This window comes from Sphaeramia orbicularis, chromosome 8, assembly GCF_902148855.1.
Source record: "Sphaeramia orbicularis chromosome 8, fSphaOr1.1, whole genome shotgun sequence".
Taxonomy (NCBI): Eukaryota; Metazoa; Chordata; class Actinopteri; order Kurtiformes; family Apogonidae; genus Sphaeramia; species Sphaeramia orbicularis.
Window position 1 is genome coordinate 12,707,577 of NC_043964.1, and position 576,716 is coordinate 13,284,292.

General features: G+C 37.8%; 21 protein-coding genes and 1 long non-coding RNA gene across 35 annotated transcripts in view; 13 read left to right on the forward strand and 9 right to left on the reverse strand.

Moving 5' to 3' along the window:
• The window catches only part of ppap2d (phosphatidic acid phosphatase type 2D), a 51,778-nt gene extending 8,722 nt beyond the window's left edge, over window positions 1-43,056 (forward strand). Inside the window, exons 1-6 of one of the 2 annotated variants that reach the window (XM_030142006.1) lie at window positions 19,402-19,650; window positions 19,825-19,982; window positions 25,245-25,531; window positions 27,527-27,584; window positions 41,907-42,083; window positions 42,280-43,056. In XM_030142006.1, coding sequence (XP_029997866.1) covers window positions 19,626-19,650; window positions 19,825-19,982; window positions 25,245-25,531; window positions 27,527-27,584; window positions 41,907-42,083; window positions 42,280-42,384 — 810 coding nt within the window. In that variant the 5' untranslated portion in view covers window positions 19,402-19,625 and the 3' untranslated portion in view covers window positions 42,385-43,056. Of the gene's footprint in view, window positions 1-19,401; window positions 19,651-19,824; window positions 19,983-25,244; window positions 25,532-27,526; window positions 27,585-41,906; window positions 42,084-42,279 lie in introns of those variants that run through there. The other variant, XM_030142005.1, reaches the window with a different exon arrangement.
• A 32,676-nt stretch (window positions 43,057-75,732) lies between these two features.
• Window positions 75,733-112,895, forward strand: LOC115423993 (uncharacterized). The gene is made up of 21 exons (XM_030141052.1): window positions 75,733-75,839; window positions 94,134-94,256; window positions 94,434-94,540; window positions 97,201-97,329; window positions 97,461-97,503; window positions 97,617-97,673; window positions 100,623-100,729; window positions 101,702-101,830; window positions 101,947-101,989; window positions 102,129-102,179; window positions 102,295-102,367; window positions 102,448-102,537; window positions 103,629-103,679; window positions 103,766-103,834; window positions 103,966-104,052; window positions 104,191-104,247; window positions 106,018-106,068; window positions 110,057-110,140; window positions 110,266-110,322; window positions 110,435-110,537; window positions 112,125-112,895. The coding sequence occupies exons 2-21, from the start codon at window positions 94,196-94,198 to the stop codon at window positions 112,191-112,193; spliced, it is 1,518 nt and encodes a 505-aa protein (XP_029996912.1). The 5' UTR covers window positions 75,733-75,839; window positions 94,134-94,195; the 3' UTR covers window positions 112,194-112,895.
• A 12,336-nt stretch (window positions 112,896-125,231) lies between these two features.
• On the reverse strand, window positions 125,232-128,655 carry LOC115423994 (uncharacterized). The gene is made up of 2 exons (XR_003936037.1): window positions 127,246-128,655; window positions 125,232-125,752 (listed from the first exon to the last, which is right to left on the reverse strand). It is a non-coding gene; the product is annotated as an uncharacterized LOC115423994 (long non-coding RNA).
• A 2,368-nt stretch (window positions 128,656-131,023) lies between these two features.
• On the reverse strand, window positions 131,024-297,546 carry adgrl1a (adhesion G protein-coupled receptor L1a). Of its 2 annotated transcripts, XM_030141050.1 has the most exons (26): window positions 296,905-297,546; window positions 249,045-249,231; window positions 230,314-230,527; window positions 229,032-229,141; window positions 222,633-222,647; window positions 214,629-214,836; window positions 214,145-214,409; window positions 211,901-212,228; window positions 210,151-210,444; window positions 200,898-201,001; window positions 194,262-194,447; window positions 189,340-189,378; window positions 186,367-186,547; window positions 184,082-184,204; window positions 182,948-183,159; window positions 173,045-173,218; window positions 172,280-172,489; window positions 166,629-166,849; window positions 166,293-166,359; window positions 166,011-166,102; window positions 165,743-165,911; window positions 164,323-164,478; window positions 163,138-163,234; window positions 147,255-147,377; window positions 133,425-133,442; window positions 131,024-133,280 (listed from the first exon to the last, which is right to left on the reverse strand). In XM_030141050.1, exons 2-26 carry the CDS (start codon window positions 249,112-249,114, stop codon window positions 132,358-132,360), a joined length of 4,599 nt encoding a protein of 1,532 aa, XP_029996910.1. In that variant the 5' UTR covers window positions 249,115-249,231; window positions 296,905-297,546; the 3' UTR covers window positions 131,024-132,357. The 2 variants fall into 2 exon arrangements, with proteins under 2 accessions (XP_029996910.1, XP_029996911.1); XM_030141051.1 differs by lacking the exon at window positions 222,633-222,647.
• An 89,685-nt stretch (window positions 297,547-387,231) lies between these two features.
• On the forward strand, window positions 387,232-400,276 carry adgre5a (adhesion G protein-coupled receptor E5a). The gene is made up of 19 exons (XM_030142152.1): window positions 387,232-387,705; window positions 389,851-389,931; window positions 390,084-390,245; window positions 390,333-390,491; window positions 391,370-391,516; window positions 394,963-395,085; window positions 395,229-395,272; window positions 395,355-395,459; window positions 395,702-395,855; window positions 396,017-396,139; window positions 396,230-396,420; window positions 396,516-396,683; window positions 396,780-396,974; window positions 397,259-397,476; window positions 397,590-397,650; window positions 397,739-397,830; window positions 398,000-398,168; window positions 398,265-398,360; window positions 399,362-400,276. Exons 1-19 carry the CDS (start codon window positions 387,675-387,677, stop codon window positions 399,401-399,403), a joined length of 2,361 nt encoding a protein of 786 aa, XP_029998012.1. The 5' UTR covers window positions 387,232-387,674; the 3' UTR covers window positions 399,404-400,276.
• A 961-nt stretch (window positions 400,277-401,237) lies between these two features.
• On the forward strand, window positions 401,238-406,181 carry ptger1c (prostaglandin E receptor 1c (subtype EP1)). 3 transcript variants are annotated; one of them, XM_030141922.1, is made up of 3 exons: window positions 401,238-401,351; window positions 403,556-404,461; window positions 405,957-406,181. In XM_030141922.1, exons 2-3 carry the CDS (start codon window positions 403,556-403,558, stop codon window positions 406,170-406,172), a joined length of 1,122 nt encoding a protein of 373 aa, XP_029997782.1. In that variant the 5' UTR covers window positions 401,238-401,351; the 3' UTR covers window positions 406,173-406,181. The 3 variants fall into 3 exon arrangements, with proteins under 3 accessions (XP_029997782.1, XP_029997781.1, XP_029997780.1); XM_030141921.1 differs by having other exon boundaries at window positions 401,238-401,347; XM_030141920.1 differs by lacking the exon at window positions 401,238-401,351 and adding an exon at window positions 401,437-401,487.
• A 346-nt stretch (window positions 406,182-406,527) lies between these two features.
• Window positions 406,528-418,377, forward strand: slc27a1a (solute carrier family 27 member 1a). Its single transcript, XM_030141931.1, has 13 exons — window positions 406,528-406,950; window positions 407,161-407,328; window positions 408,836-409,230; window positions 410,520-410,687; window positions 411,283-411,352; window positions 412,564-412,655; window positions 412,743-412,852; window positions 412,968-413,177; window positions 414,006-414,132; window positions 414,210-414,347; window positions 414,481-414,645; window positions 417,117-417,263; window positions 417,354-418,377. The coding sequence occupies exons 2-13, from the start codon at window positions 407,162-407,164 to the stop codon at window positions 417,509-417,511; spliced, it is 1,947 nt and encodes a 648-aa protein (XP_029997791.1). The 5' UTR covers window positions 406,528-406,950; window position 407,161; the 3' UTR covers window positions 417,512-418,377.
• Window positions 418,139-421,362, reverse strand: trim35-13 (tripartite motif containing 35-13). Its single transcript, XM_030141932.1, has 6 exons — window positions 420,961-421,362; window positions 419,851-419,946; window positions 419,525-419,755; window positions 419,400-419,422; window positions 419,198-419,316; window positions 418,139-419,111 (listed from the first exon to the last, which is right to left on the reverse strand). Exons 1-6 carry the CDS (start codon window positions 421,360-421,362, stop codon window positions 418,573-418,575), a joined length of 1,410 nt encoding a protein of 469 aa, XP_029997792.1. The 3' UTR covers window positions 418,139-418,572.
• Window positions 421,363-428,093: 6,731 nt separating this feature from the next.
• vac14 (vac14 homolog (S. cerevisiae)) lies at window positions 428,094-431,384 on the reverse strand. The gene has a single exon (XM_030140730.1). The coding sequence runs from the start codon at window positions 431,310-431,312 to the stop codon at window positions 428,943-428,945; it is 2,370 nt and encodes a 789-aa protein (XP_029996590.1). The 5' UTR covers window positions 431,313-431,384; the 3' UTR covers window positions 428,094-428,942.
• Window positions 431,385-431,390: 6 nt separating this feature from the next.
• On the forward strand, window positions 431,391-434,479 carry LOC115423727 (myoneurin-like). Its single transcript, XM_030140731.1, has 4 exons — window positions 431,391-431,844; window positions 431,968-432,080; window positions 433,076-433,184; window positions 433,276-434,479. The coding sequence occupies exons 1-4, from the start codon at window positions 431,568-431,570 to the stop codon at window positions 434,208-434,210; spliced, it is 1,434 nt and encodes a 477-aa protein (XP_029996591.1). The 5' UTR covers window positions 431,391-431,567; the 3' UTR covers window positions 434,211-434,479.
• On the reverse strand, window positions 433,649-438,982 carry LOC115423730 (zinc finger protein 157-like). Of its 2 annotated transcripts, none has more exons than XM_030140734.1 (4): window positions 438,613-438,982; window positions 436,378-436,511; window positions 436,177-436,285; window positions 433,649-436,087 (listed from the first exon to the last, which is right to left on the reverse strand). In XM_030140734.1, the coding sequence occupies exons 1-4, from the start codon at window positions 438,872-438,874 to the stop codon at window positions 435,471-435,473; spliced, it is 1,122 nt and encodes a 373-aa protein (XP_029996594.1). In that variant the 5' UTR covers window positions 438,875-438,982; the 3' UTR covers window positions 433,649-435,470. The 2 variants fall into 2 exon arrangements, with proteins under 2 accessions (XP_029996594.1, XP_029996593.1); XM_030140733.1 differs by having other exon boundaries at window positions 436,378-436,514.
• Window positions 438,983-442,536: 3,554 nt separating this feature from the next.
• Window positions 442,537-445,295, reverse strand: LOC115423728 (zinc finger protein 41). Its single transcript, XM_030140732.1, has 4 exons — window positions 444,755-445,295; window positions 444,566-444,644; window positions 444,377-444,479; window positions 442,537-443,348 (listed from the first exon to the last, which is right to left on the reverse strand). Exons 1-4 carry the CDS (start codon window positions 445,045-445,047, stop codon window positions 442,660-442,662), a joined length of 1,164 nt encoding a protein of 387 aa, XP_029996592.1. The 5' UTR covers window positions 445,048-445,295; the 3' UTR covers window positions 442,537-442,659.
• A 189-nt stretch (window positions 445,296-445,484) lies between these two features.
• pgls (6-phosphogluconolactonase) lies at window positions 445,485-448,752 on the forward strand. Of its 4 annotated transcripts, none has more exons than XM_030142373.1 (6): window positions 445,485-445,578; window positions 446,098-446,389; window positions 446,491-446,598; window positions 446,697-446,798; window positions 447,789-447,929; window positions 448,274-448,752. In XM_030142373.1, exons 2-6 carry the CDS (start codon window positions 446,126-446,128, stop codon window positions 448,418-448,420), a joined length of 762 nt encoding a protein of 253 aa, XP_029998233.1. In that variant the 5' UTR covers window positions 445,485-445,578; window positions 446,098-446,125; the 3' UTR covers window positions 448,421-448,752. The 4 variants fall into 4 exon arrangements, with proteins under 4 accessions (XP_029998233.1, XP_029998231.1, XP_029998234.1 ...); XM_030142371.1 differs by having other exon boundaries at window positions 446,112-446,389; XM_030142374.1 differs by having other exon boundaries at window positions 445,491-445,578; window positions 446,116-446,389.
• Window positions 448,753-450,430: 1,678 nt separating this feature from the next.
• On the forward strand, window positions 450,431-460,638 carry colgalt1a (collagen beta(1-O)galactosyltransferase 1a). Its single transcript, XM_030141504.1, has 12 exons — window positions 450,431-450,815; window positions 454,804-454,914; window positions 455,001-455,118; window positions 455,676-455,810; window positions 455,928-456,132; window positions 456,990-457,109; window positions 457,285-457,361; window positions 457,494-457,600; window positions 457,704-457,836; window positions 457,921-458,048; window positions 458,137-458,343; window positions 459,373-460,638. Exons 1-12 carry the CDS (start codon window positions 450,604-450,606, stop codon window positions 459,638-459,640), a joined length of 1,821 nt encoding a protein of 606 aa, XP_029997364.1. The 5' UTR covers window positions 450,431-450,603; the 3' UTR covers window positions 459,641-460,638.
• Window positions 460,639-463,116: 2,478 nt separating this feature from the next.
• Window positions 463,117-486,444, forward strand: gmip (GEM interacting protein). Its single transcript, XM_030141503.1, has 22 exons — window positions 463,117-463,385; window positions 464,636-464,726; window positions 466,025-466,103; window positions 466,342-466,405; window positions 469,049-469,174; window positions 471,122-471,186; window positions 471,919-472,026; window positions 472,118-472,198; window positions 472,357-472,518; window positions 474,261-474,398; window positions 475,395-475,585; window positions 477,000-477,091; window positions 477,182-477,247; window positions 477,369-477,464; window positions 478,393-478,535; window positions 479,427-479,603; window positions 479,697-479,834; window positions 481,150-481,349; window positions 481,496-481,820; window positions 482,962-483,064; window positions 484,553-485,132; window positions 485,829-486,444. The coding sequence occupies exons 1-21, from the start codon at window positions 463,340-463,342 to the stop codon at window positions 485,128-485,130; spliced, it is 3,069 nt and encodes a 1,022-aa protein (XP_029997363.1). The 5' UTR covers window positions 463,117-463,339; the 3' UTR covers window positions 485,131-485,132; window positions 485,829-486,444.
• Window positions 486,445-487,056: 612 nt separating this feature from the next.
• On the forward strand, window positions 487,057-505,381 carry lmx1al (LIM homeobox transcription factor 1, alpha-like). Its single transcript, XM_030141302.1, has 9 exons — window positions 487,057-487,322; window positions 489,286-489,374; window positions 489,991-490,180; window positions 500,187-500,419; window positions 502,118-502,281; window positions 502,414-502,491; window positions 502,584-502,704; window positions 502,783-502,932; window positions 503,739-505,381. Exons 1-9 carry the CDS (start codon window positions 487,279-487,281, stop codon window positions 503,894-503,896), a joined length of 1,227 nt encoding a protein of 408 aa, XP_029997162.1. The 5' UTR covers window positions 487,057-487,278; the 3' UTR covers window positions 503,897-505,381.
• Window positions 505,382-505,698: 317 nt separating this feature from the next.
• On the reverse strand, window positions 505,699-507,929 carry chchd5 (coiled-coil-helix-coiled-coil-helix domain containing 5). The gene is made up of 4 exons (XM_030141304.1): window positions 507,802-507,929; window positions 507,427-507,567; window positions 507,194-507,345; window positions 505,699-506,079 (listed from the first exon to the last, which is right to left on the reverse strand). Coding segments are annotated over exons 1-4 (324 nt in total). The 5' UTR covers window positions 507,804-507,929; the 3' UTR covers window positions 505,699-506,050.
• Window positions 507,930-508,213: 284 nt separating this feature from the next.
• On the forward strand, window positions 508,214-518,572 carry atp13a1 (ATPase 13A1). Its single transcript, XM_030141301.1, has 25 exons — window positions 508,214-508,726; window positions 509,776-509,865; window positions 510,179-510,442; window positions 510,534-510,689; window positions 510,772-510,841; window positions 510,928-511,034; window positions 511,643-511,772; window positions 511,902-511,957; window positions 512,114-512,240; window positions 512,381-512,518; window positions 512,628-512,748; window positions 512,889-513,046; window positions 513,761-513,936; window positions 514,038-514,148; window positions 514,237-514,362; window positions 514,447-514,555; window positions 514,692-514,885; window positions 516,190-516,286; window positions 516,371-516,555; window positions 516,771-516,885; window positions 516,984-517,180; window positions 517,284-517,426; window positions 517,536-517,647; window positions 517,726-517,869; window positions 517,978-518,572. Exons 1-25 carry the CDS (start codon window positions 508,373-508,375, stop codon window positions 518,086-518,088), a joined length of 3,591 nt encoding a protein of 1,196 aa, XP_029997161.1. The 5' UTR covers window positions 508,214-508,372; the 3' UTR covers window positions 518,089-518,572.
• Window positions 518,573-518,955: 383 nt separating this feature from the next.
• dsn1 (DSN1 component of MIS12 kinetochore complex) lies at window positions 518,956-523,696 on the forward strand. Its single transcript, XM_030141303.1, has 11 exons — window positions 518,956-519,750; window positions 519,991-520,027; window positions 520,575-520,842; window positions 521,553-521,626; window positions 521,968-522,040; window positions 522,142-522,229; window positions 522,312-522,368; window positions 522,468-522,539; window positions 522,642-522,789; window positions 523,204-523,291; window positions 523,394-523,696. The coding sequence occupies exons 1-11, from the start codon at window positions 519,716-519,718 to the stop codon at window positions 523,474-523,476; spliced, it is 1,023 nt and encodes a 340-aa protein (XP_029997163.1). The 5' UTR covers window positions 518,956-519,715; the 3' UTR covers window positions 523,477-523,696.
• A 3,034-nt stretch (window positions 523,697-526,730) lies between these two features.
• On the forward strand, window positions 526,731-550,256 carry pbx4 (pre-B-cell leukemia transcription factor 4). 5 transcript variants are annotated; one of them, XM_030140893.1, is made up of 10 exons: window positions 526,731-527,472; window positions 529,543-529,656; window positions 531,003-531,076; window positions 542,769-543,013; window positions 544,673-544,863; window positions 545,034-545,169; window positions 545,494-545,650; window positions 547,003-547,106; window positions 547,912-547,998; window positions 548,769-550,256. In XM_030140893.1, the coding sequence occupies exons 1-10, from the start codon at window positions 527,288-527,290 to the stop codon at window positions 548,856-548,858; spliced, it is 1,383 nt and encodes a 460-aa protein (XP_029996753.1). In that variant the 5' UTR covers window positions 526,731-527,287; the 3' UTR covers window positions 548,859-550,256. The 5 variants fall into 5 exon arrangements, with proteins under 5 accessions (XP_029996753.1, XP_029996754.1, XP_029996756.1 ...); XM_030140894.1 differs by having other exon boundaries at window positions 547,036-547,106; XM_030140896.1 differs by lacking the exon at window positions 547,003-547,106 and having other exon boundaries at window positions 526,732-527,472.
• A 307-nt stretch (window positions 550,257-550,563) lies between these two features.
• lpar2a (lysophosphatidic acid receptor 2a) lies at window positions 550,564-563,265 on the reverse strand. Its single transcript, XM_030140898.1, has 4 exons — window positions 563,121-563,265; window positions 560,882-561,634; window positions 556,719-556,981; window positions 550,564-552,810 (listed from the first exon to the last, which is right to left on the reverse strand). Exons 2-4 carry the CDS (start codon window positions 561,630-561,632, stop codon window positions 552,748-552,750), a joined length of 1,077 nt encoding a protein of 358 aa, XP_029996758.1. The 5' UTR covers window positions 561,633-561,634; window positions 563,121-563,265; the 3' UTR covers window positions 550,564-552,747.
• Window positions 563,266-569,165: 5,900 nt separating this feature from the next.
• brd4 (bromodomain containing 4) overlaps window positions 569,166-576,716 on the reverse strand; it is a 24,247-nt gene continuing 16,696 nt past the window's right edge. Inside the window, exons 13-19 of one of the 2 annotated variants that reach the window (XM_030140750.1) lie at window positions 575,285-576,091; window positions 573,847-573,953; window positions 573,604-573,754; window positions 573,376-573,509; window positions 573,062-573,267; window positions 571,635-571,890; window positions 569,166-571,403 (exon numbers count right to left, since the gene is read on the reverse strand). In XM_030140750.1, the coding sequence (XP_029996610.1) occupies window positions 571,335-571,403; window positions 571,635-571,890; window positions 573,062-573,267; window positions 573,376-573,509; window positions 573,604-573,754; window positions 573,847-573,953; window positions 575,285-576,091 (1,730 nt within the window). In that variant the 3' untranslated portion in view covers window positions 569,166-571,334. The remainder of the gene's footprint in view (window positions 571,404-571,634; window positions 571,891-573,061; window positions 573,268-573,375; window positions 573,510-573,603; window positions 573,755-573,846; window positions 573,954-575,284; window positions 576,092-576,716) is intronic. The other variant, XM_030140751.1, reaches the window with a different exon arrangement.

Genomic DNA, 576,716 nt, shown 5'->3' on the forward strand with positions numbered 1-576,716 from the left:
ACAGGGAAGTAACATTGAGTATTTAGTGAATCTCTTTCTGCATCCATCGTCTCACATGAAATACGTCACAAAAACTGAAAAAACTATCACCTCGACATATTTCACATTCATTCTTCGAGACTGAATCAAAAAAGTATTAAAAGATGCAAAAATCACTATAATCATGTTGAAGCTGCAGTGACTCTGAACAGATTGTGGAGAGAGACGGTTATGATGACATAATTTACCCGACTGCCTTCCTATTTGTACACTTTTACAGTTTGTCTGTCTTGTAAAATTATCTTAGAGGTTAGAAGAGTTAACTCATTTTATTATCCCTATAGGGGAATATAGTCTCTACATTTTACTCATCCTAATGCATACACACAATACCTAGCATTAGCATGTAATACACATTATACATACGTCAAACATGTAAATGATGCGTAATCCAAAAAAAAAAAAAAAGTTTCTCACCATTGACTGCAATACGATTTTTTTCTAAAATGAGGTCACATGGGGCACAGCCAGAGGGGGAGGCACTGCAGCTCTCTATAAACATGTTGTATCGAAGATGACGACCAATGTTGGATGTTAATCAACCAGTATCACCCCTCCCCCCCAGAAGTTTAAGCACTGAAAATCAATCATGCATGTCAAAAATGTCACTTTATTAAAAACCAGAAGTGGTGAATTCAGCATCTAGTTCCTAAATACAAGTCAGTTATTCCACTTTAGTCTTCTAATATTAACTTTTCCAACTTCTGCTGATGCTAGTAGCTTATAAAACTGTTGGTCCTATTGGTGACTGTTAATCGTCCAAACCAGGTAATGATTCAGAATAATGAACTGGTCCGTCACTAGAAAAAAGTGAATGTGACGGAATGGGGTCATTCTGAATAGGGATTATTTGCATGAAGAAAATAATCAAATGCAATAAACTAGGGATGCACCGATACCAGTATTGGGCATCGGCTCCGATACTCAGTGTGTGTACTCATATTCGTACTTGTAAAAGTAATTCGATACAAATGCACCGATACCACTTACGGCCGTGTGATATTCACAGTTCAGTGCAGCAGGTACAGCAGGTGGAATAATGTGTGGGGAGTGTGAAGAGTGTGGAGATTTAACCAAATAAATGACGGTGATAAAAGTAACGCTGACTGCAAGTAACGCTACAGACACAGACAGATACGGACGCAGCCTTCTGTCCGTCCTCTGCGTACATTCCATCCATTTTCCAGGTGCTGGCAGATGCATACCCAGACGGAGAATATCAGCGGGAATACGGAGCAGTGCAGATCGCCACCAGCAGAAGTGAAAACGAAACTTATCGCTCATTTATCTTTTCTCTAACTGCTGAAGCTAAGCTTTTAAACCTTACTAGCGAAAATGCTGCAATTAGTGATGGGACTTTTGGCTCTTTGAAGGGAGCCGTTCAGTCAGGAGCTGTTCACTGAAAAGAGCCGTTCAAAAGACCGGCTCTTTTATGTTTTTTGCATTATTTTGAAACATCAATGTTTTATAGTCAGATATTACCGGCTGTGATGAAACAGATGGCCACCACTTTGGACTGGGTATAGCTTCAGGCTGTGTGTAATATATGAGGATGCACACACTGTTTGGCTCACGACGGAGTTCATTGTGGCCGGCGATATCGAACGGGCCATTTGCTCCGATGCTCGCCTTTAACCCGTTCATGCATAGTGGTCACTACAGTGGACAGATATCCCACAGCTGTTCTCTTGTATAGTCATGGGTTTTGTCGTTTTACTTGCATATCAGCCAACATAGTGGACGCTAGTGATGGGACTTCTGGCTCTTTGAAGGGAGCTGTTCAGTCAGGAGCCGTTCACTGAAAAGAGCCGTTCGTAAGATTGGCTCTTTTATGTTTTTTGCATTATTTTGAAACACCAATGTTTTAATGACTAAAAAGGCTACATGTGATGATTGACATTACATTTTGAAGGTGTTTAATTGGCGCGGCAGTAAATATTATCTTACCATAAAAAGAATAGTTAGTTCAAATGTGTGGGCTAAATACATGACATGAGAGGTGACATTAGGCAAATGCTGGAATTTGACAAAAAACATCACGGTACATTATGTGGACTAGTCTGTAGCCTAAAAATGAAGAAGAAAATAAAACATTTTCTTATGAAATAAAATTTTATTCTCCTCAAAACAAGAACAACAAATGTGTGTAAACATACGGAAAAAATTGCACAAAACACAACAGTGATTAATCGCTGCAATTCCTTGAATACCTGAACTATAATGCAATTCTCAGAACAAGAACAGTATGTTGGTAAACATACAGAAAAAATGCACAAAACATGCTCGAACATTCTCCTCCTGCCCAATGCCTCCCCAGTGACGCTAAATTGACAGGCAATCGGACATTCCCTCCTTATAAAAAAAAAAAAAAAAAAATGAACAGGTCTTTACAAAGACTCAGTTCCCATTGTTCATTTCAAAGAGCCATTCAAAAGATTCGAATCGTTGGTGAACGTCACATCACTGGCTGCAATATTAGTATCACATTAGTGTTGCCTCTGTTGTCTCCATGTTTGTTATTACTGACTTTCTTCTTCTTCTTCTTCTCAAAAAACTTTACTCTTCTTCATGGTATTTGTCCAGTATGGTTAATTAAGAGCGGCGCCCCCTGGTGGATTAATTGAGAAACGCTCATTCCGACACATTAAATGTCAGTAGCAGTACCTTGTTCCAGTTAGACTAATGACTATGACAATAAAGCACATTTACAAAAGGAACTAAGAACTGGAATGGGATTATTAAGTACTCGTATCGGTACTCGGTATCGGCAAGTACTCAAATGTAAGTACTCGTACTCGGTCTGGAAAAACGTGGTATCGGTGCATCCCTACAATTAACATTTTTAATTGAATTTACAGAAACATGTGTTGTAAATGTGTACTGTAACAGATACTGGTAAAAAAAAATAAAATAAATCCATATACTGTGATAGAAGATTTCGACCTCCCGCCTCTGCTTTGAGATGAGGGGCAAGTGAGAGCCTGACTGAGGGAACAGCCTGAGGCAAGGAGAGTAGCAGGAGGGCTGGCAAGAGCGCTTTCTGGAGAACGGATGGAGAATCTACAGTAGGGTTCAGAGGTCAGACCCAGGGGCGCCTGAGGGAACATGTACACAGCTGTCTGTTTACGTCTTAGAGAGGAAGAAGTACTTCGAGAAGCGTAGGAAAAGGTTCAGACAGTAAACAGCTTCAAATGTACTTTTAATGAGGCAGCTGCAATCTTCTCCTCGATGAAGGTTTCATAAGTGCCCCGGGTGGTCCATAGGTATTAGTAGTAATGAGTGAATTAAGATGTGAGCAGCACTCTGATCCCCAGTGCTCATTAGCTAGAATGGGTCTGGAGAGGCGTGCTATCAGCCTGAATCCGAACACAGCTTGTAGCCCTGCCTCCTTCCACAGTCTGTCAAAACTAATGACTCGTCCTCTTCTGTGTCTCCCCCTGCGAGGGGAACAGCCCCCCCTTGGCGCCACGGTATTGTTACCCATCATCGGGAACATTTTATCATTTGTCACATCTCACCTGATGGATCTCTCTTTTCTTTTATCCTCCCAAGAGCTGCTCTGATGTTGTTCCAGGGCACGTTCCCCCTGCAAACCAAAACATAGCGACAGAACATCCCCTGCAGCCCCACGACTCCTTCCATACATACTGCTACAATCAGGCTACTCCACGCCAAATACCTCCCCGCAGTCTCGACCGCAGGCCTTTTGTCGTTCTCACATTGCAGACTGCCAGCCCTCACCTCGCTGCCTACACCCGTACCCTCACCTTCACACCACAAAACCCACCAGAGAGCAGCCTTTAAAGTTTTCGAAGGTGCATACCAGAGTGGCGGGTGCTTTATGTTCCTGCTGAATCAGACATCTAGACAGACAGTCCACTTTAGACCTCACCACTCATGCCCTGAACTCCAGAGCCGGGCTCCAGGAAGCAGGTCAGTGAAGTGTGGAGAGAACAGAAGCAGCTGTGGGAAGTATGTCTCCTCTGGCCGGTGGCAACAGTAACAGTGGTGGGGGCAAGTGAGAGCTCTCCTGGTGCGTCGGTGGAAAGTAAAGCAGCGTAAAGTTAAGACTACCAAAAAATAAAAAACTTAGAAAGTACAGTTTTGTTTTACTTCGTCAAAGTGTGTGCAATTTGAAGACACACAGATTCTAACAATTAAATAGGTCAAGGTCAAGGTAGCATCTATAGAACATTTAAAACAACCCAAAGTGCCCGAAGTACGGAACAAAGTTGTAGTGTAGTAATAAAATAAGAATAAATACAAGATATACTAAAACCGATAAAAACAGGTACACAACTAGAAAAGCACTCGGGGACCGCAGACCTCCGCCAAGGCAGATCAGTGGAAATTTTCATCCAAATCCGTCCATAACTTTTTGAGTTACCTTGCACACAGACAGACAGACAGACAGACAGACAGACAAACAGACAAACCAACGCCGGCAAAAACGTAACCTCCTTGGCAGAGGTAACTAGAAGCACTCGTAGAGCACAGACCTCCGCCAAGGCAGATCAGTGCCCACCCACCCCCGATCACCCCCCAAATTTAATCATTTGTTCCTTCTGGCAGTATCAACATTTCCTGAAATTGTCATTCAAATTTGTCCATAACTTTTTGAGTTATCTTGCACACAAACAGACCTCCTCGGCAGAGGTAATAATAGGAAAAATAGCATTTAAAACACAACCAGAAGATAAAACAGATAAAAGTCACACACTTGTAAAGCCAGTGCAAATAGGTGTGGTTTAAAAGAGATTTAAAGTGCTTAATGGACTGTGCACATGTGATTTGTAGGGGCAACGTGTTCCAAAGACTTGGATCTGCCACAGAAAAGGCTCTGTCACCTTTAATCTTCAGACAGGTTTTTGGTACATCTAAAACAGCGGTCGGCAAGCTTTACAACCTAGAGCCATTTTTGTCTCAAAAGAAGAAGGGGTAAGAAAGAGCCACATTTGGCCCAGGACACTGATCTACAATCAGGCAATTTGAAGATTGTGTTTCTCTTTGCCAGAATGCGCACAGTTAAAAGCTCTGAAAGGTAAGGGGGGGGGTCAAACCATTCAGACATACAGTTAAATTGGCAAATTGGTAACATTTACAAATTAATGTGAAAATGACATACAGTTTTTAACTCTTTAGGCACCAGATTTTCTTTTTTTTTAAGACTTTGGCACTAAAGGGGTTAATATTGTTCATTCATTCAATCATTCGTTTGCTTATTTCGAGCATTTACAGAATACATGGAAATTCAAAATTCCCAAAAAAATCATTCATCTATACTCGAAAAGGAGTGGGAAGCAGAAAAACTTATTTAATCCCACCCCCATTCTCATCATTAAATAACTTAACATAATAACATTTTAAATACTCACTCCTGTCCTTTGACTTCAAGCTAGAGCAATAAACAAAATAGGCCTATACCAAATTAGAATGAACTCATTTGACAGTATTTACATTATAGAACTGAAATGTGTGTAAAAAAAATAGAAACAAAGTAGATTCCTGGTGATGTTACCACGGGCAACAGTTAACAGTAAGTAAGTTTATACTTCTTCCTACTCCTTTTCGACCATGCAAAATTCAGACTTCTGTGTGCTTGGAGATAGATTCTGTCCATTTGAATGTTTTATTTTGTTTTTATTTTTATTATTATTATTTTTTTTTTTTTTTTGCATGTTTGAAATAAAAATAAATAAAGACATAAAGACATAACAGTCAATTTACATGATAATTACATACCAACAATGGTAAAAACAAAAAAAAACACAATACCACAAGTGGTAAAGAACAGCAATAATTACATACCAACAATGGTAAGAAAACAAAAAACAACTACAATACCACAAATGGTAAAGGGCAGCACATACCAGCAATGGGAATAACAATACCAGAGGGTAATGGACAACACATACCAACTAGATGAGGAACAACAAGCACACATTAACATATAACACAGAATACTGATGTAACAGTACTAAGACCCTCCATCTTTATACTGAGACCAGACCATATTTTTCTATAACAGTTTAAATCGGTGGATATTTTGGCATTACTCGTGTTGGATGTCCAGACTGTTCCAAAGTTTCACTCCTCATACCGACAAACAAAAACGTTTACGAGTGGTTCGAAATTTGGGTAATGCAAAATCTCCCTCTCTCCCTCTCTCCCTCTCTCCCTCTCTCTCTCTCTCTCTTTGTTGGTGTCTGAACACTTCATGCTATTTTCAGGTGTGAGTAAATGTAACATGATCGCACATGTAATGCGTTACCTCTGAGGATGCACGTACTCATGTCTTTTCTTCATATCGTGTCGCTCTGTCACTAAGCACTAGCAGTAGCATTGACAGGGTCGATCTGTGCTCGATGACCACAGTTAATTTTCATTAGAGACACACAGACCACTCAACAGTATATTGAACTCGACTTAGCACTATTGAAAAAGAACTGATTGTAGTGTAGCTGCACTCAGATAAAGTCCCTGAGCTGTCATGTCATCAGACAGGTCTTTTGTACAACAGATAACTATCAGCCACTGCCATCGGTGACTGTTATCTTATCTGCAGACAGGCCTGATGCCAGCAAAACAAGTGAATATCAGCCAAGAAGGATGTTCGGTACTCACCAATAGATCAGTGCATCCCTAATTATTCATGTTTATCTATAATAGTGGTGAAAACAACAACTCCCATGATCCTACGCTTCGTCACGGTGTCATGTACTACTATGTGTTTTGATAGACTTCAGCAGAAAATACATGTTGTGTGATTAGTGCTTTTTTATTTTATTTTGTATTTGGGCATTTTCATAAGTCACTAGTGGCTTTTCCATTGGACATATGCGCAAAACTTTACCGATACTTACTGTACACCAGGAAACTGAATCATTTAAAACTTTTCTTCTTCGCTTGTTATAACATCCATCAACATCAGGGGTTTCTTTATTCACGTGACTCTAGTTGCGGAAGAAGGTCTTTCCATTGCAGTTTTGTGTGATATACAAAGTAAACCACCTCTTGCCAGCACAAAAACTTTTCATCAAAAGAATGAAAGTTTTGGTGAAATTTTCATTTTTCCATTAGGCAAATTTTTGTAGTTATATTCACGCAATTTGAGGGTCAATGGAAAAGCGACTACTGTGTATGGATTCATGCGGCATTTGTCTGTAGAAGTAAGAAAAACTTGAATCACATCAGTCGTCACTTTTCCATTGACCCTCAAATTGCGCGACTATAACTTGCGCATAAAAATTTACCTAATGGAAAAATGACAATTTCACTAAAACTCTTGTTTTTCGAATAAAGGTTTTTGCGCTGGCAAGAGGTGGGTTTTTGGTTGTAGCGCAATTGGTATATCTCACGAAACTGCAATGGAAAGACCTTTTTCTGTAACTAGAGTCATGCGATTAAAAAAAAAAAAGTATGTTGACATATGTTACAACAAGCGAAGAAGAAGAGTTTTTAAGGAAACATGACAATTTCACCAAAAGTCTCATTTTTCGATTAAATGTTTTTGTGCTGGCAAGAGGTAGTTTTTGGGTGTAGCGCAAATGGTATATCCTCCTGAGACCCAGCGATGCATTTTTGTCCTCTGCAGTGGACAAGAGTTTCACAGCTTTACTTAAAAAAAAAGAAAAAAAAAGTCCACTGAAAAGGACATTGTATAAAAATTTTTTAAAAAATGTATCTGACAGAATTGTTGCATCATGCTGTTTCCAATTAAGGCAATTTTAATGTAAAATGGTGAAAATGTTTACTTACTGGGTCTCAGGAGGATATCACGCAAAACTGCAATGGAAAGACCTTTTTGCGCTACTAGAGTCAGGTGAATTAAAAAAATGGATGTTGACGGACGTTACAAGAAGCGAAGAAGAAGAAGAAACATGTCGCGGTATATGTGGACACACTAGGAAACTGAATAATTTATACATTTAGTACGAGATAGAGGGGTAATATATAATAATAATGAATATATCTGTAAATCAACACCGTATTTACGTTCGTCACCATGTTTATGGAACGACTTCTCGTGTCATCGCGCGATAATAAACAAATCATTGCATTTGTGATTTAATGGAAAAACCAACATTACTCAGTTCTGGTTTTTTTTACATTTAGCAAATATTGGTAAAGTTTTGCCCAGATGTCCAATGAAAAAGCAACTAGTTTTATAAAACCGCTTGCTTTACCTGAATATTGTGGGAAGTAAGTTGCATGTTTGTTAAAAGTTAGTAGCAGTCGCATGCTGTTGGTGTATGGAGGCACGGTGTATGGAGGTACACGGTCCAGCTGCAGTCAACGTTGACGATAACAGATGCATTAACAGAGAAGACAAGATCCAGCAGTGTTCAGACTCCTCAGTACCTTTGTTCTTCACTGATTCATCTCTTTATGCTGCCATCGGGGCAGACACAACAGATCAGTCTCACATGACAATGCGTCCAATTATGGGTGTATATCAGTAGAGAGGATGGGGGGGGGGGGGCTTACTCACCCTTATCCCACCTTTTTTACTACCTGTGTCAGCCCACCAAGGAAGCACAGTAAAAAGCAACACCCTGGAACACTTGCACGCTCCTTTAATTGGGTTGTGATAGTTTATGCTTTGCCAATCATAATCACAGCCTCGGCGTGAATGACTTCACCTCTTGTTAAAGTGTTACTTTCCTTGCCTTCCTGGCTTCTTTGTGTGTTTGAACCTGCGTGATGGTGCGTACAGCCTCCTCACGGATTGCCTCTCCAAACAAAGACGTTTTTTTTTTTATATATCAGATGAAACATAAAAGACTTCCCCTAAGGTACCTGACTCAGACTGAATGCTGTCTACATAAAAGACCAGATAAAGGCTAGCTTACGGAGCGCGCTTTGTACAGCTACAGCCGTTACTGTACACATAATAGTACAAGCCCACCCAGTCCAACTGCACACGGCTGTTTACGAGCACGTTCGGAACAGTGTCACACAGCCTTCTTTCAATGTTGTTACCGAGGATTATCACGCTCGCGAAGATTTAAATTACAACACTTCGCGACTCAGTTCACCGGCTTATTATTTTTTTCTCCAAGGTTGACTTGAAGGTAAACAACAAGCTTAACATGTAGTTGGGAAACACTGGCACATACAGGCTGGTGAGAGGCCCAGAGAGGGTGGACCACCCCTGAAGGAAGCTGTAGACAGAACTAGGCTGCAGACCAGGCTCAGCCCAGTCCTAAGCCTGCAGGCCAGATGGACCCATGTTGACAGGTCAGTAATTGTTTGCCCCCTAGTTCTATTAAAGGCCCAAACTAGAACACAAGGTCCGTACAGTCAGATATTATCGGCTGTGATGAAACAGATGGCCACCACTTTGGACTGGGTATAGCTCCGGGCTGTGTGTAATATATGAGGATGCACACACTGTTTGGCTCACGACGGAGTTCATTTTGGCCCGCGATATCGAACGGGCCGTTTGCTCCGATGCTCGCCTTTAACCCGTTGACGCATAGTGGTCACTACAGTGGACAGATATTCCACAGCTGTTCTCTTGTATATTCATGGGTTTTGTCGTTTTACTTGCATATCAGCCAACATAGTGGACGCTAGTGATGGGACTTCTGGCTCTTTGAAGGGAGCTGTTCAATCAGGAGCCGTTCACTGAAAAGAGCCGTTCATAAGACTGGCTCTTTTATGTTTTTTTGCATTATTTTGAAACACCAATGTTTTAATGACTAAATAGGCTACATGTGATGATTGACATTACATTTTAAAGGTGTTTACTTGGCACGGCAGTAAATTTTATCTTACCGTAAAAAAGAATAGTTAGTTCAAATGTGTGGGCTAAGTCCATGACATGAGAGGTGACATTAGGCAAATGCTGGAATTTGACAAAAAGCATCACGGTATATTATGTGGACTAGTCTGTAGCCTAAAAATGAAGAAGAAAATAAAACATTTTCGAATGAAATAACATTTTATTCTCCTCAAAACAAGAACAATAAATGTGTGTAAACATACAGAAAAAATTGCACAAAACACAGCAGTGATTAATCACTGCAATTCCTTAAATACCTGAACTCTAGTACAATTCTCAGAACAAGAACAGTATGTTGGTAAACACACAGAAAAAATGCACAAAACACAAAAGCGATTTATCATTGCAATTACTTACATACCTTAACAACTGTAGAGCATTTTCCCTCAGAACAAGAACAATAAATGCACAAAATTGCACAAAACACAACAGTGATTAATCACTGTTATTAATCAAAAAAAAAAAAAAAGAATGGCTCTTTACAAAGACTCGGTTCCCTTCGTTCATTTCAAAGAGCTGTTCAAAAGATTTGATTCGTTCGTGAACGTCACATCACTTGTGGACGCTTATGCATCCTCCCGAACACTGCAGTTTATACAGTTATTGTAACTTTGCTGCTCATGATAAACCTGATCTGCAGTAACATGTTTTAGTGTAAATCAGTTGCTAATTGTTATTAATTAACAGTTTTCTGAAACAGAAAGGTTTTTTTGCATATCCTCCTGAGACCCAGCAATGCATTTTGTTCTCTGTAGGGGACAAAAGTTTGACAGTTTTACTTAAAAAAAAAAAAAATGCTGTGCGTTACAAAGGACATTCCATTAAAAAAAATCAATCAATAAATAAAAAGTTATTTTAAAAATGTATCTGAAAAAACAGTTGCATTATGCAGTTTCCAATCAAGACAATTTTTTTAATGTAAGAAAGCAAAAACTGTCAAATTCCTGGGTCTCAGGAGGATATTATCTCCATGAAATGAGTAATAACTAATATTAGAGTATGATAAAATGTGAGAAAGCATTAGCAATTTGCAATTAGCTGCATTAAAAATGTTTTTATTTCATAGTTTTCACACAGTTTATCACTTTCTGATAATGAGTTTTAAATACATGTTTCTTTGCTTCAAAAATTCAAAAAATTCAAAAATGTCCAGCTAAGTGGACATTTTTGTGACTCCATGAAAAATAGGTTCATAAAAAAAAAAAAAGTATTTGCATTGTTTTTTTCATGCCTGAAGAGGAATAAAAACACTCGAGAAAAAAATATTGACTAAGGTTCTCATAATTCATGCATGAAAGGGTTAAGGTTGTTTGATTATATGTGGTTTGCCATCATGGTTTACGGCCGGTTGTTTTTTTGTTTTTTTTTTCAGGTGCTTGTGGGTTTTTTGCGGTTTGTTTGGTTGTCTGTTAGTCTGTGTGATTGTGGGTTTGGTTTGTTTGCATCCAACTGCGGTTGTTATATGTATGCGAATGTGTTGTATGTGTGTTGGGGTGGGTTGTGGGGGTGGGTTGTGGGGGGTAATTCTGCTTAGTTGAGGCAGGGTCATGTTTACAGAGTGGGTCCCAACAGAGCCCAGATCTCTGACCTTCGCATTCCAGAACCACCACTAATCACCTCCGTCTGCTGTTCTCCGTGGAGAAACCCTTTCCGCATCTCTCTTGGCTCGGTTTCTCCAGTTTTCTCTCACCCCAGTTTTTATTCCCTCTACCCCATTTGTCAATTTTCTAGCCTCCTGGCCATGCACTTTAGCCTAGTTTTTGGGTCCGATTCTGTATTGATCGGCAGATGTTTAGCAGTACAACCCGATGAATAACTACCATCTGCCCTGTTTTCACTGCGCTCACTGAATTTAATCACTTTCTTTATGTTTTTTTTTTTTTTTCTCTCTCTTTCGGTTGTTGTTGTTCTCTCACAGTGAGCTCATTCTGGGCTGTGGTCATAGATGTGTAAATTAGAACCAGAAGAGTTTCTCAGAGTGAAACACATATCCCCTCTGCTCTCATTCCTCCTCTTTCCCCTCCTCTTCTTCCTCCCTCCCTCGTTTTCTGCCCCCCCCCCCCCCCCTTCTTCTTCTTCTTCTTTCTTTCTGTCCCTTTTGAGTATTTGAAAGCATTCCGGCTTTGAGTGTCAGGCCCAGTGAACAGCACATTTTGGTGTTCCTGTGTGAGCCCACCCACTCCTTCTTCTTCTTCTTCTCCTCCTCCTTTTTCGGGTCCCCTCTCAGACCTTCCTGGCATCGCTCTCCCTTTGAGCATATCTCGGCCAGGTGCAGAGGTTTGCTCACAGCTGCCTGACAGATGATGTGAGGGTCTCCGGAGTGTTTTTTGTGTCTTGTTGTGAAAACTGTTTTAAAGCACTTGTAAACTATGGAGGTTTACTCATGAGCTTGTAATTTGTATAGAGGGTATGCGCGTGACATCACCACTAGCGGAAGTCACCGCGGTTATGTCAAGTGAGTGACAGAAAGAGGGAGATGAGTAGCAGCTTTGGCTTGAATACTGCGAAAACTCTGGAACAATCTAAAAACTGGGGAAGAGCTGTTGTGCCATTGATCGCACAAATAGGTTTAAAAAGCACTCGGTGCTATCGTTTTAGTGGCGACCTGAAGCCAAAGACAGAAGGAGCAGATGGATCGCAGCAATTCGTAGAAATCACTGGAATCCAGGCAACGAAACCTGGATTTGTGGTTGCCATTTCGTGTCAGGTAGCGTTAATTCATGCTGTGTTCTTGCGTAAAATCATACCTTAAATTACATATCGTTTTGGCTAACGTTACTTTTTAGTAAAGCTCTTAATGTTAGCATCTGTCGTTTAGTTCTGTATTTCATAACTGATACGTTTTTGTCTTCAGTTGTGTGATTATGAACCTTGTGCTCTACGTGATTTGTAAACTAGCTTAAACTGAGGCTAACCTACTTTTCCAAATAAGGGGGTACTCTAGCACAAAGCTGTTGTAGCTGTGTTGTATCAAGTATTTGATGTTAACTCTACTTAAAGGTGGGGTCTGAGATCTTGGAAAAACGGTTCGAGCAAGCTACATTTTGAAAATACTCAGTTCAAAAGTCCAAACCCCTTTCTTCAGACGTCCCTGTGAAGCCACGCCTCCAGAGTGGTGGCACGTGCAATGCTTGTTCCCGAGGGTTCACGAGTGCTGCACGGCATCAATTCGTCGGCTCTGCTCTGCTCCGTACCCGGGTTGGGCTCTGACGCTGTCTACAGTCCGGTCCGGTCCGGCCGAACCGTCTCCGACACCGGCTGAGGCTCCGTTTCCTGCTTTGGTCCCGTACGCCTCGGGCTCCTACCCTGACTATGGCCCCGGCTGATCCTCCGGCTGGCGTATCTATGCATAGCTCATTCAGTTTCCTCTAACACCCCCACTCTTTATGTTCGTGACAAAACAGTTTGCAGGTGAACTTTCCATCCTAATAGAACTAATATAGCCAAACTCTGGCTATGCTTCCTGTACAAGGCTCCAGCCTCTGGGAACGCGAAGAGGGGGGAGGGGTGAATGGCAGTTGAGTTTGATAGACATATCACCGTTCAATCACTTCGAGTGGGCGCTCAGAATGATTGGATGGTGTTTTTTCGGTCCTGTCCATTCCACAGGTGACTGATTTTTTTAAATTTTTGTGTTAGAGCATTTAATTAATTAGTTGTAATCGGGGTGTGAAGGGGATTTTAAGGAATATAATAAAAAATGCTCCAGAAAAACACCTCAGACCCCACCTTTAAATATCAAAAGTACCAGTAGATCATCCACTCACTTGGGTCAATACTAAGGGTTCAACTCCAGTAAATCAGTAGTGAACTGTGAGCACTACTGCTGGGCCTTTACCTGGGCAATCACCGCCAAGAAAATTCGTCTTCACTGACATAAAACCTCAAAAACAATAGTATGTTGAACTGAAAGCACTCACCACCTGTAATCCTCTAAGTAGCGATGACGAGAATGTCAACAACTCATTGTCTTTTGTATGCTTTCAGCCTTTGCATTGTGGATTTTCCCAGTGTTGAAATCAGGTTCATATAAATGTCAGGATACGTGATTTCCGGCCTCATATCGATGTTCGTAGACCACTTGTTGTTTGGTAGCTTGTATGGATCCATGTCCAGTCCAATTGTCTTTAATTTCATGTTATATTCCATATTTTTCCAGGTCTCGCTGTAGTTACTGCTATGCTCCGCCATGTTGAGCCGGTTTGTTTTTGCCACTCAGTCTGACTTAGAGGGGCGTGGCCCAGGGGGGAAGTGACGGATGTGCATTCCCTCTATAGGATTGTAAAGATAGCGGGTAATTATGTGTATGCGGTTTCCAGCTCTATCACATTGTTCCTTAATCGCCTTTCAGTCTCTGGTTTCCCCACAGAACTTAAGTTGAGGTACATTTAGTGAATTGTTTGTTATTAAGAAGCGCCGCAGACACTTTACAGTGGCCTGTCTTTCACGGCCATTAGCGCTTTTTAGTCTGTTCATGCAAAGACTGGAAAACGACACAAGCCATCAGTATTGGCAGCCCCGAGGTCATAAAATATGCTGCTATTTATCCAGCTCAGCACTTCATGATTCCCATTAGACTTCTATATGCACTGAAAATGATCAATCCTCTTACTGTAACCGCAGACCGTTAGGCCCTTAATGGAGAATCTGTTCATTATCCTCTTGTCAATGCTGTAAAATATTGATTATTGAGAGAGGATGGCCATGAAAAAGCTGATGCAGACACAGAATAGGCTGTAAATGGAGGTTAAAAGGTCTCCGTTGGTCACAAGATAATCTAATATATATTCAAAACAGCTTATTTTTATGGAAGAATAAATGTCAAACGTTGTACTTTATGCGGTCGCATTTGTCATAAAACAGGGGTGTCAAACTCATTTTAGTTTAGGGGCCACATCCTCCTAATATGATCTGAAGTGGGCCAGACCAGCGAATTAATAACATAATAATATATCAATAATGCCAACTCCAAACATTTCAATGCGTTTCATAGTGAAAAAAGTAAAATTACATTATGGAAACGTTTACATCTATAAACTTTCCTTTTAAAAATGTGAATAAGATTAACAACCATGAAAAAAACTGATATTTATTCAGAAAAATAAGTGGAATTTTAACTCTATTATGCCTCTGCTTATCATTTGTAAATGTGCATTACAACTTAGAGATCACAATGGATCTGAAAATGTACAAAATATTTGAGTAACTGGCAGAAAATTAGTAAAATTGCACTTCTCTTAACACATTTCTACTTTTTCTTTTTTTTTGTGAAAGGCTAGTTTGTAAATTTACACATTTTCATGTAATTTCACTTTTTTTTTTTTACACTAAAACAGGAAAATTTTGGAATTTTCATTATTTGTAGGTTTTTATGGTAGTATTTTACTGATCTGACCTACTTGAGACTAAAGTAGGGCTTTTTATGGCCCCTAAAGTAAAACAATTGACTGTTAATGTCTTGAGTGTAATTTTTGCATTTCACAAATTCATCCCACAGGCCAGATTGGACCCTTTGGCGGGCCGGATTTGGCCCCCGGGCCACATGTTTGCCACCTGTGCCATAAAATAACAACTCGAGCGTGAAAAAGAAACCAAAATCTGCTTTTTTTCTGATAACACAGTTGTTAGTTATGATGTTACAACACACTGCCTGATATATTTACTCTGGATTTTACAACCAGTAAATGTAAACCACTTTCATTTTCAGGATTAATATTGCACAGGCTTAATACCATCAGCTTTCATCTGTTGTCTCCCAAATAAAGCCCTCCAAAAGTCCATGTAAATCCACTATAGCACAGGAAAAAAACAGCGCACTGCAAATGAACCAGAGGTGAACCTGGCAGGTTTCCGCCCAGGTATGATACACACAGATAAAAGGATTATGATTTAGAGATTAAGAGTGCGGGTGATTCTTAGGCAGGTGGCAGGAAGGAATGTGAAAACCTTCATACGGGATGTCTGTTTTTACATAAACAGTAAAAGGGGTAACAGAGTTATTGACGTACCTGTTTTTGTGGTAATACGAGCAAAATAAAGGTGCCCTAAGGTAGTATGTTTCTGTTACTGTCATACACAGTAAAAGCCTTGATTTCAGAGTTCATACAGTGCTTTTTCATTTAACTACAGGAAACAGTTCAGGTGGGCTATCGGTTCATTAGTCATAGTAAGTGTTGGAGGAGATTTGACCGAGAGCGGCCTCTGAGACAAGCTGAAGTCGTAGGTTTGTGTTAGGAGACACCTGGAGACGTGTTGATTGAGAGATAAGGGTCAGATGCGAGCGCTTCCTATCTGGCTTTGTCTCTTTATTGGCGTCATAGCCTCTGCTATCTGCCTGCTATGTGTTTCCCTCTCTCTTACTCTCCCTCATTTCCCGTCAGTCAGATCTCTCCTGTAGTATGTGGAAGTAGCCCTGACTTTTATCTGTGTTTTGTCTTTCTTTTAGGGCACCATGACTTTGACTATAGAGGTCACAAACACACACTTCTGACGACAGTATAACCCACATGTGTCAAACATGCAGCCCGGGGGCCAAATCCGGCCCTCCAAAGGGTCCAGTCCGGCCTTTGAGATGAATTTGTGAAATGCAAAAATTACACTAAGATTAGGGATGGGAATCAAGAACCGGTTCTTTTTGAGAACCGGTTCCCCGTAGCTCGATTCCTTGGACTCATTTGCCTTCCTGCTTAACGATTCTACTTATCGATTCCACCTTAGTTGTGCATGCGCGATAATGTCACGCGTATGCTTCATTGTTTTGGTCAGAACGTAGCCAACATGGTGTTGAGGCAGAAACGGTCTAAAAGACGACACTAGGTCCACTTACTTGGAACACTGTCAAAGCTTCCATGTCTTCAAAAGGGTGGGATCCCTCCAGTATCCTCAAACATTTGTCCACAGCATGTGATTCATTTACAGGAATGTCACATATTTGGTACGCTACTTAGCGACGCTTGTGAATGTAGCGGCAGAGTGAACGCCGGGCCCAGTTCCGGTTCCGGTGCGGGCAACAAATGTCGTACCCAAATACAAGTTTCTGAAGGTAGGGGAAAGGAAATGAGGTGCACAACAACGGGAGACAAGCCGAGCCTAGTCGAACCGGTTCCACGTAGTAGAAATGTGGCAATAGAGGAATTAGTAAAGCGTCTTAAGTTTCACTTTCACTGTACGCCCCCTCCCCCCGAACCGGGCCATGCGTCATCTGTTATTATTATTTGTACATACTGTATATGTTATATTTTCTGTGCAGAGATGGAAATATAAAAGACAGTTAATGCAAACACACCCGTTTGTACTCTTTTATTCCCTCACCCAATGAGAATCAATAAGGAATCAGATCGATAAGCAAAATCAATAATGGAATCGGAATCGTTAAATTCTTAACGATTCCCATCCCTAACTAAGATATTAACAATCCTTTTAGTTCAGGTTCCACATTCAGACCAATTCAATCTCAAGAGGGCAGGACCAGTAAAATACTATCATAATGACATATAAATAGACCGCTCCAAATGTTTTGCTTTGTAAATGTAAATATTTTCATGTATTTACACTAAAACAAAGTATAATTTTGCAAAAAATGCGAATAACCTGAAATGTCTTAAGAGAACTAAGTACAAATTTAACAATATACCACCTGTTGCTAAATGTTTTGTGTATTTGTAGATCCACTGTGATCTGTAAATTATAATGTACATGTGTAAATGATAAACTGAGACAGAATATTGTTAAAATTACATTTATTTTTTCAGTTTGTTCATGTTATTCACACCTTTTGAAAAGATACTTTGTAGATGTAAACCTGTTCATAATGTAAATTGACTTTTTTGCTCTAAAACATAGAGAAAAGTTTGGAGTTGACATTATTTACATATTATTATGTTACTATTTTACCGGTTCGGCCCACTTCAGATCAGATTTAGCTGAATGTGGCCCCTGAACTAAAATGAGTTTGACACCCCTGGTATAACCGTATAATCCAGTACGCTTCGCCGACTTTCTCTCAGCTGTGCTCACATGGTCTTCATGTGCTTTCCTCACTGAGTCAACCTATAGATTATTACCCTTGTTTATCAGCTCAGCAATGCTGAAGGAGCACTATGGGTGCATTATCCCCTGAATGAATACTTGCAGGAAACAGAACGATGACTAAAACTGAAGCAAAGCCAGTTTAAACATTGTCAGAGTGGCTGCGAGCCAGAATGGTTGCTTGATCACATGTGAAGAAATCCTTACAAGTCACTGTTTTTTTGTGTTTGAACATGCATTCGTGCGCTTTTGGCCTCGTTTTCGGTGCGTATCCTGTGCGCTGCTCAGTCACGTAGTGGGAGCGATTCCCTGGCAGGGATCGTGTTTTGGCCTGGGTGCGTTCCAACCAACCAGCGGGGGCACAGAGGTTAATGATTAGTCCCATGTTCATGTTGCATTCCACGGGGTGACAAGGGGACATGGGATAAGGGACTCAGTTCTGAAGAAGGCCAGACATGCTTTCACAGAGCGGAGAGCTATTTGTTTTAGCACCGAATAAAACTCCTGTTTAGCCTCATGGCTCGAGATAAAAGCCCACATCTTCTCTTTTAAACGTTCTGCAACATTTAGCCAGTGATCTCTTCAACACCAGGCTGTGATGTGTGTTTGCTTAAGTAGTCCAGACCTTGACCCTCTTTCGCTTGATAATGATTTAGTGACCAACTAGGAAACGCGGTGACCATTTCTGTTCATCTAACATTAACCCTTTCATGCGTAGTGGTCACTACAGTGGACAGTTATTCTACAGCTGTTCTCTTCTATATTCATGGGTTTTGTTGTTTTATTTGCATATCAACCAACACAGTGGACACTTTCTTGTTCTTGATAAACCTGATCTGCAGTAGGGTCAAAACACACCATTCGAAATCTCTCTGACGGGACATTTTAGAGACAATTTGACAGATTAGTGTTGCTAAATGACCCACATTTTTACTTTTAAATTAATTTTTGCTTTAGTTGGACCATAAAGGATTATCCAAAACAAGGAGCTACTTTATATTGAAATTAATGTTGGAGTGGTAATCAATTAAAGTTCGCTCTCTGACAGGACATTACTGTTTTTTGACCCAGTAACATGTCTGAGTGTAAATCAATTATTACTAATTGTTATTAGACTGTAATTAACAGTTTTCTCACACAAAAAGTTTTTTTTTTTTTGCATATTATCTCCATGAAGTGAGTAATAACTAGTATCAGAGTATGTTAAAATGTGAGAAAACATCAGATTAGCTGCAAGAAAAATGTTTTTATTTCATAGTTTTCACACAGTTTATCACTTTCTGATGATGAGTTTTAAATACATGTTTCTTTGCTTCAAAACTTAAACACACGGTGTCCAAATGAGTAGACGTTTTTGTAACTCCATGAAAAATGGATTAATTAAAAAAATTTCGATCGCATGTTTTTTTTTCATGCCTAAAGAGCAATAAAAATAAAAAAAATCTTGACTAAGGTTCTCATAATTCATGCATGAAAGGGTTAAACCGACTCCATGGAACAGAGTGTTATTGTCAAACAGTACTTTGGCTCTTCCTTCTGTGAGATTATTCTCTTCTTTTGGCAAACAGCGCTTTTCTATGTCTAATATCTTCTTCCTTGTTCCTCATCTTAATTCTCCACATCACCCATCTCCCTGTCCGTCCGTCCGTCTTCTCTGTCCTTCCTCCTTCTCCTCTTGGGGGAAGCAGCTATGTGAGGAATGCTTGATCCCTGGGGAATCTGCAAATCAAGTCACCAGATGACTGACACTCATTAAAGCTGCCCCCCGTTCATGTTTCATCTCATGCCATTCTCCGGTGAGACAGGAGAAGGCTTCTTTTATGTTAGCCAACTATCTCTCTCATCTTACTGTCTCGCTGTTATCCTCATTGCATGGACCACATGCTCACAGGCATTCATCAAGCCATCTTTTGTTTTTGTCTACCCCCCTCCCCCCCTCCCCTCCCCTTCTCTGCCCCCCTTTTCATCAGCCTCCATCCCATTTTTTGCGTGTGAACTGAAGGCAGTGACTCCGTACAGGCGAGGCTTCTTCTGCGGAGACTCCAGTATCACCTACCCTTATGTGGAGAGAGAGGCCATTCCCGACAGCCTGCTTATCGCTGGTGGCATAGCCATCACCGGCATAGCGGTAAGACACCATTTAAGCTGCCAACCTCATGAAGTTTCAGTTGATGATTAATTAATGTAGAAATAAGTTAATGATTTGTCTTGGTTTGTTCATTGTACAACACTATCAAAGTACATCAACACATTTCACCGGTTTTAGCGTCACTCCACTGGTTGCCAGTGCGTTTTAGAGTTGATTTTAAAATTCTTCTATTTGTTTTTAAATGTTTGAATGGCCTTGCCCCCTCCTACCTGTCTGACCTGATCCACCCCTACGCCCCCCCTCGTGCTCTCAGGTCAGCAGGTCAGCTGCAGCTTGTGGTTCCAGAAACTAAAAAGAAGCTTCGTGGGGATCGTGCCTTTTCTGCTGTCGCCCCAAAGTTGTGGAACCAGTTGCCCTTAGTTGTTAGACAGGCTCAGTCTCTACCTGTTTTTAAATCACATCCAAAAACGCACTTTATCTCATTAGCTTTTAATCAGTGAGTGACATATCTGTTTTTGTTTTTTTTTTTAATGCTGTTTTTAACAGATTTTAATTTGTCTTTGTTTTTATGATGGTCGTATTTTGTTGTTCTTAGCCCGCTTAACACCCTGTGTTATCACTAGTTTTATTTACTTATTTAATCCCTTGTTTTATGTTTGGTGTACAGCACTTTGGCCAGCTGTGAAGTTCTTAACCCTTTCATGCGTAGTGGTCACCACAGTGGACAGTTATTCTACAGCTGTTCTCTTCTATATTCATGGGTTTTGTTGTTTTATTTGCATATCAACCAACACAGTGGACACTTTCCTGTTCTTGATAAACCTGATCTGCAGTAGGGTCAAAACACACTATTTGAAATCTCTGTGACGGGACATTTTAGAGACAATTTGACAGATTAGTGTTGCTAAATGACCCACATTTTTACTTTTAAATTAATTTTTGCTTTAGTTGGACCATAAGGGATTATCCAAAACAAGGAGCTACTGTATATTGAAATTAATGTTGGAGTGGCAGTCAATTAAAGTTCGCTCTCTGATGGGACATTACTGTGTTTTGACCCAGTAACATGTTTGAGTGTAAATCAATTATTACTAATTGTTAGTAGACTGTAATTAACAGTTTTCTCACACAAAAAGTTTTTTTTTGTTTTTTTTTGCATATTATCTCCATGAAGTGAGTAATAACTAGTATCAGAGTATGTTAAAATGTGAGAAAACATCAGATTAGCTGCAAGAAAAATGTTTTTATTTCATAGTTTTCACACAGTTTATCACTTACTGATGATGAGTTTTAAATACATGTTTCTTTGCTTCAAAACTTAAACACACGGTGTCCAAATGAGAGGATATTTTTGTAACCCCATGAAAAATGGATTAATTGAAAAAATTTCGATCGCATGTTTTTTTTCATGCCTAAAGAGGAATAAAAATAAAAAATCTTGACTAAGGTTCTCATAATTCATGCATGAAAGGGTTAAAGTGCTTTATAAATAAAGTTGGTATGGTATGGTACAAGAACACTAGGGCTGTGTATTGGCAAGAATCTGGCAATACAATACAAATCACAATACTAGGATCACGATACGATATATCACGAAATATCATGATACTGTTAAAACGGCGATTTTTTTTAATGATTATTTCCTGGAAGAATTGAATTACACCAGAAATATGCACAAACACCAAACACATTTTTATTTGATCACAACAGGATCTAATACTATATCACAAATTCTTCCTGTGTTCAGACTTAAATTAGATTTTACAGACATTACAGTTTAAGAGCCTGTTCAAATGTTCATATTCTGTTGGTTCAGAACTAACATCAGAACAGTATTTTTGTACAATCTCAAAAAAAGGACCTAACATCTGCCTCTCAGACAGTAAAAAGTGCTTTTAGGATGATTCAAATAACCATTATTTAATAAAATAGTGTTAAATAATACTAAATAAGATGTAAACAATAAAGAAAAAAAAAAGAACCTCCTCCATATCTGTATTTGAATAAATCCGTCAAAATATCGACACAATACTTTTAAATATCGATACAGTATTGCGAAATGAAATATCGCGATATATTGCAGAACCGATATTTTCTAATACCCCTAAAGAACACAGTAGTTATTCTACACATACACATCATGAAAAAGAGTCATTTACATCAGCTTTTCTAAGTCAGCTTTCTTGTCAGTTTTGCCATATATACAAGCACTTATCTTTAGCCTCATAGTATAATTAGCGAAGTCATATTTTTTTTTCAGGTCACAGCCGATGATGCAAAATGAAGCTGCAGTGTTAGGAGAGTAAAGTCACACAGAAATGACAATTTGGCCAAAAATATGAGTTAGACAATTATGCTACGAGGATAATGATATAGAAGACTGAAATCGCAAAACTCTAAGGGCCAAGGTGTAGCCACGAACATAGAAGAAAAAGTATAAAGAATAGAAAAAATGGAATATAACTATAAACAGAATATACCTATAAACATAGGATATAACTATAAACAGAATATACCTATAAACATAAGATATAACTATAAACAGAATATAACTATAAACATAGGATATAACTATAAACAATATAACTATAAACATAGGATATAACTATAAACAATATAACTATAAACATAGGCTATAACTGTAAACAGAATATAACTGTAAACATTTAATATAAATATAAACAGAACATAGCTATAAACACAGAATATAACTATGAACAGAATATAATTATAAACATAAAATATAGTTATAAAGAGCAAGGGGTTGAAGAGACATTAAATAAACAATAAAGTGGCAATAGAAAAGTGACAGATGAGTTATTGCGTTAAAGTGATATATGCAATTAAAGTGTCAGTTCCAATGTAGCGACTGCAATGAACACTGGGAAAATTACTCTGTTGTCCTTCTACAGGGAATCCATGATGTTCATGATCAATAGGTGCTCATTTAAATACAGTCAGACTGAAAGATAATGTGGATTTAATGATGTAAATATAATATTTGTCTTAAATTAATGCAGCTGTTTTCATACAGCAACACACTGTTAACCTTGTGGTGACTTCCAACTGATTTTTTTCTCTATATGTAACCTTTCCTAAGTGATTGATCACTGCTTATTATAAAATTTCCTTCTGTATTTTGCATTTTTCAGTGAGAATCAGGTATTTATTTACTGATCATATAGATGTTCGTGAAAGTTCAGAGTAAACTCAAAGGTTTTTTTTTAATCAAAACAGAGAAAAATGAGGAAAAAGTGACTTTTTCAATGAAGTATATCATTAACTGAACATGAAAACAAGTGTCTAAAACCAGTGTCATTTGTCAAACTGCCTGGATTTTACTGGTTTATCAATGTTGCAGAAGACGACAGATTTCACTTTCACTTTGGAGCCTCTGAATGTCCAAAAAGAAACTCAGAAACTGCACTTTACCTAAATTATTGAACTGTACTGATAGGATTAGTGGTTAAAACTTTTCAGATCAGTGGATGCTTTTAGTCGTCAGCAGCTGTTTAGGTATTTTCGAGTTAACCCAGTTAGAACAGATGCTTGATCATTGCTTATTGTAATATTTCCTTCTGTATTTTGCATTTTTCAGTTAGAATCAGGTATTTATTTACTGCTTATATAGGTGCTCATGATAGTTCAGAGTAAACTCAAAGGTTTTTTTTTTTTATCAAAACAGAGAAAAATGAGGAAAAAGTGACTTTTTCAATGAAGTATATCATTAACTGAACATGAAAAAAAGTGTCTAAAACCAGTTATTTATCAGACTACATGGGTTTTACTGGTTTATCAATGTTGCAGAGGACGACAGATTTCACTTTCACTTTGAATGTCCACAAAAGAAACTCAGAAACTGCATTTTACCTAAATTATTGAACTGTACTGATAGGATTAGTGGTTAAAACTTTTCAGATCAGTGGATGCTTTTAGTCGTCAGCAGCTGTTTAGGTATTTTCGAGTTAACCTAGTTAGAACAGATGTAATATATACTCGTTTTTGTTTTTACCTTTAAAACTGCAGGTTCTAAAATCCCAGAATTTAAAAGTATGTTCGTACTTCTGTTTTCCTCCTCAGTCTAAATCAAATGACTACATATAAATAGGAACCTGATGCAGTTTTCTGACTGTTGTATCACATTGTAGTTGCATCTGACAGAATCTGACGAGTGTAGCTGTCAGTCATGTATTCAACCTCCTTACCTCTCTGAAAGCCCTGTTATTATCCAGAAGCTAGTGTCACAGGGTAGAGTTTCTACATCCTGAAAACACAGAAAAAGAAGAGATGCAGAAGTCTAATGTCCTCTCAGACTGCTTATGCTGAAGCTGGAATTTTTGCCCACTGACTCTAAAAAGAACAAGTGGTGCCAGGCACAACAAGCCCCGCCCCTCGTACGTATTGTAGCTTATTTTGTCATCGATCCAGCTGATGTCATCATGTCTATGCATGTGGCCATGTCAGCATATCAGCTGCCTCTATATATGTGCCAAGTTTGAAGGAAATTGAAACAAAATTGGTGTTTTTATAGACCTGTGAGATTTCGCCCATTATAAGTTAATGGGAGAAAAAAAAGATTTAAAAAATTCATAAAAAATTGAAACTTTGACCTACTTTTCCCAATGTGTAATCACATCTATTCTGGGTCACTGGCAATCTATAAACCAAATTTGGTATGAAATCAACCAATAGTTTTGCTGCTAGAGTGTTAACAAACAAACAAACCAAACCAAAAACTAGTTCCTGAAACAGTTCCTGAAAATTTTTCTCAAAATCTTTCCATAACTTTTTGAGTTATTTTGCTAACAGACAGACAAACAAACAAACCTGATGAAAACAGAACCTCCTTGGCGTGGGTAACAATTCTCCTTGCCTCCCTTTTGGGGGGCAGGGTGATAAAAAAAATCAAGGATTATTAGCAGTATTAACACTAAGTACAATATCTGTGCATTTTTACCTTAAACATCCGGTACAGTATTGACATTTACATGTTTTTACTTGTCAGACTGTCAATTATAATGAACATTAACAACTTTTTTTTTTTAGAAGATCCTCACATTTTCAAAGTTTTTATTATGTTTTTCCCTGGTGCCTTAGGGCTTACCGGATTAATTAATTACAGAAAATCCTGATCGTGGTCAGCTCAAATATTGAGTCATGCCTAATTATTTAGAGACAGAACAGTGAGTCAACTTCATCATGTTATGGTGTCAAGCGGTGCGTTTGATGACACAAATAAACCGGTCTACCGTATGAGTTTTTTATTGCTAACCAGTTTCCCTTGTCTGATTTCCTTCTCAGATTGCACTGGGTGAATGTTACAGGGTGCGTTTCCGAGGCGTGCATTCCCGGGCTTTTGTTCGAAACCGCTATGTGTCATGCCTGTACAAGGAGCTGGGAAGCTTCCTGTTCGGCTGCTGCGTAGGGCAGTCTCTCACCAATATGGCCAAGCTCAGCGTGGGACGCCTCCGACCCAACTTCCTGTCTGTGTGTAACATCACCTACGCTTCCATCAATTGCACTCCGGGCAGCTACATAGCCCACCCCACCTGCAAGCAGCCTAATGAGAAACTGGTGGAGGAAGCAAGGTGAGCGTGTACACGTGTTTGTATTATTAACCCTCCGGTATCCAGATGCGCCTTTTAGGCACACTTTGCACTTCCTGTTAAAAAACTTCATATTATTTTTCACAATTTCAATAAGGTTAGAATTCAAAAGTTGTTCGTTTTTTCATGATCTTTAAAATTCTGGCCCCCAACTAAAATGTGCACATTGTAAACAAAAGAAAATTACAAGACTAGCATCTGTCTCCCAAGTGTGCGTAAAATGCACTGTTTCTTCCATGTGATATGTATGATTAGGGCTGACCTTGATTTACAAAAATAAAATCAAATTAGAGCAGAAAAATAAATCAATATATAATATTTAATAGTTTGATTTGTAGGTGTGCATTTTATGCACACTTGGTGACAGATGCTAATATTTTTGAACATTTGACCTAGCACCAAAAATAATAATGCAAATTAACCAATGTTGGAGTTAATCATCGACATATGCCAGGCTGCAAAAATCAAATAATATGTGATCCACTTTTTATGTAGTATATTGAAAAAAATAATTTTTTTTGTGTTTTTTGCATCTAAAAAAATGGTTTGTTTACATTACAAACACAGCATTTAAAGGGTTAAAAAATGTGACAATTCTTGAGTATTTGGTATTTTTATTTATGGCTCAAGTTGATGAAATAGAAAAAAGTGTAAAAGAATTAAAAACAAATTGTATGAAATTTTTTTTGACATTATTCCACAACTGTGCGAAAAAGGCACACTTGGTGCTTAGTAAGGGCCTTGCTGGACGGGATACCGGAGGGTTAATATATACATAAACATATATTTTTACAGACCGCATTCCTGTACATATCCACTCACTGTATAAAACTTCAATTTGCACTTTCTGTACATATTACAATATAAAACCCACTGTAAATAATATATACATAAGCATATTTTAATAGACCGGATCCACACATCCACTCACTGTATAAAAACTCCAATTTGTACTCTGTACATATTACATTATAAATCCACTGTAAATCTCAACCCATTGTTGTCCTAGTCTCTAGTCGAATGTTTGTCTATATTGTGTCCAGGTCCACATGTTGTCTGGGTTCACGTTGGAACTGTATGTCGTGAGCAATGTAAAAACTAGGGCTGTGTATCGGCAAGAATCTGGTAATACAATAAAAATCACAATTCTAGGATCACGATACGATATATTGCGATATATGACGATATGTCACGATACTGTTAACATGGCGGTATTTTTTGTTTTGTTTCTTTTTTAAAAGATTATTTCCTGGAAACATTTATAGTTCAGCATTTGGATAAATAAAGTTTAACATGCAGCTTTACCAGTACAAAAAACACACAAATAAACAAATAAATAAATAATGTTTTACAGACATTACAGTTTCAGATCCTGCTTAAATGTTCTTATTCTATTGTGAAAAGAATACATAGCGTTCAGTCCCAGAATAATCCAACATCAGAACATTATTTTTTCCCAATAAATAAAACATTTACCTCTTTCAGACAGTAAAAAGTGCTTTTAAGGATGCTTGAATTAACCATTATTTAACAAAACAGGGCTATCAATTTTTTTTTTTTTAAATTACAGTTATCACAATATATCAATATATCACAATAATACTTTTGTAGTATACAAACAACAGAACAAAATACCCATGGGAATATAAGAATAGCTTGAAAAACAAAAAACAAAAATGAACCTCCACCATGTCTGCATTTGAATAAATACCTAAAAATATTGATACAGTACTTTTTAATATCGATACAGTATCTTGAGGTGAAATATTGCGATATATTGCAATACCAATATTTTCTTACACCCCTGGTAAAAACTGAAGCCAGATTCCTTGTATGTGTTCACATACTTGGCCAATAAAGCTGATTCTGGTTCTGATTAATAAATGATCTTTATTTACAGAAGGTGAGGCATACAGTAGCTTAACTTGTGCGGTTAATGTGTAACGTTGGGTATTTTTTACTGATTTTCTCTTTCAGGAAGTCCTTTTTCTCCGGTCATGCTTCCTTTGCCATGTACACCATGCTCTATCTGGCGGTAAGTAACATCCCACTGCATACATTTAGAATATAATCTGTCATTTCACTTGAGATGTTTTTGTTTAATTACAGTATTTTGTACATTGTTACCAGAATATTGCGGCTCTCACTTTTGTTTCACTTATTATTATTATAGACAGCACCGGTCCCGAGAGGCCAGGAACAGTGCGTGCAATGATTAACTAGATAAGCTAATTAAACATGCACAAAAACACACCAGGACATGTGCTGTTAAATATATTCACACATCCTGATCGTGAGGGAGGAGATCTTTGAGAGCAGCAATTCTCCAAAGGCATGGTGCTTCACACTGAAAGAGCTGGTGAAACAGAGAGACGGGGAGCGGGAAGGGGGGGGGGGGGGGGGGGGGGGGGGTTAAAGAATGAGCGAGAATGTTTTCCACGGGGAACATGAATAGATGAAGAGACTGCACAGACAGAGGAGGCCTTGTTGTGGATCTCATTTAGCAGAGGGGGTTGAGGGCTGAATATGCCTGCTGAGAGATCGACAGACTTCTTTCAACGAGAGACACCCTCTCGGCAGCCCCCCCCCCCCCTTCATCTTTCTCTTTCTTTTTTTTTTTTTCACCCATTCTGCACTGCCCAGTACTCACTGGGGCATTGTGAGACAGAATTGACAGTTAGAGGGAGACAAAAGCGTGTTATTATCCAGAAATGTCCACATTCCTCATGAATTCCCCTCTTAAAGTCTCCTCTACCCAAAAACAAGTATTTTTGCAGTGTTCGCCGTTATCTGCAGGATGAACTCTGTGCAGGATTCGATGAGGATTTTTTGCGGAAATCTGAATTCAATGGGCGGACCTTTGAGCGGTGTTTGATGTAATGCAACATTAGTCGCTTTTCCATTGGACATCTGCGCAAAACTTTATCAATATTTACTAAATGTCGAAAAAACAGAAGTGAGTAATGTCGGTTTTTCCATTAAAACACAAACTCGATGATTTGTTTATTTATTATCGCGAGATGACACGACAAGTCATTCCATAAACATGGCGACGAACGTAAATATGGTGTTGATTTACAGATATATTCATTATTATTAGAATGTATTACCCCTCTATCTCGTACTAAATTAAGAAATGAGTGGGTTTCCTGGTGTGTCCTCACATACTGTGACATGATTCTTCTTCTTTGCTTGTTGTAACTTCTGTCAACATCTGTTTTTTTAATTCACCTGACTCTAGTTGCGAAAAAAAGGTCTTTCCATTGCAGTTTTGCATGATATCCTCCTGAGACCCAGTAAGTAAACATTTTGGCCATTTTAAATTAAATAATTGCCTTAATTGGAAACAGCATGATGTAACAGTTCTGTCAGATACATTTTTTTTTTTTACATAATGTCCTTTTCAGTGAACTTTGTTTTTCTTTTTTTTTTAAGTAAAGCTGTGAAACTCTTGTCCACTACAGAGGACAAAAATGCATTGCTAGGTCTCAGGAGGATATACCATTTGCGCTACACCCAAAAACCACATTCCTCATGAATTCCCCTCTTAAAGTCTCCTCTACCCAAAAACAAGTATTTTTGCAGTGTTCGCCGTTATCTGCAGGATGAACTCTGTGCAGGATTCGATGAGCATTTTTTGTGGAAATCCGAATTCAAGGGGCGGACCTACGAGCGGTATTTGCATGTAATACAACATTAGTCGCTTTTCCATTGGACGTCTGCACAAAACTTTACCAATATTTACTAAATGTTGAAAAAACAGAAGTGCGTAATGTCGGTTTTTCCATTAAATCACAAACGCGATGATTTGTTTATTTATTATCGAGAGATGACACGACAAGTCATTCCATAAACATGGCGACGAACGTAAATATGGTGTTGATTTACAGATATATTCATTATTATTAGAATGTATTACCCCTCTATCTTGTACTAAATTAAAAAATTATTGGGTTTCCTGGTGTGTCCACACATACCGCGACATTTTTCTTCTTCTTCTACGCTTGTTGTAACGTACGTCAACATCTGTTTTTTTAATTCATCTGACTCTAGTTGTGAAAAAGGTCTTTCCATTGCAGTTTTGTGTGATGTACCATTTGCTCTACGCCCGGAAAACCACCTCTTGCCAGCGCAAAAACTTTGAATCGAAAAATGAGACTTTTGGCGAAATTGCGGTTTTTCCATTAGGTACATTTTTATGCGCAAGTTATATTTGCGCAATTTGAGGGTCAATGGAAAAGCGACTAGTGGCAGGGTTTTCTCTCCTTTTTTGCCTCTTTCCAAATTTTTCACAGCAGCATCCATACTTCATTTCATTCAATTTATAAAAATGTAACTAATGGAAAGAACAACAATTTCACCAAAAGTCTAATTTTTCGATTAGAAGTTTTTGCGCTGGCAAGAGGTGGTTTTTGGGTGTAGCACAAATGGTATATCATGCAAAACTGCAATGGAAAGACCTTTTTTCGCAACTAGAGTCAGGTGAATTAAAAAAACGGATGTTGACGGATGATACAACAAGCAAAGAAGGAAAAACATGTTGGCGGTATGTGTGGACACACCAGGAAACCCAATCCTTTTTTTAATTTAAGATAGAAGGGTAATATATAATAATAATAGTGAATATATCTGTAAACCAACACGATATTTACGTTCGTCGCCATGTTTATGGAATGACTTCTCATGTCATCTCGCGATAATAAATAAACAAATCATCTCATTTGTGATTTAATGGAAAAACCGACATTACGCACTTCAATTTTTTTCGACATTTAGTAAATATCGGTAAAGTTTTGCGCAGATGTCCAATGGAAAAGAGACTACTGTCATATGGTCCAAGTAAAAGGCCTTTCTTCTCTAAAAGAAAAAGACAAGGAGGAGCAGAGGGAGATTTTAACAAACACAAAAGAGTGAAGTAATGAGGAGAATAAGAAAAACAAGGATTTCAGTTCGTCTTGTCTCTACATCTGACTCCATTCCCCCCCACAAAACCCCCCCGTAAACACAAACACCCATTTCATTGGACTTCATTCAGCCTTTAGAGCAGGGGTGTCAAACTCATTTTAGTTCAGGGGCAACATACAGCCTAATATAATCTAAAGTGGGCCGGACCAGTAAAATACTATCATAATAACATATAAATAATGACAACTCCAAATTTTTCTGTTTGTAAATGCAAATATTTTCATGTATTTACACTAAAACTAAGTATAATTTTGCAAAAAAATGTGAATAATAGGACAAGAACTTAGAAATAATATCAACTCCAAAGTTTTCTCTATGTTTTTGAGTGAAAAAAGTCCAATTCTGTAATGGAAATGTTTACATCTACGAACTGTACTTGAACATAACATGAACAAATGTGAACAACCTGAAAATTCTGAAGAAAAATAAGTGCAATTTTAACAATATTACGCCTTAGTTTATCACTTATACATGTGCGTCACAACTTACAGATCACAGTAGATCTACAAATACACAAAACATTTAGTAACAGGCAAAATATTGTTGAAATTCCACATAGTTCTATTTAGGCATTTCAGGTTGTTCGTATTTGTTCAGATTTTTCACATTTTTTGGAAAAGGCTAGTCTGTAAAGGTCAATATTTTTGTGTAATTTAACTTTTTTTTTTTTTTTTTTTTTTTACACTAAAACCAAGAAAAAAGTTTGTGGTTTTCATTATTTATAGTTTATTCTGATAGTATTTTACTGGTCTGACCCATTTTAGATTGAATCGACCTAAAATGATTTGAACATCCTTGATTGTTAATATCTTCAGTATAATTTTTGTGTTTTACAAATTCATCCCACGGGCCGGATTTGGCCCCCGGGCCGCATGTTTGACACCTGTGCTTTAGAGAATGTGTCCAACCTGTAGCTACATGCCACCCGGACCGTGGCCAGCTGTGAGCGTTTAACACAGGAAGAGTGACACCTGCTAAACGCTGGGAGAGGGAGAGGGAGCGAAGGGCCCACCAGAGGTAGACCCCGTCCCAAGAATGTAGGCCATGTGCTCCCCAGTGGTCGGCGAGTCCTGGCAGAACCACCTCATAAACCCAGACCTGCATGTGCATCACGTTCGCCCTCTGACCTGCTTTTTACAGACGTCCATCCATTCTGCAGCGCAGCGCCGATGCAGGGGATGATGATGAACAAAAGGAGGAAATGGGGTTTAGATAGTGTTAATGGACTCATGCCAAGCGTCTCTTCCTTCAGGGTAGTGAACTGTGCAGATGACCATACTTCACTTAAAGGGTCTCCATGTTCATAGAACCTAGAGGAAAGATGACTTATTATGAAGGGATTCATTAACACAAAACGCCTACATGCGTATATCCATTACTCTCAATCACGTAAGGTCTTTAATTAACTAAACGTACTAAAAAAACACACTAAAAACTCCATTATCTTTATATTAATAATGAAAAGTCTTAGCAACAAAAGTCTTCATTGTCAATAAAACGGTCTACAGTCGCGGAAAAAATTCTTAGACCGTCAAAAGTCATCAAAAACAATGGTTATGCAATCAAGTACTAACGCCTGTGTGTATCATGAGATTGTCTTTCTCAGCTCACCGTAAGGCTTTTTTTTTTTTTTTTTTTTCAATCAATTACTAGAAATTTCAGGCAACCCTATTTGAATTCTCGACCCTGAACAAAACGAGCTGCAAACTGAACCAACTGAAGAAAAAAAAAAAAAAAAACCTACAATGTAGAAGAATAAACAAAATAATAATAATAATAATAATAAATTTTATTTGTATAGCACCTTTCATACAGAAATTGTAGCCCAAAGTGCTTCACATTGATTGAAAAAATACAATATTAAAATACATTAAGATTTGATTATACATCAAGAAATAAAATAAAATCTGAGAGAAATACAATAAAATAAAAATAAATATAAAAACAGCGCACATTAAAATATTTGATTATGCATAGAATTTTTGAAGTGCAAGAAATAAGATGAAATTTGAAATACAATAAAATAAAAAATAAAAACAGAAATACAATAAAATAAAATAAAAATAAAAACCGCACATTCCTGGTTCCTGAATTGTGACCCCATTTTTATCTCCTTTCAAAGGCTAATGAGAATAAAAATGTTTTTAATTTGTTTTTAAATATATTCAGTGAACTGGCTTCTCTAATGTCTTTTGGAATTGTATTCCATAACTTTGGTGCATAGTTAGTAAAGGCTGCGTCCCCCATTTTCTTTGTAATATTTCTGGGAGTCGCTAGTAACCCTGCGTTTGATGACCTCTGTTCTAGTTTGTACATAATTGATCAGTGAGTTTGCAATGTAACTTGGTCCGGTTCCATTTAGAGCTTTATACGTGAGGAGTAGTATCTTAAAATCAATTCTGTAGGTTACCGGTAGCCAGTGCAGGGAAACCAACACTGGAGTAATGTGCTCTCTCTTCTTGGTTTTGGTTAATAACCTAGCTGCAGAGTTCTGAATCAGCTGAAGTCTGTCTGTGCTGCTTTTTGGGAGACCTGTAAGGAGTGCATTACAGTAGTCCAGTCTGCTGGAGATAAAAGCATGGACCAGTTTTTCAGCATCCTTTCGATTTATAACCGGCATTACTTTGGCTATGTTTCTGAGGTGGAAGAATGACGTTTTAGTGACTTTCTTTATGTGGGACTTAAAGTTTAAGTCTGAGTCTATAATGACTCCCAGACTTGTCACTTCTGGTTTGATCCAGGAAGTGAGTTTGCCCATCCTACTCATCAGCATTTCCCTAAATAAGCAACTAAAGGAGCAAAACTGAATAAAATATTTACAAAATAGTAAGTAATATGAAGAAATATGCAAAAAATGTACTAAAACTAAGTTAAAAACAAAAAAAAGAGAGAGAGAGAATAAAATATGACTCACATATTTAAATTTGGGCCCAGTAGTTTTTGTTTTGGGCTCTTTTTTTTCCTAAATCATCTTTTTGACAGCTGGTTGAACTCCAAAAAGCAGTCACATGGTCAAAAAAAGACTAAAATAAGCCACAAAATCAACAAAAACAGCCAAAGTTATCAATAAAATCAACAAAAATTAATAATAAACCAACAAAATAATAAGTAACGTGAACAAAACAAGCTGCAAACTGAACCAACTGAAAAAAAAAAAGAAAAAAAAAAACCCTACAATGTAGAAGAATAAACAAAATAAGCAACTAAAGGAGCAAAACTGAATAAAATATTTACAAAATAATAAATAATATGAAGAAATACGCAAAAAATTTACTAAAACTAAGTATAAAAAAAAAGAGAGAGAGAATAAAATATGACTCATATTTAAATTTGGACCCAGTAGTTTTTGTTTTGGGCTCTTTTTTTTTTTCTAAATCATCTTTTTGACAGCTGGTTGAACTCCAAAAAGCAGTCACATGGTCAAAAAAAGACTAAAATAAGCCACAAAATCAACAAAAACAGCCAAATTATCAATAAAATCAACAAAAATTAATAATAAACCAACAAAATAATAAGTAACGTGAACAAAACAAGCTGCAAACTGAACCAACTGAAGAAAAAAACAAAAAACAAAAAACCCTACAATGTAGAAGAATAAACAAAATAAGCAACTAAAGGAGCAAAACTGAATAAAATATTTACAAAATAGTAAGTAATATGAAGAAATATGCAAAAAATGTACTAAAACTAAGTTAAAAACAAAAAAAGAGAGAGAATAAAATATGACTCACATATTTAAATTTGGGCCCAGTAGTTTTTGTTTTGGGCTCTCTTTTTTTTTTTTCTTTCTAAATCATCTTTTTGACAGCTGGTTGAACTCCAAAAAGCAGTCACATGGTCAAAAAAAGACTAAAATAAGCCACAAAATCAACAAAAACAGCCAAAGTTATCAATAAAATCAACAAAAATTAATAATAAACCAACAAAATAATAAGTAACGTGAACAAAACAAGCTGCAAACTGAACCAACTGAAGAAAAAAACAAAACAAAAAAACCCTACAATGTAGAAGAATAAACAAAATAAGCAACTAAAGGAGCAAAACTGAATAAAATATTTACAAAATAATAAATAATATGAAGAAATACGCAAAAAATTTACTAAAACTAAGTATAAAAAAAAAGAGAGAGAGAGAGAGAATAAAATATGACTCATATTTAAATTTGGGCCCAGTAGTTTTTGTTTTGGGCTCTTTTTTTTTCTAAATCATCTTTTTGACAGCTGGTTGAACTCCAAAAAGCAGTCACATGGTCAAAAAAAGACTAAAATAAGCCACAAAATCAACAAAAACAGCCAAATTATCAATAAAATCAACAAAAATTAATAATAAACCAACAAAATAATAAGTAACGTGAACAAAACAAGCTGCAAACTGAACCAACTGAAGAAAAAAAAAAAAAAAAAACCCTACAATGTAGAAGAATAAACAAAATAAGCAACTAAAGGAGCAAAACTGAATAAAATATTTACAAAATAGTAAGTAATATTAAGAAATATGCAAAAAAATGTACTAAAACTAAGTTAAAAACAAAAAGAGAGAGAGAGAGAGAGAATAAAATATGACTCACATATTTAAATTTGGGCCCAGTAGTTTTTGTTTTGGGCTCTTTTTTTTTCTAAATCATCTTTTTGACAGCTGGTTGAACTCCAAAAAGCAGTGACATGGTCAAAAAAAGACTAAAATAAGCCACAAAATCAACAAAAACAGCCAAAGTTATCAATAAAATCAACAAAAATTAATAATAAACCAACAAAATAATAAGTAACGTGAACAAAACAAGCTGCAAACTGAACCAACTGAAAAAAAAAAGAAAACAAAAAAACCCTACAATGTAGAAGAATAAACAAAATAAGCAACTAAAGGAGCAAAACTGAATAAAATATTTACAAAATAATAAATAATATGAAGAAATACGCAAAAAATTTACTAAAACTAAGTATAAAAAAAAAAGAGAGAGAGAATAAATATGACTCATATTTAAATTTGGGCCCAGTAGTTTTTGTTTTGGGCTCTTTTTTTTTTCTAAATCATCTTTTTGACAGCTGGTTGAACTCCAAAAAGCAGTCACATGGTCAAAAAAAGACTAAAATAAGCCACAAAATCAACAAAAACAGCCAAATTATCAATAAAATCAACAAAAATTAATAATAAACCAACAAAATAATAAGTAACGTGAACAAAACAAGGTGCAAACTGAACCAACTGAAAAAAAAAAAAAAAAAAAAAAAAACCCTACAATGTAGAAGAATAAACAAAATAAGCAACTAAAGGAGCAAAACTGAATAAAATATTTACAAAATAGTAAGTAATATGAAGAAATATGCAAAAAATGTACTAAAACTAAGTTAAAAACAAAAAAAAGAGAGAGAGAGAATAAAATATGACTCACATATTTAAATTTGGGCCCAGTAGTTTTTGTTTTGGGCTCTTTTTTTTTTCTTTCTAAATCATCTTTTTGACAGCTGGTTGAACTCCAAAAAGCAGTCACATGGTCAAAAAAAGACTAAAATAAGCCACAAAATCAACAAAAACAGCCAAAGTTATCAATAAAATCAACAAAAATTAATAATAAACCAACAAAATAATAAGTAACGTGAACAAAACAAGCTGCAAACTGAACCAACTGAAGAAAAACAAAAAAACCCAAAAAACCTAAAATGTAGAAGAATAAACAAAATAAGCAACTAAAGGAGCAAAACTGAATAAAATATTTACAAAATAATAAATAATATGAAGAAATACGCAAAAAATTTACTAAAACTAAGTAAAAAAAAAAAAAAGAGAGAGAGAGAATAAAATATGACTCATATTTAAATTTGGGCCCAGTAGTTTTTGTTTTGGGCTCTTTTTTCTTTCTAAATCATCTTTTTGACAGCTGGTTGAACTCCAAAAAGCAGTCACATGGTCAAAAAAAGACTAAAATAAGCCACAAAATCAACAAGAACAGCCAAAGTTATCAATAAAATCAACAAAAATTAATAATAAACCAACAAAATAATAAGTAACGTGAACAAAACAAGCTGCAAACTGAACCAACTGAAGAAAAAAAAAAAAAAACAAAAAACCCTACAATGTAGAAGAATAAACAAAATAAGCAACTAAAGGAGCAAAACTGAATAAAATATTTACAAAATAATAAATAATATGAAGAAATACGCAAAAAATTTACTAAAACTAAGTAAAAAAAAAAAGAGAGAGAGAGAGAATAAAATATGACTCACATATTTAAATTTGGGCCCAGTAGTTTTTGTTTTGGGCTCTTTTTTTTTTTCTAAATCATCTTTTTGACAGCTGGTTAAACTCCAAAAAGCAGTCACATGGTCAAAAAAAGACTAAAATAAGCCACAAAATCAACAAAAACAGCCAAATTATCAATAAAATCAACAAAAATTAATAATAAACCAACAAAATAATAAGTAACGTGAACAAAAAAGCCGAAACTGAACCAACTGAAGAAAAAATATTAAAATAAAAACAACATAGTGTGGAAAAATAAACAAAATAAGCAACTAAAGGAACAAAAATGAATTTGAGTACCGGGCGAAACACTGGTATAACTATTAAAAACCTAAACAGCCATACCTACTAAAGCACCTACTGGTTTAGCATGTTTCATAACTTTTGAACCATTAATCCTATCAATATCTACAGTCGCAGAAAAAATTATTAGACCATCAAAAGTCATCAAAAACAATGGTTCTACAGTCCGGTCCTAACTCCTGTGTGTATCATGTGACTAAAACAGACAGAAAAGAAAACATGGAATGCCTAAAAGCACTGTTTTTGTCAGTACAATGCCATAGATACTGATGTAAGAACTGAAGTGATTTTGGTTATTATCAAGAAAACATGGAAAATGGATAGATATCAGCTCTGAAATTAAACTACTATGAGCTATTTTTGTTGTTATCATTATATTTGTCTAAACAAATGTACCTTTAGTTGTACCAGGCATGAAAATGAACAAGAAACTGAAGAAAACAAGGGGTGGTCTAATAATTTTTTCCGCTACTGTATTTTTGTTGTGACTTCCAAATGAACTTTTTTCCCAGATTTAACCTTTATTTATACACTTTATTATAAACTGCAGCTGTTTGGTGCTTTACTATTATTACACACGATGTTTTTGAATTATTTTATTACTTACAAATTACGTGTACGTTGCATTTCAGTCATTGCTGTATATGCTAAAGGTTGAAGTCATTTCACCTACTTTATTAGCTGTTCGGCTGTTTAATCTACTGCAGGGTTATTCGACTAAAATGAATAGTTAATTGTCCCGGGACTGCAGCTTCAGAACTGCTCTGTCCGCACATGTACGTACAGGTATATGAGCAAAGAGTATCATTTAGAACCCAGAGTTTGACTTAGTTGGTCTCACTGTGCCTCATAAAAAGTCTCATAGTCTGGTTGTAAACCTCTCCCAGTCCATATTTGGACTCGAGTCTGCCATTTGAGCACCCCCGATCTATCAGATCATCACGTTTGTGGCATTTCTGTCCTGTGAGAACCCTGTATCTGAGCTCAGAACAACAGTCTGGTGTCAGTTTTCTTGTTTATGCATTTTTAAGGAGAGTTTTAAGTGTAAGAAATAGGCTTTTCTCAGCCAATAACAGAACACGCCTGAATAAAAACAACAATATTTGCCTCTGATATGGAATTTTTTTTAAATTTTATTTTTTATTTCACCTTTATTTAACCCTTTCATGCATGAATTATGAGAACCTTAGTCCAGATTTTTGTTTTTTTCTGGAGTGTTTTTATACCTCCTTAGGCATAAAAAAAAAATTGTGATCGAGTTTTTTTTTTTCCACGGAGTTACAAAAATGTCCATGCATTTAATTTTTTAAGTAAAGAAATATGTATTTAAAACCCAACATCAGAAAGTAAAATGAAAACAATGAAATAAAAACATTTTTAAGGCTGCTAATTTGATGTTTTCTCACATTTTACCATACTCTAATGCTAGTTATTACCTCATATACAGGGTGGGGAAGCAAAATTTACCATGAACATTTAGTTGTTTTTTCTCAGCAGGCACTACGTCAATTGTTTTGAAACCAAACATATATTGATGTCATAATCATACCTAACACTATTATCCATACCTTTTCAGAAACTTTTGCCCACATGAGTAATCAGGAAAGCAAACGTCAAAGAGTGTGTGATTTGCTGAATGCACTCGTCACACCAAAGGAGATTTCAAAAATAGTTGGAGTGTCCATAAAGACTGTTTAGAATGGAAAGAAGAGAATGACTATGAGCAAAACTATTACGAGAAAGTCTGGAAGATACTATTAAAGAGGAATGGGAGAAGTTGTCACCCGAATATTTGAGGAACACTTGCGCAAGTTTCAGGAAGCGTGTGAAGGCAGTTATTGAGAAAGAAGGAGGACACATAGAATAAAAACATTTTCTATTATGTAAATGTTCTTGTGGCAAATAAATTCTCATGACTTTCAATAAACTAATTGGTCATACACTGTCTTTCAATCCCTGCCTCAAAATATTGTAAATTTTGCTTCCCTACCCTTTATATTAATTTGGATTGTTATTACATCATGAACCACGTTATTATAAATATTGTAAATTTAGCTTCCCCACCCTGTAATATGCAAAAAAACAACTCTTTTTGTCTAACAAATAACAACTGATTTACACTCAAACATGTTACTGCAGATCAGGTTTATCAAGAACAGCAAAGTTACAGTAATGGTATGAATTGCAGTGTATTATGGGATGTTGCATAAGTGTCCACTGTGTTGGCTCATATGGAACTAAAACAACAAAACCTATGAATATACAAGAGAACAGCTGGAGAAGAACTGTCCACTGGAGTGACCACAATGCATGAAAGGGTTAACCAGGAAGTCCCATTGAGATTAGGAATCTCTTTTGCAAGGGAGATCTGGTCAAGGTAGCAGCCATACAAAGTCCCTAAAACATACAACACATACATGATACACAATTAACAATAAAACACAATAACAACTATTCAACCATAACGGCATCAAGAAAAACAGTGGCATTCCTCCTTCACTGTATTCTCCGTGATACTTTTAAAATCATGAACAGAAATGAAAGTATGTAGTTTTTACAGTTGTTTGAAGATTATTCCACAACCACGGTGCATGGAAGGAAAATGATGTTTTTCCAAAGTCTGTCAGAACTCAGGGAACAGGAATAGGAAGTATAAAGTACTCAAGTACAAAGGATACCCTGATGTATCAGCCAGTTTTCTCTATCGACTAGTGCTGGTATCGGCAAAAACCACGTTATCATGTTCCTTCAAAGATAACCTGATAAAGACCTGAAAGATTTAAAAATACTGTCGCAGAAAAAAATATGAGACCACCCCTCATTTTCTTCAGTTTCTAGTTCATTTTCATGCCTGGTACAACTAAAGGTACGTTTGTTTAGACAAATATTATGATAACAACAAAAATAGCTCATAGTAGTTTAATGTCAGAGCTGATATCTATCCGTTTTCCATGGTTTTCTTGATAATAACCAAAATCACTTCAGTTCTTACATCAATATCTATGGCATTGTACTGACAAAAACAGTGCTTTTAGGCATTCCATGTTTTCTTTTCTGTCTGTTGTAGTCACATGATACACACAGGAGTTAGTACTGGATTGCATAACCGTTGTTTTTGAGGACTTTTGATGGTCTAATAATTTTTTCTGCAACTGTAGTCACTTTCTGTATTCATAATAAAAATGTCTTTGTTTAGCTGGATAAATACTAAAAAACTAAATATAGAAACATAAAATAACATCAGGGTTCTTGCACAGGTCTCGAAAGTCTTAAAGAAGTATGGAATTTTGAAACACTGTTTTCCAGACCTTGAAAAGTGTGGGATTTTGTGTGAAAGTCTTAATAAAGTATGGAAAAAGTTTCTCTCATAGTTTAATTTTAGAGTATGTTCAAAGGCACAAAATCTTGTAAGATAAGAAATATACCAGGAAAACATGCGAAAAACTTGATGTGATTTTTCTAACTGGTCACTACTGGAATGATTCTAGTGAAACCTGTTTATGTGATATCCACGCACTTTTGGGATTTTCATACGTTTACCTCTGCCAAGGAGGTTATGTTATTGCTGGCTTTGGTTTCTCTGTCTGTCTGTCTGTCTGTCCATGTGCAAGATAACTCAAAAAGTTATGGACGGATTTGGCTGAAAATTTCATGAAATGTTGATACTGGCACAAGGAACAAATCATTAAATTTTGGTGGTGATCGGGGTGGTGGTGGTGGTGGTGGGGGCTGATCTGCCTTGGCGGAGGTCTGCGCTCTCCGAGTGCTTCTAGTTTGAGAATGTTTGTGTCAGTAAAACATAATTTACTGCAAATTATGCATTCATTCATTCATACATGTATTAAAATGAACTTTTCTACCACACAGAACAGGTACAATCTCAACTAGAAGCACTCGGAGAGCGCAGACTTCCGCCAAGGCAGATCAGTGGGCCCCCGTGTCCCCCCACCCCCGATCACCACCAAACTTTAATCTTTTGTTCCTCGTGCCAGTATCAACATTTCCTGAAATTTTCATCCAAATCCGTCAATAACTTTTTGAGTTATCTTGCTCACAGACAGACAGACAAACAAACAAACCAACGCTGACAAAAACATTACTTCCTCGGCGGAGTTAACAAAAAAAAGTAGGCACACAAATATAAAAGTACACATAGTCAAGGTCTGGGGGAAAAAAATGGCAGTTTTGAAAAAGTGATATATCGTATCGTGATCCTAGTATTGTCATTTTGTACTGTTTCGCCAGATTCTTGCCAATACACACCCCTATTTACACGGGTGTGTTTTTTGTACAACAATGTTCATAAATATGCATGGTCCCTATTAAATAAACCAACTAGAAAAGCACTCGGAGAGCGCAGACCTCCGCCAAGGCTGATCAGTGGCCCCCCCCCGTGGGCCCCCCCACGCCAAGGAGGTTATGTTTTTGCCAGGGTTTGTTTGTCTGTCTGTCTGTCTGTTTGTCTGTGCGTTAGCGTGCAACATAACTCAAAAAGTTATGGACAGATTTTGATGAAATTTTCTGGTCTGCGCCCCCCCCGTGGGCCCCCCCCACCCCCGATCACCACCAAAATTTAATCATTTCTTCCTTATCCCATTTCCAACAAACCCTGAAAATTTCATCCAAATCTGTCCATAACTTTTTGAGTTATGTTACACACTAACAGACAGACAAACAAACAAACAGACAAACAAACAAACAAACCCTGGCAAAAACATAACCTCCTTGGCGGAGGTAATAAAATTAAAAAAAGATAAACTTCATACTTAATATTTCAGTGCTTGAGAAAAACTCCTTATTGACCATTTATTTATTTTTTCCCTAATAATGTGATTTTTCTTGTGTCTTCCAGTTCTATTTACAAGCACGGTTTTCGTGGCGAGGAGCTCGACTTTTACGGCCGCTACTACAGTTCCTGTTAGTGATGATCGCCATCTACACGGGCCTGAGCCGCATCTCCGACTACCGCCACCACCCCACCGACGTCCTCACCGGCTTCATCCAAGGAGGGCTCACCGCGTACTGGGTGGTACGTTGAAAAATCCCCGTTGTCCAAATACTTAGTGAATAACAGTTATCTCCATGTTTAACGGATTAGTTTGTCGGCGCCTTCTGTTGTCTGCGTTAGGCTTTCCTTCCCCATTTCCTCGACCGTGTGTTTATAAACAGCGGGTGATTGACAGCGTGTGTGTGGTCTGACGTGGTTTTTGCGTCTGTCCCTGCAGGCCTTCTACATCTCCTCCATGTTTAAGCCTTGCGCCCGTCCAGACCTGTCTCCCACTTGCATTTCTTTGGAGAGTCCGCTGTCCAGCCAGCAAACGGTCTGTTAGCAGCCGACGTACAATCTGTCCAGGAATCAGCAGAAAAACAGGAGACGGACTACAGAAAGGAGACGGACTACAGAAAGACTATGAGAATGTCAGACGGCGCAGGTAAAGAGGCCCAGCAGACAGGGAGACTTTAGTTTTTAAGAAAGGGAATCACTCTTAAGAGAAGGATACAGAGTACAATCTAAACACGAGCTTGCTTTTCAGACACATTCACACACAGGAAACCTAACGACCACACACTCAACACACGTGAAACGCAAGAAGCACATTTGACTGTAAGTCAAACCCGTCCAGTGAAAAGAACTGCATAGCTATATTACAGATATTTTTTATATATGAAAACATAAATGTCTATTTTAAGAGGATTTTTTTTTTTTTTTTAGAAGCTGCTAATGTAGATAAGTTAGAACCTGTTTTCTTCTGCCGTGGAGGTCAGTGCGTTCGGTTAGCTTTCAAAGCACAGCTCATCTTTTTCCTCGGGTTTTTTTTTTTTTTTTTTTTCTTTGTTAAAGAGAAGAGAGAGGACACCAGCCTCATCTTGGAAACCTCAACCAGCAGCTCCCATCATGCCTCACGTTTAAGGACACTGACAGAACAGGCAATAATAAGGAAAAAAAAAAAAAGCACTGTCCTCATGTTGTATCCACCTTCTCCTCCATAGGCCTGGTGTGCCATATCTGCAACAATCCTAAATCACTATGACTAAACTGTAACCTTATTGTAAGCAAAGAAAAAATGTTATTTGCTGTAATACAATGTTATCTTTTTTTTTTTTTTTTTTTGAATAACCACAGCGGTGAAGGGGTGGACACTAATGCCACGTTTCCACTGCATGGTACCGGCTCGACTCAACTCAGCTTAGTTTGGCCTTTTTGCGCTTCCATTACGAAAAAGGACCTGGAATCTGGTACCCGGTACCAAGGTTATTATTGTTAACGAAAACTAACGAAATGACGAAAAATAGAATTGTAAAAACATTGTCGTTAACTGAAATAAATAAAAACTATAATTAAAAGAAAAAAACGAAAACTAACTGAAACTGTGTTGTGTGCTTACAAAACTAACTAGAACGTATAAAAATTCTGGATAAAATTCCCTTCGTTTTCGTCTTTGTCAATGTCGGATTGATATGAAATCAATTTATTTCCCTCAAGCAATTTTAGCTAGCGGCACCATATGATATTTAACGGTCCGTCACTTGTAGTCACTTGTCGTTTACAGTCGTCTTTTCATCTCCACTCTACTTGGAAACATGGAGACTAAAGTTGGGAGAAAGCAGCAGAGTCCTGTCTGGGATTTATTTGAATACGACAGTGAAGAAGAGAAAAGATATAAAGAAACGAAAACTAAACTAAAACTAAGCATTTAAAAAAATGACGAAAACTAATAAAACTAGCAAACCTTCTCAAAAAAACGAATTAAAACGAACTGAATTAGAGAAAAAAAAGTCAAAACTGAATAAAACTAAACTATAATGAAAAATCCAAAACTATTAGAACCTTGCCCGGTACTATTTTTTTGGTATCACCTCCGCTGAGGTTCCAAGCGATACTAAACTGTGACGTATAAACACTGCAGACCACTGATTGGTCAGACAGTTTTCTCTGTGACCCACCGTTTTTACAAAAACAGATGCGGAAGTGGACGGTAAATATAGCAGTACATTAATCCACATGATAACAGCCCAAAACTACGCCATGGTCGGTCGAGGAGATTCAGTCTTTGGTGGCCGACATAAAAATTCAGACGAGACAACACACAACGAGCAAGTTTTCAGCAACGACACGGAAATAACACGCTGCATCGCTATGACGTCCAGGTACTGTAAAGTCAGTAGTATCCTGTAATGGAAACGCTCTCCAGGAACACCGAGTCGAGCTGAGTCGAGCCGAGCTGGTCCCACGTAGTGAAAACGCAGCATAACTTCCATTTCCCTTGGCTGCTGCTTTTCTGTACTAACCACTTTGACTGCGTCTCAGAGGTGGAGGTTTGACTGAATTTGTAACCTTCGACTTTTGCCCCGGACTCCGATCTCTGAACTGCACCTTGATTTATGCCACTCTGACGGGAGGCTGGACCGGGCTGCAGCCCCAGCCAGCCGGCCTCCTGCGCATCTTCATTAATAGCACTTGAAACTACATAATGGAACCTTCTAATTATAATCAATATAATGTATTTTATCACAAGTTTAAATAATCAGTGTTTGTTCATGTCAGACAATGTAATGATAATTATTCAAATTGAATGTAAATAGCTATGTCATTTTATAAACCACAGAATTTCAAAAAGTATTAGTTCCAGTTATTGGACAGTTTTTACATGTTTATGTAAGTGTTTATATTTACATTTTGTGTCGATCAGGTACGGAGAGTTACTATTGTATCTGTTGTAACTACTAGACTGAGCCACAGTTAGTATCAGAAAGCTATATTTTTGTGTTCATAGTTATTGTTTTGTTTTGTCTGTGAAATGCCAGAAAGGCAAAAATAACCACTGTACTCAAAAAAACCAAACCAATAAAATGAATGTTTTTAAATTGGTCTTATTTTAGTGTCTCATAGATTTACTAAGAACATAAATATATTTTTAACCCATAAAGACCCAGTGCTACTTTTATGTCAGTTCCCAAATGAAATTTTCTCTATCCTCCTCAGACCCAGCTATGGCTTTTCTGTCCACATTTGTGGACAAGAGTTTCACAACTTTATACAAAAAAAAAAAAGAAAACTGTCCACCACAAAGGACATTCCATAAAAAATTTAAAAATTACATCTGAAAAAACGGTTGCATCATGATGTTTCCAATATAGGCACTTAATTAATAAAAAACAAAAAAAAAAGCTTGTACTTTAGCTGACATTTCCTGGGTCTTAGGAGGCTATATCTAACCTGTCTTAACCCTATAATGCCAAGTGTATCATATTTGATACATGAATTTTGAAGCCCTCTACATGATCAGTGTGATTTTTTTTTTCTTGGAAAACCTGATGTATACAATTAGATACATGCAATTCACAGATAATCCACCAGGGGGAGGAATTCATTCACCAGAGGCCTTTCCAGTGACACTACAAGACTGACATTAATGAGGAAGGAGGAAGAACTTTGACAATTTTGAAAAGGAATTACCAATTTGTTAGACATGTTTGTGTTATATTATGTTTTTGTTTGTTCAAAAATATTTCAGCATTGAGACCCGATGTATGAAATATGATACAAAATTGAAACTCATACATGGAAATTGATATTTGAAAAACTTTTTGGGGTTGTTCAGAAGGACCAAGAAAAGCTCCAGTTTCAAAGAACTGCAATTTTCTGTCAAAGATTTAATGGTTCAGGCTTGACAAGGTTAAGTGATTTATCACCATTTATTTATAATATTATCCTTTGTATTTTGTGCTTTATCAGCATAAATCATGTATTTTCCTATATTTAATTCATTGATCATGTAGATTTTCATAAAAGCTCAAATTATTAAAGTTTATTGTTATTATAACAAAAACAGAAAAGTGAAGAAAAAGTGACTTTTTCAGTAAAATATATCACTACCTGAACATAAAATGAGTGTTTCCATCCACTGTCATTGATCCAACTCCATGGGTTTTACGAGTGAATCAATGATGTAGAACACAGGTGTCAAACATGCGGCCCGGGGGCCAAATCTGGCCCACCAAAGGTTCCATTCCAACCCGCAGGATGAAAGTGCACAAATTAACCTGAACAGTCCAGGTTTTCCAAATCGTTTTGGTTCAGGTTCCACATACAGACCAATGTGATCTACAGTAAAAACAACAACACAATAACCCATAAATAATGACGACAAATTTTCTTTGTGAAAAATTATGTGGAAAAAATTTAAGTGAAAAAAATAAGATTACATTGTGAAAATAAACTATTCTTTCACAATAAAATGCAAATAAATACATAAATATAAACAAAGATGAACAACCCAAAATGTGCAATTTGAACAATATTCTGCCTGTTACTAAATGTTTTGTGCATTTATGGATCCACTGTGATCTGTAGTTGTGTTAATAATAACAGATGTAATATCGTAGAAATTGTTCAAATTTTAGTTCCAAACTCCAAAATTTGAACAATATTCTGCCTGTTACCAAATGTTTATGTAACACTGTGTGTAATGTACATGTATAAATAATAAGTCGAAGCTTAATATTGTTAAAATTGCACTAATTTTTCAAATGAAATTTCTGTTTTTTCTGGTTATTCACATCTTTTTTTTTTTTTAAATGTAAATATTTTCATAATTTAATTGGGGGTTTTTTGTACTAAAACAAAATGGAAAAACTTGGATTTGTCATTATTTATAGGTTATTAAGTCATTATTTTACTGGTTTGGCCTGCTTGAGATCAAATTGGGCTAAATATGGAACTGAACCAAAATGAGTTTGACACCCCTGTTGTAGAAGATGACGGTGTTTCCATGGTAACTACGGAGCCTCTGAACGTCCGAATGGGTCATATCTGATGACCATGAAAAGACGACAAACTGTATTTTACACCAATTATTTGCATGTATTGATAGAATTAATGGATCAACATGTATTAAACAGTTTAAATCAGTAGATGCTTTTCGTCAGTGATGGATGTTTGGGTCTTTATGGGTTAAAACAACACTCATCATACAGCAGATTCTCTAAAGCAGGGGTCTCGAACTCATTTTCTTTCAGGGGCCACATTCAACTCGATTTGATCTGCAGTGGGCCGGACCAGTAAAATAATAACGTAATAATCTATAAATAATGACAACTCCAAATTTTTGTCTTTGTTTTAGTGCAAAAAAACATACCATTAAATTCTGAAAATACTTACTTTTATAAACTATGTGAATAACCTGAAAAAACTGAAATTTCTTAAGAAAAATAAGTACAGTTTTAACAATATTAGCCTCAACTTCTCATTTCTACATGTGCATTATGGATCAGATCTACAAAGACACTAAACACTGAGGAACAGGCAGAAAAATTGTTAAAATTGTGCTGAATTTTCTTTAGACATTTCAGGTTCATATTTGTTCAGGTTATTCACATTTTATTGTAACAGGATAGTTTGGAAATGTAAATATTTTCATAATGTTATGTTATTTTTTGCACTAAAACAAAAAAAATTGAAGTTGTTAATTCAAGATTTTTTGCTTAATTCAAGATTTTTTTGCTAAATTTGAGATTTTTTTTGGCTTAATGCAAGATTTGTTTTCCTTAATTGAAGATTTTTTTTTTTTTTTTTGCTTATTTCAAGATGTTTTCCCTTAATTCAAACTAATTTTTTTTTTTGCTTAATTCAATTCAAGACTGTGGAATTTTTGCACTTGACAAATTCATCCCAGGATCCAGATTGGAACCTTCGGTGGGCCACATTTAGCCCCCGGGCCGCATGTTTGATACCTCTGCTTTATAGACTTTACAGCTATATGATGCTGAGTTGTGGTTATATTCCAGTTTTTGCATCGAACGGACTCATATTTCCTCTCATTGTCACAATATTTATACCATGGTGGTTGTTTCTGCTGGCCACTCCAAAGGCAGAGATGGGAAAGTCAGCTTGCAATCATTAATTTTTACAAACTGAGCCAAACACTGTGTGGAGGTATGGAAATGTGAGCCCAAACAAAATATAAACAGTGACACGATAAGTGATTTAACCTCTTGTTGTGTTTGGAAGCTTCCACTCCAGCGCTCGGCTTGTTTCTTTCATTACTACATCTCTCTCTCTCTCTCTCTCTCTCTCTCTCTCTCTCTCGCCCCTTCACGCCTTTCCTCCCTTTGCCTCCTCTCTGCTCCAAGTCCTTTTGGAGTGCACTGGAGCATGATGGGCTGTTTTAGGGGGTCATGCTACCATGGAGATGCTTAGCTACATACAGATTGGGGCGTCTGAGGCATTTTCTTTCATTTCTTTTTTCTTTTTTCCCTCTCTCTCTCTCGCTCTCTCTCTCTCTCTCCACTTTGAGGCTATGGGGCGAGAATAAAAAGCAGCTCAGATCAGAAAGAGAAAAAAAGGGTGAAAGCATCAGTAATGTACGTCCGCATCGAGGTTGTTATCGAAAACTAACGAAACGACGAAAGCTAGAATCGAAGAAACGTTATCGTTAACTGATATAAATAAAAACTGTAATTAAAAGAAAAAAAAACATAACTGCAACTGTATTGTGTGCTTATAAAACTAACTAAAAAAAAATTATGGATAAAATTCCCTTCGGTTTTGTCTTCGTCAATGTCAGATTGATACGAAATCGGTTTATTGCGCTCTAGCAATAGAGGGTATGCACGTACGTCACTTCCCCCCAAGGCCACGCCCCTCTAAGTCAGACCGAGTGGCAAAAACCAACCTGGTAAACATGACGGAGTATAGCAGTAAACACAGCGAGACCGAGAAAATGTGAAATATGAAATTAACCCTTTCATGCATTAATTATGAGAAGCTTAATCAAGATTTTTTTTCCTTGGTGTTTTTAATTCCTCTTTAGGCATGAAAAAACAAACAAACAACGTGATTGAATTTTTTTTATGACCCTATTTTTCATGGCATTACAAAAATATCCACTCAGCTGGACACCATGTGTTTAATTTTAGAAGCAAAGAAATATGTATTTACTGATATACTGCATAAAAACTATGAAATAAAAACATTCATTCTGCTAATCTGATGTTTTCTCACATTTTAACATACCTGCATGAAGATAATTTGCCAAAAAAAAAACCAAACAAACTTTTTGTTAAAAAAAAAAAAAAGCAAAACAGTTAATTACAGTCTAAAAACAATTAGAAATTTTTTGCACTCAAACATGTTTCTATAGATCTAGAACAGCAAATTTACAGTAATGGTGTGAATTACAGTGTATGGGATGATGCATAAGTGTCCACTGTGTTGGCTGATATGGAAATAAACCAACAAAATCCATAAATATACCAGTGAACAACACCTTTGAACAGCTGTCCACTGTAGTGACCACTATGCATGAAAGAGTTAAATGAAGGACAGCTGGACTGGACATGGATCTGTACGAACTACCAAAGAACAAGTGGTCCACGAACACTGACATGTGGACAGAAATGGAGGATCCTGACCTGATCCAGGGTGGAGGGGATCAGCGCTATTTGGACCTGAAACAAATATACATGGTTTCATCAGGACTGACAACCAGGGTCCAAAACTAGGGCCCAGAACCAGCTGATCCGAAGTGGATTTACAGTAGACCGTGGACTGACCCCAGTGAATATATGCATGATCTACTGGGACTGAGGAGATTTACTGAGTCTAGTTCAGATCCAGTACTTTATCCAACACAGATACTACTGCTGTGGACCAGCAGGGCACCACTGGATTCTGGGAAATTATGATATTTTTCCATCTGTTTTTAAATTATGACATTATTCTTGTAATACAGGGTGACACAAAAAAACAGGAACTTTTTAACAATCCAATAAAACCAAGAGTGATGGAAGAAAAATATTTTATTCATAGTAATTGAAACCTTAAAACATGCCATTTAAGAAACAATGATGGAATTTTCATTTTTTAAAAATGACTTCCTGTCGATGGCGTCCTCCTGTACGAATGCATTCTTGAAATCTGCTGTTGAGATTCCTCATTGACCGCTGCAACATCTCAGCTGGGATACTGTGAATTTCATCCTGAATTCTCTGTTTTAACTCATCCAAAGTTCTTGGTCGAGTCGTGTACACTTTATTCTTGAGATAGCCCCACAAGAAAAAATCACAAACGGACAAATCTGGCGATCTAGGGGGCCAGGGAACGTTACAGAATCTTGAGATCACACGGTTACCGAACAATTCTCGCACAGCCGCCAATGGTTACTAAAATGGGGGTGTGTTTACTTGCTCAAGGTCACTGTCTCGCAGTGCTGCCACTTGCTCATGTCTGCCAATACGCACTTCAAAAATTCCCGTTTTTTGGGTCACCCTGCAATTTTAAAAAAATGAAAATTCCATCATTGTTTCTTAAATGGCATGTTTTAAGGTTTCAATTACTATGAATAAAATATTTTTCTTCCATCACTCTTGGTTTTATTGGACTGTTAAAAAGTTCCTGTTTTTTTGTGTCACCCTGTATTATGGCTTTATTGTCAGAATATGACTTTAATCTCATAAACGAATGACATTTTTGTTAAAAGATGAATTTTTTTTATAACTACGACTTTATTCTCATAACATTGTGATTCTTTTTGTATCAACTTTATTCTCATACAATTACGGGTTTTATATCGATAGTTTATGACTTTATACTCGTAGTGACAAGTGTTTGTATTTTCTTATGTAGCCCTAATACTCCCGTCGTATCTTTATTCTCCAGTTCCCCCGTATTTGAAAAACTAGGTTAGCCTCAGTTTCAGTTACAGGGTGGGGAAGCAAAATTTACAATGAACATTTAGTTGTTTTTTCTCAGCAGACACTACGTCAATTGTTTTGAAACCAAACATATATTGATGTCATAATCATACCTAACACTATTATCCATACCTTTTCAGAAACTTTTGCCCATATGAGTAATCAGGAAAGCAAACGTCAAAGAGTGTGTGATTTGCTGAATGCACTCGTCACACCAAAGGAGATTTCAAAAATAGTTGGAGTGTCCATAAAGACTGTTTAGAATGGAAAGAAGAGAATGACTATGAGCAAAACTATTACGAGAAAGTCTGGAAGTGGAGGAAGCAACAAAAAACATACCAAAGCTTTTATTAAAGCTCTCAAATCCAAAATCCTAAAGGATCCAACCAAATCCATGAGAAAAATGGTAACTGAACTTGAGGTAGACAACAAGACCGTTAGAAATGCAGTAAAATATGATTTGAAGTTCAAATCTTACACAAGAACACCAAAACACTTGTTGACAACAGCAACAAATCCAACTTTAGCAATTTTTGGGAATCATGTTTACGGCCGCCTTCTAGCCCAGATCTAAACCCTCTGGATTCTGCTATTTGGGGCGTTTTAGAACATGCTACCAATAGAACATCACACAGCAATGTCAACTTTCTTAAAGATACTATTAAAGAAGAATGGGAGAAGTTGTCACCCGAATATTTGAGGAACACTTGCGCAAGTTTCAGGAAGCGTGTGAAGGCAGTTATTGAGAAAGAAGGAGGACACATAGAATAAAAACATTTTCTATTATGTCAATTTTCTTGTGGCAAATAAATTCTCATGACTTTCAATAAACTAATTGGTCATACACTGTCTTTCAACCCATGCCTCAAAATATTGTAAATTTTGCTTCCCCACCCTGTAGTTTACTAATCATGTAGGAGCACAAGGTTCAGAATCACAAAATGAAGACAAAAACCATGAAAGATCTGATCATGAAACCAAGAGCTGCACTAAGAAGGAACGTTAGCCAAAACAATACGTCATTTAAGGTCTGATTTGACCCAAAAATACAGCATAAATTAATGTTAGCTGACCCCAAACAGGATCCACAGACCTAGGTTTGGTTTCCTGGATTTGTGGATCCATCTACATCTCTTTTCTTTGTCTTTCGGCGTCTGTAAAACGATAGCTCCGACTGCTTTTCAAACCTGTTCGTACAATCAATCTCACAACAGCTCTTCCCCATTTTTTATTAAATATTGTTCTTCAGTTTAGACGGTATTGAAGCCAATGCTGTCACTCATCTCCCTCTTCCTGACACTCAGTGGGCGGAACTGCGATGACATCACATGCATATCCTCTATTTTACAACACTTGACGGTCCGTCACTTGTTTTCAATCATCTTCTCGTCCCCGCTCTACCTGGCAACATGGAGACTATAGTGAGGAGAAAGCAGCAGAGTCCTGTCTGGGATTTATCTGAATACGACAGCGAGCGAGGAATATAAAAGATATGAAAAAACTAAAACTAAACTAAATCTAAGCCTTTATAAAAAAAAAAAACTAAAACTAATAAAAACTAGCAAACCTGCTCTAAAAACTAAATCAAAACTAACTGAATTAGAGAAAAAAAAGTCAAAACTGAATAAAACTAAACTAGAATGAAAAATCCAAAACTATTATAACCTTGGTCTGCATAATGCTGAAGGAAGGGGGACAGACGAGCAGGAAAAGTGGTCTAGTAATGAAGCGAGGGAGTAATGGAGCAGTTGGCAGAACAGATGGGGCGGTAGATCGGGGAGAATGAGGGTGATGGGCGTGGGGCGTCAGGGTGGGAAGGAATGCGATTGTGGTTTTCAGGCCTGTTTTGTTTCATAATACTGTAACTAAGGAGACACGTTTCATTCCAGGGCAACGTATATGTGCCTGTGCTTGTGTGACAGGTTCTTGTCTATCCGTGTGGGCCTGGATCTTGTTATTTGTCTTCTGTTTAGGTGTGTGTGACTGATCCGAGCCCAGCAAGCGAACGGCGGGCCGCTCCGCCAAGCTAAGCTTACACACCCTGTCAAACATGACGTCTCATTTCCACCGGGTGACTGGCGTCCTCCTCGCTCACCCTTCGACCTGTTAGCGGAGGAGAGAACGGGGGGGTCGACAAGCAGAGGCAGATTTTTGTATGTTCAGATTACAGAGGGGCCAAACAGAAGGGCCTGGTGTTTACACTGGTATGACTCTGCACACACTGGAAACAATACTGGGGACATTAATAACACTTTAACCCTGTGTTTTTCAGCCTTGGGGTCGGGACCCCACGTGGGATCGCCTGGATTTCAAATGGGGTAGCCTGAAATTTCTAGTAATTGATTAAAAAAAAAATAAAAAAATTTACTAATACTTAGGGAGTCAAATGAGTGGTCATTTTTGTCAAAAAAAAAAAAGTTGTAAGAAATGCATAGAACTGTGTTGAAATAATGCTAATACATTTGTGCACAGACTACTGATATTATTTGACAGTGGAAGCTATATTTTCAGAAATATTGGATTTTGAATAGCATGTGTATGTGAAAACTTTTGCTGGTGGACGGACGTGACATTACCCATGATGCTCTGGTCAGTACCAGTACTTTATTAGTACAGGGTGACACAAAAAAATGGGAACTTTTTAACAATCCAATAAAACCAAGAGTGATGGAAGAAAAATATTTTATTCATAGTAATTGAAACCTTAAAACATGCCATTTAAGAAACAATGATGGAATTTTCATTTTTTAAAAATGACTTCCTGTCGATGGCGTCCTCCTGTACGAATGCATTCTTGAAATCTGCTGTTGAGATTCCTCATTGAACGCTGTGACATCTCAGCTGGGATACTGTGAATTTCATCCTGAATTCTCTGTTTTAACTCATCCAGAGTTCTTGGTCAAGTCGTGTTCACTTTATTCTTGAGATAGCCCCACAAGAAAAAATCACAAACGGACAAATCTGGCGATCTCGGGGGCCAGGGAACGTTACCGAATCTTGAGATCACACGGTTACCGAACAATTCTTGCACAGCCACCAATGATTGCCGTGCAGTGTGTGATGTCGCTCCATCCTGTTGAAACCAGGTTTCTTGAACGTGTGGAAAATTGTTCAGTTCAGGTGTAACGAAGGATTGTAACATCTCCACGTAATGATTCACAGTGACAGTGACTGAGATCCCCTGTTCATTTTCAAAAAATCTATGGTTACTAAAATGGGGGTGTGTTTACTTGCTCAAGGTCACTGTCTCGCAGTGCTGCCACTTGCTCATGTCTGCCAATACGCACTTCAAAAATTCCCGTTTTTTTGGGTCACCCTGTACTAAACTTACATACTTACTATTGCTAATTCTCCTCTTATTCATAAATGTTAGTATTGTGGATCTAAAACAATAACAGCTGACACAAAAACACAAAATGTGTCAGTGGACGGATGTGACATGGTTGTTCCAGATCCCATCATACTGATGCTCTGCAGCCATGTCAGCGTTTCCACAAATGATCCCTGTGCAAAAACTAGGATCAGAATTATTTATTGTATAGTTTATCATCATACTAAAGAGTAAATAACAATATAGAATTGTTATTTCTTTATAAAAATGCTTATTATTAGAAAACTGTGGATTTAAAAAGTGACATATGACATTCTTAATGTATGTATTGGTGTAACATAAGCAGGATGGATCAGCACCATACTCCATATTGAACCTGTAAAAATAAAACATGTGATATGTAGGATAGAATCTTGTAAGAAAAATTGGGGAATCTAAAAGAATAGAATATTTGTTTTTCAGGTAAATTCAGTTCAAATGTAACTTGGCCATTTGTGACCTAAAAATATAGCATTAATTGTGATGAAATTGGACATTTTTGACCTGAAAACATAGTTCATATGACCATCAACATGTTGCAACAGAACTGAAATCCTGTAAATTTGCATAACTTGCCTTTACCAACACAAAGTTCCTTTGAGGATTCACTTATATTGATTTCTTATGCACAAAGACATAAATAAGACCTCTAAGCAAATTTTAGCCGTAATAAAAATATATGACAAGTCGAGAGACAATCCCAAACCATAAAAGACATGATAAACTGAAGCTGAAACTGAAGGTGAGGAGGTGCATAATGGAACCAAACAGCAGCAGATAGTGCAATGTTTATAATAAAGTGCATAAATAAAGGTTAAATCTGGAAAAAAAAAATAAAAATTTGGAAGTCACTACAAAAATACAGTCGCGGAAAAAATTATTAGACCGCCCCTTGTTCTTGTTTTCTTCAGTTTCTTGTTCATTTTAATGCCTGGTACAACTAAAGGTACATTTGTTTGGACAAATATAATGATAACAACAAAAACAGCTCATAGTAGTTTAATTTCAGAGTTGATATCTATCCATTTTCCATGGTTTTCTTGATAATAACCAATATCACTTCAGTTCTTACATCAGTATCTATGGCATTGTACTGACAAAAACAGTGCTTTTAGACATTCCATGTTTTCTTTTCTGTCTGTTTCAGTCACATGATACACACAGGAGTTAGTACTGGACTGTATAACCATTGTTTTTGATGACTTTTGATGGTCTAATAATTTTTTCCATGACTGTAGATATTGATAGGATTAATGGTTCAAAAGTTCTGAAACATTTTAAACCAGTCGATCCTTTTATCCTATGGCTGTTTAGGTTTTTAATAGTTATACCAGTGTTTTTCAACCTTGGGGTTGCCTGGTACTCAAATTCATATTTGTTCCTTTAGTTGCTTATTTTGTTTATTTTTCTACATTATGTTTTTTTATTTTATTATTTTTTCTTCAGTTGGTTCAGTTTGTCGCTTATTTTGTTCACGTTACTTATTTTGTTGGTTTATTATTAATTTTTGTTGATTTTATTGATAACTTTGGCTGTTTTTGTTCGTTTTGTGGCTTATTTTAGTCTTTTTGACCATGTAACTCCTTTATGGAGTTCAACCAGCTGTCAAGAGCCCAAAACAAAAACTACTGCGCCCAAAGCAAAATACTTGTTGCACATTTTATTCTCTCTTTTTTTACTTACTTCTTTATTTATTTATTTAATTTTAGTCCATTTTTGGCAAATTTTTTCATGTTATTTATTATTTTGTAAACATTATATTCAGTTTTGTTCCTTTAGTTGCTTATTTTGTTTATTTCTCTACATTTTGTTTTTTTTTATTTTAGTACATTTTTCTTCAATTGGTTCAATTTGTGGGTTATTTTGTTCATGTTACTTATTATTTTATTGATTTATTATACATTTTTGTTCATTTTGTGGCTTATTTTAGTCTTTTTTTGGCTGTGTAACTGCTTTTTGGAGTTCAACCAGCTGTCAAACAGAAGCTTGACTGGTTTAGACAAAAATAGAGCCCAAAACAAAAACTACTGGGCCCAAATCAAAATACTTGTTGTACATTTAATTCTTTCTTTTTTTTTTCTTACTTCTTTCTTTTTCTTTTTTTAGTTAATTTTAGTCAATTTTTGGCATATTTTTTCATGTTATTTATTATTTTGTAAACATTATATTCAGTTTTGTTCCTTTAGTTGCTTATTTTGTTTATTTCTCTACATTTTTTTTTTTTATTTTAGTACGTTTTTCTTCAATTGGTTCAATTTATGGGTTATTTTGTTCATGTTACTTATTATTTTATTGATTTATTATACGTTTTTGTTCAGTTTGTGGCTTATTTTAGTCTTTTTTTGGCCGTGTAACTGCTCTTTGGAGTTCAACCAGCTGTCAAAAAGAAGCTGGACTGGTTTAGACAAAAATAGAGCCCAAAACAAAAACTCCTGGGACCAAATTTAAATCCTTGTTTTTTTTTCAGTGTGTTCCAGTTCATCCTAAATTTCTTATTGACGCACATTCTGAGTGCCTTATTTTGTAAAAACCTCGCTTGAATAATGTCTCAGGTGTTAAAGTGTTAATAAAAGAGGGTAGTTGAACTTTTATCTGTGCAGGTGAAACCCATTTACTGTCATGCTTTCAAACCCCCCCCCCCCCTTCTCTTTGGGGAATTCCTTGATAAGATAATGACTTTGTTGAAATCGGACAGGTGCAACAGTAGCACGGCGGACGTTCAGGATCCACTCTCAGATAAGTGCGCTGCAGACGGCACGTAGCACACCTGCTCGTCTGTTTGTCTTTATCTGTGAGGAGAGGACACCTGTATCATGTGAGTGTTGTGTCCAGTGTCGATGCAATCATTCCAGCTGCAGATTCTACCGACTTCAACTCCATTTGAAGTCATGAAATACCAGAGGTCTTTTTATAGCACTGTTTTTATGGCACTTTTAACAGTTGAAACCTGTATAACACAGCTTTCATGAGAGGCAGTATAAAGGAAAACATTTAGAATCATATCTTAGTAACAACCAATAGAATGAATGAATGAATGAATGTTTATTTCAGTTTAAATACAAAATACAAAACACATACATATTAAAAAAACAAAACAAAACAAAACACCTACATATTAAAAAAACAAACATAAAATTAACACATTTTGTAACTGAAAAAGGAAGAAGCTGAAGCCGGAGGCTTATTTCTGCTTCTCCTATTCACATCCTTAGTCCAAGTCCACACCTTAAGTTGCAGCAGATAAATACTTAAACTTAAATTATACTACATTCAGTGTAAAATAAGTTATTTTATAATCATATTACTTTCATAGCCCTTCATAATTTGACAAATTAAATTCTTTTTGAAACTCAACAGTGAGCTACACAATTTCACTTCATCCTTCAGTTCGTTCCGTAGCTTGACACCAATAACTGAAACACTGTGATATTTAACGTTTGTTCTTACTTTACATTTTTCAAACACAAACATCCCTCTTAAATTATAATGTCCTTCTCTTAACTTAAAAATTTTCTGAATACAAAAAGGAAGGTTTTTACTTTTAACGCAAAACATAAATTCCATTGTTTTTAAATATACAATGTCAAAAAATTTTAGTAAACCAGATTCTACAAAAAGTGGATTACTTGATTGGAGATAACCAGCTTTGTTTATGACTCTAATAGCTTTTTTTTTGGAGTTTAATTATTGGGTCTAAATTAGTTTTATACACATTGCCCCATATTTCCACACAGTATGACATATATGACATTGCATATGTTGTATTGTTCACTTGTAAACATTTTTTGCTTAACAAGTCTCGAGTTTTATAAAGAATCGCAACAGCTTTGGACATTTTGTGTTTGATATATTCTATTTGTGGTTTCCAACAGAGTTTATGGTCAATAATCACTCCCAAAAATTTTGTTTCATACACCCTTTCAATTTCAATTTCAATAGGACTTAGAATAGAAGATTACAGTACATGAGAGAGTACAAGGAGAAAAAAAGGTGTTGTATCTGTATGGGGACTGTCTAAATCAGGGGCCACATTAAGCCAAATTAGATCTGAAGTGGGCAGGACCAGTGAAATAATAACATAATAATATATAAATAATGTCAACTCCAAACGTTCCTCCATGTTTTAGAGCAGTGGTTTCCAAACTTTTTTGGTTCGTGACCCCATTTTAACATCACAAATTTCTGGTGACCCCAGACATTCAAAACGGAGACTTTTTTTTTTTTGCCAAAATTAATTTGTTTTTGATCATGTAATAGTTTGCTATACTATGTTACAAATAAAGGTTACTTTTAGACGACATTTATGTAACCGGTGGTGTCAGACTCTGTGTTGTGTTCTGTTTAATGACGAGACCCGCGCATATTTTTGTGCGCATTTTTTGTGTGACCATTTTTTTTGTGATCTGGCGCTATATAAATAAAATTTGATTGATTGAGTGATTTAATTGGTTTTCCCCTGTAAGTCGCTTTGGAAAAAAGCGTCTGCCAAATGCGTAAACATAAACATAAACATAAACATACGTCTTTGGAGGCAGTGTCAGTGTTATTTTTCTTTGGCTGACAAAAGTGACAAAACCCAAAAACCTCCGGTCAGTGACCCCCGTAAAACATACTCCTGCACAAACCAAATGATAAAGAAATGTGTTTAAGTACAGGGTGGGGAAGCAAAATTTACAATGAACATTTAGTTGTTTTTTCTCAGCAGGCACTACATCAATTGTTTTGAAACCAAACATATATTGATGTCATAATCATACCTAACACTATTATCCATACCTTTTCCGAAACTTTTGCCCATATGAGTAATCAGGAAAGCAAACGTCAAAGAGTGTGTGATTTGCTGAATGCACTCGTCACACCAAAGGAGATTTCAAAAATAGTTGGAGTGTCCATAAAGACTGTTTAGAATGGAAAGAAGAGAATGACTATGAGCAAAACTATTACGAGAAAGTCTGGAAGTGGAGGAAGCAACAAAAAACGTACCAAAGCTTTTATTAAAGCTCTCAAATCCAAAATCCTAAAGGATCCAACCAAATCCATGAGAAAAATGGCAACTGAATTTGAGGTAGACAACAAGAGCGTTAGAAATGCAGTAAAATATGATTTGAAGTTCAAATCTTACACAAGAACACCAAAACACTTGTTGACAACAGCAACAAATCCAACTTTAGCAATTTTTGGGAATCATGTTTATGGCCGCCTTCTAGCCCAGATCTAAACCCTCTGGATTCTGCGATTTGGGGCATTTTAGAACATGCTACCAATAGAACATCACACAGCAATGTCGACTTTCTTAAAGATACTATTAAAGAAGAATGGGAGTTGTCACCCGAATATTTGAGGAACACTTGCGCAAGTTTCAGGAAGCGTGTGAAGGCAGTTACTGAGAAAGAAGGAGGACACAATAAAAATATTTTCCATTATGTAAATTTTCTTGTGGCAAATAAATTCTCATGACTTTCAATAAACTAATTGGTCATACACTGTCTTTCAATCCCTGCCTCAAAATATTGTAAATTTTGCTTCCCCACCCTGTACATTATAAATACCTCATACAGCCTGAACTAGCCAGTTCATGTAAAAAAATGTAATTAACAGAGGCTAAACCAAAAAAAAACTTCTCAGACTGCATGGCTGCTTACGTCTCTCATGGAAATCCGGAACAAAAGAGAAGAGGCAAAGGCGTGAAAACTCCGGTTATAGCACGCAGTGTCACACTGTAAATCGCTCACTGGGGAACAGACCCAAACCAAAAGTTCCACACACTGACCCGGAGGCTCACAATGTCAGGTACCAACCAAAAGAAATGAAAATAAAATGAACAGATTTTGTGTAATTATAACAATACACAATATCATATATATACCCACATTGCTGCAAAATAAATGACTCTGTTACATTTAGTCTATATGATATATATTATGGACGGAGGCAGAAAAGCCAGGTGTAGATTACTGCACAAAGTGAGAATTTGATTTTCCTTGGTCAGGATATGTACAGTCAGTCCAGCTCGTATTTACGAGGCTGACAATTAATACTGAACAAACAAGAACTCAAACTATGAATTATGAAAGAGCTGCAGCATCTGAAACCGACCACAGTGAACATTTGACAGATAAACAGAACCACAGTGCTGCAGTTTCAGCTTCACAGTTTGTCATGTCTGTTATGGATTGGGATTGTCTCTGTCAACTCACCATATATTTTTTCTTAGTATGTTTTTATTTTTATTTTTATCAGTTACTAGAAATTCCAGGCGACCCCATGTGGGGTCCCAACCCCAAGGTTGAAAAACACTGGTTTAAGTGCTTTGTTTATTTATTTTCTTCTGTTTTGACATTCATATTCAAAATAAATACATCAATCAATCAATGTCTGGAGTCACCAGAAGTTAGTGATGTTAAAATGGGGTCACGACCCCAAAAAGGTTGGGACCCACTGAGTTATACAGTTGTAGTTTTAACTCAACTCCGCAGTGATTCTTCCTCTGATCAGATAACGTAATGAGACAGTGTTTGTGCGATCTGTGTCTATGTACTGAACTGATAAATGGGGAATGCAGGTGGACACTGTTGTGATGATCAGACTTCACCCCTCCACATGAACACGCAGCAGGTTTTCTATCTTTGGCAGATACCCCCCCCCCCGACCACCTGGAGTTCCCATCAGGTTTTTTGCTTTTATTTGGCTCTTCTGTTTTTCTCACTCTAAGAGCCAACATGAAGTGGGGGCATCCAAATCCTCCAAGAGTGCAGGGAGGACAGTGTGGGGGTGTGCACAGATTGAACTGAGAACATGCAAACTAATGTCTTTCCCAGACTGGTATCAGGACACATACGGCAGCCCTGCAGCCTGCTGGAGCTGCTGCATTCATTGACTGTCATTACTGTGGGAGATTTTAAAATATGCAAAGCACACAGTCTAGGGGAGCAGGCCTGAACCGGAGCATACTAAAGAGGCTATTAATCCTTTTTAATTCTATTAAGAATGGGACTACAGCAGGATCAGAGGCCAATAGAGTTCCAGAGAGTGTGACTGTGACGCCTTGAAAAAGTCTTACTTAACAAAAAATTCACATGCGAGGAAATCTATTTTCCTCTTTGCTTCTTGAAATGACCCATTTAACCCTTAAAGGCCTGGAAGGACAGTCACAGAAAACACTAGAAAAGCACTGAGAGAGCACAGACCTCCGCCAAGGCAGATCTGCCCCCCCCATCACCGCCAAAATTTAATCATTTGTTCCTTTTGCCAGTATCAACATTTCCTGAAAATTTCCTGAAAATCCATCCATAACTTTTTGAGTTACCTTGCTAACTAACCAACCAACAAACAAAATATTGAATTAAGCAAAAAAAATTTAATTAAGCAAAAAAATATTGAATTAAGAAAAAAAAATTGAATTAAGCAAAAAATTATTGAATTAAGCCAAAAAAAAAGTTGAAATAAGCAACAAAAAAAAAAATCTTCAGTTAAGCAAAAAATATTGAATTAGGCAGAAAAAATATTGAATTAAGCAAAAAATGATTGAATTAAGCCAAAAAAAAACTTAAATTAAGCAAAACACAATCTTCAGTTATGCAAAAAATATTGAATTAGGCAGAAAAAATATTGAATTAAGCCAAAAATTGTTGAATTAAGCAAAAAAAAAAGTTGAACTAAGCAAAAAAAACAAAACTTCAGTTAATCAAAAAATATTGAATTAGGCAGAAAAAATATTGAATTAAGCCAAAAAAAAAGTTGAAGCAAAAAAAAAAAAAAAAAAAAAATTAAGTAAAAAAAAAAAATTGAATTCAGCAAAAAAATATTGAATTCAGCAAAAAAAAGTTGAAGAAAAGCTCTCGGAGAGCGCAGACCACCGCCAAAACAGATCGCCCCCCCCCCCCCGATCATCACCAAAATGTAATCATTTGTTCCTTTTGCCAGTATAAATACGTCCATAACTTTTTGAGTTATCTTGCTAACTAATCAACAAATAAACAAACAAACAAACAAACCCTAATTAGAGGTAATTATTAGGCCATCATAAGTCACCCAAAACAATGGTTTGGATTTCATCGAACCTATCCAATCCAACTTTATTTATAAAGCACTTTAAAACAACCACAGTGGACCAAAGTGCTGTACAGAAGACTAAAAGCACAATACAAATTTTTAAAAAAGTATTAAAAAAAAACATTAAAATCGAAAATAAATAAATAAATAAAAAAAAATTAAAATATAAAAACAGAAACAAAATGTCTGTCAGCCTAGAAGAAAGATGACTTAATATGAAGGGCATTCATTAGATTTATTGATAGGATTACTGAATCAACGGGTATTAAACAGTTCAGATCAGTAGATGGTTTTGTTTGATGTTTGGGTCTTTATGGGTTAATGATATATTTAGCTAAAAAAAAAGTCATTTATACATTAATTTCTCAGATTTTATTTGATAATCTTTGCATTTACTCTGAGCTTTTTTGAGCTTCTACACGATCAATGAATTAAATATAAGAAAATACCTGAAATTCAGAGGATAAGATCATAATAAATGGTGGTAATTCATTTAGTAAAGGTTAAATGTAGATTAAAAATTCATTTGGAAGTCAACCTAAAAATAGTTGTAGCTCTTTAAGGGTTCACATCCTCTCTTTTCATGAACCTTTCACCTAATTTAAAGGTGAATCTTAGATTAGAACGCTGACATACATGTATTTGAAAACATCTATGTGACTGTAAGACAAGACTCAAATGTGTAACCCTAACCCTGAAGATGTTCAAGCTTGTGTGAGTTACATTAGAGCTGAAGAAAACAACACAATAAAAGTATCAGGTTTCAGTCACTTGCCGTGTGTACATTTGTGTTATTCTCAGAAGCAAAGCAAACATTTATATAAGAACATGTTCATGTTTTCCATCTGTGCTGAAGTAAAGACATGACACACACTGTAAAAAAAACATCTGTAATTTAACAGAATTTTAACTGTTATTTTACAGATTTTTTCTGTATTTTTAAGATACAGGAAAATATCAATGAAATGACAAAAATAGACTGTGATTTTACACGTCAAATGTAAAATAAAATGAAAAAACTGTAACTGTGAATAACTATAAAATTTCCAGTTTTGAAAAGAATTTTTTTCTTTTTTCACAGAAAAATACAGTTAAAATACATTTGCAAATGTATCGTAATTTCACAAATATTTCTTTTCTATTTATGAGATAAAACTGTTAAAGTTTAATACTGTAAAAAAAAAAATATATATATAATCACTATTAACTGTAAAAGAAGTATTTGTTCTGTAAGTTTAACAAGACTTGTTTGTTAATTACGGTGGCCCAGAGGTGCAACAGCCCAAAATATTATCCACAATAAGAAAAAAAAGAGAACAGCCCAGGGTGTTTTCTTTTTTTTCTTATAGTGGATAATTTTTTTGGGCTGTTCTCTTTTTTCTTATAGTGGATAATTTTTTTGAGCTGTTCTCTTTTTTTTCTTATAGTGGATAATTTTGTTGAGCTGTTCTCTTTTTTTTTTATAGCGGATAATTTTTTGGCCTTTTCTCTTTTTTTTCTTATATGTAAAATTTTTTTCGCCTGTTCTCGTTTTTTCTTATAGTGAATAATTTTTTTTTTGGCTGTTCTCTTTTTTTTCTTATAGTGGATAACTTTTTGGGCTGTTCTCTTTTTTTTCTTACAGTGGATAATTTTTGGGCTGTTCTCTTTTTTTTCTTATAGTGGATAATTTTTTTTGGGCTGTTCCCTTTTTTTCTTATAGTGGAAATTTTTTTTGGGCTGTTCTCTTGTTTTGTTCTTACAGTGGATAATTTTTTGGGCTGTTCTCTTTTTTTTCTAATGTGGAAATTTTTTGGGTCTGTTGCGCCTCTGGGCCACCGTAGTTAATTGACAAATATCTTGTGTAATTATGGGAGGTTTCACAACAAAAATGTTGAATAAATGTGTTTTTGTGAATAACATGTATAAGCACTGATAAACTGTCCAAATACAGTTTTTATCAGTGGATTGGACAACTTAGTCTCATTGAAAATTTTATATATATATATATATATATATATATATATATATATATTTCTAGGTAATTTGGTTGTTTTAATACATGAAAATATTCTTTATTAAACATTAAAAAGTCAAAAAATATACAAAATCTCATGTAACGTTAGGGCAAAAAACTGATAATAATGGAAAATTACCATATTTTTATGAGATGGTTATTTTCTGTTATTTTAGAGTATCCTTTTGGCACCCCAGCTGGCGGAATATTACCGTTTTTCCCTTTTTTTTTTTTTTTTTTTACAGTGCACCACATATAGATCAGAACTCTGAGCCCATATTTATCTTTTCGGTGGTCATATTGGTGTTTCTGTGAGGGTTTTACTAAAGCTCAACACAATGGAAAAGGTTGACTGATAAGAGGTGGCGCCATAATGTGTGGTGTGTTTGTTTTAGTGTCAGGCTGAATGTTTTAGCTGAGCTGAACTACCTGCAGCGTCTCTTTCTTCAGGACAACCTTAAAGCACACCATTCCTCTGCAGCCATCACCCGTAAAAACCACCAGAATAAAAATACAAAGAACCAGGAGGATAAAAGTGACGGGTGAAGATCGCACTCAGAACCATAACAAATGAGTTACACTTTGACAGAACATTCCTCCATAAAAACAAAGTTATCTGTTAGAGGCTAGACAAGACAGTGGACAGAGATAGCAGAGTGCTTTGTTTATATTCTGCGGTCTGAAGGATGAGCGATGTCTAGTGTGTGTCATGTTTGTTCCATAACTCGCAGGCAGCTGAGGGCAGACTGGAATGAAAAACAAAAACCTGGAGTAAAAACAGAAGTAAAGGAGCCGTGAAGTGGTAGTGACGACTGGGGGACTGGGGCTGGGGGACTGAGGCTGGGGGACAGGGGCTGGGGGACTGAGGCTGGAGGACTGGGGCTGGGGGACTGGGGCTGGGGGACTGGGGCTGGAGGACTGAGGCTGGGGGACTGGGGCTGGGGGACTGGGGCTGGAGGACTGAGGCTGGAGGACTGGGGCTGGGGGACTGGGGCTGGGGGACTGAGGCTGGAGGACTGAGGCTGGGGCACAGTCCTGACGTCCAAGGTCAAGACACACAGGAGCAGACACATGTACACCCTAACCCTAACCCCAGCCCTAACCCTAACCCCAACCCTAACCAAAGCCCTAACCCTAACTCTAACCCTAGCCCTAACTCTAGCCCTACCCCTAACCCTAACCATAGCCCAAACCCTAACCCTAGCCCTAATCCTAATCCTAATCCTAACCCTAACCCCAACCCTAACCCTAACCGTAGCCCTAACCCTAACTCTAACCCTAGCCCTAACCGTAGCCCTAACCCTAATCCTAACCCCAACCCTAACCAAAGCCCTAACCCAAGCCCTAGCCCTAACCCTTACCCTAGCCCAAACCCTAACCCTAGCCCTAAACCTGGGCCCTAACCCTAGCCCTAGCCCTGGGCCCTAACCCTAGCCCTAACCCAAACCTTAGCCCCGAACCCTAACCCTAGCCCTAAAACTAACCCTAGACCCAAGCCCTAACCCTAATGCTAACTCATACCACTGACACTTACTTACCTTGGAAAAACATATAATAAACATAATAATGAATATGTAATAAATGTGTTATTAACGTGGTGTTAACATGTTAACCCATGGTTACCCATGGTAACCCATACCCGACCGGTAAATTGAGAGCTTCGCCTCTCGGCTCAGCTCCTTCTTTACCACAACCGACCAGTACAGCGACTGCATCACTACAGACGCTGCACCGATCCGTCTGTCAATCTCACGCTCCATCCTTCCCTCACTCGTGAACAAGACCCCGAGATACTTAAACTCCTCCACTTGGGGCAAAGACTCCCCACCGACCCGAAATGTTACTGACACTTACTTACCTTGGAAAAACACGTAATAAACATGATAATAAATAGGTAATAAACGTAATATTAACATGCTGTTAACATGTTATTAAAATTTGATTAACACTTACGTGTAGTACCACAAAAGATATGTGTAATAAAAATGTAATAAATGTGTTATTAATGTGTTATAAACATGTAATAAAGATGTTATTAACACAGACATGTTAATAACCCTAACCCTTGTAATAACATATAATAACTTACAACAAAATGTAATAACCATGTTATTAACATAATATTAAAATGTGAAAACCCTAACCCGAGCACTAACCCTAGACCTCACCCTAATGCTAACTCATGCCACTGAAACTTACTTGGCTTGTAAAAACCTATAATAAACATAATAATGAATATGTGATAAATGTGTTATTAACGTGGTGTTAACATGTTATTAAAATGTGATTAACACTTATGTGTAGTAACACATAATAAACATGTAATAAACATGTTATTAACACAGACATGTTAATAACCCTAACCCTTGTAATAACATAATAAATTCACAACAAAATGTAATAAACATGTTATTAACATAATATTAAAATGTGAAAACCCTAACACTAACACTAACCCAAACCCTAACCCTAGCCCTAACCCTCATCCTAAGTCCTAACCCTAACCCTGGGCCTTAACCCTAACTCTAACTCTAACTCTAGCCCTAACCCTAACACTAACCATGGGCCCCAACCCAAACCTTAGCCCTAACACTAGCCCTAACCCTAACCCTAGACCTAACCCTCACCCTAGCCCAAGCCCTAACCCTAATGCTAACTCATATCACGAACACTTACCTTGTAAAAACATAGAATAAACATAATAATGAATATGTAATAAATATGTTATTAACGTGGTGTTAACATGTTATTAAAATGTGATTACCACTTATGTGTACTAACACATAAACATGTAACACACATGTAATAAATGTGTTATTAACATGTTATAAATATGTAATAAATATGTTATTAACAAAGACATGTTAATAACCCTAACCCTTGTAATAACATAATGACTTACAACAAAATGTAATAAACATGTCATTAACATAATATTAAAATGTGAAAACCCTAGCCCTAACCCCTTACCCTATCCCTAACACTAACCCTAAGGCTAACTCATACCACTGACACTTACTTACCTTGGAAAAACACGTAATAAACATGATAATAAATAGGTAATAAACATAATATTAACATGTTGTTAACATGTTATTAAAATTTGATTAACACTTACGTGTAGTAACACAAAAGATATGTGTAATAAAAATGTAATAAATGTGTTATTAATGTTATAACCATGTAATAAAGATGTTAACACAGACATGTTAATAACTCTAACCCTTGTAATAACATATAATAACTTACAACAAAATGTAATATACATGTTATTGACATAACATTAAAATGTGAAAACCCTAACCCGAGCACTAACCCCAACCCTAGACCTCACCCTAGTGCTAACTCATACCACTGACACTTACTTACCTTGTAAAAATATATACTACAAATAATAATGAATAAGTATTAATGTGTTAACGTGGTGTTAACATGTTATTAAAATGTGATTAACACTTACGTGTAGTAACACATAATAAACATGTTATTAACACAGACATGTTAATAACCCTAACCCTTGTAATAAACTCACAACAAAATGTAATAAACATGTTATTAACATAATATTAAAATGTGAAAACCCTAACCCAAACCATAACCCTAACCCCAACCCTAACCATAGCCCTAACCCTAACTCTAACCATAGCCCTAACCCTAGCCCAAGCCCTAGCCCTAACTCTAACCCTAGCCCTAACCCTAGCCCAAGCCCTAACCCTAGCCCAAACCCTAACCCTTAACCCTAACCCTGGGCTCTAACCCTAACCCTAACTCTAGCCCTAACCCTAACCCTAACCCTGGCCCTAAACCGAACCCTAGCCCAAACCCTAACCCTGGGCCCAAACCCCAGCCCTAACCCTAACCCTAACCCAAACCTTAGCCCTAACCCTAGCCCTAACACTAGCCCTAGACCTAACCCTCACCCTCGCCCAAGCCCTAACCTTAATGCTAACTCATATCACTAACACTTACTTACCTTGTAAAAACATATAATTAACATAATAATGAATATGTAATAAATTTGTTATTAACGTGGTGTTAACATGTTATTGAAATGTGATTACCACTTATGTGTACTAACACATAATAAACATGTAATAAACATGTAATAAAGGTGTTATTAACATAATATTAAAATGTGAAAACCCTAACCCTAACCCAAACCATAACCCTAACCCCAACCCTAACCATAGCCCTAACCCTAACTAACCATAGCCCTAACCCTAGCCCAAGCCCTAGCCCTAACTCTAACCCTAGCCCTAGCCCAAGCCCTAACCCGAACCCGAACCCTAGCCCAAACCCTAACCCTTAACCCTAACCCTGGGCTCTAACCCTAACCCTAACTCTAACTCTAGCCCTAACCCTAACCCTGGCCCTAAACCGAACCCTAGCCCAAACCCTAACCCTGGGCCCAAACCCCAGCCCTAACCCTAACCCTGGGCCCTAACCCTAACCCAAACCTTAGCCCTAACCCTAGCCCTAGACCTAACCCTCACCCAAGCCCTAACCCTAATGCTAACTCATATCACTAACACTTACTTACCTTGTAAAAACATATAATAAACATAATAATGAATATGTAATAAATTTGTTATTAACGTGGTGTTAACATGTTATTGAAATGTGATTACCACTTATGTGTACTAACACATAATAAACATGTAATAAATGTGTTATTAACATGTTATAGATATGTAATAAACATGTTATTAACAAAGACATGTTAATAACCCTAACCCTTGTAATAACATAATGACTTACAACAAAATGCAATAAACATGTTATTAACATAATATTAAAATGTGAAAACCCTAGCTCTAACCCCTTACCCTATCCCTAACACTAACCCTAACCCTAATGCTAACTCATACCACTGACACTTACTTACCTTGGAAAAACACGTAATAAACATGATAATAAATAGGTAATAAACGTAATATTAACATGTTGTTAACATGTTATTAAAATGTGATTAACACTTACGTGTAGTAACACAAAAGATATGTGTAATAAACATGTAATACATGTGTTATTAATGTTATAAACATGTAATAAAGATGTTATTAACACAGACATGTTAATAACCCTAGCCCTTGTAATAACATATAATAACTTACAACAAAATGTAATATACATGTTATTAACATAATATTAAAATGTGAAAACCCTAACCCAGACCCGAGCCTTAACCCCAACCCTAGACCTCACCCTAATGCTAACTCATACCACTGACACTTACTTACCTTGTAAAAATATATAATAAAAATAATAATGAATATGTAATAAATATGTTATTAACATGGTGTTAACATGTCATTAAAATGTGATTAACACTTACGTGTAGTAACACATAATAAACATGTTATTAACACATACATGTTAATAACCCTTACCCTTGTAATAACATAATAAACTCACAACAAAATATAATAAACATGTTATTAACATAATATTAAAATGTGAAAACCCTAACCCTAACCCTAGCCCTAACCCTAGCCCAAACCCTAACCCAAACCCTAACCCTAGCCATAACCCTAACCTGAACCCTAGCCCTAACCTGAACCCTAGCCCTAACCTTAACCCTAAACCTAGCCCTAACCCTAGCCCTAACCCTAGCCTTGACCCTAACTCTAACCCTAGCCCATAACACTGACACTTACTTACCTTGTAAAAATACATAACATAACAATAAATATGTAATAAACGTGTTTTTAACGCGTCATTAAAATGCTATTAACATTTATGTGTAGTCATACATAATGAATGTGTAATAAACAAGTAATAAATGTGTCCTCCTCAAACTGTGGACAGTCGACGGCCCCTGTCTTTTCAAAAACTGCTCTTACAGACCTTCCATGAGGATATCCCATAAAACATGTTAGTTGTGTTCGTGTTCCTGTGCATCCTTTGATAGGATTCTCCAAACCTGACCCTAAACAGGTACTGGGGCACACAGGGCTGACCCCTGCACTAATGTAAACCTGACCTCTGTAATATGTCATATTTATAACACAGTGGTTTCTACACTTTTTCAGCTCAAGGCCCAAAAAATAAACCTGGTGTCTCCTTAGGATCTGGTCCTGCACAGTCTGACAGAAGTCCACATTGCATTAGCACCATGCCAGGCCTACAGACAGGTTTGGCACCTCCACTGTGGATCTGGAATAGGAGAAAGGAGGAGGCAGAGGCAGTGAGTGAGCACAAAACTGACCGAAAAGAAGTGGTTTCTGTAGAACATGAGGAATCCTGTCCTGGTGTTAACCCTTTCATGCACATCAGCCAACACAGTGGACAGCTGTTCAAAAGTGTTCTCTAATGTGGATTTTGTTATTTTAGTTTCATATCTGCCATCACAGCGGACGCTTATGTATCATCCCATACACTGTAATTCATACCATTAGTGTAAATGTGCTGTTTTAGATAAACCTGATCTGCAGTAATATGCTTGATTGTCCAAAAAAAAAAAAAAAGCTAATTCTTATCAAACCAGTGTTTTTCAACCTTGGGGTCGGGACCCCACATGGGGTCACCTGAAATTTCAAGCAATCGATAAAAGAAAAAAACAAAACAAAAAAAAAACCTCCCTAATAAAATTTTATATAAAAAAAGTCAGAATTCTGACTTTTAACTCCGGATTTGGACTTTTTTTTTTTTCCAGAATTTTGACTTCAATCTCAGAATTCTGAACTTTTTCTCAGAATTCTGACTTTTTTTCCTCAGAATTCTGACTTTAATCTCAGAATTCTAACCTTTTTCTCCAAATTTTTACTTTTTTCTCAGAATTCTGACTTTAATTTCAGAATTCTGACTTTTTTTTCTCATATTAATCATAATACATACTGGACCTCAGTTTATTGTGTTTTTTTCCAGTGGCCCTAATTCTCTTCTGTATTTTCTGATATTGGGTTTTAAACTCACATTTCTTTACTTAAATTAAAAAATTAAATGTACAGACATTTTTGTAACTCCATGAAAAAAACCAAAAAAACAATTGCATTGTTTTTTTTCATGTCTAAGGGGGAATAAAAACACTCAAGAAAAAAAAAAATCGTGCCTAGGGCTCTCATAAGTCATGCATGAAAGGGATAATTGTATTTTCCAGGTTAACTGAACTGTTATTTAAGATTCCTAGATTTATATTTATGGATCCTGGCTGTAACTTTGGGAAAACAGATGACATCTGGTGTGTGTATTTATGTTGTATGTGCATCCATGTTGTCATGGTTTTTTTTTGGTTTTTTTTTAAACTTAGTTTTTATTAGATGTTCTTTTTCCAGTAAAATACAATGTATACATTTCAATACATTTCTTTTTTTTTTTTTTTTCCTTTTTCACAGCTGTATGTGTTTTCCCACAAAACTCCACAGGCAACATAGGATGGAAATGAAAGAGAACAATAAAAATCACAGCAAACAAATAATGTCCACTTGCAAAAATAAGGCTGTAAATATAAATGTTAGTCGGGGGCGAATGGTGTTGTCATGTTTATGAGCATATGTTGTTTATTTGTCAGTTTCTGTGTATGTACTGGTTGTATTAGGCTGTGAAAATCATCCCATCATAATCTTACGTACACAATATACCACCACATTCACTCACATACACACCCATATATCACAGTATCTATTTATTTATGGTGTGTGGGTGAGAGATAGGGGAATGACTGAATAAATAAGCAAATAGTTTTATGTAAATCGATACAATGGTGTGTACAAATGAACGCAAGTGTGAGCATGTACATGAAATCCAATAACGGAATGAGATTGAATTTTTCGTGTGAGTTTATATAATGCGTTATATGTGTGCGTCAAAAAAAGGGAAGTGACTGCAGTGAATGCTTGATTAATTTTAATTCAGGTGCATATTTAATGAAGTTGCGGCGTGTTTAACGTCAAACCTAAAATCTTATTTTAATTTATAATAAGTAATTATTTATCCATTCGCCTTGTTATGCAAGGCTGTCGCGCAAGGAAGATTAAACAGCTATATTATTTGCATTTCAATTAACCTCTCTCACATACATAACTGTGTTTTACCGGAGGTGTGTTATAGTGTATGCATAAAAACAGGGGTAATATTCAGCAGCTGCAATATTGTGATTGCAGCAATTAATGCAAATACAACTACTGTCTATGTATTCTGCAGGACCTCACCGTTCTTTTTTTTTTTTTTCCCAATTATGGCTGAACGGTTGAAATAAACCAGATGTCACCGAAGGCCCCTTCTTTTTTCTAGATGGGTGCTACTATGAACCTGGGTTAATTTTTTTTAAGAATAGAAACTACCACCGCAATGGCAATAACTGATGCAATAGAAGAAATCCCTAACGCACCGGATAAAACAAAAACAAAAACAGGCAATTGGAATTTTTATCGATCTCAAAAAAGCATTTGACACAATCAATCATTCAATCCTACTCAATAAACTTCAACTTTATGGTATCAGGGGGGTTGCTGGGGAGTGGCTAAGAAGCTACCTAACAGAAAGGGTGCAGGATGTAAAAATAGGAAAACATTCACCAGGATATCTTAGCATTTCTTGTGGTGTCCCCCAAGGATCTGTTTTGGGACCCAAACTATTCAACAATAATAATGTCATATTTAATGTATCTGAATTGCTTAAACCAGGGGTGTTAAACTCATGTTAATTCAGGGGCCACATACAACCCGATATGACCTGCAGTGGGCCAGATCATTAAAATAATAACATAATAATACATAAATAATATAAGTTCCAAAATTTGTATGTCTAATTTATATGTTTTAGAGTGAAAAAGTAAGATTATATTAGCAAAATTTCTACATTTACAAACTACCCTTTTAAAAAAAAAAATGGAAAAACATGAACCATGACCAAAATGAAATTTATTAAGAAAAAAAAGTGCAATTTTAACAATTTATGCCATTATTTGGCCTCAGCTTCTTATTTTTACATCTTCATTACAACGTACAGATCACAGTGGATCTACAAATCTAGTTACTGAAAAAACACATGATACAGAAGATAATATTACAATAAATGGTGATAAACCACTTAAGGATGGTAAAATATAAAGGAAAAATTCCTTTGGGAACTGCCATAAATGTCACACTGGATCCTAATGGGTTAAATTGCTGTGACCTCAACTAAATTTTTTATCAACTGCACTTAAAAAAAAACAAACAAAAAAAAAACTGTCTAATTTTTCTGTTATTACAATATTATTACTGTTTGTTTTTCATGTGTTTGGTACTATCTGTCTGTAAAACCTGTTTTCTTTCATGGCGTGTGCTGCTGACCTCTTGGCCAGGTTGTGAAAGAGATCTATCTGGTTAAATATAGGTCTAATAATAAAAAAAATAAAATAAATGTATTTTCTGCAGTAACAGTCTTTTTGGTAAGAATCTCTCTCTTTCTGGTCTTCAATGTAGAAAAAAAAAAAATCACAACTATTTCTGCAATTCTCACTTAATCTCATATTTTCACAGCAAAAAAAAAAAAAAATCCTAAAAGCTCTGCAACATTTCCAACAAAACCCTGGAGGGACTGACTGAGGCAGTGTGTGTGTGTGTCTGTGATAGGAAGGATGTGATATAAGTGCAGCAGTGCTCCTAATTGTAGTCTTCTCCAGGAACCAGCTGCTTTAACATGTTTTAGATGTGAAAAAATCGGAGGTGCTGAGGTCACACTTAAAATGCGGCGGTGCACCGAAGAGCCAATGAAACATCCTTGTCAGAGTCAAGGAGACTATTAAATACAAAAGAGGCTACTCTCTCTCCCCTCGTGGGCATGCACCCTTTCATTTAACTGGTTGTGTATGTAAGCATGATGACAGCTTAGTGCCAATAGTTTAATGGGTATGCACACAACACACAACTGAGAATATTCTTGTAATTCTAGCTGTGAAGGAGGTGAATAAGTGAGTAATTTGTGTCTTTAATACCGAGTGTCTGGCATCTTGTGTAAATGTGGTTTCTCAGTAGAGGGTACAGAATAGCACATTATCTTAACAGTAACAGTTTTTTTTATATTCATCTGTTGGTATTTCCTTAAAGAGATGATATTTTCCCGTCACTAGGGGTGTGTATTGGCCAGAATCTGGTGATATGATACAAATCGCAATACTAGGATCACAATACGATATATCACGATATATTGTGATACTGTTAAAAAGGCAATTTTTTTTTTGTTTCTTTTTTTTTCTTTTTTTTTTTTTTTTAAGATTTTTTCCTGGAAGAATTGAACTACACCAGAAATGTGCACAAATACTAAACACATTTTTATTTGATCACAACAGGATCTAATGCTATATCACAAAATGTTCCTGTGTTAAAACTTAAATCATGTATAACAGCACATTATCTTAACCCTCTGGTATCTGGGTGAGCCTTTTAGGCACACTTTGCACTTCATTTTAAAAAAAACTTCATTTTTTTTTCACAATTTAAATAAGGTTAGAGTTCAAAAGTTGTTCATTTTTGCATGATCTTTAAAATTCTGACCACCAACTAAAATTTGCACATTGTAAACAAAAGAAAATGACAAGACTAGCATCTGTCTCCCAAGTGTGCCTAAAACGCACTATTTCTTCCATTTGATATGTATGATTAGGACTGACCTTGATTTGCAAAACACAAAATCATATTAGAGCAGAAAAATAAATCAATATATAATATTTAATAGTTTGATTTGTAGGTGTGCATTTTTGGCACACTTGGTGACAGATGCTAGTATTTTTGAACATTTGACCTAGCGCCAAAAATAATAATGCAAATTAACCAATGTTGCTGTTAATCATTGACATATGCCAGGCTGCAAAAATCTAATATGTGATCCACTTTTTATGTAGTATATTGGAAAAAAAAATTTTTGTGTGTTTTTTGCATCCCAAAAAAAAAAAAAAAGGTTTGTTTACATTACAAACACGACATTTAAAGGGTTAAAAAATGTGACAATTCTTGAGTATTTGGTATTTTTATTTACGGCTCAAGTTGATGAAATAGAAAAAAATGTAAAAGAATTAAAAACAAACTGTATGACCTTTTTTTTGACATTATTCCACAAGTGTGCCAAAAAGGCACACTTGGTGCTTAGTAAGGGCCTTGCTAGACGCGATACCGGAGGGTTAATGGGTATGCACACAACACACAACTGAGAATATTCTTGTAATTCTAGCTGTGAAGGAGGTTAATAAGTGAGTAATTTGTGTCTTTAACCGAGTGTTTGGCATCTTGTGTAAATGTGGTTTCTCAGTAGAGGGTACAGAATAGCACATTATCTTAACAGTAACATTTTTTTTTATATTCATCTGTTAGTATTTCCTTAAAGAGATGATATTTTCCTGTCACTATTGGGCAACAGGTGGCTTGCAACAGCTTTTACCATGAATTGTTTACAGTCATTGGGTGTAATTGTTGAACAATGTCAGTCTGACAGGCACGGCTGCTGGCTTTGTTATTAGCTCTAACCTTGGGAGGTAAGTTACGGTTGCCTCTGTCCTGTAATTATGTTTCTCCTTCCCCCTGGTCATGGTGACAGATGATGACGGCAGCTGAAAACCTGGTGAAGGAAACCTCCTGTTGGAAGATGAAGAATGATGGCAGTGACAAGGAGAAAATCCCAGACCTGAAACCGCAGAGGAACCTACCTGTCTAGACAATGAACAGCTGTCTGTGGCTCCAACACGCTGCAAAAAGGTGCTTCACACTTAACGTCTACACCCCCACAACTCACAGGCTTTTGGAAACAGTGAGTTAGCTTAACTTTTATTAACTCTGGAGAGTCAATAAAACAATGACAGGAGTTTTATCTCCTCCTTTACTCCTCTGAACAAAACAAGCTCTGTTTAGGAAAAAAAAGACACGGAAACAGACAACACAATGAAAGCACTGTTAAATTAGCAGGTACTGATATAATCTTAATACTAAAACATGTTGGCACATTCACGTTGTGACATCAAACTAAAAATATAACTGTGTATACTCTGAATTTACTATCTTAAAATTCAGGCTGTGGTTTCGACTTCAAAGTGAAGCCAAAGTGAAGGTATCCTAAAGTGTAATACTGGTGACGGACTTCTGTGTAAAACCAAGACAATATGACAGTTACTCATCTGCTGAGTCTAACTTTCAGAGATTGTATGTATTTTATAAAATGCATTTTATGACAGACAGTGCAACTGTAGTTGTGATATATATACATATATATATATATACACACACATACATACATACATACACATATATATGTATATGTATGTATGTATGTATACATACATCAGTGGTGGCTGCTCATCTTTCAGACAGGGGAAGCTCATTGTTGGCTTACATAAAAAAAAAAAAAAAAAAGTCAAGTTATTTAAACATTAATTCGTCCCTCCGTTCCTTTTTAAGAAAATGGTCAGTGACCTTATTGTACCAAGTAAACAAGAAAACATTAAAATTGTGTTAAATTGAAACAAGGAAGTACAATGAGTGTGTTTTATTTACAGTGCAAGAAATGAACAAGTCATTTCGTACTGGTTTCTCTCTCGATTTCACAGCAGAATGTGCGACGGTATTAAACTGAACTCTGTCAGCGAAGGAGTAGATCTCAAAATAGCTGTCAATCAAATAGGATTCAGCCTTTTAACTGATCCTCCAATCAGCACGTGGAAGCTCAGCATCCAGCCCAGCCGAGCTCCGCCCTCAGCTCCATTCACCTCCAGAGACGCCAAGCGTCCAGGGGCGGGACAACATGGTGGCATTTATCCAATTACCGTCCAGTTTTGACGCTGAGCGTCTACGGACAAATGCACTGAGCAGAGATCGAATGAGAAAACAGCGCAACAGGAATGTATGAGAAGTGAACAACATCAAGTCTGATGATTTGTGATAAAGCTGATTCTGAACGAACTCGTCTGTGAGATGAACGTGTTCTAACACATTTGTAGTCAATGAAATGTCAACACAACTGTACATATTTGACTATTTAATTGTCGTAATTTTAGGGGAAGCTGGGCTTCCCTTGCAGTCTGTGAGAAATTGCCTCTGACATACATACATATGTATGTATGCATACAAATACACATATACATATTTACTATTTTCAGCCAGAACTAGTATGGCAGTATTACACAGTAGAGAATATCCTTTCTAACACAGATTCAACTATGCTTGTAAATGGACGAAATGCTGAAAAAGCATCAGAAAATACACAGATACATGTTTCTGAGAAAACTGTTTTGCTACAGCAGGATTAAACACAGATGGAACTACTAAAACTAATGATGGGCCCCAGAAAACACACAAACACATTAATGGAGCAAAACCATCATTAATGTGATGAGTTTCACCTGTGATGTGAAAACGTGTTTTCAGTTAGTAGAATTTGTGATGTTTTTATTTAATTTGTAAAAAGTGGTGAGTAACTCTAATTTTCCAGTAATGTAAATATAGATCTGTATAATCATGATTCTAAACACTCTGGATTGTTGATAGAACTTTACTATAATAGTTGTAACACATTATTAAGCCAACACACTTATATTTTGTTGTATTTGTAGGTGTACTTATAGGCTCTACAACAGGAATCATATCACATTATAAAGTACTGAGGTATAAGTGTTTTACAGTACAGACATGAGTAAGTGTCATCGTGTGTTTTCTTTTTACAGTGTGCTGTTCTTTTCTCCTACTTTCTTTTCATTTTTCAGGTGAGTGCCTGAAAGCCTCACTGATCATAGCCCAACACCAGGCTTTGTTTATTTAACAATAGGGCTCAGCCGAGTGTGAACAGCTACAGAAGGGCTGCCTTAACCAAACATGACAGTGATAGATACACTGACTTAACTGGCATTTTACAGTGTTCCACCTCAAATCTCTGTCCCTTAAACTGCCGTCATGTCGCTCGTAGCTTTAGGTAAAAACAGTCTGTTGTAAACGGCGGGAAGCAGTGCACGGAGAGCAGCTTGTGCACAAAATTAACCCATTGTATTTTAGTAATTTGATGTGAATATTTTGCATACTTTCTCATGGGTCCACTTAGTTCGGAGTGCATGTCCGTGCTTGCACATGCACTTGTTTGGGTGTCGGAGCAAATGGTGACGTTTTTAAGTTAAGTTGCATATTGTGTGTGTGTGCTGTGTGTGCGTGATGTGTGTATTTTCGTGCGAGGCTATACAGAAATAACAGCGAGCACAGAATAAAAATCCTGATTGTTTCTGAGGGATTATCCTTCACAATGCAGGGCTTTATCAGACGGCTTGGACTGCTGTAACAAGACACGCTCACCCTGCGTTCGCTCAGCCAAATACTAAGACTTATGCCAGCAATGAAATCACATGGGGGGGTGAGGGGGTGAGAAGAGATGATGACAGTAAAGAAAAGACACACTGGGAGGAAAACAATGGCAAATGAGAGCAGAAGGGCAAAGAGAAAGTAAAGTAGTAAAGTACACTCTAAAAAATGATAAGTTGACTCAACGTAAAATATTGAGGCAACAATTTCCATTAATCTTTTTAAGTTATTTCAACTTGGCAAATTGCTTAAATGCCACTAGACTTTTCTAGTTCTGTAAACTCTATTACTTTAGTACAAACAACATGATTTAGTTTTTACTCTACAAGCTTAACCCTCCGGTATCCAGGTGCACCTTTTAGGCACACTTTGCATATCGTTTTAAAAAACTTCATATTATTTTTCACAATTTAAATTAGGTCAGAATTCAACAGTTATTCATTTTTGCATGATCTTTAAAATTCTGGCCACCAACCAAAATTTGCACATTGTAGACAAAAGAAAATTACAAGACTAGCATCTGTCTCCCAAGTGTGCCTAAAACGCACTATTTCTTCCATTTGATATGTATGATTAGGGCTGACCTTGATTTGCAAAAATAAAATCAAATTAGAGCAGTAAAATAAATCAATATATAATATTTAATACTTTGATTTGTAGGTGTGCATTTTATGCACACTTGGTGACAGATGCTAATATTTTTGAACATTTGACCTAGCGCCAAAAATAATAATGCAAATTAACCAGTGTTGGAGTTAATCATTGACATATGCCAGGATGAAAAAGTCAAATAATATGTGATCCACTTTTTATGTAGTATATTGAAAAAAATAATAATTTTTTTGTGGTTTTCGCATCCAAAAAAATGGTTTGTTTACATTACAAACATGGCATTTAAAGAGTTAAAAAATGTGACAGTTACTGAGTATTTGGTATTTTTATTTACGGCTCAAGTTGATGAAATAGAAAAAGTGTAAAAGAATTAAAAACAAACTTTATGAAATTAAAAAAAAAAAAAAAAAAATTTTATTCCACAAGTGTGCCAAAAAGGCACACTTGGTGCTTGGTCAGGGCCTTGCTGGACGGGATATCAGAGGGTTAAGTTAAGACTGTTTTCCTTGTTTTTCATTTAGACCAACTTAATAAAATAACTTATCAAGTGATTTAAATGTGTACATGTAACAAACTGAATTTTTTAAGCAGAGTAAGCTCTTGATTTTAAGCTTGACTTACTAACCCCATGAATCATTTTTAGAGTGTAGAAAACAGAACGTGAAATATACTCGAACGAGTTTAACTGGAGGCCACGCTTCAAACAGAGAGGTTTGTTTTCTGACAGAAATCCCTCTCAGGAGTTTTGAGCTGGAAAACAGATTAATAGCGCCTGTCCAAGTTGCTCTGTGATATTGCACAACATGCGCCTGAACGTAACGTGAATAAGACATGCTGTGTTACTATGAGGCAGTATTTCAAGCTTTTATGCTCATTGGGGCGATCTATTCGTAGTTATCGTGGTCTTTGTGCAGAGGAGGTGTTCCTGATTGGGTCGCTTTATTTGCTTCCTTTTATAAGACTTTCTCAGCAGGATCAGGTTGCTGTGCCCAGGCTCACCAAGCTCTGCAAAGGGGAGCTGTGGTTTTGGAAATGAGATGGAGTGTTGGCTGGTGAAGGAGGGTCTTTAATATGTATGTGTGTGTGGGAGCTGATGGGATGGGGGTATTGTGTCAGACCCAGTGACGGTTAAGTGGTGGAAAAAATTATTAGACCAAAAGTCATCAAAAACAATGGTTATGCAAAAAAATACACTAAAAACTCCATCACACTGCAAAAATCAAAATCGTACCAAGTGTATTTTTATAATTTCTGGTCAAAATATCTCATCACACTTAAAATAAGACATAATCACCCAAAGAGTAGCTTTACATTGAACTTATTTTTAGACAATAGATCTTGACAATCTTATTTCATTGGCAGATTTTTTGCGCTTAATTCAAGCAAAAAAAATGGAACAACTGAAAATGATCTTGGTAAGATTTCTTGAAATAAGATTTTCAAGATCTGGTGTCTAAATGTAAGATCTTATATCTCACTGAAAAGTTCCTCTTTAGGTGATTATGTCTTATTTTAAGTGTGATGGGACTTTTTGACTAGAAATGAGAAAAATACACTTTTTAAGATTTGGATTTTTGCAGTGTACTTTTATATTAATGAAAAGTGTTATCAACAAAAGTCTTCATTGTCAATAAAACAGTCTACAGTCGCGGAAAAAATTATTAGACCACCAAAAGTCATCAAAATCAATGGTTATGCAATCACGTACTAACTCCTGTGTGTTCATAGAACCTAGAGGAAAGATTACTTATTATGGAGGGCATTCATTAATACCAAACGCCTACATGCATATATCCATTACTCTTAATCATTGTAAGGTCTTTAATTAACTAAACGTACTAAAAAAACACACACTTACAGCTCCATGTAACTTCAAAAATCTAAATCTTAAGTTCGTATATCTCACTGAAAAGTTACTCTTTAGGTGATTATGTCTTATTTTAAGTGTGATGAGATATTTTGACTAGAAATGAGAAAAATACACTTGGTAAGATTTAGATTTTAGCAGTGTACCTTTATATTAATGAATAGCGTTACCAAAAAAAGTCTCTCAATCATGTAAGGTCTTTAATTAACTAAACATGGTTAAAAAAAAAAAAAAAAACACACAAAAACTCCATTATCATTATATTAATAATGAAAAGTGTTCTCAACAAAAGTCTTCATTGTCAATGAAACAGTCTACAGTCACAGAAAAAATTATGAGACCATCAAAAGTTATCAAAAACAATGGTTATGCAATCAAGTACTAATTCCTGTGTGTTCAATGAACCTAGAGGAAAGATTACTTATTATGAAGGGCATTCATTAATATCAAACGCCTACATGCATATATCCATTACTCTCAATCATTGTAAGGTCTTTAATTAACTAAACGTACTAAAAAACACACTAAAAACTCCACTACACTGCAAAAATCTAAATCTTACCTAGTGTATTTTTCTCATTTCTAGTCCAAATATCTCATCACACTTAAAATAAGACATAATCACCTAAAGAGTAACTTTTCAGTGAGATAGAAGAACTTATTTTTAGACAATAGATCTGGAAAATCTTATTTCAAGAAATCTTACAAAGATCATTTGCACTTGTTCAATTGGCAGAATTTTTTTTACTTGAATCAAACATAACAATCTTGAATTAAGCAAAAAAATATATATATATTGAATTAAGCAAAATAATCTACCAATGGAACAAGTGAAAATTATCTTGATAATATTTCTTGAAGTAAGATTTTCCAGATCTTTTGTCTAAAAATAAGCTCTTATATCTCACTGTAAAGTTACTCTGTGGGTCAGGGGTCAGCAATCCTGGTCATCGAGGGCCGGTATCCTGCATGTTTTAGATGTTTCCCTCTTCCAACACACCTGGTTCACATGATAAGCCTATCATCAAGCTCTGCAGAAGCCTGATAATGACCTTCAAGTGTGCTGAGGGAAACATCTAAAACATGCAAGATACCGGCCCTCGAGGACCAGGATTGCCCACCCCTGCTTTAGGTGATTATCTCTTATTTTAAGTGTAAGGAGATAATTTGACTAGAAATGAGAAAAATACACTTGGAAAGATTTGGATTTTGCATTGTACCTTTATATTAATGAAAAGTGTTATTTATCAACAAAAGTCTTCATTGTCAATAAAACAGTCTACAGTCACAGAAAAAATGATTAGACCATCATAAGTCATCAAAAACAATGGTTATGCAATCAAATGCTAACTCCTGTGTGTGTCATGTGACTAAAACAGACAGAAAAGAAGCTAAGAACTGAAGTGATTTTGGTTATTATCAAGAAAATATGGAAAATGGATAGATATCAGCTCTGAAATTAAACTATTATGGGCTATTTTTGTTATCATTATATTTGTCCAAACAAATGTACCTTTACAACATGTGCAATATATGAAGGACATATGGGTGAGAGAGAGTCTATAGTTTTCCAGTATGCTATATTTTATTATTTTTACACTATGTGCTTTTATATGTATGGTTTTTATATTTATCGCTATTTTATTTGTTGCACTTTGGTAAGGGCATCCCGAACCAATTTTGTTGTAACTTGGAGTACAATGACAATAAAGTCTATTCTATTCTATTCTATTCTATTCTGTTGTACAGTATTGTATTGTATTGTACTGTATTCTATTCTATTATACTGTGTTGTACGGTGGCCCAGAGGTGCAACAGCCCAAAAAATTATCCACTACAAGAAAAAAACAGAGAAAAGCCCAAAAAATAAAAGAGAACATCCCAAAAAATTATCCACTATAAGAAAAAAAGAGAGCAGCCCAAAAAATTATCCACTATAACAAAAAAAAAAAAGAGAATAGCCCAAAAAATAAGAGAACAGCCCAAAAAATTATCCACTATAAGAAAAAAAGAGAGCAACCTAAAAAATTATCCACTATAAGAAAAAAAAAAAAAAAAAAAACAGCCCAAAAAATTATCCCCACTATAGGAAAAAAAAGAGAACAGCCCAAAAAATTATCCACTATTAGAAAAAAAAGAGAACAGCTCAAAAAATAAAAGAGAACAGCCCAAAAAATTATCCAGTATTAAAAAAAAAGAAGAGAACAGCCCAAAAAATTATCCTCGATAAGAAAAAAAAGAGAACAGCCCAAAAAATTATCCACTATAAGACAAAAAAAAAAAAAAAACATCATCCACCTTTTCAGTTAAGGGGGCACTGTTTACCTGAGAGGTCTCTTCCTTTAAAATTAAGGCTACCAGAAAAAATTAAAGCATAGGCTGAAAATTTTTAAGGCTTTCAGCTAATGTGGCTAATGCTAAGGGTAAACAGCACCCCCTTAACTGAAAGGTGGATGATGTTTTTTTTTCTTATAGTGGTTAATTTTTGGGGGCTTTTCTCTTTTTTTCTTATAGTGGCTAATTTTTTTGGGCTGTTGGTCTTTTTTTTCTTATAGTGGCTAATTTTTTTGGGCTGTTGGTCTTTTTTTTCTTATAGTGGATAATTTTTTGGACCAGTGGATAATTTTTGGGCTGTTGGTCTTTTTTTTCTTATAGTGGATAATTTTTTGGACCAGTGGATAATTTTTTGGGCTGTTGCACCTCTGGGCCACCGTAGTATTGTATTGCACTGTATTGTGTTGTATTGTACTGTTTTATATTGTATTGTATTATTTAGTTGTACAAAGAAATTGACAAAAACAAGGGGTGGTCTAATATTTTTTTCCATGACTGTACATGTACACACACACACACTGATTCCCGTGACAGCTTCACTCCTGACACTCCTGATGAATATTCTTTTTGACTTCCTAATTTGCTTTTATTAGCTGTTCATTTTGGTTATGTATGTGCCATAATGTAATTAAACTGCACCATTGAATATTCATGCAGAGGGAAAAGCTTAGTGAGACCCAGATGAATGAGGTTATTGTGTACATATTTCCTTGCACATGACTAAGTGTGTCAGTGTGTGTGTAGGTGTTGGTATGCTTCCTGCGCTCCACGGTGTGTCTAGATGTCTCTGGGTGATATAGAATTCGTGTCGAGGGGTCGCAGGCGGCTTCGTGCTGAGGCGACTGGACGCACCGACGTGTCTGTAACAGCTCTTTAAACTCACCTCTGCTTTGGTCTTACCATCGGAATGAGAAATTGTGCTTATTACCATTTTACTTGAAAGAACCCCCAGTGACTTGAAGCTGTTCCTACCCACAATTCAATCACTTTAAAGTCTGCGGTTTAGAAAGAATGCCTTTACTCTCTGCTTGAAATATATAACTGGAAAATGTGTCTACTTCTACTGGGGAAGAGAGTCACTTTCTCTCTTGTAGGACCACATCATAGTGTGAACATGATACTGTTTTCTTAAAAGGAGTCACTTCTGGCCTGTACATGTTGTTTTGGTTTGGTTGTGGTCGACTTTTCTACCCAGTGTATTTTGAAACCGATGTGGATGTACTGTAAGTGTGGTAATGCAAGCCAAAAAAAGGGTACTTAGCAGCAGCCAGCTTCATTGTTTCAGAGCTGCTCAGGATTCTCCAGGCGTTGCTTTGCTGCAGGTTTGGCTCCAAATCTCACACGCCCCTAATGGAGAGACAGATTTTGTTTTGAAATTTGCCTCAGTGCTACTCTTGTGTTCATGGATACCTTTTGTACTTGAATATCCAAATACCAAATGTACATGTGCATGTACATGTCTTCTTTCATTACCATTGTCCATTGCAAAGAACATTTCATTAAATAAATAAATAAATACAAATAATTTTTTAAAAAGTCTGAAAAAAACTGTTGCATTTTGCAGTTTCCAATCAAGACAATTGTTTAATGTAAAAAAGCTAAAACTTTCACTTTCTTGGGTCCCTAGAGGATAATCGCCTAAAGACTAACTTTCCAGTGAGATATAAGAACTTATTTTTAGACAATCAATCTTGAAAATCTTATGTCAAGACATCTTACCAAGGTAATTTTCACTTGTTCCATTGGCAGATTTTTTTTTTTTGCTTAATTCAATAAGTTTTTTTTAGCTTAATTCAAGATTGTTTTGTTTTAATTCAACACTTCATAACACTGATAGGTGGGGAGGCAAGGGGGGGGGGGGGGGGGGGTGTTCCCACACCCCTGTTTCCTGGATGCTGTCTGGGGCGGAGGGCCCAGGGGGCCCAGGGGGAGGGGGGTTGGACCATTGGCTTGGGACTCACCTGGCTGCATTGCTGGGGGGGTGCCACCCTCTGATGAATGATATGTGCGCATGGGGATTGTGGTCGGGGGGTGGGGGGGCCTGGGCTGGCTGCCCTCTTGCCCGCTGCAGGATGTGTCAGGACCAGGAAAGATGGGTTGGGGGTGTGGCGGTTGCTGGTGGTTGGTGGACCGCTGTGGGGTTCCTGGCAGCTGTGTTGCCGCTCTGGGCTGCGGTTGGCGCCGGGGCTGCGCTCGGGTGCCGCACCTTGGGGGGACTCGCAGTGGTGCTGATTGCTGCCGGGGTGGTGGGGGGGTGGCGGCGCTCCGGATACAAGTGTCTGGTGCATGCAGGTGCGTGTGCAGGCGGGTGGGAGGGGCTGTTGATGGGTGTGGGTACAAGTGTGGGTATGTGTGTACATGTAGGTGTGTGCGTGTGGACGTGCATGTGGGTAGGTGGGTGTATGGGCATGGGTGGAGGTGTTTGTGCATGTGGGTGTGTGTGTGTGTGAGTGGTCGAACCTGTGGGATGGGTGGTGTGTGTGTGTCTGGGTGCCAGTGGGTGTGTGTGCATATGCTTGTATGGGTGAGTGGGGGACTGGAGGGCATGTGGGTTTTGGGGGTTGGGCTTGGTTGGACGGGGGGCAGGGATGGGGGGTGGGCCTGCGGGCCCCCCGGGGTGCTTGGCCGTGGCATTGGGGTGCGCACTGGCCCACAGCAGGTGGCTATCTGGGCTGGCCTGGCCGCCCGGTGTGCTGGGTGGGACCCCTGCCCGGGGGAATGGGCGGCTCCTGGGCTTGTAGGACTTGGGAACCGGCGCCTTGCTTGCCCCTGGGTGGCCTCCCCCCGGCGTGGGGGGTGGCGTCCCTGGTCCCATGGGGCCTTTGCTCGGCTGCTGTGGGGGCTCTGCCCCACCTTGACCATCTTTGGGGTGGGCGCACTGTTGCCTCTCCGGGGGGGGGGCTGGATCCCCCCTCTCTTTTTTGTCTTATTTCCTAGAAGTGCAGTTGGCTATGTGTACAGCCTTGTTAATATCATTATTACTATCCATTTTTTTTAACATACTTTTAAATTACTCATACTACTTTTTTTCTCTCTTTCTTCTTTTCAATGAACATTACTGATACCCTTTTCTCTTCTTTAAAAAAAAAAAAAAAGAGAACAGTGTACTTTGTATGATTGATGTCCTGTATAATATCTTATGAGACTGTTCTGAATAAACATTTGAATAATAAAAAAAAACACATTTGCCTCACAACAGTGAACCTGTGAACCCTGCTACGGATTTTTATTTAGCAATGGGCATTCCTTTGCTCAGAAAAAAATCATTAACTGTCCAGTTTTAAGGACCTCTTGACAGATGGACAAAGAATGAGGGATTGAGGAAGTGGCAGTGAGACGGAAAAAAAGCTTTTTATCTCTCATCACAGCACTTATGAGCTGGAAAAAAAAAACAGCCGAGGACAAAAAAAAAAAAAAAAAAAGCGAGAGAATTGTAATTATTGACCCTCAAAGTCCTGTTTGGTGTTTTTGGGCTGCAGTGTTTGTGGGAGTGTGGGCTGTGCTTTTGCTCTGTGTGTCTTTTCAGCTGGTTCTGCGTCATTGCTGCTCTGCTCTGTTTATGCTGGGGCTCTGTCTGTGGATATGGAACGGGATGCTTGGATATCCGAACCTCCCACTGTCACTTGATATCCATGGAAAATGGATAAGATGATTGGACAAGTCCACTTCCACACAGCTCCCCCTCAGGAGAGCCCAGCCAAGTCCATTTAGCCTCTCATTCAATATTTGATGCCGATTAAGAATGATGCAACTTGAAAGTGGTTAGTGGTAGAAAATGAGATAATATTCAAATGCTGTGGGCCTTTTTACCCTCTCACCTAAGCCGATGTGATAAATTAGGATGAAAACATGTTTTGGCAGCACATTTCTGCTCACTTCTACCAGTGGATGAGTTAGGCAAGTAGACAGAGCAGAGCAGATAGTGGAGCTGGTATTGAGTGACACAGACGGTGGTTTGTGTTTTCTCGGTGGACCAGAGAAGATGCACTGTCAATGAAGCATACCGCACTGCGTGTGTGTGTGAGACGGGGAAATGACAGAGGCCCCTTTGAGTACCCAGAAGCCTCTGTTCTCTCATGGTTACAATATGGTGTAAGAACCGCCATCCCCAACCCATGACCCGATCTGCAAAGATAACTGGAGGATAGAATAGAATAGATCAGAGTAGAGTAGAATAGAACAGAATAGAGCACAGAGTAGAATAGAATTGAGTAGAATAGAATAGAACAGAATAGAATAGCACAGAGTAGAATATAATAGAATAGAGCAGAGTAGAACAGAATAGAATAGAGCAGAGTAGAATAGAACAGAGCACAGAGTAGAATAGAGTAGAACAGTCTGTTCTGTTCCTTTCTATTCTGCTCTGTTCTATTCAACTCTACCTATTCTATCTATTCTGTTCTATTCTACTCTGTTCTGTTCTATTCTATCTGTTCTATTCTATTCTACTCTGTTCATTTCTATTCTGTTCTGCCAGAATAGAATAGAATACAATTGAATACAATACAATAGCCTTTATTATCACTGTGTGTACAATGAAAATAAAAAATTAAATGCACATGCTTCCACCTGACTAATATAAACATCCTGCCGTAACGGGTAAAGGGTTACAGAGTCCATACTGGTCTACAGACTGTGCTTACCTTATGACACATATCTGTTTGTGCAGGTTTTTCAGCGGGCATGTAGAGATGGGGGTGTTTGCTTCATATGCTACCTTCACATATTTTCTTTTATCCACAAAAATTTAATAAATAACTCCATGGTGATCTGTTAAGTCTCTGTTCTGTGTCGCTTTGACCTGTGGCACAATGGCCTCCCCTAGTGTTCAACCAGTAACACAGAGAAGTTACCATATGAGATACACAGACCACTTCAAACTTCCAAACATAAACTATACTCAAAACCTCCTGTTAGTTACATATTAAATCAAATCAAATCAAGTCAAATTCATATAGTGCCAAATCATAACAAAAGCTATCTCATTCCAAGTTTATAATTCTTCCTATTAAGTTTATACTTCTTCCTACTCCTTTTCAACCATGCAAAATTCAGACTTGTATGTACTTGAAAATAGATTCTGTTCATTTAAATGTTATTTTGTTTTTGTCTTAATTTGCTTCGTTTTCTTTTATTTTGTTTCTTTGCATGTTATAAATAAATAAATAAATAAATAAATACTTTATATTTAAAGCCGGTAAAGACCAGACATTTGACAGAAGAAAGATAAAGATGGTGACAAATCAACAAACAAAGCCTTGTTGTTTATATTTTTACACCAGGATGCAACGATGTAAAAAAGAGGAGGATAGAAAGCCATGATTCATGAAAGATGTGACTGAAAATCAGGCTTTATCCACTCAAATACTAATATCTGAGTTACACCAGTATTGTGTTTTTAAAAATGATTATTAGCTTATGCTATTTTCATTATTTGAAATCTAAAAACATGACTTTTTTTTGCTTTTTTGCTTTTATTTTGTTCTAGATTGTCTGCAAATTAATGCTCTAAATGCCAGTATTTCTATTTAAAATCTGGGAGAAAGACAGTTATTCAAATAAACAAAATTGCTCATATGTATGCTTTGTGTGTGTTCCAAAGTCATAGAGATAACATTTTGAAACACTTTTTTAACTTTTTAACTATTTAATAAGTTCATGTAGGTGAGGTGTTGGGCTGAAAGGCAAGTTTTTACACTGTGACGTAATGTTGGACACTGGGAAAGGATGGAAACAATGGTATTATATTCATTTACATTAGACAGGAGGAAGATCAAATGCATAAGAGTGAGATTATTAGAATGGATAAAGAAAGTAAGAAGAGAGTGAGTAACAGTGATTTAACAAACAGGAGTTAATGCAGTGTTGCAGTGTGCCCTTGGGGTTCGGACCCTACGTGGGGCCGCCTGGAATTCAAATGGGGTCAACTGAAATTTCTAGTAAGTGATAAAAAAAACCCCAAAATATAAAAACTTCATTCATTTTCTGAACCCGCTTTATCCTCACTAGGGTCACGGAGGTCGCTTGGAGCCTATCCCAGCTACATAGGGGCGAAGGTGGGGTACACCCTGGACAAATCGCCAGTTCATCGCAGGGCTGTAATATAGAGACAAACAATCACATTCACACCTATGGGCAATTTAGATTAACCAATTAACCTATTAGTGCATGTCTTTGGATGGTGGGAGGAAGCCGGAGTACCCGTAGAGAACCCACGCAGACACAGGGAGAGCATACAAACTCCACACAGAAAGGTCCCACCCCCCATCGACTGGTGTTGGAATCAAACCCACAACCTTCTTGCTGTGAGGCACAAGTGCTAACCACTGCACCACTGTGTCGCCATATAAAAAAACTATACTATATAAAAACTTACTAATAAATAATATACAGTACAGACCAAAAGTTTGGACACACCTTCTCATTCTTTGCATTTTCTTTATTTTCATGACTATTTACATTGTAGATTCTCACTGAAGGCATCAAAACTATAAATGAACACATGTGGAATTATGTACTTAACAAAAAAGTGTGAAATAACTGAAAACATATCTTATATTCCAGTTTCTTCAAAGTAGCCACCCTTAGCTCTGATGACTGTTTTGCACACTCTTGGCATTCTCTTGATGAGCTTCAAGAGGTGGTCATCTGAAATGGTTTCCTAACAGTCTTGAAGAAGTTCCCAGAGATGCTTAGCACTTGTTGGCCCTTTTGCCTTCACTCTGCGGTCCAGCTCACCCCAAACCATCTCGACTGGGTTCAGGTCCAGTGACTGTGGAGGCCAGGTCATCTGGCGCAGCACTCCATCACTCTCCTTCTTGGTCAAATATCCCTCACACAGCCTGGAGGTGTGTTTGGGGTCATTGTCCTGTTGAAACATAAATGAAGGTCCAACTAAACGCAGACCGGATGGAATGGCATGTCACTGCAGGATGCTGTGGTAGCCATGCTGATTCAGGTTGCCTTCAATCTTGAATAAATCCCCAACAGCGTCACCAGCAAAGCACCCCCACACCATCACACCTCCCCCTCCATGCTTCACGGTGGGAACCAGGCATGTAGCATCCATCCGTTCACCTCTTCTGCGTCGCACAAAGACACGGTGGTTGGATCCAAAGATCTCAAATTTGGACTCATCAGACCAAAGCACAGATTTCCACTGGTCTAATGTCCATTCCTTGGGTTTCTTGGCCCAAATAAATCTCTTCTGTTTGTTGCCTCTCCTGAGCAGTGGTTTCCTAGCAGCTATTTGACCATGAAGGCCTGATTCACACAGTCTCCTCTTAACAGTTGTTGTAGAGATGTGTCTGCTGCTCTGTGTGGCATTCATCTGGTCTTTAATCTGAGCTGCTGTTAATTTGCGATTTCTGAGGCTGGTGACTCAGATGAACTTATCTTCAGCATCAGAGGTGACTCTTGGTCTTCCTTTCCTGGGGCGGTCCTCATGTGAGCCAGTTTCGTTGGAGCGCTTGATGGTTTTTGCGACTGCACTTGGGGACAAATTCAAAGTTTTTGAAATTTTCTAGACTGACTGACCTTCATTTCTTAAAGTAATGATGGCCACTCGTTTGTCTTTACTTAGCTGATTGGTTCTCGCCATAATATGCATTCTAACAGTTGTCCAATAGGGCTGTCAGCTGTGCATCAACCTGACTTCTGCACAACACAACTGATGGTCCCAACCCCATCAATAAGGCAAGAAATTCCACTAAGTAACCCTGACAAGGCACAGCTATGAAGTGAAAACCATTTCAGGTGACTACCTCTTGATGCTCATCAAGAGAATGCCAAGGGTGTGCAAGGCAGTCATCAGAGCAAAGGGTGGCTACTTTGAAGAAACTAGAATATGAGAGATGTTTTCAGTTATTTCACACTTTTTTGTTAAGTACATAATTCCACATGTGTTCATTTATAGTTTTGATGCCTTCAGTGAGAATCTACAATGTAAATAGTCATGAAAATAAAGAAAATGTGAAGAATGAGAAGGTGTGTCCAAACTTTTGGCCTGTACTGTATGTTGAGTTGACAGAGACAATCCCAAACCATAAAAGACATGACAAACTGTGAAGCTGAAACTGAAGCACTGTGGTACTGTTTATCTGTCAAATGTTCATTGTGGTCAGTTTCAGATGCTGCAGCTCTTTCATAATTCATAGTTTGAGTTATTATTTCTTTTTGTATTAATTGTCAGCCTTGTAAATCCAAGCTGGACTGACTGTACATATCCTGACCAAGGAAAATAAAATTCTACCTTCGTGCAGTAATCTACACCTGGCTTTTCTGCCTCTGTCCATAATAATATATATTATATAGACTAAATGTCCTCTAAAATTAATGTTTTATTGATGTAAAAATCATACATTCCTTCCATATAAACAGTTGATTTTATTGCATTTTTTTTTTGTTTATTTTATCTTCAATGACAGTAGATGGACACACTTGGTTTACATTCAGTTAATAATAGAGCTCGACCGATTAATCGGCCAGCCGATTAATCAGGCCGATTATAGCGTATCACCAATTAATCAGCATCGGCCAATATGTAGCCGATATATTAACTTTTTTATGCTGCGCGGAGATTCTGTTACTCGCTGATCCTGTGTGTGTGCGTGTGTGCTGCCCGGAGAATAAGAGGAACTTTAAAGCAAGTTAGTTTCACTTTGACTCCTGCTCAGACAATGACGCTATCACCCCCCCACACACAATCACATAATCCCCCCCACGCGCTCTGACGAGGATGGACCACTAATCCGCACCCCCCCCCCAAATCTTATGAAGTATTCACTCCCCCACACACACCCATGTCCGTGCACTTCCTATCTACCTCACAGTTTAATAGTGTAGGGGAGACTGGGGTCAGTTGTAACATGGGTCAGTTGTAACTCTTGCAGTTGCTCCAGTCAGGAACAACTTAGGACTCACCTAATTCACTCTGCACATGCTCAGTTTAGTCCTTAGTCCACATAAGAAGTTGTAGTGCTGTGAGGCAGACACATCAAAATTTGTGAATGAAAACATAATTGTGTGGTTAGTCATATTTTTTGCTCTAATTTATTTTTGTGATAGCATAGTTTGCATTTGAAAGTCGTGTAAATTATATTTGTGAGATAAACAAAGATTTATGCAACTGTTTATCCACCTGTCCACTATTATCTAATATAAGATTATTATATCCTGTGTAGATCAGTGTTCTTATTTCATATATTGGCCAATATATTGGTTATCGGCCGATATATTGGATATCGGCTTTTTTTTAGCCCCCAATATCGGCATCGGCCCCAAAAATCCCATATCGGTCGGGCTCTAGTTAATAACATATTTTACTGAAAAGGTCAGTTTTTCTCCCGTTACAAAAGTAGTGCATTACAGTAACAGATTACTTTTTGCTGTAACGCAGTAGTGTAAGGCATTACTAATCAATTTTCAGTAATAATTTACTCGGTACATGTTCATTAATAGTGCTTGCTTTACAACACACTTTTCAACCATACTTTAATTGCTCAAATGAAAAAAAAAAACAAACACAAAAAACAGCAAGACCATGAGACTTAAACCTCCTAAGACCCAGGAAATGTCAGCAAAGTACAAGCTTTTTTTGTTTTTTATTAAATAAGTGCCTATATTGGAAACATCATGATGCAACAGTTTTTTCAGATACAGTTTTTAAAATTTTTATGGAATGTCTTTTGTGGTGGACAGTTTTCTTTTCTTTTTTTTTTTGTATAAAGTTGTGAAACTCTTGTCCACAAATGTGGACAGAAAACCCAGAGCTGGGTCTTAGAGGGTGAAAGCAGTGTTTTTCAACCATGAGGGGTCGCCTGGAATTCAAAGGAATGAAATTTCTAGTAATTGATAAGAAAAACAAAAAAATAAAAACTTACTAATAAAAAATATATGGTGAGTTAACAGAGGCAATCCCAACACATAAAAGACATGACAAACTGTGAAGCTGAAACTGAAGCACTGTGGTTCTGTTTATCTGTCAAATGTTCATTGTGGTCAGTTTCAGATGCTGCAGCTCTTTCATAATTCATAGTTTGAGTTATTTATTTATTTGTATTAACTTACAGTCTTGTAAATCTAAGCTGGACTGACCGCACATATCCTGACCAAGGAAAATAAAATTCTCACTTTGTGCAATAATCTACACCTGGCTTTTCTGCCTCCATCCATAATAATATACATTATATAGACTAAATATCATCTAAAATGAATGTTTATTTGCAACATAGCATAGCAAACTATTATATGATCAAAAACAAATCAATTTTAGCAAAAAAAAAATAAAAAATGTCTGGGGTCGCCTGAAATTTCTAGCAATTGATAAAATAAATAAATAAAAACTTATTAATAAAAAAATATATGTTGAGTTGACAGTGACAATCACAATCCATAAGAGACATGATAAACTGAAGCTGAAACTGAAACACTGTGGTTCTGTTTATCTTTCAAATGTTCATTGAGGTCGGTTTCAGATGCTGCAGCTCTTTCATAATTCATAGTTTGAGTTATTGTTTGTTCAGTAAAATTCTCACTTAGTGCAGTAATCTACACCTGGCTTTTCTGCCTCCATCCATAATAATATACATTACATAGACTACATATCGCCTAAAATTAATGTTTATTTGCTACATAGTATAGCAAAACTATTACATGATCAAAAACAAATCAATTTTAGCAAAACAAATGTCTGGGGTTGCCTGAAATTTGTGATGTTAAAATGGGGTCATGAGCCAAAAAAGGTTGGAAACCACTGAGTTAATGTGTCTTCATGTACAGAGGCTATACTGTATCTGTACCAAGTTATTGTGTTACTACTGTGTGTTTGTGATACAAAGGGGAAGTGACAACATGACTTAGGTGTGGTTTTTTTTTTTCTCCATTCATATTTCCTGTTTCAGCTGCCATTTCTTACTCTGACACTGACACAGTCACCTCGTTCCTCCTTCACCTTGGAAATAAAATGGCACTTTTAATGTATTTTGCTATCGGGATTACGCTTATCTCCCCCAGCAATCAACAAGGTAAGAGATAAAGCACAGTGAACATGTATTTCTCTCTTGTTTGTCATATTTAAAGTAGAGAAGAAAGAGAAACTGTCGGTGGTGTGATCTGTGGTTTTCACGAGGCGAACAGTTTCCCTCCCTGTTTGTCCACAGAGGTTAATTTGTGATACTTAAAAAAGCTTTATTACTTTGCAGACTGTTCCATTAAAGACACTTCCTGTAGTGAAATTAAAACGGCTGACGGATTCAGATTTACACACGGGATTTCTGGGGGAAGTACAATCACTGCAGTTCGTCATCAGGTAAAGTATTTAGGTTAGATTTTTTCGACATGTTAGATAAAAGTTTGTTACACACTAACACTGATAAAGGTTTTTTCTCTCATGTATCATAAAAAGAAGAAAAAAGGAAGAGAAAGGGAAAGTGAAAGTGCATGTTTCCAGTTTTGTGTCGCACTTTTTAATAACTATAACTGTTGTAACTACAGCCCATTAAAATCATATATATTTTTTGCTCTGACTTGAACTTTATTAACTTTTTTTTAAGAAAAGAAAATAGGCCATACAAAATATACAATTCCACACTTTAAGCCAAGTACACTGACGACATGTGGACAACCTCAAACAAGACAAAACATAAAACAATAAAGACAATGCCAACAATACACATATACACTGCAAAAATCTAAATGTTACCAAGTGTGTTTTTCTCATTTCTAGTCAAAATATCTCATCACACTGGATAAGGATAAGACACATCCTCCTGAGACCTAATGCATTTTTGTCCACTGTAGGGGACAAAAGTTTCATAGTCTTACTTAAAAAATACTGTCCATTTCAAAGAACATTTCATTAAATAAATAAATAAAAATAATTTTAAAAATGTCTGGAAAAAAAACCTGTTGCATTATGCAGTCTCCAATCAAGACAATCGTTTAATGTGAAAAAGCTAAAACTTCCTCTTTCCTGGGTCTCAGAGGATAATCACCTAAAGAGGAACTTTTCAGAGAGATATATGAACTTATTTTTAGACAACAGATCTTGAAAATCTTATTTCAAGAAATCTTACCAAGATAATTTTCACTTGTTCCATTGGCAGATTTATTTTTTTTTTGCTTAATTCAAGATATTTTTTATTTATTGATTTATTTATTTATTGCTTAATTTATTTATTTATTTATTTTTTTGCTTAATTCAAGATTGTTTTGCTTAATTCAAGTTAAAAAAAATCTGCCAATGGAAGAGGTGAAAATTGTCTTGGTAAGATTTCTTGAAATAAGATTTTCAAGATCTATTGTCTAAAAATAAGTTCTTATATCTCACTGAAAAGTTACTGTTTAGGTGATTATGTCTTATTTTAAGTGTGATGAGATTTTTTGACAAGAAATTAGAAAAATACACTTAGTAAGGTTTTGATTTTTGCAGTGTAAAGCCTCCAATGTAGTAACAAAATGACTGTGGCCACCAGACACCGACTGGATATTGCGTTTTAATCAAAAATTATAACTGTCACATGCTTATAGTTCATTCATTTATTCATTTCATTTATTTTGAGCAAGTGCAAAAATCTAAATCTTACCAAGTGTATTTTTCTTATTTCTAGTCAAAATATCTCATCACACTTAAAATAAGACCTAATCACCTAAAGAGTAACTTCAGTGAGACATAAGAACTTATTTTTAGACAATAGATCTGGAAAATCTTATTTCAAGAAATCTTACCAAGATAATTTTCACTTGTTCCATTGGCAGATTTTTTTTTTACTTGAATTAAACAAAAAAAAAAAAAATTGAATTAAGCAATTAATTAATGGAACAAGTGAAAATTATCTTGGTAAGATTTCTTCAAATAAGATTTTCCAGATCTATTGCCTAAAAATAAGTTCTTATATCTCACTGAAAAGTTACTCTTTAGGTGATTATATCTTATTTTAAGTGTGATGAGATATTTTGACTAGAGATTATTCATTTCATTTTATTTGTTTATTTTGAGCATTTACAGAAAACGTGCACATTCAAAATTCCAAAATCATTCATCTACACTCAAAAAGGAGTGGGAAGAAGAAAAACTTATTTAATCCCACCCCATTCTCATCATTAAATAACTTAACATCATAACGTTTTAAATACTCACTCTTGTCCTTAGACTTCAAGCCAAAACAATGAACAAAAATAGTCCTATACCAAATTAGAATGAACTCAATCGACAGTATTTACATTATAGAACCAAAATGTGTATGAAAAATAGAAACAAAGTATATTCCTGGTGGTGTTACCATGGGAAACAGATAACCATCGATTTACATTATAATAATTACAATACCAACAACGGTAAGAAAAACTACAATACCACATGTGGTAAAGAACAGCAATAATTACATACCGACAATGGTAAGAAAAAAAACAAACTACAATACCACAAATGTTAAAAGGCAGCACATGCCATACAACAAGCACACATTAACATTATAAGAGGGTCAAAACACAGTAATGTCCTGTCAGAGAGCAAACTTTAATTAATTACCATTCCAACATTTACTTCAATATAAAGTAGCTCCTTGTTTTGGATAATCCCTTATGGTCCCACGAAAGCAAAAATTAATTTAAAAGTAAAAATGTGGGTCATTTAGCAACACTAATCTGTCAAATTGTCTCTAAAATGTCCCATCAGAGAGATTTCAAATACTGTGTTTTGACCCAAGACATAATATTGATGAGAATGAGAAATGAGAAAAATACACTTGGTAAGATTTACATTTTTGCAGTGTACACGGTTACAGCAGTCATTACTGATCTCTGAGTCATATTCAAATTCTTGAGCTGGACACATCATTGACCTGCACAGGAAAAGTAGCGGGCTCTTTTGTCAGTGTAATCATTTACTCTTTTTAACAGTCTGTACGATCATCTTTCAAATGTTGCCAGTTGATTAAGTAAAATGATATTCTTATTATTTGTCAACAGACTGTGATTGCCCATGGTACACTTAGTCCACCATCTATTGAGAAAACCCCAGAGGTGAGGAGCATGGACAACTCTTCTATAGTTACGGCGACCTGTGATGATCTAAGAGTACAAGTCACACATCGTAATGTAAGTTCTGGTCTGTTCTAATGTGTACTTGTCTTACATCCTCCTAGAATGTCAAGTCAAGTCAAACCACACGCTGCATACTTTACTTTACATGTGTAAAATATAAACTGATGCACCTTCTGCTTTTCAAGGGTCAGTACATAAGTGAGAGCTGTGTGGATTTCAGAGTTGTTGGTAAGAAAGTAGGAAACTGTCAATGATATTGATAATCTCATTTAATCTTATCTCTTACATTTGCATCACATCAATCAGCTGTACCAATAATGCCACATGTGTTATTTAAACAGACAAGGTGACGCCTTCTGATCTTGAGGGGGAAGTGACACCACAGCTGGGCAACATCGGTAAGACATGATTTAATCTAAGACACTGGTTTTCAACATAGGGCCCATGGGCTAAAACTGGCCCTCCAAAGGGTTCAATCTGGCCCCCAGGATGATTTTACCAAGATTATACAAAGGCAAAACTAATTTTTTTTTGTATTTGTAGATCCAGGGTGTGATTTGTCAAAAGAAAAAAACACAGAGGGGGGGCTGTTTTTTTTAATTTTTTTATGTGTGTGTGTGTCGGCGCCAGGGTGGGGTTGGGGGGCAGTTATGCTGCGTTCCAGGCCATTTTTTGAGCCCATAAGCCACGACTTCAAACCATGACTCACGACTTTGTAATGTTCCAGGCAAGTCACACCAAACTGCCTGAGCGCAAGGAATTGTAGTAGCCAGACGGAAACAAACCAGCATGGTGGACCGTACATTTTGGTCATTTACAATCATTTCTATTGCTAAAGGTGTTTTCTCTTTGCTTATTTGAGGGAAACAGAGGAGGAAAAACAGCGCATAAGGCAAGAGAAGCTGTTATACTTTTTATGTTAGGTTTTTTGTATATTTGGATAAGTATTTGGTATTAATTTATTCTTGCACTCAATGGACTGAAAACTAGGTAACTCTAGGGTCACTGCTGATTATACAGAACATTTGCAGACAAATGTCAGCGCAATACCTTCTTTTAATAAACAATCTGTATAAACACACATCCATGGGGGCTGCCACTGCTACTCAGAAATGGGAGTATATCGATCTGGTACGAGTTCACGGGTGGGAAGTCACAGGTGTGGTTTCCATTCCAGTGCCTTTTCTACTGGTGAAACAGGACAGGTTGCCTGGAATGCAGCATTATATACGTGGGGGTGCGGTCCATAACTAACATAACTAACGCTGGCGTGAAATGAAAGTGAAACTTTACATACTTTCAATGTCCAACTCCTGGGTTCTATTCCTCTATGGACTCTATGCACAGCCCCACTACTTCCTGAACTTCAAGTGGGTCCTTTATTTCCTGTCTTTCATTATTGGACACACTGATTAATCCAGGTGTGTCTGCTATTTCTTGTTGTGACTACTGATTACTTAGACACACCTGGATTAATCAGTGTATCCAATAATCAAAGACGGGAAATAAAGGACCCACCTCAAGTTCAGGAAGTAGTGGGGTTGTGCATGGAATCCATTCTACAGTGGATCTTATACGAAAGTTTTCACAACTTCTGACCTGTTTCCACTGGACCCTGTCCACTGCTCTATGGCTCCCCCACAAATGCTGGGCCCCATGAATTTGTCCCATTTACCCCCCCATATGTTCATATGTGTGCATTATAGATGTTCCAAAGATGTGGAGATGAAATCCTGAAATACATTTTTACCCAAAGGGAAGGCAAGGGGTATTGTTTGTGTCTTTGTTTGTTAACACTAGCAACAAAACTACTGGTTGAATTCATAAAAAAATGGGTTTATAGATTGACAATGACCCAGAATAGATCTGATTACATTTTGGGAACAGTAGGTCAAAGTAAAAAAAAAATTTAAAATCTTTTTTTTTTCCCTGTTTATTTATAATGGGTAGAATTTCACATGTCTGTAGCAGCAAAACTATTGGTTGAATTCATACCAAATTGGGTTTATAGATTGCCAGTGACCCAGAATAGATGTGATAACATTTTGGGAAAAGTAGGTCAAAGTTCAAATTTCTTATGATTTTTTTAAAATCTATTTTTCCTCCTGTTTACTTATAATGGATGAAATTTCAAATGTCTATAAAACCACCAATTCTGTTTCAATTCACTTCAAACTTGACACATATATTGAAGCAACTGAGCTGCTGACATCAGCACACACATAGACATGATAACATCAGCTGGATCGATGCCAAAATAAGACAAAATATGTGCGCGGGACGGGGCTTATTATGCCTGGCACCACTTGTTTACTGTTTAACTATTTAATAAGTTACTGTAGGTGAGGTGTTGGATTGAGAGGCAGGTTGTTAAACTGTAACATAGTGTTGGACACTGGGAATGAATGAAAATAACGGGATTAAATTAATTTACATTAGACAGGAGAAAGATGGAATGGTGAAATGATTAGACTGAATAAATAAACCAGGGGTGTAAACTCATTTTAGTTCAGGGGTCACATTCACCCCAATTTGATCTCAAGTGGGCCGAACCAGTAAAATAATAACAGTGAAAAAAGTAAAATTATATTATGATCAGGTTTACATCTACAAAGTTTCCTTAAAAATCTGAATAACATGAACAACTTGAATTGTCTTAAGAAAAACAAGTGCAATTTTAACAATATTCTGCCTCTGTCTATCAGTTTATGATTTACACATGTTCGTTACAATCGCACAAAACATTTAGTAAAAGGCAGAATATTGGTAAAATTGCATTTACTTTTCTTAAGATATTTCTGTTTGTTCATATTTGTTCAGGTTATTCAGATTTTTTGTAAAAGTATAATTTGGTAATGTAAACATTTTCATGTAATTTTCCTTTTTATACCAAAAAAACAAAGAAAACTTAGGGTTGTCATTATTTATAGATTATTTTGATAATATTTTACTGGTCTGACAAACTTGAAATCTAATTAGACTGTATGTGTCTGTATGTGGAACCTGAATTAAAATTATTTTGATATCATTGATCGTTAATATCTTCAGTGTAATTTTTGCATTTCACAGATTCATCCGGATTGGATCCTTTGGCGGGCTGGATTTGGCCCCCGGGCCACATGTTTGACACTTGTGAAATAAAGTAATAAAACAGAGTGAAAACAGGAGTTAATGTGTGTTAATGTAAAGACGCTGTACTGTATCTGTACACAGTTATTGTGTTACTATTGTGTGAATGTGATAAATGCAGTTACAAAGTGGAGTTGACACAATGTAGTAGAACTTACTTGTTTTCAGCATTTTTATTGTTATAGTCATGATAGTTTACATACTTTATTACTTTACAGAGTGCTCCATTAGAAACACTTCCTGTTCTCAAATTGAAACTGCTGGAGGATTCAACTTCTCATATGGGATTTCTGGGGGAAGTACAGTCACTGCGATTCATAATGAGGTAAGACATTCGGATTTTTGAAATGTATTTTTGCTATGTTAAATCAAACTTTTACTCTTTCCTGTTGTGCTAATTTAACCCCTTTATGCATATTGGTCACTACAGTGGACAGTAATTCTACAGCTGTTCTCTTGTATGTTCATGGATTTTATTGTTTTAGTTTCATATCAGCCACAGTGGACGCTTATGCGCCATCTCATACACTGACATTGAAAACATTACTGTAACTTTGCTGTTGTTGATAAACCTGATCTAACATGTTTGAGTGTAAATCAATTCCTTGTTATTGTTATTAGACTGTAATTAACAACAAAAGTTTTTCTTTTTTTTTGGCATATTATGTCCATGAAGTGAGTGATGACTACTATTAGAGTACACTACAAACTAAAAGTTAAGGATATTTCTTCTTTTTTTTTTGTCTTTTTTTTTGTCATTTTTTGCCATTTGTAAGTAAAACTATGTCTGGTCATTAAAAAAAAATGTGTTTCAGTTTAAGTCACACAAAAAAAGTAAAAAGCGTTGTGCAAGAATCCCAACTGAAAAAAAAAAAAAAAAATAGCCCAAAAATTAAAAATATCCTTAACTTTTTGTTTGTAGTGTATGTTAAAATGTGAAAAAAACATCAAATTAGCCTATCTAAAGGTTTTATTTCACAGTTTTCACACAGTATATGAATAAATACATGTTTCTTTGCTTCAAAAATTAAACACATGCTGTCCAGCTGAGTGGACATTTTTGCAACTCCATGAAAAATAGCTTCATAAAAAAAAAAAAAAAAAAAAAAAAAAAAAAAAAAATAATAATAATAATAATAATAATAATAATAATCGCATTGTTGTTTTTAATGCCCAAAGAGGAATAAAGAAAAAAATCTTGATTAATGTTCTCATAATTCATGCATGAAAGGGTTAATAACTACTACTTGTTGTGACTACAGCCCATCACACTGATATTTTTATTATTTGCCAACAGACTGTGATTGGCCACGGTCGGTTTAGTCCAGCATCTTTTGACTATACCTCAGATGTGAGGAGTATGGACAACGCTTCTATATTTACGACGGCCTGTGAAGATCTGACAGTAAAAGTCACACATCATGATGTAAGTTCTGATCTGGTCTAATATGTACTTGTTTTATATACTCCTAGGATACCAAGTCAAACCACAAGTGTGCTTTTATTCAAACGTGTAATCTGATGCAACTTCTGCTTTTCAAGGGACAGCACATAAGAGAGAGCTGCGTGAAATTCAGAGTTACTGGTGAGGAAGTGGGAAACTGTTAATAACAGTTTCACTGATGACTGAAAATACTGGTTGTATATTGATAATTTCATTTAATCTCTTACATTTGTATCACATTGATCAGCTGTACAAATAATGACACGTTTTACTTAAACAGACAAGGTGACGCCTTCAGATCCTGAGGATACACCACATTTGGGCTACATCAGTAAGTGATGATTGATTCTAAGAGACTCTATGTCTAACTACTGCAGCACTATATAACATGTAGATTATTATGTAATACTAACATCCAGACACGGTAGCATCTGTCTGTTTTGCAGTTGGTGGACCTGCAGTTGGTGCATTTGTTCTCAGTGTGGGTTTCTATTACATCTTTTGGAAACGAAAACAGAAGTGAGTTCTATTTTCTGTGTTTTTCATTCTTCTACTGGATCTATAAAGAGGAAGCGCTATTCATTTGTTTGTTATGACAGGAAGAAGAATCGTGTTACCACATTTGCTGCGTACATGAGATGGTTGATGAGCTGTTCCTTAATCAAAAAGAGTGAACAGACACCTGAAGGGTTAGTAAGCCATTTTTATCATTATTATTATTATTATTATTATTATTATTATTATTATTATTATTATAAGTAGCAGTAGTAGAAATATTTTTATAATTATTTACAGTTCATCCTGTTTATTAAGACACTCATAATTGCTAGATTTTTGGTAGATCAATATATTGGCTAGCCGATATATAGCGCCTATATATATTGAATTTTCAATATTGGCCATATGCCTTAATTTTTTTTTTAATGCTGATATTTGATCAGTAGTAAAAATGTTATAAGATATTTGATCAGGCACCTTTGTGGGCAGCATTTGAAGTTTAATAAATGTTGAAAGAGTACTATGTGTACGTGTATTAATAACTTCATTTATATTGCTGCATAAAAATCTTAATTATCTTACTGTTTCAATTGTATTTTACAGTAAATGTGCTTTAAAAACGAAATAACTCAGCCTTAAATATCGGCCAATTATTATCATTCTTATTATTATTATTATTATTATTATTATTTACGGTTCATCCTGATTATTTAGACACTCATAATTGCTAGATTTTCTGGTATGTCTGCTAGAGCTATACCAAAAAAGAATTCAGGCTGATGGCTGATATTGAAAAACGATCAATATATTGGCCTGATATACCCCAGTATATCAGGCCAATATCGACCATTAGCCTTAATTTTTTTTTGAAAGCCAATATTTGATCAGTAGTAAAAATGTTATAAGATATTTGATCATGCACCAGTGTGGGCAGCACTTGGAGTGTGTATTAATATGTGTATTTATATTTTCATGTACATTGTTGCATAAAAATCTTAATTATTTTACTGCCAACGCACTTAAAAAAAAAAAAAAAAAAGTCTTAAATGTTGACCTAAAACTCGGCTATAGATATCGACCATTGGCTGACCAAATTTTTAAAAATCGGCATCTGCATTGGCCTTAGAAAAACCCATATCTGTCAACTTCTAATATCTGCTCAAAACAACAAATAAATAACATATGTGAGTGTAAATTAGCATTATAGATGTTTCTAGAAGATGGCTGTAATGTTTTTTCTGTGTTTGATATTTGAATATATCTGTCTAACTTACATTTTCAGTGTGGAGGAAGGCGAAGATGGTGACTTTGCATCTCAACCAGATGCCAGCAGGTAGACTTAGTTACATTTTCAGCACAGATCAATAAAATAAACAGATTTTGTAAAATTCTGTCAAATACTTTCTTTGTCGTTGCCAGTGATGAACTTGAAAATGGTGGAAATGATAATCCGCCTGGCATTCCACATGAAAGCATACCAATTCCCATGTTCGACTGACACTTTAATGATAGCTTTAACCACTTAACTACCCTGACCCTCTGTCTGCCTGTCAGTGTGTTTAATAAAAACAAGTGGAAGTCTAGACTGTAATCTGCTAAAAATACGTTTGTCTCCACAGTATCGATCCAGAGGCTGGTGGCGGGACAGCTCTTATGCCTAGTCTGAACCACAACTCCAGCGACGGGGGAATCCAGCCGTCTACAAAGTGAGCATGTTTACTTCTTGTTTAAACCTCTAGGCCGTTTTCCTTTGCAGATATAGTCAAAGTTTCCCTTTATAAGCGAAGGTATTGACTAAAATGTCTCAGTAGAGATACTATGCTGATCTAGTATTTGCTTTGCAGTGGATGTATTAGTCACTCTGTCGTCGCCTCCAGCTCTGATGATCAAACTGTGAACCAGTAAGTAAACGTGTGTGTATCATCAATATGACTTATTTTCTGTGTTGGTGTGAAGCTGTTTACATTGAAAAGAGTTAATGACGTAAAGTATAAATCTGCAAATAATTACCTACAATTAATACGTAACTAAAATACAGTTACTGATAAAAATGTTGGAGATTAACCCTATAACGCCTAATGTATCATATTTGATACATGAGTTTTGAAACCCTCTACATCAGGGGTGTCCAACTCATTTTAGTTCAGGGGCCATATTCAGCTAAATTTGATCTGAAGTGGGCCGGACCAGTAAAATAATAACATAATAACCTAAACCTAAAATAATGACAACTCCAAATTTTTGTCTTTGTTTTAGTGTAAACAAAACACCATTAAATTATGAAAATACTTACTTTTATAAACTATCAAAAAAAAAAAAAAAAAAAAAAAACTGAAAAAACTGAAATTTAAATTAAAAAACATAAGAAAATTTTGTGCAATTTTAATAATATTATTCCTCAACTCAGCATTTCTACATGTGCATTATGGATCAGATCTACAAAGACACTAAACAGTGAGGAATAGGCAGAAAAATTGTTAAAATTGTGCTTAATTTTCTTTAGACATTTCAGGTTTTTCATATTTGTTCAGGTTATTCACATTTTATTGTTACAGGATAGTTTGTAAATGTAAATATTTTCATAATTTAATGTTATTTTTTGTATAAAAACAAAGAAAAAAAATTAAGTTGTTAATTCTAGATTTTTTTTGGCTTAATTCAAGATTTTTTTACTTAATTGAAGATTTTTTGCTAAATTTGAGATTTTTTTAGCTTAATTGCAGATTTTTTTACTTAACTGAGGATCTTTTTTGTCTTAATTCAAGATTTTTTCCTTAATTCAAGTTACTTTTTTTTTTGCTTAATTCAATTCAAGACTGTGGAATTTTTGCACTTGGCAAAAACATCCCAGGGGCCGAACTGGACCCTTTGGCGGGCTACATTTGGCCCCCGGGCCACATGTTTGACACCCCTGCTCCACATGATCAGCGTGAGATTTTTTTACTTGAAAAACCTTATGTATACATTTAGATACATGCAATACATGGATAATCCACCAGGGGGGAGGAATTAGTTCACCAGAGGCCTTTCCAGTGACACTACAAGATTGTCATTAATGAGGAAGGAGGCAGAACTTTGGCAATTTTGAAAAGGAATTACCAATTTGTTAGACATGTTTGTATTATATTCTGTTTTTGTTTGTTCAAAAATAATATTTGAGCACTGAGACCCGATGTATCAAATATGATACAAAATTGAAACTCATACATGGAAAATGATATTTAAAAAAAAAAAAAAAAATTGGGGTTGTTCAGAAGGACCAATAAAGCCTCCAATTTCAAAGAATTGGAATTTTCTGTTTATGATTTAATGGTTCAGGCTTTGCAGGCTTAAAGAAGGTTCTGACCATATTTATAGTAGTAAATTGGTCAAACTATAGAATTTAATATTGGCCATGTTGTTGCGCAAGAACACCGGTCATTTTTCAGAATTATCAGAAAACATTGGGAAACATAGCATTTTTGGTGTTTTGTTTTTTGTGTTTTTTTTTTCAGTTCTATTGCCCAGTTAAAAACAGTTACAATGCTTTAATGGAGTAATTAAATACAGTAGTTATCTTAATGATTCAATTTTAAAAATACTAGTACTCTGTTTTCTATTACATTCTTGCTTATTTCCTTTTAAATCTGCTCTATGTTGCATTTTATAACTATTGACTATGCCTACTTCAGACATGTGAAGGATGATCCAGGTGGCCTGGATGACAGTGAGGGGAAATGCAAGTAAGTCTCAAACCCATAAAAGTTAGAAATCTATAGAAGACAATCAAGTTAATTTGCTGCAGGTCAGGATGTTAGCGAAAAAAGCAAAGAAAAACAAAATAAGTTAACAAGTGGTGTCAGGCACAACAAACCCCACCCCTCACATGTACTGTAGCTTATTTTGACATTGATCCAGCTGATGTCATCATGTCTATGCGTGTGCTGATGTCAGCATATCAACTGCCTCTATATATGTGCCAAGTTTGAAGTAAATTGAAACTAAATAGATGTTATTATAGACATTTGTAACGTATTCTGGGTCACTGGCAATCTATAAACCCAATTTGGTATGAATTCAAGCAACACTTTTGCTGCTACAGACAAGTGAAATTTCACCCATTTTCAGTAAATGGGAAAAAAAAATATTTTTAAAATTCATAATTAATTTGAACTTTGACCTACTGTTTCCAAAATGTAGTCGGATCTCTTCTGGGTCACTGGCAATCTATAAACCCAATGTGGTATGAATTTAACCCTTTCATGGATGAATTATGAGAACCATAGTCGAGATTGTTTTCCTGAGTGTTTTTATTCCTCCTTAAGGCTGCTTTATGCTTGTCGCACGAACGCGACGTGCGGAATAGTGATGGGAATTCTGGCTCTTTTAAGAGAACTGACTCTTTTGGCTCGGCTCACTAAAAAGAGCTGGCTCTTTCGGCTCCCAAGTGGCTCTTCCGATTTTTTGGTGCTTAAATTAATTTATTGCCAACAATAATGGAAAGTTATGTGCAATATGAGTTACTAATGTAAAAAAAAAACATGTAATATATCAAATGTTTATTATATAAATATACCTTTATTTATACACTCTCCAGAGTGATAAAAAATAAATAAATTATAAATTACAAAAAAAAAAAAAAATGCTTTACTATTTACAAATGACCTTTACTAACTTTTAACAATTTTAAACTTTTAGCTTTTTACTACAAAACAAATTTAAGGAGAAACAACATACAGAAGCTTACAGAATCACACAGCAAAATATAAATTAACTGAAAATGGTTGTAAATCACCTGCAAACATTTTAACCAGTTGTTCATCATTTGTGTTCTGTCTAGCTGGGGTCATAGACTTTTGCAAAAATGAGCTCATAGAGCTGAGGGTTGTACATTTAGGTGGTTGTGGTGGTGTACTGGATGATACTGCAGATGCTGCAGTAGCTGCAGAAGAAGACACACTGGGGGGGAGCCGGCTTTCAGAGCTGTTTGGATCAGGACCGACACATCACTAATGCGGAAAACAGACGCGGGGAGTTGGCACGAGAGTAGGCGTGGTGCTTTTCCGGGCGGCTCCGCGCAGCGTCTATTCCCAAACTGCAGGGGGCAGTGTGCCACAAACACACGTTTATCACAGTAAAAAAAAAAAAAAAAAAATAGAGACGAAGAAAATTATCAATAAACTTACCTCCTCCGGAGGGAAATTTGTGTCTGTTTCCCAATTCGAGTACCAGCTCAACTCTGTCAGAATCCATGGGATGTTTGGGCTCCCCCTGGGTCTGCACTTCAGCCTTTGGTGGTCTTTTTTGCCTTCACATAACTGTCCCGAATGTTTTTCCAGGTTTTTTGCCCATTCCTCCTCCTTGCCGACTGTAGCTGTAATTTCCTTCCGTGAATTGTTCACCACTCGGCTGTGGCGGTGGTCCCGGTGTGAGGAATCATCCCAGTGCCTGTACTTGTGTACTTCTACCACCAGGAGCTCCTGAATGTCGGCCATGTTGTTCGCGCGTCTCTTACAAATTTTTTGAGGTGCGCGAGGCCGGAAGTTTCCGCTTGAGATCAGCCGCGCGAAGGGGCGTGGCTGTGAAAATGACGTCAATTGACCGTGTGAAGCCGCGCGGAGCTCGCTGACGCGGCAAGCATCAACCAGCCTTTAGGCATTAAAAACACAATGCGATTTAATTTATTTTTTTTTTTTTTTTAAATTAACCTGTTTCTTATGGAGTTACAAAAATGTCCACTCAGCTGGACACCATGTGTTTGATTTTTTGAAGCAAAGAAACATGTATTTAAAACGCAAAATCAGAAAGTAATAAACTGTGAAAACTATGAAATAAAAACATTTTTAATGCAGCTAATCTGATGTTTTCTCACATTTTAATATACTCTAATACTAGTTATTACATGTTATTGTGTAGGAAAACTGTTAATTACAGTCTAATATCAATTAGCAATTGATTTAACCCTTTCATGCATAGTGGTCACTACAGTGGACAGCTGTTCAAAGGTGTTCTCTTATATATTCATGGGTTTTGTTGTTTTAATTCCATATTAGCCAACACAGTGGACACTTATGCATCATCCCATACACTGACATTCATACCATTTCTGTAACTTTTCTGTTCTAGATAAACCTGATCTGCAGTAACATGTTTGAACATAAAAAAAAAAATCTAATTGTTATTATTATTTTTTGGTTTTTAAACAAAAAATTTGGAAATTTTTTTTTTGCATATCATCTCCATGAAGTGAGTAATAACCAGTATTAGACTACATTAAAATGTGAGAAAACATCAGATTAGGAGCTTTAAAAATGTTTTTATTTCATGGTTTTCACACAGTATATCAGTAAATGAATGTTTCTTTGCTTCTAAAATGCATGATGTCCAGCTGAGTGGACATTTTTGTAACTCCATGAAATATGGGTTCATAAAAAAATTCAATCGCATTGTTGTTTTTTTTGTTTTGTTTTGTTTTGTTTTTTCCATGCCTAAAGAGGAATAGACACTCAGAAAAAAAAAAACATCTTGATTATGGTTCTCATAATTCATGCATGAGGGTTAAACATGTTAGTGCAGATCAGGTTTATGTAGAACAGTAAAGTTATAGTAACAGTATGAATGTCAGTGTATGGGGTGGTGCAGAAGTGTTCACTATGTTGGCTGATGTGGAACTAAAACAGCAAAACCCATGAATATACAAGAGAACAGCTGGAGAATAACTGTCCACTGCAGTGACCACTATACATGAAAGGGTTAAGCAACACTTTTGCTGCAACAGACATTTGAAATTTCACCCATTATAAATAAATGAGGAAAAAAAAAAAAAAGATTTGAAAAATTGATAAAAAAATTTGAACTCTGACCCACTGTTCCCAAAATGTAAACGAATCTATTCTGGGTCAGTGTCAATCTATAAACCCAATTTAGTATGAATTCAACCAATAGTTTTACTGCTACAGACATTTGCAATTTCACCCATTATAAGTAAATGGGGGAAAAAAATTAAATTCATAAAGAATTTGAACTTTGACCTACTGTTCCCAAAATGTAATTGGATCTATTCTGGGTCACTGGTCATCTATAAACCCAATTTGGTTTGAATTTAAGCAATACTTTTGCTGCTACAGACATTTGAAATTTCACCCATTATTAGTAAATGAGGAAAAAAAAAAGTTTTAAAAATTGATAAAAATTTTGATCTTTAACCCACTGTTCCCAAAATGTAATCGGATCTATTCTGGGTCAGTGGCAATCTATAAACCCAATTTGGTATGAATTCAACCAATAGTTTTTCTGCTACAGACATTTGAAATTTCACCCATTGTAAGTAAATGAAAAAAATAAATTTAAAAATTGATTAAAAAAAACCCCAAAAAAACCAATTTGGTGTGAATTCATCCAATAGTTTTGCTGCTAGTGTGTTAACAAGCAAACAATCCGAACCATAAACAGTACCTCTTGCCTCCCGTTCAGGGGACGGGGTAAATACCAGCACGGAATTTTGAAGATACGTTGAAAAGGCACAAATAATGGAAATTAACAATGTAAAGCATGTCTCATTATCAGTAAATATATACAGTTCTAAAGGGTTTTAATAACATGTCACAGTCTGTAAAAGAATGTAAAAAGAAGTTCCCATTCCAGTAACTGAACAAGTTATATATACTTTATGCCAGTTTGGTGGAGTGAAATGATACCTAGTCGTCTGAATAAATACTTTTCCACTAACAGGAAAATGCACAGTGGAAGGACTGTTGGTGGTCAAAGGCCTGAAGGTCACGAGAATGAAGATGAACCACTGCTATTAAAGCCAAGGTGAAACTGTCTTGCTCACTCCGTCTCTATTCATAACTGTGTACAAAGAGAAATGTGTGTCACTCTTCAATTTCCAGCCTCCTTCATACTTGGTTTCATTTGGCCTGTTGCTATTCTTTGGACAGCTGTCAGGAAGAACTTTATGAACCCCTTCCCCCGCTCCCCCACTGCAGGTTTGAAGGGCTGGTTGAACATCAGAAAATGTCTGACTCTTGCCTGAAAAGTGAGCACAAACCAATCTTTGCTGTTGCTGCCCAGACTCATGTCTCCATTCCTTGTTGTTTCTGTCTCTAGACCTAATATCCAAGTTTCTGACATGACAGGCGGTGAAGCCGTGGTGTGGTGGACACGCAACGGCTTTGACCCGGCCTCGGCCAGCCGGTGCTCTACTGCACCCGTAAGTATACAGCTTCCCACTGACACCACATTATATTGTCATTTAAATCAGGGGTGTCAAACTCATGTTAGTTCAGGGACCACATACAGCCTAATATGATATATAGTGGGCCAGACCCGTAAAATAATAGGATAAGAACTTATAATTAATATCAACTCCAAAGTTTTCTCTTTGTTTTTGAGTGAAAAAAGGCAAATTCCATAACGAAAATGTTTACATCTATGAACTGTACTTAACCCTCCGGTATCCCGTCCAGAAAGGCCCCTACTAAGCACCAAGTGTGCCTTTTTGGCACACAAGTGTTTTCCACAAGTGTGCCTTTTTGGCACACTTGTGGAATAATGTAAAAAAAAACTTCACACAGTTTGTTTTTAATTCTTTTACACTTTTTGTCTAATTCATCAACTTGAGCCGTAAATAAAAATACCAAATACTCAATAATTGTTACGTTTTTTAACCCTTTAAATGTCATGTTTGTAATGTAAACAAACCATTTTTTTGGATGCAAAAAACACAAAACATTTATTTTTTTCAATATACTACATAAAAAGTGGATCACATATTATTTGATTTTTTCATCCTGGCATATGTCAGTGATTAACTCCAACATCGGTTAATTTGCATTATTATTTTTGGCACTAGGTCAAATGTACAAAAATACTAGCATCTGTCATCAAGTGTGCCAAAAAAGCACACCTATAAATCAAATTATTAAATATTATATATTGATTTATTTTTCTGCTCTAATTTGATTTTACTTTTGTAACTCAAGGTCAGCCCTAATCATACATATCAAATGGAAGAAATAGTGCATTTTAGGCACACTTGGGAGACAGATGCTAGTCTTGTAATTTTCTTTTGTTTACAATGTGCACATTTTAGTTAGTGGCCAGAATTTTAAAGATCATGCAAAAATGAACACATTTTGAATTCAAACCTTATTTAAATTGTGGAAAATAATATGAAGTTTTTTAACACAAAGTGCAAAGTGTGCCTAAAAGGCGCACCTGGATACTGGAGGGTTAAAGATAACATGAACAAATATGAACAACCCGAAAATTCTCAAGAAAAATAAGTGCAATTTTAACAATATTGCACCGTAGTTTATCATTTATACATATGCATTACAACTTACAGATCACAGTGGATCTACAAAAACACAAAACATTTAGGAACAGGCAGAATATTGGTAAAATTCCACATACTTCTGTGAAGATATTTCAGGCTGTTCTTATTTGTTCAGGTTATTCACATGTTTTGTAAAAGGCTAGTTTGTAAATGTAAACATTTCTGTGCAATTTTACTTTGTTTACACTGAAACAAAGAGAAAAAAAAGCTTTTTTCATTATTTATAGGTTATTATGATAGTATTTTACTGACCTTACCCACTTTAGATTGAATTGACCTAAAATGACTGTTAATATCTTCAGTGTAATTTTTGCATTTCACAAATTCATCCCACGGGCCAAGTTGGATCCTTTGGCGGGCCAGATTTGGCCCCGGGCCGCATGTTTGACACCTGTGATTTAAATGATCTCTTTTTTTAATGCTGTTTTTGCTTGAATTTGCATTATTCTTTATTCACAGCAGGACATGGACATGGACTCATCCAACATCCAACATGAAACGGAATTAGTTAATTTACAAGATACTTGATTTATTACTATGTATAAATATTATATGTTATACTATATATTATAAATATTAAGATTTATTATTATAACATAAGACACACTTCTTACAGGTACATTTTCTGGCAGTGTAGTGGTATTAACATCAGCCCTTTTATACTGAATATGCTCATACTGTGCTTCCTGTTGAGCATCACAGTATCTTTAAATCTAATAAAAGCATCCTTATTTTAAAATGGAAAAAGTAGACAACACAGGTTTAAATGGACTGTGTTGTTTTCAGCCTATACTGTACATTCATCTGTAATCATTTCAGTAGAATCAGCTATTGTACTAGTATGGGTCATAAATTTAACACTATGTAATTTTCTTAATGGGATGTTCTTTCCATCAAGAATAATAAGTGCTTGACATTTACCACCTCTGGGTGAACCAGCCTGTCAGAAAATGTACCATGTGTAACTGTGAGAAGGTATAATGCAAAATAAAATATTATTATGAGCTATATTCGGGGAAACTGGCATGGGGAGCTGTAACACTTCCATCAGTGTGTGTGTGATATGAAAAGGAATCATATGTTAACGTCAGTGTTTATCCACTTCCTCCCTCATCCCACATGATGAACATCAAGGCTATAAACTGAAAAAAAAAAAAAAAAAAATCCATTTGGAGTAATAATTCTACCAACACTACATTTTGTTTAGTGCATAAACAATTGTCAATAAAATCATACGACTTAATATATTAAATCGCAGCTCCACATCCATGTTTCTGGTGTTGATTTCAAGCCACTATGCTAATACAACTACCTGTAGGATGACAAATGTATGGTGTTAAAACCATCCCCTTTCATATCAATAAGAACACTTCAGACTGTAATAATTTACTGCCTGTACTCAGACACACACTGCAGGTTTGGGATCAGATAAAATCAATCCAAACAAAAAAGAACACACGGAAAATAACTATAATGAAAATCAATTCCCAGTAAAATTGTGATTTATATTGCCGTCAATCAATAAATAAATAAATAAAAAATCACAATATATATTATTTGTTCTTTTGCCTCAATAAACCTCTTTTTTTTCTCCAAAGGAGGTTTTTGCTCAAGTTAACAAACAGTGTTACAACCTTCCCTGGTAATGGGGTTGGTTGTAACATCAGGCATTAACCCATAGGTAGGGATGTAATGATTACCAGTACAATGATAAACTGCGGTAAAATTGCCAACGGTTAGTATTACCGTTAAAATTGTAATTATCATGATAACCGTGTTTGATTACCTCACTTTTCCGGAGAAAATATTCAAATATTTGAGTATAGTTTTAATTTATTACAATTTTAATTGTCTATACCTAACATTCGGAACCAATATTCACTTTTAAAGTCATTGAACAGGTTCGTTAAGCATCTGTGTGTTATTTATGCAATAAATTACATAGATTTTTCAAATCAGATTTTATGTATTTTTTTGTGTTTTCTGTCCTTTTATGTTGATATAGTAGATTGAAGTGAAAAAATAATAGGCAGTTGATATAAATGAAGTTGTGCTGAAAAAACAGATCCCAAACATGGGTGTAGTAAACATTTGTTTATATACTATATAAAGGCAAAATCAAAAGGACTGAAAAATGGACAAAATAGGCTCAGACCACTAAGGGTTAATATTTGAATGTTTCTGCAACAGAAAGTACACTGAGCCAATTATTGTTGTTGTTGTTTTTTTCCAAAATACAATTTGGTTAAATTATTTCAGTGTGTGTATAAGTACTTTTTGAACATTTTGAGCACAATTTCAACAAAACCGCGATAATAATGATAACTGTGATCATTTTGGTCACAATAACTGTAATATGAAATTTTCATATTGTTACATCCCTACCCATAGGCTATATGTGATATACAGCTGCCACAGGAAAATGTGTTACAGCCATGTCCAGTCTCCCCTATACATACATACATACATACATACATACATACATATATATGATTATTATGTAATATCTTATAAAGACCTTAACATCATGGAAAAATATAATTTTCATGAGAACATATAAAATGCATGCTTTTACTCTTTATTCTTATGTATCTTTTATTTTAAGACTATAAAAAGCCTGTACTCCATAATATCCATGTAATCTAATACCATATTAACTCATATACCCAGAAAAATGCATGTTTTTTTTGGCGCATTTCAAGTTAATCTGCATTTAATCTGTATAAAAATAGTAAATTAGTTTAATTTTTCTTGCTATCAGCTAATTAACATGTATTACATATGCCGTCTGTTAAATTGATTTCTGTAATTAATCACTCCATTTACAGTCATAATTTGTGATCTTACATGTTCTTGACTGTTTTAATAAATGCTTAAGGCTAACCTGGTTTTCACAGTGTATTCATTATTATTATTAACCCTTTCATGCATGAATTATGAGAACTTTAGTCAATATTTTTTACTTGAGTGTTTTTATTCCTCTTTAGGCATGAAAAAACCAATGCAATTGAAATTTTTTTATGAACCTATTTTTCGTGAAGTTACAAAAATATCCACTCAGCTGGACACCACGTGTTTAATTTTTGAAGCAAAGAAACATGTATTAAAAACTCACCATCAGAAAGTGATATACTGTGTGAAAACTAAGAAATAAAAACATTTTTAATGCCGCTAATCTGATGTTTTCTCACATTTTATCATACTCTTATATTAGTTATTACTTACCTCATGGAGATAATATCCTCCTGAGACCCAGGAATTTGACAATTTTAGCTTTTCTACACTAAAAAAGGTAACACTTTATAATAAGTACACACTGTGAAGCATTAGTTAAGCATTAACAAATACTGAATTCATCATTTATAAAACATATTTCTGACATGAATACTCATTATTATATGGTTTATCAGCACAGTTATAATGGTTTTACTCATCATTCGTAATCATTCATCATTCAATCATGCAGTTTTGTCTTGCTTTGTCTTTCCTTTGTTAGAATAACTGAAACTTTTGTGAGTCTTTAGGCATTGCCAACCTTTAAATCTCATTTGTTAATGCTTTATATGGCATAGATAGTACACACTTAAGATGAGCTCACACCATAGAATTAATTAATGAGTAGTCAGTGCTTTAGAACTACCTGAAATAATGAATTCTTGTATTAATAACTGTTTATAGTACATCTATTGAAAAATAAATGTGTGAGTTAGTATAAAATACACACTGACATATTCACTTACCATTAGTACATGTCTGAATTCTACACGTTTAAATGCTGAATCCATAATTTATAAAGTACGAAAATACAATCATGAAGCACACTGTATATGAGCTTATTAATGATTAGTAAAACCATTATAATTGTGCTGATAAACCATATATTAATGAGTATTCATGTCAGAAATATGCTTTATAAATGATGAATTCAGTATTTGTTAATGTTTAACTGATGCTTCATAGTGTGCACTTTTTATAAAGTGTGACCCTAAAAAATTGTCTTGAATGGAAACTGCATAATGCAACATTTTTTTCAGATACATTTTTAAAATTATTGTTATTTATTGCTTGATTTTTTTTAATGGAATGTCTTTTGGAATGGATAGCATTTAAGTTAAACTGTCAAACTTTTGTCCCTGCTGGGTCCCAGGAGGATATGCAAAAAAAAAAAAAAAAAAAAAAAAAAAAATTGTGTCAGAAAACTGTTAATTACAGTCTAATAACAATTAGCAATTGATTTACTCTAAAACATGTTACTGCAGATCAGGTTTATCATGAGCAGCAAAGTTACAATAATTGTATGAATTGCAGTGTTTGGAATGATGCGTAAGAGTCCACTATGTTGGCTGATATGGAACTAAAACAACAAAACACATGAATAAACAACAGAACAGCTGTAGAGTAACTGTCCAATGTAGTGACTAGTATGTATGAAAGGGTTAATTTATTTGTCAGTACCACAAGGGGGCAGTAAATAGTCATGAGTAGCATAGGCCACAATGGTAACACTATTGTTGAATGATGGAATAGGGTTAGAGTATATTAATTTCAGATTTAAATACTCCTAACTGTAGGAAGACAGTATAGATCACATAATGAAGCTAAAAGTGCCATTAATTGCAGAATATTTTTAATCAAGGTCCCATAACTGAAATTAAATGGTGGGGATTTTACAGGCAGTGAGTATCTGTTTATTCTAGAGTCGTATTTTATAGAATAGTGTTCAGTTAATAATACCATTTTACACATACTTGTTATAATACCTTTATATGTGGTAGTTATTACAGGTACACAGGCTCCTTTCTTTCCATCCATCTCCAGAGACCTGCAGTGAGCTCCTTTGAGTGTTGGTTTGTCAATGTCTGCTTCTATTTTAAGCTCCCCTAAATGTGCAATGACCTTGAAAAGCCCCCCTTTTTTTTTTACCTCTTAGATGGACTGAGTGCTGGGAAGTGAGCGTGTCAGGGGTTAGAGGCTTTGTTGCTCATGTTTGGTTACTCAGTGTGTGAAAGTGTTACTGTAGGGTTGGTAAAAAGCAAGGTGACTGAATGGTCAAGGCCTCTGAGCGTACCCTCTCGGGGAGTTTTACTTATGGGACATCATCGGTGAGGCGGGGGCTGTGTAGATAGATAGATGTGTATAGTGTGGGTCAGCTCACATGTATGATACACAGAATGACGTGGTAAAAAAAAAAAAAAACAGGTACATGGGAAAATTGCAGGAAGGGTGTAATTATGTATGAATACTCTATGCTCTGATGCACATAATAATTAGATATTAGCTAATTAGTTACCAATCAGGCTCCACTGTGACTGGGATTATGAAAAATGGTGGAAACAAAACTCAGTGGGAGCTGAACACTGATCACACCACGCTGGGGATAATAAGGCTTTAAGGGAGCTAGATGGGTTCCAATAACCCAGCCACTTAAATACGTTATCCCTGATCTCCAGCTGATCACAATGTTTATGCTCATGCTGAAGTGTACTAAAGGTTGCCCGTGACTGTTGTGGCTTAGCAAACACCTGCAAGCAAACAGTGTGACATTCAGAAGTCAGTAAGCTGTACTCATACTGCAGTTATTAAAAGATTACATCAGGGATCACACCACACTGTATGATTAATTAACCTTGACTGATGCTTTGTAAAGCTGAATCCAGCTGAACAAGTATGCCCACAGGTCTGCATGTACATTCACATACATACAGGATGAGATAGAGCTGGTTACATCATACTGACTCATGGTTACCGTCAGAAAACAAAGCCTTTATTTTCCTTCTAGATTAGTACTAGACCAGTCCTCTCATCCTTCTTAAGTGTACGGCTGAATCCCAATTCACCCCTTGGCCCCCTCCCCCATTGGTTTTTCGTGTACACATGAAAGGGTAGTGTTGTCCTGATTCTCGATTAGACTGAGGGGAAGGGCTGAGGCGGAGAGATGTATAGTCCTTGAAACGGAGATTTTTCAGGACCACACTATGAATGGAGGGATATGAGAAATTTCCCATAATTCTGTTTAAATCATTGGCAAGATGGAGGTAAACACAGCCAAAAAGTGCAGCAGTGTGACGAAAGAAACACACAAATGTACGTATTTTCTTTGTAAACAACTTAATCATTTGATCGACCGTTTCATGCCGTTTCAATGCCGCAAAAAAGATGACCAAAGCCCATGGAACAGAGACGGTTACAGCTACTGACGGCATGGTGAATACTTTTGGAAACAAAATTTTCGAATCTGTCAATAGCAGCATCGATGACTGCTGATGACGTAACAGGGCGCAAAGGGTTGTCTCATTTCGTAGGAGAATGTTTCAACCCCTACCCCTTGCAGCTACGTTTCAAGGGGTGGTGCCAAGTGCAAGGGCCAAGGGGTAGAGGTAAAGGGAAGGGCCAAGGGGTAAGTTGGGATTGGGCCCTAATCATTTGATCGACCGTTTAATGCTGTTTCAATGTGTTATAGATCGCATTTCTGCAGTTTATAGTTGATAGCCGCAAAAAGATGACTAAAGCCAATGGAATAGAGACAGTTACAGCTACTGACGGCATGGTGAATACTTTCGGAAACAAAGTTGTCGTATCTGTCAATAGCAGCATTGATGAGTGCTGATGACATAACAGGTCACAAAGGGTTGTTCCATTTCATAGGAGAATGTTTCAACCCCTAACACTTGCAACTCTGTTTCAAGAGGCAGTGTCAATTGCAAGGGAAAAGGGGGAGGGGTAAAGGGTGAATTGGGATTGGGCCCAAGATTAGTGCTGGACCAATCCTCGCATCCTTCTTATGTGTAACGCTGAATCCCATTTCACCCCTTGGCCCTCCCCCTTACCCCTACTCCTCCGTTTTGCGTGTGCATGTGAAGGGGTAGTGTTGTCCCGATTCTCGAATAGACGTAGGGGAAGGGCTAAGGCAGAGGGCTGTATAGACCTCGAAACGGAGATTTTCCAGGACCACACTACGAACAAAGAAATAGGAGAAATTTCCCATAATTCTGTTCAAATCATTGGGAAGATGGAGGTAAACACAGTCAAAAAGTGCAGCAGTGTGACGAAAGAAACACACAAATGTACATATTTTCTTCGTAAACAACTTAATCATTTGATTGACTGTTTAATGCTGTTTCAATGTGTTAAAGATCGCATTTCTGTGGTTTATAGTTGATAGCCACAAAAAGATGACCAAAGCCCATTCAACAGCAATGTTTACAGCCTGGGGTGCCGATAAGGGGGGGTAAACATGACAAATTCACGGGGCCCAGCATTTGTGGGGGGCCCTTAAAGCAGAGGAGGGGGTCCAGTGGATACAGGCTAGAAGTTGTGAAAATGTCCTGTAAGATCGGCTGTATAAGTGAGACATAGAAGTCAGGAATCGGACATTGAAAGCATGCTAAGTTTCAGGTTCATCTTCACGATTGCGGAAGTGACGTTATGTATGGACCGAAACTGTTTAGCTTTCATGGGGCCCCACAATTGGTAGCGGTACCCCTGGTTACAGCTACTGACAGCATGGTGAATACTTTCGGAAACATAGTTTTCGCATCTGTTTATAGCGGATTCGATGACTGCTGATGACATAACGGGTCGCGAAGGGTTGTCCTATTTCACTTCAACCCTTAACCCTTGCAGCTACGTTTCAAGGGGTAGTGTCAAATGCAAGGGCCAAAGGGTAGGGGTAAGGAGGGGGGGCCAAGCGGTGAGTTGGGATTGGGCCTTAATCATTTGATCGCCCATTTAATGCCATTTCAATGTGTATAGATCGCATTTCTGCAGTTTATAGTTGATAGCCGCAAAAAATTTGACCAAAGCCCATGCAACAGAGATGGTTACAGCTACTGATGGCATGGGGAATACTTTCAGAAACAAAGCTTTCGCATCTGTTTATAGCGGTATTGATGAGTACTGGTGATGTAACAAGTCTCGGAGGGTTGTCTCATTTCATAGGAGAATGTCTCAACCACTACTCCTTGCAGCTCCATTCCCAGATAGCAAAATCATTATGGCTTAAATCTGGCCCAAAACTGGCATGCCATTTTGGCAAAGTCCTAAATGGCCCAAAATAGGCAAGCCAAAATCAAACCAGAAGGAAGCCAAAATTCACCCAAAACTAATTGCGGACTTCCAAAATATAGCCATAACTGTCCAAGAAAAGCCCCAAATCCCCATAATCTAGCCAAAAAGGAGCCAAAACTGACCCAAAGAGAGGCCAAAAGGAGGACAAAATTCACCCAAAATTTGTGTTGATCATGCTTTTAAAATGAAGTGGGGTTTTCTTCTGGGTAGAAATTCCCGCTCTTTGCGCAGTATTTTGGCTTTACAGAAATATGCCAAAACACAACCAAAACACATCCATATATGGAATAAGATGTTACCGCTCTTTAGTCAACCTTCTGGCTTGCCATAAACATGCCATACCATCCCAATACTTGATCCCGCTCTTTGCCCAGTCTTTTGGTTAACCACACATATGCCATAACTCAGTCATACATTGCTGGTGCGTCCATATCTATTACACTGGGTTACAAAAAAATGTTTTTTGCAAGTTGTCTAGGTTTTTCAACTGAATTAGGACCATTTTGCACCGCTAAATCCAAAAATGACATCTGTTTTTCTCAATCAGGTCAGGTTTTTTTGCTAATTTGATTTTGAAAAATTTAATCTTCTCACAAAATTGATTACATTTTTGTGACTTTATCAGTTGATTTTTTTATATAGTTCTCACCCAAAATAGGTTTTAAGAGAAAAAAAATCATTTTCTAAAAGGATGTATTTATTAAGTGTTACAAACTTTAATTCCTGTAAATTGGCTTATTTTTGCAAGATCTTCTAGTCGAAGCCATTTCATTCACCTGTAATATTAAAAAAAACATTAATCATAAATTGGCAAAAGTAAAATCTTCACAACTCGTTTATTGCAAGAAATATGAAAGAATTTTGTATCATATGATGTGAAAATGCCCATAAATGTAAGCAAAAATGTTAAAAAGCCAATATGTAGCATAGTTCAGAAAGTTGACCTGACTGAGCAAAATTAATGTGATTTTTGGATTCAGCACACCAAAATCATTCTCAATCAGCTCAAAAAACTTAAACAATAAATTTGTTGTTGACCAGTGTTATGGATAACCTTAATCATACCACAGTTAAGCCTAAAGGTTTTCATAATGCCAAAAGAAAGCCAAAAATATCAAATGTATGCCATAATACTGCCAAAATATTTGCTATCTAGGTTTCAAGGGGTAGTGCTAAGTGCAAGGGCCAAAGGATAGGGGTAAGGGGTGAATTGGGATTGGGCCTAAATCTCTTACTAATCCCTGTTCAAACAGTGTTGGAGGACTGGTTTCTGTCTCCAAACCTGACAGCTTGCTTTTTTTTCTGCATGTCTTTGATCACTTTGTATGGTATGCATTAGTCATGGGGCAGTATTTGACAGAATCATCATTGCAACCACCAGTTCAAATCTGCATATGCATACAGTGTGTGGTTCAAAGGGGAGCTGAGTCAGGAAGGGGCTGGGTTGCTTGGCTTCAGTCCCCTGTCTCCCGTGGTACACAGATGAGCAGCACAATGCTGTCGTAACCTGCAGGCCAGCCCATGAATAAAACATAACCACTGTATTAGCGCTTAAAGACATCTTTTCATTTCCAGTTTGAATCATGAGGTAGGTATACTGAAGCCTATGTGCATACGGCATGGTAAAAGATTACTAAGAGTCGCTGTGTGCTGCTTTATCACATTTGCAGATGCACAAGCACACAAGCAATTATGCTGTACATCAGCACTCACCACATCCACACACACCACAAGTGAGCCCTTTCAAGCCGTTCCCAGAGAAACCCTGAAGCATGAGGTGTAAAATATTTTCAATAGTTTTTTATTAATATGTGCTGATACAAGGTCGCTGTGACCTGCGATGACGCAAACACTCACAGAAAATCATCCCCTTTGGCCCAGACAGCTGTCAAAGCAATGACTGTGAAAAAACAAAATGTAAAAAAAAAAAAGGCAAATGAAATTAAATAAAACAAATCAACATCATTCCTCAAAGAAAACAAGAGAATCAAACTTTGAGATTGAGTTTACAAATATCTCAGCGGTACATGATAAATTATCCATTTCATTCATAGAAGAATCACAGAAAGCTCTGGAAATGATTCTGTATGTAAAGCCCATATGACACAAAGTCATTGTTTCTAGTAAAAGCTACAGCCTGCTATGTAAAACGACTAGCACCCAATAATAACGGATTTCATTCAATGTAATAATTTTTCAGCAACATCCAATACTGACTAGGTTCTACTACTTATTGAGCTTTTTGATTAAAGCTCTTCGCTGATAGTCAGAACACCTCCTTCTCGTCTGCTATAACCAACTACACTAAACTTCAGGTGATGGACAAAGACGGCGATGGGGCTGGGGTTTTCTGCCTCATGGAACAACACGGAGATCAATACAGCCATGGACTTTCAGAGACAGCGTTCCCAGCAGCAGACAGAGAAGAAGAGTAGAGAAAAAAACATGCTTACAGCTTCAGTCTACTTCTGTTGTATATGACAAGGCTGAAACTTTGAGTATCATTATTGTGACATTATTGTGAAAAAAATATTGTGGAATAAATGTATACACTGTAAAAAAAAAAAAAATCCTGTTGTTTTTACAGAAAAAAAAATGGCAGTTGTGGTTTCCAGAACAACACCGTAAAAAACACATCCAACCGTAAGCATATTTATGGAGTAACATGTAGATTTAACATTGGATTTAAATGGTAAATGGACTGCACTAATTTAGCACATTTTCTACACATTCATAGTGTCCCAAGCTCTTTCCAAAGTCACCAGGTCCAACTGGGAGCAATTTAGGGTTCAGTGTCTTCCATGGACATATGGACAGTCGGAGCCAGGATTCGAACCACCAACCCTTTGGTTACTGGACGAGCCGCTCTACCAACTTGTTAATTTACATGTTTAAAATGTTACATTGTTAAATGTTTGCTTTTTTATAACTTTTTTATGTATATAAAAAAAGCAAATATGCCATTATTTCAACATTATGGTCTTGCAATTTAAACGGCACCATATTGTTTTTCAATTTACAGTTTTATTTTCTAAAAACAATAGAAATCCATCATTTCTACATACAAATCTGGTTTTGTTCACATACTCTTCCTGTAAAAACTACAGCTGTATTTGATTTAATTGTTAACACAAAAATCTTTTCAAATAAACAACTTTGCATTGTATTGTCACTTACAGTGTTTTTATGTTGCAATTTTACAACTTTTTGGTGTTCATTCTACAGTCATTTTTTACAGTGTACCTTTCACGCAGTGTCTTGTGTTGAATTTATTGGAAAAATTGTGTAGTTTCACAATATAACATCAAAAAATGTGTATCACTTGTCCTTGTGTGACTTTTTGCATGATGTTTGCTGAAAAGTGGGCAAAAATTACCTTTTTTCAGTGACAAATAATTTGAAAACCTGTATTAATCCTGTTGCTGCTTGCAAATTTTCACTGAACTTGCTTCCTTTTAACCTTAGAAGAAGAGCTTATGGTCTGGCCTTTTGAATGAGTATCAGTTTCAGTGATTTCAGTTCAAAGTCAATGACGTCATATCAGCTAGTTCCTCAGAAGACGTCCTGTGACAATTTTGTTTGGATTCTAGGTAAGAATTTGACTCATAATTCTTTATGTACAAGGTTAGAATGGTTTTGGATATTTCATTATAGTTTAGTTTTATTTAGTTTTGACTTTTTTTTTTCTCTAATTCAGTTACTTTTAAACTTTTTAGAGCAGGTTTGCTAGTTTTTATTAGTTTTTGTTATTTTCTAAATGCTTAGTTTTAGTTTAATTTTAGGTTGTTTTTTTTTTTTAAATATCTTTTATCTTCTTTGCCGTCGAATTCAAATTTATCCCATACAGGACTCTGAATTCTCCAAACATTAGTCTCCATGTTTCCAGGTAGAGTGGGGATGAGAAGACGACTCTAAACGACAAGTGACGAGAAGTTAAGTATCATATGGTGCCACTGGCTAAAATTGCTTGAGGGAAATAAATTGATTTCATATCAATCCGACACTGACAAAGATGAAAACGAAGGGAATTTTATCCATAATTTTCATACGTTTTAGTTTGTTTTATAAGCACACAATAGTTTCAGTTAGTTATTGGTTTTTTCATTTAATTATAGTTTTGATCTATTTCAGTTAACGAAAATGTTTTTACAATTCTAGTTGTCATTTCATTAGTTTTCGTTAATGATAATAACCTCGTTTATGTAGAGTTGATATTATCATAAATCTGTTTGTAATATACACCATTCTCTTTCTTTTTCTGTTGTGAATAAAGCATTACCCAAATATTAAGTATATTCTAATATTAGATAAGTCAAATCATTACTTTTACTAACCCTACCCCCATCAGTTTTTAGTTGGTGAAAAAAATACATAACATTGTAAAAAAAAAAAAAAAACTTGCATTCACTCAATTTTCATTATCTAGCCTCCAAAATTTACTCAATTATGCCCACCTACATGGGCTACAATTAGTTTATATTATTTAGGCCCATTTTCTTTCCTAAAGTGAGATCAAGTTTTTTTTTTTTACAACCAAATTTTCATATTCATTTTTGAAACTGCCCACCAATTTGTTAGATTCTGACTTGCTCTGTCAATGATGAATAGAGCTGTGTACTGGCAAGAATCTGGCGATACGATACAAATCACAATACTAGGATCATGATACGATATATCATGATACTGAAAAAAAAGGTGATTTTTTTGTTTGTTTCTTTAAAAAAAAAAAAGATTATTTCTTGGAAGAATCAAATTAAACCAGAAATCTGCACAAATACTAAACACATTTTTATTTGATCAGAACAGGATCTAATGCTATATCACAAAATGTTCCTGTGTTCAAACTGAAATTCTGTTTTAACAGACATTACAGTTTAAGATCCTGTTCAAACGTTCATATTCTATTAGTTCAGAACTAACATCAGAACATTATTTTTCTCCCAACAAAGGAACTACCATCTGCCTCTCAGACAGTAAAAAAGTGCTTTTAGGATGCTTCAAATAACCATTATTTAATAAAACAGTGTTAAATAATAATAAATAAGATATAAACAATAAAGAAAAACAAAAAACAAAAATTAACCTCCTCCATATCTGCATTTGAATAAACACCTAAAAATATTGATACAGTACTTTTTAATACTGATACAGTATTGTGAAATGAAATATCGCGATATATTGCAGAACTGATGTTTTCTTACACCCCTAATGATGAAGCCAATTTAACCAGAGATTTTGCATAAATGATTTCAGATTCAGATTCCTGAGAAAATTTGACCATAAACTCATATATTTTCAGTCCACAACCAAGAATTTGAATTTTTGCCCTTAATGTCACTAAAATGCAACTCAGACCTTGAACCTTGTCATACGTGAAAGACCAAGTAAACAGCAAATCTATGCTGTTTATCCCCACCTCATGTATACTGTAAGACTGAAGATGTGTGTTGTATGTGTCTGTGTCGAAAGATATGTTTGTTTCAGTTTTGGACCTGGGGGTTTTTATGTAGAACGGGCCTTGAGGGTTGAGCATTTGGAGGGCCCATCCTACTTTAAAGCCCCTCTACCAGTGGTCCCACCCTGTGCATCAAAGAACTGCTGACACAGCTTCTTGGGTACATATTTAACACAAAAAAGAGAAACAGCACAATCCTCATGACTAGGTTTATGCCATAACCCTACATATTCTTAAAACTACTCTATAGGAACTGTATAGTAGTAATGTGGACACGTAACAAGAGACCAATAACAAAATAGTACTACTTTATTATTGTTTATATTTTAAAAATCTCTATAGGAAAATCCCGTCACATTTTGTTAGCGCTCTAAAAATCCACTTTTAATCAGCTGACGCGGCAGTGAACTCATTTTCACATTTTTTATTTATTTATTTATTTTTCTTAAAAGACACCCAACACACATTATCTTTGTTCCACTACAAGCAGATTTCTTTTTTATTCTCTGAGTGAACTTGAGATGTGAGAAGCCAGCCTGATCTATTTGAACCATAATGTGATCACCTCTAAACTGCAAACCACCAACGAGACCTATTTTTGGTTATGTAGGGAAAAAAAAAATAATAATTTTTTTAGATTAGTGACAAAATAATCTTAAATTCCAACGAAGCCATGCTTAAGCAGAGGGTTAAAAGCTTACTTTCAGAAATTTCCATTGGTTTAGCTCATTTGATTAATTAGTGCTTAAAAATAAACATGTTTTTCTGAGAAAACTGAAATTCCCTACATAACCGGCACAATCTGATATTAAAATGCTTAAAAAAGCAATTCACACCAATTTTTCAGACAAAACGATTTTTATAATGATAAAAGGATGTATAAAGAGTCATAAAACTATATTGAAAATAGAAATACATGATTGAGATTTCAAATTGTAGCAGTGATAACTTATGTTATTATTCATTCTTAGAGAACTTTCCGAGAGCCTGAATTTAGTTCATATAAAAAGTTCTGTAATTTTCTTGAAAATCCTTTTTTGACAAAAATTTTGATGGATTTAGAACAGGGGTGTCAAACTCATTTTAGTTCAGGGGCCACATTCAGCTAAATCTGATCTGCAGTGGGCCGAACCAGTAAAATAATAAGATAATAATTTACAAATAATGTAAACTCCAAACTTTTCTCTATGTTTACAGTGAAAAAAGCAAAATTACATTATGAAAATGTTTACATCTACAAACTGTCCTTTCAAACAATGTGAATAACATGAACAAACTGAAAAAGAAATTGTAATTTTAACACTATTCTGCTTTAGTTTGTCATTTCCACATGTACATAATAACTTACAGATCACAGTGGATCTACAAATACACAAAACATTTAGCAACAGGTGGAATGTTATTAAAACTGCACTTACTTCTCTTAATACATTTCAGGTTGCTCATATTTGTTCAGGTTATTCAGATTTTTTGCAAAATTATACTGTGTTTTAGTGTAAATACATGAAAACATTTACAAATTTGGAGTTGTGAGTATTTTTAGGTTATGATGAGATTAAATTGGTCTGAATGTGGAACCTGAACTAAAACGATTAACATCTTAGTGTAATTTTTGCATTTCACAAATTCATCCCAGGGGCCGAACTGGACCCTTTTGGCAGGCCGGATTTGGCCCCTGGGCCGCATGTTTGACACCTGTGATTTAGAAACTTAAGATGTTATACTATTGAACTCCAAAAAGTTTGAAATCATTATCTCAATTCTAATTTTTTGATTCAAAGTCAATAGCCGCGTGACTTGACCCTACTACTTTATTATTGTTTATATTTTAAAAATCTCTACAGGAAAATCCCATCAGATTTTATTAGCGCTCTAAAAATCCACTTTTAATCGGCTGATGCGGCAGTGAACTCATTTTCACATTTATTTATTTATTTTTTAAAAGAGACCCAACACACATTATCTTTGTTCCACTACAAGCAGATTTCTGTTTTATTCTCTGAGTGAACTTGAGATGTGAGCAGCCAGTCTGATCTATTTGTACCATAATGTGATAACCTCTAAACTGCAAACCACCAACGGAAAGCCATCTGAAACAAAGCAAAAAGCGCCACATCCATCTCCTTATCGCCTGATCCAGTCTCACTGCAGTCTCTGCCTTACTAGCAGCCCCCCCCTCCCCACTCCCACCCCCCACCATCCACCACCCACCCGGCTCTGAACTGCCTATGGCTATGAATTGGTGACATTTCTGACATCGCAGCTGATGTTGTCCCTGCTCTGTTCCTTCTGGGGCCCATCCTCGGAGACATAATGACCCTATTGCTCGTCCGCTATAGCCGTTTCACTCACACATCCCACCTCCTACTGATATGATAGGGGCCACTCAAATAACCGGTTAAAAAAGGTTCCTGTGTGTGAAAGGGTCAAGTGTGAGTGAACAGACTCTAGGCCTGCTGGGACCTCTGCTGTGTAATGATAGAGCGAACAGTAGCTGCAGTTCCCTTTAAGCTGCAGAGGTGAGGCGGCACTGTGTCAAAGGTTGGGCATCCCTCCTTTTCAAACAATTTCCCACCCAACTGCTCCATGTGCACGTGCATGTCAAGCTTGCAATCAGTGTGAAATGGGAAATGTGTTTACAGACAGAGACAGAAAAAAAAATCAAGAGCCATAAAAGTGAGTGGGGGTGAGATCACTGCGGTAAATTAGTACCCACGGTGTTATTGTAATCAAAGGTTTGGAGGGCTTTGAATGGTGGAGAAACTCCCATTGTGAGAGTCTGCGTCCGACAGCGTGGGCCGCAGACTTTCTACTGTATAATCATGATCATTTACCACCGTACAGTACTCCTCTGTTTATTGAGATATTAATCTGGGATAAACAAAGCTTTTGACAAAACAAATTAACACTCTCAAAGAAGTGCTGCACTAATGGAGTCCACTGAGATTGATATTAAAATGTGGATGAGATGAGACAGAGAATAAAAGGAGAGGCTTTGAGGTGCTGGAAAATAAAAAAAAAACAAATAAAAAAAAAACAAAACATGTAGGCCCAAGGTGACGCACATCTCTGCTCTCGCGGGGAGTGTCTGTCGAAACAGTTTTTCTCCCTGGGGCAGGTCCCAGATGAGCACTACAGATCAGCATCAGCACATTATGTCAAATACAATGAAGGAAAGGAATGGACTTAATGATGATGGTGATGAGGATAAAGATGATGATGGCTCTCTTGTGTTTCCCATTAACACTTCCACCCTGGAGTGAACTGTTTTATTTAGTCCTGCTTGTTAAAATACATTCATTTGTCCTCAGTTGACCGGCGAGCGCTGCTTCGGCACAACGCTCCACCGCTGAGCCACAGCGTCCACGCTTCACGTACACTTCAGCAGAGCAGCAGAGCAGAATACATGTGCATTTTGATCATTCGTAAACACAAACAGCTCTTGGAATCAGCTGCAAACCATCAAACCAGTATAGAGGGTATGCAGGTACGTCACTTCCCCTCTAAGTCAGATCGAATGGCAAAAACCAACCTGCTCAACATGATGGAGTATAGCAGTAAACACAGCCAGACTGGGAAAATGTGAAATGTAAAATTAAATTAAGGACAATTTTTTTTCGGCTAAATTCAATATTTTTTTATTTGAAGATTTTTTTTGTTTTTGGCTTAATTCAGATTTTTTTTTAACTGAATTGAAGATTTTTTTTGGCTTACTTCAAGATTTTTTTTTTTATTTTTGGCTTAATTCAATATTTTTTTTTGCTTAATTCAATATATTTTTTTAACTTAATTGAAGATTTTTTGGGCTTAATTCAATATTTTTTTTTTTAACTTAACTGATACTTTTTGGCTTAATTCAATTTTTTTTTTTTTAACTTAATTGAAGATTTTTTTTTTTGGCTTAATTCAAAATTTTTTTTGGCTTAATTCAATTTTTTTTTTTTTTTACTTAATTGAAGATTTTTTTGGTGTAATTCAAGATTTTTTTTACTTAATTGACGATTTTTTTTTTTTTTTTTTTACTAAATTGAAGATTTTTTTTTGGGCTTAATTCAAGATCTTTTCCTTAATTCAAGCTAAACTTTTTTTGCTTAATTCAATTCAAGACTGTGGAATTTTTGCACTTGGCAAAAAAATCCCAGGGGCCGAACTGAACCCTTTGGTGGGCCGCATTTGGCCCCCGGGCCACATGTTTGACACCCCTGTTTTAGACAGTATTGAAGCAAACGCTGTCACTCATCTCCTTCTTTCTGCCACTCAGTGGACGTAACCGCGGTGACTTCCGCTAGCGGTGACGTCACGTGCATACCCTCTATACATGTGCATTTTGCTCATTTGTAAACACAAACAGCTCTCGGAATCAGCTGCCAACCATCAAACCAGTATTGCACACGATCCCCCTATGGCTCAAGTGATGATACCGGGGCCGTCGTTCTGAGCCTCATTGTGCGCCGTGGCCCATACAATGTTACTTACACAAGTGATTTGAATAACAAGAATAAATGGTGGCAAATCCTTGTAATCCCTCTCCCTTATCTGTCTTTAACCCTCACTCTCTTTCAGCCCCGGGAGCCACAGCTAAAAGCTGTCCTTTAGGTTCTCTTAGAAGTGGGACAGTCAGGCTCTAGCCAAATGTCACACAGCAGTGGATGCATCTATTTTCTGCTCACGTTCTGTCCACACATCACACTCTTTCGCTTGGCGCAGGTTTACGAGGGAGACAGTCAAAGATACAATGCCATGAATAAATCAATGTGAATAAATATTCCAAAAACATACATAAAAACTGATAAATAAACCATAACAAATACCTATAAATAAAGCGCAGAAGAAGGCAAACTCTGTTTTTTTTAAAGGTCAGACAGATTTCAGCTGGATGAAAGGAGCCTCATGAGTGGCTTTCTCTTGACAGCTAATTTCTCAAATGTATCGCTTGCATAAGGTGGCATATTGGAAACATGTTCCTCCCAATCAGTCAACCCTGCTTGTCATTTTCATGGTATATGGTTGTCGTGTCTCCCAAGGCGGTCTGATTCCTGCTATCCTCTCTCTACCTGAACACCACGGTCAGAGCCACTTCCATTTGAGGCTGAGAAGTAATGGCAGCTTTCTGGGATGAGTATACCCCTCTTCTCAGATGTGCATTCATGTCACGCCACAGAAAATAGCCTTTCAAATGTGCGTGCACGTAAAAAAGTCTGGCACACGCACACACGCACACATTCATACATACACACTAGACACTCGAGCAGAAACAGGCCTGACACACATCCATACCAACTCACACATGCACACAAGAATTTCATGAATTGTCACATTAGGCTCTGGAGTAATGCTGAAACTATGTTTAAGAAACAGCAAAATGCAATATTCTCTGATAGCAAAACATACATGCTAAAACCCATGTTGTTAAAAGTATGTAATCTGGTTATATTTTTCAAATAATACAAGAACAAACCAAATCACTTAATGGATGCTGTTGTTCACCCACAATGCTTTATCATGCCTGTGAGGCACAGTATGACATTTGACGACATCTATCTCGCTTGGCTCACACCTCCCGCCCCCCCCTGCTGCCTTAGGCAATCCCACCCTGGGAGTGTCAAAGGTCAAACATTAACAACATGTAATGGATTATATTACATAAAAATTGTGCCAGAATTTTTTGTTACATTTTTCATTTGTATAAATAAAATCTACAACACATCGTAATCTCGTCTCTTTCTCTCTGCCTTTCTCTCTCCATTGGATCATTTAGGAATTTCACTGAATGGCACAGTGCTGGGCAAAGAAGCGCAAGAGAGCGAGAGACCAAGCAACAGGGAGAGAGATAGAGTATCATTCAGGTCACAAACTCCAAAACATTTTATTTTTTCTGTCTTCGGTTTGTTGCAGTACAAGAAGTCATTTGTCATGTTATGTCGCTTTTTGTTGCTTTTGATCATCTGATGTGTCTATTTACATAGTATGAATAAAGTAGATTCATGTGTGGCTCCTATGTACATGGTTATACCAATTAGTAGACCAGTGCATCTGTGGCATTTACAGTTTTGTTTGTCACAACCACACACAGGAAACAAGTCCACTTCAACTGGCTAGGCTGTAACAGCAAAGTTCAGGGGTGGGGGGGTGACACATGTCCGCACTCACGACCCCCAAAGAATGCAGAACCATTGTCAACAAATTGAATACTCTCTTAAAAAACAATAGCAAGGCAGTCATTTAACTTTTCAAATGCCTAAAGCAAACAACCAGAGAGAAAAGTGGAGAGGACAGGCCAGTCTTATGGGTGCAGGGCCGGTGGTTCAGCGCCTCCTCAGTGTCCATATTTGCCTCTACTCCACTTCTGTACATAGTCTTCCATTCACAGCAAGAGAAAATGAAGGCAACTACACTGAATCAGCTCCCACTGCCTGCTTGGAACAAAAGCTCTTGCTCCCTTTTACTTAGATGGAGTACTGTTTTTACTTTTGATGTTCAGTAATGAGCACTTCTGGATAAGTGAGTGTATGTATATGTATGTGTGTGTGTGTGTGCGTGTGTGTGTGTGGTGCAATTGCCTTGTGTTTTAGTTTCTGTTCTGGCTCAATAAACTATATTTTTGGCAACAACGAAGAGCTTTCTGTGAGACATTTTTTAAGATTATAATTGTGTACTATATTCCCAGTCTCCACAGCTAACTACTCCTATCAAATGATGACTCAAAAAGACCTATGGATGGTAAGAAAAGGAAATGAGATAAAATATAAAATGATATTCCCATCTCCGGAGGCAGGTCGGAAGATAAATTACATAAAAAAACTTTAACAAAGTTTAAAAGTTTTGAAATATCTGAAGGTAAAGGGGGTGGATAGGTACATTCAGAGTGCTGGACTTGGCCTTAGGGTACCAAAGGAACTGGGGAGTACTGGAGCTGGAGAGAGTGATTGAATGCTCTACAGAAAAAACACCCATCACAGATCTCCATAAGACAAGATGAGGGTTAAATATAAAGGCTGCTTCTGCAGAGTCAGCCACGACTCCCCCTGAAGGTCACCTGTTAGTTAAATAAAAGTCAAGAGAAAGAAAGGCAACCGAACTAGCAGAAAGTGGAGAGACGTTACAACGAGGCAGGCTAGGAGGCGGCTCTGGCCATCACAGTAGTCCCCAACTTCCTCTTTCAGGCTCCAGTCACAGGCTGGTGACCAGCTGCATCTGTCCGTCTCCCTCATTATGGGCAGGCTCTGGGGCCGGATGTCCCTCCCCACTCGGTCTCCGGGGTGGGGCCTGGTAGAAGGTCTGCATTGGTGCCCCGCGAGAGCCCAGGGCCGGCCTCCCGGAGCTGTAGTACAGCTCTTCGGGGGGCTGGGCTGAGCGGGGCACCACTTCCAGGGGCTCGGGGCTGCTGTCGGGGTAAGGTGAGTCTCGCAGGTTGGTGATGCTGGTGTACAGGGAGTCACGGGCCGGGGAATCGGGCGCTCTGCCGCCTCCCTGTCCGCCAGCACTCTGGCCGCTGTGGCCGCTATGGCCCAGACTCTCCGTGAGGTCGGCTGTGTAGCTCTCTGACTCCTCCGGATCGCTCTGGTAGAGGACGGACTGGGCACGCTGCAATAGCAGAGGCTCCTCCAAGGCTTTATAAAGCAGCTCCACATCCTGCGGGGTGCGCTGATGCCCCTCTCTCATAAAGTCATCATCTTCATCCATACTAATAGAGGAATCTGGCCCCGTTGTGCCCCGTCCCACCCCACCGTGAGGACGTCCCCTCGCCAGGCTTCCACACGCTCTGTCCCCTGCATCGCCCCCACCTCCTCCACCTCCACCTCCTCCTCCGACGCCGCCTCTTAGGTTGTTGTGCACGAGCTCAGAAATAATCATCTTCTCAAAGGCTGCGGCATCAGAAAGGTTTCGTCTGATGCCTCCGCCTCCCAAAGTCTCCGAGCTACGGGGATTGAAGACGGGAGGGGGACTGTCTCCACCTCCGCCACTTAGGAAGTCACAGCTGCCCCCGCCTCCAGCCCCCGGGCCGCTGCGCAGGGAGTAGCTGTTGTTGAAGTTACCATTCAAGGGCAGGGTTTCCATCCCACAGGGGTCGCGGGCCTTAGATAGCGTGCTCTCTGGACCCAAACACAAACATAACACAGAGGAATTTGACTTTATTATTACATTCAAATGACAGTAACAGAGTGTGCAAATATCAGATTGAAAAATATAAGATGGGGTGGCTTACAGCAATGTGAACTGTGATGAAGAACACTTACTTGGGTCTCGGAATGTTCCTGTGCATCAGAGGGAAAGTCATGTAGAGTGAATAGAAAGTAAAACACAAGTCAGTGTTTTAAAGCATTTAATGATAACACATTAACATAATGTATTCATTTTTATGACATTTCAAAAGAGAACCATTAACAATAAAAACGTCCTTGTCCATTTACCCTTTTTCACTTCATTCCGTCTCTCACATTCAAACATTCAGCCTCCCACCTCCTGCTGCACATTAGAGGTGTGGAAGTTTCCTGATTCAAAGATGCATCATGATGCAGCCATTGTAATCAAATTGTGAAGCCGGTGAATATTCACACCTCTACTTCTAAAGCCCCGCAGAGGGATTTATGATTTGCTTTTGTAATGGTTATGTACTGAGTTGACTCACACAGATACTGGTAATGAAAAGATGCAGATTATAGACTATGGTAGTGTGGGTTTTGAAAGCGTTTTCTAAATAAAAAGAGAGTTAAGATGTGCCCAAATCCTAGTATTAAGTAACTGATGAAAAAGTAGTCTTGTACTGGAGAAAACTCTGGATGCATTGAGAATTACTGTGCATTTAAATGGTTGTCAGGTGAATTGTAGTCAACTCAAACACACACACACACAAACATAAACATAAACATAGAGCCACATCAACTCTTGAGGCATGCAGACTTAGCTGTGTTTGTGTATCTGTGACAGCAAATTTTAAGCTACAGAAAATAACCTGGATATTTATTTACTATTGTCAGTGATACCCCTGAACACATACATAATTCATACAAACTCCGCACAGTCAGAGTTATGTTTATTTTACCATTTGCCTTCAAAACACCCGACATGTTTTTGTTTTTTCTGCCAAATTCACCATCACACAGGAAAAAAAATAAAAAGCCACCGTCACCCAAAAAGTGAGGAGAGTGTTCATTGTTGAAATTTTAATGCGTAGTTTGACTTTAATCAACATTCCTCTTCTATGGTGGTGTGCGTAATTAGACATTCTAATGAAGTGCTCTCCCTACTTCCTCTCCCACTCTCTTCTAAAAATGTCTTGGCTGCCATGCCTGTGGCCATCAGGCTTGACGTATTGTGCAGAGAGGCTTTAAAATATTTAACAGAAACGCCGCCTTAAATTTCAGTCCTCAGATATTAGGCCTGATATTCTCCGGGTGCAGCGACCAGCCACACACATTCTTTCTAACCAAGTTAATATTTGCACTGTAGAAGGGCTATCACCAGGACATGTCTAATTCAGCAGTTAGAGGCAGTGTGGGAATGCAGCAATGTGATAAAACAGTGATCGAGCAATTTAAAGAGGCTAACTGCAGTTCCATGGACTGTATCCCTTCAATATTTCTTAATCGTACTGATTAGAGAGTTGCCTTTAGCTCTTAGCTCTTTATCAACTTAAAGCTGCAGAGAGCAAAAATGAGGGGAACGAAAGCCTGAATTTGAGAATACACACATTCCATATGCATCTCTGTCCAAATCAAAACACTAAATATAGTCCTTGAATTACATAATACACCATTTCATTTTTCCAGACAAATCCAGCCCAATAGTATGACGGCATATTAGGACCACATAAGAAAATAAAAACGCTTGTCACTACAAGAATAAAGTCCTTATATTTCGAGAATAAAGTCATGATATCAGTCAGTCTTTATTTATATAGCACTTTTCATACATTATGGACACACAAAGTGCTTTACATATAAGTTTAAAAATCGTACCATCCCCCACCCACCCACACATACCCACCCACCCACCCACTCACACACACACACACACACACACACACACATGCACACACACAAGCACACACACATTTAAAAAGACTGACTGAGCACGAGAAGACCAGAAAGTAAAAGTAAAAGAGGAGGTGCTGTCTCAGTGATACAATGAGAATAAAGTTGTAGTTTTAAAACACCCATTATTTAACGAGAATGAAGTCGTTATATTTCAAGAATAAAGTCATAATATGAGAATAAAGTTGTAGTTTTAAAAAACTCATTATTTAACGAGAATAAAATCATTATATTTTGAGAATAAAGTCATTATATAATGAGAATAAAGTCATAGTTTAAAAAAAAAAGGCATTATTTAACAAGAACAAAGTCATACTTTTATGAGATTAAAGTCATAATATTTTGAAAATTCGACAGAGTTTCTGGTATTACACCGAACACAACAAGCGAAGCAGCAACTTTCACTTCTGTTGGACTCCAAAACTCAGAGTAGAATCCTCACAGTTTATTGAGAATCAACAGTCCCTCTCTGTATAGTTCTGTGGTGTAACCACCGCTAGCCCTGCAGACAACCACTTTGTCAGTTTCTCCTCCACAAAAGAGGCAATTTGGTACAAATCAGTTCGGTTCTTGAAACAAACCCAAACGTGTGCTAACTCGCTTCAAAGTCCTTCGACTAATGCTAATGTGCTGATGGGGGATAGGCTCAGTATTTGGCCTTTGTGTGTAAACCCCAAATGAAAGCAGAACTTCACAAAATGTTCCACGTTCTCCATGATTCGATGAGTGGGTGCGACTTTATTCTCATTATATTACGACTTTATTCTTGAAATATTGTGACTTTATTCTCGTAGTGACAAGTGTTTTTATTTTCTTATGTGGCCCTAATACGCTGTACAATAGAGCAGTGTTTATAAGAGCAGTGTCAGAAAAGAAAGCACTCATTAACACATCTTATTACCCTAACAAAAGAAAAAAAAACAAATAAGCATTGATTGAGTGTAGGTTTTCTCTAAGGATGAGCCGATGGCAAAATTTCTTGAGTAAAATCTATACTTTAAAATTACATTTTGGCCGATAACTGTTACCAATGATACTTTCTGTTTCTTCCTTTTGTTTTGGTTGTTATTTATCCCCCCTTACAAAAGAAGTCTTCATAGTACATACAACCTCCTGAGACCCAAGCAAAGGCTTTGTTTTTTTCTATCAAATAATTGCCCTGAATTCAGCAGCCAGATGCAACAGTTATTCTTTATGGAATATCCTGCAGTGCACAGCATTTTTGTTTTGTTTTGTTTTGTTAAGTAAAGCTGTGAAACCCTTGTCCCCTACAAAAGACAACAATGCATTGCAGAAGACTTTGAATGGACACTGATTCAACTATAAACTAGTGCTGTCAAACGATTAAAATTTTTAATCAGATTAATCCCAGGGTTGCTGTGGATTTATTTCTATTAATCATGATTAAATATCATTCATTTTAAATCTATATTAATCACATTTCATTTTGCATGACCAAACAGACTCAAGAAAAAAGGGAATATACAGTTGCGGAAAAAATTATTAGACCATCAAAATCATCAAAAACAATGGTTATGCAATCAAGTACTAACTCCTGTGTGTATCATGTGACTAAAACAGAGAGAAAAGAAAACATGGAATGCCTAAAAGCACTGTCAGTACAATGCCATAGATATTGATGTAAGAATAGATATTGATGTAAGAACTGAAGTGATTTGAGTTATTATCTGAAAACATGGAAAATGGATAGATATCAGCTCGGAAATTAAACTATGAGCTGTTTTTGTTGTTATCATTAAATTTGTCCAAACAAATGTACCTTTAGTTGTACCAGGCATTAAAATGAACAAGAAATTGAAGAAAACAAGGGGTGGTCTAATAATTTTTTCTGTGACTGTACATGGACTTAACGTGTTTATTAAACGCCTTCAACAGGTTCAACAAAACAACTGTAAACAACTGTTTTGTCTTGTTTTTTTTTTGTCCTCATATTTCCATCCAACACGCTATTTAGCATCTTCCATCTTTATGGGTTGGTTCTGCTGTCTGTCACTATTGGATCAACTGCTCATTTGCACATGTGCGACGCTAACTCTACTTCAACAAACTACCGCAAGTGTGTTAGCAGAGATGTTCAGGGGCATTCTACGCTGCAGATGGGTTAATTGTGTTAAAATTAAACATGATAGTGGATTAATCTGTATCAGTGCATTAATTTTGACAGCCCTACTATAAAATAAACAAACATGACAAAATTTTAATATAACATACAGTATCAGATAAATAACTGCCACTACCATCTTTAAGAAAACATCTCATATACCCATACTGATGTTGACTGAAATCAGCAAATATCAGCTGATACTGCTGTCTGGCTGATATATCAGTACATGATAATAATAATAATAATAATGATGGATTAAAGTTATATAGCGCTTTTCTATGACCACATACTCAAAGCACGTACCGTGGATCCATCATTCATTTACTCACACATTCCCACTCTGGTGGTACACTGTAAAAAAAACAAACAAAAAAAGCAGTAAAAAAAAAAAAACAACCCGTATTATTCCGGCAGCAGGGGTGCCGAAAAAATACTGTAAAATAACGGAAAATAACCATCTCATAAAAATACTTTAATTTTCCATAATTAAAATACAGTTTTTTGCCCTAACTTTACATGATATTTTGCATTTTTTAAAAAACTTTTTAATGTTTGATAAAGAATATTTTCATGTATTAAAACAATCAAAATATCTATAAATATATATATAAACAATTTTCAATGAGACTAAGTTGAACAATCCACTAATAAAAACTGTATTTGGACAGTTTATCAGTGCTTATACATGTTATACATTCACAAAAATACATTGATTCAACATTTTTTGTGTGAAACCTCCCGTAATTATACAAGATATTTGTCAATTAACAAACAAGTCTTGTTAAACTTACAGAACAAATACTTCTTTATCAGTTAATTGTCAGTAATTTTATCTCGTTTTATTTATTTTATTTTATTTTTTACAGTATTAAACTTTAAATTAACAGTTTAATCTCATAAATAGAAAAGAAATATTTGTGAAATTGCGATACATTTGCAAATGTATTTTAACTGTATTTTTCTGTGAAAAAAGAAAAAATTTCTTTTAAAAAATTTAAATTTTTTTGGTTATTCACAGTTACAGTTTTTTCGTGTTATTTTACATTTGACGTGTAAAATCACAGTCTGTTTTTGTCATTTCATTGATATTTTCCTATATCTTAAAAATACAGGAAAAATCTGTAAAATAAACAGGGAAAATTCTGTTAAAGTACAGATTTTTTTAACAGCGTGGTCAACTACATATGTACCCACAGCTGCCCTGGGGTAGGCTGATGGAAGTGTGGCTGCCGATTCGCGCCTACGGCCCCTCCGACCACGACCGAACATTCATACGCATTAACACACCAGTATGAGTAGCAGCACTGGAGGCTAGGAGGGTGAAGTGTTTTGCCCAAGGACACAACAGCACATGACTAGGACGTCTGAATCGCCAACCCTTCGGTCATTGGACGACCCGCTCTACCTCCTGAGCCCCGCTAGTCGTACATCCCTAGTATTCTCAAATTCTACCCACGTCCACGGCAAACTCACTAATGAACTACTATCACTGGCGGTCAGAATCCTACAGTCTCACACTTGCATCAAACATAATCATGCGATGACTGATGATAAACCTTCTGGATCTAGCTCTTACACTCTGACCATGTTCCTCTCTACTTGCATCAGCCGTGACAGTGATGCAGATATGATTTTATGATCTTTAAAGAATAAAAACACCAGACTGTACTCAGTGATGGTCAGAAACGGCCGTCAGCTCAGATGATGAATTTGGAACTTCGGGTCAGATGTCAAACTGTATTTTGTACTGAGCAAAAAAAAACTAGCGAAGGGAAATGAACTCAAACGTTAGCCACTTAAAACATTTATCGAGGCTAAAAGGACTGATCCTGGTGTGAATATATTTGGACTAGGACTGTTTTTACCTGAAGAATAAATGTGATACGTTTTCATCTACAAAAATAGGACCAACGGCCCTGTAGTTTACCGGCCAAATTAAAAGCTTTGGGAGATGTATCCAGATGCCATTTATTATCACCCAGTTCTGTGTATTTATTATATAACAGAAATAGCCCATGTTTTGGTCAATTTACAATCAGATCTGTAAAAAATTCAAATTCCAACTTCATATCATTGATACTTACTGATTTATTGGGTCAATCCACTTCCTATCTGTTGTAATTGGGAAATTTTTCAAAGTCGCACCAAATCCAGAATCAAATCCGGATCAAAATAATTGCAATACCTTGTGTTGACATCATCATAAAGAAGCTGTATACCAAGTTTGAAGTCAATCAGAACTGTAGTTTTGGAGAAGAAGATGATTGAAATTGTTTTCCCCATAAGAGCCAATGTTAAATTTTCCGTAAGTTCCCGGATCCAGAAGAAGATCCTGATCAACATATGGCCATTACGTTTTGGTCATCTCCCCATCAGGACTGGACTGTAGAATTTTACACTGGATAACATTTATATTTACTGAGTTACTGCATGGATCCACTTCCTATCTCTTATAATGGGGAAATTTTTCAAAGTCGCACTAAATCCAGAATCAGATCCGGATCCAAATAATTTCACCAACTTTTGTTAACATCATCATAAAGAAGCTGTATACCAAGTTTGCAAGACTGTACTCAGTGATGGTCAGAAACGACCGTCAGCTCAGATGATGAATTTGGAACTGCGGGTCAGATGTCAAACTGTATTTTGTATTGAGTAAAAAAATAAACTAGCGAAGGGAAATGATCTCAAACGTTAGCCACTTAAAACATTTATCGAAGCTAAAAGGACTGATCCTGGTGTGAATATATTTGGACCAGAACTGTTTTTACCTGAAGAATAAATGTGGTACGTTTGCATCTACAAAAATACAAGATTTGACAGTATTATGAGTATTTCTTGGCGAAGTAAAGCCAAAATATCCCGTTTAAAGGGGCTACCGTGTTGCTTCTGCAACAGCTACAGGAAACCAACAGAAATTGGTCATTAAAGCATTAACACAACAACTCTCTAAAAATACATGTAACACTTCTCACAATCCTCCAACTCCTTAGATTTCCTACAGTATGTAACAGAGCCAACAAAAGATGCAGCAGTCTTGTGTTCAGACCGTTTGAGCTGTAATTATGGAAGTTTTCTCCGATACGGTTAAAAAAAAAAAGTATTGCGCTGAAACTTTGACTATTTCCATGGATGCTAAAGTGATCAGATAAAATGGGTGTTTAAAAAGACCAGACTGTACTCAGTGATAGTCAGAAACAACCGTCAGCTCAGATGATGAATTTGGAACTTTGGGTCAGATGTCAAACTGTATTTTGTATTGAGCAAAAAAAAACTAGTGAAGGGAAATGATCTCAAACGTTAGCCACTTAAAACATTTATTGAGGCTAAAAGGACTGATCCTGGTGTGAATATATTTGGACTAGGACTGTTTTTACCTGAAGAATAAATGTGGTACGTTTGCATCTACAAAAATAAAAGATTTGACAGTATTATTAGTATTTCTTGGTGAAGTAAAGCCAAAATATCCTGTTTAAAGGAGCTACCGTGGTGCTTCTGTAACAGCTACAGGAAACCAACAGAATCTGATCATTAAAGCATTAACACACCTCTCTAAAAATACATGTAACACTTCTCACAATCCTCCAACTCCTTAGATTTCCGACAGTATGTAACAGAGCCAACAAAAGCTGCAGCAATCTCGTGTTCAGACCGTTTGAGTTGTAATTATGGAAGTTTTCTCCGATACGGTTAAAAAAAAAAGTACTACGCTGAAACTTTGACTATTTCCATGGATGCTAAAGTGATCAGATAAAATGGGTGTTTACATGTCTGAACACTTTCAATCAGAAAATGAAGAGAAGGAGAAGGACTTTTTTTTTTTTTTTTGCAATGATTTTGTTTCATGGATTCTTTGGAGCTTTCTGATCATCAAGGCTTTCAAATGATTGTTGTCAAATCTTTTAATGCCTCCAACATAAAACAGCTTCATCAACCACAGGATAGTTCTGTTTTGCTACAAATTTCTCTCCCTCCTGGAACATCTACAAATCTCCTATTTTGGCAAACATTTGCAGAAAAAATACATTTACCTTCAATCAGAGGGATGCATTGAAAGTATTGAATGAGGGGTGTCAAACATATGACCTGCGGGCCAAAACCGGCTCGCTAAAGGGTCCAATCTGGCCTATGGGATGAATTTGACATATGAAAAAATTACAACGAAGATATTAACAATCAAAGGTGTCATAGTCATTTTAGTTTAGGGGCCACATATTGTTGAGCCGCATAATGTAATAAATTCCCATTATGTCATAAAAGTTCAAAATGTAATAAGAATGTCACGTCATCTTGTAATAAAGCCGCATTATGTAATAAACTGATGCATTTTGTAATAAACTACCTCAATGCATTATGTAGTAAATTTTCTCGCATTATGTAGTAAGTTATTACAATTTGAGAAATTTATTACAAAATGCACTTGACACATTTTTATTTTCAGGAAAATGTAATGTGCTAAATTAATCTTTAAACTGTGTGGTTAAAATTCTGATTCTATTACCTGTAGCTCCTGTGACTAATTTCTTCTAAATTGCTCTGAAATTATATTAATTTGGATTGTTATTACATCATGAACCATGTTATTACATTTTTTTAAAATAAAAATGTGTCAAGTGCATTTTGTAATAAATTTCACAAATTGTAATAACTTACTACATAATGTGAAAACGTTTACTATATAATGCGTTGACGTAGTTTATTACAAAATGCGTCAGCTTATTACATAATGCGGCTTTATTACAAGATGACGTGACATTCTTATTACATTTTGAACTTTTATTACATAATGGGAATTTATTACATAATGCGGCTCAACACATATATAGACCAAAATGATCTCAAGTGGGTGGGACTGGTAGAATACTATTATAATAACTTATAAATAATGATCTTTTTTAGTGTAAAAAAAGTAAAACTACATGAAATTGCTTACATTTACAACCTATCCTTTCATTAAAAATGTCAATAACCTGAACAAATATAAACAACTTGAAAAGAAGTCAGTGCAATTTTAACAATATTCTGGCTTTTACTAAATGTTTTGTGCATTTATAGATTCACTATGATCTACAAATTGAAATACATGTGTAAATGGTAACCTGAGGCATAACATTGATAAAATTGCGCTTATTGTTCTTAACCCCTTATTGGGCAAGTGACTATTTTTGGTCATTTCAGCACACATTATAAGACAGTGACAGCAATAGTTCCAGTGAGGACAGTGAGTCAACAATCTCAGGTACAATGTGGTCTACAGGGTCTGTAAGGTCCACCTCTGCATGAACAGTGAGTGGACCTGCTTTGTTAGGTACCATGAAGTAATGGTACTAATGTAAGGAATGATGTTCAAGAAGATAATGTGGATGTGGACAGGGGTCTGAATCAGCACTTATGTTGGTCTAATGTTCTAAATGTGATGTTCTAATGTTCTAAAATACATGTTCCTTTCACCTTAGATGTGTTTTTCCTGTATTATTTATATATATGTATAGTTATTTATTTATTTATTTGCCACAGAGGGGCAAGGAACCAATGTGGTAACTTCACTGACCTGACAAAAATTTTTTTGGAAAAATTTCATAAAATAAAGTCTTGTTATGTCCCTCAATAACACAGTAAGTTTTATATTTTGAATATGAAGGAATGAATGGTTTATTTTTGGTTTGTACATTAATCACCACACACAGAGCAACAACCACAATAAACAACAAAACCAAAAACAGGAATAGGCCAGAAGCAGAAGCTTATTTTTTACCTATCCTTGTCACCTGACACACCGCTTACATTAAATTATACGTGTACAGGGTGGGGAAGCAAAATTTACAATATTTTGAGGCAGGGATTGAAAGACAGTGTATGACCAATTAGTTTATTGAAAGTCATGAGAATTTATTTGCCACAAGAAAATTGACATAATAGAAAATGTTTTTATTCTATGTGTCCTCCTTTCTCAATAACTGCCTTCACACGCTTCCTGAAACTGACGCAAGTGCTCCTCAAATATTCGGGTGACAACTTCTCCCATTCTTCTTTAATAGTATCTTCCAGACTTTCTCCTAATAGTTTTGCTCATAGTCATTCTCTTCTTTCCATTATAAACAGTCTTTATGGACACTCCAACTATTTTTGAAATCTCCTTTGGTGTGACGAGTGCATTCAGCAAATCACACACTCTTTGACGTTTGCTTTCCTGATTACTCATATGGGCAAAAGTTTCTGAAAAGGTATGGATAATAGTGTTAGGTATGATTATGACATCAATATATGTTTGGTTTCAAAACGACTGACGTAGTGCCTGCTGAGAAAAAACAACTAAATGTTCATTGTAAATTTTGCTTCCCCACCTTGTACATCATCGAGTATTGTCATGTCAAAAGAATCATTAACAAAACAAAAATATGTCTACCATCTCCACTTAATATTCCTGTATGATCTTATACTTGAGGCCTTTTTTAAACTTCATTAGAGAAAGGAACAACTTCAATTCATCATCAAGTCCATTCCATAATTTCACACCCACAACCCAAATACATCTAGACTTCACATTTGTCCTCAATTTCATACATTCAAAAATATAAAGATTTTCAGATTTTCAATTTTAGAATGTTATTCTGAGTGCCCTATAAAGGGTTAAGAAATTTCAGGTTGTTCATGTTATTCAAATTTTTTAACAAATACTTCGTAGATGCAAGCATTTTCATAATTTAATTGGACTTTTTTCACTGTTATTCAAGATTTAATTGAGCTGTATGTGGCCCCGAGCTAAAATGAGTTTGACACTCCTGGCATCAATGATTATTAGGCACATTTTTTTTCCCCGAGTAATCGAGTGGATTACTAAGGCTTTACACCACCGCTCTGAGCCCAATTGAAAATCTCCTCTGACTTGGCTCTTTTCTTATTCTACATTTTTATTCTGACTAGTATAATTTTGTCATTATTAGTGAGTCCAAGTAAACGCAGCTACAGAAATAAAAGCATACACACACACACACACACACACACACACACAGAGAAAGAGAGAGAGAGAGTAGGGTTTTTCAAATTAAAAGCCTTATTCTAAATGTGGAAAAAAAAACCCATAAAACGGCCAAAAAAAAACAAGAGTGGGTGGAGGGAGGTGTGACCGGTAATGGGTGGCAGCATGGGAGGGGGAACCCAGCCAGAACACTAGGTCCCGCCCAATTGCTGCTTGCAGCTTTAATTATTATTATTATTATTATTATTATTATTATTATTATTATTATTATTATTATTATTATTATTATTATTATTCACATTTTTTAACAAATACTTCGTAGATGCAAACATTTTCATAATTTAATTGGACTTTTTTCACTGTTATTTGAGATTTTATTGAGCTGTATGTGGCCCCGAGCTAAAATGAGTTTGACACTCCTGGCATCAATGATTATTAGGCACATTTTTTTTCCCTATCGAGTGGATTACTAAGGCTTTACACCACCGCTCTGAGCCCAATTGAAAATCTCTACTGACTTGGCTCTTTTCTTATTCTACATTTTTATTCTGACTAGTATATTTTTGTCATTATTAGTGAGTCCAAGTAAACGCAGCTACAGAAATAAAAGCATACACACACACACACACACACACACACAGAGAAAGAGAGAGAGAGAGTAGGGTTTTTCAAATTAAAAGCCTTATTCTAAATGTGGAAAAAAAAACCATAAAACGGCCAAAAAAAACCAAGAGTGGGTGGAGGGAGGTGTGACCGGTAATGGGTGGCAGCATGGGAGGGGGAACCCAGCCAGAACACTAGGTCCCGCCCAATTGCTGCTTGCAGCTTTAATTATTATTATTATTATTATTATTATTATTATTATTATTATTATTATTATTATTATTCACATTTTTTAACAAATACTTCGTAGATGCAAACATTTTCATAATTTAATTGGACTTTTTTCACTGTTATTTGAGATTTTATTGAGCTGTATGTGGCCCCGAGCTAAAATGAGTTTGACACTCCTGGCATCAATGATTATTAGGCACATTTTTTTTCCCTATCGAGTGGATTACTAAGGCTTTACACCACCGCTCTGAGCCCAATTGAAAATCTCTACTGACTTGGCTCTTTTCTTATTCTACATTTTTATTCTGACTAGTATATTTTTGTCATTATTAGTGAGTCCAAGTAAACGCAGCTACAGAAATAAAAGCATACACACACACACACACACACACACACACAGAGAAAGAGAGAGAGAGAGTAGGGTTTTTCAAATTAAAAGCCTTATTCTAAATGTGGAAAAAAAAACCATAAAACGGCCAAAAAAAACCAAGAGTGGGTGGAGGGAGGTGTGACCGGTAATGGGTGGCAGCTTGGGAGGGGGAACCCAGCCAGAACACTAGGTCCCGCCCAATTGCTGCTTGCAGCTTTAATTATTATTATTATTATTATTATTATTATTATTATTATTATTATTATTATTATTATTATTATTATTATTATTATTCACATTTTTTAACAAATACTTCGTAGACGCAAACATTTTCATAATTTAATTGGACTTTTTTCACTGTTATTTGAGGTTTTATTGAGCTGTATGTGGCCCTGAGCTAAAATGAGTTTGACACCCCTGGTATAAATGATTATTAGGCACATTTTTTTCCCTATCGAGTGGATTACTAAGGCTTTACACCACCGCTCTGAGCCCAATTGAAAATCTCTACTGACTTGGCTCTTTTCTTATTCTACATTTTTATTCTGACTAGTATATTTTTGTCATTATTAGTGAGTCCAAATAAACGTAGCTACAGAAATAAAAGCACACACACACACACACACAGAGAAAGAGAGAGAGAGAGTACGGTTTTTCAAAATAAAAGCCTTATTCTAAATGTGAAAAAAACCCCATAAAACTGCCAAAAAAAACCCAAGAATGGGTGGAGGGGGGCATCACAGGTAATGGGTGGTGGCATGGGAGAGGGAACCCCGCCAGAGCGCGAGGTCCCGCCCAATGCTGCTTGCAGCTTTAATTATTATTATTATTATTATTATTATTATTATTATTATCATTATTATTATTAGTAGTAGTATTATTATTATTATTCACATTTTTTAACAAATACTTCGTAGATGCAAACATTTTCATAATTTAATTGGACTTTTTTCACTGTTATTTGAGGTTTTATTGAGCTGTATGTGGCCCTGAGCTAAAATGAGTTTGACACCCCTGGTATAAATGATTATTAGGCACATTTTTTTTCCCTATCGAGTGGATTACTAAGGCTTTACACCACCGCTCTGAGCCCAATTGAAAATCTCTACTGACTTGGCTCTTTTCTTATTCTACATTTTTATTCTGACTAGTATATTTTTGTCATTATTAGTGAGTCCAAGTAAACGCAGCTACAGAAATAGAAGCACACACACACACACAAAAACTGCGAACACTCACACCTGACCAACCTGCATCCAGATGGACTGTCCCTGGCCACTGAGCTGTCTGATCCCTTTCTACAGCCGTCATGATTTAAGCCGACTACTTTTTCTTTTTTTTTTTCTGCTAGGGAAGAGGAAAACTGTCCTCAAGATTTCTGGCAGCCACAGCTGTAGCTAAACTTCTAATCAATTTGTGGCTGTTCTCACAACGATTCAAGATCTGACCAGATGGCTGGTTAGGCTGTAGGCACTCTTTGGCTCTGTTCTGCTCAGCCTAGTGAATCCGTCTGACAGCTACATAGTCTTAAAAAAAATACAACACACAAACAGACTCACAAGCACCCATGCCAGCATTCACACAGCTGTGTGTGTGTGTGTGTGTGTGTGTATTGTATATCACGTCAAACTACTGACAGAATAAAAGACGAAAAGACAGCAGCCGGGCGCACATACATGTACACGTAAACACACAGTCAGACTGAGGCGCTTATGAGGAGCTAACCGGTGGAGTTGAAGACACCGGGTGACGGCGGGGTGAAGCTCTCCGCCAGCAGAGTGTTGTAAGGTGAGGTGCCGGTGCGAGTCTGTAACACAGGGTTCGTCAGAAGGTGGTTGCCCATGGTTGCTGTAAAAAAACAAATACATGAAATGTAAACACACAGTAAGCAGTAAATCTCAAAAACCACAATTTATTTCGGTTAATGAACCACTGCCCCGGTTTCTTTACCTTTAAACCACCTTGGTACCAAATAATCTCCGGTTATCTTGGACAAAAAGGCTGCGTGTTCTAGAGACCTTTAGACCAACGGTGGCTCTGGACTACTCCATTTAGGCTGCTTACCAGTAGGGGTGTTAGAAAATATCGGTTCTGCAATATATCACGATATTTCATTTCACAACACTGTATTGATATTAAAAAGTACTGTATCGATATTTTTAAGTATTTATTCAAATGCAGATATGGTGGAGGTTAATTTTTGTTTTTCTTTATTGTTCACATCTTATTTATTATTATTTAACACTGTTTTATTAAATAACGGTTAATTTACGCATCCTAAAAGTACTTTTTACCATCTGAGAGGCAGATGGTAGTTCCTTTGGAAACTAGGAGAATTAGAAAAAAATTTGTGATATGGCATTAGATCCTGTTCTGAAATAAAAATGTGTTTAGTATTTATACATATTTCTGGTGTAATTCAATCCTTCCAGGAAATAATCATTAACAAAAAAAAAAGAAGAAACAAACAAAAAATTGCCTTTGTAACAGTATCATGATATATCGTGATATATCGTATCGTGATCTTAGTATTGTGATTTGTATTGTATCGCCAGATTCTTGCCGATACACAGCCCTACTTGCCAGAGGGGGGTCACGCAATTTAAATTAACTCACCAGTTATGTTTCGGATGGAAGGACCAAACCAGGAGAAAGGAAGAACTTACCAAAAAAGAAGGTTTGAGGTTTTAAAAAGTTAAAACAATAGCTTGATTTATTGCTTAAAAAATTACAAAAAGAATCTAACATCAAATACACATTTCGTCACAGAGAAAAAGAAAAAGCCCGCCCCCCAAAAAATTCCTTTATTACTTTTTATAGTCTTTAGTGACTCTTGGAGATTTCCTTTATCCAATGACATCATTCGTCGTATGCTTTTTATTGGTTAATGATAGTTACTGGGCAGAACATGTCAGTCACTCCATAAGCTAATTCTAAGAAAAGCACATGCTTTTGCATGTGCACAGCTCTTGCTTAACACCTGCACTATTAGGCTAGCATTTGTTGACCACCAAAATCCCCTTAGTTCATAATCTGGTTTTTCTGCTCGACTCTCTTTACCACAACTACTTTCTAAAGCTATAAAATTAGATCTTTTAGGTACAATCTGACCTCTTCTCTAAGTTCCGCACAGACAGGTTTGAGTACATCAAAACCACACACACACACACACACACAAATCAAACCTGACTCTTCAGTACCTCTAAAACACAGGTGTCAAACATGCGGCCCAGGGGCCAAATCCAGCCCGCCAAAGGATCCAATCTGGCCCATAGGATGAATTTGTGGAATGCAAAAATTATACTGAAGATATTAACAGTCAATCGTTTTACTTAAGGGGCCATAAAAAGCCCTACTTTAGTCTGAAGTGGGTCAGATCACTAAAATACTATCATAAAAACCTACAAATAATGACAATTCCAAATTTTTCCTCTGTTTTAGTGTAAAAAAAGTGAAATTACATGAAAATGTGTAAATTTACAAACTAGCCTTTCACAAAAAATATGAAAAACTAGAAATGTGTTCAGAGAAGTAAGTGTAATTTTACAAATTTTCTCCCAGTTACACAAATATTTTGTAAATTTGCAGATCCATTGTGATCTGTAAGTTGTAATGCACATTTACAAATGATAAGCAGAGGCATAATAGAGTTAAAATTGCACTAATTTTTCTGAATAAATTTCATTTTTTTCATGGTTGTTCATGTTATTGACATTTTTAAAAGGACAGTTTATTGATGTAAACATTTCCATAATGTAATTTTACTTTTTTCACTATAAAACACATTAAAATGTTTGGAGTTGGCATTATTTATATATTATTATGTTATTAATTTACTGGTCTGGCCCACTTCAGATCATATTGGGAGGATGTGGCCCCTGAACTAAAATGAGTTTGACACCCCTGCTCTAAAATAAAAAGAATATTACTATTATATATGAATATTACTCAGAATATTACTTAGACTTGCAAAAATAAAAAGACTCTTCAAGCAAAACAACTTGGTAATGTAAAGATTAAGCAGACAACTAATAACGTTACATTTCCTCTTCTTCTTTTCCATTTCGGTTCATGACGTACGATTTATGACGTTCATCCGACATTTTTTGGAGCAAGATTTAAAGTCACACATTCAAATTCCATTCAACACGATCTGTACAACAGAAAATTAAAAAAAAAAAAATCATAAACGGGCATTTATCTGAGCATCAAATGTATGCAAATCAAGCACGAGCAAGAACAACGCACGCAATAGGTGTAACGTTTCAAAATGCACGTTTCCCAGACTCAGTAATAACATGTGGTATCATAAAAATATTTACTGTTTATTCAGATGGGGGTTATTTTTGTTATGCCGACGCTTTATAGAGTAATGCATTTCACAGTGTTCTCCTGAATGTTTATGCCTGCTGATTGTAACCTTTGAGTAAAAATACAATTGCAGGGGACAGGTACTGTTTAAAAGCATTGCCATTCATTTCTTTCCTTTTACTCATGACAATGTAGTCAGATGGGGGAAAACAGTAATGCGTGCCATTATGTAGTCTAGGGGTGCAGCCATTGAAACACAGTTAATTTCACAGTGAAATGTGAATGCCACTACAAGACAAATATAATTCAAAGAAATGGCACACTGAGAGTGTTGTATAATGCCCATGTATGGCTTCAGCCTGAGGCAACTCGAACAGAAATGCCATGAAATTAAAAATAGGACAGCATGACGGAGAGTATTCCAAGGCAAAGTGCAACCTTCAGGTCTCACGCCTACCGTTCATCACACAGCAAGGGAGAGGGGAATTCTACAAAAAAAATAAAATATGCACTCACGCAGAGCTATTTATTTGTCATCGCACCCCCTCTCGTACATTCCCCGTCCATCTTTCTGGCATGCCACACAAACCTCTTTCCCTCCATTCTCTGGCTTGTTCTGCTGTGTCTTGAATTAACCACATTTTCTCAGTTCCCCGTGCCAGATTTTGTTGTTTTTTGTTTTTTTTTATCGACAGGCAAACACCACCAAATTAGTTCGGATTAGCTGTCTGCCTGTACCTCATAGGAATATCCTGTAGAAAATTAAAGGAACCGGCTTTAAGTGGGAAGAGAAAGTAGGACAAGGGGAATCATGGGAGAATGCGTGAGTGTGTGTATGTACTGCGCATCTCGTCTTCCGGATATATTATTATTGTCAGGAAGAAATTTAAGTCACTGTAAAAATCTTAATCTTATCAAGTGTGTTTTTTTCATTTCTAGTTAAAATATCTCATCACACCTAAAATAAGACATAATCGCTTAAAGAGGAACTTGTAAGTGAGATGTAAGAACTTATTTTTAGACAATAGATCTGAAAAATCTTATATCAAGAAATCTTACCACGGTAATTTTCACTTGTTCCGTTGTCAGATTTTTTTTTTCTTAATTCAAGATTTTTTTTTGCTTAATTCAAGATTTCTTTGCTTCATTCAAGATTTTTTTTTTTTTTACTTAAAGATTTTTTTTTGCTTAATTCAAGATTTTTATTTTTGCTTAATTCAATATTTTTTTTTTTTGCTTCATTCAAGATTTTTTTGTTTAATTCAAGATTTCTTTGTTTAATTCAAGATTGTTTTTCATGATTCAACATTTTTATTTTTACTTAATTCAATATTTTTTGCTTCATTCAAGATTTTTTTTTTTTTTTGCTTAATTCAAGATTTTTTTTTTTTGCTTTATTCAAGTTTTTTTTTTGCTTAATTCAAGATTTTTTTTGCTTAATTCAATATTTTTTTTGCTTAATTCAAGATTTTTTTTTTACTTAAAGATTTTTTTTTTTACTTAAAGATTTTTTTTTTGCTTAATTCAAGATTTTTATTTTTGCTTAATTCAAGATTTTTTTTTTTTTTGCTTCATTCAAGATTTTTTTGTTTAATTCAAGATTTTTTTTCTTAATTCAACATTTTTATTTTTACTTAATTCAGTATTTTTTGCTTCAATCAAGATTTTTTTTTTTTTTTGCTTAATTCAAGATTTTTTTTATTTTTTATTTTTTGCTTTATTCAAGTTTATTTTTTTTGCTTAATTCAAGATTTTTTTTTGTGCTGAATTCAAGATTTTTGGCTTAATTCCTGATTATTATTATGATTATTTTTTGTTTAATTCCTCATTTTATTGAATTTTTTTTGCTTCATTCAATATTTTTTTTTTTACTTAATTCAAGATTTTTTTTCTTAATTCAAGATTTTTTTTTTGCTTAATTCTAGATTTTTTCTGCTTAATTCCTGATTTTTTTTTTTTTTTTTTTGCTTAATTCAACATTCTTTTTTTTTTTTTTTTGCTCACTTCAACATTTTTTTTTTTTTTTTTTGCTTAATTCATGCCAAAAAATCTGCTAATGGAACAAAAGAAAATTATCTTGGTAAGATTTCTTGAAATAAGATTTTCAAGATCTGTTGTCTAAAAATAAGTCCTTATATTTATTGTATTATGTGAGATTGATTGTTTTGGTGAAATGTGAGATATGTACACTTCTGTTGTCAATCAAAATGCCCTTCAGGGATATTAAAGATTTTTTTTTTTCATTCAATTCAATTATATCTCACTGAAAAGTTACTCTTTAGGGTGATTATGTCTTATTTTGAGAGTGATGAGATATTTTGACTAGAAATGAGGAAAAACACACTTGGTAAGATTTGGATTTTGAAGAAGTGAAGTGGAAAAATCAAAGAGAACTGAGATGCTGGTGATAATGACGCAGCATCTTTCCTCCAGATTCATCCTCTTTAATTACTCCTCCATGATAGCGCCTCTCTCCGCATCTCTCTTTTTTTTCTCTCTTTCTCTCCGCTTCGTCTTTCACTTTCTGCCAACTGACAAACTTTCTTCAGAAGCACAGAAAATAAAGGCTTCACAGCACAGTTGTTTGTGTTTGACAGCACAACATGGAATGATCCGCATTGTGCGTCTCCTTGAGGCCTGGTGATTGCTGTATCGTGACGACCCGCCCGACCACACACACACACACACACACTGACATACATATATACATCCATACACTCATCCTTCCAGTTCACTCATAGCACCCCTCTTCCTCACCCCCTGCCTTGCTCCTGTCACTCTCCTCAATTAGAATAATTACCCCCTGTTCGCTCACACGCTAATCAGTTCATTAAAAACAAAATGGATGAAATTAGCATAGAGAGTGACGGCTGATTTAGCGACTGCTTCTGTGTCATCATCAACATCACCCCTCCTCACACCAACCTGTTCCAGAACCTGAGCCAACCTTGATCGTCTCTCTGGCTCTAATGTGACGCCACCAGTTGCTGAGGCTGAGACGATCACATTTTTTTCTTCTTCTTCTCTTAAAAACAAAACAAAACAAAAAAACGGCAAGTTCTCTGTCGGTGAGCTGTTTGAGGTTCAGAGGTTACGGACAAATCACTGCATTAAAGCAAAAAAAAACAAAAAACAAACAAAAAAAAAAAACGTGGTGATTGTGTGTCTGGATGTGATTGGACTCGATGTGCTGAGTTTCACAGGCTTTTATTAAGATAAACCCAGAACGGTGATACTTCAATATACATGAAGAAACTAGAAAAGCACTTGGAGAGCGCAGACCTCCACCAAATCAGATCAGCCCCCCCCCCCCCCCATAACCACCAGAATTTAACCCTTTCATGCATTGAGGACAGTTCTTCTCTAGCTGTTCTCTTGTATATTCATAGGTTTTGTTGTTTTAGTTCCATATCAGCCAACACAGTGGACACTTATGCAACATCCCATAATACACTGCAATTCACACCATTACTATAATTTTGCTGTTCTTGATAAACCTGATCTGCAGTAATATGTTTAAGTGTAAATCAGTTATTTGTTAGACAAAAAGAGTTGTTTTTTGCATATTATATGAGGTAATAACTAGCATTAGAGTATGTTAAAATGTGAGAAAACATCAAATTAGCAGCCTTAAAAATGTTTTTATTTCATTGTTTTCATTTTACTTTCTGATACTGGGTTTTAAATACATATTTCTTTACTTAAAAAATTAAATGCATGGACATTTTTGTAACTCCATGAAAAAAACAAACAAAACAAAACTCAATCGCAATTTTTTTTTATGCCTAAGGAGGTATAAAAACACTCCAGAAAAAAAATTTTGACTAAGGTTCTCATAATTCATGCATGAAAGGGTTAATCATTTGTTCCTTGTGTCTAGGGATGTAACGATTACCAGTATAAGGATAAACCGCAGTACAATTGCAGACGGTTAGTATTACCATTTTACCACTTTTAGGGGAAAAAAACGTCAATGTAAAGATCTGCTTTTATGTCAAATATTTGAGTATAGTTTTAATTTATTACAATTTTAATTTTATATACCTAATATTTGGAACCAATATTCACTTTTAAAGTCTTTGAAAAGGTTCGTTAAGAATCTTTGTTATTTATGCAATAAATTATATACATTTTTTAAATCAGATTTTATTTTATTTTTTTGTGTTTTCTGTCCTTTTGTGTTTTTATAGTAGGATAAAGTGAACAAAATAATAGATGGTATAAATGAAGTTGTGCTGAAAAACAGATCCCAAACATGGGTATAGTAAACATTTGTTTATATAGTATATAAAGGCAAAATAAAAAGGACTGACAAACAGACAAAATAGGCTCAGACCACTAAGGGTTAATATTTGAATGTTTCTGCGACAGAAAGTACATTGAGCCAATTATTTTATTTGTTTTTTGTTGTTGTTTTTATTAAATACAACTTGGTTAAATTATTTCAGTGTGTGTATCAGTACTTTTTGAACATTTTGAGCACAATTTCAATAATACAGTGATAATAATGATAACCGTGATAATTTTGGTCACAATAACCATATGACATTTTTATATCGTTACATCCCTACTTGTGTCAGAACCAACATTTTCTGAAAATTTCATGAAAATCCGTCCATACCTTTTTGAGGTATCTTGCTAACAGACAAACAAACAAACTAGAAAAGCACTTGGAGAATGCAGACCTCCGCCAAGGCAGATCACCCCCCCCCCCCCCCCCCCCCGATAACCACCAGAATTTAATCATTTGTTCCTTGTGTCTAGGGACGTAATGATTACCAGTATAACGATAAACCGCGGTAAAATTGCAGACGGTTAGTATTACCATTTTACCACTTTTAGGGGAAAAAACATCAACGTAAAGATCTGCTTTTATGTCAAATATTTGAGTATAGTTTTAATTTATTACAATTTTAATTTTATATACCTAATATTTGGAACCAATATTCACTTTTAAAGTCTTTGAAAAGGTTCGTTAAGCATCTTTGTGTTATTTATGCAATAAATTATATACATTTTTCAAATCAGATTTTATATTTTTTTTGTGTTTTCTGTCCTTTTGTGTTTTTATAGTAGGTTAAAGTGAACAAAATAACAGACTAATGATATAAATGAAGCTGTGCTGAAAAACAGATCCCAAACATGGGTATAGTAAACATTTGTTTATATAGTATATAAAGGCAAAATAAAAAGGACTGACAAACAGACAAAATAGGCTCAGACCACTAAGGGTCAATATTTGAATGTTTCTGCATCAGAAAGTACATTGTATCAATTATTTTGGTTGTTTTTTTTTTGTCGTTTTTATTAAATACAAATTGGTTAAATTATTTCAGTGTGTGTATTAGTACTTTTTGAACATTTTGAGCACAATTTCAATAATACAGTGATAATAATGATAACCGTAATAATTTTGGTCAAAGTAACCGTGATATGAAATTTTTATATCGTTACATCCCTAATTGTGTCAGAATCAACATTTTCTGAAAATTTCATGAAAATCCATCTATAACTTTTTGAGGTATCTTGCTAACAGACAAACAAACTAGAAAAGCACTTGGAGAGCACAGACCTCCGCCAAGGCAGATCAGCCCCCCCCCCATCACCACCAAAATGTAATAATTAGTTCCTTGTGCCAGTATCAATATTTCGTGAAAGTTTCATCAAAATCCGGCCATAACTTTTTGACTTATCTTGCTAACAGACAAACAAACAAACAAACAAACCCCGATGAAAACATAACCTCCTTGGTGGCAGTAACAATCACACAGAAAATGTTTTACCAGTCATGTGTCCAAAAAGTGATTGAACTACTCTGACAATTCCTGTATATAGTTAGTAGAGCTGCACAATATATCGTTTGGGCACCGTCATCGCAATGTATGTGTGCGCAGTAGTCACATCGCAGATTCTGCAATGTAGGAGGCAAATGAACACAGCGTGTTCTCTTCTAAGTTCAACCTGGGTACCTGACTCACACTCCAAACATAATTGTTCTTAATCAGTTTGCCGAAGTGGACGACGCCCCTGCACATGGAGTGAGTCGCTGGTAACAACATTGAAAAATGACCCCTGCCAAGACAGATCTGTCCCCCCCACCCCACCCCAATCACCACCAAAATTTGATCATTTCTTCCTTGTGCCAGTATCAAATTTTCCTGAAAATTTCATGAAAATCCGTCCATAACTTTTTGAGTTATCTTGCTAACAAACAAACAAACAAACAAACAAACAAAAACACAAAGCAAAGTGATCACAATACCTCCTGGTGGAGGTAATGAGCAACGAACAAGAGAAAATCACTGAAAACGAAGACTTGGTGCCAAAAAGAAAAGCAATGTCAGTATCTGGAATTATTTCAGCTACAAGAAGGATGATATTAAAACATGTGTTCTGTGTCGATAGTGTCTTGCACCTGTTGACACAACAAGAAGAAACACAACTAATTTGTTTGACCATTTATGTCGGCACCACACAGCTATTATAGCCTCCTGAGTATTTTGTCATATCGCAATATATATTGCACGGCTAAAAAAAACAAAACACAATAGTCTATCAATCTGTACATCTGGGCCCGGAACTGTGAAAAATTGTTTCTTCTACATTGTCATTGTTGTCTTTGTTTTATGATCTAGCAGAATTTAAAAACAAAAACAAATGTAACAACTGGAACATGTATTTTTCTGTGGCGGTGTTCAATAAAAAAATAAAGTTGAAAAAAGAAAAAAAAACAAACGGAATGTCATTTTTTTCCAATATCGTGCAGCCCTAATAGTTTGTCATTTAACTCTTTAAAACCTGACGTGTCATGGCTGACACACCCTGCACATATGCAGTTCGGATGGCTGTAACTCTGTCACTGTTTGAGCAAATGGAAAAATTCCAGCGGTTTCTGAAACCTGACACATTGCACGTTATAGGCTTTATTGGGTCATTATGGTAATTTCACTCACACCTGTACTAGAAGCTAGAGAAGAAGTCCTTTTAGCAGAATTATAACATGCAGTAAATTGTAAATGACTGCTAAATTTTGAAAGTTCTAAGTGCTCTGGAAAAATGGGCAAAAAGACTCACTCACAGCATATTTTCCAATCTTTTTATAGTAAAAACAACTAGTTCCAGGCACAACCCCCCCCCCCCCCACACACACACACACACACAATGTAGCTTATTTTGCCATCGACCCTGCTGATGTCATCATGTCTATGCGTGTGTTGATCTCAGCATATCAATTGCCTCTATATATGTGACAAGTCTGAAGTAAATTGAAACAAAATTGATGTTTTTTATAGACATTTGAAATTTCACCCATTATAAGTAAATGGGAGAAGAAAAAAGATTTTAAAAATTCCTAAAAAATTTAAAGTTTGACCTACTTTTCCCAAAATGTAATGAGATCTATTCTGGATCACTGGCAATCTATAAATTCAATTTAGTATGAATTCAACCAATAGTTTTGCTGCTACAGACATGTGAAATTTTCCCCATTATAAGTAAATGGGAAAAAGTAAGAATTTAAAAAAAAAAAAAAATCATAAAAAATTGAAACTTTGACCTATTTTTCCAAAAATGTAATTACATCTATTTTGGGTCACTGGCAATCTATGAACCAAATTTTGTATGAATTCAACCAATAGTTTTGCTGCTACAGACATTTGAAATTTTGCCCATTGAAAGTACATGGGGGAAAAAAAATGTAAAAAAAAAAAACAACAAAACTTTGACCTACTTTTTCCAAAATACAATGACATCTATTCTGGGTCACTGTCAATCTATAAACCAAATTTGGTATGAATTCAACCAATAGTTTTGCTGCTACAGACATTTGGAATTTACAAGTAAATGGGGGGAAAAAAAGATTTTAAAAATTCATAAAAAAACTTGAACTTTGACCTACTTTTCCCAAAATGTAATGAGATCTATTCTGGATCACTGGCAATCTATAAACCTAATTTGGTATGAATTCAACCAATAGTTTTGCCGCTACAGTGTTAACAAACAAACAAACAAACAAACAAACCGAATTAAAAACAATACCCCTTGCCTCCCCTTCGGGGGGCTTGGTAATAAGAAAAAAAGTCCAGACGGACTATTTTAGGCTTTGGCTTTAAAGGGTTAAAGTTAAAGTAATTAGAGAAAGTAGCCTTTGTGTTAAATGCTTCATTTTCTCTTACTGATGCGCACAGAACTATTTTATTTTAGTGTTGCTGTGGCACAGTGTGGCACAACAACTATCAAATTTTATCTGTTATTGTTCCCATTACTGCTATGATGAAAAGTAATTAGTGGTACAATAAAACATAATAGATATATTTTCATAGTCCTAGTTATTGCAGTCTCGACAGGCTACAGCACATAGACACATAACTCTGAAGTAGTTTTTCTTTTGACCTTGATGAACGGAGGAAAAAAAAGGCCATATTTCCAGCTCCAACACTCACATTGCTTTGACTTTAATGCTGGTTGGTTCTTTAGTTCTTCACTAGTTCACAGTGTCACTGTCAGGTCAGGTCATATTAGATCATAAGCATGGAATTATGAGAACAGGCAGTATTTCTCTGCTTTCTTCTGGAGTTATCTGACTACTGTGTTATCATAAGAGATGTTACCGTCAGACAGTAGAATTAAAGAAATACTTCACTTTGTAATGCAATGGTAGAAACAAAGACATTTAAGAAGAAGATGGTTCACTAGAAAAACTTTTCCTTCTTCAGTATCAGTGAATGTCTCTATTTTCTTGAAATCTTTAGGAGACGAGCAGCAGAACCTGTCCCATTCATTCTACACTACTGATCCTTTCATTGACTAGGGTAAATATCTTAAATCAATTTTTTTTTTTTTTTTTTTTGTATTTTTATTTTATTGTCATTTAAAATGTGTTAAACAAGTTCAGTGAAAAACAAAACAAAACACACACACACACACCCCCCACACACACACACACACACTCATACTTAATCAAATGTGCACAGTATTGTGAACATTATTATTACTATGATCAAAACCACCATTAACAACACTAATAACAGTAACAGCCATAAGAAGAAAGGGAGATAGAAAAAAAAAATACAAATAAAATAATAATATAATAATATTCATATGTATACATGTATATACACACATACATATAGACTTAAATAAAAATTTGACATTTAAATTAGATTTTGACTTTGTTTGAGGTCTGTCTGTATCTACAGAATGTGCAAACTAGCCACACAAATCTTATTTAAAGGAAAACTATTTGCAAAATAAAGCAAATTAAATAATAATAATAATAACAATAACAACAACAACAATAATAATAATAATAATAATAATAATAATAATAATAATAATAATAATAATAATAATAATAATAATAATAATGCTAGTTACCAGTATGTAACATCAGTGGATTAATGATTTGACATCTAGTTTCATCCATCTGCCTGGAATTCTCAACACTTCTGACCACACCCACTAAGGTTACAGGAAAAGCTCTTCCCAGTACTGTAATTTTCACCTCCTCAATGCTTGAGTGTGACCCAGAAATTGATCTCAATTCCCTAAAATAGACATTGACCTGGGGTCCAGGACCAAGGAGCTACGACAGAGGATACACATGTGTATCCACGGCCATTGGAAGTCTTCCATCACACCCACATGACGCACATCTGCATTACACTCTAAAAATGTCTCCCTCCTGAAAATGATCAAATATCTGCTCAAATGTGTAAATTCATGGTAAAAATATGACATTTATGACATTTAACCTCAGAGCTGATATCTATCCATTTTTAATGATTTTCTTGATAATAACCAAAATCACTTCAGTTCTACAGTGCTTTTAGGCATTCCATGTTTCCTTTTGTCTGTTTTAGTCACATGATAGACACAGGAGTTAGTACTTGATTGCATAACCATTGTTTTTGATGACTTTTGATGGTCTAAGAATTTTTTCTGCAACTATATATACTTCTTGGATTTTTTTTTTTTTTTTGCCAAAATACATGTTCCTTTCACCTTACGTCTACATTCTCAAAATAAACACCAATGTGTCCCTAATACTAATACAATATCCACACGGTTCATATATTTCTGAAGCAATACATAAATACATTTGCGGAAAAAATTATCAGGCCACCTTGTTTTCTTCAGTTTCTTGTTCATTTTAATGCCTGGTACAACTAAAGGTACATTTGTTTGGACAAATATAATGATAACAACAAAAATAGCTCATAGTAGTTTAATTTCAGAGCTGATATCTATCCATTTTCCATGGTTTTCTTGATAATAACCAAAATCACTTCAGTTCTTTCGTCAATATCTATGGCATTGTACTGACAAAAACAGTGTTTTTAGGCATTTCATGTTTTCTTTTCTGTCTGTTTTAGTCACGATGCACACAGGAGTTAGGACTTGATTGCATAACCATTGGTTTTGATGACTTTTGATGGTCTAATAATTTTTTTCGTGACTGTAAAATACAGTGGTGCAGTTATTACAAGCCCTGTGATGAACTGGTGACACATCCAGGATGTAGCCCGCTCCCACCCCTACCCAACACCCGTAGGTAGATGCACCCCCACAACACTCGTGAAGATTAAGCAGTTCAGAAAATGGCTGAATGACTAAATTAATGAAAGTTGCTACAAACTGACACCTATTTAAAATAACTCCAAGGTGAGGATTTCTCACATTTCTTTGTTACATCTCTGTTGCCTTGGCTCCTTCCTCCTTCAGTTCTGACCTTGACTCCTCTGCTCACATCTCCAGTGGGAGGGGCGAGGAGTCGAGGCAGGGAGTTGAGGAGTAACAACTTGCGAATTGCGAGGAGGGAGGTGTTTCATATCAGTGTCGAAGCGTATGTTGCATCATCTTACAAGATGCTACAAGAGTTACAAGACCTCTCTGGCAGACTGGGGGAAGTGCTTATACGGCGTGTTTATTTGTGCGTTAGAACATCACCACCGTGAAACAACCAGAAAATAGTATTTTATATCCCTCTTTCACAGCCTTTCATGCTAACGCTGCCTCATCCCTTCATCCTTTCTTTAGCTCAGCCATCATCAGCTCATTTGTGGAGCAGTGATGACAGTTGCATATTTTACCTTTAAATACTGATAGCTATAATAAACATATCCAGAAAATCATTTTTTTTACTTAATTCAGTTCTAATGCTCCAAAAGCTAAATATGCTTAAACTGCGGCGCCGCTAGCAATTGTGGGCCCCATGAAAGCTAAATGATGTAGGCCCTTTATAAAATTCAGTATCTTACTGATTTGTTGGAGCAGGGGTGGGGGGTGGGGGCAGCAGTTATATACGTGGGGGTGCAGTCCATATCTAACGTAATGAACACTGGCAGGAAGCGAAAGTGAACCTTAACTTGCTTTCAACATCTAACTCCTGTCTTCTATGCTTCTATCATACAGCGGATCTTACACAAAAATTTTCATAACTTCTAACTAGGGAATGGGAATCGAGAATGATTCTTTTTGAGAACTGGTTCCCAGTAGTTCGGTTCCTTGGAATCGTTTGCCTGCTTAACAATTCTGCTTATTGATTCCGCCTTTGTTGCACATGCGTGATGATGTCACACAGCTGCACTGTTTAGGTTTAGAACGTAGCCAACATGGCGTCGAGGCAGAAACACTCCAAAATATGGCTAAATTTCATGTGAAAAGACGACACCAGGGCCACTGGGAACACTTGCAAAGCTTCCATTTCTTCAGAAGGGGGGGACAGACCTCCAATATGCTCAAACATTTGTCCACACAGCATATAAATCATTTGCAGGAATATCACATGTTTGATACGCTACTTAGCAACACTTGTGAATCTAGCAGCAGAGCAAACACCAGGGCATCATCTGGGCCTGGTTCTAGGGGGGCAACAAATGTCCTGCCCCCTCAAATAAATATTTCTGAAGGTAGGGAAAAGGTAAATGAGGTGCACAACAGCGAGAGAGATAGAGGAATTACGCTGTGTTTCCACTAACTATGTGGTACCAGTCTGACTCGGCTCGACTCAGCCTTTTTGCGTTTCCATTACGAAAAAGGACCTGGAATCTGGTACCCAGTACTAGTTTTTTGGTGTCACCTCTGCAGAGGTTCCAGGACTGGGGACCAGATACCAAAATGTGATGCGTAAACACTGCAGACCACTGATTGGTCAGAGAGTTGTCTCTGTGACTCGCTGTTTTACAAAAAACAAACGCGGAAGTTGAGAGTATATATATAGCCATAGGTTAATCCACATGATGACAACCCGCAAAACTACACCATGGTTGGTGCAGGAGTTTCAGATGTAAAAATTCAGCATGAGCTTGACGAGACAACACGCAATGAGCGAGTGTATCAGCAACTCTCTGAGTAGATGACACGGAAGTAACACGCCGCATCACTATGATGTCCAGGTACTCTAAAGTCGGTAGTATCCTGTAATGGAAACGGTCTCCAGGAATCGGACCTGGTACCCGAGTCGAGCCAAGCCAGTTCCACGTAGTGAAAATGCGGCTTTAGCAGACCGTCTTAAGCTTCAGTTTCACTGTATGGTCGTACGCTATGACCTCCCCCGAACCGGGCCCAGCATCATCCGTTATTATTATCTGTGCATACTGTATATGTTATATTTTCTGTGCAGAGATGGAAATATAAAAGACAGTTAATGCAAACAAACCCATTTGTACTCCTTTATTCCCTCATCCAATGAGAACTGATAAGCGAAATCGATAATGGAATTAGAATCGTTAAATTCTTACCGATTCCCATCTCCACCTCTAACCTGTATCCACTGGGCCTCCTCCACTGCTCTATGGGCCCCCCAAAAATGTTGGGCCCCATGAATTTGCCACATATCCGCACCCCCCCCCCCTTTATGGCACCCACGTGCTTAAATATAACAGTCTAATAGCAACTACACATCTACACACAGAGCCGTTAAGTGCTTCCAGCGACTATCATCAAACTGCAGTCCATCAACACATTACATTGCATGTTATATAATGTTAACTATTGATGCTACCAGCTGCTGTTCACTTGTTGCAAGGAAGGCAAGCTGAATCATCACTTGACCTTAATACACCATGAATGTAAACATACACTTCATCATCTGGTTTCTGTCGTATGTGCACATCTAACACTGAGTAACAGTGATAGGCTGAGGGTCTATTCTTACATTTTTGCACGTGCTTTTATTACGTTGTGCAGGTCTGCGCTCATGTCTATATGAGTGTGTTCCAATCTAAGTATTTGTGGGCATTTAAGCGTGCATAACTCAACAGACGAGAAGCAGAGCAGTGATAGGAGGAGGGCTCACCACGGTTGAGTGTTGGGGTGCTGTTGATATCTCCCGCCATGAAAGAAGATTCTGTCTGCTTCCGAACCGTGTCGTTCCACATCCTGCGGATACGACTCTGGAAGAAGGAGCAGAGCGCAGTGAGTGGCAGCAAACAGACAACAAGTTAAATATAGGAACTTGGCGGGTAGACTTTGTAACTCAGTGGGGCTGCTGTAATCAGAACTGCGGGGCTCGCTCTAATCCGCACAAGAACAATGGCAAACATGGCAGACAAAGAGACTGAGACATAGAGTAAAGAGGCGTACAGCTATGTCATGTTATCAGGAGGGGGGCTAATAAACTGGAGATGTGTAAAACATGATTGCAATAGCTGATACTTTTGTTGTTTGGTAGTGTCTTATTAAACTGTGGGAAAGCTTGTTTATTTGCAAGGGACAGAATGTGTGTGTGCATGTATGTGTGTGTGTGTGTGTGTGTGTGCATGTACAGTATTTGAAGATGTATCCAAATATAGTGTATGGACTTCAAATGATATCTGTATTAATGAATCATCTGTGCCAGTAATAGAGAAAAAAGCAATTATTTTTTACAATACATCTGAGTCCAGTCCAGTGGCCTATCAAACCACATATAAATGATTTCATATACTCTTGTGTAACACTCCCCTATCTCTGAAAACATATCATTATGTACTGCTCTTTATCATCTGCAAATGAAACCAACATGGCCGTGGGTTGCAGTAAGTGAAGTACTCATATCTGAGTGATCTGCAAAGTAATCAGTGAGTCATTGGTATTGACCAGCAATCAATCCCCTGCAGATGCAGTCACCGTGTACTTATATAACCTTTTATAGAAAGAAAAAAAAATATCTGCAGGGTTTGACATTTCCCTTGTATTTTCAAAGATATTTGACATTATTTTTGACAGTGCTCTTAGTTAGATAATATCAGCTAGAGAGTCATTTGATTCAAGAAAATGGATTTTTCATTCCATTCCACTGAAACAAGCTGATTTCCACTGAAAACAAATGAAATCATATTGTCACACAGACAGATTTACTTTCATTTTTTTCTGAGAAAAACAATTTTAAAACTCAACAGTAGTCTTGTTGATGTGTAAAGACCAACAAATAGGTGTGTGTATGTTTGCATTGCTGTGTGCGCGTCGTCACTTTCTGTGTGTGGGTCTATTCATTCTGCACCTGTCTGTGGGCTGCTGCGTGGCGAGCTTGGCTGCCGCTATAGTAGCGGTTGTTGGCACGCAGGCCCGAGTTCTTCAGGGAGCCGTGGGAGCTGGTGGTGGAGGTACGGCTGCAGCAGTAGGAGTGACGCAGACACTTACTGTACTCCTTATGGACCTGTAAAAAACACATACCAGCAGCACAGCAGGCAGGTTTTAAAGCCACTCGTAAATACAAACACTTAGATTCAATAGCCTGGACTGAATGTGTAGCAACAGAAGCTTTTAACACATGGCTACCGCAAAATGTACTTAATGCAATCACTCAGAACACATATGCTGAATATCAATAAGACATGCACATCAGTGGCGGCTGCTCGTCTTTCAGACAAGGGAAGCTCATTGTCGGTTTACATAAAAAAAAAAAAAAGTCAAGTTATTTAAACATAAATTCGTCCCTCCGTTCCTTTTTAAGAAAATGGTCAGTGACCTTATTGTACCAAGTAAACAAGAAAATGTTGAAATTATGTTCAATTGAAACAAGGAAGTACCATGACTGTGTTTTATTTACAGTGTAAGAAATGAACGAGTAATTTCGTAGTGGTTTCTCTCTCGATTTCACAGCAGAATGTGCGACGGTATTAAACTGAACTCTGTCAAGTGAAGGAGTAGATCTCAAAATAGCTGTCAATCAAACGGGATTCAGCCTTTTGACCGATCCTCCAATCAGCATGTAGAGTCCTGTCCAGCTGGACAAGACAAGTAGGAAAAAAAAAAAAAAAAACAGTAGTGTGAGATACTCCCTGGTAAAATGTCCAAATAAAAGAGGATACACAAGCAAAGGTGTTAGAAAAATGGGCAATGATGACTGGGAGTACAGTTGGTGTCGGCTGCTGCCTTATCGGTACAGACAGTTGCCTGTCAGCCAGCTGAGCCCATTAAGAAAAAAAAGAAAGAAAAAAAAAAAAAAAAAAGGAGCATGTAGAGTCCTGGCGTCCAGCCCGGCCAAGCTCCGCCCACAGCTCCATTCACCCCCAGAAATGCCCGGTGTCCGGGGGCGGGACAACATCATGGCATTTATCCAATTACCATCCAGTTTTGAGGCAATGAAAAAAACTGTTCCACTCAGTCCCATTGGAGTGCATGGACACTGAGCGTCTACGGACAAATGCACTGAGCAGAGATCGAATGAGAAAACAGAGACACGGGAATGTATGAGAAGTGAACAACATCGAGTCCGTTGATTTGTGATAAAGCTGATTCTGAACGAACTCTTTCTTGAGATGAACGTGTTCTAACACAATGAAATGAAATGAAACTGTACATATTTGACCATTTAATTTTCGTAATTTTAGGGGAAGCCGGGCTTCCCTTGCAGTCTATGAGAAATCGCCACTGATGCACATCCATCCACAGCAAATGCTTAAACAACAGTGTGTTACCTTCTTCTGCAAGGCGCAGTGGAAGATAAAGATGAACATGCCCTGAAAGGCATTGAAGGTGGTGAAGAGGTAGGCCATGATTACAGTATTTTCATTGATAAAGAGAAGCCCGAAGGCCCAAGTCAGCCCGAGCAAAAACAGCAGCGCGATAGCCCCCAGAGCCCATGATCTGATAGGAGCAGAAAAGAAAATGCCAGCAATTATTTTTTATAGACAGAATATTAATCAAATTCTAACAGTGTAGCACCGGTGGAAAAATGAAACTCACTTAATATTATCCAGACGGCTGGAGTCAGGTTTGAGTGCCGAAGAATTGCGAATCATCTTATGTAAAGTGATCATGAGGAATATGAGGTTCAGCTAAAGAGGGAAGATAAAAAAAAAAAAAAAAAAAAATCATATAAATGCACGGCGAACTATTCAGTTTGGTCCAAAATACCGACTTTGCACTGTAATAACCTCATAAAGCAAGCATAGTGAAATACTTTTAGTTTGACTGTGATATCAAAATAGAGAGGGGAATAATACTGTCTGACAGTAAAGCTAATACCATAATAACAAATGAAACGGGTCCAATGAAGCTCCAGATGAAGTAGTTATCCACTCGCAGCCAGCATCTGGAGTGGCACAGAGGAGAAGAGAGAGTTACACGAACAAACACACACACTGGCGCTCACACATGGCATGCTCACACTATTTCCCTGTCTCAGCGGATTATCTTATGAAGGCTAATCATCAGGCTTTGGCTAAGTGTGTTCAGAAAAGCCATTCCGCGGGGAGGTGCAAGAGCCGTTCACACAGCACTGCATATTACATTTCCAGCTGGGGGAATAGCATAATCCTACTTCTCAATCTGCAGGTGCAAAAGGCCTGTCTTCACACGTACGCTTTCTTGGTCCCATAGCTCCTGTAGTCTATGGCTGCGGAGATGCCCACCACCAGTGCAGGGAAGCAGTAGCCGCACAGATAGTAGTACTTTTTGCGGGAGTACTCGCTCTCAAAGACCTCCACCAGCATGAGATAGAGCTGAACACCCTCCAGACACATCCAGGAGAAGGCAGCCAAGAAGAAGAAATGCAGAAGACCAGCAAAGATGGGACAGGCAATCTGAGGACAGCAGCCGGGGAGAGAGCACAGAGGGAGAGAGAGAGAGAAAAAAGAAGAGTGAAGGAGGAATGGAAATATTGGGGTAAAGGAGGATAAACTGTAAAGATCAAGGCTTTTTTTAACCGAGCGGAAAACCAGGAAAAGGACAGAACAGCGTCCCTATCAGCTGGTAGTTTTTGACATTTACAGAGGAAGAATGAAAAGCTTCCGACTGGGCGACAATCTGTGCATACTTCACAGTGATCACTTAGTATTGTGCGCAGTATTTTTAGAGAAGGATGAAATGAGACACTGCCTCAGCTTCTGCGATAATTTCACATTTTACTTGACTTTCATAAGGGTCATTTCCATGACTACGAGTATTAGGGCTACAAAAAAAAAAATCAGATATTTTGAGAGGAGAGTCATCCTATTCAGGTCAACTCAAGTTTAATTTGTGTGGCCAAATATCAAGTGGGTTTACTGTACGATCTAAAAAACCGCCTGTTGTTTGACCCTCAGTTTGAGTAATAAGAAACTCACTGCAGAAAAAAAAAAGTAAATTGGAAAAATGGAAATGGAATGTTTTGGAGAAAGTCATATAATAAAAAATAACCATGGCAGTTTAACCCATAAAGACCCAGTGCTACTTTTGTGAAAGCTCCCAAATACATTCTCCTCTATATTCTTATGTGATTTATCATCATATATCACAAGATTATCCTCTATATTTTGTGTTATTTTAGTGAAATTCAGGTATTTTCCTATATTTAATTTACTGATCATGCACTTTAATCATCATGATGAGATTACATTTGAGGGTTATTATATGAAAAACAGAGAAAACTTAAGAAAAAATTGGCTTTTTCAGCAAATATCATTAATTGGTTTAGATATTGTTGAAAACTCAGAGTTAATTCAAAGGTTATTATACTGAAATAGAAAAAAATTGAAGAAAATGTGACCTTTTCAGCAAATCTATCATTAACTGAACATAAAAACAAGTGTCTGCCTCCACTGTCATTGATGCAACTCCATGGGTTTTACTGGTGAATCAATGTTGTAGAAGATGACGGTGTTTACTCGACTTTCATAAGGGTCATTTCCATGACTACAAGTATTAGGGCTACATCGAGGGGAAATAAAAAATCGGATATTTTGAGAGGAGAGTCATCCTATTCAGGTCAACTCAAGTTTAATTTGTGTGGCCAAATATCAAGTGGGTTTACTGTACGATCTAAAAAACCACCTGTTGTTTGACCCTCAGTTTGAGTAATAAGAAACTCACTGCAGAAAAAAAAAAAAAACTAAATTGGAAAAATGGAAATGGAATGATTTGGAGAAAAAGTCCTATTATAAAAAATAACCATGGCAGTTTAACCAATAAAGACCCAGTGCTACTTTTGTGAAAGCTCCCAAATACATTCTCCTCTATATTCTTATGTGATTTATCATCATATATCACAAGATTATCCACGATATTTTGTGTTTTTTCAGTGGAAATCATGTATTTTCCTATATTTAATAAACTGATCATGTCCTTTAATCATCATGATGAGATTACATTTGAGGGTTATTATATGAAAAACAGAGAAAACTTAAGAAAAAATTGGCTTTTTCAGCAAATGTATCATTAATTGGTTTAGATCTTGTTGAAAACTCAGAGTTAATTCAAAGGTTATTATATTAAAATAGAAAAAAACTGAACAAAAGGTGACCTTTTCAGCAAATATATCATTAACTCAGTATAAAAATAAGTGTCTGCATCCACTGTCATCGATCCAACTCCATAGGTTTTACTGGTGAGTCAATGTTGTAGAATATGACAGTGTTTCCATGGTAACTACGGAGCCTCTGAACGTCCAAATGGGTCACAAAAATGGAACATCCTGCCTCATACAATTAGACATGCCACATCAGCAGCCATTTTTAAAAACAGGTTAAAAATGTTCCTTTTTTCGACAGCGTTCTGTTGAGTTGTGTGTGTGTGTGTGTGTACATGTGTGGTTGTGTGCGCATCTGCGAGTATACGTGTGTGTACATATGATTGCTTACTTGCACTTCCTTTATTATGTTATATACCTGTTGTGAAGAGTCTTATAAATAAAGTTAAATTGAATTGAATATCTGATAACCATGAAGCGATGACAAACTGCATTTTACACCAATTATTTACATGTACTGATAGGATTAGTGGATCAACAGGTATTAAACATTTTACAACACTAGATGCTTTCGGTGGCTGTTTGGGTTTTTATGGGTTAAGAAAAAAGCCTTAGTCTTATGAGTTAAAAGTCATATTTTTAAGCGAAAACGTTGCCAGCTGAGGCAAAAGCAGTCTAAGCTCAGCAGCTGCTGTCTCTATTTGATAAATATGGTGTTCTTACTGAGCCAACAACATTTACAGTCTTGTTATGTCACTGAAGCAACATTTTTAATTGAGTTCTACTGAAAAACACTAACATAGATAAAATTATAACAAAGCATTTTTCAATATATAAATAATATATGTTATATATAATATTACCACTATCTTCTTGCAATATCATAACTTTTTTCTCTAAGTATTAAAATTAAATCACTTTTAATATCATTTTTCTGTATATGTCATGTCTACATTCTCAAAATAAACACCAATGTGTCCCTAATATTCATACAATATCCACACAGTTCATATATTTCTGAAGTAGTACATAAATACAGTTGCTGAAAAAAATATTAGACTACTTTTGTTTTCTTCAATTTCTTGTTCATTTTAATGCCTGGTACAACTAAAGGTACATTTGTTTGGACAAATATAATGATAACATCGAGACTTTAATTTCAGAGCTGATATCTATCCATTTTCCATGGTTTTATTGATAATAACCAAAATCACCAACCATCAAAAACAGTGCTTTTAGGCATTCCATGTTTTCTTTTCTGCATTGCGTTTTGAATGCCCTATAAAGGATTAAAAGGTTTATTCTATGTTCTTTTCTGTCTGTTTTAGTCACATGATACAAACAGGAGTTAGAACTTGATTGCATAACCATTGACTTTTGATGGTCTAAGTATTTTTTCCACGACTGTATATACTTCTTGGAATTTTATTTTATTTATTTATTTATTTATTTATTTTTGCCATGGGTAAGGAACCAAATAATAATGTTCTACAATACATGTTCCTTTCACCTTACATGTGTTTTTTTTTTTTTTTTTTTTTGCATTTTTTCTATTTACTTCGTGGATTATTTATTTATTTATTTATTACCACTTATGGGTAAGGAACCAAATATGGTAAATTCATTAACCTTGATTTTCTACATAACAATACAAAATTTTGAAAAATTTCGCAAAAGTAATACAATCTTCTTATGTCCTTGACATTTTGAATGCCCTATAAAGGGTTAAAAGACTTATTCTGTTTTTTTTCCTGTCTGTTTTAGTCACATGATACACACAGGAGTTAGTACTTGATTGCATAACCATTAACTTTTGATGGTCTAAGTATTTTTTCTGCGACTATATATACTTCTTGGATTTTTTTTTTTTTTTTGCCACTTGCCATGGATAAGGAACCAAATAATAATGTTCTAAAATACATGTTCCTTTCACCTTACATGTGTTTTTTTTTTTTTTTTGCATTTTTTCTATTTACTTTGTGGATTATTTATTTATTTATTTATTTGCCACTTATGGGTAAGGAACCAAATATGGTAACTTCATTAACCTTGATTTTCTACATAACAATACAAAATTTTGAAAAATTTCGCAAAAGTAATACAATCTTCTTATGTCCTTGACGTTTTGAATGCCCTACAAAGGGTTAAAAGGCTCATTCTATGTTTTTTTCTGTCTGTTTTAGTCTCATGATACAAACAGGAGTTAGTACTTGATTGCATAACCATTAACTTTTGATGGTCTAAGTATTTTTTCTGCGACTATATATACTTCTTGGATTTTTTTTTTTTTTTTTGCCACTTGCCATGGGTAAGGAACCAAATAATAATGTTCTAAAATACATGTTCCTTTCACCTTACATGTGTTTTTTTTTTTTTTTTTTTTTTGCATTTTTTCTATTTACTTCGTGGATTATTTATTTATTTATTTATTTATTTATTTATTTATTTATTTTTTACCACTTATGAGTAAGGAACCAAATATGGTAACTTCATTAACCTTGATTTTCTACATAACAATACAAAATTTTGAAAAATTTCGCAAAAGTAATACAATCTTCTTATGTCCTTGACGTTTTGAATGCCCTACAAAGGGTTAAAAGGCTCATTCTATGTTTTTTTCTGTCTGTTTTAGTCTCATGATACAAACAGGAGTTAGTACTTGATTGCATAACCATTAACTTTTGATGGTCTAAGTATTTTTTCTGCGACTATATATACTTGTTGGATTTTTTTTTTTTTTTTTTTTTTTTTGCCACTTGCCATGGGTAAGGAACCAAATAATAATGTTCTAAAATACATGTTCCTTTCACCTTACATGTGTTTTTTTTTTTTTTTGCATTTTTTCTATTTACTTCTTGGATTATTTATTTATTTATTTATTTTTTACCACTTATGAGTAAGGAACCAAATATGGTAACTTCATTAACCTTGATTTTCTACATAACAATACAAAATTTTGAAAAATTTCGCAAAAGTAATACAATCTTCTTATGTCCTTGACGTTTTGAATGCCCTATAAAGGGTTAAAAGGCTTATTCTATGTTTTTTTCTGTCTGTTTTAGTCTCATGATACAAACAGGAGTTAGTACTTGATTGCATAACCATTGTTTCTGATGACTTGTGATGGTCTAAGAATTTTTTCCGCAACTATATATACTTCTTGGATTTTTTTTTTTTTTTTTTTTTTTGCCACTTGCCATGTCTAAGGAACCAAATAATTATGTTCTAAAATACATGTTCCAAACTTCAAAAAAACACTGAAATATGTACAAACCAAACAAGCCTTGATTGTTTGTGAAAAATTGAATGTATTGATACCTGATTAGATCTGTGACTTAATTTTTTGTTATTTATTTTATTTTCATTTTTTAAAAATATATTTATAATGTTCTTTACAAATACTGTTCATAATAAGTTTGATGTTGATGCTCAGTCTGGAGAAAAAAAAAACTGTTTCTCAATGGAATTCTTTAGAATGTATGGCTAGAATTTGATTAATAAAGTTGGAAAAAAAAAAAACATGCTCCTTTCGCTTTACATGTGTTTTTCTTGCATTTTTTACATTTACTTCTTGCATTTTTTATTTATTTAATTTTTTTTTTTGCCACTTATGGGTAAGAAACCAAATATGCAATATAGAATATATAATACAGGAGTTGGTACTTGATTGCATAACCATTGTTTCTGATGACTTTTGATGGTCTAATAATTTTTTTCCGTAACTGTATGCGTGTAAAATGCGACCCCTCTAGGCTAGGTCCGGATTAAATTGTGACCGCAAACTTACATGATAATCTGTCTTGTCGATGCCGATGAGGAAGAGCAGCTCAGCGATGAAGAGGTTGATACACAGGTTCTTATGGATCGTGTTGCGGTCGGTCTGAAGTCCACGGAGGAAGCAGAAAGTGGAGATGCAGATGGCTAGACACACTAAGGAGATGACGATCCCAACCCAGGTGATCACGAACAGGATCAGCTCATGCATTCGGCCCTGGTACTGAGGTTCAGGCCGGGGTTGACGGGTTGAGAGTGAGGAGAGGAATAGAGAAGTGGGACAGACGGAACAAAGACAAATAGAGAGAGAGGGAAAATGTAGGACAAAGTGTTAGACAGCAAGATGAGAGATGAGTAGAACAAAGATGGATGGAGAAACAAAAGGCGAGTAGACAGACAGAACAAGGGGGAGGGGAGAGAAAGAGCAAAATTGCTTTACTTAATATTTGTAAATATATGCAAGGAGCTAAAGTGTAGAGACAAGAGACCAGACATCCTGAAAAAAATACATGACATTCAAATTCATGTGAATGTCAGCTAGAAGTAGCAGGACATGAATTTGTAAGCGTGTGCCTCCCTGAATGTCGGAGTGAAAGGAGGAAAAGAGAAAAATTCAAAACAAAGAGCTTGTCAGCCTTGAGAGGGTACATTAATGTGTATGTGTGTGAGGGTGTGTGACTGAGAGTGAGCGTACGCTAATGCTCGCACGACTGAACGTCTGCATAAATTACACGGCTTCCATTTTAACCATGTGTCTGCCACGCCCTTGTTTACTTACATCGGGTTCGTGGTGAGCCATGAGCACGGCGAAGTTGGTGAGGTGGCTACAGGAGCAGGTGGTGTGTGTGCTGTTGGTGCTCAGCAGTCTGCAGCCCTGCGACGACCAGTGGCCCGTCATGGAGCGCTCCGAGTAGTTCCAGAAAGAGCAGTTTGGGGTGTAGTAATTCTCCAACTGTGGGAAAAATACACAAAAGAGAGAGGGGATGAATGCAGGTTCATCTGTAAGAAAGAAAATTAAAGGTAAGGAGCGAGATGTTTTTCTGGAGCATTTTTTACCATATTGCACAGGTGTCAAACAGGCGGCCCAGGGGCCAAATCTGGCCCTCCAATGGGTCCAGTCCGGCCCCTGAGATGAATTTGTGAAATGCAAAAATTACACGAAGATATTAACAATCTTTTTAGTTCAGGTTCCACATTCAGACCAATTCAATCTCATAATAATCTATAAATACTCACAACGCCAAATTTTTATTTTTGTAAATGTAAATGTTTTCATGTATTTACACTAAAACAAAGTACAATTTCACAAAAAATCTGAATAACCAGAACAAATATGAACAACCTGAAATGTCTTAAGAGAAGTGCAATTTTAATAATACTCCATCTGGTACTAAATATTTTGTGTATTTGTAGATCCACTGTGATCTGTAAGTTATAATGTACTTGTGGAAATGCTAAACTAAAGCATTATAGTGTTAAAATTACAATTTTTTTTTCAGTTTGTTCATGTTATTCACGTTGTTTGAAAGGATAGTTTACAGATGTAAACATTTTCATAATGTAATTTTACTTTTTCACTGTAAAACACAGAGAAAAGTTTGGAGTTGATATTATTTATTTATAATTATGTTATTATGTATTATTTTGGTTCTAGTTCGGCCCACTTCAGATCAAATTTAGCTGTCCACTGTCATTAATCCAACTCAGAGGTGATTTCTCATAGACTGCAAGGGAAGCTCGACTTCCCCTAAAATTACTTAAATTAAATGGTTAAATCTGTACGGTTGTGTTGACATTTCATTGACTACAAATGTGTTAGAACACGTTCATCTCACAGACGAGTTTGTTCAGAATCAGCTTTATCACAAATCAATGGACTCGATGTTGTTCACTTCTCATACATTCCCGTTGCGCTGTTTTCTCATTCGATCTCTGCTCAGTGCATTTGTCCGTAGACGCTCAGCGTCCATGTACTTCAATGGGACTGAGTGGAACAGTTTTTTTCATTGCCTCAAAACTGGACGGTAATTGGATAAATGCCACCATGTTGTCCCGCCCCCAGACGCTCGGCGTCTCTGGGGGTGAATGGAGCTGTGGGTGGAGCTCAGCTGGGCTGGACACCGGGATTCCACGTGCTGATTGGAGGATCAGTCGAAAGGCTCTTCTTGACTGACAGCTATTTTGAGATCTACTCCTTCACTGACACAGTTCAGTTTAATACCGTCGCACATTCTGCTGTGAAATCAAGAGAGAAACCACTACGAAATTACTTGTTCATTTCTTGCACTGTAAATAAAACACACTCGTTGTACTTCTTTGTCTCAATTTAACGTAATTTGAAAGTTTTCTTGTTTACTTGGTATGATAAGGTCACTGACCATTTTCTTAAAAAGGAACGGAGGGCCGAATTTATGTTTAAATAACGAGAATTTTTTTTTGATGTAAGCCGACAATGAGCTTCCCCTGTCTGAAAGACGAGCAGCCGCCTCTGATCCAACCCCATGGGTTTTACTGGTGAATCAATGTTATAGAAGATGACGGTGTTTCCACACTAACTACGGAGCCTCTAAACGTCCAAATGGGTCATATCTGATGACCATGAAAAGATGGCAAACTGGATTTTACACCAATTATTGACATGTATTGATAGGATTAGTGGATCAACAGGTATTAAACAGTTTAGATCAGTAGATGGTTTTGGTCGTGGGTGAATGTTTTGGTCTTTATGGGTTAAAACAGAAAATCACCACTCTGAAGAAAGGTGAAGAGGAAATGCTTTGTTTATTTCAATGCCTATTTTGCGCACAGATAAAAGCTCAGACAGCAGCCAAGGACAGTTGGGGTGTGAGGAGACATCTCTGCCATTCAAAAGGACCACTGGGAACTGTAGTGGCCTTCACTGAACTCCCATTGGTTGAATCTAATCTACAAGGCTCTTCTTGGGTTTGCTCCGTCATATTTATCGTCTCTTCTTCAATGAAACAATACATTATGCCCTACGGAGACGTGATATTTATCTTCTAAATCAGGAGAAATGAGCCTTCAGTTCTGAATGTTCTTCAGTCATAGCTGAAAATACCTGAACTAATTTATAAGCTTTTCGTTCCGTCTTACTGACTCTAGGCAGCGAGACTCTTTTGGACACTGCTCCTGTTTTTAATTGTTTACTGACCTTGACCAAATCTTCTAATTTAAAAGTTGCTGGTGACCTAAACTACACTGCACTTCAAAAACTTTGTCATTACTTTGTGTTATTACTAAATTACTCCCTTTTTTTTTTTTTAAATTTACTGTCATCACAGATCTTTGAACCTGTTTTTCATCATGGTGTGTGCTGCTGACCTCTTTGGCCAGGTCGTTGTGAAAGAAATCTCAATCTCAAAGGGAATTTATCTGGTTAAATAAAGGTTAAATAAGATAAGGCACTTTTATACCTAACTAGAAAAGCACTTGGAGAGCGCAGACCTCCACCAAGGCAGATCAGTGCATTTCCATTCAACATTTCCTGAAATTTTCATCCAAATCCGTCCACAACTTTTTGAGTTATCTTGCACAGGGACAGACAGACAGACAGACAAACCAATGCCAGCAAAAACATAACCTCCTTGGTGGAAGTAAAAATGTCAGATACTTAGTGCATGCATTAGAAAGATGATGGCGTTTAGCATACAGGATAGAACAGAACAGAATAGAATAGAATAGAATAGAATAGAATAGAACTAGTGCATTGACCCATTCTAGATCCTCTGATACAGTTCATTCCTTTACTTTCTTGGTAAATTCCACTGGATTTTCAGTTGAATAACCTCTCAGCTGGCATGTCTGTTTCTGCACATGGAATTTGACGCCATGGCAATGTGGCCCTATTGTTTATCTGTTGCTAGGTAACCCACTTCAATGATGATTCTATGCTTCTGGGCATAGCAATGTATTTGTAAGGCTATTGTATTCAAAAAAATTACTAATATCTCCCAAAATATTGGTCCTATCAACTTGCTGTTTTTGCTAGTCTCTTCCTTGACCAAAAATATATATTTATGCTGAACTGCAGCAGTCAGCTCTTTCTGGATTTTGTGTGATGCCCAAGACACACACACAGAGTCCACTTCCCTTCAACAGAATCGAATTGAATCGAATCAAATCGAATCGAATCGAATAGACACAACAGGGACACAGTCATTTTTATCCCACCCTCAAAGGGGAGGCAAGGGGTATTGTTTTTGGTTCAGTTTGTTTCTTTGTTTTATTGTTAGTAGTCTAGAATAGATGTCATTATATTTTGGGAACAGTAGGTCAAAGTTTAAATTTTCTATGATCTTTTTAAAATCTTTTTTTTTCTCATTTACTTATAATGGGCGAAATTTCACATGTCTGTAGCAGCAGACTATCGGTTGAATTCATACCAAATTGGGTTTATAGATTGCCAGTGATCCAAAATAGATGTCATTACATTTTGGGAAAAGTTGGTCAAACTTTACATTTTTTAGGAATTTTTAATTTTTTTTCTTCTCCCATTTACCTATAATGAGCAAAATTTCACGTCTAGAAAAACATCAATTTTGTTTCGACTTACTTCAAACTTGGCTCATATATAGAGGCAGTTGATATGCCGACATCAGCACATGCATAGACATGATGACATCAGCTGAATCGATGCCAAAATAAGATACAATATGTGCGAGGGGTGGGGTTTGTTGTGCCTGGAACCACTTGTTCTATCAGTTTTGTTTGTGTATTTTAGGCTTTTTAGTTAATAGTATACTACAGTGGTTCCCAACCTTTTTTAGCTTGTGACCCTATTTTAATATCACAAATTTCTGGCGACCCCAGACATTCAAAACGGAGAAATTTTTTTTTGCTAAAATTAATTTGTTTTTGATCATGTAATAAATGTAATAAAACCATGTTGCAAATAAACGTTAATTTTAGACGACATTTAGTCTATATAATGTATATTATTATGGACAGAGGCAGAAAAGCCAGGTGCAGATTACTGCAGAAAGTGAGAATTTGATTTTCCTTGGTCAGGATATGTACAGTCAGTCCAGCTTGGATTTACAAGGCTGACAATTAATACTGAACAAACAAGAACTCAAACTATGAATTATGAAAGAGCTGCAGCATCTGAAACCGACCACAATGAACATTTGACAGATAAACAGAACCAAAGTGCTTCAGTTTCAGCTTCACAGTTTGTCATGTCTTTTATATATTGGGATTGTCTCTGTCAACTCGACATATATTTTTTATTAGTAATTCCTTTAAAAATTTTCTATCAATTACAAGAAATTTCAGGTGACCCCATTTGAATTCCAGGCGACCCCACGTGAGGTCCTGACCCCAAGGTTGACAAACACTGGTATACTATCTTAAGGCCAAAATATGTATTTCATAGTGAGTAGTTATAAAACGTTTACCTACAGTGCAGCCGACTACTGCCTAATTTCACTGGTCAAAGACAGGTAATAAGCCAAAAACACTACGAAAACAGAATCAAGGACAGAATTTGCATGTCTTTCCACACAGCTTCCAGTCTCAGTCTTGCTGTGAAGTCCTGGTCCAGAAGTTTGTATGAGGGGTTAAGGGGTTACCTGTCAAACTGTAACACAGGTGTCCTCCGCTGAGCTCTGGGAGAACAGACACGTCTTCTGTTGCCAAATGTTTAATGACAGCCAAGCGCCAGGTCCATGGGTCTAAATTAATTGATCATTAATTGTCTACAGTCAGAGAGTGGAGCCCTTTCATGACAGCACTGCATATATTATATATAAAGAACTGTATTCATTTTTAAATCCGCAAAAATATGTCTCTACCACAGCCCATCTGATTCAACTGACAAAATAAGGAATCAGTGGTAGACTTTGTAGAATAAATATATAAAAACGCTGCTATGTTCACTTACATCCCACATGGTTTTGCATTTACACAGCCTCTATCAAAATGTACCAACAGAAGATGATGATTGAACACCACCATGAACTACTGCCAGTATATAATTCTGTAGGAAACACTAGTTTATACTCAGGAATATGAATGCTTTTAGTGAACTAACCAAACTATTTCAGTGCAGATCACACAAAAAAGCATCTGATGAAAGTAATGGTGCCCATATAGCTAATAACAAACGTATTTTTGTATCACAGTGCCTTAGACTTGATTTCTGGCACTTGTGTTTTTTGAGTAGTTCATGATGGTGTTAAATCACCATCATCATCATCTTCTGTTGGTCCAGTTTGAAAGAAGCTGTGTAAATGTAAAACCATATGTGACGTAAGTGATGATAGTGTTCCTTATAGGTAATAACAAACTTATTTTTTGCATCAGAATGCCTCAGACTTGATTTCTGGCACTTAATACTTAACTTTTGAACATTATTTAGTGATTTTTTGCAACAGTCTTTTTTGCATTTTGTTCTTACTTTACCCTTAAAGGGGTCATATTTTGCTAAACCCACTTTTATTAGTCTTTGGTTCATTTACTTGCGTATTCGGGGACGCTAATAGGTCAAACAGTTTGAATTTGAACCCTCCAGGTGCTGCAAAGCTATATTTATATTCCTTTTGGCAAAAATCGAGTGGAGTTCTATAACCTGTTTTAATTCCTGCTTAATTTGTTGCGTATTTAACTAGTTATGTCGTGACATTTGCACATATAATGTCAAGACTTCTGACTGGACTCACAAACTGATCAGAATATGAAAAGGTTTTATCTGGTGTGCAAAACAACACAGTATAAACATTAAAAGTGTTATATGTAGTCAGGGGCGCCACTACCAATGGTGGGACCCATGAAAGCTAAATGTTGTGGGCCCTTTCATAAAATTCAGTATATTCTTGATCTGTTGGAGTGGATGGGGGGGTGGGGGGTGGTCCATTCATAACATCACTTGCGCTAGCCGGAAAACTAAACTAAAACTTAACATGCTTTCAACGTCCGATTCCCGACTATGCCTCTTATACAGCGGAGTTTATACCTGTCGCCACAATGAGAGGAAACACAACTAATTTGTTTGACCATACGTCAATGCCATACAGCTATTATATTCTCTTCGCAATGTCAGTTTTTCCCAATATCGTGCAGCCCTAGTGACGAGTTTATCCACTAGAGGGAGTAGTGAGTCACTCTGCTGTAAAATGTAAATGTAAAACCATTCATTTATTTGTATATTTGGGGGACACTAATAGGTCAAAAAGTTTGAATTTGAACCCTCAAGGTGCTGCAAAGCTATATTTATATTCCTTTTGGCAAAAATCGAGTGGATTTCTATAACCTGCTTTAATTCCTGCTTAATTTGTTGCGTATTTAACTATTTATGTCACGACATTTGCACATATAAGGTCAAGACTTCTGACGAACATTTCTCAGAGTACAACATAACTTTTTGTCAGCAGCAGCGGTTGTAGTAAAAACTGAAAATGTGTCCAAACTTCGAGCCAATTACCGAAAATGTTCAGTTGTTGGTTGAATAGGGCAGAGCAGCACAGTCAACAACCTGGAGGGGGCGGGGCCTGAAGTGGCTCATGTGCATTTAAAGGGCCAGCGCTCAAAACAACCTTTCTGGTGTCATTACTCAAAAATAGGGTTGAAGATGGACCTGTGGAGTTGAATTAATGAAGAATTCAGACCCAAGTAGAGCATTTACAGTTTATGTAGACCACAGGGAAGTGTTTTAAAATGCATAATTCCATTTTTAAAAAAAAAGCTAAATATCACTCCTTTAAAGACCTGGAGCAATTTTTCTGTCATCTCCAAAATGATATTTTTTTTTCTGCATTTAACCTTTTGTATGTGATTTATCATCGTTTATTATAATATTCTCCCCTGCATTTTGCTTTATTTAGTGAAAATCAGGTGTTTTGTTATATTTAATTTGAAAGTGACTTTTCCTGCAAAACATACCATTAACTGAACATAAAAACAAATATCTACGACAAAACCATTTGTCAGACTACATGGGTTTTACTGGTGAGTCAATGGTGCGGAAAATTACAGCCTTTCCACGTTGACTATGGAGCCTCTGAACATCCAAATGGGTCATATCTGATGCCACTGAAAGCTGAGAAACTGCATTTTTACCTGAATTATTTACATGTATTGACAGGATTAGTGGTTCAGAAGGTATTAAACATTTCAGTAGATCAGTAGATGCTTTTTGCTGGTGACTGTTTAGGGCTTTGAGGGGTGATGGAAATGACACAAATACAGAAAATACACAGAAAATTGCATCATGTTCCTCTGTGACCACAGGCTTATTCAGGGTGCGATTTGTGAAAAAAACAGAGAGGGGGGGGTTGTTTTGGTTTTTTATGTCATACCAGGTGGGGGGCGGGGCAGCAGTTATATACGTGGGGGTGCAGTCCAAAAAGTAACACAAATAAAGCTGCCATTATGTTAGTTATGCTGCTTTGGTTTTTTTTGTCAAAAAGCCAGAGGGGGGGGTGTGTTTTTTTTTTTTTTTTTTTGTTGGACTGGGGGGGGGGGGGGGGGGGGGGGTGCGGTCCATAACTAATATATCTAACACTGGCTAACTTTATGAGGGGCGACTGAAAAGTTTTGAACCTAACATGGAAAGGTCCAAATTTGGTCCATGAAATCTTTCACATATCTTAATCCTATCCACTAAATTTCTTGGTCATAGCAATCTTTTCCCCTGTTTTACACGTCCCTGAACTTTCTGTATCAAGTGTTTCCTCAAAAATGGACAAACTTGAGTATCGGCACTGACACTCTTTGAGGCAAACCCATTCAATTTCTTGGACTGATTTGTGACTATGGATGAGACTTAGATCCATCAGTATCAGCCTGAGACCAAGGAGCAGTCAAAACAAAGGAAACATCCCATGTCACCAACCCCAAAGACGGCAAAGGTCGTACCTTCTGCTGGCAAGGTCATGGCCTCTGTTTCCTGGGATGCTCAAGGAGCGCTACTGGTGGACTATCTTCAGAAGGGTTGTACTATCAACGGACAATACTACTCTGACCTACTGAAGCACCTACGCGAGAACATCAAGAAAAAGAGGCCGGGAATGATCACATAAGGGGTCTTGTTTCACCAGGACAATGCTCCAGCACATTCATCAGTGGTTGCGATGGCAACCATTCGGGACTGTGGCTTCCAAGTTGTTCCACACCCACCATATTCACCAGACCTAGCCCCGTCAGACTTCCACCTCTTCCCAAATCTCAAAAAGCATTTGGCTGGACAACGCTACACCACTGATGAGGAGGTCATTGATGCCGTCAACTCCTACCTGAAGGACCAACCAAAGGACTTCTACTGCAGCGGCATCGAGGCACTCTGTCACCGCTGGTGGAAGTGTGTGGACTTACAAGGGGACTACATTGAAAAATAGGGCAATAAAGTACTTCTACCTCCTACCATCTCTTGGAAGCTCAAAACTTTTTAGATGCCCCTCGTACATACTTTCAACGTCCAACTCTTGGGGTCTATTCTTCTATTATACAGCAGATCTTACTCAAAATTTTTGCAACTTTTAACCTGTATCCCATGAATTTGTCATGTTAACCCCCCCTTTATGGCGCCCCAGTGCATGAGGACGTCTGCAAATTCTGAGACTACCGACAGTTCAGTTCAGGTCAACGTTAGTGCCAGTAATATAGGATATAGGTGTAAGAAAATTGTCACAACCCGCCTGTTATTTCAAATTGTTGGTGCCCCCCCCCCCAACAAATTGGACCCTGGGCTTATTTCTCATGTGTCAATCTGAATCTGAAGCTCCAAACCATGCTGACTCCACTCTTGATATTTACCATTCCGGAATGACAACACATCAATCCTTATTTTTAGGTTATTACACACTGATGCAAATATAATTATGGATACTGTATCTCCCATAATCATTCTGCTCACCTTTAAATGCCTTAGTGTGAAGACCACTGGCTTGCTGAGAAACACTCTATTGGACTCATTGTTAATGGAGGCAGCGATTACGTGGGAATTAACCGCTAGCCCCCTGCGATACATCGGGGTGCGGTCCATAACTAACATAACTTAAGCTGCCGTTACGTTAGTTATGCTGCTTTTGTTTTTTTGTCAAAAAAACAGCGGGGGGGGGGGTTTGGCGGACCGGGGGGGCCAGCAGTTATATACGTGGGGGTGTGGTCTATAACTAACGTAACTAACGGTGGCTAACTTTACATACTTTCAACATCCAACTCTCGGGTTCTATACCTCTATTATGCAGCGGATCTTAACGAAATTTTCACAACTTTTAACCTGTATCCCATGAATTTGTCATGTTAACCCCCCTCCCCACTTTATGGTGCCCCAGTGCAGGGGGACGTTTGTGAATTCTGACACTGCCGACAGTTCGGTTCAGGTGAACATTAGTGCCAGTAATGTAGGATATAGGTGTAAAAAAATTGTCACAACCTGCCTGTTATTTCAATTCGTTGGTTGCAAACCCCCCCTGCCCTCCAAGGATGAAATTCATTGAGTAGAAGTAGAGATGTAAAAACCAGAAACCCCACCCCCACAACAAATCGCACCCTGGGCTTATTTCTCATGTGTCAATCTGAATCTGAAGCTCCAAACCACCCTGACTCCACTCTTAATATTTACATCCCGGAATGACAACACATTAGTCCTTATTTTTAGGTTATTACACACTGATGTAAATATAATTATGGATACTGTATCTCCCATAATCATTCTGCTCACCTTTAAGTGCCTTAGTGTGAAGACCACTGGCTCGCTCAGAAACACTCTGTTGGACTCTTTGTTAATGGAGGCAGCGATTACATGGGAATTAACCGCAAGCCGCCTGCGATCGTGGCTCGCCCCTGCCTCCATGTCCATCTTCACCGTGGCATTTTCGGTGGACAAGAAGGACCCCAAGTTTTTATAGAGTAGAAAGACCACCTTTACTTGGCCTGCAGAGGGTAAAAAGAAAAGGAAGTTAAACAAAAAAAGAAAAAGCCAGATGTAAAATGAAAACGGAGACACAGACCGATCAATGAAATGAGGAGGAGGGCAAAAAAAAGGAGAGGGAGGGGGAGGGGAGGGGGGAAAGAAAAGACCAAATAGAGAAAATATATGAGCACAGGGGCATAATATGGTAATGGTAGTGAGAGTGACAGAGATAGAAAGTGGGGAGTGACAGGGTGAGCAAAAGGGAGACAGAGAGAGAGAGTTAGTGAAGGTTAGAATGATGGTAAAGACCGTTTCATTTTGACTGGTGGAAGAGAGCGAGATTTAATGTGGAGGGCAATGGAACATTCATCCCTCAAGCATTCACAGATCTCTTATTATTCCATATGAATATTTCATGTGCGTTTGTTTCAATCATTCTAATCTCGTTCCCACTGCAGAGCCGAGTGGAGACAGAAAACAGAAAAAGGGTAGGGAGCGAAGGAAGGAGGGAGGGAGGGGGGGAGTAGTGGTGGAGGTAGAGGAGGGGGGGGGTTAGAAACATGAGAGATGAGAGAGGGGGATAAGATGGCGGAGAGACGGAGCGAGAGAATGGAATAGGGAAGAGAGGAGAGAGGGAGTGCTGAGATTGCTCTGTCAGACTGGGGCCGATTGTAATCTACACGCCTCCCCAGCTATTCTATTAAGACTGCTGTTAAGAAACCATCAAGAAAAGAAATTGTCTCAGCGCTTTTGTTAATCTGATTAGCCTATTATTATGAACCAATAACTTAGTCAACTGCATGCAGATTGTTTAAAGCTGGCATGAAAATGCAAATGGAAACATAAGAGAGTGGAAGGACCAGGACAGTCCAATCCTTCAGGCCTGGGGGTTAGGGCGGGGTGAGGGCTGATGCTGATGCTACTGCTGCTGCTGCTGCTGACCGTTGCGGCTGTACTGTTTAATAGTCGACTTGGAAAGCTGGATGGTGCTGTCGCTGGAGTGGCTCTTTGGGAAGGACAAGCCCTGCGGGTCCATCTCTGTGTTTAGAACATGCACCTCAAGGTCTGTGTGGAGGAAAGAGGATTTAAAGATTGGTTGACTGATTATTTATTTCACATGCCAACATTTAAAACCAATACAATAAGAAAAATCTATGTAAAAAAATCCATCAATTAATCCAAGTTTATTTATATAGCAGTTTACAGCAACAAAAAGAAGACCAAAGTGCTTTACATCTAAAAGCATGGTTGAATTAGAAGAAAAAACAAAGCATATTCGAACTAGAAAAGCAGTCAGAGAGCTGAGACCTCCGCCAAGGCAGATCAGTGGACCCCCGTGGACCCCCCACCCCCGATCCCCACCAAAATGTAATCATTTGTTCCTTGTGCCAGTATCAACATTTCCTGAAATTTTCATCCAAGTCCGTCCATAACTTTTTGAGTTATCTTGCACACAGACAGACAGACAGACAGACAGACAAACCAATGCCAACAAAAACATAACCTCCTTGGCGGAGGTAAAAAGTGGGATTAAGTTCAATTTATACTCCCGCCCCCTTACCCTATCTTTTCACTGACCATAAAATCCCATGTCAGCTCCCATTACTAAGATAAACCAATCATATACATATTAAAACAAGTGGTGTCAGGCACAACAAACCCCGCCCCTCGCACATATTAGCTTATTTTGGCATCGATCCAGCTGATGTCATCATGTCTATGCGGGTGCTGATGTTAGCATATCAATCGCCTCTATATATGTGCCAAGTTTGAAATAAATTGAGACAAAATTAATGTTTTCATTGACATTTGAAATTTCACTCATTATAAGTAAATGGGGGTAAAAAAAAAGAATTTAAAAATTCATAAAAAAGTTAACTTTGGCCTACTTTTCCCAAAATGTAATGATATCTATTCTGGGTCAGTGGTAATCTATAAACCCAATTTGGTATGAATTCAGCCAATAGTTTTGCTGCTCCAGACATTTGAAACGTTGTCCATTATAAGTAAATGGGAAAAAGAAAGAATTTTTAAAAAATCATAAAAAATTTTAACTTTGACCAACTTTTTCCAAAACGTAATGACATCTATTTTGGGTCACTAGCAATCTATAAACCAAATTTGGTATGAATTCAACCAATAAATTTGCTGCTACAGACATTTGAAATTTCGCCCATTGAAAGTAAATGGGGAAAAAAAAAAAAATTGTAAAATTTTTTTTTACTTTGACCTACTTTTTCCAAAATACAATGACATCTATTCTGGGTCACAGGCAATAATATAAACCAAATTTGGTATGAATTCAACCAATAATTTTACTGCTACAGACATGTGAAATTTTGCCCATTGTAAATAAACGGAAAAAAAAAAAATTAAAAATCATAAAAAATTGAAACTTTGACCTACTTTTCCCAAAATATAATGACATCTATTCTGGGTCAATGGCAGTCTATAAACTCAATTTGGTATGAATTCAACCAATAGTTTTGCTACTACAGACATTTGAAATTTCGTCCATTGAAAGTAAATGGGGAAAAAAAAATTATATATAAAATTGTAAAAATAAATAAATAAATAAACTTTGACCTACTTTTTCCAAAATACAATGACATCTATTCTGAGTCACTGGCAATCTATAAATCAAATTTGGTATGAATTCAACCAATAGTTTTGCTACTACAGACATTTGAAATTTCGTCCATTGAAAGTAAATGGGGAAAAAAATTATATATAAAATTGTAAAAAAACAAAACAAAACTTTGACCTACTTTTTCCAAAATACAATGACATCTATTCTGGGTCACTGGCAATCTATAAACCAAATTTGGTATGAATTCAACCAATAATTTTGCTACTACAGACATGTGAAATTTTGCCCATTATAACTGAATGGGAAAAAAAAAAAAAAAAAAACATAAAAAATTTAAACTTTGATCTACTTTTCCCAAAATATAATGACATCTATTCTGGGTCAATGGCAGTCTATAAACTCAATTTGGTATGAGTTCAACCAATAGTTTTACTGCTAGAGTATTAACAAACAAATAATCAAACAGAACCAAAAACAAAATTCTGACTAAGCCTGCACAAAACATAAAAAATGCTATACATATCAAAAATAAACTGTCCATTTCATGACATTAGTATACATCAAAAGTAAACTCTGAGATGCATGAAGAACCGGTTCAGTCCAGTCAGAGTTAACACTAGTGACGCAGCACACTTACCGATGCTGGGGGCTCGGTCGGAGAAATAATTGGCAAACATGTTATTGGCCAGAAGGAAAGCTCCTTTCTCCAGGACGTCCAGGAGCATTGTGGCCGTATGCGCCTGCTCTGTGCTGTTCATGTCCTGCCACGACTCCAATGCCTCAGGTCGAAGCAGGTTGTCCACTGTTTTGACCACCGCCTGGGACATGGAGAAGACACAACCACTGTACTGAGCTGTCAAACTTTAACACGATGACCACAAAATCCACACGTTGGCAAATAATTACAAACAAGAACTTTTGAAGCTCACTGTTATTTATGCACTGTAAAAAAATCCTGTTGTTTTTACGGAAAAAACTGGCATCTGTGGTTTCCAGAACAATACTGTAAAAAACACATCCAACTGTAAACATATTTACGGAATAACATGTAGATTTAACATTTTAAACATGCTGATTTAACATTTTAAACATGTGTATTTAACATTGGATTTAAATGGTAAATGGACTGCACTTATTTAGCACATTTTCTCCACCTTCATGGTGTCCAAAGCACTTTCCAAAACCACTAGGTCCAACTGGGAAATATTTAGGGTTCAGTGTCTTCCACGGACACTTTGACATATGGACAGTCAGAGCCAGGATTTGAACCACCAACCCTTTGGCTATTGGACAAGCTGCTCTACCAACTCTACCAACCCATTAATTTACAAGCTTAAAATGTTAAATTGTTACATGTTTACTTTTTTATAACTTTTTTAATAAAAAAAAAAAAAAAAAAAAAGAAGTAAATAGGTCGTTATTTCAACATTATGGTTTTGCAATTTAAACGGCACCACATTGTTTTTCAATTTACAGTTTTATTTTCTAAAAACAATAGAAATACATCATTTCTACATACAAATCTGGTTTTGTTTACATACTCTTCCTGTAAAAACTACAGGTATGCTTGATTTAATATTTCACACAAAAACCTTTTCAAATAAACAACTTTGCATTGTTTTGTCACTTCCAGTTTTTTTTATGTTGCAATTTTACAACTTTTTGGTCTTAATTCTACAGTCATTTTTTACAGTGTGCACTCTATGATTCGTTTTTTGTTTTCTTTCATATCATACGACAGTTTGGGTTCAACTATCGCCATTGACTTCACATTGTCATACATTGCGCAATGTCACATCCTGCAAATTCCTGCAAAGTTTTTTTTATTTTTTATTATTATTTAACCTTTATTTAACCAGGAAAAAATATCCCATTGAGATTAAGAACCTCTTTTTCATGTATTTATGTATTGATAGAATTAGTGACTCAAATATTATTAATCATTCTAGAGCAGTAGATACTTTTGGTCGGATATTTAAGGGTTAACTGTGAGACTGAAACCCCAACAAGAGACAGAAGTTGAGAACTTTCAACAGCTGCAAACTCCATATTCAGCACATTAGTTTTCGTGGGAGTAAGTCAACTGCATTGTCCCAGTTAAACACATATAATAAATACAAAAATGAAGCATTAAAAGTTATGAATATGTAAAATATTTTAAATGATCGTCTTCCGCTGTGCCATTTTCTTCACTTGATGAGACACAAATATGTTGTGTATTAAACGTTAACCTCTGAATATGATGCTTCGCTGTACATAGACGCAAAATAACTTATTGTGTTTTGTGCCATTAAGCAACTTCTTCGGAGTTAATTGGGAACAATTCATTAAGAAAGTGGTTAGTATGCAAATTCACAGATATGTGATAACTAATCATTAGACATCGGTTCATTAACGCTGTTTCAGGAAGCGTTATTAGCAGTGCAGTAATCATCAGTTACCTCCTCATTTGTATCATACTCTTTGGAAATCCTTCATTTTGGGTACCGCAAAATAAAGTGGCACATTTTATTTAACAACTTTAAAGCACAAAGTCACTACTATTCCACTGTAATTTCCCAGAAACTCACCACCTACATTTATAACTTTGCTATGTCAGACATTTACCATTCTATTTCACACTTACAATTCATTTAATGACCATTTTGATGGTTGTATCAGCTATCCAATTTATTGGAGTAGCCTGCTTGATGAATCATGTAATTCTCTTGCTCAGGCCTCTGAAAATGAAGGATTGACTGTTGTGTAGAATAAAAAGCATATCTGTAAAATGAATTTAGCATCACAACGTAGTCTGCCCACTACAAAAGATGAAAGCGAAGGGTGTTTTTGGGATTATCCTCTGATCTGTGCGGTAATGCCGAGCTACCCCGCAGCGAGTGACAAAACTAATGGTTCAGTTGCTTACTACGCAGCCGCCTTTACGTTCATTTTGCACAGAGATCAGAAGATGTAGTGTCATATTACAGTATGCTGCAGACAGGTCAAGACACACAAAAGACTGTGCTGCAGAGTGCCGCATTTCATCATTACAGAGAAGCATACACAAGGCCTTTTCATGATATTAGATTACAGCTTTCTCAGAACCAGAGATATTGCAATAATATTGAAAAAGCACAGATGGGTGTAGTAACACAAACTGTTGCCTTCCATCCTATTGTCAAATTACATTTTCTCACAGCCAAAGATATTGTACCTTATTGTGCAACACAACAAGGCCCATATTATGCAGTGGAACAAAGCTAAGATTATGTCACAGACAGGAAGACTTCCACATTAGCCATATTTCAAAGATACTGTACGTACACTACAAGCGGTAAAGAAACTACAAATCTGCTCTGGGAAATACAACACCAACAATTTAATACAGTATGTGGTGTCTGCAAAGAGTTACACCAAAGCATACTTACTATGCTCTTCAGCACAACCAGAAATTCTAAAAGTGATGATTCCAAAGGCAATATAAATCAAAATACAGAGCATCGAGCCAAAAGAAACTCATCCAAAACCCTAGTCTACTCAAGGATTTATCTTCCCTCAGTTATCCTAAGTCACAGAGCTGTCTTACTCCATAGGCATGTAAAGCAGGCAGATAAAAGAGAAATGTTACCTCGATGTAGGCCCGACAGGTCCTCTCGCGCTTCTGGAGCTGGAAAGAGAGAAAACAAAGCCTTGAATTGAAAAACAGAAATCAAAAACTCACACATCTTTACATGTGTTATAGAAGGGGAACACACATTAAATTCTACATTAAATTCAGAGTAGGACTGGATGAAAAAACATCATTTTATATTGGAATTAGGGCTGGGCAATATGGAAAAAAAATCATATCACAATATTTTTTTTTTATATCAGATGATATCGGTACATATCACGATATAAATCAAATCACTGTTTTTGTCAAGCTTAAATTTTCCGTTACTCATGAATGAATGAATTTATTTTTGGTTTTACATCAATCATTGTACTCAGTACATTAATCGTAACAAACATAAAAACCAAAAAAGGAATAGGATAGAAGCAAAAGCTTATTGTTTTGCCAATCCTTTTCAACTAATACACTGCTTACATAAACTTAAATGTGTACAGCATCGAGCATTCACATCATAGTAATGAAAAAAAACAACAAAACATATCTACCATCTCAATTCAATATTTCTGAATAATTTTAAACTTAGGGTACTTTTTTTCATAAGTTAGTTGCGAAAACATCAGAAGGTTATTTTGATTTAACCCTTTATCGGGCAAGTGACTATTTTTGGTAATTTCCTCAGACATTAAATATGAGGCCAATCCTGTGCTATGTTGGTTTTTATAAAACTATACAGTCATTCAGAGAGTTTATAGACATTTTGAAGCTGTAAATAGTGAATATGACTGATTTCTGTCAGTTTATAACAATATAACAGTTGTTTTATTGCATGTGTTTACTTTTTAGCAAGTGCTGCTCAGGTGTTTTATGGCAAGAGGAGGAAAATGATGATATCCATTAAACACTAAGGTTGAAATTTTGAATTTCAGAGTATTTCAATGAGTGCCCTATAAAGGGTTAAACATGATTTATTTTCTGTCAGAGGTTGAACATGACATGTGCTGAAGAACATCATACAACTGTTTCAGACAAATAAAGCAGGTACACATATTTAAAACTAAACTAAAAGTCTGACCAGCAGGAAAAAGCTTTCAAGTTTTAAAAGAGAACGCAAACAAAACAGACCATCTTCACCAAACAACATCAGGGGTATATGTATATATGTGTGTGTGGGGGGCTGTTCCTTAACTGGTGTAACTACCGTAACCTGCGCAAAGTGAAAATGAAACTTAACAGCTTTTGAATGTCTGACTCCCGGCTTCTATGCCGTACCCTACTTTTCAGTAACCTGGTCGCCCGAGTTCTCGGTCACATTGGCCGTTTCTCAATACGTGTTCTTGTCTGTTCTTCTGTTTTTGCATTCTCGTGAAACATCACCAGTTGCAGCCCAAGTACTGTTCCAGTTACAAGTAAGGTTATAATAGTTTTGGATTTTTCATTACAGTTTAGTTTTATTTAGTTTTGACTTTTTTTCTCTAATTCAGTTAGTTTTAATTCATTTTCAGAGCAAGTTTGCTAGTTTTTATTAGTTTTCATTTTTTTCTAAATGCTTAGTTTTAGTTTAGTTTAAGTACTAATTTTAGTTTTGTCGTATCTTTTATCTTCTTCTACGTCATATTCAAATAAATCCTATACAGGACTCAGCTGCTTTCTCCCAACTTTAGTCTCCATGTTTCCAGGTAGAGTGGGGACCAGAAGACGACTAAACGACAAGTGATGAGAAGTGACGGACTATGAAGTACCATATGGTGCCCTAGCTAAAATTGCTAGAGCGAAATAAATCGCTTTCATATCAATCCGACATTGACAAAGAAGAAAACGAAGGGAATTTATCCATAATTTTTATGCTTTAGTTAGTTTTGTAAGCACGCAATATAGTCTTAGTCAGTTATCGCTTTTTTTCTTTCAATTATATTTTTTTATTTATTTCAGTTTACGAAAATGTTTTTTCAATTCTAGTTTTAAACATTTCGTTAGTTTTCATTAATGATAATAACCTTGGTTACAAGTTCACATAAACCAAGAACACATGGAATACCCAGATATTCTTCTTGTCAGCTAGCTTAAACCAAGGATGCACTGGTTGGTGACTCGTGTAGACTTGGCTGGGAAATAATTCCCAAGATGCAGTTTGTGGCGGTACAGGTGTGAGTCAAAAACATATGGAAGTGAATAACACTGAAGCAATTTTTTTTTTTTTTTTACAGATATCGCTATTATTTAACCATAAAGTCATGCTTATGTTATACGGTTGGAAAAATGTAAGCTACACTCCAAAAAAAAAAAAAAAAAAAATAGAAGCAGTAGTAGTAAAAGTAGACTACTTTTTATTTTATGACACTGACAGTATTCATCTGTATTTTTTATTGTAAATAGAGCCTTCACACACTAGTACACTTTGACTGCACAACACAATTATGGCAAATGTCACTGTTTCCTTTAGTGTCGTTCTGTAAATGCACCAAAACTTTGATTTATTCTCAACATATTCCATACAAACTAATCCTGAAGAACTTCATAAACAGTCACCATTTAAAGATAAAACATATAGGGATATGTTTTGGCTCGAGACAATTTTATTTTTCTATTTCTGTCTTAAAATGGCTCTTTAGGTCGTAAAGTTTGCCGATCCATGGACTAGCACAATGACCCAGGTTTCAGGTTTATTCACTCATCATCCATAAAACAGTAAATACAAACAATGAGGCTAATTTTAAGTCAACCCAATATGAATTATGTCGAGGCTGAGTAGGTTTATAGGCTTATATACGCCTCGCCTACGTTCAAATCTAAATCAGTTTCAGGCTACCAATCAAAACAGCAAAAACCATTCCTGCTTGTATCCCTCGAAAATATTTTTCCAAACCAGTGTTTTGAAAACCATAAATGAATCGCACATCTTTAAATTTCTATTTCATTCCATAATTTAACCCCAATAACACCTATACATCTTCTTTTTATACACTTAACAGCTTTTTGTACAGTAAACATACAAACCTTATTGTATTTCTTATTTCTTATGATTACTTTTTCTCCCCAAACAATCACATTTTTGAAAAGTAAAGAAAGTAATCACAAAAAAAGTAATCATCTATACATCAGATATGGCAAAATTATTTTTTTTTAGTTTCTAATTTTAAGAAATTTGACCAAAAAATGCCTCGACAGTCCCATGCCAACACTGATGGGTACATGGTTTATGACAAAACACAGAAAAAACAGGAAGTCGGCCATTTTGACTTAGATAGCTCTAATTTTCATTCTCACTTTGCAAAATGCTTCAATAATTAATAATAATACTCCTGATAATTTTGATATTTGATTTTGTTCTGTCCATAAGTTGTTTTTTCTTGTATCCTGCTGTTGTGCCCCTCTGCTTTGTCTGTAAAAGCAGTTTTTAAAGGTGCTATATAAATAAAAAAAATTATTATTATTATTATTATTATTATTATTATTAGCCTCTTCCTCCAAATTTCTGAATAAGTCTACTGTTTGGTAATTGTCATATTCTGACCGCAAATAGGCTGTGTTTTACCTTGTTTTTATCTTGTTGAATAAGAAGAAAGATTTATTTTCTCCCGTTCTTTGAAATAAAGAAAATGATCACAATAGGAACTCAGTCACAAAATTAGAGCATACAGGTTTGTTGTGCTGTTACAGTTGCAGACAAAATTATTAAACAACCCTTGTTTTCTTCAGTTTCTTGTTCATTTTAATGCCTGGTACCATTAAAGGTACATTTGTTTGGACAAATATAATGACAACAAGTAAAATAGCTCATAGTAGTTTAATTTCAGAGCTGATATCTATCCATTTTCCATGGTTTTCTTGATAAAAACCAAAATCACTTCAGTTCTTACATCAATATCTATGGCATTGTACTGACAAAAACAGTGCTTTTAGACATTAAATGTTTTCTTTTCTGTCTGTTTTAGTCACATGATACACACAGGAGTTAGTCCTGGATTACATAACCATTGTTTTTGATGACTTTTGATAGTCTAATAATTTTTTCCGCGACTGTATATACTTCTTGGATTTTTTTTTTTTTTTTTGCCACTTGCCATGGGTAAGGAATCAGATAATAAGGTTCTAAAATATATGTTCCTTTCACTTTACATGCACTTTTTATATTTACTTCTTGGATTTTTAATTTATTTTATTTTTTTGCCACTTATGGGTAAGGAACCAAACATGGCAACTTCATTAACCTTGATTTTAATAATGGATTAGATTTATATAGCACTTTTCTGTATCCACAGCTGCCCTGGGGCAGGCTGACAGAAGCATGGCTGCCAGTTTGCACCTACGGCCCTTCCGACCATTCATACACATTAATACACCAGTGTGAGTGGCAGCACAGGAGGCAAGGAGGGTGAAGTGTCTTGCCCAAGGACACAACAGCACATGACTGGGATAGAGCGGGATTCGAACCACCAACCCTTTGGTTATTGGATGACCTACTCTACCATCTGAGCCATGGCCGCCACTGATTTTCTATGTAATAATACAAGATTTGGAAAAAATTTTCACAAAAGTAACACAGTCTTCTTATGTCCTCCAATAACACACTAAGGTGGATGTTTTGAAGGGTTAAAAGGCTTATTCTGTTTTCTTTTCTGTCTATTTTAGTCACATGACACACACACAAGAGTTAGTACTTGATTGCGTAACGATTGTTTTTGATGGCTTTTGATAGTCTAATAATTTTTTTCCGCGACAGTATGTGTTTTACATCGTTTCCAATTTGTTTCATCTTTAAAGAATGAAAACAACAACCCACCATGTTTTTTTCTACTTTCACTCAAAACCAGAATCAGCCTTTTAAACTGAAAACAAATCCATATCACCCAGGCCTTCCTCAGTGCTTCCCTTTAATGCTTAAAATAAATATAGCGCGGCTGCTGTTTACTTCTGTGTGTGTTTGTACTTCGGTCTACCTTATTGTAGTTCCGTGGAGCCGACTCTTTGTTTCCCGGCCTCAGGGCCTGAAGCTGGGCATCGAGGATGTCCAGCAGCTGCTCGATGAGTCGCACGGATGAGGTGACATCTCCAGCCTGGATCCGGCTGCGAGTGTGGGTTTCCAGCTCACCAGCTATGCTGGCAGCGTTCTCTCCACTCTTTATCTGCGCATGAGTAAACACAGACATGCACACAGTTAAATACAGTCATGGTAATAAGATCATTAAAACAGCTTTTATTTATGCACAAAAGATACATATGAACAATGTTATCATGTGCAGTCACTCCTATTATTAACCTATAAAGACCCAAACCTCCACCCCTGACCAAAAGCATCTACTGATCTAAAATGTTTAATACCTGTTGAGCCACTAATCCAGTATTTTTCAACCTTGGGGTCGGGACCCCATGTGGGGTCACCAAGAATTCAAATGGGGTCGCCTGAAATTTCTAGTAATTGACAAAAATAAAAAATCACAATCCATAAAAGTGAAGCTGAAACTGAAGCACTGTGGTACTGTTTATCTTTTAAATCAGGGGTGCCAAACTCATTTTAGTTCAGGGGCCACATTCAGCTAAATTTGATCTGCAGTGGGCTAAACCAGTAAAATAATAACATAATAATATATAAATAATGTCAACTCCAAACTTTTCTCTATATTTTACAGTGAAAAAACTAAAATTAAACAATGAAAAGGTTTACATCTACAAACTGTCCTTTCAATGTGAATAACATGAACAAACTGAAAGAATAAGTGTAAATTTAACAATATTCAGCCTCAGTTTAACATTTACACATGTTCATTATAACGTACAGATCACAGTGGATCTACAAATACACAAAAGATTTAGTAACAGGCAGAATGTTGTTAAAATTGCACTTATTTTTCTTAAGACATTTCAGGTTGTTCACATTTTTTGTGAAATTATACTTTGTTTTAGTGTAAATACATGAAAATATTTACATTTACAAAGAGAAAAATTAGGAGTTGTGAGTATTTATAGATTATTATGATAGTATTTTAGTGGTCTGACCCACCGGAGATTGAATTGGTCTGCCTGTGCAACCTGAACTAAAATGATTGTTAATTTCTTAATATCTATTTTTGCATTTCACAAATTCATCCTAAGGGCCAGACTGGACCCTTTGGCGGGCCAGATTTGGCCCCCGGGCTGCATGTTTGACACCTGTGTTTTAAATGTTCACTGTGGTCAGTTTCTGATGCTGCAGCTCTTTTATAATTCATAGTTTGAGTTCTTGTTTGTTCAGTATTAACTGTCAGCCTTGTAAATCCAAGCTGGGCTGACTGTACATATCTTGACCAAGGAAAATAAAATTCTCACTTTGTGCAGTAATCTACACCTGGCTTTTCTGCCTGCGTCCATAATAATATACATTATATAGACTAAATGTTGTCTAAAATTAACGTTTATTTGCAACATAATATAGCAAACTATTACATGATCAAAAACAAATTAGTTTTAGCCACAAAAAAAAAGTCTCCTTTTTGAATGTCTGCAGTCACTAGAAATTTGTGATGTTAAAATGGGGTTATGAACCAAAAAAGTTTGGGAACCACTGCACTAATCCTATCAATACAAAAAATAACTGGTGTAAAATGCAGTTTGTCATCTTTCATGGTCATCAGATATACTATATATACACTACAAACAAAGAGTTAAGGATATTTCCTTTTTTTTTTTTGTCTTTTTTTTGGTCATTTTTGCCATTTGTAAATAAAACTATTTCGGGTCATTAAAAAAAATGTGTTTCAATTCACACAAAAAAGTAAAAAGCGCTGTGCCAGAATCCCAACTGAAAAAAATAGCCCAAAAATTTAAAATATCCTTAACTTTTTGTTTGTAGTGTATATAAGGGCCTAGAGTATGTCTACCAGTTGTGGTTTGAGATCCAATAAATATGAAGTTAAATCAAGTACCCGTCTATGCTGTTCTACTCTCTGTAACAGGCTCATGAAACCCGCTCAAAAATCCACATTCTTTTACATATTTGAAGGTTTTCCAAAAAAAGTAACACAATAATTACTTTCCCAGGTAACTATTTACAATTATGAAGGAGTAATTCAGTTACTAATTCAATTACTTTTTTGGGAAATTAACTAGTAACTATAACTAATTACTTTTTTTTTAACCCAAAAAGGCCCGATGCGACTTTTGTTTCAGTTCACAACTTCATTTTTCCCTCTATTTAACCTTTCTTCAGTGATTTATCATCATTTATTATAATATTATCTTCTGTATTTTGCATTTTTTCAGTGAAAATCTGATATTTTCCTCCATTTAATTTACCGATCACATAGATGTTCATTAAAGCTCAGATTAAAGTTGAGGGTTATTATATCAGAAACAGAGAAAACTGAAGAAAAATATAATTAACTGAACATAAACCATGTCTCCATCCACTGTCATTAATCCAACTCCATGGGTTTTACTGGTGAATCAATGTTGTAGAACATGACAGTGTTTCCATGGTAACTACAGAGCCTCTGAACGTCCAAATGGGTCATATCTGATGACCATGAAAAGATGACAAACTGTATTTTACACTAATTATTTACATGTATCGATAGGATTAGTTGATCAACAGGTACTAAACAGTTTAGATCAGTAGATGCTTTTGTTCACCAGTGGCTGTTTTATGGGTTAAAGTAATTTGCCCAACACTGGATATGACCCATTTGGACGTTCAGAGGCTCTGTAGTTACCATGGAAACATCGTCATCTTCTACAACATTGATTCACCATTAAAACCAATGGAGTTGGATCAATAACAGTGGATGGAGACACTTGGTTTACGTTCAGTTTATTATATCTTTGCTGCAAAACTCACATTTTCTTCAATTTTTTTTCTATTTTAATATAATAACCTTTGAATTAACTGAGTTTTCAACAATATCTAAACCAATTATAGGAAATTCAATATAGAAAAATATATGATTCATAGTGAAAAACGCAAAATACAGAGGATATTATTATAATAAATGGTGATAAATCACTAAAGAAAGGTAAAATAGGGAGAAAAATTCATCTGGGAACTGCTACAAAAGCAGCACTGGGTCTTTATGAGTTAAAACATGCGTAATACTCCTTTTATGCAATATTAATATTCTTTTTTGCTCATATTACTCTAAGTTATCACTGTCACCGGTATGTGCTTTTTCATGATACTTCTACTTACTTCTGACCTCCATCATTTTATATCCATTACTTATTCTTAGTATTTGAACTGTTTTACTCTTATATTGTTTACCCGAGCAACATATGCTACGGCATTTTCCTTCACGGTGAATAAAAATCTATCTTATCCATCTTACGTTATTCATAGTACTAAAAAAAAAAAAAAAAAAAAAACTGTCTTCCTCAGGGTTTCCCTTGCCTCCTTCCAAAAAGGATCTCTTTATTACCAGCCCTTTCACTTCATTGTAAATAAGATGGACCTTGTAGAACACATTGTGAGGTTTTTGTTCCCTCTAGCGCTGTTTCATTTGCAAATCACACCTTTAGCAACCCCACTGCAATTACAATTGATTTTTGCCAAAAGGAGAACGTATAATGGATTCTTCCAAGGATGCAACCCTTCCAGTCACATACACGTACTTAAAAAACCTCTTAGAAAACTGGTGAGAGGAATGCATGACTAAATAATCAGTGTGTGTTCGCCGGCATAAATCTAACTGCGGTAACCGTTTTACTTTTGTTTCACATTTGGACTTATCTGAAAACTAATTATAGCCAAAATTACACTATGATCAGTTCAATAAGGAGTATGTTGGAAAACACTGTGATGATTTAGATCACAGGTGTCAAACATGAGGCCCGGGGGCCAAATCTGGCCCGCCAAAGGTTCCATTCCGGCCCGTGGGATGAAAGTGCAAAAATTAACCCGAACAGTCCAGGTTGTCACGATCATTTTGGTTCAGGTTCCACATACAGACCAATGTACAATCTACAGTAAAAATAACAACACAATAACCCATAAATAATGACGACAAGTGTTCTTTGTGAAAAATGATGTGGAAAAAATTTAAGTGAAAAAAAATAACATTACACTGTGAAAATATTTACATGTACAAAACTATTCTTTCAAAATAAAATGCAAATAAATACATAAATAAAAACAAATACGAACAACCTGAAATGTGCAATGTGAACATTATTTAGCCTGTTACTAAATGTTTTGTGCACCCATGGATCCACTGTGATCTGCAGTTATAATAACAGATGGAATATTTGAGAAATTGTTCAAATTTTAGTTCCAAACTCCACAATTTTAACAATATTCTGCCTGTTACCAAATATTTATGTAACACTGTGTGTAATGTACATATATAAGTATTAAGTCGAGGCATAATATTGTTAAAATTGCACTAATTTTTCAAATGAAATTTCTGTTTTTTCAGGTTATTCACATCTTTTTTTGTAAAATGTAAATATTTTCATTATTTAATTGGGTTTTTGTTTGTACTAAAATAAAAAGAAAAACTTGGATTTGTCATTATTTATAGGTTATTAAGTCATTATTTTACTGGTCTGGCTCGCTTGAGATCAAATTGGGCTAAATATGGCCCCTGAACCAAAATGAGTTTGACACCCCTATCTCAAGATGTTTCCAGTTGTTCATGTTATTCAGATTTTTGTAGATGTTAACATTATCATAATTTTATTTTGGGTTTTTTTCGCTGTTATTATTTTACTGGTCCAGCCCACTGGAGATCATTTTGGGCTGAATGTGGAACTGAACTAAAATGAGTTTCACACCCCTGCTCTAAAACATAGAGAAAAGTTTAGAGTTGAAATAATTTATATATTATTATATTATTATTTTACTGATTTGGCCCACTGCAGATCAAATTTAGCTGAATGTGGCCCCTGAACTAAAATGAGTTTGACACCCCTGATTTAAATTGTGGTGCGCTTCGTTAAAATCAATATGCTTTATTTAAATCTGTGTTCTGCTCTGCTCTGTGTTCCAATAGTCAGCACTAAACATGGAGAATCAGCGTTCAGTTTCTATGCTCTGTATATCTGGAACAAACTACCAGAAAATATCAGGTCTGCTGAGAGTCTGAGTTCTTTTAAGTCAAGGTTCAAGACTCACCTGTTCACTGCTGCCTTTGACTAAAAGGCTTTTGACTTTTTAAATTGTATATTCTTTTTCGAAACTCTGCACTGCAACTCTTACTTTAATATGTGTTCTTATATTTTTGGATTTTATGTGTTGTTTTCTTACTTGCTGTTTTTAATCACCTTTTACATGTTTCTTTTATAACAGGGGTGTCAAACATGCAGCCCGGGGGCCAATGGACCAAAGGGTCCAGTTTGGCCCCTGGGATGTTTTTGCCAAGTGCAAAAATTCCACAGTCTTGAATTGAATTAAGCAAAAAAAAAAAATTTAGCTTGAATTAAGTAAAAAATCTAGAATTAAACAAAAAAAAAATCTTCAATTAAGTAAAAAAAAACCTCTTCAATTACGCCCAAAAAAATCTCAAATTTAGCAAAAAAATCTTCAATTAAATAAAAAAAATATCTTGAATCAATCCAAAAAAAATCTTCAAGTAAGTAAAAAAAATGTTGAATTCAGCCAAAAAAATCTTCAATTAAGTAAAAAAAATCTTCAATTAAGCCACAAAAAAAATCTTCCATTAAGTAAAAAAAAAATCTTGAATCAAGACTAAAAAATCAAGAATTAACAACTTCAAATTTTTGTTCTTTGTTTTAGTGCAAAAAACAAAACAAAACATTAAATTATGAAATTATTTACATTTACAAACTATCCTGTAACACTAAAATGTGAATAACCTGAACAAATATGAACAACCTGAAATGTCGAAAGAAAATTCAGCACATTTTGAACTATTTTTCTGCCTGTTTCTCAGTGTTTAGCGTCTTTGTAGATCTGACCCACAATGCACATGTAGAAATGAGAAGCTGAGGAATAATATTGTTAAAATTGCACTAAATTTTCTTACGTTTTTCAATTTAAATTGCAGTTTTTTCAAAAAAATTTTTGGATAGTTTATAAAAGTAAGTATTTTCATAATTTAATGTTCTTTTTTTTTACACTTAATGACAACTACAGTTGTCATTATTTATAGGTTATTATGTTATTATTTTTCTGGTTCGGCCCACTTCAGATCAAATTTGGCTTAATGTGGCCCCTGAGCTAAAATGACCCTGTTTTATAATGTTTTAAATGTGTTTCTTTTTCCCTGTCATTGTATTTCAGTGTTCTGTGTGAAGCACCTTGAATTGCCTTGTTGCTGAAATGTGCTATATAAATAAACTTGCCTTGCCTAAATTCCAAATGATGGTGTTAATGCATCGATATTACATATAATACTTGAAGCCGCACAGTGCTTCAAAGTGATTTTTAAAGAAATTTAGCCTAACTGTAATTAAAGTCTACTAAAAAAGAAGACAGTTAATTAAGTATTAAGAGCAGATGCTTTGTAATGAAGGGCCAGTTGAAATGATCCAGTATTTTAATCAGGCCAGCCTTGGAGATATGATAATGTGTATGTGGAGGTGGACAAGGAGGACGGTCAGGGCAGTGGGGCAGAGGAAGGGGACGGACCCCCGGCTCTGGGTCTCACCTTCTGGGCCACCTGGTTGACCCACGGGGAGGTGCAGTTACTCAGGTCAGGACCCCGCGGGTTCCACATGACCTGTTCTGCCAAGCACTGGAACGAAGCGATGCCTGGAGACGAGCAGAGGGAGAAGAAACAGGAGGAAGGAGGAGTAATGGGGAGATAATAAGCATTAGGTGTGTGCAATTAAAGGGGAAAGTGTGGGGGAGAAGGAGCCAGTCAGACATAAGTGCTAGAGACATTTTTTATAGGCCAGAAAAACGGAACGAAATGAATTTTAAAAATGCAATACTCAAAGTGTTTGAAGAGGAAATAAGGAAAGACGAGGTGGAGTAAAAAGTCAGTGAGAAAATGGGTCAGAAGTTGAAGAGGTTAAATAATAGAGCGTAAGTGGCAGTGAGAAAGAGAGGGGACGGGAAATAGGGGGAAAAGACGGCGGGGGCGGAAACAGGCTTTCATGCTGTAATAGGAATAGTTTGGAAGGAACGTATAGGCAAGAATTGCACATTTACTCTGCACACACACACACATACACACACACACCGAAGACAGCACCATCAGGTATGATTCCTCACCGTTAAATAAAAACACCTGAAGGGAAGCACCTTTCACCAGCCCTCATTTCCAGCTGTGTTTTTCTGTTTAGTTAAGAGGGTTCAGAGAAAGGACACAACGCGGGGATAAAGCCTCGAGAAGGGTCTTTCCGCTCCCCGTTAACACAAACAACTAACATCAAGTGGCGCAGACAAGACAGAGAAAAGAAGAGAGAGAGAAACCACAGAAAGACAGAGGCGCAACTTAACAGCGAAGACGAACGACAAAAGACAATGCAGCCGCACTTCACAGTTGCGGGAGGATCAGAGCAGATGTGGCGTTGCATTTCATACCCTCTTTTTTGTCTCTTTCCCACTGATTCTTTTTTCTCCTTGCCCACTTTTCTCTATATTCTCCTCCATCGACCACAGATTGGGTTTGAGAGCTCTGCCAAGATGCAGCAATTAAGCCAGCTGTTAATTTAATGTAAACTGCTGCGAGAACACAGAGAAGAAGCAACATCGGAGAAGAAGATGGAGGGAGATGCCTGTTATTTGTTGATTTTTTTTTTTTTTTTCTTTTTCCCTGTGACTAAAGACAGCTTTTTGATGGCTGCATGTTTGGAGGTATAGAAGCTGGCATGAAGGGAGGTGAAGCCTGTGTTGTCGATCCTTTCATTTCATTATTCGCTGTTTTCAATCAGCTCTGTTTCTGTTGGGAGATGAGCCTTTTATTTGTGGAGGACAGGCTTTCATCTGTCTGTCCTGGGGGACTGCGCCTGCTGGTGGGACCGACGCAGGGACAGAAGAAGACAACAGCGGAAAAAAACAAGTGTACGAGCACAAACACGCTGATCACATGGGCACATGCAAAGATGAACTCGTATGTATAAACAACACACGCATACAGGACGAACAGTATGAAGCTGCAGTATCATAAGGAAAACATGTACCGACAAAAATTTGCTTAGAGGTCTTATTTCTGTCTTTGTGATAGATAGATAGATAGATAGATAGATAGATAGATAGATAGATAGATAGATAGATAGATAGATAGATAGATAGATAGATAGATAGATAGATAGATAGATAGATACCACAAACAAGTGAGAAATGAAATATAAAAGAAAATGAGACATTTTGTATTTATATGAATATTTAGATTGGCTAAAATTTGCTTAGAGGTCTTATTTCTGTCTTTGTGCATAAGAAATCAATATAAGTGAATCCCCAAATGAACTTTGTGTTGGTAAATGCAAGTTATTCAAATTTACAGGATTTCAGTTCTGTTCCAACATGTTGATGGTCATATGAACTATGTTTTCAGCTCAAAAATGTCCAATTTCATCACAATTAATGCTATATTTTCTTGTCACAAACGGCCAAGTTAGATTTGAACTGAATTTACCTGAAAAACAAATATTCTATTCTTTTAGATTCCCCAATTTTTCTTACAAGATTATATACTACATATCACATTTTATTTTTACAGGTTGCAATATAGAGTATGGTGCTGATCCATCCTGCTTATGTTACGCCAGTACATACATAAAGAATGTCATGTCACTTTTTAAATCAACAGTTTTCTAATAATAAGCATTTTTATAAAGAAATAACAATTCTATATTGTTATTTACTCTTTAGTATGACGATAAACTATACAATAAATAATTCTGATCCCAGTTTTTGCACAGGGATCATTTGTAGAAACAGTGACATGGCTGCCGAGAGTCAGTATGATGGGATCCGGAACAACCATGTCACATCCGTCCACTGCCACATTTTGTGTTTTTGTGTCAGCTGTTATTGTTTTAGATCCACAATACTAACATTTATGAATAAGAGGAGAATTAGCAATAGTAAGTATATAAGTTTTTTACTAATAAAGTACTGGTACTGACCAGAGCATCATGGGTAATGTCACATCCGTCCACCAGCAAAATTTTCACATACACGTGCTATTCAAAATCCAATATTTCTGAAAATAGAGCTTCCACTGTCAAATAATATCAGTAGTCTGTGCACAAATGTATTAGCATTATTTCAACACAGTTCTATGCATTTCTTACAACTTTTTTTTTTGGACAAAAATGGCCACTCATTTGACCCCCTAAGTAAATTTTAGCCGGTACATTACATGTCTTACGGAGGGTCAAAATCTGCATGAATGACATAATAAACTGTTTTTTTATTTAATTAATTGAAATGCCACTAATGCAAACTAAATCAAACTGAACTGAAACATAATGAATTTAAATAATTAAGATGAACCTAAGTGAACTGAATTAAATCTAATTGATTGAGTTGAAATGCGATTAATTGATGGAACAAAGTGAAACTGAACTGAAAAAAAAAACAAAACATTGCAGTGGGTGCTCTGCTGGGTCAAAAGTAAAAATAAGTGCTCAAAGTTCTGATGTAGATATAAAAAGAAATCAGGCGCTTGTCAAGGACAGGACTGGATTGAATGAGAAGCAAAAGGTAAAAAGACTGTCGGAAAGAATCAATGATAGACGTCCCGAACAACATAAACAATCCTGAAAATGACAGTCAGCAAAAAAGTCCAAGGCACTCTGATTGCAAAAATAAAAATACGATATTTACTTAAAGGGACAATGCCACTGTGTTTTCAACTCATTGAGGTTTTCATCAGATGGAACAACACAAGAGACATGAGCTTAACTGAAACCGCAGCACGTCATGTGACACTGGTCATGTGACATTAAAAAAATACATCACAGGAAAAAAAAAAGAAAAACAGATTATTATTTATATTATTTTTTTGATTCATTTCATTTTTTTTTTCATGACACATGATTCATAAAGACCCAATGCTAATTTTGTGTCAGCTCCCAGAGGAATTTCTCTCTCTATTTAACCTTTCTTAAATGATTTATCACCATTCATTATCATAATATGCTCTTTATTTTGTGTTTTTAAGTCAAAAATCAGGTATTTTCCTATATTTAATTCACTGATTATGTAGATGTTCATAAAAGCTCAGGTTAAAGTTGAGGGTTATTATGTCAAAAACAGAGAAAACTGAAGAAAAAGTGAGTTTTTCAGTGAAATATAGCATTAATTGAACATAAAACAGCTGCCTCCATCCACTGGCATTCGTAAAACTACATGTGTTTTAGTAGTGAATCAATATTGTAGAAGATGACAGTGTTTCCACGGTAACTACAGAGCCTCTGAATGTCCAAATGGATCATATATGATGACCATGAAAAGATGACAAACTGCATTTTTCACCAATTATTTACATGGTTTGATAGAATTAGTGGATCAACAGGTATTAAATGTTTACATCGGTACATGGTTTTGGTCCATAGTGGATGTTTGGGTCTTTATGGGTTAAAGGGATTCTAAACACTAACATGAACAATGCTGAAAATAACAGTCAGCAAAAAAGTCCAAGGCAGTCTACTTGCAAAAATAAAAATACTATATTTACTTAAAGGGACAACGCCACTGTGTTTTCGACTCACTGAGGTTTTAATCATACGGAAAAACACAAGAGACATGAGCTTAGTTGAAACCACAGCACGTCCTGTGACACTGGTCATGTGACATGAAAAATACATCACAGGAAAAAAAAAAGAAAAACAGATTATTATTTAGATTTTTTTTTTTTTTTTGGTTTATTTCTTTTTTTTTTTTTCATGACACATGATTCATGAATTCATTAACCCATAAAGACCCAATGCTAATTTTGTGTCAGCTCCCAGATGAATTTTTCTCTCTATTTAACCTTTCTTAAGTCATTTATCACCATGTATTATAATAGTATGCTCTTTATTTTGTGTTTCTAAGTCAAAACTCAGGTATTTCCCTATGTTTAATTCACTGATTATGTAAATGTTCGTAAAAGTTCAGGTTAAAGTTGAGGGTTATTATGTCAGAAACAGAGAAAACTGAAGAAAAAGTGAGTTTTTCAGTAAAATGTAACATTACCTGAACATAAAACAGCTGCCTCTATCCACTGGCATTTGTAAAACTACATGTGTTTTAGTAGTGAATCAATATTGTAGAAGATGACAGTGTTTCCACAGTAACTACAGAGCCTCGGAACGTCCAAATGGGTCATATATGATGACCATGAAAAGATGACACTGCATTTTTTACCAATTATTTACATGGTTTGATAGAATTAGTGGATCAACGGGTATTAAATGTTTAAATCAGTACATGGTTTTGATCGATAGTGGATGTTTGGGTCTTTATGGGTTAAAGTGATTCTAAACACTAACATGATTCACATGACTCAATTATGATAAAGTCATGTGTAAAAACCAAGGTTATGATAGTTTTGGATTTTTCATTATAGTTTAGTTTTATTTAGTTTTGCCTTTTTTTTCTCTAGTTAGTTAGTTTTAATTAGTTTTCAGAGCAGGTTTGCTAGTTTTTATTAGTTTTCGTTATTTTCTAAATGCTTAGTTTTAGTTTAGTTTTAGTTTTTTCATATCTTTTCTTTTCTCTTCTTCACTGTCATATTCAAATACATCCCAGACAGGACTCTGCTACTTTAGCCCAACTTTAGTTTCCATGTTTCCAGGTAGAGTGGGGACTAGAAGCTGACTCTAAACGACAAGTGATGAGAAGTGACAGACCGTTAAATATCAAATGGTACCGCCAGCTAAAATTGCTTGATGGAAATAAATCGATTTCATATCAATCTGACATTGACAAAATACGAAAATTAAGGGAATTTTATCCATAATTTTTATACGTTTTAGTTACTTTTGTAAGCACACAATACAGTTTCAGTTAGTTATCGTTTTTTTCTTTTAATTATAGTTTTTATTTATTTCAGTGAATGAAAATATTTTTACAATTCCAGTTTTCGTCATTTCGTTAGTTTTCGTTAACGATAATAACCTTGGTAAAAACTGCATTTTATTGATGAAAACAGCTCTCCTGTTTGCAAATCTTGAGCCTTCCCACATTGATGATTTGGTGAACATTAGTTTAAATTCCAGTTCATGAAATTTGTGTTAAAAATTTTTTTTTTAAAAATCAATGTTCCTGCCTCTCATTGGGCACTGAGTCCACCGGTTCTCCACTAAACCTCCTTTATTTTCTAACATGTCGAAGTGCTGCTGTCTTATCGCTCTATTCTGAACCACTCGACTCACACACGTGTAGTCTCAAAAAACCATCGCCATCATCGGTTAATCTGTTTATCAGTTTGACGCTGAGATAAAGTCCCGAAACACCACGGTGACATAACAACACATGCTGCAGAAATGCTATTTTTGTCAGAGAACTTTGGTAGGTTTAAGCTTCAGTCGCCCGTGAGAAAGAACTGTCTGACGGCAAGGAAAAGCCCTGAAAATATTCCAAATACATCACACACTTAAATGAATATTGATTTTTAAGCGAGTCTTTCTCAGGTGCTAAAACCAGCACAAAAACTCCAAATAATCCGCTCAGAGCCTCATACAGTTCTGCATAAGTGTCTTGTGATTCCCTGTTGTACCGATGTCCCTGAACTACTCCTATCTCAAATTCACACCTGCACCGTCAGACAATGATCGCTACACTCTAAGCCTGTTTCCCGATAATTTTCTGAATCATGCGGAGTGTGGCATTAGACTGATGTTGAAAGTACGGCTTAAGTATTGAATTGATTTTTATTAATTGAAAGTGAATCAAACTGAAATGGATTTAAAAATGAGGTGAATGAGATTCTCAAGATGGCGTCGCGTGAATGGCCTTGAGTAGCTCCTTCTGCACCACACTTTTACATCCCCAGTGCAAGAAGGAGCAATTCTATAGGTCATTCCTCCACACAACCATCAGACATCCCCCTCATATCACACTATGTACAACCACAATGTAGATATGTAAATATTATTTCAATTTTACTTTATTTTTTCATACTAATTCTCTTTTTATATTGGCTAAAATTTACTTAGGGGGTCAAATGAGTGGCCATTTTTGTGAAAAAAAAAAAAGTTGTAAGAAATGCATAGAACTGTGTTGAAATAATGCTAACACATTTATGCACAGACTACTGATATTATTTGACAGTGGAAGCTCTATTTTCAGAAATATTGGATTGTGAATAGCATGTGTGTGTGAAAACTTTTGCTGGTGGACGGACGTGACATTACCCATGATGATCTGGTCAGTACCAGTACTTTATTAGGAATACACTTATATACTTACTGTTGCTAATTCTCCTCTTATTCATAAATGTTAGTATTGTGGATCTAAAACAATAACAGCTGACACAAAAACACAAAATGTGGCAGTGGACGGATGTGACATGGTTGTTACAGATCCTGTCATACCGATGCTCGGCAGCCATGTCACCGTTTCCACAAATGATCCTTGTGCAAAAACTAGGATCAGAATTATGTACTGTATAGTTTATCATCATACTAAAGAGTAAATAACAATATAGAATTGTTATTTCTTTATAAAAATGCTTATTATTAGAAAACTGTTGATTTAAAAAGTGACATGTGACATTCTTCATGTATCTATTGGCGTAACATAAGCAGGATGGATCAGCACCATACTCCATATTGAACCTGTAAAAATAAAACATGTCATATGTAGTGTATAATCTTGTAAGAAAAATTGGGGAATGTAAAATAACAGAATATTTGTTTTTCAGGTAAATTCAGTTAAAATATAACTTGGCCATTTGTGACATGAAAATATAGCATTAATTGTGATGAAATTGGACATTTTTGAGCTGAAAACATACTGTAGTTCACATGACCATCAGCATGTTGCAACAGAACTGAAATCCTGTAAATTTGAATAACTTGTATTTACCAACACAAAGTTCCTTTGGGGATTCACTTATATTGATTTCTTATGCACAAAGACAGAAATAAGACCTCTAAGCAAATTTTAGCCGATATAAATATTTATATAAATACAAAATGTCTCATTTTCTTTTATATTTCATTTCTCACTTGTTTGTGGTTTCTATCTATCTATCTATCTATCTATCTACAAACAAAACATTAAGGATATTCTGAATTTTTGGGTTATTTTTTTCAGTTGGGATTCTTGCGCAACACTTTTTAACTTTTTTTAGTGTATGAATTGAATTGAAACACCTTTTTTAATGACCACACATAGTTTTATTTACAAATGGCAAAAATGACCAAAAAAAAGCCAAAAAAAGAAGAAATATCCTTAACTTTTGCTTGTAGTCTATCTATCTATCTATCTATCTATCTATCTATCTATCTATCTATCTATCTATCTATCTATCTATCTATCTATCTATCTATCTATCTGTCTATCTATCTATCTATCTATCTATCTATCTATCTATCTATAAGGTTCCTACCAGTTCACTTTTAGTCTTTTTAAGTCCTTTTTAAGACGACTAACGACAGAATTTAATGCCCATTTCGCAACCTATTTCACGGCCATACTAGCAAAAATTCGAAACTCCTAAATTCAGGAAAACTCAACCAGTTCGAGAATGATCTTTTCTCCAAACAGGCCTTATTAAACTTGTACTTCCCTTGATCCTGAGAGTGTGGAAGAAGGATTTAGAGCCCATGTTTGACCTTTGGATGGGGGGACTGGCAAACACACTACATCTGGAAAGACTAAGGTACTATAATGATGATAGAGGCAAAGTGTTTGAGCAGATATGGGACGCTGTGTTAAAATTTCTTCAATGAGGCGACTGATGTGAGAGACTAACCTTACTGTTTTCTGCATTACACATATTTTTCTTTTGTTTATTTGATATACGATTAGTAATTTGTAGCATATTAATTTATTGTTGTCAGGACTGTGTTGCTGTAAAGTTTTATGTTTATGTTGCTCTTTGTAAAAATGAATAAATATATATTTTTTTTTAAATTGTACTTTCCCTTGCTTACTTTTTGCTGGCATCACTTAAAGTTCCCAAAATCAGCTTTCTAGGGCGACTAAAGGCTGTGTTGGGCTGAATGTTTTGTGATAATTTCTCACCAGGGGCTGCAAAGTTAGCGATAAGTGGTTCGTAATTTCAATATAAATTGCTGGGTTGGAACAGGTGGAACTGAGTAGAGTACTGTTACTTTCTTTGCAGCTTGGATATTTAACAGACACATTTAAACACAATACAGTGAACAAGTTTATGACAACATAACTGAAGACCTACCACATCATATTAAATACCTTTGAAAGACTTTTTAAGGTATTAAATATAGATTTGTAAATTCAAGACTTATAAGACTTTTTAACACCCCGCAGGGAACCAACCAACCAACCATTCAACCAAACACCCAAACAACCATCCAACCAAACATCCAACCAACCAACCAACCAACCAACCAAACATCCAACCATCCAACCAACCAACCAAACATCCAACCATCCATCCAACCAACCAACCAACCAACCAACCAACCAACCAACCAACCAACCAACCAACCAACCAACCAACCAAACATCCAACCATCCAACCAACCATCCAACCAACCAACCAACCAACCAAACATCCAACCAACCAACCATCCAACCAACCAATCAACCATCCAACCAACCATCCAACCAACCAACCAACCAACCAACCATTCAACCAAACATTCGACCATCCAACCAACCATCCAACCATCCAATCAACCATCCAACCAAATATCCAACCATCCAATCAACCATCCAACCATCCAAACAACCATCCAACCAAATATCCAACCATCCAACCATCCAACCATCCAACCAACCAACCATGTACTGAACTGAATTGGAGTTCTAACCTAGTGATCCTTTAGGACAAGGCCGGTCTACAGTTTCCCCTCTCTGTGTGGTGGGCCACTGGACTCCACGGACCAACTTGGCCTCGCAGAAGTACGGCTCCGGGCCTTGAGGAGGGCGGGATGGCCGTCGCGTTACAGGTACGGTGGCTGTGATTGGTCGCAGGTCAGGGTGCTTGTTGATGGAGCCGATTGGGCGTGAGGTCGGGGCAAGAGGACGGACGGTGGAGGGGCTGGCACTGGAGGTGAACGGCCTCGCTGGAAGAGTCGTAGTCACTTGTGTGGTGGTCAGAGGACCTGGAATAACCCGGGAGAAGAAAAGATAGACTTACAAGCTGTGAATGAGACAGAGATACAAGTGAAAGACATTTAGAGAGTTATAAGAGGATGTAAGGGATTTGTTTGAGAGCAGCTAAACCCGACAGCAAAAGTCTGAAAAAGAGATCAAGAGAGTGAAGGACACAGGCGTTGGCATATAAGATGTCTCTGAAGTTGAGTTCAAAAGTTAGCCTCACAATAATTGGGGTGACAAATACTTTTCGGAGCCCCTCCAGTCTGCTCTCAAGAGAAAGGGGTAGAAGCGAGGGAGGAGTCGGGAAGAAAGCATAATCATAAGACGGAGGGAAGTAAATAATTGATCAAATGTATCAGAGAAGTCACCATCACTAACAACCAAACCTAATGCGAAGATAAAAGCAACACATCACAACTACAAAATCCTAAATGATCAAACGCAGAGTCAGCGAGCAACTGAGAGCACTGGCGCTGCCGCCGCCCGTCTGTCTCCGCCTCCTCTCTCTCTCTCTCTCTCTGGGCCTAATCTGAGCTTTATACAGGCCTTTATGTGGCTCAGATATACAGTGTATCCAAACCTCACTCTCTCTCTCTTTGGCTTATTGATGGACTGCCAAAATACAGTGTGGTGTTCTCATTTCATCCTCTTCCTTATCATTTCAGAATGACTTTTTCATTATCCGTGACACAGACAAGTTGATATGAAGTGCCGTGGCAGTCAAACCTGAGAGCCTGCTCTTTACTAACTATGCCTGGGGATGGAAATACACTGATTTGGTATCTGAGGCACTAAAATGTCAGATAAAAGCATTAACAAACACCCACTGCGCAGATCTTTAGAAGTCTTTCGTGAGCGGAGATTATTTTTATTGAAGTACATCAATTCGCTGTAATGCAGAGTAAGTTTTTGCATGAATAAAACCAAATGAAAACTAATTAGCTGAACATGAGCTTTTTTTTTTTTTTTTTTTTTTTTTTTTTTTTTATAAAATCACGTTTTTGCTTTGCTGTAGTGAAAGAAAATCTGTACATTTCCAACTCAAGTCATTTCTTCAGGAAGAAATATTGTACTGGTTGAAAAACACTTAATATTTCAACGGATGACATTTGTTGTAGCATATCTGTCAAGAAAAAATGCTTTTATTTCATTTCAAGTGATAATATTGTCTGTAAGATTTTTCAGCTCTGTCAGGTGTTAAGTTTTTACTCAAAATCAACATTTCTAAAGGTGCCGCTTCATCTAAGTTGTCTACTTATTTGTCTGATGTTCACACATTTGAGTTTTAGGTAAAAAAAAAGTATTGAACAGCTTATGTCTGAAGTATAATTGCCACGAAAACATACAAACTTTTATGACAACCTACTCATCCACCGAACTAAAAACGCAATAATCCTGACAACAAATATGAAAAAAAAAAAAAGCTTTCTTCTTTATGCTTTCTCTGGGATTGCTTCTTACCCGTGGTGGGATCTGGCGGTCCAAACTCTAGGGGATAACGCAGCACATTATAGTTGTTCCAGACGTAGAGCTGGTTGTCTCTGGGGTTGTAGTCCACAGACGAAATATACTGGTAAGGGTTCGGGAAAGGGATGTTGACAGGTTCCTCGCGGGCACGGTTGGTATTGTAGGCATACATCACCAGGTCACCGCCTGCTTCGCTGTCATCATCCTGGTACACCGAACGTACTGCATAAAGTACGCCACATGCCATAAAGGCGTTGGATGCCATCCTTTTGTCAAAACTGGTCTCCCAGGTGCCCTCGAAGCGCAGGGTGTATGGATTTACCTGTGAGCAACAAGGAAATGCTGTACTCAATAGGGATGTAACGATTACCGGTATAACGATAAACCGTGGTAAAATTGCAGACGGTTAGTATTACCGTTTAAATTTAATTATCATGATAACCGTGTTTGATTACTGCACTTGTAGGGGAAAAAACCCTGTGCAAAGGTCTTCTTTTATGTCAATTATTTGAGTATAGTTTTAATTTATTACAATTTTAATTTCATATACCTAATATTTGGAACCAATATTCACGTTTAAAGTTTTTGAAAAGGTTCATTGAGCATCTTTGTGCTATTTATGCAATAAATTATTTACGTTTTTTTAATCGGACTTTATATTTTTTTTGTGAGTGTTTTTTGTCCTTTTATGTTTTTATAGTAGGTTAAAGCGAAAAAAATAATAGGCAGATGAGATAGATGAAGTTGTGCTGAAAAAAAAAGATACCAAATATGGGTATAGTAAACATTTCTGTATATAGTATATAAAGGCAAAATCGAAAGTACTGAAAAACGGACAAAATAGGCTCAGACCACTAAGGGTTAATAGTTGAATGTTTCTGCAACAGAAAGTGCATTGTGCCAATTATTTTATTTACTTTTTTTTTTTTTTAAATACAACATGGTTAAATTATTTCAGTGTGTGTATCAGTACTTTTTGAACATTTTGAGCACAATTTCAATAATACCGTGATAATAATGATAATCGTGATAATTTTGGTCACAATAACCGTGATATGAAATTTTCATATCGTTACATCCCTAGCCCTCAATCAACTTTATATTATCCAGGACACTGTGCGATGCTGGGATATTTAATGACATCATTTTTGAGGGAGGAAGTTAGCTTTTTTTTCCTATTTAGCCAGTTTTTTCTACTTTTACAAAACAATATCTTGACTTAGGCTGCAGTATGTAGAAGTGCATGTTCACATGAGCCCACTGAAGCATAAATAACACTGATAATACTCATAAAAATGTAAAGATTAACATATAAGCACTGTTATTAATATTTAAAAAGCAATTAAACCCTCATCTTTGGAGAAAATATGTTTTTTTGCCTTTACACTAAGCTGCTACTGTTCAGTAAATATCACGCCAAGGCATAATAGAGCCGCCCCAGAGTTTGTTGCACAAGTAGGAAAAGTAATAATATTCCCCTGAAACCAAGCAAGTACTTGATGATGAAAGTGATCACTTTTTTGTTTATTACATTGTTGCCCCATTACTCTACATCCTCAGCGTTCATACTGGGCTTGGTATGTTAGATGGATAGTTTAACTTATACAGTTTGAAAAACAATTTCCTGCTAAGGTCAAAGATAATAAATGGGAACCATCTATCTGAACAACACATTAATTTAAACTCTGTTTATGTGAGAACTTGCTGCTTGATTGCAGTATTGTTCGTTAAGAAACAAAGAACCATATGTTGGTAAAATATGAATGTTCCAAAGTTCACAGTGATGGATCGCGCTTCAAGTTTCAGGGTGAACAACACAAAGTAAAGTGACTTTGGATAACGGATAACAAACTGTATATGCTTAAAACGCTCCTAAATCCTTCACATAGACGACTTGAAATGCCGTTTTAAAATGATTATTAGTCATAGAGGAAACAACCTGGCATCAATGTAAATCAAAACAAAGCAAAGGTTTACTTTGTGAATATTACTTTTTGGATATGATTGGATTTAAAATTCAGCCCAGCCTTTTGGAGATTACTTTGTACGACTCTCATGCCCCTGGCCTACAGTATCTCTGTACCTCATTTGTCAGTGCATTTGTGCAATCTCAGTGACAAGCCATTCATGTGTGGCATATGACCTTTTGCCTGACTGGTCAAATGAGATTTTACTATAATCCACTTCTGCATTTATAATCCACATCCCATCCCCTTCTGTGCAGCGCTGCTCTCCCACCTGGCTGACCACCAGCCGCCCGTTGTTGGACTCAGTGGCGTAGATCACCCAGAGGCCGTTCTCATCCACGGCCAGGTCAATGTCCGATTTTCCTCCCCAGCGATAGGGTGAGGTGTCGTGGTAGTTGGCGTTTGTGATAATAGCTTCCCCACTCTTAATGCGTGTCCGAAGGTCATACTTGACTATGTTTCTTGTGCGTTCCTTGTTGTAAAACACTGCCCCGTCGTACACCACAAACCCGGTGCCGTCAACCCTGTTGGGCAACCTGTTGACAGAGAATCGAACAAGTTGCAGAAAACCAGAAATACAAAGTCATTTCATCTACTCTGCATGACACAGTGCTACAAGATGGTCTCATAGTGAGCAGGCTGACACCACAGTGGGACCCTTTCGCTATCATCATCCATATACACATCAAAAGCCAATAAATCAATACAGCAGCAGATGCTATTTGATCATCCCGGACAGTGGGAGGCGCACTCACTTGTAGGTGGTAGTGGCTCGTGTCTGTTTGAAGTCTTCCCAGGAGGCATACTCATACAGCATGTCAGTGCGATAAGGGGTCCAGGGCATGACGTACAGCCGGTCCCCGGACTGCAGCGGGTCCTTACACCACGCCCCGGCCTGGTGCTCTGCTTCCTGCTGAGAGCTAGCAGCCTGCACCCGTAGCAAAGTCCCCGGACACACAAAGACTGAAGCAGAGCAGGGTTGGTGGAAGCAGAGGAGAGGGGAGGAAGGAAAAAGAAAGAGATAGAGAATGAAAACAAAGCAATGTAAAAATGAAAGTTATAATGGAGACGGTGAGGGAGGAGAAAGAGGAAATGGGAAAAGGCCAAAGACCATGGAATATAGAGCCAAAGAAAGAGACGTGAAGGGGACGGAAGAAAGATGTGAGTAGATAAAAGTAAGTTGAGAATTGAGAAAGGGACAAAAAAGTAGGAGTAGAACGGGAGAAAGGGGGAGAGGAGGGTGAGTTGAGGTACATTATCAGATTTGAAATGAAGGAACATATAAAAGCTCATTTGTAGAACATCAGCATTGTGGTCGGAAAGCGCCTGAATATGATAAATGGGAGATTTCTGGCTGCCACCGCAGCTTAGATGTAGTCTCTAATCTAATTTATCTTGGCCTACTTTTTATTTGATTGTGCATTTTCTATTTCAAAGGCCTCTGCTTCTCTGCTCTGCTACTAGGTGGTAAAACAGTAATTGTGGAGCTTGTTTTATTAGGACTCAAATTTGGCTCTCAGTCAAGAATAATGCCTTAAAGACAAAAGCATCCTGGGGTAAAGAATGAGAGGTTGGCCAGGCCTCCACTTCCTCTGCAACTGCAACTCAGATTCAACACACACACACACACACACACACACACACACGCACAGCAGTGGTGTGCATGTACGTACACAAATACAGACACAAACAGCCACCCCTGTTCAGACCAGACACAAATGCACAAACACAAAAACATGGAGAAACCCTCACACAAACCACACACCAAACAAGCACACACACACACACACACACAAACACACACACGGAGAAGATGTCTACTTTAGGCAGGTGGAGGTCATCCACTGGGGATTGGTGTAAATTGGCTGGCTGATGCAGTGTCCCTGCGTAACAGAGATGGTGCTCTGGGACCACCAGGTGTGTCAGGTGATCTATGAGGAAAGCTGCTGGCATCCTTGCAACTCTGACATCACAGGGGTAGCGACGACAACAACAGAGTTGGAGGCACTACAGAATAAAACAGCTGAGGAGTCCCCGCACCTCCTTTGCCAGCTTATTTATGTGGCTGTCTGGCATGGAGTTGTGACAGAACCAGACACCTGCTGGTCACCTCATGATTGAATGCATCTCTGAACTAATTGGACGCGGCAGGGGCATTTGGACACAGATGAGGTGCAGTGCACACAGATACAAGACAGAACACAAATACATACCATCCTAATAGACGCAAGGATAGTGCACAGTGTACACATACACAACATCAACACATACATAGAGTGTCACACGGTGACTGTTAAGAGTGATGCATCAGTCTGGGCTCAAACTGCACTGAATATTGCATGGAGCCTAGTGCAGGTGGAGAATCATAATAGAAAGATGGAGCAGTTACTTCAGGCTTTCAGAAATCCAGCGCTCTCTTTTTGTGGTCTGTCATGCTGGTTTTTATAGTGGCTGCTGATCTGTAGTGCTGGGCCACAACAGGAATTAGCCTGTTCTGTCTGAGGGTGTCCAACAGGGATTGAGACTGGCAGCCAAACCGGAATCTAATCAAGCTTACGCATAAACAAACACTCTGAATACAGACTCTTCACAGGGAGGAGGCTTGTCATGCTCCATTGTCGAACCAAAATGCTTGTTTGAAAGCAGGGACGCCTGAGGTGTTTGCTTTGCAAATATGAACGTGGGTGACTGAAATATGCAAAATAATTTTCAGAGCATTGGTTTAATCCAACACTTTTAGACAGCTGAACAATGCATTTCTCAATTTACATCTGTGCCAACAATCAAATGACATCTTTATCAATCAAGACACAGCATGACTGCTCTGCAAATAAACTGAGAATCCACTCCAAAATACTTCAACTAAAGGGCATGGGGGTGAAATGGCATGTAGTGGTGAAAACAACCAATAAAAGTAGGACACTGCCTGAAAAGTACAATGCTACTGTAAATAGAGAAATAAACAGCATGCAGTAAGCAATGCAGCGGCTCGGCATGTAGGTGACCCATAAACGAAGCCAGGAACACTCTGCCTCAAGGTAGAATAAAGGACAAAGAAACACAAACATGCAAAGCTATTCTTGATAGCCACAAAAAGGATGACCTACAACAAAAGTATTTATGTGCATGTTAAAATGCAGCTAGCAGCTGTAACACAGTGAAACTCATATATATTACGATACGGTAGAGTGCAGATTAAAGGTGTAATGGAGCAATATTTTACAAAAAATAATTTTATTTAGTATTACAAACAAAACTTAGAAAAATAACTGAGAAAAAGCCCTAATGAGGACAGAGTGAAAATGATCTGTTTTGTTAACTACGTCTTGGCCGGGGTTATGAACTTGAACCAGCATCAGTCTAGTTAATGCTGCTCAATAGTACTAATATACCCAACCAATGTTAAGTTAAATTATTAGTCTATTAATATACACAGCCATTTACTAGAGCATTAATTGAGCTAAAACAGTAATGTAAAAGACAGAACAGTAGCTTTAGAAAAAGAGGGCTGTAGACACTGGTCATGATATATAAGTATAAGACAAAGAAAAACACCCAGCAGTATGTCACACCTCCAAAATAAAATTGTTGCTGTCTGAAATACAATTCACTCTCAATACATAGTGCCCACCACAGTGTCCTCCCAAAAACACTGTGTGATTGTGTTCATTATTGCACCTAACCCTCCAGTTCTGTCCTAAATTGGTAGCGGTGTGTACTCTTTTCTGCTCATCATCACAATCACTCTGCAGTGTAGCACAGACTAACAGTCTGTCATCATCTCCTTTCCATTCCCATGTTCCTCTCTCCTCTCCAATTCGAGGCCTGCCGGCTGCCGATGAGCCCAGCTTGGTTCATTCTAATGAACTCGTCGTTGGGTGGGCCCGGTGTCAAAGGGGCTCATCATCGGCCTCCAGGCTGTACACACAGGCCATGAGACACACATACACACACATTCACACTTCCAGGCCAAACAGAAACAGCCACGCTTCACACCCTGCAAACCCTGCCTAGGGGGCTTCATTAACTCTGACCTGCGTTCTCTAGCTTTCCCGGTTGCCTTCCTGTTTACCAGCTCATGCTGCCTCCCCTTCTTTTTGCCTCCCTCTCTTTCTGCCTAACTGTGAAGGGTGATTGTAACAGTGGGAAGCCAGAGCAGCTAAACCCTTACAGTAGAGTCTATAGTACTTGAGGCTATTATGACTACAGTATGAATGAGGTATTAAGCATTATGCATCAGGCGTAAATCTTGAGATTAGGCATTATCCTAGTCTGGCTACAGCAGGTTAGCTGGAGTAGGAGCCATCTGGGATTATATGAGATAGTTGGATTAATAGATTAATTCCTGTTTGGGTGCAGATGGAAATCTTGCCGTCATGATTAGCCCTGTGAAGTCACCAGGCACTGCAGACACAACACTCTTTATGCTACAGACTAGCCAGATGGCTAATGAAACTTACCTTATCAGGGATTAAAACCCAGGCTGTAGCTATCACAATCTAGTATGCCAATTACTGCCACACACACAGGGAAATACTGCTGTATAATTGACTATTTATCTCCATAATCCTTTTGCAAGGTACAGGTCAGCTGTTACTTGTCAATAAGAGAGTGCAGTCTGAAATGATAAAAGTGCCAGAATTTTCCAGAAAATGACAGTAAATATTTCCCATTAGTGTCTAACAGCAATTTGTGATCGACTGGTAACGCAATTAAAAGTGAGAGCTGACAGCTTTGGGCTAAATTTAGACATTTCATATTGGTTGTCTACTGCCGTCCATGGTGTTTTTCTGTTTGATGTGACAGCGTCATGGTGATGGTTAATATACGACTTTGATGATCTAAATACCCCCTGCCAATGGTTGGCAGCTGTTCCTAAACTGACATCCTGGTTTGTGTTTTTTTATGCTACATGGATCTAAGGGCTGTGCTGGACCAAGCCTTTGCCCAGTCCACAGTCATGGCCTGCTCACAGGACTGACTGCTGAGAGCATGCTGCTCTAATTGAATCCCACACCTGTTACTGGCAGGTGCATGATACAAGCAGCAGGGGGCAGAATGGAGTATGGCATAGGACCCTGCATCCACGCTGGACAGTTAATGGGTTTAAAGGGTTAGAGTGTGTGCATAAGTGTGCAGTGGGTCTCCTGGTAGCGTGTTGATGTGAATACATCAGCCCAATAGTGTGTGTAGGTATTTCTGCCTGTGTGTAATCTGCATGTGTCTATGTGGGAATGCATGTGTGCAATTCAGAGAGACAGAGGCAGAAAGAGAGAAGAAAGTATGAAGAAGACTATGAGCGTGTTCTGTGTGTGCAAACAAGAGTAGAGAAAGAGAGAGAGGAGCGGAGAAAGAGAGAGTAAATAAGTTATTTCCTGTGAAATGAGAATTAGGAGTGAGTTAATCTGTTGAGGAGTGACATAGTGACAGAGAAGAGAGAAGGAGGGAGAGGGAAGGGGTTCCCATTGTGTTTCCGTTTCCTATTAGACTACAAGGGTTCAAGTCATTGGAGTAAAAAAACACAATACAGTACACAAAACAGCCAAAGACAGACATATACTCACAGACATACAACCTGAGGACACACACAAACTCTCCAACAATGCACACACAAACACACACACTGTCCAGACAGCGGAAGAGGCAGGTGTCAAGCTGGCACCTTTATCAACCCAAACATTCACCCCAGAGAATACCCTTCACTGAGACCAAAAGCTGGCGATGGCTAAAGATAGTGTCTGTTGAAAGCAAAGTCTTATCTTCCTTGGAGTGAAGCTGACACTGAGTGACAGGGATGTTGGTTGGGACAAGGCTGCAGATACAGTAGAAGACAGTGGAGTGTACCGTACTTTGACTGACTGACTGACGGACTAAGGCATGATTGGCACTACTGCATGGCTGCACCATTAGCTTAGCCTTCTGCCACCGTACACTTCCTTGCTTCCTCCCTCCTGGTTTGAATGTGGCCTCTTAGAGGTGCAGTATCTCAGTGAAACCAGGCGCTGTGATTTATATTCATGGCCATCTGCCTCACTCACTCACCTCTCTGTTCTTTGGCTCTAACGATGCAATGACTTCTGCATGTACAGTCAATCCCCACACTCTCACCTATCTCCCTCTGCCACTGAATAGAGTGTCTGCACTGCCTCGGTCACATGACTTTGCTTGTGTGTGGTGGGTCATTCCTAATGAGGTGATGCTGCCTGACTCATCGTCTCTATAGCGACCACGCTCCCTCCCTCCCTTTCTTTCTTTCTCTCTCTGTTCCCAGCCTTTCTTGCTGTTGTCCTGTCAAACGGTGCAGCGGTTTCTCACTCATTCCCTCTAACTTCCCCAAATCACCAACAGGAAGCTGCTTAGATGATGGATATCTCTGTCCTCACATGTACCCCGACACTGCCCTTCGTGGAAATACCAAGGATTGTGCACAGGAGTCTAACGCTGCTCCCTTTTCTTGTCTCTTTTCCTTTTGAAGCAAACACGCTGAAGGTGGGAAAAAATATGGTGGACACTTGTGTAGTCCTGTCAACGGTGATAAAAGAAATACTGTAATGATGTGGGTACTGTACTCTGCCAAACTGTCAGCAAAAAGGGTGAGAAAAGGGACAGAGGGAGCGATGAAAAGAAGGAGAGGCAGCTGACACCTGACATGGTCTTAAAATAGCCTGACAGGTTTTGAGTATTGGACATTCATTGAACAGGATCTCCTGCACGTGACATCATCACAGCGCGACGCATTCTGCAATCTGTCAATCAGCTGATCAATTTGAGAATTAATTTGACAGACATGGGGCAAGTCACAAGTCTGAAATGTTAAGCCATAAACAGAGAGAGGAAATGTGTTAAGCAGCGATGAGGGATGAGTTAAGGTGGGTTGGGGCAGGAGTGCAGACAGAGGAAAGGGGTATTCATCATAAAGTGTTAGTGGGAGGAAGAATAGTAATAAAAATTTAAAAAAAAAAAAAACATAACCAATTGGGTGAGGCGGAAGCTTGTAGTTTGTTATTCCACCGCAAGCAGAGAGAGAGAGAGCTAAAATAGCTGCTTGCGGTGGGTAAAGGGAAAAAAACAACAACAAAAAAACGTAAGACAATGATCTAATGAAAAGCCATGGACACAACAGCACACAGAGGGGCCCATAAACTAGTTAATGGCATCCACTATAGGAGTTAATTCCTCCTACATATGGGTCCAGCCATGGGGCCAGACAGGAAAATGGCTGAGGCTGAGACAGATGTGAAGGAGTGGGGTGGCGGGGGTTCAGAGAAAGGTGAGGAGGATGGGGACCTGAGAGGGGGGAGTTAAGGCTCCAGGGTAAGCTGGCACTGATGACCAGTACACTCTCTGTGACCTTGGATCTGGGTCAGGTCTATCTCTGCACTTTGAGAGGCTGGTGATTGAGATGCCTGGCCGGGCTGATTGGGGCTCTTTAGGAGTGCTTGTGTCGAGGCCCTGCTGCATCAGAGAGCCCATTACAAGAGGCTGGAGCGTTCCCAAAAGGGGCTACACCTCCCCCACCTCCCACCCCTCCACCCCCATCCCCACCCCATCACCTCTCTTCCCCCTCAGGAGCCTCACTGAACACATAAGGAACCGGGTGGGGTTGACTGATGTGGACGGGAACAAGGGGAGGAGCACGAGTACACAGTGCATGTGCAGTTCAGAAAACAGAGAGGTGGCTGTGAGAGAAAGAAGCCGAAGAAAAGTGGAAGGAAAAGTGTAAGAGATGCTCAAAAGAGCCTGCAGCTGCTTGTGATGGCCAGATGTGATCTGAGAGATAAACCAACCAGGGAAAGGCAAAGAGAAGAAGAGAAAAGGAGGATGAGGAGGAATGTAACAGAGAAAAGTAAGCAGAGATAAAAAAAGAGAGGGACAGTGAAAGAAAAGGCCTTAAATGAGTGTGTGATTAACTGAAAAGAGGAAGAGAGAGACAAAATGAGAGAAAAGACACTGAACCACCTGGAAATGGGATGCTGTAAATATAATCTGGGAGCAACTTTGGCCAGTTACTGTGTTATCTTAACACAATGTTTCTGCTACAAGATAGGAACAACAAACTTTGAATTGGTCCTGAAAAACTAAAAAAAGTAAGGGGAAAAGATACAGGGTGGAGAAAAGGGGCCGAGTAATGGAAAACAGAGAGATCCAGGAGTACAGGTTAAAGATTTGGACGAATAAATTGCTATGTGAAATGAGTGAAATAATACTAGATGGGATACAGTATGCGAACCATCAGATGTGTGTGAGGCAACAGTGTGAAGAGGAAGATGTTTATTTAGGTGATGGAAAAAAAAGGAGATTTACAAGAAAATTTGCTATTCATGAAGTGATATGAATGCATTCTATCTTCAAGTTTAGGTTGAGACTGGCTTCTTTGTACAGGAAAGGAATGAAGTTAATTTCTCGTTTATCTCTCATAGATACTGGACTGACCTTGTGTGATGTTTTGTGCAGTGTGTGTGATTATGTATGTGTGCATGCGTGCAGGTCAGGCTGGTGTCGTCAGAACCAAGGAAGAAATCTAGAAAGAGTTTTGGTTATAAGTCAAAGAGAGATAGAGAAAGAGAGAGAGAGGAAGGGCAGAGAGACGACTAAAGATCGAGAAAGAAAAGGGAGGGATATCAACATCAAACATGACCACTACACAAGGTGCTGGGTTAGGAGGGGATATGGGAGGAGGAAGGGGGAGACAAGGGAGGAGGAGTAGGAGGAGGGAGGAAGGGGCGAGCTGTGGTTGTTATGTTCATTGTGGTCTTTACCTTTTTGATCCACTTCTATTCAAGCATCGGAAAAAGGAGAAAGAAGGAGATAGAAAGATAAAAGAGAAAGACAGGAAGGAAGAGAGAGAGGGAAAGAGAGAGAGAGGGAAAGTAAAGAGAACGAAAGAAAAAACAGGTGCAGGAAAAAAGAGAAAATTGAGATTAAATAAAATGCTGTCCTTTCTCTCTGTGTCTTTTTTTTCTTTTTTCTTTTTTTTTTTTTTTTTTTTTAAAAAGCAAGTTATCTGTCTGTGTTATGGTTGGCTACTCAGAGAAAGGATGGCTCAAATGGAAAATGAGGAGGGGAAAATGGCCTGACCTGGGTTTAAATCCATTTCCATTTCATTTCAGCTTTATCAATAATCCCCCAACAACACAATTCACCCCCAACCACACACTCTCGACCCCACCTCCAGCCCTCTTATTGCCACATCCCTCCCTCACTGCCTCCCACTTTCCCTAATACCCGAACTTCAGCTTCCAGAACCTGTAGGAAAGAGATACTGAGGGAAAGCAACTTAGCGGTAAAGTCCTCTTCAGCTGTGGAAATAAACAAAGAAAGGAAGAAGTAGAGGAAGATATAGGGGGGAGCAGAGGGTGGAAGGGTGGATGTCTCCATCTGTGGCACAATGCCTTCGGAGGGATCACCAAATCCCTCTCTACTCTCTCTCCGAGTACAGTCGGTGTTGACATTAGAGCAGTCCCTTGATCTAAAGAAAGCGGTGCTTTTGGCTTTGCTCAATTTACAGAGTCAGGATGCTCGCTATAGAAGCCAGCAAAAACACTCAACCCATCGACCGTCCAATCAATGGGGAGCTGCCGGCTTGCCTGGCCGAGGCTAGCTCATCAAAGAAAAAGAGAACAAACAACAGGAGCAAGGGAGGGTTTGACAGAGTGGAACGCCTCAGAAACACAGTGAGAAACCAAGAGACACAGTTATAAAGAGGGGGAGGGGAGGGTGGGGCTAGGGCTGGGGCTGGGGCTGGGTGGGTTGGAAGAGACAAAAGAGAGATGAGAGGAATGTCTGCAGCTGGTTCGTCACACATGAATCAATAGGTTGGTGTGTTGAGTCACAGCGCAGCCTCAGCTGACATGAACAGGTGAGGCGTGGCTCCGTGAACGTCTACGATGCTATAAGTGAAAGAGGTCCGTGAGCAGCTGGATATCAGCTCCGCCTCATAGATTACACTCCTGGCACATGCTTTTCCTCTGTTTTAAGACGCAAGTGGTGTGAGACTGGATCCTCGTGTCTCCCGGGAAGAGATGTGTCAAAAGGCACATGGCTGGTGGATCCTTGCTGCGGGTGAGATTGTATTGTGTGGGCTGCGGTAAGTCTAGTGTCTCCAGGGAGGCCTGTGAAATTGTCATGACACCTTACATGGTCGCCCATAAAGACAACAAAAAGGGTGAGAGCATTAGGGAGAGAGATGTAAAAAAGACAAATATGGAGCAAATATAAAAAGGGAAAAAGAGCGTTAGCAGCAGTCGCTTGATCTGTGTGGGGGATGGCCTTGCATCTTGGCAGCAGTACAGCAGCGGCAGCATCAGTATCAGCAGCAACACTGATCATTTATCATCTTATGCCAAGATCAAACTGGACAAACAACCTCCGCGAAAACCTGGGGAATGGAAGCCATTTTCTGCCTAGAGGGGTAAACATGGCAAAGCTATGAATGTGAGCCCTGTGATGACGGGGCAGGGGGCAAGAAAGCATCACATCCCAGCCACCAACTGTGAGAGCAATCATTAGCTCCAAGGTTAGGGGAGGGAAAGATCAGCCAGAGAACATCCACAGCTTTCATCCCGAGTGAAACAACTGCAGGGGAGTATAGAGGGACATCAGAGCCAGAAGAGCTGGCTAACACTAGAGCCTCTCCATTTCATCCAAATGTGAGGTTACAGTCCTAAAAAGATGGTACACTTAACACAATCAGGGACCACTGGGTAGGCTTTCCTTAAAAGGATCAAAATCATGTGTGGTGCACAGCAGTGGTGTGTACGGGCAGAGGGGAAGAGATAAATGTGAATCTGAAAGCTGCAGAGAGAGAGAGAGAGAGAGAGAGAGAGAGAGAGAGAAAGGGGGGAAGAACACAGCAAATGGACCAGTGTTAACTCCGTTTCTTCTGCTCTTGGTTGTCCTGAAAAATAGACAATAAAGCACAGATACACACAAAATCATCACATATCCTCGAGGACACAATCACACAAAAATACAGAGAAGAGAGACGGAAACTCATCAAACTGTCCACACAGCGAGCGGGAGGTTAGTTTAAGGCCACCTTGGTTGTTTGTCTGATTCATTCAGCATTTCTCTTTCAGGGCCCTTTTGAGAAATAAGCCACTGCCCTCTTTCCCCTTAATCACTCTGCTCAGCGCTCTCTACAACCCTATCAATTACTCCCACACTAATGAGTACAGCTCCGAAACACACACTCTCAAACACACACTCGCAAACAGATTGTTGAGTACTGCAGGACAACTTAGCCTCCTCTGTCTCTTTCAAAGCGCTGTGAGAAAGTGCGTCCTCTCCAGCATCTTCTGTCCTCTCTCCTCTCTGTTTTCTCCTTCTCTCACTTTACATTTTTCATGGTAAGAAGTCATCCCTTTCGCCGGCCTGAGCAAAGCCTCCTGTTTCTCATTCACCAAACATTTATGAGCCCCACGTCTAATGGTGCCCCTATACATATTAATAGAATTTCATTTTCAGCTACATCAAAGTGTTTCCTCTCCTCCCCTGAAAACTTGTCATATTACAATGCCATTATTCCTTCTACTGACAAACTCTTCCCGACAAGTCAACTATCATTTCCAGCGGCTTTGTGTCCAAAAAGCGATGTCTCGTAATGAATAGGCAGCGCTGAATACATTTGTGGCGAAGAATCAATTTTATAAAGTGAAACAGTGGCAGAAGGAGAAAATATGTATGTAAAAATAAAGAATATGGAGTTACCTAAGAAGCTCTGAAGAGGTTTTACTGGAGCCAGATTATGTGCTTTTAAAGCTGGATCTTCACTGACCAGCTCCATGCATATTAACAAGATAAATCACAGCTGTTGGAATAGCAGAGGAACAAAACTAGGTGTAATGGCTCTGGCATGGCTAGCGCCAATAGAGAGCATTAGCAATCAATAATGATGTAGCACTGTGTTCTGGTGGAGGAGGGGGGACAGGTAGAGTTCTCTCACAGGCTAGATTTACTTTGACTCCATGTACATCTGTATTAAGACTGCAGTGTTGGGTTTCCACTGCAGTAAATACACACTGCAGCTGTGTGCATGGATCTGTGATGTCTTAATGCAAGCCAGCGGTCTACAGCAGGCTGTGACAGTGTGAAATGAGAGTTCACTTGAGCCGTTTTGTCTTGCTCTGTTCCGGCTGGCAAAAACAACGCCATGTAGCAGGGAGGCCTCGCAGGGCTTTTTTGGCTCAATGAGATATGATTTGACTTGTTGGCGGATGTTGTATTTTGCAGAGGCGATCTCACGCGCCGTAACACACACATACGTTCCGGACACTTGTCTTCGCTCAGCCGACAGAGCCGTGTGTGTGCGTGTCAGCTTGGATCTAGCTGTCGCCTCTCCGTTTCAGGTGACTGGTAACATGGCGTCTCTGTGACATGCACATAGAGGACCCTGTCAAACGAAGACATCACACATAGCCATCAACATGATTGCGCCCAGCATCTCCTCTTGCTATCACAAACCTTTACCTATCATCTCTCCATTGTTCACCTTTTTTTTTTTGTTAAGACAAGCGACAAAAAACATGCGTCAGCCTCGGATGACGCCACAGTGCCCAGCGCTCCCAGCCAGACGTGAACGATGGGGCATTACCAGAGCGATTAGCAGCAGCAAATTCAATTAATCTTGACAAATCTCTGCTGAGGCAGAACTGAAGAGAGCGACGCGCCCACTCTCCTGGTAATTAAAAGTGGCCGAGTTGAGTGGCGTTCGGTGCGACGGTGACTAGGTTTTGGGATGAACAGTTCCAGCTTTGAGTCTGAATGTGTCACGTTGTATTTAGTTTGTTAAATTGGCACACGTGTGAGGTTCATACGGACAAGCCCGTATACTAGTTTCTATTTCTGTGAGTTAAGTGTGTGACTGAGTGTGACTGGGTTGTGTTACTCCAGCTGAGGAGAGTGGCAGAGGACAGGGGTAATTGGCCCTTCTTTGTCACCTCAGACAGGCGGGACTTTTCATCATAAAGGGATCAGCTTCCAATTTTCTAAGCCATGCCATACTTTAGACATAATCAACAAAGTTTTTTTTTTTTTTTTTCTTTTTCCAAACACTGGGAGGAAAAATGCAAGTCAGCAGCTATTTAATCATGCCTTTGATTGCCTTGTGCAGAGAGAACAAGCTCCCTTGTGCACTTAGGCTGAAAAACGCAAGGTTAGAATGCAGGAGGCATGCTCAACTAAGCAATGTGGACAATATAATACAGGACACCAAACTACTGCACAGGACTACGAGAGGACTAACAAACAAAGTCACACCACTCTCCACCACCGGAGAGGGTCAGTCTAACCGGAGCAAACATTGACTGAACAGCTATTGAACAGAGGGCAGAGGAGACGCAAGAGGAACACTTGTTGCCACTTGGAACACTGTGAAAAAAAGGATGCGCACCAGAGAATAATCCCCAGTGGCAAAAAACCCAGCTAACTTCTTCTTATCTGTGACTTTGGCTGCAACCTGACTCAACAAAGTCTCAAAAAGGTAAACTCAGGGCACAGCACTGAGCAGAGGAAGGGAAAGAGGTTCTAGGAAGTCCCTGAGTTTCTCTGAGCCTCCACATCAAGGCAGAATGGCACGGAATTTGAATATTTGCCGCACCTGTAAAAGAAAAAAAAAAGACGGAGACAGAAGAAGAGCAGGAGGCAGAATAAAATGACAAGATACTGTCAGACTGATGGACAAAGGCAAAAACAGAGGATGAATGAAAAATAGTGCAATGGGAAAAAGATTAAAGACTTGAATTGTAGATAGAAAATGAAATAAAAAACTCAACAAAAAACAGAGCAAGAGAAGAGTTAAGGGAGATGCGAAGCGTGATATTGATTGTGAGAGATAATAAGAAAAGACGCATGAGAGGGAAGAAGGATAAGAAGAAGCAGAGAGGACATTAGTAACTTGGCGTCAATTCGACCCGGAGACTCACTGCAACATCTGCGCCTGAGGAAAAAAACAGACAAATTCACCCCATGTCTCCACCCCGATCAATCACACCAAGAAGAGCCCCCTGTTTTCCCAGCAATCCGACACTTTAAAATGCCCAGTCCCCACCCTTTCCTGCACCCCAATTCTGCTTCATCCTGGTGGAGGGGAGCGACACTGCCCCTCCCCTCCAGCCAGGTGCTCCTGCACAGTGAAAGGGATCAATGCTGAGAGTAATAATACATGAGAGGGAGGAGGGGAGACTGAGTGGAGATTTTCACATGAGCGAGGATCAACACAACACCATATAATCCTTGCTGTGTCTGCTCCCTTGGTGGTGTGAGTGCGCTCTTGTTTGTGTGTGACAGTGTGCATGCTCGCTCAAGGGAGAGAGTCAGAAGGAGAGAGAAAGAGAGCAACGGTGTGTCCCCCCTTTTGGGAATGCGAGGTAGACTTGTGTGTGTGTGTTTATAGGCGTGCGTGTATGTGTCACACCTGCCACTGAGCTCTGCTGTGAGGAAGTCAGCCGTTACCATGGGGACAATAAAATGTGTGGCGCTCCGGGTCATGTGGTCTAAAAAAAGCCCTTTGCTGTTTGTGTTAACATTCCTATTGTGAGGTGCAGTACACACAATGCAAACCACCTCCAAATCTCACTGCGCCCAATTTTAATTTTTATTGGAAATCAGAGGGACTGCAAAGGTGTTTGGCAGCAGATAAAGGCAACGGCATGCCCCTGGGTCAATCAGTGTGTGAGTGTGGGGCGGTATATGTTACACTGCTGCGATCACCAATAAGGGATGACCCGTTGTTTGTAGTGGATGTGCATGAAGCGCTTATCAGACCCAGTGTTTGTGGAGCGCCTTCCCCCATGTGAAAATCCCTCTCAGCTACTGGTGCGTCGCTCTGTCGATGAAGAAAAAAGGTTTAGCGCTCTGTGCGAGCGTGTGCATGTGTGTGTCTGTGCAGTGCAAGTTTCTGAGAGAGAAAGTGGAGAAAAAAATGAGAGAGAAAGCAGAAGAAGATGTCTGTCTGGTTTTGTTTTGTTTTGTTTTTCTTGTGTAGAAATTACCCATAGAGAGCGAATGTGCACGTGTGAGTGTATTTTCAAGGGTTTGTTTTATCAAGTTAAAGAAGGGGTAGGAGGTTCAGGCGGGGGTTAAAGGAAGGGATGGGAGGGGCAGTGAATGGAGTGAGGGGGTGGGGAGGTGGGACAGGGTGATGGGGTCTCAGTACTCACTGTAGGGAACACATTCGTACTGGATCTCCAGGTACTTGTAGGTTCCTGGGCAGGGGTCCGGGAACACATCTGACCCTGCTACCACCACACACTGGGTGCGGTTATTACACCTGCAAGAGAAAACAAACAGGTGAGAAATAAGAGAGAAAAAAACATAGAAAGTGAGTGATAAAAAAAAAAATGATGAGTGCCATTGTAAGAAAGACAAAGTGAGCATGGGAAAAAAAACATCTTCAGGCTCTGAAAGACAAAAAGAACGGTAGGGAAGGGAGTAATTTCACACTAGACTAGATCATGTGACAGCTGCACCCGAGGGGAGGTGGGAAACAGAGATGGAAGGAGGTAGGGGAGGGGAAAAAGGAGTGGGATGAAGGATAGAGAGAGAAAGAGGGAGGGAGGAGGCAGGGAGAGGGTGAGTGACGTAAGAGGCTCCTCTCCTGGGGGATTGTGAGTGGGAGCAATTAGAGGTGAGAGAACAGGGAAGGACGAGGGGGGCTAAGGCAAATACTCCACATCACACGCACCGGAAAAACATTCATATGCACGTAAGACCTATATCGAAATCACATGGCTGCATGCCTTCTCACGTTTGCACACCCCAAGACGCACACATACTCATAGATTCTCATCACATAATGCCTCAGTATCCAGATTTGAGTGATTCTCTCCCTTCCTCTCCCTCCCTTCATGTCTCAAATCTCTGCTGCACTCACTCTATCATCGAATCATTTCTAGCAATCGTTCTCCTTCCTTTACCCCCTCAATTCCCCACCCAACACCCTGCCACTTCTCTCGTTCTCTCGCTTTCTCCCTAAGCTAGCACCCTGTGCCTCCATTACATGTGTGATGGATAGCTGGGAGACGGCTTCCATTGATCTGAGCTCAGAGGAAGCAGATGCTGAGTGCAAACACAGAGAGCAACTGTAGGGAGCCCTGCAAATACTCTTGCAACAACCCAAAATGTGCACAATTACGCACATATATACACACACTCACGCATGTACAACCGCCCAGCACACACACACACACACACACACACACACACACACACACACACACACACACACACACACAACAATAGGTGTGCATGTCACACTGTGGTGCAGTGCACAGAACAAGGATGCTGACTTCAGTATTCAACACAAGACATCAACACCTCAGGAGGAAAAGCAGGAAATGCTGGACGAATTATGTTGTGAAAGAATATCTTGTTTCCCTGTCCAATAAAAGCCTCTGACTCTGTATAAACACATATACAAGATCCAAACAGATCAATAGTTACCTCTGTGACATTATCTTGAAGGCATCGGGCAGGTAGCACTGCACATTCTCCATCTGGAAGGGGTCTGCGTCACATATCTTGTCATCAGTGCGGCCGTAGTTGGCCGTCTCAATCATGATGACATCACTTCCAGGACAGCGCAGTTCAATCGGGTAGCCTTCACATGCCAGCTCTCGACGCATCAAGCCGAAGGGCATCATTGACCGGCCCAGAGCTGGAGTGGAAAGAGAGAGAGAAAAGTTATTGATAATTCAATGAACCTTAATACTTTTAGGAGGCACTTTATTATTCAACCACATTGTAAATATGATGTGTAGTATTTGACAAGACCAGGCGGAATGAAAGTGGCCCCTATTGTCCTTGCGTAAAAACACAAATTAGCAATTATCAACTCGACCTCGCTGAGTAGTAATATTTCAGTTCTGTTTATGCACAGTCTGGCGATTCAGTTTTCACATTGGAACATCACAGATCACATATTGGCATGAACGATTTGCAGCCATACCAGCTTCTCCAGAGTGATATTGCACCACTTGTGAAACAAACTGTGAGAGTTTCAAATGTTAACAAACTCCTACACACAGGCAGGCAGCAGCTCATCATACCCATCCCCACAGCAGCGCAGCATTCTTTAGTCTATTTCACCTCAGTGAGGTGTCAGAACAACACCTTAAAATTCACTCTGAATAAAAGAGGAAGTAATGGTAAAACACAGTAAGCAAAAAAGAAGTCTGTACACCTTCACCTCTGCTGTGTACACCATTTGCTGTTAATTAGCTGTCTGAGAGGCCTGTCGATGTACTGTGGCCAGAGGCATACTCTGTGTGGGGAAGGGTCAGCAGGGACAGCAGAGCACTCAGGGTTAATCGCTGAGCCAAGCTGAGAGGCATGAAAGTGGGCTGCAAAGAGGTACTGAGAGAGACACTTACTGTCTCTCTCCATAACCGCATACCTTTCCAGCTGCCTCGCACACAAACAAATAGTCGCCTGCTTCCTTCACAGCCCAGGTAGAGGCATGGGCAAAGAAACAGAATAGAAGTAGCGACAGGGTGAGTGATCTGGCTGTGAAGTTCTCTGTGGCGTTGAAGGACAGCCAGTGTTTCTGTGTGCTCAAACTCCTGCCAGCGACTGTGAAAGCTGAGAGCTGCTGTCCATGGTCCTGAGCTGACAAAACTTCTTTAGGGAAAATAACATGCATACAGTGTTGGAGCTGCATCAGAAACGGCAGCAGTGGTAGGTGTGGAGCTCTCCGCTGTCCTGAAGGAGCAGAGGTTTTTAAGCTCTCGTGGATGAAGGACATGGCACATATTAAGCTGAAGGTGGGCATGCTGTCAAGTCCAAAACAAGCCAGTGCTGGCTCCACTTAAGCAGGCTGAAAGTTCTTCACAGGGCTAAGGCTCTCATTGCACAGCAGTTCCTCCTGCCAGACAAGGCTCAGCAGCAGACAACGCCACTGAGTCAGCCCCTCTTACCCACTACTGTTCATGCTGAAACCCACAGAGCATCGCTGTTTTCTTATCCTGACACTGAGCTAGCACTGCTTAGGTTTCAGCCACTGTCCATTCAGGAGCGGTGCCCATCTGGGTCAATGTCAATGTCAGTCATCCCAGACATGCTCTGCAGCGGTGCGCTACATGACTCACTGCCATTGGACTTGCTCATATTTCTAAATGCCACCCATTTATGCAGCAGGGACTTGAGTTCAGTTGTGTAACTAACGCCATTAAGGCTGAATGACTAGCACAGACAGACTTCAAATCTTTTATGCCTCGCCAGCATGCAGTGCCAGTGCCAAATCACAAAGGCCTAGATGCAAAAGCGCATACTAATTAAAGCACACGGAGATGCAAACAGCAGGCGAGGCCAGACAAACAAGTCCACACACAAATGCAAAAAAAACCTCACAAGCAAATTAACACACACACACACTGACATACAGGGCAGATGAGTGTGTGCAGTCACAGTCACACATACACACATATGTATGCCTGCAATCATATGCACTCACACACACTGAGAGAGTGTCCTGGTGTCACAATGCGTAGTGTCAGTGTGTGGCCTTGTTCTCTTAACTACCCTGTGGTGTAAGTACACAGCAGCGTACAGCTGGCCAGCGATTAGACCCATAGAGTGAGCCAAGAGGAAAGTAAAACTGAAAGGGGCCACCAGGAGTGATCATACTCAGTCCACATACACTGTGGATCAACACAACAGGAACATTAGCCCCCAGTGAAGGAGGTAAATTACACATTACACATACTTTACAAACCAAATGCATTTGAGATTATAAATATTCTTAGCTTTTGAGGCCAATCTCCTGCCATTTTAATGATTCCTAACACAAATACCTACTGTGGAAGGGTTCAGACACTGGGCAACAACAGACACTGAAGAAGTAATTGATTTTTTTCCCAGACTGTTGGTTGAGAAAAGATTAATTCTAGGGTATTTTTCATGGTTTCGCCTTAATTTGGTAGTAGCAGCAGTTTCATCTCTGGTACTGATGACCAACTTATGTAGATGTAGAAATAGCAGCCAGATTTTACACCGAACGGGATGAACTTTTGAACCTAAGTCCATTCTTATTTTATTATTTCAAATCTCTTTCATTGTCTACTGCAGCATATTTAGTCATAACTCCACAGAGCCATTATTGAGCCAGTACACTTAAATGGTACCAGCATCCATGATAACTAGTCTATTTCTGGCTGTACTGCACATCTCTATTCTGCCATCCTGTATCATATTTCACACCTACACATTTCACACCCACGCTCCCACTGTTTGACAAGTTCCAGGTTTCAGGTAGATTTCACCGTGTAAATGCCGCAGGATGCACCTTACATACTGATTTCCGCAGAAATTTTTGAATGGCGAATTCACAAACAAGTGTAGGACTCAACTTCAGGGACTCTGTGTGTGCATTTTCTGGTGTGTGTGTGTGTGTGTGTGTGTGTGTGTGTGTGTGTGTGTGTGTGTCGGCCAGATGGCCTGAGGCCTAGCTGGAGCTGTGGCTGGCTCTGTGCTGAACTGAGATGAGATGAGCGGAGGATAAGCTTGGACTGGCCATGGGCTACGATTGTCCTTCACTCCGCAGGAATCCATTAAGGTTTCAGGGTCTCCTCAGCCAACAGATACACTCACACATGTGGCCATTTAGGTGCGCCTGTCAGGCTCGTAATAGCTAGATGACAAAGTGTCTTTCTCAGCAGCAGCCATATGTATAGGTGGATCTAATCCCTCACTGGGAGACTATGACTCATCTGCTGTGGTATATAAAACTGCATTAATATCTGTCATCTGCAAGGAATGGCAACCAATTGTCACACATTCTGATGATGATGATGATGATGATATGAGCCAATACAATAATTATATGAGCTGATTTGTATGAATGTGGCGATGCACAGACCAGACGGGGACTGGTGTCACTCGAGGGCAGCTGGTGTGATGGGCTGAAGTGGTTGGCTTCATAATAGAAGCTCCATACAAATTAAGAGCAAGAGAGAGACCTGATTGGATTTGACTCATTATCCTCACACAGTAATTAAAGCCTGAGGGTGGATAGATGCTTGGACTCTCGTACAAGAATATAATTTTGCAGAAGCCAAGCTTGTCTTTGCACACGGTCATTAAAGCATCTCTTTTTTTTTCTGTTATTCATACACATACAGTACATAAAAGTGTTTTGCTACAACCTGCAGATGGAGAGACATGATACATAAGTCAGAGACACGGCCGACACTTAAGAAGAATTAAACCTAAATGTAGTTTAGACTATCAACGGTACCACCTGAAAGAAACTACATTTAGAATTCTGTAAAGTTCACAGTTTGAATAGACTAAGATTTCTCAACTAACAATTTTCCATCCTCAGCGGTATGCTTTCAAACATAAAAGCTCTTTGATTTCTATGTCTTCAAGAGTTCGACCTTCGACTGTGTTATCACAGGCGTGCTATACTGTGTTTTTCCATCTTTTTTTTTTTTTTTTTTTTTTCAGAAATAACTATGTACAAGGGTTTGGCCTTGCAGGTAGCCACAGATTGTGATAGCAACTTTGCAACTGAGTCACAATAAAAGATTATACTTATGGAGCTTTGTGGGCCTAAGGCTGACTTGTTAGCTGGCTGGCTGACTGTCTTTCAGCCCCTCTTAAGCCCTCTGTTGCGACTCATTAGCATAGCACCGGAGCCCAGAGCCAGAGCACATTCTCAACCCGCATTTACTGGTAGTTGAGAAAGTGCAGCTGATGAGGTGTCATTCTTGTTGTATCAGTCTCCTAAAAATTACATTTTAGTGGCATTTAGGCTAATGGGTGGATAGCTTTTGCCTAGAGTGAAGACTAAAATGAATACTGTACATATCCACGACCAGAATTCAGCTAAAGCCAGGTCTACGATAATGACTGGAGTGAAATTTAATAAAGGCAAGCTCACAAATACATACAAAAACAAAATTAGGGTTGACAAATAAGCTTGTGCCTCTCTATAATGTGCATGTCTGTTGTACATAATGCACATTTGCACCACTTTAATAAATTCAACAACGCAATCATTACATTTTCACCTCTTTGTTTCTCTAGCGTTCTCATCATAAGTGCTGTTGTCTGATTTCAGTCACTGCAGGTCGATGTGTGTTAACGTCTCCAACCATTATTTATAGTTAGGGCTGGGCGATATGGAAAAAAATCAAATCACGATAATTTTTTTCATATCAAGCCTCCTCTCTGTCTGTTTTTAAATCTCTTCTTAAAACCAATTTTTTCTCCTTGGCTTTTGAAACCATGTGAGATGTTTGAAGGTACTATCTTTATTCTAGTGTTTTTATTTGGTAGTGGTTTATTGTTCTTATTTATCTATTTTATCTATTTCTTTATTTTGTTGTTTTTACTTGTATGGCTTTTTACTCTATCCTGTATTTTATTCTTTTATTTGGGTTTTATTTATTCTTCTGTATAGCACTTTTTTTCTTTTTTTTGTACAGTTTCTATGTCTTTAAATCTATTCTGTATTTTATTCTTCTATTTGGTTTTAAAGCACTTTGGTCCACTGCAGTGTTTGTAAAGTGCTTTACAAATAAAGCTGGATTGGATTGGATATCAGACAATATCAATATGTATCATGATATAAATCAAATCAATATTTTTTGTCAAAATTAAATTTTTCAGCACCCATAAGTTTGTTGTGAAGATATCAGAGAGAGAAATACACATCATGTTACTCAAAGTCCCTCCCTCTGCTCTTAGAATTATTCCCCCCTCCGCTGTTATGTATTATTTCCCCCATTTTATTCATCTCCCCCCACTGCCGTCTGTCAAGCGTAAACTGAAAATTAAACTACATTCTTTGACCATCCAACGTCTATGCTTCCGTTGTAAGCCAGAACCGAAACTGTTCGCACCCTTCTTTTCAGTAACCCCTGTCGCCCGAGTTCTCGGTCAAATTTTCTCCCAAGGGAACACTAATTATCTTCCGCTGTCACCCAAATATTACCGTGTGTGCTGCGGCTGCTCTTACACCTATGCTGTGTGCGTCAACCTAACTTGACGTAGCTCTAGCGTGATTGGTTCGGTGCAACACTACTTAATTATGATTGGCTGTTCTCACGTCTGTGAAAACACGGATGAATGAATTCAATCGAAATTGTATCGAACATGTCTCATATTTCTATCGAGGAAAAGTTATACCACAATATATATCATCATGGGTCATTCCATGGCAATTCAACCAATTCAACCAGAATTTTTATGATGTGGCCTGCCTAATTTTGGGAATTCTATTCATAATCCTGAACAAACTTATTCATCATGGAGGAAAAATGTGTTGTTGGATAGATCTTAAAGGATGAATGTCACAGAAAGACATTATCAAGACAAACAGGCTTTCTGAAAATTGGTGATTCTGGGAAATCTTAACTACATTTATGTCACTGACCTTGGTGAAATTGGGTCAACTGACCAGCTCCATCCATTTTCTGAGAAGTCTCTACTACAGGCATCAACCTGAGCCAGTTCTGGGAAATCTATAATTATTCTATCTGAACCATCATGCAGTTCCACACCCTAGTTCAAATATCTCAAGTATTATCATAATTTGTGCAATAATCAATGCCATTATACTGTTAAAAATGCCATTTACACCTATGTTTGTATACAATTTGAAGAAAATATAGTCATGCAGTTAAAAAATATTAAAAATAGAACCAGTTCTATCCCAAAGCTAAAATTTTGTGCACAACATCTTGAAACATATATGAAGACATTGTAAAAATTTCAAAATTTTCATTAACTGGCCAAATGGTAATTTGAGTGCTCAAATAAAGAGTATTTTTATGAAAAATTGAAATCGACCCATTTTATTCATTGCCTCACAGCAACACTTTCAATTGAAATGTAGTCTTTTTGCAGTATATTGTTGCATCTTGACCATAAGAATCCATGCAAAAAAAAATTTGGTCTCTACATTCATCCATTATGGCACAGTGCAAGCCTGAAGAGAGAGGACATTTTGAAGAATTAGCCATTTCGCCTGATTTCAAGGCCTCATGGACCAAACATGAAGGCACCTACAATTGTTTTGATGCAAAATATGGTCTTTTCAGGGGGATTTCACCTCAGACAGTAAGTTTCAGCAGTGTGGCTTGAATACCTAAGGAGATATAGCTCCTGAAAGTTGGCCGAAAAGCAAATTTGCAAAATGTAAAAAAAAACAAAACATTAATTTTCAAAGGGCTGTATCTCCTAAACTATTACAGATATGACATTAAACTTTTGGATGTGTTTGTTTATTTGGTAGGTGAACAAGTGTGAATTTTTTCAGAATTTTCTGAGGGGGTCATACGGGGCACTTTCTGAAATCTGGTTGATTTGGGATGGAATGACCCTTATCCTTTTATCGCCCAGCCCTATTTGTAGTAACGTTCAAGTGCCAAAAGGGGAATCATTTTAACTGAGCAAATCCATCAAAATGAGGCTTCATACTATAATATAACCAATTTCACTTATCAAACATAGGGGATTAACAATAAAGGCTGACCTCTATCAGAAACCTGTTTCAAATAAAGGTCTGGTACCTCACCACAGTTGAAGTAAATAAAGGCCGCAGTTCCTGTTTGAGTTCATAAAGTAATATCTTCCCGCACCTCAACAGTGGCCAAGACACTCCCTCAAGAGTTTTCGGTTTGTTCCTTAGTAAAGCTGGCGAAGAAGAACAAGTAATTTTACAGTCACTGGACAGAACTGAGAGGTCTTGCTGATGGGAATCCCTCTCTAGCCGAGAATCATCCCTACCAACTCTCCAGTGCTTTATCAGCTTAGCGCTGTATCTTAGCGACTCACTTAGCACTGTGAGTTAGCGTAATGACTCGCTGGAGCATGGCCTGTCACCACAGACAAGCTGAGCTGATGCGGCCAGAACTGTCACATCCAGGCAGCCTTCAAACTGAAGAGTTGTGACAAAGTGACATCCTGAGACAAACCTAAAGGCCTAACATGAGGGTGCAGGGGTGGGGGGCTGTAGGGGCTTGTGGGACAGTGTATGTATGTGTGTGTGTGTGTGTGTGGATGTGGGAGGGCGTAATGCTGGCCTGAAAGCTAGGATGCTATCTCATCTCCTCTGTCTCTTTCGCCTGCAGGAGACAGGCGGAGGGATCAGAGGAGATGAGATGAGGAGCGACTGTTTGGGGAGTCACCAGCCGCACTATAAGGTCAGAACACAAAGCAGCACCAAAATGACACACATCCACTGTGATAGAGCCGAGTCCAGCCGAGGCAAAAATCGAATTGCGGACCAAATCAGACAGGATAACAAAAGAAAAAAAAAAGGTAGAAACCATCAAACTCGATGCTCACGGAGGACGGACATGACAACTTTCTTCGTGAAAGCACAAGGTCACTGAGCTCGTCTTGCGCTGAGCGAGGCAGACAGATTCATGGGAGAAAGGACCTCCTATTGTACTGCTCAACACAGAGCCTTTCTCCTCAGCCAGTCCAGTCCTCTATCTGAACCGAATTACAGCACAGCCCATAACTTTACATCATTCATAACAGAATTAAATGTGGCCCCACTGGAAATGCGAATACACACAACCTCATGCAACACATACTCATGCATTTGCAATGACACACACACACACACACACACACACATATACAGCCAAAATTCTTTCAGGCACACACAAACGCTAACCCTCATCCATCCTCAACCTCGAGAACTCTCAGTGTGTGTTGACAAACTTTGCTGTGGGGGGAACTAGCAGGCATAGCAGAGAGATTAAGACAGGCGGTTAAAAAGCCACTGAGACACAGAGTAACACACATACACACAAACTTGAGGAAGAAGGCGAGACGGGACGTGCTCATACTGTCAAACCACTTCATTGCTGGCCCTGGCGCCTAATTATGCAATAAAAGTGCCTCAGCGGGGGGAAACGGCATAGCCCAAAATAAAAATCATCCTGCCTAAAAAGTAGGAGATTCACCCAGTGTAAAATATCCTCTGTGTCCCCAGGGAGAGGAGCTGTGCTACAGGCCCAACACAACTCTATTCTGTTCTCTGTTTCCAGCACATATCACAAGAGGCAGGCCAGGAGACAGTGAGTCAGACCTAGATTCATATAAACAGTGTTGTGGAGTAAAACTGCGGGTGCTGCAGGGAAACAGCCAGAGGGATATGGGGAGAATGAAGCAGAGACAGAGAAGTAGAGAGGAAAGTGAGAACGATGGGATAGTGAGAGACTGGAGAGAAGAAAGTGATAAGAAAAAAGGGGGGGGAGAGTGAGAGATAAAGTGTGGAGGAGAGAGTGAGCACCATGCAAGGCCTGCTTGTCAAGAAAGATGTGCGTGTGTGCATCCAAAAGAGTTGCAAGTCGCATCCAGAGACCTGTTAGGAAAGATGAGTGTCAAAGCCCAGCCCTGCTGCTGCATTAGACACTTAATTAACCTCCTTATACGCTAAGCCAAAAGCTTGATAGTGTGGACAGTGTGCTTCTGAGTGTGTGTATTTTTAATCTGTGTGTTTATTAAAAGATCGATCTGTTCTTAAGTATAGGTCTGATGCAAGCATTTGTAGCATTTCAGGTACATAAAAATGTCAAATTAAAACAGGATTTGACGGTAATACTTTGTAATCCATACATTTCAGTGTGGTCGTGTTCACCTGTGTATGTTTCGAGTGTTTTTTTTTTTCCCGCCTCCCTCGATCCCCCGTCCAATTTCATCCCCCCTAGAAACCGTCACTCATTTGCCCTCCCTTCGTTGTTTTCATGTCTTCATTTCTCCCTCTTGTCCTGACCCCCTCACCTCTGGTTTTCCCCTCTTTCTTTTCTCTTCCCTCGCTCTCTCTTACCTCTCTGTTTGTTCCAGCCTCTCTATTCATCCATCTCTCTTTTTCTTTTTTTTCTTTTTTTTTTACTCTCCCTCTTTACTCCTTCTGCCCTTGGCTGTCAGCCGTAAGCTAGTGCTGGTAATTATCAATTTACAGTCCACAAAACACACAAGAAGCAAATGCACACATTCTCAAGCGCATGACATGCTTGACACACATATCAGCCCTTTAGCACACATGCCCACCAGCCACACACACACACACACACACACACACACACAAACACACTCTCACAGCTACAAAGCCTCAAAGTTGCACAGCTAGGCCCGGAGAGGAAAGCAGCAGCTATCACACGACTGCACAAACAGGAACATGGTCCCCAATCCTTTATGCAGGAGCTTGTTTGTGGTACACAAATCAATGTACACAAACTAACATATGCGGATGCGCACAACTACAAACAAACACAAACGCACAAGCAAACCAGTAATCGCGTACAAACACACATACATGAACGCAGTGAACGAGTGAATAAACAAAAAGCCACAGCCCCTGTATACGGGCAGAGACACATGAGAGTGGCGTCTGTCATCTTCAAAGGGAGATTTGAAAGAACACACCGCCACTCCGCCCCGGCCTCTCCCTCCTTCTCCCACCCACCTCCGTCTCCCAATATATGTTCAAAGGCCATCCATTAACCTTTCACTCACACAGGCCTCTCTGTGATCTACTGCTCTCAGCCAAGGGCTTTGAAGAGCACCGCAAAACCCCCAGCACCAAAGGAGGAGAGGACGCTAGCAATCCTGAAAACTGAGAAAGACAGAAAAAGAGACAACATAGAGTGAAAAGTGAAAGGAGTGAGAAAAGTGCAGTGTTAATAGATAGGAGGCATAGGGTTTGGGAAGGAAAACAGATGCAGGAGGTGATGCTGTAAACAGAAGCCCGGGCATAAAATGAGGTATGCTATTGACGGAAAAGGAAACATGGTGGGTAGAGTGAAAGAGGAGGTGAGGAAAAAAAAAAAATCAAGATGGTGGAGGAAATAGGAAGATGGGCCAACAGAGACGCAGGGAGAGGGAGTAATAGCTGTGGCGTTTAGGGAAAGAAAAACAATTGGATAAAAATGAATGGGTAGTGTTAGAAGTGAGAGAAGTGAAAAGCACTGATTGCTACTAATAAAATGGAGAGGCAAGAAAAAGCTTGAAAACACACATGAGAGAGAGAGAGAGAAAGACAGAAACACAGCAAAAATGACTTTACAACAGTTCTTTATTGCAAAATCCAGATGATACGCAGCAGTATTCACAAGCCACTAGACTAGCAATTAGTGTCAGTGAACGCTCCGATTTGAGCTTTATGGCAGAAGAAACATGATAAAGGAAATTAAAAGGGTCATTTTCTGACTAAATTTGACTGTTTACTTGTGTCTGTAAACATATACAAGCAGTCCGTTCTATGTCTATAAAGAAAAAAGATATTAGAAACATTAAACTCTAACTAGTTCATATCAAACCATTCCGGTTCATCACATCATCTGTCTGACAGTGATTCTCCGATTTATTTTTGTTCAACCGCACTGCGTATAGCAATTCATGGTTGCGCTGCTATACATTATTTGTTGGATAAAACAAATAACAGCAGCTGCTCATACGGGTATTTCCTATGAGATTTCAAGCAATACGTGACAGGACTACCATAAACAGAACCAAGCTGACACCACCACTCAGCTGTTCAATGTACATAACCATAGCCTATTTTGGCCATTTTTGAGTACTTTTGATTTTGCCTTTATATACTATATAAAAAAAGTTTACTATACCCATGTTTGGTATCCTTTTTTTTTTCAGCACAACATCTATTTCATCTGCCTATTATTTTTCCACTTTAACCTACTATATCAACACAAAAGACCAAAAAACATACAAAAAATATAAAATCCAATTTGAAAAATTTATATAATTTATTGCATAAATGACACAAAAATGCTTAACAAACCTTTTCAAAGACTTTAAAAGTGAATAATGGTTCCAAATATTAGGTGCTTAGAATCAAAATTGTAATAAATTAAAACTATACTCAAATATATATATATATTTTTTCCCAATTATTTTTATTAGATTTTATTACATTATTTTTTACAACAACAAATGGCTCAGTACAACACCTGGTCTATATGAAAATAAAAATATGAAGCTGGGGGAAGCTAAGCAGAGTAAGAAAAAAAAAAAATCAAATAGGGTTTCTGAAATATTTGACAAGAAAGCATATCTTTACTTAGCCGTTTTCTATGGTTTTCTCAACCCCCCCTGGTCTTCCCAGTTTCCATATCTGGTTCAGGTGGGGGTCATTCTCGCCCTTACCTGGAATGCTAATGCAGTCTGTGGATTAGAATCCACAAATTCGGCCAATTCTTTTTCCATTTTGAAAAAGGACAAAAAATGACAAAGATATGGTAAGAAATATAACGCCCGCCCCACTTCATTTTCACACATCAAATAAAAGTGGAAGAGTGTTTCAAGTCCGCACTTTCAAATGCAATTGCCTCCAGTGGTCTATGTGACCAACGTCTGATGCTACGACGTGTTGAAAATGTCATGTGATTCAGTCACGGGGACCCCAAAGGGTTAATAGACCAATTATAATTACCAAGAAATAACAGAATTCAAAAGCCTCTGTAAAAAAAAAAAAAAAAAAAAAAGTCTACAACAGTGAGAAAAGGAAGCTTACAGGTTGAAAAGTTGAAAAGTTGTCTGATAACAAAACAACTTCAGTACATATCTGGTACTAACAGAAATAGAGCCATGAGTTTACAAATCACACCAAGAGGCAACACTTCACTGTTCAACAAATTATACAAGAAGAAACACACTGCGCACAGCAAAGTTTGTGGCTGCAACGCTTTATTGCCTCCTCTCAAAATATTATTGCTACAAGGCTGTCAAAGAATCAATTCTTATGAATTAGTGAGTATTGCAGTTTTGAAATTATCATTTTAATATTACAGTACTGCAAGCCTGAAAGTATTCTGTCTCTCTACAAAAAGTCAATATTGGATGTGGTTATTTCAAGTATTTTTTTTTTTTTTTTTAGATCTGAACTCACAATAAAAAATGTAGGAATCCACTTAGACCTGGAAAAACTGTAAGCGCCGTCATAAAAAAGCATCTGCCTTGCAAAGGCATGGTGAATTCTTGATATGCCCTCCATGAAAAATAACCAAACATCCCTGCAACACAGAAAGCAAAATACTGCATTGAAATCAGTCCCCATTCAGACGTTCTGTCACCACACAAGGACAGTCGAGAGACTAAAATACTTTGTTGAGAAGATGTGTAAAAACAGCTAGTCTCCCATCCTTAAATAATAGCTACAGTTCAGGGGAAAAGGCACAGCAGCAAAAAGCAAGGGAGAAGAGGAAGAGACAGATAAAAATGTCTGCGTGTGCACTAAAGGACCAGGGGCCTTTCCACGCGACTGATCTGAGAGCAAAGGCTTAAATACAGGGGAGATGAGAACAGATTCCACCAGTCAGCTGGCACTGGCATGCTGATATGAGTGGCACACACACACACACACACACACACACACACACACACACACTCAAACAAAAGCCTTCTCTCTCGCACACACACACACACACACACTCACACATACACACACACACACACACACACACACACACACACCCATCTGGACATGTGAACACACTCATGTAAACACATAAACCACACAGACTCCTTCACATTCACATCACTATGTACTCATACACTGTAAACACTCTATGTGTACTCTGTATGTTCAACAAATTCACACACATTAAAAACTCAAAGGGTTCGCAAATAGCCTGATAATGGTCTGGCAGCCACCACTGCTGCACACAATACCGAAACACACACGCACACACACACACACACACACATACAGATGCTTGCAGTGTGCTAAATGAAAGCTCTGTGTCAGGACTTCATCACGTATGGCGCAGCTGCCTGCAATGCCTGCCACATTAAGCAAGCCTAATGGGCTTTCAGAGCAGCAACACTGCATATGAAGGGTTGTACATTCTCAAGCATTCTGTGGAATCAGCGGGACATTTTGTTTGTCAGGGTACATGTGTCAGTCTGTCAGGGAGCTTGGCGGGGTGGGCGAGTGGTGGCGTTGTCTGTATACCAAAAGGAACATGGTTTTATTTGACTATAGGTTAATATGAGGTTCTATTCATGAAGCAAATGTTTTGTTTGAGAGAAATAGAAAATTGTTGAGTGATTTAACAGGATAAATATTCGCTGTGTGAGACGAGCGAATGCAGAGGGAGGAAAGGAGCAGGGATGAATCTTGTGTATATAAGTCATGCTGCTTAGGAATATTCTGGTTAAAGAGCTGGTTCCAGAGGAGAATAAATGTGTGCGCATTAGGAGTAAATATTAGAATGTGCAGCCAGGAGAAGAGTGGGGTTAAAGCATGGCAGATTAATCAGGACAAAGAGGAGTAGCAAGGGTACACATTAGACTGTGAAGCCATGTGTGATGATCCTGCAGGTTTCCAAATGAGCTCTGATTAGCCTAAGAGTGATTTTAGCTGCTCTTGTCACATCAAAACTCTGCCGCTTTCTTCTGTTCACTTTTCCTCCTCTCTCTCTCCCAGCTCCTCTGGTCAGACCAGAATAGAGAGAAGCCAAAATTCAGCTGCCAAAATTTGTGTATCAAAACGGTGTGGGTGCGTAAAAGTGTGTGTGTCTACGTACATGCCTTTGAGCCTAATTCAGTGAGAGAAAAGATTTCTCAATTTCATACAACCAAATGTTGAGCCAGTGCTTTGGGGCTGAATACAGATAACAGTCAATTGATTATTTATACATTATTAATACTCCCTATGTGCCAGGTCACACAGATAGTTGGAGGCTTATACTGCCACAAATACACACACACACCCACACACACATAAAGTAACACAATGCCAGAGGCCAAATGTGTCTGACGGAACAGAACGTACGCTACACAAATTCAGTGTTACAAAAACAGCCAAATTAAGATGTAAAAAACAGCACCTAGTCAAATTAGAACCACATGGCCAATCAGAGCAGAGGGACTGCAAAAGCCAGTGCTGATTAGAGCTGCACAATATATCAACATCGCGATGTACGTGTGCGCAATAGTCACATCGCAGGTCCTGCAATGTAGGAGGCAAATTAATTCAATGTGTTCTCACTAGGGATGTAAACAATTAATTGACTATCAATTAACTGTCAATAAGAATTTGCTCGATTAAATTATTAATTGTCGGTTAATTGCCCTTTTCCACATCCTGTCCAAAGGCTGCCGGTGTGTCAGCGCTGCGACGCTGTGGCTGGGATAGCCGGTCATCCAACCGCATCGTGGTGTTGATGAGTTAGAATCACTTTAGGGACATGATGGAGCCAAACACAGAGCGGCCCGTCTGTTTGTCAGAGCGGTACACCTCCGCCTAAATACACGCACAAATGCGGGTATCAGATCAGAGCGTTTTCCCTGGAGGTTGGTGAAGTCCATGGTCATCTAAACTATCTGGTCAGTGAGACAGAAGTTGAAAAAAGGCTCCTGATCCAGGCCACAGGTATGTCCCACATTATGTCCCACGGTCACCTCGGTGGCCATGGGAAAATAGCGGGGGTGGGGTGGGGGGTGTGCTCCGCTGAACTCTTGCTTCATCATGTCAGTGATGCAAAGTCAGAAATGCCCATTTCTTCTAAACTGCCTCTTCAGGTCCATTTATTTTATTGAATTTCTCAGTTGAATTTATTTAGTTTTACTCCATAAATGCCATTGCCTGTACTATACCCACTGGTACAATAAATCAATCAAGAAGGAATATGACATGCTTTTTTCATGAAGTATATAAACAATATTTAGCTTTTATTCTTATAGACTCTATCAAAAGAGAAATTCAGGTTCTCAATCGATAAGGTCAACCAACTAATGATTAATGGATTAATCAATAATTTGCATCCCTAGTTCTCATCTAATTTCAAGGCCACTTGACACACATTGCACGCACCAATCCACCAATCACAAACATTCTTAATCAGTTTGGAGTGAGTCGCTGGTAACAACACTGAAAAATGAGCAACGAACAAGAAAAAAATCACCAAAAACTAAGACTCGGTGCCAAAAAGAAAAGCAATGTCAGTTATCTGGAATTATTTCAGCTACAAGAAGGATGATACTGAAACACATGTTCTGTGTCGACAGTGTCTTACACCTGTTGCCACAACGAGAGGAAACAAAACTAATTTGTTTGACCATTTCCGTCGGCACCACACAGCTATTATATCCTCCTGAGTATTTTTTCATATCGCAGGGTTAAAAAAAATCACAATGTCAGTTTTTTCCAATATCATGCAGCCTTAGTGCTGACACATACACTGTAAGACAGAAAAAGTTGAGTTTACTTTAAAAATTTGAGGAAACTGGTTGCCTCAAAAAATTTAAGTAATGAGCAATGAAAACTTGAGTGTATTAAACTGCTTGATTTGAATGGAATTGCTATTTTAAGTACAACACACTAAATGCCAATTTAATTTAACTTAAAATTTGTTGCAATGTCAATTGCTTTGTATAATCATTAGACTTAATATCATCAGTTCATTGTACTTAGTTCCAAGCTGATTTAAATTAAAATGTTTTGCAATGTAAATTGCTTTGTATAATTATTAAAGTTAATATATTGTAGCGTGGATGGAGGTTAGGCAGGAAGTTAACTCAGTGGAATTTGCCAGTATAGGAAGTGCTACTAATTTGGCAAGGCATAAAGATTTACAATGAGCAAGAACAGTTGATGAATAGGAAAGCCATTGTTCGGCCTATGGCTCTGACTCATGGTGCAGCTTTACAAAAATACAAAAACAAACAAAAAAAGGCCAGTAAACATTGCCATACACACATTAAGCCAAAATTAATGTGCTGAACCCCTGCCCATAAAAATAACACATTTTCAACAACATGCCCAATACCCGCAATGCAGACATAAAAAGGTGTGGTCATGACTAAAACATAGTGATTTAAATCCATTCACCTTAAACTTTTTTGTACTTTCAACTATGTCTACAAATTAGTAGAATATACTTAACATTTTACAGTAACATAATAAACTTAAATCATTGAAGTACATTGTAATTAACGCATCCTAGTAAATACAAAGTCCGGGCTTACAGTGTGCAAAGTAACACTGTTTATTTACTTTAACTCACAGGTGTCAAACATGCGGCCCCGGGGCCAAATTTGGCCCGCCAAAGGGTCCCATTCGGCCCATGGGATGAATTGATGAAATGCAAAAATTACACTGAAGATATGAAAAATCAATAGTGTAAGAATCATTTTAATTCAGGTTCCACATACAGACACATACAGTCCAATTAGATTTCAAGTGGGTCAGAACCAGTAAAATATTATCATAATAACCTATAAATAATGAAAACCCCAAATTCTTTCTTTGTTTTTTTGGTGTAAAAAAGTAGAAGTACGTGAAAATGTTTACATTACCAAACTATACTTTTATAAAAAACTTGAATAACCCGAACAGACAAGAACAAACCAAAATGTCTTAAGAAAAGTAAATGCAATTTGACCAATATCCTGCCTGTTACTAAATGTTTTATGCGATTTTAATGCACACGTGTAAATGATAAACTGATAAACTGAGGCAGAATATTGTTAAAATTGCACTAGTTTTTCTCAAGACAATTCAAGTTGTTGATGTTATTCAGATTTTTAAGGAAACTTTGTAGATGTAAACCTGATCATAATATAATTTTACTTTTTTCACTGTTATTATTTTACTGGTTCGGCCCACTATATATCATATTGGAGTGAATGTGGCCCCTGAACTAAAATGAGTATGACACCCCTGCTTTAACTCCTCCTGCTTTGTCACTAGCCCCTCCCCTTTGATGACCACGCCGTCCTCTTGCGCTCCTCTTTCGACCTCGCTGTCCATCACCGAATGGCTCGTTGGCACAGAGATAACTGAGAGCGTACAGCAGATGGTGCGCTGCTGTCTGTGTGGCAGGCCACTAGCAGGACACCCAGCGGCCCCTCCTTTCCTTTCCCTTCTCTGCCCTTAGTCTCTGCCCCTTCTCTCATGCACATCTTCCATTGCACACACACCCTCTGGTATCACTTCAATCCAACCAGGTCACCTGCTGCCAGGCTTACAACAGCTCACACACACAAACACACGCTACCACAAAATGGAAAATCTTATGGTACATGGCACATTCAAGCAGGTCACACATATGGTGCCATTACATGCACGGATTCCCCCTTATACTCTTGCCACGCTCCAACTAACATCAAGATGACAAGAAATTTTATTGACATTCACACATACACTCTCCACCTCGCTCACGCTCTCTCTCACTCCTCTCTCTCTCTCTCTCTCTGTCTCTCTCGCTCTCTCTTTCTCTCTCTCTCTCTCTCTGTCTCTCTCGCTCTCTCTTTCTCTCTCTCTCTCTCTCTCTCTCTCTCTCTCTGCGGAGACAGTGTGGTTAATCAAGTGCAGTGTTTCTAGCCTGGTCAGCAAGTCAATATGTTTACAACCTTCATAGGTATAAATATTAGATCCTCATTTGCAATAACCTGCTCAGGCCAGTTACAGGGCACAGTGAATCCAACGAGGGCTTACATGCAACATTTCAGGGTCGCTCACTGAGTTAATACTAAATTATTCATACTACATACACTATATACCGTATAAGTACACAAAAACACCAATCATTAATACTGCATACAGCCAGACATGTATAGTCATTCCTAATGTTATGCTACAATATTTAAAATACCCCCCAGCCAATACTTCTCCACCAACATGGAACAGTTACTTTTATGGTTTGTGCACCTTGTGTAACCATACAGAACGTTATTTCGACCACAAATAAACTTGGACAATGATTTTCAAGCTGGAACCAAGAAATAGTTGGTTTGCAGCTTAACCTGAGGGGCAAATAATGACAAAATCAGCGGGCCTGTTATATTCACAAGGTTGGAAAGAAATGAAAAAGACAGCAACACTGAGAAATTCCAAAAACTGGTGGAAAAAGATTATATAGTGACTGCATGGATGCAAAGCGGCATTTGGTAAGAATTCAGTGATACTAAAATAAGCTGTATGTGTACATTCTAGTTAAATAAATGACTAAAGCTTAAAAACTTGGATGACTTAGAAGAGGTTAAAAAAAAAACGGGTTGTCCATGAAGAGTAGAGAGGACAATATCCAATATTATGATATATTGTGTGTGCACAGTGCAACAGCCTTCACTGATGGTAGAATGACTATAAAAATGGTCCGTTTGTTTCCTCATGGTTTGGTAGAACCCTGAAACAACTGGTATGTGTTTTGGTGGGAAGGACACCAGTGTAAATAATTCATACATACCTTGAGATGGCGGAGCAATGTTGCTGAAAGCGACTGCACAGGAAAGGACAATCCAGAGTGCAAAAGCCATGATGGAGGCTGACCAGGGGGTAGGGAAAGGGGCGGGGCTACAGCGTAGAGCCAGTCAGCAGGCACAGGTGAGTGAAGCGACACGCCTCCTTAGCTTACACCCTCCCTGAGGGTGATCCTGCAAGGAAAGAACAGGAGAAATAATAGAGTGAGTTAGAAATACTCTGTACGGCCATAAAGAGGGATGATTTTACTGTTATGTTTTCCATTCTTTGTCCTCTCTAATGTGGCATTTGAATTAGGCAGTGTTGACTAATTTATTCTGTGTTTATTACTGAAATATGTGATAATAACTCTGCACAAAACGGAGTCGCTCATGGCTGGTAGAGCATAGTAAATGGTATAGGAGAGGAGAGGAGAGGAGAGGAGAGGAGAGGAGAGGAAAGGGTGTGATGGTCAGACAGAGTGATCAGACGGGGAGATTTGAGGCCATTTTGTGGAGGCTGGCATGGCAACAGCTGTTACCACTAACATCACTTTACAGTGTTCGAACACTTGATTGAGTCAGACATGCTACATATGTTTTAGAGCTGTTGGAGCTAAACTCAACATGTGAAAAATACATGTCTTCTGTCTGAGTGTGTGTGTGTGGCTGCGTGTTTGTGTATGTTTGTGTAAGTATGTGCACATGAGGCGAGACACTGAAAAGTGGTGACTCACTGAGCAGTGCCGTAGGGCTCACACATCTCATTTGCTTAATGAAATAAATCACGATCTGGAACTTGAGCTCTGATTTTTTGACAGTAGAGCCTGCTCTGCCCCTTCAGGGCCAAACGATAGGGATCGGTAAAGATGGTATTGTTGGAGCTAATACTCCTCCTGCTGAGTTTGCTGATGAAAACAGGCAGATTGGACTGCATCTGTCTGATTTTTTTTTTTAGTAGGGTAGGGGGACAGGGATAAAGGATTTCCTTCATTCTTACCCTCCATCCTATTTATTTAATTGACTCTACTAATTCAGTCTATGTCTATTACAACCTGCTTTGCAAAAAGTTCATTGGAAATATTAAAGTGAAAAGGTCCTTCTTTTTTTTTTCCCCCAACCATGACCCTCTTTGCTACTAAACTTTAAAACCTAAAAATAAGTCATCATTTTTTTGTAGGACAGGCATAGTTAAGCTCTATTTTCCTGGAAGTCAAGATGGCAGTTCCTCAGTGACTTTGTGGGTTCCCTCCTCTCTTCATCACAACTGATTTGGCTTCCCTTCCACCTCTCCAGCCCCTCCCTGTTCTGACCTTCTCTGATATTTACCCTCTTCCCCTGTGGCAACGCCCGGCTCACAGCCACCGACCCAACTGGTTGTCACTGTGTGGATTAGTATGTTTGGTATAGTGGAGTAAGAGCAAGTGAAGGGGAGAGCAAACAGTGAAGAGGGAGAGAGAATTCAAGTGGTTTAAAGTACATCGACAGCAGCTGTTCTTTACCCTGGCATTTATTTCTATCATGCACAATACGCACACAACTGCACACTAATGCCTTAATTTGAGTTTGTTTGTCACCACCCTCTACGCCCAGCATTGGAGAGAAAAGGACAAGCTCAGAGGGAGTGCAGGAGAGACAAAGAAAAAGTAGAAAGGCAGTAAACAAATAGAAATAGCCATGCAGTGTAGAAGCCCTGGTTTCCTCTCTCACTCTCTCTCTCTCACATACACAACCTTTCTTTAGTCTGCTGCTGCCTCTCTTATCCCTCCCGATCTCTCTGTATTATTAATGGTCAAAAAGTGATCCCCTCCTGTGCAGTGACAAACCTTTTTTTTTCCCCCTCCTCTCCAACTTTTGTGGCTTTAATGGGAAGAATATGTCTTCCCTCTTGTTTCTTTTGACTGTCTATACTTTTCAACAACAGCACTCCCGCAGACTTGGATGATGAGGATGAGAAAAAGTAAAGAGGGTGGGGAATGAGGGAGGGGAAGAACAGAAAAGTGCAGGGTGGATAAATTGATTTTATTTTGTGACAAAAGAAAACAGACATTACACGACTCCCAATTCCAATGCGGTAGGAAGGAAAGAACAACAGGGATTAAGGAGGGAAGCGAAGATAGGTTGAAGGCCAAAATGAAGGGAGGAATTAAAAGGAATGACAGATCTAAAGGAGGAGGGATTAAAGCAACTAAAAAAAGCTGTGAAACATAGAAAGCATCGTGCAGCTTCAGTAACTTATAAACAGGGGAAGGAAGTGAGAAGCAAATGAAGAAACTTGACTTTCTGCATAAAAAGAAGAAACAAGAGAGTGGGAGGGGAAACTGCTGAAAATAGCCAAGTGAGAACGGCAAAGGAATAGTAAGAATGCAGGAAATAATGGCAAAGAGGGTGAGTATTTCTTTTGGCTTTTTGTGTCTGAGTCAGCCTGCCGCTAGTTGGAGGATGGTTGGGAGTCTTTGGAGGGTGTGATGGTGGTCTTCGGTCATGCTCTCCCTACATGGAGGATGTTACTTGCCTGAGGCCAGAAGCTGACCTTTTGCACTGATCACATCCACCGTTATTATCATCACAGTTTCTCTTCTAATAGAGCAGAACATCATATCCCTCTGAGACTAGAGCCCACAAAATATCAGAAAGGACAGTAATTTTCCTGCACTAGTAAAAAAGGTAAGAAGGTTGAGGACTGGTGGAGAGCAAGAGTCTTTTATCACCAGAGGTGTAGTCCAGGGTATATGGGGGTATATGGAGTACACCCACTTATTTTTCAGTCAGCATTGGGTATCGGCTAAAATTTGCTTAGAGGTCTTATTTCTGTCTTTGTACATAAGAAATCAATATAAGTGAATCCCCAAAGGAACTTTGTGTTGGTAACTACAAGTTATGCAAATTGACAGGATTTCAGTTCTGTTACAACATGTTGATGGTCATGTGAACTATGTTTTCAGGTCAAAAATGTCTAATTTCATCACAATTAATGCTATATTTTCATGTCACAAATGGCCAAGTTATATTTGAACTGAATTTACCTGAAAAACAAATATTCTATTATTTTAGATTCCCGAATTTTTCTTACAAGATTATATACTACATATCACGTTTTGTTTTTACAGGTGTCAATATGGAGTATGGTGTTGATCCATCCTGCTTATGTTACGCCAATACATACATTAAGTATGTCATATGTCACTATTTAGTTTTCTAATAATAAGCAATTTTATAAGGAAATAACAATTCTATATTGTTATTTACTCTTTAGTATGATGATAAACTATACAATAAATAATTCTGATACTAGTTTTTGCACAGGGATCATTTGTGGAAATGGTGACATGGCTGCCGAGCATCAGTATGATGGGATCTGTAACAACCATGTCACATCTGTCCATTACCACATTTTGTGTTTTTGTTCAGCTTTATTGTTTTAGATCCACAATACCAACATTTATGAATAAGAGGATAATTAGCAATGGTAAGTATATAAGTTTATTACTAATAAAGTACTGATACTGACCAGATCATCATGGGTAATGTCACGTCCGTCCACCAGCAAAAGTTTTCACATACACGTGCTATTCAAAATCCAATATTTCTGAAAATATAGCTTCCACTGTCAAATAATATCAGTAGTCTGTGCATAAATGTGTTAGCATTATTTCAACACAGTTCTATGCATTTCTTACAACTTTTTTTTTTAACAAAAATGGCCACTCATTTGACCCCCTAAGTAAATTTTAGTCGGTATACCTACTTCTAAATCCGCCTGATGCACACCATTCAGTAGTATCTGAGCCAAATTGCCCATTTTATTTCCCTAGGATGGTGACGCTATGACCCGCCCTACTCTGCTTCTAATTGGCTAGTACTCACTGCCTTCACTGACTAGATTGGTTAACTTTAGACATGAGGACTGATGAGCCAATCAGAGGCAGAGTAGGGCGGGTTATGCCAAGGAAAATATTGCTAACTAGCACTGGCCACTTCTGGAACTTGATTGGACACCTCAGGTGCCAGTGCCACCCCAGCTGATTGACAGGTCACTGCACGTCTCTTTGAAAGACACACGATTATCGGAAATGCGAATGAGAAAAACAGAATCAACATCTTTCAACTGAGTGACACACAACCAGAGAACCTACTTTCATGGAATACATAATTCTGAGGTAAGTTTTAAGGTGGTTTCAGAATGAGTCACTGTTTTAAACTACTGGCCATATGACTGTACATTTAGAGGAGAAGAGATTTTGTCACCAATAGTTAAACTGAGTGAGTAGGCTAACGTCATAAAAGGCTATCGTTTTGAAAGGCTAATGTTTGCCTCACGTTGAATACATTTACATTCATGCAGCTGCTTGTGTGTCCAGTAAAACCTACAAACTGCTCCTAATCAAGTCATGATAATTTTATAATAGTGAGCAAATACTACAGACGGATTTTTGGGTAAACTAAAAAGAGTTGTCTGACATGTCACTGTTTCTAAAATGGTGTTTTTCTGGAATTTAAAAAAAAAAAAAAAAAAAAAAAAGAAGAAGACAAAAATTAAGAGTATACCCACTTCTCCAGGGACCACTACACCACTGTGTATCAGCACAAAGACAGACATGTGGCTGTTTAATCAGAGCGGTGGCGGCGTTACACTTAAGTACACAGCTTTGTTATCTTGTGTCAAATGCTACCCTCTGTTTCTCCAGCTATTAATTTACAGGCTGCCTTGATCCAAAGCAAATAACCTCATTATCCACTTCTATTGGATCATTACGATAATCACCATGATCATTAGGATCTGTTTGCTTTTTGCAGACATGCTCATCAAGAACGAGGTGTCACAACAAGTGCTTTTTATTTGGGGTGGGGGTACTACGAAAGTCTGTGACTGTCGTGAGAACCATTCATGTTTACCCCATGACGTGAATAATTTGTGCACAGAAGAAAGTGGCATTTAGGGACATTACCAGACCGGAATCAAAAGCAGAGAGAACAAAGAGTTTACATAGACAGTTTTTGCTGCATAATTAGAAAAGCTGGTGCAACTCTCAGAGCTGCTACAGCTTTAGGCTTTCTCTCCCACATTTTCCCCCACTGAGGGTAATTTGATATCAGCATGGAAGAGACAAGCACGATGCCGTAAGTGTGAGTCGACTTAGTGTTTGTGTGTGTGTAACGTGCAAGTTTGTGTTCAGAAAACCATAGATCCACGATGCTTATTGGACTAACGCTGCAGATCTAAAAGTTGTTTTTTTTTACTTTTTTTTTTTAAGTTTTTTTTTTTTTCTGAGAACTTGCCAGTGATGTGTTGCTCACATAAAGGGCTCTGGCAACTGCAAATATCTTAATTAGCATATCAATACATTTCAAGATGAGGTATGTTGTATGAACAAGTGAAAATCAGGCAGGGCAACAGGGGAGCAAAGTAGTAAGCAGGAAAACACACAAGCATATATTTGCATGGTTAGGAAAACATTTGTGATTGATTTAAAGATCTGAAAGTCGTAAATTATGACGGTCAGTTCAGTCGCTTCGTGCAAAAAGAAGTCTTTACATCATAAGATCGAGCAACTGCATTTCCTGCGCTATCAGGATTGATGCCTTAAAAACTTGCTTCAGATGCTTCAACAACAAATTATTGGTTCAGTGGCAAAGCTCCCGCTATGAAGGAAATGATTGCCTCCTAGCAACCGGCACAGTGAAGCGTACAAAAACTGAATGGCAATCACATCTCACTTACAAATCAGAAAGCTATGCAAACTGCTGCATTAAATATTTGTAATCAAGTAAAAATTCAGTTGACATAAACTACCAACATCCACTTAAATCGGGATAAACTGAAAACAACTCAGTTTTAACTCAGTGCTGTTGGGATCCTGTATCAGTCAGGTTTCAGGCACTTTATTTCAAAGGGAAGTATCGCTAGAGTCGGTGAAGGCTAGCCATGTAGTATTAGAGTTTGATGAGACTGCAGAGAACGACAAAAACGTATGCTTCGCCTGGGGGCCTCTAAGTAATTCTCCCTCTGACTCATCTGCTCTGAAGCTTTGTCACACTTGATACTCTTTTGTACTCTCTTGAGTTAGGCAAGAGGGAGCAATACAAGGAAGTGTAACAATAAATGAGGATGAGATAGAATTCATTAATTACTTCTTCACCTCCATAAACCTAATCACTCGCCAAAGTGAATGTAATTATCCTCCTTTTACTTTGAAATGTAACAGACATAGCATGAAATATCATTACCATCACCATCTGCGATCGAGCTCTGCTGAGTGGGAAGCTGTGTTTTTACTGTCAAACCTACCTTTCAGGATGCTGAGGTATGACAGTTGAATTTAATCCAATGATTATTTAAATTAGCCAAAGCGATGATTTGGATACACTTTTCACTTATCTGGTGTGCTAAAATCCTCCATTAGTGCGGCGTATGGAATCAGATCATCCATGGAATTATAATGTACAAGATTCTGCTTTTCATCTTTTTGCTCAAAGTAACATCAAGGACAATGTCTCACAGGGCACTATACCATTATCTATGAACGAATTTACTTGCTAAACTTTGATATACCTCAAGAAACATAACCGAAACACCATTTTTCACAAACTGCATTTCCACTTACGGGTGTAAGCGAGAGAGAGACTGCACATTTATCCTCAACCCCTGGAAGGAGCTGTAAAGCAATTTTGATGTAGTGGCCAACACTTGGAGCTGCAATATCTGGGGTCGTCACATGGTGCACACTGGTACCAAAAGCAGAGTGTTGCATTTTACACATCCACAATCAAAGGGAAAGGAGAGCCTATACAGTTCTGAATAGGCTTTGTGGCTGTCAATTTGCAAGAGCAAATTAAGTTTAAGGCCAGAATCTAGTAGCATGAAGATTTTTTTTTTTTTTTTTTTTTGCATCATGCGCCACTGAGCAGCTTTCATAGGGTTGAATGGTACCAACCTTGGGTCCAGCATCCACTTTTTCTTCCTTTAAGCAACATCGCATTAACATAAGAGTGTTTGCATCCTTGGAGCATGTGCCCTGGTCATCTCATAATAGTTTGCTTTGCAGAACACCTCTCCCTTATACAGTGCATAAATAAATGGGCTTCAATGCTGCAATATCAAATACACATTAACAGTTTCTAGGAACGGTAATGTATTTTTAATTGAATAATTATTTGCATATCCATTTAGTCCCATTGTAAATTCAATATTTCCAAAAGAAAACGTCCGTGAAGGATGGCCTTGGGTATCCTTGCTCATTGCTCCCTCCTAGATCCTCACTCTTTCGAGCAGAAATTAGCGCTTTGCAACTTCCATCATGATGGCGAACCAAAACGGCTTCGGGTTAAATGAGGATCTCGGAGTGTGGCGTAATCAAATAACAGAAAATGGGATCTACCCATTGATTATGATTAGCGAAGACATCTTGAGAGAGTTAAAACTTTACAAAACACCTACATACACTTTGCAGCTGCCAAAACAAAACTGAATCAATGTCACTCCATAAAAAATATAATTCCACTTTGTATGAATCTCCATACTCCCACCAACTTCAATTTTATCTTCCAGTTGGTCTATCACTAATCTCTCTAATCCTTTTTGGTGATGTTGTTGCTAGCAAAGATACCATAATAGCATTACATATTATTCCTTCACAATAACCTGATTTTATTACATTTGCATTGATGCTCAACGGCCCACACAGCCGCAGTGTTAGTGAGAACTGATAGCCTACTGTAATGTTAACACTGGGGCATTTATTCAGGATGGATAATGTTGTTAAGCTAGCAGTGACTAAACAAGCACATTCAGGTCAGATCATCCCAACACTTCTCCATTTACTGGGGTAGGTCAGTTAAGGCCGGGGCTCTGGTGTGGTAGTATCTCGCTGGCTGCAGCAGCAGGGCTGTTTATATAATGACACCATTGTGCCGGTAGTGTGCAGATGGAACATCAGAGCTCTTGTAATGGCCTGTGTATTAGGGCCAATGTGTATGATTACTGACTCAGGGAGAGCGAGGATAGGCTGTGTAGTCAACAGGGAATAAGGCTCCCTCCAAAACAGCAACCCAGGGAAAAAAGACCTATTTGAAGAAACAGAAGGAAAGAGGGAAGAGACACAAAAACAGGGAGAGACTTTAATGGAAGTGTGCTTTAAGGGAATGCAAATGAGACAAGGGAATCTGCAGAGCTGTGGAACACAGCGGAGAGATATCAAACAGGGCTAGTGTGGCTGTCAAAGAGGTAAAGGCAAGGGGAAGGGGGGAGAGAAAGAGAGCTCTTCTCACTTTATTCAATAGACACTCCTGTACCACTTTTCCTGCTTCAGCATCCGCCCTCACTGCAGCTTCTACGCAAACACCAACCCACACACCCCCTCATCTCTAGAGTCTACACTTAAATATTATATGCTTCAGGAACAATAGTGGTTTTCTGGAGAAAAAAATCACTATCGACAAAGCAGCCTGTAAGAGACCAGGATTCCTGAGTGACAGCTGAACCGGCTAATCAGAGCCCATGATTCTCTAAGGCTGCATCTGTGAATGAGTTACAGACATAGTTGTTGCTACAGCCACCCAGTCATTGTGTTCATCAGCGCTAACACCACACAGCACAGAGAGCATGCTCCCCAGCCTGGTCTTCAGGGTCTCCAGTGTGGCCTGTGATTTATTGTGGCGGCGGAGAACTTGTCACTGTTCATTATTACTGATGCAACAGGAGGCAATGCCACCACCCATCAATGCTCGCCCTGTGATGCCTGCCACTGCTGCCAGAGGAAGTGACCTCAACACCCACCTGTCTTCTTACACAAACACTGGCTGTGGTTTCACTCTAATGGGCTCTTAAAAATTACAGGGATGGCACCTCTGACCCACTTTACCAGCCACCACTTAATTCATCTAACCAGAGAAAATATAAAACATAATCACAGTTAGTCCACTGATGATAAGCCTGAGTGTTTTCCTGTTGTACTCGAAGCCAAATGTCTAAAATCTAAAAATATTTAACTTACAATTAGCATATTTTCATGTTTGGTTATGTAAAGCATGTCTTCCTTTGGCTTCATTACATCCGCATTAATGACCTCTTGTACGTAATAAAAATAATTTAATTTAGCCTTTTTAATATCTGAAAAAAAAGTTTGATAGTGCTAGTAGTGATTTAGTTAGGCTAATAAAAAAAAAAAAAACTGAATCAAAACACAAAAATTACAAAAAATTGAAATAATACTAATGAAATGTTATGATAAGAGTCTAACAAAATTATGTAATATATTAAAATTATAATTCAGAAAATCATGTTGACTTCAGTTGCACAAAGCAAATACAATCCCACGCACACACCCCACTCTCTTTTACTTGCCGGAGAAGATGCTTGTTCAATAAGTCTTGCTGTGTGAGTGGCCAGAATAAAGTGTTATTTCTGGAAATTAAATTGAACTTTCTCCTCTGTTCATAAGAAAGTATATGCGGTCAGTTTTGACCCAGAGCGCAACAGATGTAGATGTCAGCTCTCATTGTTTTATATATGGAAAGCAATAACATAGGTAAATTGAACTTATGTTAAACTAGAAATGAATGTATTTTTAAAAAGGATAAAATATCAAGAGAATATGTAACATTTTACTTGACACTGCTTCTTAATAAACTAAAAGTTGACCTTTAAATTCTGAAGATGTATCACTTTTCCAACACCATATGGGGGTTAATAGATATGGAGCGTCATTTCTGCCATATCCGTCTGTGTTATGACACGTAGGTTTGTCTCACTTCTCTCTCCTCTCTCGTCGCCCTACTTCATTCCTATTCCTTACCTCCCGTAGTCAAATTAGATATACTCCATATCAGTCAACCTGTGCTGTCAACTTTGTCAGCATGAGTTGCGTCGCAAATCAATAGGAGGAAATGAATAATTTACTATAACCATTAGTCTAAACAACAAGAGTGATAACTGCCGGCCCTGACATTAATCTTATGAGCCACAAACAATGGATTATGATATAACATGATAATGTTATGAAATTGTACTCTCTGGTGAATCTTGCCCCCTCCCGCCCTTTGCATTGAGCTGTTCCCAGATGTCACTTGGCTGTGACTGGCAGACTGCCACCCCGAGTGCCTGTGCACCGCCAAGCACGGCTGGATCCATCTTCATTAAGGACAGAAGCGCTTTGAGTTGTGTGTTATTATCAGTGTCTATTAATCTGAAGGCTCCAACAGGGCAATCCGTGTCTCACTGTTGCACTACAGCTCACCATAGCCAAGAATATGCTACAGTTTGTACACACACTCTGAATACAAAACATGAAAGCATGCACCCTGGGTATGGACCTACACACATGCACAAAACTGCTTCACTTCCTGTTTTCCAAAGCAACCCCCCCTCCTCTCTCTCTTTAATAATGGACACAGTAACAGGCAATTTGATAATGCTAGCTCACTCTTAACTGGGAATGATAGGCAATAATTACATGTGGGAAAAAAAAAAAACCTCATTTGTAATTGTTTAGCCACCTTTGCGACTCACTCGAGGCAACTGGCAGACACCCCCTTTAAAGTGTTGGTGGTGTGTGGTAAGATGCACTTGATCATGGCTTGAAGCATTCAGACACATGCACACATACGCACACAGAAGAGCCCACCGGGGCACCACATGTGATGTTGACCCAGTTTAGATCTGTGGCATAAAGTAGAGCAGGGATTCAGAACAAAAAGAGACAGTGACATTTAAAAATAGGTTGACATTCTTTTCATCTCATTGCTCAGACACATACAATGGCACTATCCACCTTTTTCATCAGTAGCACTGTAAACTAATTATTCAGTCACTTCTTAGATTTGACACTTTTGGGATTCTCCCCATTGCTAAATTCTGTAGATATAATCATGGTAAGGCATGTTGCAATTAAAAAAAAAAAAAATGCATGGGTATCATTCAGTTACTGTTAATAACATTCTAGCGACTTCTCAGGTAAATTCTTACATTATTATTGTTATTCACTATAAAAGAGTTTCCACATTTTAGCCTCACTCATTTATTTAGGTTGGTTTACTTAAGACCCACTACAAACTGAATGAATGCAGAACTAGTGTTATTTTTGCTGTGGTGCATTCAAAGATTTATAAAACATAACTTCTACATTTGGCAGTGAGCTTATAAAAACCAACCTTTTTGATGACTTCAGTTTTTGCTTATTGTATATAATTGCATTTATTTTTGGAATTTGGCACCTGAGATGATAGTTTAACAGTTCATTAGCAACACAACAAAACAAAGTCAGAGCCTCACGTAAATGACCCACAGAGTGGTTTCCATTCTGCATAAACACATGCTACTAGACTTTAATGTTGGAGCAGATTAATGAAAGCTAAAATAAGTGTATTTGGACTTTTGTCAACTCAAAGCGTTCTCTCATTATGACAGATGGCTAGCTGAGTGTACAATTTTAGGGCAAGTTTTGCAAATCAACCAAAGTCAAACTTTAAAAGTCTTATTTCCAGAATATCTCATATACAGCAGAGAGGAGCCAGGGGGAGCTTGGTTCCTGTTAATAACACATGAACTCCCCTGAAAAAATGATTTGTGAAATTTTGGAGGGTATCTAAATTATTGACAATGTGCTGTTTTGGCCATGCCTTTCTATTTTTTTTTTGTATCTTCATCATCATGGATCAATGCGGAAAGTTGGTTATTATTGATGTATGATTCAGGCACGAGGGTGATTCATCACTAAGTTACTTTAATAAAGACACACGCTATGTTATTCATCCCACCACCACTATCGAGGCATAACAGCGCAATATCAAAACCTTCCCTTACTTCAAGACAAAAAGGAGGGGAAAAAAAAAAACCAAGCTTTCCTGACACCTTCAGGGCTAAGACAGAGAAGTGTTCCACTCAGCCTGTGTGCAGGATTAGACTTAGTAATTCCTCTGTTTTCCATTACAGATGTGACAATAATGAAAACCTGGTGAGGTTTCTTGCAAATTTTGAATTTACCAAAAAAAAAAAAGCAAGCCAAAAGACTGAGGATTCAAAGGATTCAAAGGAGTTTATTTATCATTCCATCACAGAGAAAGAACGAAACTAGTTACTGAGGACCCGCATTAGCCATAGCGATATAGAATAAATAACTAATAAATAAATGAATACATTAAAATCGACTAAAATCTAAGGCTAATTTAAAAAATAAAGTAAAATACACGTCTAAAATTTAGCGGAGGAGCAATCAGAGCCGGAGGCACAGTTATGGTCAAGAGCAATGGATACAACATTTAGAAAATAACTTTATTTTCCTACTTGCCTCTGTAAAACTGAAATATTGAACACATTTTCCATTGACAATAAAGTGTAGTACTATAATTACTGTGTCTCTTTTTTCACTGCTGAAAGATGCGCAGCAGGCAGCAGTGGCTACCTTCCGTGTAATTCTTACTCCTATTATTACAACTGTCATAAATGGGAATAATGATAAATAAAACCTGAATGATGTGCTTTTAAAAGGTGTTTTTGTTGTTTCTGGCCATAAGATGGGAAAATGGTTCTATAAGGTATTGCAAAAGCTCAGTGAAAGACCATTTATGTTTTTGTATGGATGCCATCATGTTTACCTTCTCCACTGTGACCATGTCCAAGGGATTTGTGTTTTGCAACTGTGCATGCATGTACAGTATGTGTGTATGTCTGTGTGTGTATTTGTGAGTGATGTATCTAATTTGATAGTAGTGACCCCAATCTGCCTGCCAAGGTTATCCAGTTTTAGGATGGGCAGAGTGGGCATCAGGAGATTCTGACACAGCAGCCCTGGCTGACATGCCCCAACTCAAAAACATGGCTGCCATTCACTTCCGTTCTGGCTTCCTTTCTATTTCTCCATTTATCCGACACATACAGTTGCGGAAAAAATTATTAGACCAACCCTTGTTTTCTTCAATGTCTTGGTCATTTTAACGCCTGGTACAACTAAAGGTACATTTGTTTGGATGAATATAATGACAACAACAAAAAATAGCTCATAAGAGTTTAATTTAAGAGCTCATATCTAGACATTTTCCATGTTTTCTTCATAATAACGAAAATCACTTAAAGGTAGGGTAGGAGATCTTGGAAAAAATGGTTCAAGCAAGCTACACAGGAAATTCGCCTGAGTAAAATTTACTCAAATTGAAGAAAATTTTACTCTACTCAGATAACATTTGGTCCCTCTCTAAAAAGAGTAAAAGTTACTCTTTGGGTAGAGCTCTCCAAACTCAATATAGAGCCAAATTTACTAAATATAGAGCCACATTTACTAAATATAGAGCCACATTTACTCTTTTTGAGGAAAATACTTTTGACTCTGGAAAAAATACTCAGTAATTTTTCCTGTGTACATTTTGAAAATACACAATTCCAAAGTCCCTTTCTTCAGATATTCCCCGAAGCCACGCCTCTAGAGTACTGGCACGCTTATTCCCGAGGGTTCACGAAACGCTGCACAGCATCAATTCGCCCAGCTCCAGCTCCAACCCCGGTCCCAGCTTGCGGCTCCATGCATACTTCATTCAGTCTCCTCCAACACCCCCGCTCATACAGAACAGCCCCAGTTCATACCTATCTGGCTAACGTTACATTTCCTAGTGATTTATGTTAGTGACAAAACAGTTTGCCAGTGAACTTTCCATCCTAACATAGCTAATATAGCCAAGCTCTGGCTCTGGCTTCATTTCCTGTACAAGTGCTCCAAACCTCTGAGAATGCACGATTCATGCCCGAAGAGGGGTACGCACAGAGGGGGGTGGGGGGAGGGACAAATGGCAGTTGAGTTTGATAGACATATCACCATTCAATCATTTTGATGGGTCGGTTAAAATGATTGGATGGTGTTTTTTAAGTCCCGTCCATTCCACAGGTGACAATTTTTTATTTTTTTTTTTGTGTTAGAGCATTTAATTACTTAGTTGTAATCAGGGTGTGAAGGGGATTTTAAGCAATATGGTAAAAAATGCTCCAAGAAAACACCTCCTACCCCCCCTTTAAGTGATTTTGGTTATTATAAAGAAAACATGAAAAATGACTAAACATCAGCACTTAAATTAAACTCTTACGAGCTATTTTTGTTATTATCATTATATTTGTCCATTATATTTGTTTTTTCAGTCCTGTCAGTTCCACAGGTGACATTTTTTTTTTTTTTTGTGTTAGAGCATTTAATTAATTGGTTGTAATCAGGGTGTGAAAGGGATTTTAAGCAATATGGTAAAAAATGCTCCAGGAAAACAACTCCTACCCCACCTTTAAGTAATTTTGGTTATCAAGAAAACATGAAAAATGACTAAATATAAGCACTTAAATTAAACTCTTATGAGCTATTTTTATTATTATCATTATATTTGTCCAAACAAATGTACCTTTAGTTGTACCAGGCATTAAAATGAAAAAGAAATTGAAGAAAACAAGGGGTGGTCTAATCATTTTTTCCACGACTGTATGCAGCCCACACACAAAGGCACACTGACACTTACCCTTACATTACAATCATTCCATTACTGACATTAATTCTGCTAAATCCCAACTTAATACTAAAACCCATCATATATTAATTTGTATCTATAATCAGGAACAATTGAATCATGACAAGGAAATTGCTGCTATTTATATAAATGACAGTCTAAATGGCAAAAATAGACCACTGACATCTTTATACCAGCAGAGCAAAAATCTAATCTACGAAACAAAAACAAACACACCGTCGCACACTAGCCTCTGCACTTGTTTATTAAGCAGCTGTCTAGAAACAATTAGGTACATATATGTCTGATGCTGCTTGCATGAAAATCTTCAGAAAATGTTGACCATACCCAGGCAAGGAGGAAAGAGCCTTAAGCACCAGGAACTCTTCTCTTCTTCTTTTTTGTTTTATCTCTGCGCTCCAGTTCTCCCCTTTTCCCCCATCCAGGCTTTTCCACCAGCTAAACCACTCACCTGCTGCCAATTTTACAATCCTCTCACTGTCCAGCTCACACTCACCTGTAATTCTGCCTTGAGTACTGGTACAAATACAACTTTCCAGCCTTTTGTTCTCTTCAAGGACATCCGTGTTGAGTATTGGAATGTTTTTCCTAACTTGCCGAATTTCCTAGTGCTTTTGACCCCTTGCAAGTGCTTATTGTTTTTTTTGGATCCTGTAACCTGCGTTTCCTGTATAAATCTGCATCGTCTTGGCCGTTATCCTTTTTCCTGTCAACTTTTCTCAATCCTTCAGCTTCGTTTTTCCCTGTTTCCTCAAACCACAAGTGCGTTATCCTATTACCGATCACTGAACCTGTCTTCTGGAATCCCTCCAAAAAAAAATTCCTCTTCTTGAAGTCAATGTTTTCTCGTATTTCTGTACTGTTTCTTTTTCCCAGACTGTTTCCTCCCATGTGCTTCCACTGTTGATGCTTTCAATTACTTTTTTTTTTTTTTTTGAGTTCACATCTCCTCAGTGTAATTCCCTTTGCCCACCTTAAGACTCTTTGGTGACCCTCTTCTTCATAGCTCCCCTTCAGCCTGATTATTCTCCTCCATATCCCCTTACTCACATGTCCAGGATCCCCTCACCACTAGCCCTGCTCACATGCCCGAAGATTAAACCTCTCCATCCCCCACATACTCAGAAGACACCTCCTCATCATCTCCCCTTATCATCTCCCCTTAACCCTTAAAGACCTAGAACTACGTTTGTGATTGGGATTTTCTGTACATTCAACCTTTCCTCTTTATTTCAGTGAAAATCAGCTGTTTCCTACATTTACTAATCATTTAAAGCAAACCATAATTCAAAGGTTATAATACAAGTGACATTTTTTCATCAAAATACATCAATTACTGAACAACTACTACAACCATTGCCATTTATCAAACTACACAGGTTGTATAGGTAATCAGGAAGAAATAAACACACTACTATGAAATCCATTTGGACAGTTTTCTTGTTGTGGAGACCATGTTGTTCTCATGTTCAGGATTCCAGAGACAGACCTTCAGCTGTTAATGTTGCAGTAAACAGCATTTCCATGTTTGCTACAGAGCCTACGAACGTTCAAAAAGACACATCTGATGCCATTGAAAAGTTAAGAAACTGCATTTTACCTGAATTATTTAAAAGCATTGATAGGATTAGTGGTTTACCCATATAAACCCAGTGCTTTTTTGTGGCAGTTTTCTCTATATTTAAACTTTCCTAAGTGATCTATCACCATTTATTATAATATTATCCTCTCCATTTTGCCATTTTTCTGAGAAAATCATGTATTTTCCTATATTTAATTCCCTGATTATGTGAATGTTCATAAAAGCTCAGATAAAATTTGAGTTATTCTGTCAGAAACAAAAAAAAACTGATGAAAAAGTGACTTTTTCAGCAAAGTTATCAATAACTGAATGTAAAAATGGGTGTCTCCATGCACTGTTGTTTATCAAACTCTATGGGTTTTACTGGTGAATCAGTGTTGTAGAAGATGACAGTGTTTCCACAGCAAGGTTATAATAGTTTTGGATTTTTACCTCCGCCAAGGAGGTTATGTTTTTGCCAGGGTTTGTTTGTTTGTCTGTCTGTTTGTTTGTTTGTCTGTCCGTTAGTGTGCAACATAACTCCAAAAGTTATGGACAGATTTGGATGAAATTTTCAGGGTTTGTTGGAAATGGGATGAGGAAGAAATGATTAAATTTTGGTGGTGATCGGGGGTGGGGGGGCCCATGGGGGGGGGGCACTGATCGTTAGTGTGCAACATAACTCAAAAAGTTATGGACAGATTTGGATGAAATTTTCAGGGTTTGTTGGAAATGGGATAAGGAAGAAATGATTACATTTTGGTGGTGATCGGGGGTGGGGGGGCCCACGGGGGGGCCACTGATCAGCCTTGCCGGAGGTCTGCACTCTCCGAGTGCTTCTAGTTCATTATAGTTCAGTTTTATTTAGTTTTGACTTTTTTTTCTCTAATTCAGTTAGTTTTAATTCATTTTTAAAGAAGGTTTGCTAGTATTTATTAGTTTTTGTTATTTTCTAAATGCTTAGTTTGAGTTTAGTTTTAGTTTTTTTTATATCTTTTATCTTCTTCACCGTCAAATTCAAATAAATCCCACACAGGACTCTGCTGCTTTCTCCCAACTTTAGTCTCCATGTTTCCAGGTAGAGTGGGGACCAGAAGATGACTAAACAACAAGTGACAAGAAGTGATGAACCTTTAAATATCATATGGTGCCAGCAGCTAAAACTGCTTGAGGGAAATAAATTGATTTTATATCAATCCGACATTGACAAAGACGAAAATGAGGGGAATTTTATCCAGAATTTTTATACGTTTTACTTAGTTTTGTAAACACACAATACAGTTTCAGTTAGTTATCATTTTTTTCTTTTAACTATAGTTTTTATTTATTTCAGTTAACGAAAATGTTTTTACAATTCTAGTTTTTGTCATTTCGTTAGTTTTCGTTAACGATAATAACCTTGTTCCACAGTACCTACAAAGCCTCTGAACATCCAAATGGGTCATATCTGATGACTATGAAAAGATGACAAACTGCATTTTATACCAATTATTTACATGTATTGATAGGATTAATGGATCAACAGGTATTAAACATTTTATATCAGTAGATGGTTTTGGTCGCCACTGGCTGTTTGGGTTTTTAAGGGTTAAAAGTTATTAAATGTTGTTGGTCATCAGGTCTTCTTGAAGATTCCCATTACGCTAAAAAATTTTGGTGAATCAACGGTGAGCGCCGAGAAGACAATCAAACTTGACTATCTAGAAGAAGTCATAACAAGGTTTCCGTAGGTGAACCTGCAGAAGGATCATTAATGGTGAATCAATATTGTAGAAGATGATGGTGTTTCCACAGTAACTACGGATCCTCTGAACGTCCAAATGGGTCATATCTGATGACCATGAAAAGATGAAAAACTGCTTTTTAGACCAATTATTTACATGGATTGATAGGATTAGTGGATCAACAGGTATTAAACATTTTATATCAGTACATGATTTTGGTCAGCAGTGGCTGTTTGGGTCTTTATGGGTTAAAAGTTATTAAATGTTGTTGGTCATCAGGTCTTCTTGAAGAGTCCCATTATGCTAAAACATTTCCTTTCTCTGTGTTAAAATAAATATCCACTACACTGATATGTTATGTGTTTAAATCCTGTTCTGTTAATTCTCACATCAAGTCGTGTTTGGAGCCACTATCACACTTAAATGATTCCGAATCCCTTCTTAATCCGCCCCCTTTTGTTTGCTCTAAACAACACATATAATCACATAAACACATAAACACATAAATTCCTGCTGTGAGGTCCCAGAGGTGGGACGGATGGTGGTGGTCTTGTTATTAGAGAGAAGCAGTGGGAGACACAGCTCAGAGCTCAGGGCCTCAGTCAGTCAGGCTGTAACAGGTGCTGCTTTCCACTGTCTGCTTCTGTTAATTACCAACAGCGCAGGGCTGGAAACGCTTTGCCAGAATCCACACCAGGTGAACACCCATTAGTGCATGGAGAGGATCCAGTGGGTCTGTGTCGACCACCTCCCCCTCTACTGCTTATAGACTTGAGTGTACACACTGGTGCACACAAAGAAAAAAAAAAAACATACCAACACTTGTGTTCCATGATACGTGTTACGATTACAGCCCTACAGATGTACACCAGACACACATACAAACAGGTCTGCCACTACACACACTATTTCTCTTTCTGTTCGACTACTGGTTTTTCCCTCCATGTCCTCCTGTCCCCGGAGGTCTGAGTACATCAGTTCGTGGACACATTTCGTTCTGGTCGGTGGTCTCCATGGAGCCTCCTGTTTCATGTGACCTTTCTCCCCCTCCGTTCCGGCAGTCTCAGGCGTCTGGTCACTCTGAATCACTCCCTCCATCTGCCTTTGTTCGGGTAAAAAGGTTCGGCAGAGAAAGGGAACCAAGCGCATAAAAGAAGATGAATCAACAGACATCTCATGGCGCCTGCTGCTATCCAAGTGAAGCATAGTACTGTTTGTACTCATCAACCTTATCACCCCTCCCCCTCTTCATATCTCTACCTAACATCCCTACCCCTCCACACACACACACACACACACCCCCACTGGCCTTGTTTTGTACTCCCATCCCTTTGCAGAAGTCATCCTATTTTCACATTTCATCATCAGATCCCAGTTTGCTTCATTCCCATTAATAATGGACGAGCTTTTTGACTCGGAGAAAATAAATAACTCTCAGCCAATCAAGCACTCACATAGAGAGGCTCCGACGGCAGCTGTAAGCCAATAGAAAAAAGGCTTGGGTGGCTCAAATGAGATCAGAAGTGAGCTGGTGCTCTGATCCCATCGAAAGGAAAAGTAAATTATTCAGGTGACTGTTTTTTGCTGCAAATTTCCCCTAAACCAGCAGGACCATTTTCGCTCTGTGGGGGAGACTTGTGCATCGAAGGAAACACTGTTTTTTTTACAGACGATTTAAAATGCAAATAGGCATTCACTGACAGCAGCACTCAGTCATAAATTGAAACACCCTTACAGATAACTAAACACATGCAAATGAGCTGATTAGCTGAATATGCAAATTAATTCATTATTTGTAGCGGGCATTTATATGTTAATTGACACGGTAGCTCAGTGTAGATTAATTATATATATTATACATAAAGTATAGAATAATCTATACCAATGGATTCAGATAAAAAGATAAGGATAACAATTAGCTCCTGTTAGAACATCTCTTTCTTTCCCACTGATCTAACATATGGCACTGACCCAAGTAACAAATTGAAGAAATCTCATTCTAATGTTCATGAAGCTCAGCAGACTTTCTTTGAATCTCCACGTCAAAGCAGAATGCTGGCTCTGCATTCAGAGAGGATGGGTGTGGGGGAAGCGCTGCTGGCTATAAGCTCTGTAGGTTTCTCTCTCTATTCCTCTTCTACTGTCTCTCATCCCTTCTGTCTCTTGGCCCTCTGACCTGTGCAGGTCTCACGTTCCTAACTCTTCTCTCAGCGAGCAGCCGATCGATAGATGGATCTGACTTTACCCCTCACGCACATACTTTTCCCTCTGAGAGGCGCATGCATGTGTTTTTGTGTGCATGTTTGAATGTGTGTGCTGGCAGAGGAAGGGTTTATGGGCCTGCATGTGCGAGGTAGTGCTTGCAAGGCATGGTTTGGGTTTATTTGGCAGAGCTGCGCATGTGTGTGTATGTGAGAGTGTGTGTGTGTGTTTGTGTCTGCCAGCTCCAGTCTTTCACCCCAGGGCCTAGAAGTCACGGCAGTGAGAAAACAGATTGATTTCTCCCCTCCCACGCACGAACAATTAACTACACAGCGCTCAATTAGACACACGCTGGAGACGCCTTTAGACAAGCCTTTTCCTTGACCTGGGATCTGTTTCCTGCAAACTAACAGTACATCAACACCCCTCCAACCGAGTATCAGAGGTGTGGAGATAATAGTAGGAAGGTGTTTGTGTGTCCTGCTCTGGCAAAATTAGCTCTACCTGTTATTCACAGAATATTCTTAGGATTATGTGTCCCAGCACAAAATGAGCCAAGATTATCTTTAATGATGTCGGCGGTGTGCAGTTTCATTATCGCTGGTGTTCACACCGCTCCACTGCTCCACAGCTTGTGCTGCTAGCTGAGTAAGCTGAGTTAGGATGCTAATTTAAAGGCAGGGGAATTCCAGTGGAGCGTGGAACCCTCTGTATCAGCTGCCCCGTGTCCACCTTGGGGACCCATATCCGCGTAACACATGTTGATCATCCAGTAAAGGACAAACAAGGTTGTCATCCCTCCGTCAGCTTTCTGTCACTTTTCATTTTTCCATGTGAAACACTCCAGTGAGCATGTCTTTCTCTGTATCTCTCCCCCTTTCGTAAAGCCTAGACATTTGTCAGAATTTCAGCAGTGTCCTCCCACTGCTTCAGTAAACCGGGCCTTTGTTTGTCGGCTGCCTCAAAAATAGACATCTATTGTTGATGTGTATTCCAAGAAATAAAATGCAACTGCTTTTCACCATTCTTAATTCTGAGGGTTACGTCTGCTAATTCAACTGTGAATGCAATTACGTTCCCACCTATCACTCTGTTTTCACCTTTTCCACTGTTCCTTGGTGAGATACTGTAATTAACAACTGATTCTAACATTCTAATGATTTATCAAATTTATAGTGAATGCAGTGAACAACTGAGTAATCCAATTTACAAATAGCTGGAAATTAAAATAAGCATTTCTTATTAAAAGTTGGAAAAACGGGTCATCAACACATTAAAATTGAGCTGTGACAATTATTTCCACAGATGCTAGCGCTGACGTTAATTGTGATCCACTGCTGCATGGCCAAGTCATTCCAGACTTTAAGTGTGTCATTCATAACACGGGCTAAGGGAGATAATAGAATTCCACAGTGTGTATGTGTGTGTGAGTGGGTGTTTACGTGGGCAGGGGAAAAAGCAAATTAGAGAGAGAGAGAGAAAGAAACTGAGAATTCATAGAAGTACAAGCTCCAGTGAGTGTTAACATTTCTAATTATCTCACTGTCACGTCTGGAGGCTAAGAAGATAACACCTGAAGTCACCAGGGTGGCAGAGCGGGCACACACATCCAAGTGCGCACACAGACACGCAAACAGCCTCACACCCCTGCCTCAACCATTGATTGGCCCTCAGATTAGTCTCTCTCTGCATGATCGCCACTACATCGCAACTCCACTTTTTTCGATCTTTCACCAGATTTTTTTTTTTTTTTTTTTTTGTTCTCCTCTTTGTTGCACTCACGCTCTCTGTGTGAGCTGTACGTGAGGTTCAGGTTGCAGGCTCTCCCCTGTGTGCTTGCGTATGCAGTGATGTCAGGACGCCGTGTTCGTCTCACCCCTGCTGCCCTCATATGCAGGCAAGGACACCGGTACGTTGCATGTTTCCACTGATGTTTATCCTTGTCATGCCTATTGAACATGGCTTATGGCCTGTGTTTGATATTAAATCCCATGCTAAAGGGGGTAGCTGGTTGCTCCACTGATCAGATAAGCACCAGAGGGAAGGAGGGTGGATTTAACTGGTTTCAGCAATCACAACACTATATCCCCCCTGCTTGAGCCACGTTACTGTACATCCCAAGTGAGGGAATTATATTAATACTGTAGGCTACTTTGGAGTCCGATGTCATATAAATATGAAATAGCAACAAACCCTTTTTCTATATGGCCTTGAAACGCGACTTCACATTATGGGACTGCATTACTACTATAGCTGCGCTTCCATTGCCAACTTGCTATATTCTACAACTCGCTTAAGGGCTGATGAAATATTCACAGACCTGAGTGTTACAGAAATATCTGGTGCTGTGAAGCTTTTTAAGGTCAACTTTCACTGAGACTCTCTCTTGCCAGCCTGTCCTGTTTCCCCTCTGATGCCCTGCAGAGGGCCTTTCGGTTGTGACAGCCATTCTCCTGTGACTTCCTTTTTCTCTGTCATCCAGCCTTTCGCTACCCCTCTGGCCTTCTAACCGCAAGTGGTGCGAACACAGGAGAAATTTCCACTCAAGGCCCAAGTCGGGGTGACTTACTGGGTCCTAGAGACCTGGCTTGTGCTCTCTGACACTATTTAACATTATGGAAGCATTCATAGAGACGCAAGCTGTGAAATATTAATCACATTAGAATTAACAGAGCTGTCAATCACAGTAGATACAATGTGATGTCCCTGTTCCCTGAGTGCACAGACTCCAGTGTCACTGCAGTCAACTGTGAAAGGAAAAATAGACAGAAATGCCCATTTTCTTCACAACGCATCTATACGCACAGAAAGCAAAAATATGTGGACTAGACTGATGGACTGGGTTGGGATCGGCAAAGTTTCAAAGTTCATTTTAGAGTTTCAAGGGTTGTTATCAGTGGCCTCTAGACACAACTGGACACACCAACAATCAATCAGGACACTGAAACATAGGCAAAATGAAACCCTAAAACCTAAAATGAAGCAACATCTTTCAACAGAGAAAGTGCATGCAGGTGATTGTTCATCTAGAGAAAGTATACAGTCCAGTTCGTGTAACTCTGATTCAAAAAAATCATTTCACTTCAGCAGTCGCCATTTTGGTTGTTTAGAAAATTGCTTCAACAGCGCTTCTCTGTCAGTCATCGTATTAAACCCACTCCACATCAGATAAATGATTGCGATTGCTCTGGCCAATTTTTGGCTGGGTGGAAATCTGTTAAAACTGTAGGGGGCTGGACACATCTGCCACAGTCAAAGAAACATTAGCTGTAGAGTTCTTCTAGTACCCAGGCTACTTCTTGAGCATCACTGAAGAAGAATTTAATTTGCTTTCCAACAATGCCGGTTTGCAAGTAAATAGGCACAAACTCTTTGTTTACCCTGGTTTCAGTCACCAATCATTTTGATCAACAGTACTCTTAGCCGCCTCATGTCTGATCATCCATTCCGCTCACGTACACAGCTATGATAGCCATGACCTGACAGTTTGCTCTGTGGCCCAGCTAGCCTGCTTTAGCAGCACAGAGGTCCAAAGTGATTCATGGTATTTACCTCTCGCAGCTCCCAAGGAACTCAGAGCTCTGTTGCTGTGACATCACAGCCAGGGCCCTGATTGGTCACCAGATGGCTGCCCCGATTGGATTGTGGCCCAAACTGTGCAGGCTGAATCACTGGCTCAGTTCTGCTTTGGATACTGATCCAACCCACCTGCGCTGCACAGCAAAGACACACACACACACACACACACACGCACACACATATAGCTCACATTTTAAGATGTGAGCACATGCACATGAGCAAAGCCACATGCACCGAACAACCATCAATGACATTCAATTAAGCATTCATAAAAATACATCACCTAACTGCCAACAACTACACCTTATCCACTCAATCTGTCTTTACCTTTTATATGTCTTGTCAATTGATTTTAAAGCGCCCCTTTTTGAAGATTATGGCCCTTTAAAATCTAAGTGCCCTTGTTTAACTTAGCTTAAATGACTCTCCCTCTTTGCTTCGTGGGTTAGGCCCCATTTCAACATTTCTGAGCACTGTCCTGGGAGACATAAAGCGAATGAGAAAGCAAGGGCATTCAAAGAGAGAGAGAGAGGAGGTGAGAGAGTGAGGGAGTGAGAGAGAGAGGTTTGCTGTGCTATGTGTCAGTCTCTGAGTGAACCGAGGCTTTTACACATGTATCTGCTTTCGCTCACTGTCTCTCTTCGGGTGTGTGAGGCAATAAGTAGCCCTTAAGTGCAGGCATTCTCTTTTAAATACACTACAAATGGACGTTAGCTTCTACTTGAGTCTTGAGAGGCACTCCTGAAGCTTTCCTGATTGAGACATGAAACCGGAGCACTCCTCTATTCCTTCCCCTTACTGCATTCCCAAAGGGATGCCTGCAGCACGTCTCTGTAAAGATACCCCTGGCACACACATTCACACCAAACACAGTTCCCTTAGGATCGCTGCAGGCATACCGCAGTGTCCACCCTTACAATCAGACCACCACTCCACTTATGACGAGTCTCACTCTACTGAAACATCGGCATCACTTGTCATTTGTTTCATTTCCGAGGAGATTTTTTTTTTTTTTTTTTTCCAAATTCTTCTCTATCTTTTCACGGTTTCCTACTTCCTTGATACACTTCAGTCATATTATCCCCTGTTTCTTGTTGCATCGGCAGACTGATCAAACACTTGCATCTGCAGCTTTTTCAATCTCTCCCGAAGCAAAAAAGAGCAGCACAACCCTCTCATAAGCCCAAAGGAAACAGAAGCACAGTATTTGGCAGGAGGACAGACCCCCTGCTGCACCTGTGCCCGTTCAGGCAGATCAGTAGTTAGCCGGGGCCTCCTGCTGCCCCGGGGACAATGAGAGGGGGTGGACGGATGGACAGAGGATTTGAGAGGAGGACTTGGACACCGTTTCCCACCCTGTGTGCCAGCGTTATGGGTCGAGTGGACCAAATGTCTACTCACTGGCACTAACACACAGCTGTTTAGTGATCTGCCTTTGGGGCAGTCCCACACAGACACACACATGCATACGAAGAGGAACACATTCAACATCTTGTCCAACATTTAATTCTTCTTTTTTCCTCACAGTATAATAGGGGGCAGAAGGGAATGCATAATGAATTGAAATACTGTATCTTCATGCATACAGTCATAAAGAAAATGTGATTCCAACAATGTGCTTCGCAACTCTGCCCCCATCAGCACAACTTTGCTTTGTATTTTAATGGTAGCGAGGCTTAAGACCTCTAAGTCTCGTGCTCTTTCCCTAAGGTAGTAATTACAACCAAACAAGATTTGCTCTAAATTCAGAAAGACACCATCCCTCCAGTCGCTCACCCCTCCACTCTGATATTTAAGAAAGCTGTTGATCACACCTGTTCCCGCTCCATCCTCGAATGTGGGAATCATGATGAAGGGAATAGCACGGAATGTGTTATCTGCTTAAGAGCTGTGACAGTGTGTTTCTATGGCAACACTCCACCCAGCGCTACAGTCCGTTTGCTGTATTTTCTTTTACTGCCAGCTATTCTTCGAGACAGTCCTGAAGTTTGCCAGAAAAACAGGGATGGTTTGAGTCTCCCATGGAGGGGCTTGATACTGTTTGGTTTAGGTACATTTTTTCCCCCCGTTGTTTTTATTTTCACTTTCAACTCCACTATTAAGCCTAACATGAGCAATTCGAAAATACTCCCACGATGCTCAATAGCCATGTTTAGAGCTTATTATTCACAAAGAAAGATTTAATTCATGAGTCCATTCTCCTATTGACTAAGAGCTATGCTTACCTAATTATGCACAAAACAGACATTCATCAGAGTGGCATTTGTTTGTGCCTATGTTTCCTCTTGAATAAGTGAACATAGTAGCCTGTGGTGAAGCAGTAACACCCTCCCCTAGGAGCCTGATGTCCTGCAGCGACGTCGATCTGCATGGTGACAAACTGTTGTCCCGATCAATACAATACGGCCTATTATTGATCATTCGCTGATGATCAATGTCTCCTCCTTGTCTGTATCATTATTGCAATGAGTGACATTAATGAGCCCTGGTACTCCCATTATCTCTGCTTATATATACTTCCACTCTCTTATACCTTGTATTTCCTATTCTTAGTGTTCTCAGTCACACACAAGGAGCTACAATACCTCCTATACCATTAACTTAATTAGATCATGATGGTAGTAAGAAATCCCACGTGTGTGCACATATATGGTTGCAAAAAAAAAAAAAAAAGGCAGGAATCTCACAGTGAAGGCTGTGGCTGAATTGTAAACTGGATAACAGTCCACACAAGGTAGAAAAGCAGCAGAAGGAAAGAAAGATGAGGGTGGAGGCTTGAGAATAAAAGACCACTGGAGATGTGCTCTACAGTATCACTCTCCCTCTGGCTCTGGAGCTTTGTTGGCGAGAAGGGAAGTAGAAAGACTGTGAGTGAATGAGAGTCAGAGAAACTGACCAGCCTCTGAGGCTACAAAGAGAGGCTAAGAGGGAGAGGAGATGCAGTAAAAAGACAAAACAAGACACAGGCAGCCACTCGAACTAGCCACTAACGCCTTGTAAGTCCTCTACTGAATAAAAACGCAGATTTTCAGACATACTACAGATAGAAAACAGACAGTAATGGAGACATGAGGAAAAAAGACAAGAGAGACAGCAGCACAGAGGGGAGCCTGATGGGAAAAGACAAAGAGGAGGGATGGGAGGGAGGGATGAGGAGGGAGATCGAGCACATAAAAGAGTTGTAATTTGCCTAACGAAAGAAAAGAGTGACAGATAGTAGAAAATGAGTATGTTGAGGGGAGGAGAAAATGATGGGCTAGAGAGAGCGCTGAAAAGGTTGAAGGAGAAACAGCGCACAGATGAAAATGGGAGAAGGTCAGAGACGCAAATGTGGGAGGAAACAGAAAGGAAAGTGAGAGAAGTGTGCAAATGGGAGAGTTGCGAGGCCAATGAAGAAACATATAAGGACAGAGCTAAGGGGATAGAAAGATGGCGCCAAAGAGTGAAAGGGGAGATGATGAAGATGGAGGAGGACCGGGGTGGGGAGGGTGGTCTTTAATCAAAATGTTTTTCAATTAATTTTACAATTAGGGCGCTGCTCGTTAGCTTTGGCACACACAAGAGATGACATTGCTAGCAGTGCTATGCGTGTCATTAATATAATGATGACAGATTGGTGCTCCTGTGGGACTGCCTCTGCTCTGTGACAGCTGGGCTCCCCGAACGTCACCTGACCAGCATGACATCACCTAACCCCATTCAACATGGCTGCCAGTGGTACAAGGGACAAGGCCCGTACACAACAGTTACCGCACACCCTTTGGCTCAGCCAGGAAGTGCAATGACACAGACAGAGATGCTGCTTCTTTTCTTCTCCCTCCCTTTCCATCCTTCCCTGGTCATTCATACAAGGACATACCACCAAAGCAGCCAAACAAACAGCTATTTTTTTTTTCTACAAATGCCCAAGGTGCACTTGTGTTAAGGTATCATACCGTATATTCTCTCAAAGACAATCAATCACTTGTACACATAAGCTTGCACACACAAATCCAAACACACACACCGCACACTCTGTTGGAGCCTGACTCTCTTATACGCTGTTGTCATGGCAACCCCATTAAGGGAGGACACTCAGGCTGCAACTCTGGTGAAATCAGCCTGTCTCTCTTTTACCTCTCTCACTTTCTCTCTCTCTCATACACACACACCTTCTTTTCTTTCACTGCCAGCCATTTCTATTTGTCTCCCTCCATTACTTTCCTCTGCTCACCCATTGTCCTTCTCCTCCTCTCCTTGCATCACCCTTGGCGCACCTCGCTGCTCGTCTCCCTCCATTACTGTGCTACCTTTTCATCTTCTCACCTCCCGCCTTCTACTTCCAAGCCCAATGTAAATATGTCAGCTCGGTTCTCAGCACTCTCATTGTGCTTATATCTCTGACTTCTGTTTAGTCTCCACCCACATGTTGCGAGGACCCCCACAATTCCTCGTCTGTCTCATTCTCATCCATCCCTAGAGACACAGAATACATCTGTGATTGAGCCTGTACCTCTCTTCTTGTGCCCTCTCCAATTAAAGGGGAGATTTACAGGGGGAATCAGTCAGAGGGCAGCCTTGGAGGACAGCTTTAATAAGGGCTCCATACTGCACCAATCTTTTTCATGCTCTCCCTGTTTCTCTCTTAGGAAGATGGTTTGCCATTTAGCAGGTGTGAGGACAGGAGAAACAGGTTACACGATAACTCCTCCATGACAGGAACATTAAACAATGGCCCAGCTGTTAAAAGCCAGCCAACCAACAATGACCAGATGCCCCAGAACAAAAATTAAGATAATCGCATAAAAGCAAGCGGGAAAACTTTACTTCTCAGCCTGATAGTGTTTACACTCATGCCTTGAGACTCAGCTGTCACATTAGTTCCAGCAGCCATATCATCCATCTTGCAGCTCGTGGGTGGTAGGACCACTGCATAGCATCACAACTTAACAAATAATGGCTTGTTGTTTAGAAACTGTGCCAATTCATGAAAGATTGCTATAGAAACACTCTTCCTCCCATGCCTTCATACTTATCGCTGTGAGTGTTCAACCCTATGAGCCACCTGTTGTAGCCACAAGCTACGGCGTCAAGCTTCAACCCCCACCCACCCTGATCCACTCCAGCCCACTTGATGAGCTAGATAACACAGGATGGTGAAGAGCACACACAGGATGCCCCCCAGAGAAATAATCTGGAGATACATCGAGTGAATGGGGAGGATAAGCAGCAGGGCCCAAGGCTAGCAGGCAGCTTGCATGATGAGAAGAGTGGAATAAAAGCAAGAGAGGACAGAGATGGGGGGAAAATAAAAAGAGCGCTAAAGACAACATAGGGAGTGAGTAAAGGAAAAGGAGGTGGCTGAGTGAAAGGGAGAATGAGTGGGAAGGGTAGAGCAAGTAGGGGGTAGTTTTCATTAAAGGAGGCAAAAAGAAAAGAGCAAGAGGAAGGAGCGGCATGTGAGATTTAGAGAGTGAGTAGGTGGTTGGATGTAAGGGGGTGCGAGTCGAGAAGGAGGGAGGAGTGGGCATTAGAGGGAGACTGAGGCATCTGCTGTTGCTCTACATGGAGGTGAATCCAGCCTGTAGCTTCCTGGGAGACACGTAGTAGAAGTTATCTCCCCAGAAGCCACCGCTCACATCACTGCAGGCCTGCTTATTTGTATGTGCACAGAAGTCAAGATACATTTCTGCGCTTAATAGTCTTCGCATGTATTACGCACTGGCCCAGTATGTGTGCCTGCGGTGAGCCTGCCCATGTCTAAGTATAGCATCTGTGTCTCTCTTACATGTGTGCTAGTTTACTCTATACTCCAGTTGGGTTTCAGCTCAGCCTGTCGCAATCATTACATAATTACCTTACTGCAATTTGAGCGAATCACAATTATTTTCTTGACCATGATCATTTTCTCTATTCACTTGTATGAAAACATCTGGATGAATGGAAATGTCATGTTTCCATCACTCTTTCCATATTATTGAGATTATCTGGTTGAGATTTGAGAGAGCTGTCATTTGGTGAAGCCTTGTTGCAACTATTGTGTCACAAGGCATTTAACTTCTATCAGTTCCTGCCAAGTATTTCAGGCATTATATATAGTATTATGTATGTCAAATATGCGCTCGAAAGTGCTCATGGACAAAGGTGCATTTTTTTTTTTTCATGTTTTTACCTGCATTAGTTGTACGGAAAGTGTGCAAACTCTTTTTGGCTTATGCAAGAGGAACATAAAATCAACATACAGGAAGACAATTCGATTACAATTATTTGTTAAAAAATTGAATTATCATGACAGCCCTAGTTTCAGCATCACGTAAAGCAGCACAACCCCTTTAGCAGGGTGGTAGTTGTGCTGCCCTGGGTGAGGGGGAGGGTTGAATGTGGTGTAGATGGAGAGGTGGCGGCAAAGAGAGAGGATGAATGTTTATATTTAGCTCCACGCACAGTTCAGTTGGGAGGCCAAACAGAAGATTCAAAGCTTAATACTTACAGTACATACGGTTACAGACTGACCACAGAGTAGTTGACTCAGAGCAGAGAAACCGTGTTTTCGCTAACAGAAGCTACGGCATGAGAATTGCCTCTCAAAATGGAGGGGAGCAGAGAGCTCTGTGTTGCAGCGTGGCTGTTATGAATATTTGAAGCAGCCATATCACTAGGCTCCTGGTTGTTGCTCGAGGGGGGAAACATGGATGCGGGCACAGAATGGTTGGCAGTGCAGAGAGGCCGGGATGGAGGGGGGTGGCGGGCAGTGGCGGAGGCAGCGGCCCATCCTGAGGCTGGCAGCAGGCGGCTCAGTGAATGAAAGCAGGGCAGGTCATGTGTGGGTGGGGAGGCGGGACTCTCCTGCTGCTGAGACAGATGCCACGGTTGTTAGGCTTAATTTCTTCTGCCAAGCACCACCCAGCACTGGCCAAAAACAAACTCAAATGCTTGTGGCTAGTGTGTGTATCTGTTTGTGTCTGTGTGTGTCAATAGAGAGAAAGGGCGCTGTTTGATTCGGTATCAGCCTCTACCAGGAGCACACACAAGCAGAGCAATAATCGTTTACTGTTCAATCCCATGCACCTTCCATCTCCTCTTGTGTTCTCTAAGTCTCTTTCTCAGTCCTATCTCCATTTCTCAACATCCATCTTCCTGACTGTTTCTAGTAGGCCGTTCTTTCTCTCCATCTTTATTCCATCTTTCCCTCTGCAGCAAAGCTGGCTCTCACTGCAGTGAAAAGTAAAAAGGGAGAAAAAGAGAGGGTGGGGGGCACAGATACTAGGAGAGAGAAAAAGAAGACGAAGAAAGAGCAGTGTAGTATTTGGCTCAGTGTTGCATTATTGGCTTGGGTTGATCTGATCTGAGCAGATTACAGGAATACAATACTCACAAATCACCGCTCTGCCTCTTGAGCCTCACACCCTGTCACTCTCACGCAAACACAGCACGCAAATGCTATTTCACACCCACACACCAGCACAATTTCTCCTCTACACCGACTCCCACACCTGTGGCCCGTCTAGCCATTCTGCAGACGCTACTCTTTATAACGAAAGAACATACAAGCTCCAACACTCTAGTGCGCACATCCTTCAACACATGGCTGCCTTTCTTGACAAGAGGCGTCACCCATGCAGCAAGACATCTTGACTAATAATTAGCCAAATTAATACAGCAGCAAGAAAATGCAGATTCTCAAAACTGAATGCGTTACTGTTCGCCTCAATAATGTGTTCATTATAAATGAACACTTTCTTCTCTACACGCTCTGTTGCTCTTCCCCTCTCTTGACTTTACTAAGACTAACTGGAGGGGGTTGAGGTGGGGGCTGGGTGGCAGCCTGTGCCAGTGTGACATGTTTTGCCTCTTTACTTACACATTAATTCAGGTATTGATCATGTTTGCATTGAGCGCAAGGAAAAAGAGAGCAGGGAAGTCAGGAAAAACACCAAACGGAATGCATCAGAGAGCCGCTTTCACTATTCAGGAAACAAAATAGCTGCATAAACACAAGCATGCATATATACACTGGCACACACCTGTCAACTCAAGGACAAACACATAATACATACTGTGCCTATACAGTTAAAAACAGGTTCAAAGCAGCACAGCAGCAGCCTCCAAACTGAGCTCCCACAGCACCTTACCGGCGAACACACACTGACACACTAGCACCACCACATTCAGTTCATCTGCAGCACAGCAGGTCTTTGGATTCTGATCCATAAACATTGATTCACACTTCGACAACACTTATTCATGTATCTATTTACTCATTCATTCACTTATACATTTCATGTCAAAGAAGCACCAGCTGCTGTGGCTGATGTGTTGTGATTGATTGACTCGTGAAAGATTTTTTTTTTTTTTCCCTCGATGGATGCAAAATTAAGAGCAAGGTCCTGATGTTTGTTTAAGAAGATTGTGCAGCCCTGTGTTTTTTTTATCTATCAATCAATCCAAAGAAAAACAACAAAAACTACCTCTCCTGCTGTATTATAGACTGAGTCATTGACATTTCACAGTCTCAACTGTATCTTCTCAATGTAAGACCTTCTTTCACTGCAGCACAATTATACTACAGAGCAGTGCAACGAGAAATGGTTGCACATGTTCATCATATTACAAATACTACACTTGCTATTGTACAGCACAGCGGTAATCTCTCTCACACACATAACACACACTGGTGCAAGCACTACCGAAGCGCGTCATGGTGTCTGGGTGGCAGACAGGCTTCAGAGACAACAACGGTGAAAATTAAATTCCATTTAAAGCTAATCCCATTTCCAACCTCTGCTGAGTCTCTCTGCTATTGTGGCAGTCAAGGAAATCTGTCTCAATTGTTCCATTGTGGGAATTGATGGTAAAACACGATACAGCATAAATAATGGAGCCTGATCACCAAGACACAGGCCCTGAAGGAGACTACGACAGGGTCAGACAAGCATGCTGCTGCCAAGGGTGGTAGAGAGGGGCTGAGAAGAGACACAGCCGTGGCAGACAGGAAGGTGAGAGAGACAGCCGAGCAGAAAAAGTGAAAGGCCGGGACAGACAGCGGGACAGTTAACAATGTGTGTGCATTTATGCCATGCTAATTCTCTTGACATTTTACGGCCTGCTTTGTTTTGCCGCTGCCGTTGCTGACAGAGACAGGGTAGGACTGGGAAGGATTTGAATGTAACACAGGCTACAGGACAGACAATAGTCTTGTCCTCCGTGCCCCTGGACGCAAAGCACCACAAGTGTCACATATATAAACAAACATATACACACACTCCTTGGTGTTGAAAGTGAATCGGCCATTGGCATCCCATGGGAAAGACAGCGAGAATAAATAATCCTGCCGCTCTCTAGTAAAAGCTCCTCTCTAATCGAGCACTGGCATCGCTTAGCGTTCCTCTTCCTACGCAAGTAAATATACCCATCTACTACATGAAACAAAATGGTTTCCAGTTTTGGAATGCCAAGAAGGTTTGGATAATTATTTAATAGAGTTTAATCTATCAAACAAAAATACAAATCTTAACTTTGGTTGCGTGACGATGACAAGAAGCACCCTCCTTCAGCAAAACACGGCAATACTTCTCAGTTGTGATTGCACAGAAGATGAAATGAGGTGTTCAAACGTAGCTACGTTTATGTGCCAAAGAGACAGGAAAGATGCTCATCTCCTGGGCTGAAATGATGTAGAAACGACAGGCGACTGACACATAGAGATAGATGCACAAACACCATCCACCTACTTTTCCTGTTTGCATTCATTTCACATCCAACTCGAAATTCACATCCAATTTTACAGTCAGTACACGTCCAAGCTGGCACTCAAATTCAGCCACTTGTGCATGCAGCCCGTATTCGCAGGTCAGTGTGGTTAAAGCTGACACTTTCTGTCAACACACCCATCACTAACCCCCATTACTCGCTCACTTAGTCTCTTCCATCATGCCTCACTCATTCATTTGCCCGCACGCATGCATGTGCACAGGCGCCTCCACAATCTGCGCAAACACACACAAATACACAGTCATCACCCACTTGTTTGTTTAGCAATTTGTTCATTTGTTCAGGCCTTCACTTGTTCACAGTATTCTCAGCCACTTACTCAACATTCAGTCATTGTTGTAGCCCCTCCTCGGTCACATGCTTCCTCCTAGTTTTACCCACTTCCTCTTCTACTTCGCATCCGTTGTCCCAGACCTCATTTTCTCTCTTTCTGACTGTCACACTCTTTTCACCCACTTTTGGCCCCCGCCTTCACCTCACCTGTGTGTTCATCCTCCATAACTCTCCCGATCCAAGTCCGCTGTCTCCATCTCTATATAGATTGCCTCCACCCATTCCAATAAAAGATTTAAGAGCTCCTTTAAGTGCTAATCAGGTTGTCATCCGTGCAGCCAAAATCAGAGGCTTGATAAATAAAGGCTTGTCTCTGTTGGCTAGCGGCTCACTGTGTTTAAATAGGTGACACCGGAGTGCATTCTGAGTACACCAGATCGATGCCAGAACCCCTGGGGTCCCCTGAAACGGTGAACAGAGACAAAGCTTAGCGCTCGATAATAACGCAGGGATAGGCAGCTTGCTCCCTATTTTCAGAGGAACTCTCCCCGGGCTTGTCCTCCACTCCCTGCGCTCTTTTTTCCCTCTTCCTCTCATCACGACAGGCCTTTTCAACTCGCCAGTTGGCAGAATTACATAAACACAAAGACCCGAAACCATTATTTTTGTACATTACACAGAGGGTTAAGCTGTTGCACTGGGGGAAAGTGTATTAAAAATATCAACAGACACAACAAACGCTATCTTGAATCCCCCAAAAAGCACTCTACCGTTTGTCCAATCATCCAGTCGCATCCCACTATGGCCCAATTTGCCTCTATGCCACAGGAAAGTGCATATCACCAGCCCATCCTGTCACCTATGGTGCAATATCAGCCCTTGACCAGACCATCCAGCCCTGGCGAGGCTTAAGAGAAATATGCTATCATTCATGCATGCCTTCACAGAACCCTCCTTCTTAACTTTTTTTTAGCCCCCTATCTCATCTTGCATCCACTTACATTCCCTCATATGAAAGCTCTACACCCTATGATGGCAGCACAAAGGTCCACCTTTCCCTCTGTGGCTCCTTTCCCTCACTTTGATTTTCTGTCCATCAAGGGGGCGTGGATTAGCGCTCTCTTGTTTATCTGCTCGTCAGTTTTATCTATCTATCACTAAGCCATTCGCTGTGCTGCAGTGGCCTCAGCACTGCATTAATCCCCTATCAGCCGGCCAGCCATCCATCACCCCGCTGTCTATCACGTCAGATCCATCATCCGCCCATCTGTCTCACACTGCCCATGCTCAGAGATGATCTCCTCCGAGAGCCCCACCAGCGAGGCGCAGAGGGTGGAGGGGACAGCGGGGCAGAAAGAAATTAGAAGGAGATGCAGAAACACAAGACAGGGATGAGGGGGGAGAAGATTATATCCTGCCCTTACTTTCTTTTCCTTTTCTCAGCCTACATCCTGCTGAAAGCGTTCTCCTCTCTCTTGCGGTTGTGTTTGTTTCCTTGTAATTTGTTTGTTTTCCTCGCCTGCTAATTCTAGCCAGTGGGAGAAATGCCAGTAGAGGGAAGATAGCTGCTGGAGACGGAGGTCATAAATCCCATAAAACCCTGATGTACTGAGAAACCCTGGCCCCTCCTTCTCTAGCATGTTGGAACAAGAAGGGGATATTGTCTAAAGCCTCCAGCTTTAAAACAGCTCAATATCTGGGTTCATCAGAGGTCATTTGTATTTCCATCCATATCTGCTAGCATCGGAAGGTGAGTGAGGGGGGGCATACGTGCAGAAGGGAAGGTGAGTGTAGGGCAAATGTTAGTAGACTTGCAGAGGAAGGGGAGTCTACACAGGTGCCTGTAAGTGCACAGTGCAGGGCCAAGAGTGTAAATAGGCACATACAGTATTAAGAGAACCAGTGAGCACATAGACATTTAGGTTTGAACTGCAAATGGTAGTTGAGCACACAGGTACGTATGTGGGCTGAAGCACTGTAATTATTTAGACTAGTCGACAAATAGAGTCTAAGAGGGCAGAACAAATTGTTTAGAGGGAAAAAGCATACAAAAAGGTTAATGCACAGACTTTCAGACTGTTATTACAGAGAAAAGTCTGAGTTTATACAAAGGACGCATTTAAATATGCAGTTTGGCAGTCCCAAAGTAGTACATCTCTGTGAAATAGCTTGTTTAAATACACATCATCACTTGTTTACTGTGAACAACCACCTCAAGGCGATTGAATGATAAGGGTGTGCAGTAACTCGATTTGCCCAGTAGCTGGTGTTTACATGATTTGTGTGATGCGAAGTAGCTGAGCAAAATGTCTTTTTAGAACCACAAGGAAAACAGGGGGGGGGGATTTGCATTTTGCATGTGTTAAGTGATAAATTTACAGAGCCCTATAATCCAAGCCCAGTCACTTGCAGAGTTAGTTATAACCTGAAAGCCATTTTACTGTCGGAAACAAAAATATGCTTTTTTTTTCTCCCTTTCTTGTCTGTTGTTTTCCAGCTCCAGCCGTGCTGCTGTTGGTGCAGAATCAAACCTCTAGAAGAAATCATAATAGAGGTGCATGCCACAGCACAGCAAAGGATTGATTTTAGGGTCAGTCGATTAAGTTATCCATCAATTCTGGTTTTAATGCAACTAAGGTAATCCAGTTAACATGTTTACACGAGAACTGCAATAATTTGAGTACCACCTAATCTGGTTACAATCAATTACTGGCATTCATTTAACCTTGCTAGGTGTAAAACGGTTCTTCAGTGTAAAAGGCGTTCTGTGCTGAATCATAATGTATCTTCTATCTGTGTCTGTAAGCGTGGAAAGCTGGTACAGTACTTTATACCACTATATACTGGTTTTATATTGCATTTACTGAAATGTACTTCAAATGGAATTTACTTAACACCTATTTGTCTGAAAACTTAATGATCATGTGTGCAGTGTTTTAAATCATCCATTTCACTAGATATAGAGTAATGTACTGCACAGCTGAAATGCCAACAGAATATAAAGTGTTGCCCTTTGCATTTTTTTTGAACTTGTATGTTAATTATGACCTGAGCTGTGGTCCATGTCACATGATTAAATAAACACTCGAAGGAGGAGTTTTAATTTCAGCTGTATTTCATTACATGACTCATTTTTAGCCTCCAAGAGCCAAGCTACCGCTGGTCTCCCTGGATTTTCCTGTGAAGTATAGAGTAGCAAAGCATAATCTACAGCATGAAGCTGTAACTGTAAATTAATATGCAACTGCTAAATTCAGTTTCTTTGCTTAAAATTTCTCTGATGTACTCAACTGATTTCATCCCAAAGTACTGAAATAACCTTGCAGAGTTCAAAGACCTTAGAATAAAAGTAGCTGAAAAAAATGTGAGGAACCACTGACAACACTGTCTTCCATATACTATCAACTCCGTAGGTGTCCCGTTACGCATGAATTAAAAGAAAGGAATGTGTAAAGGCTCCGTTTTATCCATAATGAGCCTAAACAAACATCGCAAAACAAATGTTCTTCTTTCATAAGTAGCTGAATCAGATGAGACAGCTGTCAGAAATCATCCGTATCCATCCTGAGTTAGCTCTAATTAGAGAACTACTCTCCATCCTCTGGCCCTCTTTGACAGCTACCGCTCAATCACCATACTTCATACAGAAGCTTTATATGCACTGCTACGTATACTGTACCTTTGTGATGCATCTGCATCTGCGTGACCATTCTGATTTGTATCAGTGCTGCATGTGATAAGAAAATCCATGAGAGGTGCCAGTTTATAACATACAACAGTACAATGCTTTTGTATGCACAGAAAAGATATAAATTGTTAAATCAGCTGTTTCAATAAAAGGGTAGTACCTGCAGTCCATAACAGATGCAATTACTAGGTGCACGAATATACTGAGAAAAAGGGGAGCCACACAAACATAAACACTTGCGCAGCCTCATGAACGCATACCTACATTATTTCGTACAAACTGAATTAATCAGCTCTTAGACAAATAGCTGAATAAATACTGTGGATAACCAGATCAATACTGTACACTCAATTCATTTGAGTTCACAGAGATGTCAAATTCTGCATAGTTCCATAGCACACTGATTAAACTGGCACCACATTAATTCAGTAAATCAATAAAACCAATCTTTCAAATAAATCAAGTCGCATGGACGGCTAGAGCCAATTGGAGGGCAAGAACACATTAAAATTCCCTTGCTCCAACTGCATATCTGTGTCAAGCAGGCAGCACACTGATTTGCAATGTGGATTCCACAATTTGTGGAATGAAAATGATTAATCCATGAAACAATAACCAGGGTGCCAAGAAGGCACATGGTAATTCTATAATGATCAAAGACGCAATTAAATCCTTCTTCATTCTGTTCCCTAAAATGCCTCATGTCTGTGGTTGTAGAGTAGTGTGTGTATGTGAGTGAGTGTGGGCTTTTGGAGGTCAGGTTATGTTGTGCGTGTCTTGTTTTGAGATGTGTTGAGGCTGTGAAGTGGACAGAGGTCAACCTGTGGTCTGGCAAGTGTCTTTTGTGGTCAGTTGACATATGACATGCGGTTCATTTTAATTCTCTAACAGCGGTACAATGGAAGCACAATTGCTGTGATGGTAATTACTACTGGATTATAACCATAATAATACCCTGACCGTTGTGTATCATTATAAATATGTCCATCACTTTCCACCTTATGTCTTCTTGCTGAGTGCATTGTAAAAAAAAAAAAAAAGAAAAAAAAAACAGCTCTTCATATTTCTAATGAAGGTAGCAAAGTTCTCCTTTGCAAAAAACTGCAGCACTGCACTGTAGGTTTCAGAAACACACACGTTAAAAAACTTCACATAACCAGCGAGGGTTTGCTGAGCATGCATGGTCATTTTTAGCAGCACCTTTCTTTACATTGATATATTTAAATCCACACCTGGGTGCTTGTTGTTGCCCATTTTTGCAGCTCACTGGAAAACACAGTGCCTTTGTAATGTTCTGTGCTATTGATAACACTGGCATAGGACATTACAAAGTCAATCCTACCTTTATAATGTAGGGAGGGCATTTGGAAATGTGAAATTTCCTCTGATGCCTGTCTCTGGAGCTCACGACTACAGTCTCTCTGCAGTGCGACTGGTATGTAGTTTGAGCCACATGCTTAATTTCCTCTTACTTAGTAAGGGCCAACTCTACTGAAGCTCCAAGATATCTCCAAATCCATCTTGGTTTTTTTGGTTGTTTGAGCTGGCATAGCTCATAGACAAGTAGTCTTACAGTGTCATAATTTAGCAAACACTGCTAAAATACTTTGTAATGAGGCATTCGGGGCTGCTCTTCAACAAGGGATGATTTGTCTTTGCTAACAGGCTAAACAAAGATGTTAAACATCATAAACGTTATGACTCCAAATGATCTGCATATTACTGTGAGCGTGTGAGCACATTTCTCCACCACTGTGCTTAAAGGAGTTACGTGAGTAGTGCGTTGTGACGCCAAGGGGTCTCGACCAAAACAACAAAATATGACGAGTTGGGAGCAAGAGTCAGGAAAAAACAACTTTCAGCACGAAAGAAAATAACTTATCAAAAAATAGAGGCATTGCTGTTGTTTTCACAACTGGAGACGTCTCTAAAGTAAAAGACTCACGTTTGATGCTAAAAACACAATGTTTTTGTCTATTTCTATCTCTCCACAGTTCCCATGTTATGTTATTATGTTTGCTGAGTTCTCTGTTGATCCACAGTCCAGACTAAACTGTGACAGTTCTGACCTTGTTTGGACAATTCGGAGCTGATCTTTAGTGCAGTTATTGACAACACAAACCGTACTGAAAATGGAGGCAATTTGTGGTTTTACTGCATCTGTTTTCTGTCTAAAAATAAAACTAAATGGAAACTATCAGCTGACTCAGTATGAAGATTTTAAGACTGGAGGGTTATTTTGTCTGATTTTTGTTTGAAAGATAAAACTTGATTATCCCTTAACACAAATATATAGAAACAACAGGGGTGTAACAGTACAGAAAAAATTCAATCGTTACATTTTCGATATGTTTTTGGTACAGTGAAGGAGACCAGTAAAAGGGGTGTATGCTCCGTAGCTACCTGTGGGACACTGGACATTTCTACAAAATATTGTTCAGTCATTTGTGCATTAACAGGTACCCCACATGATTTGTATTTTTGTATTTTTGAATGTTCAATGTTCGTTTATGGCAAACACTGTAATTTACTGAGTGTTTTTGAATTCCTCACAGTATTCCCTGAGGTGCTGTGAACGATACCTCATAGTAGCACCACTGCAGAGGCTCATTTGATTTTGCCAACTTGAGTTAAAAAATAAAAACCTTTTTGCTAGAAAGGAACCCGTGGACTCTTTTGAGCCACAAAGCTGCAACGAACCGAAAACCGAAAATGAAACTTAACATGCTTTGAACGTCCAACCCAGCTTCTGTGTCTCTGTTATACTCTCTGTTGTCATGTTTTGGGTTTTTTGTAGCGGCACTGAAAATTCACCGCTGCTAAATGTATATAGAGGACTGTTTGTGTTCTTCACATAGGCTACATGTATTTGCTCAATACACCTCCGTATTGTATCGACGGCCCCGAAACGGTTCAGTACAAATGAATGCACCGTTACACCCCTAATAAACAATGTAATCCACACCTCACACTACGGGTGGGCACAGTGTTAATTCGTTGTTTTTATAATCCATTTTTTTAATATCAAAACTATAAGTGCAGCTTCACATAATCATGTAATTCCTAAAGTGGCTCCCAGGTAATATGAAAGATATCGCTCTCAGAGATGAACCCACAGAGATTAATCACCTGAATCTGCAGTTCCCCTGAGCTCAAGCATTTTAGCATCTTCCAGCTCATTTCATATAGCCAGCAACTTTACTGTTTTAGTTCAGTTTCACCTCTCTTATCAACTTTGTTTCAAGCTGATGCAAGCAGCAAAGAAGCTCTGAAAACATACTGCGTACCACTTTAATTCTCACCACCAAATGAGAGACAAAGTTATCAACAAGCTTTAAATTTAGTGGTTAAACTTATTCCCAAAGCGTGGGTGGAGATTAAAACAAAGCAAGGAGAAGAGTGAATATTGGACTTGCATATCTCATGTGGCCACAAATATGTCCCTTAATGAATGATTATATTACTGGATGTGTAAATAGACAACATTATGCTTACAGATTCACTATACCAGCTTTATTAAGTGTTATATTTACTGCTCACTCGGCTGAACCTGAGCTCTAATCATGTCAGATCTAAAGAGAAAATTATCAAGTTGCTCTTTTGAAACTTTTTCTAAATGATCGCGCAAATCTCCATGAAAAGGTCTGTCCATCGGTCGGTCAATCCAATTGTCCGTCCTCACTGTGTTTTAAAATCAATCTTCTCAGCTATTTCAAGTCAGATTGATTTGGTTGTTATAACCGAAATTCTGCTGATGCAAGGATAGTTGATGCATTGTCGAACTCACAGTTCTTGTTTTTTACAAATAGATTTCAGAGATTTGAGACACTATGTCTGGTAACAAATCTATTTTACCCAAAGATAGACCAAGATTTACTGTATTTTACTGCATAAACACCGATACTAATTTGAAGTGGGCTGAGAAAATTATAGTTCATACGTTTTTCACTTATTCTTTTTTCTGTATAGTGTCATAAAGGTCAGTGTATGATACCGCAAGTGTGGGTAGTATTTTCCTGTGGTTTGTGTCCATATAACGTATGTGCAAAGGAACAGAGGGCGTGAGGATTGGAGAGGAGCGGCACAGGGCAGTCTCAGGTGAGATATGCATAGTCCCAACATAATTATAATCCTTAATTAATCCACTCCGGATGCACTTTCTCTCTCTCACTTTCTCTCCTGCTCTTGTCTTAACTTCATCGCTCTAGGTGTATGCAGAGTTTTTCCATCACGGTGCACTTCCCACCCCTATGTCTCATCTGGCATCTGCCGATTCTATGTATTATGCTCTAGGTATTTTGCAGCTGTTTATGAATATACATGCCCTTTCACATCTCTTTCTCTCTCTCTCTCTCCCCTACCACCTCTCGTTTCTCAACCTGCCTCCCTCCAACTCCCAGACAGGCAAACAAACAGCTTCCACTGGTCCCGTGTTGTTTCATGGTATTGCCTCTTCTCACAGCTCGCAGCATGGACACACACTCACAGTGAGACAAACACAAACAGCCTCACACCAGTCCAACACTATATACTCCGAGGGGAGTGCTGCTGACACAAATACGATCCTACCCGAGCCGTCCTCTGTGGAATGACTCAGGTGATTCTCAGGTGAACATCACTGCCCATAAGGGCCAGACAGCCAGACACATTCACAAACACAAGCGTGCACAGACTGAGCTCCTGTTTATACACACATCTCTCCTAATTCTTCTGCCCGAGCGAGTGCATTGACGGCTAACACAATGCTGAGTAATTCCTGTATTAGTCACTGAATGTGAGGGTCAGTGGCAGAAAGGGAGAAGTGGGTCCTGCAAACAGAGTTGTAATGAAGGAACACTGGAGTCTTGTGGCGGCAGATGAAGGGTCTGTACATGGCACTAAGTTGAAGATAATGAGGACAAAGGTGTCAGTATTGACGCAGCAAGAGTCAGTGCACCAGGTGTGAGGAGAAAGCTACGACTTCTCCTGCCATTACCACTCAGCCTCCCACTCTTCACACACTGGCCGGGCCAATTAGAGAGGCTCATCCGCCACTCTGGCCTGTACCTTCCGTCAAGCTATCAGAAAAAACATAAGGATTGATTGGACAAGCTATTAGGTCAATTGATCCCTGTTTCCTTTCATCTGCGTGCCCCTCCTTTTTTCAGATGGACAGGTTGAATGTAGAAAGCTGCTTCAATTACCTGGGGATAAAGGTTTAAATAAGATGTTCTTAAGCCTTTATCTTTGAATGCAACCCTAACTTTTTCCATTGCACTTTTCAGAGATTTCAGCTTCCGTGTAAATGTAGCTCTTAATTCATGTCAAAAGATTCCACAGAGCAAAGATGCTCTTGTTTGTTTGTGTCTCTAAAAATGTTTGCTTCCTTCCTGAAAGTGCACTGGCGTATGAGCATTACTACATTTTTCTTTGACTCTATGGGTGCTTTTCTATACAGTAGGTGGAAAAGGATCAGAATCGATAATAAGAGCACCAATGTCATTATACACCTTTGGCAGGAGCTGCCATGACTGATTTCCTAAAATGCCAGATAACCAGGAGGGTAAGATTATATTGATTTTTGATCATTATTCTCAAGAGCTTTAAAAAGTGTATCTTGGCAGAGGGCATCGAAAAGCCATTAAATGCATGTTAAGGAACGAAAACTGACAAACAGTGAGCTGATGACTGGCATTTGAAATTCCTTTTAGCAGCATTAATAGGAAAATCAGGAAGGCTCAAAAGGCTAATCAAAGGCACCTATTATGAGCAGCAGTTACAATCTGGTCATTGAAACTGCACTGATGCAGTTTTTAAAACGCTAATTCAGAATCTCCTTCCCGAAAAATCAAAGTGAAACTGAATAGAAATGCTGGTGAGGCTGATTGGTCACATTGATTGAGCATCACTGAGTCTTTTCACTGCTGTACACCAAGTCGTCTCTCAGTCAATAGACACAACCCAAATACACCAGGCACTCAATCCAATGTGTTGCTACATGGGCCCATCCAGCTAATTTAACACCCACTCCATTTATGAAAAAGAGTCCTCATCGATTTCTTCTGTTCATGTGCTCTTGTTGCTCCTGTTCATTTTCGCCATGCCGGCGCCTACACGTGCTCAAGGCTGGCAGCAACTGAATTGAATTAGTGTGTGGTAGGGTTCCTGTAAGATTGGCTTCTCAAAGCCCACAACTTTAGCTTTTTCCAGATGTGTATAAGACTAGAGAGACAGGAGACGGCAGGATATACTGAACTCTACAGCATCAGCAACGGTTATATGAGCCTCAAAATGGAAGCACGGGGTCTATCGTTTTTTTTTTTTGCACCTCTACACTAGAGCGACGAACATCTCCGCTTGTCGCCCATTAAGTACCTCTCTGCCATCACACTTTCTACTGGACTTGTTTTTTTTTTCCCCCACACTTGTCCTCTTCTTATCCCTCTCATTCCAGTCCATTCATTCTCCCAAAATGTAATCTAGCATTTAAGACAAAAACTGTCAACATATTACAAAAAGCCTTAGAAAACATAATAGGATATTTTCTATTCCAATAATTTGTCCAACAGCAGCTGCTTAAAACCATTTCCACAGTGTTTTGTCTGCAGTGGTAAAACACTGAACCACAATAACTGTCATTATAATCATAATGGCTTTCCTGTCAGGAGAAGTCTTATCAGGCTGGTGACAACCACAGAGCCACCACAGCCAGGTAAACAGTGCTGCCTATTAAGAGAAGAAGACATGGGAGGCTACATGGGCAGTACACACTAAACACTTTCTAGGTCAGTTCAGTGAAAAAAAGGCCTACAGAGACATATCATTTTAACATAACTGAAAAGGGCATAAAATATTAGCCTTTTCTTATCCTCAAGAGATATACAAGTACCCCATGAGATCCTGCATGCATCCCCAAACAGCCACCTACTTGGTTTACATGGATACATTCACACTAATAGCAGTGGCTGAACGAGAGCGCAATTATTTTACACAGCAGTGAAGCTAAAATTGACAAAATCTTGCTCCATGCTGAACTGGTAAAGGTTATGACTTATTCAAACAACATGAATTTGAGTAAAACATACAAAAAACATGCAAATTCTTCATTTGCTTTGTTTTTTTTAAGGTGATAATCAATGAAGGTATGGCCAATTAGATCAAAATGTACCACTGTGGTGAATGTATTTTTATTGCATAACAGTCGCTATAAAGTAATACTTCTCCTCCTCTATGTTTTCTAGTTCATGCGGTTGACAAACTCACTTAGAGGTGCATTATCACCACCGAGTACTGCCTTAATGTCACGTGACATCGCAGTCCTGCAGTTCAAATCACCTCGTGAGGTAGCCGCGTTTCCGACATCATGCGAAAATAGAGCCGTTTTCTACAACGCAAACCGCCCCGGATATATCGCAGACAATCTCGACAGGTGGACATATCTTTATTGTCTCACAATGTACATTGACATATAGCTCAATCCTAAATAACAGCAAGTAATCTCTAGAATTACAGTAAACCAAATTTGACCATGAACATGATTAATCAAAATAAATTCCCTTGTTCAATGAGCCATGACATGGCAGACCGGCACGGGCCTGTGGTTCTAATCAGATATGATATCTAGGAGTCTTTCATCATCAAACAGCAAAAATGAGATTAAGGTTGTCATTAGGACATGACATGGTACGGCTGCAGAAGTTCTTTCTTGACGCTAAGTATTCGTCATTCATCTTGGAATTCGAGCTCGCAATAAAGGAGCGCCACGAACACACGGTGAAGTGTGCGTTAAGTACGTATGTTGCGACTCCATCAGCGCATAGTTCGACACGTTTAATGAGGAAGACAATCATTCAGTCATTAGGACTTAAATGATTTGATATCTACCATCATTGTACCATCACTCATCTTCTACGATCATTGCTTTTTATCCTACCAGTTGTTAGAAAAAAAAAAAAAACTGCAAACGCTTACATACTCTGAAGTTATCTTACAAAAAATAACAGGAAGGAAATGAAAAGGACAAGAATCGACATGGGTGTTTAGCTGTGTAGTGGTTAGATTTAAGCATTTACAATTTGGATTCTCTCATTCGTGGCAATTTAAATTTTAACAGGATTTCGTTTTGTCCTCATTTACAACGTCGTTTTTACCTGTTTTTCATTGGACTAACAGACTATGATTACTACACCATATTTGACTTACTTTTTTTTTTTTTTTTTTTAAATAAAGCACAATTTCACTACCGTACTTTAATCGCCCGTTAAGATGAGGTATTCAGGAGAAAAACTAAATGGAAAATGTTACTAAATGAATGATAGATGATGATTATTTTCGTTCAATGTGAAAAATCTGTTTTCCTCGTGTGTTTTATGTTTGTTTGTTTTTACCCCAAACTGTTCAGCGTTGGACTAAAACGCATCATCACTTCCATTTCACACTATTCTACACATGAAAACGATGTCAGTCTTCACAAATTTCCACTCAAGAGTCAAAATCAACAGTCCTTAATAACATGTAGCATACGACATTCAGGCTGTGTTTCTGGGGGAAATGAAAACACTGTGAAATGCTACCACGATATCTAAATCTGTGTTGTTCTTTGAACCACCATACACAGTATATTTATCTGTCCTGAGGGTGTAAAAAAAATCATAGGTCATTTTCTGAAATTCATATCAGTACTTTATCTTTCTGCTCATTTATTTACATATTCATTTAGTCTCCCTTGTCACAGGGAAATAAATGAATAATGAATATGGGGAATACATGCATATTGCACAAAGGAAATAGTAAGTAAAATTCAAAGGAAACAACTCACTGTAGAGACACAGCCTTATGATCCTTATTCATAAACATAGCATGTACAGCATGTGTGTGTATGTGTGTATGCGCGAGTACACAAATACAGTCAATGTGTGTGCATTTTTTCCAAGTGCAAACACACACGTATGAAAATGTTTCTGAAAACTAAATGCATTAATAAATCTGAATAATTCTGTTATATGCGCAAAGCCGTCCAGAAGGTCTTGCAGAGATTATTTCTTTCACAGCTAGTACCTTCAACAGAATAATTTGTTTGTCAAATCCTGACCACACTATTGTAGAAGCTTTCAAAATGCTAAAACTCACAGTGAAATAAATCTAATTATGATTAGTGACTTATTAAAAGTCTGACGATCATTAATGCCATGCTAATGTATGACTATTATTCACCCATTGAAAGCCGAGAATAATTTTTCTGATGGTGATGTGACACGCAGACAAGGGGGAAATAAATCCTTCTGTCTTCCCGGGGAGAGTGCTTGGCAGTAAACCAATTCCAAGTCTGGCTTCTTGAATGCCCAGATAACGCAATCAGACAGTTGCAATATTGCTGTTTTACCACCTGAAGAATTTGAATTTCATTCAGCCCCCTCAGAATAGTAGACATGCCAATTTTTCCCCAAGAATTGGCAGGACAAACACAATGCACCCCAGTGAAACGAGGAAAAGGCTTACCAGCAGAAAATAACTCTTTTCGGGGGTCTTTCTTGCCTACCACCTCCGGTTCAATTTTATTATAACAACACACAAAGACAAAAGGTTTAATTTCTTCTATCATGACTACAATGTGGGCTTTCTTTTATTGGACATTTTATTATTAAATTGGGAATTATTTCAGCATAGTAGCAAAACAGGGGCTTCCCAATTTCCATGTTATGAACCCCTAAACATTAGGGGGTAACATTTGATTAAATTTGGTTATATGGGTAGACTTTCCTGCTGCTTTTGTACTGCATTTATTATTCAACATCTTCCAAGCTGGTCACGTTTTACTTGGTGTTTCATAGAGGCTACATTTGAGGGAAATTAAAGTGCACCTCATTTTGCACAGGATACCCTGAAACGTTCCTTAGAGCATCCTGGGGGGCTCCCTGGACCCCTGTAAGAGCTATTGGGTGCTGATTTGAGGAGGGAGAAGATTAATGTTAGAGCATTAATCTGGGACACAGGAAAGAGCAGAGGGAGGGTTTACTTTGAGCTACGTATGAAAATAAAATAATAATAATAAGTAGTATCTTTGATATTAGAAAGAGAAACAGTAAGAAAGGGGTGGTGGTGGTGGTGGGGTCTTTCTTACTGGAAATCACACAGGGCTCACATCCCAGGACGTTACATTCCCAGTATTTCTTTAGAGAATATAAGAACTCATTCTATTTATCATCAATATTTCCAGTCTCACCTGCTTTTTTCCCATCACTTTGCTTTTGCAGGACAAAACAACTCATTTTACTCGTTAGCTGACTCTATAAATATATATATTAATTGAAATCGTGGTAAATGTGTTAATGCACAATGCAATGGATCCAGGCCCATAAAAAGGGGCGCGCACGATCCGACTAATTTAGAGCTTCCAAACACGCATTTTTAAATAAGAAGTGACTGCTGTCGACGCACGGTAAACACGAACTCATCTGTCAAAGCATAAAATATCAGTAAATAAATCGGCTTACACGCTTGGACACTCCACGCAGCCTGATGCGCAAAGCCTGGATGGTGCGTGTAACATGGTATTATTATCGCACTGGGGTCACATGTATTAAAAACATAGAACATGAACTGTGCGCTTCGATTCCTACCTTGATTCCTCCAATCTCCTCTTCCTGGATTGCTCAGTGTGTCTCATTCATTCTCTCTCTCTTCTTCTTCTTCTTCTTCTCCTTCTGTCCCCCTCTGCTTAGACTATCACTCGTTTTCTCCTCTGTGGTCCCGTCTTCGTGCAGATGCATAAGAATTAAAAATTAATAGCCTTCTATCTTAAAGACGAAGGGAAGAAAGGGAAAAGTGAAAAATAAAAAATAAAAAAATCCACCCGATTAAAAATATAAAAGAGGCAGTATATGTGTGGAGAGAGAGAGAGAGAGAGAGAGGGGGGGGGGGGGGGGGGTCCTCACGGGTAGAGCAGATTCTCACGAAAATGCGCCCGTGTGGGCATTAAAATAAATAACAGCGACGACACCATTGTCCTTTTTACAAAATAGTAACATGCGAGTTCATGCAACGCTGCTGGAAAACTAGGGTGGAAATGTAAACACAATTGAAGTTGTCGTGTTGTCCGTCCGTCGCTGCTTAGATGATGGTAAGCATGTGAACAAATGTGCCACCGTCGCAAAAAACGCCTGCGTAAGGCAAAGCAAAGCAAAGCAGATTGGATGTCTGACGAAAGATGTGTTCAAAGGACGCGGTTCCTCCTCAAACTGTTAGACTCCTCACTTGTATGTAAAAAAAAAAAAAAAAAAAAAAAAAAAAAAAAAAGCGCTGCGGTATTAAATTGTCCATTATTATTATTTGAGAAGAGTCTCCACAGCCCATCTGCGGTCGTCCTGGTGCGTCCTGGCGCACCGAGCAGGATCACGCGTCTAGTTTCCCTCCTCGTCGACAGGCAGCGCACACTCTCATCAGGACCAGTCGCACCGTGTTTTCAACCACTGCAGTTCTGCATTAGGCCTGTCACCATCCCGCGCCTTCATCATCATCACCGTTCATCTAGACTTTGGCACCCGAAAACACTTTGAAGAGTTTTTATAACCAGCACTGACCCGAGGCAGGACAAATGTAGCACTGATGCCCGCCCACTAGTTACATTTGTTCTTTTTTTTTAAATTTATTTATTTATTATACTGGGACTTTCTCAGGTGGCTATACCACGTGGTTTCCCAAAGTGGGGTTCAGGAGGTCAGTGAAACCCACTGTCCTGTAATTCCTCAAAAGTGAATTCCTGATTAACCCTTTCATGCATAGTGGTCACTACAGTGGACAGGTATTCTACAGCTGTTCTCTTGTATATTCATGGGTTTTGATGTTTTAGTGCACAGGTGTCAAACATGCGGCTCGGGGGCCAAAACCGGTCCGCCAAAGGGTTCAATCCGGCCCCTGGGATGAATTTGTGAAATACAAAAATTACACTGAAGATATTAATAATCAAAGGATGTTGAAATCATTTTAGGTCAATTCAATCTAAAGTGGATCAGACTAGTAAAATATCATCATAATAACCTAAATAAATAAATAGACTAAATTTACAGACTTTAACAAAAAAAAGGAATATCCTGACCAAATATGAACAATCTGAAATGTTTTAAGAGAAGTATGTGGAATTTTATACAATATTCTGCCTGTTACTAAATCTTTAAGTTGTGATGCATATGTATAAATGATTAATTTAGGCGTAAAATTGTTAACGTTGCACTTTTTTTCTTAAGAATTTTCAGGTTGTTCATGTTACGTTCAAGTATGGTTGGTAGGTGTAAACATTTTCATCATGGAATTTTACTTTTTTCACTCAAAAACATAGAGAAAACTTTGGAGTTGACATTATTTATAAGTTCTTATCCTATTATTTATATCATTTTGCTGGTCCGGCCCACTTTAGATCATATTAGGCTGTATGTGGCCCCTGAACTGAAATGAATTTGACACCCCTGATCTAGACTCTGGCACCTGAAAACACTTTGAAGAGTTTTTATAACCAACACTGACCCAAGGCAGGACAAATGTAGCACTGATGCCCGCCCACTAGTTAGATTTGTTCTTTTTTTTTCTTTATTATACTGGGACTTTCTCAGGTGGCTACACCATGTGGTTTCCCAAAGTGGGGTTCAGGAGGTCGGTGAAACCCACTGTCCTGTAATTCCTCAAAAGTGAATTCCTGATTAACCCTTTCATGTATAGTGGTCGCTACAGTGGACAGGTATTCTACAGCTGTTCTCTTGTATATTCATGGGTTTTGATGTTTTAGCGCACAGGTGTCAAACATGCGGCTCGGGGGCCAAAACCGGTCCGCCAAAGGGTTCAATCCGGCCCCTGGGATGAATTTGTGAAATACAAAAATGACACTGAAAATATTAACCCTTTCATGCATAGTGGTCACTACAGTGGACAGTTATTCAAAGCTGTTCTCTTGTATATTCATGGGTTTTGTTGTTTTAGTTGCATATCAGCCAACACAGTGGACACTTATGGATCATCTCATACAGTGCAATACATACCGTAACTTTGCTGTTCTTGATCTGCAGTGACATGTTTTAGTGTAAATCAATTGCTAATTGATATTAGACTGTAATTAACAGGTATTTTTTAAACAAAAAGTTTTTTGTTTTTTTTTGCACATTATCTCCATGCAGTGAATAATAACTAGTATTAGAATATGTTCAAATGTGAGAAAACATCTGATCAGCAGTATTACAAATGTTTTCATTGCATAGTTTTCCATATAATTTTCTGATATTAGGCTTTAAATACATGTTACTTTGCTTCAAAAATTAAATACATGGTGTCCAGCTGAGTGGACATTTTTGTAACTTTTCGTAAAAAATCGATCGCATTGTTTTGTTTTTTTTATGTCTAAAGAGGAATAAAAACACTTAGGAAAAACATCTTGACTAAGGTTCATATAATTCCCACATGAAAGGGTTAATAATCAAAGGATATTGAAATCATTTTAGGTCACTTCAATCTAAAGTGGATCAGACAAGTAAAATATCATCATAATAACCTAAATAGATAGATAGATAGATAGATAGATAGATAGATAGATAGATAGATAGATAGATAGATAGATAGATAGATAGATAGATAGATAGATAGATAGATAGATAGATAGATAGATAGATAGATAGATAGATAGATAGATAGATAGACTAAATTTACAGACTATCCTTTGACAAAAAATATGAATATCCTGACCAAATATGAACAATCTGAAATGTCTTAAGAGAAGTATGTGGAATTTTATACAATATTCTGCCTGTTACTAAACCTTTAAGTTGTGATGCATACGTATAAATGATTAATTTAGGCGTAAAATTGTTAACGTTGCACTTTTTTTCTTAAGAATTTTCAGGTTGTTCATATTTGTTCATGTTATGTTCAAGTATGGTTGATAGGTGTAAACATTTTCATCATAGAATTTTACTTTTTTCACTCAAAAACATAGAGAAAACTTTGGAGTTGACATTATTTATAAGTTTTTATCCTATTATTTATATCATTTTGCTGGTCCGGCCCACTTTAGATCATATTAGGCTGTATGTGGCCCCTGAACTGAAATGAGTTTGACACCCCTGATCTAGACTCTGGCACCTGAAAACACTTTGAAGAGTTTTTATAACCAGCACTGACCCGAGGCAGGACAAATGTAGCACTGATGCCCGCCCACTAGTTAGATTTGTTCCTTTTTTTTTTCTTTCTTATACTGGGACTTTCTCAGGTGGCTACACCACGTGGTTTCCCAAAGTGGGGTTCAGGAGGTCGGTGAAACCCACTGTCCTGCAATTCCTCAAAAGTGAATTCCTGATTAACCCTTTCATGCATAGTGGTCACTACACTGTAAAAAATTCCAAGTTGACTCACCTTAAAAAAATTGTAACCTCGCTGCCTTAACCCTTTCATGCATAGTGGTCACCACAGTGGACAGGTATTCTACAGCTGTTCTCTTGTATATTCATGGGTTTTGTTGTTTCAGTTCCATATCAGCCAACACAGTGGACACTTGTGCATCATCCCATACACTGTAACTTTGCTGTTCTTGATAAACCTGATCTGCAGTAACATGTTTAAGTGTAAATCAATTGCTAATTTTTATTAGACTGTACTTTACAGTTTTGTTTTGTTTTGTTTTTTTAACTCTTTTTTTTCTTTTTGCATATTATTTCCATGAAGTGAGTAATAACTAGTATTAGACTATGTTAAAATGTGAGAAAACATCAGCTTAGCAGTATTAAAAATATTTTTATTTCATAGTTTTCACACTTTATATCAGTAAATACATGTTTCTTTGCTTCAAAAATTAAGCACAGGGTGTCCAGCTGAGTGGACATTTTTGCAACTGTGAAAAAGAGGTTCATTAAAAAAATGTCAATCACATTGTTTTTTTGTTTTTTTTTGCCTAAAGAGGAATTAAAATCTTGATTAAGGTTTTCATAATTCATGCATGAAAGGGTTAAAATATTGATTAAAGCTAGCAAATTATTTCAGGTAATTTTGACTCACAACTAAGTTTCTCCAACTTAAAAGACCAAGTTCACGTGACTTATTGCTTTGTTTTGGCAACTTTCTTTATTAGGTCAAATAAACAAATATTTTTATTGAATCAACAATGGAACTCAAGTAATCTCAACTCACTTTGGATTTAGTCTAACTATTTAAAGTAAATTCAGTTCACAACTAAATTGAAATTACTTGAAATAATTTGTTAACCAGATTTAAAAATGAGTTGAGATAACTTGACTTACATTGTTGATACAACAAACATATTTGGTTATTTGACCTAAAAAATTAAGTTCCCACAACAAACCAATAAGTCACGTGAACTTGGTCTTTTAAGTTGGAGAAACTTAGTTTTGAGTTGAATTTACCTGAAATAATTTGCTAGGTTTAAACAATATTTTAAGGCAGCGAGGTTACAAATTATTTGAAGTTGAGTCAACTTTTTTAAGGAATTTTTTACAGCATGTATCAGCTTCTTAAATGCAGCAGTCGGAGTTCAAATCTGACACAAATCAAAACAATGAGAAAGGGCATCTTAAATCAGCTTTTTTGTTTGAAAACAAAAGGCTACCAAACAGAACTTTGGATTAAAGTCAAACTCATTATACAGTGGACAGTTATTCTACAGCTGTTCTTTTGTATATTCATGGGTTTTGATGTTTTACTTCCATATCAGCCAACACAGTGGACACTTGTGCATCATCCTAAACACTGCAGTTCATACCATTACTAAACCTTTGCTTGTTCTTGATAAATCTGATCTGCAGTAACATGTTTTTATGTAAATCAATTTCTAATTGTTATTAGACTGTAATTAACAGTTTTCTTAAACAAAAGGGTTTTTTTGTTGCATATTATCTCCATGAAATGAGTAATAAGTAGTATCAGAGTATGATAAAATATGAGAAAACATCAGATTAGCAGCATTAAAAATGTTTTTATATCATAGTTTTCACACAGTATAGAAGTTTTAAAAAATGCCTTATTTAGAAATATTGAATTGAGATGATAAATGTGTTTTTGTTGTTGATTTTTTTTTTTTTTTATGGTGTGAATGCTCGATGCTGTACACATTTAAGTTGATGTATGCAGAGTATTAGGTGAAAAGGATAGGCAAAAAAATAAGCTTTTGCTTTTAGCCTATTCCTTTTTTGGTTTTTATGTTTATTACAATTAATGTGCTAAGTGCAATGATTAATGTAAAACCAAAATAAATTCATTCATGCATTCATTCATTCACAGTACATAACTTTCTGATGATGGGTTTTAACTGCATGTTTCTTTGCTTCAAAAATTAAACACACAGTGTCCAGCTAAGTGGACATTTTTGTAACTTCATGAAAAATAGGTTCATAAAAAAATGTCAATTGCATTCATAGTAGTTTAATTTCAGAGCTGATGTCTATCCATTTTTCATGTTTTCTTCATAATAACCATAATCACTTAAGTTCTTACATTGATTGATTGATTGATTGATTGATTGATTGATGTATTTATCTTGAATATGAATGTCAAAACAGAAGAAAATAAATTAAAAAACACTTGAACATATGACATAAGACATATAATACACATTCGAAAAGAAGTGAGAAGAAGTATAATTTAGAAACTCCCACCCCTTCTCCTTAAATAATTAATAACAGAAATAATCTTCCTAGTCTAAGCATATCTATACTATATACTATAATATGCCTCATACTTATTATTAAATAATTTTGCTTCTGGCTTTGTATTATTATGAATAAATATCAATATCTATGGCATTGTACTGACAAAAACAGTGCTTTTAGGCATTCCATGTTTCCTTTTCTGTCTGTTTTAGTCACATGATACACACAGGAGTTAGCACTTGATTGCATAACCATTGTTTTTGATGATTTTTGATGTATCTTCAGTGTAATTTTTACATTTCACAGATTCATCCCACAAGATGGATTGCATCCTTTGGTGGGCCACTTTTAGCCTGTGGGCCGTATGTTTGACACCTGTGCACTAGAGACAGTTGAGTTTAGGATAAAAGGTCCATATATATATATAAATATATAAATAAATAAATAAATAAATATATATATATATAAACAGTCGTGGAAAAAATGATTAGACCACCCTTGTTTTCTTCAATTTCTTGTTCATTTTAATGCCTGATACAACTAAAGGTACATTTGTTTGGACAAATATAATGATAACGACAAAAATAGCTCATAGTAGTTTAATTTCAGAGCTGATATCTATCCATTTTTCATGTTTTCTTCATAATAACCATAATCACTTAAGTTCTTACATTGATTGATTGATTGATGTATTTATCTTGAATATGAATGTCAAAACAGAAGAAATAAATAAACAAAACATTTAAACATAAGACATAAGACATATAATACACATTCGAAAAGAAGTGAGAAGAAGTATAATTTAGAAACTCCCACCCCTTCTTCTTAAATAATTAATAACAGAAATAATCTTCCTAGTCTAAGCATATCTATACTACATACTATAATATGCCTGATACTTATTATTAAAAAATTTGGTTTCTGACTTTATATTATTATGAACAAATATAAATATCTATGGCATTGTACTGACAAAAACAGTGCTTTTAGGCATTCCATGTTTTCTTTTCTGTCTGTTTTAGTCACATGATACACACAGGAGTTAGTACTTGATTGCATAACCATGGTTTTTTGATGACTTTTAAAGGTCTAATAATTTTTTCCGCGACTGTAGATGTACTTTTTTTTGGTTTTTACCCAAACTAGGAAATTACAGTGTAGCCGCGGCATGACACACATTCAATAACAATATAATATCGCAGCAAGTGTGAGTAAAGAGAAATATAACATATACACTGTACACTATAAATTAGAAGTACAAAAATAATCTGGATAATAATGGTAATGTGCTGAAAAAATTGTAAAACATCCCCAAAATGTCTGCTTTAGTAAATTATTTCCTTCATTCACGTGGGTATATGTGTTTCTACATGTCTGTAAACAGCATATGTCATGTGTTTTATGTACTGACTGCACTGTATGTGTATATACTCAGTTTTAATTCAACACCACCGCTACACTTCCCTCCCACAGTCCACATGTGTGATGATAAAGTGGTACTGCGTATAATATGTATGATACCTTACATGGTATTCACATGATGGAATGGACCAAAGGGAACTGTGGTGTATGTAAGGTGTATAGAAGGAACATATATACTGATGTTAGTGTTTTACACAATGCTCTTAGAAACCCATTTCACATGACTAATACATCTATAAATAAGACAAGCTAATTGCACACAAATGAGTGAGTAATGGATTTGTCAGTATTGTCAATGCACCAGTATCATGTTGCTCTGACACTGTGCTTACCAAAGTGTGAGTCTATATATTGGCAATTGGCCAGTTTCCTATTTATACCTCCAGGAGAAAACTACAACTGGGAAACTGGCTACATATCTGCAGGGCATACTGGTATAGTTGAACAGACGGAACATTACATGTAATTGTGATGCGAGGAGTTCCAACTCAGCTCCAAACTGTTGTTGTACGTCATCCCTGCACTCACACTCTTTTCACCCGCTGCCTTGTACAGAATGTAGCTAGACCATGTTCCAATAAAGGGTCCTACCTTGTTCACAGCTTTTCTTCCTTAGATTTTTTTTTTTCCCCCTTCTTTTCATTCTCACCTGTGAACATCCGGGGGAATTTGTGGTATGCCTTCAGATCGGTGCAGCACTCCATCTTAGCTCTTCAGCACCCTGTCAGTGTCAGTATTGGTTTAGAAATCCCTTTATACGGTTTTTTTTACCCCTACTGAGAATCAGTATGAGCAGATATGTTGTCTTTTATGCTTTAAAACTAATGAAAAAAAGACCTTTGAGATGCATTTCAATTCATTGTGGTACACTCGAGTGAAGAATCCACATAGTCTCATAAAACAAGCGAGTTGTTGCATTTAAATGATTAGTGTAAATGCATGCTGTCAAAGTGATGTTTAAGAAGAATTCAACGTAAACTATTTGGTACATTTCAATAGCATCTTAATAAGGATTGTCTTATACTGAAGTGTTGCCTCTCACTTTTAATCTAAAAAGGTTTCAATTATATTGATTACACGCTGTCAGGTTCAAAACACACTGAAGTCCATCAAACACTGTGTAGACATTTCAACGACAAAGTAAAGCAAGTTTATATAACATTGAAAACATATTATATTTAAGAAATAATATGCATACGATTTAAGACATGCAGTAAAGTTATATATATGGACTTTTTTATCCTAAACTCAACTGTCTCTAGTGCATAGGTGCTAAACATATGGCCCGTGGGCTAAAAGTGGCCCACCAAAGGGTCCAATCCAGCCCATGGGATGAATTTGAGAAATGTAAAAATTACACTGAAAATACATCAAAAAATCATCAAAAACAATAGTTATGCAATCAAATATTAAGTCCTGTGTGTATCATGTGACTAAAACAGACTGACAAGAAAACATGAAAAATGTTGAGACATGAGCTCTTAAATTAAAATCTTACGAGCTATTTTTGTTGTTGTCATTATATTTGTCCAAACAAATGTACCTTTAGTTGTATCAGGCATTAAAATGAACAAGAAATTGAAGAAAACAAGGTGTGGTCTAATATTTTTTTTTTCTGTAACTCTATCTATCTATCTATCTATCTATCTATCTATCTATCTATCTATCTATCTATCTATCTATCTATCTATCTATCTATCTATCTATCTATCTATCTATCTATCTATCTATCTATCTATCTATCTATCTATCTATCTATCTATCTATCCTGCGTTGCATCCCAAAAAAATTTATTTGAACTATAATTAGTAATAATCAAGTAAAACATGTCTTTTTTTCCAGCTCATTATTACTAATATTTTCAGATTAATCTTTTTTTTTTTTTTTATCTGTGTGTGTGTGTGTGTGTGTGTGTGTGTGAATGCAGGTAAATTGCAGTGCTAAGTGAAACGTTTAAACTTTGATATCACATGCAAGGATGACACAAGTACACAGATGCATCTTGCAGTTTTTCTCTCCCCCTCTGAAAATGCCTTTGTCAGTTTCTATTATGATACCTAATACTGGCCTCTACTGAATGGGCTCTGTACGCCTTTACCACTTAGCCTTCTGTCACACAGTACCTACTCTGTTATACTGCTCTCAAATCCAGTCAATTGACCTTCATGGGCCGTCTGACTCATTGCGCCAATAAACAGCTAGCATAATGTAGTTTGTGCTGCATGGCAGACACACACTCTATAAGGTGTTTTTTTTTTTTTTTCTCCTCAAGATCAAATGTTATTCATGCAAAGTCATAGTGAGCTGCTAATCACAGGAGACTGTATGCAAACCTCACCACCTACAGTGCAGAATGGACCTGTAGCTTCCTAAAAAAAACAAAAAAACAAATGTGGACAGATTTACAGCATCAACTCATGCTCCGCACAGTCTGAGCAGTTGTTCTTCACACCCCAGTCTCTTAGCAACAACAACAGTGACTACACATGATTAAATGCAGTTTGGCTTACTAAACACAAGCAGCAGTCCCTTGTTACGAACACTGTAGCCCCTCACTGCTTGAGCCTTTTACTCTTATTTTACTAGAGAAATAAAAGGTGGATATTATTGCATTACACCGGATTGTGGGTTTTTTTTTGTTTTTTTTTTTGTAATGGCTGAGTGTCGACATTACAATAAACATACAAAGCGCTCTGGACTTTCACAGAAAAAAGGAACCTTACTCAGAGTTTGTCATCATCACCATCATCTGACCTCGATCGTTTTAAGTAGATGACTGTCATTTTGCAGAGTGGTCTAAATACTACAAACAGTCCGCATTCATGTCAATCTTATTATGCACTACCAGGGATAAGATTACACTACATTTTAATAATCAGTGTGGTTGCACTGCCAGAAGAGCAGCTCACATTAAAAAATCCTCCTCTGAAACATACACAGGAAGCACGGTTTTTTTTTTTTTTTTTTTTTTTTTCATAGATAGGATACAAATGTAAAGTCCAGTTATTCAAAGTAGACTTCAATTTTAGGACACCGCAGCCTAATTACTTCCCTGCTTTTTGCTCAAATAGAAAGATCTAGATAAGTGTTGATAAATGCATTGGTGGAAATACACAAGAAATAGAGGGGGGAAAAAATGAAAGAAACGATGAGATAAGAACCTGCCACTGTGTAGCATTGTAATGTTTTGTGTGCTGCTGTATGGGTACGTTCTAGCGCTGAATAAATTCATTCAGCCTCAACCATGACTGTGAAAATTTGAGTCATTGTTAATAATAAATCTTTTTGTTCAGTTGTGTTCCATGTTGCATTTATATTCTCAATACAGCGATGTCTTCCATGATAAGAGACTTTATCAACAAAGCATCAGTAGTCCTGTTTGCCTGAATATTTCTTGTTTTCTTCTAAAAAGCGAGAAAATGGACTCATACAGCTGGCACATTTTAATTTGTTGCAGCTCATGTTTGATTAATGCCAATTTTTCCTAGTCAGAACTCATGTTTATGCAGCACCACTATTTACATAACATCTTGCCCTATTTGCAAAATATCTCCTATTTTCGCCGTGATGTAGCTTCTTGTTTTGCAGTGATTGACAAATTATCTCCTTAACCAATGAGACAAAAACACATTTTTATTGTCGCGAAGCTTGTTATGAAAAAAACATCACATTTTTTCCAAAGTGCTGAATGAGAAAATCTGAATATTTTAAGATTCATAAGTTTTGGTTGAGATAATTTTTTTTGTTAGAACGGATCAAGGAGATACAAGTTTATTAAGAAGTTGTTTCGGAATGCATTCATATTAACAATGCTATGCTGTTTAACCCTTTCATGCATCGTGGTCATTACAGTGGACAGCTATTCTACAGCTGTTCGTTTGTATATTCATGGATTTTGTTGCTTTAGTTTCATATCAGCCAACACAGTGGACGCTAATAACTCATCCCATGCACTGCATCTGAAAACAGTACTGTAACTTTGCTGTTCTTGATACACCTGATCTAACATGTTTGACTGTAAATGAATTCCTTGTTAATGTTATTAGACTGTAATTAACAACAAAAATTTGTTGTTGTTTTTTTTGCATAATATCTCCATGAAGTGAGTAATGACTACTAGAATTTGTTAAAATGTGAGAAAACATCTGATTAGCAGTATTAAAATGTTTTTATTTCATAGTTTTTGTAAATACATGTTTCTTTGCTTCATAAATTAAACGCATGGTGTCCAGCTTAGTGGACATTTTTGCAGCTCTATAAAAAAAAATTTCAATCGCATTGTTTTTTGAATGCCTAAAGAGGAATAAAATCACTCAAGAAAAAAAATCTTGATTAATGTTTTCATAATTCATGCATGAAAGGGTTAAGGGTGATTATACCAGTGGCAATTTCTCATAGACTGCAAGGGAAGCCCGGCTTCCCCCAAAATTATGAAAATTAAATGGTTAAATATGTTCGGTTGTGTTGACATTTCATGGACTACAAATGTGTTAGAACACGTTCATCTCAAAGACGAGTTTGTTCAGAATCAGCTTTATCACAAATCAACAGACTCGATGTTGTTCACTTCTCATACATTCCCGTTGCGCTGTTTTCTCATACTATCTCTGCTCAGTGCATTTGCCCGTAGAAGCTCAGCGTCCATGCACTTCAATGGGACTGAATGGAACAGTTTTTTTCATTGCCTCAAAACTGGACGGTAATTGGATAAATGCCACCATGTTGTCCCGCCCCTGGATACCCGGCGTCTCTGGGGGTGAATGGAGCTGTGGGCGGAGCTCGGCCGAGCTGGACACCAGGCTTTCACGTGCTGATTGGAGGCTCAGTCGAAAGGCTGAATCCTGTTTGATTGACAGCTATTTTCAGATCTACTCCTTCACTGACACAGTTCAGTTTAATACTGTCGCACATTCTGCTGTGAAATTGAGAGAGAAACCACTACAAAATTACTCGTTCATTTCTTGCACTGTAAATAAAACACACTCATTGTACTTCCTTGTTTCAATTTAACATAATTTCAACATTTTCTTGTTTCAGTTACATAATTTAATCATTTCTTGTTCGAGTTTAATATCGCTTTGTAGATAGTTAAATCAATCATACTGTTGGCTAGGTCGGAGTGAACTAGCTATCAAGTCCCTGGAAAAGACGCCTACTTGGTACGATAAGGTCACTGACCATTTTCTTAAAAAGGAACGGAGGGCCGAATTTATGTTTAAATAACTTGACAATTTCTTTTGATGTAAGCCGACAATGAGCTTCCCCTCTCTGAAAGACGAGCAGCCGCCACCGGATTATTGGTCTGTTTGCATTATTTTAAAGTGAACTCACATGTGGTGGAAGACAAAAAATAATAATAGTAAGCCTTACTATAGAAGGACCATCATTGGAGGAAGTGCGCAAGGTCTTTTTTTCATGCCCTGTATGTTCAGTGTAGTAGAGTGGAAAGACTGTAGGCGTAGATATAAACAGTGGCAGGAAAGAAAACTGTGTGGTATTCCAGTCGCGAATGGGGAGGAAACCAATGAAAAGGGTTTAAGAGTCCAACAAAGCCAAATAGATATAAGTATTTGGAGCCGGAAAAGCGTTGGTGGTGTAACACCTCAGCTTTTATGAAGCAACCCTGTGACCAGCGAATACATTGGATGGATGTTCACAGCAAACGAAGCATTTCAACATTTTTAGAGACCATATCCATAAAGACACCTCTACCACCCCTCACTCTCTTTCTCAGTGTCTGTCTCGCTCTCTCTCTCTCTCTCAATTCCTCTTTCTCGCTCGCCCTCTCAATCTTACTCTCTTTTTCTCGTTTTCACTCGCTGTGTTTCGTGTCCGTCTTTCTTTTTTTGCAGTATGACATAGTCCATTATCTGCTCTTAGTACTAATTGGTGTATTAACACCATGCTGTGGGTGACACAGTGAGAGAGAGGAAGATAGAGAGAGGTATGGAGAGAGGAAGAGAGAGAGAGAGAGAGAGAGAGAGAGAGAGAGAGAGAGAGAGGAACGCTGGATGAATATGGATGAGGCAGAGGCAGGGCGGGAGCGAGGCTCTGGGGGAGGCAAGTGCAGAGTGATTCTGCGGGAGTGAGAGAGAATAGGAGGCCAAGGTAAATCTTTTCAGCTGCACAAGTGGTTAAGAGCAGCATGGCAAAATGACGAGTGAAAGGGGGGAAAAAAGAAAACCATCCTGTAATGGCTTGTTTTTTTTGTTTTTTTTCTGTTGGTCTTCTCTGTATCCTTTTCTATCCTGCTCTCTCCGTCACCACTTTCAACCCAATTATCCACTCTCCCTGGCGCCACTGGCAGCATATGGAAATGTAAATTGCAGCGAGATGTTTTTTTTTTTTTCAAAGCTGTGGAAGGTACGCAGCTCTTGAGGATGGGAAGAGTAGGAGGGAGAAAAAAGGAGAGATGACAAACAACTGAAACTGAGGGGCCACCTTAAACTCCCAATAGCTTGTCAGTATTGCTACTCTATTAGATACACAAATCCACCCACAGAGGAAAATTTAGTTTGTGGCTACACACAGCAAAGCCCCCAAAATTGTAATGTGTTTAAAGCACATATTGGTGTAGCTTTACAAATGTGCCTCCATGTTGAATACTTTCAGAGTTATTAAATCAAGCAGGCCGGCACTGTGTTACTTTTACATTGTACTATTGTCATTTATTTGTTTTATTTTATTTCATTACTATTATTATTATTATTTTACCAAATTGGTGAATAAAGCTCAAATACACAAATTTAGACCATCACAACAAAATTCAACACCGGTAACTAACTAATAAGCTTTTATTTTAAAAAAAGACTTCTGCTTGGAAGTTGCTTAGAGCAGTATATATTGATTTAACTCTCACAGAAAAGGTGTTGCAAATTCAAGACAAGAGAACCCAGTTAAAAACAGCGGTGAAAACTTGTGCACAGAGCCTGTCTAGACATACAGACAACTCCATGTAAGCTATTTTACTCTTGATGGTCTTCTATTTGAATTTGTCCCAACAGTCTTGCTGACCTGTGTTTTCTGTAAATGTACCAAAAAGAAGGCATTTCTGCACGGAGAAAAGATGCAGAGCACTAGACTGAGAGTTATATCCTTCACTGTAAAAAAAATGACTGTAGAATTAACACCGAAAAGTTGTAAAATTGCAACATAAAAAAAACTGTAAGTGACAATACAATGCAAAGTAGTTTATTTGAAAAGATTTTTGTGTTAACAGTTAAATCAAATATAGCTGTAGTTTTTACAGGAAGAGTATGTGAACAAAACCAGATTTGTGTGTAGAAATTATGTATTTCTATTGTTTTTAGAAAATAAAACTGTTAATTGAAACACAATGTGGTGCCATTTAAATTGCAAGACCATAATGTTGAAATAACAGCCTATTTGCTTTTTTTTATATATATAAAAAAGTTATAAAAAAGTAAACATTTAACAATGTAACATTTTAAATTTGTAAATTAATGGGTTGGTAGAGTTGGTAGAGCGGCTCGTCCAATAACCAAAGGGTTGGTGGTTCAAATCCTGGCTCTGACTGTCCATATGTCAAAGTGTCCATGGAAGACACTGAACCCTAAATTGCTCCCAGTTGGACCTGGTGGATTTGGAAAGTGCTTTGGACACCATGAAGGTGGAGAAAATGTGCTAAATAAGTGCAGTCCATTTATCATTTAAATCCAGTGTTAAATCTACATGTTTAAAATGTTAAATCTACATGTTTAAAATGTTAAATCTACATGTTACTCTGTAAATATGTTTACAGTTGGATGTGTTTTTTACAGTATTGTTCTGGAAACCATAGCTGCCAGTTTTTTTCCGTAAAAACAACAGGATTTTTTTTTTACAGTGTTCGATGCATTTTACTCCTTTGTAGTCACCGAGGTTTTTAAGTACTGACTGTAACTGATTCCAATTACACTAATTTAGTTAAGTAAGACTTAAAGATATTCACATGCAGACACACACTCTCATTTATCTCACACATTCCCAGTGTTAAATTCACAGATTTAATGATATGCAGAGACTCCAACACAGTTGCACCACAGAGGTTTACTTCCTCTGTGCTTCAGGGGCTTTTTCAGACCGGAGCCAGGATGTAAGCCCTCCAGCTGGTGAATAGCAACTGAGGCTCAGGATCCAGAGATCAAAAGTACTCATCTACTCCCATGTATGTGACATTGAGACATGTACAAGCTGATTATTGAGATAAGCAGATCTATCCTCGAGGGCTGAGGCAAAATGGAGGCGAGTGTTTTGTTCATTATCATTAAGATCTGGCTTTTCCTCTGTTCACCTCTCCTCTCTCCACATGCTCATATTCCGCCCCCGCCGTGCTGATGAAGCCAACTTCTCAAATCCGCAATTTGCTCAATTATTTTCAATTATCCCGCCATCGCTGCTTCTATCATTCCCTTTAGTTCAATTGTGAGCAGAAATCACTTGTTGATTGACAGCAAAGGCCAATTAGAGGCAGGTGGAAAACTCAACCCCCTCCGGTAATTACTGCTGATTGGTGTCACATTGATGACATTTTACAGGCCCTACCCATTGAACTGAAATCCCTATATTGATAAATGTGCTTTTTACCTCACAGGCACTCTTCCCTTATCACTAACTTACTGTACATTTAAAGTGGATTCTTGCTCTGTCGGTTTAAAGTTTGAAGAATTGCATAATGATACACTTTAAGATTTCTTTACATGCCCAAGGAAAATGGTGTACTGTAAGAGCTTTCAAAGGGAGTGTTGAGATAGTATGAATTTCCATCTTCCAAGGGCACCATGTCTGTGTGCCTTTAGCACATTAACTTCAAGGTAGTGCTGTCTCAAGGCTTTAGAAAAACTCTTCAGCAGTGGGCACAGGAATCAATGATGAACTGCTTTTGAGCACGACAGAGAGATCCACAAATTCAATATACCTTTAGCAGTTTTGCTGTCTGGGTTCATTGAAGATTTTTTTTTTAATATATATATATATATATATATATATATATAGAGAGAGAGAGAGAGAGAGAGAGAGAGAAAGAGTTTAATGTGGGATCTTTCAGAAAAAAAAATTAAATCACTTACTTGATATACATATGTTTTGATGAGCAACTTTGGTTACTTATTTATTAGCTTTTCTACAAAGTTATCAATTTGTTTGCTTATTTTGCAGCCTGAAATCCAAAATGTAAAACCTGACCTCGCTACTTTTAACTGTTGTACGGTCCGCTGTGTTATTGAGTGTTTGTTCTTTCAACAGAATTGTGGAGACAAACACACAAAGCACATTTAGCATGCATAATTGTGGGTCAAGATTCCAAACAACACATGGTCAGTGCTTAACAACTGCGGCGTTCATTTTTGTTTTGTTCGCCATGTACTGTGTTCTGTTAATTGTTTCCTCAGTTGTTTGAGCTTCGGTGTGCATAATTATGTAGCTGCAACACTGTCAGACAGTTGCAACATTCATGTGCTGAGGTGGAAAGACTCTCTGCGCTCACCTTCAGTCTCGCTTTAAACCGTGTAACCATGGACGTTGCAGTTATTTCAGAAGGCGTGATGTGGAAACTTAAAATCTCCAGAGTGCATGGTAAGAGGAGACATATTGCGCTACCAGTTAACATTTTGAAATGAACAAAACTGGCATATTCACATGCTTTTTTTTTTTAGTTAATGAAAAGGAGCAGATGCAGCTTTAAGAGTTGGATGGTAATTGATTTTTTTTTATTTTTTTTTTTAATCACATCAGACAATTTAATAGTCATAGCAGTGCAATCATGCATGTTTTAAAACCTATCTGAAGGGAATATTTTGCTTAAAGTGACTGAATATATTAGACAATATTTTGAAAGTCATATCCTTTGTAATAACCTATGAGAAATAGTAAACACAGGCCAGAGCCAATGATTTACACTGTTGTTTGCAATGAGTGGGCTGCCTATGCAAGCAGTGGTTACTCAAGACTCCCCTAATGACATTATGGGCCTAATGAGTTTTAATTGGGAGGAGATCTTAACTTGCAGATCTAATTGCATCTGATTAAAGACAATATTAGTTTTACTGCTGGCAAATTGGTTGGGGAGGGTGAGCGAGGGGGTTTTGAAGGGATCGATGGTGCCCTTATGGAAATATTCTAAATGTCCTTCAAATGGTGATGAAGAGATAAGAGAAGCATGAGAGGAGGCCGGGCCAGGTGAAGACACACTCACCATGCAGTGATAGTGTGTTAAGGGGAAGCTGTGGAGGGGAAAGGATAAGATGAGAGGGACTGAAGGTTAAAAACTGTTTGAGAAGAGCTTTTTGTCTCCTGCCTCCATTACCTTTGAAAATATACTAGACCTTTAGCTTTGAAATAAAAATATATATATATATATATATAAATAGATGACATTTTTACACATAGCATGTTTTGTTTCTGTTCAGTGTAAAAGCAGAAATATTTGAGCCCCTTCTTGACTGTACTTTTTTTTTTTTTTTTTAGATATTATTCAGTTCACAACTTTCTCAGGAGCGGCTGAGCAGTGCAAATCTGCCCTCAAACAGAATTTGCTGTGTAATTTGTGTGATCTTCGACAGGTAAATCAATATCCAGGAGAGCAAACAGCTTGCTCTCAAAGCTGAGAAATCAGAGAAGTAGTATTCCCATCTATGTAACCATCTATCTTCATGGAGTTAAAAAGTTCATTTGAGATTAAATACTAAATTGGGTTTATTTCCTGTAAAGCTAACTGGCCTGGATCTAAAAATATGATCGTGCCTCCTGTGAATTACATTAAGCAGAATGTTTTTCTCACTGTTAAATCCTGCAGGATTCATTCACCTCTGATGACATCATTTTACCTCCTGAGGCAAAATGCTTTCGCACAGAATCAGACCTCAACATGAGCATGTAAAAATATTGTTCAGGGAAGGCTTATAATAGTTTCACAATAACATTCAAAAATAATTCAGTCATTTACATTTAGTAAATTATTAAAAGTTCCAATGCATCCTCATCAACTCAAATGATATGCATAAATATATATTTTTGATTTTTTTTTGCAGCCACAGGAAATCACATGCTGATGCACACATATTTGTATGCACATAAATGTGTATAAGTAAGCAAACATGAACACATACGGTGCTCATTCCCCTCCTTGCCACCCTAAATATGTGCCCTGCATCAGCGGTGATTTAAAGCTACACACAGGAGAGTATAGTAAATTATGCGTGTATGAGGCTTCATTTCCTCCTCTTCTTAAGCACTTGCTTAATTGCCATTCTCACCTGAGCAATTGTATAATTTCCTTTATTTTTCTCCTCCTCTGCCCAGAATATGAGTCTATAATGAGCTGTGGGTGTCCCCCAAAGCTAAGCCTGGCGCCTTGAAATAGGTTTCACTAATTTACCAATTAGTCATAAGATACAATTAGTGTGCAAGTTCCCAAGTCCATGCATGCCCCCACCACCGGCCTCCCCACTTTGATTGTTCAATCTCTGCAGTGATCATCACTCCATTACTTGGCTCGTGCTCTCACCCTGCTTTGTTCAGCCTCAGTACAAAAGCAAGGTCCCACCTGCACTTTGGATATTACTCTAACCCTATGTGCCTCAGAGGGAATCGGTGAGGGAGTGGGAGTATGTGAATGTGTCTACGTCCGCAGCTCTGGGTTTCTGTTTAAGTGCAGCTGGGACCGGTTTCACTGACCAGGAGGATGAGAATTGGTGAGGGGAGGGGGACATGTCTAGAGACTAGAAAACTTATGAGAACTGAGACAAGTTACCAAGTAGCAAAGTGAAAGTTTGCTGGAGGTGCAAATCTAATTTATGGTCGGAGAATGCCGTGTTGTGTTTCTCTCCTTGGTTCGCTCAGCCATTAAAACTAAACCTGAGGACAAATAGGAAATATAAAAAAAAAAAATCACAACAAATATCAACGCTGCTGTGCTCGCTCTTGGTTGTTATTATGCTGTGCGTGAGGCTCTGGGTGAACAGCAATCAATATGTGAGAGGTCATTTGTCAGTGCCTTCTCCTGTGTGAGGATAGTTCTAGTTTTTTTCTTTCATGGGAACACAGTTCTGTTATATGGGATTCTTGTAATTGCAATAAATTCCGGTCTGTTTTTATCTATTACTGTGGGGTTTTTTGCTGTCACGTCAGCTAGCAGTTTGGTTGAAAATAAAAAAGGATAACTGATGACTAAAAATTGACATGAGCACAATGTTAAAAAGAATTAATTAAAGGTAATGCCATTATCAAATTAATTTCAAATTTAAAAAGGCTTATAGAAATTCTCACCCATAACCTTTGGCAGATTAAAAAGAGATCACAGTTGATACAACAGATTACATTAAATTTATTGAACAAATGAGTGCAAGACCTACACGGAGGGATGTACACTAATGAGATGAATATCCATGCCGTCTGATTTATTGAACAGATTAATTGTGCATCCGACTTAAAATATCTATAATTTACAAGTGAGTTTGTTCGATGCATTTACGTAGGAAACTGAAAATGTGTCACTGTTTGCAAATCTGATCACATGGTTTACAAAAGTGCTTGTTATTTGAAAAAAAAAAAAATTATACTTATCAAGATTTTCATTTGCATGAAATGGTGTGACCAGGCTTTATCTTCAGCACCTTCACAGTTAGTCGAGACTGAGGAAGGAGTTTTTGTGTCAATTGCAGCCGGCATGAGGGGACACTTAGAGTGTGATCACACCAAAGATATTTGGAGCAGTTTATTGGAAGAACAGTTACTTTTTCATTTAGGCGAGTAAGAACAATGCTGTTCGATGTCCAAATAACAGTTAATAACTGCACTGAGACTGAGGGAGGGCTGGAAAGATACTTTTTTTATGGTAGATGGTAATGATTCACTCTGCATGTTGTTATCTTGTACTTTTTTCACTTTTGTCAAATTATTATATAACAACCTGAGTCATTACATAAACATAAAATAAGCTTATTTGTGCACTTTAATAATTTAAAGCACTGTAAAAGTTATTTAGTCCATATATTGGTAAGTTGTTATTAGAATTTTATTTCTTAGCCGCTTACTATCTAATATAAATTTTAAGATAATCACCGAGAAGTTTCCTGCTGCTATGATGACATGAACCTCACTTTCACTGCTGTAAAAAAAAATGCCTAGAAAAGCTGCATTACCTGTCAATTCTACTCAGAATCAAACTTTCTTATGTAATTCTATACTGAAAATGGAGCTTTTAGGCACCAGGAGCCATGCTGCCTTCTTGCTGAACTTGAACTGATATTCACCTTTTCCTCACTGTTAAGATGCAGTTAAAAAATGTAGGTGTTGCCTGTGGCTGGGAAAAGGTAGATAATGATATAGCACACACAAAATCATTGCTGGAAAAAGTATTGAGATCATTTACTTGTGTAAAAGTACTATCTATTACAACATTTTGGAAATGCTCCACTGCAAGTAAAGGTTCTGCTTTTAAAGTTGTATTAAATAAATGTAAATATTATTATATATAATTAACCCTTTCATGCATAGTGGTCACTACAGTGGACAGTTATTCTACAGCTTTTCTCTTGTATTTTCACGGATTTTGTTGTTTTAGTTCCATATCAGTGAACACAGTGGTCGTCTATGCATCATCCCATACACTGCAATTCATACCATTACTGTAACTTTGCTGTTCAAGATAAACGTGATCTGCACTAACATGTTTGAGTGTAAAAAAAATTGGTAATTGTGATTAGACTGTAATTTACGGGGATTCTTTTTTTTTTTTTTTTTTTTTTTAAGTTTTTGGTTTTTTTGGCATATCGTCTCCATGAAGTGAGTTAGAGTATGTTAAAACATGAGAAAACATCATATTAGCAGCATTAAAAATGTTTTCATTTCATAGTTCTCACACAGTATATCAATAAATTCATGTTTCTTTGCTTCTAAAATTAAATGCATGATGTCCTGCTGAGTGGACATTTTTGTAACTCCATGAAAAATAAGTTAATAAAAAAATTCAATCACCTTTTTTCATGCCTAAAGAGGAATAAAAACACTCAGGAAAAAAAAAATCTTGATTATGGTTCTCATAATTCATGCATGAAAGGGTTAAATTTGATAAAAATTCAAAGTAGTCACTGTGCAGGAAAATGGTTACCTATTAGTGTGATGTTTAGTATTATTATTCCATCAATGTACAGGTTAATTTTTAAGGACATTTTAACTACGTTATACAATGCATCATTATTGTTCATCATGTTTGTAACATCGCCACCATCTCTAAATTGTCAGCTTCTCATGAGCTCAGAAAAACAGCCTTTTTTCACCCGTGTAAGATTTTCCAGCTAATCTGAGAGGATTTTTACAGTTTACTTAGCTTAAGAAACGGGGAGAGTTTTTTGCAACACATAAAAGAACACTTCATCCTTCAGATGATCACAAACATTTAATCACAGTCATTTGGAGATACATGGTTGTTACTGGACGGGATGAAATAAGAGGATGAAAATGTAGAATCTGAAAAGTAAATAAAGCTGTCAGACAAATAGTGGAGTACAAAGTATCAGATTTCCCTCCTAGATCTAGTACAATGGAAATGTATCATCGCAAAGAATTAAATAGTTAAGTTCTTCAGATTTGTATTTCAGTAAAATATGTAGTTACAATCATTTCTGCATAAAATCATATTGATTGTAAAATAAAAATAAAATATCCCTTGAAATCTTAACAATGCATCTTTGTTATTAAGCATCTTTGACGAAGGGATTTTTGAGCAGTTACAGAGACGATACTGAAGTAAACCCTGGCCTGTGCGAAGCTGAGATATTCCCATATCAGTGTAAACCTTAAACCCATGGGTAATCGAGTATAATTAAGGTAAATAATTTAGCCAATTAAGCTGCAAAGTGGTTTGAATTAAAGAAAAATGTTCCCTCCCGTCGGTGCATATCAAATATGCACATGCATTTATTTGCTTGTCATTCACTTCACAGTGTCTTTGACGATTTTTTATCTCAGCTTTTCTCTTACTTCATTACCCCCCTCCACCCCATCTCTTTCTACACCCCCCCACCCCCACCCCCTTCACTGTACCTTTCTCTCTTACTCACTTCCTTTCAGAGGTTCATTCCCCTCATGCTAATGGACACCCCCTCCCTCATGTCTATCTAATCAAAAATCAATTAAAAACACCTCGCCGCTGAGTCTCCAGAGCCGAGCCTAGGTTGAGGGTGGAACAGAAAAGCTTCCCGCACTCTCTCCCTCTCACCATCTATCCCTCACTTTCTCCCTCTCTTGCTCCCTGCCTTTCCCTCCCTCCCTCCTCCTCCTATGGTCTCCATCTCTCCATCTCTCCCTCTCCCCTAAGCTCCGCCCTCCTGTCTACTGGAAGTTGGCAACATGATTTACGAGAACGGAGAACTTAATTTATATATTTTTTTCCTCTTGCATCCTCTCATTTATTTATTAGATTTTTCTCCCAGCCGCCTCTTCCTGTCTCTGGCGTGGAGGGGAGGTGGAGGATAGAGGGAGAGAGAGGATAGGATTAGATGGAGAGTGGTCTCGGGGCAGACCAGTAGACTGGCAGGCTTGCAGACATGGAACAGATCTGTCCCACACTTAATGGCATTAGTGCCGTCCCTGAAAGGGGGAGGGGAGGCCAGCAGGGAGACAGGCTAACATATTAAAACTGCTTCTATACCAGACGCTTGTCTACTCCACTCTAACTCTAACTTCAGATGCAACTCTCTTTGTCTCGGGGTGTATTTGTGCGGCGTTCGATTAAGTATGTGTCAATTGCCAATCGAAACTAAGCTGTTAGAGAAATACTATTGTTTCTTCTAATGTATTTAAACACTGGACCCCATCAGACCCAATTTTTTTCTGAATATGCACGGTAGTTCCTGCTCCCTCTGCTCTCACACTCACATAACACAGAGAATATGTTCTATATCCTGCACACGTGGCTTCAGGCAGAAAACCCTCTCCGTCGTGTCAGGTGCAAATGGACTTAGCTCAAAAGCTAACATGACCCCCGGTTGAAAGTGACATCTTTGTCGACTCTGTCTATGTGGATAAAACTACAATCACTCCATTCCCTGCGCTCTCTTCCTAACTCATTTACACTTACCCTCTTCCCACCAGGATTTTACACATCTTACCGATCTGTGTGACTTTGGTGTGATCAGTGCTGGATTGCTGACTGTCAGCACACTTTCCAAAACTAGATCCAAGCCCCACGGCACCCTCAGAGGCTCAAATTACCCTCTCTAACCTGCTTGGACAGCACACTCATACTACACACTACTACTGTTCCAGCAGCATTGGGAGAATACATACAAGGTTTGAACAAGAAAGGCAGGGATATAGATGAAGGAAAGACGGCTAAAGGTGGAGGATTGGAGTCAGCAACAAAAGACCAGAGACAGAAAGGAGATGTGGGAGACAAAGAGAAGAGCGCTCTCCTTAAACATGCACATATCAAGTGTAGGAGACCAGAGAGTGGCCAGGGGAGAGGAAGTGGCCAGGGAATGTGAGAGGACACTGACAGACAGGTGGAGCCAACATGCTCTGTCTTTTGATGGATGGAGCAGAGAGTTAGTAAATATACATGGACCCCGCCCTCCGGCTCTTTCAGCTGTCTCAGCATAGTGTGGCATGGATGGATAAGGGATTTGCCTTTAAGAAAAGGTTAAGTCACAACAATATTGTTGTGGAGCACAAAAATATTAGCTATACTTCCCCCTCTGTCATGCAAGTTTGATCTATCTATCTTCCTCTGTGCAGGTTGAGGAGGAGGAGGGAAAACAGGGACAGGAGGAGATGGGCAGACACTAACAGCCTGGGGAATGTTTTCTCTTTATCTCTGTGTCACAAAGGCCACCTCGGGTACTGCAGGTGTGTCTGGGAACGGCTTTAGAGAGCGGGAGCTATTGATCCTACTGAATACTCCTACTGTATTTAGCCAAGCTCTGCCCACATCCTTGCACCCTGAGGGAAACTATACAGGAACAGGCCATGCTAAAGGTCATGCTCTGATGGAGATAGGAAGCTGCAACCAGCACTGCATATGTATTTAGACTCTTAACTGACTTGGAACCTTATTATTAAGTCTGCCCGCATTCTCAAGCAATTTAGTTTCAGTGTGTTGCAGACATTAATAACACATAAACAAAAAAGAATATAAAAAACGACAGGACACATTTCAGTAGTAGTAGTAGTAGTAGTAGTAGTAAAATGCAAGAGGTATAGTTGGGAATACAAAAAAGTGTGCAAATATGAATTTAGTTTGATGCCGTATGTTAGGTCTTAGGTTATGAGTTGCACTTTTACAACAAAAGGGCCATTACTTATACATTCACAATGTTTCTTTCCAACATCTCTACAACATAAGAAAATGTCATCTCAAAATGTCAACAGTAAATGAATATTAAAGCTTATGTTTTCCACTTCACTTCAAAACAAGGTCACAGTTTGTATGTATGTTGTATTTTGTGTATTATATAAATCCCGGAAAAAAAGCAAGGTCGTACATATTGTGCTCATCATCGTGTGCGTAGCTTTGAAAACCACACTGAATATTTATTAAATAATACCCGACTGACATGTCAATATCTTATATTTATTTCAATGGCGCTGCCAATCCACAATCTTTTCCTCCTCAGTTTTTAAAATCAACATATACCGAAGACTTCACTGTAAAAATTGGAAGTAATTTCATTCGTCCTTTGTCTCGGATATTTCTTTACACACCAGCCACTGAATTGGTTTGTTGTGCTCCACCTTATGCACAGCTGTATGTGTTTAGCCTGCAGTTAATTCTGGATGGGAGTGAATGTCCATTAAATGTAATCTTGTTTTTCAGTCCAGCGCTCAAACCACAACTTCAGAGAATTGGCCACCGATGAAGACATCATCCATCATCCTACTGACGCTGTGCCAGAACACTTGGAGATAAATATGGAGCCTTTTCAAGTGGTACCTGTCTTTGAAAAACCACACAATCATAAACACACAAGTGTTCACAGGCTCATAATTCCCATCTATTTCTACAAATCAAAAGTGTATAAAAATCTTTCTCATGCCTATTCATCAACCATCAGTCTGTCGGCAGCAGCTTCAGCACCTTTTATCTAGCATTGCTATTTCTCATCTCGAGAGCTGGCACTGTATATATATATATATATATATATATATATATATATATATATATATATATATATGTACGTGCATGTATGCAATCTTCTCTACCCTCTCACACCTCCTCAAAATGTACAAAGAAATCCAAACTCAGAAATTTGAGTTCTTGGTTTAATGAAATAGTGCTTTTAGAGTTGATTTGAGAAGCCCACTAGAACACTTATCTCAGCATCAACAGTGTTAGAAAAAAACACCTCCTTAATCGGATTGTTGGAGCTCTAAAAGGTTTTCTGCACATGGGTTCCTCTGTAGGCCACTGGGCTCCAGGGCCAGGCTGGGCACTGAGGCCTGACTCTCAGCCTGACTTCGTGGCTGGACTGGCTGATGAAGTCCAGAGACTCAGTGGTGTCTTTGTTAGCCACTACGTGCCCACGAGTAAGACGATACTAATTACAGGCATTGAATATATGATTGAATCAGTGAACAGTGCTCAGAGACAGAAACAGAAGCTCACAGACACACAACACCCACCCCTGTTAAAGACAGTATGTACAGCTCTGTAAAAAATAAATTCTGGATCAACAAAGAATGGACTGTGCCTGAAAATTACACAGGGAATTGTGTAGTTTTTACACCTGCAATCTAGTTTGTTTCAAGGACTTTCTCGAAAAAGATTTTGCTTTAATGATATGCTGGCGCAAACATGCTCAGAAAGATTCGCACCTGAGTGCAATTTGCTCCTTGTTTGGCATCAGAGCTTCTAATGTTTCAGGTGTTTCTCCACATTTCAGTGCACAGATTGGTCCATAATGAAAATTGCACAAACTGCAAAAACCCTCAGAATTTGTGTCTTTAATGAGTAGAGATGCTCACATGCAGAACTCCCTACAATCACGATCCATCTTTCATGCTTCTCTAGTAACACGATCAACAGAAATATCCATCAATACAAGCGTCAGCTATAATTCAGGCAGGTCTGAAGTGTATTTGAATAATGATTGATTCTTAAAATCATGTGTGTGTGCTTGACTACACTTGGGTTTTCACAAAGGTCTTAGCGCTGATGTTGTGTTTGGTACTCAAACTACCTGAGTGTTGCAGCATCTCTGAACTTCAAAAGAGCCAGTGAACATTTACACACACAACACACCAGCTGTAGCTTAATTAAAAGTAGATCAAGCAGGATCGGACTGTCATTAATGTGTTGTGCAACTGTTACACTCTTATAGGAATGACATATGAATATGTAATTAAGCAGGCTGCACTTTTAATTTTTAAGTGACCGATAACATGCATTTTGACCTGAACCCTCCAATATCTGACTTCAGATTTGATTATCCTTAAACATTAATTCAATATCCTATAAAACTCACAAACTTGAAGATTTGGCAAAAGAGAGACAATGAGGAAAAGTGAGTTTTCTTGCCAGCTTTCAACAGGCTGTAATTGCACCAGCTGAAATTTTGCACTGGTCTTTTGCGAACTAGATAGTTTTTGCAATGAATAGTAATTTACATCCACTAAAATAACACAGACACTAGACTGGAGCTATGTGCTTGGCACTACAGTTTGTAGAGAATTCTTCCAGTTGCAGGTGTTTTGTAAATTAATGACCATGATTTGCAAGAGTTTTGAGCTTGCAGAAGCTAAGCAACCCTTCTGTGGATCTTACTAAGAGAAAAAAAGTTAAAGAAAAATGTGTTTGAGTAAAATGAATGTTTTTGGTAATACTTGAACAAGAAATTAAACTTTATCCCAAATTCTAAATGAAACAAACCCAGAAGGACACAGAAAGCAAAGGCCAATAGTCGACTCTTCTTGTTTCAAAATATTGTTAAACCACAAATAGACTAACACTTATGACTTGTGATTTCCTCCTTTTTGTCATTTGGCACCACTTGATAATTTAACTGACTGTCACCATAGTAACACAGGTCTTAGTGCCGATGTTGTGTTTGGTACTCAAACTAACTGTGTGTCGCAGCATCTGTGAACTTCAAAAGAGGCAGTGAGCATTTACACACACAACACACCAGCTGTAGCTTAATTTAAAGTTGATCAAGCAGCATCTGACTGTCTTTAATGTTGTGTTGTGCGACTGTTTCACTCTTATAGGAATGACATATGAATATGTCATTAAATAGCCTGCACTTAATTTTTAAGTGACCAATAACATGCATTTTGACCCGAACCTTCCAATATCTGACTTCACATTTGATTATCCTTAAACATTAATTCAATAGATGAAAAGTAGTTATTTTTACTAATTCTGGCATATTTACATTGGTGTATTTCTTATACAGCAATGTTCATAAATGTCCATGGTCCCTATTAAATAAACCAATAAAATAAAAATAGAATAAAATAAATATCCTGCAAAACTCACAAACTTGAAGATTTGTCAAAAGAAATGAAAACAGAGAGACAATGAGTGATAGGTGAGTTTTCTTGCCAGCTTTCAACAGGCCGTAATTGCACCAGCTGAAATTTTGTGCTAGTCTTTTGCGAACTAGATAGTTTTTGCAATGAATAGTAATTCAGATCCACTAAAATAACACAGACATTACACAAGAGCTATGTGCTTGGCACTACAATTTGTAGAGAATTCTACCAGTTGCAGGTGTTTTGTAAATTAATGACCATGATTTCCACCAGTTTTGTGCTTGCAGAAGCTAAGCAATCTTACTCAGGGAAAAAAAGTTAAAGAAAAATGTGTTTGAGTAAAATGAATGGTTTTTGGTAATACTAGAACTAGAAGATAAACTTTAAACTTTATCCCAAATTCTAAATGAAATAAACCCAGAAGGATACAGACAGCAAAGGCCAATAGTCGACTCTTCTAGTTTCAAAATATTACTAAACCACAAATAAACCAACAATTATGACCCGTGATTTCTTCCTTTTTTGTCAGTTGGTACCCACTTGATAGTTTAACTGACTGTTACCATAGTAACAAAGGTCTTAGTGCTAACGTAGCCCGGGGGTAAACCTCTCTCCACTGCTAAAGAAACTGAACAAAAGGCTAACCTCCAAAACCTTTTTATGGACCTTCTCCAAAAATTTCTCCATTTTGGCCTTTTTACACTTTACTTGGACAGCTATAGTGAAGGTTAGACTGAGGAGAGAGAAAGAATCACATGGTAAAATGATTCAATCCCATGCTGCTGCAGTACACGGTGTGCTTTCCACCAGGTGAGACACTCTAGCGTGATCCGAAATGTAATGGATTCTCCCTACGCCAAATTTCATGAAAATCAAGTAGTTGTTTGCAGCAGACTGACAAATACAAATGATCACTTAACCTCCCCTGAAGCAACAATAACAGCAGTGTTTTAAGACCTCAAATAATGCAAAGAAAGCATGTTCACTTTTCATTTCAAACAACACAGTGCACTTGTTTTTACTTGGGATAAGCTCAGAAATCAGTATCTGTGGAATAACTCGGATGGCATGTGACCATCCGGCTCCTGTATATCACATTCTAGAAGTTTTTAATGATGTTTAGATCATAAAATTTTGAGCTTTCTCTTAATCCTTTCTGGAGCTATCGATATTATGATACGTGCACATGTAGAGATGTGCACACACTCTTTAGATTCTGTGATTTGCTTTTGTTCTCTTTTTCTCACTGTACACCTACACATCAGTCCATGGACTCACACAGAGGAATTCATCTATCAGTGGTTCACTGTGCCCTGAAGCAAGTAAGAGCTGCAGCAGACATTGATCAAACTGACTTCTAACATGAAGGAGTTCAAAATCGCACTTTTCAAATCCCTTTACTGCCAGCAACCTTCCACGACTGAAAAGCTTCGCACATGCATGTTATTACACCCTGTTGTATGTTTTGTAGCAAACGTGAGTTCATTGAAACACAGCTTCCTGGGCCCGCTCGCTCGTCTCTAACAAAATGGAACATAACCCTGACATTTTTAGCTCTCACTCATACAAAAAACTCACACACTGATAAGATATTTCAGTCATAGCAATGGCATTTTAGAAGGGACAATAAAAAGTACACAATCACTGGATTCCCTCCTCAGTAGAAGTCTTAAATTTTCTTATTAGTGCTTTGTGCTCCAGAACGATAAATCACCTAAACAATTCATTCACCTAAGATGAATGAATTGTGCACTCAATATCCTTTGAAATTAATAGCTGGCACCTTAAATTTTCTCAGTCATGCACTCTTTCAAATTACTAACATTATCACCATCCCATGTATCTTTGTTCCCTCAGCATTCTCAATTTAGACTCCTGGATTTACAGTTTTATCAGGCTTGGGGCTGTTTAAACACGATCTTGTATTATCTTTGGTGATCCTTTTACTTATTTTACAGCAAAACAGATGTGCTTTGCTTAAAGAGAAGAAATGCAAAAGTGTGAAGGCTAAGTAGCTTTAAATTCACCCCTGTCCGTTTGCTCACTGAGACTGAAAACATCTCCCTGTGGTTCAAATAATCTTTCTAAACTACTCAAAGAATAACAGAAACAGAAACCTGTGTTCCTCCTCCAAATGTTACAAAAGCCGGTTTGGCTTCCACTAAAGTCAAGGAAATGTACCATCTTTTTACACAGCAGCTCCAGAGTTATTAGCCTTTGTTCCAACTGTTTTGCATATTCAGCCTCCCTTCCAGCCCACATAGATGTTAATGCACTCCCACACAAACAGATCGGTGTGAACAGGGCAAACATATTTTCCATCTCTTTTTCTCTCTGTCTCTCACTCACATACTGATTCAACTGTCTTTTACCGCTGAATTTTTTTTTAAGGCTTACTCACATCAACCACACATGTGCACACCCCCCCCACACACACACACACCATGGCGCACAAAGTTTTTTTGTGAGTCTCTGGCAGCCACCTCTCAGTGTGCTGGATCAGCTGAAATAGGATCCATCCTTCAGATCCCGGTGTACCTCTCACACATACTGATGTAGCCTGATCTCCTGTCAGTGAGACAGCCTGCAGGGAGTGAGTCCGGGGCTTATAGCACAGCCTCTGGAGACCATCTCAGCCAGATGCTCAAAGAGCTGGAAAGCCAGGAAACAATAGCCACAACTGACAGCCAGGGATATTATGGGTCCAGCAATGCTGCCCTTTAAGTTTTAGTACTTGTATGATATCTTCACACAGCTCATGTCTAAATTCACTAGTGTTTTGTTGTGAGTCCAGTCCAGTGTAGTGATAAGCCTCCAGACACATGCAGGTACTATAGACACCAGCTTGTGCAAAAGTGCAGTTGTGCATTAAGTTCCCTTTGGCAATAGTGTCACAGCAGTCGGCATAAAAACATACTGTGTCAAAGCAAATCTCCTGCAAAATCCCTGCATGTCACTGCATGTCACTATTGTTTGAATAAATGTACAACCATATCTCTGACTCTGCAGCAGCTGTCCTGTAACTTACAGTGTAGTTTTTACAATCTAGGGCACATTTTGATTTGTTTTGGATAACCAAGGAAAGACAATATCTTCAGTTACTATTATTATTTTTTGTCAGCAACAGGGAAAAAATTCCATAATAACCTTCCGACAAGCAAGAACTCTGCAACTTCTATTGGTTCTGTTTTCAGACTTTAGAAAACCTAGTCTGTGATGGAAAATTACAGCCAATCACAAGTCTTTTCTGCAGGTGATTGGCAGCTGTAATGACTAATAGCTGTCAAGACTTTGTCAGTCACATCTCTACTGTGCAGACTCTGTAGCTTGTTAAAAACGTAACATGGAAGTTCCACTGACTGGAAGATTTTGGCCTCACTTTTGCAGAGAGGCATAAAAAAGCATTTTTGTCCTCATTTCTGTCTACTGAGTCTCCGGTAAAAGCTTTATTTTAAAAAGTAAAACACAAGGACTGATCAATGAATTTTAATTCATCAAAAGTCTGAGGCTGTGTTTCTTGCAGCAGGCCTGATATCTTTATGAAGAACGGTGTGTCCATTAATATAAAAACAACACAGACTCTCTTTGGTGTGGCAATGCTGCATTCATTTCCTTCTTCAATACTGTGTTTATCTCCCTGGAGATGGAAGTGCTTCTCTTTTTGCTGTATAATATGGTATATTTCCCTCCTTTTTTCTCCACTCGTTATTACTCGCTTTACATGAGAATGTGTAAATATGGAATTATTGAGAAATTGATTGTTGCTCTCTTCTGTCCAGTGTGGCCTTCCTCTCATTAATCTCTAATGCCTGCAGAAGAAGCTAAAAATCCATCTGGGGCCCTCACTGCAGACAATTGTCTGAAAGACCCGTTCCATCCAAATTGAATTAGAATCAATGTGGAACATACACAAGCAAGAGCATCATTAGATCAAGAGAAGTAACTACAGAGAGGGACAGTGAAGGAGGAGACGAAAAGCAGCTGATCGCTCTTCTCCTTTTCAGGCCATGTTATCAGTCCTTCAAATGAGATCAGCGGGAATGAAATTTGGTTTTCTTTTATCTGTTCTTCAAGTGTTCATCTCTGCGTCTGCCTGTCGCTCGCTTTTACACACATAGATACGCATACAAAAAAAAAAAAAAAAAAACTCATAACTTTACCAAATGCCTGTCGAGCCCAGCCTTGAGCCTTCAAGCCTTGATGTAAGTACCACTGTCTTTCTGCAGAAAAAGGAGAAGAGGGGAATGTGGAGAGGAGGAGGAGGAGGAGGAGGAGAAGCACAAAGAGTATGCGATGGAGGGGAAGGAGAAGCAGAAGGAGGAAGAGAGCACAGAACAGAATAGAGGAAGTGACGGTGAATCATGTGCAAAGACACAGCTGGTGTGACTGGGCTGCCTGAGTAAGAGCAAGATGGGTGACAGACTGGGAGAAAGATGAAAGGCTGTGGGAGTGTACAGTGGAAAACGAAGAGGCGTATTATAGTGAAGCTGAAAGCAGGTCAGCGACAAATGGAAATACAAGGTGATTGATATGCCTGTCACAGTGGCAAAAGGCAGAGATATGAGTTAGGGAAATATGGCACACAACCTGGAGAGGAGTCAGCAAGAGATTAGTGAGCGTTAGATAGCGAGATTTGGTCGACAGGAGATGAAGAGATACTTTGGGAGAGCGCAAAGCTAAAAGCTAGGAGGACAGGGTAGGCGGACGATTTAAGTAATTTTGAAAGTGATACAGTTTGTAGGCAGGAGAGAGTTGTGAGAGGTGGTTGAGACAGGGAGAGAAGATATGGTGTGAAAAAGAGAGATACAGGGAAAAGCAAGATATGCTGGTGGGGGTGGAGGGATAGAGATAGATAGGCCGGCCTGGAGTGAGACAGAGTTATCGGCCATGATCGATCTGGCCGGCTGATGCCAAATGGGGGGTGTAATGATGGGTAATGATATGAGCCTGGAGAGGGAGCGCAGTATGTGTGCATGTGTGTGTTTATGTGTGCGCCCTGGATCCATGACCACACATTAGCTCACACTTTCATTAATAGAACCAATTCATCGCACCTAGCAGAGAAGGTTTAATACACGCCTCCATAACAATCTATATGTACTGAACATACAAGTCACCGCTCCCAAGCTTTCTTACTCCATCCACTTATCCGTCTCCATCTCTGACTCTTTCTGGCCTGTATTTCTTATTTTCATTGCCTGTATCTATCTGTTTATTTTAGCCCTTCATTCCTCTTTTCATGTCTCCCTCACCCACTATGAATCTGTGAATCTTTTTTTAATTAAACAGTCAAATGAATTGTCACCAGTTAGTGCAATATTTCTATTGATAAAACACATACTATGCGAAGCCACACAAATTCACAAACACACACAGTGACATGTTTATCTGCACACCCTTGGCAGACCTGCTGACTCTTAAACTGTTTCCACAGCAACATGAAGTGGCTAAGAATAATTTATTCTGTTATGGCTGCGTATCATTAGCATTATCCTGTTCTCTCTCAACATCAGCATTAGACTCCTCATCTCACATTGATGTCAGAATTCATTGTAAAAAGCTGAATGAAATAATAATAGAGAAGCCAATATGTCAGAATGTTAGTTAGACGTTTTAGAAAAAGCAAATCTTTGGCTCATGCAACAATTTTAGGCAGAGGGTGGGGAAAGAAAACTACACAGGCTGACTAAATAGTCATAAAAATGCATGTCCATGAGCACCATTCATAGGAAGAACCAGTCTGTGGTCATTACTATGGAAACCAAATCCAGTCCAATTCAGAAATTTAGGCCAAGATCACATCTTTCAAAAGTGACAATTTTCCAGCTCCAATAGTTGACCACAGTGACAGTTACTCACAGGCTCATGAGCTGAATCGCAAAAAAGCTGAATAAAATGCATTTTCAATTACAGACGGACAGCTTCACGTTATATTAAATGACTAAATACATTAGAAAAATAGCCATCTTGGGTCTGATTTAACACAATTTTGCTGAAACTTAATGTCTCTGAAATTACTTCATGTTTTTCCTAATTGTAACCTTAACCCATTAAACTTTAATTTTAGTACATTATATATTATACGCTTGCAATAATGTACTGATTAACTGGAGTAACCAGCTCCTCTGGTTAAATTATAAAAACACATTTCAGATGAGAACTGTAAACCAAAAGCAATTAAATTAAACATGCAGTGGGCAGGTGTTTGCAATGCCACACCATATAATACAGCAAATCCAAAGATTAATGCAATGGGAATGTGATGCTTTTTCTATTAATACTCTGCAGCCAAATCATTAAATTGAGAACTATAAATTATATTTTATATATTAAGATGAATGAGAAATGTGAAACAATGTGATATACGTAGAGTTTTTGAACTGTTTGTCAAATATGTACTCCATTATTAGAGATAAATAAGACAAATAAGAATACAGTCGCAGAAAAAATTATTAGACCATTAAAAGTCATTTAAAAAATGGTTATGCAATCAAGTACTAACTCCTGTGTGTTTTGTGTGAATAAAACAGACAGAAAAAAACATGGAATGCCTAAAAGCACTGTTTTTGGCAGTACAATGCCATAGCTATTGATGTAATAATTATTTATTTTTATTTTTATTTGATTTTAATGTTTTTAATGTTTTTATTAATTTGTGTTGTGCTTTTAGTCTTCTGTACAGCACTTTGGTCCACTGTGGTTATTTTAAAGTGCTTTATAAATAAAGTTGGATTGGACTGGATGTAAGAACTTAAGTAATTTTGGTTATCAAGAAAACATGGAAAATGGTTAGATATCAGCTCTGATATTAAACTATTATGAGCTATTTTTGTTACTATCATTACATTTGTCCAAAGAAAACAAGGGTGGTCTAATAATTTTTTCCATGACTGTACATCCGCTGTCCAAAAATATTATAGTAGTAGGCTATACTTTTACATCAGGAGCCACTTCTTAATGTGAGCAATTGATGTTGTGTGGATTTGTTGCAAGTATTATTTGTGCTGTTGTCATTTATGATATTCTGTTCATGTTTTCTTTTCTTATATTTTTCATTTAATAGGTCTTTTTTTTTTTAATTGTATTTTTTTTCTGCCTAGTTTACTCAGTTCCGTTCTAGTTATTGTTACCATTATAATTATCACAGTGGTTATTATTGTTTGTATTGCTGGTATGTTCTTCACCACCTTCTTCTTCCTTTTTTTCCCACCTTCACTCTCTCTCTTTCTCTCTCCCTCCCCCTGTTCCTTCATGTCAGGTCCGGCATCAAAATGTGGTTCAACAAAACTCAGAATAAAGACAGTAGAATATCAAGGGGGGCCTCATATACTTTACAAAGTTTCCCTCGGCAAAGCAAATTTGTTCAGCACAAAAAGGCAGCCGGACCACCATTCTGGTGTTATGATGCTGGACAAGACAAGTTAAAAAGAAAAAAAAAAAAAAGAGCCACTTCTTTGACACACAACAAAATTCGATGAATCAAAGCTGTGTTGTGAATATACTCATGGCTATAAAATGTCAGAACTCTCTTTTAGAATTTAACACCATACTAAAGTAAGAAGAGTAAATAAACTTTATAAAATATATTGCTTTTGTCATATTGTCAGAAGTCATTAATAAAATCACTGAAGTGTTTTTTCTGTTTCGTTCCGAGATGCTTTACGTCTCAACTTAAAAACAGCCAGTTTGAAGAAGAAAAACCGACTCTTTTATTCACATTATGTAACATGATTTGTCAAAAGCTTTTCTCGGTTGATAATACAGATGGTAATAGGTTTCTGATGAAGACTAACCATGGGCGGCAGTAAACGGACAACAAGCATCAGCCCATTATTTTTTTTTTTCCAGCAGCTCCTCCTCACAACTTCACAAGCTGTGCCTAAAAAAAACACTCATGTGGACAAACTGGCAAGTGAGGACGAGGAAAATAAATGAGAGGGAAAGGCTGGTTAATGAGAAATGCTATTTTTACTGCTTTGATGTCCCCCATCCACATAAGCACACAGCTTAGACAAAAACAAATTAGAGATGTCGACTGCATCCCAAAGACATTAAAAACATATTAGCACAACAACCATTTGAGACTGTGTCCATATGTATGTGTGTATGTGTGTGTGTGTGAGTGCGTGAATTTCAAATTCAGAAAAAGTATTCTCAATGCGTATCATACCATTTGTCCACGCTATGCATATGACTGTGAGCAGTTGTTCCTTATGGCTAACAGTAGACAAAATATCCACATAATGATGCTATAGTTTCTGCATGACTAGATGACTCAGAGGCATAGTATCATGATTCATTTCCCTACTGAGTACTGTATAGAATACAGATTAACAACAATGACGTGGTTACAAACACATTTAAGGGTCTAAAGAAACTTTGTCTAACTTTCAAAACTGATGCCGATCATCATTTTTCACCACTCTCATCATTAATCAGAACCCATCGTCAAACGAAATTCAGATTGATGGGGAGCAGGAAGAACATCAGCCAACAGAAGCTGAACCTGGCAAACCTGCGAGGAAACAGAGAAGCTCCACGAACAAAAGAGATCAGCAGCTGTTGTAAGATCTGCCCAGTTATAATCTTGCTGTTTTGCATTATCATGAAGATGCGATTGCGTAACAACACCTCTGCCACCTTTTGCTTGTCGTTGTAGGCGTGTCAACACTCACAAGCTTTGGCAAACTTTGCTTGTTAGGAAACGTTGTGTAAATAAGCAGCCCACCACTTTCTCTGGGAAGTGCGTGATTTTGTGGTCAGCAGCAGTTCAGTATGTTTTTGGAGCAAGGGTCATACAAAAGATGAAACCCAGAAACTTAATGATCTTCTGCTTCATAGACATCTTGTATATATGGTATCAGATACAACTTTCTGGCCTACTGTACATCTACATCAGCTTTCTGACAAATGGCTCCAGCTCCTGTAGTTTTACATTTTTGTAAACATTTTAATATTTTTGTACACTTGTGTTCAGGACCAGTCCCGAGCTGCTTGCTATTCCTAAATGTCTAAAGAAGCCCACACAGATCATACGCAGCAGATGTTTTGTAGTGACCCTCAGGGATGAACTAGTCCCACATTTTGTCTTTTAAAACTGAATCCAATATCCAAACTGAGAGTCATACCTCAATACAATTCAAGTTCTTAACCCATAAATATCCAGTGCTACCTTTTGTAGCAGTTTGCAAATGAATTTTTTCTTTCTATTTCACCATTTTTTTTTTTTGACACTTCCATGATGAAGTAAGTAAAGTTTAATATGGTTTGGCCTAGGGATGCACCGATACCACTTTTTCCAGACCGAGTACTTACATTTGAGTACTTGCCAATACCGAGTACCAATATGAGTACTTAATAATACCATTACAGTTCTTAGTTACTTTTGAAAATGTGCTTTATCATCGTTGTCATTAGTCTGACTGGAACAAAGTGCTGCTACTGACATTTAATGCGTTGGAATAAGCATTTCTCAATTAATCCACCAGGGGGCGCCGCTCTTAATTAACCATACTGGACAAATACCACAAAGAAAAGTAAAGTTTCTGGAGAAGAAGAAAGTCAGTAATAATAAACATGGAGATGACAGAGGAAACACTAATGTGGATACTAATGTTGATGTTGATAATGATGAGGGTAGTTGTCATAAATCTGTCAGTAGTTTTTCTCTAACTCACACAGTCGCTCTTTGAACAGATCCTCTACCTCCACGGTTCCCAGTGGTATTCTCCATCTGGGTACGCATCCATGAGCACCTGGAAAACAGATGGAATGTACGCAGAGGATGGACAGAACGCTTCGTCTGTGTCTTTAATGTTACTTGCAGCCAGCATTACTTTTGTCGCTGTCATTTATTTTGAAAAATCTCCACACTGCTGATATTACTCCTCCGTCGTGTGTCTGCTGCACTTAACTGTGAATGTCACGCTGCCGTAAGTGGTATTGGTGCAGTTGTATAGGTGTATCAGAGTACTTTTACGAGTACAGTACAAGTACACACACTGAATATCGGACCCGATACCTGATACTGGTATCGGTATCGGTGCATCCCTAGTTTGGGCCTTTGATCACATGACACACATTGTTGGTGCCCTGAAACAGAATTTTTGGAGAACGGGTCCCAGAGAGGAAAAATCTCCCAGCGCCGCCCTGGCGTTGGCGTTGGGATAGACACAACATCACTTTATGGAAACGATGATGCCATAGTACCACATGACCAGATGAAAAAAACCCTGGATGTAACCTCATGGACATGCTCAGTGCATTCTTCTGTGATTTGAGTGTATCCTGCCATAGGCTCTGTCTGTGTTTGTGTACAGCGCCACATATAGGTGTTGCATATGTATTATACCAGTTTAACCCAGTTTTCCCATTTCTGCCTGGATGCAGATATTTCTGCAAACGATGTGCGAAACTTTTAGAATCCACAAAAGAAAAATACCAGGAGTGTTGTGGTCTGGACATAGCCAGTAACTGGTCTCCTGTCCTTTTCCTGTACCCAGATAGACCCATGGCATGTGTTTATGTCCACAGTAGTGTGTCAGTAGGGTGACAGGTTACCAGTCTACACAGGATAGAAGCAGGGCGTTGACTGGCTCTGAGGGAATAGACACATGACACAGGACTGTGGACAGAGACACTCCAAAAAACAAAAAAAAAAAAACAAAAAAAAAGCTGAATTTTAACCCTGTCATGCATAGTGGTCACTCAAATGGACAGCTATTCTACAGCTGTTCTCTTGTATATTCATGGATTTTGTTGTTCTTTTCTTTTCTTTTCTTTCCTTTTTTTTTTTTTTTTTTACACATATCTTTATTAAAGTTTTAAGACACTACATACCTTTTCTGGCATGAATTGGTAACATTATGTAGCATAAACCCCCAGAATCACAAGCCCTCCCCATAGTTTTCACACAATTTATCAGTAAATACATTTCTGTTTCTGTGCCTAAAAAATTAAACGTGTGGTGTCCAGCTGGGTGGACATTTTTGCAACTTCATGAAAAATACGCTGTTAAGAATTTTTTTTCATTATTATTTTTTAATTTTTTAAATTATTTTTATTTTATTTATTTTATTTTTTATTTTTCAGAAGAAAATTTTCAATCGCATTGTTTTTCTCATGCCTAAAGAGGAATAAAAACACTCAGGAAAAAAATTTGATTAAGGTTCTCATAATTCGTGCATAAAAGGGTTAATGAGTTATTTATCATTTTGTCATACAGAACATAAACAACAATCAGCAACAGATAATATTCACAATCTAATAGTAATGACAATTTAGGCTACAGTTACGAAATAGCAATCAAGGTACCTAATTAATTAATTAAATTTTTAGAGCAACAGTTTATATAGCATTTCACAGGACTATGAGACAAACCACACATTAATTGTATTTAAAGAAACTAATCCATTAGCCCCATATTATTATATAAAGTTCAGTTTGCAGCCTCCATATAAATGTTAATCTCTCCATTTTGTGAATTTCATCAACAATTTTCAACCAGTCCTCCTCTATTTCACCATTTTTAAAAGAATGTCACTTATTTATTACTATATTATCCGCTATTTCTTTTCCTTTTTTGCCTTTTTTCAGTGAAAATCAGTTTTTTTGCTATATTTAATTCACTGATAATGTAGACGTTTATAAAAGCGCAGATTAAAGTTGAAGGTTATAATATCAGCAACAGAGAAAACTGAAGAAAAAGGGACATGTTCAGCAAATCTATCAATAACTGAACATAAACCAAGCGTCTCCATCAAACTCCATGGGTTTTACTGCTGAATCAATGTTGTAGAAGATGACGGCGTTTCCATGGTAACTACAGAGCCTCTGAACGTCCAAATGGGTCACATCTGATGCCCATGAAAACACGACAAACTGCATTTTACACCAGTTATTTACACTGTTATTCACATTTCAGATCTGTGGATGGTATTGGGTCTTTATGGGTTAATATTCTATTGCAGAATTGACTGGGTCATTCATTGCTTGAGGAAACTGTCGCACCACTTTGCTTGCTGTTAATAAGTAGAGATTTATTTGTTGCAAAAGCTGCATTTCTAATATTTTTCAAGAATCTTTAATTACAGTAACGACCCCTGAGCACCCCAATATCAAAAGAGGCCTCACAAAATTCACAGCAGTGTTTGTCATGAATTTGTAAAATGAGTTTTTGTCATTTGGAAAAGAAACAACCACTGCTATCCATTTGTTAATCTTGAAAACAGTTTTCCTCCTAATTACTTCTTATTGATACTAATTAACAGAAATCGCAGCACCTTAATATGCTTTGCTCAGTGTAAGACAAATATAGTGGTATTTCCACAAGAATAGTGATTATTCCTTATTAGTTCTGAATATACTAATCAGACAGTTTCATATACATACCTGTGGGGGTTAATAAGTGTCAAACTACTAGTGAATTAGTTATGAGTAAGACCTCACTTTAGAAGGGGGAACACTGGAAATTTAGAATTATATGGACACTATTAAAACTTGATTGCAAACAATAGATTATGTTTATTAAGTGTTGTTAAGGGAAAATTACTATTGTTGTGCTACTACCATATTAGTAATCAACAAAAATATTAACCTTTGTGGGGCAAGTCACTATTTTTGGTAATTTCCACACACATTACAAGACAGTGACAGCAACAGTTACAGTGAGTCAATAATCTCAGGTCCAATGTGGTCTACAGGGTCTGCAAGGTCCACCTCTGCATGAACAGTGAGTGGACCTGCTTTGTTAGGTACCATGAAGTAATGGTACTAATGTGAGGAATGATGTTCAAAGGGATAATGTGGATGTTGACAGGTGTCATCAGCACTTATATTGGTCTAATGTTCTAAAATACATGTTCCTTTCACCTTACATGTGTTTTTCTTGGGTTTTTTATATATAAGTCTTGGTAACTTATGGTAACTTCATTGACTTTGATCTTCTACAACAATATTTTTTTTTTTTTTATTTCACAAAAGTAATAAAGTGTTGTTATGTCCTCTAATAACACACTAAGGCTGAAATTGTGAATTTCAGAGTATTTCTATAAGTGCCCTATAAAGGGTTAAGATCATAATTCATGTACAACAGTTTTCATTATAGCTATCAATACCTGGTAATTATAATAATTAGAATAACTGAGAGAAACTGTTAAGATGTAGGAATGTCAAGTAAAGTATTTATAACTGTCTAATTATTACAAATGTGTCAGTGTGCTACTAATATGTGAACCTTAGTACAAACAAACCCAATACCTAGAGAAGATAAAAGACTTTGTAAAATACAGTACAAACTAAGATCTGTGATTTGGTCGTTTGCTTAAAGATTGCCCTTACTTTCTATCACTCCCTATAATCTTTTAGGAAATTTGGACATTCATTTTTGCTCTTTTGCAAGTATAATTTTTGTCCACTCTTACTGTTTACAAGACTTCAGCTGCTCAACAGGCTGTGTTGGCCATTGTCTGATTCTCTTCGTCATGATGTCCATGCATTTTCAATAGGAGGCAGATGTCGACTGCAGATGAGACAGTCCAGACATGCACTCTGTGTGACTATGAAGCCACACTGTTATATCTCATGCAAAATGAGGCTGGGTATCATCATGCTGAAATAACCTCAGACATCCTGGAATAAGATGTCGACTGTAGCATATGTTCCTCTAACATTCCAGTAAATACCCTCACGTTGATGGTATCTTCACACATAAGCGAGTCAGCTATACACTCCTACACACGACGCAGCCCCAGTCATCACAGATCCTGATCTTGCACCTTTTGCAGAGAAAAGTCTGAATGATCTCAAATTTTTTGCAGAAAATAAGCTAAAATATGAATTTCACAGCATATATTTCCCCTGTCTTTCAGTCCATTTTTTCTGCACAGAATATATATATATATATATATATATATATATATATATATACACAGGGCCCCAGGTTGCATATCCAGATACAGCAGCAGACTGTGTTAAGTGTTGAGCTGTCCTGTCCTGGTGTTTATATTCATCACAGTAGCATGACAGTTTCTAAAGAAATGTTGCCCGAGGGCTTAGAGGTCATGCAAATTCAACCTTGGCCTTTACACACTCAAGATTAACTCCAACTCTCTTCCTCCACTCTCAATATTACACATTGTGAATGTTGACAAGTCTCTCATGAAGACTAGCACAAAGCCGCAAGCCACAATCCAGTCTTGTAAAAACTATACCTGGTGGATGCTCCTTATACGACCCAGAACAGTGTCATAAAACAGTGTTACCTGCATATTTTATCTATTTCAGGCTTATTTTGCCTCTGTCCAAACTTTTTGGACTGTATTCCAGGTATTCATTTATTCATTCATTCATTTTCTGAACCCGCTTTATCCTCACTAGGGTCACGGGGGTCTCTGGAGCCTATCCCAGCTACGTACGGGCGAAGGCGGGGAACATTGTTCATGTTCATGTTCATCATCACTGGAATCATGTTTTCGCTGTTTTGCGCCGCAAGACCATCTGCCTATGCGCCAGTGTCTCTCCAGATGTTTTACTAATACTTAAAGGTTAACTGTGTATACTGTATATGTGAACTAACGCTATGTAATGTATGTGTAAACTAATGCTATGTAATGTGTGGGTGTAGCCTTAATTTTTTAAATGTTTCTAATTTTATGAATGCTGGTACTTTACTTCTTACCCAGAGACAACAGCTGAAAAATAGTTTTTTTCACTAATATTGGCACATTTACAGAAATGTTCATTAATGTGTACTGTCCATGCTAAATAAATAAATAAATAAATATACACCCTGGACATGTCACCAGTTCATCGCAGGGCTGACATATAGAGACAAACAACCAATCACTCTCACATTCACACCTATGGGCAATTTAGATTAACCAATTAACCTATCAATGCATGTCTTTGGATGGTGGGAGGAAGCCATAGAACCCCAAGAAAACACGCAAACTCCACACAGAAAGTTCCCACCCCCAACGACTGGTGAGTTCCAAGTATCAAAATGAAAATTTTTTAACATTTGCAACATGCTACTAGGTTGATTGACCAAAAACGCTGAAATCTTATATTGTTTTGTCACTTAAATAAATGCTCAAGCAAATCAGGAAATGGGGATTACATAATGTGAGTTGTGGTGAAGAAAGTCACATCTGCAATATCACTGAATGGCTTAATACAAATCAAGTATATGAGATCACACTTTAAGAACATTGGCAGCGTCTTGACATAACAGGATTCCCAAAACACTGAGAGAAAACAGAGAAAGTGGTCGACATGAGAGGAAGAATAAAACAACAAAGGCAGGTTGGGGGTATTTATGAGAAAACGATAATGAGTTATATGAGATCTTGCACTGAATCTCTGGGAAACACAGGAGACAGGAGAGATTAGAGAAGATTGGTTAAAATGAGGAAAATAGGAATGGCTGCAATAACTGACCACTGACTCTAGACCACAGTCAATATATCTAAGTGATTTTAGCAGCGCCGCGATGGAAGAAATGCTCCAGTACACCCACAGTGCGCACAAACACACAAACACATCCAAACACGCACACACCAAAACAAACAAACTCAGAATTGGTTTAATTCCACCAGCTGGGTTTGAATGTGAGAATAGAAAGTGACATTATACACACACACACAGTGGTGCGGTTCGTGGCTGCCTGCAGCTTCATTGGGTAGGTGGGGGCAGCAAGGTTGCAGGCTGCAATATTAAACCATCAATCACCCCCCAAATTAGGCATTTTACATCACACAAGCACTTACAGCTCTCTCTCCTTCTCCCACAGGTGGGGCCCAAGCCAGGGGAAAAGAGATTACATCACAAAAGCAATGATAGTGCAGCAAGACCCATGAATACATTATACCATCATATATACGCAGAGCATGGGCGAAGGTAGCAACAAGCTAATAAATCATAATGAATGATATCAAATCAACAAGTTATTTCTTTACTCAGAGGCATCTATGCAGGAACTTTTAGCGTGGAGATTGTTTGTTGCAAGGTAGCTTAAACTAATAAAAGAAAATGGGACTGTGACTTGTATTAACAGTTGTTAACAGGTTCTCATTTTTGATTCATTACACGATGCATACTGTGTCTTGTGCCCAATATAAACAAAGCAAACAGCTCATTTCAATCACCCGTGGTGGAAGAGACAACACTGTGTCCACTCTGCCGTTTCTCATGTTTTGATTATAAAAACATCTGGGGTATCAATGAGCCGGGAAGCCATTAACAAGCACGGAGGAGAACAAGCAAGAAGACAGAGAGGAGGGGAAAGATGAGCAGAGGCAATGGAGAACGAAGAAAACAGGAGGGAAAAAAAAAAAAAAAAAAAACACAGACAGGAATAAAAAGGGTGAGGGTAAATGAAGCATGGAGTTGCGTTTATCCCAATTAGCTACTGCAGGGGTCTTGGGTGAGAAGGGAGAGAGTGTCCACCCCCATTAACAGTGTTTACTGACATGCCTGCTGATTATAAGCTAGAGAGAGAAAGTGATTGCATAGCTACCCATCTCTTCGCAATACACACAAACACACGGATCATGCACACAGAAAACCCAAGATAGTTTCTGTCAGCTAAACCTCTCACCAGTCATACCTCTGTCTATGACTCCCTCCTTTTCTCTTTGTGTTCCCGTGTGCATGAGTTGAAGGTAGATTTCATATGTTCCATTGTGAATCCCCTCAATTCTCATCTTTCCCGTCTCTGTCGCTCTGTGTTGCGTGGCGGTGATAATGGAAGTAATTACACTGGCTCCATGTCTGTTCCACAGCACAGCAACACAGGCCAGCTGTGGCACCATGATGCCTGCTGCCCGGCTGCATCCTCACACGCTCTGAATCATTGTGGAAGACGAGCCTGCACACTGTTACACAGAAACACATGCTCCAGGGGATAAAACAGTGTTTGTCTGTATTTTTTGCACAGATATGTATGCCAAATATGAAGAAAGGTGACACAAAGCCTATGGATATTCATGCTGAATTTGTAAGCCCTTATTCATTTTGCGAGTATTTCACAGAGCTGGAATATGTTATGTGGTTTCAGTGGGATTTTCTGGAATTCAGTTCTATGGTGAGATAAGCTGCCCGTGGGCGAACATACTGCTGTACTTCTGACCTCCCGATACAAAACGATATAACCTCTGTAGTTCTGGATTGCAGTTGATACAAGAGAATACAAGAGCAGAGAAAAAAGAGAATGGAGGAAATGTATGACTTCCTCTTGAAGAGGAGGGAAGGACAAAGGAATGGAAATGCAATGCACCATATCTCAATAAAAGGCATACAAAATAATAATAATTAAAAAAAAAAAACAGTAAGAGAACAAGTAAGAGAAACAGAATGTGCATTTGGTAGAACGAAAGGCCTCAAGAGGTGAAAAAAAGGAAGATAAATAACGAATACAAATTACTATTTGGTTAAACGAGTACATGAAAAACACATTTTATTCACCGGTTTCAGGAGTTGAATATTTTATCTGCTGAATTAATAGGCAACAGCTCTGTATTCTGCATTATACATTACAATGAGTTGAAACAAATCATGAACATAATGTACATCAAGGATTGTTCTGAACAACAACAAATGCATTTTAGCTGGTATAGTTGTGGAAGTAGCAGAGAAAGCAGTCACATCTGTGTACAAAAAACAAAAACCAAAAACACACTCACAAAGAAAAGCAGAGTTGACCTCACCTCTCTTTTCTTCTTCCTCTTGCCTCTTTTCTCTTGGCCTGACCTCTCTCAGCCCCTCAGCCTCTGACAGATTCAAGGCTGGACTCTAGCCTATCTGAAGAGAGACACCTAGTGGTGCAGAACAAACCCCAATCTACCCCAGACCTGAACAACATACTCTAGCCCAACTGACTCAACCACACATCCTCATTCTCCTCTCTCAAAGTACCCTTAACGAAGCCACATTAATCAAATTGAGCCACCAACTACAGCTATTATTGGTGTGATCTGCGCATCGCTCGCTGTCAGCATCAGAAGCTCTCCCAAAGAATGAGTTTTTTTTTTTTTTTTTTTTCTTGCTTGCTGTGAGGTAGAAAGACATGAAGAACAGTCTGTTATAGATGAGGTGCCAGCAATTGTGGCTGATCAGCTCGGTGTGTGGTATAAAGGAGCAGTGTGACTCATATTACTGACCATGATTAAAAGCCACCCTTCAGGTAGGTAGTGTAATTAGAAATCAATTAAATTCAAAATGCAAAAAAAAAAAAAAAAGATTGCTTTTGGTGAAGTGTGATAGTGGAGGTAATCAAAAAAAGTGTTAACAAAAAAAAAGTTAACAATCTCAGACACTTTAGTTTCCTTTTATTGAATAGAATAACAAATAATTGCGGATGTTATTGCCATATGCTGTCTATATATGCACACTATGGGTTCCACAATGTGTAAGTTAGAAGAAAATTAAAAATATCTCACACCACATGAACTGTAGGAAACGGTGTGAATTAATGAATCACACTTCAACAGCAGGTAAAGAGGCCCAGAACAATGGTAAATTAATGTGGCAGGTTGCATACCTAGTGTCATCATTCTCCGCAAGGGCTCCTAGACTTGACAATTATGATTAGATGATACCCTTTAAATATCTGTCTTGCCTTATAGCTCTTACACTAAATCAGCTTACATGAACATTGAGACACCCCCTTCCAGTCAAAAATCAGAGGAAGCATTAAGCTCTTGAAAAGGTGATCTGCCACAACTGCTCAATGGGCCCCTCTGATAAAGCCAGACAAGGTGGTATTACACAAGCAGACCCCAATCAGAAAGGCTCCAGTCGATCTATCATGGCGTTATCTGCGGAAGAGGTATATTACCTAGGGCCCAGACAGCCATGGGCATGCGTGGATGTATGGGGCCGATAGCAGAGCTGGTTGTCATCCCTCTGGGCTGATTAATGAGGAGCTCGGCCCAGTGTTTAATGTGTTTAATATGGGCCGCTGACGAGGCCGTCACACTGACGGAACCCACCGTCTCTCTGACTGATGAAGTCACCCGCGGGTTTTTCTCTTTCTCTCACTTTCCCTCTCCTTCACAGATACAGTATAATACATGCATTCAAACATTATACCCAACCCAGTCACCAGAACATAAACGGTGCCATTGATATGTATAATCATTATTATTGAAGGATCTGCAACTTTGCTTATCAATAGCTGGAACAACGTGACATCATGAATGTTCACACCGCATCAAATACCATGAGAGGCACATAGGGGTTAGGGTTAGGGGTTATGGATATGTAAACCGGAGATCTTGGCGTACACTGACACGTAATCAAATGGTGCTGAACAACACACGAAAGGATGAAAATGTATACATATAGCATGCCAAATGCCATAAGAACTGGTGTGACATACAACGCGATTTCATGAGATCAGTCTGGCTGGGATGTGATGAGGTTGAGGGTAGATACACAACATCCAGGATTTGGTCACCAGCTTGCATCCCAACTCCTGTAAGTTTCTCGATTTAGTCTAGTCTGGGCTAAATAAAGGATTAAAATCAAGGTTTGCTTTAAATATTATTACATTATAGATCATTTCAAACATTTAAATTAGGGCTGTCAAAATTAACGCGTTAATACAGATTAACCCATCATCATGATTAATCTGATTAAAAAACCTTTATGCATTTAACTCATCTGCAGCACAGAATGACTCTGAATGTCTCTGGCATTTTGTGCAGTTTGTCCAAGTAGAGTTATGTATGCGCAAATGGGCAGTTGATCCGGTAGTGACAGGCAGCAGAAACAACCCATAAAGATGGAAGACACTGAACAGCATGTTGGCCCTCTGGATGGAAATATGAGGACAAAAAAAACCCAAGACGGAACAGTTGTTTCAAGTTGTTTTGTTGAAACTGTTGAAGATGTTTAAGGGCCATAACACATTATTCAAAATCTCTCTGATGTGACATTTTAGAGACAATTTGACAAAGTAGTGTTGCTAAATGACCCATATTTTTACTTTTAAATTCATGTTTGCTTTAGTTGGACCATAAGGCATTATCCAAAACAAGGAGCTATTGAAATAAATGTTGGAATGGCAATCAATTAAAGTTTGCTCTCTGACCGGACATTACTGTGTTTTGACCCTTAATAAACATGTTAAGTGCATATATATTCCCTTCTTTCTTGAGTCCGTTTGCTCATGCAAAATGAAACACAAGTAATATAGATTAATAATGAATGATATTTAATCGTGATTAATCTAAATTAATTCACAGCAACCCTGTGATTAATCTGATTGAAAAAATTTAATTGACAGCACTAATTTAAATTGAACTTTTTTGGTATGTTTTAAATATATATTGATGATACATATATAGAAATAGTTGAACAGGAAATATATGTCTACAAAAAGCATGTTTGACATGAAATAAATAGTATATTCAAAAATATTGTAGTTTTGCAGAAACTGATGACAACATGTCATTATCGGCATCTGGCTGACAACATGCGCAAAACGTTTTATGACCACATATTTATGAGGAGAATGCACATCGTTTCATGGTCTCATTTTTACCTAGAAGATAACATTACACCTATCTCAAAAAGGGGTGATGTAAACATGTATTACATTTGCAACTAAATACACGTTGAGAAAAGTTCACTGCACTGTGCTTTTTTGTTGAATGAGGAGGAAAATTAGGGCCAAAGAGCGAGCTCCATTCTGGGTTTATTTAGGGACTCGGAGTACTCTAATGGAGTATTCTTACACCGTTCTGTGTGGAAAGATTCGGCTCTCTTGCTGTGTGTAATGAGACAGCTAATATTCTTGTACCTTCTCTGCCCGGCAATCAGACTCTTCTCCTCCTTCCCTCCCCCTGCTTCATGATCTGTCTATTACTTTCAGGCCGCCTCACTCTCTTTTTCTTTATTTCAGGTCTCCTACTCCCACCTGCTAATTTTCACTTCTTTCTGCCTTTCTCTCTCCTTCACTATCTGCTGCCTTCCCACTCCTTCCCAGCACATTTCTATCTTTCTCTTTTCATCTATCACCTCCTCTGCAATGTTCTCATTTAATCATCCCCTCAAGAAATATATTCACCTCCAAATAACTGGGCTCCTATTAGATCATATGCTGCTGTTGTTACATCTGTAACCATAGCCGATTCCAGCGCTCTTGGGGTGGCCGAGAGCTGTCCACTTCAGGAAATGAACATAAAAGCGAAAAGATGCATACAGTAGGAAACAGCCTATTTGTCTGATGATCGATAAAGCCATGCAGGCACAATGGTAGTTTCATTCACAGCTGCACATGTGTAAAATATGCACAGATGTGTTGACATCTCAGTGTTAACATGCACTTCCCCTGATGCTTTACTTACATACTGTCAGTTTTCACACTTTTTCCCAGTTCACATCGCTGTCTGTCTGTGAAGCGTGGGCTAGAAATTGAAAGAAGAGTTCTGTGCGTGGATATTCATAGCAGCTGACCTCGATAACATTATTTCCTTTATCATTTTTTAAATATTTTCCTGGCATAGAGTAACATACTACATGTTCAAAAGGTAGCATCTACAGGACTAAAGTGCTAAGTGCTTGTTGAGTCACATGTGTGGGTTGAATCAAAAATGTCATTTTGCTGTCCAATGTGGAGCTGCACATTACAGACTATGTTCCCACAGGGAGTCTCCAGCACTCCATGATGCAGGTTCAGATCAAGACATGGGCCTGGGGAGGTGGGGCAGGATGAGAGTGGTGTTGAGGAGGAAAAAAAAAAGGGAGTGGGGGCGAGGGGCATTCAGTCCCTCCAGACTTGAGTAATGAAATACCAGCTCTCTGAGAAGCTTGTTCTGCCTTCAGGGTGGTTAGCTTAGGCCCAGTTTAAGTTTACATTATGGACAGAATCCTAATGATCCCTGGCCCAGTCCTTCTACCGTGGGTTTTGCTGTTTTTAATATATATGGATCTGCTTTTTTAATTATCTTCATGTCATGTTACACTTCCTTTGCACCGCCTGTGTGAGGAAAGACAGGCAAAGCGTGGCTGCTACTCCCACTGCTTTCCCTGCTCTAACCACCCGAATCCCATCTGTGCATTTATTCACACATGCACAAGCTGCATGCGACACATACACGCACAGTAGAAATAGAAACAAGTGGATGTCTTCATGTGAGCATATAACCGCAAATAAGTGCACACTCAAGAGTAGAAGAACATATGTAAATGGTAAAAATATCTCTTGTAATGCATGCGTGATAGAAGACCTGATGAACACTGACAGACACAATATGCACATGCAATGAACATGAACAAGAACCTCATTTATATAAAGAGAAAAAAATACAATCACAAGGTTTAGATAATACTGAGCCTGATTCTTGCAAATAGAGATTCAAAAAGATCTAATATTACATACATACATATAGCGTGTCTGCTGGTGGGAGGGTCTCTCAAGAAAATCAGTTCTGTTTTAGGGGCCAGGCCAAGTGCAGCCCCTGTAGTAGAACATCATTTTGAGAGACGCAGTGGACACGAAATCCGAAAGGGCCATGTTCTGCACCTCCACTGCTGAGACAGCTGTACAAAGCTACCAGTATAAGGTTGTTGGTGCCTCATGGCTTCATTCCCCAAGCCTGTCAACCCATACTTGTAGTAAAGGAAGCCATCAAGATGAAGGAGTCCTGCTTGGTTAACTTATGGGAACTAGAGAAGCTGATACTGGCAGGCCAAACAAAGTGCAGCTTTTATAGTTGCAAAAACTTGGGCCTGAGAGGAATTCAGTGAAATCATAGAGCATGAGTTTGAGTTGACCCAGAAGAAATTCTGGCAAGCTGTCAGATGATTAAGGTAGAGGAAATAGTGCTATGTCCATGGACTGTTGCTGACTTCAGCTATAGGAACATGTTGGGTAGAAGCAGAGTCTGTGGACTTGTCCATCACTGTGGCTGAAGTCACAAAAAGATATATTTTTTGTCAAGTTCATAACACTGCACCAGCTTTTTCCCTCATTAGGGCACTGGAGGGTGTACGGGAATTTGCCCAACCAATCTACATGCATTATATGTACTTGAAAAAGACCCGCGGTCACATCCCTCTGAGTTTTCTTTGAGGGGTGCTTCAAAAGCATTGGGTACAGTTCCTAAATAATTGGAGAGATAGCTCAATTTACACCACATGCAAATAGTCATTAGAGTCATTCCTGATGGGTGATAGACTCCACCAGGCTTATCCTTTTCATTGACTGTTCTGGTCTCAAAATAACATCTTTGTTTTTTGTGGCTGCTGTGAACCTGCGCTTTCATCTTTTAATAGTTGTGATCTCCAGGTTGCACTGGGGCAGTTTGCAGCTGAGAGGAAAAGGCTGGGTTGAAAATTAGAAATTCCAAGTCTATGGTTGTTCATAGTTCCCACCGCGGATTGAAGATGAGTTTGTTTTTTACCTCCATCAAGGAGGTTATGTTTTTGCCAGCGTTGGTTTGTCTGTCTGTCTGTCCATGTGCAAGATAACTCAAAAAGTTATGGATGGATTTGGATGAAAATTTCAGGAAATGTTGATACTGGCACAAAGAACAAATGATTACATTTTGGTGGTGATTATGGGGGGGGGGACTGATCTGCCTTGGTGGAGGTCTGCGCTCTCCAAGTGCTTTTCTAGTTGTTTTTGGTTTTTTTTTGCCTCAAATGGAGAGGTCTTGTATATGAGCGACATAAGACAGGAGTGGGATATTGACAGAAGAATAGGTGCAACATCTGCAGTGATGTGAACACTACATGAGTCTCTTATGACAAAGAAAAAGCTGAACCAAAGGGCAGACCATGAGCTATAAGTAGTAACTGACAGAGCTAGTTCATGGGTACAAGTGGCAGAAATGAGCCAAAGGGTGTCACCTTTAGTTAGAGGGTGAGGAGCCCAGTTATTCAAGAGAGACTCAAGTCAAAGCATTGTTACTCTTCATTGACAGGAGCCAGCTGAGGTTTTTTTTCTAGCATATCCAATGGGAAGAAACCACAGGGCAAACCAAGAAAACAGTGAAGAGGTTATGTCTCTTTGCATTTTAGTAGCCCCCTGGAAGAGCTGGAAGAAAAGGCTTGGATGAGGGAGGTCTAGGCAATTCTGCTAAGACATACCTGGGCCAGATAAGAGGTAGAAAATGGATGGTTGTATCATGTGTATGCCGCTAATCCAAGTAACAACAAACACACAACATGTAGATACAGTAACGCAATGTAAGGAATGTTTTCAGCTTTCATTTCCCAAGTGATGTATCATAACAATAATCACTGAGAGGCAGAGAATGAAGGTGTTTCTTTCAGAGAGGGGGATGAAGGCAGAACTATGGTAATTATGCAGCTGTAATGGAGTCTGTGCCTTGTGAGAGCCTAATGAGCTTACTGAAGTCTACCATTGAGAATTGATTCCTGGGAAGAAAAAAAAAAGATGGTTGTGCTTGCAGGCGAGGGCCAATGGAGGTGAGCTTGTCTCCATTGTTGTGCACTTAATTGACAGGGAACCAACATGCACAGAAAGTCCTGAAGAGCAATTAATAATAATGAAAGACACCAAAATCTTTACACATGGAATATCCCGATCCAGAGCCTTTCATTGCACTGTCACCTGTCTAGAGGAAGGTGTCTGATCACATTTTCTTTAGTTGCATTTTTAATATGTGTGGGTGTATGAGCAAGTGGGTGTATGTCAGTGAATCTCACTGCCTTTTATTTGTTCTATATGCAGCCTTAATGTAAAAAATAAGATAAAACTGATCATGCGAGCAGGGGAAATATGGAGTTCCTGTGCTAGGAGAACTTCAGCGAGGGAGGTTGAAATGAGAAAGATGTTTCCCTGCAAGAAATGACAATTAATCTGATGTCTTCATACTTTCCAAAGAACAGACAAATGGATACAATTATTCTTCTGCAGTATATATGTGCTATAAGTGCTAACCAACATAGAATATGCATATATTCATTGTATTACAACTGCTTTTAATTGGGGCTGTCAAAATCAAGTTCAAGTTTCAAGTTTATTTGTCATATGCGTTCAGGTACAAGTACCATGGCAATGAAACACAGTGTGCCCTGACTCTCTCTTCGCCCAATATTGAAAAATAAATAACAACCAAATAATAATCACAGCAACAATAAAAAATACTTAACAATAAATAGCACTAGCCCTCCTATTGTAAAATAAAAACACTAAATAAATAAATAAATACAAATTCACACGTTAACACAGATTTATCTATCATCATGATTAATCTGATTAAAAACTTTAACACAATCAACCCAACTGCAGCACAGAATGACTGAATATCTTTGGCAATGCATTTGGGGCAGTTTGTGCGAGTAGAGTTAGCGTTGTGCATGAACAAATGGGCAGTTGATCCGGTAGTGACAGGCAGCAGAACCAGCCCATAAAGATGGAAGACGCTAAACAGCATGCTGGCCCTCTGGATGGAAATATGAAGACAAAAAAAAACAAAAAAAAAACAAGACGGAACAGTCGACCCACATAAAGTATTATACACACTCTACAGAAAGGAGTTTTCTATTCACCAAAGCACTTCCAGCTTCAAATACCACATTAACGCCAAGCATACATTAGTCGGGGATTCTGCTAGCACTTCAGGTAACGCGTCGCCCATCTTGGAAAACATGTTAAGTGCATATACAGGGTAGGGAAACAAAATTTACAATGAACATTTAGTTGTTTTTTCTCAGCAGGCACTACGTCAATTGTTTTGAAACCAAACATATATTGATGTCATAATCATACCTAACACTATTATCCATACCTTTTCAGAAACTTTTGCCCATATGAGTAATCAGGAAAGCAAACGTCAAAGAGTGTGTGATTTGCTGAATGCACTCGTCGCACCAAAGGAGATTTCAAAAATAGTTGGAGTGTCCATAAAGGCTGTTTATAATGTAAAGAAGAGAATGACTATGAGCAAAACTATTACGAGAAAGTCTGGAAGATACTATTAAAGAAGAATGGGAGAAGTTGTCACCCGAATATTTGAGGAACACTTGCGCAAGTTTCAGAAAGCGTGTGAAGGCAGTTATTGAGAAAGGAGGACACACAGAATAAAAACATTTTCTATTATGTCAGTTTTCTTGTGGCAAATAAATTCTCATGACTTTCAATAAACTAATTGGTCATACACTGTCTTTCAATCCCTGCCTCTAAATATTGTAAATTTTGCTTCCCCACCCTGTACACTACCACTCAAACATTTGGACTCACCTTCTCATTTAAATGGCATGAGATAGACCGCAGATGGCCAACAAGTGCTCAACATCACTGGGAACTCCTTCAAGACTGTTGGAAAACATTTCAGGTGACTACCTCATGAAGCCCATCCAGAGAATGCCAAGAATGTGCAAAGCAGTAATAAAAGCACAATGTGGCTATTTTGAAGAATCTAAAACACAGGTGTCAAACATGCGGCCCGGGGGCCAAATCCGGCCCGCCAAAGGGTCCAATCCGGCCCGCGGGAAGAATATGTGAAATGCAAAAATTACACTGAAGATTTTAACAATCAGCGGTGTCAAAATCCTTTTAATTCAGGTTCCACATACAGACACATACAGTCCAATTAGATTTCAAGTGGGTCAGAACCAGTAAAATATTATCATAATAACCTATAAATAATGACAACCCCAAATTTTCTTTTTTTTTTGGTGTAAAAAAGTAAAATTAAATGAAAATGTTTACATTACCAACTATACTTTTACAAAAAATGCGAATAACTTGAACAAATATGGACAAACGGAAATGTCTTAAGAAAAGTAAATGCAATTTTACCAGTATTCTGCCTGTTACTAAATGTTTTGTGCAATTGTAATGCACATGTGCAAATGATAAACTGATAAAACGAGGCAGAATATTGGTAAAATGATAAAATTGCATTTGTTTTTCTTATGACAATTCAAGTTGTTCATGTTATTTAGATTTTTAAGGAAACTTTGTAGATGTAAACCTGATCATAATATAATTTTACTTTCTTCACTGTTATTATTTTACTGGTCCGGCCCGCTGGAGATCAATTTGGGCTGAATGTGGCCCCTGAACAAAAATGAGTTTGACACCCCTGATCTAAAATATAAAACATGGTTTGAGTTATGTCACACTTTTTTTTAACTACATAATTCCATATGTGTTCATACATAGTTTTGATGCCTTCAGTGAGAATCTACAATATAAATAGTCATGAAAATAAAGAAAAACCAGGCGAGTCCAAACTTTGACTTGTAGTGTACTGTATATTTCCTTCTTTCTTAAACCTGTTTACTGATGCAAAATGAAATGCAATTAATATAGATTAAAAATGACTATTTAATCGTGATTAATCCACAGCAACCCTGTGATTAATGTGATTAAAAATCTTAATCCTTTGACAGCACTACTTTTAAGACAAATACCACCTGATAGTCACATTGCAGTCTGTATAAGAAACCAAGCTTTATTTTTTCAGAGTATAATATCTTAACTTTTGGACATTTCATGGTCTGTTCCTGTCTTTTTCACCTTCGCCAAAAAAAACAGCTAGTCTATTAGTATGGTGAACAAAGTCCCTTTCAACACATCTGCCGGCCGCAGACAATGCTTTCAGACTCAATTTTCACAGATACTTCACTCAATAAGTGCTCTCTCAGCTTTTTACACTTTTCCTTTATTACTAGCCTTTTCTTTTTGCCTCTCACTTGTCCTGCCTCATCATCTCTCTCCCAGTAATGTTTATCCAATTTACTCATAATTACAGTAAGAGAAATGAAAATATTTCTTTTAATTAAGAAAACTAAGTTATGGAGGGACTGACTCTGGCAATGACCATATGGGCACTGGTGATACAATTCTGGCAAGTAGGCTGGTAACAGATGCTGCAAACCAGTTTGTTTTCCATGGAAGCAGGGACTCAAAGTAAACTCAGTCTATTCTTATGAGGGATTTGCTTAATTTTGAGAGACAATGCTTTAGTGGAAGAATTATTTCACTTTGGGAAGAAAAACAGGTGTTGAATGCCCAAATGGGATGGGAGTCCTTATGAGTCCCTTCGTAGTTGTTTACTGAGTCAACTAACTTTGTTTGTCTTCCTCACCCAAAATGGGCATTTAAAAGCGGCAGTTATATTGAGCCTCTTAATAGTTTTTAGCTACTAAGGCTTATAAGTTAATCCCAGATGACATGTTTTGGGGTAAACGTGAAGCTTAGGAAATATTTTAGTGGCTTTATCAGAAGCTTTGCTGCACAAAATCACATCCACTCTCCCCCCACATGCACCCTGCCTGAAGCTTAGAAATTCAAATATGCACAGCAGCAAAAATAACTCAATGAACTCCAGCGTGCGTGTGTATGTATGTGTGAAAGAACGAGAGAGAGAGAGAGAGAGAGAGAGAGAGAGACTGGAGACAGAGTTTGTGTGTAGTATCCCCTCATCTGCCATTAACAGACAATGCGTTGGTTAAAATGTTGTCATATTCCTCATCCAGTGTAGTAGTGACCATGTGGCAGTGGGAAGAAACAGACATAAGCTAAACTTGGATGACGTCTAATTTGTGAAACATCAGTAAAAGCACTTGACTACTCCCCTGGAAAAAACTCTTCTCCACTCTGAGTCTCTTAATGCACACACTAAGCTGACGTTTGGCCAGTCAACATGCACAAAGCACTAGTTGTAGCGGCACATTTTCAAGCGACATAAATGCTGTCATTCTCCCTACAATAACCACAATATGACCATATTATATCCACAGGAAGAATTTTATGGTTTTGATGAATACCATTGACACTGTCATCACTTCCCTCATTGCTATGATCTCTGGCTTTCAAACCTCTTGGAGTAGAAGCTCTTCTTTTACTCCCACCTATACTCGCAGTTGCAATCGCTAAACGATGGAGGACGGTGCTAGAACCAAGCGAGCAGGTTTTCACAACATTTCCACTACAAAGGCTGAAAAGCCTCATGCTCAAGCCAAAAAAGCAAATGACACAGCAGTATTATTATTGCAGTGTTTTCTGTTTCGCATGATGATGTATTACCTTTTAACAGCTTATATCTGTTGGAACTCTGGACTCATTAGCTACCTTATTCATCTCACTTGTGAATATATGACTTCATTGTTTGTTTCAGTTACTGGCCACCTTGGATCCAAGAAACCGGAGCAGCAAAGAGGGGATGATGGGCGATGGCTGTGTAGGAGGAGATGAGTTTTATTAATGTTGTTGTAATTCCTGCTGGTTGCCAATAGAGGTCGATAGAGGTCATAGATTACTTAACAGCCCTTTAAATCAGCCTACTGCTGCCTGAGGAGAAAGCATTTATCATAATAGTGCAGAGTTTTCTGTGTTTTTTTTTTCCTGTTCCCATTGTAAATGCATAGGTGTGTGTGTGCATGTGTGTGTGTGTGTTTGAGAGAGAGAGAGAGAGAGAGAGAGAGGGACTTCAGCAAAAACTTACAAATTAGATCTTCTGTTCGCACTTTCACTGCCAGAATGAAATGACAACACTGCAGCAAGCCCTGTTCAAGCACAATGGAGCTAAGTGTTATTACTTTTGTGAAGTAAAGGAGTGTGGGAACACTTGCAGATTGTGACCATTGGAATACATGCAGAGCTGAATTTACACATTGGTGCATTGAGCCACAGAGGCGTGTTGCTATAGAAGCAAGGGCAGGTTTTACAAAGGGACATTACACACCTACACACTAAAGAACTGTTCACTTAATGTGTTCCTGAGGGACTTGCTCACTGCAGTGCACTCTATTCATCCCTTCCCCCTCTCCCTTTCAATCATCATCTCTCGTCTCTCTTCATTTTCACTCTCTTTTCAGGGTGCAGGTGTCTAATTTTGTGTATTAAAAACTGCCTGCAGTCCTGAACTACTGAATATTTCATGTGATTTAATTTCTCGTGGCCACTTAAAGTAACTTTTACAATGTTTCTAAACCCCCTGTTTCTTCTCACCTTTACCTTTTTATATCTCACCACTCAACACATAGGATTATCTGCTGTTACTGTGGAAACATTGCCACTAGTAACCCACTATAGACGCCTGCTATAATATCATTATGTCATGCACATTTTACACCGGGTGGTGAAAGGTGACAACAACACTCTTTCTATTCATGCTTCCAAATGAACCATATCCGTAACAAAAACAGGAGACATTCAACACTGACAGAAAAAGACAGTGACATATTTTTTTTGCTCCAAATCTACATTGACTTAATTAAAAGGTCTAATAGAAACTCTACAATGTCCTGACTGCCATGGAGGTTTGAGACATGTGGGTGTACCAAGGCCAAACATTGAATCAGAGGAGAAACTAGTGCTGAATAGTAATCATATACAAAAAAATGACCCAAGATGGAACAGCATTTACAGTCTAACCCCATGCTGCTTCAAGAAGATGAAAATATACCAATCAAACAAAAAGGCTCTTGAAAATCCAATTAAACAGCGGCCCTGACTTAATTAGGTTGCCGGTAGATACCAATGGTTTTCATTAAGGATTTCATTGAAGCTCTCCACCATTCTTAGTTTGACCCTGACCACTTGAAAGAGGGCATTTTAACCTGCAGACTTTGTCCGCAGGTTAAAATGCTATTCATGAACCATTTCACTTCCCCATTTATAGAACCACTTTGCCCCCCTAGGTATACTACAGACCTGCTCTTAGCTTCAATTCCATTCTTCCACTTCTATCAGGTGGTGGAGTAGGGAGGAGGGAAAGGACAGAAAAGAGGAGGAAGAAGGATGAGGTCTGGAGAGTGCGCACCTCTGTTGAGTCAAACAGGCCCAAACATTTCCAGGCATGCATCATGGAGTCCTGCGGGACTGCTGTGATTAAGACCCGATTGAGACAAAAGGGTTGAGGGTTGCAGTCAATCTCACACAGGTCTGCGGGTTTCTCATTACTCATTGATTGGTCACCTGAAGCAGCACCGGCATCCTGCAAATACTGCATAATTACACTGCAAAAACAATACTCTCAACAAACAAAAAATCATACACTTGCTGATACACCCACAGGTGACATCTAGACTCTGGAGATTTTGTGAGAGAGCACAGAGGAAAAAAATTGCCCAAGTGTTTGAATATATTATGTGTGAATAGAGACAATGTACTCTTCTGTCACAGCGGGTGCCTACGATGCTTCTCCTCGGAGGCTATTCTTTTATTTATTTTTTACTGTGTGCAGAGTGATGTGAATTGTTATCTCTTTTTCAGTATTAGTGGAGGTACATTGTCATGAGGATGCTCTTTTTAAAGTTGTTGCAGCCTATTGGGACTTTATAACTGACACACACTGTTTTCTTATAATGTTACTTTTGAAAAACACTAATTATTTTCTCATTAGAAAATGAACACATATTTAGTTTAATTCCAGCACTAATGGGGATACATCTTTTACATTAAACATACTATTACCATAATTAATACTGTTAACATCAGGGAGCCCTTTTATTTAAAACAGTGTAAAGTCAAGTTTGATTTGAAACATCACATAAGGGGGTTTACGACAAGAAATAATGATACTGTTGTCTACTTTTATGAGATAAGTTGGATAATTTACATGTAATTTGTTTTAATATGCGTATACCTCTGGTGAATTTTCTCACTTTGCAATTCATGAAATTGTTACAAGAGGTGACGCATATCCATTATTAATGATTGGCCTGTACAGCTACAATACATCACCTGTGCCCTTAACATGGCTAATTACGCATTCATAGGCCATAAGTAAGCAGGACAAATGAACTGTCTGCGCTTGCATTGCTTCATACTAATTACCCCAGCAAGCCAGATGCTAATTACTTTTATTAGCATCCATATGGTTTCTTCTGCTTCATCACAAAATTGGGAAATCTCCGATTTACCATCATGATCTCATACGACTTACTAGCAATAGAGATACCTTATTATTAAAAGATATTTTAAGTTTCCCAAAGTCAGTCATCGCAGACAGTCGCATATTAGAAGCCAGAAACAAGAATTCTGATTCATTACAATTTAATTAGGCTGAGGTCATGACACTGGCTCTCCTGGGCACCTCCTGGTGGTTCGATAAGCGTCATCCAGCGACAGATTCCCAGACAGGGAATTCGAAGAGCGTATAACCTGCAGAGATAGAGGTCAGCCAAGTTAACTGAACCCTTGGAGAGCAGAACAGATATATAACCCACAGGCGAGCTTACAGATCTCACAGACCACCCATTGTGAGCATTATAACAGACACCACAGGAACAGACAGATATACTGTGTGTTAATACTGCACAGGTGAACTCAGTGAACTGTGTGTTGAGTATGCATGTGACCAGGGTATAGACAATGTTAGGAAGGTAACTTTTTTTTTTTTTTTTCAAAATCTTTGCATTTTTTACAACTATGACAGACAATTGAAGGACACATACTGGACTCAGAAAGTTTGTCACATGGTGCAAGATTGAAAAGTAGAAAAATACATAAAGCACAATAAAATTGTATTTAGTGTACAGTAGGATGATTGTAGTTGGAAATGGTGCAATGATTATATACTGAGTCCTAGTTACTTTATCTATCAAGAATAAATCACAAGAGGTAAAAATACTTTACTCCAACTTCATGGGCAACAGTGTGTACACAACAAATTAATAGTTAACAACAAAAATGCAGGCTAAATGCAATTTATCTACAAACTACTATACACATATACATATCGGTTAAAATTTGCTTAGAGGTCTTATTTACGTCTTTGTGCATAAGAAATCAATATAAGTGAATCCCCAAAGGAACTTTGTGTTGGTAAATGCAAGTTATGCAAATTTACAGGATTTCAGTTCTGTTGCAACATGTTGATGGTCATATGAACTATGTTTTCAGCTCAAAAACGTCCAATTTCATCACAATTAATGCTATATTTTCATGTCACAAATGGCCAAGTTATATTTGAACTGAATTTACCTGAAAAACAAATATTCTATTCTTTTAGATTCCACAATTTTTCTTACAAGATTATATACTACATATCACATGTTTTATTTTTACAGGTTGCAATATGGAGTATGGTGCTGATCCGTCCTGCTTATGTTACGCAAATACATACATTAAGAATGTCACACGTCACTTTTTAAATCAACAGTTTTCTAATAATAAACATTTTTATAAAGAAACAACAATTCTATATTGTTATTTACTCTTTAGTATGATGATAAACTATACAATAAATAATTATGATACTAGTTTTTGCACAGGGATCATTTGTGGAAACGGTGACATGGCTGCCGAGCATCAATATGATGGGATCCGTAACAACCATGTCACATCCGTCCACTGCCACATTTTGCGTTTTTGTGTCAGCTGTTATTGTTTTAGATCCACAATACTAACATTTATGAATAAGAGGAGAATTAGCAATAGTAAGTATATAACTTTATTACTAATAAAGTACTGGTACTGACCAGATCATCATGGGTAATGTCACGTCCATCCACTGTCACGTCCATCCACCAGCAAAAGTTTCACATACACGTGCTATTCAAAATCCAATATTTCTGAAAATATAGCTTCCACTGTCAAATAATATCAGTCGTCTGTGCACAAATGTATCAGCATTACTTCAACACAGTTCTATGCATTTCATACAACATGTTTTTTGACAAAAATGGCCCCTCATTTGACCCCCTAAATAAATTTTAGCCGATATAGTAATATAGCAAGAATGTGGTGTTATTACAATAAAGTGGACTGTGCCCAGGAGTTTCTCTAACTGTATTAAGACGTGTGAACCACAAAATAATTACATGGCTTTTGCAGGCACAAAACCAGTGCAAATTAGACAAAAATGTAGTGCAATTAACGAAGCAGTTAAGTCCCAAAGGGTCGGATTTTGTCAGCATTACACCTGTGTCATTTGCATAGATGTAAGTTATGGAATATTCATACATATGGCAGAATTAGCCCCTTTTAATGTACATAAGCCTCGTATTTTTTTTTTCTTTCTTTTTTTTCCTAATTCACAATAGTCCAGCACAAATTGCCACAGGTAGTTGGCTGGTGCTGTCACCACATGCTGAATGCTGGTGTTAATTGTGCATAAGCTCACCTTTGACTCACTAGCTGCGTTTCCAGAAAATGTCATGGGAATTTTTGACAAGATGCAATAATGGAAATGCAAAGGCTGTGTTGTGCTGCCAACAGTTGACACCGTAGACTACATTACATATGGTTTTAAACAACAGAGTAGTAGCAGAACATTCTGTTGCTATTTCAGAAATTGTAACGCTGTTTTTTCCCCACATATGAAACTTAAAATTTGGCCTCCTCACCAGTCCAGACATGCCTTCATACGTCACTACACTACAAAATTCTAAATCTTACCAAGTGTATTTTTCTCATTTCTAGTCAAAATATCTCATCACACTTAAAATAAGACACAATCACCTAAAGAGTAACTTTTCAGTGAGATATAAGAACGTATTTTTAGACAATAGGTCTTGAAAATCTTATTTCAAGAAATCTTACCAAGATAATTTTCACTTGTTTCATTGGCAGATTTCTTGCTTGAATTAAGGTGATTATATCTTATTTTAAATGTGATGCGATATCTTGACTAGAAATGAGAGAAATACACTTGGTAAGATTTAGATTTTTGCAGTGTAGAATAAATGGGAGGACACAGCAAACAACTCCATTAATATTTTCCAATGTAAAACTTTGAAGTGTGCATTAAACACATTTGTGTAAATGCACTTGCTGTTTAATTAATGCAGTGGTTCTCAATCTTTTTCTGCCGGGCCCCCCTTTGGAGGACAAAAAAATTTCCAAGCTCCCCTCAACCCCAACAACATTGTAACAGTGGTGCAATTACAGCTTTTATTGAAAGAAACATCAATATTGTAACAATACCTTTTGCTTTTGACTAATTTGTTGTGCGAATTAAAAATAACTTAGATTTTTGCTTGAACAAGACAAATAAACTCAACAAGACAAATAAACGCAACAAGACTGCTCCCTGAGACAATATTTTTCCAAATAAAAATAGTAAATGTGCAATTATCTTACAACTATGACAATAAAGATACTTTTTTTTAGAACAACAAACAAATTTTGGTAACAAAGATATATATTTGAACAATTTCAGTGGCTAGAATGAGCTTGTTTACATCGCACATCTCAATACATTGAAGTGTAAACTGTACAAACTGTGCAAAAACATATTTCTTTTCCAGTAAAATTCTTTTTTTTGTCTTCTTTTTTTTATTTTAATGAAATAGCTTTATTAAGTTGCCAATTATTTTCTGACAACATAATTAGTGTCATTGAAAATGAATGTTTAACACTAGCTAATACATTTATTTTGGAGCAAACAACATCCATTGCGTACACAAGTATACGCATAACCAAATATCATCCAACTGAGGCACCATTAAATATTGTTGAAATGGCCTAAAATTTTATGTGGCAGTTTTTTTAGTCAAAAGGAACATAATTACACCCTGGCCCATTTAAAATAATTTTAATTTTTATGGGCACTTTTAAGACACACCCTACCATATTTTTTTTTGTTGTCAATCTTTTTATTCAGAGTCAGTTACAAAAACATCCACCATTACAATTCGTCCATAATTTGAAAAATACCTAGTAAAATTCTTGTCAATTCTCCAAACATAAACTCTTTGTCTAGTCTGGTGACAGATCACTAAGGCAGTAGATTTGTTTATTGTTTTCCCGTTGGAGTCCAAGGTGCTCCAACGTTAAAACATTAGTTCCACCTGCTAAATGTTCTAACGTGAAGAAAAAAAAAACACACAGAAGTGATCCCATGCCCCCCCTGGCGAGCCTTCGTGCTTCATGGGGGGCCCGCCCTACAGTTTGAGAAACACTGAATTAATTTGAACTCACCTAAAGGTTAAGGTACCTGGCAATTAGCATTAGCACATAGCACACATTAGGAGAAGTGAGCTGCCACTGAAGGTGTGAGATCTTCTGCCAGATAATAGAAGCGTCACATGTGCGTGTTACCTTTGAGTTTCAGGTGCTTACATTTAAAAAGTCCTGATGGAGACCAAAAGCTTCATTAACACTTCTCCTTAATATCCTCCCATCCCAGAGTGTAAGATTTTGACTGATCAGGTATCAGTGAAATTGTTGCTGTTAAATGTGCACAGTCTATTTTGGAATTCAGACGCACGGTGACACACAACCAGCTTTGGCACTACACATAACCTCAGTCCATCTTTTCAAGAGTCAGCCATTAATCAAACATGTTACAAACCTGCCTGAACTACATTATTAGCTGGATCCAGTTTTGAGGGTAGCATTTCAGTATATTTTATGATAAAGCTACATGCTGTGAGGAATTTTGCATTTTCACTGCTTATGAACAACTGTGTGCACTGAAATGCAAAGCGGCTAAAATTTACTTAGGGGGTCAAATGAGTGGCCATTTTTGTCAAAAAAAAAAATTGTAAGAAATGCATAGAACTGTGTTGAAATGATGCTAATACATTTGTGCACAGACTACTGATATTATTTGACAGTGGAAGCTATATTTTCAGAAATATTGGATTTTGAATTGCATGTGTATGTGAAAACTTTTGCTGGTGGACGGACGTGACATTACCCATGATGATCTGGTCAGTACCAGTACTTTATTAGGAATAAACTTATAGACTTACTATTGCTAATTCTCCTCTTATTCATAAATGTTAGTATTGTGGATCTAAAACAATAACAGCTGAACAAAAACACAAAATGTGGCAGTGGACAGATGTGACATGGTTGTTACAGATCCCATCATACTGATGCTCGGCAGTCATGTCACCGTTTCCACAAATGATCCCTGTGCAAAAACTAGGATCAGAATTATTTATTGTATAGTTTATCATCATACTAAAGAGTAAATAACAATATAGAATTGTTATTCCTTTATAAAAATGCTTATTATTAGAAAACTGTTGATTTAAAAAGTGACGTGTGACATTCTTAATGTATGTATTGGCGTAACATAAGCAGGACGGATCAGCACCATACTCCATATTGCAACCTGTAAAAAATAAAACGTGATATGTAGTATATAATCTTGTAAGAAAAATTGGGGAATCTAAAAGAATAGAATATTTGTTTTTCAGGTAAATTTAGTTCAAATATAACTTGGCCATTTGTGACTGAAAATATAGCATTAACTGTGATGAAATTGGACATTTTTGACCTGAAAACATACTTCATATGAGCATCAACATGTTGCAACAGAAATGAAATCCTGTAAATTTGCAGAACTTGCATTTACCAACACAAAATTCATTTGGGGATTCACTTATATTGATTTCTTATGCACAAAGACAGAAATAAGACCTCTAAGCAAATTTTAGCCGAAAGAAATACCTGAAATTCACAACTCAAAACAAGACCAAATGACTCTCAGTTGCAAAACATAATAAACATGTTTGTGCCAGCATATCATCTATGAATATGGCCTTAAAATAGAACAAATTGTGTGTGCAAATGTTTTGCCGAATTTCCTGCACAATCAGTGGACAGAATGTGGATTTGGCCCTCAGTGTAGAGATGTAAGCTAAATGTAGAAACAAAAACAGGATGATGTTTTGTCAAGAAGAGAGGACAAAGACCCTGAAATTTCATTTTCCAAAGCATCAAGTCAGAGAGAAAACAAATAAACAAATACTTTGAATTTACCGTTCTGTGGTTGAACATTATTTTCTGAATCCTCTTAAAATGAAAATGGCAGCAGAAAAGGCAGATAGTACCTTCTGTTTTCACACAGCTTGAAATTAGTGTGTGGACAAGCAGGACACAATGCACGCAAAGCCAAGTATTTGTTTCTTTCTGTTAATTCTATTAGTGTTTTTATTTAGTCATTAAAAATTATTTATCCTTTATAAATTTCAGTGCAATAATACAAATGTATAAAAAGCCCTTTATTCCATCTATCTTCACACTAATGGAAACTGAAAGTATAACTAATAAAGCTACTCACATTCTAACACATTATTTCTTGTGTTTTTGTTTCATTTCCTTCCCTCGTGTGTCTCCTGTTCATTTGATTGTCTACCTTTTTACTTGCCCTTGCCCCTGGTCTTCCACCATGCATTCATATTTCACTGTTTTCTTTGTTTACTACCATGTCTGTAATGTGTCTTTCCTGGTGATATCCCAAACTTGAATCTTGCTTTTTTTTAAACACATAAGGACCCAGTGTGACTTTTGTGGCAGTTTCCAAATTAATTTTTCTCTATATTTAACCCTTCCTAATTGATTTATCACCTTTTATTATAATATTATTCTCTGAATTTTGCATTTTTTTTCCAGTAAAAATCATCTATTTTTCTGTATTTAATTCACTGATCATGTAGATGTTCACAAAATCTTAAGAGTAAATTGAAAGGTTATTCTATAAAATGAGACAAAACTGAAGAAACAATGACTTTTTCAGTAAAATACATCATTAACTGAACATAAAACAAGTATCTTGTTCTATTTATTGCATCTCGGGGGGAAGGGTGCAATATATGAACTGGGTGTAATACCTAATTGTGATTATGCTGATTTTAAGATTTTGTGACTGAATTGTTTTGTGATTGTTTGTGTCCAGATGTGAATGCAGCAATGTGTAGCACTGTTGTCCAAAACAAATTTCCCGTATGGGACAATCAAGTTTATCCTGATCCTGATCTCCATCCACTGCCATGGATCAAATTTTATGGGTTTTAATAGTGAATCAATGTTGTAGAAGATGACGGTGTTTCCACGGTAACTACAAAGCCTCTGAATGTTCAAATGGGTCATATCTGATTACAGCTGCAACCAATTAATCAACTCAAAGTGATCCAAAAAAATCATTCAACCACAATTCTCCTGAATCAAAGCTTCGTTTCCTTCATTTCTCAGCTGTTAAACATTGGTTCCACTGTTGTGTTTCACACGGATGCTTATTGTGACGCACAAAGAAGCTTCACTTCAGAAAAACTGCAAAATAATATTAATTATATAATAATTAATATTAATAATATTAATAATAATAATAATATAATAATAATATTAATAATATAAACCCTTCAATCAATTCGAGTCGATTATTCGAATCATGAATTTTTGCATCCGCTTCAAGCACCTAATTGATTAATCGGTTGCAGCTCTATACCTGATGACCATGAAAAGATGACAAACTGCTTTTTACACCAATTATTTACATGTATTGATAGGATTAGTGGATAAATAGTTTAGATCATTAGATGCTTTTGGTCGATGGTGGAAATTTGGATATTTATGGACTGAACTTTGCTTTTGTTTTTGGATTCTCTGGTGTAATGAATACCTCCTAACCTACCTGTAAATTTTTCCTCTTCACCCATAAATTCACTAATCCTATGTGTTCCCAGGTCTGCATCTTCAACCATAATAGAAATAATATGATACCCGGTAGCTCAGACAGTGATGGTCACAGTCAAAAAAATATTACAAAATGTAAATTCTTCTGCATAAAACAAGGTCTGCCAAGAAAAGAACGTTTTAACCAGTTAGAAGATGGACACGTTTGATCCTTGCTGAGAACTTTAAGTGATCTTCTACTTCTCATTCAGACCCACTCAAAATCCAACTGCAACTAATTTACAAATCATATATTTCTGTGTACAAGAGCAGATGGAGATGAAACCACCAACATCCCAGTTGCTCTTTGATCCACTGCGCTGGTCCACATCCACCCACAGATTGAATCTTTCAAGAGGTTACAAGTTTATCATGTGCTAATTGTGGATTTGTGAAACAAAGGGCTTTTCTTTGAGCCTGATCTTGAAACCGAGAACCTCAGTGATTTCCCAAAATTAAGTTTAACTTTAACTTTCTAGTTCGAGCACTCTCCGATGTTGTTAAAATCCACTGTGCATCCACTGCTCTACCACTACAAGGTCATATTCACAGGTCATGGTATAATAAGTAAATATAAATAAGTAAACATAGCGATCCATAGCATTCCAGCCAATTCACTGTATTTGGTTTATTTAGACTGGTTGCAATGAAATGTATTCTATTAATAATTTCTTCTGTTTATATTTGCATTTAGCTCCTCACTGAGTATAACCAGCTACGGCTCGTTATACAAATATTTGAGGTCATTCAGGTTAGTTGGCACTCGTTATGAAAACAGAATCCTAACATTTAGTACACTGCGATGAACTCTTCCCGAACAACATCTATGCCGATAAATAAAACATTTGTCAGGTTCAGAGTGTGCAGTTTATTTATTCTATACCTCAGCATAAAAACACTGATATAAACATGAATCATGTTTTTGGCTAGACGGAAAAATCCAACACATCTTAGCAATCAGCCTTCCCAATGATAAACAGTCGCACAAACCGGTAAAAGGATGGGAAAAACTGAAACCATATGAGCGGGTTAAATCGTAGTTCCAGGTGAATCAACCTAAATTAAGCAAAAGATAGTAGAATCAAGACATCTCATGAGGAGGCCGAGTCCTGCAGGGCCCCTGGTCCTCAGCACTGGCCCATATCACCACAGCTCCTAACACCAGCACTCTAATTAAAGGATATGCAGATTTCTCGTCTTCCATTCCAGAGAGCAGGGCAAGACAACAGGGATACATAAGTAAAGAGCTTTTGTAATTACTCAGTTTTAGTATGCAGCATGAGGGCAAGATAATATGAAAGGCATGAAGCACATGCGCTAGCCTGTGTTAATGAAAAGGATTTTTTTTTAATCAGCGTTGCATCAGATTGTTTCCAGCATTTTCAACCATTTTCCATCTGCATTTCCTCAATGGACAGGATTCTATATCAAAGATACCTTGACAGTCAGGTAACCTCTGGAATTAACATGAACGGCACCAAACATGAATCCTGCTGTGTCACTATGGTTGTGTTTTCTTTTTTTTTTTTTCCTGAGACCATAGAGCTGTAACAGTAGCTGCTTTCTGGGGTTTAGGGTGCCTGTTAATCCCCTGCCTGTGTGGTTATGGAGGTAAAACACATTTCCGTGCTCATGCTCTGTAGCACGCTGCACTGGCGTGTGGCTTAAGCTGCAAGCAACAGGGAAGGGAAGATTCAGCCATTTTTTCCTTGGGAAACATTTTTTTCCAGTGTCGTGCTGTTGGACGCGTGTATTTTGGGGATTAGTGGCTTAATCGACCTTGTAATGGGGAGATCAGAGTGCCATGCAGGCATGGAGAGAAGTGCGCACACACACACACACGCCGATACACGCATATACTGTATTCTCTCATGCACGCAGCCATATTTAGGCAAACACACTTAAGCTCACACATCTGCTCATCCTTACTTTATTAAAAACACACACTTGCAGTCAGATGCTCTCCTTTATTTCATAGGCCACCACGCTGAATGAAACCCGTCTTTTTCTTTTACAGAGAAGTATGAACCCCACCCACCGCACACAAACGCACACACTAACCCAGAATAAAATGTTACCGAGATATGTTTTTTCAAACCACGGATACATACAATCTCAGTGTTTTTAAACCAGTATTATGCTTCAGATAAATATTTCTAGATATACAGTTGTGGAAAAAATGATTAGACCATCAAAAGTCATCAAAAACAATGATTATGCAATCAAGTACTAACTCCTGCGTGTATCATGTGACTAAAACAGACAGAAAAGAAAACATGGAATGCCTAAACGCACTGTTTTGTCAGTACAATGCCATAGATATTGATGTAAGAACTGAAGTGATTTTGGTTATTATCAAGAAAAGCATGGAAAATGGATAGATATCAGCTCTGAAGTTAAACTCTTAAGAGCTATTTTTGTTATTATCATTATATTTGTCCAAACAAATGTACCTTTAGGCATTAAAATGAACAAGAAATTGAAGAAAACAAGTGGTGGTCTAATTATTTTTTCCGCGACTGTACTGTACTTACATGGATGTTTTGACAATTGGTTTTTATTGATTTTCAACTGTTTCTCAAATATTAAAGTTTTTTTTTTTTAAAGTTTATTTTGAATATGCAATAAGACAAAGTAATCTTACTTAGTCCTTAGAAATAAAACAGTAAGAAGTCATGGAAGAAAACAAAAAAAAACAAACAAAAAAAACTTATACATATACATGACTTCATCTGCACATTCAAAAAGGAGTGGGAGGAAGTATAACTTAAGTTGATGTGTAATTTAAAAATATTTATGGTTATGATTAAGGAAAAATACCAGGATATGGTTTAATAAAAACAACTTCCACAAAGACGTGATAAAGAATGACTCACAATTCATTTGGTAATATTTAAAGCAAACCTTAACCAATGCACATTTCCCATAAAGTTTGGAAGTATAGTCCATTTTCTGGTAGAAAAGTCATGCATTTTTTTTCATCTCCATCCTCTTCCCTAAACATATGCTATCTATGGTGGAAAGGCAAAAAAAAAAAAAAGTCATGAAGCAGGTAAAACACTATAATGTGGATCTACACATACCTAAAAATGCTGATATGTGACATGTTTTTGGTGCACAAATGTCGAAGTTATGCATATCTGTGGTTTGCAGAAATATACAGTTGCAAAAATTTTTCCTAGCGATTGGGTCACACACATACACACACACACACACATGCACACACTAATAACCTCATACTTCTTCCCAACAGCCAGAAAATGTCCACTCACACCGTATAGTGTATAGTGTACCAGAGTACATTGGACACCTTATCGCTGCTCCCAACCACTGCTTCCTCTGTAATATGCTGCAGCTGTGTGGGTACATTGCACTGTAGACCGAGTGCTCTCCAGGGGGTCACTGTATTGTCTCAGTGAACAATGAGCACTCTGGCTAATGCTTCTATGTACTCCAGGGGTCAGCCCTTTGAGTCACCCTCTCCTGCTATGAATTTTCTACAGTACACGTCCATCTCTCTGCGTCCCTGAAGGTTTGTTAGCTCAATCTGCCCTATTCACTCCTATTTCTGACTGGCATAGTGGGGTGAGTGTAGTCGGGGGGGGACCGAAAGGTGGGGTGCATGGAAGTAATCTGTGTGTTATCTCATATCAGCGGCAGTGGTGGAATCTAGTGCCGTTCTGCTGATAAGACGAACAAACAGTTGGGATCATTAGAGCGAAGACATTGTGTAATCACCGCTCTAATCTCCCCCTAATCCCAACATCTCCAACCAGCCAGAGGCTCGAAAGCAATCGCACCCATACAACATGTCCAAAAGCCAGACCTGTGCGCACAATCATAGACATTCTCAGTAAACAAACTTGTGTATACCTCTAGCACACGCGATTCCATTCAGGCAATGCAAACTCTCACACATTATAAAGCAAAAAAATGCATGTTAACAGTGCAACAAGGCAGCACACGCAAACACACAAACCAACTCTCTCTACATTCCACTTTTTTTTTGTTTCTAAACTAATAACAGGCTGTGCGCACATGGCCAACCCAGAGGAAAAAATCAATACTCTCTCAGACAAAATCAAGATTTCTTTTATCCTTCTTTTTTTTTTTCTTCTTTTGCTCTCCCCCATCGCTCTGTTTCCTCTCTCTCTTTCTCTCTCTCTCTTTTCTTTCTTTCCTCAATCGACATCAGCAGGTTCTTGATCTCAGTGGAAGTCCTTGGAGCGCCAGACACAAGTCACTCCATTTGTAGATCTTAGGTGGTGCTCACCCTCTGAGGTTGATCGATTAAAATAATAAGACATTTTCCCAGGGTGCTCATCTTGCCTCAGTGACCTACACCTCTGCTCTGGCCCGGTCCATTCCAAGTTCAGCTATGTGTAACAGAGTCAAACCTTACTACAATAGGTCAGGACTCCCTATTCCAGCCTCTACATGTGTTTAAAAGCAACTCCTGGATCAGCATCGGGTCTCTTACAGCCTCTGGAAAAAAGAATTCAACTACAAATGATAAGATGGGATTCAAGCCCAGAGAAGATTGTAAAATACCCCATGTTCATGTATACACCCACTGGACAAACTGAGAGAATGAAAGGGAGGGAGGCCAATGGAAGAAGCAGGGGACTACGAGGTGGAGAGGAGAAATGAGCAGAGATGTAGTCAACACAGCCTCAAATCCATCATCGAATCCACACGTCTTTTCATCTCTAATGAGAATGACAAATTAAATATCTGTTTTTGAGCTCTCACAGATGGACGACAGTGGAGAAATACCCAAATAGAGGAGGGGATTGAAGAAGATGGGCAAGGAGGAAGGACATAGTTTGTGTTTTCTGCTGGCTGCAGCGATTGTGTGCTGGCAGGGAGTGAGTAGGGATACGCTGAGGCTTGGAAGCGAGGAAGACATGAAGAGGCAGATATAATGCAGCATGTTTTTTTTCTCTTTTTTGTAAAGCTTTGGCACCATCAAAATGCCTCAGTCATGCCAGTAAAGCCTGTTTGAAATTAATTGAATTGACAGAGGCAGCCAGTGAGACAAAGACTGGGAAGAGAGGGAGGAGAGGGGGGAAAGGTGTCAGAACAGGGAAAAGAAAAACTCATTACAACCCAGTTTTTTTTTTTGTTTTTTTATAATATATAGATCCCTCATTTTGTCTCTGCAGTTTGTTTTATTTATTTGAAGTTAGTAGCTTAATGAGATCCCAGTGGTACCACAATAGCTAAGAATGAGGAAAAAGAGAGAAAGGGAAAGACAAGAGATTTGGGAGACAAATAATCCCAGGAAAAAAGGGAGGGAGGGATGCAGGCCAGCGCAAAAAGAAGAGAGAATATGGGGCTATGGTTCAAAATAACAGGGGTGTATGCTGGCGAAAGACAAGAGCAGAAATTATCCTGTAATGCTCCATTCAAGTGCATAACGGTTCTCCTGTAGAGCTCAACAGTTGCTCTCATCTTTTTGTTCTGCGTCCAGTCTCATAGATATACATCCAAACTCCAAGAGACAAAGGTATGGTCAGCCAGGCTGTTGTGAGCTAGAATGCAGACTGTGTACCTCAACCCTGGCTGAGAGAGATTGGCCACAGTGCCACGGCACCTGGCCAGCTCTTTGTGCCGAGCAAAGGAATGGAAAACAGATGCCGCATAAAATGCCCTGGCGTGTGGGCAGTATATTGATTCATTTGCTGTATTTTCTCTGTTTAAACAATGCTGCTTTATTACCTAGCTAAATATGCTGTAGGGTTGCACGAGCATGCACACATTGCGGACCGTGTGTTTTTGCATGCGTGTGTGGGTGCATGCACATGGACAATAAACCACATACATGTAAGAGTTATATAAATGAATGTAATCAATATAGTAATATGTAATTACATGAAATATGTCATTGGGAATGAACTTATGAAGGGAGTCACATTTAAATATACTGTTGCGGAAAAAATTATTAGACCATCAAAAGTCATCAAAAAGAATGGTTATGCAATCAAGTCCTAACTCCTGTGTGTATCATGTGACTAAAACTTAAAGAAAAGAAAACACGGAATGCCTAAAAGCACTGTTTTTGTCAGTACAATGCCATAGATATTGATGTAAGAACTTTTTTGGTGTCGTTGATTTTGGTTATTATCAAGTAAACATAGAAAATGGCTAGATATCAGCTCTGAAATTAAACTGTTGTGAGCTATTTTTGTTGTTATCATTATATTTGTCCACCTTCAGTTGTACTAGGCATTAAAATGACCAAGAAATTAAAGAAAACAAGGGGTGGTCTGATAATTTTTTCCGTGACTGTATTCTCTTTGGTAAATAGCTTGTATGAAATAAAAAGTTCCTACGAAGATGTTAGTTTGAAGGAATGCCCAATTTATTTCTTTGGAAAGAAATCAAAGTAATCAAAAGTACTAAATTCCATTAAAATAGTTACACTGCGTATTGTGTTTTTAATTAATCCATCACTCATCGATGTTGCTTTGAAGCAAATCTTACAGATCCCTTTTAAAAGCTACCGTAGCATTGCATGTGATCTAAAATCTAATCAGAGACATTTCCACTGGGTCCAACTGCAACATTATGAGAATCAATAATCATTATGTTGCAGATGAGTGTATTAATGCTTCAGCTTGTTTGTATATTTTCAGTAGACCTGTGCCAGAATTTTTCCTTGAGTGCGACAACAGAAATTTGGGAACCCTGTAACTTACATTGTTTATTTTTGTGTTTTTAAAATGTGGAAATCCCTTTTAATATCTTTCTCCTTGTGTAGACACCAAAATAAATGTATCTGCTACTTGGCAAACAGGGGAAATGAACTCTGGAGAAATAAGATCAACATACTCCTGAGTTCCAGGTCAGGCCTGGAGTGACTCAAGATATAATCTCTCTTTTCATTTTCATCACATCACACAGAAAAAATAGAGTACTCAAGTTACAGTTGATCATGTAGATCAGAGGTGTATGACTTTTTCCCTTTGTCAGGAGAATCTGTTTCTTCTTTTAAAATGTTTTTCTCACCCTGAGTAATTGCTTCCACTTGGCTCTTAGATGATGTCCCCCTCCTCTCTTATCATCTACTTCCACTCTCATACTGTACTCCATCCACACTGCATACACTCATTCCCTTCACCATCACCGAGGTTCATAGCTGTCTCATAAATGTCAAGCTCTCATTTTTCTAGAGTAGTACATTGCTTGGTGCCTGCTACCTCATGATGTTTGCAACTCTCGGTAAGGGGAGGGAAGTGGAGGTGGAGGGCTTTTTTTTCTGTCTTTGGCAGAGTAGGAAGGGGCGGAAGGGGTAATGAAAAGGTATGTGTGACGAATTGAGGCAAAGGGCGAGGAGGCAAGCTGTGTGGCGATGAAGAGAGGAGATGAGGGCACAGCAGAGGGGGGAAAGTCTGTGAAAAAATGCAGAGTTGAAGGGTTTGGAAGAGCAGAATCAGCACTTATGCAAACACTCTGAGGAGCAAGCCACACACACTGACGCACTCACACACACACACACACACACACACCTGTACACAACCATACAGTGAGTTTTGCTGTAGCGCTGTTACGAATATCTTCCATATCAGGATGTCATACTGGGCAGAGTCGGCTCTTGGAACAGCGACTCCCTGTTGCGCTGTGAGGCTATTACATGGTCTAACAGAGCTCGACTAATAACATGGACCATGGACGGATCAGCCACTTCCCACTTCCTCCTCAGATCATCACATATCACAGGAGTTGGGGCATTTATACCACCCACTCATGCCAGAGACCTCTCTCAACCCTAATCCTACACATCGAAATACACATACATATAAAGAAGGATTCCACCAGTAATTGTTCTCTCTTTCTCTTGCTAACCTTAGAACCTTCTACACACTGCATACAGCCCATAAAACATAAATCAAATGTTGCCATCGGTCAGTTGGCGACCATCCATTGTCAGTGTTTTATTGTGCTTTGTTTGGCTGTTTGTTGCCGTTAATCTGTTTGAATAGCTGTGGGGGGCTTTCCAAAAGCACTTCCCACTGAATTTACTGTCTTGGTGGCTGAGCACACATCTGTCTTTTCCTCAAACAGAATTCACACCCAAAGTCACAGTCCAAATACTGCACGCATAAACACCTCCAAACCCCCAATCCCAAAATCCCTGTTTGGTAATTGTGTGAGCATGCATGGGTGTTTGTGTATTGTGGGGTTGTGAGATGTTTGCGACTGTCAGAGTAAATTGTGTTTGCCACAGAATGGGTTTTTTTTTCAGTTTGTGTTTCATGCAGTGCTGCTGATTGAATCAATTCTACTGACTGACCTAAGCGATAAAGAGAGATGACACGTGAAAATCATTGTATTAAACAGTAAGGCCTTATCGACTCTCATAATGTTGCAGTTGCACCAAGTGGAAATGTCTCCCCGATTAGGTTTTAGATCACATGCACTGCTACCGTAGCTTTAAAAGCGGTTTGTACGAGATCTGCTTCACTGCATTCTGTAGTGCAAAATGAACTCACAACAGAGCCGAAAAGAAAGCCTCATTGGGCCCTTTCTTCTTCTAAAGGGTGCTGAAGTCTCCTTCCAGAGCCAGAAGGAGGCACTGATTTGGCAGACATCTGCAAGGTAAATATGAGATTTTTTTTTTTTATTACAAACAGTATAATCAGTATGCTATGGTTTTCCACACATCTTAGTGTTAGACAATGCACTTGGCTTCGGGTAACACAACATTGCATAATAAGACACTGGAAACCGACGTGTATGTACAGAAAGAAGGCCTTCGGGAAACTGTTATGGAGCACCATTACAGGAGTCATAAGCACCAGCCTGTATGGTTTTATTGCAAGCGGTGGCGCACTAACTGCCAAGTGTGTTTTCACCACGATGGAGCATTTAACATGAGACGTGCCCGCAGGCATAATGTCTGTCTCTCTACCTCTTTGTCTGTCTGTCTGTTTCTCTCTCTCTTTCCCTCCATCTCTTATACCAACACGTCACTGCACGCACACACTCCTGTCAAGTCCCTCCTTGCCTCAGTCCTCTATTTTTTCCCTCCATCAACCCAGTGACACCCAGCAGTGGGCCGTGACATTACAGAAAAACAGCAAAGGAAGGAGAGAAGGTGCAGAAAGGGGAGGGTGGATTGAAAGAGAAGGAAAAGAACATTAAAGGAAAAGAGATGGAGAATGTGAAGGCAAAAGGGAGATTTAAAGAAGGGGTTAGGAGGGCGGGAGCTTGAAAAAAGATTGAGAGGGAGCAAGTGGTGGAGTGAGTGAGAAGTAAGTGAGGGACATGTGAGTGATTTCCTCAATGTCATGAGGCAACATGAAGGCGGCTGCAGCCGCGGGTGAAGGAGCGGTGAAGCAAGCTTGATGGCCTACACATCTGATGAGAGCAACTGGAGCTGGACCCCTTGAAAGAAAGAGCTCAATAATTCAAAGAGAGGTGGGAAAAGGAGAGAGTGGAAGGGAAGAAGGAGGTGACACAATGGCAGCCTTCAGCTGATATGCATTTAGACTGTACTATATGTAGAGGGGCTGGGGGCAGGTTGGTGATTTTGATGGCACAAAACTCTAAAATTTTCAGCCAACACCAAAGTCATACTGGTTACTTGTAGGTGTCAGACATGCCAGGAAACGCCTTGTTTCTGAACCTTGCAGGTTCATGAGGGCTTTTGGTCCAGGGGCAGAATTTGTGGCATAAATACAATGCAACAAAATCTGTCCTGTTTTGTTCCCAGGTGAGCTCTTTGTGCAGGACATCACTTTGGAACAATTTATTCATACTGGCAGCTGCACACTATGGCCACAATAAGAGCTGCCACCAGCCTGCAGTGCAGACACAAGCAAAGGAATTATACTCTTATGAAAACCACAGGGAGTCCATTCACGACCCCAATGCTCAATGCACAGCTCCATTCTGTAAAGCAAATGTTGTGTCATTTGTCTCAACCAGTGCTGAGTTCAGAATGAAAGAGAGGAAAATGTGCTGCAGTTAGAGTGTAGTAAACTTCCATTTGCCTTGTGAGAGGTGCGACACCCAGAACTTACATAGCATGTAATAAGGGTGACATGGTAAGAAAAAGGAATGAAGGAGCATTAATTCAGAGATTTTGCTCTTAGCTAAATTAATGTTGAGCAGGATGAGAATTAAAAAGGGGTCACAGTGGGTGAAGCTGTGACAAGAGAACATAGATTAGAATTCTTCATAATGTAGTAGCTTTAAATTTATTTCTAGGGGCCATATTCTATTCTCACCGTGTTGAAAAGTTTTACAAATCTGGAATTGTTCCTTAGTTGGATGATAATAGCCAAGCTAATTAGAAGCTGGCTTCAATTAAGCATTAAGCAACAAGATAATCTCAGCCATTTCTCCAACCTCTAATTTGAGCTCAGATATTCATTTATGTGAAAAATGGTATTCATTTTCTCACATATATAAATATTCATTTTGGAGTAGCTGAAGTAGTGCTTTTCAGCCAGACAGATTTCCTGACATGATGGTTGGTGCGTGATGGGGTTACAGTGCATCCTGCTGGTTGTAAGCAAGCACAACATGCCTCAGCGTTACCCATGTGACTATTAGACTGTCCTCTACTTCATGTGTTTAGCCTTTACAACAGGAAGCTTCTGCAAAATCTGCTCTGACTGAAGCAGGACTGATCAAACTTTTAGCATCTTTTACATTTCTCAGCCTTAGAGACTAAACAGGACATTTAAATTGTAGAACTGAGAGCCTCTGAATTAATTTAGTCGTGTGTCTAAGCTTGTATTACAGGCATGAGGCACAATGAGACATATAACTATCCTTGCTTTTTGTTGTTTTTCTTGAGGCTACACCTAAAGCAATTTCTCTGTTGTGTTCCTCTGTTGTGTTTGCTGTGTTGATGTACAAATAAATAATTCTCTATTAACTGTATACAGACAAATGCTTACACACACCTCTAGTGCTTGCGTAGCAGTTGGGATGATAGAAAGACATGCACAAAGAGGAAAACATCAACAAAATCATCACATCTCAGATGAGGATTCAGAGGAATTTTAAAACACTCACACTCATCTCTGACATGGGTTTGGGATTTGGGAGTAAAACGAGTGTGCTTACATGTGTTTTGCTTACTCTACACTGGAAATTCATTACCTTTTGGTTGTAAGTTTGGTATCATAGCAGAGAGTATAAAAATATGGGAAAATAATCATGTATCATGAACTCAGCGATCATTCTGAATTTGATTTATGGGTGAAAAGATTAGAACTGTTGCACTTTTTTTTTTAGAGTTATTAGAGTATTCCCTCTAGACATCCAAGTATGTGCGGAAATATTTTTTATATGAAGCTATTTCAGATGGTGCAATTACCTTAATGTTAATCTAAGGGTTTGACTATTTCTCCCTGGAGCCTCCCTGCATGTTTCTGTTTATTCTCACCCTAAAAAGTGAAAATGCTTTTACATTTACACTGCAAATGCTTGCAATCAAATAAAGTCATAATAATGTTCAAATGTGCTTCACATATGAAGTACATCAGTCTGTGATTATGAACTTAGTAATGTTGAATGAGTCTGCAGGGACTCACTTTAAGACAAATAGGCTATTGCGTGTTTGTTGCTGACAGTGGTGAATGGTTAAATCTACATTAGGCCCAGACATCACTATGCTCTGGTGTGCAACTACTGAGCTGTTAGTGGTTCAGTCTGCCTTCAAATGCAGTTTGCAGAGATAATACTGCCATAATAATCTAATTATTCCATTAATGTAATTAATTTGTTGTAATTTATCCTATGGTTTGCCCTGAATCTTTATTAACCATTAAAACTCTTTTAAGTACTATCCTTCAACAACTCTGTGCCAGAATGACCTCATAAAGCACTCATTTTAACAAAGTTAATCTGGCTAATAGCCTCAGAGACATCAGCAAACAGTGTTTTATGATATATTTGCTCAAATCCAATGCAACACGATAAACAATGCATTTCAAATAACTTTGGGTGCAGAAGTAGAATGATGACAGCTTTAATGACGAGGTTATAATGGTTGGAAATATGCCTATTAAAGTGATTACTGATATGTCTAGATTTAATGCACTAATCAACAACTGCATTCTTCTGTAAAAATGACAAACTACTTTGTCAAATTCGGTGAGAACTTCTAGGCAACAATGCTAATCTGAAATTGTTTTGATTATAGCTGTAAGACAAATTCAGGTGCATACAAAGAAAGTAAAATTTTGGATGTGTTTTGCCGTCAGCTCAGTTTTTCCTGCTCATTATCACCAGCAGAGATCTGTACAAGTCCGCTTGTGGACAGATGTAAATCTACTCAGAGCATGCATCCTTTAGGGGATATACAATGTACTGTAACAAGGTTGGTTCTCGGCTTTCCACAGTTCCACATCCTCATCCAAATTGAGGAGGTGTTTGTCAGAGCCTGAGGAGAGGTGCAGTGGTCCATGCGGATAAAAGCTTCACCAGAGATGAAATTTTCACAGTTTTCTTGTGGATACCTGAGCACCTCAGGGACAGAACACAACCTCAGAGGCAGAGATGAAGTTTACAAAGGCCTGGCAGAACTCTCAACCTGACACCTTTAATATGTACATAACACTGACAGACCCGGGGAATTCATAACGAGGTCTCATAGACATGAATATGCAGCGCCTTATCAATCCTACGCTCTTTTATGTTGTTGTCGATCCAATTGCGAAACCTGTTTTTTCATTGTGCGTGATTAAATACAGCCTTGGCTTGGTTGCCCTGATAATTACAGTACTGAGCAGGATAGTATCTGCATCCTTTGTCTGATTCATGGTCTGAATGATTATTCTGACCACACAGAATTGGAAGATGATTCAAAATTTATCCACATCTATTTTCTGAGCAGATTTCTGCCTCGGAGCGAAGTCCAGTTTAACCTCTCTGTGGGGAATTAAAAGAGCATCTGCCACTCTGCACAGCTCTCTAATAACAGTACAGAGACAAGAGTACGATTCGGAATGTTAAAAATAGAAGTTCAAGTCAAAAAGACAATTAGCTGAAACCTTTTGACGTGTGCGAGCTTTTAAGGAATACTGTTTCCCGCAGGCTGTGTAAAAGAAACAGCTGAAAAGACAGGAATCAATGCAAAATGCTCATATTGCATCTGTGAAAAACTAATTGTCTGGTGTGAGTGGTTTATTAATTCCCGTGTTTGGAAATCTCTTTGGGTTTTATATGAAAGTGTAGCTCAGCCTTCAGTTGTTCACTTCACAGAAATCACAGCTCCTTCTTCATATTAACACCCAAACAGGCAGAAAAACAGGCTAAAAGAAGAAATATGAAGCCGTCTATAAATGATTCAAATGGTTGTCATCTTAAACACTGTTTATACATTGATCCATTTACTGTTCAGTGATTTAGTCATTTTCTCTTCTTAGTTATGACACAGAAAGTTAAAAAAAAAAAAAATGCAGTGTTTTTCATTATGGAGGATGTCGATAATAAATAATGTGATATGATTTAATTTAAAAGTGATTAAACTCTGCTGAAATAAAGTGGAGTAAAGCCTGTTTGTCCTTCAGAGTCCGCTCTCACAGGAAAATGTCCACTGGGTACTGCAAGAGTGTTTAACAGTGACCTAATAAAAACTAAAATAATTATTTTAAGCATAATGTAGGGAATGTACCAAGGGCTGTGCTGAGACTGTGTGTGCATATTTTCCTGATAATCCAGACTAATGATCAGAACTATTACAGATTAAAAGATTCACTTTTGGACCTGAGGATAGGGAGGTAAACGAGGCCACCGCAATGCAAGTATTTTGCTGTTAACATAAAACATGGTTTGATCATTTGCCCCGGAGCAGCCCTCTGGCTTTGGTACTGTACACGTAAACCAGCATCGTGCTTGGAATGCTTGAGTCAGCATCTTTGGGAGTTTTCCTGAAACTTGCTGAATTTGCTGAGTTTGAGGATCTGGCTTAATTTCCAACCCAATAACAGGAGGTAAATTGTTGTTCCACATTGCACCTGATAAGAATAATTTTTCAACACTAAAATTATCTCACACCTATTACACTCTCCAAACTACCTCCCCTAATCTGTAATACCAAGAAGAACTTCTAAGAATTTTTAAGGTAATCAAACATAAAAATAGATGCTCATCCACAGCTATATATTGTAACTAGTACAAAGCCTAAGGAACATGTACATTACAGCATAAAGTGCATTAAACACTTATGTGCGGGCAGTTTTTTTAACATTAGCAGTGTCTCGACTATACAAGGGGACCTCACTGTGTAATGGTGCAGTAGCCATGCATCTCCACTAGATAATGCTATTTTGCCATGACAAAACCTTCACACTGAACAGAACATAATTGTGTTTTGGCACCGAAAAAGTCTGTGCAGGTCTGATGCATCCTTTTGCCAAAACATAATTAATGAAAAGCCTGTTTAAAAATTCAATTATTTTCTTCTGTATCTCAATCTGTCAACACTCAGAAATTGATTAAAACATTTTATTATAACAAGGCCGCAACTAAACCTGAGGGTTTAGTGTTTGTTTTACTTCCATTTGGCTTGTTTGAGTTTGCTTTTATAATTCATGCTTCAGTTCTGTTGTTCTAAACAGCCAGTAATAACATATTAAATTTTAATGTTTAATCTATAAGTCAAATAAATGACAATACCTGTGGACCTTAATGGGATCCTAAAATAGCTGAGTGGCCCTTTAAATTATCTGTGGGTAAATAGGAGGGATCTTTTTTTGACATCCGTCATTGGGCTTTTGGGTGTGTTTTACACGTTAGCACTTACACAAAGTTTTCACACTCATCAAATGAAAAGAGGAACAATGATATAATGGTGTACTTTGCTAAAGTACAAAGTCACTGCCCTCCTCCACCCTTGTCTTTATATCCTCTTCTCAGTTATTTTGTGCAGCCCAAGGTGACACATTAGATTTAACCCTGTGACACTGTTAAGTGTGGAAATGTTTTGCCCTTCACAAATGTGATGTTTTGTGATTCCTTTACAGTAAAAAGAGCAATAACTATTGTTATAATGTAACATTTGAATACATTTGAAAAGCACTTTGTAAAGTCAAATAATGTCATTGTTAGAAGTCAACATCCTTCAAACCACATCAGAGAATATCTTAAATAAGGTCTGTCACACCTTCCACTGTTATGCAAGCAGTGTATAAAAAAAAACCTCAACTTGAAAGTGTGAGAAAGAGGAAACTTCAAAGTTCATAAGTCCTCAGCTACAGCATGAATGTCACTTTGCACTTACTGTGATATGTCATACAGATAAGCAGAATGAACCGCATTCAAAAGTTTTGCTGTTTTTTACGTTCCTCAAACATTGATGTATTTTCTAGTTTTGGTAATATGTACAGTAGATTAAATTATCATTATTATTATTATTATTATTAGTAGTAGTAGTAGTAGTAGTAGTAGTAGTAGTATTTTGAACTTGTATTTTATTCTAATGTTATGTGGCTCTCTTTATTTCATGGAGTTTATACCAATATAAATAGATTTTGCATTTTCCTGTTCTGGACCTCTCTCAAAAGAAAGGAAGCAGAGCAAGAAAAGAGGAAATGGAATTTTGACAATGAATGGAACTATTTCTACTCTTGCAGTTGTTTCATAATTCCCACATAAGGTAACAAAGAGACAAGAACCAATGACAAAAGACACATTCTGTCTCTTCTTCACTGTTTAGGTCATCTCTTTCTGCCTTACCTACACTATGGGCAGGGAGGCACAGCTTTGCCAACAACACCCGCATGTGGTTCACAAACTAAAAGGCCAGCGTTTTGCTTCACCACAAACCACCTATTTTGCGCATGAATGTTTCACATATGATGTGGTGGTGGTAACACTTTCTAATCTGTACTATCCAGCTACATAACTAACTCTGACTGTGGTGCAAAAGTTAGCCATTACGTTACTATTTTTTTTTTTTTTATTTTTTTTTATGTCTTGTTTTCTTACTTGCTGCTTTTAATCACCTTTTACATGTTTCTTTTATAATGTTTTAAATGTGTTTCTTTTTCCCTGTCATTGTATTTCAATGTCCTGTGTGAAGCACCTTGAATTGCCTTGTTGCTGAAATGTGCTATACAAATAAACTTGCCTTGCCTTACGAAATACTCTACAATACATTCTTGCTACTGTTACTTTGCGTGTTGATAGATTTTGGTATTATTCTACACAGTACCACAATGGCAGCGCCCCAGCATTTGAGAATGTTGAAAATAATGTCATTGGTCTTACCAGGATTTGAACCCAGTCTCCCACATCACAGACCATAGCATTACATACTGAACTATCCATCCACATGTACTTTGGGATTCCCGTGGAACACAGTCAATGATTGAGTGAATCACACAAAGTTGTTAAACATAGACCTATGCCTCTACTGTATCCTGTTGTTTCTAATTTTAACCCTGGAAAGCCTGAACCATTACATCACTGACAGAAAATTTCAGTTCTTTGAAACTGGAGCCTTTATTGGTCCTTCTGAACAACCAAAAACTTTTGTTTTTTTTCAAATATCAATTTCCATGTATGAGTTTCAATTTTGTATCATATTTGATACATCAGGTCTCAGTGCTCAAATATTATTTTTTCGAAACAAACAAAAACATAATATAACACAAACATGTCTAACAAATTGGTAATTCCTTTTCAAAATTGCCAAAGTTCTGCCTCCTTCCTCATTAACAACAATCTTGTGTTGTCACTGGAAAGGCCTCTGGTGAACGGATTCCTCCCCCCTGGTGGATTATCTGTATATTGCATGTATCTGATTGTATACATCCAGTTTTTCAGGAGAAAAAATATTGCACTGATCATGTAGAGGGCTTAAAAACTCATGTATCAAATATGCTACGTTTGGCATTATAGGGTTGAATTATTTGGAATGCAATGGAATTCAACGCTATAACTGAGAACAAACTTCTTAAAGCCAACGCTCCACTTTAGTTCTAAAAGTGCTCTCATTATTGAGGCTAAATTATTTTCATTTTGTTAGTGTATGATAATAAAAAAGTACAGTTTTATGTGATTAGAAGCATTTATCATTTTAATTTTGCTTTGCTTCACCCCATTGAACCCCCACCAGGGCTCCAACCCTGTACCCTACCATTCTCCTCTTTCTATTTTTTTTTTTTTTTTTAAATGTATGAGTAGAGTATTGAATTGATCTCACTAGTGTATAGTACTTATTTTGTGAAGTGAAACACTTGTTTTTCAGCTTATTGTGTAAAGTACGAGGCCAACATTTGGTTAAAGACTAAATGGCCTTGAGATGGAGCTTGATTTTGACATTTATGAACAGGAGTGTATTTAGTTTCGGAAAATAGAGCAATATAATTCTAAGAAAAGAGTCTTCCCAAGTTATAATTTCATCACAGTTTAAGGCGGAGAGGCAAGACCAGACTACTCACACTCTATTCTGACCTTTCGGCTCAAAATTTGTGAGGAAGTTGTTGAGACAGCTGGGCTACATGGAGGTCCTTCCTCATTGTTTGAGAATTCAGAAAGAAACTAAAAGAAAACAAACACAGCCTACACAAAATAGCCCAAACTCCATATGTACACTATCTGACTACAGGCAGGAAAAAGGTTGTGAGATAACAGGATAAACTTTGGATCCATGCCATGATCATCTATTGGCTGGAAGACAGACTTAAACTGTAGTGAGAATTCAGTAAGTCAGTTCATGTTGGATCTCATGTCTATGCTCCTGTTCAGCAAACCAGTGCAGACTGGGGAGTGACCGTGTGAACGTATATGCATCTGTGAGTGTGTTCATACACCAAGTCCATGTCATTTGTTATTTGTAACCTACTCTGCTAATACTCTAAATCACGGGCACCAAACTCATTTTAGTTCATGGGCCACATTCACCTAAATTTGATCTGAAGTGGGTCGAACCAGTAAATTTATAATATAATGATATCAATATCAATAATGTCAACTCCAAACTTTTCACTATGTTTTAGACTGAAAAAAGTAAAATTGCATTATAAAAATGTTTGCATCTACAAACTATCCATTCAAACAATGTGAATAATATGAACAAACTGAAAAAAATGTGTAATTTTAACAACATTATGCTTCAGTTTATCATTTACACATGTACATTATAACTTACAGATCACAATGGATCTACAAATACACAAAACATTTAGTACTAGGTGGAATATTATTAAAATTACACTTCTCTTAAGACATTTCAGGTTGTTCATATTTGTTCAGGTTGTTCAGATATTTTTGCAATATTATACTTTGTTTAGTGTAAGTACATGAAAACATTTACATTTACAAAGAGAAAAATTTGGAGCTGTTATTATGACCTACTTGAGATTGAATTGGTCTTAATGTGGAACCTGAACTAAAAGGATTTTTAACATCTTAGTGTAATTTTTGCATTTCACAAATTCATCCCAAGGGTCAGACTGGACCCTTTGGCGGGCCGAATTTGGCCCCTGGGCCAGCATGTTTGACACCTGTGCTCTAAACAAAAGTGATTTAATGTGTTTTAAAACAATCGACTGGATAATGATTCAGTCTGTGACAAAGGAGTACAGTCCATTTTATCTGTAGTCCTGCACTCCTAAATTATTTATGACTCTTTCCAGTAATTGCATTTTGTGATGGGAGATCAAGCTCCAGCAGACTGTAGTCTGTTAATCCCAGTTCCACGTTTTGTTCTTTGTGCGCTAAATAAATATTTTGCTTTACAAAAGTGCTGCCTGCTGTCTGAGTGATAGCGCTACTTTATGTTGCTATTCATAACATTCATAGGTTCCTGTCCTCATGGTGTGATTTCACTTTAGTACATGACATAGTGTTATGTGTCAAAGCAAAAACTCATCCTCTGCATAACCGGAAACGAACATCGCAGTTATACAAGACCTTCTATGGGGCTGAAACCTTACTGACAATGATATGGTTTTGTCTGGCAGCCTTGGTGGAACTTAAAGGAGTGATATTTAGCTTTTTTTTTAAATGGAATTATGCATTTTAAAACATTTCCCTGTGGTCTACATAAACTGTAAATGCTATGGTTGGGTCTGAATTCTTCATTAATTCAACTCCATAGGTCCATCTTCAACCCTATTTCTGAGTAATGACACCAGAAAGGTCGTTTTGAGTGCTGGCCCTTTAAATGCAAATGATCCACTTCATGCCCCACCCCCTCCAGGTTGTTGTTTGTGCTGCTCTGTTCAACCAACAACTGAACATTTTAGGTAATCGGCTCAAAGTTTGGACATATTTTCAGTATGGAAAACAATTATGGCGTACTCGGAGAAATGTTCATCAGAAGTCTTGACCTGATATGTGCAAATGTCGTGACGTAACTAGTTATAGATGCAAGATATGAAGCAGGAATTAAAAAAGGTTGTAGAAATCCACTCGATTTTTGCCAAAATGAAAACAAAGATAGCTATGCAGCACCTGGAGGGTTCAAATTCAAACTTTTTGAACTATTAGGGTCCAAATATACAAATAAATGTACCAAAGACTAATAAATGTGGATTTAGCAAAATATGACACTTTTATCCCTTTATCAGGCAAAGTGACTATTTTTGGTAATTTTCTCAAACGTTAAATATGGGGTCAATCCTGTGCCTCAGTGAGGTCCAGAAGCATGTTGGTTTTTATAACATTAGACAGTGATTCAGAGAGATTTTATAGACATTCTGAAGCTGTAAATAGTAAATATGAGTGATTTTTGTCAGTTATAACAGTTGTTTTATTGCATGTGTTCACTTTTTAGTGCTGCTCAGATGTTTTAAGGCAATAGTTGATAGATGACAATGTCTAATAACACACTAAGGTTGAAATTTTGAATTTCAGAATATTTCAATGAGTCCCCTATAAAGGGTTAAGGAACACATAAATGTTTTTCAATGCATAACTGGATTGTAACATACCTTAACTATGGGCACCCTCCCAGACTTTCCAACTGCCTACACTTGTGATAACAGTCACCACGCTGATTTATATGTGGACAACTCAAGATGGATTTACTGCAAAAATCCAAAATGTCATATTTTTTGCTCATCCCTGAATGCCTCAATCCTTTACTACTCCTCCACATCATTAAGTTAGCTTAGAAATGGACTAATGTCAATAAATCATCAGCTCACAAGAGGACACGTGCACCAAAACACAACACTTGATGTTACATGTTGTAGCTTTTAATTTTTTTCCTTTAAACCACAGGTAATATTTTAAGAATTTCTGTTGTTGTTATGTTTCTTTTGAATGGAACGTGCACCAGAGAACTCGGAATCACAAAGTACTACAGCACAGGTGTCAAACATGCCACCCGGGGGCTAAATCCAGCCCGCCAAAGGGTCCAGTCCAACCCTTGGGATGAATTTGTGAAATGCAAAAATTACACTAAGATATTAACATTCCCTTTAGTTCAGGTTCCACATTCAGACCAATTCAATCTCAAGTGGGCAGGACCAGTAGAATACTATCATAATAACATATAAATAATAACAACTACAAATTTTTCTCTTTGTAAATGTAAATATTTTCATGTATTTACACTAAAACAAAATATAATTGATCAAAAAATGTGAATAACCTGAACAAATATGAACATTTTGAAACGTCTGAAGTGCCACTTTACCGATATTCTGCCTGTTGTTAAATGTTTTATGTATTTGTAGATCCACTGTGATCTGTAAGTTCTAATGTACATGTGTAAATGATAAACTGAAGCATAATATTGTTAAAATTACACTTATTTTTTTCAGTTTGTTCATGTTATTCAAATCTTTTGAAAGGAAAGTTTGCAGATGTAAACCTTTTCATAATGTAAATTTACATTTTTATCCATGTAAAACATAGAGAAAAGTTTGGAGTTGACATTATTTATACATTATTATGGTATTATTATACTGGTCTGGCCCACTTCAGATCAAATTTAGCTGAATGTGGCCCCTGAACTAAAATGAGTTTGACACCCCTGTACTAAAGGGACAGTTTTTTTTATATAAATAGGTCTTACTATTGTGAGTACCATTAACTTTTCCTCTGTGAGTATACGCTGTGACATAGTCCCACCAGTCTAGTCTCTGGAGGCCCACTATCTGTCACTCCCATGCCCACAAAAGCCCAAAGCCCACTCATTGTTTAAAAGTGTGAAATAATGCAACCACTCTGCCCCTAACAGAGCCTAAGTACAGTATGTTCAGACCTGAAAATGACCTCGCTACTTTGAGCTGGAAGCATGAAAAAGCTGCTGAAAATGTAACAATTCATTTTGTTCCATTAGGTTGTTCTTGAAATTGCCTACAGCATGTGTGCATTTCCTCTGATTTGTAATGTTCCATCCAGTAAACTCACACATATCAACAAAGGTAAAGTGTTTATAGCAGGCGTAGTACAGTGTGACACATGTGTGATGAGGAAATGTGTGGGTTACTGTTAACAACAACCTCTCATCTTTGTGTTGGCTTCTTACTCTACTGAAATGTAAAATGTACTGATCTAATTAAGCCTCAAAGATCTATTTTTGTGATGACTTCCAAGTGATTTTTTTTTGTACATCTAACCTTTCCTAAGTGATTTATCACAATTTATTATTTTATTCTCTACATTTTTCCATGAAAAGGGGTATTTTCTTACATTTAATTAAGTGACAATGTAGATATTCATAAAATTAAGTAAGTAAATTCAAAGACTTTCATGTCAGAACAGAGAAAAGAAGAAAGTAAAGGTGATTTTTCCAACAAAGTATATCATTAAAAGAACATCTTGGGCCCTTTTCCAGGGGCTCAATGTGGCTTTGTCAAAAACCATATGAAATGAATAATACTTTTTTTCTTTTTTTTTTTTTTTTTTTTTACACATTTTGCCATAATAACAAAGTGATTCTGATGCTATGCAGGCGTAAAAATGTAGACTATACTCCAAATGAATTAAAAAATAGTAGTAACACTAGACTATGTTTTAATTTCATGACACTGAAGGTATTCATCTGTATTCTCCATTGCAAAGAAATCCCTCACATACCAGTTGATTTTTGCTGCAAAACAAAAATAATGACAAATATCACTGTTTTCTTTAGTTTTGTAATTTCTTTGTAGTTCTGTAAATGCACTGAAACTTTGATTTATTCCCCACATATTCTGTACAAACTAATCTTAAAAAGCTTCTTAAACAGTCACCAGTTTGACGAAAGATGTAAGGATGATATCTTTTGGCTCCATACAGTTTTGTTTTTCTATTTCTGTTCTAAAATGGCTCTTTAGATTTCAAAAGTTGCCAATCCATGGTCTAACTACATGGGTTTTCCAGGTGAATCAGTGCTGCTGAACATGATGGTGTTTCCACGTTCACTACACAGCCTCTGAACGTCCAAATAAAACACGTTTGACGCAGCTGAAAAACTGAGAAAATGCTTTTTATCTGAATTATTTACATGTATTGATCGGATTAGTGGTTCAAAAGTGATTAAACATTTTAAATCAGTAGATGCTTTTGGTTTGCAGCTGTTCAGGCCTTTAAGGGTTAAGTAAATATTAATGTGATTAAATGAACTAAAAACTAGCTAAAGGGTCAGATGAAACCAATCAGCATCAGTCTCGACAGTACGCTACGTGTAGGGGAATACCGAGCAGTGGAAATTTTATTTGTTCAGAGCTTTCTAAATGAAGCTTGTCATTGTTACCATTCTTACATTGTCTCAGACAGATGCAGTAAGAAGTAAAAGCCATATATATGTCATCATCATAGTCTAAGCGGACTGTGTGCCTATGGGAGGGTATGCCATCCAACAGGAATCTGTAAAACAATGACCAGTCGTATGAACTCCTCTTGACCCCCCTGTCTCCTCTTTTAGTCAAGGACAGCTTCACAAAAATCATCAAAAATAGAGAATAATAATAAAAAAAAAAAAAAATTGGCTCACACATTTTATTATAGTAGTTCATATACGTCATGGAACTATAGCGACGTAGTGTATGCCAGTTTTTCTTCACTTGCAGAAGCTGCTGAACAGTGGGCTGCACAACCCTAACAACCCCTGTGTGGGAGGCGTGATTCAGAAAGAGTGAAACGCCTCCCTAGTAAAAGCAATAATGTCAGCATGTCGCCTCAGTGGTGAGAGCGGTTTCAAAAGGTAGAAAGAGAGAAACAGAGGCACAGCAGGAAAGACGCCTGTGACAGCTGAGAGATTTTGTGAATATAAAGACATGATTGTGTAGTGTTAGAGCTTAGATAGTTAGTTCAGACCTGTTACCTCACTGATGATGTAGTCAGTGAGAAGAGAAGAGAAGAGAAGAGAAGAGAAGAGAAGAGAAGAGAAGAGAAGAGAAGAGAAGAGAAGAGAAGAGAAGAGAAGAGAAGAGAAGAGAAGAGAAGAGAAGAGAAGAGAAGAGAAGAGAAGAGAAGAGAAGAGAAGAAGAAGAAGAAGAAGAAAAAGAAGAAAAAAAAAAAGAAGAAAAAGAAGAAGAAGACCTGTCAGTGCTCAGGTTCTTTTGGGTATTTTGACTTTCTCAGAGCAGAACTGAACAGTGTTTACATCGTCACTATGGTGGGCCGGTGGAACCTCCTGGTTCTGGGTGAGTCACATCTGTCTACCATCTGCACACAGAGACACTAAAAATCAACTGTTTTGAGAAAATGTGTTTTTCTAAAAGACAGGAAACCAACTAAACACAGCACAAATATTCAACTTTAGATATTGACTTTTCCATGTTGGGCAGAGCTCTTTTTGGTATGAGAAGATAAGAGCAAAAAAAATAAAAATAAAAACAAGACCTGAAACCAGATGTTCCATTTCACTTTTTCAATCAAGCATTTTGTAGAAGTACATTCAGAGTGTGTTGCAACTTCTCGCCTTCCTCTAATCACGGTCTAAATCCTGAATGTTAGCAAGAGCTCAAATTAATGAGGAGACAAACCCAGCTGCCTTTCTTCAAAACCACTATCTGGGTCCAGTTGCACAGAAGACCTCTGTTCTCAGGCTTTTAAAAAGATATTTATACACTATGAGTTCATCCACCAGGGGCCACATTGCTTGCCGCCTGATAGAGATTAGAGTCGCCCATCTGCCCTCAGAGAAAGATGCACTGACTATGAGTTTCCATGGAACAAGACCAAAAAATAGCGCTTCATAATATCATATGGTCAATCAACCATAAGACTAATAAAACCTTGTCTCACCAGGCGCTTTCACTGGGATCTGTGTTTTTGACATGCAGACTGAGTAATGGAAAACTAAAAACCTTGACTCTTTTTTCCTTTTTCCAAGTATATCGCCTTCATTTGGGGTTATTTCGGTGACCACAAAGGACTGACTCGGCATTCTCACAGGCTCAGGATGTAATAACACTATGCCAGCTGATGTTTCCTCACACATTTATGTTACAGATGGTGTTGGAACAATCTAAGGAAATGGGGGAAGGGAACAAGGGCAATTCAACAGTCTTAAAACTAAAACATTTTGGTGTTATTAATTCAAATGGCTGTCTATAGGTCCCCCTGGTTACACTGAAATATTTTATTTTAACCCTTAAAAACCTAGAATTATTTTTGGGATGACCTTCAAATGAATTTTTCTCTGCATCTAACCTTACTGAAATGATTTATCACCATTATTATAATGTTGTTATTTAGATGTTCATAAAAGCTCTGAATAAATCCAAAAATAACTAGAAAAAACTGACTTAACTAAACATAAAAATAAGCACCTACAACTGTCACTTATCAAAATATATTTGTTTACTAAAAGATTGGATACAGACTCCGTTCCAGGATTGGATGACGGAAGTGATAGATGGATGGATGGATGGATGGATGGATGGATGGATGGATGGATGGATGGATGGATGGATGGATGGATGGATGGATGGATGGATGGATGGATGGATGGATGGATGGATGGATGGATGGATGGATGGATAGATAGATAGATAGATAGATAGATAGATAGATAGATAGATAGATAGATAGATAGATAGATAGATAGATAGATAGATAGATAGATAGATAGATAGATAGATAGATAGATAGATAGATAGATAGATAGATAGATAGATAGATAGATTTACTTCATTAATCCCCAAGGGAAATTGAAAATATGGTCACTGCTCCACAGAAATAGTCACAACCACAGCAACAATAAAAGCAAATATAATAAAAGTAATATTAAAAGTAGCAGCATATGAAAAAATGTCATATAGGATGCAGGACAAGACAGAAAACTGTCATTTGAATGCAGCAAATACCTGAAATCTTTAGATTTCAAAAACTAAAAGCCAAGAGGATACACACTGAAAAGACAATGATCACATACCTTATGTATATATGTGTGTATATTATGATTAGACACCTCTGTGTGGATATTTATGGTGCATGTATATATTATATACATGGATATTCAAAGTTGATGTGTGTGGGATAATAGCCACAATATCGATATGAAAACCCCTTGTGGTTACAGGAGGGTGGGTGGGTAATTTACCAATGCTCTAATGTTCGTATTTGATGTGCGATGATGTGATATGTTTAGGAAAAAGGAAATAAAAAATGCAAGTCCTAAAAAAAAAAAAAAAAAACATTTGTTTTACATGGGTGAAATGATTCTGCAGAAGGTGATGGTGTGAGAAAGAGTTGGAAAATGATTAACAGTAAAAATAACTTAGCTGACGTCATGGAAACGGACTAACTTTGCTCTTTACTGAGTGTATATATGTGTTTCACAGCTGTGTACCTGTCTTTCATCGTGGTTCTGTCAAAGCCATCCTGCCCTAAAGGATTTTCTCTTAAGAAAAAAGTCTGTGTGGGTATGAAACAAATCATCTCATCTCCTATTAGGAACAAAGAGCACATTGTAGCATGTGTGGGTCTTATAAAAAATTGTTATATTTTTGAATTCACTCCATTTACTCATCTGTGTGTCTTTTCCATTTCCTCCTTTCTGTAATTTTGGTTTAAGATGAGGACGAATGTGATATTGATCCTGGTGATATCGGACCGTGTGGTTTAAATGCAAACTGTCTCAACGCATATGGAAGTTTCTATTGCCAGTGTAAAGCTGGTTTCACAGCAGGACAACATACTGTCAATTTTTCAGCTGAATCATCTGCATCATGTAGAGGTAAGCATTGTGTATAATGAATGATCCATTCATCTTCATCCAATCTTCTTTAAATGTAAATATCATGTCTTTATGGTTTCCTTTAAGATATCAATGAGTGTTTGGAAGGTGGACACATCTGCGGACCTAATGCCCAATGCATTAATAGAATTGGTGATTACAGCTGCTCTTGTAAGAAGGGATTTATCTCCAGCACTGGTGTGAAAACCTTTCTCAACAATGACAATGACAATGTTACATGTACAGGTAAGATGCCTAGTTCTACACTGAAAAAAAAAAGATTCTTTGAGTTGACTTAATTTTATTGTGGACATCGGTCCCACACGATCAGAATGAGGAGATCTAACACACTTTTTCACTTTGTTTCTATGAACTAGTGCAGGTAAAGTCAATGTATTTAATTCAAATCAGAATGTTTGAAAGAATCAGGTTAGTGCAACACATAATTTCCCAGTTACACTCATACTAATTTATTGCATAGTATGATAGTATTTAACCCTGTAATGCATGAACCATTAAATCATTGAGAGAAAATTCCAGTTCTTTGAAACTGGGGCATTTATTGGTCCCTCTGAACAATTTTTTTTTCAAATAATAATTTCCATGTACGAGTTTCAATTTTGTATCATATTTGATACATCAGGTTCCAATGCTCAAATAGTATTATTTTTGAACAAACAAAAACATAAAGTAAAGTAAAGTAAATTTTATTTATAGAGCACTTTTCACAGACAGAGTCACAAAGTGCTTTATCAATTCAAATCAGAACATAGAACATAACACAAACATGTCAAACAAATTGGTAATTCCTTTTTAAAATTGGCAAAGTTCTGCCTCCTTCCTCATTAATGACAGTCTTGTGGTGTCACTGGAAAGGCCTCTGGTGAACAAACTCCTCCCCCCTGGTGGATTACCTGCATGTATCTAATTGTATACATAAGGTTTTTCAAGAAAAAAAAAATCACCCTGATCATGTAGAGGTATTCAAAACACATGTATCAAATATAATACGTTTGGCGTTATAGGGTTAAATCACATCCATAGTATACCCCTAAGTAAAACTATGATGTTTTTTTTTTTACTGTATAATAAGTGATTCTCTTTTTTTCTCATTTATTATGCAGATATCAACGAATGTGAAGCAGGAAATGTTTGTGGTCAAAATGCAGTTTGTACCAACACACCAGGCAGTTATCACTGTGTCTGCAATCCTGGTTTTGGATTAAAATCTGGACAGACTACGTTCTCCGGGAATCAGGAGCAATGTGAAGGTAAGGGTTTTAAAATTATAATTTTCTATACCAATGATTTATGTAGTGCTCCAAAAAAAATAACACATTCTGGAGAATTTTGATGATATAGCTTTAACCCATAAATACCCAGTTCTGCTTTTGTGGTAGTTTCCAAATGATTTTTTCTCTATTTTTATTCCCTCCTATGTGATTTATCATCATTTACTCTAATATTATGTTCTGTATTTTGCATTTTTCTGTGAAAATCCAGTATTTTCCCATATTTAATTCACTGATTAAGTAGATGTTCATTAAAGCTCTGATTAAAGTTAAGCATTATTACATCCAAAACAGAGAAAACTGAACAAAAAGATCATTTTTTTCAGCAAAATATATCATTAACTGAACATAAAATAAGTGTGTCCATCCACTGTCATTGATCCAACTCCATGGGTTTTACTGGTGAATCAATGTTGTAGAAGATGATGGTGTTTCCACGGTAACTATGGAGCCTCTGAACATCCAAATGGGTCATATCTGATGACCATGAAAAGATGAATAACTGTATTTTACAATTATTTACATGGGCTTGTAGGATTAGTGGTTCAGAAGTTATTAAACATTTTTGATCAGTAGATGGTTTTGGTCTTCGGTGGCTCGTTGGGTCTTTATGGGTTAATACCTTTGTTATGTAATTTGCCCATTGTGCTTGAGTGGAGTAATATGCTTTTGAGATTAAGAAGAACAAAACAGAAATGATTGTATTCGGTTCACCAGCTGACTCTCATACAGTTCCTGTTGTTATTTGTAACGAAAAAAAAAAAAAAATCAAGCAGGTGCTTTCATACAAAGACTTGGGTGTAACAATAGATCATCTGTCATCATGGAAAGATCACAATAAATTTGTCTGCAGAAATAACTAAAGAAACAAACCCTCGCCATCAAACAAGAGATACAGGGTTCCACAGTTTATTAAAGCTACACTGAAGCAGTCATTTGTAAACCAGTCAATTCTGAGATTATATGTGGAAATCAAATGCACATTGAAGGTCTTTGAACACCATCCTTTGTCATTGTAATATCTTGTATGTTTGTATTTTGTTATATTGTTTGTATTAACCCATAAAGACCCAGTGCTACTTTTATAGCCATTCCAAAATATTTTTTTCTCTATATTTAACTTTTCTTAAGTCATTTATCACCATTTATTATGACATTATCCTCTGTATTTTGTGTTTTTTCAGTGAACATCAGGTATTTTCCTATATTTAATTTATTGATCGTGTAGATTTTCATAAAAATTCAGATTAAAGTTAAGCTTTATTATATCAAAAACAGAAAACTGAAGAAAAAGCGACTTTTTCAGCTAAATATATCATTAATTGAACACAATCCAAGTGTCTCAATCCACTATTATTGATTAAACTCCATGGGTTTTTTGGGGGGTTATTTAAGTATAAGAATCCCTTTATTGATCCCCAAAGAGAAATTCAATTGTCGGGCAGCTCATCTGTGTTCATGTACTCTTTAATATAAAATAAAAATTATTTTAAAAGTCCTTCATGCATATTTCTTTTCATTGCATGATCCTGAAAAATAAAAGAATGAATACTAAATACTGATAAAATAAATTATTCTCACTGTGGCCAGAATTTATACAAAAAGAAGGCAGTCTACTCTTGTTCAAACTCAGACTAAAAAGTGGCACAACAGAACAACCACACAAACAACTGAAACTTGACCAAAAGTCAAAATAAAACAACTAAATTATATTTTTTCATATTTCACAAACCAATAAAATCTTATTCAAATTCAATCTGAAAAGTGACAAATGACAAACAAAACAACAAATCTTCCTTTTTCCATCTAAAACCCTGAACTTTAGACTCAAATGCAAGTAAAACTATATACAATTAAACCAACAGGACAAAATGATTATAATAATTAACATAATTTAGTGACAGAGATCATTTGCCCCTCACTTGGTTTTTGTCCCTTCCTTGGACAACGATTGAGAGACTGTGTGTGTTTTATTGGCGTATGTATGTTTTTTTGTTTCACTGGTGTTGTGCTGCCCAGTGTGTGTGTTTGTTATTAGCGTTGCTTTAGTCAGTGTGTGCGTACATATCGTGATGTGGCTGCTGCACCGGGATGGCTGCTCTGCAGGAGCCCAGAGACGGTGCTCAACCCAAGAGCACAGCAAAAAGTCACAGATACAGTGAAATTCCGATAGAGAGAATCGCGGTATGAAACAGAAACCCCCGACAGGTGCAGCAGTGACCTCGATAAGTGTAGCAGTGACCTCGACAGGTGCATCAGTGACCTCGATAGGTGCAGCAGTGACCTCGATAGGTGTAGCAGTGATCTCGATAGGTGCAGCAGTGACCTCAACAGGTCTAGCAGTGACCTCAAAAGGTGTAGCAGTGACCTCGACAGGTCTAGCAGTGACCTCGATAGGTGCAGCAGTGACCAAGGAGGGTCGTTTATTTCCCCGCACCTCAGAAACGGATGACAGACAGTAAGTGGCTGTATGAGTGAATAAAGCACTCAGGGAATGCAAAACAACGATGACAACCAATCACTGATAGACTAGGACGGGCTGTAGGCTGCCCATCCAATCGCAAATAACACCCAATAGTAGTGTAGTCTGTTAAATTTTTGTTTTGGATAAATGTTTTACCTTAACATTTGATTGGGTGGGCAAGACAGACAATTGGGTGGGCTGAGCCATTCACTATGGAGCCTCTGAACGTCCAAATGGGTTATATCTGATGGCCATAAAAAGATGACAACTGCATTTTACACCAATTATTTACATGTATTGATAGGATTAGTGGATCAACAGGTATTAAACATTTTACATTAGTAGATGGTTTTGGTCGTCAATGCCAGTTTGGGTCTTTATGGGTTAATATTTGTCGTTCCTGTGATGATCTTATCTTAACTTTTTAAAAACTGCAATTTCTCAATATGTGTCATATGTATATGCTTAAAATGCACTGTAAATGTTATCAGGTAAACATATAATAAGCTAGTTTAACTCAAATGTAACTGAACTAGTTTCTCTGTATTTATTTTTATCAGTTCTTGAGGTGAGATTTATGCTGTTCAGTAACAGTGACTTTTGACTGGAGTCCATTTTAGAAGTTACTGTGATAGTTATTCTGTTGTGAATATTCAGATTTTATTGCATTAATACTTCTATATTTGTATATTGATGAGAGTATATTATCTGGTTGAAGGGAATGAACTTGGATCAGTGTTGTGTGGTTTAAAGGCTCTGTTTTGGTTTCGTCTTTGACCTCTGTGCTTTGTCTGTGTGGTTTATTATACTATTTTTTCCCTTAAGTATTGTCCTTAAAACTCCATACAGCACTATTTTGAATATAACTGTTTCTGTGGAGCAGGATATTTATTGTTCCATTAAAACTGAGTGAAACACACAGTCGAACTGTTTTCCTCCTACTGGTTTGTTTCCATTTTAGACATATGTATGATTGATACGACAATCTGCGGAAATGGAACCTGCCACCGTGGAGCCAGTGGCCATTACTGTGCATGCCATGCAGGCTTCACTAACTATGGCAACAAAGCGTCACGCTGCACTGGTAAGAATATGACAGGACCCAAACTTTTCCAACATCCATTACAATACCTGTATTTGTTTAGTCAGACCATTGTCATTAATAGTTTTCTCATCATATATGTTATGGCCTTAATGTTTGTTTAATACAATACACCCTTTTTACAGCTTTAAACTGTGATGACTTCAAAGATATGAATGATCTGAAAGAGGTAAAATTACACATGTTCATCATTATTCATCATATTATATATATTCAGTACTATATTAACTTATATTAACTTTCTCTGTTAGAAATCTCATATCACACGTGAACTTATGATGCAGTTGAAAAGCAGCTGCGTAGAGCTTACAGAGAGTGAGAATCCAACAGATTTGGATGGCGAAGACTTGCTGAAGGTATTTCAACTCACAAATGAATAAAAATGCTATTTGAGCACATATCAATGTTCTTGCAACAAACACAGAAACAGGATGTTTTGGCCCCTTCAAGCTCTGGTATTGGACTCTGTTCTCAGCCTTGTAGTTTGTTTATGCTGACCTGTGTTGGCATGTAGTCTATGAGTCTGCCTCAGTCTGTCTCCTGTTTCATCCTGCACATGCTTACATTGTACTTTCTGCCCCTCCTCTCTCTGCTGTAGAGACTGTTGGCTGTGATTGATGAAGTCTTGCTCAGCGGATCCCTCCATGATAACAGGAAAGTCTCCACCTTTCTGGACACAGTGGAGATAATTCTGAAGCTAATAGGACCCTTCAATAAGCCCCCAGGAACCAAGAAATCCTCAACTCACGGAGGTTAAATATAAAAGTCTCTCTACAGTAGTTTCCCTTCCCAAAGCTAGAAACGTTTTTGGCCATTTCCCTTACAACCTCTCAATAGCTGAAAAAATGATTTTGTTAAAGTCATCTCTCAAAAATCCACTGTCATCACATGCTTATCTTTGAATCTGAATCAGATCTGGAGCTGCTGATACATAAGGGATCTGTCCTACCACAAGGAGCTGTGACTTTATCAACTAAGCATGCCCAGCTGGATATTCAATTGGAGACAGCTGCAGGAGAGCCCTCCCATTACCCTGGTAATAATCATACAGTTAGCTTGCATTACAACAGATGAATTTCACAAGTAATGAGCGTCCACTTCAACCAGTGTTGTTCTGCTTTGAAAGGCTTTGCAACAGCGTCATTGCTGACTTATACAAACCTCGAGGACTATGCAAATGGCTTCTTCAGCGGGATGATTAAAGAAGAGGACCAAACCTACAAAATCAACTCTAAAATTGTGACTGTCACTGTCAGTAACAAACACACAAGCCACCTCAGTGAGCCAGTCAAATTAACATTCCACCACCTGGAAGAGGTAACTATTTTTGCATGCTTCTGCAGTACAAATATTCCATCTATAATGATTATTGTCTCACTGGTTTGACCATTTCATCAATATATTTTTTACAGTCAACTGAAAATCGCACCTGTGTATTCTGGAATTCATCAGAAGCAGGAGGAACATGGTCTGCTAACGGCTGTGATGTGGTGTTGGAGGAGTCAAACCATACACACACAGTGTGTTCATGTCACCACCTCAGCAGTTTTGCTGTGCTCATGGCCCTTTATGAGATAGAGGTTCAACTGTCATTATAAACAGCATACACGGATTATTTTTATCTCTGTCTTTTCTGTGTAGTGAGGTAACTTTCATTTTTCTCCATCTTTCTAAAGGACAAGTTTGAGTTGCAGCTGATCACTTGGGTGGGTTTGTCCCTGTCACTCATTTGCCTGTTCATCTGCATCTTGACGTTCTCACTGATCCGTTCCATCCAGAGCCCCAGAACCACCATTCACCTGAACCTCTGCATCAGCCTCTTCATTGCCATTGTTATATTCCTCGCAGGCATTTCCCGTACAGAGAATCCGGTAAATAAAAAAGGGAACTATTTTTGTTACAAAGCACAAGTTGAGCTGTCAAAATGCTGGACAGTCCAGATGATTGCAATCTGAGTTTCTGTTTCTGTCATATGCTGCAGTGAAATAGATATGAAGCACAACTTCTCTATGTTCGGCCTATAGATTTATAAACACCAATTTAGCAACTACACTTGCTGAACTGTCTCCATAGTTTTTCTCATCATTTTTCAGCATACTTTGTCCTTTTTCTCCACTGCTGTCTTTCCACCCCTCATCTCTCCCTTCTGCATTAGGTTGGCTGTGCAGTGGTAGCTGGGCTGCTGCATTTCTTCTACTTGGCTGCATTTTGTTGGATGTGTCTGGAAGGCATACAGCTCTTCAGGATGGTTGTCCTAGTCTTTAACACCACCTTCAAACCCCTCTACATGATGGCAGGCGGCTATGGAGTTCCAGCTGTAATTGTCACAATCACTGCTTTAGTTAATGCCAAAGGATATGGCACCAAGAGATAGTATGTACCCTATACTGATGCTGATCTTGCAATTTTTTTGTAATTTATGCCCCAAACACAGTTTACACTAGCCTGACAATGTCTGCCTAACAATTTTTCAATATGCATTACAGTTGCTGGCTAAGCCTGCAATCCATCTGGAGTTTCTTTGGTCCCGCCTGCGTCATCATCATTGTAAGGAAGAAAATATTGTACTGAGTTCAATAATGTGCCAAAAGTTGACTTCACTGCTGTTTCAAACTCCATCTCTGTTGCCTTTCAGATTAACATTTTCTTCTTCCTTATCACGGTGTGGAAGTTAGCACAGAAGTTCTCAAGCTTAAACCCTGACCTGGACAATCTGCAGAAAATAAAGTGAGTCAGAAGAGTTTATTTATAATGTTCATATGTGAAGGATAGGGTACGGATGTATGTAAACATGTGAGTATGTGTCATCTGTAGGAAAGAAAAGACAGAATCAAGACTCCACCCTCTTTCCTGTGCCTCAGATTGAGCCTGTGTGTGTCTCTGTTGCCTCCTGCAGGGCGTTCATCATTACTGCAGTCGCTCAGCTGTGTGTGCTGGGAACCATGTGGATCTTTGGTTGCTTCCAATTCGAGGAGAAGACAATAATCATGTCTTACCTGTTTACCATCTTTGGCAGCCTTCAAGGGGTTATGCTTTTCGTCATGCATTGTCTGTTTTCTAAACAGGTGGGCCATGGTAGTCCCCACAGAAATATGAAGAACTCAAGCTAGTAAATTGTAATGATTACTGACGTCAAAACTCAATTTGTTCTCTGGTTGTAGGTGAGGGAGGAGTATGGAAACATCCTGTCCAGATTCTGTGCACCACAGAAGAAGAGATACTCAGAGTTTGGTTACTCAAATTCCAGCAAAGCACATGTAAGAAATAGATTTTATGATTAAATTGTTCTGCATTATGTGATCTAATCCTCATATTTACTCATCCAATCAGATTCATACTGTCTACACTGCAAAAATTAAACTCTTACCAAGTGTATTTTTCTCATTTCTAGTCAAAATATCTCATCACACTTAAAATTAGACATAATCACCTAAAGAGTAACTTTTCAGTGAGATATAAGAACTTATTTTTAGACAACAGATTTTGAAAATCTTACTTCAAGAAATCTTACCAAGATCATTTTCACTTATTCCATTGGCAGATTTTTTTTTGCTGAATTCAAGATTCTTTTTTCTTAATTCAAGCAAAAAAAATCTGCCAGTGGAACAAGTGAAAATTATCTTGGTAAGATTTCTTGATATAAGACTTCTACGATAAATCGTCTAAAAATACGTTCTCATTATATCTCACTGAAAAGTTACTATTTAGGTAATTATGTCTTATTTTAAGTGTGATGAGATATTTTGACTAGAAATGAGAAAAATACACTTGGTAAGATTTAGATTTTTTGCAGTGCACTGAGAGTATAAAGATTCCTTGATTCTTTTTTGTCAGACAGATAAATAAATTTACATCTGTCTAAATAAAAGAAACAAGGAATCTTTTTACACACATTTACTCATTTTGCTAGAATGGGAGATGTAAGTGTATGTAATTCATTGTCTTAAAACAAAAATCTAAAATAAAACAAATTCTAAACTAGAATCTAAAGGACAATAGAGAAAGGTGAGTGTAAACACGAAGATATGCCCTTTACTATTTTTTATTCATCATCCAAAAAGTGAAAATAAATCAAAAACTGAATTATAGCCACAGCATAGTGGCACTTCCTTTAAAGACATTTTGCTACTAGTTGTAATTTAGGAGATATTTTGGACAGTTTATGCAGTTCTGAGAACGTACAAGTTTAGGAGTAAATGTGAAGTGTGGAAAAGTTTTCAATGCATCTGTCATGACTGATCCTCTCTGTCATCTTCAGGGATCTAAGAGCACCCAAGACACAGGCGAGTCTCATCTCTGAAGAGCTAAAGAATAACTGGAAGCAAAGTTGTTCCATTTCAGCTATATTTTTACTATCTTCACTTTGGTTGTCATTGCACCTGCTTTATTGCAAAATGTTGTAAATAGTATCACCTTTAAATTTTTTGTGTTTACCGTCATACTGGAAAGAAAATGTGTTTTTAATGTAATATACATGAACGATTCCCTTAAAGAAGCAGGGATAATTTACATGGTAACCCCATTATCTTAAAGCTGGTTAGATGACCTAAACCTACAATGCACTTCAATTTTATTTTCTGTTTATGTATTAAAAATATTATGATTTTGGACCAAATACCAAAATACTTATTATCACATTTTCCACATCCAGTATAGCTTATTTTGTCATCTAGGTACTTTATTCAAACAGTAAAAATGACATTAAAGATATTTTTAAAGAAAGCACTTTCTAGTAGTATAACGTCCATCATATTTAAATTAATCAAAATATAAATAACAAATGGAGGAAAATAATGGTCACAGATTTAACAAGTATTTTTGTGTATATAATGTTGCTACATATATGAATAAATGCTGGTGTAACATATAACATTTATCATATATACGTATTAATGCATTTAATTTTATGAATGTTTAAAACTTGAACGTTGCTTTTTATATTATAGTCTATTTTAATACTTGTACTGTTTTAAGCACTGGTTAAGCGCAAATTTAGATTTTCTGATCGCTATCATTTGATCATAATGATTATCCTGGTGTGTATTTCTTAAGTACTTTTTCAAAGTGTGGATTATTTATGTTCTTCTCATGTATTTGAGCTGTTTTAATACTTACACCTCTCCTGGACACAGTAAAGCAAAATAAATATTGTGATATGTGCTCTCTTATTTCATCCACTAGCCTGGATAATTTGATTTATTGTGCAGCCTAAATTAGTTTTCTGCCGCTGAAAGATAAAAACCATCATGGTTTTATGTTGCAGTCCAAGTAAAGATATCAACTAAGTAAGGATCTGAATTTGCAACACTTCATTTCACTTAAGAAATGCATTTGGGACACTCCTTTTGATGCTTTTTGCTTATTTTTAGTAGATGCTGATTTGCGACGAGAACAGAAACAGAGGAAGTGGAGGTTTTTTCCTTTTTCTTCCTGTTTATATGAGATCACACACATGATGGTCACAGAAAAAAAACCCTGAAGCCTCAAACCCTTGAATGCACCACAGAATTGGTATACAGCATGTTTCTGTGCAGTCTAACTGTGCAGATAAAAATGATTATTCCCTCTTCAAACATTTATAAACACTGGTAGAGTCACCACTGCCTCTCACGCTCAGAGAATGTTTTTATCACAGTGGTGTTTTTAAAATATGCATGTATTACAAAATATCTGATGGTAGTCACTGGATGATGGATGATGTTCACTGGGAAATTTTTATTTTACAGGAATTTTTAACAAACAGGATCCTGCAAGCACACCAGAAATGCTCAAGGCTTTAATTCATCTGCAGCCGTTATGACTCAGTGATGTCTACTTCTGTGGTTTTATTTATGTGATAATCGCTTGAATTTCAAACCCAAAGCTGTGTGGGAAATGGATCTGTGATTGAGAATTGAGAAACCAAATTAAGACCCAAGTATTAATACAAAACAACAGTGAAAGATGAGATCGCCTCAGGTTAAAGGAGAGGAGTATGTCCAGAAGAAAAGCGGAGTGGAAAATACAAGTCCAGCACGTAGAGATAAAATGACTTCCAAGCCCCTAGAGAGAGAGAGAGAGAGTGAGAGAGAGACACAGCCATGCAGGGAAGAAACACAAACTGTCACAGACTTAAAAAGAAAAGGAGGAGGCTGACTGTGGTCAACGGTGATAATTCAGCAGCTCCGTAGGCAAGACACTGAGGAGTTAAAACTCATCCCCTCTCATTTTTCTCCCATTCCAAAGGATCCATCTGGAGTCTTCAGTAGGTAAATTTCATTTATTATTCATAACTATTGAACGGTAATGCATGGACAACATACTTGGCGCATTCTTCTCAAGTAGCAAACAACTGAAGATGGAATATAAAAAATGAAGAGCAACTATAGTGGATATCTAGGACAGGTACGATCCATCTAATATGTGTATTAATATTATTTTAAATGTTATTATTGTATTATTGTTCATGACAAAGGTGTGAGGAGTTAAGAATGTTAAGCTATCCCAAGCTGTAAACTAGAATTGTCAGTCTGTTATTAATGCCAGAGAAAGTTGAAAAGTGATTTACTTGGTAAAACACTGTTGCTTGGTTAAGTACAGGTTTAGTCCCTAATATGTATTGGAAGAATTTATATAGTAAACCTGAATTATCTCATTTTCCAAACCTACACTGCAAAAATCCAAATCTTACCAAGTGTATTTTCTCATTTCTAGTCAAAATATCTCATCACATTTAAAATAAGACATAATCGCCTAAAGAGTAACTTGTAAGTGAGATATAAGATATTGGCAGATTGTTTTTGCTTGAATTAAGCAAAAAAAAATCTTAAATTAAGCAAAAAAAAATAAAAAATCTGGCAATGGAACAAGTGAAAATTATCTTGGCAAGATTTCTTGATATAACATTTTCAAGATCTATTGTCTAAAAATAAGTTCTCATTATATCTCACTGAAAAGTTAGTCTTTAGGTGATTATGCCTTATTGTAAGTGTGATGAGATATTTTGACTAGAAATGAGAAAAATACACTTGGTAAGATTTGGATTTTTGTAGCGTATGGCTTATTGTCAGAGAGGTCCATTGTAATTTTTTCATGCCATCCAGGTAAGTTGTTTCTGTGTGCATGTACTGATGACAGTTGAAAAAGTAAATACAAAGTAAAAGAGGAAGAAAAGAAGTGGAAAAAATAATAATAATAGACAGTGCATTTTGATCAGGTTTGAACTATGTTGCAGGGAGGAGTTTATTGTGAAGGTCTGTAATTTCAGTGGAGGTGGTCTCTAAGGTATAGATTGCGGTCATAAGTCAATGATCTCCATCAGTTCATCTGAGTTAAGGATGAAAAAGGACAAACTGAGACGAACATAATTCTGGATATTAAAATCTCATTAGTTGTGAATGTATTCAAGTCTTTTGTCTGTTGCATCAGAAAGGGCATTTTTAAGAAAAGTAATTATTTCACCCCCCTTTTAAAACCAACTATTTCTCATTTCAGTATTGACACACCAACTGAGGCACACTCATATCACAATGACAGTTCAGCCAAAGCCAAAATATAAGCTGAGATGGAGTCATGAGTTAGAGTAACAATGAAATGGAAAAAGTTGTGAGGGTGGGATGGTGACCTTTCAGCCAGAGGAAAAGAGAATTGAGCAAGGTGAGATGATTACAAATGGAAAATATGCTGAGAATAAGAGGATTTTGGGAAGCGTGCCTCAACAGTGTTTGGAATGAGAGTCCGTTATTCAGATCAAAGCAGGAGAAATGATTGATTTCCTCAATATCTGAAAGTTCATTTAGCAAAATTATGTCCGTATTATTGGATTTAGCCATGACCTGGGAACTTAACCTCATTAAATCTTGTTGTTCTATAATCTCCAAGACTGCAATAATGCTATTGTGTCATGGTGCCATCCACTCATCTTCATGACTGTCTTAGAGGTAGAAGCTCTACTAATCAAGGTCTAAATCCCAAGACTCACTGATAGACTGATTGTTGTGATCAGTCTCCGAGCTGCAATTTCATTGATACAATAGCTGAAAAAATTATTAGACCACCCCTTGTTTTCTTCAATATCTTGGTCATTTTAATGACTGGTACAACTAAAGGTACATTTGTTTGGACAAATATAATGATAACAACAAAAATAGCTCATAAGAGTTTAATTTCAGAGCTGATATCTATCCATTTTCCATGTATTCTTGATAATAACCAAAATCACTTCAGTTCTTACATGAATAGTTATGGCATTGTACTGACAAAAACAGTGCTTTTAGGCATTCCATGTTTTCTTTTCTGTCTGTTTTAGTCACATGATACACGTAGGAGTTAGTACTTGATTGCATAACCATTGTTTCTGATGACTTTTGATGGTCTAATAATTTTTTCCGCAACTGTACATGAATTTTGCGTTTAGGTGTAATGATAAAAGAATTGCCTAAGGGGTTTTTAATTTTGCTGTACTTCTCTGTAGATGACTCTGAAGATGAAGACACCATCTATACTCATGACCACACCGTCCATCCTCCATGAGAAACTAAATATCAGCTCTTCAGAACAGCCAAGTGTGTGGCTGAACAACAGCACATTACCACCAATCAAGTCACCGAGCTTATGGATGTCATGTTTCACTATGATACTAGGGACTGTTTCCAACCTCACTGCTCTTGGCATCTTGGTTAAATCTCGATTCCGATTTCGACGACAATCTAAAGCTCCATTTCTTCTACTAACGGTGGCTTTACTACTGGCTGACCTTGCTGGTCATGTGATCCTAGGTGCCTTTGCCACGTCCCTGCATATAAAGCAGAGTTATAGAATAGGAACTGGGAAGCCCAGTATGACTTTCTGCCACATTTTCGGGGCATGTATGGTATTTTTTGGCTTATGCCCTTTGCTGTTGGGTTGTGCCATGGCAGTGGAGCGCTGCATAGCCATTACCTACCCATTTTTTCATGCTAGTATGATCACAGTGGCTCATGTGAGAGGAGTTGTGTTATTTTTGTGTTCTCTTGCACTCATACTTGCAGTTCTACCTTTATGTGCTATTGGTACTTACACTACTCAGTCTCCAGGAACTTGGTGTTTCTTGCCCGTCCATGGTCCACAGTCAACAATGGACAGAAATCTGGCTCTTGCCTTCTCATGTCTTGGGCTCACTGCACTCACTGTTTCCCTGCTGTGCAACATCCTGAGTGGTCTGGCATTGCTGCAGGCTAGAAAGAAGACCCAGAATGTTAATACAAAACCAGCAGCTCACTGCATCCGTCGAGCATCATCTGCTTCATCTTCCTCTTTATTTTGTTCATTGGATGTTGAAATGATGGCACAACTGGCAGTGATCACTGTTGTTTCCTGTGTGTGCTGGACTCCTTTCCTAGTGAGTACTGCTTTTTCAAACTGTCTCAAACCGCAGAATTAGATTTTAGCACCATTTCACCATGAGTAACAAAAGGTCAGGAGTGGAAAAGTTTACATATCCTTTACTTTAGTTAAAGCACAAATAACATGTTGTGAAAAAACTTGTCGACATATAAAAGTTCCACATTCAAAACCTTATTAAACTAAAATGATTCACACATTATCAATTAAATTTACTCAGAGTACAATGCAGTAAAACAGTGGTTCCCAACCTTTTTTGGCTCATGACCCCATTTTAACATCACAAACTTCTGGCGACCCCAGACATTCAAAACAAAGACATTTTATTTGCTAAAATTAATTTGTTTTTGATCGTGTAATAGTTTGCTATAATATGTTGCAAATAAACGTTAATTTTAGGCAACATTTAGGCTACATACTGTAAATTTTTATTAGTAAGTTTTAATTTATTTACTTATTTATTTTTTAATCAATTATTAGAAATTTCAGGCGAACCCACGTGGGGTCTGGACCCCAAGGTTGAAAAACACTGGATTAGCTGCTCCCAATCCCCTTTTTAAGTTGTTTGGTATAGTCTGTTCTCTCTCAAACTGATAAAATCTTGTGCCACAAACATCTTAAACCAGTGTACACATCTGAATGAAGGGGTTAACCCAGTGGTTCCCAACCTATTTTGGCTCGTGACCCCATTTTAACATCACAAATTTCTGGCGACCCCGGACATTCAAAATGGAGACATTTTATTTGCTAAAATTAATTTGTTTTTGATCGTGTAATAGTTTGCTATAATATGTTGCAAATAAACGTTAATTTTAGGCAACATTTAGGCTATATACTGTAAATTTTTATTAGAAGGTTTTATTTTTTATCAATTACAAGAAATTTCAGGCGACTCCATTTGAATTCCAGGCAACCCTACATGGGGTCCCAACCCCAAGGTTGAAAAACACTGCAGTAAAATGTTACATGCTATTATATTCATGTCACTGTTAGATTCATCTGTACTTTACATTTTACTGAGGCTAAGCTCATTTAACTACTCTCTATATTGTTAGGTTGTTTATTCTACAGCAATGCATCATAATGTGTAAAATCATCATATGTTTGTATCATTGCTGTCCTGTGAGAGGCTAAAAAGTCAACTTTAATGAGCTCAGAGAAAAAGTCCATTGTCAGACTTGTGATAATACCTCTACCTAACAATCCAAAAAGGATTAGGAAGGATTTTGGATTATTTTTTCTTTTTCCTAATCATAAAGGAACATTTATTCCTTCAGTTTAGCACAAATATTCAAACTGAGCAAATTTAGATTGTTTTTTACACTTTATACCTCTGGGATGTAGTGATGTAGAAGCAATATGTTGAATAAAATGTGTCAGGTAAAGTACAAGCACTCCAAATTTGTAATATCAAATTCAGTGTTTTTGAAAATATTGTGCAAAGTATTAGGTATAATATGTGATTCTGTCTCTCACCTCCATCAACACTGCAGGTCCACATTGCTGTGATGCAGTTCGACCCTAGTCCAACCCTTCCAGACAGGTTCATTCTCCTGGGCTTACGCATGGCCTCCTGGAATCAGATCCTGGATCCTTGGGTTTACATCTTACTGAGGCGGGCGGTGCTTCTCAAAGTTTGTTGTGCTTTCAACACCAAGAGAGCTACTTATAGCTCTACTGTAAACAGGGAGGTTTTCAGTATGCAGTGAGCACGTTGATGTTGGACTTTTTTTCTGTCATTTTTGGACTGAAATAAAACATTAAGTGTGAATGAATGGATTTAAGATGAACTTTTCTATGTTATTGTATGATGAGGTCAATATAAGTCAAAAATGATTATAATGCAGTCTAAGAAAAAAATGTGGAAACAGACTTTTGTAACATATTTAGTAGTCTGCACCGGTTCCGTCTACTATGAACTGCAGCCACCTGCAAATCCCATTGTCGGCCAGCTGGGCGAGTGCAAAATAATCCAATCAGATTTGAGGAAAAATTGACGGGCGTACAGATAAACCAATGACTGATCTGTGTGGGAACACTCTCACTAAAGTGGGCGGTGCTTCCTCAGCAACGACCCCTATTCAATATGGAGTACAGAAAATAGCCTATTCACTGCATTTCCCTGCTCCCATTCACATTTCGGTTTGTTATGCCAGTCGGGCCCGTCCTGTGAGCTCTCCTCTTGGATGCTGGGTAACGGGACGTCTTCACGTACGTCGGACATACTTGAAATACCGATTGAATTGTAACGTTTTAACACGAAACAACAACCGCGCGGACGAGCAAGTGAACTGTAAAACTGTCCTGACACTTTAAAAAACTTCCGACTTGCGTGAAACTGGGTCATTTTGAATCTTCAACGTGTTGTCGGCAGCTCAGAGGAAGACCTGAACACGCCAAAAGTTCCGCCAAAGTTGAGTAAAAGTTGTGCAGAGCAACGGAGTAATCGGGTGAAAGGTGACAGCCATTCAGTGCGTTGACTCGTAGGTAAGTTGTATACAGTGCGTACATGTAGCTAGTTTTTATGCTAATTGTCTGCACTGATTAAATGTGGGACTACTGATAGGTAAGTGCTAACTCGGTTCACTTTCAGTATAATGTCCTAGTGTGTCCCAATATAACCTCTGCAGTATGTTTCAGCCTTTGTCAGTTGTGTTCTCAAAGCTCTCCTTTTTTCTCTGTTTACTTCATGACAAGAATGCACAATGTGGCGAGTGTCTCAGCCTCTCTGGGATCAGTGGGACTGTTACGTCTCTTCGGGGTGTCCTGGTCCTGGACTCTAGCAGCAGGCCTGGGTGTGTATCTGGGCACCAGAAGTTGGAAATACTTCTACATTGCAGCCCGCACTGCCAAAAGAGACCTGAAGTAAGTCAAATATGTCCAAATACACTTGTGGGTATGCTCCTGGGTGAACATGTTTGTTTAAATTTTATACTTTAACCTCCTAAGACCCAGCTATGGGTTTTCTGTCCACATTTGAAGACAAGAGTTTCACAACTTTATACAAAGAAAAAGAAACTGTCCACCACAAAGGACTTTCCATAAAAAAAAATTAAAAACTGCATCTTCAAAAACTGGTATCATGAAGTTTCCAATATAGGCACTTATTTAATAAAAAACAAAAAAGCTTGTACTTTGCTGACATTTCCTGGGTCTTAGGAGGTTAAGGGTCAAAACACAGTAATGTCCCATCAGAGAGCAAATTTTAGTTGATTGCCATTCCGACATTTATTTTAACCCTTTCATGCATAGTGGTCACTACAGTGGACAGTTCTTCTCCAGCTGTTCTCTTGTATATTCATGGATTTTGTTGTTTTAGTTCCATATCAGCCAACACAGTGGATGCTTATGCATCATCCCATACACTGAAATTCATACAATTACTGTAACTTTGCTGTTCTAGATAAAGCTGATCTGCAGTAACAGGTTTGAGTGTAAAAAAAAAAAAGGCAATTGTTATTAGACTGTAATTAACAGTTTTGTTTTCTGTTGGTTTTTTGTTTTGGTTTTTTTTTAACAAAAAGTTGTTGTTGTTTTTTTTTTTTGCATATTATCTCCATGCAGGTATGTTAAAATGTGAGAAAATGTCAGATTAGCAGCATTAAAAGTGTTTTTATGTCATAGTTTTCCTGCTGTATATCAGTAAATACATGTTTCTTTGGTTCTAAAATGAAATGCATGGTGTCCAGCTGAGTGGATATTTTTGTAACTCCATGAAATATAGGTTCATAAAAAAATCTGTCAAATTTTTTTTTCCATGCCTAAAGATGAATAAAAACACTCAGGAAAAAAATCTTGATTAAGGTTCTCATAATTCATGCATGAAAGGGTTAATATATGTAGCTTCTTGTTTTGGATAATCGCTTATGGCCCAACTAAAGCAAAAATGAATTTAAAAGTACAAATGTGGGTCATTTAGCAACACTAATCTGTCAAATTGTCTCTAAAATGTCCCATCAGAGAGATTTCGAATTCCGTGTTTTGACCCTTTATACCAGGGGTGGGCAATCTTGGTCCTCGAGGGCCAGTATCCTGCATGTTTTAGATGTTTCCCTCTTCCAGCAGACCTGAAGGTCATTATCAGGCTTCTGCAGAGCTTAATGATAGGCTTATCATGTAAACCAGGTGTGTTGGAAGAGGGAAACATCTAAAACATGCAGGATACCGGCCCTCGAGGACCAGGATTGCCCACTCTTGCTTTATACTTTTATACTTTTAAGAACATTTATTTCTGCCTGCCTTTCTTTTGCACTGGTGCATATTGCTGCTGTAAACTGTTAAATTTCCCATGGTAGGATCAATAAAGTCTCATCTTATCTCACCTTATCTCATTTCTCCTTCCTCTCCCTTTCCTTCTTGTGGTCCTCCTTAGTGGCCTGTATGTGCTGTTGAGGGTGAAGGTGGCTTTGTGGCGTTACATGCGAAATGGAAGCAATATTCCTTCCATCTTTGCCCAGACAGTAAAACTCCACCCAAACAAACCAGCACTGATCTATGAGGCCACAGGGGAGACCTGGACCTTCACCCAACTGGATGAACTGTCTAATGCTGTCGCCCACTGGGCCAGAGGTCAAGGATTGGTGTCTGGAGACGTGGTGTCGCTCTTCATGGAAAGCAGGCCGTTACAGGTAGCGCTTTGGCTGGGATTGGCTAAGGTGGGGGTTGAAGCAGCACTCATCAACTTTAACCTCCGCCATGACTCCCTGCTGCATTGTCTTGGGGTGTCAGGGTCACGGGCTATCGTGTTTGGAGCTGAACTCGCCGATGGTAAGAATGTGTTACCTCTTCTGGGAAACAAATAAGAATTAAACATTCCTACACAGTAACAGTGAAGAGGTTTACTCTGAAACACTGAGGTACATGATCCTACTTTTCATTCAGCAAAATAATTTAGAAGAAAGATGTTCAACATTACTGTAGAGTCCCACTGGTGATATTCATTCTGCCTCTGTGGAGCATAAGCTATGTTAATGACTGTGCCTCTGACATGTTATGTACTAAGGGCATGCTGTTTGGGATGACACAATCATTTGTTATTTTAAATGTGTCAACATTTGTTTTATTTTACACAAACACTTGACTTCTCATTTCTATGTGGTCTCTCTTGCATGAGTTTGGATTTATCTACTGAATGATTTATTCTCTAACATTAATTTTCCTCAGTAAAATGCAGTTTTCTCATGACAATCAGTTTAACATTTAATAGACTGAAGACTGAATTCACAGAATATTATAGATATCAGTAAATTAAATTCTTCCTTGTCAGAATGAACATTCCAGATATCTACAATGTCATTATTTCTAGGACAGATTACTTTGTTTTTTACATTCATCTGCTCTCTATTTCAGATATCCACAGTTGCATTTTTGATATGCTGTATGAACATTCTGTACATCTATAATACAATTCTTACCAGAAAAGTGTGAATTTCAGATATCTATCTAGTCTTACTTTTAATAACAGATGGTCGTAATATTAATTTGAATATCCAAATTACATTAGGACCAGTGAAAATACCATTTCAAATGTCCAAAAAGTTATTCTGGATATGTGAGATTCTTCATGTACAGGATATTATAATTGCAGTTATGGATATCTGTAATTAATGCGCATGAACAGCAGTAATGATGTGATTTGTCCAAGGAAAATGACTTTGTGGACACTTTTACAACAAGTAATATAATTACCAATATTTGTGATAATAATATAAGAATATGCATGATGAAACCTAACTATTGAACAGCCACTTAGAAATGCTCTTAAAATACTGAATTAAAATACTGAATGATTGATATTGTGGTTATTTTTGATTACCATTCTAAATACACTTTAAGTGAGTAGAAATGCTGTGATCAATATCTAAAATATAATCACAGTCAGATCTTTTCAAAGTCAAGGCTTGAACTTTAATTACTTAACTGAAAAAAGGAGTATTATAGTTAGTAGAATCTATCTTCCTTACACAACTGAAAGTGTATTGGCCTTTTTTATGTAAGTTGCAGTGGTTGGAGTGCTGTCTTTTCATCTCTCTTTTATTATCCTCTCTAAATTTCAGCCATGCTGGAGGTGAATTCCTCTGTCAGCCAATCCATATTACGGTTTTGTACTGGAGAGATCAGTACAGAACATCTGGCAAATCTGGGTTCTCAGCATCTGGATCCACTTTTAGCCTCTGCAGCGAGATATCCACCTTCACCTTGCTCTCCTCCCAAGAACATGAATGGTGAGTAGTTTATCTATTAATAATTACAAAAAAATCTGACTCAGTTAAAATCTCATGTATTCCCAAGTTTGTTTGTTTTTTTTTTGTTTGTTTTTTTAACAGCACTTGCAGAGTGATTTCCTTAAGCTATGTTTTCTGTTGTTTTTGCTCTTATGTTGAATTCCCAAAGTGTATGTACCTCAGTAGTTCATTTTTCTCTCACTGCCTTGTAAATTTGCTTGCTAATAATCATGTAACATAAGCCAAACAGAGTAATTACTTCATTGTGTAGAACTTTGATGTTTATGAGCTATTGTGAATTCAGTGCTTGTCTTTATCAAAAGATATGTGGACCTGTTGAAGTGTGTATTGTCTAAATAACAAACCAGACTTCACAGCTTTGTAGCACTGTCTCAGAGTTATAGGTGTATAAATCGACATTAAAAGTGGAAACTCATACACAAGGCAAAAGACAGAAAAAATTAAACAAAACGGTGATTGAAGACAGGTACTAGACTTTCTCTTCTGCCTATACTGACACTGGCAGAGACTGAAATGTTGTGAACATGCGTGCTGCAGTGAGACATTTCTAATGCTTCGACATTTTCCTCCACAGATCGTCTGTTTTATATTTACACTTCAGGCACCACAGGACTGCCCAAAGCTGCCATTGTGGTACACAGCCGGTATGTTTTCTTACTTTTTTTTTTTTTTTAAACACAAAATTTAGACTCTTAATGTAATAATCTCTCTCATTTATTGCCTCTGATCCTTTGTCAGTGTAATGATGTCCTGTATTTACCTGCAGAGACTCTGCCCCTTCTCTGCATCTCTAATTTTCCTCCTTCCTTGTTTTGTGTTTGTCATTGTTTTTTTTTTTCCATAGGGTGATGACCCTCTGGCATTGTGTTTATACTTTAAGTCAGTAACAGTAGTGTGCAGAACAATATAGAAATGAAGCTACCCTCTCATTTCACTGCCCTCACTAGGGATTGCAGTTCTGTCTGAGAGATAAAACTCTGGGCAAAGCACAACAGGATAGAGAAGAAAAGGAAAATTGTGCTTCAGTTGTATTTTACTCTACAACATTGTTATACAATTTGCAAAGGTGTTGGCAACATTTCTGTGTGCTTTAGTGCAAAAATGCTGTGAAAAATGCTCTCACCTTTGTTTTTTGATTGAAGTCCCACCCCTTCCACTATGCCCCATGTGACCTAACTTTGGGAAAAAATATGATGGTAGTCAATTGTGAGAGACAAATAATTTTTGATCCTGTTTGAATTGTGCCACCAATAAGTCAACAAAGTCACAATTTGTGGTAGAGGTAGTAAAGTAACACCTGGTTTTATGTTAAAATGGCTCATTGGACTGCATCTCTTGTCCCCTGTGATACACATCGGAAAAAGTTTTACAAGAAGCAAAAATCACTACAATTCTAGTCATGTTGAAGCTGCAGAGACATCTTGACCAACTCTAAACATATTATGGTGAGAAAAAGTTACATTGAGTCCATTTACATGCACACTGTACTAATACAAACTGACTTTATTGACTTGAAAAATTAGCTCTTAAACTGGCACACATTAAATGTGTAAATGATGGAATTAATCAAAAAGGTTAAAAAAAAAAAAAAAATCAATACTTGTCTCTCCCCACTGACTATTATACAATGTTTTGAGCTGGACTTGGCTTTTCTGTTTCATGTTTTTTTTTTCCCCCTCAGTTTTTTCACTGCTGCTGTCTCCTTTTTCTTTGAGTGGAGAGGAGGGGCCAAGTTTGCACTGTTCTTAGATGTTACATACTTTGCCTCAAAACAATCTCTCACAAAAACCATTACATTTCAGTCATACTATAGTTGATGAACAAATTGTTTCCTTCCCCTGTGGTCCCAAAACAGTTACTACAGAATTGCTGCTTTTGGGTATTTTGCTTTCCGCATGCGACCTGATGACATCATCTATGACTGCCTGCCTCTCTACCACTCAGCCGGTATGTGATATGAGCCTTTGCCTCTTGATGAAAACATTTTTTTCCTCAGGATTTCTAAACCTGAAGTGTATCTGTCTTCTCTTTCAGGTAATATAGTAGGAGTAGGTCAGTGTCTGATCCATGGTCTCACTGTCGTTGTGAAGAAGAAATTCTCTGCCAGTCGATTCTGGGAAGACTGCATTAAATACAACTGCACTGTAAGAACTTAAGCCATGAAAATATGTGATGTGCCATATTTTATTATATCAAAACTTATGAAATAATAATTTGTACATAATGTTGCTATAATAAGAAAACTGCTTTCCCTTGCAGGTTGTGCAGTATATTGGGGAAATCTGCCGATATCTCCTGTCTCAGCCAGTGCGGCCATCAGAGAAGGGTCACAAAGTCCGACTGGCGGTGGGAAATGGGTTACGACCCAGTGTGTGGGAGGCTTTTACAGAACGGTTTGGGGTGGCGCAGATTGGCGAGTTCTATGGAGCAACTGAGTGCAACTGTAGCATTGCCAACATGGATGGCAAGGTCAGTATTCACAATGGTCACTGTCTCATCTCTAATAGTTTTAAGTGGGGTACACACATAAGGATTTTCTAAATCTGAAGAGATTTTTATCTGTTACAGACCCCACACATGAAGAATAAAAATCAGGCATTGAACAGTTTTGATGGCACTGTGTGTGGTGTGCTCTGATAATCTCAACACAGCACACCACACACATAACGATTCTGTCCCACCACTGATCTAGAATCTAGTCCTCCAAGCCAGAAATTTCACATGATCAAACGTGATATAACAAAAACGAAGAAGAAACATAGCAACAACCAGAAAACTCAACGTGCAGCATGTCGTTTCTGTTGTGGTATGACGTGGCAGAGACGTTAATTAGACATTCTGGGACTTCCCACAGCTCCACAAGTTGGTCCTCCATTTTTGAGGTCCAGCGAGCCTGTCGGGTCGACCATGCTTGTTTTTATTTATGCTTGCTTCCTTGTTCCTCAGTCAGCTCGCTTCTTGATTGGCTACATTCCATTCCACGTCACAATTCACAGAGTCATGACTGAGGAGTCGTCGGCTTTCCCCACACATGAAGATTTTTGGCCGTAAATATTTTAATAGTTTAATATTTATGATTGTCGGCCCTGACCTGTTTCAGAGTCGATAATCGGGACAAATTCACTCTTAACACACCTCAGACCACAGGGTAATCTTATAGGATATTCTTATAACACATAAAATAATCTGGCGTTTGCCGTCCTTGGTCGGGAAGGGGGAAAATTGGGACAAAAACAGCCCGATTATTGTTGTGTATACCCCGCTTTAGCAAGACTTAAGTGAGTTTTGTCCTTTAAGGTGGGGGCCTGTGGTTTCAACAGTCGCATTCTCCCAAACGTGTACCCCATCCGGCTGGTGAGAGTCGATGAAGACACCATGGAGCTGGTTCGGAACAGCAGGGGCCTGTGTGTGCCATGCCGCCCTGGTAATACCACAGCGATGACTTTGAAGCATGTTCTGTAAGTGCTGTGTTTTGTCATTAAACGCTTCCATCTCTCACAGGGGAACCAGGTCTTTTGGTGGGCCGTATCAACCAGCAGGATCCATTACGGCGCTTTGATGGCTACGCTAACCAGGACGCTACAAGGAAAAAGATAGCTCATAATGTCTTCAAGAAAAACGACTCTGCATACTTATCAGGTTAAAATTTCTTTTTTAGTCAGCATTTTCAGAAGACAAGTGTGCAGCACGTGTAATGAAATATTACTCCTTGACTAATGATTTTAGGTTGTTAAACAAGATAGTTCTGTTCTTTTTAATGTATGTACTGCAGGTGACGTTCTTGTAATGGATGACTTTGGATACATGTATTTCCGGGACCGTGGAGGTGACACATTTCGATGGCGAGGAGAAAACGTGTCTACCACTGAGGTGGAGGGAATACTCAGCAGCCTCCTGTGTCAGACCGACGTGGCCGTGTATGGAGTAGCAGTGCCAGGTGAGCAAACTTTGTATAAGTGTGTTAGCATAGGGCTGGGTGATATGACAATAAATATGACCATGCTTTTTTTCCATATTGATGTATATCTACATTATTCATAATTTAAAACTGGGTAATTCTATCGGTTGATTATTCGGTCAAAGCATGAAGGATAAAAGAAGAAGGTTCTCTAATGAAATTTAAGAATATTAAAGCTGCAGTATGTAGGATTGTGGCCAAAACTGGTACTGCAATTACATTCAAAATACTGTAGAACGTGGTATCCTCTCCTCCTCCCCCCAGGCTAGGGGTTGCCAGATCCCGCATGAGCATCCACTACTAGCGTTTCCTCTAATCCTTGCCACCACACCATAAATTTCATACAAAAAAATCATCACCAGACTTACTCTACATAAGTCTAATATATAACAGGCCAGAACAAACGTCCTGCACAGTCAAATGAAAATTTGCGAAGATTCAGGAGCTCTAACCCCACCACCACCACCACCGAACCACGGACGCCGAACTACCGGCACCCCCCACCACCACCACCACCACCGACCCACGGACACCGGACTACCGACCCCCCCCCCCCCCCCCCCCGACCGAACCACGGACGCCGAACTACCGAACCCCCCCCACACACACACACTTTCCGGACTACTGATCCCCCCCACACACAGCGAACCACAGACGCCGAACTACCAACCGAACCCCCCGACCGAACCACGGACACCGAGCTACCGATCCCCCCCCTCCGACCGAACCACGGACCGACCCCCCCCCCCCCCCCCCCCCGTTCGGATTATACACCGCTAAATGAACAGGTCACTTCCACAGAAAACACTGAACTACAAGGAGCTACCATGGCAAGAGACAAGTCCTACACCGGTACCCGGTCTGTTCACCAGTCCCGGACCGGCAGTCTCTTCACCGGGGCCAGGAGAAGAGACTGTTGCGACCCCGGCTCTGAGTGACTCTTACCGGTGGTCAGACTAAGGCAGGGCCGGCGTCGGTCTTCAAATCCTTCTCCTCTTTCAGCCGTCTCCATGTTTCTAAATCATCTCCTATACATCTCCTTGTTTTATTTCTCACTTTGTCACGATGTATTTGGGAATAATAAGAGTCCTTTTAGGTTTAATAACGTCAGACATTTGTGATCAGAAATGTTCCAGCTGCAGCTCAGTGGAACTGGCAACCTGGATGCTGAAAGGCTTCTGACTCTGTGATTAGCAGACAGGTGATGGGCGGGGCATCAGACCAAAACACACAATGTCAACATAAACATCATTTCAGGGCTGACACTGAGCTGTTCAACTGCACATATTCTGGCTGGACTACTACTGTCAGTGATATCAGTATTTGAAATGAACATGATTCCTTAATGTCTGGTGACAGTCAAGGCAATTTTACAGTTACTTAGAACATAATTCCTACATACTGCAGCTTTAACACTGGCATACATTTTAATACTCTGTGTGGGGATAGATGCACTGCTGTGTATTTTAATTCAGGGTGTTTGCACAGGTCTTGAAAGTCTTAAGAAGTATGGAATTTTGTGTGAAAGTCTTAATAAAGTAGGGAAAAAGGTTCTCTCAGTCGAATTTTAGAGTATGCTCAAAGGAGCATAATCTTGTAAGATAAGAAATGCAAATTTGATATGATTTCTCTAACCGGTCGGTACTGGAAGGATTGTAGTGAAACTTGTTTGTGTGATATCCATGCACTTTTGTGAGTTTCATATGTTTTGAAAACATTTCTTTCAGTAAAACATAATTTGCTGTGAATTATGCATTCATTCATTCATACATTTATTAAAATGAACTTTTCTACTATACACAACAAGTATAATCTCAACCAAAAAAGTAGGTACACAAGTATAAAAGTACATAAACTCAAGGTTTGGGGGGGAGAGCAGTTTTGAAAAACTCTGGAATTTTTATCTGGATAAAGAGCAAGCACCCTGTTATAAAGCAAAATAAGAAAAAAACAAACTTTTTTTGCTATTTGTAGCTGTTTGGGTACAGATTTCTGGGTTTATGAGGTGTCATTGAATGCAACACTGGGGCTGATATGGTCACATCCCACATGGAAAAACTGCTTTTTCTAAGGTCATGTAGTACAATCAGTTCACCAAGTCTGTGTGTAAAATTCAGAAAGCAGCAGAAAGACTACAGTACCTATCAGCGTACTGAATAACCTTCTGTGATTTACTTGCCAAACAAATATCTACCAGGATTTTTTGCTCAATAGGTGTCCTATTTATTTCGTCTGTGTAATAGGCTCTTAGATATTTCCATGTCAGGTTGAAAAATGTATCATTATCTGCTTAAATTATATTGGAAGCGTGTTCTGAGATTTATTGCCTAACTGCACTTTACTGTCATAATGGCACATTAATTCTCCCTTTACTGTATGAACGCCGTTGATATACCTCACCTTTTTCTGTTCCACTTAGAAATCCTTTATGTCCATGTCTCTGTGTCCAGGTGTGGAAGGGAAGGCCGGAATGGCTGCCATCGTTGACACAACGGGAAGCTTTGAATGCAACAGTTTCTTGCAGAAAGTCCAGCAAGCGCTTCCCCCTTATGCTCGACCTGTGTTCTTACGAATCTCTCCACATGTAGACACCACAGGTAAATTCCCCAAATATTCCTTCTGAACTCAAAAAGCTCATGACTTTATGCCACTGAGTTTTCATCTATGCATTTTTCCCTTATGCGTAGGTACATTTAAAATCCAGAAAACCAGGCTGCAGAGGGAGGGATACGACCCACGCCTCACCACTGACCAGATCTACTTTTTAAATGCTAGAGCTGGACGTTACGAGGCTGTCGAGGAGGAGCTGTACAATGCCATAACAGAGGGAAAAGTCTCTCTATAACAGGGGGGACGTCATGGTGCCTTGGTTAGACAGCTGTAGAGGATAAGGTTCGTACCTTGGTGTCAGCATCAATCAGTCTGCTGCTCCACCCGCCTGGATTTTAACCATTCAGGGATCAGAGTTGAAATAGTTACTTACATAGAAAGAGTCGGAACTGTTACGGATAAGAGTTTAACACTGTATGAGTAACACACGAAGACATAATGTGAGGGCATTTATTCCCTTTTAATAACTTATTTTTAATCAATATTTGAACACCTCAAAAAGCTATACCGAACAAAGTGGGCATTCCCCACAATCCATGTGATAGGATACATGTTACAGTGGTGTGGTGAGTGTGGTAAAGGGGAGGATCAGGCCAGATTTAGTTACAGGGTATGTAACTGTTCATGAAATATGCTGCAAGATCAATTCCGTGTAGGTTTAAGCAATACTTGAGTGTGAAGCTATGGGGTTACTGTTACAATGTGACTACTAGATTAAACACTAACAATAGAGGTATTTTTTAATGAAATTGAAGAACTAATCCCACTTGTTGTTTGAACCTTTGAACAACACAGGCACGGGTTTACACATTTTCACAAGTTGTTACTGTATGTGCCTTATCAGACTCCAGTTTTAGAGGTTTTCTTCATCAGTTAGTTTTTCACATTGTGTTCAACCATTTCCTGGAAAGCAGCTCACATGAATGTGGAAGTTACGGGCATGATTTTTGTGTCATGCAAGGCTGAGTCACAGACTGACCATTGTTGAGTGTCTTATCAGTGTAATAATATATAGATGTTAAAGATTGTAAGGCTATTTACATTTGAAATCATCCAGACTACATTTGTTCCGTTTTAATGCTAATTAAATGCTTTAAAGTATTCAGTGTTCATGTCATTTATTATTTTAAAAAAAATACTTTGGCAATGCTGTTTTTACTTTTTGGTAACAAAACTTTTAATTTATTTCACATTCACTTTTCCAGTAGAAAATGTGATGAATTTTTCAAGAAGCTAAAGCAATTTCTTGTTTTTGTCTTTGGATTTTTGACAGTTCTTAATTGTATATAAGTAAATTTACAGGTCTGTTGTCACAGAAACCCTTATAGGCAGGATTTTCATCGGATGCTCTTTGCAAGCACTGCAGAAGTAAGGAAAGACTTTAGATGACATTATATCTGTGAAGGTGTAGAGGGGTGTTCTCTCTCCGGGGTCATAAAAAGTCACTTTTCCACGGTCCATGTCTAAAACAATTCGGATCACTTCTGGCTTCCTAGTCATGTTTAACGGCTCCCATGGTGCAGTGCAGGCCTTATGTTCTCCATTGCGGAACCTAATAGTCCAGAATCCCTCTGCTGGGGTCAGCACGTGCTTCCCTTTCCTGTTGATGGATTCGCTCGCTACACCCACCACCCAGTAGGTGTTGTCCTTCACCTCCACATCCCAGGTGTGGCGTCCTGAAGAGTAGCCCTCAGCAGCCAGCATTTCAGCACTGATGTCAAAGCGTTCAGGGTTGTCTGGCAGCTTGAAAATCTGGGTAGAGTTCTGCACAACGGTGAGATCTTCTGAGAGGATGAAACAGCTAGCTGCTGTGTTAGGATCCAGAACCACAGGGTCTTGAGAGAAAGAAAACATAAGTTACTCATGTAGAAAGCAAACCCCCCTCAATAAAATGTGACATATTATGGGTGGGGGAACTCACTGTATTTTATCACACGTTTCATCTTCTCCCACACTTTATACTTCAAGGACCCCAAGTGCTTGGCTACATCAATTAGGCCATCTGAAATCATTTTTGGATCAAAAGAACTTCGCCAGGTCCTGAAACAATACTTGAAACAGTTAGTTTTCTTAGTTATCGTAAAAAGGAAGGTACTGGGATGCCTTTTATGCCAAACACTCACCTCTTTATGGTTTCTTTGTAATTCTGAAAGCAAAATTTATGAAAATATTCATTAAATGTTGTGCATTTTCAGGTAAAAATGTTTTAATTTGAGATATTTGTTAAAAGTTTCTGAAACATATCCACCTTAAGAAATGGTATGTCTGGCACTGTCATCTCGTTTTCAACCAATCTGATTGTGTTTGAGAGTGATGCCAATTCAGTGTTTATCTCCTCAGTTCTCTCGATAATCATCTGATTCTTCTGATCTTCCTCAGCTTTTAAAGCAGAGAGCCTGGTTTCTTCTTGCTCTCTCAGGAAATGGTGCATTGCTTCAAATTCCTCTTTGATCTGTGCTTCAGTGTGCTCAGCTTGGTTCTGGAAAGAGAAATGATAGATGGATAATCACTGCCTTCACACAGGGGCTCTAGTATGTTCAGACTATAACTGGGTATCGATGGCACTGACAGTACCTTGACATGCTCTGCCATTTCTTCACAGACCATTTTCGCCTTCCTGTACAGCTGCAACTTTTCTTTCAAAGGAAGCAGTGCACTCTTCAGTTCCTCCTACAAAGTCAGTGACAGGGCATCGAAACTTAAAAAAAAGGGTCAACCTGGCAGGTGGCCAAGCCGTCAGCACAATGTAGCCCTTTCAGCTGCCACATTCTCTTGTAAGACAAACAGTCCCTGTAAATGCATAGCTGCATTGCAACAGCATGACATTAAAAGCACAGGTCAGTGGAAAAGATGCAGAAATTCCATAGTTCAAAAGTGAATGAAGAAAATTGGGTTCATTTTGTGAAAAGTTGAAGATGGGACTCTATATGGCCACCAGCAGATTCTTTTAACATTAGTTTTCATGCACTCGTGTTTTCCTGATCTCATGTGACAGCAGTAGAATGAATGTGGAGTTGCATAGAAACCTTGTAGGGTCCAGTTTCAGTCCTCCAGGGACCCCATGCAATGACAAACCAAAAATATAAACCTATTATTAGAATGTTAATGAACTGTGCCATACATATCAACATATCGTGCAAAAGCAAAAAGGTAAAGTGAAAATAAAATGAAGAATTTATTAGTCAACTATAAATAGATAAATAAATACAAATGAACAGCCAGGTGAATTGTGTACAGAAATATAAATCACGCTCTTAACATGACACTTGTAAATATATTACCTGATATCCTGATATATAGCCTTTGACAGTCATTTGTAAATCTGCTTAACAGCAAACTAATCCATTTTGCTTTTCAGATTAAATTGAATAGCCTACAGGAGTATTTTCAGCTCTCATTATCCTCTTGTTTCAATCCCTATTCACTGTTACGACTTTACAAAGTAAAGCACAAACTAAGGCATGAATGCAATTCACTATCCAAAGCAGACTCACAGCTAATTCAAGAAATATTTCAACCATTATTCAGAGCAGCTGCATGTATCACAGGGAAAAGAGGAAAAGCTTGTGATAAACCAAAGCTTTCCAGAGCAGCCGGTGTTGATGATGAGTGTTGCAAATACTGAAATTGTACTACCACTGTGAAGTACTAAGGTGACAAACCCTTTGAATTTGACTTGCCTACCTTGCAGTCATGAGCACCTTCCCCAGCGTTATAGAGCTTGTGCCCAGCATGTGCAGCTGTTTTCCCACACACGCCACAAATTGGCTCCAGATCTTCCAAACAGAACAGACTGAGCTTTTCTCCATGTTCTCTACAAGCCTCTGGATCATTCTTTCTTTTGTCCTCTTTGAAGGATTGACAGGCCTTCTCCAGCACAGTGCTCACCACTATTTGATCCATGGAGGAGCGGCGCCAGCACAGAGGACAGTAGTGTGAATCACGTCCACCTTGGGATTCCCAGCTGTCTTTCAAGCACACTTTACAGAACCGGTGTTTGCAAGTGAGCACCACTGGCTGACTGAGAATATGCCCACAAATTGGGCAGGAGAGGTCATCTTCACTGTGAACACGTCTGGTGGCCATTATGCTTCTCAACGCTTTGGTGACAAGGCAGGATCTGAGGCCCCTCCCATGTCTCCAACAGGCTACCTCATCTTAACCTCAGAAATAAGTGTTAATACCTCCACTCCCAAAGGCATATCCCATGCTATGCAATGCTGTGTTGATCATGCAGATTGTACGTTCTCAAATAAACACCACATGCCAAGAGAAAAAGAGATGAGCTTCAAAGTTAAGATTTTGTATCTGAGCAGATTAGAGCCTGAATAACTTGTGAATAGTTAAAAGACAGCAGCTTAAGGTGGAATATTTAGCCTAAGTATAGTCTTTTGTTTGACTGTCTACTGCGATCACCTCTATGTTATTTGAGAAGTGTGTTGAAACGACTTGTCACAGTATAATGAAAGCATTTACATAGAAACAATGTCCAAAATGAGAGGGTAAAGTTATAAATAGACTGAAGGTATGTGGCCAAATAAATAGCTGTCAGACTATTGGTCTTTTTTTTTTAAAGTCAAGTTTAGATTTGGTCAGCAGCCTTTTTTAAGAAATGACACATGGCTCTGAAAAGAAAAGCCAAAGGGTTAAATCAGCTGTCTGATGGAGAAGTCCTCAAGGTTGTTCTCACATTGTTCTACTACATTATTGTTAAAAGTATTTCTTTACATCCCTGGGTGACAATTTGTTAAAGAATTCATGAACAAAAACACAGAATTTCCAGGAAAGAATGGTCATTTTAAAAGGCAGCATATTCATTTCAACATTATTTAAAAAATCAACCACATTAATTCATTATTAATGCCAGTTATCTGACCTTGCTTGCTCTGTAATTCAGTATTTTGTTGTGAGAGTTTACTAGACTTCGAGCAGCACCAAAAATAGGCTGAGATAGAAAGCTTTGGGAATATGATCCTGCCTTTAAAGCACTGTGTGGGCAGCGAAAGCCTCACCTCATGCAAATAATACTGTATGGTGTCCCCCTGCGGCTCACATATGTCAGGAATGTGAGGATTCACAGTTTGCTTTAGACCACGTATGAGCTACACTTGTAGTAAATTCATGTGATTTTAAGAAAAATTTACAGACATTATCAACTTGCAAGTCTGACTTTCCATTCTTTTACGTTGCAATTTTCTTTTTTAATTACAAAAACTATACAGTGCCATCTATATACACACTATATTCCATAAAATACATAATAAATCAACCACAGTACTGATGGTGTGGTTCAGTGTATTTCTATACTGACCCACAGTAAGCATGCCCTGACCAAATCAGTGGTAATCTTGGGGAGACGCCAAAGTGTAAATTTGATTTGTGTGTCTGCCAGGACTAGGGCAATAGTTCAGAGCCAGTGATAGCAACAGCCAACTGACCAGAGTCAACAGGCCTCTTCTCACATAAACTATATATATATAGACACACACAATACGGCCAAGCTAAACCAATTGTTTGCTCTACATGTAGGGGACAGATAACAAATGTTCCCTTTAATTAGAATTTCCTTTCTTTAAGTACAATTTTATAAGCTTTTTTAATTACCTCCAATGCTAATTATTTCTCAAATGTAGTCCAAAGATATGGCTGAACATCTGTTGTTAAAGTTAATAGGACAGATTAATAGCACATTTAATTTGATTAAATGCTTTAGTGAATTCATCTTCAAATTACTGAACACTGAAAATTGGGTTTAAATGGTTGAGAATGAAATAAATGCGAAAAGACAGATGCTTAACTTTTCTCTGTGGGTTTTTGTCTTTATGCCTACATACACTATATATGTGTGTGTATGCATTCTTTACATACAGAACCAGTCTGGTGGCTGATGTGCAAAGTCCACTGAGCCAGTGGGAGAAGAAATGTCATATTTTAAGGATATGCATTTAAACTTTTCAGGATTAAAATACTCTAATTTAAGATATCTTACCTTATGGTCCTTGAATGCCTCCCTAATAGGAAATATGATGTGATCCATATGCAGGTCTGCTGTGCGGCACATGTAGCAGACAGGCTCCAGATCAGTCATACAGACGAGAGAGAGGAGCTCTTTATGCACTTTGCATGATCTACGTGGAAGTCCATCTCTATTTTTAAAACAAAGAGGACACTCTTTGGTACCATGTTGGATCCAGAACTGCTCTAAACAGACGTTACAAAAGCTACGACCACAACCAACACAGCAGAGAACCTCCGGAGTCACAAAGGTTTCTTCACATACAGCACAGCAGCACTCGTCCATGTCTTGGCCTGACATGTCAACCTCCATCTGTGAAACCCAATGCAGCACTGATGGGTCTCTGCTAAGCAATAATATCTGTGTTCCTTATGTGTGTACAGTATGTACCAGTTCTGTAGCAGGGGAGAGGCCTAGCAACTCAGACTACGAGACCAATCACATCAAAAGCAGCACCATCATACTTTCAAGTCGTGGTAATGAAAGGCACACATGGGAACTGAAAGTAGAGCTGCACTTCAACCATGGATGGAGAAGTATTCCATTTACACGTCTGTCAACAAACACACAAACTCAACATGTGAAGGTCATGCTTCAGTTATCTGACATGGACCTGCTGGGACCAGTTGCTGAATGGGTCAGTAATCACAGAACTAGGTTAACTGCAAATGTTGGAGAGGTTGTTTGTGATTGCTGACAGCTTAAGCTTTACTGAACTGCAGTTGGACCACTGCTGAACTGAAGGTGAAATTTGCTGTGGAGGCTTAATGAAAATGTATAATCTCTTTTTGGTCAAGGTTAGAGTTACAGTTCGTATTTTGAGCAGAATTATTACCCTGCCCACTGAAGGGAAGGCAAGGGGTAATGTTTTTGCTTTGTTTCTTTGTTTCTTTGTTTGCACTCTAACAGTAAAACTATTGGTTAAATTCATACCAAATTGGGTTTATAGATTGCCAGTGACCCAGAATAGATGCGATTACATTTTGGAAGAAGTAGGTCAAAGTTACAGTTTTTTGGAATTTTTAAATTCTTTTTTCTTCTCCCACTTACTTATAATGGGTAAAATTTCAAATGTCTATAAAAACAGCAATTTTGTTTCAATTTACTTCAAACTTGGCACATATATAGAGGCAGTTGATATGCTGACATCAGCACATGCATAGACATGATGACATCTTTTGCTTTTTGCTTTATGGTCCCCCTGTGCTCAGCCTATTTCTTTACCTATTTCTTTTTGTTTTACTGTTATTTATGTGTACTAATACTGGGTACATGGGTGGCGGGGTGTGTGTGTGTGTGTGTGTGTGTGTGTGTGTGTGTGTGTGTGTGTGTGTGTGCATGTACAGTACAGGCCAAAAGTTTGGACACACCTTCTCATTCTTCGCATTTTCTTTATTTTCATGACTATTTTCATTGTAGAGCCTCACTGAAGGCATCAAAACTATGAATGAACACATGTGGAATTATGTACTTACCAAAAAAGTGTGAAATAACTGACAACATCTCTTATATTCTAGTTTCTTCAAAGTAGCCACCCTTTGCTCTGATGACTGCTTTGCACACTCTTGGCATTCTCTTGATGAGCTCCCAGAGGTAGTCACCTGAAATGGTTTCCACGTCACAGGTGTGCCTCATCAGGGTTACTTCATGGAATTTCTTGCCTTATTGATGGGGTTGAGACCATCAGTTGTGTTGTGCAGAAGTCAGGTTGATGCACAGCTGACAGCCCTACTGGACAACTGTTAGAATACATATTATGGCGAGAACCAATCAGCTAAGTAAAGAGAAACGAGTGGCCATCATTACTTTAAGAAATGAAGGTCAGTCAGTCCGGAAAATTGCAAAAACTTTGAATGTGTCCCCAAGTGCAGTCGCAAAAACCATCAAGCGCTCCAACGAAACTGGCTCACATGAGGACTGCCCCAGGAAAGGAAGACCAAGAGTCACCTCTGATGCTGAAGATAAGTTCATGCGAGTCACCAGCCTCAGAAATCGCAAATTAACAGCAGCTCAGATTAAAGACCAGATGAATGCCACACAGAGCTCTAGCAGCAGACACATCTCTACAACAACTGTTAATAGGAGACTGCATGAATCAGGCCTTCATGGTCAAACAGCTGCTAGGAAACCACTGCTCAGGAGAGGCAACAAACAGAAGAGATTTATTTGGGCCAAGAAACACAAGGAATGGACCTTAGACCAGTGGAAATCTGTGCTTTGGTCTGATGAGTCCAAATTTCAGATCTTTGGATCCAACCGCCGTGTCTTTGTGCGACGCAGAAAAGGTGAACGGATGGATGCTACATGCCTGGTTCCCACTGTGAAGCATGGAGGGGGAGGTGTGATGGTGTGGGGGTGCTTTGCTGGTGATGGTGTTGGGGATTTATTCAAGATTAAAGGCAACCTGAAGCAGCATGGCTACCACAGCATCCTGGAGTGACATGCCATTCCATCCGGTATGCGTTTAGTTGGACCATCATTTATTTTTCAACAGGACAATGACCCCAAACACACCTCCAGGCTGTGTGAGGGATATCTGACCAAGAAGGAGAGTGATGAAGTGCTGCGCCAGATGACCTGGCCTCCACAGTCACCGGACTTGAACCCAAGTTTGGTTGAGCTGGACCGCAGAGTGAAGGCAAAAGGACCAACAAGTGCTAAGCATCTCTGGGAACTTCTTCAAGACTGTTGGGAAACCATTTCAGGTGACTACCTCTGGAAGCTCATCAAGAGAATGCCAAGAGTGTGCAAAACAGTCATCAGAGCTAAGGGTGGCTACTTTGAAGAGACTAGAATATAAGAGATGTTTTCAGTTATTTCACACTTTTTTAAGTACATAACTCCACATGTGTTCATTCATAGTTTTGATGCCTTCAGTGAGAATCTACAATGTAAATAGTCATGAAAATAAAGAAAATGTGAAGAATGAGAAGGTGTGTCCAAACTTTTGGCCTGTACTGTAAGTGTATATGTGTGTGTGTGGCGGTGGTGGTGGTGGTGGGGTACTGACTTTTATATGTAAAGCAATTTCACTGTATGAAAAGTGCTATATAAATAAACATTGACTGATTGATTGATTGGTCGATCAATCAATTGATCGATCGATCAATCGATCAGCTGGATCGATGACAAAATAAGCAGCAATACGTGCAAGGGGCAGGGTTTGTTGTGCCTGGCACCACTTGTACACTTTATTTTCATTTGTGGTTTAGGCTTATGTAATTAATATTCATAGGAAAGTACCAAAGCATTGGTTTTGAAGTAATTGATATTATAGATTTTTTTTAAATGATGGTAGAGTGAAAGAAATATCATATATAATTATTTACTGCAGAAGAAAATAGTCTTCCATTCATCATTTGTAAGTATAAAACTGAGTATTGACAGTATTTTGACAGTGTGGTGGCTTTCCTGTAGCCTCTTAACCTAACTGTCAGCAGTCACATGATAAGGAATGTGAAAAACATGAACAACAGCGTGACTGCAATGCATCAGCAACACTAACTGAAGTTAAATTCACTTTGAGGAAACTCAGTGAAATAATTCCTTTACATGCATGTAGTGCATCCATATTGGGCAGGTTTTATTTTTGCTGCTTTTAATGAAGAGGATGAATACAATGACACAAATAAATGAACAAAGGAGTGACTTACAGCATATTATACAATGTAAAGATATGTTTGTATAGAAATGTTTCTTTTGTTCAGCATTTCCCTTGTATGACACAAATGCATCTTTACTATTTTATATTTTAAAGTAAACTATATTTTAGGTTAGATTCCCAACAGTGAAGCAAAATTTTGTGCACCAGCATTAGGTTTTGTTATTTTACTAAATTCACTTGTTCCATTTGCATATTCTCTCACATTAAGACTCCACATTATATCTATCCAGTATCATCACTCACGTCATCAGACTCCAGGATGTACACATTAACTCAAACTAGTCATGATAAAACGTATTGTTGCTTGATACAAAAGGAAAATTGTTTTTTATTTTCCAACACAAGTCTGTGTGATATTACAGAATTCACTATGATTTTAAGGAGCTACATACAGGATTTTTTTTACCCGAAAAATACGGAGTAACCATTTAATCTTCAAGAACTGAATCCTCCTGAAAAGCCTCTGGAATGTGGTCAGGAAGTCACAAGTCATCAAACACAGCTAAACTCATTCCACTTTGTTTCCAAGATTAAATCGCCTGGCAAAAAATGTGATGCACACATATAATCTGTGATCTAAAATAAGTTATTACACCAAATATTGTTTTTTTTTAATTTTGTTATAAATTAATATGAACTTGCTTTCAATTGTTTGACATCTGAAACACTGGGTTTTTGCCACACACCATTTTCAGCAAATAAATACTCTGGGGACACCAATTTTATTTGGAAGGGAGAAAATGTTATTAGTAAAATGCTAATTCTACTCAAAAATACAGCTTATAAAAACTAAAACCAATGGTCTTTTAATATTCTGCTGTAAAGGCCAAATGTATTTATATTTGATAGCCAAGTAATCTTTTCTAACAATATTCCCTCAGGTAGAGTGGAATTTTCAGTCCTTACAATGAAAACTTTCTAAAACAGTGTCTTTGGTTGAAGCTTGTGATATGAATAGCCTAATTGATTGATTAGACCATTTGGAAAAGAATGTATGCAACATACAGGATATAACAGGGAGAGGAAGGAGGTCATTAGTAATAGAATTAATGTTTCTGCCTGTTTCGTTCTTCCTACATACACACACACATTTAACTATTAGTTTCAAATGCCATTTTATATGAACATGGAAAAATGCTTTAAATCACATGGTTTACTTTATTGATTTTCACACAGGAATGACAAAAGTGACAATCTTCTCTGGAATGCAGACAATGTACAACAAGACAGAGATTACATACAGATTATTGAAGAATGTATAAGAAATAAATTGAATTAAAAGATACTGGTGTGTAACGTAGACTCTTAGAGCTGCACAAACAAAAATAGCCAGAAAGGTAACATTCTGACACCATTCAGTCAAGACTTCCAAAGTGTCTCAATTAAACTCCATAGTCCACATTTGAGATTTTCTGTCTTGCAAAACATTAAGGCAATCTTGAACACATGGTCTAGTCAGCAGGCAGGCATGACAACACTGTGGTTCACATGGACATTAACACAGAAATGTGTAAATTACCATTAAAAATGCATGTCAGTCTCACTTGGAACACCGAACATATCAATAAGCTGGAAAAAATTATAACAGAACATAACAGAAATTCAAGAAATTACCATTATTTCAGAAAGTTGACTTTATCTACAGTGATGTTATGAGATTGTGTTCTTGTGTATGTTTACAGAAAGTTTACTATTCATTTATTTGTGTCAATATTGTATTTTTTTTTTTTGCTTAAAATGTTTTTCATAAACATTTTCATTAACAAAAAAATGTACAAACATCAAAGTTCTCAGTCTATATCCAGTACTCTGATGAGACGGCTTTTACTTAATTATATCAAGCTGTACTTTGACTTCAATAACATTATAGAATACATAGAATAAGGTCTGATCAGCAACAGTTTACAGTAAAGTGTTCCTGTCTTAAATATTTTTCATGCACTTTTTGCTTGTATATTAATGGCCTTTCCCAAGAGCACAATGAATTCACATCAGCTTTCTGTCCGGGTGATCAGAGGTACGTCCAGAGCGTTGGTGTCGAACCTCCAAGTGTTTGCTTTGGACCCGGTCAAAATGCTGGAGGAGCTCATTGTAATCGATTTGAGTGTGTGAGGCACGTTTAGAGATCACTTGCTGCTTAGCGTCCATATACTTGGATTCATCCACAGTCCTCATAAGCTCTGGGTTGGGGACACATCGAAGGCGGTGGGAAAGCAGCTGGAAGGCCTGGCTCTGTGGGAGCAGCATCAGTAGACCATACAGCGCCTTTATTAGGTAGGGGTTGTTCTCCACATCTAGGAGCTGGAGACGCAGATAGGTGAAAATGGGGCTCTCTATGAGCTGTACCAGCTTGTCGACCTCCATGAGGAAGTCTACTGTCACTTCCAGATCTCCAAACTTCTGGATAAGATCATAGGCGTGCTTATAGTTCTGGGTGAGAAAACACAGTGACACAGTGGCAACAGGATTGTGGCACCAGGAACGATACAGGCAACAAAACAACACACAGCTCTCCTGAGTACGCAGGTCTTTCAGCTGGTTTCGTAACTGGAAGAGCTCAGCAGATGTGAGCAGGATGGTGTTGAGCGTTTGAACCATGGTGGATGCAAATTTGAGGTCCTCCTCCTTCAGCAGGATGTCAGCCATGGAATGAAAGATGTTTTCTGCATTTAGCAACAGACAAAGCTGCCTGATGATGAATGCTCCTCTGTTCTCCAGAAGTTTCCTCTCCAGACTGAAGCGTTTCAGTAGGTTGATCATGAACTTGTAAAAATAGGAGTTCATACTCGGGGTGGAGGGTGATGTATCTGTTACTCTAGAGCCTGTGCTGGGCTGCTGTCCAGGTTTGGCACTCTCAGGAACCTTGAGCTCCAGTTTATGGTCAGTGTTGTCACATGAGCCGATTTGGTCCGTCTGTCCGGCAGGAGATGATGCAATCTCAGCTAACACCTCCAGGTCTTTCAGAATCACTTCATCAGACTCATCAGACAGTGTTTTCAGCAGCATGGGAAACAGGCTATCTGTGTGGCGGAACATTTTACGTGGCGTCTTTATGTACAGGTGGTAAAGCCATTTGAGCACAGCTATACGGGTCATCATGCCAGTGGAGGAGTCATGTAGGTGGCGGTCCAGTACCTGAACAATCCCATCCAGGTCTAGAGTTACCTGAGGACGGTCAGCACTCGCTGGGGTAAAGAAGCTGATATTGCTGAAACCAACAGATTCTTGAGATGCGTTTAACATATCATTGCTGCCTGTCTGTGTCTTAGGCTGGCCATCTTCTCTAGACGGTGAGCTTTCACTTTTCTCCTCCTCTTCTTCGTCATCATCATCCTCAGGAGTCACCAGTTTCATCAGGCTGTGATTACAGGCACTAGCAGCTTCTTTGGTATTTTTCTTTCGGTCATCATAGGACAGACAAGGCAGTACTGCAGTTAGGATGCCAGAGGAGTAAGGGAGCATAACCCTTCCTGCCAGCTGGATAAACTCCCTCATCCAGGTCATAGCCGTCAGCTGAATCAGGTCATTTGTGAGTTTACTCTCATCTGCAACCTGGCAATGGATGACCAGGATGTTAGCCATCTCAGCAAATTTCACACTGGAGGGGGTCTTTTTGATCTCCTTCAGGAATTCTCCCAACACCACCTCACATGTCCGACGAATCTCTTTGCTGTTGTCTCCTAGGATCTGGAACAGCCCATCCAGGATCTCTGGAAGATAATCTAACAAGTGGATATCTGGCACAGACTCCAAAACATGGATCCAGGAGATAATGAACTGCCGTGCATACTGGTTATTAGAGTAGATCCTCTCTCTCAGCAGGGGAACAAACGCCACTAGGTCAAACTTGTTACTTTCTGTGACTATGTCTTTCAGCAGTCTGTCCAGGAGTTCAGACCCACTTTTCACATTCGGGTCTGGGTCTGCTGCAAGCTTGCTGAGACCATCAAAAAGCAGATTAAAGTGGGGCAGCACAGCACCCCTGGCTACCTTGACTATATTATAAAGGGCCTCACATGCATAGTACCGCAAACGGCTATCTGAATCATTAAAGCATGTGAGTACAGGCTCAATAAGCTCCTTCAGATACAGACCCGAGTCCTTCCCGAGGGCAATGGAGCAAGCAGCCAGTCCAATGAGTCCCCCTTTGCGGCTGTGTGGGTGCTGGGAGAGCGCGAACTCTGAGGCCAGGATCTGGATAACATGCCTTATCTGAGTAGAGTTGTTTTGAGCCACAAACTCCCGAACCAGCTTCTCAATTTCTAGAGCCGCGACTTTTCTCTTTTCGTACAGTTTATCATTTAGCGCCCTGACAATATTAGGTGTCAGAGGCGAAAAGTCCTTCTCCGTGTTCATATTCGCTGATGTAGTTGCAAAGGAGGAAGCTTTTCGTAATACAACGCAGCTGACCGGCTACATCCGCCGGAAGTGCGTCACTGTTGTCACATTTATTTGGGTCCGCTTTCCCAGCACCGTTAGCTCAATTAGCTTCATTAGCTACGTAGCGCTAATGCACGTTTTGCTTTTTATTTGGCTTTGTTTCAGTCTCGACTTCTGACTTCACATCGAACTCTATCTTTTGCTACTGCAGGATTAAAGTGAGCATCAACAATGGCGACCCGCCCCTCTTTTCACTCCCAGCTCTCCTCCATCATGGAGACGATGGCCAGGACTGCACTCAGTGAGGTCTGCAAACTGGTGGATGAAGACTCGGCTGAGCTCCGTATGGAGTTGTCTCGCCTGCTGTTTGCTAATTCAGCCCTGGCAGAGAAAGTAAACAGTTTGGAGTGCGAATTGGCTATTGCGAGAAGCGATGCCCCCAACTTGTGTAAAAGTTATCGCACCGTAGGTGTGCAGACTGCCTGCTATAGTGACGGGGATGCAGATGGTACGGTTAATTACTTTAACATTAGTGGTTATGATTCTGCCAAAAGTCATCAGCACTACTGTTAACGGTCACTTGTGGGTTTTCACATTTAGCTTTTATTGTTCGGTTTTCTCTTATCTCCAGACCATCCGACCATTGAGGGGATTTTTGGGAAGAATTGGTGTATGGATCTATGGAAAGACAGAGACCCGTATAGTCTGGACAGAATGACAGAGTCACCTTATACCTCTGAGAAGGTGAGATGAAGGTGTACAGGGGTATCCTAACTAGACCTCTTTGTAAAACAGGCGCCCAGCATGCAGCATGAACGGTAATATGTAAATCTGCAGTACTTAAAGCTAAATTAATTCCGTTCCCAATATTGCTACCCATTAAAAAGCTTATGACTATTGAAAAGATCCCCTAATACACCGGCATGTCTCAATGTTTTTTGTGTTTTTTATTATCATAAATGTGCATGGAATTGCAATAAACACGTCTGAACATGTATAAGTGTACATATTTTTTTATTACAAATTAATGCTCAGAATTGGAAACATTAACTTGATACTATAGCAACAATTACCAGTTTTTATTGTCAGGTATATCTATTGATTGATATTTTTTTTTTATTTTTTGGTTTTATGAAATTGGGTTATGAAATAATCAAGACCTATGAAACGCAGAAAAAGTGTAAGTAAATCACATTTGTAACACTAGAATTTTGATTATTTGAAAATGCTCAAACTGCTGATCAAATAATCAGAATTGTTCCACTTAATATTTTGTTGATCAGTATTGTGAAAACTACAGTGGTGGAGGAAAAAAAAACTTTTTGGACACCCCATGCATTTGTAATATATTGGATTGAGAATCACTTTTAAGTTATTGGACTCTGTCAAATATTGTTCCATTCAACAAAAACCCACATGCTTCATTCTACATGTGCACTGTTCCATCGATGTCAGAACTGGATGTTTCAGCGAGATAATGGAACTCATCCAGGGCATGACATGTGGAAACGGTCAAGAATTTAGTTTTATTATGTTTTCTTGTTAACATTTTTTTTTTTTTTTTAATGCATTTGTTTGTATCTGTCTGATGCAGCCACACCTTTTGAAACACAAAAAAGATTTTTTCCGCAAATATTTAATATTTGAGATTGTGAAAAATTTTCAGGGTGTTCAAAAACTTTTTTCCACTACTGTAGTTGGGCTATAAGTTTTACATTTTGTGTTTGTCTCTTTTGCAGTCTGTGCAAATGTTGTCTGAACAAATCACTATAACTGAGATCAAAGAGGAAGATTTTGTGGAGGAGGCGGCTTCCAGCAGCTGCCAGCAGAATACACTCGGCACAGAAGGTGGGAAATTTGGCATATGTATGTAGAAGAGCAGATTTAGTAGCTATTAAAGTGGTTTGAGCGTTGATTATGTGTGCTTCTTATGTAACAGGTCACGACGAATATTCAGCTGAGGATACTGAGCATCTCTCAATCAGTTACTCGATCGATGATGACACTTGTAACCCCTTATTTGAGCAGGATGGAGGTCATGTTGCACCTCCTGGAAGCCTTGATGAATCATCCATGCAGCTGATGTCCATTAATGACACAGAGGAAGCCTTCAGTACTCATATTATTCCAATCGAAGATGAAGAAGAGGAGGAGGAGGAAGACTTGGAGGAAGAATTGGAGGAGGATGATGATGATGTGCAGTTTGTTGAAGAAAGTCAACATGAGCCGGCGCTGAATAATAGGAGGTCCCGACAAAGCAAGCAGCGACTGTCACTGACAAACACTGATGACAATACGGCTCTGAATAATGATTCATTTAACAGCTTTAATGTGGCTGATGCTGAAACTGTCAGAAATTCAAACAAATTCACTTGTAAAATATGTAACAGGACATTCTTTCACAAGGGCACTCTGACACACCACATGAAATCACACAAGTCAAACTTCTGCAACATCTGTAAGCAGCATTTCCCCCACAGGACCAAGTTAAACTCGCACAATTGCGTGCCCCCCGTTCCCTCTCAGAGAATCAGTAAGTCGTGCGAGCTGTGCGGAAAGACCTTCGCGAACCCATCTGCTCTGAGGATTCATTACGTCGTCCACACAGGAGAGAAGCCCTACAGTTGCAGCATATGTGGCAAAGGGTTCACCCAGAAAGGGAATCTGAAATGTCACCTACGCATCCACACTGGCGAGAGACCATTCTGCTGTGTTAAATGTGGAAAGACCTTCACGCAAAAGGTGAACCTCAATCATCACCTAATGGCGCACAGAAATCGAGAGGTTGTGGGACCAAAGCCCAATACAAGGAGACCCTCGAAATCTGAGTTAAAATCTGCCAGTGACTCAAAGACTGAAAACTGTATCATCTGAATGCAAAATGTATTACTTCTAACAATAACGTAGGAATAGTTGACATCTTGTTTGTAATGATCTGTGCAGTATAACACTAAAAAAAAGTCTTTTGTCATTTGTGATGCTTTTATTGCAGCTTTTAGCACCTCAATATTTTAGTTGCTGTTTGTCTTTACAATAAAATGAACTTATTCACTAGGTGAATACATTTTTTTATTTTACATTTTTTCCACTTTTGGGGATGTATGCTTCTTTTTTCTTATTAAAATTCAACACACTTTGAACAACTTTTTTTTCAATGAAGTTTTTACACTCAAATTGAACAACCTGAACGAGGCATTTAAAATGGGTGGGGGGAGCTTTGTGACTGGCATGCAGGAGTGAGCAAAATGAGAATAAAATCCAACTACACAAGATTGTTTCAGTCAGTGCAGAGGAGATGATTCACTCAGCTGCATTAATGTGGCCTTTTCAGGGGAGGATTTTCATTATTATTATTATTATTATTATTATTACAGAAGAAATAGAATATGATGACAAAGAGCTGCTCTTTTGGAGCGTGATGACATAAGTAGAGAATAAAAAATGTGACTTCTTAAACAGTAGTTAGAAAAATAGAAGTGTGGCTCGACTGCACATACTGTAGACAACACAATCTTTCAAGAACATTAAGTAGCAATATGAATACATTTAGATGGAACAGTAACATCATTTCTTGAACTGAAGTAAAATAAATACATTTCTCAAGGGGTCAGGCTGCTACCTTTCTGCCTAGTTTAAGCTAGAAAATGAGGTATGTATATGAGTAATGTAAAGCAGTAGTGAGTGTGAAGAGGTAGTTTTGAAGGTTTATGCTACGTACTGTATGTGCAAACACTGGAGTGTCCATCCAAAGTAATTATTTTGTTAAACCTGCCACATAATGACATGCAATGGGTGACAAGGAGGACATTAGTTCATTATTGCTCGATCTATTACAGCTAAGTGTCAGCCTATCTGTGACACTTTGCCTGCACAGAAGCAGAGCGATAAAGGCTTACTGGGGTAACAAAAAAATCTGGCAATCACATCAATCTGTCAAATCACCTGAATCAATGTAAGCTCTTTTGGCAAGTATTTCAAACAAATGCACACTTTCTTTACATATCTGAGGTTATGCATTTGTGTTTTTTAAGCAAAACTGGTAGCACTTTAATAAAAAAAAAAAAAAAAATGTTGCAGTTGTGGTTAGAGTTAGACTTTGGAACAATAACCAGGTTCTTCTTGAGGTTTAACTAGTCAGCTGAAACACTGGTGGTGATTTAAACCGTATTTATAGGCATAACTTTTCCCACAATCCACACAGCTATAAGGCTTTTCACCTGTGTGTGTTCGAAGATGTATGTTCAGAGAGCTTTTCTGGGAAAAACTTTTGCCGCAGTCTGGACAGCTGTACGGCTTCTCCCCTGAGTGCACGCGCTGGTGCAGCTTCAGGTACGTTTTCTGAGCGAATCGCTTCCCACAGACTGTACAGCTGAACGGTTTTTCTCCCGAATGTCGTCTGATGTGGACTTTTAAGCTGCTCAAATAGTTAAATATTTTTCCACAAAATAAGCACTCAAAGCGTTTTGTTGGCTTCATAGGTTTTGGTTGAATTATAATTTCTTTGGTTGTGTTTGTGTTGATATTCTGAGTAAAATCCGGGTAATCAGAGGTTGCTGGAGGGTTTGTGTTGTCAACAAGAGTGCTCATTGTTGCATCGTCTATTAGGTTATCCATAAGTGTTGGCTGAGGCCGTTGTTGTGCTGTGTTGTGACTATCAGTTGTCATAGGGAAGTTGTTTAATTCTCCAGAGTGAAGCTGCAACTCATTGATAGATCTATGAAGCATGCTGTCCTCCTCAAATAGCCCAACACCTGTCATATGAAAGAAAAAAACACATTTAATACACTGGAAATATCAGGATCACACTGGTTTGCTTTTGTTTTGATCTGAAATGTCTTACTATTTCTTGTGTCTGTCATCCTCATCTGTTGCTGGCCAATAGGATGTTCATCGTAAATCTCCTCCTTGACAAAGATGAGATCAGGGTCTCTGTCGATCAAATCTATTGCCTGCCAAATAAAACGCAAAATGGAAATTTCAGTCACTGCAGGAAAACTCCCTTGTTGATGAAATAACACCCGCCTGTGAGTGATTCACTGACCTGTGTCCCCATGCTCGACATAGCCGCAGACTCCATGTCTTTCCTTCGTGGTGTGACTTTGTCTTCTCTCCACAGGTCCATGCACCAGTCTTTTCCAAAAACGCCCTCAATCGATGGGGCAGGCTGCTGCTGTTCTGCTGGAAGATAACATAAAATAAAGACCCCCTGTAGATACTAATCACAGACAAATAACCAGCTTCATGGAGAGGTAAATAATTATCTAATTCACAATAAATATAAATTGGTTTACACGGAGAAACAACTAAATTATAGCTATTAAACAAAATTAAATATCTGATTTACCTGCCACATAAAACAAGTTGGGTATCCATGGTTTAGAATGCAGATGCACCTAAAGTTTTATTTGTGAAGTACCTTGTCTCACAGTATTACAGTAGCACAAGTTAGGTTTGCGCAAATCTAAGTTTTTCAGATACATTCAATTAATACAGTCATGGAAATTACATCTGATCAGATGTCCAGAAAATAATTATTGACACTCTCCATCAAGAAAGGTAAAAAAAGGTGAAAACTGAGTGTCCTTTTGTTGCAGTCATCCCTTGTATCAGTGCATGTTGTTTTAACCTTCTGTGACCTTTATTGATGCTGTAGGTCAGTAATTGTTTTTTTTTTTAACTGTTAGGTCAGAAATCTTATTTGTTACTGAAGCAAGACCACATATTTGGAAATACAGCATACAGGACACAATCATTTACAAGAATGCAACAACTGACAGATTATGACGTCGTAATCCTTGTGTTATAATTATATATATTATGTTTACATAAGACTAGAGCACGCATTGCATCGATTAAGACACAGGTGTAAAACATGCGGCCGGGGGGCCAAATCTGGCCCACCAAAGGTTCCATTCCGGCCCGCGGGATGAAAGTGCAAAAATTAACCTGAACAGTCAAGGTTGTCAAAATCATTTTGGTTCAGGTTCCACATACAGACCAATGTGATCACAAGTAAAAATAACAACACAATGACCCATAAATTATGACAACTACAAATTTTCTTAGTGAAAAATTATGTGGAAAAAAATTTAAGTGAAAAAAATAACATTACACTGTGAAAATATTTACATTTACAAAACTATTCTTTCACAATAAAATGCAAATAAATACATAAATATAAACAAAGATGAACAGCCCGAAATGTGCAATTTTAACAATATTCTGCCTGTTACTAAATGTTCTGTGCATTTATGAATCCACTGTGATCTGGAGTTGTGTTAATAATAAGAGATGGAATATTGTAGAAATTGTTCAAATTTTAGTTCCAAAATCCAAAATTTAACAATATTCTGCCTGTTACAAAATGTTTATGTAACATTGTGTGTAATGTACATGTATAAATAATAAGTCAAGGCATAATATTGTTAAAATTGGACTAATTTTTCAAATGAAATTCCTGTTTGTTTCAGGTTATTCACATCTTTTCTGTAAAATGTAAATATTTTCATAATTTAACTAGGTTTTTTTTTGTACTAAAACAAAAAGAAAAATTTGGATTTGTCATTATTTAATAATCAGAACCAGACATAGAGAAGCTGCGTTCAGCTTCTATACTCCACATTTCTAGAACAAACTCCCAGAAAACCTCAGATCAGATGAAACACTCAGTTTATTTAAATCCAGGTCAAAGACCCACCTGTTCTCAGCTGCATTTGAATAGAGTTTTTATTCATCAGTTCAGATCTGCACTATTCCTTTTAACCTAAAAGTTTTTATCAGTTTTATCTGCTTGTCTGTTTTATCTGTTTTATCTATTTATCTGAGTTTTGTTTGTTTGTTTTACTCATGCCTTCTGCTGTAATGCTTTTAATGTTTTATGTAAAACACTTTGAATTGTCTTGTACATGAAATGTGCTATATAAATAAACCTACCTTGCCTATTTATAGGTTATTAAGTCATTATTTTACTGGTCTGGCCCGCTTGAGATCAAATTAGGCTAAATATGGCCTACTGAACCAAAATGAGTTTGACACCCCTGGACTAAGACTACTGTACTATTTTTAATTTTAATTTTTTTACACAATACTACAGTAAACCACTTTTTTCCGTAAAGACTGGACGTTAAGACATGTCAAAGCTTTGCACCAACACTGATCGGAGGTGGATGTGGTTATCACTAAAACTAGCTTGCTCAGACCCTGAAGTACACACAGCTCCTACAGCTACTGGTGCACTAGCCCACGGGCTGTTGGTGATGTTTGTGTCCATCCTGACCTGCTGGGTGCCGGTGGCCCACGCTGTTGACATGTCCAGGGTAGCTCTGTGCCTCTCTAGCCGCTCTTAGCTGGACCTCCAGTGAGTAACACCTTTTCTTCAACGCCTCATTCTCAGTCTTGTGCAGGGACATCTCGGTGTGAAGGACGGAGGAGCATTCATCTGCCAGGTTACAGATTTCTACCAAAGCCGCCTTCGTTAGCTTCTCCAGGACGGCGGCTAGCTGCGTACGAAAACTTCGGTTTGTGGTGTCGCACATCATCTCGGCAGGGAGGCTCAATATTTCGAAATTATGGCAAGATTCCCTGCGCACAGACGTCGATTCAGAATTATGTGGTCTTGCTGTGCCGCAAAGGATTATGGGAGAATCGGTATGACGGCAAAAACCAATGTTAACGAGGGGAACCTGAAGGCATCACCATAAAAAAAAAACTGAGCAGACAAAAAATTGATAATTTAATATATAAATATATCCAGCCAAAATATGCCAATTTTATTGTTAGAATTATTCATATGACTATTTCTTTCTATAGCCATACAATTTATATATCTGTTAACACAAAATATATATTTGCACCCTAATACAGTTCAATAAACAGACCCTCTGAAGGCTTCAATAAAAATATCATTTGTTTATGTACATGTATAGAGTTAAATTTAGCTTCTGTCTGCAGTTTGGGTGTTAATATTATTATTTATTTATTTATTTGTTTTTTAAAATTGATTTATTTTGAATATGGATATGATACAAGCTTCCTGATTACTACTATTTGACTTGTTTGTACAACATAATATAGGAATGAAAATTCAAGGACTCATAAAATAATGATACATGCAAAAAGAAAAGAAAGGGAAAAAAAGTCATATTCGAAAAGGAGTGAGAAGAAGCATCGCTTATTAGCTCTCACCCCTTTGTCTAAACCAACAATATGTACATATATACATACATACATATACACCCATATACGTACACATCTGTCCATCTATACGTATACATATATACACACACATACATACACAAATACATACATATATATATATATATATATATATATATATATATATATATATATATATATATATATATATATATATATATACATACATGCACACATGCATACATACACACATCCACATATATCATATACACACGCCTACATATACATACATACATACACATATATGCATATACGCACATATACATACCCATGTGCATACACTTGCATATACATGTACAAATTCATATATACACAATATTGTGCCTTAAAGCTACTTGGATTTGACAGTTGATCATGGAAACATGGAGGTCATGAATGCTCACGCCCTCTAGTGGTGACACTCAGGAAGAACACGCAGTAGCAACAGAAGGTATCACTAAAACACTACACTTAAAATGCAGATTGCAAGACAATTCTTCTATATTTTTCCATGTTACTAAATTAAACCACGTAATACATAAATATCTGAAAAAAGGTTACAAAAAACATAAATACAAAAATTCACCCTTTTTACCTCTGCTCATTCCCATTTTTCTGTTACAATCTACTGTATAAATGAGACCATTGAAAAACAACAAACTAAATTTTATGAATCCTCTCCCAGTTGTTAAATATTTTCTAAATGTTGCTGCTTATGTTATTTCCTCTGTGAACACCCTAAACTATTATTAAAATCTCTTTTCCATTGCAGTACATTGTGTACTCTTCACATCTACTGCAGCTGCCTCACAATAAATACAACTAATAGATCACTGTCACTGAGCAGCATTTTGTTTTATTTACTAACTCCTTCATTTGGCATCAGATTTCCACAATAACAAAAACCTTTTTGTTTAGGTAATACAGAGTACCTGCTTGTAGGCTGCTAGAGCTGACAGAAGTCAGAAGAAGACAGACAGAAGACAGAAGGCTGGTTGAAAACAAAGTTTGAAGACTTTTGTTTTTTCTTATATAGGCCTATATGTTTTAAAATCCAGCTACTACCATTTTCCTACACATTAAAGATCTGTGGCAGTAAATTCCACTTCAGTACAAATGTGTGCTTTAGTTGAGAATCAACATTTCTGCAACTTTATCAGTTACTTGCACTACATCTCAAATGGTGTTTGTTCTACTCCATGACATTTGTCTGACAGCTTTTGTTACTTGTTACTTTTGAGACCAAGACTTTATACTTAAACATGGATAAAATGATAAGCTGTTCAAATACAAATGAGCTGTTAAATATTAAACCACTGTTTTCCAACCCATGGGTGTGAATATGAGAGTGATTAGTTGCTTATCTCAGTGTCAGCCCTGCCATGAACTGGCGACTCATCCAGGTTGTACCCCGCCTTTGCCCATAAGTAGCTGGGATAGTCTCCAGCAACCCCCGCGACCCTAGTGAGGATAAAGTGGGTTCTAATGATCAATGAATGACTGAATGGTTTCCAACCTTTTTGGCTGCTGACTTTGGCAAAAAACACTGTCATCTGGGTCATATTCCAGACATCTGTGAGTTTCAGTTCCACAGAATAGTGATTTTCCATTTGAATATCTCACATGGTTCCATTTCAGTGAATGTTAGAACCATCTAATATGTCACCAATAATATAAGATTAGTGACCATAAAACCTTAAACCCTAACACAGATTTATTCATTATCCCTGTAAATAAAACTGGATATAAAGTCATTCAAACCAGCTTCGCCCTCAGCACCTACCACAGATTCAAGCTGCTTTAACACTGACGCCTATTTATTAATAATTTAATTAGGTCAAATACCATTCAGAAGAGAGAAACCAGTGCTTTTTGTAAATACTGTTACTATATTTGTAATAATATACTTAATATAATTAAACAGATTTTTAAATGCAGGAATTGCAAGTACAATAGAGTACTTTTACTCAAATTGATGGTTTTTTGTAAGTAAAGTTTATAAATGCATCTTCACCACCTATTCCAAATACCATTGTAAGGTATACGTTGTAATGACCTAATGTACTAAAAGTTGTCATTGAATCACTGCCCTCTTTTGGTGAAGGGATAGACCTGCAATACCAATTTGGTAGCTGGTGTCAATAAACAATAAAAAGCTGATCTAATACTATGCCGGAATAGTGTAATTCAAACATATAACAGCAGTGACATCAGTCAGTAGTGATAACTGTCATCCTCCTAGATGCTGGTCCAGAATCCAGTCCAGACGTAGGACACTTATGGATATTTTTGGGGATTTTCTTTCAAAAATTACACAGATGCTGCAAGACAATATCTATCTGTATGATCTTTTTTTTCTAATCACAAAAACAGTTCAGAACTTAAAGTATCATTTAATTTCTAAATCTGATGGATGAATATCTGATAGTGTTCCTGACTTTGATTTTGAACACAGTAACTTCAGATTCTCTATTTTCACTCTGTCCATGTCTTTCTCAAATCCTCCTGAGACCTAGTAAGTAAAAGTTTTTAGTGTTTTTTTACATTAATTAATTGCCTTGATTGGAAACAGCATGATGCAACTGTTTTCTCACAAATTATTTATTTATTTATGGAATGTCCTTTGCGGTGGAGTTTTTTCTTCTTTTTTAAATAAAGCTATGGAACTCTTGTCCACTACAGAGGACAAAATGCATTGCTGGGTCTCAGGAGGATTTAACACTGTCTATGCTTGTAACTCCATAACTGATAATAGAAACCTGATCCCACATCCTGGTGGATGGACTGTTGGATATGATCTAAGTGGATAAAGTGTCTGTTATTTTGGCTGTTATAATGGTATGAAGATGATACTTTCTTGTTGGTGTCCCATTCATTGTTGCTTAGAGGTCACAGTTAATGTCTATTATATTAATGTGTCTAACTTCCACTTTATATACATACCAATGCCACTGTGGGTAGGACGGAAGACTGTTCTTGAATTGTGTCAAAATAAAATGAAATTTTTGGTGAAACATAATTTATTTATGGTTCAAGGTCAGGTGATATACAATTGTATGCCATACAAATCGAAGCAAAGGTAAGTTTATTATGAAGCAGCAGAAGTTTCATTTGACCGGGACATGGTGTTTCAAGTAGTTCCATTGACGAATGTCCCACTAAATGTTGGTGCACGAGATTCATTATTATACATGTGCAAACTAGGATCTAGATGTACTGCGAGGTGTTTTTTCAGATTACAATTCTTCGTAAAACCCTTTCCACATTTGATACAAACAAAAGGTTTTTCTCCAGTGTGTGTACGCTGATGCATATCAAGTGTGCATTTCTGAATGAAGCCTTTTCCACAAATAGGACAGCGGTAGGGCTTCTCCCCGGTGTGAGTGCGCTGGTGTGTATAAAGATGGCCTTTTTGTGCATATCGCTTTCCACACAGCGTGCACCTGAACGGTTTCTCTCCTGTGTGACTCCTCTGGTGGATTTCAAGCTGGCTGAAGCATCTGAAGCTCTTGCCACACTGCAGGCAGCCAAACCTCTTAGCAGATGAGTTCCTCAAGCTGTGAATCTTCATATTCCTGAGCACACTCGGGCTTTGGGGGGTGGCGTTTTGAACCAAGCCTTTCCCCGTCTCTTGGTTTGTGTGTGCAGGTGTAAGCTGTAAATCCCACTCCATTTCCCTCCTCCCTGGTCCAGCCAGAGATGACTGATTGCTCAGGGTTATAAAGCTGTCAGTAAACACACCCTGCTGCTGTTCTGCTACAGGTTTAGGACACTGGAACGCATCTGAGCTCCTTTGGATGTCTGTGACCACTTCTCTTCCTGTTGACAGCAAATAAACATGGAAAAATTAAACACTCACCTTAGAAATAGTACTTTGCAAACAATTTTAACTCAAAATCCGATAAGAAGTTTTTTGTTTTAACATTTCCTTTAAGCCACATGCGGGCCATGGGCCAAAACTGGCCCACCACAGGATCCAGTCCAGCCCCTGGGATGAGTTTGTAAAATGCTAATATTATACTGATGAAAAAAATCCAGGGTGTTTAAGTCCAGGTTCCACATTCAGACCAATTTGATCTCAAGTGAGATCAGTAAAATATTATCACAATAACAAATAATGACGAATGACAACTTCAGTTTTTTTCTTTGTTTTAGTTTAAAAAAGTAAAATTAAATGTAAATGTTAACATTTACAAAAGATGTGAATAATCTGAACTAATACGAACAGACAATATTCTGTCTGTTACTAAATGTTTTGTGTACTTGTGGATCCACTGTGATCTGCAAGTTGTAATGAACATGTATAAATGAGGTGTTGAAATTGAACTTATTTTTCTTAAGACATTTCAGGTTCATGTTATTCAGATTTTTAAGGAAAGTGTGTGGATGTAAACATTTTCACTATGTATGTAATTTGACTTTTTTCACTGCTGGCCCACTTTAGATCATATTTGGCTGTATGTGGCCCCAGAAGTAAAATGAGTCTTAACTAATATGAACAGACAATATTATGTCTGTGAATTAATGTTTTGTGTATTTGTAGAGCCACTGTGATCTGTAAGTTGGAATGAACATGCATAAATGATAAACTGAGGTGTTGAAATTGCACTTATTTTTCTTAAGACATTTCAGGTTGTTCCTGTTATTCAGATTTTTAAAGAGAGTTTGTAGATATAAACATTTTCACTATGTAATTTGACTTTATTCACTGTTGGCCCGCATAAATCATATTGGACCATATGTGGCCCCAGAACTAACATGAGTTTGAAACCCCGCTTTAAGCTATTCAAATCTGCTTTTTGGGGTTTGTACAATTGCACACAATGATGTACAGTCCACTTCCTCACTGTTTTCATTCATCCTGTTGTGTTCAGTGTCTCCACAGTCCACCTGGGATGGCTCTTCTTTTATCACTATCAACTGAGGCTGGTCTTCCTGTGGATTTGGGAGCTGAAGAGAAACACAGAATATGAATTATATCTATTACCACCAAACAGAACAACATAAATCTCCAACATAGTCAATGTTATACTCACATCAGCTGCAGCATGCTCTTCACTTGGATGCAAACTGTTGGCCTCAGTGGAAGAACTAATACTATCCCATGGACTCTCACTAAGATGCAATAATAAAGTGTGTGTTAGGTTAAATAAAACTTGGGTGCAACTGACAGTAAAGTGCATGTCATATACCTAAAGGCTGTGCACAGGATTCAACAAGCCTACCTTTTTATGGCAGTTCTTGTCCTGTCAGGCTCCAATGTCCCCTTTTCTGGAGCGCCCCTTACCCCTGAACATGCCGCCGCCTCCTGTCTGCCCCCCTGTGCGATAAACAGCAGTTTCTCCATCAGCTGCAGTTTCTCTGTGAGTGAAGCGATTTCGTTGCGCCCACGAGTTATCTCTATTTTCAGCATCTTCGATTCGATCTCCACCAGTTTGCTTATTTCCATCACAGCTGTTTTGGATAGTGCGTCCATGATGGAGACCAGCTGTGTCTGGAAAGAGAAGACCGTCGACATGGTTTAATAGGTTTCTATTGGACCCGTGATGTCACAAGGGAGATTAAGTTGCGGTCAGAAAGGTTTGCTTGATAATGTTTACTGCAAAGTGGATGTAAAACACGACGGGACGACCTGTGTATGCATGTCTACATGAAACGCCAAGTGGTTCCTCAAACTCAAGCGGCTTAAATGGAAACACTAGTGGCATCTGTCGACAGGGAGGATGCATCACCGCCACCTCTCGAAACAATAAATAACCACCTTAAATCCGCTCATTCTAGATTTTATTCCATATTTAGTAACATGTTTTTAGGTGTTTTGACATTTACATATTTCAAACAGCTCAAAAGGCCAGATTTAGCTACTTAGTCTTCTGGGACTCAGTTAACCATAATGCAATGCGGCTTTCAGATCGGATGTGATTGGCTGGTAACAACTCGTTTCAGGAAGTGGCTCATGGATTTACATTTGCCGACTAAAAATATCCCTCATGACTACCTGCCGTTCTGTCCAGTGAAACATCTTTATCGGAACTCTGTAGTGCATAAGGTAAACAGAAATAAGAAGCACTTATTTGAAATAACTGGTGGTAAAATATATATTTTTGATTCAGGGTTGTATAGTCTCCAGTCGTGTCTTTACACAGAGTGGTGTATTATATTAAAGCGGTAAAGTAGTTAAAATAACTATACCAGGGGTCAGCAACCCTGGTCCTAGAGAGCAACTACCCTGCATGTTTTAGATGTATCCCCCTTCCAACACACCTGACGGTTGTTATCAGTCTTCTGCAGATCTTGATGATAGGCTGATCATTTGAATCAGGTGTGTTGGAAGAGGGCTACATCTAAAACATGCAGGATAGTGGCTCTTTAGGACCAGGGTTGCTGACCCCTGAACTATACCATACATATAGAGCTTCAACATGCTCAGTTTATGAAGTACACTAGAATTTAACAGGACAATACAAAGGAGTATTTGCAGACATCATGGTGACTTGCAAAACTGTGTGGTAATACAAACTTCCTTGTTGCTCAAAATCTGTTTTCTTTCCTCCTCTTCTTCTCTTACTGTTCTTAAATCAGACAGCAGCACTCCCATGGCAGGCAGAAGGGTAGTGGTGTTCCCCTCAGCAGCAGAGCTTGGCCCTGTGCTCGCCCGTCTGGTGACATCTCGGGCTGAGAAGGCCATCTGCTCCCGTGGCAGGTTCACCCTGGGCCTCTCTGGAGGCAGCCTCGTGTCCATGCTCAGCAAAGAGCTGCCGCTCCTCCCTGACCTGGACTGCAGCAAGTGGCTGGTTGGTTTCTGTGATGAGCGACTGGTTTCCTTTGATGATCCAGAGAGCACATATGGATTGTACAAGGTATTTGTGCGGAATGATTTGTTTTCATCATGATTACAGTGCATTCATGTATTGTATTCTGACTCTTTGTGTAAAATGTCATCACTTTGTTTCTTTTCCAGAATCAGTTGTTTTCTAAGGTTAACATTCCTGAGAGTGGGATCTTGGCCATAGACAGCTCCCTGTCAGTGAACGAGTGTGCTGAGGATTATGCCCGCAAACTGAAGGAGGTGCACCCACTTGATTGATATATCCGTTCTAACTTAAGCCTGTTGGACTTAAATGTTTTGGTGTATATTGATGGTATTGCTTGGCTAATTTCACAAAGGCTTTCCCAGACGACCCCATTCCTGTGTTTGACTTGTTACTGCTGGGTATGGGACCTGATGGACACACCTGCTCCCTCTTCCCAGATCACCCTCTGCTGGAGGTAAGAGCCATACTTGTGCTGGATGCTAAATTGTTTTTTTTATCATCATCATCATCATTATAAATATGCACACATTGCAAAATATCACGGTGAATAAGAAAAATTATTTTATTTACATACAGCATGCAATCCCACTAATATGAACATTTGAGAACATGGGTCAGCTATCTTCAGTTTAACTGATGTCAGTTTAAGTGTGACTGACTTGTTTATTCATCCCATTTCACCATAATGAACATTATTATCACATATTGCAGATTTTCTTTATTTTATAGTGAAACGACTTTGCCCCTTACAATAATTTTTTTTCTGTATGTTTGTTGGCTTGTTCTGCAAAAGGAGGAATGAGGATTTTTTTTGTTTTGTTTTGTTTTTTTTAATTCAAAATGCTGATTCCCGGTACCCCGATGACTGAAGGATAAGCCACAGTGAATCTCTCATGAGTCATCTTTGTACATCTTCTCTACTGTTGATGAAAGACACAAATTAAAGGATTTCTAAACCAAAATATTGCACTCCCATCATAGGCTTTCAGACAATGTCAGTGTATTTGAAGAATGTCTATATTACACTGGTTTTGAAATTACAGGGTCCTGAGCATATATGAAATGTTACCGTACATTCTAGCCACCAAATATAGAAATCTGGGTATTTTTACTGTGGGCATATGAAACACATTATCTTGTTTAATTTTTGCAGGCCTACTAATCAGTCTGGGGAAATGTTGGAGTGTACATTTTGATGTGGTTTTTGATTTGCTAATTACATGTCTGTTTTTCTGTACATTTTAAGGCACTCCCTCGACCAGATCATTGATAGGTGTTATAGGAGGCATATGTTGACCCTTGTGGTCCGTACTGTTTCTAGTAGTTAAACATCTGTGAGGGACTCTTATGTCAAATCTTAGAGGTTATACACTTATAGTGTTTGGTCGTGGTTTTCACTTTGTGAATGTTGATTGGTTTGGCTTTGGGTGTACCCCACATGTAGGAAACTGAGAAGATCGTGGCACCCATCAGTGACTCTCCCAAACCACCACCACAGCGGGTGACTATGACTTTTCCAGTTGTGAACTCAGCACGCTGTGTGGCTTTTGTATCCACAGGAGGAAGCAAAGCACCCATTCTAAAGGTGGCGTTCACACACTTATGTCTAATTTAAGCATTTTCAGTAGAGTGGTGACCATATTTTGAATTTCTCCTTGGGGATTAATAAAGTAAATCTATCTATCTATCTATCTATCTATCTATCTATCTATCTATCTATCTATCTATCTATCTATCTATCTATCTATCTATCTATCTATCTATCTATCTATCTATCTACAATCTTAAAATATATGTGTTAATTGCTTAAATAATAGTCAAAAAAGACTGTACAGTTTTATCAATCACACAATGGCTTGGCAGAAAACAGGTCAGTGAGTGCTCTAACACTGCGTATTGTAATTTAATACCATTTCCATTTTCTTGCAGGAAGTGCTGGAGGGTAGAGAGGGTCCAGCGTTCCCGGCAGCCCGTGTTGTACCGACTAACGGCGAGCTGTTCTGGCTTGTTGATGACCCCGCAGCTGCTTCTTTGACTATCCAAGTAGAGAGACTTAGTTCAGGAGCCAAACTGTAGAACATTCTGTCTGATATTCCAAACAAAGGCAAGAAATCAAGATGAGTTAACTGAGAGCAGTGCACTACATTCCTACTTTCACCTGAAGATGTTGTTCATGTAGGAGCGATAGAGAGATAGAATATGAGATGAATACAACACAGAGGAAATACAGTAGTTTTTTTTGTTTGTTTTTTACTAATAAATCTGTCTGTGTGTGCATTTTTCCATGTGTGGTTCTGAGAAAATGATCATGTAAACAAGATGTATTTTGTACAAGTCTTGAACAACCCAAGATGCTATGTTTGATCTGCTTTCTCACCAACTGGAAAATAAAGACATAAGTTTTTTGGTTTTTTTTTTAACTTTATTGAAAACATTTAAGTATACAGTACAAAAATTTGAACAAACAAGATGTCAAAAAGGAAAAAGCATTTGAACATATAAGTTTAAGAAAATAATGAAAGATACAAAGCATAATATACAAATAATAGTATAAAAAAGTAAATAAGTACAACAGAGTTCAGTCAATATTAAAGAATTGTTTATAAATAGCCAGGGTGTTAGAGCTTTTTTTTAAAATTATGGATAAATTCTAAAGATTTAATAAAATTTACACATTCCAATCAGAAGATTTTAGAATTTGGGTGTGTTTTAGTGTATTTATTTTTATGTATATGAAATTTTCCAAATAAGATGAACAAATTTACAACAAATTCTAAATTGTGAATATCATGTTTAAAATATGTAATTACATTTTGGGATGTTATAGTTATCTTATTATTACTACGGTGGTCCACAGGTGCAACAGCCCAAAAAATTATCCACTAGCCCAAAAAATTATCCACTATAAGAAAAAAAAGAACAGTGTAAAAAAGTATCCACTATAAGAAAAAAAAGAGAACAGTGCAAAAAATTATCCACTATAAGAAAAAAAAGTGAACAGTGCAAAAACTTATCCAGTATAAGAAAAAAGAAGAGAACAGACCAAAAAATATCCACTATAAGAAAAAAAGGGAAGAGCCCAAAAAATATCCACTATAAGAAAAAAAAAAGAGAACAGGCCAAAAAATGATCCACTATAAGAAAAAAAGAGAACAGCCCAAAAAATTATCCACTGTAAGAAAAAAAAGAGAAAAGCCCAAAAAATTATCTGCTATAAGAGGAAAACAAAAAACAGAACAGCCCAAAAAATTATCCACTATAAGAAAAAAAAAGAGAACAGCTTTTCTTATAGTGGATATTTTTTTGGGCTTTTCTCTTTTTTCTTATAGTGGATAATTTTTTGGGCTGTTCTCTTTTTTCTTATAGTGGATAATTTTTTGGGCTGTTCTCTTTTTTCTTATAGTGGATAATTTTTTGGGCTCTTCTATTTTTTTCTTATAGTGGATACTTTTTGGGGGCTGTTCTCTTCTTTTTCTTATAGTGGATAATTTTTTGGGCTGTTCTCTTTTTTTCTTATAGTGGATACATTTTTGGGCTGTTGTCTTTTTTTTCTTATAGTGGATACTTTTTTGGGGCTGTTCTCTTTTTTTTCTTATAGTGGATAATTTTTTGGGTTGTTCTCTTTTTTTCTTATAGTGGATAGTTTTTTGGGCTGTTGTCTTTTTTTTCTTATAGTGGATAATTTTTTGGGCCGTTGTCTTTATTTTCTTATAGTGGCAAATTTTTTGGGCTGTTCTCTTTTTTTCTTATAGTGGATAATTTTGGGGCTGTTGTCTTTTTTTTTTTCTTATAGTGGATCATTTTTTGGGCTGTTCTCTTTTTTTATAGTGGATCATTTTTTTTGGGCTGTTCTCTTTTAGTCTTATAGTGGATAATTTTTTGGGCTGTTCTCTTTTTTTTTTTTTTTTTTTTTTTTTTTCTTTCTTATAGTGAATCATTTTTGGGCCGTTGCACCTCTGGGCCACCGTAATTTTACAATTTTGGACCAGAAATTAAAAGACTGTTCACATAAAAAAGAATAAGTGTAGAGTAGTTCTAAAGACTTATAAGTGCTAATTTGCCATGTGTTTTGTGTCATCATGCTGGCTGGTCCATCCCCTTTAAGCACATCCATCCGCCCCTTTAAAACTCAACTTCGCAGTGTTGTCACAGAAGGACGCGCGGCGCACATTCACTTTCCTGCAGGGATTTGTCAACACGACCTACATTCTCTTTTACTATTTACATCACACATAACATACATCAGCCTTGTTGTGAGAATGCTCGGACTCCCCTGCGTCCTGGTCCTCCTCCTGTCCTGCTGCAGACCTGCCTGGGGATACTTTGCGGAGGAACGCTGGAGCCCCGAGTCTCCGCTGCTCGCTCCCCGGGTCCTAGTCGCCCTCATCTGCAGGAACTCCGAGCACTCCTTGCCTTATTTCCTTGGTACCATTGAACGCCTCAATTATCCCAAAGACCGTATGGTTTTGTGGTAAGTTGCTACTAGATAATATTTTCCTAAAAGCATAAAAAAGTGGAGTTGGAAAGTTTTCAGTGTCTGATTTTAACAATAAACTAGATTCAGGTCATGACTCTGCTCCCAATAGGTGGTCCATTTTTGTGGGGTTGAGATGGGGGATAGAGGTGGCACTGTGTCCATAAGAGGAGCTGTGTTTTTATCTGTATACGTGGAGAGGAGAGTAGGGGAGGGGGCTGCTGTTTAGACCATGAGGAGGAGAGGGGGGGGGGGGGGGGGGGGGGGGGGGGGGGGGGGTTATGCATTAACATGGAAACCACTGTTATGTCTGCACTTCCCATTAACAAACATGGCTTAAGCCCACTTCTTGCACTCCTTTCTCCTCATTTTTTATTTTTTTTATTTGAACAATGAACATTGAACAGTATATATACATAACACTGGGTTACAAAAAAATGTTTTTTGCAAGTTGTCTAGGTTTTTTCATTTGAATTAGGACCATTTTGCACCGCTAAATCCAAAAATGACATCTGTTTTTCTCAATCAGGTCAGATTTTTTTGCTAATTTGATTTTGAAAAATTTGATCTTCTCACAAAATTGATGACATTTTTGTGACTTTATCAGTTGATTTTTTATATAGTTCTCACCCAAAATAGGTTTTAAGAGAAAAAAAATCATTTTCTAACAGGACTCCTGTTAGGTACAATGGTGTATTCACCGCAGGTGTAGCAGAATACGTCAGGCTTATTTTTGCAAGATCTTCTAGTCGAAGCCATTTCATTCACCTGTAATATTAAAAAAAACATTAATCATAAATTGGCAAAAGTAAAATCTTCAGAACTCGTTTATTGCAAGAAATATGAAAGAATTTTGTATCATATGATGTGAAAATGCCCATAAATGTAAGCAAAAATGTTAAAAAGCCAATATGTAGTATAGTTCAGAAAGTTGACCTGATTGAGCAAAATTAATGTGATTTTTGGATTCAGCACACCAAAATTATCCTAAATCAGCTCAAAAAACTTAAACAATAAATTTGTTGACCAGTGTAATAGTATACAACAAACAAGGATAGAAAGTTTCAGAATTCACAGAATATTTTACATTTCAAATATACAGAAATACATGTAAGTAATTAAACATTAGAAAAGAAAAAAAAAAAATCGCTTGAGGGATAAATAGAAATTATACAAATTAAATAAGATTATACACTTGACATATTTTTTTTGTTTTATTTGCTTTAGAATTTATGATGTTCCTCAAATTGTCTACATAATTGGGAAAAAAGGGCTTTAAAAACAGTAATGTTTGGACGTTGGTGTGCAAATTTGGAGCAATGAATGTGAAATTTGGCAAAAATAATCAAAAGATTGATAATATATCATTTTTCTGGTGTTGTTTTATCAATTTGTGATAGGCCAAATAAAATGTGTTGAAAGTTCAATTAACATTAAGAGTCAATTTTTGTGTTTATAAAATTATTTAAATCAATCCAAAATATATGTATGTTGGTGCAATCCCAAAATAAATGACATATTGATTCCTCTGCGTTGCTGCAAAAAGAACAAAGAGTATCAATATTTTTAAAAATATTTTACCAGATAGGTCTTCACTGGATAACATCTATGGATCAACTTAAAAGTAACTTCTCGTATCTTATTAGTAACAATAAATTTCTTTCCTTTCTCCTCATTTTACCCCTTCACCATATGTTGTCTTGATGTCAGAGTGCAGATGCTGATACAGTAGTTTTATGGGTCAGATATCTGCACAGATGAGGAACTGGAAAGTGTGAAACAAGGATTATTTCCCCAAAGAATCAACCAACAACCAACCTCACTTTATTTTGTTGTAGCTATTTAACATTCTGAGGTATTGACAGTTAAAACATGTTGACATACAGTTACATTGCTACTAAGGGTTTCAGAAAATATCGGTTTCGCAATATATCGTGATATTTCATTTCATGATACTGTATCGATATTTTTTGGTATTTATTCAAATGGAGATATGGTGGATGTTCATGTTTTTCTTTTTTGTGTTTCTTTTATTTCTATATTCACATGGGTATTTTACTCTGTTGTTTGTACTCAAAAAGTAGTATTGCGATATTGCAGGTCATGCACGTAGTTTTTTTTTTTTTAATGATAACACTGTTTTGTTAAATAATGGTTATTTCAATCATCCTAACAGCACTTTTTACTGTCTGAGAGGCAGATGCTAGTTCCTTTGTTGGGATCACACAAAAATAACGTTATGATGTTGGATGATTCGGGGACTGTCCGCTATGCATTCTATTTACAACTAACAGAGTATGAACATTTGAACAGGATCTTAAACTGTAATGTCTGTAAACATAATTTTATTTATTTATTTTATTTATTATTAATACAATTTTATTTTTACAGAGGAAAGTTTTGTGATATAGTATTAAATCCTGTTCTGATCAAATAAAAATTGGTTTAGTATTTGTGCATATTTCTGGTATAATTACATTTTCCCGAGAAATATTCTCTTAGAAGATGAAACAAAACAAAAAATATTGCCTTGCTAACAGTATCATGATATATCACGATATATTGTATCATGGTCCTTTATATTGTGATTTGTATCGTATCGCCACATTCTTGCCAATACACACCCCTAACTGCCACTAAAGTTGCTGTTTGCATGCTAAAATGATGTAAGTTTACCTCTTTTGTGCAGTATTATAGCTCACTAACTGTGTTTTTTCTTCAGTACATTTCCAAAGCCTGCAACCTGTTGTTGGTGACTGCAAATGTGGCTTTCTGAGGATGTTATAAGCAAATTAAACATCTGTCTCTGTGGTCAGATTCTAGTTGTGTAAGTAAAAAGAAGTGCTGAGCCCACCCGCGTTCATACCCTCAGAGCTTTAAGCAGTTTGCATTACTGCCTGGAGGGCTCAGAGAGGTATGCGCTGTATACACCAACCACAGGCCATTTTATGTGTAATATCAGCTAGTTCTACTTCATTCGTTTGCTGGACATTAAACTCTGACTCTTATTTTACACGTACCATCAGTCCAGTAAGCTAGAAGTAGGAAAATTCAAACAACTTTGTGATGTTGTAAACGCCACAAGCTGTATACGTTTTCCTGAAGCATTTGCAGCTGTTTGTAAGCGTGCCAAAACCTCACATTCAGAGTTGGCCAAACTGTCATTTAAATCTTTTGTGACTGCAATTAGCACTGAATTTCAGCCCTACTGAAGCAATGACAGATCAGCTGTAAGTTAAACGGCTTTGTGGTAGGTGTATGGTGCTCTGAACATGCACATTTAGGAGATAGTTTCAAAGTTTGCGTTGTACTAATATTTATTTGAGCTGAACATGAACAGGAAGTGTTTAAGGGTTTGGAAAGACGGACAGAAGGGGAGTTGGGAGATATGGTTTAGCAAGGAGCTGCAGTTTTCTCACAGGCTCATGTGAAATCTGTCATTACAATCCATCTTGGCTATCGTCCACCTGAGAAAACTCAACTGGCTTTAGTGCAGATGTTCCTTTTGCAGCGAAGACAGACTTTGCATGGCATGGCTAAAGAGAAGAGAGGATGCTGTTTTATAGCACGAACATGTAATGAGTGTCATCTTAACATGAGGTTTGCTTTTCTTCTTAATTAGATCAACCTTTTTCTCACACAAGGCTTCAACTCTGTATCTATTGTACTTCTTGAATGCAACTTCTGTGATATGATATTGTTATCTTGGGTTAAATTAATACAATATTCTTGAAAATCTGATGCAATACTCCAGGTGCAGTGTTTTTGTGTTGTGGTGTTGGTATCATTAACACTCAGGTAGGTTCCCAGACCTGTAGACAATGAGCCTACATAAAGTAAACACTGGGCTATTGTTGTTAAAGTATTGGCATCGACTTTCAGCTCTTGTTGCAACATGAATCCAGTGTGGCATCTGTGCTACTGTTTCACCTTTCTTGTTGATGATATTGAATGCATCTCATTGACATTTATGTTACACTGACAGGGTAGCCACTGATCATAATGAAGACAACACCACTGAGATTCTGCGTCACTGGCTCACCAAGGTGCAGAGCCTTTACCATCATGTGGAATGGAGACCAAAAGAGGAACCCAGGTAGGTTCATTTTTAGCTCTATGTTATTAAAAACACTCTCGGGGGAGAAAAATGTAATCTTGAATATATGCTTATTTTTGTTGTAGACATTATGAGGATGAAGAAGGGCCCAAGCAGTGGTCTGACCTCCGTTATGAGCATGTTATGAAGCTTAGGCAAGTAGCACTGGAGTCAGCTCGTGAGATGTGGGCTGACTACTTTATGGTAGGTCAACAAAACTGCTGTTTACAGGCACAAAAATGGACAAAAATATGGAAAACAGCTTTGCTTTAAGTATCGAGCCAATGCCTCTGCACTTTGTTGTTCAGCAATAGCAACAGAAGAACTTCCTGACAAGTAATTTAAGCAACATGAAGACTGTTTGAAAAATGACCCAGTTATATTTTTTTTCCTTCTTTTGGTTAAATCTGATCTAGTCTTGTTCATCTAGAGTTCTGTTGAACCTTGTTTAAAATATAACCTTGTGCACATTTCTATTTGTACTCCTCAGCCCTGCCCACATTGTCTAACTTCAGTAAGCGGGGTATAATTTTGCAGCACAGTATATCCAGAATTGCAATAATTTAGTGCTGCAAATCTTTGGAAATGCTTTAAGCCTTCCAACTTTTCGTCACTGTTCTGTAAATGACTAGTCTCTGATATTTTAATTGACTATCTAAGTTTTAGTCCACACTTCTGCCTTGCTCAGCATTTCTTTTGAAGATGCTTAAACTTCTCTGTTGATACAAACTCAGTTCTTCTCCATCTTCTTCCTTATGTAGTTGGTGGACTGTGATAACCTCCTCACCAATACTGATGTGCTATGGAAGCTCATGAAGGAGAACAAGACCATCATTGCTCCAATGCTTGAATCTCGTGCAGCTTATTCCAATTTCTGGTGTGGAATGACCTCACAGGTAAAACTTTAATGACTATATATACACTTATGTTTATGTCTGGTGTTTTCAGCTGCTCTAAATGAATGATCTTAAATCTTGCTTGAACTTAACTGTTAATCAAACTGACTTTTTCAGGGTTACTATAAGCGCACACCTGCCTACCTGCCCATGAGGAAGCAGGTGCGAAAGGGCTGTTTTGCAGTCCCAATGGTTCACTCCACCTTTTTGATAGACCTCAGGAAAGAAGCATCCAGGCAGCTGGCATTTCATCCACCACACCCAGAATACAGCTGGGCTTTTGACGACATCATTGTGTTTGCTTATTCTGCTCGGATGGCAGGTATTTTACACCAAAGAAAGAGGTTGCAGGTTTACCTTTAAAGCCAACTTGAAACCGATAATAGTGCTAGTTACTTTTGACATGTTTTGTGCAAAATCAGAAGTCTAAGGAGGATGTCCTGTTTTATAAAGTCCCGTCTTCTTTGTTTGGTTAAAGATCTATACCTGTAAATGTGCCGTGGCATGTAAGCGTGCCATGAGGAATCATCAGGTGTGCCGTGGAAGATTATCCAATTTCACCTGATTTGTACTCTAAGCGAGTGGCGTGATCTATATGTACGACCGCATGTGCCAATGATCCACTCTACAACAACATTTGCCCTTTGCAAAGTGAAAATGAAAGTGAGCCAGCCCCGATGCGGTGCGTTCTGTTGATAAACCCGTAAGCCAGGGTTCTGTCCGAGGGGTTGCTGACACACCCCTCTCAGCTTTCTCATTCCAAACACTCCACGTCTTTCTTCAATTCCTGCAAGAATATCAGCTTTATGTTCAACTAAACAGGCCCAGGTTTCACACTGAGTAAATAAATTGAGACTAGATTTGCATTATATTGCAACAAATATACTTTTGTGACATTTTGGTTGGTGGTGTGCCTTGTGATTTTTCTAATGTAAAATATGTACCACGGCTCAAAAAAGTTGGGAAACCCTGAACTATCATATAGGTCCCCTGCAGGAGATATAAGAAATGTTAAAAAAAAAAAAAAAAAAAATAATCGATTGACTATGATTACTAGGTTACATGCAGCACTGGAGACACATAAAAGCATCTAAAATTTGGCATAAATATTATCTATCTTTAAGTGTATTGTAAAGTTTAATGAAAATAACCAGGAATGCCTTGCTGTCCTTTTTACAGATGTTCAGATGTTCATATGCAACAGAGAGACTTATGGTTACTTACCTGTGCCGCTGCGTTCCCATAATACTCTACAAGATGAAGCTGACAGCTTCCTACACTCCATGCTCGAAGTAAACGGTGAGTAGTTTGTATCAGACTGAATGCTTTACTTTTACTTCTACCTCCATTTGTTTTACTGGCTTCAAGTCTGTATTCTCCCTCCTCCTGCTTTATCTTATAATGACTCTCAGCATGATCATTCTGCAAATACATTTAGACCATTTCTGCATCCATCTTCCCTCTCACTGTGTAGTGCGAAATCCCCATGTGACGCCTTCCAAATACATACGTGTCCCTAGAAAACGACCCGACAAAATGGGCTTCGGCGAGGTGAGTATGAAGGGGTGTGAAGATGGAAACTGCAAAAATGGCCCCACTTTCCACTTCTTTGCTTAATGGCTTCACCTGTGTTTAGAGATAGGACACTACTTTTGAGTGTTTTTGTCGTTGCCTCTTGTCCAGGTGTTCATGATAAACTTGCAGAAGCGGACTGACCGCAGAGAACGGATGCTGAGGGCGTTGTACGAGCAGGAAATAGCCTGTAAGGTCATTGCAGCTGTAGATGGAAAGTAAGTTTGTTTAATCAGTTTGTTTGTTGATGTTGCCGTGCACCTTTGTTACTGGACTTGTTCTGTCAGTAGATGTTAAATTTATTCTGTTATACTATTTCAGAGCAATGAATGTCAGTGAAATTCATGATATGGGCATCCACATGTTGCCTGGATACAGTGACCCGTATCATGGTCGCCCACTGACAAAAGGAGAGCTCGGATGTTTCCTATCTCACCATAAAATCTGGAAAGAGGTGAGCCCTAGTGGGCAGTTGTGATGTATTCTTGTGATTTGTGAACCTCCAGAGCCTCATGAACTGAACTGTTTCTGGTCGTAGATTGTGGAGCGGCGCCTTCAAACCTCTTTGGTCATTGAGGACGACCTGAGGTTTGAGGTCTTCTTCAAACGGCGGCTGATGAACTTAATGCGGGAAGTGGAGGAAGAAGGACTGGACTGGGATCTCATGTAAGTTTGTCACAAAGAGGACATTAATTTTTGCTTTGAGTCTCCTATGTGTGTTCAAATTGTCAGGTCTTCTTATTTCTTCTTTCAGTTATATAGGTCGAAAACGGATGCAAGTGGATCGCCCAGAGAAAGCAGTGCCTAATATACACAACCTGGTAGAAGCAGACTATTCCTATTGGACACTGGGCTATATGATGTCATTGCAGGGTGCTAAGAAGCTTTTAAATGCAGAACCACTGAAGAAAATTTTACCAGTGGATGAGTTTCTTCCAATTATGTACAATAAACACCCTGTGTAAGTATTTTAATTAAAAGTATAGTACAGACATATCACATGTGGGTGAAGTCAAGGGAAGGTTAACATCTGGTCAAAAAAATTAAATGACAATAATTTACACCAGACTTATATTTTTGGGTAGGTAATTACTTATATTTTCAGGAAAATGTATTTTGAAATGAGAAAAAATTTATGAAAAAAATTTGAGGAGTTTAATGAGTGTGAATGTTTGGAAAGTGACAACGTTTTCTGCCATCATTCTGGGTTCATTTTATAAATTCTCATACATAAACTAAATTTATTCCAAATACATTGAAATTTAACTATTATATTATTTACATCATATTATATATTATCATATATATTATTATGTATTATCATATTATATTATATAACACACAGGATTTAAAATTAATAAATGCATATATCTTTGCAAAATACATTTGACTGTAATGTTAATATTATTTGTATGTTGTAAATATTGTAAAAAAAAAAATAAATAAATAAAATAAAATTATATGATATTGATAATTTAAATAAAAAATGTTTAATTTGATATTTACTTTTGTTGTGCACCCGGGAAGTTTTTGGCTTTGTCTATCCATGACACTGCCATTTTTCAAAACTTTTGCTATTTAGGTAAGATCATATATATTTTGTCCTCTAATCAATTATTAAGTTGTAAAATAGAGGGTTTAAGGTATACACTGAATACATTTAAGGATGAAAATGTCATAGGAACTTCACTTTTAAGAACTTTGTAATTCTCGCAAAAAATAGACGTTCATTTTTTTGTCCATCTGTGACACAGCAGTTTTTGATATTTTTGATTTAAAAATATTTGAAACTAAAATTTGCCCTTGGGTATGTTTAAGATGGCATTTAGACCTTTCCAGTTACATGTTATATTTGTCTTAAACTTGGCTGGTTCAAAAGTCATGAATCAAAAAGCAGTGTGCTGTCCATCCGTGACGCCCTTGACCTCGCCTACATGCTCCTACTACTGAATGTTGTTTGCTTCTGTTGACTTTACCTTCTCTTCTGCAGGTCTGATTATATGGAACAGTTTGAAACCAGGAACCTGAAGGCGTTTTCAGCAGAGCCTCTTCTAGTCTATCCAACCCACTATACAGGTGAACCAGGCTACATTAGTGACACTGAGACCTCCACTGTGTGGGACAATGACAAGGTCCGTACAGACTGGGACAGAGCGCGCTCAGGAAAAACTCGAGAACAGGCTGAGATCAGCACCGAGGCTCAAAACTCAGATGTGCTCCAGTCTCCTTTGGACAGTACAGCACGAGATGAGCTATGAGAGGAGCTATTCACTGATGCAGCTTTTTTTTTTTTTTTTTCATCACAACAGGGATGCGACATCAGAGTGTTTTGGGGGATTTAATTCATCCAAATGTGACAAGTTGAGAAGGGATCGGGTGTGTCCACTGTTTCCCGTTATTTTGCCCGTCTTTAGTTCTTACTTAAATAAGGCACTAGACTTGCCATTTGGAATGGCATTTGCAGTACCCAACTTCTGTCTGTCATACAGAAATTAACTTTTGCCAGTAGAGAATGTAATTAGACGGTTACATTTCAGTCATCAGACAGTTAAGACGTCTTGATTCAATGTGACTTTGAAATGCTTTTCTTAAATCCACAAATTATTTAATGCAGGCATTCCTGTTTCAAATCAACTCACCAGTCATTTGAAATGTAGTGGTTAATCCACTTTGATCTTGTTATTTTCTCTCTTTAAACCTCAAAATGCGTGCCCTTTTTTTCATGAATCTCAAGCCAGTACATGTTTGCAGAGCTTTACCAAAGCAAAAACAACACGCACTTACAGGCAACAGTTTATGTTAACATGGGACCCATAACTTACACTTACACCATAAAGGCAAAACCACAGCTATACAGTCTATATAATACAGTCTAATGCCGCCAACCAGCTGTTGACATGATTATATGTGCGACTAACCACTGAACACGCCTTAAAGTCAGTGGTTTGGGAGGAACATGTTCATAAATGCTCTTTAAAGTTCCCTCAAAAATAACCCACATGACCGTATGTAAACGTGCCACCTTTTGATTGTTCTCAACTCAGTTAAATCCCATTTTTTTAGGTGTGTTGTCAACTTTATCACTAATCATCACCACCTTTTGATTTTTTTTACAGACTACTTATTCTGTTCAGGTTTCTGTTTCCTATTAATACACTAGATCTCCCATGAAGTTGATTTATGTACGAAAACTTCACCTGCTGTTCTCACACAAAAATGCTATGCAAAGAACAACACAATAATAAAATGTTTTATTTTTAAAAAGTTACATTTGTTTTTTTTTGTGTGAGAGAAACACATCTTATTTGTTAATGTTTGTGCCAAATTTGTGCAGACAGAATAACCACTTCACTAACCAATCATATTATTTATTTATTTTTTATTTTTATTTATTTCTCTTTTTTTTTCAGTATAATACAACCCGATCTCCTCCGGTTGAGACGCTAGAAAAAAAATACAAGAACAGAAAACAAACAAATGAAAAGAACAGCCTGCAGAATATGTTTAGGTTCCTTAACAGACACGTTTTTCTCTGAATGTCACCCATTTTCCTCAGTTTCTTATAAGATTCAAGATTCACTTTATTGTCATTCAACACAATACCAACACAGATATAGTGCAAAAAAAAAAATTACGTTTCATCGACATTTTATCATAGGCATAAGAAATATAAAAACACCTTGCAGCCAAAATCATGTTGCAACAGCTTACAGAACAATAGATAACACAATAAAGTATAAAAGGGCAATAGATTAAAACCACAATATAAATATAAATATAACAAGTAATAAAAAGAGAAATGTTAAAATAATTGCATATAAAACTATAATTGCACTAAAAGACTAAACCTGAGAGGAGGAACTGTGTTGCCTTATTACAGAGATGTATTTAAAAGTCTAATGGCAGTTGGGAAGAAGCTCTCACAGAACCGTGCAGTCCTGGACCTCAGGCTACGGTACCTTTTACCTGAGGGCAAGAGGGAGAACAGGCTGTAAAGAGACTTTCTTTCAACTTCAGTTTATATGTAAGGTGTTCCATGACAAGTATATCATCTATGATTGAAAGCCATTGTTTGGAAGACGGAGCATCAGTCTTAAGCCAGTTCTTTGTTATGGCCTTCTTCGCAGCCGCCAGGAGGATCTTGACAAGATATCGGGCTCATTTATGCACACCAATCATATTTTTAATACATTTGCACTTTACAATTAAAACTACCAATGTAATGTTATTTATATGATGTCAAGTGTGATCTGCAGCAGATCTCCCCAAATAATACACACCTAACCCATCACTTTCCAGCACACCTAGTACACTGCCAGTCAAATGTTTGGACCGCAGATGGCTAACAAGTGCTCAGCATCACCAGGAACTCCTTCAAGACTTTTGGAAAACATTTCAGGTCTCTACCTCATGAGGCTCATCGAGAGAATGCCAAGAATGTGCAAAGCAGTAATAAAAGCCAAATGTGGCTAGTTTGAAGACTCTAAAATATAAAACATGCTTTGAGTTATGTCACACTTTTTTAAACTACATAATTCCATATGAGTTAATTCATAGTTTTGATGCCTTCAGTGAGAATGTACAACAGTGTTTTTCAACCTTGGGGTCGGGACCCCACATGGGGTCGCCTAGAATTCAAATGGGGTCACCTGAAATTTCTAGTAATTGATTTAAAGAAAAAAAACAAAAACAACTAATCAAAAATATATAGTGGGTTTACAGAGACAATCCCAATCCATAAAAGACATGACAAACTGTGAAGCTGAAGCTGAAGCACTGTGGTACTGTTTATCTTTCAAATGTTCATTGTGGTTGGTTTCAGATGCTGCAGCTCTTTCATAATTCATAGTTGGAGTTCTTTTTTGTTCAGTATTAATTGTCAGCCTTGCACTACAAGCTGGACTGACTGTACATATCCTGACCAAGGAAAATAAAATTCTCACTTTGTGCAGTAATCTACACCTGGCTTTTCTGCCTCCGTCCATAATAATATACATTATATAGACTAAAATTAATGTTTATTTGCAACATAGTATAGCCAGCTTTTACATGATTAAAAAACAAATTAATTTTAGCAAAAAAATTTCTCTGTTTTGAATGTCTGGGGTCGCCAGAAATTTGTAATGTTAAAATGGGGTCACGAGCCAAAAAAGGTTGGGAACCACTGATCTACAATGTAAATAGTTGTGAAAATAAAGTAAAAGCAGGTGAGTCCAAACTTTTGACTGGTAGTGTATACCTGGAAAATGTGTTAACACTGACACGCTTTGCACTTGTCTTATTTATTTGATCCTCAAGGGGTCATCATTTTACTGACATTCAGCATCTACTGTAAAGCATGACAAAATTGTAAAATACAACCAATGAAAGGATCCTGAATGTGTGTTTCATCATGTGCACACAAAAATCCAAGTACCTGAGTGTGACTTCATTGGTTTAAATTACTTCGATTTCTTGCTCAAATATTTATTATGATGTAGCTCACAGGAGTAAAGTGTTATTTTGCATCAATAAGTGCTAGTGTCAGTGTTAGAAATTTGCAGTCTGTCACAGTTTTGTTGCCAAATGTTTTATTCACAGCATGCAACTGAGGTCAAGAACCTTATTTCACAAAGACAAGGCGGTTTAAACACATGGCTCATTCTCACTATGCATGGTGTGATAGCGTAGGTGGGGCCTATACTGACATCAAGATGCACTTCCTCTTCCCATATTGGTGAAAACACTAGCCAACCTTCATTTTGACAGAGGAAGACCAATTTGAGAGCACAAAGCAACGGTTTACAGACACACACTATTAATTTACTGGAACAGTGTCAAGAGTACACAGTGAAGTGCAGATAATCTGTCAGCACAAATACACCGTTGTCTAGTGTGTGTTGTTGTGTAGCCCCCAGAAGAGAGATAATGTGCGAGTGGGGTTGGTAGGGTCTTTCTGTCACACCAATACTGTAAAAATGGAAGAAGATCAAGGGTCAAACAAGGATACCCCTCAAGACACAGGTGAGCACGAGAAAGAATTGCAATTTTTTAGGATAAATTTGAGGAAGTGTTGTTTCATTTCTTTTAAATTACATTAAACCAATTAAGTTTATGTGTGAATTAAAGTTTTCTGATCCTAAGTCATTTTGCTATGTGTGTTTTTGTTACTATAGTTGTTTGTGCTGTTTGGAAATGTGGTGACACAGCTGTAGCCCCATCCTGAAACAGAAATCGTGGCTAAATGCGTGTATCATAATTGTACCTGTTGTATTGTTATATACTTTAAGTTGGCCTGAATTTTCTGTACTACGTCTGTCATGGTTTTTGTGGTGCTTTGCTGCATCTTCCAGAGACAAAGCATGATTGGTGAACTTCCTGAACCCCTCCTCCCTTATGACACAGTTCTGTTCTGTCTTTTTGTGTAACTTCTGTGTTTTCATTATTAGAGTATGCTTATGTTGCATTTCTGCAAAAACCGCAGAGCAGAAAACAACATTAAGACCTCACATTTAGCCAGAAAATTGTACAAGATGCCCATATACTGCTTTGGTTCTTAGGTTATTGTTGGAAAAGTATTACGTAACAAAATAATTTAATTTCTCTGACTGACTAGATTGTGACCATAAAATTTCATGTTTTACGATTGTAAACCTTTTATCTGCAGTTCTTACTCTTATGGTGAAACACTACTGGTGTGAAAAACAAGGACTTCGTGCTGATTATGGGACGTGACACAAATTGCAAGCAGGATGTGGTTGACCAAAATGGAGAGAGAGAGAAAGAGAGAGCAGAGAGAGATTGCTTCTGTCACATTTGTTGCATCTGTTGTAATTCAGCCATTTTTAACCTGAGGTGACGCTGAAGTTAAACTGTAGGTGTACAATAGGTCAACTTTTGGTATCAAAATGTATCATATACAGGTTGCTCTTTTGCAAATCCTTTATGTAAAGCAAATGCAGTGCGGAGGGAAAATAAGGTTCATTATTGCTGTACTTTACCAGTAACAGGCGTCATTCATTATCAAAAACAAGATTTTTTTAATATGTTGTATTAACACTAAGACTCAGGAAACTTTTTTTTACTCAGATGAACTGTAAAGCTGGAACATAAATTGGTATATTTCTATTTACTGAAAAGGAAGAAGTGGTCTTTCTGTAATAGTGCCACTCTGTCTGTGTGGGTTGTGGGCATCACACATCATGATTTTATAGTTGTGGAGGTGTTCTGTAAACTGTAGATGCCATGACTTAACTATTCCTCTCTCATTTCAGATGTGAAGAAAGTGCAACGCAAGTCTGAAACTAAGCGATACAGTGAGATCTTCAGGGAGTTTGACAATTTGGAATTAACTTTAATCTGTTCGTAAGTATCAAATATTAAGTCATTGTAAAACTGTGTGTTTCTCTTGTCTCTTGGACTGCTCAGGTCTTTATATGGTCATGGAAAAGTAATGGTTATTAGTAAGGTTTCATTCAGTGATAGTTCTCCATGAGCACCCAAGTGGATCATAGGAAACCATACAGGATGAAGCTCTGAGGCAGAATGTTCACCTGGGGCCAAAATGAATCAACTTGAATTCAATCAACCAACATTTGTTTTATGATAACCTCTAAGACTGCTTCATCAGTGTACACTCTGCATCAGGGGTGTCAAACTCATTTTGGTTCAGAAGGCCATATTTAGCCCAATTTGATCTCAAGCGGGCCAGACCAGTAAAATAATGACTTAATAACCTATAAATAATAACAACTCCAAGTTTTTCTTTTTGTTTTAGTACAAACAACCCCCAATTATATTAGGAAAATATTTACATTTTACAAACAAGATGTGGATAACCTGAAAAAAATGAAATTTCTTTTGAAAAATTAGTGCAATTTTAACAATATTATGCCTTGACTTATTATTTATATATGTGCATTACACACAATGTTACATAAACATTTGGTAACAGGCAGAATATTGTTAAAATTTTGGAGTTTGGAACCAAAATTTGAACTATTACTACAATATTACATCTCTTATTATCAACACAACTACAGATCACAGTGGTTCCATAAATGCACAAAACATTTAGTAACAGGCAGACTATTGTTAAAATTGCGCATTTCAGGTTGTTCATCTTTGTTTTTATTTATGTATTTATTTGCATTTTATTATGAAAGAATAGTTTTGTAAATGTAAAAATTTTCACAGTGTAATGTTATTTTTTTCACTTAAATTTTTTTCCACATAATTTTTCACAAAGAAAATTTGTAGTTGTTATTACTTATGGGTTATTGTGTTGTTATTTTTACTTGAGATCACATTGGTCTGTATGTGGAACCTGAACCAAAATGATTTTGACAGCCTCGACTGTTCAGGTTAATTTTTGCACTTTCATCCCATGGGCCGGAATGGAACCTTTGGTGGGCCAGATTTGGTCCCTGGGCCGCATGTTTGACACCTGTGCTCTACATCAATACAATGACTGAAGCTGTAAAGAAAGGCAAAGTAGTGCAGCTAAAATGTTCACAGTAAATACCTACTTGACTTAATGTGGCCTTAGGAATTTATGTGTGACACAAGTGAAAAAACATCTGTAGTATGTGCTACGATTTCTTATATAGCATGTTTGTCGACAAGGCCTTCTGTATTGTTTTTGACTATATTTTTTGGTTCAGTCCAGGGGAGGATCTGCTGGCGGATAATGACTCACAATCTGCAGGAAGTGCAGAGCTCCCAGAGCAAAATGATGAATCTGTAAGGGATCAATGTCTAGTTATTTGAATTAATTAAAGCAAAATGTGTGATGTTTAAGCAAATTACAAAATAATGCCAGAAACTTGTTTTTTTCTGTAAATAACAGCATTTTGGTTTGATTCTTCTTCTTCTTCTTCTTCTTCTTCTTCTTCTTCTTATTATTATTATTATTATTATTATTATTATTATCATTAGTGCTGTTATCATTAAAATAAGAGTCTTTCTTTTCTTCCAACAGAGTGAAGAATCATCATGTCCACAGATTCGCACTGATGCCATTGAAGCAGATGGAAACACATCAGGTATGAATAGAGTGATGTTTATGTACATGTAATTGAATCCTGGATTCTTGTGCGCTCACGTGTATGCATTGTTGTATTTCCATTTGATATCAATTATAAGGCACTGAAAACACACACATTCATATGTGCTGCTCTGTGCTTTACCACCAGTCAATGATTTATAGATTTAACCCTTTCATGCATGAATTATGAGACCCTTAATCAAGATTTTTTTTTTTTTCCTGAGTGTTTTTATTCCTCTAGGCATTAAAAAACACTGCAATTGAAATTTTTTGTATTAACCTATTTTTCATGGAATTGCAAAAATATCCACTCAGCTGGACACCACGCATTTCATTTCTGAAGCAAAGAAACATATATTTACTGATATATCGTGTGAAAACTGAAATACATTTTTTAATGCTGCTAATCTGATGTTTTTTCACATTTTAACATACTCTAATATTAGTTATTACTCACTTTATGGAGATAATATGGGGAAAAAAAAGTTTGTTAAAAAAAAAAACTGTTAATTACAATCTAATAACAATAACAAGGAATTGATTTACACTCAAACATGTTAGTGCAGATCAGGTTTACCAAGAACAGCAAAGTTACAGTAATGATACGAATCACAGTGTATAGGATGATGTATAAGTGTCCACTGTGTTGGCTGATCTGCAACTAAAACAACAAAACCCATGAAAGTACAACAGAGGTGCTTTGAATGTAGTGACCACTGTAGTGAGCAGTATGCATGAAAGGGTTAAAGTAACTCCTTTAACCCCATGTTCCATGAATGTCTTTGGTATTCAGTGAATTGTTGTCTTTGGTCTCTGTTTTATTTTATAATTAGCTGTCAATTGTAATTGCCCCGTTGTAACAAGATTAGGATAAGAGCGCAGGATTAAGGTTGGACACAGCTGCTCTCAGTTTTTACCTCAGACATGAGGGGAAAGAGAAAGAGCGGACATGAATGTTACCCAGGGTATGAGGTTGTGAATATAGAGGACACACAGAGGAGAAAAGCATATGATCCGCTTTTGAAACTTTGACTTAATCACAGTCCAAACAGGTAATGACTGCCAATTACTTTAACCTCAGTCTGACTCAAATTACAGGTTAGAGTGCACGGTCAGAGATTAGGATTTACAGACACACATAGGAGTATTTAATGAACAGAGAAGGAATAAAGGGAAAAAGAGACTCCTGTGATGTGACTAAGTGTGTAATTGAACCCATGCAATTGAAAACCAGGTAAACAAACAGCATATTCTCTTCAGCAATTTGGTTTCGTGTGTTTCTGTTGGTTGGGATTCAATAGAAATTAGCCTATTAACCCCCACCCAACTAACCTCACGCTGTCACACACCAGGAGGTAAACCTCGCTCAGTGCACTCTAAAGCCTGTCACCGTGCAATCTGGACCAGCCTAGGATAATCCCCAATGGCAGTTCTTGAAGCCATGGCTGCGGGGCGGCACAGAAGCTGCTACGACACTGATTTCTGAGGCAAATTACAGAGTGAAAAGGCTAGGAGAGGTCAGCCTGGTACACAACATGACCACAGTCTTGTCATTCTATTCAAGTGTTCTTTTGGATTTTGCTTACAACAAGAGAAAATCACCTTGGCTGGATTTGCTCTACCACTCCAACTGGACTTGGCTTTCATGTAAAGGAACTGAGAAGAATAACGTGCATGTCTGAGTATTTTCAGAGGGAGGTCATTACAGTTTCTCTGGCACTATGAGCTTATACAGCTAAACATAGCTGGTTCCTTGGAAGCACACAGCTGACTTTTAGAAGAAATTCTTGAGAAGTGCTCTTGCTCTAATATTTTTTTAATTTTTTTTTTATTTTTGGAGAGAATTTAACTGGAAGATTAGTTTTCAAAAGTTGTCCTGGAAGTGGAGTACAAACAGAAAGAGGAAAAGAGAAAGTCGTGTGGCAAACATTTGAGAAACCGCGTGATTGTTACACATACATCATCCACCCTGTACAGAGGAAGAACGTCAGTCATTGTCATATCAACACCCTGCCTGTTTGACCACAGTAGAGCTGTGACATGGTTGTATCTGCTCACTGGATACTGCTGGGGACTGACAGCAAAGCTAGAAGTGAACAGGTGTAAGAGGGAGGGGCCAGGCAGAGAGAGGAAGAGTGAGAGGAGGGAAGTTATTGAGCTAAAGCTGTTTGTCTTTGGTCCATAGAAAACCTACTCTTTCTGTTTAGACTTTGGATCGAATAAAGAACTTTTGACGACAAATCAAAGAGGACCAAAGCCAGTACTGTAACATCCATTTTGTTTAGATGTTTGAAATAAGTTCGATGTGCTCAGACTTACTGGAAACCACGGATTCATCAATCTGAGGATCAGCTATGACTTGCCGTATGAAGACTTTGTTTCCTGTGTTGGGTTTGTGTATACTTTTTTACATGACATTTGACTATTGATCATCCATTTGTATGTGATAAGGCCTATGAAGTGGGGGAATTTCTGTCTTTTTCCAGCCAAAGTAAATGTTTTTCATTAAGGCTGGAGACTGTTTGAGTTCTCCAGAAGAGACAGTCTGTGGAGTGCATCCCAGTGGACACAGTGTGATCCTTGGCTAGACTGTATTCCCAGTGCTCAGAACTGACAGTGATGCTGATGTACTCCCTCTCAGCCCAGGAAGCAGACCTGGCCCTCTGTCGCTGTGAGGATGGAGTGGAGACTGCGCTTCAGTATGCCAAGATGTGGTGCCGCTATGCAAAAGACCTTCTGGCCTGGATGGAGAAAAGGATATGCTTGGGTAAGTGCATATGAGGCTGAAAAAGACAACAACGGCTTATTATGCAAACTACTCCCATATCTGTGACGCATCTTTGAAGCCAACAGTGTGAATACAAAGTAGTTTCAAAAGCAAAATTAAAGGCAGTGTGTACAATGTGTAAATATATCCATCTATCCTTTTCTTTTCAAAATGGATTTACAGACGATAATTACCGGTCCTGACCAGTGCTACAAGAGTGTTAAAAGGGTTGATTCAAAGTTGCCATGACTGTATTATTTCACTCAGTGTGGGCATCTGTGAGCTACACACTGCTCACACAGAGAAAGGATTAGAGGGCAGATTAGCAGGCTAGGACGGGGTAAGAGAGGAGATGGGTGCCTTTGGAGTACATAGACAGTGATTATTCTGGTATCAGCCTGCACAGGTGCCCAGTGCGCAGACTGGGATGCCAAGCATTCAAGTCTGTTGGCAAACCTCAAAATAGAGAATGCTAGGAGAGACTTCCAGCTCATCTGTGTAGGAGTTGTATTATGTGGTCAAATCAGCTGTGCAATAATGCCAGTTTGGGACCAACAATGCAAAAAGAGCAATCACTTTATATATTAACCTACAAAGACCCAGTGCTACTTTTGTCACACTTATAAAAATTAATATTTCTCTCTATTTAACCTTGAAAAAATAAAGGAAGATCCGCACAACCAGTGAGCTCCCAAACCATTTATTCGTGACCTTTCGGGCCGAGGCCCTTCATCAGACTGATGAAGTCTGTCTGATGTCTGATGAAGGGCCTCGGCCCGAAACATCACGTTGGTCAATAAATTCTTTGGGTTGTGTGGACCTTCCTTTATTTTTTTCATCAAATTTTTTGGGATCCTGCACATCTTTCATTTTCTAGATGTGCGTGTCCATCACCTCTCTTCCCTATTTAACCTGTTGTTTTTAAGTGTTTTATCAACATGTATTATGATATTGCCCTTTGCATTTTGCATTTTTTAAAGTAAATATCAGTTATTTTCCTATATTTAATTTACTTACCATGTAGATATTCATAAAACCTCCGATTTAAGTTGAGGGTAATTAGGTCAGAAATAGAGAAAACTGAAGAAAAAGTGACTTTATCTGAAAATATATCATTAACTCAACATAAAACAAGTGTCTCTTTACACTGTCATTTATCAAACCACATGGGTTTCACTGGTGAATCAGTGTTGTAGAAGATAACAGTGTTCCCATGGTAACTACAGAGCCTCTGAATGTCCAAATAGGTCATATCTGATGACCATGAAAAGATGAAAAAATGCATTTTGTTTACATGTATTGATAGGATTATTGGATCGAAAGTTATTAAATATTTCAGATTGGTAGGTGATTTTGGCTGTTTGGGTCTTAATGGGTTAATTTGTCATATTTTCTGTAGTGATAATTTTATAGTGTCAAAGCAGATGCATGCGTTACAATGGACCTGCATGAAATTAGGACGATCTGCAATATGCAAAAACATTATCAAAGATGACAATATCATATGTAATAAATAACCAAACCAACCTTATATTTACCATCAAATTCAGGGTGGCAGTAGCAGACAGGAAGTTGAGGTTTCATCTGATGGGCCAAATAGCCCTTTTGCCGTGTCATCTCTTCACTCTTTACCCAGCATTTCCATTTTCCTTCTACTACTCCACAAAAGTCTTAACCCCCCCCCCCCCCCCCCCCCCCCCCCCCCACACACACACACACACACACACAAAATATTTTTTATTATCAATTTCATTTCAGGCAGTCTTTTGCAATGTGTTTAGCATGCACGTTCATATTGCAGCAGAAATGGGATTAATCACTATCCAGGCAGCCTTATTGAATGCTACACTCTAATTAATTATCAGTTGTAATATTGCTGTCTGTTCATTTTCCATGATGGTGCGTCTGCCTTGTCTTGAAAACTAATTTGATTTTTTTTAATGACAGAACAAGAATTTGCAAAAAATGTCATAAAAGCAGCTGAAGGAGCAAAAGCCAATGTGGCACAGCAGGTATGACCTTGTTTATTTCATGTCTTACAATTGTTGGTGTGTAATTATTATAATGTAAGTTGATAGTTAACTGTTACCCGTGGTAACACCACCAGGAATGTACTTTGTATTTTTCACACACATTTTTGTTATATGATGTAAATACTGCTGAATGAGTTTATTTTAATTTGTATAGGACTATTTTGTTCAGGAGTGAGTATTTAAAATGTTATTATTACCTCTGCCAAGGAGGTTATGTTTTTGTCGGTGTTGGTTTGTCTGTCTGTTTGTCTGTCTGTGTGCAAGATAACTCAAGAAGTTATGGACAGATTTGGATGAAAATTTCAGGAAATGTTGATACTGGCACAAGGGACAAATGATTAAATTTTGGTGGTGATCGGGGGTGGGGGGGCCACGGGGGGCCACTGATCGGCCTTGGCGGAGGTCTGCGCTCTCTGAGTGCTTCTAGTGTTAAGTTATTTGATGATGAGAATGAGGGTTGGATTAAATAAGTTTTTCTTCTTCCCACTCCTTTTCAGGTGTAAATGAATGATTTTGGAATTTTGAACTTGCATGTATTCTGTAAATGCTCAAAATAAGCAATAAATGAAATGAAAAGTACCAAAAAACAGCACACATTTGATACAATCCCCCATGCATGTTAATATAATGGGTTAGCTGTGTGTTACATTTTACTTCTCATAAGTATATTAACAACAAAAGTGTGACTTATTGATGTGTTGGTCTTTGCAGGACATGATGCCTCTGCAGTACATCTACACCATGGCCCTAGAGCAAGACATCAAGAACAGTTTGACCTCCAAGAAAACTTCAGAAACGCTACAAAATCGCTGTTACCAAGTACATACACACATACACAAATCTCACACCCATATTAAATCTGATTTGTGTATTGTAGCTTTGTGTTTAATCCAGCATTACTGTCCCACAGGCTTTGGCTGCCAAGAGAAATGAGATTGACAAGTGGCGCCGAGAGTTTAAGGAGCAGTGGGCAAGAGAACAGAGAAGGATGGTAAAGGAATTAGAAATCTTGTTTATAACTGAAGTTGAGTTCAGTTTATTGCACTGTCAAAGCCAATCTGTTCAAAAGTAAGATGATTCAGAACATTTTGGTATTAGTTACAAAACCACCTTTTTTTCCTCACCTTTTTGTCTTTCTTGCATGTACAGAATGATGCGGTAACAGCTCTTAAAAAGGCTCGGCAGCAGTATTACCAGCGCTGTGATGAGCTAGAAAAAGCTAAAGCTATCACTGCTAAAGCTGTGGATGATACAGCAGGCACCAAAACACTGGATAAGAGGAGGAAATCCAAGGATGAAGCTCAGACTAAGGTGAATATCTCTATCATATACTACAATGTGCAGATATGCAGCAAATATGATAATATAGCAATATATAACCTGTCCCAATAGAAACATTTATATCATTTCATATTCTGCAGTGTCATTTATAGTGTACTGCAAATCATGCTCTTAACCCGTAAAGACCCAGTTTGTAGCAGTCCCAAATTATTTTTTTTAAATCTATATTTAACTTTTCTTAAGTGATTTATCACCATTTATTCTACCATTATTCTCTACAGATTGCGGTTTTTCAGTGGAAATCAGATATTTTCCTATATTTGATTCACTGATCATGTAGCTGTTCATAAAAGTTCAGATTAACCCATAAAGACCCAGTGTTACTTTTGTGTCACTTCCCAAATGAATTTTTCTGTATATTTAACCTTTCTTAAGTGGTTTATTGTAATATTATCCTTTTTATTTTGAGTTTTTTCAGTATAAACCATGTATTTTCCTATGTTTAACTTACTAATTGTGTAGATGTTCATAAAATCTCAGAGTAAATTCAAAGGTTATGATATCAAAACAAAGAAAACTGTAGAAAAAGTGACGTTTTTTAGCAAAATATTTCATTAACTGAATGTCAAAACAAGTGTCTCCGTCCATTGTCATTTGTCAGATTCCATGGGTTTTATTGGTGAATTAATGTTGTGGAAGATAACAGTATTTCCACGTTTACTACAGAGCCTCTGAAGTATTGGGCCATATCTGATGACAATGAAAAGATGACAAACTACATTTTACACCAATTATTTACACGCATTGATAAGATTAGTGGATCAACAGGTATTAAACAGTTTACATTAGTAGATGGTTTTGGTTGTCAGTGGCTGTCTGGGTCTTTATGGGTTAAAGTTGAGGATTATTATGTCAAAAACAGAGAAAACTGAAGATAAAGTGACATTTTCGGTAAAATATATCATTAATTGACCATAAACCCAGTGTCTCCATCCACTGTCATTGATCCAACTCCTTGGGTTTTACTGGCAAATCAGTGTTGTAGAAGATGATGGTGTTTCCCTGGTAACTATGGAGCCTCTGAACATCCAAATAGGTCATATCTGATGACCATGAAAAGATGACAAACTGCATTTTACACCAATTATTTACATGTATTGAAAGGATTAATGGATCAATAGGTATTAAACAGTTTAGATCAGTAGTTTTGGTTGCTGGTGTCTGTTTGGGTTTTTATGTGATAATGGCAACAGATACTAAAATTTGGGTGCTTTCTGTTACCATGGATGCAGGCAGGAAAATTGCATGACAGCAGCACAAAAAGTAAATTGGATAATGAACATGACACAGAACAGGGTCATTTGGAATAGAGATTATGTGTATGAAGGATCAAAATAAACAAAGGAAAATAATGAAACTCAACAAAGCCACTTCTTAATTCTATTGTAATGTAAAATGTTACCGTAATGTAAAAATCTGTGTAGAAGGATGGAGGATTCTGACACCAATGTGCAAGGAAGTACCTGTTTTTAAGTAACATGACTCTTAACAGCCTTTATTTATTTATTTATTTTCCTGTGATTTTTTTTTTTAATGAACCATAGCCTATAATGCATTGCCCTGTGGTTGCTTGAAACACCAACATGCAAAATAAATCAAATACAGCCACTTTTAATATTATTAGTATAGTCAGTGTGTTTTCATCTTAACAAAAACGTATAAAGGCTTGTATTTGTTTAACAGTCTTGTGGTCTTCTCTTAATCTCTTCCAGGTGACAGAGGCAGAGCTTCTGTACAGACAGTGTGTATACGAGGCCAAGCTCCACCAGGATGAGTTAGTGAAGGTCAAAGAGAGAATTATTTCTCACATTCGCAAGCTCATCTGTCAGGGGGACACTGTGCTTAAGGAGGTTGGTATTAAATTGGGGTTTACCGCAAAATACATCTGGGCAGGATGTGAGTGCAGCTGTCTGTAAGCAAGATGTGTGGAGGCAAAGATATTAGCAGTCTGGGTATTTATACTGTACATCACAGGTGTCAAGCATGTGGCCCGGGGGCCAGTTTTGGCCCACCAAAGGTTCCATTCCGGCCTGCAGGATGAAAGTGCAAAACTTAACCTGAACAGTCCAGGTTGTCAAAATCCTTTTGGTTCAGGTTCCACATACAGACCACTGTGATCTCCACAAAAAATAACAACACAATAACCCATAAATAATGACAACTACAAATTTTCTTTGTGAAAAATTATGTGGAAAAAATTTAAGTGAAAAAAAAATAACATTACACTGTGAAAATATTTACATTTACAAAACTATTCTTTCACATTAAAATGCAAATAAATACATAAATAAAAACAAAGATGAACAACCCGAAATGTGTAATTTTAACAATATTCTGCCTGTTACTAAATGTTTTGTGCATTTATGAATCCACTGTGATCTGTAGTTGTGTTAATAATAAGAGATGGAATATTGTAGAAATTGTTCAAATTTTAGTTCCAAACTCCAAAATTTTAACAATATTCTGCCTGTTACCAAATGTTTATGTAACATTGTGTGTAATGTACATGTATAAATAATAAGTCAAGGCATAATATTGTTAAAATTGCACTAATTTTTCAAATGAATTTTCTGTTTTTTTCAGGTTATTCACATCTTTTTTGTAAAATGTAAATTTTTTCATAATTTAATTTGTTTTTTTAGTACTAAAACAAAAAGAAAAACTTGGATTTGTCATTATTTATAGGTCATTAAGTCATTATTTTACTGGTCTGGCCCGCTTGAGATCAAATTGGGCTAAATATGGCCCCTGAAAAAAACTGAGTTTGATACCCCTGCTGTACGTGCTCAATGAACACACTATAATGATGTCTTCTTTTCTCCCTTCATATCTCTTCTCTACATCAGACCACAGTCAACATGTTTTACTTCCAGCGGCAGCAGACAGAGCCAGTCCCCCTCGGCTACCACAACCTGGAGCTGACATGTCGGTCCCTGGAGCCTGGGGAACCCTATCTGCTCTACATCCTCAGCAAACGTCGCCTAGAGCAGCCTCTCCAAACCTTCGTCTTCCAGGAGTATGTCTGTCAAGCCAAAGGGTACGACAAAACAAACACAAAAAATCTCTTAATTTGTATCCTGTTTTATTCAAAGGAGATCATTAAGTCAATTTTTGGTCAGAAATAGCTTTGGAAAATCTGCATTAGGGTGAAGTCAAGGGAAGGTTAATATCTGGTCCAAAAAATGAGATGACAATAATCTACACCAAACTTAGATTTTTGGGGTAGGTAATTACTTATATTTTCAGGAAAATGTATTTTGAATTGAGAAAACATTTGAGGAAAAAAAATTGAGTTTTATGAGTGTGAATGTTTGGAAAGTGACAAAGTTTTCTGCTGTCATTCTGGGTTCATTTTATAAATTCTAACAAATGAACTAAATGTATTCCAAATACATTGATAACTGACTATTATATTATTTAGGTCATATTCTAAACACACAGCATTTAAAAATGAATAATTGCATATATCTGTGCAAAATACATTTGAATAAAATGTTAATATTATTTGTATGTTGTAAATATATTTTTTTTAATGTATAATGTATTGATAATTAAAATAAAAAATGTTTAATTTGATATTTACTTTTGTTGTCCATTCGTCACACTGCCATTTTTCAAAACTCTTGCTATTTAGGTATGATAAAATATTTTTTTTCTCTTATCAATTATTAGGTTGTAAAATACAGTATTTAACCCTTGTATGGTATTTGGGTCTTTTCTTATCAAAAGACAAAATGATGAGTAATTATTTTTTTAATGAATTTTTTTCCTCTCATATCTTGATTATATTACATTTCATTTAAAAAATAAACTAAAAATAAGTAGCATTTTAATTCATAAATGTGATCTAGCAAAGGCAAAAGGCAAATATTAAACATAGATGCTTTTTATGTTGCTTGTAATTGGGATGAAGTTAACGTCTGTTGAGTATTTTAATATAAAATTGTTTGATTACGTTGAATTAAAAACCCACAAACGCAGCGGGTCCACCAGACCCACAAACACTGGCTGAATAACAAAAGTCTTAACACCACACAAGGGTTTAGGGATACACTGAATACATTTTAGGAAGAAAATGTCATAGGAACTTCACTTTTGAGAACTTTGTAATTCTTGCAAAAAATAGACGTTAATTTTTTGTCCATCTATGACGCTGTAGGTTTTGATATTTTTTAATTTAAAAATATTTTAAACTAAATTTTGCTGTTTGAGTATGTTTAAGATGGCATTTAGACTTTTCCAATTATGTGTAATATTTGTCTTAAAGTTGTCTGGTTCAATAGTTATGAATCAAAAAGTAGTGGGCTGTCCATCAGTGACGCCCATTGACCTCAACCATTAATCAGTACTAAGACTACGTAGTAAAGCTGGATTAACAGACTTTTTCTTCCTCTATTTGGCCATTAACCTGTATTAATTAACTACAGTTTTAATCCTTTTACATTTTAAAGGAACAAACGAAAAACCAGCAACACTCCCAGCAACATGCATGACTCTTTACCTCTGACAGATGAGAGCCCATGTCGACGTCCCACTGACGGCAGTGAGTACTTCTCATGAATTCAACATTATTATTGTGTTCCCATCTTTCAGTCATATTTGAGTTTTTATAATGTGTTTTGGTGTACCTCAGAGAATAAAACAGGATATAGTGACAATGACAGCATAGGAGGCAGCTTGGAATCTCTGTCGAGTCCTGGTAAACAAACTTTATTTTTATATTTTAGCTTTTTATAAATTTGAATCACAGAAATGCACTGCTGGTTCTAATTTTTTTTTACTTTCTTTCTGTTAAATCCTTGTTTCATGGGATGGCATAACTGAAGCTCACACTAACAGGAGGCTGCCCAAAAGTTCATCCACTTTAACCGTGTCTTCAGATGATCTGGATGACCGGGACATGGCATCAGAATCAGGTTTGTTTTTCCTGTTTATGCTCACAAGAACTCACATTTCTTACACCAGCTGCCCCCTGCACTGTAAGCCTGGACTTTGTATTCACTAAAATGCTTTAATTACAATGTACTTAAATGATTTAAGTTTTGTTACATAACTATAAAATGTTAAGTATATTCTACTAATTTGTAAACATAGTCGAAAGTCCAAAAAAGTTTAAGTAGAATGGATTTAAATCACTAAGTTTTAGTCATGACCACACCTTTTTATCTCCACATTGCATTGTGGGTATTGGGCATGCTGTTGAAAATGTGTTATTTTTATGTACAGGGGTTCAGTGGGGTTGTGGTGTTAGTGCTAATTTTGACTTAATGTGTGTATGGCAATGTTTATTGGCCTTTTTGTGTTTGTTTTTGTATTTTCATAGAGCTGCACCATGTGTGAGAGCCAAAGGCTGAACAATGGCTTTACTGTTCATCACTAATTGTCATTATTTCATGCAAATCTCTATGCCTTGCCAATTTAAAAGAACTTCATGTACTGGTAAAATACATCAACTGGACTTCCTGTTAAATTTCCATCCGTGTTACAATATACTTGTATCAGTTGAATAGTTATACAGAAGAATTTATATTGCATAAGATTTTAAGATGATTCAACTGCAAATTGAGTACAATGAACTCATGATATTAAGTCTAATGATTATACAAAGCAATTGACAGTGCAACAAATTTTAAGTTAAATTAACTTGGCATTTAGTGTGTTGTACTTAAAATAGCAATTCCATTCAAATCAAGCATTGAAGTTTAATACACTCAAGTTTTCATTACTCATTACTTACATTTTTTAAGGCAACCGGTTTACTCCCATTTTTTAAGTAAACTGAACTTATCCGGTCTTACAGTGTGTGATCATAAGCCTTCTGTTTGTCTTCTGTCTCTCCATTAGAATACATTGATGGCCAGCCATGCAAACCACGCTCCCTTTCACGGGCTGCACTCTCACACCGACTCCGGAAGATGAAGAGCAAGATGGTCCGATGCAAGCAGTGTGACAATTACATTGTTGTTAACGGGGTTGAGTGTGAAGAGGTATGACGCTACATCAGACAAATAAACAGAAATAGTAACATAAATAGAGAAATTTCACATACATAATAGTAAGTATACCAAAACACGCACAAAATTTTAGGTCTTTTTGATTAAATTCAATAAGTATATTAAACCACTGGAATTTATATTTAACAAGAAAAAGCACAAACACTCTGAAAATATATAATGATAAACAGAAATAGTAACATAAATAGAGAAATTTCACATACATGAAAGTAAATATACCAAAACACGCCCAAATTTTCAAGTATTTTGATTTAATTCGATAAATATATTAAATCACTTGAATTTATATTTAACAAAAAAAGCACAAACACTCAATTTTTTAAATTGGAATGAATTTACTCACTGATTTATTATTTTTTTTATTGATCTTTATATTTGAAGTTATTCTTATTATTTGTCTTTTCATCTTTGTGTCTCTAAGCCTGTTTGTTATGTTAATCTGTTTGTTTGGATGATTTATCTTTTTTGACATCTTGATGTTCATTCCAAATTTCTCTCTATTTTTTAATCTCCTGAGACCCAGCAAGGCATTTTTGTCCTCTGTAGGGGACAAGAGTTTTACAGCTTTATTTATACAAAAAAAAAAAAAAAAAAAAAACTGCAAAGGACATTCCATAAAAAACAAAATAAAATCTATCTGAAAAATTTTTTGCATCATGTTGTTTCCAATCAAGACAATTATTTAATGTAAAAAAAAAAAGAAAAAAAAGAAAAAAGCCAAATCTTTTCCTTTCCTGGGTCTCAGGAGGATATACATGTATATTTTCAATAAAGTTGGAATAAAAAAAAGTAACATAAGTAGAGTATGAATGATGCTGAGTTTGACTGTCCACATCCTCTGCTCTGTTTCTGTCTCCTCTTCAGTGTGGCCTGGCATTGCATCGTAAGTGTATGGAAGTGTGTCAGCTAGAATGTGAACACGGGAGGGGCACTGTGTTTGGAGTCGACCTGTCTATGATGCCACGTGACAGGCTGGATGAAGTGCCCTTTGTGGTTCTACTCTGTACATCTGAGATTGAGAGTCGTGCTCTTTCAGTCCAGGTACCACCTACTATCTCTGTGAATAAATCTTAAACTACTACCAAGCATTAACGGTCATTTAACGACTGTTTTCTGCTTGTGTTTCTCTTTGAGGGGGTGTATCGAGTCAGCGGGTCCAAACCTCGTGTTCAGAAGCTCTGCCAGGCCTTTGAGATGCAAAAGGAGCAGGTGGACCTCTCTGACCTCTCACCACATGACATCACATCTATCCTTAAGCACTTCTTTAAAGAGGTACGTGTCTCTGCTGAAAGAATTTCAAACGGGGGCAAATTCATCAATAACCAGATTATTAGCGTGCATATTTATAGTATATTGGCTCTTTATTGGTCATTTTATTCTGCACGGCCATATACTACACTTGTTGTCATTAACTAAAAATTGTCCTTCAGTAATATCCTAATTATGATTGTAAGTAAGGGACTACTTTTTAAGTACTAGTGGATTATTTCTGAGAAAGGAACACATGTTTTAGTTAAAAGGACCTAACTGATATCTTCTTATTTGGACCGTTTTTACACTTCTACTGTTAAGTTTTATTACATAGACCATATTTATGAATTGCTTGTAAGACAAAAAAATGCTATTCTTGCAGGATTTTTATAAAACCCATACTGACCAAGCATATTAAGATGATGTTTCATGCACAACTACTTCCTTACTGACAATAAATAAGCAGTAATAAGGAAGTTATTGAGTTATTCTAGAACACAGGTGTCAAACATGCGGCCCGGGGACCAAATCCGGCCTGCCAAAGGGTCCAGTCTGGTCCTTGGGATGAAGTTGTGAAATGCAAAAAATACACTAAGATATTAACAATCCTTTTAGTTCAGGTTCCACATTCAGACCAATTCATTCTCCAGTGGATCATACCAGTAAAATACTCTCATAATAATCTATAAATATTCACAACACCAAATTTTTCTCTTTGTAAATGTAAATATTTTCATGTATTTACACTAAAACAAAGTATAATTTCACAAAAAAAATGTGAATAACCTGAACAAATATGAACAACCTAAAATGTTTTAAGAGAAGTAAGTACAATTTTAACAATATTCTGCCTGATATTAAATGTTTTGTGTATTTGTAGATCCATTGTGATTTGTAAGATAAAATGTACATGTGTAAATGATAAACTGAAGCGGAATATTGTTAAAATTACACTTATTTTTTCAGTTTGTTCATGTTATTCACATTGTTTGAATGGATAGTTTGTAGATGTAAACATTTTTCATTGTTTAATTTTACTTTTTTCACTCTGAAACATATAGAAAATTTTGGAGTTGACATTATTTATATATTATTATGTTATTATTTTACTGGTTCGGCCCACTTCAGATCAAATTTAGCAGATTGTGGCCCCTGAACTAAAATGAGTTTGACACCCCTGCTCTAGAATATGGTTATGTGCTTTATTACTAAAAACAGCTAGTCTTCTACTAATATGGATGTTTATATGTAACTGTTGATGTTAATATGGGGCCTTATGGAAGTTTTTTTATTTTAATTTGTAGCACTTTGATCTCTATGTGTTTTTCTGTCCCAGCTTCCTGAACCCTTACTAACGTTCGACCTGTACAATGATTTCATCGCCGTGGGAAAAACCATCCAACACCTGAGCGAAAGGGAGTCCTTACCAGACACTAATGAGATTATGGATGTTGTTCATAACCTACAAAAGCTTCTACAGAAACTCCCTCCATATTGCTACAGTACTTTGCAACACATGATGTGTCATTTGCAAAAGTGAGTGTACAGCCTAGTTACAGTCCTCTTACCCAACCCTCACTGTAGATTTACTTTATTATCTGCCATAGTTTGGACTTCCCCTGTGCTTTGATATCACACCCTTTTGGCTGTTCTCTCACTCTGCCTACTCTATGTCTTCACAGAGTTTCAGAGAACTGCGAGAACAAGATGTCCCCCAGCAATTTGGGTATTGTGTTTGGGCCAACACTATTGCGCCCTCTAGTGTCTACAGATATGTCAATGCTGGCCCTGTTGGAGACCAGCTACCAGGCTGTACTCATTGAGTTCCTCATCACACACAATGACAAGATTTTTGGCCTTCGGGGAAGACCCAGTACGCCTCCTCCTCCAGTCCCCACTGCACCCCTTCCAGATACCCCTCCCAGACCGACCTGTACCGTGGAGGAAGAATTGTACCCCTGCCCAGAGCTTGAAGCCCCATCAAGAGACCGCCCACACTCACTAGAGGTAAGTACATTGGTGTAAAAATAAATTCTGTGGTCCACTGTGCAGGACCTTATAATACTCACATTAACCACTATCAAGTGTTAGTTTGTCATTTTTTTTAAACAACTCATCATTTGACTACTGTTTCAGATCAGATCCAAAAGGATCAGTAGTAGTTACTGGACATTCACAGAGAGTACTGTGTGTTTTACCTGAGCTACTTTGCCTGATTAATTCACATGTTGTTTTAAGAGTCTTAGAGCCTGGAACTTTCCCCTCACGTTTACTCTGTCAAGATTAACACACTGCACAGCTGCTGCGTTTCTGCTGCTCTTTCTATTGCTTGGACTCTGATTTTCTCTCCTTTTCTTCTCTCAGCTTTCATCATGTGGACGTTTTGCTGTTGTTGGTTATAACCTAGATCAAGATTAAGCCTTTCATGCATGAATTATGAGAACCTTAGTTGAGTTTTTTTCCTGAGTGTTTTTATTCCTCTTTAGGCATGAAAAAAACAATGCAATTGAAATTTTTTTTATGAACCTATTTTTCATGGAGTTACAAAAATGTCCACTCAGCTGGACACCAATTTTTGAAGCAAAAAAACACGTATTTAAAACCCATCATCAGAAAGTGATAAACTGCGTGAAAACTATGAAATAAAACATTTTTCATGCAGCTAATCTGATGTTTTCTCACATTTTAACATACTCTTATACCAGTTATTACTAACTTCATGCAAACAATATGCAAAAAAAACCCTTTTTGATTAAGAAAACTGTTGATTACAGGCTAATAACAATTAGCAACTGATTTAACACATGTTACAAAGTTACAGTAATGGTATGAATTACAATGTATTATGGGATGATGCATAAGCGTCCACTGTGCCAGCTGATATGGAACTAAAACAACAAAACTCATGAATATATAAGAGAAGAGAACTGTCCATTGTAGTGACCAGTATGCATGAAAGGGTTAATCCACTGAATGTACACTGAGTTACTAAAAACAACATTTAAAAAAAAAAGTGCTACTTCATTAGACTGTGCAAAATAACTTTGACCAGCAGACATACCTACTGTACGTACTGCAGTGCTGCTGTATCACAGGTTTAGATATGGTTTTTGAATAATGACATAAAAAACATATGCCATTTCAACAGAATCGAACAATCAAGAGAGATTCAAGCGAGGGTTATATATCTGACAAGTCTTCATCCAATGAGGCAGTGGACCAACTCAGCCCTGAAGTCAGTGACAGAGCAGGTAGGAGGGACATAGCAATAGAGAGATTCCTGACTAGAATAGGTGGTAAAACTTACATAGTGTAGATTCATCTTATTGTAATAAGTTATAAATGTGCTTAATAATGTTGGAGATCATGTGGATATTCAGTATCATATTCAGTATCATCATACACTGAGGACACAGAGAACATGAAGGGTCTACTGTAGTTCCCTTTTCTGTAGCACATTTCCTTTAGTTATTTTTAGAGGTAAGACTTCCTTCCATTTTTCAGTAACACTGTCTAGTGGTGTTGAGTTAAACTTAGTCAACTTAGCTCTTGTTTAACTCCAAAATAAGATAACTGATTTCTTTGGAATGTTGGTGTTGAGTGTTGCTACACATGTTCTGTTTTCAATCCTCTCTTGAGCAATATTTCCAAAGTATTTGTTGCTTTCCTGTAAATCTGAGACTTCATTTCTTTTTTTGCTTCTACCTTCTTTACTCCTGCTGTATTTCTGAGATGCTCCTGCTCTGTGGTTACAACAGCATACAGCTTTAAGACATGTAATCACAACAAAACACATGAAGATATCCACAAATGTATTACAAAGGCTAACACTGAATCATTTTTAGATCCGTGCAGGGTGTAAAGTTTGCACTGTAGACCTTCTAGCGCAGGGGTGTCAAACTTGTTTAAATTCAGGGGCCACATTCAGGCCTAATATGATCTAAAGTGGACCAGTAAAATAATATAAATAATAGAATAATAACTTTTGTGTGAAAAAAGTAAAATTCCGTAATGAAAATGTTTACATCTAGGAATTGTACTCAAACTTAACATGAACAAATATGAACAACCTGAACATTCTTAAGTAAAATAAGTGCAATGTTAACAATATTACGCCTTAATTTATCATTTATACATATGCATCACAATTTAGACATCACAGTGGATCTAAAAATACACAAAACATTAAATAGCAAGCAGAATATTATTAAAATTCCACATACTTCTCTTAAGAGATTTCAAGTTATTCACATTTTTTTTTTTTTTTTTTATAAAAGGCTAGTCTGTAAATGTAATCATTTGTGTAATTTTAATTTTTTACACTAAAACAAAGAGAAAAATTTACAGTTTTCATTATTTATAGATTATTATTATAGTATTTTACTGGTCTGACCATTTTTAGATTGAATAAACCTAAAATGATTTTAACATCCTTGATTGTTAATATCTTCAGTGTAATTTTTGCATTTCACAAATTCATCCAAGGGGCCACATTAAACCCTTTGGCGGGCCGGATTTGGCCCCCGGGCCGCATGTTTGACACCTGTGTTCTAGAGTGACTTTGTTTGAACAAACCTTAGATTCAGTCAAAGTATTGAGAACTGCATTCAGGTCTAGTTTCTGTATTGTTTTAATCCACTTGTAAAAAGTATGCAGGGAATGCCAAGCTCATAATAATCATTAACCTTTGATTGTGCTACTTTTCACATGCTTACCCTCCCCCCCCTTCTCTGGCATAGTCCTGGCTATGAGAGGTGCATCTAACGACCCTCAGGGTGAACCAGACTCTGGGGATCCAGAATCTGTGTTGGGGACACAGAAGCCACACTATCGTTTCCACAGACAGCCTGTGAAGTACCACCGGCATCACCACCCAGGACCCCGACCCTCCAGCACAGGTCGTGCAGCCAAACAGCCTCCATCCACCACAAGGAGTCACCCAGGAAGTGCAGACAGCAGCCGAAGCTCATCTCCAGAACCGGGAGCACGGAGACTCTCCCAGAACTTTAATACATCATGTGAGAACACCTGCTTTCCACACCAGGCCAATATTGCAGCAGGAAATAAAGAGGAAGCCCCGCTAAGCCCCCGTGATGTTGCGCAGGAGCCATCACAGGAGCCATCACAGGAGACAGCGTCTGGGTGTGAAACGGATCTGATCATAAGGCAGTCCAATAACAGACAGAGTCGAGTTCTGTGTCATTCACCAAAGTCACTTCCTTTTGAGCACACCCTGACCTCCCCAGCCCAGAAGATACTGTCTGGCCTGAAGCTGAGACGCAGTCACTCAGGGAAAGACGAGCAGCTGTTTGTCTGAGGATATAAAATAGGGGTGTCAAACTCATTTTAGTTCAGGGGCCACATGCAGACTAATATGATATAAAGTGGGCCGGACCAGTAAAATAATATAAATAATAGGATAAGAACTTATAAATAATATCAACTCCAAAGTTTTTTCTTATATTTTTGAGTGAGAAAAGTAAAATCCCGTAATGAAAATATTTACAGCTACGAACTGTACTCGAACATAACATGATCAAATATGAACAACCTAAAAATTCTTAAGAAAAAAAAGTGCAATTTTCAAGAATATTACACCGTAGTTTATTATTTACGCATGTACATCACTGCTTACAGATCACAGTGGATCTAGAAATATACAAAACATAAAGGAACAGGCAGAATGTTGGTAAAATTCCACATACTTCTCTTAAGACATTTCAGGTTGTTCACATTTTTTTTGTTGAAGGTTAGTCTGTAAATGTAAATATTTGTGTAATTTTACCTTTTTTACACTAAGACAAAGAGAGAAATTTGCGGTTTTTCTTTATTTATGGGTTATTATGATAGTATTTTACTGGTCTGACCCACTTTAGATTGAAAGGACCTAAAATGATTTTAACATCATTGATTGTTAAAAACTTCAGTGTAAATTTTGCACTTCACAAATTCATCCCATGGGCCGCATTGGACCAGTTTTGGCCCCCGGGCCACATGTTTGACACCTGTGATATAGAACATAGAAACATCCCAACAGTTCACTGAAGTAGATTAACTCCCATTCAAGGAAGAAAAACAAAACATTATTGATGATGTATGTAGACCACTACTAGTATTTTGTTTTTATTCATGCATAAAAGACCTTTATTTTGTATGAAAAAATGTCTTACCTGTAACACAAAATGTAAATGTATTTTTAAAAAAAAATAGCCAAACTTATATTCAAATTAATCTTTGACGAAACACAGTTGAAAAGTTCAAGCCTTGTGCTTATGGGGATGTCGCAGCCTTAATAGCCTAGCGCTAATCCTCTTTAAGAGTTTGATCTGTTGTCCATCCGGCTGTCTCATACCCACAGAAGACAAAGACAGGTTTATGTATACCTTTTTAATATTTGTGTAATATTTGAAAGAAACAAGTAGGTGGACAGAGATGCAACGTAGCCTAAAAGTTACATGTTTTTACTGTTTTTTTTTTTGTCTAAAACAAACTGTAATTAAATGCCATCAGGTATTGTATTTTAATAATGAATGTTGTTTTCTATTTTTTGTGTATTCTAAAAAGTTTTATAGGCTCCCTTTGTCCATTTTCTGGAACATAAATAGGAATAATCAGCCTTTGGTGGCACTTTTTTTTTCTACTTTTCCTGTAATGTTGTTATTTGGACACAAGAGGGCGGTCTTCTCTGTGTCTGAGGAGGAAAATGCTAGACACAATAGTAATGGAGAAATAAAGCATTTATTTTCAATTACAAGCACTGGGATTTAAAATGTCACTTTTCCTGCTTCTTCATCAGCCTTTTCATTATTCTATCTTTTTTTTTTTTGTTTTGTTTTTATTATAGATTTCACAGGTATATAACAAGAGTCAACATTTTCTGAGTTATGATTATTTCAACTGTCATCATCTTCATTTGTCTTTGTTCTTTTCTTGTAATTTGTAACGGGATCAGGTTTTTTTTTTAAAGAAATTAAAAGGGCACTTAAGGTCATGATGGGTCGTTTTCCAAGTGGACGGACATTTACAGCCTACCTTTACCCAAGTGCTGTCAAGTCTCCGGTGTAACCTTGAACAAAAATGCAAAAGACCATCCTCATCTGAGTTATCAATAAGCTTGCATCCTCCTCGCTCATCTTCTCTCATCATCTTCCGCACCTTCTCCCTCCTTCCTCCCCTCCTCCTCCCCCCCCCCCCCCCCCCTCCACCTCTCTCTCTCTCTCTTTCTCTCTCTCTCTCTGTCTATCCATCTCCTCCCTCTGCGCCTTTTTACGCACAAAACAAGTCAGAGCGCACACACGGCTGGAGGAGAAAACAGGAGAGACAATAGACAATAGTTTGGGTCATCATGGTGTTTGGATTTTTTCTATAAGCACCATCATGCACGTCGGACTGTGAGGTGCAGGAGAAACGACCTGAGTGTAAACACGTCTGTTCATTAACTGGACGAAAGTTTCCCCAGTTTTTAATGCTGCCAACGGAAATTTCAGGAGGAGTGTGTTTCACCTCAAGGTAGGACCCCGCAAGTCTAGAACAGGTTGTCAGCAAAGGGGGGGGGGGGGGGGGGGGGGATTCAGGATTTCTAAATATTTTTATTATTTGAATTGATAAGAGAGTCCAGATTGTATAATAACGCATTGTTTGGCTCTGGTGTTTTTTTTTTTGTTTGTTTTTTGTTTTTTTGGCACGTTTTTAGAAACACGTTGGAAAAAGTCACAGTGACCTGAAAGATAGGTTATGACCTGGTGTTAAATCAAAAATATTAATGAGAAAGAGTCGATATTTTGAGTACGTTTCCGTAGATTGTTCAGTATCAGAACGTTAATTTAGAAAATTACGTTTATAGTAATAATATAGGCCTAATGCTGATTCATTTTATTTTATATAATTTTATTTGTGTACATCGAAAACCAGCTGTTGCACCATCAGACCTGACACAACTCAACTTTAATAAATAATACTTTTACTTCTAGAAGCACGTGGCCAATAACCTAATTACGACCATTTTATGGGGGATCATCATAAGAAATAGATGTTATGAATGCAATGTGAGCATAGAAATTTGCAAGTGATCTTATTTTTACAGCAATTTTTTTTTTTTTTTTTTTTTTTTTTTAAATGTCAAATGTACAGAAAAATCCCTGACTTATTGATCCACATGTAACGTGACAATTCTGTTTTCTTTTATTATAGCTCCAGGTGACCTGAAGGAAACTGTGAAATCATTTTGGACATATTCCAGTAATATTTACCAGAGTGTCAGGCTCTAGTCTTGACATGTAATTATCGATCAATTACACAACAATTGGCAGTAATGTATTCAACCTTCACTTTGGGAAAATGCCAAATCAGATTAGCTGTATATTTCCATATTACATTAGTTTTATTTTATTACCTTTATTCTGTTGCAACCCGGGTTTATCTGATATGCAGCCGCTTTTTAATAGAGTGGATACAGGCCTTTTTAAAGTTACAGAAGGTACTATAGCCTATTATTAGAATGACATAGGTTTTAAATCAATGTAAAAAATTTAAAAAAAAAAGGAATTAATGTATAATTGAATATCGGACTAAAAGATATACTTTAACGTGAATAATCTACATAGATTACAGGAGTGACGTAAAAAAAAAAAAAAAAAAAAAAAAAAAAGAAGAAGAAGCTCGAAAACAACAACCCGACATAAAAAAAAGCTCAACGTTATTCATTAATATCGTCTTATTTTTCACTATATTTATTTTTTCAACTAATATTATCGTCTATCTTGCTCCTCTAAAGTTTTTTTTTTTTTTTTTTTTTTTTTTTTTACAATATTAATAAAACTTTATGAATCAGAATACCTAAGAAACCTAAAATTAACATATCCCAATTACTAAACTTAATTGTGAGAATATTAAATGATAAACAAGAATTTTAAAAACAGTTCTAACAAGACAAGACAATATTTACAATTTGACTGGAATTAATAGAAGGGCAAAGAGATAAATGAAGGCCAAGGTATTTTTTATTGCTATAATTTATGCCCTATTTATATTTCGTGTTGTAAATATATTTACTGACTAATTCTGTTGAGACAGATTTAAAGGATGGCATCCATTTTTATGATACTTCCATTTTTCTAACTAATTTTAGCGCCACAAACTGTAAACTTATATTAACCAAAAGCTGAGTTTCATGGGACAATTTTTGACAATTGTGTGCCATCTAGATTATTTGTATTCTCGTGGACTTTCCAGTGATATTTTCTTATTTTTTTTTCTATTTAAGAATAATTGTAATTTATGTATTAAAACCAGGTTGTGTGTGCTCTGTTTAATTTTGAAGTCTATTTAGAAATAAAGTCCAGACCAATATTCTTTTTCTAACTTTATTGCCCAGTTTTGTTCTTTCTGTCTCTGGATTTATCATTTGTGCACGTTTAACTTTTGTCTTGGAATGTCTTAGAATAAAATATATGTTTGGTGTGTGTTTCTGTAGCGATCACACTGAGGGAAGGAGAGAAGGGATGAAAACAGAGGAGAGCCAGCAGTCCTGTCTGCAGCAGCCTCCGTCCTCAACGCCTTTTGGTGAGTCTGGCGGACAAAGTGCAGCAGAAGGCCCAGAAGCCAAAATTACACAAATAATAATAATTTTAATTTAAAAAGACGTAAAAAATAACGAATCAAGTGCCCATTATAAAAACACCCTTGTATTTGTGTATGGATGTAGTGGATCCAGTATCACCATTCCCATTTACGCACAATCACTGAAATAGGGTTTTATTATAATGTTGCGTCATATGAGGAAAAACATTAAAAGATGGTTAAATTGGCAGTTAATTTTATTATCAAGAATATTAATCAATTATATGTATTCCGGCCCTATAATATTTTTAAATAATTAAATATAAGAGTCTATAAACTTTTAGCCAACTGCTAGTTATTATTTTTTTCTGCAGAATGCGCACATTTTCTAAATTATATGTAATGTACAAACACAAGTTATAAGATAGATAAAGTCTGTAAACAAGTTGTGGTGAAACCGTAATGTTTTCGATGACCGCGGTGAAGGGAAATTTGGAAGGAGTCAATATTTTCTTGTCGGGTGGGGTCTCACTGGGAGCATCCGGACTCCCGACCCCAGTATGTGAAATATTCTGACTTTGGCCCTGTGTCTGTTTCCCTGCACTTCTGCTCCCTGCAGGTCCGGAGTTCAGGGGAGGGGGTGAGCTGTGTGCGGGCTGCGAGTCACCCATCGCCGACCGCTTCCTGCTGCGCGTGAACGAGCGCTCCTGGCACGAGACCTGCGTCAAGTGCGCCGTGTGTTTGAGCGCGCTCAGCGGCACCTGTTACTGCAGGGACCGCCTGCTTTACTGCAAGCACGACTATGAAAAGTAAGGCAAATTCACACACACGTGCACACACACACGCCCCCCCCCCCCCCCCCCCCCCCCCACACACACACACACACACATACACACCGTGCGTAAATGTTGCTCCACAGTTGGTGCAACTCGGGCATATCAGAGCGCACGGACCACAGTGAAATCCCAATTGCTGAAACAGTCTGATAGAAAAACATAAACCAAGGACAACATGTGTATCTACAGGATGACATGTTTTTCTTTTCTCATCATCATGCAGAAACAGCTCTAATTCAGTTTTTACTTTTGGATGGAGATGCATGATTTTTCTTCCAACCTCCCCATATTTTCTGTGTTTGCTGAAAATAAAATTTGAATCTCAAAGCTACAGTTGTCACATAAATGTAGTATTTCTCCCCGTGAAGAGGAATGTCCTATAATACCCTGTAGTCTAGCAAAAAAAACAAAACAAAAAAAAACAAAACATATAGGGTACCAAAGTAAAATACCATTTTCTCCATAAGCAAGTTTAATGTTGGTCTCCTCATTCCCACTTTATAAACCAAAAAGGCGGTGGAATCATACAATAGACTAAATTGTGTTTTCCATGCATCCCTCATAGTGTTTTCATATTCTTTCTATTTTAGCTGGCCAGGTTTTCTTGACAGTAATTTCAACATGATATATGTGATCATTATTTACAAGGTTACATACAGATTTGATTAGCTTATGCAAGAAGTTTCCATTATCTGTAGCCTAGCCCATACTCTTCTATTCACGGTTGATGGTTTGCACTGAGTTGCATTGCACACATTTAACTAATTAGCAGCAACTTTTTTCAGCACATAAAAGAAAGTCATTTTCTGTAATCAATAAACTTGTCAGTGAAGATATTCACATGTTCAAAAGTACTTATCAGAGGCCTCAATCTGTAGAACACTCATCATCTTTTGCACAGTGGGGAATATAGATGTAATTATTGGCTTTGTCAGCATTGTTTTGACAGTGACTGGCTAAATTATGGAAGGTGAAAAAAGGTTAAATATTTGCAGTGTTGCTTTCAGGTCAGTTACTCATTGTTATAAGAACAATCTGTAGAACACCGACATAATGCATCTTAAGGACAGGTGTGCATGTGAGACAGTATGAGGTAAATTTAGAAATAGAAATCTCAACTCATCCCTAGGAATTTGTGTCTAAAAAATGTTTTCAGTGTAAATAAAGTGATGCTTTGACACTGGGAGTCATGTAAAGAGGGTCATGAAGTGTAAAATTTCTAAATTAATCAGAAAAATCAGAAATATTTTTATGTAATATGCTAAGAAAAAAAATTAGAGGATGTAATGCGAAACAAATTTAGAGTACAGTAGGTTTCAAGGAAAGTTCTGTCAAGTTAAACTTTCATGGGATAAAGTTACAATAAGAATGTGTTAAAATCTCAAATTATTTCATAGTAACCTCTGTTTTTTTTCTTAGCCTTAACACAGTTATTTGAGTCCTGAAATATAGTGTACATCATCTGGACATAGAGCCCAATATCGTGCACAACAAAAACAGTGCGTGTGTGTGTGTGAGCGTGCTTGTGCATGTCCTCGTGTCCTCTTTTGTGTCGGATGTTTGGTGTGTGCTGCGGTCAGTGGGTGTGCCTGTAGTGGGAGCTCCAGGGGTAGACGGCTGAAGGACGAGCCTGCAGCTTGTTATCATTGTTTTGAGAAGTGTCAGACGGCATCCAGCGGCACAGACTCTCCCACTGTACCTGACATCTGGAGGAGAGCGTTGGTGAGACAGAGAGAGAGAGAGAGAGAGAGAGAGAGAGAGAGAGAGAGAGAGAGAGAGAGAGAGAGAACTGGCTGATGAAAGTCCTATTGTGTGACGTTTACCAGAAAAAATGAGTGGGAAACATGGAGGCAATAGCTTATCATAAATGAAGCACTGGGTTCATTCTCAGTGATGGAATGAAAAAGCGTATTTGCTCGCCTCGTGTAATGACTATAATTGCAGATCCAAATTAATAGTGGGTGGTTCATTCACTGTGCTGTTGAATTAGTCCCCTATACATTGCCTATGGATCGCTGCCTTGTTGTGTGAGTTGGTGCCAGTCTTGGCACGCAGCACCGCCTCTGACCTTCAGCAGATCAGCAACAATGTCTCCTTGTTTTCTCTGCAGTCTGTCCATCAGCACCTTGCACGACACACTACAAACTCCCTGCATGATCTACAGCAGGTGTGTGCATTGGAACAAATAACCATGTCTAAGAATTTGGAATATGCAAAAGAATTTCAGTGGAATTTGTGCAATTAGTTAGGTAATCCTTATTTTATTTTTAACTCTCTGCTTGATTTCTGTAACATACCAGATGGTTAAAAAGTGTCAGAAATGGGTTTTATCGCAGGTTAAATCAGGTTCTTTTTAAAGAATGTGTGTTTCAAATGCATATATGCATAAGAAAGGATCTCGCAGGCTCTTGTAGCTCATACTTGGCTGTTTTTCATGTCTCCCCCATGCTCCCTCTGGCTTGTCCAAATATTTTTTAATTTATCCTTTGGTTTGATTACATCACCCAGCACACACAGATAGACAGACTGCCCCTCAACTATTGCTCACATAATCCAAAAGCCAGCCCCGTTATATTAGCCTACAGTAGTTATTCTGTCGGTTTTGGGGCTAAAAAACAATTACACGAAAATATATACAAATAGCATTTAGGAAGACAGCTCTGATTTCTGTCAACTCAAATGAGAAAAGAGTCTAATTTTGAAGTGTGACCCATCCCCCACCCTGATTCATCTGGGCTGCATCGCCCCCGAGGCAACAGTTTATTCAACATTTGCATATGCTTTCGAATATTATTTTGCTCCCAATAAATTGAACTTCCTTACACTGAAATAAAAAAGCCCTTTAGACCAAATTCAGATATTTAAATCACATATAAATCACCATTAAGTGCTATAATAAATAAGCAATTACCCTATGCTCTCACTCATTATCTATATAAAAAAACAGGAGGTATGTCTTTAGTTTTGAGTGATCCTGGTCTCAATCTGTTATGGAAATGAGGGGATTTAGACACAATAAACTCAAGTGCATCTTGTGGATTTATTTGTGTTTTGAAACCTCAAGAAATTCTCTGGAACTCCATCCTGTTATGGACCAGATGTTCAGCACAATGCCATAGAATAATTTTGAGGCAAGACTTCTCTCTTTACTTTAAATTCCCATCAGGGTGTATTAAAGCAAGGATTCAATGCATCAGTATTAAAAGCTAGACCTGGGGGGGGGGATAGATGGAAAGCAATTATAAAACCAGAAACTGCAACTTAGAGTATTAATGATTTTTTTTTTTTCCAAAGATCTATAGGGTTTGTTTTAAAAACTTTGAAGTGTTTGGCAAAATGCTCAAAATCAACATTCTCCAGCTGTATAGAACTGCAGTATAATTTAAATAAAACATAATAGTAGTTTTATGGTGGTTGAATATCATTCTGACTGAAAATAGATAAGAAAACCAGCCCTAGTATCATGTGCTCACTTTTGACACAGTCATTATCTTTTACACACCAGGTTGACTTTATGGTTTCTTGCCAAACTGAGCAGTATAAGGCCACTGTTCCCTGGTCAATAGTGCTGAGCCCAGACAGAATGGAGGGTAGTCTGGCTGTGAGGAGCCTGCAAGCTCCCTTGTAAGCCCCATAAAGGCAGCTTCAGCCCTGTGAAAAACAGGTCACCAGGGTGGATATTCACTAAACCTTGGGTTTAATACCTCACTCTGTGGGGTGGAGGGCAGTGAGACTACATCTAGGTTTACAAACCCTGTCTCTGCAGATGGAGGAAGGGGGACCCTGCCGCCATAGTTATGGAATCTCCCTCTGCTGACCACATATGTGAGAACACTAACAGCCTGACAGAGTATCCTCTCAAGTTACACTGCATTTATGTGATTGAACATCTAAGTTTTGTTTCTCTAAGACACAGAAAACCGAACATAAAAATCATACTCTCCTCCACTTCTCTTTTCCATACCCCCACCTTAGCCTCGTCTCTTGTCTCTCTATCCGTTACATCGTTCATCACTGTCTGCTTTGTAATAATATTTCTCTATTCTAAACCTCATTTCCTTCTCGTTGAGATTGATAGCAGTGATGACACCAAACAGTTTATCTCCCCGTTTATCCCTTGTTTTCTCTTAATCGCACTCCCACCACGCCCCCCTACCTCCCCTTCAGTGCCTCTTTGTGTCTTGGGATGGGAATGGGAGGAGGTGGGGAGGTTGATTGGGTACAGTGCTAATTATCCAGTCTTCTGTTGCTGTCCTGTGATGACAGCTTTGACACTGGGCTGCAGGGAAATGCTATTAGAAAGACTTATGCAACAACATTTCAAAGGGACAACCAGCCCATTTTCTGCATCTTTTATTGGCCACTTTTTCAGCAATTAAAAAAAGACATTACACTAACTAAATCAAGAGCATTGTCTGTTTTTTGAATGGTATTTATCAGAAATCTATCAAAATGCCACAGGGGGATGAGCAGAATGAGTCAAGTGAACATCCAAGTGAATGGAAATTTTTGGGTTTGGTGGGAGTTTGGATGACTCATGGCTGCAGTGATAGCTCAGGACCCCTTACAAATCCTACAGGGAGGCTACATATAATAATAAATGTTCAAACACTTCTCCCTTACCCACAAGTCTTACATTAGCTAAATCTGTGGCTCAGCGGATGATGGGTAGAGTTACCATAGAAGAACTTGCAGTTTGTGACATAAGTGAAAGAGCACCAAAGAGAAATCTGTGTGATGGGCAGAGGAGGTTCAAAATGGGATAAAGAATGTAAGGATGAGGTTTTTTGAGAGCTTTTAGAGAAAAAAGCCACAAGGAGGGGTGGAGGTTTATCTGGGCCTGAGTGTGTTGGGGGGGTGGTATTGCCACTGTTTTTGCATAATGTGAGATGAGACCCCATCATCTTTCCTCCCCCACAACAATTTTATAACAGACAGCTAATAAATGTTTCATGGCAGAACAAGCTGCTCGCCTCGGCTTTATTAAATCTGAGATAATAAAAGCAGAGAGGGAGAGAGAAAAAAAGGAGAGAGAAAAGGGGGTCGCACCGGAGAGGGAGAGATAGGGAGATCGGCGTAGACGTTTCTCAAATCGACCGGCTGTATCTCCTGTTTCTGGGGCAACGGGTCCCGCTGTCCCCCGCCACCCCCTCCCCACTGCTTCCCGCTCCGCCAGAGACAGACAGGAAATGAGAAACGGGCAGACAGGATATTGCGTTCTGGTGGCCTGGGGATTAACTGTTTTATCTAAACTAACACACACATACACACACACACACACATACCAACTCTCTCACGCACACCAACACACTTCTATGTCTTCACACATAACAGTCATTCTTGGTAGCATCAGGTGTAGATCACACACACCCCAAAATTCGTATTTATACACACCATGCATGTCATGCAGGTTTTACTTGTTACTGTCACACAGGTAGGCTATGTTGCACTGGTTTTGAGTTCAGTGTTGCACTCATGCAGAGCTGGTCTTATTAACAACATCTTTAGTGACTGTCATGAAATCATTGTGCAGAAATGCATCTTGAGATATATAACTCACACTTCAGGGCCTCGTGGTCATTAAATTACACACTGCTTTTGCAAATTTTTAGGAGCATTCATTGAGTAAGAGGACTGTTTATGATGTTAGTTTATTGATGCACGGATGGATATGAAGCACAAATGACAGCATCTGTCAGTGTTTTATTGATGTTTGTACGCAGGCACCTTATCTTTGTTTACACAAACTGTGCATATTTGTGTTTACGTGCTCATGTGACTGTATATATACCCATGTGTGTGTATGTTCCTATCTGTGTGGCTGTACTGTATATATATATATTTATATATGTGTGTGTGTGTGTGTGTGTGTGTGTGTGTGTGTGTGTGTGTGTATGTGTTTTTGTGTGTATGAGTGTGAGTGAGTGGTGGCAGGGGTAGCGAGTATCGTGGGGAATGCTGGGAGATTTTAATAACACAGAAGCAGTGCAGGGAGATTTAATAAAAGGAGATGATGTGATTACTGAACCCTGGCTCTGAGCCATTTTGCTTCACAGTGCAATATCCGCCGAAAAGTGCGTGCACACACACACGCACATGCACTCTTACACACACGTCTAAGAAATAGACGATACTTAAAAGAACACATCTTAAAAAAGTATGATTGTTGCATATCATTTGTTATTTTGTATCAATTCCACATGAATTCTTGAATGCACTTTCAGGATTCATGTGCACACACGTTTGACACACTCAGGTCATTCTGGACCAGTGGTGGAAATAATTTTTCATTCACTTTATTGAGGTGAGTGCAAAGATTCTTAGTCACTGACTGGTTTTTCACTTTTTTCTAAGCTTTGCAATCATGTCACAGTTCAAAAGGGAAAGCGTCACTGCCAACGCAACGTCAGCGTTCTGCGTTTCAGTATGTGTATTCAATGTGATTGGCTTGTGTTTGGTAGAAGATGTTATTTTTGCTTCTGAACAAATCTCGGTTTATAAAAAGTAATAGTTCAGTACCAAAATACCCCCAACATGTTAAAGCATTACCATTTGACAAAGATCATGGCAAATGATTCATCAACCAATAAGTGTAAGTCAGTGAGTTGAGTGTAAAGATTCATTCATACTTACTCAAGGCCTCACTGAAATAACTCAGCACATCCAGTGTTAAATATACAGGAAAGAATCTTAAACATGATTCTTGATGAGCTGAGGTGGAAACCAAACATGACTCTTACACACAACAGATCATGCCCCAGAGAGTGCAATAGAAGGCACTCAAAACCTCTAGTTAGTATGAGTAAACCTGTACCTGTATAAATATTTATCAATTATGAAAGCGAGCATAACAACTGTAATCGCTCTGAGACACATACATATTTATGGAATGATTGTGTTGCAGTCCAGACAATGTTGTGCTTGTCAGAGCTCACAGGCAAAACAAAGCCACATGACACAGCTTAGGAGATAATAAAGATTCTGTTATTGTGTTTGTATGCCTAGGATCTACAATAAAACATGAAAGAAAGAGCTGATTATTCCCACTCAATACTTGCAATACGTATACTATTCTCCTTCTCTACATGTGATCTCATAATCAGTGAGCTTGTAATTACGTGTGCCCCCTAACCCCTCCAAAATCCACAGGCTCTGAACATAAAGTTGCCAGCCGAGGGTTGGTACAGCACAGCTTCGTGGGTTAACTTTCTATTCTTGTTTGTTTTCTGTCTACACTTTTGTCCCTTCCAAGATTCACTTTGCATCATATACTGAATATTATATAAAAGAGTTCGCTTCTTCTTCCCTCAAAATCCAAAGTAAAGTTTTGATCTAAATATCTTTCCTGATCTTTGCAAACTGCTGATCTTTACTGTACACATAAGCTGCTAGAAGTCTCATTTTATTTCAGCTTTTTCATGATTTAATTTCAGACACAAGAAAAAAAAAATGTAAGCAGGTTTTTTAGGTCAGTGTCACACAGACTTCTTCCCACTGATTCCTTTTGCAAATGCCATTGATTTGAGCAAGTATCCTCAAATAGACTAATATAGTGAGCAATGTAATGTAAAAAAAAATAGCCTTAACTTAATATCTTAAATTATGCACAAACTCTAATGTTAACAGAAAAAGAATATCAGCATTTAAGGCTATAGCAAGGATGTTTGTTACATCTATTTCTTATCTATATATTTTTTTCATTATCATTAATACAGAAAAACAGGGTGGGTACAGAATTTAACAACAGAAATCCACATTTTTGCGCAGTGCAAAGACTGTGAATACAATCAGGTCTAGCATTTTCTCCACCACAGTATCCGGTTCCATTGGAATCAAATCCATTATATGTGATATCTAATTTATATTTTAAAAAAAATGCAGAATGTTAAATATATAGCATATTTTAGACCAAAGTAGGTATTGTAGAATAAATAAATAATCATGTTTCACTGAATTGTTAATAATCCCATCAATAACACACTGATGGCGTAGGTTTGTTTGACTAAACTAAATAAATTTAATGTGGAAGCTAAGTTTGCATCACTCGTGTGGCAGCTCTTTAGCCACAATGTCCATAGTGATTTATTGGAAGCTACATCCTGGACAGGGCCAGTGTGAATGATACTTCTATTAGAGGGATTAGACTGATCTACTTACAGACCCCCCTCTGTGGCAGTTGCCCCAAGTTGCCTTCATTTGCCATGTTGAGTAAATTCCTACCGTGCTGTGTATACACCGTGATTAGGGAGTATGGGACTTAACCACTAACATCATCAGTCTTATGTCAAGCAATCCTGTGACGACTCTGTTGTATTTTTCACAAAAGAAGGCAATTTAAGGGTTTTAAGTACATGCTTGGGTGTATGATGAGGTTTCACAGAGCAGCGTGATGAAAGCCTTTTATCCTGGACTCTATCCTGGTTTAAGTTACATGCTGAATATTAAGATTGAGCATCATGGTTGAAAACTGAAAAGATTTCTAAGATCCACTCTAATATAACTGTTCGAGAATAAGAGTGGTCACTACATGTGCACTACGATTGGGAACATGTCACAGTACATGTGTAAAAGGCTGCTGTTGTTTTTGTGTTTATGATGTTAAGTTAGCGACACTGTCATTTGGGGAATTTGGGGAGCGTTTGGCAGATGGATTGAGAAAGATTAGCCGTAGCAGCTGCGTTTGGGACAGAATCACAGATTAGGAGCTCTAATGTGCAGACCTGGCTCCTTCTTTACACTCCAGATTTGGGCAGCAACACCTTTCTATCACTCAGTCAGGGAGCGTCAACACTTCTGTCTTCGACCCTGCCTCCCCCCCTCCTCTCTTCACCCCACCTCTCACACCCCATTCCCTCTTGTCCAGGAAAGTGTTTGTTTCTGGTGCTATTTATGCATTTGGAGAGTTCTGTTTTTACACCTGGTCAATCCTCTTGTTTCTAAAATAAAACAAACAAACCAAAAAAAAAAAAATCATATCTCTGTATTTACTGATTGAACATGTGTTTCCTCACCACTGATGGGTGATGGTATGGAGATAACTAGCCAATATCAGACTAGGTATACTGATACTCTGTGGGTGGGTGTGTGCAAATGTCTGTGTGCATGTGTGTATGTGTGTTTTAGTGTGCATAAGTGAGAGGAGAGAGATTAACCCCATGCTATCCCCAATCCCTGGTTATGAGTTTACAGCGTCTGTCTGGCCATCGCACTGTTTAAACAACAATCTAATTAATCCTGTCTTTATTAGTTTCAGTGAACTGGGGAGGCAGGCTGGGAGGGCGAGAGGGAAACTGGGAATGCTGGCAGAAAATACTCGTAGGGAGGGGGTAAAAAACTAAGTGTGAGAGCTGGGATTTGAGAGGAATTTAGTGGCAGAGACTTAGGCCAAATGGAAATAGGGATGTGAAGTGATGGTGGAGCAAGGGTTAGGAATTGTATGGGTTGGAACATCTCACAGGAGGAGAAATGAAGGAACAAAAGGAGGAAAATAGTCATGGGGAAAAGCAATAAGGCTGTGACTAAACTTTACTCGTTATGTTAAACTTGTGATTTAAGAGTGTGGGGGGAAAGATTGTACACAGGCTGAAGTTAACTCCATCAAACAGGGCTGAAAATGCATTGAACAAAAAGAGAGTCTTCAAACAGGCTGCTCTCATACCAGAAACTAACTAACTACTGCCCCCTACTGTACAGAGGGAGAAAAGACAACATAGTGTAAAAATGCTATCTATTGTAATTCCATTTAGCAGATGTTCACTTTGTTGCTTTGTGAATTGGGTAATGTTTGTACGACCTTTAATTAAGAGACTATGCTAATCTCTTGAACAATTAGAGCTGAGGGTAAATGTAACAGAGCTCCTTGTCTTTGTCTCCATCTTTAATTAGATCACCTTTCTCATTCTTTTTTTTTTTTTTTTACACTTTATGTTAGTGTCCTTCAAAAATAACCCCATGTGTTTCTCTCCCTGTGCACCTTCAGGCTCTTTGTAAGGAAGTGTAGCGCCTGCCTGCAGGTGATTGGCCGTTCAGAGCTGATAATGCGCGTGCTAGGCCAGGTATACCACCTGGGCTGCTTCAGCTGCTGTGAGTGTGAACGCCGGCTGCAGAGAGGTGATGAGTTTGTGTTGAAGGAAGGACAGCTGCTCTGCCGCATGGACTATGAAAAGGAGAGGGAAATGCTTGCTGCTATCAGTCCAACACCCACTGAATCAGGTAGAGTTAGAGGAGTGCTGTCTAGGATGCCATGAGAGTAACTTTGATACAAATATTTGAATATTTTTATAGCAACTTACAATTTTTCTCAGTATTTAATCTTTCCTAAGTCATTTATTATCACTTACTGCAGGGGTGTCAAACTGATTTCAGTTCAGGGGCCACATTCAGCTAAATTTGATCTGAAGTGGGCCGAACCAGTAAAATAGTAACATAATAACATATGAATAATGTCAACTCCAAACTTTTCTCTATATTTTACACTGAAAAAAGTAAAATTAAACATTGAAAATGTTGACATCTACAAACTGCCCTTTCAAATAATGGATATAACTTGAACAAACTGAAAGAATAAGTGTAATTTTTGCAATATTCAGCCTCAGTTTATCATTTCCACATGTACATTATAACGTACAGATTACAGTGGATCTACAAATACACAAAACATTTAGTATCAGGCAGAATATTGTTAAAATTGCATTAATTTTTCTGAAGACATTTCAGGTTCTTCCCATTTGTTCAGATTATTCATATTTTTTGTGAAATTATACTTTGTTTTAGTGTAAATACATGAAAATATTTACATTTACAAAGAGAAAAATGTGGAGTTGTGAGTATTTCTAGGTTATTATGATAGTATTTTACTGGTCTGACCCAATGGAGGTTAAATTGGTCTGCATGTGGAACCTGAGCTAAAAAGATTGTTAATTTCTTAATATCTATTTTTGGATTTCACAAATACATCCCAAGGGCCAGACTGGACCCTATGGCAGGCCGGATTTGGCCACGGGGCTGCATGTTTGACACCTGTGATTTACAGTAACATTATTCTTTACATTTTGAATTTTTCAGTAAAAATCAGATATTGTTCTGTATTTAATTTATTGATAATGTAGGTATTAATAACAGCTCACAGTAAATTCAAAGGTTATTATTTTAGAAGAAAGATGTGAAGAAGGGAAAATATATCATTAACTGAAGTCAAAAACAAGCATCTATCACCACTGTTATTTGTCAAACTACATGGGGATTTATTGATTAATCAATGCAGAAACTGATGGTGTTTCTATGTTCACTATGGAGCCTCAGAACGTCCCAATAAAACATGTCTGATGGTGCGAAAAAAAACTGAGAAACTGCATTTTACCTAAATTATTTAGATGAATTGATGGGATTAGTGGTTAAAAAAATTATTAAACATTTTAGATCAGTTGGCTGCATTTTTTTCTGTACAGCCATATCTATAGTCTCCAGTGGGTTGTAACTTCAGTCAGCAAGATTTAACATACATTAAGCATTCACAGTGAACAGTGGCAAAAAAACATGTCAAAACTAAAATCCAACAAATGCAGTTTTTTTTTGTTTGTTTTTTTTTAACTTGTGATATTATACTTTTTTTTAGATTAAGTTTACCTTTAACTAAACTTAGTGGGAGTCCAATGTGTGCTGACTCACTAGTTTTGAGTAATTTTCCACAGTATGCTGAGGAAAAAGTTTGAGTGTGCAGGAATTATTTGAGATTTGAAGAGTTTTTTTTCCATGTAGGCTTTTGCTTTTACTTCACACTAAATATTTTTATATGACTGTCCAGATTTCTTACACCATGTCAAGGCCTTTTACTTGTTTCCATAATCTGAAAGCATTTCGTCACATAAGGGCTGCTCTGACTGTTTTTTTTTGTCTGTTGACCTTGCTCAGTGAAGAGTGAGGATGAGGACGGAGGAGGTGGATCTGGAGGGGGGAAGGGGGGTGATGAAGGCAAGGAACACAAGCGTTCAAAACGACCCCGAACTATCTTGACCACACAGCAGCGCCGTGCGTTCAAGGCCTCCTTTGAAGTGTCAGCTAAACCTTGCCGTAAGGTGGGTGGACCAGCATCTCACAATATACTCCCTCACCTTACACATTAATTGTTACATTTGTTTCATTTGATTTTAGCATGTTTGTCAGAATGTATGCCAACTTTTATGGCCATGAAACACGTTCATCTGTAGGTGCGAGAGACACTAGCTGCTGAGACTGGGCTGACAGTGCGTGTGGTTCAGGTGTGGTTTCAAAACCAGAGAGCCAAGGTTAGACTTTACATGTTTCACACTTCACAGACTTTACCCTTTATTCCAGATATAAGACACAGATATCTCATCAATACGCTTTTGTGTTTCAGATGAAGAAAATAGCTCGCAGACAGCAGCAACAGCAGCAGCAGCAGCAGGAACAAGAGCAGCTTGGAGGGACCAGAAGAGGACCGAGCAGAGGGGGACGTCAGAGCAACGACGACAGCGAGGGTAAGAATTTAAAGCACCAAAGCAGGATTAAAGAATATAATAAACGGAGTGACTAAAGGGATTCTCATCTCTTTACAGATGGCTCTAGTACACACGGAATGGATGGGATCCTGGGTTATCCCTCTTTGCCACGTCAGCAACTACTCGCTCTGGACATTTATGGTGGAGAGCCATTTCGACATGGTCTTACACCTCCACAGCTGAGCAACGAGCAGCTCCACTCCTATGGTAAGAAAGGAGGTGAAAGTTACAAGGTTAAACCACATTATTCTCTCCAAATGTCCTTGTCACTGATCTCTTTGGGATGTTTGCTATTAAATTTCCTTTATGGGTTGCAAAAATTATCCACTTTTTGAGATAAAAGTAATATTTAAAAACTCTCTTGGATTACCCGGGAGATACATTATATATATCCTTTATTTAACCAGATAAAAAAAAAGCCCCAGTGAGATTGCAAATCTTTTTTTCAAGAGTGACCCGGCCAAGAAAAGCAGCATAACACACAGTTTCTGACAAGACATAATCAACACATAATACAGAAACTTACAATCAATTGTTACAAAACAATCATTTATGCAAGTTTAAAAACAGTTACATTGTCATTAAGATGAAAACAGGCCTGTTTTCTGAGCTATTATTACTTTACTTGTTACTTATGGTATCTTTTTAGAGACCAATAGTTCCTAAAATGTGCCTAAAATGAGCACAACCTTAAACACATACATCAGCAAAGGGCAAAATGCACATTAAGGCAGCAGTGAAATGAATCCAAAATTGTATATATTATTAAAACACTAACCGTAACCATTTTACTGCATAAGGACTACTTTTAGTTTTCATGGTTGAAGTAAAGTTTGCTGAAAATACTTGCATGTTTTCATTTGTAATGGAGTATTTTGACTGTGTGCCACCAGAACTTTTACCCAACTACGAAATCTGAATATTTCCTCCACATCCAGGCTCATCAACTATCCAAACTTTTCTACTTCCTTCAGTTTTCTCTGGTTCTGATCATAGACTTTTTTCCACAACAGACTCAGAGACAGTGTTCCATGACCTGGACAGCGATGGAAGCCTCGGTCACCTTGGTGACTGCCTCTTAGCAACAGGGGAAGGCGGCCTCCTGCCAGGCCGTGTGGGAAACCCCATCGACCGCCTCTACTCCATGCAGAACTCCTACTTCACCTCCTGACCCTTATAAACTCTCACCCTCTCCCCTCCTCTTTCACCTTTCACCTCAATGATGCAGCTATTGGAGTCTGTCCATCAACATGCCTGTGGGACCACTCTCCATGAAACAGCTTACACCCAAACACTCTTCTGAGCTTTTATCACTGGCCAAAATCACACCAATACAGGCATAGTCATAATTTAACTTTACCGCAGACTAGCATAATGTTCCATTATCCTTCTCCTAGATTATAATCACATGCTGGAAATACAGACACTGTAAATGTCCAAGATATGTAACAGGACCTCAGTTTCTCTAGTTGTATTTATGTATTGTTGAATGAAACACTTGTTTCATGGCACTTTTCATGAAGAAAACAAAATGAACATCAAAAGTAGATGTATATTGTATTTTAAAAAATAATTGGTTTTGGAAAATGAATTGTTAAATTAAGAAACAGTTAGTGAAGAAATCTTGGCAGGACTTTTGAGAAGCTAAGGGTCTAAATTATATGAGTATATTGCCTAACTTTTTTACCGGACTGGTGACTAACTATTGTGTGTGAAAGACTGCAGCATATACAACACTGTATATGGATTGGAGTACAGTTTTACTCTCAGGTTAGTGTGTATGTTTATGTTGCCTGAGCCTTAACTCAGGATATTGTGCTGGCTAGCCCAATGACTTCAACAAAGTATACTGGAAAGAGTTAAAGATGATATTTGAAGTAACTGTCCTCATAAAATGATAATTTAGGTCACATTCTTGTTTTTGGTTAAGCATGACATGTATAATATGTACCAAAAAACAAAACAAAAAAATTGCATTCAGACAGTACAGGGTCATTTGAAATGCCTTATGTGGAAACAGGGTTGTTTAAGGAAGTACCGCTTTAGCTTTCCCTTTTCTTATGTGATGTAATCTCAAAGAAGCAGTGCAGCAAACAAAAACCAATGGATCTTTAATGCCCAAAATATAGGACATTGGGTACACGCTGATGTGCTCCAAATGTAAATGTGAGTATCACTGTGTTACAATTAATTGTTGTAGTCAACTTCTGTAAGTATTTCTTTCTTGAACATCTAAAATAAGATGTTAGGTAGATATTTTGTACCTTCTGTGATAATCAGCAAATATTTAAACTGTAGCATGATATTTATGTGTCACCACATAGGTTTAAAAAATAGCCTCCAGACTTAAGTTGGACAGTGGTGCTATGGGAAGCATCGGGATCCGACTCACAATGTGGTGCAGAATAAAAATAGGATTAGGGAGATAATTGTTTCATTTAGGTACCAGTGACTGGCTACACCTTGTGACATTTCTCATGATGTTATGTTTGATCACTAACTCATGGTATTTTTACTGTGATATTTTTGTGAATGTAACTTATTTGTGCAGTATTAGGCGAGTTCCTATCTTTCTTTTTTTGTTCAGTGACTGCAAGGTGATGTGCTTTGAATGTAATGTTGCCGTATCTTCAATACAATGTGCGGTTTCATCTTTTAAGTTTGCATGCCTTGTGTGTCTTAAATATGATGAATGATGATACACTGACACAATCTCGTCAAGTATAAACCAACATTGCAACATTTAGAAAGGAAGGAATGATTTCCCCGACTCAGTGTCCCCCTTATAAAGCTTTAATAACTGAACCTGAAAAAGTCTGTTCTGCTTAGTGGTCACAGGGCTCATAACTCAACATCCTCCCTCTGTCTCTCTCAGTAGTCCTGCTGATTAGACGATGACAGCCTCCTCCTCTTTCTCCTTCATTCCCAGACTCCCTATTTCTTCGTCAATGAGTAGTCAAGAGAGTTTGTGTGGGAGTGACACATTCCATTTTAATATTTAACTGTGAGTCAGACCTGGAGAGGGCATAACAGATGAGTAACAGAAGTCTGACATCACTTTTATTTAAATGGTTCAATAAAAACTAGTACAAACCAGAGTTCCTTGCAGAAAGCTAGATATTATAGTTATTTTCACATCTGCTGAGGTATGATACAACAACATCTTGTCAAGTATTTATCTCTTATTTGTCATTATAGAAAAATGATCAAAGAAAACAGACTTCTTGTCCGTCCATCACTGTACATGGCAGAGTTAGGATGCATCTGACACCAGTGGGTCTGTGTTGCTGTGGAGAAAGATGTACTCAGAAGAGTGGCCAAAATGCTATGACGGCTGAGGCACTGGACTTGTATCTGGGGAACAAAAGGCATTTTATTAGAGACTATTACTACTGGCACAAGAAAGACACATATGCATAATTCGTGATTTTGCATTAGACACTTTCAAGATGCCTAAAATATAAAATATATCATACACAACTGTGATCAAAATACACCCTATATATATATATATATATATATATATATATATATATATATATATTTACATACATATATATACACACACATACATATACACACACACACACACATATATATATATATATATATATATACATACACACACACACACACACACACATACATATATATACATATATATACATACACACACACACATACACACACACAAACAAACAAACAAACAAACAAATAAATAAATATATGAGGCTTGGTAATCTGTATGCCTCCCACATACATGCTCACTGGTGCCAAATTAAAGGAAATGACAACAGAAGTCAGAACAGCTTTTGTTTCCTTCAACGTTGATTCTACACTTTTGTGATCTCTACAGAAGGGGTGAACACCATTCTTCCAATAAAATACCCCCTCATTTGTTTTTACAAAGGTGGTGGAGAGTATAACCTAACATGTCAGTTTACAATCTCCCATTAATGTTGAATTCTGATGATCTGGTGAATGTAAAGGATACATCATAATATGATTTACATCATTTTCATACTTCAGTTTAAGGCTTCAAGGTTTAGTGGTTATACCAAGTTGCAATTATTGTGGAAAACACTATAATTGTGATTTGAGTGTATGTCTAAAATCGAAGAAATTACACAGACTACTGACCATTATGGACCATTTAAAATTTTCTGTTGAAACATACAAACTTAAACCAATAAGAAAAACACAACATTTACAACACCTACTTCAATATTTGTAAAACATCATTTGAAAGTGGCAACATATTTTATTACATATTTGCACAGGTTGACACTGCCGTTATTATTGCAAATCAATTACTTGTGCAAACCCCCCTCAACCATCTACAGACTCTTTGTGCTCTATGGATGGAAGCACTGTCATCCTGGAGGAGACTGCATCCATCACATCTTCTACTGATAACTTTTCATATGTGCCCTGGATTTCTGAAGGCTTATTACCAGCAAGGACTTACCTACTCCGCTTAAGTCTACAGTCTCTGCACAGCCCAAGAAACGAGCTACATGTGGTGAACAAGAGGTAGGTTGGTCCTGGTTTTCCCTCAGACACCGTTCGAATGCCACAAACTCTTCTGAACATCCCTGTCTGATCTTCTGGATTACTGGGCTATTAAAGCAGATTCAGGTTAATATATATCATGCAATATATGGGTGTGAGGATGTCAGAATCACATGGGTGCTTTCTTACTGTGAAGATGTGCACTGCGAGACCTTCATCTTCAGCTCATGACACTTCTGCTGCCATGTAGAGGGGTTAGAAGCCACACATGACCCATAAGCCTCCATTTCTTTATGGCAAAATTTTGCCGTGATATCCATAGCAGCCTGCCTAAAAGGGCACAGATGAAAAAAAAAAGTCACTGCATGTTCAATCATAAACTATGTAATACTACCACTAAGTGCAAAAAACACACAGAATAAAACGGTTTGTCGAGGATACAGGTAGGCTATAATTTACAAAAAAACCAAGCCTGTGTCTTCATTATTACAGTCTGTCTCTACTAACCAAATTTCACAATACGGGAATTGTTCTGCTTGTTTAAGTCGTATTAAAATTCCTTACATTTTGGCTTGTTCCAAACGGAGACGAAGTCCTGTTAATCAAGGTTATAACGACAACATTTATACATGTGGAGCCATGTCTGCAGCTTACACACTACCGTGCACACCCCCTCACCACAGGACAGGATGGAAGTAGTACTCTGTAAAATCTAATTGGTCCAGAATCTGTCAGTCTCGTACGTTAGCCACGCCCCTATAATGACAACAGCTTCATTAAAGGGAAAGCTACTCTTTGTACAATTGAATCATAGAGCACAATATATAGAATAAATATTACCAAATGTACCTCTTTCTACACACCACTTACCGATGTTTTCTTAGAAACTCTATTTAATTGTGTGGGAAAAATAAACATTTTTTTTTCAGTTCTGGATTACTACACTAAGAGGGCATTACGTGTCTTTACGTGTTTACGTATGCGGAAGCCTCCATCACAGAAAGAGCGATTCAGTAAACGGACTCTGTTGGCTGGACCAAGCACTGCTTCGAGTGCAGAACCGTATTTTTACCGGCTACAGTACGACGGTGTGGTGGTGGATGATTGAGGGGGCCGGGGGAGTGAGCAAAGTACAATGAACGACGCTAAGAAAGAGGGGAGTATGGCTGCAGACGGACTCCGCGGACCGGGTGAGGTGCAAATGGCCCCCTCTGTGAACCACAACCAGCATGACAGCGGGACCGGCGACGAGCTGGTGAGCTCGGTGACGCTGTATAGGCGAAGGCCTCGCCTGCTACACGGCACAGTCCTCCCGTTTCTGGCGGTTCTGTACCCGGGCTGGTTGTATGTGTGGTTAGGAGTGTACGGTGCCTCCGAGTATCCGGAGGCAGGCCTCCTGGCGCTAGCCGCTATCGGGATCGCGCACGTCCTCACAGCGCTCTCCGGTTATTGGTCCGTGCACGCGCACTGCTGGCTCACTTGTTCCAAGGTAAACATTATTAATAACAACTATAATATACCAGTAATCACTGATTTCTGCCCATTCCTTTGTTTCCTCCCTGTGAACGTAGGTCAGATGTCAGGGTCAGCTCAAAGCCAGGAGTAGGACGAGGAAATATGTAAACATCAGGTGATGGTCTGATTCATAATCTTAGATGGAGGTCTCAGCAGCAGTGCCGTTGCCCATCACATGACCATGTCACTACAACTTTCAACTGAACATTACTGCCCTGTGAAATAAGGCACAGCCAGTGTTGTTTTGTCCTGTTAAGATATCTAATTTAGGGGATTATTGAGAAGTGGTCATTTCATTCACTTCTGGAGTTTGTAAAGAACAATATAAATATGCTGACATTAGCTCACACTTACTATCAGTGTTTAAAACCATATGCCTCCTCTATCATCTTCAGTAAAAAACTGCAAAACTAAATATACCTGTCAGTGTTTACATATGTCAGACTACAGATGTCTTCACTGGACAAATGTGTGACTGATTTCCCCGATCCTTTTTGGTGAAGGATGTACTCCTCAACATGCCTTGAAATCTGTCTTTTATATATATAAAACATATTATCATGGATATTTGTTGAAACTTTTGTGACTGGCACTAACTTTAAACTCACCTCAGGCTTTACTGGATTAAAGAGGCATAGTTGAGCCAGAATTAAAGATACTTTTAATAACTATATATAAATGTATAGACAGTGACTTTTTAAAGTAGTTTGTCTTGTAGCAATGTATAGTGAATCAGAATTAGTTCAACCAATATTCACCTGTGTTTTAGATTTTGGGAGAAATTTTACATAGTATTCCTTAAGTGAGAACTTATTTTTGATTACACAAAATAATTGATGTACAGTGTATACAGTATAATTATTATTTTACAGTCAAATTATATATATATATATATATATATATATATATATATATGGACATGTCTTATCTGGAAGGACAAAATTGTAGCAACACAGAGCTCCACTCAAAATAACAGTGACCTGCCAGTGTGTGAATTTGCCACCTGTCTATTTATCTACACAGGAACCAGACCCAAAAAAGGCTACACTTGCAAAGGTCATACCCACCCCAAACAATGGTTCTGCTGAGCTTGTGGCACTACAGAGGGATCAGGTCAGTCCACATTTTTATACATGTTCAGCATGCTTCGAGTTATCTTAGGTTTCTACATAATTTTGATTGTTTGAATTCCATGTCAGCTTCTTAACTTCTGTCCAATGCTTGGTTTGGCCTGGTTCCAAAAAATAAACTGAAAAACTCAAATTTCGTCAAAAGAGATTATTCTTGGGATGTTGTCCTCTCTCACACGTGTCTCTAAAATGACTCATCCTTGGTGTTTCTGGGATTAGTTATGTTAAGAACTAATGTACCTAATTTTATTAAATGCTGAAATTAAAGATGTTCCTCATTTTCTTCTAACCTACAGGATGAAAATGGGGAAGAGATACTCTCGTTTGAGTTTCAAAAAATCCGCTACACCTTTGACCACAGAGAAAAGAAATGTTTCCTTCCAATAGCATTTCCCATAAACCACCCAATGGGCTACTTTCAGTCTTGGCGTGGTTACCAGGAAGAGTCTGAGCTTAGAGCTGCAGAAAAGCGTTATGGCACTAATCGAGCTGAGATGGTGGTGCCTGATTTCCTGGAGCTCTTTAAAGAAAGGGCCACAGCTCCCTTCTTTGTTTTTCAGGTATGTTTTTTGTGATTGTACTGACCTTGTGATTGTACTGACCTTTTGAATTTACCTCGTAATGCCTATTAATAATATTTTAATTCATCAGGTGTTCTGTGTGGGGCTTTGGTGTTTGGATGAGTACTGGTACTACAGTGTTTTCACATTGTTCATGTTGGTGGCATTTGAGGCCTCTTTGGTTCAGCAGCAAATGAGAAATATGTCTGAGATCCGTCGCATGGGTAACAAGCCCTACATGATCCAGGTAGGACTGAGTATTTAAAGTCCTTTGTTTATTACGGCTATGCCTTTCAAGCATCTAAAATTTAATTTGTATATATTTGCAGGTGTATCGTAACAGGAAGTGGAGACCTATATCTAGTGATGACCTTGTTCCTGGTGACATTGTTTCAGTAGGTAAGTAGTCTTTGATCAGTGTATTACTTTTCTCATATTGACTCTTTGAATGTTTTTGTTTAATGCTCATACACTTTACTTTACAGGACGGTCACCTCAGGACAACTTGGTGCCATGTGATGTGCTGCTGCTTAGGGGGCGTTGTATTGTAGATGAAGCTATGCTAACAGGAGAGTCTGTGCCTCAGATGAAGGTTAGAGGCAATCTAATATAGCAGGGGTATTCAAATCCTGGCCAGTATCCAGGGTCGGTATGCTGCATGTTTTAGATCCAGGGTCAGCAACCCTGTTCCTCGAGAGCCACTATCTTGCATGTTTTAGATGTATCCCTCTTCCAACACACCTGCTTCAAATGATAAGCCAATCATCAAGCTCTGCAGAAGCCTGATAACAACCGTCAGGTGTACAGAAAGAGGGAAACATCTAAAACATGCAGGATAGTGGCTCTCGAGGACCAGGGTTGCTGACCCCTGTTTTAGATGTTTCCCTCTTCCAGCACCCCTGGTTCAATTAATGATCAGCTCATCATCAACCTCTGCAAAAGCCTGATAATGATGTAATGGCTTCCAGGTGTGCTGGAAGAGGGAACTATCTAAAATATGCAGGATACCGGCCCTCAAGGACCAGATTTGAATACCCCTGTAATATAGTATATACATTATACATAACTCTCCAATTACCAATTACTCTCTAAGCACTAAGTTAAGAGCAAAGACTTTTACTGTATGCCTTAATTATCCAAATAGTATAGGCAGTTGGGGAATAATTATGCCCAGTCATGCTGACAATATGGTGTTTGCAGGAACCAGTGGAGGATCAAGATCCAGAGCGAATCCTGGATCTACAGACAGACTCTCGACTTCATATCATCTCTGGGGGAACAAAAGTGGTTCAGCATAGCCCTCCTTTAAAGGCCAGCATTGGACTTAAACGTAGGTGTAGCTAATTGTTTTAGGTATTTAATTTAACAACTTACTCTATATTGGCTGCCGGAAAAACAAAATAATTGTTTGTCAGTATCAAGATAGTAGAAGCTCATTATTCCTCTTGTTTATGTCCAGCTGTAGACAGTGGCTGTGTGGCTTACGTACTAAGAACTGGATTTTCCACCTCTCAGGTGAGTCTGTTGCTCAGTATGTTTATGATACTTCACCACCCCTTGTTTATTGTAATTCTTCATAATATATTTAAATTTTAGCTGTAATGACATCACTTTAGAGTGTAGTGTGTTGTAGTCATTGTGTGCTTAGAGTGTGTACAATCTTACCTCCAGGGTAAACTGTTACGGACCATCCTCTTTGGTGTGAAAAGGGTGACGGCAAACAACCTGGAGACTTTCATCTTTATCCTCTTCCTCCTTGTGTTTGCCATTGCTGCAGCTGTTTATGTGTGGGTAGAAGGTGAGTTGAACACGATTAGGTAATTATGGAGTAATTCTTTTGTAATTGGGGCATATTTATAATCAAAGTGTTAACATTTAGAGGGCAGACCTCAACTAATGTCCAAATTACTGTCTTTGTTCTTTGTGTTCCTCCTTAAGGGACCAAGGATGTCAGCAGGAATCGCTACAAGTTGTTTCTGGAGTGCACACTTATCCTCACCTCAGTGGTTCCCCCAGAACTCCCCATAGAACTTTCTCTGGCAGTTAACACATCTCTTATTGCTCTGGCCAAACTATGTAAGTCAATATCTGCTGCTGTTCGGTACAGACCTGAACAAGCAGCTTAATATGCACAGTTTGTTATGGTAGTGACTCATCCCATTTTTCTTTTTCTCATCCTGCTTAGATGTATTTTGTACAGAGCCCTTCAGGATACCATTTGCTGGGAAAGTAGAAGTTTGCTGTTTTGATAAAACAGGAACACTGACCAGTGATAGTCTAGTGGTACGAGGAGTGGCAGGACTCAGGTAAACCTTGCAACCTATTTTAAATGTTTTACTTTAAACTATGTAATTTTTCAGATACAAAAACAAAACACTCTATTCACCAGTTGATGTTTGCAAATATTATCACATACAGCATTGACAGACATTTGCATTTATGACAGAGATGGAAAGGAGGTGATGCCTGTGTCTGAGATTCCTGTTGAAACACATCGGGTAGTGGCCACCTGCCATTCCCTGGTTACTCTTGACGATGGACAGCTAGTTGGAGATCCACTGGAGAAAGCCATGCTGACTGCAGCTGACTGGACCCTCACCAAAGGTACAGGAAGCTGATTTCCAGTTTATGTTTAAGCAACATACAGTAACGTGTCCCTCTCAAATGTGTACATGCTACTGATTTATTCATCCACCTTTTATTACTGCAACAAACAAACCTTTTGTGTTAAGTTTTGTGGTGTGATTCATTCAGTGTATGATAGGGTACTACTATTAATTTATATTTCAGCTGGTTATTTTTTAACTTTTTTCACTTATCATCATTTTCTTATCCAATAAAATAAATACATTTTAAAAATGAGGTAGTTTGGCTCTGATACAACCACCTCTTTCTGTTTGTAGTCACAATCTGGTGCTGCTGAGACTCTGAGATTTCTGTACAAATTTAAGCTTTACTAGATTTATTTGTCTTTACTTAATAAAACTTCAGGGATTGTTTATTTATTGAAATTTTCAGTTAACTTTATAAGATGTGCTGCCAGGAACTCCCCGCAACATGTTTGAAGTTTTCTTAATTAAACATATGCTAAAGGCATTTCAGTAAAGTTTTGTGTTATTCTAAATTCTGATTTAAAGGATTCCATTTTTACTGCAAATGATGGATTTTAAATATAGGCTATCAGTCTGTTTGATTACAATTAACTGGTGTTGGAATCACCAATAAAAACATATTTGTTTACTGCTAATAAACTCTAGAAATGCATGTGATCTAAATATATTAGTCCAACTAGTAAATTAATGATTCCTCTAAACCCAGATGAAAAGGTATTCCCACGTGGCATCAGAACTCAGGGTCTGAAGATCCACCAGCGCTTCCACTTTGCCAGTGCTCTGAAGAGAATGTCGGTTCTGGCCTCATATGAAAAACTAGGCTCCACTGAACTCTCCTACATCTCTACTGTCAAAGGAGCTCCAGAGACACTCAGAGGAATGGTAAAAGCACTCAGTCCTTTAAACATTCTCAGTCACGTTTTGGTATTGTTACAGGTAAGTGTAAAGCACATGCTTTTATTCTGATGTTACTGTGATTATAGTTTTCAGAGTGTCCAGTGAGCTATGATGAGGTCCACAGGGAAATGTCGCGTGAAGGAGCTAGAGTTCTGGCCTTAGGATACAAAGAGATGGGACACCTCAGTCATCAGCAGGTTCTTATTGCATTTTAACAAAACCAATCAGAGACTATCCAAAGAGGCTGTTTCAAGAAACTGAGCTGTATTTTTTGGTGTCACATAGGTCCGGGAAATGAGTCGTGATGCTCTGGAATGTGATCTGCATTTTGCTGGGTTCATGGTTGTGTCCTGCCCCCTCAAGACTGACAGCAAAGCTGTTATCAGAGAGATCCAGGAAGCTTCTCATCATGTAAATTATCATTAGCACACAAATTTTACACACATTTTACCTGTTTTATTGTAAGATTAATAACTTCTTTTTGTCTGTTATCAGGTGGTGATGATCACAGGTGATAATCCTCTTACAGCGTGCCATGTAGCGAGAGAGCTCCACTTCATTCAGAAGCAACACACACTTGTATTGCAGCCAAGTGGTGGGCAGGGTAAGATATCATAATGTCAAGGTTTAAAGATAATGTTAAAGAGCTGATGAATTATTTTGATTATTAAACTGCAATAGCTTTTTAAACCAAAGACATATCACAAAGAGTTAAGTTTTCCTCTTATTGCATTTTCAAGGTGAGTGGCAGTGGGAATCCATCGATGGGAGTGTGTGTGTACCGCTGCCTCCTCCCTCTGTGTCTTCATTTGTGCAGCAGTTTGACTTATGTGTAACTGGAGAGGGGCTGGTCAGACTAAGCTGTGACCCCCGTTTACTCCACACCCTCTTGCCTCACATACGAGTGTTCGCCCGTGTCAGTCCAAAACAGAAGGTACGTCTTAAAGTGGAAGCTAAGTAGTAGTTAAAGGCTACTATTTGAAAATGAGCTTTTCAGAGATATAGTATGTTTGGATGTGTCATTATGGAATGCGATGTTGTGGTACTTTGAGTTTACATACAGTATAGGTAGGACAGTGCACTACTTCCTCATGTGATATGTTATTAAGCAAATATTGATCATTTTTATGGCAACATAAAGGCTCTAAAGGGATTCTCTGCCAATTTCACTTACCTTTTAATATGCAATTTTTGGATTTGGCCCTTTTAGGAACATTTTTTCTTTTTTTCAGTGATAGATACATCATGATGTATCATAGATAATTGTCTTCCAGTACTGCAGAAATCATCACATTGTAACAGTAATATATTCAGAGTTACTCTATTGACCCCTAATTTATGATACCTACAGACTGAATACTTAGACTTGGTGATTATTATTGAGCAACTCCCATCAGTTATAATGTTCAGGTTCGGTATAAAAGTGCTGCGACGTAAATGTAAACATTCTAATATCCTTACAATGAGGATTACACTACTGTGCAAAAGTCTTAAATCACCAGTAGGTTTATTGTTTCAGCAAGATTAGGATGGCATTATAATGTATGTATACAAGACTCTGTAACAAAATACCGCTGAAATATCTAGGAAACTTGAGAGCAGCTTTAACACTAAGAATTAAAAAAACCCACAAACAACAGACTAAGGTGTCTAGTATTTCTTGTGACCTTTGTACTTCTCATGCCTTGAACTCTTTTGGGCAGTCAATGTGAGATTTACTGGATTAATTTTTTTTGGTCTTTTACACCTAGTTTCATTCACACATCAAATATTTCTTATTGTTTGGGCTACTTTTTTCACAGGAACAGATCAGGACTAAGTCATTCAGTTTATACTTTTTATTACGTGTGCACAGTACTTCCCCCTGTTTTCTAGTTGTATCTTAATAAACAGACCAAGAAATTGACATTTTGCACCCAACAGTCTTATAAAAAAGAATTATAACTAAGGATGGTCTTAGACTTTTACATAGTACTGTCAACTAAAATGTTAAAGGAAAAGAATGTTCATAATAATCATAGTCTGTTTAGTGAGTTAGTGTCCCTACATTTGTTCATCAGCATTGAGTCTGAGTATGTTTTTAGTTATTAATACTTGTGTCAATACACACCAACCTACGAATACATTGCAAAATTAATGATTATCTAATGTTGATCAGTCATACATTTTAAGTTACAGTAATGTTTATTATTGTGTATTGAGCTATATATATATATATGTCTCTTTGCTGTGTTTTAGGAATTTGTAATCACCAGTCTAAAGGGTCTGGGTTATGTGACACTGATGTGTGGTGATGGTACAAATGATGTTGGAGCTCTCAAACATGCTCACATAGGTAAAATTTATCAGTCATTGAGACTTATACCCTGTATGCATATTTTTGACTTGATTAAATGATGAATGTTTTGTCTTTGCTAAGGTGTTGCGCTGTTAGCAAATGCACCTGAGCGCATGCCTGAGAAAAAGAAGCGCGGAAGGGAAAAGGAGACATCCACATCTGAATCCAGACCGTTACCATCTGTCAGTTCAGGAGGTAAACTGAGCTCCAGAGCAGCCAGGCAGAGGGTGATGGCCCAGAGGGAGGAGCAGCTTGCAGCACAAAAGGTGTGTGAAAACCTTCCTAAGCCTCTAGAATACATCATCTTCTGTTTACTTTGGTGATACAGTACTTGCATCATGGTCGACATCATCTGAAGGCAGCCTATGTAACCCATTTTAGAATTGTCCCCAGCTATTAAGACAGAAAGCTATTTGCAAAATTTTCAGAGTTGTAGTGCACTTATCTTAAGGTTTAATTCCATGATTTACTCTGTAACCAGGAGAGGATCAGTCAAGTCCTACGAGAACTTGAAGAGGATCAGGTGCAAGTAGTGAAACTGGGTGATGCATCCATCGCGGCCCCTTTCACCTCCAAACTCTCCTCTATACAGTGCAGTGAGTAACACATATCTAAAATTTTAATTAATCAAATAACTTGCCAACATCTGAAAATGAAACCTCTGTTGATGTCTGAAACTTGTCTTTGTCCCCAGTTTGCCATGTAATAAAGCAAGGCCGTTGCACTTTAGTGACAACACTGCAAATGTTCAAGATTCTCGCTCTAAATGCTCTGGTGCTGGCCTACAGTCAGTCTGTACTCTACCTCGAAGGGGTCAAGTTCAGTGATTTCCAGGCGACCCTTCAGGGCCTGCTGTTAGCTGGATGCTTTCTTTTCATTTCTAGGTCAAAGGTGAGGATGTGCAAAAGAAATGTGATTGCTTATTCTTCTGTCATGGAAATTTTTACTTGAATCTGTTGTTGTTACCAATGGCCTTGTTTCCTTGTTTCCACAGCCACTGAAAAGTTTGTCTCGAGAGCGGCCGTTACCAAACATCTTCAATCTTTACACGGTGTTGACTGTGCTGCTGCAGTTTGCAGTTCACTTCTGCAGTCTGGTTTACCTTTACAGAGAAGCTCAGAGTAGAAGTCCTCCCAGGTAAATCATATTGAGACCGTAAAAAAACCCCCCAAGACAACAGTTTTGTAAACCATACCTTCACTTTGCTTTGTGAAACATCACATTTCTTTTATTTGTTCTTTTTCAGAGTGGAGCAATTTGTAGATCTATATAAAGAGTTTGAACCCAGTCTAATCAACAGCACTGTTTATATCATGTCTATGGCCATGCAGATGGCCACCTTTGCCATAAACTATAAGGTATGTCATTTTAAAGAATGCTGTTTTGCATTGTCTCTAAAATAATAAACTCACAGCATTTCTTGTTGTGTATGACAGGGTCACCCCTTCATGGAATCACTCAGTGAGAATCGACCACTACTATGGAGTATTGCTCTCTCAGGTTTTGCCATTGTGGGACTCTTAACTGGTTCCTCACCAGAATTCAACGAACAGTTTGCTCTTGTAGATATTCCAACAGAGGTTAGCAGACACAATTAGTCTTTCTTAATCATATTTAGCCATGTTGTGCTGTGACTGATTGTGTAAGTATTCCATGTGGTAATCTGCTTCCTGTCTGCTTCCTTGCAGTTCAAACTAATTATTGCCCAGGTTTTGGTTGTGGATTTTGTCACTGCTCTGCTGGTGGATCGTGTCCTGCAGTTTCTGTTGGGCAAAGGAACTCTCAGGCTGCCTTCTTGAACTTAGTGCCAACAGCGACCGCTGCCCTTACCAACCATACTGTAAAGGGAGAGAAGACTTTGGTTCAGGAAAAGAATTAAAGCTGCTGTGTGACATACACAAAACAGCTGAGACAGTCATGGCGTGCAGTACTGTACACTCCGTGTACTCCTTCCTTTATCCTGCTCTGCCCCCCCAATCCAGTTCTGTTTTTGTATTTTCATCAGTTCTGTGTTTTAATTCTTTTCTGTAATTTTCCATATTTTTTCCCTTTTCTATATTTCTCTTCATCTGTCTCCCTGCTGCTATACAAGGCCATGAAGACAGCAGTATTTGAGTGACGTGTGAGACTGTGTGCCAGCCAGAGTGAAACACAGGGCACACAAAGGGGCATTCTCCAAGAGAATTGCAAAGTGTTTTGATTTTTCTGATTCCTCCTCCTTGATTTTGTAAAAAGTGAAAAAAAAACATCTTTAACAGACTTATAAAAAGACTTACAGAATTATGACGTCTGTTACGTATTTTGTCAAGTACTTGATGTGATGAAACTTCTCACATGTTCAGTTGGTCTATCCCATTACTTTATAGGTAAGTAAAGGATAACGGTATGAGAAAACACTGTACAGAGGAAGAACTCAACAAGTGAAACCTTATCAAATGAGATCAACATTTCAAGTGCCATGTTACTAGATGAAGAAAGGATCGGTGGCAATTCTAAACTTTATGTTAAAATTATATTAGCATTATTAGAATTAAATGACATTAAATGGAATTGGGAAGTCAGCAAGTAAAGGCTCTCATAAACATTGCCTTTCACCTGTCATTAGTCCCATGTGGTTTATGCTTTATGTGGGGTCCAGAACTGTTCAATTTCAGAAATATAGGGCCTTAAAATTCAAAATGTAAATACTTCCACTCGGTTTAACAACTTTGACAGTACCCTTGTACTCTTCAACATAACCCTAAAGATGCACGGTAAATTTTCATTATAGTCAGATCAGTTGCATCAAGATCTCAGAACATACTCAAACAGGTGATATGATGCATTCCATCTCAGAAATGGACCCGTTTCTCTACAAATGTTTGAACTTTTTTTTTTTTGCCTAAAAAAATAAATACAACCCGAAATATATTTGAAAGTTCAAGTACATTATAATTTTGCTGTGGGCTGAATGTTTTTTCATTCATTGTTTTGACCGTTTTTGTTTAAAGAGTTTTATTAAACCTTTAAAAGAAATATGAACTGACTTGTTAATCAGGGCCACTTTAGCCACATTATATTAATGATATGAATAATTAATTTGTATTGTAAATCTATTTTCCAGTGATTCTTTAATAGCTTAATAATTTAAAGGAAATGTCAGAGGAAAATCAGGTTCCACTTCCTGGAGCAGTCAGGCATAGTCCTAATTATTTAAATGTAATTTGTAGCCTTGATACTCAGAAAATGATTAAAAAGGGAATATTTTATGAGATAAACAATAAAATAAGACCCATTCATATTGATACAGTCTGCAATTACGCATCTGAATTCTGTTTAACGCGCTTTCTTTATGTACAATAAAACTACATTTCCCATGATGCAGCATTTTGTAGAGGGGAATGGCTTAGAGGCGCGGGTTGAGATAATACGCATTTGAAACAAGAAATGGCGGAGAAAAATTTGGAAACTGGACAAGACGGGTTTGTGTCTCTTTTTAAGATCGATTAATGCTAAACGTTAATTGGTTGTGGCGCACTGACAATAAATATTAACGTATTTTAACTAAGAATCATTTGTCGCAGAGTGAAAATGTACTTATTTGTAGTGCACCACTGACAACGAAACCGTTAACAGCTAGCACGTTTTAACTACTTTCAACAGAGAATATGATTGTTTGTCTTTTAAATAAAGTAAAGTTTATTCACAAAACTGTTTTGCAGCTGCCGAAGTTTCGCCGTCGCTGATATCCAGAATGAGGTAACTTATCAAAACTTTGTCTCTGGCGTCAAGCTAGCATTGTTAACTGTACTGTAACTGACAGACTTTGTCATATCATGGAAAAACGTATAATTGTGTTTTTACAGATACCTCAAAAAGGAATAAAACATTTTTTTATTTTTTTTTATAATCAATTAATTTATCTTACTTGCAAAATTTTTCATTCTCAAATGTAAATTCTGTAACACAAAACCAATTTTTTTTTTTTTTTTTTTTTTGAAAGATGTTGAACTTTATTTAAAGCTTGTGGATAAATCTGGAAACAGAAAGGTTGTAAAAACCATCAGTATTTGTTCTGATTTAGACATTGGATTATAGTAACTGTATAATCCTTTCCCCTGGCAAACTTGTTATTTTCTTGTTGTATACATTGACTGTATACTTTACCTTCCTGAATAAAGATTTAATGAAAAAAAAAAAGCTGTACTGTAACTGTACTGTGTTCCCAGTCCCATATCTATTGCTACATTGATAAACTAGACATGGCAGTTAAACTTAACCTGTCTTTTCATCTGTATTTACTAAGGTTGACACAGTGAAGCAGACATCCAAAAGATGTTCTACCGAAAACACAGGCACAGCTCCCCCACACAAATCTCCCCGAACCGACATCCCATCTCCAACCACACAGACCCCTGAAACAGAAGCAGGACGATCAGAAATGGACAAACAAGAAATGCAGACAGACAACACTGAGGAACCGCCGCCTGTGAGCCCAACTGCACGGAGGAAATCATGGAGAAGGGCCACCTTAACCCGACGATCTCTCCCTGCCCTTCCCAACCCTTACCAGTGTGAGTTGCCTGTTTGTTGTCTCTAAATCAGAGGTCTCAAACATGTGGTCTGAGGCCCAAATCCAGCCCGACAAAGGGTCCAGTCTGGCCCCCAGGGTGAATTTGTGAAATGCAAAAATTACACTTAAGATATTAATGATTTTAGTTCAGGTTTTACATACAGACCAATTTAATCTCAAGTGAGTTGAATCAGTAAAATACTATCATAATAACCCATAAATACTCACAACTCCAAATTCTTCTCATTGTAAATGTAAACATTTTCATATCATTTTACTGCATTTACACTAAAACAAACTCATTTTACAAAAATGTCAATAACCTGAACAAATATGAACATTTCGAAATGTCAGAAGTGCAGGTTTACCAATATCCTGCTTGTTATTAAATGTTTTGTGTATTTGTTGATCCACTGTGATCTGTAAGTTGTAATTTACATGTGTAAATGATAAATTGTTTTAAAGGATAGTTGGTCGATGTAAACATTTTCATTGCATAATTTTACTTTTTTTGCTCTAAAACATAGAGGAAAGTTTGGAGTTGACATTATTTATATATTATTACATTATTATTTCACTGGTCCGGCCCGTTTCAGATCAAATTTGGCTTAATGTGGCCCCTGAAGTAAAATGAGTTTGACACCCCTGCTCTAAATAATGGTAGTGATGCATTTTCTGTATTAAAAATAAATGTTTATGCGTTCATTGTAGTTCTCTGCAGGAGTATAAGCACATCCTTATCGCAGCAAGAGAGGCTGGAGAAATTAATGGAGGCTTCAATGAGAGTGAGTTTAATATGCTCCTTTAATCTGTTACATATTAGGACTTAGCACTTGTGTACAAAAATTAAACCTGTTGTGTTGTACTATGGTGAAGATATTACATCAACTTATACATGGAGATACAAAAAAAGTATGTGAGCAAAGTATTGTCTAACTTTGTAAGTTCTAAACTTTTACACTTGTTGTAGCTTCAGTTAGTGAGATGTAAATGAATGAGAATGTTTCAGTCATAAAGAGGAGACTGTATGGGACTTAGTTGCATTAAACTGCAGGGATCCAAACAGTTCATTATACTGTTCATAACTGCACTCGATATATCTGTCTTAATTCCTCTTTGCATCTAGATGGCAATTGATAGAACTAAAAATTCGCTTCAAGCAGTACCAAGCGCTTCATTGGAGACTTTTCAGAAACAAGGTTAGTACTTACCTTGTTGCACCTTGTACCTATGGTGTATATGCTGTATATTTGCATGTTAATTATGTATCCATGACAGAGGTGTTTGTGTGTCTCTGTAGTTGAATACATACAGAAAGAATGGAGTTGCCTTGCTGAAAGCATCCGCAGTAAACCCCAGGGATTACAGCTGCATGCTAGTGCAGCCAGGTATTGCAAAGTTAAATTTATTTTACTATTTTTAACTCTTAATGCCTAATGGTTATTTCATATATTTTATACTGCTTTTCAGTTGTAGAGATCCTGCAGCGCAAAGAGCGATGGAAAAAATCAAGAAAGCCATTAATAGGCACGTTAATCTTTACTTTTTATTAAGATTAATTTTTATTTTAGGAGTTTTTATACATATAAACTTCACTACACTTTAAATTACTACTTTATATTTCAGGCTTGAGACTGAAAGTGAATCTTGGGAGTCACTACTGAACAAACATCGGAGTAAAGCAGAACAGTTGGAAAGGTACATTTATGTAGGCATTAAAGAGTACTTGACCCAAATATATTTAGTGTGTCAATACTCTCTTTGCTGTCGTGTGATTTACTGTTTTCTGTTTTGCTACAGGAAAGTACAGCAAGGCCAGGAGAGGGGTATACCGCTAACCACTACATCTGTGGCTGGGTCCTCACAATACACATTAATACAGAGCAAACCTGACTATCACGGTCTCCTCTGTAGACAACAGCCAGTGCTTCAAACCATGGAAATGATTGTACGTTGTGAAGATGATTTTAGAAAAAAAAAAATATTTGTAACAACTCGAAAGACGGACATATTACTGAATTTGTCTTTGTGACTGGAAAAATGTGATATCACATATTTCTTGCAACTAGGGTTTAGCAGTATCTGAACTAAAGTATAATTAGATTTAATGAGATATTTGTTTATTATCAACTGCAAGAATCAATATTTGCAAACCACATTCATGCACTCCTGATATAGCAAACTAGTTGGACTTTTCAGTGTTAAATAATCAAAATGTATTATTATCATGTTCACCTCTGCATAGAAAACTAAGAACTGAAATTATGTCTTCAAGGGCTTTACATGCGGTGACAACTTCTTTCTCTGAATTTAGTTTGGCCTGCTTCATTTTAAAATTATTTTTATTTATTTATATCTACAGATGGACTCTCAGTGTAAAATGGTTCGAAAGCTTCTTTCCATCAAAGAACAGTCACAATTACTGGTTAAAGAGACGAGTGGCCGATTGGGTAATTGGTTTAGTAGTGTCTAATCTTCTCTATTGAATTATTTTGGTATTATCCCTAGTAATCTGGCAATTTAACACTTAATCTGGTTCTTTTTCCTACTAGCTGCAGACTCAGGATTCCAGGATCTTTCACCTGACCTTGTCAAGAACCTAATGGCACCACCTTTATCGTCTGCAGCCAAATAGACACTTTGGCAGAAGCAAAGCACAGGAAATCAATTCTCTTAATGGACCAATCCTTTAATGACTTGTATGTGATCTTCATGTATGTTTACTGTCTGGTTATTTTACTGTTATAGAATATGGTTTTGAACCATAATGTTTTTGTCCTTTTTTTTGTTTTATTGTATAATAAGTTTGTATTTTATCTTATCCAGTTGAATAAAATCAAAATTAACTACCTGAATCGCTGTAGCTCTGGTGCAGGTAATACATGTGTGTTAACAGCAGGTGGCAGTGGCTGGCTATACAAAACAACCCATGGTAATGGCCTTAGCTGATTTTTCTATTACACCTTAATTAACTGTATACTGATCTGTAAAACAAGAATACCAGCCATTCAAAATGAAGAACGGATGACTGATTCAGAAAATTAGTTTTCTCTAAATGTGGTTCCTCATAGAATATAATTCCAAATACCCCCTCTCTTTAAGAATATGTCTAGATTGATCTGTCAGATTCACAATATATTGACTACATAGAAAATTTAAAAGATTTCACAAAGCATTTCATAGAGCCATACAATAAACTATAACTGAATAAAGTTTAAGAGGAGTCGAGGGATTGTTATACTTTTCATTACAAATGTTTGTATTGATAAATGCAATGAGAAAATATTTTTATTTGGAATGACAGATTCACTGTAAAGATGCTCAAGTGGTTGTACGATCACTCTATGTAATGTCCTTTGCTGTGCTCATCTTCAGTCCCATTTACTCTTTTTTGTGTCTCATCTATTGCACTTCATCAGTGTCCCCTGACCATTCAGGAGGAGGCCCCTCCCCCACTGTGACTCACCCCCATCTCTTGCGTTTGGCTGGGTCATTGATGCAGAACGAAGCTTTGACATTGTACCAGTCAGTCAAAGCTTTGTTTGCTATCATTCGTGTCTCTTGGTGGAATCATTCACTCATAACTCTTAATACCTCATTTGTTTTTCTGATGTTTACAGCAACAACAAAATCTTATTTTCAATATAAAATAAAAGTCAGTGACTTCCTATGTCCTACAGTCAGGGTTTTCAACATGGAGTATGGTGAAATTTCCTCATGATTGTATTCCAGGGAGTGACTAGAGAGCATAGGGACAAGCAATGAGAAGACAAGTGGGGTTGTGACCGTGAGAGTTGTGAGTAAGGGAGGATGGAGCACAGCAGGAGAGATCGATTCTTATTTAGATGAAAATGAGGCTTGATGCTTGTGGGGTGAGAGGAGGGCAGCTTTAGCATCCAAATGAATAGAAGTTTCACAGAAATGATCCTTAAATGAATCACTAACAATAAAATGTAAAAAAGTTTACAAATACAGTGACACTTCTTTTTTTTTTTTTTTTTTACTTTTCAGAAGGTCTATTGACTGATAGACAATGCTTTTGGATTAGATGTAACACAACCATCCCTACATTATATTGTATAATAAAAGATTACATTCAGTGTGTTGGATGTCAGAAGCCATCTTTTTAACTGTTTGATTTGCATATAATGCATATTTGTTTATGAACATCAGTCACCAGTTGGCCTCCCTGCTTGTATACTCTTAAAAAGAACTAAGAGGGAATTATGTATTTACGTATTTTACAACCTTTTAGATAATCCTGAATTATGACCTGTACTATATGTACATGCAAAGAGCAATTACTGTTTAGGTTTACTGTATTCTTTATTCTTGTTGTCCCTAACTTTAGATTGATTAGCTCCAGATTGTAGTAGATGGATGTGTGGAGAGTCAGCATAAACCACTGCCAGTTTGGTCCTACTCCCTCATGCACACCCATCATCTCTTCTCAGTACAGCAAGACTGGCTGCAGCTCTCCTCCACATCCATTCAGCCAGCCATTCGTCTTGGAAAGCTGTCTCTCTGATCTGAGTGATAAACTACAGCAGAATTGCCCAGTTTGCAAAAAACAAGGACACTTGTTTTCAATCTGTGCTGTCAACATTTTCATACTGAAAACTGATGGGATGTTTCATTCATAGGGGGTTTAGAACAGAATAATATTTCTAGGCTAGACTCCTTTGCTTCAAGATTGAATGTTACTTGTGAAATTGCCAGCATTTGCCCACATAGATGAATATCAGTCAGTTTACTTTTTTGGCATAACTTTAGGAACAACAGTGAGTGACTGAGACCATTTAAAAGTGTATCTGTCTTTTGTGATCTTCAAGACTTCAGAACCTCACTTTAGGTCTCAGTGAACCATCTTATGGCCTGTGTTTTTAATGTTCATAGCCGTATAGCTGTTACAATCAGAATCAGTTTTCCTGGCAGAGTATGCAAACACATTCAAGGAATTTAAGTCCATTTTTTTCCACATTTTCCTCACATTACAGCAGGGAACAAGCACAACAAAGCAGAACAAATAAGGGTAGAGAGTTGGCAGGACACTTATGTAAAAATGTGTTGCTGATATATGACCATGCATGTATATATTTTCATATATGCAGGTTTAGAAATGATTATTAGACCACTGTGACAAAGTACTAGAAAGATATCTGTCATGAATGTGAAGTGTAAAATCAAAAGGATTTACAAATCAAAGACACATGAAATATTTGCTTTACAAATCTAATCAAGAAATAAGCTATGTTTAAATTGATGACAACAGAAACCCAATTTTTTCCATAACAAGGAAATTAGGGACATCTGATGTGGAAAAGTAATCAACAAACAAGTAATAGTCCAAGAAAATATCAAGCAAGTAGTGTTGAAGAGATGTGGCATTACATTTCTTTAGAAAATCACGTGGTCTAACAATTATTTTCAAAGCTTTATAAAAAAAACATTGTTGAGTAGCTTTATGTCTTTGTAGCCTTATGATGCAAGAGTTCTTGGTGTAAATAGAACAGATGATGCAAATGAAATGAAACTGCACTGTCCAGCTGCATTCAGGCTTTCACTTTAAACTTTATTAAGTAAATGGTCTTCCTCATAATAACGATCAAAAAGGTTCATCCACCACGTTTACGACTAAGTTATTAATTTAAAGGACAAGCAGTGATGATGACGTAAGAGCCTATCATCTGTAAAAGCTGTATACGAGGAGATCACCTGAAGAATTAATCTGCTGTAGCGGCCGAAACTGTATTGTATGAAATTAATGTTTTCTGTGTGCATTACACAAACTGTTGTTAAATATATGATTAGCAACACTCTTATCTACAGTGGTCCACCCACCCGCAAGCTCGCGCTCTGTGTGGTGCTATGAGTTCAATGGTCAACGCGACGCACATCGCTCGCGCAGCCCAGTACATCCCACATACTCGCGCGACATCAACAACAATGGCAAACCGTAGTCTGTTTGGGTAGGAGATTTCTTGTTGGAGCTAGACGGCCAGAAAGCCTCGACGCTTTACCTATGTCTTATTTCTCTTTTTGAAATTACTGGGAAATAGTTTGTCGTATTTTTTCGTGTTTATATTGTTTTCGAAAATGTGCGAGGCGCTGTTGGCAAGCTCACACAGTCTGTGCATGTGTGTCCCTGCTGCTTTTCTGCTGGGCTACAGCTACTAACCTAACCTAGCTGCTTTTCACTCGGTGGTTAGCTAACGTTAGCCTGGCCGCGTTTATTGACTTGAGGGGAAAAAACAAGCGAATGTAAAGCCTGTTTATACGATCTGTTTTATGACAATTGCTTTCCGTTATTTACTAATTGTCGCTGTCAGGAACAGTAAAAAGGTGTTGTATGATTTGTCGTAGAAAATACTTTGCTGGCTAGCTAACAGGCTAGCTATTTGTGTGTATTCTTCGACTGAGGAAAACGGCGAGTTTTCTTTGAAAGTATGGATGACCAGACGAGGATGATGACGGGTCTGACCGGACTCGGTGGACTACAACAAGCCGACGTTGGTGACCCAGACGCGGTCAGAAAACAGCAGTCCCTCGGCCAGCCTCAACAAGACATAGGGGATATCCTACAGCAAATAATGGCTATCACTGACGAAAGCCTGGACGAAGCACAGGCCAGGTAAGAAAGGCGAAGAGCCATTTTCGACATATGATAGCAAAGCTAAAGTACGCTGCATTTGCCTTATTTTTACTCACGCTCGAGCGTTTCTGTGCAACGTTCACGTGAGGTTATGCGTAAATGTAGAATTAATGCAACTTCACATTACATTGCAATTCCTTGTTTAACCAGTGCGTTTAGTTACAGAATAACTTGAACACCCACATAACAGTGCAGTTGTAGTTTGTAAGGAGGCTCTTTGTTACTTCAGATCGCGCTTTATTGTAAACGGACTTTGAAACCTCGTTCACATACATTAAATGCATTCATCGTAATTGGTGTACCTATTATACGATGAATTAAAAAGTTTCACGTCCCTATATAGTCTGTGACAATGGTATCTTGTTAAATTGTAAGCCTCCCCACTTTCCCAAACTGTAGCTGTTCTGCCTTGCATCGACCTTTTGGCTAGGTTAAATTACAGTTCACTATCACTCATAAATGCAGAAATATTAGTCTTTGCGTGCAGCAAGCACGTCTTAAATGCTTTAGGAGTTTTTGTTTGTTATATCACGAATTGGAAATATATATTTCTGAAAATTAATATAACAGTTTGGAGGTACTTAACAATTCTCAAAATGCTTTTTAAAGTTAATGTTTGGCAAGTTACAAAAGTCAGAGTTATATTAGCGAAATTTTGTCTTTTGGCCATGTTCCTAAAACTTTCAATCTTGTTAATAAGAGTTTGTAAGAGTAACATTTGCTTGACTTTAGTAAGTGTGTCTTAAACATATCTAAATTAGTGTCGATAACATTAGTCATTGTTATGCAAATGGTGCATCAATTAAGGTAAGGCTGACTCTGTTGCCTCACGTATCAGTTGAGTGGTGTTTGTGATGACAGCAATCATTCACTGATATGACTCGTCACTTAATGTTTGTGTTAGAGGTATTTCTATGAATCTATTATTACAGGGTGTATGCGCTGCAGTGTGCAAATGACCCGCACACATTTGCCATGTGGCTCAAAGAGCATAAGGTCAGTTTCAGATGAAGCGTCAGTATTTCAACAATAGACAACTGTCCACTGCAAGACTGTGGCCACAGTGTGATGTGTCATTAGCTAGTGATTTTCCACCCAACATTTGACCACCTGGTTCTCTTAATTAATTCACTCCTCTTTCACTCCCTCCCTCCCTGGTGTTCATCCTTTTCATTGTGTGCTGGGTGCAATCAATTCTCCTATAATGTGTACGCGAGTGCAGCTGTCCGCAAATCGAGTTTCTATTAATGAGATGGTGGTGAGGGGGAGGGATGATGCTATACCGGCAACCTATGAACACTGAATATTACATTTTCACTACAAGTTTGAGGGCTTAATCAGGTCTTATTACATGAAGATAAAATTTTACTTAGTTAGGCATCCCATTCTGAAAAAGTAATTACAGGTGTGGCTCCCTTTGAAGGGCCAAAGGTGTCCTTGCTGTATTCTAGTATTGATCTCCCACCTAAAGGATGTCCTCTTCATGCCATATGTTTTCAGGATTAGCACTTAGAAGAATGCAGACTCATAATTCACTGGACTTACAGTACAATTCATTTTCATGTACAGCTCAAACCCTTGATGGTGCCATGTGCTAATAAACTATATAGGTGATTATTGTAGAACATTAAACTACAGAATAGTAGCTGTTTGTCAGTATTTTACAAATTAGTTGTGAGTGGTTGAGCAGTTGGCTGTACCTAATTTGATTTTTTTTTTTGTTTACTTTTGATGAAAGGCTAAAACATAATCAGAGTTCAGGACTGCATGCAGCCTGACTTTATAAATTGCTTTGATAATTTACAGCAGTTGGTATGAATAAAAATTTACAGTCCTAATCAGCATAATACATGAATCTAGTTTGTCACCCACACATCAATCACTTCCTCAGAGAGAGGTGGCTCTCATGTGAACATGACACCCTTGTCATGCAGGTGGCAGTGTGTTGGGATGGGGAGTGGTCAGGGCATCACAAGAACTTGGTGTTGCAGAATATAGTTCATGCACACCATCCGCCCTCATCCTCTCACCCTGTCGCCATATGTTCAGATGCTGGCCAGAGGACTCGCCGGCGCATTGGGGTGGATCAGACGACCCCACAGAGGGAGGGAGAGCAGGGGGGGGCATGGCAGGGGGTGGCCTGCCACTCAACTTCCAGCACAGGTCAGTACAGGACCGCATGAGCACCTCCTTCTCCCCCTCCTGCTCATTCCCTCCATTCTGAAGGCAGCCCTCCCCCCAACTCAAATCCAGCAGTGACAGTATTGGCTGAGAAAATGACGTAGTCTTTACATCAAATAGCCTTAGCATTTTCACACAAAGTACTTTGTGACATTTACAGTAGGTACACTATTTGCTCGTCCCCATAGCCTCCACTAACACTGTAGTGGACATTCACAACTGGAATTGGTGTTGAGGTCTGGTGTAGCCAAATCATGTTCATCTGTGGTTGTTGTTGTTGTGTATTAGCATTTTTTTTTTTTAGTTTTGTTTTTAGTTTTTGAAAAGGAATGCATTATTTTAGTCTAAGTTTAAATTTTTTCTCAGAAAAATTGATTAAACATAGTGGTGTTTTTTTTGTTTATCACATTTGCTTTATCTGTATGTCCACATTTTAAAGTTGTCACCCACAATATTTTGCCCTAATGATGTCATTCTGATTTGTAAAATACTTTTTAAGGCATATACAGTTCAAAGGATCAGTCATTTTAAAATACCGCTGGTACAATTGTAGAAATATTTTTATAAGATAAAGCAGTATCAAAACAAAGCACTACTTTGACCACAGAACTAGCTCGCAGAATAATGCAGTCCCTCTCTAATATGTAATTGTTGTCCTCTTTGTACAGTATGGACAAAATTTTACTTTCTGTTATAATGAGGATTTGGCTTGACCACATTAGTGCAGTTTTTAGTTTTTACACACAAGCTATGCAGGTGTGTGTTGGTGTACGGAGGAATCTTAGGTGTTAAGGTGCTACAATTTGATTATCCTGAACTGAAGAACTTTTGCCTTTTCTCCTGTATTGCCGTTACCCGTTTGGCAATAAACAGAATGTTTCTGATCAAATTAAAATGGCAGCCTAATACTTTCTATCAACTCACCATCTACTTGTAGGGAACAGGTCTTTGTGCAAGAGGTAGAAATTAAATTACCATGTATTAACTGTGGATTCTGGTGCCCAGTAATGATGACCTTGAGGTTTGGCATCATTACCTGTCCCACAGTGCAAAGCATCATAATGACAACATTACTCTTACTGGTTCACACTGATGCATCAGGGATGTTTCTGTACTCACAAAAGCCTCTGGCTGTTAAAAACGTCTCTTAAAAACACCATGGTGCTCTCTTGTTATGTTGCACTACACTCTTGAAATGTTGTATGCATAATACATACAGCTCCTGTACCTTTTTTATGGAAGAGGACATGGAACGGCTTGAGATAGAGGTCTGTTTATTGTAATCCCCCTTGGTCTCTCCCTCTCTTATTCCTTCTTCTCTCTTACAGGAAGCATGCCCTGAACTGTCACAGAATGAAGCCAGCCCTCTTCAGCGTACTCTGTGAGATCAAAGAGAAGACGGGTGAGTTTCTACTTCACTTGTTCTTTGTGTTCTCTTGTCTGCACAGATTGTAACCTAGTGTTAAAATGTATTATACCTTTGCTCCAGTAACTGACAGTGTTAAGATTTTTTTTATTAACTGTAATAAATGAATGTCAACTGTATATCATGTTTAAATGATTTAGCTAAATATAGTTTACTTTGGTTTTAAATTATTCCATATATGGATAACTGTTGTTTTGGCATAGTAATTATTGAAACTTAACCTATGTTTGGCCTCTTTCCAGACTTCACAGTGACCAGCTGAAACTAATCTTAGGGTATCTGTGCCTTTGAAACTAGAGTCAATCGCCAGAAGTTGTTGTGGAATGTGCAATGACTATATTTAATATACAGTATTTGAATGCATAAGTATACCCATAGTTTAGCATTTTTTGTGTGCGCTATTTATATTTAACAATAATTTGGACAAAATGTGAGTGATGGTGTTGGTAATGACTGCATTTTGACAAAGGGGTGAGGATGTATTGAAAAAACTGTTATATACAAATTATTACATTAAAAAAAATCATACCTGAAGGATATGACAAACTCCACAGGGGTTTTTCTTTACAGTCAAACTGAATGCTCCTGCTCCCTTTTAAAGCATCACGATCAAACAGTGTAGCGTAATGGTGTTTTGGGAATAAATTGGTATGAATATCAATGCAGTATTTTCATCCTAACAAAACATGTGAAGCTTGAATCAGGGAAAAACTACTATTACTGTATGTAATGCGGAACTTTTTATTCACCTTACCAGGAAAAAAAAGAGATTGGCTATGCAAATATCTCAGATTTGCTCTTAGTCGTTAAATTATTCAAAGTAAACAAGCTGCTTATTCGTATCTTGTTAGCTATTCCAGTCAGCTATCTGACAGAATCTAGTGTAGTTCAAAAGAGGAGGCCTGGGATGGATGGCAGATTGATGGTTATGGTAGTGGGAATGGGGCAGCCTTTTGAATCCTCTCCCTCTGTAAGTCTCCCTTCTAGTCTTTCTATGTGCTTTCTCTCGTTCACTCGCCTTGTGTATCTTCTAATAGCAAGCCTGTCTTGTTCAAATACAATTTGAAAATGCTGCACTGCTGCCTGTTGTGGCCCTCTGTCAATAATGTATTATAGCTCTCCAGTGATTGGAGAAAAGTAAAGGCTAGGCTTGAGTGAGTGGGGCAGGGTACACGGTTTCCCAGGCAACCAGTGGTCTTATTTACCCTAATGCCATTCACTTTGATTTTCACATTTAGTCTCCCAGTATTGTGGAGAGAGGGTCTATACTCCTACAGTAAGTTGAACAGAAAAACAGACACAGCACAGAGGCAGGTTAACAAAAGATTCATGCTTGAGGTGAAAATACCATCGTGGGTTATGAAGATCTTTGGATTTGCCTGTACTCTGCTGGCCATCTGCCACATAGTGCCCTCCTAACTGCAGCGTATACCTGCTTTGGCATTTCTCTGCTACTCCATCAGACCCCCTGCAGGCCCCATTATGTACCTCTGGAATGTGAATTGACTTCTTTCCAGTGCGGCTTGTAGTAGACCCAATCAGTAGTCATGTAGTATCTCCACAGATTTTCTGCAGTCTTTTTTCACTAATAAACATGCACTTGTGTCAGTGTACCCACATCCATACTCACTTGCACGCATACGCACACACTGAATGAGGATAAAAGCAAACTCAGTCTTGGGTCTACTCCTACTGCTTCGGTCTTGTCCTCTCCCCCTCCCTCCCTCTGCCTCGCTCCCATTCTTGAAAGAGAAGACTTGCTCTGAACTCAGGGCTTTGATATGGTAATGTAATGGTGGTGGAGGAGGAGGGGAGGTGGGGCGTGGGGGATGGGAGGTGAATTCCTCTGAGTGCTGCAGTTGGTTAGATTGTTTTCATTGTAAAGGAAATGTTCTGCACAAATGCCAGTATCCCCCCAACCCCACACTTCCACCCCCCCAACCCCTAAATTTTACAACAGTGCCTGTGTTGTCCTGAGCTTTCACATTAAACCTGACCTCCATCTGTAAAATTTGATTCCTGTTAATACTTCATTTAAGATGCACCCCCCCCCCAAAAAAAAAAAAAATTAAAACACTTGGAGAGAGACGGTAAATGATCAAAGTTTAAAGCCACTGGCTTTGCTTCGACTCAGTTCTGTTCTCACTCACTCTCATGGGTATTTGCTGTAAAAATAGCTCTTGGTGCAATGGGACAGCTTATGCCAAAATCTCTCACAAGCCACTGCAGTTACTCTCAGAAGTTTTTCATTCAGTTTGTGCATGTTTGAGGCATTTCTCCTCTACTTTTATGCATTCCTTGTGCTTTACACTTGACAACAGTGAATCTGTCACTCACATGCTTCTGTCACCCAGCTCAAGTCCCCCTCTTTTCAAGCCTGAACATTACTAGTTGTTTATTTTTGGGAAACTTTTAAATGACAACAAAAATGTTTTTTTCCAGCAGAATTAAAGCTACAGTATAGGGAGAACAAAGTCATTTCAAATTCTTGCCTTTTCTATCCATCACCTCTCACCTGGGCAAGTTCACACCTCGTCACTTGCCACTCATCTTGATAAGCTGTCTGATAAACAGCTTTGCAGCATAATACTGCTTCTTGGCTGTAAAAAGTACTGAACTAGCTAGCATCCTGTCTTAGCAACAATTAAACCGCTGCCTCTTAAACATTTTTAAGTGTTAATGTCCCAGTCACAATTATACTGTACAGTATCTAAAATGGTAAGGGATTTACAACAGGGACATCCTAATGGCCTGGAGCCAGTGGGATGTTGACATGAGCCAGTTGATTGCTCTCTTATGTGTCCAGTTTTTACAGTGTCCTAACAATGTGTCAGGGGCATCAGTTACTTGTTTTTCTCTGCTACTGGTCCACTCCCTTGTGTCTATGCATTTGCTACCCAGCTTTAGAGATGGTCAGAGATTGTTGCATTGTGTTGTATTTCAGTGTTTAAATAACAAGGTAAAAGTAGAATATTAAAACCCCTTCTGTACCGTTTTTGTTTCCAGCAGCACTTAGCTAGTATGTTGGCAGAGCATGTAGCTGACAGCCCATCATCACATCCTATTACTGTTTTGACAAGATGGATGAATGGTGAGATGTTACCAACTCAGTGTGACTTGGCTTCTGCTTTTTTGTTTTTCACTGCTGTTGGGGGGTGCATTTAATTGAAAAAGCCTCTCCCATTTGGTCACTAACACCAACACTATGAATATAACCTATTTAGAATAAAATTAATACTTAAAAACAACAATAGCAAACATAACAGGATGGTGGTGTCATTGTACTACATTACAACCATGATTTGGGGTATGTGATAAAAACAAAATAAATGTATAAACCACAGTGCAGCATCTTGGTATGTATCAACAGCCTGCAATTGTAAGAGTACACCCACAACAATGTGTGTTATTTTGTAACATGCGAGTTATCTGATTGGAGCCTTGCTCTTACAATTCACTGTAAATCTGTTGACCACCTCACATGTTTTGACAAATTAACCAAGATATCAAACGATGACAGTTATCTTGCCTGATTGTTGTGATTATGTGATATTGTGAACTTCTTCAAGCATGTTGCTACCTGAGCATTGCATAACAATCCCCAGGGCCAAGCTTTCAAGTCACAATATGCATCACAATACTATTGAAATCAACCAAATGGCCTCAATTACATGTTAATTGAATTATAGCATGCGGGTAAAGTCATCAAACGAAATGTGTTAAGTGATTCCTTGCTGCCATGTGTTTATTCACAGTCAAGTCAGACAATTAACTAGCCAAAATCTTTACAAATGTTATGTTAATCAATTTACTGGTGATTCAACATTTCCAAATCAAGTGGATTGGGATTTTATTTTAGTGGGTTTTGCAGGTGGAGAATGAGGAAAATAAATGGGAGAAAAATATCTGGTTTATATTAAATTATAATTAGAAGTGTCAGAAAATGGTGAAGGCAACCTAATTTTTCACAGATTAACAAACACATTATGTAAGTAGATAAATAAGTACATGACAATTCTTCTAAGACCAGTCACTTGCATGTGATCAATAAGAGTCGCTACTCAGGACCATTGATATTTGTATTGAAGATTGACAATTCAGAACTTGCATGCTCTTACTTTCAACGGTACGTTAATTTCAGAAGCCCCTTTTTGTTTAGTGAAAACCCTGTCAGTGTCATGTGTGACTTAGACGTTCATATTCCTCTAGTTTTATATGGTGCTTGAAGTCCAGTGATTCACATGGCTCATTAAGGCAACTTAATTATTATTATTTTTGACAGAGCTCAATTTGGAGCAGAGCCATAAAATTTTATGAGATATGAGGAACCTGTGGGGACTCGTTCATTTTATTTTCATGAGCGAAAGCTTACTTAACCTTTAAACCAAAAGTTGTAACAAGATTTTAAAAAATGGCAAATGAACATAGTTGTAATTTTAGTCTCACAACAACAGTGGTCTAAAATTAGATCATGCTTTTCAACTTTGTACTGTCACACCAGTTTTTTTATTTGGTCATCTCTGCAGGTTTTATATTTTAAGGTCATTTTTGTATTAGCATTCACTATGCAGCAGTGCTGGATTATCTCATTGACTTTTCAAGAATCTGTGTTTTGCGCTGTCCTGCCACTCAATCGTTTTTTTTCTCTCCCCAGCTCCTTTGCTGAAGAGACTGAAAAAAGATAGAGTGTGTGTTGGGGGGTGCAGGAGTGATACAGGGAGATTGATGAGGCAGTAAGAGCAGGAGTAATTACTCGGTGTCCATTCCCCAAGCCAGATTGGCAGACGGCTAATATCACACAGACCCCTGGCCCTGACAGACAACCCCCCCACCCCACCCCCCAACTCAAACCAGGGAGACTGAGCACCCCAACCTTCAGCTGAGGCCTAATGGTGTGTGGGCCAACTGATTTCCCCATGTGGTTTTATTCCTGTAGGAACTGGGCATATGTATATTGACAAGTGAAACTGCTGTCTGGGGTATGCTGTAAAATGGAAAAAGCTCAGTGGAATTGTTGTTGGAATTGTTGCAATAAGACTTTGTTGATGATTCTCCAAGGCTGGATAAAAGCATCTTAAGTAACTGACAAACTTTAATAACACAGATTTTGCTACTGTCACGACTGAGTTTGGGTGTGATCCTTTTTGGCAAATGCAGTATATAACTTGATGCCACAGAATTATGTGTAGTGGAGTAGTTAATTATATGCAGGAGTTTATAAAGCAGAGATGGCTTTACAAACATTTAGTTCAGGGATGAGTTTACAGCTGATCTAATGTATTGAACTAGCATTTACCAATTACTTTAAAGTCTGCTCAAAGTCACAGGAGAATTTGTATACCAGTGTGACATTGTTGGCAATTTATCTTAAAATAGTTATACATGTTTCATATATTTATACCTTACTTTAGATTAATCAATTTTAGCCCAGCAAGGTAAGGAGGAAACACTGAGCACCCCATCAGTATCGGTCCAGGATCACCCACGGGGTGAATTCTTACCTCTTCATCTCATCTGCCCTCCCTCTCAGCATGTCTATGCTTTCTCTGTGTTTTAAGCTTTGCTCTTAAAGGAAGCCTGTGTCTCTTTAATTAAAGATATGTAAATGTGGTCTCAGCTGGATTGCATTAGTTTGGTAGTGGTGGGGTGGGAGAGTGTCGGAGCCCAGCTCCTAATCCTGACTAATTAAGGATTAATTACAATTGATGGGAGCCTTCCACCCCTCTGCAGTGGTGCACGTTACTGCCCCAGACAGTATGTTTGTATATTTCACACCATGACATAAATACAGGGGAGAGATTTAAACATCATGGCTGGTGAATGGGGGCTGTACTGGGATAATCAGCATATATTGAGTATTAATACTGGAGACCACATGCTCCTTTGCAGTGCTCATCAGTGTAGATGAATGTTTTGATGTAGTAGTACTGTTTGCTAATCCCAAGTAAGGCTGGAAGGATGAGTTGAAGGATGATTAGTTTGTGTTCCCGTTGGTCAATTACAGACAGACTCATTTACTGTATGTTTGTCAGGTTAGCAGTGCCAATTACGGTTGCTCTCCTGTAAAACCACTTGTATATTGTTATCCTGACCAGAGACAGTGATTTTATTCCTCACTAAGCTGGTACATCAGACCTGTGCAGACCATGTACCCTCAGCTCTCTCTGGCACCATCTGACTGTGTCATAATGCTTGTTCACTTGTTATAAATGGGCACTGCTCTTCTGATCTATCGCTTAATTGCCACCTAATTTGCATAACAGTGCAAATTAACGACCTCTCAAATGAGCGTTCATTTTTCACAAAGTCTTTAGGAGCTCCTTAAGAGTCTGTGCTAATGAGCACAGGAGGCAGCTGGCCTGATGAGAGTTGACTGGGGGAAGATCCTAGCAGTGCTATAACAAGCCTCCTGCTTAGGTGCTCTTCGTCATCCTCCTCTTCCTCTTGTGACATTTCATTTTTTTCCTAGGTCTCTCATCTTTTGCTTTATACAGAACTGTACTAGACTATGGTGATCATATTATGAATTCAGTCGGAGGTTCTTGGCAGTACTTGAAGTACAGCAGGATACAAAATTCTACAGTCACACAAGTATTTTATCTTTAAAGTGAGTTGTTGTGGATAAATTCACGGGTGAATTTTGGTCATAAGTTAATTGAAGCAGAAGTTAATGTGCTTTTTTCACTATCAGTGGTATTTTATAGGATAGATGCGAGTTTCAGGCATGAATTTAATTTTTCATTTTGATATATTTATACTTAACACAATTTGTTGTTTTTCCCTTTTAATTAGTCATTTACTGACAGTGAAAGATTGTGGATTCTATTAAAGATGTATAAATATGTGCAGGTTAGTATTTCAGAAATACCTTGTTAAGTCAAGTTTCAGCAACACAATTAAAATTAAGATGTGTAATTGTGTATGAAAAAAGTATTTGTAAATACACTTGTTTACTGATTGTGTCTGTGGCTCATAATTTGTACACTTGGGGTTAATTTTCTTTTATTCTTCCTCTGTTTTTCAGCCTAGTGTGACTTTTAAAAACTGCTAGAAAAGCTATCAAGGGAAATCTTGTAATGTTCAGTCTAAAACTATGCATATAAATGATAGACAGAAAAATATATTAAAGACTCTGTGTTGTCTCATATTTGTGCAGATTAAGTGACAACACAAATTGATCCATCCCTCATTAGTGTTGTGTGTGCGTTTGTGTGTGCGACATTGTGTTTGCGTATGACCATTCAGGGGGGGTACACGTAGTCATCGCTCTGGTGTCCAAGTCTCTCTTTAGTTAATTAAGGCCTGATTAATGATGTGTTGGACTGAAGTGTTGTGTTTGCCCAAGGTGTGAGTTCTCCAATTCACACCTTAATCAGACCACACTGTGTTTACTCTGAATGCCTACCTCGCAGCGTGTGTGTCTGTGTGTGTTTGTGCAGAGTGGGGGGGCTGCGTGCAACAGGACTTCGTTGAACTACCCAAACAGATGCTGATTAGCGTGAGCTGCTTAAAGTAGGAATAGACATATGGATTGGGCTCATTAAGTTGACTGTACTCCACAAAACACACCTATTCAAGAGTGGGGTACTTCTTTGTATGTTATATTTGCAGTTGAAATACACCTCTCCCCGATATTAATCTGGCCAAAAGCCCATTAGGGAAATTATTCATTTTTAATGCCAGTGCTCCAGTTTTAATGTCAGACTCAACAACTAGCCGAAGGCAACGCTTTACTCAGTTCCTTTTTTTTTTGGTATTCTACAGAAATGGTGGGAGTAAATCAGAAGGCTATGTACATGGAGAAACTGGTTTGTAAAAGTGGACATTTAATTGTTAAAAAAAATTAATTTGTAAAGAAATTTGCTCCAATGTTGATAAAGACCCCTAGAATTGGTATGAGCGCTTAAGAATTTTATAAACTCATGTTGTATTTGAAGGTCTCACTTTCTGTGCTTTGTAAACGTCAAAAATTTAATTCAATGTATTTTTTTTTTTGTTTTTTGCTTAAAACGTAATTTGGTCAAGTGAGTTTTAATTGCCTATCCTTTAGTTGTCATTTTTTTTTCTTGGTTTGGGTACGTTATAAAAGGGTTTAAAACAGCAAAAGAATAGTACAATACAGGTAGATTGGTCCTAGTTCTGATTTTCCCCTACATGCATTGTATCACTTAGACACTCTTTCATCCTCTGTAACCACTTTTGGTCCTTAATGCATAGGTTTACCTACCTATCGTATCTCCAGAGCTTCTGTTGAGATTTATTTTTGCACTTTTGTGAGACACATTTGCATATTCATGTAGCATATTTTCATTGTGAAAACCATCCTTCTCTGGCCCATTCTCTTTATCTGGATTCTCTGTCTGTAATGAAAGGAAAACTGATGTTTTCACAGTCCTATCTTTTCTCTCTTTCTGGCTCACTCGCTCTTTGGCTCATCTGTACTCTGGATTCTGTATATTTCTGTAGCTTCTCTCTCGCTCTGTCTCTTCCTCTCTTGCTTGCATATCTTCTCCTGTGACTCCTTTTTTCAATTCTCCTTGGCTCTCCTTCTACCCTCTTTCTCTCCTTACCTTTTTTCCCCTTTTTTTCTTTCTCTATCCTTCTCTCTCTCCCGCTCCCTTGCTCTCTCCCAGTGAAAGGCTGAGAATACCCAAGGGAGCTGATGCAATTAAAATGCTAATCCTGTCTGTCTACAGAGAGAGGGAGAGGGGGGGCTGACAGCATGAGGGATTGCGGCTCACATGGAGAACTCGACTGAAATGGAGAACAGAGGGAGGAGGGGGGGCACTGGGGGTGGGGTGGGGGGTGCGCTGAAAGGGAGAGGGGGGAGGGGAACTGTGTTGAGGGGAGACAGAGTGAAAAAGGGGATGCTAGCGAGGGAAAAGACAGACAAGGATAAAGCTTGTGCTATGAGCTGAGCAATGATATACTGACTGCGTTTAAGTCTTATCTATCCCTATGTGCGGAAGGCATTACAGTTAATGTACAGCACTACTCTATTGGTTAGGTTGTTCACCCTTAGTTGCACTGCTTCATATTTTGTGTGTTGTGCCTGTACAGCACACCGTTTCAGCATTGCCTGTGCAGAAATGAGAATGATTATGTATGCAGTGAAAGCCCAGCTGGATACCCTGAATATTTCATAGTATGTGTTGCTCGCTCCGTCTCTCAATGCCACACAACCCAGCTAGGGTGGTAACATGCATAATGGTGTGATTTTCTAAGAGCTGTGGATGCAGGTTATGGGCCTTACGCTTGTGTCTTTGTATAAAAAAAATAGAATTTAACTACCATTACTCACACACTCTGACTTTTAGTCTCTTAGTTAATGAACCTTTACAGTGGCAATGACAGGGGCCAGTTGATCAAACAGAAGTGCTGCTTAGATTTCAGAGCAAATTAACTAGCAAGCTCCCATACCTGCAGGTTTGATTTTTGTAGGATTCTAATATTTTGCAAGTGAGTGACTGTATGATTTTTTTTTTTACTCCAATTTTACCTGCTTCCATATTAGACATTTTCAGTGTAGTATTTAACTCATTTCAACAGCTGCTATAATACCACTAGGCCACTAGACTGTGCATGAGTGCAATTGTGGGTAATCACAGCTTAATTGGAGTAATTAGGGGAATGTAGGGGCATTAGGCTACAGCTGGGGGCCATAATGAGGAGTGGGGGCAAAAGGGAGGGGGAAGAGGTGAGAAGCTTCAAGAGCCACAGTTGCCCTCTTCACTGTTGGCCAGTTGTACATCTCTTTGAATGGACAGTGCAGAAAACAAAACACATTGTTATGGATAGTCAGTACTGTCTGAGGCACGGTGGCCTGAACTCTGTCAGAACACGCAAAAGTCTAACACAACAGCGCAGTATTTGCAGAAAAGTATTTGTAGAGATCACGTTGATTCAACAGGTACAAAACAAACACTTTTGATCAGTGAATGAACTATAGGTTATCTGCGTAAGCAGTGAAGTGAATAGATTGTGAATGACTAAAAGGAAAGAAAAAGAGGAGGGAAAGAGATGGGCGAATCAGGGTCATTAGTTCAGGCGGCTGGGTCTGCTGCATTCCTGAGCCCTGAGATGGGGGAGCAGCAGAGCAGGAATGTGCCTTGGAGAGAGAAGAGACCAAAGCAGAGGGAAAGAAACAGCAAGAAGGAACAAGAAAAAGAGGGGGGTGAGAGGGAAAGTTGGACACTTTGCTAAGAGAGGCCTTAAATGGTGGAACAGACTCATTTATCAAATGAAGTTTGAAAACTCATCTGCTTTCGCACTCGGTAACTTAAAGCAAAACTGTTTTTGTCCTCATTTCTTTCACATCTGTTAGCTCTACAGTGCAGTTACACTCATTTGTGGGCTCTGACTGCTCCAAAACACGGCTGCAAACTCTTTTTAACGTGACTCCATGGTGAAACTTCACATAAAGAAAATAACATAAGATGGTTTTGTTTTTCTTTGTAGTTTTTAATTTAAATCAGAACAAACTACATACAGAAACAAGTAAGGAAAAAACAAGAAGACCAAAAAAGTCAGTGGATAAAAAACTCAGAGGGCTGTTAGCAGTAGGCTAAAAAGAGGAGCTCTGAATAAGGATGTTTATGCACGCCCTCACCTTTGATGATGAGCTTTGACTAACTAGTGTAATCCTTAAAGAGGACATGTACATAACACCACACAGTTTCCACTGGGATTAATCTTGTCATCCATATTATGAGCCCTGTCTCTTTCCCCACTGTTTAAATTGATTTCTACCTTGTGTTTCTAATTTGACAGGTAGAAATAGAAACATATATGCATGTGTGTGTGTTTAACTATAAGCTGCATGAAACATCATTCAGTTCTTGAATCCTTCGTATTAATTATTAATTCCAACATCAGCTCACTTACTTTCATACTGTGTATATGCAAATAAATTACATTGGTAGTGCTCCTTTTCTTATTTGCAAGTTGTAGTTGGGCTTTTTTTTAATCTACTTGGTCAATTGAAGTCAAATTCTTTCTTGTGCAGTGTATACCTAGGTGAATGATTTAGAAGTTTAAGTAGCAGGAGAAACTGTAGTTAGGTATTAAACACTTCAGGCTCTAAAAAACAGATGGTTGTCTACTAGAAACTTTTCAAAAGCAGAGTGTGTAAGGGAGCATGTGTGTGTATGTGTGAAAGGGAGAGAGAGAGAGATGAGAGCATGGCTGCAGGCTGACAGAGGTCCTGGTATAATACAGTGGTGGAGAGCAGCGACTGATAACTATACTTATGGCCACTGGGGCTCATAGTGACAGCACATGCACTCCCATTACTGGTCCCATGCCTCATGCCCTTATCTCTGGCAGCCTTCCACAGAGGGGCCACAGTGCCCTCTGCTGTTGATACAGAGGAAGTTCAGGCTCATTGAGAATTCAGCCAGGCGCTCAAAGCAATGACTCAGGGGAGAAACTTGACTGGGTTTTGACAGGGCTGCACTTCTTTGAATTTTAGCAGTGATAAAGCATTTTCCTATTCACCCATAAAACCCACAGTATTGGCCTTTTTGAATGGAATATATGTGGCCTGTCAGTTTAAAAACTTTTGAACCAACAGGCTTTTTCAGAAGGATTTCTATCTTTGGCGGAGTGTTACAATGTCCATAGATTTTCTTAAAACTGACTTTTCTTCTCTTTGTCTTCTCTCATCTAGTGCTGAGTATACGAGGAGTGCAAGAGGAGGATCCCCCAGATCCTCAGATCATGAGGCTGGACAACATGCTGCTAGCAGAGGGTGTGTCAGGACCGGAGAAAGGTGGTGGATCAGCTGCAGCGGCTGCAGCAGCAGCAGCGGCAGGGGGCTCACCCACAGACAGCAGCATTGAACACTCTGACTACAGAGCCAAACTTGCCCAGATCCGTCAGATATATCACTCTGAGCTGGAAAAATATGAGCAGGTTTGTGACATTAAATATCTAACTTATGTTGAATTCATTCATTTTCTGAACCGCTTAATCCTCGAGAGGGTCGTGAGGGTGCTGGAGCCTATCCCAGCCACCATTGGGCAAATGTGGGGTACACCCTGGATGTGTCACCAGTGCATCACAGGGCTGACATATAAAGACAAACAACCATTCACTGCCATATCCACGCTTTTGGGCAGTTTAGATTAACCCATTAAGTGCATGTCTTTGGATGGTGAGAGGAAGCCAGAGTACCCAGAAAGAACGCACACAGACAGGGGGAGAACATGCAAACTCCACATATGCCGTGTTTCCACTTCGTGCAACCGGCTCAGCTCGACTCAGGTACCAGATACTATTCCTGGAGACCGTTTCCATTACAGGATAATACCAACTTTACAGTACCTGAACATCATAGCGACGCGGCACGTAACTTCTGTGACATCTGCTCAGAGAGTTGCTGATAAACTTGCTTGTTTTGTGTTGCTCTGTCAAGCTCATGCTGAATTTTTTCGTAGGCCACCAAGGACATAAATGTCTGAGCCTCCTCAACCAACCATGGTGTAGTTTTGCGAGCTGTCATCATGTGGATTAACCTACTGGTATATTTACTGTAAACTTCCAAATCTGGTTTTTAAAATGGCGGCTCATGCATTGATGATGCAATGACGCAGAGACCACTCTCTGCACATGTTTACATGTCATGTTTTAGTATCTCTTCCCCTCATTTTGGAACCTCAGCAGAGCAGACACCAAAAAACTAGTATCAGGTACCAGATTCCAGGTTCTTTTATAAAATGGAAATGCAAAAAGGTCAAGTCGAGTCGAGCCAGCACCACGTAGTGGAAACGCAGCAATAGAGAAGGTCCCGCCTTATGTAGAATATGCATATACATTAATAGTATATTAAATTCTGATCAGTTTATAGGAGTGAGACACACAACTCCTCTTTATCTTTGTCTAGAAGCAAACTAATACACACACATCTGGTTTCATGATAGACTTTAAAAAATGTAATTTCAGCTATGTATCTGTATCTGAAGACTGATTACCTCAGTATCTCTAGTAGCTGGTATTTTAAATCTTAGATATTTTAATTACTACCTTCACCTGCTGCATTGTCATTGGAATTTGATTCGTACGGCTACTTGTCTCGTGCTGCTTCTGTGTAGGTGAGGACCAGATAAAGCCTTTTCCAGCTAATAGTGCTAAGACTGTGAAATCACCTGTAGTATTTCATGTAGACAGAAAATGGTGTATCTTTAGTATTTATTGTCACCATAATCCAAAGTGTGCTTTCCGAATTTAATGCTGACTTAATCATAAAAGTACTAACATAGATTTTTGCTGTAACACATACGTTCATAATTATAATTTTCTTTAAACCTAAGAGGAAGTCCTATTCAGAAACACATACAAAAACATGCACTGATGCATGTGTAGGAATCACCAAAGGCTGTGGCCAAGCAGAACGAATTTAACAAAAAATATTGCCGTGCCCTGTAACAAAGATGAAGGCAAATGATCAGGAGAAGAGTCACAGAGACTAGGTCTGAATGGCATCATCAAAATTATTTCATTCTGATGGACAGAATCTGTACGTGCTTTTTTTTTAACACCGCCATTCACCTCCTCTCTGTCTCCCTCGTCCAGGCATGCAGTGAGTTCACCAACCATGTAATGAACCTGCTGAGAGAGCAGTCTCGCACACGGCCCATCTCTCCTAAGGAGATTGAGCGCATGGTGGCCATCATCCACCGCAAGTTCAGCTCCATTCAGATGCAGCTCAAACAGAGCACCTGTGAGGCAGTCATGATCCTGCGCTCACGTTTTCTGGATGCCAGGTAGGCCTGTTTTTGTCTATTTAGTAATCTCTGCATGTGTTTATGCAAGAGAGTGTGCACATATCAAATAGTTTGCTATATTGTTCAGGATGGACATAATTTGTGCGCTGCTATGTCAGACACAGACATTCCAAGCATATCGTTCATTATTTCCTTTCTCTGTGTGTCAGACGTAAGAGGCGCAACTTCAACAAGCAAGCTACAGAGGTGCTGAACGAGTATTTCTACTCGCATCTGTCTAACCCTTACCCTAGTGAGGAAGCTAAGGAAGAACTGGCCAAAAAGTGTGGGATCACTGTATCTCAGGTGAATAAGCACTCCCTCAAATACTGTCCCAGTAATTTGACACTGTATGTATTTTTGATTAAGATGAGGCTATTTTGGTTGTTGAAATTTTCTATTCACCTGTCTCAACAGACTGTTTCTAGCAGTTTGAAGAAAAAAAAGACTTAATGCATTGTTTTGCTATTTGTTTCACTAAAATAAAAATGCTACAATAAGCAGAGCAACAAAGATTAAAATGTGTTTTCCTCGTTTAACATTGTTTAGTTGAGGCAGCCACAACTCCGATGTGAAATGAATGCAGATGAAACTGTACATTTGAATATCTGACAACTCTCTGCACCTCAGGTCTCTAATTGGTTTGGCAACAAGAGAATACGCTACAAGAAGAACATTGGTAAGTTCCAGGAGGAAGCAAACCTCTACGCAGTTAAGACAGCGGTGGATGCTGCCAATGTGTCAGCGCAGGCTAGCCAGGCTAACTCTCCGGCGACACCCAACTCAGGTACCATATCCTCCATTTCACTTGACCCCAAACACACTACTACTCATTACCAAGCGTCAGTTCCTCTACAAACACTTGCATCCCCACACAAACATTCAGACAGGGTTGTGTAATCCACTGATGTGATTGTTCAAAAGGAAAGGAAACCCACACTACACAAGAAATTTCTCCTCAGCCAGTTGGCACACTGCTAGAGTCAAAGATTGTAATTATTTTGCATTAAATGAGTGGTAATAACATCGCAGCCAATGTGTTATATAACCCTACTGTAAGTAATCTTAAGATAAAGTGAACAGTGCAGTATTTTGCATGTTTTCGTACTGTATTTTCATACTGAACATGTGAACATTGCTTGTTGTGATACTCACTGATATCACTGAGCAACTGACCTGATATCTGCTTCAAATGCTTTCTGTCCATCTCTCATGTTGCCTCTCTGCAAATTACCTCTTTTATTTAATTTGCATGCTGAATTGGTTTTTGTACAAGTTATATAAATCTTTGCATCTGTCTGTTCAATCCATTCAGATTTTTAAATGATTATTTAACACATAGCACATAATAATTTTATAGTCACCTCAATTTGCTAAGGAAATTGAATGGACCAGGTAGGTGATCATTCACATGTTTGAGTCATGTAGCTTTTTCAGTTTTAAGCTGTTTCAGGCAATTACCTTCAGGTTTCCAGCCAGTATTTCCTGAAGTGTTAAACACCACCTGTGTAGAGTATGAGTCGATAAGAAAGCAGAAGTAACCGTTTATAGCATGTTTAGAAATTGAGAGTGATTAAAATGTGGTTAAAATGAACCACATCTGACTGCCAGAAAACTAGCATCCTGTTGGTGGCTGGTCATTCTCAGCAGCACTCTGTTAAAAGCACAGTGCAGCCGTTATTCATCCATGGCTTGATGTATTGTCAGACTGTCCTGGCCAGTGTGTCCTGACTGTACTTTGGTATCTATTTCATGGAAATTAGTATTTGTGTCACCTTCAACTCTCCTTACCATTTATTAGAAGTGTAATTCCAACAACAGGCAGACGGCTCATCAGAACAGGTGTAATTAAATATACAAACAATGGAATGTATTTCATGATTTTCGGTTCTCCCTGCACTTTCACTTTTTTGTTCTTCTTATTGGTGTATGTGTATATGGAAATGAGAAATCAGGCTTCTAGACTTGTAACATAATTAATCAGAATATGCTCCCAGAGATGGGTGACCCTCATGTTGAAGCTTGTTGTTAGAGGAGGATTTATGTCCAGTAGTGGTTGTCCGTGACCACCGGCGACTTTTTGACCCCAAGGCACTATGGTGCAGCTGATTGGCTTTTGGCTATATATATTGCCTGCAGGGTCACCGGGGTCATTCAGTTTGTCTCACACAGGCGACGCCTACCTTGGTCTGCGTTCCCTCAACGGGGAGGCTCTCAACATCGCCCCCTCTCTACAGCCGCAGGTATGCACTGAGGACGGCTGCAGAGCTGACCTCAATGCCGTCACCCCAGCCTCCCAGTATCCCTGGACACCTACCTATAGACTAGCTCCTTTTAGCCCCAACCTCTCCTCAGAAACTGCCCCCACCATCCCCTCCCCAAATGTGAAAATAGTGACTTTTCTTAGCTCTTTGTGATCCCTGAAGACTTCACTCCAGAGGAATGTCAGTTTGAGGTTATTTCAATGTAGAAATGTAGTATATCCTGCAGTAGTTATACCTGAGAGTACAGTGTAGAATCCTTAATCGGAGTCTTTTTAAAACATAGCTGGACAACTCCCATGTTTCAGTGACCCTCTGGTTAATGGCCCAGTTCACCATCCTTCAGCCATTCCTGCATCATCTGCCACCTTTCCCTGCCCTCTTTTATATCCCTTCATACGATCTCTCTGTATCCACCCATGTTGTTATGCCCAAAAAATTCCCTCCAACCTGGCTGTCCCTGTCATTGTTGTCTGTTAGTAGCAGTAGCTGTAGTAGTATTTTGTTTTTCTGGTGGGATTCTCAGATTTCTACTGCTAAGGGATTTACTGTCAGATAATATAACAATAACCCCAAGTATAAGATTTGCTTTTGGCTTTAGTTGCTGGTTTTTAGACAATGGAAATTCAAGCACTGGGGGTTTGATGTAGAGTCTTGTTTACTAGAGGTGTAACATTCATGAGAGCTGCCCCTCTGTTCAACCTGGGTGTTTTAGGTAAAGCAGTAGGAAACTCATTAGTTGATGTTGCTTTATTTATATATTTTTGCTGTTTTTTGTGTGTGATAGGTGGATACCCTGCACCGTGCTACACACCTGACGGCCGGTTATGAGGAGCTGTCGGGCAGTGGCCTCTACACCCCTCATCGCCTGGATGTGAGTACAGCAACTGTTCATCGTGTGGGTTAAATGACAAAGTTCACATTCAGCCAGATTACGTGCTTAGGGTGTAGCTGTGGAGCTTTTTCAGGTGAAGGAAGTGTGGACATAGGTAATATGCATGTCCAAAGATGATTATGGTTACGAAATCTCCAGAGCTGCACAATATGACCCAAACCTCACATCCTGACCTGAATCTATAGTGAACAATGCAAATCCCAATATTGCACACTATTTGTAAATTCAATAAACAAATAAATAGTGTATATAAAGAAGAAAATATTGCCCAAATGATTCTAAAAAATTGTGATTTGTGACACAATAAAATTAAAGATGCAGTAATAATCTATGGTCACATAAAATATACATATATAATCCTATCACCCAGCATTCTTTTAACAGTTACAATGTCAAGCAAATACTACCACTAAAATATTATTTGTTTACACTTACATTAGCTCTCATGTCAATATAGTTACTCCTCTCGTATCCTGTATTTCACAAAAATGCAGGTCCTTCAGCTGGAAATCACCTAATCAGTGTTCACTTAGGTCTGATAATGAACCAATCACCACTGCTTTTTAAGAAATCAAGTGTAGAAACTATTCTGTTTTATCCAGTAGTTCTTTCTTTTCTTCTGTAACTTCTAAACTAGCAAAGCACATTTGGCTCACAGGCATAATAAGTACAAATACAGATGATTAAATCTACTTATTGTAAAACTGACATTATATGCAGACGATGTTCTTCCTTGACTGTGTTTGCAGGCTAACAGCTGGCAGGACACCACCAACACCCCTTCAGTCACCTCCCCTCCTGGTCCTCCTGGCAGCGACCACTCCGACACCTCCAACTGATTCGGTGGCTCTTCCTGCCATCACTTCATTCCTACTGTGGTCTGCTTTGACTACCATCCTCTCTTTACATTTTTACATCACTTCTCAGACAGCCAGGCAAGGCTGTGCTCACATGTCATAAACTCACCCTGTGCTGGAACACAGAACAGCCGAACAATAGTTAAGAGGAATTCATCACCTCTGCTCCACTTTGATGATAGAATCTGTGTAACTCAGAATGAAAAATGGTGTGGAGCTCAATGATGCTTAGACAGATAGACGACATCTTTCCTATCAAGGACTTTTTGAAAACCACTGATCCAGCCGTGTAGATGATCATGATGTCTGTACATTATGTGTATATGCACGTTACCTTCACACAGTACTCACACAGCTTGTCCACGTGCTGTTGACCTCTGCACTCGACCCTTTTGCTTTGGAAAACTGTGTGTGATTGCCTGTATCTCTTGAAGCCTTGGCATTCGACAGCCAAACTGTTGATACGGATCACCAGGGAGCTCTGCTCACCTTGCTCGTACCAAAGTGCTGCCCCAGTAGTTGTCAACACATCTGTTCCTCCAAGATCACCTCTGCCAAGTCAACACAAGACACTGTTCTATCTTCCAATCCTTCTAGCTTGATGTTTCATTCTGTTGGAGATTTCAACGTGACTAATCGAGTTATGCACTGATGTGCATGCTCCCCCACGTACACACACGTTTCTTTTAAGTCATTTTTTCCATAGTAAGCTGACATAAAACGTGTCAAGCACAAAAGTTAGCATCCATGTAACGGGTGTTGCTACCTGTGAAAGGGTAGTAAAGGGGATCACTGTTCTAAACCAGGCAGGACAAGTGAGAAGAGGGCTGGTGAGAAGAGGAGGAAAGGGCAGAGAGAGGAGAATATCTTTGGTTGAGTGGATGTAACTAATAGCGCTTTTTGTTGCTAACCAATAGAGGGTGTCGGTAGATGGCTTGTAGACTTTACTTCTTGCTTTCTGTCCACTAGTTTATTTGATTGTAGGCTATTTTCTAATGCTGTTTCACCAAGAATGCACCAGCCACCACCAAAAATGAGCTCAATAAAGCATCTACATGATGTTAGGAGGAAGAAGGACAGATAGATTTTGGGGCACTGATGTGTTATTGGGACAAACGTGACATGAATTTAGAAAAGTGACTGTCTTCCATGCATGTAGGACTTCTAGGCGTGAAATTGTTTTCATTAAACCTTCCGAGTTTTTAGCTTCGTTTTTATTAACAAAAAAAATAAAGGGTATAATTATTACAGTCAGACCAAAAAGGAAAAAGTGCATCATGTATTGCTATGATGTGTGTGTCTCCGTGTGGGCGTGTGTACAGTGTTCTTGGGATGTCGAAGTCAAACTGGCTGGTGCCCTCTGACCTTTGCAAGCATTAAGAGACTGGATGCTTCCTCCAGCCAGTGACACAGTGGGTGGGGTTCAACTGAGATCTCCCTCCCATCGCAAAACATTGAAGCTTGTGAGCCCGAGGCAACACACTACAACCTTCTGTTGTACCAAAACCAAAAATACCACGTTCAGCAATGTAATAATGCTACTCTGTGTCTCTAAAGTTGGTGCACAGCCACCTTTTCAGTTTGAGGAGGAGAGGAGGGAATTCTATTTGTATCTGTGTCTCTCTGTGTGGTGTTGTCATGCCTCAAACTGATTTTTTTTTTTTTTTTTTTTAAAGTTTGTTTTGGGTTTTTTTTTTTGTTTTGTTTTTGTTTGGGAAGGGGTGGGAGGTTGGGTGGGGGGTGTTATGTTATGGGGCTTCATGGGAGGGTGGGTGGAGTCGTACCGTTATATCACACCTGTAATTTGATTGTGTCAGTGGAGCACCTGTTCCATGAGAGGGTTTACTTCCTCCTTCTTTACGCATCTTTTTAATATCTTCTGGTAAAAACACAACAATCTTGTTTTTAGTTCCACGGCCGATTGGGCAAGGGCTTCTCTCTCCTCTGTTACCAAAAAAGAGGCAGTGCCGGGTGGAGTAAAACTCTAACTTGTGTTTAAGACAAACCTGCAATGTTTTTGGGGACTTTCATTCTTTGGAACTATTTTATACATTAACTGTTATGTGAATAACAAAGCATTTTGATAGTAAGGTAAAGCCTTATGAAGATTTAAGTGTCAGTCATGACTTTGTTGAACCATATGTTACAGAACAAAACTTGAGCTTGTAAGCTGGTCACGTGATATCCCACATTTAATTGTTTTGTTACTCATCGCAGTTAATATGACTGTATCTTATGAATAACGTTATCACCACACCAAATTATCATGCCTCCCTCCCCTTTTCTACCTGTTGTAATGGATGTCACTGTACAGTTTGTGTAATGTTTCAGTATTTTTTTTTTTCTTTTATAAATTTTGATGTTTGGTTGAGATGCCAGTTTTATTTGGCCTTTGTGTAACAGGATTCACAATAACTCTGTATCAATTTTCAATTTTATTTAGGTCTTTTGTTACATAACCGGGTGGTGATGTAAGGTTTACAGATGTAACGTTTGGTGCTGTGGAAATAATAGTATCAGTCGAGGTGTTGAGGTGAACATTATGTACTTAATGAAGGGAATTTTGACATGTCGATCCATAGCAAAATTCTCCCATTTGTTCACACTACCTCAGTTAGTTATACAGTCACTTCCTGAAATATTCATCCTGTCGTGGTGCTTCTTTTAAGTCTAAGTCTTATATATGAAAACTGCAGGAAATCAGGAATTCCAGTTTAGGAAGTAGTAGAAGGAGTTTTACAACCATTGCATCATTCCAAGGTTTGATTTAAGCTCCAGCTAGATGTGGACGAGTAGATGTCACCTATTTTTGTGGTTTTTTTCTAAAAACATACCACAGAACTTCACACAGTGTAACTGACAGAAAGTTAGATATGACTGAGTTTTGTTTTTATGGCTTCAGAATAAGGAGCAATTTGCAGTTTTAAGGCCAACGTTCATTGTTAAAGTAGACCGTCTCTGCTCAAACATTAATAATTACACAAATTTAAATATAGCGGATACATTTTGTAATTTCAAGCATCAAATGTAAACCTTTTTTTTTTTTTTTGGATGATAATCATGTTTAAAACTTGGTTGGATTGAGGTTAAGTGACTTCCACAGCACCAAATGACTTGTTAAACCTGTTTGATTTCTTTGTTTTATTAGTATATTTGTATCTTCCCTCTTTCCCTTGTATTTACCCCTCTCTCTACCTCTGTCTTTCCATTTCTCTTGTATATAACCCCCACTGTTTTCAGACTTGTGAGTCTGTATGAACTCCTTTTATACCTCAACTTTAGAATTGTTCTAGAAAGAGTAAAACAAAAGGAAGAATATGACAAATTGTAGTGTTCTTATTAGAAAATTAATAAAATGATTTAGTGTGATTTTTCAGTATTTGATTTCAAATTTTAGGAGTGTTTCATTTTATAATTTGTCACAAATGCTCTTGTGATAGTCAAATGTAATAAAAGGAGAGATTGCACCATCTGATGATCAATATGTGAATCTTATATAAAACAAGATGGAGAAACACTAAATACTTACACAACCACAGGGAAAAAAGCCATTTCCTTTTGTCAAGAGCTTTATATAGGTTTTTTTTTTTTATTTTATTTACCACAGGAAAAAAAGTTATTTCCTTTTGTCAAGAGCTTTATATAGGTTTTTTTTTTTTAATTTTATTTACCACAGGAAAAAAAGTTATTTCCTTTTGTCAAGAGCTTTATATAGTATTTTGTTTTTATTATTTTACAAGTGTAAGCATCAAAGAGGTAGTTAGGCCAGGAGTTGCCTCAATTTAACAAATGAACACTTATGCACGTCATGGTTTGATGGCAGTAGATGATGGGAAATTGAAGATCCATGACCATCCCACCCCTGGCATTGTCAGCAGTCGTCTTTATTGTATGAGTCCTGATCTTGTGACTTCTCGACACAACCAAGAGTCTCCTGCACATAAAAGAAAATTTCAAGTCACACAAAAAACTCACCTCTCCATCAAAAATCTCATTGGACATCACACTACCCTATTTTCACTCCAGCCACTTGTAAATGGAACATACTGACTATTATCATTCTCCCATTGTTCCCCACTTCCCTTTAGCGACTGGTTCTGCAAATACTTGATTTTCAGAGTTCATACAGGTGCTTGAAATCCTTGAAAATGCTTGAATTTCAATGTTGTGTTTTCAAGGTCTGAAAACTGCTTAAATTTCAGGTTTTTTGTTTTTTTTTAATTCATTTTCAATATTAACTCGGCCAGGTTAGATGGCAAGTCAAAGCTACTTACAGAGAGGTGATACATTTTGAAAAATAAAACTTTATGTCAAAAAAGTAAATTAGGTATTCTCAGGTCAACTCCAGGTACTTTTTTTTTTTTCCCATTTTAATCTTTAGTTCGGTGCAAGAGTGCCTGAAATACATCAAGTGGCTTCCTCTTTTTTGGGATAAAACTTTGTGTTCTTTTAATTTCTAAACTTTTTATTACAGGGTTTCTGCTGGTCATTAAAAAGCATTAAAAGTCATTAAATAGACTGTGAAAATTAAGGCCTTAAATGGCATTAAAAGCATTAAATTTGATGTCCAGAGGCACTAAAAAATTAAATACACGATGAAAAAAAAGCATTCTTATTCACGATTTATTTTGATTATATAAACATTTAATAATTTTGATGGGAAGTTTAGTGTGATGATTGACAGGCGGAACCCTTTCATTGGCTATTGTTTATGGCCAATACAAAGTCACAACACTGGATGCTTGGAATGCAACATGCTGTGTTCTCATGCCGTGGCGAAAGAGTAGAGGGAATATTAGCAAATGTCAGAAAAATGGGAAAATGCAAGTTTGAGCAGAAGTGATAAGAGGAGGAACTATTCAGAACCTGGTTAAAGCCTGTCTTCTGTAAAGTGTCATAAAACTATATCTGCAGTTGGACATGGGCATTAAATGTGTTTAAAGTGGCATTAAAAAGCATTACATTAGATCTGATACCTGCAGAAACCCTGTATTATGAAACATAATTTAGATGTTTAGAGCATAATACAATGTACATCACCGTGATAAAATTGGAAAAAATAATCATAAGTATTCCTGTAGATATGTATTTTACCTCAGTGATAAGATGTGCTGGAAAATTTTGAAAATAACCCTTAGAAGTGCTTGAATTTGATCTTGAAAAATGTGTACGAACCCTGAATTTTACTTTCAGTCTAACTTTTAGACCAAAATGAAACCTGTGGCTCAAGTAAATACCTCCACGAGAAACAGACAGGAAATGCGAAAAACAGACTAAACACCACATGAAATGAAACCTATGTGGCTCTTCTTCATCTACAACCCTTTATAGCATAAAACAATGCACATCACTGTGGTTAAAAAGTGGAAAAAATAATCATAAGTACATGTACTCCTGTAGATATATATTTCATCCCAGTGATAGGATGTTGAGCTGGAAAAATTTGAAAATGACCCTTAAAAGTGCTTAAAAAAATGTGGACGAACCCTGAATTTTACTTTTAATCTCTAACTTTTAGACAAAAATTAAACCTGTGGCTCAAGTAAATACCACCACAAGTCACAAACAGGAAATGTGAGACAGAGACTAAACCCCACATGAAATGAAACCTATGTGGTTCTTCTTCATCTGCAACCCTTTATAGCACAGGTGTCAAACATGCGGCTCGGGGGCTAAATCCGGCCCGCCAAAGGGTTCAGTCCGGCCCTTGGGATGAATATGTGAAATGCAAAAATTACACTGAAGATATTAACAGTCCTTTTAGTTCAGGTTCCACATTCAGACCAATTCAATCTCAAGTGGGCAGGATTCAGTCGAATACTATCATAATAACATATAAATAATGACAACTCCAAATTTTTCTCTTTTAAAATGTAAATATTTTCATGTATTTACACTAAAACAAAGTAGAATTTGGCAAAAAATGTGAATAACCTGAAAAAATATGAACAACCTTAAATGTCTTAAGAGAAGTAAGTACAATTTTAACAATATTCTGCCTCTTACTAAATGTTTTGTGTTTGTATTTGATCCACTGTGATCTGTAAGTTATAATGTACATGTGTAAATGATAAACCGAGGCAGAATATTGTTAAAATTACACAAATTTTTTCAGTTTGTTCATGTTATTCACATTGTTTGAAAGGATAGTTTGTAGATGTAAACCTTTTCATAATGTAAAGTTACATTTTTTTGCTCTGAAATACAGAGAAAAGTTTGGAGGTGACATTATTTATATATTATTATGTCAGATCAAATTTAGCTGAATGTGGCCCCTGAACTAAAATGAGTTTGTCACCCCTGCTTTATAGCATAAAAAATGCACATCACTGTGATAAAAAGTGGAAAAAATAATAAGTACATGTACTCCTGTAGATATGTATTTCACCCCAGTGATAAAATGTTGTGTTAGAAAAATTTGAAAATGACCGTTAAAAATGCTTGAATTTGATCTTGAAAAATGTGGACGAACCCTGAATTTTACTTTCATCCCTAACTTTTAGACCAAAGTGAAACCTGTGGCTCATAGGTAAATACCTCCACGAGAAACAAACAGGAAATGTGAAAAATAAAAAGTGGAAAAAATAATCATAAGTACATGTACAGTACTCCTGTAGATATGTATTTCACCCCACTGATAAGATGTTGTGCTGGAAAAATTTGAAAATGACCCTTAAAAGTGCTTGAAAAATGTGTATGAACCTTGAATTTTACTTTTAATCTCTAACTTTTAGACAAAAATTAATCCTGCAGCTCAAGTAAATACCACCACAAGTCACAAACAGGAAATGTGAGACAGACTAAACCCCACATGAAATGAAACCTATGTGGCTCTTCTTCATCTACAACCCTTCATAGCACAGGTGTCAAACATGTGGCCCGGGGACCAAATCCAGCACGCCAAAGGTTCCAATCTGGCCCGTGGGATGAATTTGCAAAGTGCAAGTTAGGGCATCAAACTCAAAAATAATATCCTAATAACCTATAAATAATGATAACACCAATTTTTTGTCTTTGATTTAATGTGAAAAACATTAAATTATGAAAATGTTTACATTAACAAACTATCCTTTAACAATAACATGTGAATAACTTGAACGAAATGAAGAAAATTAAGTGCAATTTTAACAATTTTCTGCCTGTTACTAAATGTTTTGTGCATGTGTATAAATGATAAGTCGAGGCATAATACTGATAAAATTGCACTTATATTTCTTAACAAATTCCTTTTTTTTTCAGGTTATTCACATCCTTTTTGTTTGGATAGTTTGTAAATGTAAATATTGGCATAACTGAACATTATTTTTAGCACTAAAACAATTTGTAGTTGTCTTTATTTATTGGTTGTCATGCTATTATTTCACTGGTCTGGCCCATTTTAGATTATACTGTGCTGTCTGTGGCCCCTGGAAGAAAATGAGTTTGACACCCCTGCTTTATAGCATAAAACAATGTACATCACTGTAATAAAAAGTGGAAAAAATAATCATAAGTCCATGTATTTCTGTACATATGTATTTCGCTCCAGTGATAAGATGTTGTGTTAGAAAAATTTGAAAATGACCGTTAAAAATGCTTGAATTTGATCTTGAAAAATGTGGACGAACCCTGAATTTTACTTTCATCTCTAACTTTTAGACCAAAATGAAACCTGTGGCTCATAGGTAAATACCTCCACGAGAAACAAACAGGAAATGTGAGACAAGAGACTAAACCCCCCATGACATGAAACCTGTGTGGCTCCTCTTCATCTACAACCCAAACTCTGTTTTTTCTTGTAAGGTATGAACTGTCTGACATTTTTCTTTAGCCATCCTAACTTTAACTTATGTGAGTATTTACCTCAGGCTGTGGTGACTCTATCTTGACAGGTGAGGGCTCCCTCTGCTGGCAACGCCCTCTCCAACACAGGCAGCACAAAATGGACTTGAACGTCGTCCTCATCTCGTCGTCCCTCAGCGAATAGATGATAGGGTTGACCAGGGAGTTGCATTCAGCTATGACCAAGCAGAACTTTTCAAAGGCATTAGCGTGGCTCTTTTTCCCCAACAAACCATCCAATAAGAGAGTCACAAGTCCAGGTGTCCAACAGATCACAAAGGCACCTGTACATAAAAGGGATGTTGGTAATGAAACAGTGAATAACAAGCAGCGGCGGCATTTAACTCTTAAACAACAAGTGGTTCCAGGCACAACAAACCCCGCCCCTGTGTATTGTAGCTCATTTTGGCGTTGATCCAGCTGATGTTATCATGTCCATGCACGTGGGGATGTCATCATATCAATTGCCTCTATATATGTGCCAAGTTTGAAGTAAAATTCAAACAAAATTGATGGGTTTTTTTTAGAAACTTGAAATTTCACCTGTTATAAGTAAATGGGAGAAAAAATTTAAAAGATTTTAAAAATTCATGAAAAATTTGAACTTCAACCTACTTTTCCCAAAATGTAATCACATCTATTCTGTGTCACTGGTAATCTATAAACCCACTTTGGTATGAATTTGACCAATAGTTTTGTTGCTACAGACATTTGAAATTTCACCTATTATAAGTAAATGGGGAAAAAAAAGATTTAAAAAATGCACAAAAAATTGAAACTTTGACCTACTTTTCCCAAAATGTAATGAGATCTATTCTGGGTCACTGGCAATCTATAAACCCAATTTGGTATGAATTCAACCCACAGTTTTGCTTCTACAGACATTTGAAATTTGGCCCATTATAATTAAATTGCAAAAAAAAAAAAAAAGATTTTAAAAATTAATTAAAATTTTTTAACTTTTACCTACTTTTCCCAAAATGTAACCATATATATTCTGTGCCACTGGCAATCTATAAACCCAATTTGGTATGAATTCAACCCATAGTTTTGCTTCTACAGACATTTGAAATTTGGCCCATTATAATTAATTTGGAAAATAAAGATTTTAAAAATTAATTAAAAAATTTGAACTTTTACCTACTTTTCCCAAAATGTAATCACATCTATTCTGTGTCACTGGCAATTGATAAACCCACTTTGGTATGAATTCGACCAATAGTTTTGCTTCTACAGACATTTGAAATTTCACCCATTATAAGTAAATGGGGGGAAAAAAAGATTTTAAAAATTAATTAAAAAATTTAATCTTTGACCTACTTTTCCCAAAATTGAATGAGATCCATTCTGTGTCACTGGCAATCTACAAACCTAATTTGGTACAAATTCAACTCATAGTTTTGCTTCTACAGACATTTGAAATTTGGCCCATTGTAATTAAATTGGAAAAAAAAGATTTTAAAAATTAATTAAAAAATTTGAACTTTTACCTACTTTTCCCAAAATGTAACCACATCTATTCTGTGTCACTGGCAATCTATAAACCCACTTTGGTATGAATTCGACCAATAGTTTTGCTACTACAGACATTTGAAATTTCACCCATTATAAGTAAATGGGGAAAAAAAGATTTAAAAAAGTACACAAAAAATTTAAATTCTGATGTATTTTTCCCAAAATGTAATGAGATCAATTTTGGGTCACTGACAATCTATAAACCCAATTTGGTATGAATTAAACCAATAGTTTTGCTGCTAGAGTGTGAACAAGCAACCAAACCAAACTAAAAACAATACCCCTTGCCTCCCCTTTAAGGGAGTGGAGTAATAATTATACACCACATCTTAGATACAAATACTGCAATCTTCATACGTCAAACCCCTTTTGTCCAGTGAAAGCCATGTATCTCCAAGCTGAAGAATGGCTTCTCAACCCATTTTAATTCTACGTCTTAAGATAAAATTTTGAAAAATGCGTCATCACAGAGCTGAACAGTGTTGTTCCTCTGAGCTCATGAAAAGTTGACTTTTCAGAGACACATCATAGATATCCTACAAAATATCCACAGCTGTAGATTAAACTACTCAATAATATATAAAATATTAAAATGATCCCAGTCTTAAATATATACAGCAGTAAAATACAAGATATACATTAACACTAATCTAAAAATATAAATGTAAGACGGGAATTATTTTACTGCTTTTACTTGCCATACCGTATGGATATTATGCTGATAACAAGTGCATATGTTTTATTACCCCCCCCCCCCCCCCCCCCCCCAAAAAAAAAGGCGAAGCAAGGGGGATTGTTTTTGGTTCTGTTTGGTTCTTTGTTTGTTAACACTCTAGCAGCAAAACTGTTGGTTGCATTCATACCAAATTGGGTTTATAGATTGCCAATGACCCAGAATAGGTCTTATTACATTTTGGGAACAGTTGGTCAAAATTCTATTTTTTTTTTTTTTTTAAATTAAAAAAAAAAATTCTCCCATTCACTTATAATAGGAGAAATTTCAAATGTCTGTAACAGCTAAAGTCTTTGTTGAATTCATACCAAATTTAGTTTATAGATAGCTAGTGATCTACAATATATGTGGTTACATTTTGGAAAAAGTAGGTCAAACTTCAAATTTTTTACGATTTTTTTTTTTTTAATTTTCTCCCACTCACTTATAATGGGCGAAATTTCAAATGTCTGTAGCAGCAAAAATGTTGGTTGAACTCACACCAAATATGGTTTATAGATTGCCAGTGACCCAGAATAGATGCGGTTACATTTTGGAAAAAGTAGGTCGAACTTAAAATTTTTTATGATTTTTTTAAAAAAAAATTTATTTTCTCCCACTCACTTATAATGGGTGAAATTTCAAATGTCTGTAGCAGCAAAACTCTTTTTTTTAATTCATTCCAAACTTGGTTTGGAGATTGCCAGTAACGCACAATAGATGTGGTTACATTTTGGGAAAAGTAGGTTTAAGTTCCAATTTTTTATGACTTTTTTTTTTTTTTTTTTTTTTAATTTTCTCCCATTCACTTATAATGGGCGAAATTTCAAATGTCTGTAGCAGCAAAAATGTTGGTTGAACTCATACCAAATATGGTTTATAGATTGCCAGTGACTCAGAATAGATGTGGTTACATTTTGGAAAAAGTAGGTCGAACTTCAAATTTTTTATGATTTTCTTTTTTTTTTTTTTAATTTTCTCCCACTCACTTATAATGGGCGAAATTTCAAATGTCTGTAGCAGCAAAACTCTTTTTTGAATTCATTCCAAATTTGATTTGGAGATTGCCAGTAATGCACAATAGATGTGGTTACATTTTGGGAAAAGTAGGTCTAAGTTCCAATTTTTTATGACTTTTTTATTTTTTTATTTTCTCCCATTCACTTATAATGGGCGAAATTTCAAATGTATGTAGCAGCAAAACTGTTGGTTGAACTCATACCAAATATGGTTTACAGATTGCCAGTGACCCAGAATAGATGTGGTTACATTTTGGAAAAAGTAGGTCAAAGTTCAAACTTTTATGAAATTTTTTTCCCATTTACTTATAATGGACGACATTTCAAATGTCTATAAAAACATCAATTTTGTTTCAATTTACTTCCAAACTTGCCACATATATAGAGGCAGTTGATATGCTGACATCCCCACATGCATAGACATGATGAAATCAGCTGGATCGATGCCAAAATAAGGTACAAAATCGTGCGAGGGAAGTATTTTCACAGTCCAGTATTAGTACTTCAGCTAAAGTAAAGGATCTGAATACCGCAGTGATCTCAACATACAGCTATGTTGGGTAATACATTGGGTAATCTTTGTACCTCACCATCGTTGCTTCACATGAGTAATACTTAAAATGGATGTTAAAAAAAATATTTACCCCGAGGTGGAATATGACCTGAATCTGGTATTTTACTTTTTCATGTTATCAACCTTTTAACTGGAAATGCTGTGTCGCAATCAGCCCAGGTCTGACAAACAAACAAGGCCCAAGCTGAGGAACTGGTTTGTGAGGAAGTGGATGCCGTAGGTGCAATGCTTAGTCATGAAACTACTGATCTAGGGAGAACATATTTTTCACGGTTTTGAAAATAGATTTTGTAATTTGCACGGGTCACCATAGGACATTTTGACATATAATCCTCTATATTATGGCGCACAAAGAATTTCTCACCAAGTACCATGGAGATCGTTTTCATCAGGCTGACAACAGTCTGGTTGTGGCGCATCTCCGAAGTGTGCCGAGATGAATATCTGCTCTGGTATCTCACATAAATGAAAATACGAGCGTACATCCCCACCATGATGAGGAATGTAAGCAAGTTGAGAACTGCCCAGAAGATGAGGAAGCGGCGACTGTACAGGGGAGCGACAGTAGAGCAGTCGTCCAGGTCACACTCACAGTTCCAAAATGTGGACGGCACCAGGCCCATTAAGATGCTCACAGCCCAGATGCAGGTTATGAGCAGCAGCACACGCCTCTTGGTCATCTTGCTGTGCTGCTGCATGGTGATGATGGTTTGGTGCCGCTCAACAGCCACAGCCAGAAGGTTGGCAACAGAGGCCGTCAAGCTGATGTCAATCAAAGCTCCTCGGATGTACCACTGCTTTTTGGTGAGCGTCCGGGTCCAGGGGCCTGTGTTCAACATCAGGTTGGCATAAGCTATTCCTGCAAACAGGTCAGCCGCAGCCATGTTGGACAGGAGATAGTAGATTGGGAAGTGGAAGCGGCGATTGATGAAGATAGCGATCATAACCATCAGGTTGGACAGAACGACGATGAAGCAAACGGTCACACCAAGCCCAATCACCACCAAATCCCGCGTTGTCCACTCTTTGCTGATCGCCTTCCCCACCCAGTTATAGAAGAAGGTGACATTGTGGCTGTAGTTGCAGGACGGCCACAAACTGCTCTCCATGGCCATGGCTGCACAGACAAAGCAGACATTTAAGGCGAGGCGAGGCAAATTTATTGACATAGCACCGTTCATACACAAGGCAATTCAAAGTGCTTTATAAAAATTACATTAAAATCATAGGGAATAAAACATTAAACAAAAGGAAAGTGCAGAAGAGATAAAAATAAAGAAAATTAAAACAGGAAGTAGAGACAGTTAAAACAAAAGGTAATTAAATTAAGAATTTCATGTTAAATTAACTACAGGTTTTATCTCTCCCTCCAAAAACAGAAATACTTACATTTATTTCCCTCTTTTTATGTATACAGATAAAGGTAAACTTTATTATTAATCCCCATGGAAAACTTCAATAGCCAATGCTTCAGCTCAAGAAAAAAAGCCAAATAAAAATGCAACATTATTTATGTAAATCACATTAAATAAAAATCCACTGTATAAATAAATTTTGCATGCCTCAACATAGCAGAAAAAATACAAAGTCACGGTTGCTTAAAGCATTTGTGAAACACTGCAGGTGAGACTTGACAAAGGGGGAACTGGTTCAGAGTCTCTCATGTGATTTCAGAGCTGTGTTACTGGTTATTTTAACTTTTGTGTGTGCAGAAAAGATAAAAAAAATAAAGGAAATTAAAACAGGAAGAAGAGAGTTAAAACAAAAGCTAAAAACATTATAGATTAAAATTACGAATTTCATGTTAAATCAACTACAGGTTTTATCTCTCCCTCCAAAAACAGTCAGAAATACTTACATTTGTTTCCATCTTTTCATGTATTAAGAAAAAGGTAAACTTCATTATTAATCCCCATGAAAAACTTCAATAGCCATTGCTTCAGCTCAAGAAAAAAAGCCAAATAAAAATGCAACATTATTTATGTAAATCACATTAAATAAAATCCACTGTATAAATAAACTTTACATGCCTCAACATAGCAGAAAAAAATACAAAGACACGGTTGCTTAAAGCATTTGTGAAACACAACAGGTGAGATTTGACAAAGGGGAACTGGTTCAGAGTCTCTCATGTGATTTCAGAGCTGTGTTACTGGTGTTTGTGTATAATTTCAACTGTGCTTTGAACATGTAAGGCTAAATTACATACTGTCTGCAGCTTCCTGGCTAAATGAATAGAATATGATTAAATGGAGGCTAGATTCAGAGGTAAAAGTAGACAGGTATATTGAATATTAGAGGTAAACGACTTTTTAAAATTATTATTATTTATTTTATTATATATTTTTTGTTGAATCAGCTGTTCAGAATCCAAACACTCATTTTCACTGATTTAAAATAACGTAAAGTCTTGAAATTTGAAGCTGAACACATGATTTCTAAGTGTAGTTTCTCTACGGTATTAAGAATACTATTACTATCCATCTTGAGGCATATTAGAGCTTCCAGACAAAAACGTGAATCTGATATTTGACATTTCAACCTACACAACAAACTACGAGAAACTAATATCCTACAAAAGCGTCAAAATGTGAAAAACTCACCGCCGTTTGTGAATCCGTCTCCATTCAGACAGCTCCGATATGAAGCCGGTGAAGTTTTCAGCCTCTGGATGACACAGGGAGCCGCATTCAAACTTTACTCACTTGCTTTTTTTTTTTTTTTTTTTTATAGTGTGGCAGTTTCGTGTTGACTCATATCGGGATTATTTTCTTTTACCCGCATCAGCTGCACCGGACATACAGGTAGTGGTGATGCCTCCACGTACAGTCTAAAAGGTCGGAAAAGTTACACCCTTCGAACTAAACGCAGCGTTTGGCTCAACTCAACTGAAAATTGTCTTTGTTTGTTCGGTGTTTTTATTTATTTATTTATTTATTTTATTTGTTGAGTATTTCATAGTTATAAATACCTCCAAATGCGTACTACCTTTAAAATTAATTTACATAACATTTTAAATTGTCAAAATTGTCAATAAAGTGGCAAAAATTTCGATTTGCATGTGAAGTTACTTGGCAATGGGACGTTTACGAATATTTCTACTTGACTGTAGGATAAAAGTTTTTTTTGTTTTTGTTTTTATATTTAGCTATATGTACGGCGGCCCAGAGGTGCAACAGCCCAAAAAATTATCCACTATAAGAAAAAGATACAACAACCCAAAAAAGTATCCACTATATAAAAAAAAATAGAACTACCCCAAAAAATTATCCACTATAAGAAAACAAATAGAACAGCCCAAAAAAGTATCCACTATAAGAAAAAAAATAGAACAGCCCAAAAAAAGTATCCACTATAAGAAAATATAGAACAGCCCAAAAAAATTATCCACTATAACAAAAAGATAGAACAGCCCCAAAAAATTAGCCACTATAAGAAAACAAATAGAACAGCCCAAAAAAAGTATCCACTATAAGAAAAAAAATAGAACAGCCCAAAAAATTATCCACTATAAGAAAGCAAATAGAACAGCCCCCAAAAATTATCCTCTATAAGAAAAAATAGAACAGCCCAAAAAATTATCTACTATAAGAAAACAAATAGAACAGCCCAAAAAATTATCCACTATAAGAAAACAAATAGAACAGCCCAAAAAAATTATCCTCTATAAGAAAATATAGAACAGCCCAAAAAAGTATCCACTATAAGAAAAAAATAGAGCAGGCCAAAAAATTATCCACTATAAGAAAAAAAAGAGAACAGCCCAAAAAATTATCCACTGTAAGAAAACAAATAGAACAGCCCAAAAAATTATCCACTATAAGAAAAAAAGAGAACAGCCCAAAAAATTATCCACTATAAGAAAAAACTAGAACAGGCCAAAAAATTATCCACTATAAGAAAAAAATAGAACAGCCCAAAAAAGTATCCACTATAAGAAAAAAAAATAGAACAGCCCAAAAAATTATCCACCGTAAGAAAAAAATAAAACAGCCTGAAAAAGTATCCACTATAAGAAAAAAAAATAGAACAGCCCAAAAAATTATCCACTCTAAGAAAAAAAATGGAACAGCCCCAAAAAAACTATCCACTATAAGAAAAAAATAGAACAGGCCAAAAACATTATCCACTATAAGAAAAAAAAAAAAAGAGAACAGCCCAAAAAATTATCCACTATAAGAAAAAAAAGAGAACAGCCCAAAAAATTATCCACTATAAGAAAAAAATAGAACAGCCCAAAAAAATGTCCATCATAAGAAAAAAAGAGAACAGCCCAAAAAATTATCCACTATAAGAAAAAATAGAACAGCCCAAAAAATTATCCACTATTTTTAAATAACTTTATTTTTAGCGTACCGACCTCCACTTCCGGTGGGTTACTTCCTTAGCATTAGCCACATTAGCTGAAGGCCTTATAAATTTTCAGCCTTTGCTTTTATTTTTTGTGATGGCCTTGATTTTAAAGCAAGAGACCTTTTGGGTAAACAGCACCCCGTAATTGAAAAGGTGGATGATGTTTTGTTTTTCTTATAGTTGATAATTTTTTGGGCCGTTCTCTCTCTCTCTCTCTCTCTCTCTCCCTTTTTTTTTTTTTTTTTTTTTGTTGTAGTGGATAATTTTTTTGGGCTGTTCTCTTTTTTTTCTTATAGTGAATACTTTTTTGGGCTGTTCTCTTTTTTTTTCTTGTAGTGGATACTTTTTTGGGCTGTTCTCTTTTTTTTATAGTGGATAATTTTTTTGGGCTGTTCTCTTTTTTTTTCTTATATGGAAATTTTTTTGGGCTGTTGCAACTCTGGGCCACCGTATATGTGAGGCCTCCCTTAATTTGTAAGGTTGTATTCGATCATGTGTTCACGTTATTTTTGCAAGACGGTCAAAATTTGTAATAATTTTCTTGTTAAGGAAATGTTTAGGCAAGGCTGTGTTAGACTTCAAGCTTAGGTCTTCTTGACAAAAACTATGAAAACATGTTTTTAGGACAAGAGAAGAGCTCTATTTCCAAAATGTTGTTGGTAGTAAACTTTGAATGTTTAACTTGTTAATTTATTTACAAGTACAAAGCGCTGTACAGTTTTATTTGAAGTTGCAGTTCTCAATGTGGCCACTAGAGGGAAGCAAAGAATCATAATTGTAAATATTCAGCCAAGTGACAAATTAAAAGAAAAAAATGAAGTAGAAAGACTTCTTGTCAAGATATCATGTTTGTTTGTTTGTTTGTTTGACTTGAATATAACATTAAAACCAAACAACAAAAAGATTTATATAAAAAGAAAGGAAAACATTCAAAAAGGAGCAGGATGAAGTTTAACCCTTTCATGCATGAACTGTGAGAACCTTAATTGTGTGAGTGTTGAGTGTTTTTATTCCTCTTTCGGCATGAAAAAACATAATGCGACTGAACTAGTTTTTTATGAACCTATTTTTCATGGAGCTGCAAAAATGCCTACTCAGCTGGACACCATGTGTTTAATTTTTGAAGCAAAGAAACATGTTTTTACCGATAAATTTCACTGTGTGAAAACTATGAAATCACTTTTTTAAAATGTTGTTAATCTGATGTTTTGTCACATTTTAAAATACTCACTTTATGGGGATTATATGCAAAAACAAAAAACAAAAAAAAAATTAATGTTAATGACAGTCTAACAACAATAACAAGCACCTGATTTACACTCAAACATGTTACTGCAGATCAGGTTTATCAACAGCAAAGTTACAGTAATGGTATGAATTGCAGTGTATGGGATGATGCATAAATGTACTGTGTTGGTTGATATGGAACTAAAATAATAAAATCCTTGAAAATACAATGAGAGAACAGCTGTAGAATAGCTGCCCACTGTAGTGACCACTATGCATGGAAGGGTTAATTTATAATTTCCTGCCCCCTTACCCCATCGTTCTACCTACCCTAAATTCCCACAAAATTCCTAAATTCCTAATTCTGATGTTGTGCTCTGTAGCATATTGATTTTTGGATTAAGATGGGAAAAGTAAAAAAAAAAAATCTATGTTTAAAGACAGTTAGTTGTAGGGCTGGGAGAACAATTCAGCTTACTAGTATTTAATAATAACAATTACTTATGTGACATGTAGAAAAATGTAGTTGATAGAAGACCCCCTTTCCTAGTGAATAAGGTGTTACTGGGTGGTTTAATAAGTATGAAAATGATGAAAAATCAAATTCTATGGCTGTCACTGTCACCAGTTCTCAACCCAACTGAACACCTATGTCAAATATCAGATATTGCTCTCCAGTATCATCATTAAAACATCAGACATCAGACACGTGGTGACTCAGCTCCTTACCCTAAGATGGTATGGCTCAGTTTCCTAGCCATGGATTAAGGCTTGTTCTAGTCTAAAAATTACGTTCATTGACAGTTTTTTTTTCTGCATCTGTCATTTAGTCTTGGATCAGGCTTAATCCATGTCTGGAAAGGAGGTTATTTATGTTCTCTTTTTCTTGAATTTGCCAACTGTCTGTACATCAAGGCCACACAAAAATATTCTTACATTAATGTACTGATGTAAGTACATTAACACAAAAGCCACATTCATTCTCAATCATAGTGCACAGTGTGATTCGTTTGTTTATTTGTTCACTTTTTTTTTTTTTTTTTTTAAATATCTGGTGAATATAGCCCTGTAAGGAACTGGCAACACATCCAGGGTGTATCCTGCCTTCGCCTGTAGATAGCTGGGATAAGCTCCAGAACCCCCACAAGGACTAAGCAGCTCAGAAAATGGACTGATGGATGATCAATATCAAATTTTATTGTGGTCTGGACAAAGAGCTGAACCACAAACACAAAATTAGTGGAGACAGAAGTGTTCAGATCATTCCCTTTAGTAAAAATAAGTCGCATAGAAAATACTCTAAGAAAAAGTTACATTTAAAGCCTTCCTATTTAGTGCAAATATATAAGTATTATCAGTGTTCATTGTGCAGTGTTTTAGATTCATTTTGCCACTGCATTAAAATTCATGTTGTATATGTTTATGCCCACTGAGAAAAAATTTTAACGTGAAAGTGACTCCCCCCAGTGCAGCTGGGATTAACCTCAATGTAGAGCAGAGGTTTCAAACATGTGGCCCGGGGGCCAAATCCGGCCCGCCAAAGGGTCCAGTCTGTTCTGTGGGATGAATTTGTGAAATACAAAAATTACACAAGATATTAAGTTAGGGTTCCACAGACAGACCAATTTAATCTCAAGTGGGTCTGATCAGTAAAATACTATCATAATATCCTATAAATACTCACAACTCCAAATTTTTCTCTTCGTAAATATAAACATTTTCATGTCATTTTTCTGTATTTACATTAAAACAAGCTATCATTTCACAAAAAATTCAAATAACCTGAACAAATATGAATATTTTGAAATGTCTGAAGTGCAAGTTTACCAATATTCTGCCTGTTATTAAATGTTTCGTGTATTTGTAGATCCACTGTGATCTGTAAGTTGTAAATTACATGTGTAAATGAGAAACTGAGACATAATATTGTTAAAATTGCACTTAATTTCCTTAAGAAATTTCAGTTTGTTCATGTCATTCACATTGTTTTAAAGGATAGTTGGTAGATGTAAACATTTTCATCATGTAATTTTACTTTTTTCATTCTAAAACATAGAGGAAAGTTTGGAGTTTACTTTATTTATATATTATTATGTTATTATTTAACTGGTCCGGCCCACTTCAGATCATATTTGGCTTAATGTGGCCCCTGAACTAAAAGGAGTTCGACACCCCTGATGTAGAGTGATGTAAAAGTTGCATGAATTATGGATGTATGGTTAAGAGATATGAGGAATCATTGAAAAAGATCAGATTTGTGTTGGATTTAGGACCCTGGATGAAGTGGAGTGGATCAGATTCCAAGCAATTTGTGACGTTCATGCTGTCATAAAAAAGGAAAAAAAAAACAGATTGGAGTTACACTGGAATAAAACAGCAGTGTTTATCCACTTGTGTTTGCAGTGTGAATGTAGCCAAAGATCCTTTTTTATTTTTTTTTTTTTATCCTCAGGGAGATTTTCAATAGATAACGCATGGACTGTAAATGTGAAGTCATGGTTGTAAATGGAGGATAAAAGACTCACAAATTGATTTATTTGTGGCTTTTGCTTTGTCGCCAAATGTAGTGAGGGTGTTACATTACAGATGATATTAACATTCATACAAAACATGGTATTAAAGTGCCAGAATTGCAGAAATGATAACTTTTCTTTGCTTGCAGCTGCTGTCATGTCCTGGCACAAACCAGCACATGTTTAACTGATCAAACAAGACAAAAGTATGAGCTAATGATTGATTTTCACTTTACATGAGAAAACGACAGAGCCAGAATTTAGTTTATTTTTTTTTATTTTCTATAAAAGAGATGAGTTTATTCAATGATCATAACAGACTGAATCAGAGACCTCGATAGACCACTCACATACCAAACAATAAATCGAGGAAATGTTTGAACAAAACCCCAAAAACAGAACAAATGTAACACAAAATAAAATACCTGAATAAAGCAAACTCTGGGCTGAGCTGCAGGTCAGCACATTCTCTGAAGAACTCATGGCACATTATGTCCAACAGTTATTGTGAAAAGAAAAGAAAGGCTAAAAAGGAATGAAGTGTTGTTGTTGTTGTTTTTTTTAACCCTTTCCAAACCAGTCTAATAATAATAAAAATTATATATTCATATATGGTGAACTTCATAGAAATTAAAAAGGTGACTGAAGCATGGAAACAAGTTCTCCTGAAGTACTGTTTATCCGTTTATTCTCCTCATCAATAGAATGCTTATCTACATTGGGGAACATGCCTCCCTGCACCACACACTTTTTAAAAAAATAATAATAATAAACAAAAAAAAAAACGCAGAGTCACACAGCCGTCCAAATGTACACAGTCACACTTACAGACCAGACTCAAACGCTAGTGTGGCAACGCTGAAACATACCTACCTAAAATCTGTTGATTGAACAAAATGAGAAAGTAGTTGTCAGGTGTGTACACTCATAGAAGTCCAGCTAAAACTAAATTTAAAACCCGAATATTGACAACGGGTAAAATATAAAACGCTGTCTCTTCCTTTTTTTATTATTATTTTTTTTTCTACACAAACTCTTTCAAAAATCTCCCTCCCCTCTCAAATATTACACCGCCCAGTCCTGACTCGCCCTCTTTTCTATCCCCCTCCCCCTCCCTCAAAGTGTAATATAAGCCAACGAGAATTGCAATACAATACAGGCACTGGAGAAAAACACCATAAGAGACAAGCGGAGAGGATAAGATGCATTCAAGTTTCACATCATCCCCTGGCCAAACAGTGTCTCCGAGAACAGAATTATAACTCACATCCACTATTATCGAACAAGAACAAAGATAGAAATCAAAACTTTTTTCAGCGTTTCTTTACTTCTGTATCATTTGTGTTTTTATTTTGTTTAGTCAGTGTGTCCCCAGTGATTTCGAAGACGATTTGATTCCTAACTCGGAGCTCATTTCGGTCCCTTCAGCTATTCTTTTTTTTTTTTGTTTTTTTAAAAGCTAACCTGATTCAAGTAACATCTACAGAAAGGTGTTAAGTGTTTGTCTTCTTCCCCCCGTTTGACCTCCTGTCGCCTCAAAACTGTGGCTGACAAAAAGAACGAAAAGGGGATCCTCATCTTATTATTCTGTCAACTGATCTAGTAGTGTGATTCTTGAGAACAGGCCAATGATATGAACATTCCCAACGTTACGTCTCTAAGTGTAATACGAATAACGGTACGACACCTGTAGTGAAATCATATTCCAACTAAAGCTCAGAACTGCTGGACTTTTCCTCTCCTCTGTGAACAAGTTCCTGTTCGAGTTTTAAATAAAAAATACAAGGCAGACTGAAAACTTTAACTGATCTGTCTTTGATAAATACTTATTGGAACTATCATAATGCATATATTCAGGGATTTTCTCTAGCTACCTACCATGTTTCAGGACAAGAAATTTAGCATAAGAGAATGGGTTGTTTGGCATAGACATAGGTGGTGGAGTGTGTCGGTGTGAAGATTCAAAGACTTAAAGAGGAAAGAAAAGATCCAAAATAACAGTTATTGTAGTATAAGAAAATACTTCTTTACAGTAGATACTAGACGATGAAAAAAAAGGTCTGCACTGCTCCTACTCCTGGTTGTAAATGTTATTGGTTTGTCCATGTGTGCAGGCCACAGAACATAATGGTCTGTTTAGGAAAGAGGTGTAAGGCAAACTGTACCTTCTCTGCTGAGAAATATACATGATTTACAGTATGGAAGTCGTGTTCACTTGCAACAGACAAAAACATAACAACATAAAAGACCAGTCTTCTTCACCACCTTAGACATCTGGCAGTTTCAAAAAGCCTCTGCACAGTCTGTCAGTACATTATCAGAGCATTTTCATAATTATTAGGATGTCTATTCTTGCAGTTTTTGTTGCAACCACGCACACTGAAACAAAGTGTGACAAAGGCAACTGTGCCAACATGGGTTCTTTCTCTCCGTTTAGGAGATTTCAGGCAGGCAAACCCAAATTCCCAGGAAATGACATCCAAAATGATGCACCCTTCCTCATTTCTTACGTGTGTTCAGTCCACAGGGGCGAAACAAGCTGTGACGGCCCACCGAGGCCCAGTCAGGCCTAAATACAGTCCAAGTTCCTCTGTGGCGAGTGGGCTCCAAATCTCTTTGTCTCTTTCTCAGAAGTCTACATTATCCAAGTCTTTTTGTTTTGTTTTTTTTCCTTTTTTTCTTTTTTTTTTTTTTTTTGCAGTTACGTTTCAGTTGTAGCTCTTCTTAAAACAGGTTCTCCTCAAATATAGCCATTAAGTCACTTTGGAAATTCATGTCGATAGTTGCTGCCATCTGGAAAAGGAGAGAAAAAAAAAACAACAAGTAAGCATTTATTTTATATTCAGTATGCTTCAGTGCATCTCCAGCATGTGGAAAATTGTTTCTGCTGCTACAAATGTAAATTAAACTATAATGCGTGTATGGCTCCTGAGCTTTAAATAAGTCGTGCACATTTAGTCACATCTTGTTTACTGCATGGTATTAACATTATATTAGTTTCCATAAAACTAAAGAGCCTCTTACAGCTTCTCGCCTCCTCCTCTCTTGCTCACGGCGGCGTGCTAGCTCCCTCTGTTGGTCCAATGGGTTTTGTGTGGCAGGTTGAGGTGGTGTGGGGGGTTGAGGAGGCTGCTGGACAGCGACTGGCGGAGGCTCTTGCTGCTGCTGCTGTTGTTGTTGTTGCTGCGAGGGGGCTGGGATGTGCTGTTGTTCCAGACGCCTACGTGGCTCCTCGTGCACCCTTCTGGTTGGTTCCATTATGTCCTCTTCATCTCGACCTCTAGAAAACGTAAGGTCAGACCAAGTGGAATCAGTTTCATATTACCATAGGGAGTTCACAGTTGTGGAAAATATCTATATAGCAGCATATGTCACGACACTAGGCTCAACAAGATGAGGAGAAAGCTGTTTTACCACAGATAAAACAAAACCAATTTCTAGCACAAACTCTTAGTTATTTTCAGAAGGTCGAGTCAATAGTTGAAAAAGGCAATGCATTTTCAGTCATCACATTCTGCTAACTAGGTTCTGCAGGTTTTAACAAATTAACCTTTTTAATGGATGAAATGTAAGACCTGTTACACATCCTCACTGAACTTCCTTGATGCTTCCAATGTGAATACAGAACAATACTGGATAATTCTGGACAAGCGCTGACGGCTTCCTAAAGGAGCTTTATGCTTTTCTGACTTTCAATGTGACTTTATTGCTTTTACATCCAAAGCTCTGCATGGGATAAGAAACTTTTAACAAGCTTCAAACAAGGCAGTAAATGCACTGTTCAGATCTTATTGATGGTACGTCCACATTAAATGAAAGTAACATTCAGAGAAACTCTTTTAGCTTATTTCTACAAACACTAAAACTGCTGTGATAAATCCTATCATTTCATAATGAAGACTAAAGTTACTTCAGTTTCATAAATTAAACTTAATAGTCTGATCCATTTCCAAGACATGTCAATATTTTATAAGACTTTAATACCAAAAATTAAGATGAATGCATTTTGGACTTTAAAATCCTGACAGAAGTACTATGACGCATACAATCTATGTTAAGAAATTGTCATTTCATTGTTCACATCTAAAACCATCCACGCTGTTTTCTTTTACTCCGTATTAGAATATAGCCACTAGAGGGCAGATTACAGCAACTTTTGACAGTTTCCAATCATCCACAGGCAAGGTACTGTACATGTCTGGCTGTTGTACATGTTGAAACTGCTATGCAGCAATTACAGGTGTTCTAACACTGAAGCTGCAATTTGTTGTTTAGACAACTGTAAATAAACATAAATATAAAGCATACGCTGATTAGCATCCTCAAAAATGCAATCATTTTATCAGTTTAGATAATGAAATAAGAAAAACACAAATGTATCTCTGATTTCACTGAATTCCGACAAAGAACACAATCTGTCTAATCTTCAGCCTCCTTCTAGACAACCGTACCGTAGTTTGTCCTGCTCTCTGCGTAGCCGGTCTTTTTCCGCCTGCTCAGCCTGAGCCTTCAAGGCCTTTTCCCTCTCCTCTTTCTCCCGGGCTGCACGGCGGAACTGCTCAAAACTATCGCTTGATGACTTAACTGCAGATAAGGGCGCCGATGTAGATTTTTGTGCCAGGCTTGCCCATGAGCCCATGTTTTTCAGTTTCACATCCTGGATGACATACACAGAAGGAAAGGAGAGGCTCATCAATTGTCACTCAATCAAAAATAGAAGTCTCATGAAGTTCCCACTCGTGTGTAGATGGACTCCTCCACCTACCTGGACCTTTTTGGGAGCAACTGGCGCTTTAGACTCTTGCTTATACTTATCCTTGTCCTGCAGGGAAGGGGGGGGCCCAATGGGCTCTGACGAACGAATGACAGGTCGTGAGGAACTTTCCATGGACTTCACATCTACTCAACAGAAGTACAAACAAACAATGCTGTGTTATTTTCTGTCACTTTATCTCGAAAAAACATATAATCTCTAAAAAGTTCTGGTGCTCACTCGGTTGGCCATGGCCTGGTTGAGAAGGCTTGTTTTCAGGATGTTTGTGGTGATCTGGTCTCATGGCAGGGTTAAATGGCTCGCCTCTCATCACTGGTGATGGAGGAAGTTTCTCCTCCTTCAAACCAACTTGGGGCCCAGGGGCTCTCTGCTACATGGAGAGAAGATGGAGTCAAAGTCAGACTCAGACATTTAATAACTTAACTTAACTTTCCAGAAATACAGCCTGTGCAGGTGTCCCACCTTTTTGGGTTGCATGTTCTGAGGTGGAGACTGGTGAGACACGGTTGGATACTGGGGGAGTTGTGGGGAATGCATAACGAGAGGAGATGGGTTGTCCCTCAAGTGACCTGTCAACAGAAGTAAAAGGTGTCATAAGCCCTGGGCAAAAATGCTTCATCAATTAAAATGACTTGCCTCATTAAATGCATGGCACATTCACCTGAATGCAGTCATGAAAGCGTGACTTTGGGTGCACAAATAAACATCAAGCATGCTCCCTCTCTAGATCATGAACAGATAATCAAATTCCTTGATAATGGATTGTGCATCATTGTTGCTACATTGTTTTGTGTTGTTCAACTGCATTATTACCATTCATGTAAAACGTAATATCTACTGGTACGTCATGGATGACAAAAGGTTTACAAATCACACAACGACGCCATATGTTATCTATAGTAATTAATGGGAAATTATTGCTGATTGGTAAGATGAAAGCAACTCAGAAAACTTTAATACCAACCTAAACAAGACTGGCATGGCAACCACCACCAGAGTGAGTAAAGACACACAGATAATAATAAATATGGTAAAAAGAGGTTCATGAACTATGCAAGTCAATAATTATCAATCTCAACTGAAGTGAAAGGAATTCTAAACCTGTTTTTTGAGTTGTAACCTGGGTTATATTACTTAAATGTGTTGATAATGCTTGTGATAACTATATTTGCAAAGTGTATAACAATCCTTCTGTGTTAATATAATTTTAAGCCCTTATTCAGTTTCTAATGGTGAACTGAAGCTCTTTTAGCCACCGCTGCATTGGTGTGAAAATACCCGTAATTGAACATCTTTCACCCCTGCATGATAAACTCGTATTTGTCAGTTTGGATCTGATCTAATGTACTAAAAAACAAAGTCACACAGTAACACAATTGCGCTGTACAACTGAGGCAGACACAGAATTGCTGTTATTAGTGGACGAGTCTAGTTGATTTGAAGAGCACTTCAGGGCTTCAGTTCCTTGTGGGCAAGAATAAACAAGGTAAAAGGGAGAGAACGTACACTTTAAACGATAGTGCTTGTTTTTAGAGAGGTCTTTTTAGGAAATAAACCAGTACAAAACCAAAACTAATCCTTTCAGATGCTCATGACTCTAGATAGGTGTGAGGATTCCCTTTCAAACAGATGTCCCTGAATTACTCGTGTCACACACATCCACACCTGGACATCCAACCCCTATAAACCCTCCTGTCAGCCTTTTTCCAACTGGTAACACTTTCCAAAATCATGTAGATGGTGGAGTTAGATCCATGACAGAAAAGTTGCACTTAAAACAGATTTTCCAGCTACACTGCACAACTCTAGGCATTGCACTTCAACCAGTATTTAACTAAACAGCCAATATCTGTGTAAGTAACAGTTACAATTCATTCTGGCTTAATTTTTTATGTCTCACCTGTGTTATAAGGGTCAGCCTTGCTTGGACGAGGGGAGGGCTGCTCTTGCTGTATGATTTGCTGTTGTTTGTTGGTGGACATGGATACCTTATGCTGGGATCCCTGGGACTGACCAGCTAGTCCTGGACCCTGCTGGTAGTTCAGTTGCTGCGGCTGTGGTGGCTGCTGCTGAGTGTGCTGCATGTGGCGTGCCTGGTGAAGTGGCATTTGTTGGGGTGGGGGCTGATGTGACGCTGTGGGTTGTGCCTGGGACTGAACAGGGAGCTGTGTGGGAGGCAGTGGGGTCTGAGAGGACAGTTGCGATTGCCCCTGGACAGACTGCAGGAGAGATGTCTGCCCTGGCTGCTGTTGCTGGCGAGCCTGCGCCTGGAGCGACTGCATGGACTGCTGGGGCTGACGGGCCTGCTGAAACTGCTGCAGGTATAACTGTACTTGGTTCATAGGGGTTGTAGACCCAGGCTCCTCGTCATCCTCAAGCAACATCTGAGGAGGCTGGGAAGAAAGCAAGCCCTGGGGTGTGAGAGTTGGGGGAGACATGGGCCGTTGGTGCAGGGGCTGAGAAGGATGAAGGATCTGAGAGGGGAGCTGGTGCTGTGGTGGGGCCGCCGATGGAGGCTGGAGCTGCTGTGGCTGCTGCTGCTGCTGTTGTTGTTGTTGCTGCTGCTGCTGTTGCTGCTGCTGCTGCTGCTGCTGTAGGCTTGGCTGCTGCTGTGAAGGTGCCGTTTGCTGCTGGGGGGGTTTCGGATGAAGAGGTGCTGCCTTGTGACTGGGTCGAGAAGGCTGCTGAGGCATGGAACTGTGCAAGGCTAAGGTTGAAACACAGGGACAAAACAAGAAAAGAAATTTGTATTAAAGTGAACCTGTACTGGTCATCCTTTGTATTACTTCTAACAGGGTTCCTACAGGTTTCCACAAGTTCAATTTAAGACTTTTTAAGACTATGCAGAACAAAATTTAATGACCATTTCACAGCCTATTTCATGGCCATATTGGCAAACATTTGTGACTGTTCTAGGCTGAATGTTCTGTGATCATTTCTCACTGGAGGCTGCAAAATTAGCAATAATTGGTTCCTAATTTCAATGTAAATTGTCAGGTTGAAACAGGTGGAACTGAGTAGGACTAATGTTTCTTTCTTTGTAGCTTGGACATTTCCCCAACACATGTAAACGTAATACAGCGAACGAGTTTATGGCAACATAATTTAAGACCTACCAAATCAAATCTAATACCTTTCAAATACTTTTTTCAGGTATTAAATGCAGATTTGTAAATTTAGGACTTTTAAGACTTTTTAAGACCCTGCGGGAACCCTGTGTAAGCAATAGAAGTGCAAATTCTATTAAAAAAAAAAATAAAATAAAAATTAAAAACTGCCATAAATGCACAACTGGACCTTTTTACTATGTGAATTACACATGGGGGCAGAAC

Bases quoted from the DNA above. Each gene is read 5' to 3' on its own strand.
- LOC115423993 (XM_030141052.1), top strand. From the start codon at position 94,196: ATGGCACTTTTAATGTATTTTGCTATCGGGATTACGCTTATCTCCCCC. The intron at 101,990-102,128 runs GTGAGGAAGTGG...TTACTTAAACAG, and splicing joins CGTGAAATTCAGAGTTACTG to ACAAGGTGACGCCTTCAGAT. The intron at 102,538-103,628 runs GTTAGTAAGCCA...TTACATTTTCAG, and splicing joins AGTGAACAGACACCTGAAGG to TGTGGAGGAAGGCGAAGATG.
- adgrl1a (XM_030141050.1), bottom strand. From the start codon at position 249,114: ATGGCTTTTGCACTCTGGATTGTCCTTTCCTGTGCAGTCGCTTTCAGC. The intron at 194,448-200,897 runs GTGAGACCCAGA...ACTCATGCGCAG, and splicing joins TCAACCAGGTGGCCCAGAAG to ATAAAGAGTGGAGAGAACGC. The intron at 165,912-166,010 runs GTGAGTTTCATT...TGCTCCTATCAG, and splicing joins AGCCGTCTGGATAATATTAA to ATCATGGGCTCTGGGGGCTA.
- adgre5a (XM_030142152.1), top strand. From the start codon at position 387,675: ATGGTGGGCCGGTGGAACCTCCTGGTTCTGG. The intron at 387,706-389,850 runs GTGAGTCACATC...TGTGTTTCACAG, and splicing joins GTGGAACCTCCTGGTTCTGG to CTGTGTACCTGTCTTTCATC. The intron at 397,831-397,999 runs GTGAGTCAGAAG...TGCCTCCTGCAG, and splicing joins GACAATCTGCAGAAAATAAA to GGCGTTCATCATTACTGCAG.
- ptger1c (XM_030141920.1), top strand. From the start codon at position 401,455: ATGAAGAGCAACTATAGTGGATATCTAGGACAG. The intron at 401,488-403,555 runs GTACGATCCATC...ACTTCTCTGTAG, and splicing joins ATAGTGGATATCTAGGACAG to ATGACTCTGAAGATGAAGAC. The intron at 404,462-405,956 runs GTGAGTACTGCT...TCAACACTGCAG, and splicing joins TGTGCTGGACTCCTTTCCTA to GTCCACATTGCTGTGATGCA.
- slc27a1a (XM_030141931.1), top strand. From the start codon at position 407,162: ATGCACAATGTGGCGAGTGTCTCAGCCTCTCTGGGATCAGTGGGACTG. The intron at 409,231-410,519 runs GTAAGAATGTGT...TCTAAATTTCAG, and splicing joins TGGAGCTGAACTCGCCGATG to CCATGCTGGAGGTGAATTCC. The intron at 414,133-414,209 runs GTAATACCACAG...CATCTCTCACAG, and splicing joins GTGTGTGCCATGCCGCCCTG to GGGAACCAGGTCTTTTGGTG.
- trim35-13 (XM_030141932.1), bottom strand. From the start codon at position 421,362: ATGGCCACCAGACGTGTTCACAGTGAAGATGACCTCTCCTGCCCAATT. The intron at 419,947-420,960 runs GTAGGCAAGTCA...CTGACTTTGTAG, and splicing joins AAGGTGCTCATGACTGCAAG to GAGGAACTGAAGAGTGCACT. The intron at 419,756-419,850 runs GTACTGTCAGTG...TTCTCTTTCCAG, and splicing joins AAATGGCAGAGCATGTCAAG to AACCAAGCTGAGCACACTGA.
- vac14 (XM_030140730.1), bottom strand. From the start codon at position 431,312: ATGAACACGGAGAAGGACTTTTCGCCTCTGACACCTAATATTGTCAGG.
- LOC115423727 (XM_030140731.1), top strand. From the start codon at position 431,568: ATGGCGACCCGCCCCTCTTTTCACTCCCAGCTCTCCTCCATCATGGAG. The intron at 432,081-433,075 runs GTGAGATGAAGG...TCTCTTTTGCAG, and splicing joins CACCTTATACCTCTGAGAAG to TCTGTGCAAATGTTGTCTGA. The intron at 433,185-433,275 runs GTGGGAAATTTG...CTTATGTAACAG, and splicing joins GAATACACTCGGCACAGAAG to GTCACGACGAATATTCAGCT.
- LOC115423730 (XM_030140733.1), bottom strand. From the start codon at position 438,874: ATGATGTGCGACACCACAAACCGAAGTTTTCGTACGCAGCTAGCCGCC. The intron at 436,515-438,612 runs GTCAGGATGGAC...GTTATCTTCCAG, and splicing joins GGGCCACCGGCACCCAGCAG to CAGAACAGCAGCAGCCTGCC. The intron at 436,088-436,176 runs GTAAGACATTTC...TTCATATGACAG, and splicing joins GATGACAGACACAAGAAATA to GTGTTGGGCTATTTGAGGAG.
- LOC115423728 (XM_030140732.1), bottom strand. From the start codon at position 445,047: ATGTCGACGGTCTTCTCTTTCCAGACACAGCTGGTCTCCATCATGGAC. The intron at 444,645-444,754 runs GTAGGCTTGTTG...ATTGCATCTTAG, and splicing joins ACAAGAACTGCCATAAAAAG to TGAGAGTCCATGGGATAGTA. The intron at 443,349-444,376 runs GTGAGGAAGTGG...TGCTGTCAACAG, and splicing joins CAACAGGATGAATGAAAACA to GAAGAGAAGTGGTCACAGAC.
- pgls (XM_030142373.1), top strand. From the start codon at position 446,126: ATGGCAGGCAGAAGGGTAGTGGTGTTCCCCTCAGCAGCAGAGCTTGGC. The intron at 446,599-446,696 runs GTGCACCCACTT...AATTTCACAAAG, and splicing joins ATGCCCGCAAACTGAAGGAG to GCTTTCCCAGACGACCCCAT. The intron at 447,930-448,273 runs GTGGCGTTCACA...ATTTTCTTGCAG, and splicing joins GCAAAGCACCCATTCTAAAG to GAAGTGCTGGAGGGTAGAGA.
- colgalt1a (XM_030141504.1), top strand. From the start codon at position 450,604: ATGCTCGGACTCCCCTGCGTCCTGGTCCTCCTCCTGTCCTGCTGCAGA. The intron at 454,915-455,000 runs GTAGGTTCATTT...TTTTTGTTGTAG, and splicing joins AGACCAAAAGAGGAACCCAG to ACATTATGAGGATGAAGAAG. The intron at 458,049-458,136 runs GTAAGTTTGTCA...TTCTTCTTTCAG, and splicing joins GGACTGGACTGGGATCTCAT to TTATATAGGTCGAAAACGGA.
- gmip (XM_030141503.1), top strand. From the start codon at position 463,340: ATGGAAGAAGATCAAGGGTCAAACAAGGATACCCCTCAAGACACAG. The intron at 463,386-464,635 runs GTGAGCACGAGA...CTCTCATTTCAG, and splicing joins GGATACCCCTCAAGACACAG to ATGTGAAGAAAGTGCAACGC. The intron at 472,027-472,117 runs GTACATACACAC...ACTGTCCCACAG, and splicing joins TACAAAATCGCTGTTACCAA to GCTTTGGCTGCCAAGAGAAA.
- lmx1al (XM_030141302.1), top strand. From the start codon at position 487,279: ATGCTGCCAACGGAAATTTCAGGAGGAGTGTGTTTCACCTCAAG. The intron at 500,420-502,117 runs GTAGAGTTAGAG...GACCTTGCTCAG, and splicing joins TCCAACACCCACTGAATCAG to TGAAGAGTGAGGATGAGGAC. The intron at 502,705-502,782 runs GTAAGAATTTAA...ATCTCTTTACAG, and splicing joins GAGCAACGACGACAGCGAGG to ATGGCTCTAGTACACACGGA.
- chchd5 (XM_030141304.1), bottom strand. The intron at 507,346-507,426 runs GTAAGAAAGCAC...CTGCTTTAATAG, and splicing joins TCGCAGTGCACATCTTCACA to CCCAGTAATCCAGAAGATCA. The intron at 506,080-507,193 runs GTAAGTCCTTGC...TTTGTTCCCCAG, and splicing joins TGTAGACTTAAGCGGAGTAG to ATACAAGTCCAGTGCCTCAG.
- atp13a1 (XM_030141301.1), top strand. From the start codon at position 508,373: ATGAACGACGCTAAGAAAGAGGGGAGTATGGCTGCAGACGGACTCCGC. The intron at 514,363-514,446 runs GTAAATTATCAT...GTCTGTTATCAG, and splicing joins TCCAGGAAGCTTCTCATCAT to GTGGTGATGATCACAGGTGA. The intron at 516,556-516,770 runs GTGTGTGAAAAC...CTCTGTAACCAG, and splicing joins AGCAGCTTGCAGCACAAAAG to GAGAGGATCAGTCAAGTCCT.
- dsn1 (XM_030141303.1), top strand. From the start codon at position 519,716: ATGGCGGAGAAAAATTTGGAAACTGGACAAGACGG. The intron at 521,627-521,967 runs GTGAGTTTAATA...CTTTGCATCTAG, and splicing joins TAATGGAGGCTTCAATGAGA to ATGGCAATTGATAGAACTAA. The intron at 523,292-523,393 runs GTAATTGGTTTA...TTTTCCTACTAG, and splicing joins AGAGACGAGTGGCCGATTGG to CTGCAGACTCAGGATTCCAG.
- pbx4 (XM_030140893.1), top strand. From the start codon at position 527,288: ATGGATGACCAGACGAGGATGATGACGGGTCTGACCGGACTCGGTGGA. The intron at 544,864-545,033 runs GTAGGCCTGTTT...TCTGTGTGTCAG, and splicing joins TCACGTTTTCTGGATGCCAG to ACGTAAGAGGCGCAACTTCA. The intron at 545,651-547,002 runs GTACCATATCCT...TATTGCCTGCAG, and splicing joins TCCGGCGACACCCAACTCAG to GGTCACCGGGGTCATTCAGT.
- lpar2a (XM_030140898.1), bottom strand. From the start codon at position 561,632: ATGGCCATGGAGAGCAGTTTGTGGCCGTCCTGCAACTACAGCCACAAT. The intron at 556,982-560,881 runs GTGAGAAATTCT...TTTTATGTACAG, and splicing joins AACGATCTCCATGGTACTTG to GTGCCTTTGTGATCTGTTGG. The intron at 552,811-556,718 runs GTAAATACTCAC...TTTTATGTGCAG, and splicing joins TAGAGTCACCACAGCCTGAG to GAGACTCTTGGTTGTGTCGA.